At 47.7% G+C, this 556547-nt stretch overlaps 23 protein-coding genes, 1 long non-coding RNA gene and 11 other non-coding genes across 57 annotated transcripts in view; 25 read left to right on the forward strand and 10 right to left on the reverse strand.

The window, feature by feature from the left end:
• The first annotated feature begins 327 nt into the window (after positions 1-327).
• FA2H (fatty acid 2-hydroxylase) lies at positions 328-12142 on the forward strand. The gene is made up of 7 exons (XM_030227632.2): positions 328-609; positions 6375-6470; positions 8167-8309; positions 8419-8525; positions 9774-9946; positions 10430-10682; positions 11325-12142. Exons 1-7 carry the CDS (start codon positions 343-345, stop codon positions 11402-11404), a joined length of 1119 nt encoding a protein of 372 aa, XP_030083492.1. The 5' UTR covers positions 328-342; the 3' UTR covers positions 11405-12142.
• A 102-nt stretch (positions 12143-12244) lies between these two features.
• MLKL (mixed lineage kinase domain like pseudokinase) lies at positions 12245-19461 on the forward strand. The gene is made up of 11 exons (XM_009090673.4): positions 12245-13101; positions 13810-14378; positions 14568-14681; positions 14783-14957; positions 15059-15156; positions 15282-15417; positions 15866-15950; positions 16356-16504; positions 16703-16752; positions 17207-17347; positions 18432-19461. Exons 1-11 carry the CDS (start codon positions 12878-12880, stop codon positions 18482-18484), a joined length of 1794 nt encoding a protein of 597 aa, XP_009088921.2. The 5' UTR covers positions 12245-12877; the 3' UTR covers positions 18485-19461.
• Positions 19462-19572: 111 nt separating this feature from the next.
• On the forward strand, positions 19573-42508 carry RFWD3 (ring finger and WD repeat domain 3). Its single transcript, XM_009090674.4, has 13 exons — positions 19573-19731; positions 21940-22321; positions 23699-23943; positions 25656-25747; positions 25842-26039; positions 28219-28310; positions 30478-30592; positions 35216-35444; positions 36620-36770; positions 38934-39110; positions 39728-39942; positions 40199-40416; positions 41054-42508. The coding sequence occupies exons 2-13, from the start codon at positions 21942-21944 to the stop codon at positions 41195-41197; spliced, it is 2256 nt and encodes a 751-aa protein (XP_009088922.1). The 5' UTR covers positions 19573-19731; positions 21940-21941; the 3' UTR covers positions 41198-42508.
• A 7294-nt stretch (positions 42509-49802) lies between these two features.
• Positions 49803-132560, forward strand: GLG1 (golgi glycoprotein 1). The gene is made up of 26 exons (XM_030227526.2): positions 49803-50140; positions 87842-87874; positions 90577-90663; positions 94138-94353; positions 100998-101201; positions 101816-101887; positions 104078-104261; positions 106010-106224; positions 111312-111433; positions 112057-112158; positions 114040-114193; positions 115872-116009; positions 116809-116895; positions 117793-117855; positions 118498-118611; positions 119023-119111; positions 119965-120082; positions 121077-121169; positions 121708-121845; positions 123174-123297; positions 123643-123785; positions 124009-124110; positions 124753-124860; positions 125487-125607; positions 126512-126618; positions 127101-132560. Exons 1-26 carry the CDS (start codon positions 49829-49831, stop codon positions 127266-127268), a joined length of 3414 nt encoding a protein of 1137 aa, XP_030083386.2. The 5' UTR covers positions 49803-49828; the 3' UTR covers positions 127269-132560.
• Positions 132561-132651: 91 nt separating this feature from the next.
• Positions 132652-159948, forward strand: PDPR (pyruvate dehydrogenase phosphatase regulatory subunit). Of its 3 annotated transcripts, none has more exons than XM_009090675.4 (18): positions 132652-133094; positions 133481-133780; positions 136071-136204; positions 137195-137276; positions 137368-137531; positions 138567-138688; positions 139487-139604; positions 140968-141117; positions 144036-144228; positions 146005-146129; positions 147777-147932; positions 148035-148168; positions 148556-148704; positions 149990-150102; positions 150456-150550; positions 151175-151264; positions 151537-151719; positions 152599-159948. In XM_009090675.4, the coding sequence occupies exons 2-18, from the start codon at positions 133554-133556 to the stop codon at positions 153001-153003; spliced, it is 2640 nt and encodes an 879-aa protein (XP_009088923.1). In that variant the 5' UTR covers positions 132652-133094; positions 133481-133553; the 3' UTR covers positions 153004-159948. The 3 variants fall into 3 exon arrangements, with proteins under 3 accessions (XP_009088923.1, XP_018770188.1, XP_050834729.1); XM_018914643.3 differs by having other exon boundaries at positions 133484-133780; XM_050978772.1 differs by lacking the exons at positions 132652-133094; positions 133481-133780; positions 136071-136204; ... (1 more) ...; positions 137368-137531; positions 138567-138688 and adding an exon at positions 139955-140059.
• Positions 159949-160537: 589 nt separating this feature from the next.
• ST3GAL2 (ST3 beta-galactoside alpha-2,3-sialyltransferase 2) lies at positions 160538-173434 on the reverse strand. Its single transcript, XM_030227460.2, has 8 exons — positions 173340-173434; positions 165290-165559; positions 164775-165200; positions 164467-164660; positions 164055-164234; positions 163828-163873; positions 163565-163684; positions 160538-163293 (listed from the first exon to the last, which is right to left on the reverse strand). Exons 3-8 carry the CDS (start codon positions 165105-165107, stop codon positions 163120-163122), a joined length of 1047 nt encoding a protein of 348 aa, XP_030083320.1. The 5' UTR covers positions 165108-165200; positions 165290-165559; positions 173340-173434; the 3' UTR covers positions 160538-163119.
• Positions 173435-174284: 850 nt separating this feature from the next.
• FCSK (fucose kinase) lies at positions 174285-181945 on the forward strand. The gene is made up of 23 exons (XM_030227456.2): positions 174285-174357; positions 174444-174601; positions 174719-174769; positions 174856-174981; positions 175103-175175; positions 175463-175560; positions 175709-175789; positions 175878-175997; positions 176174-176315; positions 176644-176771; positions 176874-176975; positions 177424-177594; positions 177667-177734; positions 177877-178247; positions 178478-178688; positions 178789-178955; positions 179057-179284; positions 179419-179562; positions 179717-179836; positions 179909-180096; positions 180290-180389; positions 180906-181129; positions 181313-181945. Exons 1-23 carry the CDS (start codon positions 174285-174287, stop codon positions 181427-181429), a joined length of 3261 nt encoding a protein of 1086 aa, XP_030083316.1. The 3' UTR covers positions 181430-181945.
• Positions 181946-182254: 309 nt separating this feature from the next.
• On the reverse strand, positions 182255-196194 carry COG4 (component of oligomeric golgi complex 4). 5 transcript variants are annotated; one of them, XM_030227457.2, is made up of 19 exons: positions 196025-196194; positions 195474-195556; positions 194722-194812; positions 193723-193897; positions 192917-193110; positions 192416-192521; positions 191189-191346; positions 190630-190688; positions 189066-189199; positions 188425-188543; positions 187942-188108; positions 187139-187304; positions 186798-186860; positions 186215-186331; positions 184496-184588; positions 184115-184198; positions 183710-183811; positions 183196-183324; positions 182255-182986 (listed from the first exon to the last, which is right to left on the reverse strand). In XM_030227457.2, exons 1-19 carry the CDS (start codon positions 196169-196171, stop codon positions 182852-182854), a joined length of 2322 nt encoding a protein of 773 aa, XP_030083317.1. In that variant the 5' UTR covers positions 196172-196194; the 3' UTR covers positions 182255-182851. The 5 variants fall into 5 exon arrangements, with proteins under 5 accessions (XP_030083317.1, XP_018770191.1, XP_030083319.1 ...); XM_018914646.3 differs by having other exon boundaries at positions 194698-194812; XM_030227459.2 differs by lacking the exon at positions 183710-183811 and having other exon boundaries at positions 194698-194812.
• A 201-nt stretch (positions 196195-196395) lies between these two features.
• Positions 196396-224987, forward strand: SF3B3 (splicing factor 3b subunit 3). Its single transcript, XM_009090679.4, has 26 exons — positions 196396-196547; positions 197186-197298; positions 197698-198024; positions 199121-199293; positions 199648-199789; positions 200727-200839; positions 201527-201664; positions 202826-202929; positions 204141-204306; positions 204746-204841; positions 205365-205437; positions 210775-210926; positions 211321-211476; positions 211628-211783; positions 212475-212618; positions 213486-213608; positions 214939-215093; positions 216172-216346; positions 216950-217155; positions 218047-218203; positions 219554-219679; positions 220396-220608; positions 221539-221637; positions 222051-222194; positions 222957-223061; positions 224058-224987. Exons 2-26 carry the CDS (start codon positions 197229-197231, stop codon positions 224196-224198), a joined length of 3654 nt encoding a protein of 1217 aa, XP_009088927.1. The 5' UTR covers positions 196396-196547; positions 197186-197228; the 3' UTR covers positions 224199-224987.
• On the forward strand, positions 198350-198431 carry LOC115484078 (small nucleolar RNA SNORD111). The gene has a single exon (XR_003944810.1). It is a non-coding gene; the product is annotated as a small nucleolar RNA SNORD111 (small nucleolar RNA).
• On the forward strand, positions 200992-201071 carry LOC115484081 (small nucleolar RNA SNORD111). The gene has a single exon (XR_003944813.1). It is a non-coding gene; the product is annotated as a small nucleolar RNA SNORD111 (small nucleolar RNA).
• A 2738-nt stretch (positions 224988-227725) lies between the features above and the next one.
• IL34 (interleukin 34) lies at positions 227726-233261 on the forward strand. 3 transcript variants are annotated; one of them, XM_030227461.2, is made up of 7 exons: positions 227726-227815; positions 228619-228961; positions 229055-229158; positions 229424-229528; positions 229615-229788; positions 232555-232693; positions 232793-233261. In XM_030227461.2, exons 2-7 carry the CDS (start codon positions 228916-228918, stop codon positions 232810-232812), a joined length of 588 nt encoding a protein of 195 aa, XP_030083321.1. In that variant the 5' UTR covers positions 227726-227815; positions 228619-228915; the 3' UTR covers positions 232813-233261. The 3 variants fall into 3 exon arrangements, with proteins under 3 accessions (XP_030083321.1, XP_030083323.1, XP_030083322.1); XM_030227463.2 differs by having other exon boundaries at positions 229451-229528; XM_030227462.2 differs by having other exon boundaries at positions 227753-227815; positions 228780-228961.
• On the forward strand, positions 229985-230055 carry TRNAG-GCC (transfer RNA glycine (anticodon GCC)). Its single transcript has one exon. It is a non-coding gene; the product is annotated as a tRNA-Gly (tRNA).
• TRNAG-GCC (transfer RNA glycine (anticodon GCC)) lies at positions 230644-230714 on the forward strand. The gene has a single exon. It is a non-coding gene; the product is annotated as a tRNA-Gly (tRNA).
• On the forward strand, positions 231681-231751 carry TRNAG-GCC (transfer RNA glycine (anticodon GCC)). Its single transcript has one exon. It is a non-coding gene; the product is annotated as a tRNA-Gly (tRNA).
• TRNAG-GCC (transfer RNA glycine (anticodon GCC)) lies at positions 232412-232482 on the forward strand. Its single transcript has one exon. It is a non-coding gene; the product is annotated as a tRNA-Gly (tRNA).
• Positions 233262-234579: 1318 nt separating the features above from the next.
• On the reverse strand, positions 234580-237133 carry LOC103816830 (C-factor-like). The gene is made up of 6 exons (XM_009090857.4): positions 236923-237133; positions 236343-236394; positions 235922-236109; positions 235680-235838; positions 235455-235565; positions 234580-234747 (listed from the first exon to the last, which is right to left on the reverse strand). The coding sequence occupies exons 1-6, from the start codon at positions 237058-237060 to the stop codon at positions 234634-234636; spliced, it is 762 nt and encodes a 253-aa protein (XP_009089105.1). The 5' UTR covers positions 237061-237133; the 3' UTR covers positions 234580-234633.
• Positions 237134-237414: 281 nt separating this feature from the next.
• MTSS2 (MTSS I-BAR domain containing 2) lies at positions 237415-250023 on the reverse strand. 8 transcript variants are annotated; one of them, XM_030227596.2, is made up of 15 exons: positions 249914-250023; positions 246262-246323; positions 246084-246157; positions 244260-244344; positions 244013-244104; positions 243854-243928; positions 243588-243596; positions 242975-243132; positions 242788-242895; positions 242614-242711; positions 241905-242115; positions 241092-241166; positions 240697-240873; positions 240436-240601; positions 237416-239712 (listed from the first exon to the last, which is right to left on the reverse strand). In XM_030227596.2, the coding sequence occupies exons 1-15, from the start codon at positions 249980-249982 to the stop codon at positions 238940-238942; spliced, it is 2232 nt and encodes a 743-aa protein (XP_030083456.1). In that variant the 5' UTR covers positions 249983-250023; the 3' UTR covers positions 237416-238939. The 8 variants fall into 8 exon arrangements, with proteins under 8 accessions (XP_050834962.1, XP_030083456.1, XP_030083464.1 ...); XM_050979005.1 differs by lacking the exon at positions 243588-243596 and having other exon boundaries at positions 237415-239712; positions 241092-241169; positions 241905-242112; XM_030227604.2 differs by lacking the exon at positions 243588-243596 and having other exon boundaries at positions 241905-242031.
• Positions 250024-251878: 1855 nt separating this feature from the next.
• On the reverse strand, positions 251879-311055 carry VAC14 (VAC14 component of PIKFYVE complex). The gene is made up of 19 exons (XM_009090682.4): positions 310919-311055; positions 307511-307661; positions 306741-306908; positions 305981-306043; positions 304908-305015; positions 304023-304132; positions 302950-303056; positions 301820-301954; positions 301398-301550; positions 299284-299335; positions 292695-292839; positions 292334-292399; positions 282874-283027; positions 272741-272873; positions 257673-257847; positions 256833-256951; positions 255992-256071; positions 254267-254417; positions 251879-252764 (listed from the first exon to the last, which is right to left on the reverse strand). Exons 1-19 carry the CDS (start codon positions 311020-311022, stop codon positions 252602-252604), a joined length of 2337 nt encoding a protein of 778 aa, XP_009088930.1. The 5' UTR covers positions 311023-311055; the 3' UTR covers positions 251879-252601.
• On the reverse strand, positions 300314-300384 carry TRNAG-GCC (transfer RNA glycine (anticodon GCC)). Its single transcript has one exon. It is a non-coding gene; the product is annotated as a tRNA-Gly (tRNA).
• Positions 308495-308565, forward strand: TRNAG-GCC (transfer RNA glycine (anticodon GCC)). Its single transcript has one exon. It is a non-coding gene; the product is annotated as a tRNA-Gly (tRNA).
• An 84785-nt stretch (positions 311056-395840) lies between the features above and the next one.
• Positions 395841-402246, reverse strand: CMTR2 (cap methyltransferase 2). Of its 2 annotated transcripts, none has more exons than XM_009090683.4 (2): positions 401997-402246; positions 395841-399437 (listed from the first exon to the last, which is right to left on the reverse strand). In XM_009090683.4, the coding sequence occupies exon 2, from the start codon at positions 399416-399418 to the stop codon at positions 397124-397126; it is 2295 nt and encodes a 764-aa protein (XP_009088931.1). In that variant the 5' UTR covers positions 399419-399437; positions 401997-402246; the 3' UTR covers positions 395841-397123. The 2 variants fall into 2 exon arrangements, with proteins under 2 accessions (XP_009088931.1, XP_018770194.1); XM_018914649.3 differs by lacking the exon at positions 401997-402246 and adding an exon at positions 401680-401969.
• Positions 402247-410119: 7873 nt separating this feature from the next.
• PNP (purine nucleoside phosphorylase) lies at positions 410120-419737 on the forward strand. Its single transcript, XM_009090859.3, has 6 exons — positions 410120-410142; positions 413460-413629; positions 414334-414437; positions 415692-415867; positions 418406-418596; positions 419520-419737. Exons 1-6 carry the CDS (start codon positions 410120-410122, stop codon positions 419735-419737), a joined length of 882 nt encoding a protein of 293 aa, XP_009089107.3.
• A 6745-nt stretch (positions 419738-426482) lies between these two features.
• CALB2 (calbindin 2) lies at positions 426483-432808 on the forward strand. Its single transcript, XM_009090684.3, has 11 exons — positions 426483-426615; positions 429685-429761; positions 429950-430039; positions 430139-430219; positions 431056-431112; positions 431217-431294; positions 431408-431463; positions 431669-431708; positions 431826-431879; positions 432107-432178; positions 432415-432808. Exons 1-11 carry the CDS (start codon positions 426525-426527, stop codon positions 432529-432531), a joined length of 813 nt encoding a protein of 270 aa, XP_009088932.1. The 5' UTR covers positions 426483-426524; the 3' UTR covers positions 432532-432808.
• LOC127060032 (uncharacterized) lies at positions 429831-434196 on the reverse strand. The gene is made up of 3 exons (XR_007778554.1): positions 434062-434196; positions 432006-432157; positions 429831-429967 (listed from the first exon to the last, which is right to left on the reverse strand). It is a non-coding gene; the product is annotated as an uncharacterized LOC127060032 (long non-coding RNA).
• GOT2 (glutamic-oxaloacetic transaminase 2) lies at positions 434099-447643 on the forward strand. The gene is made up of 10 exons (XM_009090686.4): positions 434099-434258; positions 439588-439744; positions 440908-441036; positions 441373-441432; positions 441554-441715; positions 442171-442275; positions 443137-443287; positions 443940-444105; positions 444998-445148; positions 445632-447643. Exons 1-10 carry the CDS (start codon positions 434191-434193, stop codon positions 445752-445754), a joined length of 1272 nt encoding a protein of 423 aa, XP_009088934.1. The 5' UTR covers positions 434099-434190; the 3' UTR covers positions 445755-447643.
• Positions 447644-447768: 125 nt separating this feature from the next.
• Positions 447769-455348, forward strand: SLC38A7 (solute carrier family 38 member 7). Of its 3 annotated transcripts, XM_018914650.3 has the most exons (12): positions 447769-447863; positions 448628-448860; positions 449015-449455; positions 449684-449882; positions 449978-450122; positions 450830-450928; positions 451655-451712; positions 452058-452172; positions 452390-452537; positions 452620-452819; positions 453084-453138; positions 453231-455348. In XM_018914650.3, the coding sequence occupies exons 3-12, from the start codon at positions 449189-449191 to the stop codon at positions 453331-453333; spliced, it is 1389 nt and encodes a 462-aa protein (XP_018770195.1). In that variant the 5' UTR covers positions 447769-447863; positions 448628-448860; positions 449015-449188; the 3' UTR covers positions 453334-455348. The 3 variants fall into 3 exon arrangements, with proteins under 3 accessions (XP_018770195.1, XP_009089108.1, XP_050834814.1); XM_009090860.4 differs by lacking the exon at positions 448628-448860; XM_050978857.1 differs by lacking the exon at positions 448628-448860 and having other exon boundaries at positions 447787-447863; positions 449055-449455.
• An 897-nt stretch (positions 455349-456245) lies between these two features.
• Positions 456246-511410, forward strand: CNOT1 (CCR4-NOT transcription complex subunit 1). Of its 4 annotated transcripts, none has more exons than XM_009090688.4 (49): positions 456246-456404; positions 461975-462251; positions 466049-466156; positions 466819-466917; positions 467408-467476; positions 467575-467629; positions 468012-468215; positions 469575-469743; positions 470925-471051; positions 471343-471453; positions 472581-472751; positions 473268-473395; positions 474359-474599; positions 476039-476158; positions 477191-477313; positions 477545-477696; positions 482113-482263; positions 483619-483820; positions 484326-484472; positions 485589-485713; positions 486526-486812; positions 487645-487723; positions 488958-489188; positions 490404-490544; positions 491227-491406; positions 492367-492483; positions 492883-492993; positions 493586-493663; positions 493980-494157; positions 494647-494777; positions 495129-495425; positions 496872-497012; positions 497102-497206; positions 497745-497864; positions 498576-498767; positions 500502-500644; positions 501242-501350; positions 501441-501610; positions 502710-502941; positions 505002-505250; positions 505849-506012; positions 506284-506401; positions 506876-506977; positions 507226-507399; positions 507958-508107; positions 508829-509009; positions 509829-509961; positions 510065-510199; positions 510331-511410. In XM_009090688.4, the coding sequence occupies exons 2-49, from the start codon at positions 462150-462152 to the stop codon at positions 510407-510409; spliced, it is 7131 nt and encodes a 2376-aa protein (XP_009088936.1). In that variant the 5' UTR covers positions 456246-456404; positions 461975-462149; the 3' UTR covers positions 510410-511410. The 4 variants fall into 4 exon arrangements, with proteins under 4 accessions (XP_009088936.1, XP_009088937.1, XP_018770197.1 ...); XM_009090689.4 differs by having other exon boundaries at positions 484326-484457; XM_018914652.3 differs by having other exon boundaries at positions 484329-484472.
• On the forward strand, positions 482592-482727 carry LOC115484079 (small nucleolar RNA SNORA50). The gene has a single exon (XR_003944811.1). It is a non-coding gene; the product is annotated as a small nucleolar RNA SNORA50 (small nucleolar RNA).
• Positions 491897-492035, forward strand: LOC115484077 (small nucleolar RNA SNORA46). Its single transcript, XR_003944809.1, has one exon. It is a non-coding gene; the product is annotated as a small nucleolar RNA SNORA46 (small nucleolar RNA).
• Positions 511411-513843: 2433 nt separating the features above from the next.
• SETD6 (SET domain containing 6, protein lysine methyltransferase) lies at positions 513844-519630 on the reverse strand. The gene is made up of 9 exons (XM_009090690.4): positions 518435-519630; positions 518212-518310; positions 517982-518126; positions 517311-517452; positions 516813-517007; positions 516547-516670; positions 516144-516324; positions 515806-515948; positions 513844-515317 (listed from the first exon to the last, which is right to left on the reverse strand). Exons 1-9 carry the CDS (start codon positions 518534-518536, stop codon positions 515006-515008), a joined length of 1443 nt encoding a protein of 480 aa, XP_009088938.2. The 5' UTR covers positions 518537-519630; the 3' UTR covers positions 513844-515005.
• Positions 519631-519679: 49 nt separating this feature from the next.
• Positions 519680-519752, forward strand: TRNAK-UUU (transfer RNA lysine (anticodon UUU)). Its single transcript has one exon. It is a non-coding gene; the product is annotated as a tRNA-Lys (tRNA).
• Positions 519753-520405: 653 nt separating this feature from the next.
• On the reverse strand, positions 520406-525859 carry LOC103816834 (SNF-related serine/threonine-protein kinase-like). Of its 2 annotated transcripts, none has more exons than XM_050978749.1 (6): positions 525731-525859; positions 524270-524896; positions 522677-522818; positions 522296-522508; positions 522058-522195; positions 520406-521908 (listed from the first exon to the last, which is right to left on the reverse strand). In XM_050978749.1, exons 2-6 carry the CDS (start codon positions 524856-524858, stop codon positions 521068-521070), a joined length of 1923 nt encoding a protein of 640 aa, XP_050834706.1. In that variant the 5' UTR covers positions 524859-524896; positions 525731-525859; the 3' UTR covers positions 520406-521067. The 2 variants fall into 2 exon arrangements, with proteins under 2 accessions (XP_050834706.1, XP_050834708.1); XM_050978751.1 differs by having other exon boundaries at positions 525769-525800.
• Positions 525860-528518: 2659 nt separating this feature from the next.
• Positions 528519-529885, forward strand: AGRP (agouti related neuropeptide). Its single transcript, XM_030227670.2, has 3 exons — positions 528519-528705; positions 528974-529068; positions 529690-529885. The coding sequence occupies exons 1-3, from the start codon at positions 528522-528524 to the stop codon at positions 529879-529881; spliced, it is 471 nt and encodes a 156-aa protein (XP_030083530.1). The 5' UTR covers positions 528519-528521; the 3' UTR covers positions 529882-529885.
• Positions 529886-531039: 1154 nt separating this feature from the next.
• Positions 531040-556547, forward strand: part of ATP6V0D1 (ATPase H+ transporting V0 subunit d1) — a 33117-nt gene continuing 7609 nt past the window's right edge. Inside the window, exons 1-3 of the mRNA XM_009090693.4 lie at positions 531040-531238; positions 540405-540576; positions 553674-553852. Coding sequence (XP_009088941.1) covers positions 531109-531238; positions 540405-540576; positions 553674-553852 — 481 coding nt within the window. The 5' untranslated portion in view covers positions 531040-531108. The remainder of the gene's footprint in view (positions 531239-540404; positions 540577-553673; positions 553853-556547) is intronic.

Genomic DNA, 556547 nt, shown 5'->3' on the forward strand with positions numbered 1-556547 from the left:
TTACCGTACCCCCGGGCCCTGGGCGGGCACACTCCGCTCCCCCGGGGCCGCCTCATTTCCCCGTTCACCCTGAGGGGGCCCTGTGCCCCCTTCTCCCCGTTCTGCCTCTCCAGGGATGCCTCATTCCCACTTTCCAGGGTACCTGCGGCGGGGCGAAGCCTCCCCACCCCAACCATGCCCCACCCTCCATGGCTGCCCAATGGGGTGCGGCGGGGCGCGGCCCGGGGCGTGTCCAGGCTGCATATGCATGTATGCAGATGAGCAGGTGCGGGCAGAGCGCGGCGACGGGACAGGACGGGACGGGACGGGACGGGGACCGGGACGGGGACCGGCGGCGGGGCCATGGCCACGGCGGGGCCGCGGTCCTTCAGCGCCGCCGAGGTGCGGGCGCGCTGCGCGCAGGGCGCCTGCCTGGTCTCCTGCCACCGCCGCCTGTACGACCTGAGCGGCTTCGTGCGGCTGCACCCGGGCGGGGAGCAGCTGCTGCGCCGCCGGGCCGGCACCGACGTGAGCGCGGCGCTGGACGGGCCGCCCCACCGGCACTCGGAGAACGCCCGCCGCTGGCTGGAGCAGTACTACGTGGGGGAGATAGAGCCCGGAGACGAGCAGGTACCGCCGGGGGGCACGGGCTGTAGGGGAGGCCGGGGTATATACAGCCTCGGCAGGGTGCCTCACCTCGGGTCCGGGTGAACAAGGGCTGTGGGGTGTCCCGCGTCCCGGAACTGGCAAATGCAGAGGCTGTAGGGTGCCCCAGGTGCCACTCCAGGATGTGCAGGATCTGTACAGCGAGTGTCCCGATCCCAGGTCCAGATCCAGGATGTACAGGGTCTCTCTAAGGCACCCCAGGTCCCAGGGCCAGAAGAAACAGCGTTTCTTTAGGGCACCCCATGTCCCAGAAGCTGGATATACAGAGATTATGGGGTGCCCTAGGTCCTGGATCGAGTTTTGATAGGGTGCTCCAGGTCTGTGCTCTCTGGGATCTGCGCAGTGCTGGATTTATAGATCATATCAAGTCCAGAGTGCATGAAGTCTAAGATGTGCAGAGTCTATAGGGCACCCTGGATCCAAACCATGCAGGGCCTGTGTCATACAGGGTCTGTAGGGCACTCCAGGTCCAGGCTTCTTAGCGTCCAAGGTGTTCAGGACATACATAGGCTGGATAGGCTTTGAGGTGTACAAGGTAGGAAGTTTCTGGGGTGCATGTAGCATATAAGAGTGCACCCAGATCTCAGTCTGAGCTGTATGGAACACAGTGTATGTTGGGTGTGAGCAGGACAGGACCGATAGGATCAGGCTCTGTAGGGTCTGGGATCTACAGGGCATGAGGGGTGAAGGAGACAGAGGATGTTTTAGGCTCCTGGGATCTTGCATGGGTGGTGCCTGAGGTGTGCAGGGAGCCAAGGTCCCATGTGCCTCCTGGCTCCCAGGAGTTCTCTGGGCTCAGAGGTGCAGGGGACCCTGAGGCCCACAGGGTGCCAAGTGCACAGGGCTGGGTACCTACAGGGTCCCACTCCACGGCCAATGCTAGGGAGCAGGGCTGATGGGTGGATCTGGGGTGCCAATGTGGCAGGGAGGTGTTGGGGTCTTTGGAAGGATGAAGGAGATGGAGCTCTGTGTCAGTTTTAGCAGGACTGTATGGCACAGAGTGGGCAATGGGACAGGACACCCTTCTTGGTCCTGTCAGCACTCAACCAGGGACCAAGGCGCTGGGCACTGGGGCTTGCCAGTGGTGAGCAGCCACTGCTGAGGAGAGGAGCCCAGCCATGTCCCTGACTGCCTGGTGTGGGGCATGGGACACAGCTCTGTCCCCGCTGTGCCAGTCCCGCGCTGTCCCGGCGGAAGGGAGAGCTCCCTGGCGAAGTTCCGCAGCCTCCGGGTGGCTCTGGGCACTCCTACCCAATCACCAGCCCTCCCCAGCCGCCGTGGGCAGGATGCTGAGCAACGGGGCCAGCCCAGCCCCCTTCACCAGCCCAGCACTTCCCCTCTCGGCATCCCAGCGGGGTCGGTGACCGGCCGGTCCCTCTGGCTGCTTGTTTGCTCTCGCTGGGTGTCCTGCCCAGGGCGCAGCATCGGCCCCAGCGCCACAGACAGGGCTTTGTTTCAGCCTCGGTGCAATGCCTGCATTTTCCCCGGACGGATCCCGGCGATGGCACCTCCTCCTCTGTTGGGACACTCGCTGAGCCGCCGCCTCCTCGCAGGCGTGACGAGCCCAGCGGGCTGGGGCGAAGGAAGGTACCGGACAAACGGGTTCTCGTGCCGAGGGGAGCTGCCACCATCCCAATGCAAATACATGGCGTGATAACGCCAGGCGCAGGGAGATCTGACACTGCCTGGTGCCAGATAAACCATCCCAGCCTGTAACACACGGGGCAGGGATTAGAGCTGCCTGCTGCGTGGTGAGGCCGTGTCCAGCATGCACTGATGCGTGAGCTGTTCTGCCCTACTCCCCACCCTCCAATAATCCTCTCTGAGGAGAGGTGATGTCCTTGGTAGTGCTTGGGTTCATGCTTTGGGTGCTTTGGGGCAGGCGTGGCTCAAACAGCTCTTTGGAGGAAGTGTTACATTACCCCAGTTTGATTCCAGATCTCCGCAGCTTTGCCAGTGCCTCTCCTCGCCCGTTGGATGTCCTGGGGCTGCATCATCCCCATGCTGAGGAATTAAAAATTCTCTAGTCCCACAGGCATTCAGCATCCTCCCCTGCTTCCCGCAGGAATTTCCAGGATTTTGGGAAGGGGGAAAAATGTGATAATGCAGGAGAGATAAAGAAGATAAGATCAGGCCTTCCTTCCACCGGCCTCTCCATGCCCCTTCCTGTGGCTCTCCTCTTTGGCCACAGGTCCCTTTTCTGCATCACCCAAATCCTTTTGGCTAAGGACAAACTAATCCCTAAATAATTTATCTTTGCCAGCAGGACATATAGGGGAGATCAAAGTGAGTACCAATAATTACCTAAACTAGACAGTGGATTTTAACAGCCTCGCTAGAAGGGAACTGGATCATCTAATTACCCTTCCAGTTTGAGCAATGACAGACTTTCATCACAGCCTCTTTGGGGTGCATGACGTGGCTGTGAGTCACGGTAAATCTTCCATCCTTCTCAGGTTTATTGTCCTTCTCTTCCTCTTGCCTGTATTGCTGCACCTGGCTTTGCACCTACCCTGGCTTTGCATCCCAGCCCGAGCACGTTTGGGATGTAGGCGGGACACCTGGGGCACCTCTTTGGGAGTGATGTAACAAGTCACTTTTTATATTGCTACTATGACTAGGAGTTCAATTCAGCTCCTTTTAATAGTCCTGCTGCACCCAGTGTTTAATGGGCCAAGACAGCTTGTGGGGCTCTGCCAGCCAGAGAACACAGACCACAATGCTGCTGGGATGGTACCCCCACAAGCAAGCACCTTACTTGGTGCTCTCTGCACCTCCTGGGTGTCCTCATTCTACATGCCTGTCCCTGCACTGCCAACAGAGCTTGTCCTGCATGGACACCAGCAAACGGAGCCTCTGAGGAGCTCAGTGAAGGTGCTGGAGGCTGTGGAGTAATGCAGAAGTATGGTAGGACTCCTCTGGGGTTTGACTCACTGGGAAAATGTGTGGAAAATACCCCTGGGTCCAGGCTTTTGGCAGAGCAGCTGTCTGTAGGCAGCATCGCCCTGTCTGGGCCAGGGGGAGGTTTCCAGCTTCTCTGCCTGTGTCCCCAGAACACTGAACCCTGTGCTGGATCACCCCTCCTGTCTGTAGCTCACATCACAGCTGGATTTCGTTCTTTTAATGCCCCAGCCAGTGCTCTTCAGCTGGTGCAGGACCAATGCTCAGCACACTGAGCAGGGCAGCCAGATGCTCTCAGGTAGATGCTGGGTCACCCAGTCACTGGATCATGCCATGCCCTGGGTGTTTGGGCCCGTTGTGTACCAGCAGCACCTTACCAGGACTGCTGCTCACTTACAGGTGCAGTGCCTTGTAGGCGTTCACTTTCCCTTCCTTACATCAGGCCCCTTGTTCATCTTCCCTGGCAGGACCTGTTTGCCTGGGGAAAGCTCAGATGCATCTTCACCACCCACAGGTGACAGCAGAGCCCTTCAGCCTCCTCCCAGCCCACCTCCTATCTGGAGGAGAATGGCCAGAAGCCCCAGCACTGGTTCAGGTCCCATGGAGCTTGATCTCAGCAGGGCCCCTGCGTGCCTGGGGCAGGCAGGAACAGGCCACCCTTTGGGGAGCCAGTTGGGACATGCCAGGGTGGTTTGCATCCTGGTTGCGACACAGCTCCCGGTCCTTTCAGTGCCAGCTCCAGGGTGAACAAGAGGAGAGCCTTCCTCCTGCTCCCCAGCTGAGGAAGAGGAGGGGTAGGAGATGATTCAGGTGCTGACAGAGAGCTGCTATAGCACACAGGGCAATGGCATGTCACTGATGTCACCCAGCCCAGGTGCTGGTGGTGAGGTGGGCTGTGAGCCCCCCCAGTCCATCTCCCTGACCTGGGAGGACCAGGAAGCCTCCAGCCATGACGTGGTGCTCAGGCATCCATGGGCAGGGGAACTGGAGGTGTGTGAACCTCTCGGAAAAGGGAGGAGAGGTGGTGGGCATTGCATCAGCCCGGCTTTCCTAAGCATCCTTCCTGCTGCTGGCCGGGTTGTGGTGCAAGCTGAAGGTGGAGAGCACCAGCCCATTTCTCAGGGCACGGATAAGCTGTTTCACCCTCTTAAAGCCGAATTTTCTTCCAAAGCACCTGCAGGGCAGAGGCAAAACCATAAATCCACCATGCTTTGCTGGATTTTAAGACATCCCATCTGCCCTAGGGTTTTGGAATATCTGGCTGAAGGACAGAGTGTGCAGCATGGAAAATAGCAGTGGGAATCCTCACAGAGAAGTGTGGTGGTACATGGCATCAGCTTATATCGGTGCTCTGCCCATGGTAAAATTGATGCCAGTGGGATTCCAGCCTGGAAATACTGGCTGGAAATATCCCCTGTCCTCCCCTGCCCACTTCCCCAGGCAAGGCGCTGCCTCGGAGCTGGGTAATGCAGTTCCTGTACCGGCAGAATGAGGCTTGAAATCCGGCTAGCCTGAGAAACGGGATGGGAGCACAGCTTTCAAGGAGTGCCTGCCGTCGGTAAACAGTGCCTGAGCCCTGCCTCGGTGTCCCCAGCAAGGCGCAAAGTCCTGACGTCCTGGCGAGGTGACGCAGGTTTTCCTGCATCCCAGGCCCTCCTGCAGCTGCCAGGGCGGTATTCCCCTCTATAGGGTGGCAGTGCATCCCTGTCGGAGAGGTGGGGAGAGCATCCATTGAGGAGCTGGGAGAAAATCCTCCCTCTCTGGAAGCGGCACGGCTGGAAGCCCCGTCGGGCACGGCTGTGCCGGGGCCACGCCGTACCCTGCTCCGGGTTAATGGGTAACTCCGGGTGGCAAAGCGGGAGAAAAGGCATGTTTGGCACGTCCTGCAGGGGAGCCGGCGCTGCTGCCGGGGGGCACGGCCGCCCTGGGGTTTGCATGGGCACGGCCGCAAGCTCAGCGAGCCCCCCACCAGCGCACGGCTGGCGCCGGGGCTGGCACGGCTACAGGAAGGAGGCTGGTGCTGGCAGCTGGCAGCGTGTTTGCTTCCAAGCATCAGACAAGGCAGGTTTCTCCTGTTCCTCAGCCCGCCCTGGCAGTGGGACTGCAGCTGGGTCTTCATCCTGCCACCACTGCACCCGGGCATCCCCTGTGCCTCAACATGCTCTCCTGAGCCACAACCAAACACCAGCTCATATCCCACAGCCCACGGCAAAGACAGCCAGCCCAGTGTCACCCTGTGAAGGACACTTTGCCTTTTTCTCTGGACAAGGTCCTTCCTTCTGTGTGTTTTTCCTTGTGCCCACAGGCAGGGTGGTGGCACCAGCTGTACCACACTCCCCAGGTCTGCCAGCCCAGCTTTCCAAGGGACCGAGAAACCAAGCTGGGCTTTTGTTGGAGATCACTGGGGTGGGAGGAGGGAGCACTAACCCAGCAATGCCCCTGGCTTTAGTGGCAGTGGCAAGGTGACCTCTGCTATGGCACTGCCTGTTTGCAGGGGAAAGTGCTGTCCCAGGGCCCAGAGTTTCTGAAGCACCCATGCTGTCCTGGCCACGGGCAGGGTATTCCAAACACTGGGCTTGAAAGGAGGTTTCCAAAGAGCCCTGAGCCCACAGTGCTCAGTCTGAAGGGCAGGGCAGCTCAGTGGCAGCTGCTTCCCTCAGGAAACCTGCTCTGCAGGAACTGTCTCACTTAAATTCACCAGATTTTCCCCCATATTTGTTTAGCAGGCAGGAGCTCACTCTGGCCGTACCCCTGAGTGCTACAGCCATCACCATCCCAGCTGAATCCACCACTGGTGCTTCACCACAGAGTTTTCCTTCTCTTTTCAGGGCCTCTCTGAGACAGTGGATGAGAAGGAGGAGGTTGCTGCAGCCCAGGCTCCAGAGCAGACAGATCTCTGCTACAGAACAGTGCATGTGGAGACGGTAAGAGCTCTGGAGTTTCTCCAGCACACTGTTTGCCAGGGTGCTCCTGGGAAACACCAGCTCTCCTTTTCCCTGCATGAGTGCCGGGTTTCTGCTGGCCTGTTGGATGGGAGGGATGGCGTGAGAGAGCCAAGCTGACCCAGCCACTTGTGCCCTTTCTCCTGGTGTGGATGGCATTGCTCATGCTTTATTGCACAGGCGTGGCCACGCTGGGAGGCTCCCATTGCAGCAGCATGGGAGAGATGCCTTTCTCTGACAGCTGCTGTGCCCTTCCACAGGGAAGTGTTGCCAAGCCGCACCTTGCTTGCTTTTATTTCTTTCTTGCTTTATTTATTTTATTACTTTATTTATTTTATTTTTATCCCTTGCCTGAGCACTCGTAATGAGCAGTAAGGGATTCCCCAGCCTGGGCAGGGTGATCTCTGTGTGTGCAGGGTGTTTCCTGCCCTGCCAGCTGCTTTTCAAGCATGCCACAGCAGTGGGGATTTGTCCCAAGGTGCCTTTGGCTGTCCCTGCCCTCTGCAGCACCATCTGGTCACCACATTTTGCATGATCCCAGCTTGCTGGTGAGCATGCTTTTATCTTGTAGAAAGTTGGGGTTTTTTTAGACCAGGAGAACATCTTTCACCCCTCAAACTAATATTTTATCACTGAGCACCTTTAAAAGAGAATGTCTATTTCCAAGTGACCTTTTTGCTTTAACTTCCCCCCAGTGGAGAATGGCTCTGTTCCCTTCCCATACACCAGCTGGGGTTGTTTCCCCTCCTGTGTGATTGTGTTCATCCCTGCCTGCAGCAGAGCCCCCAAAATGCCCACAGCCACCCCAGCTCCTTGCGCTGGGATGCCCTGAATGGAGCCACCCCCACCACTGGCAGCCCAACCCCAGGTGCCAGATGGCTGTGCCACTGCTGTGTGCACAGCCAGCCCAAGGAGAGCTGCCAGGCCCAGGGCTCGGCCAGGCAAGTGTGGTTTCAGTCCTGGCACAGGGGTGGGACCAAGAATCCACCTTATCTGGCCAGGCCAGCAGAAGATGTGTCCAGGGATGCTGAGCAGTGGCAGAACTGGTGCTGCCAGTTGTACCTCCCATTTGCATGCCATGCCAACATGTGTACATGCACAGGTCCCTTGTTACTCTTGCACCTGAGTTCAGCCATGCTCAGCAGCACTGCTGGAGTCTGTGTTCCCATCCTGTATCCCTGCTCCCCATCCCTTCCCAATTTGCTCCTCACTGGGGCACCAAAACAGCCGTGGCCGCCCCATGTGTCCTTTGCACGAGGAGAAATGTCCTTAGCTGGGGCAGTGCTGTGGAGATGGGATCCGTGTGGCACCAGAGGTGTTCTGCTGGGCCATATCACTGCTCACAATCTAATCTTGGCAGCTTGAGAGGCAAAGAGCCTCAGTTATCAGGCCTGATGCTGAGCCAGGTCTGGGTACAGACACCTCCACCTTGATCCGCTGGCAGGTACCTGGTGGCACAGGGGTGAGCTAAGCCCTGGGCTGATGTGTGTTTGGCCCTTTGTCTGCCCTGTGCTGGTGCTTGTGGGGAGCTCAGGGCACCTTGGAACCAGAGACAACTGCTCTTGGAGCATGGGAGGGGTGTGCAGCCCAAAATCCTGCAGCAGCAGCTCAGCTTTGTGCCTGGTACTGGGATGGTTTGTGGGTTCCACAGCATTACAACCACTGTCTGCTCCCCCAGGACCTGGTAGACTGGCAGAAGCCCTTGCTGTGGCAGGTGGGCTACTTAGGGGAGAAGTACGATGAGTGGGTGCACCAGCCCGTGGATCGGCCCATCCGCCTCTTCCACTCGGATTTCCTTGAGTTCCTCTCCAAGACAGCATGGTGAGCTCGCAGGGTCTGCACTGTGCCCTGGATGGTGCCTGTCCCGGGAGGGGGACATGGCTCACCAGCCAGCAGGACACTTCCTCTGACAGCTCCTTCCACCCTGTAGGTACGTGGTGTTCATGGTGTGGACGCCCGTGGTGCTCTATCTCAGCTGGGTCAGCTACACCTCCCTTGGTCAGGGCAACACCCGGCTCTTCTCCTCCTTCACCACAGGTATGAGCAGCAGTAAAGCCTTTGGGCTTCCATTACTGACCCCGCTCTGGGCCATGGGGCAGGAATGCGTGGGTGGACACCTGCATCCCTTCCTCATCCCTCCTTCTGTCCGTGCTCACCACAAGCCACATGCAAGAGCAGCAGCTCAGCACCTCTCCCTTGTGGCCACCAGCATGTCCTCTGCGTGAAGCCACCGGTGCTCGCCCACCTCCATTCCCTTCCTCTCACCACGAGATTTGGTCCCCCCGGAGGTCAGCAGAGGCACAGAGCCCGCTGACCTGGGCTGCAGCCTGCTCCCTCCTGCCTCGGTTCCCTCAGTCCCCACAGCCGAGCCCTGCGGGTGCTGGGGTGTGTTCCAATCGCCCACCCCGGGCCGGCTGAATGCCGGCGGAGCGGGCGAACAAACCCGGCTCTCAGCGCCGCCGGCTCCGCACAGAGCGGGGCTTGTTCGCCCGAAGCGCCTGCCCTTGAATCTCCCACTGTCTACTCCCTGCTCCCCCGGGAATAACAAGCGTGGCCGGGGCAAGCTGTCTTCTTTGTTGTCTTTTTTTTTTTTTTTTCTTTTTTGCTGGGTTCCCTATTTTTTTTGCAAGGTGCCACCCAGTGCCAGCTGTGCCCGGCTGTGGGGTGGGGAGCGACGGCTGCACAGGCACTCCCTGCTCCTTGTGGTATCCAGCACCTTGCTGCCAAGTTTTGTGGGTTTTTTTCCCTAAAAATAAGTGGGTTTTGGGGCAAAAATTTTGCTAGGAAGGACACAGGGCTAGCAGCCAGCCCTGAAAGAAGGAGGTGGCTGAAAAATGTTCTGCGGGGGAAAGTGCCCAACAAGCCTATTCTTTTTCCCCCAGAAAAATAAACACCAACACCAACAGCACTGTTTTACTGTCACGAGTGCTGCCTGTGCAACTAAGCTCCCTCCTGCCTTGTTCTGGTGGGTGAAGCAGCTTTGTAATGGTGACGCAGTCCCTAGAGCGCACATCCAAGCCCCCGTTGGAATCTGGAATGCAGGGAGCTCCCCTCACTGTCTTCCTGAGGCAGCAAGAAGCTGGCTGTTTCTGTAAATTAGTAGGAATCAAAGGAAAATGTGGTTTAGAGCAGAGCTTGGGCAGTTAGCTCCCTAGAGAAGCTCAGGATAGGAGGTGGATGAGCCTTGGGAGGGAGGGAGAGCTGAGCACCACTCTGATGCCAGTGGGAGGATGGTGATGGATAAAAGCACCTGTCCTGCTGACCGCTGCTCATCTCGTTGTGTAGAGTACTCCATCCCCATCCACAAATACTACTTCCCCTTCATCTTCCTCCTGGGAATGATCCTGTGGTCCCTGCTAGAGTACCTCATCCATCGCTTTGTCTTCCACATGAAGCCACCCGCTAGTAATTACTATCTCATCACGCTGCATTTCTTGCTGCATGGGCAGCATCACAAGGTGAGTCGCAGCTCCCGCCCCCGCTGGCACCTGCTGGGCCGTGGGAATGGTGGCCTTTGCCCCACTGGAGCCTGTCACTGTGTGCCCTTTGCCCAGACAGAGCCTGTTGCTGCCTGTTCAGTGTGACTGGTGGCATCCCAAGCGAGGCACTTGCCCAATACCAGCAAGGGCTGTAAAACTGCCCTGGAGGAGCTGGAGTTAAATTTTCAAGCTGTGTGGTTGGGCAAGGGGGAAAACCAAAAGAGCCACAGCCTTGCTGGAGGAAATGTGGAGCTTGGGCACCTAGCAGATAAAGCCACCACCTGCCTGGGCACCTTGGCGTGCACGGGGGGCTGCTCCCACCACGTGCTACAACTTTGGGGAGGGTTTTTGCTGGTGGCTTCTCCCAGATGGGTTTCCCTGGATGGGAATGTGGCAGGGATGTGCGGGGGGAGGAAGGGTGAGCTAGGAGCTGCCTGTCCCACCGTCCCTCTCTGCTTCCAGTCTCCCTTCGACAGCTCCCGCCTGGTCTTCCCTCCTGTGCCGGCCTCGCTGGTGATCGGCTTCTTCTACGGCGTGCTGCGGCTGCTGCTGCCTGAGGTGCTGGGGCTCTCCGTGTTCGTCGGGGGGCTCTGCGGCTACGTCATCTACGACATGATGCACTATTACCTCCACTATGGCTCACCCAAAAAGGGCACCTACCTGTATGGCCTCAAGGCTTACCACGTCAAGCACCACTTTGAACACCAAAAATCAGGTAGTGCCACGCTCCCCGTGCATGCTGGCAGGGGCTGTCAAAGATCCAGTCTACCTGTGTGTGTGCAGCTGATTGCTCCAAAATATTTGGGATTTGGGATGAGGAAAGCCAAGCACTGCGCTGCTGGGGAAGCAGCATGTGAGGAGCTGTAGCCCATGGAGAATATTTCCTGGCTGCTAGGTTGAGGATGGGGACCCAAAGCAGTGCAGGGGTGAAGGCAGCAGCCCATCTCAGTGGTGGGCATCAGTTCTGCCTGGAATGCCAAACCCCCATGGTGCTGGGATGTGGGTGCCTATCCCTGCCTAGGGCAGCATCTCTTCCTGCTGGGAGGCATTGACAGGTGTAGGGTGAGGCCCTGGGCTTTCCCAGATCCGCCCCACACTTTCCCTAGCCCAGTGCTTGCTCAACCTGCCCTTTGCCCGGTTTCCTAGGAGAAAACGCCCCATCCAGATAAGTTATCATCCATGGGGCTTGTTGGCATGGCCCAGCCAGCTCCTGCTCCCTCTGCTCTTCCTCCTCCTCTTCACTTTGCCTTCCTCCCTTCCCAAAATGTGGACACTCCTCCCTCACCAGTTAACATAGAGCCCTTGCAACACCTCGATGATGGTGCCATGGGCTGAACTCTCTCTTCCCTGCCCGCAGGTTTTGGCATCAGCACACGCTTCTGGGATTATCCTTTCCGGACACTCATCCCTGAGGAGACCTTCAAGAAAGAGGACTGACAGCCCCAGCCCAGGGCTCAGCTGCTGGCTCTGTACCCCTGCACTGGGGCTGGTGTCCCTCCCCAGCCCCCAGTGAGGCCAGCTGGTCCCTGCCCCCTTCCTGGGGGCTGTGCCACAGCAGTGACTCCAAAGTGAAGCATCCCTGTGGTGTGCTGTGGTCCAGCTGTGGCACTGGCAAGGGGATGGGGGGCTGAGGATGGTGAGGAAAGGGGAGGAGGAAGCTGTGGGGTTCCCTGGTGCACTCCTGCCCCTACCTCGCTGCCCTCCCGCTCCAGGCTATGGATGCACAGGCAGATCTGCTGCCTGAAAGATGAAGTGCCTGATGCCACCCTCCCTCCTCTGCCTGGCACCTTGCCAGAGCCCCTGTCTCTCCTGGGCTGCCCTCTCTCCAGGGCACCCAACATGCTGCAGTTGCCCCTATTGCCTAACTCAAGCCGAGGGGATTCCTGTCCTAGGTCCTTCTCCCAGCCTATCAGCACAGGGTTTTCTTGGCCTGCAGCCCTTTGGGGCAGGTTCCACAGCTCTGGATTGTGCCTTTTTCTAACCCATATCTCTCTGCCAGATTTATCAAGTTCATGGTTTTCATAGACATTGGCAACTTGAAACTCAAACTCCAATGAAAAGAATTACTATGAGATGCCTTTTTTGCTGATCCTGTGATTTTATTTTTTATTATTTTTCCCTAATGTTTACTGCAGATATTTAAAGGTTTGAAATAAATTTATATGTAAAACTGTAGACACTACAATTGTAAATAATCTGTATATTTTGAAAAATAAAACTTTCTAAAAAGGGTCTGGGAAATGTATCCCCTAAGGCTGCTCAGAAGTCTGTTCTCCCACCCTTGGTGTGTCCCTTTCCAGGTGCTGATGGCCCTTGGAGCCACCATTGTTGGCTCCCCTCATCAGCCACAGTGAGGTAGGAGATTTGCAGGGGTTATTCTCAGCAAACCTGTGTGACGCTGGGGCTCTGGGTAAGCAGAATCTGCCACTCACTTCTCTGAAGTTGGGCAATAGCGTCGCATGCACCCCAGAGCTTCCCAAAACCAGCCTGGCCCTCTGACGAAGCCATCCGCAAAACTTCCTGCACTCCCAGCAGAGGTCAAGCCCTGCTTCCAGCACCGGTGCCCACAGCCTTTGGTGCTGGGGGCTCCTGGGGCTCAGGGATGGGGAGAGGAGCAGGGCTGTGCTCTGGAGGGTCTCACTGCACAGCAGGAAGTTCAGCAGGGCACAGAGCCTTGCTGTGGGTGTTCCAGTGCCCCGGGCAAACCTTCCCACAGCAGCCAGCACAGCAGAACGGGTTGTGGTGCTCAAAATAGCAGAAGCGTCAATACAGGCATGCACAACTTCCCCATCTCCTTTTTCCCACTGCACTTCCTGTGGGCAATTCCTTCTTCCATCAGGCAAAACCCAGCACAAGGGCATTCAGCCCTTGGGAATACCCCGGGTAGCTTTCTGGGAACTGGGAGCTGTGATGGCGTGGGAAGCTGGGTTGCACAATGTCCCTTCCGCTGTGACACCCTTTAAAGCCGCGCTCGTCCCGCCGTGCCCCTCCAGCCTGCAGAGGCAGCCGAGGTCAGCGAAACACGAGCAGGTGACAGACCTTTCTTTCTCCTGGCGAGCAGAAGAGATCCTTCCTTGGGGGCCCTGCTGGAGAGAGCCTGAAGAGGAGGGAGAGTGGCTGCAGCTGGATTCTGGGTGCGTTTCCATCTCGTTTCCAGCCAGTAGACCCTGGCACCCCTGTCTTAGTGTTGGCTGTATCAGAGGGGCTGCTGATAATTTCCTTTCAACAAGGGTGGTTTTCTGTCCTTGCTACCTGCATGTGGGCTGGGGAGCAGGCACCATCCTTGAGGGGATGCTGAGTGCACAGAAAGAGCTTGATTTAAAATCTTAAATGGGCAGAACAGAGCTATGGGGAAAAGCTGGAGATGCTGGGGCTGTGAAGATGTACAGACCTTTATTAGATAGGTGACCAAAGAGACATTGGGTGGAAAAGAAAATAGATCTTTACAGCCAAAGATATGGGTTCTGCGGGCAGGAACCCAGGGTGATGTGGGGCTGGAGCCAGAAATGCTGCCCAGGGGATACTCCTTGGGTTACTGATATCCCTGCTCCTCTGGGTGGAAGCTCTCTGGGATTTAGTTCACACATTAAATTGAGCTCACACGTGTAATTAATTAATTAAATTTGGTTAATTGTACATTAAATTAATGTACATAAATCAAGCCAAAACATCTCTTGCTACTGCAGAGAAAGATGTGCCACTGCTGCTGTTACCAATGTCTCTGAGTGTGCCTGCTCCAGTCTGCACGAGCAGCTGCAGCGGCAGGCAAAGCAGGGAAAGCAGAGCAGCTGGAGATGTGAGGGGCTGTGGGAGGATGTGTGCCATATCAGGGTGTTCCCTAGGGCGGAAGGCGTGGAAGAGCTGCATCTGCTGATCTCCAAGCAGCGCCTGAGGCTTCCCTGCACCAGACACTGCCAGCCCACATCCCCCGTGGCCAAGCCCTTTGCTGCAAGCATGGACATCGTCGAGAGGGTCCTCTCTGTGGCCCAGGCCATCCACGCCCAATTCGAGCAGGTGAAGTGCTGTAAGCACCAGTGCCAGCGCCTTGTGGAGCGCATCCAGATTCTGCTGGAGCCCGTGAGGATCCTTAGGGCTCAGCCACGACAGCACATCTCCCACCACGAAGAGGAACTGATGAAAAAGCTGCTCCGGGCACTGGAGGAAGCCCAGAAACTGGTGATGAAATACAGCCAGACCAGCTGGATCCAGAAGTTCCTGCGAGCCCGAAGTACTGGTGAGGAGTTTGTCTGGGTGAACGAAAGCCTGGAGGACATTGCCCAGGGGCTCTCACTCCTACTGCAGGCAGAGCAGAAGCAGGCTTTCCTGGAAGCTTTCCAGTCAAAGACGTGTCGCAGGCAGGATGCTGAGGACCTGAGGGATGACAGAGCTTTCTTGGACCAGGTGATTGCAAGTGAGTGCATTTAGCAAACCCTCCTAACCTGTGACTGGTGCTTGGCCCCTCTCTCCAGCTGGTACCAAGCTCTGTCTTGAGGGCCACGGCCATGAAGAGCCAAAGGGACGTTTAAACCATGAAAGAAACAAACCCCACGGTCATGCTTGTTCATCCAGTGGCCCAAACTCAGCTTGTTTCTCTCCCTAGGTACTGAGGAGCCCAAAGATGTCCTTGAGGAGATCTACATCGACAGGGAGTGTATGGAGAGCAAGATGGACTGGATGAAAAGCGAGCTGAACAAAGTCATTCGCGAGATGGAGCGTAAGCCGATGTCACACCACCTGCCCCCTGTGCACTCTATCCTTTCCCCCAAGCCCTGCCTAATGTGTCCCTTGTTCCCTTCTGGCACATGGTGGGAGCAGGCTTGAAGAAGGTCAACGTTGGTAAAAGAGAAGACATCACTGAGATCAAGCGAGACCAGCTCACCTTCCACAGGCACCTGCAGGACACAGAGTGCTACGACCTTTACGAGGGCGAGTACCTCAAGTATCCTGTTGCCATCAAAACCTTCAAGAGGCCACTGACCACTGATCCAGTGTGAGTTGCCCTGGGTGGGAACGAGTGTGGCCCCAGGAGGGCGGCACAGCACCGTGCCATGCCTTGTTCCAGGGATTTCACCACGCTGTCCATTTCCACAGCAAGGTGAGAGACATCTTTGAGAAGGAGATTCAGACCCTGAAGAAGTTTGAGTCTCCAAACATCCTTCGCATGTACGGGATCTGCATTGAGGAGAACGGTAGGGGTGTCACGTTAATGTCACCCTTTTCCTCCCCTGCCATTCCCAGTGCTAGCTGGTGGCACGTGCCTTGTTGTGGTCCCCTCCCAAGAGGTGGCACAAGGCAGGATGATTTTGCCTTGCAGATGGGAGCCCCTGCTTCTCCATTGTCATGGAGTACTGCAAGCACGGGACACTGCGGGACGTGCTGAACAAGCAGCAGCATCTTCCCTGGGATATCCGCATTCGGATGGCCCTGGGAGCTGCCAGAGGCCTTTACAGGTGAGCACCTCTTTAATCAGTCAGTAACTTACCTGATCATCCAAAAGCTGAGTGCAGCTTCCTGGTATCTCAGAGTAAGCCGTGGTATCCTGTTAGACACTGATTCCCAGTGACTCCACCTAGGGACCCTGGGATGGGAGGCTGGTGTAGGGGTAAGTAGTGGATGCAGTAGCTCCCATCTATCCTGGTCACTGTCCCCTACGTCTGGCTTCAAGCCTGGAAAGGCCTGGAAGGGGGAAATCCCCTTCCCTAGATCCACAGGGCAGATTTGGAAGTATCCTGCAGCACAGCAGTTCTCATTACAGGTCCTGCTCATCCACAAGGCTTGTTGCTTTGCCCACAGCAGCTCTTCCAGCCTGCTGGAAAGGTTGGCTTGGCAGGGTTGATCCACCAAGACAGGCAGAGAGCTGCTGGCTTATGTGTTGTCCTTGGTTCCATGCATCTGCAGGTTGCACCAGACAGGGGAGAGGTCCCGACTCCACGGCTGCATCTGCAGCAGCAAGTTCCTGGTGGCTGGGGATTACTGTGTGAAGGTAAGCACCACACTTGGAGATGCTTTGGGGAGTTTTAAATGGTTTTTTGGATGTCTCCCTCCACCAACACTGAAGGGAGTTGTGATGGTCCAGGATAAAATGGGGTAGTGGCATCTCCCCTATGACTTAGGCACTTAAACCTCCCTATCTTGGTTTTATCATCAGCAAAGTGAGTGTTCCTAAAGCATCCAGCCTGGGATGAGCTGAAGCTGGGGCAATTCACCTGCCTTCACCTCTGGTTTTTTTTGCAGGAAGCAAGCAAGCTGCCCATGCTGGGCAGCACACATGGCTGCACTCCAGCCTTTGCTGCCCAGGGCATCTTGCTCTGTTTTCTCCATCTTGGGGCAGTCTAGCTGCACCACAGGTTTCTACTTCTCCTTTTCTCTCTCTTATTCTCTCAATCAGCTGTCAGGATTTGAGCTGTGTGAAACAGAATCATCCATCAAGAGGAAAGCCAAGAAGGACTGGAAACAAGTCTCTATGTTGGCCTACATTGCTCCAGAGAACCTGAAAGACATCAACTACCCTTACAAGAGGCCCTGTGAAATATACAGGTGTGTCTGTCCCTCCCAGGAGATGCCTGTGAGCAGGCAGGTGTCTGGCAGAGTGGCTGCTGAGCTATGGAAGGAGGCCAGGTCTAATCAGACACACCAGCAGATGCTCCCAGTTGGCACAGAGCAACAATCCTCTCCACTAGAAGGGAGGAATACATGGTGGAATGAATACTGAAACTCTTGCTTGTCTCCTTCCAGCTTTGGGATTGTTCTGGCAGAGATTGCAACCTCCAAAATCCCATTTGAAGGTGAGACAGAAGTATCTGGTTCCCTCATGGCACAGTGTGGTCCCTGTCTGGACCTGGATGCTCCCTGCTTCTTCCCTGAGCATCCCATGCAGGTGCCAGTGGCAGTGCCTGGTGTGCCTGACAGCTCAATAACTTCTCCTAAAACTCCAATGCAGTAAAGTACAGCTTGTAGTAAAGCAACCTGCTTAAACCACAAACATGCAAATAATTTTTGTTTCTATTGGACGGTCATGGGCACTTAAGCATAAACACATCTTGCTCTACTGAAGCCCAACAGTGTTGTGCCAAACATAGTGGGACTCATTGCAGAGGGAGTTTGGGTCACTTCCCTGCTGGCTTCTCCCTGCCAAAGGCAGCAGGCAGGCTCTTGCATAGCTTTGTGCTGGGTTCCCTCCCCAGCACCCTCCTGTGGCAGCAGAGCTCCATCCTGACACTCCTGTTTGCACTTGTCTAGGCTGCACTCCTGAGGAGATCGTGGAGAAAATCTGCAATCACCACTACTGGGACCCTCTTGGGGAAGACTGTCCAGAAGATCTGAGGAAAATCATTGAGCAGTGCCGTGCCTTTGACCCTTCCCAGCGCCCTTCTGCCGAGGGTGAGTGTCCCAGACACCTGCTCCACAGGCCCTTTGCATCCCTCCATCAGCTGGTTCAGCAGGCAGTTTGCCCCTTGTTTCCCATGTGAATTTGCCTGGCTTTGTGTTTCAGGATCCTGCCTTGACCTTCGTTTTTATGCTAACAAGTCCCCCAGTTCCAGACCTCACACATTGACATTTATTTACCCATGTCATGACAATTATCACCAGGCTGTTTGTTTATTTGGTGTCACATAAAAGGAGCTTTTTCTATCAGACAAGTAGGGGCAGGAAGCAGGGGTCTGTGAGTTAATCCCTGCTCAGGTCCTGCAGATTCCATAAGGGGGAGCAGCCACAGCACTCTGCAGGAACATTCCCTGCCTTGGCCTTTAGCAGTAAACTGCAGTCTTGGGCATTGCTCTATGACAGGGAAGTTTTCACTGTCTCTGAAGCTGGTTTGTGTCTGATCAGACAAGTAACTGATCTCCAGCAGGAGATACAACAGCAACATCAGGAAATTATAGAGGAACATTTCTGGTGTGTTTGAAGTCACAGAGCTCATATCCTTCCCTTGGTTCATCTGTCTAAGGGGAGAAAACTTTCTTCAATTTCATCTCCTCCATCCTATGGGACCAGATGCGTACAAGAGATGTGGGAAATGTGCCCAAGAAACCACTGAGTGTCACATCTGTGTGCTTCCATTTCCCACCAGCACCTCCCTGGCACAGGGAATAGCCCTGGCTGAAGAGAAAATACCAAATTATCATCAGAGATGTTGACAAAGTCACATTGAGGAAACAGGATGGCTTTATTACCCTAATATGACCCTAATCCAACACCTACCACTGTGTGGGGCTGAGCTGGGAGGGCAGTTTATTGCAGCTGTTCACAAGGCTATTTCCACAACCACAGCTGCCTGTGTTTGGGCTGGGCTGTGTGCTCAGACCTGTCCCCTGCCCACCCCTGTCCCTGTCCGTTTGTGCTGGCCCCAGCAGAGTGTGACTCCATGTCCCAGTCACCATCAGCGAGGGAAAGCTGTTAAAAATTCCAAACAAGCTCACCACAAATCCTCTGTGTTGGTTAATGCCATCCTTGTGTTTTGCAGAGATTGTGGACTCGCTGGCTGACCTGGAGAAAAGCAGAAACCAAGGAAGTTAACTGTGGAAAAGGGGGTCGGGTGACCAGGGGCAGCAAACCCAGGGGTGCCTCTGGCCCCTCTTCCCCCTGACAGAGACTGATGGCTCAGTGCTCCTGTGCTTGTTTCTGTGTGTGACACAAGCACAGTGCTCCTGTTTGTTTCTGTGTGTGACACCTTCCCCTCGCCAAGGGGCCGTGCCTGGGTGGCCTTGGAGGCAGCTGGGGAGAGAGGTGACTTGAAGAGAGGCTGCCAAGAAGCCTAGGGGGACCAGAGGGATGGAACAACCGAGGGATGGAACACAGCTTCTTTTATGAGAAAAGGCTGAAGGAGTTGAGACTGTTCAGCCTTGAGAAGAGACAGCTGAGAGGGGACCCCACCAGTGCCTGTCCCTTTTGGGAGAGAGACTTCCGAGGATGGACCAAGCTCTGCTGGGTGGCGCCCAGCCACAGGACAAGAGCCAAGGGGCAGAAAATGATACATAGGGAGTTCCACTTGGGTGATCATACACTGGAACGTTGCCCAGAGAAGGTGTGGAGTTTTCCTCGCTGATGATTTTCCAGAAACATCTGGATGCAATGCTGTGAAAGTGCTCTAGGACAATCCTGCTTGAGCAGGGAGGTGGGAGCACATGACTCCCCGTGCACCCTTCCAACCTGACCCAGCCCGCCATTTTCCTCAGCCCTGCCCACGGGGAGCGGGGGTCTGGCTATCCTGGAGCCACCTCCAGCTTCCCCTGGGCTCCCCCGGTTCCCCCCAAATCCTTTCCGGTTCCGCTCGGCTCACCTCGGGGCTCTCCCTGGTTTTCCCCGCCTCCCCCGCAGCTTCCCCCATTTTCCCCGGTTCCCCCCGCACTTCCCCAATTCTCCCCGGTTCACCCCATGTCCTCCCTGTCGCCATGGTAACGCCCCGCCCACCTCCCCCGGTTTGAATGAACTTGTGTTCCCGCTCTTTTCGCCACGAGGCGACTCCGCCAATGAAAACTCGCTCCCCTGCTTTTGCCCCGCCTCTCGTGACGTCATATGTCTCGTTGCCTAATCAGAGGACTTTCACCGCCGCTCATTGACCAATCAGAGCAAGCCGTGCCTCCCCGCCTCTCTCCTCGTCACGCCCAGTTCCGTTGAACAGACGGACAGAGCGATTGACCAATGAAAAAGCGGAAACGGCTCCGACTCGCCCAATGGCGACTGGCGCGGGGGTGGCAGCCAGCCAATAGGACAGCGGGGGCGGGGCGGCGCGGCGCTCGAGCGGGTGGCTGGGCCCGGCGGAGGTGAGCGAGGGGCGGCGGGGCCGGGCTGGGGGGGATAGGGCCGGGCCGGGCCGGGCCGGGCCGGGCGGGTGGTTGGTTCCGGGCCGGGATCCCGGTACAGCTCCATCCCCGGGGCCTAGCCGAGTTCCCCAGCACGGCTTGTTTCCCCCGAGCGCTCGGGCTGCCTGCGGCTGCCGGAGCGGGGATATCCTTCTCCCTTGCCCTGTTTGTGACGGGCTCGTCTTTAAAATCCGCGAGCTCTGTGAAAGAGACAGTGGAGAATCCCCGCCTGCGGAGCGTGTGTTCCGTTTGGGCCGTGTTGGGCTGGTTTGTTTTTGTCAATTTCGTGTTCGAGCAGGTGCGGCAGGAGCAGGCCCGGTGCCCTCCGCAAGGGGAAGCTGCTGCCTCAGCCCACGGGTGTGAGCCTGGGGCTGCCGGCCGGGCTCGGTCCTCGGGGGCGCCCGGGGCTCCTCCTTAGGGCCCAGGCAGGCCATTTGTGGGGACCCTCCTCTTCCCGGGGCCGCCTGGCTGGCTGGCTGCAGGAAGGCCTGACTTGATAATCCTTTTGGGCCAGATTCCAAGATTTAACCGTGAAAATGCCATTATTAACCTCTTTTATAAATCTCAGAGGCTGTGTAGGCAATGGAACATGTTGCCCGGGGAGGTTGTGGATGTCCCAACTCTGGGAGTGCTCCAGGCCAGGCTGGATAAGGCCTGGTGGGAGGTGTCCCTGCCCTTGGCAGGGGCGTTTGGGATTGTATCTTTAACCCCTTAACATCATGATTCCATATGGTGAAAATAAAGGGTTTATTATGGTGTTGGGTGGCAATTCTATAATGAACATGAACACAGTACTAGAGATGCAGTACTTGATTGTTGAATATTACTGTATTTTGGCCGTGCACCTGTTTTGGTGGGAAGTGGGAACGTCTATTTTGACCTAGTTTAGGCTGAATTGATAATCAGGATAAGAATGATAAAAATTTGTAATTTAGACTTTCCTAAAATACCTATAAAATATTTGAGCCTTACTACAACCTCTTTTATTAATTCTTGTATACATTTTCTAGCTCCTTTTTACACACAACAAGCATTTGTTCTCTTTATGCAGCCCTAGCTGGGTAAGTTTTACCATCTTAGTAAAACTGGTGTTTGTGCTTTGGGCTTCTAAATAATGATAAAGGTCTGCAATTCCCAAGGCTTTTCAAGTTTATGATTGCTTAAGTACTTTTTGGAGAATGTGAATGATTTCCAGCAGCTTGCCATATTTAATCCACATACCTCTTCCAATAAAGGACTTTTGAGTTTTTGGTGAATCTGTTCATTCAATTGATGTGATCATCTTGAACTTTCTGTGTTGTAAGAGCAGTGTGACCAAAGTGCTCTTAATTTGGTGGCTGACAGCAGCAAGAGAATTAATAACGCACAAACTATTGTCTCTGTTTTTCTTCAAACCCTAAGGTAGTACTCCTGTTCTGGAGGTAACCTGAAATCCATATGCCAAAGATGTAGAAGGGCAACCACCCTCAATATATTTGCAGTCTTATTGCAGATTTCATGTTTATCCAGTCTTGGGCTGAATTTGGATCCACAAATGCTGATGCTGCAGATAACTTGGTACCAGTAATGTCTCAGTCATGTGTTCTGCTGTCATGCCCTTTCTGGTTTTGCCTGGTGTTGGTAAATACCTGAAGGGCTGTTCAGTGCACTGTGGGTAAGGGTCACAGTGCTCCGTTACAATAAGGCAATTTCATTTGAAGAAACTTGGACATCAGTCAAGAGAGCAGTGCAGCAAAGGACTGTGTCATAGAGCTTGTTTCTGGCTGTATCTGTGGGTGCTTGTGCAGTGCTGCTCACTTGGGAGAGTCTCATAATTTTTCCAGCTGTTCTTCAAGATCCACATGAATTTACCTGGCAAGTAAATGATGGCAGCAAGAAAACATTAGCTTTACATACTCATCTAAGTACTTATTTAAGTTGATTTTGCAATGTGCCTTTGGTGCTAGCTGCTGTCGAGCCAAAGACTTTGAGCCCAGGACTCTGGGAGTGTGCTCTCAGCTCACATATGAGTATTGACTTTTGGTTTAGCTCTGCTGCAAAGGACAAATTTTCTCTTGACTGAATTCTAAAAACATTTTTAGTCACTGATTGCTGTACCTGGTTCTTGCTACCATCAGGCTACAAGTAGGGTATACTTATAAGTAAACACTAGTTTTCTTCAACTTGCAGAAATGGCTCAAGAAGAGATGGAAGTTGATCTCCAACCAGTGGCTGGTTACTCAGTGGAGACCCTCCAGACACTTGCCCCGGAGCCCTCTGGTCACACAGTGCTCTCCTCCCACATTCCTGTGCTCGGGGAAGGAGGAGGCAGCGCTGCAGCCCTCCCTGCTGATGATGCTGTTGTCACATCCAGTGCTGGTGCAAGGGAAGCAGCTGCAGAGCCTGACCTGCAGACGGGTCCTGCCACGGCCCCCAGTGGGCTGCAGAGGATGCAGGGGCCGTTTGATCAGTCCCAGCCACTGCCTGTGCCACAGCTCACACAGCGCCCGCCAGCCAGGAGAGCACGCAGGCAGCAGAGACTTGGTGGTTCCCAGAGGACAATCAGTGCCAGGTAAAGCAGAAATGAAATTGGGTCTGAGCTGCCCTCTGACCAAGTCCAGCACCAGTTCAAAACTTCCTTGCTTTCTCTTACAGAGCCCAGCCCAGGTGTGTGGCTAGGGCCAAATCACTTACCTTTTAAGTTCAGTAATGGCACAGCAACTTTTGGTCTCTTCTGGAAGGTTCTTTGCTCTTGTTAAGTGAATCCCCCTGTTTCATGGGTGATGTTGACCTCTGAGTCCTTCTACATTTTGAATTTTACTTGCAGAGCTTGTGCTGCTGTTGTTCCCTCTGCGCATCCAGATTCCTGTCCATGATTCCTGCAGCAGTACTGATTCTCAGCAGTTCCAGCCAGCATTTAGCTCAGTGGAGCTTGTGCTCTGCTTTGCATTTCACCTTTGATTTGGGGTCTGCCTGATTACATTTGCTGGTGACAGTTCACAAACATACAAATGGATATTTTTCTTTTGGGCTTTGTTGTTGTTGGTTTGGTTTGGTTTTTGTTTTGTTTTTTTGGTTTTTTTTTATTTTCAGACAAAATAAAAAATCCTCTCTATTTAATACCATTTGGATGGGATTACAGGGGGATGAAGGGGGATGTTCTGCAGCCAGAAAGAAATCCGAATTTCTTTTTTATTGTTTTTCTCTCATCATTCTAGCTTTTGTGTGTGCTAAGGGTGAAATTATAATTAACTGAAGCATTGCTTTTAAATTCAGCAAGACCAAGAGATCCTCTCCTCCCAGCTGATTAAACACAACTGTATTGTTTGCCCTTGGATTGCCTGTGAAGGTCACTGTAGTTGTGAGGGCTGGAAGGCAACCCAAGAAACTCCTTTGAATCTGAAGGATAGTTGAGATGACAGCTGAACTGATGGGAGAGAGGGGAGGATGTTTCTATCTAGGGATGAAGTTCCAGTAGAAAGGAAGAAAGAAAGTAGAAAGACTAAGCACAAAGTAGTCAATGGAATGAGGTTCTCATCCAAGTGGTATGCATTTCACAGTACCAGTTCCTTCAGGAACCAAGGCTCAGTTAGCTTTGGAGAGACAGATTAGGAGTTAGGCTTATTACTGAATGATACTCTTTGTTTTTCTCCTCTCCAACCCCACCATCCCGTTCTCCCCCAAAAGAAAGCAATATCATTGTTGTAATGAGAAGATTTTCTTTGAACTGAGCAAAATGGGTTGTTGCTGATCCCGCTGATAGACCATGTTGTGAACAATCCTATGTGATTGCCCCCCTACCAGAGAAGGCCTGACTTGATAACAGTGACACCTTCCTGCTGCAGTCAAAGCTTAGGAATTTTCCTGTTAGCATTTGTGGGGAAACATGGTGAGTCTTTAGCTTACCTGAAATGACTGTGGCTTTTGTTTCTTACATTTCTGGACTCAGGGCAGCATTGGACCATTACTTTCAACTCAGTAGGACCCAAGAGCCATCTGCAGGACCAGTTCCACACCCAGAGTTCCCCGGTATTGTGAGGGACTCCCAGGCACAGCGCCCAGCCGAGACAATAGAAGTGAGCGACTCTGACAGCAGCACTTCTGAAGAGGAGGAGGAAGAGGAGGAAGCAGTGGAGGCAGCAGCACCACTGTTACCATCAGTCCAGGAGACTCCTCCAGCAGCGGGCTCAGGAGGTTTGTGCTGTATTGGAGCTGTGTAGAGACTGATTTCAGACACTTTTCTTGCTGTTTGAAAACTCAGCAGGGAAATCCTTTCGAGCTTCTCAACAGACGGTGCTCAGAGATTTTTGTGCCCACAGCTGACAGGAGCAGGCTGCTGCCACATGGCTTCCTGGCAAGCAGCTCTTTAGAGCAGCAGCAGCAGCAATGGGTGATTGCTTACCATAATGTTAAATACAATCTTTTTGCCGTTTGCAGACTGCTATTTATTCTGAAAGTTTCCAGGATTATTTGTAACTTAAATTTAGAGATTATTGTTTGCCATGCTTCCACTCCCACGTATTATTAAGGAGTGCTGTTGAAGACATCAGGTCACAGCTTGGGCATCAGCAAGATAATGATCCTTTCAGAGCAGGATCTGATTCAGTATTTTTTAATTATTTGAGATCTCAGTCTGCTTCAGTTGATTTTTCATTCCTGTGTGACACTTAGCTGAGGAGATGGAGGTACTTCTTGTTTTTCTTTTTTGCTCCTCATTTCTTTCTGTCTTTCAATTCTTTATCATGTTCACAGGCTGACACACACTTCAGTGACATTTTTTGTGATTAACATGCACAGTTTATGTAAGAGTGACAAATAGTTAACTGGCTAGTCAAGGTTATTGATGCCCAGAGAATATAAGAACAAGGATATCTTTTTACTTCAGTCTCTAAGGAATGTCCTTATGATTGACTCTCTGCCCTCAGTTTTGGTTTTGATTGGCCAGCCCACCTCATTACCTTTTTTAAAAGGGTACATTTATGAGGTATCTTTTGAACAGATCCATTCTGCTTGCTCTGGGCTAGTTTTACACATGACAGGAGCTCAAGCTGTTAAGTGCTGTATATTATTGTGTGAACATATGCTCTCTGCTGGATTTTCTGGAATTCCCTTATTGCTTATATAAGCCAGTAGCTCCTCTTACAGCCCAGAATCAGAGGCTGAAAACTTTATTGACATTAGCCAGGGTTAGGTGATACTCCCACTGGACGGAGAATATCTGCCTTGATTACTAAATGTGATTAATGACTCTTGTTTTGTCAGGAGCTAGGGGGGAGGCAGAGATTTCTGCTCCTTTTTTACTGTGCTAGTGGTGGTGATCTCCACAGAGCAATTCAGTGTGCCCATGCCTTAACAGATGGGCTGACAGAGGCCCACCACAATTACATAGGGAGAATACCAGCAGAATTGGTAGTTCAGACAATTACCAGCTGGAAAACTGCTGAAGTCAGAGTGAATGGACAGCCAGCATACGGGAAATGCTTTCTTGGCACATGAAATATGCATGCTTAGATCCCTTGGCAAAGCAACTTCTGATATTGGTATCTGTCTTTCTCAGGGCATAATGATGCAGGAATATAATCTTACATCAGCCTAACTATAGACCAGGTCTGTTTGTTATGTGCAGGTCAGAAAATTCTGGTAAAAATTGCTGTCCTTAAAAGACATCTCATTTTTCACTGAAATTCTGTTGATTTTCATAAAAGAAAACATAAAATTTTTCAGCGCTACTGTTCATGCATTGCAGGCCTTGCACACAGAATGTGTCCAGGGCACTGATCTGAAGCTTTGTAGGTAACCTGTGCTGTGTCCTTTCTTAACCTGTGCCCTGATGATTTCAGATCAAAGCAGGAAAACTCCTTTTCACCCCATTATAAATCAGGTTATTTAAGCAATGCTTTCTTTAGTTTCCAGTCAGGTCCAAGCGGAGCCACCTCAAGTTTTGTCTCAAGCTTCTGCAGAACATGAAAGTCATGAAGATGAAGTCCAGCAAAAGCAAGTAAAGTGAACTAAATGCTTTTGGAGACAGATTAGACATGATAAATGGTGCATTTTCTGAAACAGTTGTGTTGTTTTTTTTATTTTAATCCTAGACAACTCCAGTAAAGAAACTGGAGCCATCAGTTCCTGTTGCACCTCTGGATGAGGAGGAAGGAGATACCTGTGCCATCTGCTTTGAGCAGTGGACCAATGCTGGGGACCACCGTCTGTCTGCGCTGCGCTGTGGGCACCTCTTTGGCTACACCTGCATTGAGAGGTGGCTCAGGGGACAGGCAGGGAAGTGCCCTCAGGTAATGTGGCTGTTTATGTGCACTGGAAAGCACTTACTGTATGTGCCTAACTTGTGCCTCAGATGTGATCACTGTGAGTGTTACAGCTGGTTGCTGCATGAAGCTGCTGTCAGAAGTAACAAACCCCACCATTACTTTGTTGTTTTTAGGCCAGTAACAACTAGCAGTACTTTAAAGGATTGGTTATGACTTGGATCTTCTCCCTGAAGTAGAGCATTTGTGAGTAGCAGATGTAAAGGTTTGAGAGTTCAAGTGCTAAACTTGGAAATGGTTTCAGAATGCCCCAGTCTGGTCCTGGAGAGAACCACCTGGAATGGAAATGGCAGATGGATGCCTAGACACAATTAGCTAAACATAATGACTGTGTTATTGGACAGGAAATATGTCTGAGAACTGTTCTGGAATCACAGAATGGTTAGGGTTGGAAAGGACCCCAAAGATCATCAAATTCAGTTTTCAGTTTTTTAATCTTCTGGTTTGACCTTATCTGCTTTTGCAGCCTTTAAGAGGACCAGGTTTAGGAAGCTGGCAGAGAGCAAACTGAGAACCAGGTTACATCTTCTAATGTCCCTTTGCAAGTGGTAAATCAGCTTTTGAATTATTTCTTTCCATGGTTAATACTGATCTCCTTTGATGAGGTCTGCACTTCTATGTGATGTGTTTCCATTCCTTACTCCTTTTTTTCCATGAAGGAATGCTGACAAAAAATAGGTCAATGAGTACCTTGTAAATAGGATTCAGTTCTGGCACTTCCTGAGTCAGTGGCTGGAAGCCCAGGGTTCCTTTGGCTTTGTCATTTTGAGAGTTTCTGTATTCTTGCTTGACTTTGCAGGATTCCCTTCTCTCAACAAGAAACTTCCTGTTGATGTGTACTGTAACTAAACCTAAAGAATCCCTGTTGCCATAGCAAAGGCCCAAAGTTGATTTTTCTTACCTCTGTCAATTCTGTGTAAGCTTTTCTTCCCCCACTTGAGGTCCAGACAGAATTCTGGGACACCTGCCTGGCATATTTACTCTTTGGAATTTTCTGACTGCTTTCTTCTTGAACACTAACATCTCAAGGGCTGTTTGCTCCCTCTTTCTCTTCCAATGATACAAATACTAAAAAGCTCCTGGGAGAACTTGCTCTGGAGAGAACCTTGAAGTTAAATCATCTTTCCTTCATTTTCAGTCACCCTCCTTTGCAACTGGATGTTCTCTGGTTGAATGGCCCAGAGTTGCCGTGCATGGTCTGTATACTAAGTGGCTTGAGTGTGAGTTGCTGTGAAATTGCAGCATTCCTGAACCTGCCAGTGGCAGCTGCTGGCTGCCAGGAAAACTGTCTTGGCCATTTACTGCAGTTTTTACAAAGGGGAGGGAGGTTGTCTGCTCTGAGAGACTTGCTTGTGATAACTTTGTGCTGCTAAGTAATAGACAAGTCTGCATTTGAAGCATATGCAATAATTTAATGTTTAGCTGAGGTTACTTGATCTGAGTATTCACCTGCCTCTTATCAACAAAGAATATTTGCAAAACAAACTTGGAAGAAATTATGGCATCTGCAAGTTCTAAGTTGTCTTATTTTAAGGTGAATATAATGTACTAAATGATTGCAGCTCAGCCAGATGCATGAAATTATTGAAATATCTGACTCCCTGTGTGTCACTGAAGTCAGTGAGATGTCAGTGTTTCATGCAGCAATGGAACACTCTTATGGATTTGGGTCTGTACAACGTGATTTAAGGAATATAGTACAGAAATAAGAGTTGGGAGTATGCTCAAGCGTTCCTTGTCTGTTGGCCAAGTATCAAGTCTTGGTGTTTTCGGACCTGAGGTTGGGCTGGTGTTTTGTTCTAGATCTTCTTGTTTTCACTTCTTTCTCTGATTTGGGATGTTTTGTCCCTCTAACTTACCTGACCATGCTGCCTTGCCGGTGCATTAGCAGAATGTATTTAGTGGAGGCAAAGAGATGGATTATTAAAGGTGCAGTAGGATGTGCAACTTGAGTTGTAGCCCTGCTTAGAGCTCTGGTGTCTGTATGAGGGAGCACATTGCCAACATACTTGTGTTTGTGGCATTGTTTTCCAGCAGAAAGCCCCTCCTTTCAGAGCTAAATAAAACCATACCGAGGGACTGGTAGGGATGCCTAGTTTGGATAGTTAAATGCCTGTAGATGACCTGAGCTGGTGTTTGATTTCAGTGCAATAAGAAGGCCAAGCGCTCCGACATCGTGGTGCTGTATGCCCGCACGCTGAAGGCGCTGGACACCAGCGAGCAGGAGCGCATGAGAAGGTACGGAGCCTCCACCTAAAGGTACCTGCCACTGAGAGCTGCACTCTGCCTGCTACTCCAGGCTTTCATTTCCTGCATTGTCTGAAGCAATTTTGCATTCCCTTGGGGTGTATCAGGAGTGTAGCTACCCTAAAGAACCAAGGCCTTGCTGCATTGCACGTCTTAATTTTCTTTTGGAACAGAATTCTTGAGTTTGCATTTTGTGGCCCTGAAACAGCAAAAGCTGTCTTGTGCTAGATCCTGAAATGTTATCATGGGAGGACATGCAAAGTTGATGCCAAAAAGCTGTATATTGCTAATTCATCATTAGATGGAAAAGCAAGGCATGGTTAGGAATGCAGGGAGGGTGAATAGCTGACCTTTTCTGCCACCTTTTCTGTATGCATTAGACAGAGTAATACCTCATATGAATCACTTTCCATCTTGCTTTGTCAAACTCTTCATGTAGCTTTACTTGCAAAAGGTCAGCAAGCATTACTATGACTCCCACTTCCCTTTCCAGCTTAAATGTAGGCCTTGTATTGAAAAAGGGGAAAGCAGGTATGAAAATGGGGACTCATTTCTTTTCAGTAAGATGCTGTCACAGATACTCTTCTGAAATGAAAATGCTGCAGATATCTGAGTTCTGGGTCTTGTGTTGAATAGAATTTAATTGGGGTTTCTTCACATATCTACAACTGTACCACTGTTCTTTCAAGGCAGTCTTTCAACAGAAACCTCACTATCCTGGTAATTATAGATCAGAAATGATTGAGGAGTAAAAGTCAGGAAGGGGAGAATCTCTCTTCTCTCCAGATTGCCACAGCCTGATAGTGTTTGAAGTGTACCTTTAGAAAGGTGATGCTTCTTTCACTGGATTAACGCAGAAAAATAAATGATATATATTATTTTTTTCAAAAGCACAGAAGACATTTGGGTGTGTAAATCTTGTTATCTCTCATGAAGAGGTAGTTGCCTGACTTCTGTTTGTGTCTCAGAACCTCACTGCAGCCATTCCCCACATGCCCTGCTCCTCCTCTGCCTCCTGTTTTTGTTGTAAGGTAGGGAGCAGTGACTGACTGTGAGTCCATGGAGCTGCTGGCAGTGGCTGCCTTCTGGCACACAGCCACAAGTGGAGCAGAGATGTGTGTGTGCATGCATTAGTCTTGTTTGCATGTAGTCCTAAATTAGGTATAAGATCATGGGGTTTGTTTGTCACATTGAAAAAACCCACCAGCCTTCAGCCTTTGGATACTGACATAAAGAATGTGTTTGTGTTTGTTAAATAGGCATTTCACCTGTTTCTTCTGCAGGAAAAAAAAATTATATGGAAAAGCTGTAAGGAAATGACAGAATTCTGTGCTTTGGAACCTCTAAGGAAATGACAGAATTCTGTGCTTTGGAACATTCAAGACTAGGTCTGTGCATTTGCAAAATACTTAGGCAAGCTAGAGCTCCCTGCACATGAATGACAGAAATAACTGGAATATTGCAGCTTTTGACATACAGAATGCAGTGGGCAACACAGACCAAGTGTTCAGCTAATTTTAAGGAGTGTTGGTGTGTCTTTTCCCACTTTAGCTATTCATGTAAGCCTGTATGAAAGAGAAATAAATTTAAGTAACCTAACCAAAATGCTTCTGCTAAATGGTGTGTATGAACTTTTGGGCTCAAAATGAGGTAGTAAGTGGGTCTTCTTTATGGGCATTCACAGAGAATTTATCTGTATCATTTTTTCTGGTACAGATATATTTTCCTAAAATACAAGATTAGCTACTGGTGGTAGAGAAGCTTGAAGATCTTGCTGTTATATAGTTATGCTATAATGTGCTGTGTTACTGACACAGTATCTTACATGGACATAATGGTATAGGATTTGCTTAAGTGTTTCTGTAGGGGAAAGAAAATTGATTACTTTTTCACTCTCCTCTGCTAAATTAGTCCTTTTGGAGAGGATGAGGAGAAAGGCTGTTGGAACAATACTTGGAGTGAGTCATTCAGAACAATTGCATAACTGAATATCTCAAGGTGAATGTGTTGGGTTAGTGCTGTACCAGGTTTTCTGTGACTGTGGATTTGCCTGAACAGGACATATGGTGGGATGAAGTCAAGGGCAGGAGCTGACAGCCCAGAAAAGTATCCAAGATAATACCTAGTCCTAAGGATTGCTTTCCTCTCCTTCCTCCAGCTCTTTAGAAAAGGAGCAGATGCTGCGGAGACAGGCGGAGCTGGAATCTGCACAGAGCCGTCTCCAGCTCCAGGTGCTGACAGATGAGTGCAGCAAACTCCGCAAGCAAGTTCAGGTGAGTCTCAAGCTGCAAATACACAGTGTTTCTTTCTCTTCAGCCTGCTTTTCCATCTTCCCTTAGAGGTGAGAAGACAGGATTCCAGTTTTAGTAATCATCAAGATTTAGTAAACCCAATTGGTGAATCATCCCAAGCTGGTGAAGACATCCTGGGCTGGAATATTCATGTGTGCTACAAAAACTCTGACTTTTTCTTGTGCTTTTAAGACTTAATTGAACTTGCAGCACAGCACTGGAGTTGTTTGGCTGCTGATGTTGCAGGTTCCCCCTCAGGTTTTGGGTGCCTGGAAAGGCATGGTAATAAAGAACCAGACTTTGTCTCCTTGTCTTATGTGTAGTTGTATCAAAATAAGCTTTGGAAATCTCTCTAGACTGCAATGCAATCTATTATTGCTAGTTAATCAAGAGTCTTTGAGAAGCAGTTTGTAAAGAGGCATGGCTACTTGCAAAATCAAAAGAAAACAAAAATACCCTAGGGTTTTGGGGTTTTTTGAAGGTTAGTCAACATTTCAGTTTAACATCTGGTACCCTGGGACCTGGCCTGTCAAATAGGTGAGGCTGTACATGGCCTGAGCAGCTGCTGAGAGGCACCTCTTAGGGCACAAATTACTGACTGTAAATTAGGGGTTGTTGAGCTACTGCTTCCTTCTGCCTTATTCAACACTGAGATATTTTGTAACCCATCCTAGCCGCTTTTTCAGGATTCCTATAAATTATGGACTCTGCCAGCGCTTCAAACTGTGAATTAGCTGGTGTATTCCACCAGTGCTAGGTTTTCCAAGAGTCTTGTTTCATTGCCAGTTTGCTACCTTTTGTTGAATGAGGCAGATGATATCCTCTCACTCTCTAGCAGCCTGCTTATTTTTAGGCTTTTCTTTATTCCTGGAATTTTTTTAATAGCCTTGGCTATTCATATCTGTACATTAAACAACATCCTCTTTGCTGAAGGCTTCCTGTATGACATAAGATAAGGCTTTATAAATTCTCTACATTTCTGCATGAAGCCATATGCTCATCATCACTAATAGGAAAATTGGTCCACTACAAACTTTGGCTTAAGAAAAATGCAAATAAGATAAAATTGCAGGTCCATAATATTTTGCTGCAATTCATTTGGTCTTAAATGATGGAGTATCCAGTCTAACTGAGTTGAAGTCACATGTTATAAAGATTAAGTACCCTGTGTTCTTTAAGCTCTATTTCAGTATTTATTACTGCATTCATCATTGTACTGTAGTGGTTAATGCAAATGCTGGAAGCAATTTTAAGGTGCTTGTTTATACTGTGAATAAACTGGAAGTAAAGTAATATACTGGGGAGCAAAAAAGTCAGCAGGAAGTCCACAAAAGTCTTTAACTTGTTTGATTGCATTTTGAGCAGATGCCTAATGAGCTCCTTGTTTTATGAGAAGTCACAGAGTAAAGTAACTACTAGCATAGAAGTATTTAGATTGGGAGGTTTCTAGCCCAGCCCTGGCTGGGTGATTGCAATGTAGGGTTGGGCTGTTCAGGGTTTTTTGTTGCTAATGCACTTGAGCTGTGCCCAGCAGCAGTCATGGCACTAGCTGTGACCTTTTTTTAGGTTTGTATGCATTTTTCTGTGCTCTTACCCATTAAGAGTCTTGTTCATTGTACTTTATTATTGAAGTATGTAATGTTACTGAGACTAGGAAATTGATGGGTTTTAAGTCTTTAGCTCTATGAAAATACATGAGGAAATGAAGATGAAGAGAGCTCTGGAAGAAAGCCCTCAGGCTGTGCTGAGCTGTGTCCTGCCCACCAGACAGAGGTTCAGGCTTGTGTTTCGGAACCAATGCTGCTGACACCTTTTACCTTTTAATGTTTTTCCTTTGGGAGCAGAAAGAACTTGGGAATTAAATGTGAGCTACTGCAGTACTCCTCCTGACTCTGCCAGCATTTTCAGTAAAAGTAGCTAATGATAAATAAACCATCTCTGCCTTCTAGTATTAATATTGCTGATCAGCTGGGGTAGGAGATCTGATTTTTTGCACATGGGAAGCAGTAGCTCTCTTTGGATATAGAGCAGGAAAAGGAGGACTGGCAGGGAAATTACAGGAGACTGCATGCTGCTGTGGAGAAGAAAGCAAATGTAATTGTGACCCTTGCAGACATCAATTTAGGTTTCTTGATGTAATGGAAAAGGTTTTTTAAAATAGGATTTTCAGAGCATTCAAAAAAAATTGAATGGCAAAATATCAATAAAATTTGTGTATTCAATACCTCTAGAAAAAAAATAGGCTAATTATTTTATTGAATAAAGATTGGTCAACTTTGTGATCTCTGTGTTCACCTCCAGTTGATGTCTGGGGAAGTGGAAGCTGGTATTTCATTGCTGTTGTTTATAGTGAAGCAGTTAGAAATGTTCCACCTCCTTTAGACTGAATTTGAACCCAAACCCCAAACGGATGTGGAAGGTGGAATATCCACAGTGCTGCACCACAGCTTCAGGTTGTCCTGTCCTGTGTTTCTCTGTTAAAGGCAGGGCTGGGGCTGTGCAGTGCCAGGTGGCAGGTGTGGCTTCTCTAAGAGCTCTGTGGGAAGCAGCCAGAGAGTGACAGTCATTGATACCTGCTTTTGTCTTGAAAGCTTCATATCAGCTATTAGGGCTGTAACCTAATAACTCAAAACTGTTCTGAATTTATTGTAGCTGGTGGTTTTCCTTTCCTATTCATTGTGCTCTTCTGCTTTTCCTCCTGTATGCTCCTCAGGACGACTTAAGCTCTATAGCCCATTCTTTTCCCCTTGGTGTGACTGTTCATTCATCACTGCAAAGGTGAGCTGAAATCTAGAGACAGTCATAGCATGTGCAGAGAGAAGAGTCTGCTCTCATGGCCATTAGTTGACATCAGGCATCAGGAAAAGGCATCTTAAAGGAAAGTATAGGCTTTTACATAATGAACAGAATGTTCTTTTGAGCACAATTAGTGGAATTTGTCTGCAGCAGAACATTTTTAATCACCTTGCTAATGTGCCTCCAGTAAGACTTCCTGATTCTGCTAGGTTTGTCCATTGTGTTTAAATGTAAACATTGTACTAATAATCCTTGTGATTTTAATTGCCTGGTTTCCATTGTAATAATTTGTGTGAAAGTTGAATGTTGAGTGCAGGTGACAAGGAGAGTTCTGCAAGGTCCCCAGAGCAGCAGATAATTTGAATCTCTTCTGATCCCCAGTGGTTGTGGTGTCCACCTCTCACCTTTTAGAAATACTGAGTTTATTAAATTTTTAATTAAAAGTTGCTTTCTTTCAAGTTTACCTGTGTTTTGACTGACTGCTTACTCTGAGCCTGAAGCTACAGCTTTCATCATAAGCATCCTGACAACCCTCACAACCCTTCTTCTTGCCCAGGTTGTTTTGTCTTTTCTTGCTCTAATAAGATGATCTGGAGTCTTCAGCTTCCTTTTATTTTTTTTTTTTCCATACATTTTTATATTCCCTTTGGGACATTTGCAATGTGCTTGATGCCAAAGAGATCAGACCTCTGTAAAGTTTAAGAACTGCTCTCTTCTTGAGCAGCTTCCAAAAGTTATAGGTCTTGATAACTATTAATGTAGAATTTGAACTTTGATCTTGCCTTTTTGAAAATTGCTGCCTTTGCTTCAATGCAGGTTAAGTGGTGGTGTCTGGTTCAGTATTGAGGCTGACTTGAAATTACTGATATATTCATGATATCATTCTTATGACCCTTAATTGTTTAAAGATTACATAGTGTTTGAAGCAGAACCTGTGTTGCTCAGACAACAGAAAGCAAGTAGCAATTTTCCTTCAGTGTACCTTCTCTCTTAAATATCCCTGAGATTCTGTATTGTCTAGTTTTGACCTTGGATTACATGATGGTCAAAATACTTTTTGGGAAGGGACACTTCTAGTTGACTCACAATATGCTGATGCCACTACCTTGATTCCCACCTCACCCCTGATGATCTCAGCAGAAAAAGGAATTCAAGGAATACCTTATTCTTCACAGAAGCTGTTCTTAGCCATGTCTTTGCTGAATAGCCTTGAGCATTCATCAGTTGAGGTGGAGGAAAAGAGGGGAGGAGGTAGTAGAAGACAGAGCTGGAGCTCTTGAGAGTTGTGTTGTTCCTGGAATTTGCTGCACAGGGCTTACAAGAACAGGGTCATTGTCATTAAATAGACTGACTTGTTTCCTGCAACGCCCTTTGTGTTGAATCTTGGGCTTTTATTTTTTTATGGGGTATTCTGGAAATTCTGGAAAATGGTTTTAATTGACTTTCTCTTGTGGTTTAGGGGCTCATAATACTTGGCAGTTCATTCCCTTCTAAACAGCATTGATCTGGTAATAGTTGTTACTGGCTTTTATGTGTTGCCCAAGAGTCCTCTCTTTCACAGGGTGTAATATATACAATAACAGACTTTGAATACATTTTGCCAGTATTTACACAGCATTTGAATGTTTCTGTTGCTTACTGTCATAGGCCATGAACTTAGAAATATCATACTTCAGGAATAGCATGAAAATGGGACTACATTTCCCTCTTTTATCTGAGAACAAGTACAGTTGGAGTACCTGAAGCAGAAAGCACAGAAGGTTACACTGCTGGTGATGCATTAAAGCTCTTTGGGTTCTTTCTTTGCAGGAGCTGAAGGCTCTGGTGGCCCAGTACAACGTGAGCACTTCTCAGCAGCCCGGCAGCTCCCGCCCCTGCCTCGCAGGCACCCTCCCCCCCAGCCAGAGCCAGCGCAAGTACCACTTGGAAAAGGTGTTCTTGGTGTCTCAGACTGGCAACTGCAGAGTGATGGCATACTGTGACTCACTGGGTTGTCTTGTGGTATCACAGCCTTCTCCACAGTCTACTTTTATTCCTGGTAATTAAGCAAGTCAACATTTGGAGGTTCAGAAGTACAAGTTAATGTCATTTCTGCTTTGTCCCTGCTCTCTGCTTTTCTGCTTGGCCTTTGCATGTGCCTTGTAGACTGAGAATACTTGTAAGACTCCCCATACTTCATCTGGCCCCATCCCTCTACCTAGCAAAGGAGCTTATTTTCCCTGGCACTTCTATAGCAGAGTCCTAGCAGATGGTCTGCAGCTCTGCCACATCCACAGGAAGGTAAAAGATGTGTCCTGTGATCCTTGCAAAGGTGAACCTTCTGAAAGGAGAAGGGGCCAGGCAGTGGGGCCTGCAGAGAAGCTTCCAGTAGTTAATTGAAAAACACTGCTTCCCAATTTGTAGGTGGATTGATGCGCATGCAACCGATTTGTCGGTACTCTTAAAAAAAAAACAAACCAAAAAAACCCAACTAAAAGGAAACTCCTTTTAATATGAATGCCTGAATGCTGTTCCCTAATGAGGAAATAGGAAGCCAAGAAGTCACGGGCAGCCCTGATTTTGTCTCACTGTTATGTCCAGGGGCCAGTGACCCGACATCTGGACCAGTGCCAGTGGCTTTTGCAGTGCAATACATGTGGCATTAGGAGTCTGAGAGTGCCTATTTGCCAAATGCTTTCTGACTGATGAGAGTTACTTTATTTGGTTAATGGGTTTGAGGTTAATGTGCCTTATCTAGGCATAACAAAGTGGTTTTCTGCATTTAACTGGTCTCATTTTTCTGGCATTTGTAGCCAGGACTGAATCTCTGAATGGAGGCTTTGTGGTGACTCTTGTAGCACGCAGGTTTAAGTTCACCTGTACCCATTCTTTGCTGTGATGCTTGTTTTCTTAAATAGCCATGTAATCCTGCTCTTTGTGGTTTTATCTGTGCAAGAGTGTCTTTGAAGAAGCTGGCTAAAGAGCAGCAGGCCTTGTAACAGGAATTGTAGCACTGGTACTGAATTTGCTCTTGCTGACTGGGATCCTTAAGGATTTAGCTTTGCCATTTGAATTAAAGAATGATTTGTGGCAGTTCTTATCCAGAATAGCAAATAACTTATATGTTCATCCCACCACAGGCTTCAATACAGACTTCGTAGTTCTGGCATAGAATAGCCAGTTCTATGCATTTGCTGCTTCTCAATAATCTGCTTTACTCTTCTTCTGTGGCAGGTTGTGGTGTTAAGATGATGAGCTTGGCCAACCTGAAGAGCAGCCAGTACATCCCCATCCACAGCAAACAGATCCGGGGCCTGGCTTTCGGCACTCGAGCCGATGGTTTGCTGCTCTCTGCTGCCCTGGACAACACTCTCAAACTCACCAGGTGAGCCCTGCCTGTCCCTGCAGAGTTTGGCTGTGTGCAAGAGGTTGGGTTGGATTTTGCTCTGTCTTGCAGCACTTGCTATTCTGCTTTCTGAAACACACTGCAAAGATGAGATCAGGACTGCATATTCTTCTTGCATGGGGGAACTAACAGAGGGGAGGACTTACTGATACTTTTGCGTCTTTAAGGTGGAGGTGTCATGGAGCTACCCCTCTGATTATTTTCCCATGGAAAACAGCACAGATTGGCCAGCTGTGTTGAGAATAAATAACATAATATATGGACATGACATTTACTGTCCATTTGGTTTTCTCTTACTGCAGGGAAATGTGAAGCATGAGAACTTGTACAGCATAAAGCAGAAATAAGGGGGTAGTTAGGCTGGACTCCTCCTTCCCTACACTAATGTCGACTTTTACTGATTTTAAACTTCTTGCAGATCATGGAATTCATCTGGGATATGAAATGCATAAACAGCATTGTTGAGCATGTGTTAAAGGCTCTCTAGAGCTAGCAGAGACTTAAAGCAGCGGGATGGAGACTAATTATGCAGCGACGGAGAGAAAAATGTGTCCGGTCCTGTTAGAATTTACAGTTTGAGTGTGTTTTTTTGCTGCTCTGCTGCTCTTCAGTCTTAATCTTACAGTGCTTCAAAACTTTATTGGCTGATTGGTTCTTATTGAGTTATATTAACGTGTGCAATCTGGCTGTCAGTATTGGGTTAGGCCGGATAAGTGTCTGGTTTTTGACTAATTAGTCTTAATTCTTTCCCACAAGTGAAGCAATGAACAGAACTTAATCCTGCAACAGAAATGTACAGAATGTTTCTTTCCTGTAACCATGTTGAAACATTTGCTAGACCAGTGCAAAGTAAACAAAACTGTCTCTGATGTTCAAGTCAAGGTGACAGATTTCTATCTGATTGGGCTGATAATTCTTTTCATGGTTTAATCGGAAGAGTTACAAGGAGCCAGACACTTCCATATCTGCCTCTCACTGCCTGGTTGGCTGCATCAGAGCTTGTGATCCTCTTGCTTTTGTGCTCGATCCCCAGAATGTTTTGGAGTTAGGTGTTGGCTTCAGCAGCATCTTCATACTTTTTTCAGTCTCCTTCTGAAAGAATAGTCCTTCTTTGGCAGTTGTCCTTTCTTCTCTGGTCACTAATTTCATAGTCATCCTCCCCAAAAGAATTATCCAAGATGCTTTTATGTCTCCTGCTCTGGCTTGCAGCTGTATAAAATAGCACTGTGAGTTTGTTTGGTTTTGGGGTTTTTTTTTCATCCTGTTGTTTTGACCCAGTCACTGCTCTGGTATGAAACTCCCTGTTTCCCCAGCTAGATCTTTGTAGTTGTTCCCCTTACACTTACCTGGGAGCAATTACTCGTTTCTCTAGAGTCCTGAGCATAATCACCTTCCCCAGGGAGAAGCCCATGTGTTACAAAGGATATCCGGAGTTACTTTGATATGTGCAGTCTCCTGTGCTGTTCTCTGTGTGCAGATGCATGTTGGCAATTCTGCCCTTTGCAAATACATCCTGATCTCATACTAACTTCATCTGTTATTCTGGGTTGTGCCCCTCTGTGGACTCTCTTCTTCTTTAGAAACTTGATTTGTAGAAAGAATAATTAATACTGTAAATACACTTTCAACTGTCCTTAGCCACTCACTGTCTCGCTCCTGCTTAAACTGGATTTTTTTGAGGCATAAATACTGTTCCTCTTGTGTAAAAAGAGAGGAAGTAATTAATGAGAGATGTAATCTGAAGAGATGAGCCCTGTGATCTCAGGAATATGTGGTATTACGGGACTACACCAGCATTGCTTCTCCTAATTGTTTCCAGAAAAGTAACTTAGCTTTCTCTTGCCAGTAAGGCAGCTGAGACCCTGCTGTGAGATTTCCTCTCCAAGTCTCCAAAGATCAAACTGGAAAAAGAAGCATTGGCCTGGAAGAATTATAAATCACTTGACAATATCCAAGGGATTATTCTGTTTGGGTTTTTAGATTCATGTCTGGAGTAAAGGAGGAGTCAACTGAGAATTCAATCTAAAGAGAGATGCTTTTGTCTGAAGACTTTAAAAAGCTAGATTAGCTTACTTTAATTGTGCAGTTTTCACATCAGTAGATACTTGTGCAACTGGCCATCACTTTGCTTTTCTTCTGCAGCTTGGCAACAAACACAGTGGTGCAGACATACAATGCTGGCCGTCCCGTGTGGAGCTGCTGCTGGTGTCTTGATGATACAAATTATGTCTATGCTGGATTGGTCAATGGCTCTATCATGATATATGATCTGAGAGACACAAACTCTCATGTCCAAGAACTGGTCCCTCAGAAATCAAGGTATGGCAGAAGGATTTATCATTCCTCTCAACTAGTAAGCATCAAGTTAAACACAGCTTCTTCCATAAATCACACAACAATTACAATAGTTTTAATTGTATTATGTGAATCTCTTGTCCAAAAATTCACATTTAGCACAAATGTGAGAGGTCTCTCATAAGGTTTTATGGTGTTTATATATGACTTACGCAGGTGCCAAGCACTTGTGCTCTTTTCAAGGCACACAAGGGTCAGAAATACACCCACTGGTGCAGTATAAACAGAAGAGCTGAATTTGTTTTGGAGCTGGCTTTAGTATTTAATTTTGAAAGGACAAATTACAAAGAGATGTGAAATTCTGATGCTTCTGTTTCTTATACTCTGGGAATCAAACGCTGATTTGCACTCATCTGATGTGTGCTGTCTGCTGCTTCTATAAAATATAGGACTCCATAGTTAAACTGGATTTACTTTATACTTGACACATCCACTGGCACTCCTTGCTTGGAGGACTATCTCACAGGCTGCTTAGGCCCTTTCTTTGCCATGCATTTGAAGAGCTGAAGCTCTGCAGCAGCGAGCAGGATCCCAGCAGAGCTGCAGCTGACAGCTCTGACTCTTGCCAATGACCCTTCCAGGTGCCCCATGGTATCGCTGTCCTACCTGCCCCGGATGGCCTCAGCCTCTCTGCCTTATGGTGGGATATTGGCTGGGACCTTGGAAGGAGCCTGCTTTTGGGAACAGAGAGCTGGCAACTCCTACCGGCCTCATCACCTGGCCCTGGAACCCGGAGGCTGCATCGATCTCCAGACAGAGATCAACACACGGCACTGCCTGGCCACCTACAGGCCTGGTATGTACTGGGGTGTCTGCAAGCTCTGACCACTGCTTCTCATTGCCCTGGGCTGAGCTCAGCAGCAGCTTTGGTGCAGTGGGCACAGCAGAAACACAGCACCTGCTCTTACTAGAGTAATGAGCATCTGCACATTCAGAAAAACTGGGGCTGAGCAAAAGGGGGCAGCTCAGGCTGGTGCTGCTTGTATTCCTACAGATAAAGCCTATCTGTGAGTACATTTTTCAAAAGTTACCTTTTTATTTCTACTATGCAGGTAAAAATAACCCATGTATGCGTTGTGTGATGATGGAACTGACTTGCAGCCCACTGACAGAGGGCTCAGAAGATGTGGTGTGTTCTTCCAACCCGGTTCAGACTTTCAGTGCTGGTCCCACTTGCAAGTTGCTGACCAAAAATGCCATTTTTCAGAGTCCAGAGGATGATGGGAGTGTCTTTGTGTGTGCTGGTGATGAGGCATCCAATTCTGCTCTGGTATGTCTTGCTCCTTTTGGTGTGATGTAGGGGTTTTATTGCAGTTCTTAGGAGAGAAGCCTTATCAGTCACACCATCAGTGTGATTTGGTGGGAATTGTCATGCACATTACCCTGTGCTGGTAGGTCTGTTATACTGCTGTGGCAGATGTAACTTCCTGATAGTGTGGGACCCCCAGTCTTAGGCAAGGCCTGTGGTCCCCATCCATCAATGGGCATGTAGGCAGTGAGCCCCTCTTGTCCCCCAGGGGAATGGGGTTGGGCACAGTGGCACAACTGGGCCCTGTGAGTGGTGTAGCAGACTCTCTGGGATAGTTAGTGTGGTAAGCACTGTGGGAGAAGGGTGCAGGCTTTTTAGGGATGATGGGGAAGAGGACACGGGTTGCCTTTTGTATGAAAAAGCAGCCCAAATGCAGAATACGGACAGCAGGCTGTGTGAGAGCTCATGAGTGGGGTCAGACAGGGTGGTCAGGGTGGCATTGTGCTGCAAGTCTGTTAAAGACCAATCAAGCGAGGTATGGAACTAAGGAAAGGATCCTATGAGTAAATTGAGGAAATCTTTTCTGGAGAGAGGAAGGTCTGTTCTGGATATGAGGGGAGAGTCATGCAGTCCTTGACCTTGTCTGCCCCTCCCACAGCTCTGGGATGCTGGAAGTGGTTCCTTGCTGCAGAAGCTGCCAGCTGACCTGCCTGTGCTGGATATCTGCCCCTTGGAAGTGAACCAAAGCCACCTCTTGGCTACTCTGACAGAGAAGATGGTGAATATCTATAAATGGCAGTGAGCTGTCCTTACGCTTGCCATAGACTGTTCAAATATGCTGCTGATAACCCTTCACAAGTGGTCAGTCCTGCACTTGCTGCTTACAGGAGACAGGATCCATTACAGCACCTTTCTGGCAGTGGGAAGGAACTGGGATGTGCTGGTGCCCAGAGCAATTCCTTCTATAATCCTCTTTAGGCCTGCCCTTATTTCTTCTTTCGTCAATTTTTTTTAGTCAAACTCCACAAGCTGCCTCAGCACAGCAATAGTTCCTGGAGTGTCTCCAGTGTGTTATTGCACTTTTTTTTCCACTGTGGATGCAGCACAGGGACTTTCAAATCTCTGCTACAAATGAATAAAATAAGAGGAGCTTGAAGACCTGGGACTCTCACTGCACTTTGTTGTGGAAGCTTGCCGTGATTGCTGGGTGGTGAAAAGGCATCTTGTAGCATTGCTGATAGGCAGTGTGAAAGCAAGTTCACTGCTATGGGGAGCACATTGCCAGTGTTCTGTTGAAGGTCTAGGGTCAGTTAGCAGTTATTCCCTAGCAAGGATGGATCCTGGTTTGGGGCCATGGAGAGAACAGGCTTGAAAAATCTACAGAGAACGTTTTTCCTTTGTGGTTTTTTTTTTCCATGAGCATATAATTTGCACTGTAATTCCTTAATTCTCAGCCTTCTTTGCCTTCTCTCTTTCCTGCTTTCCCTGCAAGCAAACTTGGACAGTTTGGTTGTGGAATATGAAAATAGTGCTGGAGAAGTACAGGTAAAAAGAGGGAGATTATTCTTGTGCTTTTGGCTGCTGCAGTCCACAGTGCTCTTTCTTAAAGACAGGAATGTAGTGAAACAGCCAGTACATTGGAAAGGAATGCTGGCTGCTTCTGTTGTTTGGGGGCAGGGGGGGCTGGATTTTTTCTGTTTTGAGGAACCAGTGGAAGCTCAGGGATTTCATCAGCTTGTTTTTACTGACCTTCTATCTTCCTTAAATGACAGTTTACAGCTCCACAACTGGTCACAGAGAGCTTCCAGTTGTGTTTGTGTGAGTCTGCTGCAGCTACTGGTTTGTGTAAATGTGAGCCTGTGGGGTAGGATCCCAGCTGGGGATGTGTGGGCAGGTGCTCTCTTAGCACCTTGCTGTAAATACTCATCTCCAGGTCAGATCACTGAGGGGGACTTCAGTTCCATTTTATATGTAACAAAGTCAAACTTGCAAGGATGTTTGAAGCTGCAGGACAAAGTTCCTTGTGCTGGAAGGTTGTCCCTTGGCACACCTCTGCTTCTGGATATGGTGAGCAGCAGCTGTTCCATTCAGATTGAGTGTGCCACCACTTCAGCTACCAGGATAATTGTATTTGCTGAAGGCTGGGGCTTGCACAATGGAATCCTGTTTGTCTTAAAAGGGACTGAGAAGATCTCAACTTAACTTTATATTTTTCTGTATAGTATTTTTTCCTATATTTTTATACTATAAAAATAAAGTGTTTATTATTATCAAATATAACTGGTGCTGCTGTACTTTGAAAATAGGTCTCTGATGTTCACTGGATGTCTTATGAACATTACCAAGGGTTCCCTTATGCAGGTGAGGTTTCTCTTGCTTTGTATTATTTCCAGGTCACACTGAGCTTCAGGCTGAAATAATGAAGGTATTTAGTGAATGAGTCTTCACTGAACCATCCTGATCCAGCCAGGTGAGGGGAAAGAAAAGGTTTGAGCAAGGTCAGGCTACACACAGGGGACATCTTTTAAATGAAAATAACTCACAGATACGAGAATTTTTGGCATTTTAACAATGATCAGGATCTAAGGGTTAGTAGAATGATATTGTGAGAAGGTCTCTGGTAACAGCAAAACCAGGAGGAGCAGGATGCTCTCTGCCACATTAGTACAATGAGCTTCTTGTTCTCAGCTATTTTGAGGCATCATTTATGTTCTGTTAACTCCAACCCCATCTTAACACAATAAATTTGGAAAGTTTTAAACATACACAGGAAAAAGAATTAAAATATTTTGCTTTTCTAGGTAGTCCTATGATTTTTGATTTTCTGGATAACACTTGTTTTCTTTATACCACCATACAGGAATAAAAGATACAAACTTAAATGCTATTAAAATAATTGAAGATGACACTTTCACATTCTCAGTTTTCAAACCTAGAGTGTCAGAAAGAAACCTTGTAACTGTCCTACTCCCAAGTGTGCAGGAGGCTGAAGGAAAGCACACCTAACTGGTGTGCAGAAAACCGTCAGCACTGAATGCTGATAAAAGGTCAAATGTGTTAATTAAATATTTGCTTATCTCTGTCTGTAGTCAAAGGGGCAGATTTGGGATGGAAGGAAGAAAGAAATCAGTGTCTCTGCATTGTGCAGGGCAGCTGTCATGAGAGGCTGAGTTGTTTTGCTGGTGTTTCAGGCACGAAGCCACTATGTGGCTATTTCTGCCTCTGTCTCTGGGAAGATTTTATTATCGTGGTGCAGGGTGGCCCCTTGGCAATTCCTGTAGTAAATCTGGCGTGAGGTGATAGGTAAAGCCAGGCAGTGCTGTGGCTCCTGCAGACATGGCTTTGCTCTCAGCTGTGTATGGGCATTTTAAAATATTTTTCTCCAGGCTATTGCAGGGCAGTACCTTTTTAAATTTTAGTTCCTGTGAAAGCAGGCCTGGGGGGATAGTGCAGTGCTGGCCAGAGCTGGCTGTGGTGGCTGCTTGGTTGGCAATAATCCAGTCCCTGCTGCTCCCTGTGGAGGTGTGGTGTTGGGGGGTGGCTGGTGGGGAAGAGGAGGCTGGAGTTGGACAGCCATGCTTTAGGAGAAGGGCTGTCCTCCACGTCTCCCTCTAACAGGGATGATCCAGTGTTGGACTGTGGTGATCCATAGGGTGAAGAAGCAGCCAGCTTCAAGCCTCCACATCAAGGAACTTTGCTGCTGTAGCCCCTACCCTGGTGCTTTAGCTTTTGAAGGGACTATGGTGAGATTTTGACAAATAATCAAAAATGTTGCAGAAGAGAAAAGGTCATCTGCAAAGTGTGAGCCTAGAAATGAGCGCATCTTGGTGGGTGTGTGTGTGGGTGAGGTTTTGTGTGGGGGGGGTGTGTGTGTGTACACCAGGCAGGACGGGCCAGTGCTTTGCTGGGCTCTGGCTATACCGGCTGCTTCCTGGAGGGTGAAAAAGCAGCTACTTTGTGTCCCAAGTCAAATTGGATTAAACCCTGACAATGTAGCAAGTGAAACAAGCAGCTTAAACTGAACCTTGTTACACTGAGGTAGCCAGAGTGTCCCTGTGGGATTTCATTTAGTTCTCCTTTTCCATTTGTGAGGAGACGTGACAAGATTTTCTGCTTCTGTAGATTTGCAGATTTTCTACCAAGGCAGTAAATTCCTTAAAAGACTCACCTTCCTCCTGGTTTGTGAAAGGGAGAATATGGGAAAAAACAGCTTATGGGGAAAAAACAGTTCAGCTGCCTTGCAAAGTCAGCTGGAAAATTGAGTAGAGGGGGTCACAATGCCTCAACAGCAGGACTGCCCTCAGCCAAGCTGCTCTGGGCCCCTGTGAGCACTCAGGCATGTTGATGACAACAGCCTCCCTCACTTATGGTAACGATATTTATCAGTGTTTATTTGCTTTTATGATAGTTAAAGATATTTAGACATACTGCTGAGGAGGCAGAAATTCCTCCTGCTCACATTACTTTGCTGGAAGAGGTGTGCTGTGCTCGGATGGCAGCCGGAGCTGCGGGTGCCCTGGTGTTACAGAGCACTGGGTTCTATGGCCTCTGGGAAACTGTGCTGGGGTGCATCAGGCACAGCATCACCAGCCAGTCAAGGGATGGGATTGCTCTGCTCTGTTGCAGCCTCAGCCTGAGTCCTGTGTGCAGCTTTGCTCACTGCAATGCAAAAAAGCAACTAAGTTGTTAGAGAGTGCCCAAAAGAGGGTAAGGAAGATGGTGAAGGACCTTGAGGGGAAGGCATATGAGGAGTGGCTGAGGTCACTTGGTCTGTTCAGTCTGGAGGAGACTGGGGGGAAACCTCATTGCAGTTTCAGCTTCCTCATCAGGTGAACAGAAGGGACACTGATCTCTTCTCTGTGGTGACCAGTGACAGGATCCATGTGAATGGCCTGAAGTTGTTTCAGGGGAGGTTTAGGTTGGATGTCAGAAAAAGATTCTTCACCCAGAGGGTGACTGGGCACTGGAACAGGCTGCCCGAGAAAGTGGTCACATACCAACAGTGACAGAGTTCAAGAAGCATTTGGCAATGGTCTCAGGCCCATAGTGTGTCTCTAGGGGATGGTCCTGTGCAGGCCTAAGACTTGGACTTGATGATTCTTGTGGGTCACTTCCAACTCAGCATGTTCTGTGATTCTGTGAAAATAGTGCCTCTAAGTGCAAAAGAAAAAGGAATTTGGGGATCCACGTCCTAGAAAGCTGATCTAATCCTTGAGACAGACTTTTTAGGTAACATGCTCTCTCCTGCATGTGCTGGTCAAGAGAAAATAAATGTCTCAGGCTGATTTCAGTAATTATCCCACCCTGTGAAGCATAATTAATTTGAGGGTCCAGGGGCTTTGGTCTTGCATCAAGTCCAATTTGGTTCTTCGACTAGCAGCAGGCCGTGGAACAGGGAGCCAGCCCCTTGTGCTTCCAATGGTGTCAAACTGGCAGCAGCACTGAGTGCTTGGGAAAGCATAAGAGGAATTGGGAAAGAATTGGGGCAGGTTGGAGGGTGGGCTGAAAAATTGCCCATATCTTTTTTTCTACTGGTAGGTGCTAACTGCAACACAGATCAGCATCAGTATGGGGGTTAACAGTCTCTGCAGTTATGGCCTGGAGTTTCTGAGGGTTTGAGAGGCAAAGATGTGTTAAAAGCATCACCCTTTGGGGAAAAACAAAGGTCATGTCAGGCTGAAACTTTGTGCCTGTTCCCCTTGCGCTCAACACTTAGAGGGTTGTGGCTGAAATATTGTCTCCTCTTTGTCCACAGCTTCCTTGGAAGTTGAGTATTTCTGTAGTCTTCTTCTTATTTCCAAATATGGATGAGCAGCAGGACTGCAGGACTCTGACCTACAAGAAAACATGAAACAGTGGGGCTGAACCTGTGTGTGTCATGCAAATAAAACACGAAATACCAGACTGGGGTTGTTGCCTTAGCCAGCAAGAACTAGCATTGAATGTCAGTTCAACTCGGCTCTCTGCAGCAGGATGTGTTGGTGGAGAGGATTGTCCACTGGGAAAGGCAGTGCTGAAGTTTTGGGGGCTGCAGAGCTTTGGAGGGAGGCAGCTGAGCCGGGCTGCACGCAAGGGAGAGGGCCTCAGGGCACTGCGTGGAGGCTAAGCTGGGATTCGGAACTGCCGCATGGGAGCAAGCAGTCTGTATCCAATTAAAAATTGGAGCAGCTCCTTCGCATGGGCTGAGGAAGAACTTTTGTCCTCCCTGAAGTGGTGAGCTAGAGAGAACTGGGAAGGAGTTCTCAGAGACACTGCTGGGAAGGAATGAAAGGTGTCCCAGCAGCTCAGCTCACCCGGGCCTTGCTCTCCAAAGCTGGGGGCCATATAAATGGGGTTTATTATTTAAGGCAATAAGACTGAAAAGTGCTGCCCACTACAAAAGCAGGGGACTGCGAGCTCATAATGCAACACCCCGAGGGTGAAAGTCTTACTGCTAAAATGCTTAAAATGAGGCAATAGGGGAATTTCTGCCAAAGGAGAGGGGCTGTAGTTGCAAGGAGCCACTGGGGTTAACACACAGGAAGAGATGTTGTTGTGCCCAAAGGAAAACCTCCTCCTTGTCTAACTCACTGTATGGACATGGTAAGCATAGGGCTCTTTTATGAAATGCTTGTTTAACAGTGAACAACACAGGATTAGTAAAATCTTAGTAAAACCTTAGTAAAATCTAAGGTTTGGAGAAGGCGTTCCTTGAGAAAAAAACTAGTGTCTGGAGATCTCCCAAAGGTGGAAAGAAGTGAGCTGTAACCCAGCTCCACTGCTCTGTTTTGTCTTCATCCTGTGATGGATGAAGGAGTAGAGACAGCTCTTGCACTGGACTAACTCTTCAAATAATTCTCTGAACCAAATGGGCTGCCAAGCACGGGCTGGATTTTGCTGGCTTTTGTTTTCAAGTGTTCCCAGCTGTACAGCCCCTGGGTGCCAGCACAAAGCCACTTTCCCAAGCGCTGTGTCCTAGTGTGACATTCAATCACAAGAGTATAGAGACTCTGCTTCTCCCTCTCCTGCCCTTGCCTTCACCTGGATGACATAGCTGCAGGTTGGTGGCCACACTGGGCTCAAGGTGCTCTGGTAGCTCCTGGATTGGGTGAGACAGTCAGAGGCATTCCCAAGAGAAGGTTTTTTCCCAGGCAGGATGAGGCAGCCTGGGGCAGGAAGAGAGCAGCCCTGCAGCTCTGCTTCACACCACCTCACTGAGCCAGGGCACACCCGTGGAGCATCCTGGCATGCAGGCAAAAGCTTCTGACTTTGGCCTGATGCCAGCTTGTGCTGGGAAAACTGCTCCTGGAATCAACAAGGATGGGAATTGAGGTGAGATTCACCCTTTAGCCCATTTCCATCTGCTGTTGGAAGCAAATCCGAGATTTGGAGGTAAACCCATCCTAGGAGGGTGCTGTGAGCTGGCCCAATGAGATCCTGGCAGGACATCTGAAGAGCTGGGATTGCTGAGCTGGTGGTGGACTTTTGTCCCACTGCTGCCACTGCCCCAGCACTTGGACAGGTATTTTTTACTGTGAAACTTTGGGTCTGGCTGGCTGCTCGGGCAAAGTGGGCTGCAGCATTCCCAAAACACTGCTCTGAGGGGGCTGTGTGGTTGCAAACACTGCTTTTAGATGAGCCATCACCAAATTCAGTGTCCAACCCCCACTTATTGCTCCAGGAGGAACTTGTAGATCCCACCTACAATGGGATCAGCCATTGTAGACCCTGTTTTGGAGAGCTGATCACACCTAGAGCCTGTTTCTCTCCATTCCCATGGACAAAGCCCAGAGCTACTATGGAATGTGGCATGCTAATCCCAGCCCCCAAAAAAAGAGTGCCTGGCACTGACAGGAGGTGCAGGCAACCCACCAACCTTGAAAATGAGCTGTCTCATGGCACCCCCAAAACGTGTTTTTCTGCCCTTGGTCGGCTCTCTGCTCCCTGCAGTTACCCCAGGGCTGGGCCAGGCTCTTGGGTTTGTCCTATCCCCTCCAGCCAGCCCTGCATCCTGCCCCAGGAGAGGCCAGGAGTGTATCCATATATAGGCAGAAGATCAATCCAGCTGATAATTTGGCACTCAGCATGGAGAAATGACAGCAGGAAAGTTGAATGCCAGCATTTTATTAAAGATTTTCCGTGTTTTTAGCAGCCAGTCAATTTTTTGTCTTAATTCTTACGTAGTTTTCCTTTAGTCTTCCGCATTTTTTCTTCATTCTTTAGTATTTTTTCTTTGGCGTCCTCTGTTGCTTTGTTCTTCTGCATTTCATCTCGGATCTCCTGTATTTTTTCTTTGATGTTCTGTATTTTTTTGTTGATGTCCTGTACTTTTTCTTTGTTGTTACGGACTTTTAGTTCATTCTCTGCTTTTAATTCATACTTCAGTATTTTGTCTGGATTCCTTGGTATTTTTATTTTGTTTTGCTGTATTCTTTCTTTGTTCTTATGTATTCTCTCTTTGAGCTCCTGAATTTTTTCTTTGTTTGTCCATACTTTTGTTACATTCTCTTTTTGTACTTCATTGCTCCTTTTTTCCTCTTCGATCTCCCCTAGTCTTCCTTTCTTCGTCCGTATTTTCATTTCATTCTTCCATATATTTTCCTTGATCTTCTCTATTTTTGATTTGTACTCCAGTATTTTTATTTCATTCTTCTCTATTTTTTCTTTGATCTCCTGCATTTCTTCTTCAGTGTTCTTAATTTTTGCTTTGATCGCCTGCATTTTCTCTTCGTTCTTCTGTAATTCTTCTTTGTATTTCTGTATTTGTCCATCCTTGTCCAGACTTGGTTGGTCATTCAGCTCGCTAACACTGTCATCCGCAAAGTTCAGTTTCCCCATTACGTCTCCTACCTCCTCAGTTCCTGGGCAGCCGAAGTGCGAGTGGGAAATGGGATTTCGGGCAAAAACTGACCCCAGCTATCGGACACCTGCTGAGGGAGGCGGGGGACCGGCTGCAGCCTTCCCGGCAGGCTGATGACGCCCAGGCTCGGCTCCTCGCGTCCCGGCACCGCCGCTGGCTCGGCAGTGTCGCCCTGCGTGGCTGTGGGGTCGCGGAGGCCGCTGAGGGGATCCGGGAGCCGTTGCGGGAACCGTTGAGGGGCTGCGGAGCGGCTGAGGGGGTGCGGGGCCGCTGAGAGGTGGCGGGGTCCCCTGAAAGGCTGCGGGACCGCCGAGGGGCTGCGGGGCCGCTAAGGAGGTGCTGGAGCCCGGGGGAGCGGGAGGGCCGTCGGGGCCGCAGAGCCGCGGTGGTTCCCGAGGGGGCGCCTCGTCCTCCTGAGGCGACAACGGCCGAGGCGGGGCCACCGCGCGTGCTGGAGGAGGGGTCAGAACGGGCCACGCCCCCTCAACAGGAAAGGGGCGCGTCCCGCTGGGGCGACGTCACGGTCGCGCTGATTTGCATACGCCGTGCGTGCCGCGGGGTAGGCGGGCGTACGGCGGAGGTGGCGGATCCAAGATGGCGCCGTGCGGACGTGTCCGGAGCCGCTGCCCGGGCCCGGCGCTGCTCCTGCTGCTGGCGCTGGCGGCGCGGCCGGCGGCGCCCAGCCCTGCTGCCGGCGTTCCCGGTCCCGGCGGTGCTCTGCCCGGAGCTGGGCAGCCGGGGGGGCCGGGAGTGGCTGCCCCGCGGAGTGCCCGCGGCGGCGGGTCGGGCAGCGGGTGGAAGCTGTCGGAGGAGGCGGTGTGCCGGGAGGACGTGGTGCGGCTCTGCTCCAAGCACAGCTGGGCCAACAACCTCGCCGTGCTCGAGTGCCTGCAGGATGTCCGCGAGGTGAGGGTCGGGCCCGGGGCCGGCCGGGCCTGCCCGCGGCGGCGAACAAAGAGCCGGGTCCGCGCCCCGCCGCGCCGCCGCCCCGCCGCCCCGCGTTTCCCTCATGGTTTGTGTTTTAAAGATCGGAGTTTGCGCTGCGGAGCTCCATGAGAGGAGCGAGCTGCCTGCGGGGTGGCCGTGAGGACTCCGGAGAGCAGCTCCTCTCCATCTGCGCCTCGGGGCTCCGCGCTGCCGCCCGCGCAGCTCTCCCTCCGGGCAGGGAGAGCTCTCGGGGGGATGGCTTTGTGTTCTTCCTCTGGTGCCTTGCGGGGTTACTCGTTCCTGGAGGTCTGGGAGAGCCCACTCCGCGTAGTGCGGAGTGAAGGCGCCGTGCTCGCAGCAGCAGTGACCTGAGATGTTTTCACGTTCAGGTTCCCATCTTCGCCTGGAACTCGGCTGCAGAGGCGTCTTCTTTCCAATCCTCGGTTGTGCGTGTATGAAACTCGATATATAATCGTTAGACTTAGCTGTCTTTATGGGGAGGTTGACGGGGCAATCTGTGTTGTTCCCAAACACCTGTCGTAAGCAGTTTTAAGTCCAGTTCAAGAAAAAACTGAGTTGCTTCCTCCGAGTCTTCCAGCTCCATCTTTTCATTCATTCCTGGGCTCATTTTGAAGCAGCCTGTGGGGGACGCGCCTTTAGTGAGCCGTCCTGGTCTCGTGGTCTGTGTATTCTTGGCTTCTCTGCTGTAGAGTCCGGGAATGCCAGGCTGGGTCACTTTTAATGGTGTTTTGCCCAATAGGGAATGCGATTAGGAAAAACCTGGGCTCGTTTCTCATCCGTTTTTATGGGGACAGCAGATGGCAGTGGCAATGGTTACTCTAATCGAAGGGAGTCTTGAACCAGTGTGTCAGTGATTAGTTCTGGCTTCAAATGCAAAGCTAATTTCGATTTTAATCTAACTTTATGTTTTAATTCTTGGTGGGTATTTAGTAAGACACTCGTGGTAGGTGTTTTCAATGAGTCCTGCTGCAACATCTCTCACAGGTATGAAACGCTCCCATATGTGCTTTGTAAATAACTTGCCCCTTGCTGTTCCTTTCCCCTGTCTGGGAACTTTTGGCCCCCTTTTAGGCAGGCATCCTGTCTGAGAGGATCTTGGAAGCTGACCTCACAGGCAGTGGCTCACAAGCTGCCAGCCTGCCAAAAAGGCAAGCTCTTGTTCCTTTCTTTCCAGTTGCATAGCCCCTCCCTACTCTTTTCACAGTTCCAGTGCTTGTTGGTTTTCTGCCATTTTAGCGAGGTGAACCCTTTTGGTGTCTAGTTTATTGATTTTCTGTTGGAATAGTTTTGGCATTTTTCTGAGTTAAAGCACAGAGGGGTTGAGTGCAGGGCTGGTACACAGAGCTGTGCAGGGAGAGGGATAAGATCAAATCGAAGGTGAAGGAATGTTTTGCATCACGCTTTATTTTCAGCAAGTACAAACCCTTATGTTGACTCTGCATATCTCCTGAGAACTCCACTCTTTGAATGTTTTGTCTGCTTGTGGTTTTCCTTTTCCCATTCCTAAGCCTGCCTTGATGTCTGTAGTTTGCTGGCTGTTGGTCTTGTCTAGCTGTAGTGCTGCCTGATGCCCAGTGCTGAAGGTGAGTTTTTTTCCTGGGTGACATCCCAGGCATCCACAGGACATCTCAGGGCTCTTTTGGATTGAGGTTTTTCTGTGAAGATGCCACTCTGTGGCCTCATTTGTCTGTCAGCCTGCAAAGAGCACTGTCAGCTGATCTTAACTCTCAACAGTTTGTCCAGTAACACCAATGTGATGGGCTGCATCCTGATGTAAAAATGACTTCACAGGGTGCTGCTCTGAGAAATTAATTGAAAGAACTGACTTCTGTGTATCCCTACTGTTTAACACTTGATATTTAGACTGTGAATAAAAGTCATGAATTGTAAACATTGAGTAGCATTTCAGCTGATTGGGAATGGGGTCAGATGTTGCCTCAGATGTTTCCTTTGCATTGGCGATGAAGGCAGAGGAAATAAGTGACGTATGGGCTGTTGTTGATATGACTTTTACTTTTGACTCTAGAGCATCTGACTGCTTGTTTGGACAATACCAGAAAAGTGACGATTACATTTTAAAATGGGTGAGGATCTATTCTGAGTCATACAGCCCACTTAAAACCAGTCAGGCTATAGTAAGTGGAGATTTGGGGAGTTGTTTTGTGTGATGCTCTCAGTGACGCCAGTGTATGGACACTGCTCCAAGGAGCAGGTACAATTTTTAGATGCAGTTAGGCTGCAGAAGCAGCATTTTTTTTCTCTAGGTGTTTAAGGTAATCTTACTTTTCTCATAAGAAATGTTTCTCTCAAGTGGAGAAAATTCAGTTTGAAACTGGGAGTGTTCCTATGAAGATTATCCATTGATTTTTCTTAGTGTGATACAAGCAGGCTAGGACACTTCTAAATAGAAATAACTAGGAGAAACAACTAGTTGAAACGTTCTTTTCCAATCCATAAAATATAGAGAAAAGAGAAGGTGTGCTTGTTTTGTTAGTCAGTGTGAGTGCAATCACATGGTTTCAGTATCTGCTGATTTTTAGGGGAGTGTCTTTGAAGTACATCTTCCCTTGCTTTGATTAGGTAGTTCTGAATCTAAAAGAGCAGGAATTTTGAGTCAGTGGTTGATTGGTACAGGAGCCCAACTTGTAAGGCAAATGTTGAAAGAAGCAGTTTAACGCAAATATTCAGTAAAAAACAGTCAGACACAAAGAAAATAGTAAAAAAACCCCAGAACCCTACACAAATGAAAAAAAAACCACCTAAGCCATTTGGTGGTGGGTAAAATTTTATTTGGGTAAAATTTACCCCCAAATAGTAAATGTTAAAGTTTTTGTTTTGAGAGGTTATTGGTAGGCTGTCAATTTAAAATATTATCAAAAGAGTTATTTAAGCACTATGTATTTTTGGAATTCTTGAAGGAAAAAAATAGTCAGAGCCCCAGACTGATATAAAATACTTTTTACCATTGATTTTTCTACGGAGTTAAAGAAATGTTTAATTAATGTAGTGCAGAATCGTCTTTCCTTTTGTAGGAGAAGGATGCTCCTTGATTGGAGAAGGAAATGGTCATGGTCAGAGCTACTTATCTTAAACATTTTTCACCATAATCAGAAAATAGAATAAACCCCATTTTTTGGTGCATTTTGCAGATGAATTAACTTCCTTCTAGTTAGGTGAGAAGTATTCATGCACTGGATATGTTATACTTTTGAGTGACCTAAATTTTGTCATCAAGATTTTGTTATTCACATAATTCTATGTCACGATATAAAATGAGTAGAAAGGGGTAGTGTATAAGTATATTTTTAAAATTTGTGTTCCAAAGTGGTTTTTTCATGGAAGGATTCAGGTTGCAAGCCTGTTTCTGGAAAGACTTCAGAGCTTGCATTTCACTGAACATAGGCTGCAGCCTTTAAGCCCTTTTTTTGTGGGTTGCCTGTTAAACTGATTTGCATGGTGGTTAAAGTATAAATAAACCCATGAAATATTAATATATTTGCTAGGTAACGATTTTTGCTTTATTAATGATGATCTGCATTTGAAGCATGACCAAGTCGTTGAATTTGAGGTGGGAAACATTAAAAGGGATGAAAATAATCTTATCCACTGCAGGTCTCTTATCTGGTTTACTAGTGTAGCATAATTTTACTTTTAGAACCTACATTACATCTGGTTAATTGGTGAGTGAATTTGATACCATAATTGTTGAGCATTGCCCTTATAAAGATTGTGCAATATTTATAGCTTGATATTGTTCTGTATCATGTCAATGCATTAAAGGCTAAGTATTTTGTCTAGATCAAACAGTTGTGGTTAAGATGGGATTAGAGATCAAAGTTTTGACCTCCTGCTACTTTCTTCATCCTGTTTCTTTGGTAACACCTTTATGGCAAAGACAGTGTAATTGAGCCTTAATGCTTTGCCTTCTGGAAAAAATAGGACTCTCCTAGTGTTGCAGATTGGATTAAGAATAAAACAAATTATCATGAAGGCTGTTTATGTCAAGATTAGTATTTTTCCTGTTATTTCAGTATTGTAGTTTGTTTAAAAAGCCAGAAAATTCATTTGCTTTGACTTAATGGACTGAGGAGTGTGTACCATTTGACAGGTTGGAAACTGTCATATTTCTTCCATTTAAATGTTTCATTCCTCACTCTGTGTGTACCTGAGCTCCTTAAGTGATCTGATAAAATAGTGAAATTACTTGTTTTAAAATTATAGATGGGGAATAGAAGCCAGGCATACTTGGGGTCTTCATCTTTTTGGGTTATACTGTAATTTTAGGAAAAATTGTGTGTTCCCAGTCCTTGTCCTGGTTCTCTAGTGCTTCTACCTTTTTGGTAAATGGATTGGAAATGTAAAGGCTTCCCTTAATCCTTTTGCTTGCACTGAGGTAGATGAGTGTTATCTGTCACAGTAGCTCATTTCACTTTAATTTTCCTCTTTTTTATCTCCCTAATTTATTGAGTTCAAGGTCAAAGGTTTTGTTTGACTCAACATACGACATTATGTTATATTTGAGCACATACTCCTGTTATTCCATCTCTCTGTTTTCCTGTGCACAGGTGGAGGCTGGCATTTAAATTTCCCTTTTTGAGATGTCTCATTTGTGGCAGCAAATGACTGTTTACCTGTCCAGAGCTCTTAAGTAATTGAGGGCTGTGGATTAAACATAGCTTGAGGTTAGGCTAGTTCTTAGGAAATGCAAGTGGTGAAGACACTCCTGGCAGGGTTGACCATCTTTCAGCACTTGCGGGGTTTTTTCCCCAAAATCCCCAGGTATTCTCCCTGGCTTTCAGGTGAGCTGTTTTAAGTTGTAAGAAGCTGCCTGTTTCTTGGGTTGATAAGTCTGTGGTTGTGGGATGAAGGCTGTTCTGGTTCTCTAATCATTACTGTTGCAAAGGAGCAGGCAGTTAGTATTCCAGTGGTACTCTGCAGTGCCTACAGCATTATCATCTGGTTCAGATACCAACACTCAAAGGGTTGGGTTTTTTTAAAGGCAATGATCAGAAACCTGAAAGATGTACCTTAAGCCTTGCCAAGGGCTTTGCTTACATTTTCCCTTCTTTCTAAAGGATATTGACCTGGTGATCATTCACTATCTGAAAAGGACACAGGAGTTTAAGAACTGCTACTTTCCTGAGAAAAATAAAAGGAGAATTCTTACCAGTATAGTTGGAGTTGAGCTAACTTAAAGGTGCAGTGTGTTGCAATTTCAAGAGGTGGAGTTAATTATTGCTCTATAACTTGGCTCTCTGAGTTGAAGCCTGTGACATCTGAATTAGAAGTTTTCCAACACGGTTCTGTCTTAAATGGAATTTAATGAAGAATTTACAATGCTTTTTGGTAGATGCAAATTAATTTGAACTGTCCATATAGTCCCTCCTGCTTTTAAAATTATTGTAATGAAAGATGGACTATCCAAATCAATGGAAGAGAATGGCTGAACCTAGGATAAAGGATTGTGATGATTAAGTTTTGAAAAACACATGAGCAACAGGAAGGCAAGGAGCAGTGAAGGTTTTTCTCCTGAGGCTTGGCTTCTTACCCGAGATTAGCTGCATTTTTGTTCCAGGGTTCTCTTTTTCCCTTGAGTTTGGATAGTGTAAGCCCACTTTCCTCCTGGCTTTTGTAGTTAAGTCTTAAAGTAAAATACTAAATACAGTTTAAAAGTTTGATTTGTTTTTAGGTTGGTTACTTTGGCATCAGCCTTTGGCTTCATCTCAGGATGTAGCAATATTTAAAAGTACTCTTTTCTTCTTGCTGAAGCCATGTGTGAGCTGAATAGAGGGGAAGATGGTCTCTCACATTCCAGGTGTTGGACTGAATGTCTTGTGAACAGAGCATTGAGCACAGGTTCTTAGTCCTCCATATCCTTTTCCCTATCAAAGGGAATTATTGTTGTGAGTTTTTTTGGGGGGTGGATTTGTTTTTCTTAATTCTGTGCTGTTCTTGGCAGGCTGGTACTTGTGGTAGCTGGTTGTATATCAGTTTGGCCTGGGATGTTTGGCTCAGTAAGAGAGATTATCTTACAGGTCTGCTTCCTCCAGCGAGCTGGCACTGCTGGCCTGCTGCAGCTCTGCATACCAAGGAGAAAAAGAGGGGAAATACAAGGGAAGAAATAAAGTTCGATGCAGGCTGTGCAGCCTGGGCTTGGCTCAGGGTGCAGTGAGAAAGCCATGTTGGGGGAGGTGGTTTCCTGAGCCAAATTGCTGAATATATTGAAAAGCAAAGACTTGGTCAGTTGTTACAGTAGAGACAGGTACAGCTAGGCTGTGTTTTGCATGCACTCTCTCCTTCCCTTGTGCTGGAGGAAAGGAGATCTCTCTGGTGCTGCTTTGGGTTGTCATGGTTGGAACAGAATGTTTTGAAGAAGGGTTATTCTTGGCAAATAAAGTGCTGTATTTGTTTTCTAGTACAGAGATGACTAGGTGTTCTTCACAGTGTAGCTTTCCTGCATGCATGCACCACTTTTCCAGTGGATTCTGCTTCTTTGGTCTTGGGAAAATGCACACTTGCTTTGGAAAAAGCTTTGCAGTCATTCTTCCTAATAATGTACCCCAAAGAATTAGATGAATAAAAAGGCTAGATAATTGCCTTTTTATTTGAAATCTTGCTTTAAAATAGTTTTTTTCTTTTTGATCTTCTGACTAATTCAGTTTTAAAGTCTGTGAAGTTGGTTGCTATGGCACTAAAATTTTTCAATTCTGTTAGCTGATAATTTTCTGTTATCATGGGATACCTTGATTTTCTGGATGCTCAGTTTATCAGTATCCATCACAGTGCATTAGGTGAAGAGCAGAGATCCTATTTTCCCTGGGTGCTAGCTTGTGGTATAATTGTAGCCTTTTTTCATCAAGACAAGAGATGAAAACCCATCCTGTTCCACTTCTGAGCAGGGTGACATTCATAGAAACTGTCCTGGAATGCTGGTGTCTGAATGTCTGCAGCTCTGAGCTGAGGAATCTCCTTCAGGAGTTAGAGGTGTCTTTTTTCTCTGTGCTGTCTTTAAGGGTTTTGTGCCTGAGTTTATTTTTTTTTTTTTCCTTTACACAAGTGTGTCTTGTAGATCTTACAGCTTTGTGAGCTTAGATTTCACCTGTTAGCATTAGAGTGCATTTCTTGTTTGTAATGTCTACAATTTTGCCTTAAACTGAACACCTGATGCCTTTAGTTACAGTAGGCTAAAGGCTAATGGTACACATGGAATGTCCCTTTTGCCAAGTAACACCATAGGGAAAAATGGCCATCATCATGCAGGACAGAAATGACTATATGCTGCATTTGGTTTTTTTTTTTTTTTGCATCTTTGTCTGAAGCAATGCATTGCTGAGAATTGCTGATCTAACAAAAGACAGTTAATGTAATAAGTTAATGTACTCTCTACATACCTGGAGTATTTTACTCCTTTCCTAGTGATAGAACTGTGTGCTCTTTTATGCAAAACTTCTTGTAGTTTCCTTAGTTGATTCTCAGGAGTTTTAAATCTCTTTTGGAGAATGCAAGTGGTTATGCTGATGTAATTAGGTACTTCTATGTAACAGTGTGGGTTAATACCAAATAGTTCTTACAGCCCTGCTATGCAAAATCAATCAGGCAAATGTGCTGTCTTTTGTTTAAAAAATAATGACTAGCTCAATCTGGTAGCAACTTTGCTGTCTAGATCTTTTGAATCTTAATAGGAAGCTCACCAGCCTTCATCATGCTCAGTAGTTTGCTAATTGAGGCTTTCTTTTCTACACTGTTCTGTTATTGCAGGGTAAAATACTTTGCACCAAGTGAACTGCAAAACAAACTCAGCAGAGCATGCATTCTTCTAAGTGTTGAAGTAATTGCCCTACAAAAAGGTTTTGATGGAATTAAACAAAAGACAACAAACCCAAACCTGCTTGGCTTATAGACTTTCTGTGGCAGTCCAGATTTGATTTGAGCTGAGTCAACTTTCGTTAGACTGTTCTCAGCTGAGTTGAAACAAGGTCTGGAAGAAACTTGCAGTAACATCTTTCCTTAACAAGTTGATTTTTGGGATTATATCTGTCTCTGTGGCCTATGTATGTTGCAAAATCAGAAAAGTTAACTACTCTCAAAGAAAATCACTGCAACGCTGCAGTTGTCATAATTTGCAACAGGAATTGTTCATGAGACTGCAGTTCTTCAGCTGTGTTCATGGTGATCTAAACAAATCAATATTAATGTGATCCTCTTGTAAAATTCAGACAGGCTTGTCAAAATTGTCTCCATGTATACAAGGCCCTGATTAACTGCAGGTGCAGAGAACTGTTGACTCTAGTTTTATTTGTCAAGCATTTTGTTTCGTTATTCACCTATGACATTGTGTTGACTTGGATGCTTTTTTGGTGATAGATTTATAGAACCATAGGGTGGTTGGAAGGGAGCTTAAAACTTGTCTCACGGACATGGACACCTTCCACTAGATCAGGTTGCTCCAAGTCCCTGCACAATTCCAGGAATGAGGCACTCACAAATTTCTTTCGACCAACAGCCCAAATTCCTTTCTTGACTTTTCCTTTTGACCTGCTACTAGGAACACACTGTGTTTTTTGCCTCAACATCTGAGATGTGGGAGGGGTGAGGTGCTGGATCTCTCAGTGTGACACAGGTATTCAGATTTGTGTTGACATCTGTCTTAACTTTCTAAAGCCTGAAGAGCTGACTCTGCAGCCGAGGTCAAAGATTTTGTGAATGTAGTAACATTGCTTACTTTTTAACTGGAGGCTTCCAGGCAGTCATCAACAGCCATCTTCAGTTGTTTCTGATAAGTTGTGTGAAGCAATACCAGGTTTTAAAGCTAAAAAAAGGAAAGAGCAGGAACAGTTTTTCATGTCTTAAATCTTTCCTGCATTTTTATGAAACAGAGTACTGGAATGGGACTCCCATGGTGAATGCTTGTCCTGTCTCTAGGAATCACTTGGGAAGGGGTTCTTCTAGGGAGCATTTCCCTCAACTGATTCACATCTCTAAAGATGTACACTCATTTTAATGTTACTGTTAATAGCCTTAATTAGATGTATATGTCCTACTAGCTGTGGGAATGGTGGGATTCTGTGCTTCCCTCACAGAATACAAAGCTTTGCAGTGTTTCATATTTTTGCGTTGTGGTCTGTGCTGTAGCAGGCATACAGCACACATATGGTGAACCATTACTGATAATGCTCTCACCTCTGACTCCAGAAATAGCAGCACTGTGTTGGGCGGAGTTGCCTGGAATAATGCAGGGTTTGTTCCAGCTCAGGCACTCAGCAGTGTGGCTTGAGCTTGTCCACATCAAATCCTTCTCACGTGCTCTGAGGCTATGTTGGCTTCCTTTCCATGAGCAACTCACAGGTAACGCTTACACAAAGTGGAAAGACATACAGCAAACCACAAACTACAGGGTTTTTGGTTTCCCTCCCCTCCTCCAGGCATTTGTGAAGACTTCCAGCATTCTCTTGTATAAAACCATAGTCTAAACTTGTTCTGCTAGGGAGGGTGCTGATGGAATTTAAATGCTTCTCTTTGTATGTCAGGTCTTCCCAAGTAATTTCCCCAAATACTTTCCTCCCTCGAGGCATTCCAGTGAAACCCATCATAACTTTGTGATGCTCTCCAAGATTATTTAGTAAATGTTATCCTCTAATGTCCATTTTACTCACTGGGGTTCACAGTATCTTAGTCTTAAAATACGTGAAAAAGATATTTTCCGAAAAGCTTTTAAGAATGCTGGAGACCCCAGGTAGGCTGTGTGGTGCTGGCATGAAGCTGGGAGGAGGATTCAGCTTGAATTTCTCTGTTGTATAGTTGGAAGAGAAGATGAGAATCAGTGCTCTAGTCACTTAACCTGCTGGGTTTTATATCACCACAGCTGTACTATCCAGTGTGGTGTCTGGACTGGTTTAGGGAAAATTAAATAGCCAAAACATTTCTATTGCTTAAAGTTGTACATCATGAATAACTTTAAATAATATGGCAGCATGTTGTTGCCATCTTCAAGTGATCATTTGTCCGTTGAGAGATGGAGTTTGATCTCTGACTGTAACCACATCTGCTTTGCCTGCTGGGATCACAAATTTGGTATTAGGATCTTGCCTAGGAGATCAAAGTTTTAGGTAAAAAAAAGATCCCCTCTGTGAACCTAATATGAAACTATTTAAGCAGGAATGGTAAAAAAGGAAGATGTTAAGAGAAGGTAGCAGAGTAGCTTAGAAGGCTGTTAGTCATTACAATATTGGAGAACCTTTGCATATCGTAAAGTCTTTGTCTCAAGTTTGAAGGTCGAGTATTATTTCATACACCATGATTGTTATGATTTTAAATTGGGCAAGAAGAGTCTTTCTGAATGGAACTTTTTTCCTCAGGAGTCATTTAAAATAAACTTGTGGAGGCTGACTTATGTTATCATCCGCTACTTTGGGAGCCAATTCTTCTGAAAGTACTCCTAAATAGCCCTTTTGGACTTTGGTATGGTTTTCTAAGTTCTTTCTTTGTATGTTACACACTTCTTTTAGCATTAAAAGCTGTAAAATATGTAAAGAGATCATATTTGAAGAGCATCTAAAATATTGCCTCAAAGCTATCAAAACACTGCACATGAGTAAAATTTGGGCAGTGTGAATACAGTGCTATTTGCTCTCACATTTGTAGAGCTCATTGCTTTGTTCTGCCTTCTTTTGGGGTTTGATCCATTGGTAGCACTTCAGACCTGAATCCAGGCCTTCAGCAATGAGCTTCCTTCTGGTGAATCTGAAGCCATGTGGACAGAGAAGCTGCATGGGTTGTTAGGAGATAAGCATCTTTATCTGAGGAGGTTGGGGCAGATGGAGAACTGAACAGCACAGCCACTTCCCCAGTCATGTTGCCACCTTGAAGGAGAGGGAAGGACAATGTCAGGGTTATTCTTTTCTAGAAACTGCTGTGCAGAAGCTGAGAGGATGCAGCCACAGGCAGACAGTGCTCTTGGCCATTGTTTTCCAGCTGGGACTCTTGCTTCTCATGGGATACTAGAGCAGTAGGCTTGTGTTGACCATCTGAGCCTCTAGCCATCATTAACCAAGGTGTGCACTGTTCTTGTTTGGTTGTTGTTTGTTTTAGCTTGGAATTTTTCATATCATTCAAATGAACAATCCAAAGCTATGCTAGTCAAGTCATCTAGTTAAAACTTTCCAGAGCACAGTACAGGAACAATCACTCCAGCTTGTTCTTGTCTGGAAAGTACATATTTTCATAGAAATAGACTGTAATATTCCTGAAAACACTGATAAAATCACAGAATTGGTGGGGATGGTGAAAGCAGTAGCTAGAAAAAAATATAGTTTTGCAGAGAACCAAACGAGGCTTTGATTAGAATTTGTTGGATCTCATAGCATATTGCTGGGATTTTGACCATGGAAAGATTTATCTTGAAGTTCCAAGGTTTTAAGTTTGACATAGTTACAATAGAAAGATGTTGTCTTTCCTTGGCAGAGGTACATGATCAGGTGAAACTTCCAGAATAACAGTGACTTGGAGAGTATAGAACCTTTCTGTCCTGGTGTTCTAGGCAATGGTAGTTGTTCCCTTACTACAGCACATCTTGCACCTTGCTCTGATTGAGCAAGGTGTGTGAGCAGGAGAGCAACTTCCGCATCAGTTACCATTTCTGGTGGAGGAAACTGGTGGAGTTTCCTGTAGAGCCATCCAGTTTGCCTGGATGAGAAGTGTGTTAGGATCCTGCGACACTTTGGGAAGTGCTTGTTCAAATAACTGTGCTTTGGTTTCCTGAGCTACAGCACTTGGCAGCAGTAGAATGGTGTACAGGCTGAGAGCGTGGGCTGGCAGTGAGTCTGTCTCCCTGCCATGAGCAGAGGTGAGGTTTGGTTGAGTTTGTTGTTTTTGTTTTTCAGCATGATATGTTCCGAAACAGTTGAGCTTTGCCCCTACAGTCTTGGGAATGAGTAGTGTCTCTCAATCCTGAGCAGATTGCATTGGTTTTTTTTTAATTAGTCTCTCACCTGAATGATTCTATAATTCTTTGTTTGTTCTTCCTTTCAATAAAAGATATGAACATGTTTAACATTCACTTGCAAGACTTGCTGTATCAAAAGATAACAGGACACTGTGCATCAGTCTGAGTTATTCAATGTTCTATATCCTTTCTTACAGACTGTTGCTAGTTTTAATCCATGGAAATGCTTTGTAAAAATATAGAATGATTTCTTTTGCCTGTAGCATCTCAGAGTCTTAAAAACATTGTGGGATTGAAATGGTACTTTATCCTTCTTTTAGAGCAAATGTGCTGCATATTTAAGTCCAAAAGGAATTTTAGGACTAAAAGAGTGGTAATATGCTATTTCTCTACAAAAATACCCGAGGCTCTCATGAAACAGCAGTGTGGAGGAATGTATTTGTTCTTAGTTTTGATACTCACGTGCCTGGTAAGTACTTAGGATTTGATTGCCGTAGGCATTCCTCCTCCCTGAAAACTGCAACTCCTCCTTTTAATGTGACAGAGATACCCTGGGAATTGTTGTGGAGGAGGGAAGGGGCACAGGCAGCTCATCCTCAAATTCTCTAGATGATGTGTCTTGCCAAGTTTCTGGCAAATGTTTATGAAGTTGCATGTAACCTGCAGCAGTCAGTGGATCTACTTGGGACTGTAAGAGCCTGAGGTATATGTGTGATGAATACTGCTCATGACTTTGGGAATTCTGCAGTGCTCCCTTGGCTGTAACACTGTGGATGCATTTGGGTAGTTTTATCAATGAAACTCCCTGTTGAGAAGAAAGTGCTTGCTGAGGAAAACAACAGATAAAGTTACCAGAATAACCCTTGCTCCCTGGAGAGCTGCTGGAGGAGGGAAGAGTCTTGTCAGTCACACTTGGATTTGAATAGCATGACATAACATCCTATCAAATGGTTCAGGGTGAATGGAGCAGGAGGGCTGCACTTCCAGTCCCTCAGGCTTGCTTTGTGTTCAAAGCTCGGTTGCTTGGGTAGGATGCGTGGGATTGAAATGTTAAATTAAGTGTAATAGTTTTAAATCTTGGCATGTGTCAGGCTTGTCCAAGTTTAAATAGATGGAGTGCAGAACTAAAATGATGTGCGTCTCTTATGGGGATGTGCTGTAGTTGAATAATTGGTACATACATGAGTGGGGCCCAATTTTACATAAGGTGTTTGATTTTTTGCAGAATACCCTTGTGAACCTGAGTGTATTTTCTTCCTCTGAGCTATTAAACAAGTTTTGAGTTATCTGTTCTTTTTTATTTCTTAAAAGCAAAAAGACTCCCCAGTTGACTTCATGCTGTTTGACCATTTCCTTTTTTTTGAGGAATGTGTGTCCTAAATGGTGATTTTGGTGGGTGTTTCAAATAGTTTGTCCTGAAAATCGGAGGCAGTTTTTTTGTAGAGAGCAGAGGCAGTTGGCTCTGTGTGCAGAATGACATGAAGGACCATACTAGTCCATCCAATTCAGTAGAGAGTTCTGTGGCAGGTGGGGATTGTATTGTAGAGATGTGTCAGCAGTTACAGCTAAAATTGCCCTGTGAGGATTTGGGATTTCCTGTTCCCAGAAGGAGAAACAGCTTTAGCTAAGATATCTTTAGTAACAGTTTTTCTTTTGTTTGTTTAGGGAGCGAGCTGACCTGTCTGGTCACTCATCCAGAAATGTTTCAGCATGAGTTTCTGAATGAGGTGATCAGCTCTTCTCTTGAGAGTGATTCCTCTGGATAAAATGGTGCATGTTTGGTACAGCTTTCAAATATTAGATGCAACTCTTGCAGCCTAAGATCTTGCTGCAGTGGTTTGGAAACAAATGAGGTAAATCTGTTTGGTCACAGAACTTTTCTTTGTTCTAATGCTCTTTCTTGAAGAAGGGATGGTCTCAAAGATGTATTTTGCTGGTTTGGGAAAGGAGTGGATAGCGTTGTGTTTCAACTGGTAGACTGTGGCATTCAGTAATGCCATTAATAATATGTGTCAATTGTATATTTATTTTAGGCTTTTCCCTTCTGAACCAGGTATTTTGTTTATCCTGTATCAGGGCAAAATGATTAAAAGCTTTTAATGAACTTTTCCTGGAGTTTTTTTCTGCTTTTACTAGTGCCTTGTTTGTAAGGTCAGCATTCCCTGGAGGTTTGCATGCCTCAGCCAGCCCTCCATACACATTTGTTGCTCTTGTCCTGCTTTTTGTGCTGTCTTTGTGATGTGTTAAAACCTCTGCAGAGTGCTTTGAGAGAGCATTCCTGGGAAAGCCATGTCTAGCTTTATTCTGTCATGCCTTGTGACACTCCTAAGAAGAGTGTTTTCTGGAGAAACTGAAATGTGATGGCTTACTGGCTAAGTCAGGCTGCTTCAGGTGTTCACCTCTCTTGAGGTGAGGTTAAGAGTCTTGGAGCTGAGTGGATAGAGAAAAATCCTCTGAAAAAGCAAGTTAGCATGAGCACCCATACTCTGGAGGGGAAACAAGGCATGGTGTTAGGATTAGGCATTGCATGTTACCATCATAAACCATGGTGATGGGTAACAGTTGGATGTTTGGGCACCTGGTGGAGTGAGCATTGCTCTGACTCAGAAGCAGATTAAATCCAGGAGTAATAAGTGTCTAACAGTTTTCTGCTTCACTTCTGAAGGCTGCTGCTCCCCTGGCCAGGGCAGCTGAACAAAAAACCAGCTTTTTTTGGGGAAAATGGGAGGTGGTTCCAGTGCACTTGAATGTGAGTGCCAGTGCTTAGGAGTAACCTTAGGTGGTTAGAGTAGTCCCTGCTCCAGATAAACTCATCCTTGGAGAGATTTGAACAGTGCCAGCTCATCCAGGTAAAACTTGGGTGCCTGAAGTTCCAAGTCCTCCTTGAGGAGTGTGATAGTAGAGTCAAGGAGGAGATGTTTCGTTTCCATGTAATTAAAATAGGGCAAAGATTTAGTGAAGCTTTGATGGGAAAAGATGTCCATGTTATAGGAAACTGGGCTTAAGGGGGTTAAAATTTGTACCTGGGGCACGTGGCTGGGTAAATTAATTCAGATTAAATATCTAGGGAAGCTAATGAAAACATGTTTTAATGAACCCTGGCTAATTACTCTATTTAAAGTTCTTGATCAATACCCAGGAGATCTCAAACTGCTTTCAGATTGTTTTTTAAAAAAACCTGCACATATATGTATCTTAAGTCGTCTGCATAAAATCAAAACAACTGGAGTTACTTGCTTTGTAGACTTCTGGTTCACCAGGGCTATATAATATTTGGAGGTGGTCTGTAAATTAAAGCTGAAGACTTTCAAAAGCATTTTCAAAAGTGTTAATTATGAATTTTCAGTGGGAAGTGGAAAGGAATACATGGGCTTAAGGGAGCAGATATTAGGACAGAACAGAATTTCTGGAATAACCTGTGGTGTAAGAGTGTGACAAGGCAGCTGGGTGTGGTTTTTTAAGAGAGGAAAGAGTTTTTGTAAATACTTGCTGGTGCAACTGACCTAAATTAAGACCATCTCTTACTCAGAACCTTCATTTTCTTCAGAATACTGTGTATGAATTTCAGTGGACTCAACATTAATATTAAATAGAAATGTCAGGCAGGCAGCCTTACCCTGAAAGGATAAACTACTGTCTTTAAATTGGTTCATATTAAGGAAGTGGGGATATGTTTAGTCTTTTTTGATTGAGCTAATTAGCAAAACTGCATTGTGTGTTCATAGTTATAACATCCCCGTGTGTGCAAATGGATAATGAATGCATAACCAAGCTTAGGAAAGGTAACTCTTCAGCAAACAATCTGCAACACTGTCTCCTTGAGGCGTGTTTCCTGCATTCTCCTGGTGTCGTGTGACAACTGCCAAGTCTGTCAGACAGATGGATTTTATTCCTGTCTGTATTCAACCCAGTGCAGCTTTTGGTCTCCCCTTGGTAGCAACACTGATTGTATCAATGTGAAAATGTCTTTGCACCCTGCTTTGACTGGCATGGCGAGGGACTGGCTGTGCACAGGAAGGCTTCAGCAGCTGTCAGGTGCACTAATGCTGTACTGCTTAAAGCCTTGCCCTCTTCCTGTGCTTTGGTGGCAGAGGGGTCCAAGGGGCAGCATGATCCTTGAAAAAGGTAGTTAGAAATTATCTCATTACTGGAATCCCAGGTAGTGTTCTCTATATTAATGAAGGTCAGGTCCCACTAACTTAAAACCACCCACAAATCCCACATTGTAGATCTTGATGAAGATTGTAAACTCTCACCGGCTCCCACAGAAATGATTTAGTGGTTAATGGGCCGATTGAATGGATTCTTTGCCCAGGAGCTTTTCAGAACTGGAACTGGCAACTAGTTTGAGGAGCCATTTCTGAAGTATGAACGGTGTGCTTAAAAGCTTTTTAATTACATCCCAAAATTTTTTATATGGTAGAAAACGTAAGATGGAAATTGTCACTTACAGCCAGAGAAACCAGAGCTCAGCTGGGTCTTGAATTTGCAAGAGGGAAATTCCTGGAGCAGGCAGTGAGCAAACAGGGGCAAGAGATAACACAGAAATCATGGGACTTTGTGGCAGAATCCTGTTTTCCCCCTTTTTACAGAAAACCAAACACACCCTTCTCATAAATTTGAGATCCCCCACTCTGTGCTATCTGAAAGCTGCGGTTGTGTAATGTTGTGTTAGCATATTGTTTCCTTGAGGTTCTTGGAAAGATCATGAGATTGAAAAATAGCCAGTAAACATGGTTCTCCATATTTCTCAAGAAAAGAGTGGGATAGTTGGAATGTTATACTTAAGTGTCATTGTAGAGCTGGTTTTCCATGTTCTCTTATCTGCCATTTAATGTTATTGCTTTTGTGCCTAACTCTTGTCTGCTTTGTTTCATTGCTGATACATCTCTTGTTTAAATAAGGAAAAATTCCCTGTTACATTATCAAGAGATTGCTCAAGCATGACTAGAGATAAAATTAACTAACAAGTCAGTTCTCTGTGCTTTGAGGAGTGGCTTCAGATGATGGCTCACATTCCTGTACTGAAAATGGCCTGAGGCAGTGATATAAAAAGACAGGGGTGGGCATGGGATATCAGCTGGAGTGAAACCTTTCATCCAGTCGTGGCTATGAAGGGACAAGATATAACCTTAACTAGAATATGTCTTTCTTTGTGTGCAGAAGTTTAACAATTCTTTAACAATTATCATTCTTCAGGGCTTTCTGTGCTCATGCGATTCAAAGCCAGTCTGGCTTGTGGCCTTTATGGACGGCCTCAGTAAATGATTGTAATCACAATGATTGTTTCCTGCAATCTTGATAGTCTCCATCAAGAAGGTGGGGACCAGATACAGACAGGATTTCTAGCTGCTGGGTTTACTGATTTTCTTTCTTTTTTTTTTTAATATCCTTTTCACCTCAGTTCTCATGGAATTTCTGAAGGCAGAGAAGCTGCTGTACAGCTGTGATCACATCAAAGCCTTCAAGTATACCAACAAATCTTTTGAGAACAGGCAAATCCATTCACTGCAGTTTTACTGCAGTGAATTCCTAATGTTGATCCCAAGCACTGCCTGAAGGATTTTCTCTTTGAGTAATTTGGTGTCTTCTTGGATTTCCAATGGCAACTGCTGTGCTGGTGAAAAATCATGTGTCTATTTAATGTCTTCCTAGGAAACATGTAGAAAAGGCCATAACCATTCAGACTTCCTAGGAACAAAAGTGATGAGTTAGCACAGTGTTAGTACCTGATTTTCATCCTTTACTGCTTAATTTTCTGTAGATCTGTGACTAATAATATTACAGAATTTTATGTTTTTCCTCAAGCTGTTAGGTAGTTGAAACAAATGGGGTTTTTTATTAATTGGTCATCTACTGGCAATTGTATTCATTGATGTAAGTATTATTAAAGTGGCAACACAGCTGATGGTCCACAGGTTGGTATATTGATGGTTGTGTTCAGATATGTGCTTAATTCAGTTTTAAAACCAGATGTCTGGATGAGTCCCTCTATGCAGACTCCTTTGCAGGTTGTCTGCACGTAGTTCAAAAGTTGATGCTTCTTAAAATCAAAGAACTTTGCAGTCAGCTCAGATGGTGTAAAATTATTTTCTTGAATCTCACAGCAGCTTTACATTCTCTTACAAGGTTATTGTGGACCACATCTTTGAGTTTTAGTTCATTCAGCTAGTTTGTGTTTGCATGCAATATTTCCTTTGCTGGATTTTGAGGTCCTCTTGTGCCGTAACTTGTTGCTGTGCTCAGTTAAGCCAGTTGAGCTGCTGGCAGGACCAAGCTTTGAACTGAGCTCCTGATGGAGCAGGAGGTTGTAGGGTGGACCCAAAACTTTGATTGACCTTTAACTTGAATAGCCCAGCTCCTCAGGCAGTGGCACTGGTGATGGTGTTCAGGATGAATAAAGATGGGGACGTGTAAAGAGTGGAGCAGAGTGCATCCTAGAGCCTGGTTTGAACTGCTCTGCTTCAGTGTGTTTGGTCTCCAGAGCAGCATCTGAGCCCCACAGGCAAAATAGGCAAGGAGCTGGGAACCACTTGAGAGTGCCTGTTAGAAGCACAACAGTTGTGCATGAACCTCAGCATCTGGAAGTCTTTATTCCAGTCCATCAGCTTCTGGATATCTTGAAAATTGAAGATAACAGTGTAGTGCTAACATGAGGTAGAGCCCTGTAGTAGTATTTCTATCTGTTTTGAAATTTGAAAGTTATTGTCTGATAATGTCAAGTGATCAGTCTTGGAAGTTCTGGAGAAAATTAAATGATTTCTCAGAAGCTGAGGTGCCAGTGAGTCTAATGTATGACAAACAGCAGCCATAATTCAGTTTTATTAGGCTTGGCAACATAATTTCTCTACAACTAAGCTGAAGGGGCATTTGATTTAAGCTTAATACTCTAAGTATTAGCATATAAAAGAAGGTTCAAAGGGAGAGGATGCTGTTGAGTGTGTTTCCAGGAAGTTAAAATGTCCATAACACCTTCTTTCCTTGCTGCCTCCTGTCTTCTGAATCCTGCCACAGCCGGTGAATGTGACCACTGAGCAGAACTGGATGAACGTGCAGACTTGAGAGCTGCACAGACCTAACCAGTTGCTAAGCTTTCTCTCTGGCATACTCTAACAATGCTTTTCTTTCATGCTTACTCTGTTTAATTTTGTACTGTGGTAAAAGGAGGCTTTCAGGTTAGACTAATTTACCATTTTTTTCTCTAGCGTTGCACAGACTTGCATATTTGTTTTGCTCATCTCATAAGATGTCTGATATTAAACCAGTTTTAGTTTTTCCAGATCTGAGATAGGCATGTATTGAAATGCATGCTCGGTGAAAGGATCACCCTGATATACTGCAAACTTCTGGATGGGAAAATGTCCTTAAAATAAGGATATAAACTTCATGGAAATGTGTCGTTGTCCTTTCCAGTCAGTACAGAAAGGTTGTCTGGTGCAATTTTCTGGTGACCTGTTTCTAATTAACATGCAAATTAACTGCTTGGTGCTGGAAATCAGGATTGCAAATACAAAGTGCTTATATGCGTTAGGCTGGGAAATCCCCGGCATCTGTTAAAGCTCCAGCACTGTCTGTCTGCCTGGTGTTTGCTGCTGCCTGCAGAGCGGTTCCCTCTGGAGAAAGCTACTGCAACCTGCTGTCAGAAGGCTCCTTTGTCTCACTTTAAAGAGAACAGGTTTTAATTTTGTGATGTTGATGTTTATTGCCTCACCTAGGGAGTTGTTTGAGTGTACTTAGAGCCCTGGTTCACCAAAACTGGCTGTCGTGAAAACAGGCAAGATGAGCTACTTCAGTTATTTCCCCAGAGGAATTGCAGTGTTTAATGGAATAACTTACTTCTTTGTACTAGTGTTACAAGTGCCAACTAAATGAAGAAATTAGCATATTTATTAGTGCTTGTCATCACTTAAAATTTGGGTTTTCATTAAATGCAGCTGTATGATTTTATATTTAGAAAGTGACTTTGATCTAACAGGTAGAGATGATTAATTTAGTAAGGGTCTGGTCAAAAGTGGGGTTGTACATTTCTCCTTGAAGCATCTGTTTATTTTCATGCTGCAAAACATCTTATTTTCCTCTTCAGCATTTTTGTGCCAACATTACCTACTACCAATGATTGTTACAGCTGATTTAGTAACACATTTTGGCGCAAGCTGTATAAGGTTTAATAAAATTCCACTTGATTTTTGCATCACAGCTTGTTTCTAGTGCTGGCAGTTGAGAGAAACCTTTTGTGCAAAGTGGGCAAATTTCAAGTGAAAAAATGAAGCAAAAAGGTGCTTAAAACCCCTTTTCTTCATCAAAATGCAGCTGAAACTTGAGCTTTGTAAGAGAATTATGTTGAAACATCAAACTGTCCACAAAATTTGTTCTATTTTTGAGTGGAGGAAAAAGGACTTTTAGTTGTGCAAGTCAGTTCAAAGAGTTTACAAATGTTTTGTTTGCAGACTCAGCTCTCTGAATTCCCCCAAAGCAGGTTGTCATCCTGTTTCCTGTGAGCTGGCTCTGGCAGAAACAGTGGGAGTGTGTGTGGTCAGTCCTAATCTGTCCCATTCCAAGTATCACTAAACTGCACCAGTATAGTGTCTGGAAGTGAATCTGTTTGAAATTTTGTACTAGCAAGGTGGAGTGAAGTAGTAACAAAATTACTTTTGTAAAAAAAATGTAGCTCAGATTAGCATGGAGGCTGTTAATGAGCCTTAGTAAAAAGAAAGGCTCATGAAAAAAACAGCATGAATAACTTTTTAATTCAGGGGTGTTCTTGCCTAGACTGTACTTTTTTTCAGGAGATGCTATAAATCTGCCTGAGAAGAATTAAAGCATTTCAGCCAACCGCCTGTCAGCACTTTGCACTGTGCTGCTGCTGTGTAAAGCATGAACACCACACACCTTTTCTGGCTCTCCTGTCTTTACAGTGCAAAGCCTCACTCTGCTAATCCTGCTTCCACTGAAACTTTAAATAGAAGGTGAGGAAGAGGGATCAAGTCTTCAGTTCAAATAATTGATGGATTAGCTCTGATTTGCTTATCTCAGAGGGCAGTAAGAACTGGCTTCCAGTGGTGAGCCCCGCCTGCATTAGGAGGCTCTTGCTTGTCCTGACAAGGTTTCCTGCTGCACAGTCATTGAAGGAGGCAGGCTTCCAGAAATGTGTGGGAAACTACCTGGGTGTTTTAGAGGGTGTCTTATTCTAAAAAGTCAGCAAACTTAGTGCCAGGTCTTTGCAATTGGTTTTGTAGGGAAATTTCCTATTCCAGATGTGTGATAATTCCATGCTGGATCTCATCCTCCAGTTCTGAAGTTGAACTGAGTACTTGTGATAACTTGCTGAGTTAAAAATACACAGCTAGTATTTCCCCTTAGACCAGGCAAAGCATCTTGCATCCACCTCCCCCTTTCCTAAAAGCAAGCCACAATTAATCTTGGTTTCCAGAAGCAATTTTTATTTATGGAGTTGCAGAGCTCTCACTTGCTTACTGCTGGTTGCATGTTCATCAGGTTATCCTTGTTCAGCACTTCACTAGGAGTGGAAGGCCTTGGATCAGTGAAGGACAGATCACTGGAAAGCATGAGAAAAATATATGTTTCAATTATTATCTTCCCAATTCTGTGTTGCAAGAACAAGTGGAGCAGCTAGATTTTCTGTCAGCTACTTCTTGTGCAGTAGCAATTGGTTACTTGAGGAAGTAGGACCATAGATTCTTCAACAGAGTAGCACTGCTTGTACCCAGAGAAGCAGCTTTGCAAGTTGAAATGAGCTGAATCCTCGGATATTTTAAATTACTTGCAAATGTGTGAATCTGTGGGAAACTACAGATCTAGTGCTTGTGGTAACAAGCCTGGGAGCTTAGTCAGAGCAGAACTGCCTTTCTGGCCATGGTTTAAGTTGGATTTGGTGTAGGGGCTCCCTTGTGGTTGTTGCATGTTTTTTCACAACTTGATGGTTGCCTGCAAAATGTTGCGTTTGCAAGTCTTGTGCCCTAAAACATAATGACAAATATAACTGATGAGGAGCAAACCTGCTTTTTGGCCACGCACTACATTTAGCACAGGAAGGTGTGTGCAGAGCAGTGAAGACTTCAAAATAAGTCCTGAAACACATTAATCCAAAATTCACTCTCATTTCTCATCCAATTTGCCTGAAGAATTGGCAGCCACTTTGGCATACTGGGCCCTTTTTTTTTTTTTAAATTTATTTATTTATAAAAATTACTCTGTTTAGAGTCGGACAAGCTATTCTGTCAGCCTGTAAGTAAAACTTCCTCACAGGTTTGTGATCTTTGGTTTCTTAGGTTAAGAGCTGCTCCCAGGACTTGAGATGGATAATAAAGAGATTTTTCTTGCTGTATTCTAGCCTGCTTTCAGGTTGAGCTGTGCCTGGGGATTGTTTTTGAGGGAGCAGGTTCATGATGGCTCAGGCTGATCCAAGTTAATACTGCACTTACCCTGTGTCATCCTTTCCCCCAGCAGCACTGACCCTGGGGGCTGTTGTGCGTGAAATCATCTTGGTGGAAAGCAGGAAATAAAAGCTCCTACAGAGGTTTGTAAGGAGAAGCAAGGAGAGTGGTTTGAAGATTTTTTTGATCCTCACTCACCAAGTGCAACATGTTATAATTCACCAACTGTTAATTTGTTTCCTGAGTTCTGACAGACTTCACTTAAGTATGTGTAAAGCACCAGAGACCTCTTGCTTTTAACACAGATGCAGTGTGAAAGTTCTGTGTCACTGGACAAGGTCAGATGGACATTTAATTGTGTTGCACCTCTGTGCATTGTGAACCTTCTGTTGCTGCTTGGCCAATGTGGGTGACAGTGGGATGTCAGTGCTTCAGCAGCTTGAGAGGTGTGAAGATGATGGGCTTGTCAAGTGCTCTGCGAGGCAGTTGTACCACCTTAGTTGTGTAATACTCTTAAGTGTTTTATTTGGAATTGAATTGTTTTGAGGTTTGTCTGGAGAAAAAAAAAAAGATGATAATTTCTTGTGCATAAATAGATGAAAATCAAAGTTATTTGACAGTATTCTGTTCTTGACCTCCGTGTTTAGGCGGGTTTGGTAATTTCTTAGATTATCCATTATAAAAATACCCTTGTTAATCTGGTTGCCTCAGGTAATCTGGTAGATGCTACGTGATAGTCAGAAATGCAAACCCGAATCACCTAAATTCAATTTTACAGGCTTCAGGAAGCCTGAAAATGTTACTTTTGGAATGCCTGGGTTGTGATTAAATGAAAATTGTCTGATCGTGGCAGTTCTTAATTTGCTGTAAGGCTTTTCTGTCCTTGCCTCTTGTTTTGGAGGGCAAAGAGGATGGAGGTAATGTATTGCTATGTGCTGTAGTCTGGGCAAAGAGCACCGAACCACGGGTGTTGATGCCAAGCCTGGCACTCACCAGGAGCTGCATATTTAAAAATGTAGCTGATAAAAATGCATACAAAGGAAAAGAAAAATCTTTAAATGACCTTTACAAGCCCAGACTATTCCATGATTCTATGATCTTGCTCTCACTGTGTAAGTCATCTCTCTTCCTTATTGTGCCATCTGAGTTCAAAGTGAGTTTGTATAAGATTTTTAGTGATAACTTTCTAATTATTGGAGGATTGGGAAACCCCTAAGGGCTGTCTCTGAATGCTGAATAGGTGCTGGAGAAGATTTTGCTCTTGAATTCCTTCTCCATCTGCTCTTGGTTTTTTTTTTGGTGCCTCAAACTCTTGTTGTGTCTTATTGGGATTCTTACCCAAGTGATTCTATTGGACTGTTGAATGCTCACTTTTAGTATATATTTTGCTAAGACTTAGTTTTCACTAAAAACATAAAAGTAGAATCACAAGTGTCTTCTAAGAGGTAATAGCTATTCTTGTTGTGTCAGGTATTCTTTCTTCATGCACATTTATCAGGCATGCTCCTACTTCTTAATGGCATTTGAAAATACCTGATTTCTTCCTGAAGGAGATCTATTTGATAAATGTTGTACCTCTGGTGTTCTGGGGTTTATCTCTCCTTAAAAACTGCCTTGGAAGAATTGTATGTCCATCTTCTACTCTGTATTGTGTGATAATCCTAAAATGGAGAGATAAACTAATAATCTGATGGGTACATTTTAAAAGTTAGTTTGCTTTTGCATGGAGATGGACAAGGTTTTTCAGGCAACAGATTTGATTCTTACCCTGAACAAGAACTCCTTAAGGCTACTAAGAGAAATCTCAGGAGACCAGAGCAGGTGGGTTTGGTCGCAATGTTGGCCTGTGCTTACGGCATTCAGATCTCACTTTGCTCTGAAAGTTGGGCTATCCCAACAAGTTTTTCTTATCATGCAGATAGGAATCTGCATGCAAGGGATATGAAGGCTCACATGGGGTGGAAGACTGCTTACCTGAGAGACTGCTGTCACCTCTTCCCCTGAATGTCCCCAGAAGTATGCCACTGCCTTTTTGTGGACATGCAAACCACATCAGCTCCACGTGCCACTTGGATAAGAACAGATCAAATTTTTTAAGTCCCATTCTCAAGCATTATCTGTTGTGGAAACATCTTTATTCTGCTTATTGGTTAGGAAAATAATTTTCCCACATTACCAGGTTCTTCAATGAGGATTGTCTGAGCTTTACCACCAGCTTACTGGAACTAATCCTGAAAACTCAGTATTACCTGTTGGGCATTTCTCTGCCTTTAGAGATCAGAGATTTGCATCGTGTTTAGTTCTTCAGCCACCACCAGGCCTCAGAAGTTCTATGCCTTGCTTGGGTGTGTATCTTCAGGTAGTTTAATAGTGTGTGACTATTGAAGCCATCACCATTGACCAGAGTCTAGAATGAAGTGTTTTAATACTGTTAAGTGTTAATTGTTGCTGACTGAATCCTTAAATTTTGAAGTTCTCTTTTGGACAGAATAGAAAATTCTATTATAGCAAGAAGACAGCATAGTACTGCCTGAGAACTTGCCTGCAGCCCTTCCAGCCTGCCCCAGATTTTAGGTCTTTATTCCTGAGCCTTGTAATTGATTTTATTGTTTGTCAGGAATAATGGTAAGTAAGAATAACCAGCTGATTCTAGGGCAGTCAAATTGTTGATTTAATTCCTGTGTTTTGACAGATGAGAATTGTTCTGCAGTGATGTTGGTGGTGGTCCTGTGCAGAGCGTTGTGCCTTGTGTTGGTACAGAGCTGTGGCAGTGATGAGCTTATTGCTGTTCTCCCCTCTGCCTCTCTCCCCCATTATTTTCTTTCTGTCGTTATTAGCAGAAAAGCTGTAGGTGTGCTCAGTCTTTTTAATTGCAGCTTGTCTTTATTCATAGCTTTTTAAGTAGGAGTTATGGAAACAGTAATTGGGAGGATTTGCAGTCAGGTGTCTGGCTCTCCTGTATCCCAGTAAGACATTTTTCCACTTAAGTTGCTTTCCAGAAAGCCCTTCAAGCTCTCTTCTAAAATCCAGCATCAGATTTGTAGTGTGTTTGTTTTGTTTTTTTAAGCTGCTCATCTGTGCAGAGCTAGTCAGCTGTAATTTCTTTGGCTTGAGGGGAGCTGATACTGACCTGGCTGCTTACCACCCTATAATTTAAAATCCCTTGAATTACCATTACAGTTCAGAATTTTCAAGCAAAGTGCTTGGTTTTATAGCTCTATGTAACTATTGAGTTGAGCAGTTCAAGCTGAAAAACCCTAGTGCTTTTTGGAAAGGAGAAAACAAAACCACAAAATACATTTAAAGCCAAGCTTCTATGGCAGAGTACCCATGGAGAAGTATGCTGCAGCTCAGTGCTCTGGGCTTCTTCTGGGAACAAGGTTAACAACTTAAACGTGTATCTAACTTTGTGAGAAACTGCAAAGCTTTAAAAAAGACGATTTATGTACAATTTTCTTTATTTTTATCCTTTATTCCATGTAGAGAACTGAAGAGTGGTACTTGGTTTGTTTGCGTATTCTGAAGGCAAGCAGAATTTTTATTTGGTAGTTTGTTACTAATCCCATGGAAACCTTGCCTTAGCACTGGCTGTGAAGACTTATTCGTGTTCATTTTTCTGTTGAACAAAATCAAAGCAATTTTATCCAGGGTTTGCTTTTCTTCTAGTTATATAAAGAAAATATTATGATTTATCCAGGTGAAAAGTTCTGCAGCTGTGTACAGCACCATGCTGGTCCTGTGCTTTTGAGGAAATTATACCCAAGCAAAGGTGGGAAAAAAATACATTTAGTTGGCATTTCAAAAGTAGTCTCTTAAAATGCCTCTTAAAATGTGGGTTGCATCTGCCTTTCCCCTGTATTCCATAGCCAGATTCCTGAATAGCTGAAGTGTGCCCTGTGCTGTGAATCAGGCCTGCCAAGCGGTTGATGACTCATTTCCTTATTGGTGCAGATGTGTATAGTAAATGTTTCTGGATAACTCTTTTCATATGAAATGTGTCTCCCCTGTGGGAAATGCACACACAACAATGGCTTTCATTAGGTGTGCACAAAAACTTCATCCTGGAAAAAAAGCTCAAATGGCTTTTCTTGGTGAAGAAAAGGTTATCCTGGAGTAGTGGTTGAATCTTGGAAACTGCTGTGATCACACTTGAGGGTTTTTTCTTTTTTTTTTTTTTTATAATCTTGCTTCTCTGTCCATCTTCAAAACAAGCTGCCATTTATCCCAGCACAATTCTTTAGGTAAATGCTGTAAGCATTTATTTAAGTTTCAATAAGACTCCTTTTGAGTGGCATGTTCTACCTTTTGGCCAAGAAGGAATGAAGCACTACTATATTTTTTACATCAGTAAAGGCATTAGCACAGCAGGTTGGCTGAAAATTGTTTTAGATAAAATCTAGGTGTGTATTGCTGAAGTATAGCAGAAATTAGGTAGTAAAGTAAAATAAAGTGCATTAGCCATGTGGCACTGCTGGAGTCTCCAAGAAGAAAAATGGCATTTCTGGTTTGGTGCTGGTGCTGAAGTCTGTGACTGAGCTCTGCACCTGGCAGCCCTGCTGTGAGTCACTGAGCCTGGCCGCCTTCACTCACCAAGACATTTATAACTTGGTCTAATGTTGTGATGTATAATCTGTCTGAATGCAGAATGCCTAATGATGTTGTGAATCAGCTGGTTTCATCTTGTCTTTCTGGTCTTTTTCTTGTCATGGCTCATGTGAAAGGAGAACCAGACACTAGGGAAATCAATTTACCACAACAATTTGTGTGGCTCCCAGGCAGATTGATTTAAATAAGCAAGAAGCTTAGATTTGAATAATTTCAGTCTTGCTTGAATACTCTAGTAATCTTTCTAGAGCTTTCTAGTTTGGTGATAGTATTTTGCAGCTAATCTTAGCTTTTATTACAAAGCTTGGTATGTTTCCTGACTAAATTGATATGATCTGTAATTATTTAAATGCTTGCATGTTAATGTTTCTATCTTTTTTTAATAATGTTTTAAAATGGCAAGCCATTATCCACTGAATTACTTCTCCATGTGTTAAGCTGCTTTTGGATAGAAATGGGAAACTTAATTAAAATGCAGAAGATGAGTATTGTTGAAGTAGAACTAAAAGTACTCAAATACTGGATCAGAACAATATGGAAAAATGCTTAATATATCAGTCTAGCTTTCCTGGTCATTGAGACCTTTGAGACTTGGGAACAAGGAATTTTTTTAAAAATTTCTTAATTATTTGGAAGAATGACTCTCAGTTCCTGTTCAGAGCCTCATCTTCAAGGCACTGATGTGAATGCAGTTGTAGTTGAGAATCTCTTTTGTCTGTACCTGTGGAAAGGACTCATTTGTCAGAAGCTGGCAATGAGCTCACGGAGCAGGAGAAGGGTTGCCCTAGAAGTGTGTTAGCAGGTTCCCAAGTGGTGCATTTATGGCTTCAAGAGCAGAAGCACCCTCTGAGTCCCTTGTCACAGAGCAGTCCTCCAGTATCCTCATGAATTTTCAATTTGCTACACCTTGCCCAGTGTAGTGGATAGATGGTACCATCCTTCACATGGACTTGGTGGTTGTTTTGGTTCTCCTGTGCAAGGAGAAAGGACTCAAATTCTGGTTGCTTGTGCTTTCTTAAATTTCTTCTGTTTCTTGGTCAGAGGCAGGTGGTAGGTGTCTCTCTATCACTAAGGCTTCAGTTGGCTTGTCCTCACCAGTGTTTTTTGCCTCATCCAGAATACATGTATCTAAAATTCATTTTACTGAGGATGATGGCAAAAATGGTAACTAGAGCTGTTAAATTGTGAATACAACAGGATGAACAACTCTGCCTGGCTGCCTTAAAGAGAGTTTCAGAACTTTCTCTTGAGTGCCTTCTAATTTTATTTATGAAGGACGGTAGGTTGCAAAATTGGTGGTAGGTTGTTTTCAGCTATTATATGGGAAATGCAGCTCAGTAGTGCCTTCTGAAGTGCATGGTAGCCTAGGGAGCAGGGTTTATTTTGGATATGCATCTCATGGGCAGCCTTCCTATATGGAGAGAACTTGAAGTGGGAGCAGGGCATTGTGCTCTTTCTAGGACTCCCTAAAAATAGCCTTCAGATCTTTCCTGCTGAGTTCAGCAGGCAGTGGTGAGAATCCAGCAAAACAGATCTCGTGGGGGAAACTCATCCAGGGTTGGAGAAATCCTCTGGACTGCTAAGGCAATGTCCTAATTCTCTGTTGCAGAGTGATGCTGCTCACAAGCTGCTCTTGTGGGCTGTGCTGTGGACCTTAATGTGTTAGCCCTTTGTGCTTATTTGCTTGTTCCCACTGTGTCCAAGTGCAGTGTTGTTCCTTAAGTGAATTTATCTTGGTCTCTCTAGTTTAATGGGCTGCTTTCTTTTGAATAACCAGAAAGTTTTCAACAGAGAAGTTGCTTTGGAAGAATTGGAGAATGAATAACAAAGCAAGTCAGGCTTTTTCCTGGTATGGGGTGGTCTCTTAAAGTACTTAAAAATCCAGGCTTCTGGCCAGTATTAGTGGCGTCAAGTCAAGAGCTTGTGTGGCTTTTGACTTGATATGGTTATTCTCAGCTCCCATGTTATGTCTGTCATAATGAACTTATACTGGGACATGTCCTATCAGTGTTTTCGCTGCTGTCACCATAGCCTTGGGGAGACTCAGGTTGCCATTGGATTCTCTCAGCAGCTGTGCAATACCTACAGCTTTTCCTGTGAGCTTGTGAATGTCATAATAAGGAGAGGATGGGCTCAGCTGAGGAAGAGTGGTGGCTGGCCCTGGTCATTGAGCATTTGTCAGATTTTTTTTCATGTTTGAAGAGTACTGTGATCAAATTGACACATACAGGGGATGATAAAGTCAGTGACTGTAGTTAGCATTTAAGTGCGAGAAGAACTGAAACAGTTTATTTTAACAGCAGGGAGTTTCCCTACTCAGGACTCTTGTTCTTCACCTGCTTCTCACTGCAGTGAAGAAGCGAGTGATGTGCTGGGCCCCTGCAGATCTTCTGAAGAAAATTCCAGTGTTATATTTCAAATCCAGCTGTTAGGACTGTCTGCACTGGCTGTACTTAGGGTGCCCGTGCTTTTGAGGGAGACTTCGCCATCACATTTCATCTCACAGGCAGGGTTCACTTTCAGGAACTCTCTTGCAGTGTAATAGCACTGGAAAGCTGGTATATGGGGTCCCTTGTAAATCCTGTCCCTCTTGTTGGCATTGCCAGATAACAAAACCCACGTTGAATACTGCCTGGGAATTCTGGGCAGCATACACCATGCAGAAGATTAAAATAGTCCTGTTCTTGTGACAGCCAAGGACTAGTGCTGGGTGTTGTGTAAGACCCTCTACAGGCCTGATCATCCATGTGTAATGTAATATCCATCATGATTTGGAAACAGTGATGTTAAATGTAATTGTTCCTCTCACCACTGTCCTGAAGGAAGAAGGGAAGACTTCAAATTATAATTGTTCTTCTTGTGGTTTGTGGTTAAGGCTGAAGTGGCTTTGCTGAGGCTTTTGATTTTTATTGCCTCTAAACAGAATAGCTGGCAGGAGTTAAAAATAGCAGAGTCTGCTTCCCACCTGTTTGGATGCTCGTCTTTTTTTGGTTTGGAGGTGGAATGCATGAATGTAAATCATTAGGATTAAAGCAGTGCTGCTCATGCCCCTGAGCACGGCAGGAGATGCTTATTGTGCCTTGGTGAGGATGGGCACCTGATTGATGTGACACATGTGCCTTGCTGGAAGAGGGGGAGGAAAATGCTCCTGGGGAGGGATCCTTGGGAGCACTGTATGGCTTTCAGTGTGGAAAATTGGAGTCATGAGCCCGCATGTTGAATAGCAGAGACAGATATGAATATTGGCTGGTGGAGTGTTTGGAGCATTGTTCACTCTGCCGAATGAAGCAATAGCCCTTGGCAGGGGAGCCTGGTACTGGTTAGAGGTGTTCTCTAGCAGTGATGGAGCTGCCAGTGAGGGGGGATGCCAGTGCTTCTTGGCTTTGCTCTGCAGCACAGCACTCCCTTTGCTGGGTTGTGGGAGTGGGGTGATGAGTGTGCAGCCTTTGCTCTGAGACTTGCTCTTCTCTGCTTTGATACGTGGAGCTTTTGGTGCACGCTGTTTTCTTAGCTCTTGTACAAAGCTAATTTACAAAGGATTTCTCTGGTTCCAGGCCATGTGCAGCCAAAACATGATTCTCTGAGGAACAAAGCATGGTTAGGACACCGTTTTCATCTTAGGAGACGGGGCTTTACCACTCCATGTACAACAGACTTCTATTTTGTGTAAAACTGAATATTGCTTGTGAATTCTTAGTGGCTTTTTGGAAGCTTTCTATAAAGTTAAGCTCAACTTGGGGTACTGTAGGTATATACTATCAAAAGATGTGGAGTCTCTGTATTGAAAGTAAGTCACAGAATTTGACTTACAAAGATTATGAACATATTTGATAAAAGCCATTAATTAGTTGTTGCACTGGATTAATTTTTTGAGACCTCTATTTCTTTCTTGGCGTGTTTGTCCTCTGCATCACCAGTGGATGCTGTGCAGTACTGCCAGTACTCATGGAATTGATTTTGCCTCTTTACTAGAATACTCTAAGTTTATCTGGGATGTTTCTGGTTGGAGTTAAGGTGGAATGCCATCCAAAAGGTAGTCTGAAAGTAAAGTTGTGTCAGCATAGCTTGTGGACTGCTTGATGCTGCAGGTGGAGGTGCCACTGTGTGTTCCCAGTAAACTCAGTGATGCTGGGAGGATTCTTCCATAACCCCTTTTGTACTAACCTGGCAGAAAACTCTAAAATGACAAACAGTTTTCTGTAGATTTTCTGAGTTTTGGATGGTGCAATGGGCTCAAGTCAACTACAGGGGTAAGGAGGACAGCAGTCTCCCTGTCACCTTGGTTGGTGGGATAACAGCTCTCCTTCCTTTCTCCCTTTATCCTCTCTTGAGACTCTACCAGCATCCTTGCATGCCTTTTGGTCTCTGAAGCTTTTTGCTGGTATTGTGAGAGAGCTTTCCAGGAGCAAATCCTGAAACCTCCTGGCAGGATCTGCAGCTCAGTGTCGGTGCTATGCTTAGCAGCAGAGCTCTGTTGTGGAGGAGTGTTGTGGGAAACATTATATCTGGTAGCAGTGCTGCCAAACTTAGGTGGCAAACCCATAATTTCAAGGTCTGTCTTGTTCCACAACTCATTAGGACTGCTTGGAAAGCCTTTGAGAGGAGGAAGAGAGGGGACTAAGAGAAGAACAACAAAACATCTGGGGCAAATTTGCTTTGATTGTGCTGACTGTTGGAATATGCTCTGATGTGTGGATCTGTGTTGAAAGGAGAAAGGCTGAGGGGCTTTAGAGTCCCCTATGCAGGGAGGCAGAAGCACCAGGGACAATAATAGCTTGTGTGAGAAGGCTGTGGCACTTCCAGCACGGAGCAGCTGTGCAGCCTCTGAGCACCCACCCTGCAGCTTTGCACGGGTGGCAGCAGCCAGCTCAGAGAAAGTGATTTGCTGGTAAGAGCCAGCAAAGATACTTTCCCAGTCAGGCTAGTGGAATCTGTGTTTCCTTAAAATTTCATCTTGGTCTATGGTCACTTCTGATGCACCAGAATTTAAGCTTGCACATTTTCTGTGCTTTTCCTGCCTTTGGTACTTGGCCATGGAGGGGTCTCTGCTGTGCAGGAAAGGTACACAGCCTGCTGAGGACCCAGCTTAACGTCAAATGTGAAACAAGCAAAACCACTTCTGACTTCCTAACAAAGCTCCAACAGAAAGAGTAGGACTTGCTGAGCTTTCTTGGTGTTTGAAGCAGATACTGAACAGTGGATCCTCAAAGTATCAGGGGGCAAGGCCTTCTTCATCCTTGTCTCCTTTTTACGTGGCTGCTGAGCCAGAAGGACACACATGTTGTGCTGAGGGTTTTGATGTTGCTTTGTGCTATTTTTTCTGAATAGGCACACTTACCTTAATAGTATCATACCCCTGGAGGATTTAAAATGTCAGCAAAGGTGGAAAAGTTTGTGGAATGTAGAATGCAGTTAAAACAGCTTAAAAAAGTAGCAGAATTTGATGTTTGGGGTGACGTGCCTCTTGTGCTGCGTGTGTGCTGGATGACTAAAGAAATTGGTGCTGGTCCTCATAGTTTGTTTTTTATGTACAAAGTTCTATGTATGTTTTGGTGTTTGTGTATAACTTGGGCTAATACATTTATATAAACTAGGAACACCTAACCAATGTAGACATAATTATTTGGGTAGATGATTTGCTGCATTGCAGACTTCAGCTCTGTTTGTAACTGGGAAAAATTATTTATATGAAATTAGCAAAGTATATGGAAGCTGGGACCATACAGGTTTGGTGCACGATATATCCACAGTTACCATGCTTTAAAGTGGTTCTTTTCAAAGCATGGATGATAAATATAAAGTGTTTTTGCTGACATGACAACATGGGGTTTGTTTTTAGTACTAAGAGTTCACTGGCATTAGAGAGTATTTCAAGCTTGGCTTAACAAGTTTAACTTTCATTGCTCACTAAATGTGTAATTAAGTTACAACATCTTCTCTTCTGTTTTGAACTTAAATTATCACTGGTTTAAACTTTCCTATCACACATGACTTTTTCAGGATTGCAGGATGTGTGAAAATGGTTTATTGTAGCCATATGCTTCTTGGCTCAGAACTCCAGGATGTTTCAGTAGGTTTGAAGCATGGGTGGTTGTGTGATATGTGGTTTTCTTTTACAAAAGCTGTGTTGATTCTTGCCTAGACTACTCTATCTCCTCATTTTTCCAGAAATTCTTCTGCAGAATATTTTCTAGTGGTTGCATTGGAAAGGGATCAGGTTAGCAGGAGGGTGGCTCCACCAGATGTCTCCTTGATCCTTACCTTGCATCTGGCCTGTGCTGTTTCCAGGTGTCCAGCAAGTCTACCCAGCTTGATACCTGAGGATTGAATCACTTTATTGTGAGTTTGCTGTCCTGGCTGGGTGTGTTAGCTGAAGAGATGGCTGTTGTCTGTGGGAAGGACACAGCTAAGAAGCCAATTGCCCCTTTATCAGCTCTCTGGCCTCCTCCTTAGATGCTTCTAGGTCAGCAAGCCCACTCTACTATTTCTCTACAGATCCTGGTGATAAATGTGTTTGTTTAGATCAAAGTGTAAAAACCAAAACATGAGCTGCCTGCACTGTGTGTCTGTGTGCACCATTCTCTGTACTGTGACTGACTGTGTGACAGTGCAGTAAACTGGGGACCACCTGCAGTCTGGCTGGACTTCTGTCTACCCTCTCCTTCATAGGAATGTAGCTGCTTTCAGTAGCATCTTTTCCTAATTGACTTGTTTGAAGTTTTTGCAATCTTCTTGAATTTAGGAAGAGAACATCTACTGGGTTCTTCCTGTCCATAAGCCAATTGGTTTTTTATTTTGCTGTTTTGCTCCATGTTGGTTCTCAATGGCTTTTGCCTGAGCAGGTCCCAAGTCTGTTGTCTTCAATGTCTGAAGATTATCCGTGGTTAGTATTTGAGATATGCTGGTTCTTGCTTTTCAACAAGTTCACTGTTATTCTTGCCTTAAAAGAATATTGGAAATGTCTGCCATCATCCCCATAAGAATAGTGGAGATGTCTGCTGTTACCCCGTCTTCTGCTCTCAGGAGGGATCAAATTCTGGGAATCAAGGCACTTGAGCAGTTGGCTTCAGACTCTTTCATTTGCACGACTTTTGCAAGGAAGCAAAGGAATCTTCATGCTGGAGATCTAAAATAATTCCTGCAGAGTTTTCCCAAGACCTTGACTTCCACAGAGCTGTAGAACAGTTGGGGTTGGAAGGGACCTAGAAGGTCATCTCATTCCAGCATCCTGTCATGGGAAGGATCACCTTCTACTAGACCTGATTGCTCCAAGCCTCATCCAGCCTGGGCTTGAGCACTTCCAGGGACAGGTCATCCTCAGGTTCTTTGGGCAACCAGCCTCACCATTCTCATCCACATCAGTTGATCAGGATACTTAGTTTGTTTCTCAGAATCCCATGGTGTGAATTATTTTTCCTTAGGATGTGATGCAGTAAGACCAAATCAAGTGTGTTTTGTATACCCAGCTGGAAGGGGCTCTGACTGTCACTGAGGGAGTGGCTGTAACTGCACCCCAGGCAGTGTTCTGTGCTCTGGGTGGTGATGCATGACATTGGTTCAGTCACCATTTCCTGTTCCTTTGGCTCCCAGCATGATGATGGTCCATTTCTGCTGCTAAAGCACCAACACCTGGTGGCCCTTTGGCCCTGGGTAGTGGTGGTGGGCTTATATCTTGCTGAATAGTTTTGACCTAATTTTATACTGCTGCCAAAGCAGAGAGATTTAGAGAGGGATGGATGACTGGCATAGTTTTCTTCAGTGAGTTGAGATCTGGTGGATGGGAAAAGGCACTTTTAAACCCAGTGGTGTTGATTACTTCAGTCTGGTGTGACAGGACTTCACACAAACCTTTGAATTTTTCTGTGGAGTTCATAACACTAATGCAATGTGATTTGTGGCTGTTGTTTACGGTAATATGGAAGAAAATGCTTTTTCTGTTCAGGTTTTCTTATATGTGGTACTTTTCTAGTCTCTGCTTTCCCAGGGAGGTAGGAAGTGGTGTTTGTACTCTGGAATGTGAGTGTTAGTGCGTGAAGGAGTTTGGAGAACTTCTCAGAGAACTGTAAAGGGAGGCAATGTATTCCCACTGAAGCTGCTAAACAGCAAAAGCTTCTGTGAGCCCAGAGGCACACACATTTTCTGTAAAGGCTGTTTTTAATCCTTCAGTTTGGATATGTATGAGGAGTCCTTCTCTCTTGCTAATTGGTGAAATGTCCTTGCCATCAGTTTTCTCTCCTAAAATGCCTTCACTAGCATGTGGTGCTAGTCTAGGCTACTCTCTTTTTTCCCTTTGCCCTGGGGGTCTTCTGAGCATCCACAAGCTCATCATGTGGGACTGACACAATGCTGCAGCTTTTCTTGCTCTTCAGCTTCCCTTAGTGGTAATTTGAAACTTACTTTTTTTTCATGACTCTAACTGCATATAGTTCTGAAACTGCTCGTTTGGGAGGTTTCTTGGGTGGATGTAGTGGACAGAGGGCCTAAGGCAGAATGTGAGTTGCACTGGGGATATTTTTCTTCCCCTTCTTCAAACTCAGCCCTTCAGTTTATCAGACAGAAACTGAAAGGATTGTTTTTCTCCCTATTTCAGTGAAGTAACACGAGAAGCAGGTCAGCATTGCATGGACCCACCTCTCCAACACTTCCAGTGGTCAGAAGGAAGAAGGATCACAGCTCTTAGCTAGCAGGGGGTCATCTTGTTCCACATTGAAAGGTTTATTGGCTAGATAATACACTTTGCATATTCAAGTACTGAGCTGTGAATGAATGCAGCACTAAAGCTTAGTTAAGGTCCCAGTTAAGTTCCACTACTCTTCTCAGAAGAATAAGGCTAGATTTTGTTTCACAGAGCTGTTTGGCTACAGAGCACAGGAAAATCTGGTATTTCAATGTGTAGCATTTTATTGTTGTGTATTTCAAGAAAAGCTTGTTTAAGCTTCTCAGGTCAGTGAGAACAGGTATGTTATATTTTTGGGCTCATCTTCCCAGGAAAAAAACCCTGAGCTTTAATCTTTGGTGGATCTGAAGCAAAGGTTACCAGGTTGGAGGGTGCAAAAATAATTGAAGTTACCCTGAAGAGTTTTGTGGGAGGTGCTCTCTGACCCTTACAAATTCTCCTGCCTGCAAATGTGTTAGGAAGTTCTGTCCTCTATAGCAGAATTCCAGTGCTAGCCTATATATTTTTATAAAGAAACTATCCTTGACTAGAAGACTGAGACAGCAGTTTCAGTGGGGAGCACTCTGCCTCCCAGCTTTTGAAAGTAGTTTAAAACCTTCATCTGTAGCTGAAGGATGTGGGATGAGTGCAGAAAATTAAGGAAAGTACACTTTGTAAGTTACAATAGTGTTGGTCTTAGAGGCTGCTGTAAAATAAAGCAATTTGGGTGGCATCTTAGTTTTCAGTTGGAAGAATCAGTTCTGCAGTCTTAGGATAGCTAGCAGACATCTGCTAGTCTTCAAAAAAAAATGATATCCAAATTTTCAAATTTATAATTACTTTGGGAGATGCAGTTTTAGATCATGTCAGTCTGACCAAACAGCAATTCATTACTGTAATCCTTCAGGTACCATTTTTTATGCTCAAAGTGGAGAGGTGATTTCTGCCACTTACTGCTATGAAAAATAAAAGTGCTTTAGTTAATAATGGCTGTAATTAAGAGCTTGAAAACGTTTTCCAGGCTTGCTTTTTTCTTCATAAACTTGTGTTCATGTTCCCCAAAGCACCAATGGTACAAGTGTTGGTGTAGCAGATTGTGCAGCAGCAAATGTTGCACTGAAAAGCTCTGCTTGCTTCAAAACTGCTGAAATGCTGGTTCTCTGATGTCAGATCCCTGAGGTCTAACATTGTAATGTCAATGATGTGTTTAAGCTTAAAGTGGTTTTGTGTTTTGTGGCTCTTGAAGCATGTCTGGCATCTTAAGTATCAGTAGAAGCAGAGACTTAGTGAGCCAGGGTTGACTTTCCTGTGGGTGTGACAGCCAGGTGATTTTGTCCTGCCTTTGTGCTGTTCTGCTGTGGAGAGGAGATAGGAGTTTGTATGATTAACTTTTTTCAAGGAACCCTTCATTGTGAGAGCTACTCAGGCTGAAAGGAGAATGGGATGGTTTGCACTCAGAGTTCTTTCCAAAGGAGCTCCCCAGGAGAATATAGTGAATATTTTGAGATGATGTATGAATATTGGATGTCACCAGTTCTCACAGTTGAAAGTATAAATCTTGGGGCTGCTTTGAACCAGCCCTTTTATGTACAACTGAAAGAAAAGATGTTACTTCTCAAATGGGGAATGTGAACATTTCAGTCTGGGGGAGGGGAGCGAGTCCTACCATTCTCCTTCAGTTATTTGCACCAAACTAATTTTTCTTTAAAATCCTGCTCATACTTCTTTGTTTTCCCTCAGGTGCTTTTTTGCCCTCTTAGTTTGGGCAGTTGTAGAAGATGCCAGTGGATTCATTAAGTTTTTGTAGTGTCTACATAAATGCTGCTACTCTTGTGCTTTTGTTCTGTTAATATACCATAGTGTCTAAGGTACCTGTTCGTTTTTTGGTAATTAGGTATCATCACTCTTGTGATTCAGATTTTAAAATTTCCTGTCAATTGTGTCAAGTTGTTTATTACAGTGGAGAAGAGTTGACAGTATTTTAGTTTCAAAAGTTTAGACTCTTTTCTGTTAAATGCATCACATTGGCAGTAAACTGACACTCCTTTTCTTTCTCCTTTCAGCCAGATAATGAAATCTCTTCAGACTGCAATCATGTAAGTATTGCTTTGTTTATTCACTCTCTAGCTATGGCATTTGCTCCTCCTATCTCTTATGAACCTGAGGTATTTTGCATAGTTTGGTACTTTGCAAAGGCTATTAATCACAACACATTTGGGTTTCTGTACTGGCCTTTGGAGGAAGAACACAAGGTGACTTCTTTAACCCAGTACAACCACATTGGTCTTAATGGAGACTTCAGAGTGGAACATTTTTAAGAACTTTATAAACTGTACTTCTGTATCAGGGAAGGATAGCAGACGTCTTTCCTGTTTTATAAATGGGGGGTGGTTCCCGTGAGTTACTGGGAGCAGTGTGATGTGTTCCTTTTGGCAAAGATGGAGCAGTACTGAATTTAAACTCTTAATTTCAGCTGTTGACACCTTCTGTATTACTTTCACAGCTGCTAAATTCTTAGACTCGTTTGGAAAATGCTGTGGGGGTGTGATATTTAGAGGCAGTTTGAGACACTTGGCTGGTTTTAGAACAGATTTCCTCTCAGCACTGTGTTTATCAGTGAGCAAACTATTAGCCAGTTTTTGGGCTGTCAAGCTGACTCTTCAAATCCCAAGACTCTAAAAAAAAAAAAAATTCATTGCTGAGGTTGGTATTAGGTTTCTTTTGGTTTTTCTCATTTCTATTCTGTCAGCATACACCATATCAAGATCCTTAATTGCTTGGTTAGTCCTGAACACAGACAGACAAGTGCATGCCTCAGCGACAGTCTTGATTTTGGATGCTTGAGAAGTTGTATTTTGTTTTATTATTGGAAGATATATTCCAGAGATGAAGCCCAGTCATGCTGTACAACCAGTAATTTCCAACTGTGTTTATAAATTAACCTTTAGCACTGCCTGACTTCATTGGCAGCTGTAATTCTCTGTTGTGCAGGGTTGGATGAGATGAAGGGCACAACATGTTTCTGTTTAAGTCTTTTTGAAAAAGAGAAAATTCCAGTAATTAAAATGTATCTGCCTGACATTTAAATGTGGCAGCAAAAATTACCTGAATGAAGAAGAAATGGAGAATTTTAGAAGTCAAAGTTGGATCTTTCTTCTGCTGAATTAAGTGATGGCATCTCTGCTTCAAATATTGGGTGGATGTGGATTATGGAAGCCATTCACGAATAGGAACTGTAGGCTAAGTTTCGTTTTCCCAGGCGGAAATTGAAGGGAGGTGATAAAAAATTAGACCACAGAGAGATTGTCTCTTGTCCAAATGTTTTCTTTGCCTCTCTCTGCAGTACAATTGCTGATCATCCCCTGGAAAATACTGCCTAGTGCTAAAATCAGGAGTTTTAAGCTGCAAGTTTAACCTTCTTTCTGTTCATGGGAAGGTTCATTTGGAGAGCATCCCATTTTGAGACTCTCCAAAGTGAGAGATTGCAAATGCAGAGATGTGTTCTCATCTTGTGTCCTCATTCTTGTACTTCCATTTCTGTCTGGGAGAGACCTACAGTGCTCTTTGCAAGGACAGGTTCCCCATTCATTCACTTCTACCTACTACACCTCATGTTTACAATTTACTCCATCTGTAACACCCTAGTTTACCATCACCTTCTTTTTTAGCTTTTCACAGCTCCAAAACCATAAGAGGTGTGGAAGGTGGTGCAGTTATGCTGATTCTGATTTTGGTTCTCTCTCTGTGCTTCCACCCTCCTGGAGCGAGTGTGAAACTTGTGTAGAGCATGTGATTGTTTTCCCAGTGTTTTGTGTACAATTGAAATGTCAGAGTAAAAGTTTGACCAACTTTTATCTTTTTGATACTAATTTATCACGAAGGCACAGTCTTTAAAATGAATTTTTACAACTTCTTAATCTTTAAGTTAATGAAAAATGTTTTAAATGCAACCTAAGTTCCTGGAAAAACAGATGAGCTAATAGAGCAATCAGGAAACACTTCAGCTATTAGTTTCTTGAGGTTTCACGACCCTACCCTGTATTTTTATTTTATAGTGCCTCAGCAGGACATCTGGGATGTGTGTATGTATCTACAGGGTGTGACTTGCCCAAGACTGATTCTTGCACAATGATCCTGTGCATTGAGGCTCTTTCATGAGCTCATTGCTGGCTCTTGGAAGAACAGTTGGTCCTTTCAGAGGCATTTTTGCAGTCTAAGTTCTAAGACATCATTTTGCTTAGCAAAAGTGGACCTTCTGTAAATTTGAAATATATCTGCATCCAAAAAGTTGTCTGGTCACAGCCCTCACAGAAGGATCAAGCTGCTTTGTCTCCTGCCTTTTTTTGCTAGGTTTTTATAAGGCTTTCAGCATGACATCTGCTCCTATTGAGGATCTAATTTGTTCAGTTCACTTGCACCAGGCAGATACGCCATGGCACACAAAGGTGTGGTGGGCTAAAGGTGTTGCTAAGAATGCAGCAGGTAACAAGTTAAACCTTTCATTGTTTTATCCTCTCAGTTATGAAATATTCTTAATTTGTTATCTTTGCTTTTAATGAGTCAGCTCATGACCTTCCAGAGATTTCTGACAGCCTGAATTTGTTCAATATGAGGAAATTATTGCAGAAATGAAGGGACAAAGGTGTTGTCAAGGAGACTTATTATTGATCATTTCACTGTAGAGGCATGATGATAGAGATTGGGTAAAAATGATGTTTCATTGTTTTCTGAAGCAAAATATTTGTTATTCTCCATGGAAACCTCTTAAACTGCCTTTCTCCAAATGCTTTCTCAATAGCTCTTGTGGAACTACAAGCTGAACCTGACTACAGATCCAAAGTTTGAATCCGTGGCCAGAGAAGTCTGCAAGTCCACTATTGCTGAGGTAAGCCAGGAGGAAGGCACTGCTGCTCTTGTGGCATTGAGGCTTTTCTGTTTCTTTTTGAATTAATAGCTAATTCGCTAATTAATAGCGAATTAATGTGTGAATAATGATTTGGGAAAGCTCTAGTATCATATACCAAATTTGTACCCGTAATTAATTCATTCTCTTTGCTGAAGAAGCCAGGTACCTTAGTGGTTGCAGGCAAAGGGATGGGAGAAAGAAATGCTGAACTAGCAACCCACCAGCTCCTACCAGACCTTTTGTCAGAAGTCGGTTGTGAATTGGATTTGTCCCCTCTTTATCATGTGTGTGACATTTATAGGTGTGGTGTTGGAGCAGGGCTTTTGCTAAATTTAACATAAGGCTGGTTGTGGACTGTGTCTTGCTAGCAGAAGGAGTAAGCACAGGGACTCATATTATCAAATGATAATCAACTTGAGGTTTTTTTTCAAGTTTTAAAGGGCAGTTACTCCAAGGAGACCATGTTAGGAACTTCTTTTTAGGTTGTGCTAGGAGTTTGTGCTCTGTGTCTCAGGCATCCACTCTCCTCGGTACAGCTTCAAAGATGATTGGATCAATCATTTCTTTCCTTGTGCTCATGCTCGAGGTCTTGAGGCTGTGAGCTTATGCAGGAGCTAGCTGAGCTGAGGTCTCTTCCCCTGTTTGTGGTGGTTTTCAGCTAGACTTCAGGGAAGCAGTGGAAGCAAGGCTTCTTGCAGCTGTACAGGCTGCAGCTGACTTAATTCAGTCACTGAGCCATGTTCTCAAAAACATGGTTTGTATATCCACCAATATAGTGTGACTTAGCCATAAACTTGCCTTTTAAAAAAGCATTTAATCTGCTCTAGTGTAAGTTGTTTAGTGTAAGGAGAGATCAAAAAAATACTTATTAGAAGAAGACTAGAAGATCAAACAGTGGACGACAGCTTGCATCAAAGGATTGTGTTGTAATTGGAGTTTGGTTCCTCCCAAAAGCAAACACTACCAAATCTGTTGAATCCCACTTTTTTTCAATCATAGGATCATGTTTTTCTGGTTTTTGTCATATGGCTGCTGCAGAATTTTTACAACCAAGGCATTCTTGAGAATGCTCTTTTAATAGTCTGTTTAATTACCATTTTTATACAGTGGCATTTTTATACATGGCATTGCTGTAAACGATGCCATGTAAATCTGGGATATTACATTTAAAAGCAGTGGGAAGAGTATACATAATTTCAGAATTTTGCCATTTGGTGAGTGGTTTTTAGTTAAAGGAAAAGGTTAGATAAGGAACAATAATCTTATGTTTGATCTTCTGGTGTTTAATACTGAGCCAGGTACATAAGCCACTCCTCTAATATTTTTTCAAAGGTACTTCTACAAAACTATTTTAAACAGATATATAGAGCTCATATACTCCTCCCATACAACATTAACCTGTTCATATTTTCCTCAAATTGCCACTAACAGGTATAGGTGACTTTTTGGGTGAATCAGCTCTGTTTAAAGTATTGCTTTGCACTAAGAACAAAATACAACTAGAAGAGCGGTTCCTAGAAAAAGTCATTCTGGAAATGGTGACTGACCCAGCTGGGTATGGGTATGTTCTGAAAAGTGCACCTTTAATTTTATCAGCTAAATACAGTTTAAAATTCCAATTTATTTTCTTCTCAGCTGTTGTGGCTTTTATGAGTTCTGGCACGAGCTTTAACCTAGAATTATAGTTGGCTACCAGATATCAGTGATTGCTTCAGAAGTGGCCTGGCAATAACATGTTCAGTTGGTCTTTTCTGCAGTTCAGTGGCTCAGGCCATGGAGCTCTGGGGCTGTTTCCAAAGCCAGGCTCTTCCAAAAACATCATGTTGCTGTTGTATGCTGGTTTGGCTCACAGTACTTGAGCTGAAGTAGGGCCAAACCAAAGATGCAGCTTTCTCAGAGAGCACTTGCTCAGCTCTGTTCTGTTCACCCTGCAAGGATCCTGTGTGTTTTCACTTTAAAATGTATTTTATACCCTATCTGTAACAATTACATTGACTTTAGTAACTGTTTTTCTAGTAGCTATTTAGATTAAATATAAACTGTTTCACCAGCCTACATCTGCTTTCAAATAATGATGTTTAAAATGTTGAATGTTTTGTCACACAGAAAGTAATGGCCTCATAAGCTGAGGCAGAGATCTGTTTTATTCATCTAGTCTGACCTGTGTGAGTCTGTCACAGGGTGCCCTGAGTTATTCTTGTTCGAATTAGAATTTATCTTCCTAGAGACAGCTCTCCATATTTTTAAATTTCCAATATAAATATTCCAACTTGGTATTTGAGAACTGACAAAATGGTTTCCTGCCTGTTCCCTTAGCTCTGCCCTTGCTTGTTATCTGAAACTGCCAGAATTATTGATTGCCATAGATCTTCCTTGAGATTGATGAGCCCTTCAGTATTTTTACAGGGACAAATCTTTGATGCAATCAAGTCAGCCCATGTATCTATTCCTTGCAAACCTGTCAGCACTAAACTTTAGTGTCTGCCTGCCAGGCGTTCTTTCTGCAGCATTATGACTGCAGTTTTCAGCACACTCCTGAGCAGGGGCCACCAGAACTGAGCAAGTATTTCAACATGGGCTTGCCAGGTAGTCTCAGTGCTCCTTGAGCGTGGCATTGCGCTGCTCCTATCGAATGATTCCTCCAGGGACCATCCTTAACTGATAAGTAACCATGTTTTCCCCTTCTTTTGGAAAGACACTGTCAAAACTGCCTGCATCTTTTACTTCCAGAGGTGGTTGGTCTGGCTTGTCTGCTTTCCTGAGCAGTGCAGGCTGTGATTTATATTGGGGACCTGTCTGTTCTTGTACGCTGCTTTTCCAATCCCTGCACAGCTTTCAGCTTTGGTTAGCTGGGATTTTTGCTTTTTTTAGACCGCTGAGTAAAATGGTTTTTAGTACCAACAATTCATGCAAGAGCCTCATAGAAAAGAATTTTATGAGAATTTTCCTTTATAGTATTTTTCATCTCCTAGCAAATTATAAACAGTTCCATAAATAGTGTTGACTTTTGAATCAGTCTCACTTCTGGCCAAAATCTTATATTGTATGAGGTCAAGTGGCTAATGGGGTCTAAGTATGATTTAGAGATGTTGTAATATGCTCAGTTTTCTAAATAAAGGTTTGTCAAACTAGCATTTTTCCTACAAGTCTACTTGATTGCAGGGGTTCAGTGTAATTATAAAAGACGATTATTGAGCAATAGAATTTATAATCCTCAAGGTCGCTGTGTTTGCTTTTTTTGGATGCTGGCACACATGAGATTTCTCATTTCTGAAATATTTTCAATTATTCTGACTTACTGGAAATCAAACTAAAGCCTAGAGGGTTTCTTTGCTAGCAGATTTTGAAGCTACAGATTCAAGTTTCTTTGAGGATTTTCTTATAAGGTTAAATTCATAAGCTGCAGCCACTGCAATTTTCCCTTTTTTTTTTTTTTTTTTTTTTTTTTAACAGATAAAGGAGTGTGCAGATGAACCAGTTGGTAAAGGGTTCTTGGTGTCATGTTTGGTGGATCACAGAGGCAACATCACTGAGTACCAGTGCCATCAGTACATCACTAAAATGACAGCCATTATCTTCAGTGATTATCGGTTGATCTGTGGCTTCATGGATGACTGCAAAGCTGACATCAATCTCCTGAAATGTGGCAGCATTCGACCTGGAGAAAAGGTATCTGGAGAACATGTAGATTGCCAATAGACTTGTAAAAGTCATTCACTTCAGGAAACTGATGGGGAGGCTCTGCAGCAGTATTACTGTCTGACTTGCAACTGAGAAAATTCATGGTGTATCTCATCTGTCTGAAAAGGGAATGTCCTGATTGTTTGCGGTTCCTTTTTAATAAAGGTGCATTCGTTCCTCTGTGAGGAAATGCTATGCAGAGACTTTGATTTGTCTTTCCACAGCCCCCCACAGGTGATCTGGCAGGTAGTTGTCTCTTTGAGGCCTTCCAGAGCTTGGCTCAGTACACTGAATCCAAACAATAAATTTAAGCAGTCCTATTGCTTGGCTTATTTCACAGTCTGGTTGGGTCTGGCAGGAAGGTTATCAAAGTGATGATGCCTGTGCTATAACCCTTTCTGTTTTCTCAGGCTGTCATTGATAGACTGCATCAACAGCTTTTAGCTGTTTGCTTCTCCTTTCCTCTGCCCCGACAAAATCAGTTGAAGGGCACAGGGTGTGTGGTATCACATTTTAGTGGTACACACTTACCAGTACTGTCCTTGTTTTGCTAAGTCAGTGTTCTTTTGCCTGTGAGACTTAAGCAGAGGTTGATGCAAAGAAGAGTTTGCATCTGGATGTGGGATTATTTTCAAGGGACTGTCTTTCCCTGTCTACTTCAGCATAGCTAATGCAGCAAATGTGTAGTGTTGCAGAAATGAGTGACTTTTTTGTATGATAAGTTTTTATGTTTAGGGAATAAAGTTAAAATTAGCCTATCAACTTCTTACAGTGCTTTTTGAATTATAGCTTTTATGCTTGTAACAATTAGTCTCATAAATGTGCTATTAATGAAGGGGTTTGCAATAAGATACACATTTTTTGGTTAAACAAAGAAGGTTTCCTAGTTGTTTGAGATATTCCCAGCTATTAGCAGCTAGGGTATTAAATTTAATTTCTACTGTATTCCAGAAGACTTAGCTGAGCCAGTCAAAGCACAAAAATAAGGACTCATTTCTGGAAACAAGCACAAAAGCACCCACAAGCAGCAGGAACTTGGGTGGACTATAGGTTCAGACTGGTAACAACTGAGTAACTTGCTTTCTCCATAAAGTAAAGGCTCTTTTCTAATACTGGGCTGAAAGACCTCATTAAATGAGAAGGAAAAATTGCTTTTAGCAATCAGTATAGAACCAGAAGTTTAACATGAATTCCGCGTGTCAGGTCTGCATATTACCTGTGGCTTGACCAAATTTAAATAAATTAAAATACTTATGGTAGCACTGAAGGAATACAGCAGAGGGGATTTTGTAAGCATAAACCAAATCTCAAACAGTGGGAGTGAAGCCAGTGTGGGCAGGCCTGTGTGGGCAACTGTGCATAACCCACCACAGTGGTTGGTTCAGGCGGGTGAAGGGAGGATGGCCAGGGTGGCTGAGGTCACAAGGCACCAGAGAAAGGGAAACTTTGGGTCACCAAGTTTCTGTGGGCTAGCAAAGTGATCACTAACCAAACTTCTATGGGTTTTACTATGGGTCATGTATATTCCTCTGTTTCTTGGTACCCAACCCATAATATTGTGCCTTGGTTTGAAAAAGTGTTGCAGCCTGTCGTATATCTTTTGTTATGCTGTCATCCTTGGCACTTGGAGCAGTTGAAGCACTCTATACTGCTATGGAAACAGCTATAAATGGCTATGCAAGCATTTCTTTTGTTGGTGTTCTGTTCTATCCCTTTGCTGCTTCAGAGAAATCTAATTTGCTTCCATCAGATGCTGGTTAAGGTTTTATTTCCACACTGTAGCTTCTGAGAGTTACCTGTAGAGAAAGAGTCATTACCCTTTTGTATGACTGAAGGTAACTGTGAATTTAATAAATAGGACCTGGATACTTGAGGAGGAGGATGGGGGAAGAGAGAGTCTCTCTCTTTTTTTGTGGAAATGAGCACAGCTAGACCATGAACTCCATCTACATCAGGCAGCTAGGGCATTGCAGTATGATTGCTTCATCAGAGTAAACTGGGGTAAACTGGCATTTTTAACTGTGAAAGGCACTTAGGTTGATATTCTGCAATTGTCTTGCCCCTTGAAGCTTCTCTGCTAGCTAACCATGTTCCTTTTCTTACTTCCCCCTTTTGTTTAAACTTGCTTGATACTTCCTAATTGAATTCTGTTCTTACTGAGTTCCTTGCTTCTGATGTGGTGGTTTCTGTGCTTTCTTCTCACACATTTCTAGTTGGGTTTCTGCTCTGTAAGAGCAGTAAAGTTCAGTTTAGGAGTCTTGATCTGACCCTGGATTTCATTTTGCTATATGTAACAGAAAGGCTGTAGATGTGTCATTTGACGGCATCAAGTTTTCTAGCATGCCTGTGTTGGGGGGTTTATGTCTTCATCTTTTCCCAACTAGTGGAGAAACATTTAATAGTACTTTCAGTCACCTCTCCATGTGGCTGTTGCGTTTCATAATGAATTTGGTCTCCTGATATTTTCAAGTTGTTAGATCTAAAGTTGTTAGATCAAATTAGATCCCTATTCCTGCAATAGGGATCTAATTTGAAATTGAAATGGGTAATTGCAGTGGAGCTTTTCTCCTTCAGCTGCTGATTGAAATGAGCTACTTTCCCAATCCTGGGAAAGGACCAGGATTGTATCAAAATCTAGTGGGGAGTGTGTAGTTGCCAGGGTGCTATTTAGCCATGATGTCCAAGCTGTAGCTGATTATTTGCCATAATGAAGGCTACATAAGTGTCAGTTGCACATCTCTGGTAGTACTTCATCAGATAACAATATTTTTCCTAAGGGAAGTCACCTTAGGAGACCATTGTTTTCTTGGTTTTGTTTTTTTTTACCTCTAAGTGCTTTGAGTACAGCTGCTCTTTTTCCTTAGTTTCACGAAAGTACTGGACACAGAGGGAACTGAGTCTAAAGGGGAAGAGATAACATTCAGCTCAGTCTTTGTTTACTCAGTGCAGTAGTGTAGCAGTGTACTGTCTTCTGAAGTACTGGGAATTAGTTAATCCAAGAGACATCCTAGCATCCCTAGTGTGTGGGTTAGCCAGGTGGAATGCTGAACTGGAGCTCCCGGTAGATCTCGTGGGTGGTTTTCCATAGCCTGGCTGCTCTAGATCCAGTGGGTTGGCACAACTGTCCAGTGCAGGGTGCTGTGCTGATGAGACAGGTTATATTTTACTCTCCTGCCTGCTGCTTCTTTTTACTCTTCGTTCTCTTTTGGTCACTTTTCCAGCTTCTATCTGCAAGGCTGCAGCTGGAACAGATGTGTACTTGAGGCATGTCAGGTTTCAGACAGGATAAAATCTTTTCTGAGAAACTTCTGAAAACTGACAAAAAATCCCCAGCAGTTACAAAGCCTAAACTATACTGGGGGGAAAGTGAAATCTAATGGAAAATGAATAGTAAACCAAATGTTTTTAAAATTCTGTTTTGGCCTAAAGCTGGATGCCTGGAGTTTGAATTTTAGTCATAGGAATTAAAATCTCCCAGTATTGTGCTGAAGGGGATTTGCTTGGGCACATACATTTAGAACTAAGTTTCATTCCTCTGTGGCTTAAAGTGCTGTGGGTCAGTACTGGAAAGCTGCTTGTATCTTTTGTGGATCTAGGTATATCCTTTCATAAAACTACGAAGAGTTTCAGGGCTCTCCAGACTAGATAATTATCTTGTATGTTTTACAGATATTTGCAACTTTCAGTTAAAATCCTACATTTAACACTTGATAGTGGAGGTAAAGCTACATTCCAAGAACCACATGTGGTTTTTAGATTTCATCTCTTGTATTTCAGTGTATTGCTTCAGAAAAATGAGGCCTAGATTTTGTCAACAGGCAACAGTTTTGTGGGAGTCCTGACTTCTGGAGTGAACTTAGAGGTTTTCAACTCTGCAATGGAGGTTTTCTGAGAATGGGTCCTGGATAGAGGAAAATGGTTTTTAGCATTGATTCCACAGCAGAGTTGCAGCAGGTGTTTCACCCTTGTACATACCAGGCAGCTGGTGCTGGAGCAGGACTGGGAGAGCTCATGCTGTGGGATGACTTTGGTGCCTCTGAAGCTGAGGTGACCACCCAGGAATGTTGGCACATGGAATGCAGGTGGGAACAGGCATCTCTTGAGGTGGAGAGCTGGTTGGTGATGCAGGTACCACCAATGTGTGTCAAAGTTGTCCTGCCATCCTTGGCAGGAGTTTTGATTGCCTTGATTGCCAGCTGCTTTAGGGTGGTTGAGTGCAGCTGTACACACATTTGTTTTCCCTTCCAGTCTGCAATAAGAGACTGTACAATATTAAATACAGTAGGTGTTACCCTATAATTAAAGCTTGAAGTGGTATTTCTCTAACCATGTTTGTAGAGTCCCATGCTCTGTTTGGCAGTAGCGTGGGTGTCTTCCTGCACTTTTGAGGAAATGAAGAGTCAGGCTCTCCTTAAAATTGCTTAACTAGTCAGCACTAGCATTTCAGGGACCTGATCTGCCTGAAAATGAACCCCAGATTAGGCCAGTAAATCTTCCAAACAGTGTCATGTGGGCACTGGAACCTTAAGGGCACCACAAGGAGGTGTGTAAATGCTTGATGGTTGGAGGAGAGGGTTAGGGTTAGAAGGGCCAGATGGGTTTGTTTGTGTGTGTTTTTATTGAGTCTGACATATTTTAAAATTGCTCTAACCCAAGGTAGCAGAGTAACCAGCACTTCAGGATAATCTGGCCAAATATGAAAACTCTATTAGCAAAGGAATGAAATAGATGAGCCATTTCATGTTGTCCCAAGTGTAACAGCAAACATTCAACATCCAGCATATGGAAACCTGCTTTCCAGATTTCCTACTAAAAATAGGTTTACTTACATATATAATATGACTCTGACCAGGAGTCTAAACCCACACTGCAATAAACCAGGAAACTTCTGATTTTCTTAGCAGGAAAAGCTTGCCTTCTGCCCTTCTTGCTAGCTTGCAAGGGGAAAGCTGCAGGTGAGTGAAAGTAACCTTGGTCTGCCTTGCCTCCCAGCTGCAACTTCACTTAGGCAGGAGCAAAAATGTGCCACAGGAGCTTAAAATGGTTGTTTTCAGTCATTCACACTTGACATCTCAGCTGTAGTTACTACCTGTGACTGACCATGAGAGTTTGCAGAACAGTGTTTGTGTTTGACGTGGTTATGGATAAATGGCAATTTTAAGTGATGTGACAAACTTACTTCTGAGTACTATTCCTCAGAATCCAGATTTGAGGATCAGTCCTAAAGGGACTGTAGATATATAATTATATTTCTTCAAAGATACTTACACAGCATATGGAATTGGCCAGTTCTCATTCAAAGGAGCAAACCAAAATAAGGAATTTTGGGAGGTGTGGGTTTTAGGTTTTCTGCTCTCTTTTTTTTCTTGTGGGGGAACACTGCTTTTAGCCTTTTTAAACTGATGATAATTCTGGGTTGTGTTTACAAGTTAATAAGTAATTAACCAATTCTGCTTGTGCTCTAAGTGTGGCAGAACTAAGACAGGAATTAAAGGCTGCCTGTGTAAGCAGATACATCAGAACAAAAAGATTGGAGAGAGTTGTGTGGCTTTGTGTATCATGGGCATGTTTTCTGGAGACTGCTCTCTTACTCATGCTCCTGTAGCAGCAGTGGATGATCTGCCTGACAGAGCAAGCTGAAGGGATGGCTCCTAAATGGTGACTGCAAATGCCAGGCTGAGTGATTCAGCTGAATATGAGCATGCATGCCTTGATGCATACTCAGACAGTGTAAGTTTAGTGGCAGTATCCTCTCAAAACAGAATAACATAAATTAAGGTGGCCTTCACATGAAAAGCTTTTAGAAGCCCTCAGAAATTTGTACCAGTAGAGTCCTTTAGAGGAACCAGACTTCTGCAGAGGTATGGAGGGGGGCAGGGTTCTCTTTCTAAACACATAGTGAGGATATGGGAAGCTAAATGGAGCTTTGCTGAGTTTTGCCCTGTCTCTTCCAGGCTTTTGAACAAAGCACAGGCTCTCTGTGTTTATTGGCAGTTGCTACTCACAGTCCAAGGTTGTCTCCAGGCCTGCAGGACAGTGGATGTGATGCACAGCACTGGGCCAGAACTGCTTTTTCAGAGACTTCTGTCTACTCTTGAATGCTTTGCAATTTTTAATTCTCTTAGTGGAGGAATTGAGAAGCCTAGATTGGTCAAAGCTCCTTTGTGGCCTTTTTTACATCAAAATTTTCACCCCCCAAACTGAAGGCTTGTCTTGGCATGGCAAAACAATGATTTTTTTCTCTCCCCAGGCATTTTCTTATTGTGATGCTGATCCTTGCTGTTGCCATGGTGCCAAGAAAGCTGTGTCAGATTAAAGATAATTTGGCTGTTTTGGTAAACTGCTCTGAGCAGTGTGACTAAGTAGTGATAATCTTATTAAGTCACATTAAAACAAGCCCAGAGCATTGAAGGGGGGGATTTCATGGTGACCATCAGTGGGATGGTTATATATAAAGTGTGGTTAGTACAGGTCTTAATTATTGCCTCCTCTGAATTTAAATGGGGTTTAGGCTGAATGTTGGGAAGTCTATATGTAGACAGTTTGTTGCTTAATTAATATGGTACTTAGCCAGAATCACAGCTCACTTGATTATGTAAAAGCTTGGTTACAGGTGTCTTGTTCTCCCATAGGATGCTCATTCTCAAGGAGAGGTGGTGGCATGCCTGGAAAAAGGCCTGGTAAAAGAGGCAGAGGAGACTGACCCTCGAATCCAGGTTTCTGACCAGTGTAAGAAAGCCATTCTTCGTGTAGCTGAGCTCTCTTCTGATGACTTCCACCTGGACCGGCATCTCTACTTCGCATGCCGAGATGACAGAGAGCGATTCTGTGAAAATGTGAGTGCTTTCCTCTTTCTTTCTCTCTACAGGAATCCATTAGAAAAACCCAAAACCTCTCTGGAAAGAGCAGTGAAGGGAACTGTAGACTGGAGCCTGAGTGATATTGTGTAATACTAAAAATAGACACCCTGTAACTGTCATTTTGCAGTAATTCCAGCATTAATTCATTCACCCAACAAACACACATTATTCCCAATGGGTTAATGAACTGATTTGGCATAAGTGGTTTAAAGGGGCATGAGAACTGGTGTGACAGGGAGTGGGGGGGGGGAAAGGCAGAGGTGAGTGACCACTCCTTTCTACAGCTGTGAGCCTGGTCTGACTGTACTTGCAACACTTTTTATGCCTAGCATGAGCTGCATTGTTCAGTCTCAGTTAGCTTGTATTTGCTGAGAATTGTTACACTGAAAGGGTGATGAGCATGACCAGATTTTTTTTTATGCAATAAAATTTAAAGGATTTTTATTGCATAGAAGCTATTGCTGTCATTTGAAATATTAACTCGAATGTATTATTAGTTTAAGAAAATTCTCCTCAGGTGTAGTTTAGCCTGCTTATTAAATGTTACAAGTATTGTCTTTAAGGGTAACTGTTACTGTTCTGTTTCACAGACTCAGGCTGGGGAAGGCCGAGTATACAAGTGCCTCTTTAATCACAAGTTTGAAGAATCAATGAGTGAGAAGGTAAGTATCCTGGTGAGACAAATCCTTACTGCAGAAATCATCAGATCACTCCTCAGTCCTGGCTGCATTATTCTTTTCCAGTGTTAAGGAAAATGTCATCTTCCTAGCCAGATAATCAGCTAGTTTAACAAATGCTTTTACTTTGATATTTTTGTGTTTTAAGTTCCAGTCTTTCAAGTACAGGATTTAAATAAATCAAAGCTTTCGGGTGGGTAATTTGGAGAGGCAAGACATAGAGCTCAAGTGGTAGCATTGTGATTGACTGTTTAAAGTAGCAGTCACAGCATGCTGGGGTAAGCCTTGGATAAATGGTGATTTCTAATTGTACAGATTAAAAACAAAAAGAAGCTGTGTTTCTTTCACTTGTGTTTTTAAGGCTGTTTTCAGGCATCACATTCTGTGTGGGAAGGATGCACAGTTCAGTGCCTGAACAGAAGTTTTCCTTCTGGTTTTCTTGAAGATGTGGTTTTCAACAAGAGCAAAAAAAAGTTGTTCTGGAAAGCTAGTTCTGAAAAGGTATTGGTGTAGGTTAAGTCATTGCTTTGTTAAGGCAGCAATGACTTTGGTGATTTTTGGAAGCAGCATCATAGTGTTTGGAATTATATGGAATTGTAATCTGTTGGGAAGGATGTGAAGATGAGTATCTGTAAAGATCTCCTCAGAGAAGATTCGCTGAAGGAGCCTGACTCAGAGTGCTGAAGGGATCAGACTAATTTCTTTTTTGTTAATTGCATTAGCTGTCTGACAGCTTGGTTCCAATTAACAAATTCAAATCTGAACAAGTGATGTCTGAGGGCTTTAAACAAAGCTCCATTTTGTAGAAGTGTGTTACTGAAATGAACCGCTGCTGTTGCTTAACCTCTCTTTAGTTATACAGGGACACTGGTAGATTTTGGAGGGTGTTTTCCATGATCAGCTGACTGAGGTATGAATGTAAGATGTAGAGAAGTTACACCAAGCTGCAGCAGATGACTTCATAGAGAGAGAGAGAGAGGGGTGGATGCTCTGAGGACGCAGTCTGCAGAGCAGAAGGAGCACTGAATGTAGTTCTCACTCTTGTAGCTGCCAGGGTTGGCCATCTGCAAAGTCACTGGTTTTGTAGAAGCTGTTATCCAGCAAAGAGTTCCTCCTTGCCGGCTGCTGCATACACATGTAGCCAGCAATAGCTGCTGGTGGGTGTCTTACTTTGTGTCATCCAAGACTGGCTCCTGGGCTGTATCCAGCCAGTTCCTACTTCAGGTGATGAGGTATCTGCAAGCTTGTATCTTCCTGTGTCCAGAGCTGTACATTTGTCCCCTCCCAGGCTCTGGGACTTCACAGGAGCATGAAAGATGGAGTGGGAACATCTTGGAGTAGGACTTTCCAGGTCCTCAAGTAGGTGTGGGAAGAAGGGGGTGAAGTCAAAAACCTGATGTAAGAAAGTGGGGAGCAGGTTCTAGGACTTTCCTGTTCCTTGTGCCAAGATTGCTCCCTCTTTCATCTATTCTACATATTCACTGTTTTCGTTCCTTTCAAGTGGGCTGGGAATGGACGAATTTGCTTGAGCTGTTCTGAGTTATTGGTTGCCCTCAGATTTAATTTTCACATAATTTAAACCAAAAGCTATGAAGTGTAGCAGTGTTTTTACAGGTCCTCTTTTGGTTGAAATTTAGAGGGTTGTTCTTGCAGCTGCTGGGTTCAGGTTTGGCCACAGTGCATCCTTGTGAACCTCATCAGTTGTGGAAAATGGCTAGAAATTCCCACGCTTAGACTTTTATCTGCTATCATCTGCTCAACGCCTTGCGGAACAAATCCAAGAAACACATTATTTTGTAAATGCAACCAGAAAAAGTTATTTCTTGAGGGCATGGGGTGAGCATGTACCACAGCTGGGATAAATGTCAGCAACTGCTCCTAGTTACCATGAATGAGTCACACACTTCACAAAAAGCTGGATGAATGTGCAGTTCTGAGAACTGCTCTGCAGAGAGCTGCTCCCTTTGAAACCCCTGATCTGTTGACCTCTGTGTGCATTGTTAACTGTGTGGTTTCTGTGAGACAAATGAAATTTAGCTGCAGTCCAGCTTAAATGCATGAATTTAAAGCATCAGTTGTTTTCTGAGATGCAACTTGAAAACTTGACAGCAGCAGGTCCAGCTCTCTGCCCCCAGCACAGAAGCTCATTCCACCACCCCAATGTGTCTCCTGCAGTGTCGTGATGCGCTGACGACCCGCCAGAAGCTCATTGCCCAGGACTACAAAGTCAGTTACTCGCTGGCCAAGTCCTGTAAGAGCGACCTGAAGAAATACCGCTGCAACGTGGAGAACCTGCCCCGCTCGCGGGAAGCCCGGCTCTCCTATCTGCTCATGTGCTTAGAGTCTGCTGTGCACAGAGGTGAGTGCAGTTCAAAACTTGCTGGGACCTTGATTTTAAATTCAGGGACCTTCAGCTTCAATGTGTATTTACAGTCCCCTTCTCCTCTTTCCAAACTTTGTTTCCAAGGCAAATTTCCTCATCATGGTGTTTTAATCACTGTTATTTTGATTATCAGAAAAGCTGAGTAAACCCCTCTGCCACTGACTCCTTTTGTGCAGACAAGAAGTTTAAAATGCAAAATAGCAAATCCCACTTGGACTGCTGATGTGTAGTTGCAAATCCTTCTATTCACTGGGAATTCAAGTAGCTCTTTTCCTCCATTGTGTAGTAAGCATTAAATATGCTACAAGGTTAAAACACAGAATAGAGAACCTGTTTATCCTCACTCAAGGAAAACCAGGGATACTAAGTCCTCTGCCTGATGTAAATAATGTCTTTTCTTGCAGTTCAGTAGCTTGAGTAAATGCCTTATTTTCTCTGACACTGGTTTTTCCCTATATAACAAGAAAGTAAGGGTGAGAATATTATTTTTGGTCATTTAAGTTAATGTAAGCTGGAGGTGTCCTAACATCAGCTGCTGTCTCCAAAGGCTTTAGAAGCCTCAGTGCATCTGGACCATGCTAAAGGTTCTCTGTGAAATTGCCATAATATGAAACAATGTGTGCCTCAAGATCTGCACTGGAGAACTGCTTGTTTTCCCTCCTGGCATGCAGCTGGGTGGTTTCAGAGTGAGCAGCAGGGCTGCATCCTGCAGTGCCTCTGGCATGGGATGGAAAGGCTGCTGTAATTCCATAAGCAGTCTGCATTTGTGAATTTGAATAACTCATTGCTTCTGATTGATGTGGAAATTATGTGCCTTGTTTGTCGAAAAGTTGTGGTTTGGGGTGTTGTTGTTTTTTGGGGTTTTTTTCACTTCTTCCTGCAGTAGGGCAGGTGGTTTCCTGAATTGCATGCAGAAAACTGCTGTTCAGCTATTCATTTTTATGGTAGAACAGGTTCTGCAATGTCTCATGCATGAGGCATAGCCCAGGAGGAACACTTAACTATTCCACACCATGTACATGTGTTACAGCGCCTGGCAGCCCCTGTTGGGGTGTCCTCTGTTCCATGGTATGTTGTGCACATATAAATAGGTTGTGATGGGGACTGCAGGAAAGCTTATAGCAGATCTAAGCATTTACTACAGCAAGATTTCTCTGCAGCTGCAGTGGTTTGTTGGACACTCCATATGTGCTCTCGTTTAAGTCTGAGTTTTGTCTTCCTGAGCATTCATGTACTATTGCCCTAGAGAACCTTTTCATTGGAGAAAATGTTTAACCTGCTGTCCAAACAAATTGCTCTCCCAGTTACATACCAAGCTGGTGAGCCTACCAAAGGTGACTTCTGTGAAAAAAGGAGCCCTTGAGCATGTGGGGAAAAGCTGACTTGCGCTACAGAACTGCAGGTCCATGAGTGCTTTCAGCTGTTCTTCAGAAGCCACTCCTGTAATGTGAAATCCAAAATCAGATTCTCCTTTCAGGCATTCTTTTTTTAAAAACCTGTCTAAAATCCATAGATTGGCTATATTTTACAGGGTTGCTGAAATGACAGGAGCTACCACAACCACTGGTTTATTCCCCAGCACGAATGGTCCAGCACATTTGTCTTAGTCTGGTGTTGTTCAGAGTGTGGACATTGTCCCCGCTCTTCCAACACACTGGTAGCACAGGTCAAGAAGGGCTCTGCTAAGCATTGCTACTAAATCACATCATCTTCTCTTGGCTCAGGTCGACAAGTGAGCAGCGAGTGCCAGGGGGAGATGCTGGACTACCGGCGCATGCTGATGGAAGACTTCTCTCTGAGCCCGGAAATCATCCTGAGCTGCCGCGGGGAGATCGAGCACCACTGCTCAGGCCTGCACCGCAAGGGCCGCACCCTGCACTGCCTGATGAAGGTCGTCCGCGGCGAGAAGGGCAACGTGGGCCTCAACTGTCAGCAGGCAGTAAGGAGCCTTTTATCACTTCACTGACACTCTGCTCGGTTGGTAACAGCACTGATTTCTACCAGCGTTATGCCTTGTGATGAAGGTTCTGCTGAAGTCAGCCTGGCTCTGCTGGGTGCCACTGAGTGCTGGAAGCAGTTGTGTAATTGCCGTGCTGAGAACTTGGTGTGTAGCAAGGGTAAGGGTGGTGTTTTTCCCCTCAGAAAAATACATTTTGGATTGTTGTGCCCTGGGTTTTTTATTGGATCTTCTGTAGTTCTTCTCCACCAGCTTTGAAGTAATGGAATTCTATCCTGGGTGCAAAGTATAAGGAAACTTGCCTTTTATAGTTCTAAAACATTGTCCTTCCCTTTTCTCCCTCTCCTTCCCTTTCCCCCCTATGCCCTGTCCTTGGAAATGCACAAAACCTTTCAAAGCGCCTTCCCACTCAGTTTTACTTTTGCTATTTCATTCAGCTTTAATGATGGAAATGGAACTTCAGGGACAGGGAGGTACAGCAGACTGCTGCGTGTTGATGTACTTGCAGCCACTGAAGGAAATGCCATTTTCCTCCAAACTACTTCTGTAAAATAGGATATTTCCTTTTGCCTTTTTTTAACTCCATTTTAGCCCAAAGACATCGTGCTTATAATTTCTTTAAATTGAAAACAATTTAATTTTTGTTCAAACTCATTAGTGCCTTTTTAATATGAAATTACATTTTTGTACTTAATACTTGGTTTTGGTTTTAATGATCCATGAGCCCAAAAAAGTGACTGCAATGATAAAAATGGCAAGCGAGTGTTAGTGCTGATGTTGGAATTTGGGGAGATGTGTGCTCTTGACTTCTTTTAATAAACAGAGCCACTGTTCTGTACATTTTTGTTTTAAATGTAGCTTAAAACTTAAGCCTCAAATTCTGCCAGTTTTTCTAAGTCATAGGGTGCTTTTGTGATGAGGCTTATTTCTGCATAAATACCAGGTGTACTGGTGCAGCAGCTGTACAGTTTGAGTCATTCTTGCAGGGATCTGTAGTGCATGACTTAAGCTTTGCAGCCTTTGTGTGAAAAACTGAATATTTGTTTCTGTTTAAATATGCAATTGAAACTGCTGCTTCAGAATTTCATTATTTACAAATATTCATAAGATCAGTTAATATTGGGAATGACTTTTAGATCATGACATGCATGTTCAGAATAAGTCAAAACAGGAGGCCCCCAAAAGTGATATGGCATTTCAAACTTTCAGAGAAAAATATCTTTAGAAATTTACGGCAAGTTTGGAGGTTTTTTAGTTCTCTTATACTTAAACTACTGCTTTTATTTTTTTAGAGTAAGTTGATGCAATAGTAAATAGGATTGTCCACGAGTCTCCTTCAAGTTAAATGTGTTTTGTTCTCTGGGCAAAGGACATGAGAAAGCAAATTAAGTGTTGATTTTATACCTACATCTAGCTTGTCTGGATTTTTATGGGCAAGAGGAAATAGATGATTGCAAGAACAGGATAAACATTCCAATGTTCTGAGTTTCTGAAGACTGACACAGTACTACTATATGGCTGCCTACAACTTTTGAAGTACTAAATAATTTATTGTTCTTAATTTTTGTATTTGAATGGTAAGGGTTGTCTCAGCTGTCAGTGGCTTTGTTGTGTTTTGACTTAATGTGTTAGAATGAGCTTTCTGCTTTTACCTTTAAAGTAGATAACTTATCTTTGCAAGGAAGAGAATATTGTGTGAAACTCTTACAGATACTGTGCAGCTTGGGCTAGAGGCTTCAACTGCTTGTCACATGAGGTTGGCCCATATGGCAAGCCCTGAATAAGGGAAGTTAGAGATCCATTCTTCAGAGTAAGCTGGGGCCATTTCAGTTCTTTTTGGGTACCTAGAGAGCACCTTTAGTGTGTGGTTCTGGTGTGGCTCTTGATGGTGGAGCAGTTGTCTGTGGTGCCCCTACATTTTCACTTGCAGAAAGAGAGGAAAACAGCGCAGGTGCTCTGGGATGGTCCCAGCAGAGCTTGCTGCAGTGCTTTGTGTCCATCTCCAGATGTTGTCTTTTCTATAGAGGCAAAAACTCACATCCTTGTGCTTTTAGCAGTATCACTAGATAATAGTATACAGCACCTTGATTTCTTGGCTTACTCAAAGCAACAGGCATTATCCTGAAATTCTTCCTTGTAGAAGCTCTATGACCAGACACACCTGCCTAGAAAGTTTGCCAGAGGCAACTGGAAGGGGAAACATCTATTTTGGATCTGGTTTTACTTCCTGTCCTGTCTGTGAAGGTTTGCTCTGATTCTGCTTGCCCTGTGAGAGGAAGACATTAGCCCATCTGCCAGAAACAATATAAAGAATTCTAAAACAACAAAACACAGCCAAAGAACATCCATTTCATTTTCCTGCAAGAGCATTGACTAGTACCTTTTCCTGCAGGTGGATTATGAGTGATTATTTGTATTTAAAATTTTGAACAAAATGCAGTGTTAGACATTCTCAAACCCCAGTATTTTAATTTGAGAAGTTCCATTTCTTGTGAGACACCTCAGCTAGAGTGATCTTGCATGTGGGAGTCTGTGCTCACACCTAGCTGCTGTTGTGCAGGAAACACATCTAGACCCAAACGTCAGAGCTGTGTGGGGGTTTAGTCTCAGTTTGAGTAGTGAACTTGCCAAAATGCTAAAGCTCTGTGATTGGTAGAGGAACAATGACTTTCTGTAAGTTTTCAAGTTTTGAAGTTAGAAAGAGAGCCCCCATGGTGTGTGCTGCGTCTCATAAAGGATCCTGCCCACAGGGAGGGTGTGTGTGCTGTGGTAAGTCATCAGATAGGAGATAGTGTCACTTAATTGTGAGCATCAGCCCTTCAAAGGTCTGCAGCTGCACTGGCAGGGTCTAGCATCTCTGGTGTTGCTTGGTGGAAGCAATATTTTATCTTAGAGCTCTTGATAAATCATTTTTCAAATATGTGGCTTCTATGTTGCCCTGCTCTTACCTTTGGGGTTTTTTCGGTTCAGACCTTTGAGTGTATAAAACTCCAATCCCTGCTTAAAGGGCATATATTTCTTTCTTCCAACTTCTAAGCTGTTAAATTGGTAGTTCATTGTAAATTTAGTTCCATGCCCAGGATAAAAGTTCAGAGCATTGTAAAGTTTATTCAGCTGCTTTTCAGCTCTAAGGGTTTGTTGTGCAAGGGAGGAAAAATCCTATACAACCTTCACTTCTATCACTGGTGCCAAATTATTCCTTCTTCCCTGCAGTCAGGGCAGCTGGCTTGGTGCTGCACATCATGCATATGGTTGAGAATTAAGGTCAGGAGTTCTGCAGTAGTGCCCAGAACAGGGTGGAGGGATAAGGAGGTGCTTCAATGCTTCTGAGCTGTTGTACCTGGTGTGCTTTGGCCTCTTCCACTTGATAACAACAAAAATACCAATTAACTGAAACCTGAGAGAGAATCCTGCCAACATAATGCTCTGGCCAGTTTGTTTTATCTGCGTGTGTAAGAAAGTGTTGGGTTTGAGATTCTATTCACCCATCTTTCTGATATGTAAGTCACCTGACTTGCAGTAATCCCAGAAGTTTACACACAGGGTATTCCCCATCCATGCAGGCTGTGTGAGTTTCTGCACCAGCAAAACCATAATATTCTTCTTCCTCTTGCAGTGACTCTTACAAAGTCTCTAAAGCACACATCCAGTTAAGGTTTGACCTTAAGGTTCTGTTTGACCACTGTCAGAGATGTATAGATTTATTTTAATAATAATAATAATAATAATAATAATAATAATAATAATAATAATAATAATAATAAACATCCCAAGAATTTTTTATAAATAGTGCTCTTCTCAGCTGCCTGCATCCCTTAGAAGCTGAGGCTGGGCATAATTAAGAGCAAGTTGCAGGAAATCCTGTTTTCCTCCCAGGCAATCTGTGGTCTCTCCTCATGACTGCAAGTTTCCTATTGGATAAATAGTGCTAGCTTGTATTTTCTCCAGTTCTCTGATGCTTTTTTCTTGCCTGTGTTTTGTGATGTTAGGGCTTTGCCCCTGAGAGTTTCCTGGTGTTTAGGTGCAGACTTTGAAAGGTGGAGGATAAAATTGTAACTGTGCTTTTGATTTAGTTGGGCTGAGGGCCAGTGACAAAAATCATTAATTAAGTGTCAAGATGTTAAGAGCATAGAGACCATTTGATGTTGGTGTGCAGTTCCCTTCTCAGCAACCTCTCTTTTTTTCCCCCCTTCAAATTTGTCAGCTGAAAATATTCGCCTACCAAATAATGATACCAGTCTGCCTTCCATCAGTCTTTGGAAATCTACAGCTTGATGGAAAATGAAATAGGGCATGGGGATCCTTGGCTGAGTTAAGGTCCAGAAGCTACCCTTGTCCCAAAACTGAGATTTACCCAAATTCTCTTCCCCGGGCCCAGCAGACACCTCCCAAATCAACGTTCACATGGTATGGACTATGTCCACATTTGATTTTGTAACATAGTGCTAAATATGCTAAGTGATGTTTCCTTATTAATAAGATAATTGTTTTTCTCCAGCTTAGAAGTCAAAAAGGGAATGCTGGGATATCAGCTTTGGGTTGGCATACCTGGTCTCTAAATCTTTGGAATATTTTTGTTTTCGTCTTTCAATTATGCTATGGCTTCTCCTGAGTAGTTAAAACACAGTGTCCTGGATTTATTTTATGCTTTAGACACACACACAGACACACTAAAAAAAATAGTATTCATGAAAATACAAAAAATTTGTGTGTTTGGTATTGTCAGCCTTACGGAATGAGGCTACCATTGAAGCTTAAGACAGATCAAAAATACAGTAGGCAAATCAAATTTTACCTCTCCTGCTCTGTAAATTGGTATGTAAGTAGTCCAAGTTCATGGCTGACCTTCAGTGTGAAACTGTTCTCATACAATGTTCCTGGGCTACTTCATAATGATAATTAGGGTCCAGCAGTGCTGGAGTTGGCAGCACAAGCTCTTTAAATAAAACACTGCAGAGCAGAGTTCATACATCATGGTGTTGTTACTGGCATAGAATTACCACAGTGAGAGATTGTAAGTGGTTTATGTCTTTAACATTTGTTTTCCTGTCCACAATTCCTTTCTTCAGCTTCAAACCCTGATTCAGGAAACAGACCCCGGTGCCGATTATCGCATTGACCGCGCGCTGAACGAGGCCTGCGAGTCGGTGATACAGACAGCCTGCAAGCACATACGGTCTGGAGACCCCATGTAGGTGCCTCTCAGTCAGAACTGGGGCTTTTTTTCCTCTTGGGCATCCCTGAAGATTGTGTGGCTGACCAGTAGGGACACTAAAACCTATCCAGACTAGTTACTCCGGACCAATCGTACAGAGCTGCACTGAGATGTCTCCATTCTTGCTGTAAAAGCAGTCCTTTATAGGACTGGTTTAGCACTGGTGAAAGATGAAGCTTTCACAGGCACTTAGACTTAAGGCTGTAACATTTGATGTGCTAATTTCTCTAACCAAGTAAGTCTCAAGCAATATCACACACTGACAAACCTGGAAAGGCCAGATAAGCAAACCCATACTGCAGAGATGGGTGTCTCCTTTGTCTTCAGGTCTGATAATGTATTCTCCCCTGGGCCAGATTTTTCCTTATGATTTTGTTGTATATCAGACTTGCTGAGATAACTAAAACAATGGAACACAACAAATACAAATCTGGTATACACTTATTTTAGATGTAATCTTTTTGAAGGAAGAAAAAGATCTTCACTGAGTTTCAACATCTTATCTATGGTTCACTGGCCGACTGATTTGGCAACACCGGCTGTTACAGGGAAGCTCAGCATGATTTTTACAGTCTGTGGCCTGACTTTCTTGTTTGCAGGATTCTGTCTTGCCTGATGGAGCACTTGTATACTGAGAAAATGGTAGAAGACTGTGAGCATAGGCTCCTGGAGCTCCAGTATTTTATATCTCGTGACTGGAAGTGAGTACTGTAAAACAAAATTTATCTTCTCTTGTTGTTTGTATTAAGTGTTCGTATGCATTAGCAGTTCCTTGTAAAACAGTATTGCTTGTGGTTGTTCAGAAGAGGACCTTTCAAGTATTCTAGGTCAGTAGGGTGTTAATGCTTGTGTAGAACACTAAAAGCAAAAGCTTCTTAGAAAAGGTGTGATGCCGCTTAAATCGGGTTCTCTTTTAGAGGTGATGCAGTCTTAAAATGTTCTCAAGTTTGAACTCTAAAATTCGTTGCATCTTTAAATAAAGAATTCTGTCTGACCATATTGAAGTCAAAGGTCACTTTCTCTGCAGGTGGCAGCCAGTTGTATCTACTCCAAGTGCTACAATAGGGAACTTAAGGAAACAAAGTTTTTAAGTATAACAAAGACTCGCTCTGAGAGAAGCTTCCTGCCTCCATTTCTGCCTTTTTTCAAATTCTCTAAGTGTGATTGCAGCCTGTAGAGCAGATGTAATACCCTTCAGAGCACTACTTTTCCATCTTTCTCATACAGAGATGGCAGTGCTTTGTTTTAAATACATATAAAGCCCCTTGTGTCAGGGTTGGTTAGGATGAGGAGAGAATAAATTTGATAAACGTGACCAGTGAGGAAAGAATAAGTGTTTGGCTTGTCTTCTAAAGAAGATTGAGAGGTGAGGAAATAGAGTACATTAAATGGGGTTGCTGCAAGAAATTGAATAATTGTTCTCAGTGGCCACAAAGAGTGTAAGGCAAGAAATCCTGGGTTTTGATTACTGCAAGGTATGTTCAAATCAAATGTTAAGAAAATCTTGACTCAGAGCAAGTCATGTATTTATGGACAGCATTACCAGTAGCTGAGAGCTGATGTGCTCTGTGAACCTTCTGCTTTTAAAGATAGGGCTTTATGGAGAAGGGAGTTTAAGGCTTTTTGTTCATTTAGTCATCTGAATAATTATCTCCATAGGTAGACAAGAATACTTAATTTCCCCCCCCCTTCCTGTTTATCTTCATTGCTGGGTCTCCTGCCTGTACTGTTTCCAGCAGGTAATTCATTGTTTGAGTCAAACTTAAATGATTGGAAGAAGGAAGACTGATTATTTGCATTTTCCTGGGAGTAAGAATAATTCTAATTCATAATGCAGGCTGGGCAGCATTTGCTTATCTTTGTTTATCCACTGTTCCCCAGAACTGGCTTATGAATCTGTTGCACTGACTGTGTGCCTCAGACAGATGCACAGAGTAGAAGGGGTTTTGTTGATACCTTTATCATTATCTATATAATTGTGTCCACTGAAATCATTTGATATTTTTTTCCTATAGTGTTTTATAAACATGAAGTTCCATTTTGGAAGATTGGCAATATCTCATTTATCTTTCATGTAATTAGACATCATCATAAGAGATCTGCACTTACATGCAAAGCAGGGGCCACTGAGTTTGCAGTTGGCTCAAATCCAGGGCAGACAGAATCAATCCAACTCCGATTTTTATGGAAATGGTGTTTCAGAATGGCATCGGTACAAAGTGTAAGATATTACACAAGCAAAATGTGGTATGTACCTGCCTTTCTACTGCTTCAGGGCATCAAGGAGATGATTTCTTTTCTCATCTGTCAGCATTTGGCTGGCATACTGCAGAAGAAAATGGGAGGTGCTTCAGGAAGTGTTGAAAATTTGATCTTTAATTAAATATTTTGGTGTTACTTAGGGAGTTGATTCTGAATTGAGTTAAGGCCACCTGTTGGTTCAGTTGGTTAGACACTGCTGCTGCATGGTGTCCTGGTGGTGCCTGAAACTTGAAGTGGATTTTCTGCCTCCAGAGCATTTTGGGATATGAAGAACGTTCCATGTTTGAATGAAGTGCCAGTGCTAACTGCTTTGTTTGCAGATTGGACACAGTCCTTTACCGCAAGTGTCAGGGGGATGCCTCCCGCCTCTGCCATACCCATGGCTGGAATGAGACCAGTGAGCTGATGCCTCCAGGAGCTGTTTTCTCCTGCTTGTACAGGCATGCATATCGCACAGAGGAGCAGGGAAGGAGGGTGAGTGCTAATGGACAGCTTGTTGCTTGTTGATCTGTGGTAGAAGGGTTGCACACCTGTTTGGAAGTTTGACACGCAATGCTAAAACTGCCAGAACTCAGACAAGCTACTTTAAATCATTTACTGTAGGTGGTAGTTGCACCCCTTTGGGTGCCCAACTCCTCCTCAAGGGTGCCCTGAAGGTCTAGGTGGTTGTTCTGGTGAGGCAGAGTAGGCCCAGCAGGATGATTGACCCACGTCACAAGCCCATGGAGAGAACTGTGTCCTGACACCAACTTACATTTCTGTTCAAACCCCGTACAAGTCCTCCCTCATGTCTTTCCAAAGAGGAATGTGATTCCTTGCAGATAACCAGCATAGATGCAAAATTGGTTTTATGCAAAAAGGGGTTTCAAGATCAGCTTTTCTTGGCTATTGCTACTTAAGTTTTGATTTTTGCCCAGCTTCAAATTATATTCTGTTAAATTCTTCCTATTGATATAATACATCCTTCCAGTTCTTTGGAGCATGCTGTACTGGTAAATGTGCTTATGCTGTCTTTGAAGACGACAGTGGGGGTCTGACTTGCTGCCCTGCAGTCTGGAGATCCACCATAATCACATTTGTGGTTGAGAGCTGCTCTTTTCAAGTTTGCTGCCCTCTCGTGCCTTTAGCAGGGCACTCAGATGAAAGCACCTGGGTACTCAGTTCCATTTCTTTTGGCATTGTAGTGTACACAGTCCCTAGGAGTTGATGGATTTACACAATGGCCCAGATTAAAAATTAATTTCCACAGCTTGATTTAGAAGGTCTTTTGTGGCAGAGGTCAAGTATTGATTGAAAGCATCTCTTTTAGGAATAATTTTTTTAATGCAGTTTCTTAGTCTGCTGAGTTGAGACTTTTTCATTCCATTTTATATTAGTGCTGACCAAAGAAATCAATAGCCACCCTGAAAATAATCTATCAGAGAGAGAAAAGGTTTTTAAATGTGTTTTTCTTTTGGAAAGTAGGCTAAGGGAACAGCTGTCATTTTGAAATTTAGTCTTGGAAGAAAACCCATGGGAAGTTAGACCTGTATTTGTTTCCAGTGCTGTTGACAGAATGCAAGGTAACTTCCAGTGGTTTGGATTTTTAAATGTATGAAGCTTTAAGCTTCAACTGCTGCATTTTAGGTCAGATGAGCACCACACCAGTATGCCTTGGTTTCCTACAGTTTGTTTCTTCCTGTCTTGCAAGTGCTGACTCTGATGTGCTGCAGTGGGGATTGCTGAGCAGAAATTACAGCTGGACTATGTTGCCTTATTCTGGGCTTCTCATTTGGTATTAAGGGCATGAGCTATTTTGACTTTCTTCTCCACAGTTGGTCTGTAGCCTTGAGTGAAGGTGTAGCAGATAGCCTGGGGAACTGATCTGACATCTCTTTCATAAAACATTTCATACCCCTCTAAAAGTAGAGTTTTAAAAATACAAAATTTGAGTTAGTGGAATGAGAGGAGCATCTAGCTCCAAGCTTTTTTGGAGCCCTCAGCTCTTGTGGGGGCCCTGGCAGGCCTGTGCTGAGCAGTGCAGGACTTCTGTGCCGTCTGGGATTGATGATGGCATTTGTGGTCACTCTCAGAACCTTACCTGACAGCAACCTGTTTGCCCTGTGTGGATTTAGGGACCCCATATGCCAAACACCCCCTGTTCTCTTTGCAGCTATCACGAGAATGTAGAGCAGAGGTGCAGAGAATCCTCCATCAGCGAGCCATGGATGTGAAGCTGGACCCAGCCCTCCAGGACAAGTGCATGATTGACTTGGGGAAGTGGTGCAGTGAAAAAACAGAGACAGGGCAGGTACTGTACACAATATCATTGCTGCTTTGTTTGCAAAGCTGGATGGTTGGGAAAGACATAAAAGGGATATAAAAGGATGTGTTGCTGCCTCTTAATAGTGGAGAATATGTTAAAAATTAGTGCAGTTTGAAGCACAATCTGCACCAGACTGAGACAGGTGGTGCAAAAACACTTTGCATGTTCAGATGCAGGTGGAATGAGAAGGGAGAAGGGGATATTTTGCAAAAAGGGCTTTAAAGAAGCAACCCTACCTCCCCTCAACCTCTTATTTATAATATTCTATTACAAGCTTGATATTTCTCACGTAAACTTTATCCCATTTTCATTTGGCCAATACCAACATGCTTTCTGTGTTTATACAGAACTGAACTAACATCTGCAGCTACTTTAAAAAGTTTCAGCAGATACCTCTGTGTTAGACTGCTGTGCCTGGAGGGCTGTAGTGAAGGGACCATTCTGCAGCAGATTCTGTATCCACCACTGTCTTTCTGAAGTGCCCATCGTAGGCTGGGTAACTAACCTCTCTTTAAGGTTATGGAAAGGGCAGATTAAATGGGATATTCCAGAAGTGAAAGCACATCATGCAGCTTTTGAGAATAAGTGGTAAGGTGACATCCTAGACCAACATTTTCAGTCATTACTATGTGCGTGTGTTCTGGGAATGCTAGTAGAGGAGTGGGATTAAATGAGATTTAGGACTTTACAAAAAGGAGGGCAGTTTCACAGGTGTAACAATGTTTTAAGCCCAGAATTTCAAGTTGGGTTCTTGGATCACACACGAAAATGTCTCTTTCTGTAGGAGCTGGAATGCCTTCAGGACCATCTTGATGACTTGGTGTCTGATTGCAGAGACATAGTGGGAAACCTCACTGAGCTGGAATCTGAGGTGAGTGGATTTCAGCCTGGGGTAAATGGAATAGATGAGCATGTCTAGTTAAGCATGCCATTTTAATAATGATGAAGAAACCTGAGGTTAGAGGAGCTGTAGAAATGCAGCTAGGATCTGGCATCAAAATACATCCTTTTTACCCCATACAGTGGAAGTTTTCCTGGAGGTTCTTGAGGAAGAGAAATGAACAACAGTTCAGGATTTTAGGCTGTTGATGGCATATCTCCTGCTTTAAAGGTCACTTACAGTACTAAAACTAAGATTTGCACAGGAACCCAGTTAACTTTAACACAAGATATGTCATGGGACTTGAGATTTTGGTCTTGCTTGCAAGTAGTTTTTAGTACTGTATTGCAGCTTCCCTCCCAGCCATAAAAATTTGGCAAGCAGTAACCACCACGTACATCAGCAGGGGTTTTGACTGACTTTGGCAGCTTTACTTCTTTTATGAAGCTGCATATTTGACTGTTAGGACCCAGACTGTTCCCCATATCTCTTAAAATTTACACTGCGCCCTAGGGAAAGTTCCCTTCCAGTGGTTAGAAACTTAGTTTTCTCAGAACTATTTCAAACCTTCAACTCCTGCCTAGGTGCAAGGTGATGTCTAATGCTCTAGCACTTGGTTTCCATTCTCTTGGAGGAGAATGACTGAATTATCCAAGCCAGGAGTTTCTGTGGAGCCCAGGCTTTTCCCTTAAGCTGGAAGGCTTGTCTGCATTTGCCATGTTGGCAAGAGTGAACCCCAGGATTTCCAGAGCTAAAGGGCAAAGCTCTTTGGATTGCGTTTTTCAAAACCCTGTGAACTGGGTTGAGTTTGAGTTGTTATCACAGGTTTTTTCCAGAGTCTGTGTCTTGTGCGTTCACTGTGAAAATGAAAAACTGTCTTTTCTGCAGGACATTCAAATTGAAGCCTTGCTGATGAGAGCATGTGAGCCCATTATCCAGACATTCTGTCATGTGAGTACACCCTAATGGTGTGAATATCTTTGAGGAAAAACTCTGTGGGAAAGGTTAGAGAGGCTTAGTATTAGTTCTTGCTACACCTCAAAAGTAAAATCAGAGGTAATCATTTCCAAAAGTCTTCAATTAAAATATCACCCTGAAATATAAGTTCTTGGTTCTACCTAATGTTTCTGCTGTTGTCAGGGCCCTAGCATAAAAGTTAGTTTGAAAATGAAAATTGCTCTGTAGTTGGCAAAAATCACTCTTTACAGTGAGTTAAATACTAGACTTTTTTTCCTTCTCCTTTACATGGAGGCATGTCTAACCATGTACTCTGTACTCTGTGCAGCTGCTCAGCACTGCTGAAATAACTTCACTGGTGTAGGGTTGAGTAGTGAAAGAGCAGTGAAGGCACCTAATTATAATATGTCATGTAAGCACTGAGTCTTTGCAGTGTGTTCTCCTGAGTCTGAAGTGTGTATGTTTCTGAGATGGTTCCTTTCTGAACTGTCTAAACATAGCTGTGTGCTGGAGTTGTGTGGTGCAACTCGAGGGTGATCAGTTAATAGTGAGCTCACCATGGAGAGTGGAACTGGAAGTATAAAACCCATGACTTGTAAAAGCAGTTTATTTTTATGCCTTTCATCTCTTCTTCAGGAGGTTGCAGATAACCAGATTGATTCTGGGGACCTGATGGAGTGTCTAATACAGAACAAACACCAGAAGGAAATGAATGAAAAATGTGCAATTGGTGTTACCCATTTCCAACTGGTGAGCTATGCTTTTTTCTGCTATCAGTGGAAGCCTGTTCTGTTCTTTCAGGGTATTGCTGGGAATTAGCTAATTATGAAATTAGCTCCTTCTTTGAAATTGATTTTTCACTGTATTTAAAGAGCTCTTGTGAATTCAGACAGTTGTATTTCCATGCCTGGTCATAAATGGTCACTTCTGGAGATGATTTCTTTTCAGCCCTTCCTTCCTTCTGTGCATTCAGTAGACAGCGTCCCAACTTCTTCAGCAGTGCAGCATTCTCCTTGCTTCCATGTTACTAAGTTTGAACAAAAGTATGTGCTAATTGTGTGATTCAGCAAGTGTTCTTTTGGCTAGCACTTTGCCTTTTTTTTTTTTTTTTTTAAACTCTGGATGACTGAAGTTGTTTTTCTCCTCATTTCTCTCTTGCAGGTTCAAATGAAAGATTTTAGGTTTTCGTACAAGTTCAAAATGGCTTGCAAGGAGGATGTGCTGAAACTGTGCCCCAACATCAAAAAAAAGTATGCAGTGCCTGCCCAAACAGCAGTCTGGTTGTATAAATATGTAATTAAGTGACAGGGTATTTCATGATAGGACTGAAAACTTCCTTTAAAGGCTAATTAGTTTGTATGTGTTCCCTTGGTGACTGTGTTCTGCAGATGCTTAAGGTAGAGGCCTGCCTCTTAAAATTACTTGTGCTTTGCTCCTGGATAGAAGCCTGTCCTCTTTATTTTCCTTGCTGTGAAATTAGCTAATTATTACAATTAGTGGATTGCATGTCCCAGAATGTCTTATATCCTTACTAGATTTATTGTCTTCTAAGAGGCAGACTACTTTTATTCTAGTTGCTGATCTGGGAAGGGAGAATATCCCACTTGTTTTATCTGGTTTATTCACTGCAGTCTAAGGGATTTTTTTTTAATGTCCTCCTGCAATAGTGTTAGGCTAAATTACACACAAGGTCAGTCCTGTTTGTGGATAGCAAGACTATTTGCATTTTATGAGGTAAATGCCCTTCCCATAGTGTAAAAGGATTGCTTGCAATGCTATGTTGGTATTCACTATCATCTTTTCTGAGATAAAGCAAAGCTTTTCTAAAGTGCTGACATGATTTAAGAGCAAAGTCTTGCTGGGCAGAGGGGTTGGTGGCATTTTGAATGTCTTCCTGTCTGCTGATGTAGACTCTGATTTAGGGTTTTATTGTGATACAGTTACCCTACATAGACCTATACCCCAAAGTAAGCACAGATGCACAAGAATTTTATACTGTGCTTGGATTATTGGAGTCAATTTCTCTGGTGTGGTAATCCAATATCAAACTTGGCTGCTCTTGGTGAAGGGTGTATGAATAAGAAGCTGTTTTCTTTTTTGCAGGGTGGATGTGGTGATCTGTCTGAGCACAACTGTGCGCAATGATACTTTGCAGGATGCCAAGGAGCACAGGGTCTCTCTGAAGTGCCGCAAACAGCTGCGTGTTGAGGAGCTGGAGATGGTAAACATGCCTGAAACTCTTGTCCTCCCCACTCTTGTAGTAATGTCCTTCCATTAAAGCTTCCTATTTTGTCTACCTTTGGTGGGGGGAAAAAGGAAGCTTGTTTGTAAGATGTATCTTATTTATTTTTTCCCCTTTCCTTACAAGGGCTCAATTGCCCTTCATGGTAAAAGTACTGATTGTCTGCTTTAATGCCTTAAATATAGTCTCATGAAGGGCTAAGGCAAGCTAAATGGTCATTGGAATTTCAGCTAGAAGTGATTATGTTTAGTGTTAGACAGCAACGTGCTACACATTCTGATGTCCTTAACATCCTCTAGGAGAGAACAAAAGCTCCATTTTACAGACTGAGGAAACAAGCACAGATGAAGCAACTCGACTCCAGCTGCTTCAAGTTGCTCAATGGATAAATAGGAGTAGTGTTTGTTCTGGTAGGCAAAGCTGCCTCTCAACTTCCCACTGCAGTGCCTGCAGTAATAAACTCTTAAGGTCTTTGTCCTGTGGATACTGTTTAAGTGTCAAAGCTTCACCTTAAGTAGGTCCATATCGGGAGAGGCATCACTCTTGCCTTTGTGTGGAAGAATTCGGATGTTGGGCACCACCAAAACCAGGAAACTTCATTCACATCCTCCAGATCACCTGCTAGTTGGGTGGCTGTTAATATGTCCTTTAGTTTTCATGTGGAAAGATTTTAGTTGTCTTGGACAGTTGTGATGATGCCCTTTTAGGAGAGGCATTGGAAATAACTTGCTAGCTCTATAATTTGATTTAAATTCTTTCTTCAGTCTAAAAAGCTGAGGGATTGCGGCAGGGAATTCCAAAGTTGATTTCCTAACACCACTTCTCACACCCAAGATCCTTATATTCAAAGAAACTCAATGCCTGTTGTGAGGGTTGCTTACTTTTTGTGAGTAGAGGTCTTCAGTTAAGAGGTTAAAAAAGTGAAATAGTCTCAAGTCCTACTTTAAGGCTTATGTTGTAATTTTTCCTGCAGACTGAGGATATCAGACTTGAACCAGAACTGTATGAGGCTTGTAAAAGTGACATCAAAAATTACTGCCAGAACGTGCCCTATGGCAATGCTCAGGTAATGGAATTTATTAATAATTTACAATTTAATTTGTACTTTCATTTCAGAAAACTTTTCAAGAACACTTTTGCCTGTGTAAGTGCAGCTTGAGATTTTCATTTTGATATCAGTCAAATATTTTGGTAGTACTTTGGAATGTTAATTTCTTTCTTTTCCACTGGCCCAACTAGCATTAATACTGGGTGAATGCAATGCTGTGAGCCCTTCATTCTTCAGTTTATGCTGGAGTCAAGCTATTAGCAGCTGTTTACTGCAAATGTTGCTAAAGATTTTTTAGGCATAATGTCTGCAGGATGAGATTTGTGGTTCTGGAATAAGTCCAAGAGACCCTCTTCATCTCATTAAGTCTTTGTGAGAAAAGATGAGCTTAAAGCAAGTCCTGGAAATAAGCATTGGTAATGACTTTGTTAAAATCTAGGCATTGGGAACTTAACTGCCCAAATGAAATGAAGGTGGTCATTAGGGGATCACATGGCTGTGTATGACAGAATTATATCAACAGTGTGTCCATTATGCCTGCAATATTGTGTTGTAGATTATTGAATGCCTGAAAGAAATCAAGAAGCAATTGAGTACACGGTGCCACCAGAAGGTGTTTAAACTGCAGGAGACAGAAATGATGGACCCTGAACTGGACTACACACTCATGAGGGTCTGCAAGCAGATGATCAAGGTAATGGTAGTGTGCTCATTTAAGAGAGTGAGCTGGGATATAAGAGCTCTATCAGCTTTGAGCTTCCCATAAAGGCTTGTTACAACATTGCTGTGCTCTTTTTTTCAGAAATATGATTGCATTTTTGCAAAGTAATCTGTTTCTTAACTCTGAATCAGGCTGAGGTTTCTTCAGGGCTCTTCTTTTTCAACTTCCTGATCAAAGCCTATGCACTAATAAATTTGTCTTCCCAACTGCCAGCAGAATTGATGAGGGAAACTGTGCTGAGGCTCCTAATACAATTTTCATCCAGTCAGTTTGGATTTGGATTGGCTTTTAGCAAGGATGAAGAAATTATGGTTACAGAGAAGAGTAAAATCTTCAGTTCACTCCTGACCTGGTGCACAAAGACTTTTATCAAACTGATATGGCAGGCAAAATGCTGTATAACTTCAAATTAGAAATGAAAGCTGGAAGTGGCACCATGTAGAAAGCAGCAGCGAACTGCTGTTCATATATGACATATATGATTCATATGTTCATTTAAGACACTCTTTCATGGTAGCCAGAATTCCAGGCCCTGGAACACTAGTATTTGTGGCCTGTATGCAGTGACTCCATATTTTGGCTGATGAAGAACATCCTGAGAGTTGTTTGCTCTCCAGTTTGGACACATTTTTTAAAAAAAGATCTGTGATCTCATCAGAATAGTGAGGATTTGAAGATTCAAAAGCCTTATCTTACACCCAGAGAATTAGTTTCTAACAAAAAAAATTATTACCTTGGTCTGAATTTTGGGAAAGCTGGTTCGCTTTTGACTATCTGATTCAATGTGGGAATGGGCTAATTATTGTAATGAGCTCTTCTCTGCTTTCTCCTTGTGTGTGGTCTTAGTTTGCTCTGAGTGGTACTAATAAAGTCTTTACTGTTGCATTGTCCAAGCAGCATTTACACAGGAGAGCAGTATGTCCATAGACTTAAAAGATTAGTTTTTTAGTTTCTAAAATAAATGGGAACAAAAGTAGTTAAGTATAAGACCTAATTTGGTGGGTATTTCTTTCTAAGTGTACTGTTTCTTAAGAATAGAAAATAAAGGCAATTTGCTTTTGATAAGGCCAGTCAGGACTGTACAGCTCAGTGCTCAGTCCATAAGCAGAGACATTAATGCCCATGGCCAATTCAGAGAGTAGCACTGAGATGTTGGAGCTAGGCAGGGTGGCTCTGTACCTTTCTGTTAGGCAGGTGATTATTCCCTTCCATGAATCGGAAGCTGGTGGTTGGGTTTGGGTTTTGTTTTTTCAAGTGCTTTTAGTGATGCAGCTTGTTGGGTTTTGGGGATTTTTTTGTAGCGGTTTTGTCCAGAGGCGGATTCAAAAAACATGTTACAGTGCTTGAAACAAAACAAGAACAGTGAAGTGATGGATCCTAAATGCAAGCAGATGATTACCAAGCGCCAGATTACACAGAACACAGGTATCTTCTTCTGAAATAAAACCAGAACTTGCTTGCCTGAGGTGTTCTGCATGGCTGGAAGAGTGTCAGTTTTGTTTAATTCTCCTTTAGTGTTTTCTGTGTACACACTGACCTTAGTCAAGTTCTTGAGGGTCAGCATGTGTTGTTGAATCCTTCTTATTCCTGAAGCTCTTACCTCACAATTTGAAATTCTGTTATGAAAAAATACTGTTTTCCCTAAAAATTATGTTCCTTGATGCTGTAATGTCATCCAGGAAATTTCTATCCCATCTCTTTCGGAGTATTATGCTCTGTAATCTGAAGAGATGTGTGCTCTAATGAAGTACTGTCATCTCTCCTGGTTAGATTACCGCTTAAACCCCGTGCTCAGGAAGGCATGCAAAGCAGACATACCAAAATTCTGCCAAAATATCCTGAATAGGGCCAAGGATGATACAGAGTTGGAAGGTCAAGTCATCTCATGCCTGAAGTTGAAATATGCAGACCAGGTGAGTAGAACTGGTGCCTGCAAAAGAGAAAATGTGCAGATTGTGCTGATCAACAGTCATGGAATAACAAATCAAATTTTGGCTTGTGGTGTGTTCAATGTATATAGCAGCTAAAGGGATTTTTTTATGTTCCTATAGAAATATTATAGAATACAGGTTAATGTACAGGGTGGTTGATTTCCAAAGGTCATTGAGTGAGTTAATGACTTTCTCCTCCAAACAGCGTCTCTCTCCAGACTGCGAGGACCAAATTCGAGTGATAATCCAGGAATCAGCCCTTGATTATCGGCTGGATCCCCAGCTTCAGATGCATTGTTCTGATGAGGTAGGAGAGTAACTCCATAGCTGCTTTTTCAGAATGAAAGCTCCCTTCGTGTAACAAGGTTTTGTTTCTCAGAACATGCTCTCCTAATAAGTAAAACAAAAAATCCCTTTGAGCTGCTTCTAGCTAGTCAGGTTCTGTGCTGTGACTTTTGTCCAGTGCTCAAGAGTTGCAGTTTCCTGTGCAGTGCTAATATGAAGTTAATTATTTCATCTGGGATCTTATCAGTACTTGTGACGATGGAAAAATACTTCTTTCCAGTTGTCAAAAAGAAGTCAGCTCTCTGGTCTTGTCAGCCTTAACTGGAATACAGTCGGGCTTTTTGAGTTTTCACTTTTGGTAACAGAGTTGGTCATGCTTCAAGTGTTACTTACTTCATACTTGCACATTCTTTCCATGCTGTTTTCTTCCCTGCCCTCCTCCTCAGTACAGTGATATTGACTTCTTGCTGCTGGCTTTCAAAGGGTTATGCATATTGCATGAGCCAGGCTGCATTTGGCTTTGGGGATTTTGGGGGGGAAGGAATCTCATCATGTATTCTTCAGCTGCACCCTGTGATGAACTAACATATTGAGATATAAAAGTGCTACAAGGCAAGGATGATTGTCGTGAACTACTTATGTTAAAACACCTCTTTCAAAATAGATTTCCAGCTTGTGTGCAGAAGAAGCAGCAGCTCAGGAGCAGACTGGGCAGGTGGAAGAATGTCTGAAAGTGAATCTTCTGAAAATAAAAACTGAGATGTGCAAGAAGGTAAAGAAAATAAATTGGATGTGCTCTAAAAAGCTTCCAGCTTGCAGAAGTCTGATTTTTCCAGATCACAGCCTAGGTCATGTTCTAGCTAGTATGAGGCCAAAGTGCTGAAATTTCCCTATACATCTTGGTTCTGGCCTGCAGTGATTCAATTCAGTTTCAATTTGCCAGTGAAAATTTTGTTGAAAGTTCCTCCTTTGCAATTCCAAACTTGAATTCTTTCTTGATGATGGTTGCCAAAGTTTTTGTTACTAACCTGTTTCTTGATGCTATCTCCATTGCAGGCTTTCTTCGGCCCAGGCTGTGTGCTTGAGGGCTGTATGAATTGTGCCATGACTAAGGCACCTGATTTCAGTTCTAACTGAAGTAGTCTTGGCATACTGCCTTTGTCTTTTAGGTTAATATGAGTATTTTAAGGAATGTTACAAACCAGGACACTTAATTAAGCCTAAACCAGCATTCATATTATGTCTATATCCATATGTATGTTCTTATCCAAGGACAATGCTGGGTTTTCTCACAATGCTGGATTTGAAAAGATGATACACCTTTCAGAAACATTCATCAGCATGAGTTTTGTTCTGTCTCCTTTTTCTGAGATGTACTTGTAATTTCCTCCTCTGCAGGAAGTGCTCAACATGCTGAAGGAAAGCAAAGCAGATATCTTTGTTGACCCAGTGCTCCACACGGCCTGTGCCCTGGACATCAAACACCACTGTGCTGCCATCCCACCAGGGAGGGGACGCCGTAAGTGCTCGTGCTGTACTTGTGTAATCTCTCAGTCTTGAGATACTTAACCTGCATTTCTTACCAGTGTAATCCTCCATACAAGATATTTCCCCCAGTCATTTGTAGACAAGAGGATGGAAGAGCAGCAGAAGTGGAAGATGAATGGATGTCTTTCCTTGTGTCCAAGTCTGTAGCTTAGACAGGGCTCTGCCTGCAAGTGCTTGAATTGGCAGTTGTGCATGAAAAGTCTGGAGTTGATTTAACTAAGTCTGTGGCCTGTTTGCTACGACCTAAGTAATTCTTCACTGCAAAGCAGAAAACATCTAATTAGGGATAAATCAAGTATGGTAATATGAATAAAAAATACAAAATTTTATGTCTGTGTCTTATATGAGTGTTTAAACGAGCTTATGAGTTAGTTGGCCAAGCCCCTCTGCAGGCACTAGAGCACTGTGATCCCATTTCCTTTTCACAAAACTGTGTGAAAGGTCAGGAAGTTAAACCTTTCAAAATGTATTGTTGTCCAAAAGAAATGCCTAACAAGCCTAAGGAAATAAGGCTGTGTTTTTTCTGAACTGAATTTGATCTTAGCTCTTTCTAAAGGCTGGTGGCATGGAGTTCAGAGTGTATAGCTCATTGAAGGTGCAGATAGGCAAGACTTCATAAAATCTCATGTAAACCACATGAATTATATATTGGATATGTACTGTAGTTTCTTTTTGGAAGTAAAAATTCCTTGCATCTCCAAATGCAATACTGATCATGAATCTTGGTGAAATTGCTAGCCTCAGGCGTAGTCTGCCAGGTCTGTTTAGAAAGCCTTGTAACCATCAGCCTTCATGAGAATGGAAGAGCCCCTCTCTGCACCATATTATCAAAGCCACTGTTTCTATTTTGTAACACCATCTTCTGCACATTACAGAAATGTCATGCTTAATGGAAGCTCTGGAAGATAAGCGTGTGAGGTTGCAGCCTGAATGCAAGAAGCGCCTTAATGATCGTATTGAAATGTGGAGCTATGCTGCAAAGGTGAATATGTAAATGATTTCCATTTTTTATGCCTTAGATCTCTCTGTTGCAAGGTATTTATGAAAAACTTCAACTGTAATGAAATTCTTGTTTCCAAATGAAGTTTAGTATTTTGAGTTTGGTCCAGAAAAACTTGAAATCAAGTTGTCTTCTTGGAACTTAGATCTTATTTTCTCTGTCTCGGATGCGTCCCTAACAATGCAGAATTAAATTATTTTTTGTGCACATAGGGCTTAGTCTTCTGCAGAGAAGGCATGGGGCAATGAAATAGGGAGAAGAAAACTTCCTGTTATAAAGGTGCCTCCTGAACAGCAGTTGCTTCAGGGGAATCACTGCAAGCCTGGTTTTTTCTGGTTCAGGCCAATTCTGGCAACGACAGGACGCCACAATAGCAGTACCGGACACTAAAGCTGGTAAATGTCACAGCTGAGGGTTGCATGGAAAGCACAGCTTGGCTCATTTATTCCCTTTTCCAACTCCAGGTTGCCCCAGCAGAAGGCTTTTCTGACCTTGCCATGCAAGTTATGACCTCTCCATCGAAGAATTACATCCTGTCTGTGATCACGGTTGGCATCTGTGTACTCTTCCTCATCGGCCTGATGTGTGGACGCATCACCAAGCGGGTGACAAGAGAGCTCAAGGACAGGTAGAGCCTGGATTGCCTGCTGAAGAAATGCCTGCCCAGTGCCCAGTTTTGTACAGCCCTCCTCTGTATAGTCTACCCACCCCCTCTTGTGAGAGGAGAATTAAAAAAAAAAAAAAAAAGTTAAAAAAAAAATTAGAAAAGCAGCAGGTGTTGGCTCAGTTTTCCCATCCTGGATCTCATCCATGGCATCTTCATCCTATGAAAATTTGTGTGCAACATTGGCAGCCCAGCCAGCAGCTTTTGTTACCCCTTTGTTAGCAGACTCTCGTTTACCTGCCTGTAGACAAGTCTCTGTTGTACTGTTGGAACTGCCTTCACTCTCCAAATCAGACTGATATGACCTGCAGCTCAAACAGTTTTTAAGTAAATTTTTAAAGACAGACATATTCTGCATACCGACTATATGATATAGGTAATGGTTCCTACTGAAATCTAGTCATCCTCTGTGGCTGGGTGAAGTTGAGGCAGGAAATTAAAGGGTAAATTGCATCTTACACCACAGCTGGCCTTGTTTTGGACGTCTTGCTCGTCTGTGTAAAGCATCTTCAGAGCATAGTCTTGGACAACCTAAGAACACCAATCACTGGTGTCATCTCCTAGTGAATATCCTGCTTATGTGACTGTGGATTTTTTTGGCTGAAAAGATGTCTTTCCTTTCTTCCTCTGCTGCTCGCAAGGTAGAATAAAATACTGACCAGGATTGAATACTCATGTGAGCTATACAACTTGTGTTTCAGTAGATTAAAGGCACGATGTAGACACGAGGTATGTAGAGCCTGTCAGTTGTGAACGGTGTCAGTGGGCAGGAAGCGCTCTGAGCAGTTACTCAGTCAACTTTTTTATTAGCAATGATGCAGTAAAATTTTAACACTCCTTTTATTTTACCTTGCTATTGCTAAGCTGTTACCCTCCCTTAACTGTGTGTAGATGGTACTGATAACTGGCAGTGCAGTGCTCTGTCAGTGATGCAGAAAGCACCAGAACACCCAACATCCTTTCTGTGTGTGTAATGGTTACTCGTGGGTTTGCACAATGGTTTGTAACTGCACTCTGGGTCTTAATGGTTTGCATCGTGGCTCTGAAGGGTGGTTTTTATCTCCACAACTACAATTGATGGTGATAACACCTGGCATTTTCCTCGGATGTAGGACACAGGTGCCAGTCCTGCCAAGAGGATGGAAGAATGATAGTGTGGTATGAAAGGCAGAAACATCTGGATCTTGAAGGGAAGTAGCTTCTAGCTCATGCATGGTTACCATCAACATGTGCAGTTGTGCTATGTATAGTTATACTTGCAGAACCTGATACTTACACCCAAGAGCCCAGAGAAGGTGTTTTGGAAAAGCTGCACCAATAGTTCTGGCCTCTTCTTACCATCATCTGTGTTCCCCAAGTACAAGGAGGTGTGGAGCTCATCAGACAGGTGCTTTGACTGAAACATGGGCTGTGTTGATGAAATCTAGAAGAGGCTGCACAAGAATCAGTGTGTACCGGAGGATTTTTTTTATTCACCTTTAGGACGTGCTTACCCATGGGTGCTGTGGTAAAAACCATGTGCCTGAAACAGTCCAACTTAGGCTGATGCTTGACCATAACTTCATTTTCCCACTTACTACACTCCTATGTAAGACCTGGCATTTCCAGTTCTCCCCATTGTTCTCTAGAAAAACAGTGGAGGTGGCTTTGGGACACTGTGGAGTGTGGACCAGCTGATTCTGGTGATGCTGTACACGCAGAATGGCATATACAAAATACTGTGAGCTTTTGCTATGACTTTTTGCTGAAGCTTTTTGCAAACCTACCTTCATCCTGCTCTGAGGATGGTGGCAAACTAGTATGGCTTCAGACTTGCTATGCTAGTGAGTCTCACAAACACTTCTGGTTTTGTAGCAAAGTACTGTGAACACAAACAAGCAGCAGCAAAATCCTGAGCGATGAAGTTTTGGTGGAGCATTAGTGTATGGGAGGATTGCAGTTAAACGGTAAGATAAAACTGAATTTAAGCCTGAATTCCTTCTCTTGCCCCTCCTCCCTGGTGCAAAGGGAGCTTGCCTGGCTGTCAGCATGTAGTGGAGCAGAAGAGAAACAGTTAATTTGATCCTTTGAGGTAGCACAGGTGTGTAACTCCACAAATACTAGTTTGGCAATTAGAAGTATGTGTTGTATCACTTGATTGAGTGTTAAAATGACTGCTGTCAAGATGGGTGTGCTCACAGAGCTGCCAGCAAGGGAAGTGGGATCTCGGTGCAGCCTTGCTTGCTGGCACGAGTCCTGCTGCTCCAAAATGTCTATCTGGCATTATTAAATTGCCATTGGAGGGCTTTTTTTAAACTGTTGTGACTTTTTGAGGAGGCATTTTGTAACTTGATTAGCTTGTAAAGCCTAATTAGATGGTTTATTGTCTAGAAATAGCATCTTCCACTAAATTCCAAAAGACATTGCAGTGAAAATTGTAGGTTTGTAGCCATATTTCCAAATGTAAACCCTGTTCAGCTCTGAAGGTGACTTTCTTTACTTTCAGATATAAGGCTTTCTGGGGTTTTTTTTCTGTTTTAATTTGGAGGATGTTATGGTAAGGGTGCCTGAAGCATGGCATTAGGAGTCTGTGCTCTGCAGTGGTATTAGTCTGTGGTTGGTGGTGTTTCTGCCAGTGTCAGGCTCACAGTCTGTGTGAGTGCACTGTGATGCTGTTAGAGTTGAGTGGCCTGAGGCCTTTGGAAGAAAAAGTAGGATACTCAATAAACCTTTTGTCACAGTAGACACAGACTCAACTTTTAAAGGTTGGCCAGGGGTCCAAACCATTTTATCATTGAGTATATTTTCATGTTTTAAAAAGGGGTCTTCTACCACTGGTGATGGCCAAATCTGCTTTTTTCCCAACTAAAAATATACCAGTAACAGTCTAGAAACATTCTCCTCCTATTCATGCATACCTAAAAATCTAGAGGTTTTTGCAAGCAGAGAAACCCACAGGAGTACTGTTCCAAAAATAATCTGGTTGTGCTGTTGCCAACACATCATCTTGCCTGCAGGTAATCATTTTCCACTGCAGGGAAAGAAAGAAAGAATCATAGAGTCATAGAACAGTTTTGACTTGGAAGAGACCTTAACACTTATCTCATTCCAACCCCTGCCTTGGACAGGAACACCTTCCACACTAGACCAGGGTACTCCGAGTCCCATCCAGTCTGGTCTTGAACAGTCCAGGGATAGGGAGTCCACAACCTCTCTGAGCAGCCAGTGCCATTGTCTCAGCACCCTTGTAGGAAGCTGTGAGCAGTGGTTGTAAGAAACACTGCTGTTGCCTTGAATTCGAGAAAGCCTTTGTAACTTCTCTGTTGGACAGAGTGTTAGCAGTAGCTGCAGTCAGCCAGGACAAGTGGGTTAGTGTGGAAGAGCCTGTGGTAGTCTTTCCTCTTCATGACCCTTACCTCTCACTGGAAAAATCTGCCTTCTACTGAATGCAGTTTAAGAGATGGTTGTTGGTTGGGTTTGGTTTTTGTTATTTTTTTTTTCTCCTGATCATCATAAAACCTTCTCCTAGAGAGCTTATTCTAGACTTGATGATGCTGGTGCTCAGGGCGTGGATGGAAGAGCTGGATGTTTGGGATCTGGCAAGGCATGCAGCTCTCCATTTGCTTCCTGCTGCTGCTGTGAGGGTTAACAAGGCTTCCTAAATGATAGCATGTATGTCAGGAACTGTGCGTGATGTGCACCTCTATACTCCACTCCTGCTAGCCTGTTGCAGTTCATTCTCATTCACAATAATAAGCTTATTTATTGTTTATCTAGTGAGTCTAATTAAGTCCTTTTGAGAATTTCAGCTTGGGATTCTCCTGCCTCACTTTTGTCATTAGGCTGCTGGAGTAACTCATCTGGGTGGGAACAAAACTCCTGGCACCTGAAGTACTGCCCACCAGCTTGGGTTGAGTATCTGTATCACTGCAAAGGGCTGGAAAGACCCTAGTGAAGGTTGAATAATTCTGTAGCAAAATGTTAGCATTTCCTCCAGAATCTGACACTGTGATATAATCAGTAGTGCTCTGAAAGAATCCACAGTTAAGTGTATTGTATGGAAAATAACAGTTGTGACTGTCTCAAGTACAGAAACTAACTGCAGGTAGGTACAGAGGGAAGAAATGGGATAAGCCAGAGGGACTGCTGGAATCCCGCAATGTTGTAGAGGAATTGTGTTGAAGCTGGATGGTGATTTCTGTTAAAAGACAACGTTATTACTTAGTGAAAGAAGATTGTAGGGTTTTTTACTTTATTGGTTTTCTTTGGGGGAAAAAAAAAGGTAGTTTTGAGGTGTGTATGAGTGCGAGAGTGTGGTATATGAAACCAGAATATTTCATCTAGCACTTCTGTCCCTATTTAAAGTACAGCTGTGTGGACTTAAACACCTGTAGTGTGGGTGTAAGAGCACGTTCCTCATTCTGGGGTTCACATCCTCCAAGCAGCTCCCAGGTACTGATCTTTGTGCAGTGTCCTTGTGTGGCAGCCAAATCTGCCATTTTGCTTCCACCGATGAGTCATGGTTAAGGGGGACCCAAGTCACACACGTGCCAGAGAGAATTCCGCTGGCCCTGTGCATTGTCCTGTGCTGGTGGAATTCTGCATCTGCTCCACTGAGTTCCTGAATGCTGCCTGGGATAGGGAGGAATAACAACATTGCTCTTCGCTAGCCAGAGGCAAGATTTTCTCCTTGCACAACATCCAGATTTGATTCCGTAGCTGACCAAACACAAAGATCCCTGCCAGGGTGAATCGCTGCACCCTGAGACCCCAGCCCTGCTGCCCCTGTGTTGACTGAGTTAGATAGAAGTGCTCGCTGTGGGAAATACTGAACTAGGAGAAAAGGGAAAGGTGTGCCTGCCCCGTGGGAGTGAGGATCCATCGCTGTGGGCACCGTGGGTGTGGGGCGGGCACCAGCCGGTGCAGGGGAAGGGGCTCCCCAGCACCCGCAGCGTACAGAGCAGACCCAGCGGATTCCTGTTGTACAGCAGATGCTGTTTGAACGTAGTCTCTTTTTTTTATTACTATAATTATTTTTAAATGTGACATTAACGAGAATTTTTTTTTTTTGTAAATTGTTTACCCTTTCTGTGTATAAATCCTGGCCGCTCCTTGTTTCAGTTGTTTTTTTTTTTGTTTGTTTGTTTGTTTGGGTTTTTTTTTACATGTCCATGCTGTGTAATTTTGAGATGTTACTGAACTTCTGAACATAATAATGTGCATTTTTTTTTCTGTACAGATGAAATGGGAGAATTTAATAAAAAGAGTCTGCAGGTTTGTACTTGTGGTGGTTTATTTCTGAGGGGGCGCTTGGGGGGAGGGGCCTCGCCTGGCCACGCCCCCGGGGTTGGTCGGGGCGGGTGACGCACGCGCAGGGGCGGCTGTCGCGCGGCGGCCGCGGCCGTAAAGCGCGGAAGGTCAGGCCGGCCTCGCTCTGCCCCAGGTGAGCCGGCGCGGCCCCGCCGAGCCCGGCCCCGCTCCGCGACCCCGGCGCGCCGCCGCCGGCACCGCTCCGCGCCCTCACTCCCCTCCCGGCCGCCCCGCAGCGCGGGGTCGGGGGCGCTGGCGGGGGCAAGCAGGCCGAAGCGGGAACGCCCCGGCCCGAGCTCCCTGACACCCCGCGCCCTGACAGCCCCGTCCCTCAGGCTCCCGGCACGGACCGGAGTCTGCGGGTGGGGGAACCGCCGGTGCTGCTGCAGGGGGAGCTGCCGTAGCAAGGCCCTGGGGTAAAGCTTGTGGTAAAGCTGTTCCCGGAGGGGCCTCTCCAGTGCCCTGTGCCAGTTACTCTGACCACAGACTTCGTTTCCTTCTTCAGGTAAAGGCCTGGCAGCGTTAATAATCAAGCTTATTTGTGCCCTAATTACTTCTGGCTTTCGTAAACATTCCAGAGCATGACCTGTGCCTGATGGCCGTTTCAGCTCTCCTCACGGTGTGAGAGCTTTTCTACCTTTCGTCTGGGTTTTTTGTTCATTGTCAAGTTGCACTGTGTCAAAACCAAAGGTATAATGCTCTGTTCCTATTTCGTGATCTAAGTTTAAATCTTAAGGGCAATGTTGTTTCAGGAGTAACTGCCCTCCTGTTTGTTTGCTCATCAGCTTTCTCATGTCCACTTATACCCAGCACACCACGTGATGTTTCCTTCTGCCAGCCTTGTGTGTAATAAGATAAGTGGTAATGTGAGTCTCATTTTTTCCTTCCTAGAAGGAGTGGTTCTGAGGTAACATCTGAACACATCTAGGTGGTGCTTTAGGAAAAGTGACAAAGAGAAGCCGGGATGTTTCTCCGATTGCTGTCCGATATCCAGTGGAGGGCAGCTCACCCGAAATGGAGGAGGATGACCAGCTCCCAACGAAGTACCTCCACCACAGCAGAGCCTCACCCGGTTTCCCTGCCAGCACAGGCACAGGTTGTCATCTGTGGTGGTGGGATCATGGGCACCTCTGTGGCCTATCACCTTTCCAAGATGGGCTTTAAGGATATAGTCCTACTTGAGCAGGGCAGGTAAGGTTTTCTGGTTAAAGACCCAACAAAGCAAGACTTCTATGCAGAACAATATCTGCTGTAATGTGTTATTTCTCTCTCTTTACCTTTTCCCTGGGGGAAATAAGGTTATACAGAACATTAATACAACACTTACTGCCCCTTCCCAAGCACAGGGCTCCTCTGCAAGGTGAAGGGTATCTCTTGTGTGATTGTGGTGGGGTAGCCATAGCATGGCCAGACTGCCACACAGCCATGCCATTTCCCTCTGCAAGACAGAGAGAAATTAAGCTGAGAGAACTTGTGGATCAGGAGAAAGATATGAAGATTGTACTGCTATGGGCAAAACAGACATCCTAGGGAGAATTAATGTAAAATAATGACTTTATTTCATGACAGTTACAATAGATTCATGTAGTGAGAAACAAAAAACAAGCATTAAAACACCACCTTTTGTTTCTTCTACTTCACTCCTGCACTCCAGGGTCTTCTACCTCCGCACAGTGCCCTGAGCAGCATGGGGGTGACACAGTGGGGTGTGATCAGTACTGGGCTCCAGTGAGTGTCCTGCTTGTGCTGCAGTTCCCATCAGGAGAGCTCTACTCTGGTCTGGGTTTTCCATGCACCACAGTTCCTTTGGGAGATATCTAGCTGCTCTGCTGTAATCACAGATGACCATGTAAAACAATGCAGCTGGCAAAGATGATGGACCATTTTAAAAGAACTAAAAGTCCACGTTACTCCTGCAGCCCCTGTTGACCTCTCAGAGCAGGATGCTGTGTGTGTCTAAAGCATTACACAGCCAGCAAAGCTCCAGAGATTGCAAGAGGTTATAAGCAGGCATCACTAAAACATCGCCCTGTAAGCTGGTTAAATGCTCAGATTATCCACTTTGTGGGAGGATTTAGTGCCTCTCTGTAAAATGGCCAAGGCCGTTATGGTTTGGCTGAGCAGAAATGCCCTCAGTGAGTTTGGTCAGCTCTCTGTAGCAGAGCACATAGTTCCTGTTGAAAGCTGTGCATCCCAGCATTTCCCCTGTTGTTTTAGATATCCGTTTCAGAGGGTCATTTGTGGTGTTTTAATTAAGCAGCTTGGGGATCCTGAGCATGAGACACTACTAAGACTTTAGGGTTTGAAGAGGTATTTATTGTAGCAACTTCTAATGCCCTAAATAAGTGCTGGACTGTATATTTATCATCTACTTTAGATCTTCCCACCTGATATTGCCTTCAGAAATAATTAGCTGTCATTCCTGGAGTTTGTGTGGCTGGGAAGCAGCAGGTTCTTTCTAGCTGCAAAGAAAAAAAATTGGATATTCTTATCTGAGACCTTGTGAGTGTGGTCATTCTGAGCAAAGTGCGGTGCTGGGCTGCATTTGCAAGGGAATATAATTTTTGCTAGCTTGGAGCAGGATTTGAACAGCCCATTTAAGATCTGCAGTGAATTAAGATGCTGTGTAGGCTCAGTCTGTGCATGCTCAAGGAGAAGGAGGAATATTGCAGTAGCAGAAATGTCTTATGAGGAGCACAGCATGGCAAGACTGTGCTTCTTCTCTTTGGGTTGTCGTTGAGTAGGGGTGTAGCAAATATTCCTTACCCAACTGAATCTTAGGTTGAATTACTGAGAGAATATAGACATGCTGGGCTGAAAGCAGTTGTGTCAAATGGAGAAATGCAGGATGGCTTCAGCAGCAGCAAAGATACTTTGGAATTGTGGAAGCAGACTGCAAGGGAGATGCTTAAATCTAATTGCCTTGTCTTCCCCTGTCCATGCTGCATGGAGTTCTGTAGGTTTCTGTCTCTAGAGCAGCTTTTCACCAAATAGCTCAATGGTTTAAGGACAGTTTTAGAAGTGATAAGAAACACATGTCTGTCTATGGCAGTTGATACAGGGTGAGAGGGACTTGCCCATACTGTAATCTTCAAAGGTGCAAGACTCAAAACCAAGTTAATTTTGATTTGAGGGAAATGCTGCTTTGGGGAAGGAAAGAGTTAGGCAGCTCAACTGAAGTGTAAGATTTTTTAATTTTTTTTTTTTTTTAACAAAAAGTGCTTTCTTTGAAAAATGTCAGTTTTTAGGACTTGTTAAAGAGAAATTGTCTTGGAATGCAATGTGTTTTCAAAAGTGAGCAAAAGGAATGTCATTCTAGAGGTTATGTCAGCCCTGCATCGTCCAGCTTAATGTTGTTCTGATGTGTTTGGGGGAGAAGTTGCTGTGTGGTTTGTGCTGCCAGTGGAGCTGCTGGAGCAGCCTGGTGTGGAGTGTGCACCTGGCAGCTGTATGAGGCCCTTCTCTGTGCCTTCTCCTGCAGGTTGGCTGCTGGCACCACTCGTTTCTGTGCTGGCATTGTGAGCACAGCCAGGCCCGTGTCCATAGAGCTGAAGATGGCACATTATTCAAACAAGCTCTACCAGCAGCTGGAACAGGAGACAGGAGTGCAAACAGGTACTGAAAGTGTCATCATGGAGTAATCTTTGGGAAACTGAAATACTGACACTGAAATATGTGTGAATAAGCAATAAAACCATACTGACTGTGGTTTTACAGCATCTTAAGGCTTGAAAGTCCTGTTCAAAAACAATACATATGGACCTAATCAGATGCAAAGTGATGTCATAAGTGTAATCAGAATGGGGAGAAGAATATCAGATGGGCAAACTGAAGGCAGACTACCTGCAAATTGTGACAGTTTGCATGTTGTCTGTGACTTGGGCAGACAAGGGAATTTTCTCAAGGACCTGGAAAATATATTGCAGTGACTGGAGCAAGTTGTCCTGTTCTGTGCACGGATTCACTCTCAAAAAGAAAATGTGGTTAACAGGAGCACTGAAGCATAGGCAGAGCTGTGTCTCTTACTGCAGTCTAGCCCTGGAAATAACAAAGAAGATTATGTTTAAATTCTTCTTCTCCCTCCAAAATGTCTGGGCCTGTACCTGATAGGAAGAACTCGATCACTAAGAGTTTTCTTCTGATAAGAACTTGACATATATGTCAGACAAATGAATACCTCAATAGAGGTTCATAACTTTGTCTGCAATTAAGATGAATACTAATTTTAGTGCAGGTGTTGGAGTGATATAGTATCTGCTTTTAGTTGTTGAAGTTTTATTCTTTTGAGTAGTCATTAGATCACTTTTAACTTTTCTCTCTTTTAATAGCTACCATGTGTGAAATTCAGGGGTTTTTTTTATAAACAGGAGTGTATGCAGTAGAAAGAAACACAATTAAATATTAAATTGCTTTTTTTAAAAAGTTCTCTCATGCACTTTTATATTACTAGCTTATAAGTGTTTAAAGTTATTTGAGGATGTGGGATTTCTAGGCTCCTTAGTAGTGGAAGCAACAAGTCTGCAATTATATTAAAGCAGTGAGTCTGAGATGGAGAGGAATTCAAGATCCTGTCCAAATCTGACTTGACTTTTGTCATTGTCATAGGGTACATGAAGACAGGCTCTATTTCACTGGCTCAGACTCAGGACCGACTGATCTCTCTGAAGCGCATTGCTTCATCGCTGAAGTACGTATGAGCAGGAAATACAACTCAGCTTCTGTGTGCACCAGCTCTCCTGCAAGACAAATGACATTGTGTTTCTTATGTTCTGTGGCAGTGTAATGGGAATACCATGTGAAATAATCAGCCCAAAGAAAGTGTTACAGCTCCACCCAATGATCAACATCCATGACCTTGTAGGGGCCATGTATGTGCCAGAAGATGCACTTGTGTCGTCTGCCAATGTGAGTTTGGCTCTGGCAACCGCTGCCTCAAGGAATGGTAGGAGCCTTTTCTATCTATAGAGTGCTCTCCTGCATGATAGCTATGTTCTGCATCTCTTTTGATATTCTAACTGAGCACTGAAGACCAAAATTCTGTTATTTCTGTGAAGTTCAGATTCTTTAAACCTGTTTATTTCTGAAAAAGCAGGCTGATTTTTTTAATAACATTTTTTCAAAATAACATTTTAATAACATTTTTTATAATGTGCTGAATGTTTACAGGTTTTCTGGGATAGTTCAAGCACCTGTTTGATGTTTGTAGTGGTTACATATCTACACCTGTTTGTTGTCCTTAGTGGTTACATATTTTTCTGAAAAAGCACACACTCTTTCCTTCCTAGAACTGACTCATAATTACACATCAAAATAGTTAATTACCTACAAATGAAAAAGAGTGTCTGAGCCTTGTGGAATATTTAATTGAGCACATACGTTTTGGAAATAGGTTTGGAATTCTTTTAATAAATGCTGTTTGACCAGTGTGTGGTTTAAAAGTAGGGGAAAAGTTAAATAAGATAACAGGAAATAAAGGTCATTAAGGACAAAAGTCTATCAGATTGGAAGAAGCTGCTTAGGAAGATACCTCTCAGTTTCTTTTAGCCCAGCTTGATTGCATACTGGTTATTGTTTTTTTTTTTTCCCCCCCACAAGATGACTTATTTCCCATAAGAGAACCAGTCATGCCATCTGTAACTACAAATTTGTTGCATAAAGGAATTGTAATAGAAAGAAGTCCATAGCTGAGACTCTTTTTTTTTGTTGTTTTTTATGTTTTTGTTACTACCTGTCTATTTATCACCCAGATTGTCACATGGGAAGAAAAACTGTAGCTCTTCACAGTCTCAGCCAGTACAAATTGTACATGTGATGTTTTACAAATAACAGGGTTTTGCTTAAGAATTACCGGGTCAAGAATAGAAATCTTGTCTCCAAGAGAAAATAAGCATTTTCGTTGAACGTAAGGGTTTAAAGCTAGCAGTCTGACACATTAGAAAGGAGGCTCGTGGCATAGTGACTTTGTGTTCCACTCCAGGTGTCCAGATTCATGAGCGGACGAGTGTCAGTCATGTCACAATCCAGAAGGGCCAAGTGACTGGAGTTGAGACTGACAGAGGGCGGATTCAATGCGAGTACTTTGTCAACTGTGCTGGCCAGGTTGAATTATTTAAATTTTTTCTTTCTTGTTTCTGTTGCTTAAGAATATGTGCACTTCTCTCTGGTTCTTTCATTTTGTTTTTTTGGGGGGGTTTTTAATTGTTTGTGCTTTGGCTTGGTTTGCTGGACTAGATCAAATCATGTTACTCATCAGCTTATCCCAGCAGGATAAGGAGGAGTGAAGGAGGAAAAGCAGTGCTTGCCGTTTGCAGTGCACCAAAGGCTGGGTGTTAATCTGCTGACGGTACCTGCAGCTTGTTGGTACAGCTCTGTCCATGGTCTCTCTGCTGGGAGGTTCACCCTTCTGACAGGAAGAACTTCACTTTGGCTGTTAGGGAGACAGTCCCTTCTCTCTCACTTCCCTACTGAAAAATTTGTTTGCTTTTACTCCTTAGTGTCATGTCTTCTTTGCTAGGAAATACACCTGACAATTGCAGTTTCTTGGCTAGCAGCTGTCCCCCTCGTTATTAAAGGGTCTTAGTTTAGGCACCTAAATGCTGACTATTCTGCTTCTAGGTGCTGAACCTAGTACTGACTTTGGTCTACAGATCTTATTTTGCTTTTGTTTTGTAAGCTGGTACTTCTTCGTTTTGAGTTGGCGCTCCACTTTTCTAGTCTTTATCCAAAACAGTTCAAATTTTAAGAAAAGATAAAAAAATGTCTTTTTAATGTCCCAAGGTCTGAACCAATTGTTGGTCTTTTATGAAAGCAAAATCAGAGAGGTGCTTATGTCCTGCTCTTTTCCTAAAGCTGTTGTTTTTTTCTTTTCCATTCTGACCTGTGCTTTTTTGATTTCAGTGGGCCTATGAGTTGGGCCACTCTGGGGAGGAACCAGTCCATATCCCAGTCCATGCCTGTGAACACTTCTACCTCCTGACACATCCTTTGCAGGAGCCTCTGTCGAACAGCTTACCAAGTAAGGATTCTTCAGCTCTTCTCACTTTTCTTGGTGAATTACACCTGCCTTTCCAAGGTGACCTGTATTTTGTGACAAAAAGGCCAACCTCGGGCGATCAGTCCTCAGCTCATTTGGGATGTGAAGACTTCTCTCTGAATTGCTTTGAATATCCTTTTTCTGTGGTAGAAAGAATATCTTTCTTTACTCTTGGGGAAGCTTTTCCTGCAGAAAATGACTTTGAGAGTTCGTCAACTTAGCAGGAGAATGACCTTGACTGTAGCTCAAGTAGAAGTTGTGTCTGAGTCTTGGATTGTTGCATTTCTGGGCTGGAAGAGTGTGCTAGCCTTGGCACTATGTTTTCCTTGCAGGCTGCTGGCCCCAAATGGCCCATCTATTCCTTTCTCCAACTGAAGCTAAGGCTTTACAATGGCATTTACATGTCTATGAGCTGTAGGGGCAACCAAACACTTGAGGTAATTGCTCCTCCCCCATGTTCTGGCTTTTGGATCTCTTAAAAAAAGGCCTTTGTGTTTAAAAACTGTGGTTGAGAAGTAGAAAGCTGTACTTATTTACTCTCAGTTGTTACCAAGATTTTCTGCTGCTAGTGAGTAATGTATACACTGTCCAGGGAATTGAGATCTCTGGATGGAGTCCAAGCGGTTCACTTTTATTTGATGAATTATAACCTCTGTATATGTGTATATATGTATATATTCACATACATGTATTCTCAGCTTTTCTGAACATGGCAAAAATTGCTGTGGAGCATGTCAGGTGGAGTAACATAAATACTTCAAGTTGGCACACTACCAGTGGAAGGAGCAACCCAGTACTGACTGATTGTCCTCACCCCAGTGCTGCCCACTTTTTTTGTGCTGGTGGCCTGCAGTAAGCTGGATGTGTTGCAATTTAGCTGTTCTTAGAATAGGAAGAGAAAGAGGGGCAGGGCAGGACATGCCTTGGTGGAAGGTCTGGTCTTGGGTGCCATTTCAGTAGAACTAAAGCAGTATAATAGCTTCTCAGTGCTCCAAGGATTCTGAATCCCTCTTGTGTCCTCTCACTTCTGGGAACGCTGTCCTGATGGCTTGGGGCTTCTCAGGTTTAATTCAGTTTACTGTGCTGTCCAGAAGTTAACATCATGCGTGGCTGTGGTGAGAGCTAATGGTTTAATCTAAACTGGCTCACCAGGGTGTCACATGAGAACCAGAATGGTGTGACAGCATGGGGCTGGGGAGCTGAGACTGTCCCTTCTCATATTGAGAGACTGCTGGCTTGGCCTGGCATGTCACTAGCCCTCCATCATTGGTGTTTATGGGACAACAGCCTGAGACAGATATCCCTTCTCTCAAATCCCTTCTCACCTTTTCTGTTCCCTCTGCAGCCATTGTCGACCTCGATGGCAGGATCTACATACGCAATTGGCAGGGTGGCATCCTCTCAGGAGGCTTTGAGAAAAACCCCAAGCCTCTCTTCACGGAGGGACGGAACCAGCTGGAGATCCAGAACCTTCAAGAAGACTGGGATCATTTTGGTATGTTAGGGAAGAAAGGTTCCCACAGCAGTGAAACACATGCCTTCAGCAGAAGGCAGAGTTCATGGCAGTGTCTGCTGTCATTGATCTATGGGAAAGATGAGCGTTCTCTCAAATTCACTCATTTCTTCAATTTGCTGAAAAACTCTTTACCAAGGGCTGCAGTACCTGAAGGGAGCCTACAGGAGACCTGGAGAGGGACTTTTGACAGGGAGTGCTAGAACAAGGGGGATTGGCTTCCAAATGACAGAGGGCAGAATTAGATATTACTAAGAATTTTTTCCCTGTGAGAGTGATGAGGCACTGGCACAAATTGCTCAGTGTTTAAGGTCAAGTTGGATGGGACTTGGAGCACCCTGGTCTAGTGGAAGGTGTCCCCACCATGCTGGGGTTGGAATTAGATGAGCTTTAAAGTCCCTTCCAACCAAAACCATTCCAGGATTCTGTGATTCTGTGGTATCTGTGTAATGTTTAAAAACACCCTCTAATCTTCAGCATGTATTACCTTCCTCTAGAGCAGCAAGGTACATCAGCTTCCCAGCACTGCTCTTCCATTTCAGTTGTTGACTGCCAGTGCCACATGCTGCTTCTCTTGTGACAGAGTAGATCAACACTGTTGACCTGCCACATAGCTGTGGTATTTTGTTTCTGTAGCTCTCTTCATCAGGGACTGACAAGTGCATTTCTATCAGTCAATGGCAGTTGCTTTGTGGACAGAAGTTGGTATTGTGGCTTCCCAGACTTCGTCCGACCATTGACAGTGGTTTATTATATTCCAACTCTTCAGTCTTTCTCTTCTCATTTTATTTGATTCTGATTTTATATTCTGCATGTATTTTTACATGGAGGGCTCTTTCTTTAGGAAAGAGTATAGCATGGTCTGTGAGTCCCTTTCTTCCCCAACCACTCCTGCCTCTTTGATACCTGGCAAGTTGTTATGTGCACTGTCATCTTCAAATTTGCCTTATATTCAGGAATCCAGCTTTCCCTTCTATCAGAGCTCTCTGCATCCCTTGTGAATACACATGCTTTGTGACCTTAGGCATGGATGGATTTTCAGTGATTTCTTTCTGCAGTCGTAATATGTTCTTCCAGCTGTGCTTCAAGTTAAATTGAATAATTTTACGTTGATTTCTGAGAGACACCATACTGATACTGTAAAAGTTTAAACTCCAGGGGGTGAAGCCAGGATGGGGTGCTGTTTTGTGCTGGCATATGCTAAAGGTTTTTAGATCCCTAGATGCCTACAGACTTGCTTGAAGATATTAGCTTCAGTAGTGAGTTGCTCAAGCTCTGCACCCACTTCATTTTTGGTTTTCATTTGGATAAAATGAAAAGGCACTGCTTGCTGGCACCTCCAGATTGCCCAAGCTTCTCAAGCAGCTGCATGCTATGTTCCAGCTTTGCCCTTTTATCTGTTCAAATGTGCTGAACAGTTGAGCAGAGTCAGAGCTAACTCAGGCAGTATTTGATCCTTCTCTAGGGCCACGCTTCCTGGGGTTTGAACTCTTGTATTACTGCTTTGATCTTTGTCGTTGGAACACCTTTTGGTTTTAAAATAGTCTGTGGAGTTGCTTAAATTGGACTGAGTACGAGAACAAATCTAGCACTGATCTCTCTTTTTATCAATAGAAAAATAGCCAGGGTCTGATTCTGGAATTCTAATGCTTGAGAAAGGGAAGAGAAAGAACAGGTCAGTTCTATCTGTAGCTTCTTAGGTAATGTGAAATCTGATTATTTTACTGCTTGTGCATAAAACTCAGGAGTGTTCTTAGGGCTGAATCTCGAGGGCTTTTATCTGGAGTACTAAGCAGAGGTAACTTTTGGGCAACAAAAGCCAAGTAGATATTTATTAGCATTTATTAATGCTCTCAAATGTCAAATTGTGATGAGTTGCCAAAGGATTTTTCCAGCATGACTGGGCAATGAAGCAGTGAGGAAATTCATGAGGATAAATGTGAAGTGACACAAATGCATGAGTGTGTGTGGGGATGGTCTTGTTTTCACCATGTGACATGATGGGCTTTGAACAGACCTTGAGGGGTTGTATTAGTTCTGTTAGTTCTGTGAAGACATCAGTGCAGCAGTGGTCAAAGCAAAAAACACATTAGGGATTACTGGGAGTTCATTATGCAACACTAAGTCCTTGTTTTGCCAGATGCTAGTTCTTGTTCTAGGCTCCCTGTTTCCAGAGGGTATCATAGGACTGGAGAAGGTCTGGTGGAAGAGCAGCAACAGACTCACCAAAGCTTGGACTAGTGTCTAGGAATGGAGTGGCTGAGTGGGTTGGGGAAAGGAAATGACAGAACGGAAATAAACAGAGGTCTATAGAATCTGGAGTGAGACAGACAGGCTGGAAGGGGGATTCCTGACCACTGTTTCTTCTAATGCTGGGAGGCATAAAAAGAAATTGCATGTGAGCTTTAAAACGAAAGGCGGTGATTCCTCATACAACAGATTTTAACACATAAGACCCCTTGTCTGTGTCTGTTGGATTTTTTCGCAAGGCTGGGAAAGACTGGTCTGGTACTTGAAAGAGACCAATTTATGGGTTCTAAATACAGAAAAATATACCAAATTTTTAGCTAAGCTGATGATAGGTGGAGGTTTGCAAAGTGCATATGACAAGTGTCCTATACATTTGCCTGTTTGTACTCCTCACTATGTATCTATTTAATGTCTGTTCCTATTTCCCAAACAAAACTGAACAGTGCTCTTGCACTGTTGAAAATAATACTGGGCTCTTGGTCTGGATCAATATGGCTACTTTTATTGTATGCTGTGTGATCCATTTTGGGTAGTGTAATTCCAGCAAGTAAACCATTTCTCCTGTGACTGTCAAAACACGGAAGCAGTTTCCACCTGAAGCAGCTGAAATGTGTTGAGACTATTTTTCTCTTTATTGTCTTGGGTCCTAGGACCCCTTCTGAGTGCCCTCCTGCGCAGGATGCCAGGTTTGGAGGCTCTGCAGATCATGCAGTTGGTGAATTGCCCAGAGTCCTTCACCCCAGACATGCGATGCATCATGGGAGAGTCGTCCACTGCACGAGGCTACTTCGTTCTGGCTGGCATGAACTCAGCTGGCATCTCCTATGGTGGGGGAGCAGGCAAGTAAGTGGTCTATCACTGTTGTGTGTGTAAGTAAGGCTTTAGCCAAGAGACTGCTCAGATGATCCTCCTGTGTAGAATGTTCTGGTTGGTATTTGTCATCTCTTCTGACAAAGACTCCTCTTTCATTTCTGACTTGAGTGAAGGAGAGGAGGAGTTGCTGTTTTCTGATTATGTTCTCCAGTGTCTTTAAAACCTGTGTTGGATTCTCCTGTCCTGCACATCTCACCTCTGGCATCACATCTGACTTAGCAGGGGATCAAGTAAGCTTCATTAAAACTATGTCAGAGGAGGTTTAGGTTGGATATTAGGAAAGGGTTTGTCACCCAGAGAGTGGTTGGATACTGGAACAGGCCCCCTAGGGAAGTGGTCACAGCATCAAGCCTGCCACTATTGAAGAAGTGTTTGGACAATGGTCTCAGGCACCTGGTGTGATGATTCTTGGGGTTATCCTGTCCAGGGCCAGGAGCTGGACTCAGTGATCCTTGTGCATCTGTTCCAACTCAGGAGATTCTATGATTCTGTGATTCTATAACTGGTATGATTTTTTTTAAACTACCACTGAGAGATAAAAGCTTAGCAAAGCAAATATATTCCCTCATCTCCCGTGCTTCATGATCCTTTTTATCATTTGATTGAAGCCTTCAGATCAGTCAAGTTGATACAGCAGTAGATTCCTGTGAAAGCTGTGTGAATCTGTTGCTGATGAAACACCATATATATGATGGCAGTGCTGACAGTAGTTTCAGACTGTCCCCTGCAGTAAGCTAGGGGTGTAATAATTTCCCAGTAAAATCCAGATCCTGTGTTAATACAGATTCTTAGACAGGCATTTAAGTGTGATCTCAGCAGCAAAGTTGCTGAACGATCATTTCTCCCTCTGACTGCCATTTAATTTTGGTGACTGAGCATTCCTTCTGCCACACAGTCTTCTTAAAAAACTGCATGCTTTTCATGCTGGTGTCAGTATCTGCATTTGTCTTCACTAGTTTATGTCTATTGTCTAATAATTTAACTCACCAGAGAAACAACTCATAATTATTTTTTGTTGTCACATGAAATACAGAGAATCTTTTCAGTGAGGTTCTCTTAAGAATCAAAGTCATTTCTGAAGGTAAAAGCACTGTTTGTTCATTTATTGCTACAGCCCTAAAATAAACAGCTTAGCTTGCTAATGTAACTTTTCATGGTTAGTTCCAAACCCCCTTTTGTTTGTTGTCTACTGGCTGTAAACAGAACCTTCTGCTCTGCTAAATTCTGCGTTGCCTGTGTCCATTAGCTCTGGAGAATGCCTTCCTCCTTCACTGCTGGAAGTGTGGCTAAACATAACTTGGCTGGCACCTTGTGCTGAATGAATGCTGTCACTGGTAGTTTGTGGCTGAGCCTACACCAGGCAATGAGAAATGAGAAAGCAGAAGGATTAAACTCCATTGAAATATATTTGCACCTCCTTTTGTATCAGAATCCAAGCATTTGACACAGTGTCAACCAGGTTACCTGTCCCGGCTCTAGCTTCATTTAGCACATGTCCTGAACTTCCTGCTACCCTGTATGCTTCATCCTAATGGGCAGTTAATAATTTGGAAATCTGGTGGATGCATTTTATAAAGAGAAACTCTCCAGATTCTGCCAGTGTTTAGAATACCATGTTACATGTCTTCTCTCTCGCTATTGTAAACAATTCTCAAGTTCAAACTGCTTTCCTTCTGACTTCAAAGCTACACTTTTTCCCTTGACACATTGGCTGATATCTCAGTCTGTCTTTATTTCTTCCATCAGGTACCTGGCAGAGTGGATAGTAAATGGGTATCCATCAGAAAACGTCTGGCCCTTGGATCTGAAACGTTTTGGAACCCTTCAGAGCAGTCGCACTTTCCTCCGTCACCGTGTGATGGAAGTCATGCGTAAGTGAGGTCTCTGCTTTTAGCTCTGGCCAGGCTGTCCAAGTTTTTGCCCTTTGCTACACTGTCTCTCCTCTGCTATCACTTTGAGAAACATTTTCCTTCTTCCTGACCTCCTTCCTGGCAATGCAGCCTCTTCCCAGGAGAAAGGAAAGGATGAGGGCTTTTTTGGTACCAGCATTCTTATTAACTTTTCTAAAAAAATGCCAATGGTACCTTGCTCTCCTATTTCTGTGCTTTCCCTCTGATATAGGGAAATTTGTATCTATGCCTGTAGGACTCCAGCATAAAAAAGCAATGCCAAGGTCTTAACTGGGAATGTTACACTGTCTCAAAGATTGTTATTCTTTGCACATCATTACAGCGTGGAAATACCTTCACTTCCAACTTATGGCTGGGTGACCCAGTTATCTTGCATAATTCAGCAAGTCTTCGTAGACATACTGCTTTCTCCTGTCAAAGTTTGTGATAAATACCTTGCAGAATAGATTAGAGATGCCATTTTTCTTGTCTAAAGCCACACTTTGTTTCCTCCTGTTGTTTGAATATCTGTCATATTGTCTGAATATTGTGGATGACTTCTTTTCAAGTTTGAAATAGAAGTACGAAGTGCTCCACAGTTGCATAACAGGAACAATTATTTGAATACCAAGTCTGAACTAAAAACATATGTTCGGGTGAAAGCAGAGAAGCTGGGTAAACCTCTTAGCCCTGCTATATCTGGGGAATAAAAATCTCATGCTGCTTTGACCTTCCCAGAAAAAAAAATCACTTTATACTCTGATCATTATTCTGCAGTCTCTTTCCAGTACAAACTTCAGTTCTGATAGCTACAGTATCCCTCTAGTTTTTACAGAGTGAACAATGTATTCCCTTTTTGAAGTGTTACATTCCCATTCTTATCTAGTCTTACCAATACCCTCTCTTTCAGGAGTACCAATTTGAGATATTGCCAATAAATTCATTAAATTGTTAGCTATGAGGCAGAAATTATGGAAGTGTTATGGAAGTGTTCAGTAAGAGTTAGTTGGCTTATCTTCCGTTTTAAGCAGTTTTTGACCTAGGTAGAATCTTGATATTTATAAAGTAGTATTCAAGCATCCTTAAGTTATTACTCTCCCCTGATAACTAAAGAGGATGCTAAATGTTTATTTGTTTTCTAAATAAAAATATTCTATACTAGCCGAACAGATAGAGAAGCCATTTGGAAAAGCTTCAATGATTACAAAAGGCTGAATTGCCAGTATTTAAGAAAGCAAATGAGATGGTCCCTGTAGCTATGCGCTCTCTACCCCAGCATTAGCATTGTCAAAATATCTGATATAATGCACTGCAAGGGAAGAATCCTGCATAATTAATGCTAGTCAGCATGACTTCATGAAAAATAGAGTTTTTGTTATCTTGCAGAATTGTCATGAGACCCTAAGTATCTATAAATATAAGTGTTCTGTGCAAATATTGTTAGTCTGATTTTGAAGAGCTATTAATGGATCAGAACACATTTGTGGATTTACAAAGGCAGGAAAAGGAAGGTTGGAACTGTTTTGAGGGAGTTTTATTAATGGTTCAGATATTAATAAGTACTGATAATCTGGAAGAAAAGTTTAGATAATCACTTTGCCTAATAAAGGATCTTTATGACCATTGCAGCCCTCATGTATGATCTGAAAGTTCCCCGCTGGGACTTCCAGACTGGCAGGCAGCTGCGCACTTCACCGCTGTACGACCGCCTGGATGCACAGGGAGCCAGGTGGATGGAGAAGCATGGATTTGAGAGAGTCAAGTATTTTGTCCCACCTGGGAGTGGTGAGATCGTATTTTCCTCTGCCTAGTGCTTCCCAATTGGTCTCAGTAAGGTCTTAATTCATCCAGTTTATTAATTTTTCCTTTGATTTTTCTTTGTACTAGATCTGCTGGATTTGGATCACAGCAAAACCTTTTACAAACCAGACTGGTTTGATATTGTGGGTTCTGAAGTCAAGTGCTGTAAGGAAGCAGTTTGTGTTATTGACATGTCATCTTTTACCAAGTTTGAAATAAGTGTAAGTACCTAGGAAGGGACCACCTGATAAAGGTGACCTTTAGTTTATTATTGCCTGCTTTTGCAAAAAAACTCTGTGTCCTATTGAGGATAGATAGAGGAAGTCACACTGTATGCCTAAATTCAGGCTGTACCACAGTATTTAGCACAGGTTGGGTTTTGTCTGTCAAGGGCCCAGTTTATAGTAATATCAGCTTAGTCTATACATAGAATTTGACCTCGGGAACTGTGGCACTGTTGTATCCTGTTACGCTCAAGACGTCAGTGTCACAATCATCACAAATTGAAATAATTTAGGCCAGGATGTTGATGCGATCTTAAGCTGCCCCAGTGGATTTGTTTTGCTCAGGCAGCTTGTCTGACTTTCTCTTCCTTTTGATTCATGTAGTCCACCGGAGACCAGGCCCTGGAGAGTCTGCAGTATCTCTTCTCAAATGACCTAGATGTGCCAGTTGGGCATGTTGTGCATACAGGAATGCTTAATGAGAAAGGAGGGTATGAGAATGACTGCAGCATAGCCCGGCTCAGCAAGCGCAGGTGGGTGTGCAGACAGCATCTTTAGCCATCACCTTTTTGGTGTTTGAGCCTTTAAGGGATTCTTCATGGAGACCATAAACTTTCATCACCACCCTGAACTAAGAAGTCTCACTTCTCCACTAGTATTCCTAATTCAGTAACTTAAGTGAGAGGGAGCTTCTGAACTTAAAAACATTGGGGAAAATAAGCCTTTTTCCAGGATTACAGATGAAAATAGATTTCCTCAAATTGTTAGACCTTTAGAAGTTTAATTTCTTATTTGAGATACAATTGTTTTTGGCAGTCACTGGAGTTTATTAATTACGTAACTATTTAAAGTGCAAACTCCTGACCAATGTCCTTACTGGAATTGCACATTGAAAATACTGCTTTTTGATTATTTCAATTTTCATTGCAGTATATGTACTCTAATTCTCAGTTCTGCAGTCTTGTATCATTCTTTTGTGCTCTCTCTTGCAAGCTGACATGATCACAGGATTTTACCCTTAGACTCAGCAGTTTGGGCTCTCTTTGGCATCTGATGAAAAGCTTTCTCGTTTTTAAGAATTTTATAGCCATGTCCCAGCTGAGTGTTGGATTTATTTTTCTGGGTGGTTTTCTATGTGTGTTTTCACTCTATTGGTGTGAAAGCATTTTGTTGCTTCTCTTTCAATTAGAAACAGCTTTTCTTTCTCTTCCACTTCTGTCTGCATTCATGTTTTGCTTGAAAGTATTGTCCTCTCTGTGAAACCAGTAGCTTCCCTTTTTGCCTAGTGGTTTCTACAGATGTTGATGTACTTTAACTCACAGTTTGTATCAGACACACACACACAAGCAGCTCATTTTCCCATATCAAGTGGAGTTCTGTTTTTGGAAACTGTTAATAATAACCACCATTGTGCGTGAAAAGACTTCTGCTAAAACAAGAAATTGCTGTGTGAACCATCTCTACTCTGACTGTCAGAGTAAAGAGAATCACTGGTGGTAAAAAGCTGCAAGTCCCTTCTGCAAATCAGTTGTGACCTTTGAGATAGTCAACTTCCTACAGAATTCCCTGTGTTTCACATCTAGTCACTTCTTGTTGCCAGACCACTGGTAATACTTGAAGCGGGGGATTTTTTTTCATGACAGATGTAATGGCATTGATCCAGAGATGTGATCTGTGGTTCTCACAAACCAGCTTGTTTTGATCTTCTGTTAGCTTGGAAACTGCCGAATGGCTCGAGTAGTTGATGAATGAAGAATGAGCTGATTCACTTTGTGGTTGTTCTTTCATTGTTTCTTGGGTTTGATTTGTCTGTTCCAGCTTCTTCATGATTTCCCCTACTGACCAACAAGTTCATTGCTGGGCCTGGCTGAAGAACCGCCTGCCTGATGACAGCAACCTGGTCCTAGAGGATGTGACCTGGAAGTACACAGGTAAGAAATCACTAAAAGCAGACCTCCTCAGAGGTCTCCGCTCAAAATCACAAATGGTGTCTCCTGCTGCATGTCAGCTAATTGTTTAAAGTGCCTGGAGTTGCAATTTAGTCTCCTTTCCAAACATTTAGATGAAAACAGCAGTTCAGAGACTCTTTTCTGGCAAGCCATGAGCTAGAAGAAAGCATTCTTTTACTGTGGGCTGTCAGGAGAGAGTTTAATGACTTTCTCCTCTGTTCTTAAATGTAAACACACCTATTGGTTCAATAAGACTTCAGAATTGGAGCAGCATGTTAGACACTACGCAAGACTTCTCCAGTTTGATCCTAATGCTGTTTTGTTCCCCTCTTTAGCTCTCAATCTGATTGGTCCCCGTGCTGTGGATGTCTTGTCAGAGTTGTCCTATGCCCCGATGACTGCAGAGCACTTCCCCTCTCTCTTTTGCAAGGTGAGTGACTGTTCTTCTCTTCTCACTCTGCTAGGTTTTTCAAAGCATGGGTGGAAGGACAGGAAAAATGATTTGGATAATTGGAGGAGAATTAAGATTTACAGGAAGGTTTACTGCTTTTACTGAGCTAGGTTGGTAAAGAACTCTCTAGGCTCACTTGTCTTTGGGTTGTGTTTGCTAAATATATAGGTGAATATGCATTTGTTTTCAGTATTCCTCTCACTGTAGACTTGTCACCTTTTGATATCTAGACGTGTTTCATATAATCAATTATGAAGCTGTCAGAGGGGCAGCTGGGAGTGGGGACTCTGACATCACTGTCTCCTATCAGCCTGTGAAAAGGCTGAGCAGATAGTTGCTATTCAACTTCTGTCTTGTATCTAGAATACAACCTGTGTCCTGACCTAGTTCCAGGGCTTATTGCCAAGTGTCAAGAAATTACTAACAAGGTTTGGATAATGTGACATCGCTATTTGAATTTGGAAATTTAAATTTGTTGCTAGTATGTGCAGGTGGCAAAGGGGAGAGAGGGCTGGACAGTGTGGATGTGTTATGCATTGTGCTCCTTCTGGATCTCTGTGCTGTGTTCCAGTTTGGATGATTTCACCCCCTCTGATTCTGCAGGAGATGAGCGTGGGCTATGCTAATGGCATCCGTGTCATGAGTATCACTCACACAGGAGAGCCTGGCTTCGTGCTTTATATCCCCATAGAGGTAAGAGTGCACTGCAGCCTGAGCTAATTAAAGCAGTTGCTTGCATGCATAAATCGGAAGCATTTTCCAAGTTGACTCCAGGTGATGAGGTGTCTGATTTGCACCACAGGAGAGCTGCCTGCAGGCACCAGGGGGAGTTTTTCTGCTTGGTATTGCATTCCAGTGGAGCAGAGCTCTCATGCTTCAGTGGCAGGGGACAGTGACATTCCTGGTGGTGCCAGATGCTGCTGCTCTCTTCTGGTGCCAGTGTGTGTTTCACCCTTCCATTGCAGTACGCCCTTCATGTGTACAACGAGGTGATGAACATGGGGCAGAAGTACGGCATTCGGAATGCCGGTTACTACGCGCTCCGCAGCCTGCGCATTGAGAAGTTCTTTGCCTTCTGGGGCCAGGATCTGGATGCTTTTACCACTCCTATGGAGTGTGGACGCGAGTTCCAGGTCAAGCTGGATAAGGTACACCACCTTCTGCACGGGGTTTGGTGGGAGAGCAGAACTGGACTGAAAGGCTGCCAGCCAAGCAGATGGATGTGTTTTTATGGATCTGTGTGCAGTAGCTGTAACGTATATTCTTGTACTTCAGAAGGTTGCTAGAAATACAGAAATGCTGTTTTCCTCCTTCCTGGGCAGCATTCCCAGTGACCTGTGCCTGGTGCTGCTTATGTGTGCAGTCCCCAAAGTGGCAGTGGTGCTCTGTACCTTACAGATGCTCAGAATTCTTGCTTCTCTAAACTGTTTTCCCAATCTGATGAAGCAAAAGACAGCCTGTGCACCTGGTGTCATTTAATGGTGTTAAATATGAGACTAGGCACCAATAACAGGTGTTCTCTATTTTTAATAAAACAGGGGAGTTTGTAGAACAGTGTAGATTTATATCACACTTTTGTGATAGTAGGTGCTGTTGCTATCACTGTCTTGTTTTCCTTCTTCCATCTTTGCATGAGCCAAAACAAATGCTTGTATTGATTCAAGAAAAGAATGTAGCGACTAAGGATATAAATTTCATATTAGTTACAGTTTCCCTCTTGTTTATAAAGAAGGGTAGACTTGTGGAACAAGAAAAATGTCAAAAACTGGAATGGAGACATGGTTTTCACTAGAGTGAAAATTAGAATTATTTTACTCAAGACCAGCTTCACAAACATTTCTGTGTGTTTTAACATCTGGAGCAACAAACATGACAGAAAAGCTATCTGAGCTGTGCTTCTTGTGTATGGAGGCAGCCCATTTTGATGGGGCATAAGTTCCAAGGGTAAATTGCTCTGTTCTGCTGCAACTCAGCAGCTGCCACACTTGGTGTCCCTCACATCAGCTGATGCTCCCTTTTCCCCACAGGGAATAGAGTTTCTTGGCCAGGACGCGCTGCTGGAACAGAAGCAGAACGGGGTGTACAAGCGCTTTACCATGTTCATTCTTGAGGACCATGACACGGATATGGACCTCTGGCCCTGGTGGGGGGAGCCCATTTTCCGCAACGGCCGCTACGTGGGCAAGACCACCAGCAGTGCCTACAGCTACACCCTGGAGCGCCACGTCTGCCTCGGTTTCGTGCACCACTTCGACGAGCAGACAGGAGAGGAGCTGGTGGTGACAACTGACTTCATCAACCAGGGAGAGTACGAGATTGACATTGCCGGGCAGCGCTTCCAGGCCAAAGCCAAACTCTACCCCTTCAGCTCCCTCTTCGCGCAGCGGCGCCGCAAGGATGAGGTGGAACTGAGTGGCTACCAGAGGGAGTAGTGCTGTGTAGACTAGACCTGCCCCTTGTCCCAAGCTGGAGTCTTCTCCCACCATCTTCCAGCCCTTTCTCCTCACCTCATATATTTCTCTTTTCCTTTCTTGTCCTGCAACTTTTAAACTTTTTCCAGTGTGTTACATTTTGTAAATTTTAAAACTTTAATTTTCAAGCTTTCCCACCCCTGTCTGTCTCCCTCCTTCAACCCTTGCCAGGCTCCCCAGTGCCCCAGTGGATGAAGCACAGTGCTGAACATGCAGGGATGCCTGTGTAGGAGTGAACCCCACCGAAGGCCCTGGCCTTCTAGTGATGGGAAGGGTTGGGGTGAATCCCTGAAGACTGCACCCTTCCTCTCTCCTCTCCAGCATAAGGCATAGGACAGCCGGTCTTTGCTGCCTGTGGTTCAGGTGATGGCTGACCTCACCCTGCTCTCCACATACCATGTGTTAGAGGGGTTGGTGTGTCGATGCACACGGCAATAGAATGATCAGCTACCTCACTGGCATGAGACAAAAGCATTGTGTGAGCACAGCCTAGAGACAGGTTTTGGTGTTGTCCAGCCTGTCACTGCCCTCCTTTGTCCACCACTTTGATTTTTCCCTAGCAGGGAGTAGATTTAACATCAGAGTATCGAGATGATTATAGTGTTGGTAAGTGCATTGTTGGTGGGATTGAATTTTTTGTGTGGGGTCACTGAAAGTAAATGGCCTTCTATAAATATAGTCAAAGATCAACATGTGCATTTCAATTCTATAAAGGAATGTTGTTTTTTCATTTTTATTAGCAAGAATACCGATTTCTAACAAGGATAGATGTTAGTGTTTAATGTTAAATAGCAGTGTTGAAATGCTGCTTCTGTTTAAGCTGCACAATATACAGTCTCTTTGGGGATTGTCTTTCACTTTGTTTATGTGACTTGGTCAAACTCATCTGGCAAGGTTCATAGAGAACTTGTGTTGGTTTGGGGAACTTGAGCAGCAGGAGGGGATATTATCTTGTAGTTTTAGCTGCCTGTGGTTATTTTGAAATGGTAGGAAAAGACGCAGCATTTGTCTCACCTGTGGTATGAGAAACACTGGGTTTTCTACTGCTGGTGAGGAAATGTCTCAGCAGCTCCTGCTGGACTCAAGAATTTGTCTTCTGTTTTCCTCCTCAAATCTGTTGCACTTCTTTGTCTCTCAGTAGTACCTCAGCTGAAGGGGTTGAATAAGGGAGTGAAGGGAGCATGGTAGTGGGATTATAAAGTGCTTTTCTTCAGCACTGCTCTTTGCATCTGGCTTCTCATACAGATACTCCAGATGGTGCAGCTGGAAATTCACCCCTTCTTCAGGTGTCAAAATTTGCCAGTTCAATCACTGATGGTAAATGGTAAAGAAATGGGGGAATGCTGAATTGCCTTGTGCACATTTGCATCATCTTCATATTTTGAGCACAATCAAAACCCAAGATGCTTTTCATTTACTTGAAAAAGATCTGTTAAATGTTTTCCCTGCCTCTGATACTACATACTTCTCATGGTCTTTCTGCTTCAGCATCTGTTTTGGACTTCAAACACAACCTTGCACTGTTGTCTGCCCCGTTAGCTATGGTGAACACTTTCTCTATGGCCTAGAACCACTTTTGGACACTTTATTTTCCAGTTAAATGGTGAGCATCAGTAATGTAAATATGAGCTGAAAAGCTCCCCTGGTTCTTGTTTTAAGTTTGCTTTCTGCTGCTTTAGTTGCTTTAAGCTGTGCCTTCAGTTGAGTCTGTGGCTGCCAGTTCAGGAAACTGTAAGGGATTTTAGGATTTGAGCATATGGTATAGTAGGTTGAATGTAGATATCACTCCTCTGAGCATGCATTCCTTTGTCTGTGGTGAGTTCCACTGATATGTGTCACTTTTTCCAGGATTTCAAACCTAGTTCTGAACTGACATGCTGAATTCTCCAGTTTCTGAAAAGGAGTAACCACACTGGGACAGTTTTTTGAGATCTGGCAGCCCCAGAGTACTCTCTGCAGCTGCTGTAGGCGAGATTCCGCCTGCTTGTCATTTTCTGCCAAATTCCCCTATTATTGCTCTCTGAACTGAAATTTTGCCTGGTATGTTGGAATTAATCACTTAAATGAAAGGTTCATAAAGCATCTAATAGCAGTTTAAACTCTATAATTATTACTTCTTGCATATCTTTTTTGCTTAGAGAGATACCATGATCCCATTGTTCCCATGCTGGCCGTGAGTACCAGGGAGGACTTTGGTCCTTCTCCGTTGGTTTTATGGGGCACTGCATCACCTTCCTTATCCATGGAAACAGGCATTCAACCAAAGAAAGAGTTTTGTATGTGATATTTAGGATGTGGAGTAGCCCTTTTGTTTAGGGTTCTTAGAGCTTCTTAGAGCAGCCCTTCTGCTTAGGGTTTATTGACCATCTGTTGTGGCTGAGTAAGGAATGATACTCCTTCAGGAGAAGGCAAAGTATAGGGCCAAGGTGTGCTGAAGTTTGCATTGAAACTGCTGAAGAGAGATTTTAGCTTGAGCTGTTCAGTTCTCTACAGAGTTAGAATTAGTTAAGACCAAACTGGAAAGCTAGGAGCATACTGTCCTTTACCAACCACTCATTCCAGCTGCATTATATTCTTCCTGTGATTATTTTTCCTTTTCCCTAATTTATTGGTGCCTGCTCGTTCCTCAGGCAACTTTTCATACATGGATGTCTCTTCTCCAGCAGTTCTGACAGTAAAATTGTGTTTTATGAGCTACTTTTGTCATTATGTCTGCTAAGGTTTATTTTATGTCTGAAAGGTTTATTTTATGTCTAGATCTATTGACTTTTCCATACCAAAAATAGAGAGTGGAAATAGTTTTCCACCATGATGGTAGATATAGCAACACTTTGTGGAACGCTGTGTTTGCTGTTTGAGACTTGGGTGGTTTGGTAATTGTCAGTCTTACAGCTCATTAACGCCTACTCCAACCTTCCCTGCTATGAATTCTCTTCTTGTTTTATATCAGAACCTGAGAGGTCTTTAATTGCTGCTCAGGCTTAGTCGATTTAATTTCTGGTGTAGCTATTTTTAAACTTACAATGTAAAGAATAGTTTGCCTTTACCAACTTGAACACCTGTCAAGAGGACAATTGGATCACGTTTTAAAATAGTGATACCAAGTTGGAGGAAGATCCTTCTAGCATAGAGTTTTCATCTTGAGGTATTAAGCAGTGATGTAAGACTCTAATCCCTTTATCTGATGATTAAAGTAGAGTGCCTAAAAAAAGAACAACTAAATCTGTTGAAGAGTTGCGACCTTTAGTATAGCTTCAAATTAGAAAATTAAAAATCAGATCTTCGAAGCTGCTGTAGCAAAGTCTTACATCTAAGATGGTAAATAACAGAAACTGTAAAACTCTACATCCTGATTCTCATCATTAAAACTGTCTTAAAATGCTTTTTGCTAAAAAAAGTGGTTTGTTCTCATTCTGCACAGTAAGACTATGGACCTTGGATTGGGAAACACAAAAATAGCATCTCTCTCTCTGGGGCAGTAGAAGGAGAAATGGCCTCATTCTGTGCTGCAGCAGCAGCTGCAGGTCTGCTCTCTGCACCTTGTGTGTATCAGTCACAGGGTTGTTACCAGTTCTCTGAGTCTTGCTGTCCAGAATGGGAACAGCTCTAGATTCTGTTCATAGAGGCATCTTTGCAGGGAAGGTATCCAGTAAATCCATCTAAATATGTATCCATGGGAAGGGCTGGCTCGCCCAAGTGCCATCAAGGGAACTTAGGGAAGACATAGCGATTCCTTCCATTAAATGCTTTTTACAGAGCTATTATATTATCTTAACCTTGCTGTGCCCCTTCCTAAGATACCCTGTTTTGTTAGACCTTGAGTGAGTAATGCAAGGCTTGAGTAAAACTGGTACTAGAAAAGCGGGAGTATATGGTTCATATTTAACATGAAGATAAAATTAATCGTCTATTTCTAGAATTATGTTTTCTGTTTCAGGAGGATGTGTTACAGTCATTTTCATATCCATCTTTGCCAGATTTAGTTTTTATTTGTTTTGTCCAGTATCTGGATTTGATAGGCCTTGCTGGACAGTTACTTATTTTGTGGCAAAGAAGGGAGGTTATGTAAAGCTTCCACTGCATCTCCACATCTTGGTGTAAGCTTGGATTCCTCCTTTCTCCTGTTGCATTTCAGTTGCCATTGATCATGTTGCTTTTCCTATAACACCTCCAAACTCTGCTGCTGTAGAATTTCTCATGCACAATGTTCTTCTCTTCCTTCTACCTGATGCTTTGTCATCGGAGCCAGGTTGGCCCTAGATCTGTGTCTCTGTATCAACTTAATTTATTCAACTTTTAGTTGATGCTGATACCAATGTCAGAACTCTAGGCAGGTTTGTGGCTGCTGTAAATCCCATCGTATAACCCTCCCTTTCCCTGTGCCACGATTTTCCCACTTTCCTTAACCCTTCTTTAGTCTCCTCAGGTGGCTGAGTGCATTAGTCCTTTTGCCATCAGAGAGTGAGGCACAGCAAAATAAAAATTGGTGGAGGGATGATGGAGTGGCTGAGTTGGAAGGAGAGGTGCAGTAAAGGTTTGATCCTTTGCTCATTATTCAACTCCTTAAGCCCAGCCTTGGAGAGATGATCAGCTTCAATTCCCTGCTCAGGAAGCATCTTCCTCCTCAGCCTTGATGCTGGACAAGTGAGAGCCCTGGCCCTAGGCAGAGTTGGGACAGCATTAGCACTTATTTCCCAGCACACATTTGCCCCTCTCATTAGGATAAAGGAGATGGTTCCACACAGGAGAAGTTGGAACTGTGTGCACTTGATTGCCTGGAGCACTTTTGTCTCCCTGGCACGTTCTTGTAGCTGTAAAGGTACAGCACTGACATCACCAACCTCATCCTTCCAGCACATTTGATCAGAATGGTGACATTTTGGGAAGAGATCTGTAAAAATGAGGTAGTTCCTGTGTCAGGGGAATGGGGAGTTGCTTGCAAGGGAAGAAGTGATTTTTATTTAAAATACAGCTTTTGGCTGCTGATAATGGTGAGCAAAATGTTCACAACCTTCACATTTGTCTTCCCAAACAAGTTTATTATAATACTGGGTCAGAATAATTTCTGCCTGTTTCGGGATGTTTTCCTGTTTTAAACTAAGTTTTCCTTAATTGATTGTTTGGATTTCTATTAAAAAAAAAAAAAAGGCAGTCATGGAACAAAACTCAAGAAAGGCAGGGGTTGGTGTCATCTGATGACTTCAAGCTGTCACTAAAAAGCAATTGAAGTTTTTCTTTGCACTTTAAACTTTCCTTCAGTATTATGGCTGTAGCAGTGTGCTTATAGCCCTTGGCATGAGTAGTCCTTGCATTTGAGAGAGGAAAAAAGAATGAATATTTATAAATGCCTTAAAGCTTTAGGTGAGGTGTTTGGGCACTAGCTGTGCCTGCCATTTGATTTCCTTCCTGGAAAGCTGTGTGCTGTGCGCCCAGAGATGGTAATTTTGAGCAAGCACTGAAGGATGGTGGAAGCTGCTATTGCAGTATGAGACTGGAATTTGTATGGAGCTGGGAGCCCTTGTGCCTGTCCAGCTGCTGGGCTGACACCTTCCTGTTTATTCCCTGCCCAAATGGATTTATTCACTTTTTCCTTCTGGTGTAATGAGTTTTCTTCTTTCTCTAAAGAAGCTTGGGCTGGTGTAGAGTACTCTGTGGGTGTCCCGTTGCATTAAAGGAAACAAAATTCTCTGCCTGAACGCTTCCCTGCTGTACCAGCTGACATTTGCAGGCAGGAGTCAGGAGAAGCGGGAGGGGAGGGGATCTGCTACTGCCTGTCGTGTTTGCTGAGATGGTTCTGAGACTTCTCATCTCCCATTTGTCTCAGAGCTGGGCTGGATTACTGATATCAGGCTGGCTTCTGGATTTCAGCACAAGCCAGAGCTGCTTTGCAGGTGTAGCCTGCTGGGCTGATGTTCTGTTAGAGATTCCACCTGTTTGGAGTAAGGAATCCTCAGCAAAGAGGAGCAGTGCATTATAATGAGGAAAGTGTTCACATTAATATTTACTGATTTGTTAATACTGGTAACAGTTGATCTTCCCACACAGATCCTTGACACCTGCTACAAGCAGAGCAGATACTTGGGAGTTGTCAGCCATCCTAGCTAGGACCTGATCCATTTTGTGTGCTTTGGAGGAAAAACTGTGCTATTGCCTTTCACCATGGCACCACTAAGGTTTTTTCCATGCTAAAGTTCCCTTCTTTTCCTGTAGTGGGATAGATCTCGCTTCTTCCAGTATAACCAGAGGTAGATTAGTACCTCTGAAGTCCTTGACAGGTTCTCCTACATCTCCTGGTCAGGCTTGCAGCAGGACACTCATCCAAACCCCCCTTCATGCTTTTGTCTCCTGAGACCAGATTTTAAAAGGACTGGGAAGATTTCTGATGCATGCTGCTGCCAGAATTTTAAGAACAACTGAAGTTTTAGCCTGTGAAAACACTCTTCTAGTGCCTTATGTTTGTGAATGCTGTGCAATGGATGTAGCTGAGGTGGGACAGAGCAAGGAGCAATGTCAGCATGGTTCCCCATCCCCTCTGCCCTCACAGGGCCTTGGCAAGCAGGTGCCAGCAGGTTGTCTCCAGCAGTACAGGGTGGCTCTTTAATCCCTTTACAGTGTGGGGTCAGAGCAGGCTCATGCCAGGTACTCTTCCTTCGAGGGAAACAGTGGTCTCACCTCTGCTGAGTTTGGATTTGGAGGGGTTTAGGAGAGACAAAGCTGCTCTGATTGCCAGACCCCATGGCAGAGGACATGGACAGTTGTTCCCAAGCGCACAAGTCAGGGTGAGTTTGCTGCTCTCCACTGAGGCCATCTTGTCATGTATGCTGTATTTATATCATGCTTGATTTCATATTTTGGTTGGCTTAAATGTTGCTAGGTTTGTATATTAATAAAGAGGCATTTTAACTACTTCTGAATTTTGCCGTTAGTTATGCAAGACCCTTGTGTGGCAGAATCCAAATGCCCCTGGTTGTCTGGGTGGGATCCTGCAGGGACACTAGGCTTGTTGAATGGTCCAGCCCTGGGAGCTGGAGTGAGTTCTGGGCCTGCTGCATCACCCTGGGGAAGTCCCTTCCCTGCCTCTGCCTGTATTCACGTTCAAAATTATGTCCTTCAAGTCATTCCCTCTGCTGTGGTGGGGCTCAGGGACATGGGCTGCATGGGACCAAAGCCTCTGTTTTAGGGTCCAGGGTGGTTGGGACATGGATGTGGGGTCTGGGTGAGCAGTGGCATCACCAGCTCCTGGGCTCAGGCTGGAGGGGTTGTGCTGAGGCTCTGCTGCTGGACACGGGGCCAGTTCCTTCTCCTGCCCCCGAGAGGGGATGTTAACCACAGCTGGGGGCTGCTGTCTGGCCCAGGAGAGGAGGGGAGAGCAGAGCATCTTCATGGCCCAGCAGCCCTCTCATTCCCTTTCCCTTCTTTCCTGACCCCACCGATGCCCAGGTTTGGGTGCAGGCAAAGGCACAGTAGACAGGGCTATCAGAAGAGAACCACCAAGTAGATTTGATGCATGATTTTTATTGACTTTAAAAAAACCAGTTGGTTTAAGACAGTTGTGTGCAGAAGTACCCACGTACACAGAGGCTACGGGCCAAGCTGCCTGCCTTGCTCCTAGCCCTAGCTCGGAGCACTGGTCTCTCCCTCTCCCAGTGGGGCAGGAGGTGCTCGGATCAGGTACTGTGAGATGCAGACAGCCTCTGCCAGGTGGGCCAGCCTGGGCACCTCCTCCCTGCCTGCCCCCCTGCCCGTAGCCTGTGCCTACAGCTCCTCTATGTACAGTACAGTGGTGCGCCGGCCGTGCAGCACGCGCCTGCCTGCGGCCGCCCTGCCAGGGAGACACGAGTGGTCGCGAGTCCTAGTGGGACAGCTTAAATAAAAAATAATAATATAATAATAATTAAAACAACAGAGAATAGGGGAGCAGGGGAAGGAAGTTAGCAAAAAAAAACCAATACTGTCAGGGCAGCCAGGAGCCGCAAGTGCGCCTGACGCTGGATGCCAGCACTGTGCTGCTGGAGGGTTTGGTACCTGGGTTTGGTACCCAGCGTCGCCACTCACCCTGTGATTGTCAGGCCTGGCCCTGCTCAGCTGCAACAGGAGCTGGTCCAGCCTCATCACACTGGATTTGGCCTTTCTAGCCACTGGGTGGTGGCCTGGATGTGTCCCTCTCTCCCAGCAGCGCTGCCCAGCTAAGATCCAGTGTGGTGCGAGGAAGGAAGTGGGTACAACTGCCAGGTACATCGGCCACGTCCCTGCCGCCAGCACGGGCACAGCCAGGCGTCACCGATGGGAGATGGTCAAGGCACTCATTGTTGCTCGTGGTTTTGTGGTTTTTAATTTTCTTCCCCATAAAAAAAAAGCCACAAAACAAAAAATCAGCAAAAAACACCCAGGAAGGTGGAGGGCAGGGCTTGCAGCAGCCTGTGTCCTGTGGCTCAGGGCTGCCTGCACCAGGGCGGCTCCACTTCTACAGACCAAAACCCACCACAAAACTCAGGAGTTTAAATCCCTATGAACAGAAAAGCTGAATTTTCCCAGCCCAGAGGCTGCTGACTTGCCTGCTCCAGGTGACCAACCCACACCCTTGTGTTTCACAATTGAAGAGAAACCCAAAAAAAATAAAAGAAAACCCTGAAAAACAACCAAAGCAAAGTGGAGAAAAAGGTAAGGTAAGGCTGTTACAGAAAAGCCAGATACAAAAGGGTAAAAAAATCTCCAAGCCCAAAAAACCCTACAGTGATTGTTCCTCAAATTAACTATTGCAACCAGCAAGGCAGCATGGGCAGAGTTTCCCCAGAGAGGCACTGCCCCACAGCCCCTGCTCCACTCTCAGCACCGGTTGTGCAGGCAGAGGGTCCCTCTCTGGGGGACTTATTCCATGGTTGCCTTTTTCTTGAGCTTTTCAGCATCTCTTAAAAAAAAAAAAAAACCACCTGATTGACCTAAAGAAAGTGGTTTTACTGACACCTCTGGGGAGGCAGTTTCCTTCAGCATCTCCCCATCCCATGTCATAGGATGTCTGTCCAGCCCAGGAAGCCCTGGGGACCCTGAGGGCCCCAGCGGTACCAGACTGCTGTAAACCAAGCGCCACCCTGGCAAAAGGAGCAAAGACTTTGGGATTTCAGCTTCTCACCAGAGCTGTTTAGAGCAACACAAAAACAAAAGCGCAGTTCACTCACCCGCTAATCTCTGATCTGTTTCTTCCCAGCCTGAAAGCAAGGAAATCCTGTCTCCTTGACCCTGCTGCATCCCATAACCCCTTGAGCATCCTACAACAGCCTGCAGAGCTCAGCAAGAGTGACCAGGCTGCTGCTCATGTAGGTTTCTTAGCTGCCTCCTGTACAGTCATTCCTGAAATCTGTTCTACCCTTCCCCAGTCCTCAGGTAGAAGAGCGGGGATGCTGCACCCCAAAGCTGAGATTCCTCTTCATCTCCCTGCACAGCTGTGCCAGCAGTTGCCAGCCTGCAGCGGAGCATAGGCAGTGGTCGGCTTCCCGAAGCTTCTGGCTCCCCACCGTGGATCTGTGTGCTGGGACCTGCCTCTGTACCAGAAGCCTTCCCTGGAGAAACGACGGCATCGGGTGCCCCAGGAGGGGTAAAAGAAAAATACCAAAATAAAGGAAAAAAGCAGCTGGTTCCACTGGTGAGGCTGCGCAGCCGCCACAGCTCCCTCAGCCCCCTCGGCCTGGACATGATGCTCGAGGGGCTCCCCAAAGTCACACGGCTTCGGGGCAGGGGGGGTTGTCTTCTTTTAAAAAGAGCAGCATTTGGTTCGACTGTAGAGAGATGCAAGGCGGCCACCCCTGCCGCCTGGTCAGTCACTGATTGTGTTTATAAATCCTTTCTCAGCTGGGTTTCTTAATAATAATAATAATAATAATTAAAAAAAAAGCAAAAAGTCTCCTTTAGCTCTGAACCTGATTGGCTGCTGGAGGCACCAAATGCCACCACGGTGGCTGTCAGCAATGCAGAACTGCGCTACCCATACGTGCTCGTTGCCTGAGCCCACCAGGGAGTCCCTCACCCTCTGTCTCTGCAGGCAGCAGGACCTGCTGGAGCAGGAAGCCAGAGACTCAGCCCTCAGTTTCCCCGGTAAACCTCGATCTTGCTGGTTTTGGCCAGCATGTCAATGATGTGTGCCTCGAAGTCAGCATCGTGCACCCCCGTCTTCCTGAACTCGCCGGCGTAGCGGTTGTTCTCCCAGTAGTGGTGCCAGTTCCCCCGGCTGTCAGCACCGAACCCAAAGACGTTCACCTGCCGTAGCAAGGGAGGGAGTGAGCCAGAACCCCCCACCAGGCTGGGACACGCTTGTCTCAGCAACCCCTGCACTGCTGGGGTGATTTTCAAAGGTGCCCATCCTCCTGCACAGCCTTCCCACCCCTCAAGGATGCCCATCACTGCGGTGTCAGGCAACCATAGTGACTGCTGCAGTTTGACCCAAAGAATTCCACCTCCTTCCTTAACCCTGCAAGGTTCATGACTTCAGCAAACCCGCTCCATGCCAGCTGAAAGAGACATCACCCACCTCATCGCAGACATGGAGGGCAAAGAAGAGCACCAGCATGCCAGTGGAGGGGTAGCGCCCGTGGTGTTCCGTCCAACGGTCGTGGATGTACTTGAAGAAGGCAGGATTGTAGATCTGCACCTGGGACGATAGACCAGGGTAAGCAGAGGAGTCCCAGCCATGGTCCTTTGGCACCAGGACCCCGTGAAGGAGCACTGGGAGCCCTGGGGAATGATGAGGTGACAGAGGCCATACAGGTGCTCCTGGCAGTGCACTCCACATACCTTTTCTTTGTCCACACGCAGAAAAGGCTTCACAGGTGCGTATGTGCTGGGAAAAGAGTGGAGAGGCAGCTGAGTTCTTGGGGGTCCCATGCCCCCAGCTCCAGCCTGAGTTGCCAAGGGGGGCTCTTGGAGGGAGGAACCAATGAATGCCCACTACTCCCAAGGGAGCTGTCCTCGAGCTAGGTGAGCCACCAGCATGGTGCTGCCAGTGCCCACTGGGTACTTACAACCTGATCTGGCCAGTGGAGAGGGCACTGGCGATCCAGAGCAGGTCCAGCGTTTTGAAGGGCACGAGCACAAAGCTGACATTGGCGGGCAGGTTCTTGGCACTCTCGGGATACATGAAGTGGTGTGTGGTCCGACCACCCACATCGCCCTCAAAGCCCACCGTGGGGGCCTGGTTCATCCTGGGGAGAGAGCAGGGAGGATGGCACCACTGTCCCAATGCCCCCTGCCTTGCAGATGACACGGGTGATCCCCACAAGCTGTTGAATGCTGCCAAGCAGCAGTTTCCCGCCCAGGGGAGAGGGAAAGGCTGGACTCACTCCCACTCGTCCCAGCACCCGGTGGTGCCAGCATCACCCCATGTCTCTGTGTGCCCGAGTGGGCAGAGCCCTGGCAGTGCTCTCTGGCTCTCACCGCATCACGAAGTCATGCCCGTCGATTTCCGGGCCGTAACCGGAGCCGCGCAGGTTGCCTGAGTTCCCAACCACGGCGCAGCGGCGGCAGCGGCGTGGGTCACGGGAGCGGTACGGATCCTCGCCCGGCACGATCTGGAAGAGCTTGCTCAGGACCTCGTGGGTGTTGTGGGACTTGAACTGGGGCTGCAGCATCTGCAAGGAGGGAAGGTAGGCAGGGGGGAATCAGCCAGCACCCCCTCCCTGGTGGAGGGGAAATCTGTGCCCCCGTGCCAGAGCACACTGTGGCACTCTCGCCCCTGTGCTCACCATCCACCACCTCTGGACGTCGGGCGGTAGGTCCATGTTCTCCTTGGTCCACACTGGGGACACGGTGCCATCATAGCGCCCATCAAACCAGTCGGTGGCTCCCGGCTCCTCGGCGGGGCAGCGGCGGCAGGAGCAGCCCCGAGGGTATGGCCCCCCTTTGCTGAGCCGCTGCATCCCGGCATAGCCAGGCACCAGCTTCACCCGGTGGATGCCGCCCAGCCCGCCGGGGTCCAGGTAGGCGATGCTGTGGTGGGAGTAGGTGAAGAGGAGGGACATGACGAAGACGAGCAGGAAGGCGGTCGAGAGGAAGCAGAAGCGCAACGAGCACTTCATGGTCGTCGGGTGGCTGAGCCGGGGACGGCGCCCGCTCCGGCATAGGGCGCGGGCATAGGGCGCGGGAGGGCGTCAGCCGGCCAGCGAGGCTCCCTGCAGGAACGAGCGCTGTAACTCCCTGCGGCGGCGGTGTGGGGAGGGGGATGTAGAACCTCCCATGACCCACCGCACCGGGCTCCTACCTGCTGGGCTGCAGCTTTCCATCCGCGTTGTCCGGCCGCGGAGAGGGCCCCCGGTGGCTCCGCGTGCCAGGCAGGGAGCATCTGCTGAGGGGTCCGGCACAGCTCGGCGAGCCGGCCTCAGCCGCGGCACCGCGCCCCGGCGGCTCCTCCAGGTCCCGGCCCCGGCTGGCGCTCAGCTGCGACGGTGCTCATCATCCCCGGGGTTTAGCTGATCCGCTGGCACGCTGCCCTCAGCCGCTGGCTCGGGAACACGGCCACCACGACACCGGCCTGGAGCGGGAAGAAGGGGACGGCGCGTCAAGGGGTGGCGATCCAGACAGCAGAGGGGGGCTGCGCCGAGCAGGCGGAGGCTGCTGGGGGCTGAGGACTTTATTCCCCACTTAACGCCCCAAAATGCCTCCAAGCCCGTCCCAGGTACGGGGATGCAGGGTACGAGCCGTACCCGAAGGGGACAAGCAGGCGCAGGGAGCTGAGATGCCGGCATCGCTATCCGCGCCTGGGGAACTCGCAGCAGCTCCCGGACTGTGCCCTCCCTGTCTTTGCCAGACAAAGGCTCAGCCATGAACTCGCCTCCAGAGCCGAACAAGCGGCTCCTTTCTGTAGGCTAAATTCTCCTTCTCTATCACGCCATAAGCAGCCCCTCCAAAACCCTCCTCGCCGGCTGCCGCCGCCGCCGAGACAGCCGGGAAACAGCCGCTCCGCAGCCTGACGGGCACCCCGGGCACCGACACTGGGACTGTCCCCCCCGAGGGGCAGCGTCCCTTGGGGAAGGTCACTTGCTCGCTCGTGATCCTGGCGGGTAAAAATAGCCAGGGCAGAGGGGCTGGCGCCTGCGCCCGGGGAGGGGCGGGAGGAGCGGCCAAGCCCCCCGAGCAGGGGGGTAGGCAAAGCCAGACAGCGCTCCTTGGCCAAGGCAAAAAAAAAAAAAAAAAAAAAAAAGGAAAGAAAGGCTGAAAATCCCCTTTTAACACAGTCACTGAGCTGGAGTAGGATCCAGAATCCCAGGGGTTTGGAGACATGACCTACTCTCCAGGCCTTTTTGGGGAGGGGGTGACCCCGCCCCGAGGCAAAACCCAGCAGAGGCATCACCTCCACGGCTCAGCCCTGGCCCCAATTAAGCCAGTGCCGAGGCCGGCAGTACTAATTAGGAGCTGGCAGGCACTACGATGCTTCTTCCCTAGAAAAAAACATCTCCTGGAAAACGCTGGCTTGCTTTCCAGGAATAGACTGCTAAGCCCCCAAAAACCTTGTTGGGATGGGGATAACATGGACCCCAAAGGCTCCCCCAGCCCATTGCACTGCCAAGCACGGACACCTCCTGCCCAAACCATTAATCCCCTGTCAAATATTTGTTCAAGTGGGGACAGTCTTTAAAGGAAAGAGCCAAAAACAGAAGGCACATCCCGGTTCAGGTGTTTTCCTGGGCTCTGGCAGGGAATTTTAACACGCCTACATGGCACACGCATGGCCAGCAGCGACTGCAATCAGTTCCTTGGGCTGCTGCCAGCAGAAAAAGCAGGGTGGTTGTTAAACAGAGGGTTTTCGCATTTAGGGAGTTTGGAATAAAGCCAGTAAAAAGCTATAACACCCCCCACCCCCAGACGCAAAACGCTGGAAAGATTCGTAGGTAAAAGTCAATTTTGGGGCTTTCTTCAGCTATAATATGGCAGGGCCACCAAGCAGGATGGGCTGATCCCCCTCCCCTGCTCCCGCTGCTTACCATCCCACGAGGCTTTTTAAAGGCTAAAGGAAATGAGCTATCACGTGCTTGTGTTATTTTTGTTCCTGGTGAAAGGGGGAAAATCCCTTTCCGGCTCCCCAGCCCAGCCTGGTCCTGCCTGATACATCCCAGCCCGGACACCATCTGGAGCACAGTTTGTCTGGCCCCCATCCTGGGGCCTCCTGGAGCTGCCCCCAACCACAGAGGGGGAGGAAAGCCCCCTCCAGCCCTGCTCATATGCGGTAAAAGAAGCCTTAAATCCCAGTGGCTGGTTTGAGTCATCATTTTCCTAGCAGGAGCTGGCGGCTATTTCCATATGCACTGGTCCTTACAGCCCCCAGCAGGGACAGGGCACCCACACAGGCAAACATACCCCAGCAATATCCATGCCCTCCCTGCCCAATCCTAATCCAAGCCACCTCCACAAATAAAACCCCACTTACAGGAGCTTTTTGCACCAGATTTGGATGTTTCCTTCTTGAACTAATAAGGGATTTCAGGATTTCTTCTGTGGTGAGCAAGCTTGGCAACTCATCAATGCCACTAAATACCATTCCATTCCCAATTTCATCCCCAGGATCCTAAATTGCCTCCTGAGGACCATGTACTCATCAAACACAAGTTTCTTTTTGATTGCAGGAGATAATGAAGCGAGGCTATTAAAAGGTCCTGGCAAATTGCTCTGCTGCTTTTACAGGTGGATGGTTTTTTCCAATCATATAATCTTTCATTTCAGGATGAATGCTGGAGCGATGCGACCGACAGCCCCAGGGCCTGGAGGATGCCTGCCCCTTCCCTGTCAGACAAAACACCTTCGAAACATCCCCACTCAGCATCTCCAGGTCTTGTTGGCTTTGTTTGATCATTTCTAAGCTATCCTGGGGTTGTTGGCATGAATTTCCGTGCCAGTAAATGGCAGGGTGGGCAAAGGAGGGAGCCATCACTGGGAGATGGGATGTCACAGTGTTTGGGGCAAGGAGAGAAGGGGAGTGGAGGAGCAGTGGCACCACTGTCTGCACTGGCTGCTGCTCTTCCCAGGGATGAATGGTCTGAAAATTCCCCCAGGAGTCTTTGGGAAATGCCACCCTGTGTGACCAGGTGCTACTCATCCCATGGTCCCTGTGCAGAGACATCACTTCTGCCACCACCAAACCATTGACTGGGTATTAGAGTGGTGCATGGCTCTTGCAGGTGGAGGAGGGGGAAGCACACAGGGCCCCCCTTGGGCTGGACCGGCATGTATGCCATGGGTGGAAAACCTGAGAATTAGGTTTTTTGGGTTTTTTGGCAGGGAAGGAGCAGATCTGAGTCGAGTCTTCCCCACCTCCTTCAATGCCAGACTGAAACAGCGAGTGGTGACCTGTCCTTGTTTCAGGCAGAACTTCAGTGAGCAGGATTACTACAAAAAGTCATAAAACCATTCCAATTTCTTTTTGCCCACGGCCCAAGCACTGCCAGAGGTTGCAGGCCCCGGGCAGAGTGCGAGGAGCCGTTTGCCTCCGTGGGGCCGTCAGCTCGCGTTAGCTGGGAGCAGCGCGCGGGAACCGCCGGGGGCAGCACGGGCAGGGCCCACAGCCTGTCCCTCTGCATCACTGGCCTTCCAAAGCCAAACCAAGGCTTGGCGAGAAAAGTGCAGTTAATTAAGAAGATCCTTTTCTGCTTCACCCATCTAGAGGGATTATTTTTTCCCCTTGAATTTTTTTTTCCTCCCTGGAAGCTGGATGGGAGAGGGAGCAGGGAGCAGACCTGGTGCTGGCACAAGGAGGTTTCTCCCTGCCATGGGGTGATGCCATGAAGAACTGATGGCTGGCACTAGACAAGCACCAGGTATTAAGGGAAGAAGCCAATTTCGTGCATTAAGCCATCACCACATCCCAACAGCAACGAGGACCTGGTAAGTAATTCTTCATCCTTTTAATTAATCATACTCCTATCAGGCAGCTCAATCAGCTAATGGAGCCAAGTTAATTGGGTTTCCCATGTTTTAAACCCTACTCGCACCCCTGACTGCCAATGGCAGCAATTCCAGCCTCTCCTTTTGTCTGGCCTCCAGAGGGGTTATTTCGGGCTCATCCCTCAGTGCTGGGATAGGGCCAGGAAAAAGCGTGGAGGCCAAATCTCCAGCACAGAGCTGGGATGGAGCCAGCCATGCTGAGGCCATCTCCTATGGGATTTAGGGGCGCAGGGGAACGCCAGAAGTGGGAAAACAGAATTGAATGCTCCCACCCTTGCTGGTAGATGGGCCTGCAGGGACTGTCCAGCAGCATTCCAAACCCCTTGGTTCAACCACAGTGTGACCCTCAGGGAATTGCACCAGCTTGAGCACCCTGTGCTGCTTGATGGGGCAATGCTGGGTGGGCACTCTTCCCCCAAAACTCACAATGGCAGAAGCAGCCAAGGCAGATGCTCATCCCTGCAGCTCACATTCCCATTGGGACTACCCAGCCACCTGTACCAGCCTGTGTGGCTGATGTCCCTGAGCATTCTCCAGTGCCATTTCCCCCACCCTCTGCCAGCTATTCTGGGTCTCCCCAGGGGGAACAAGGGACCCTGCACTCCAGGGGTGTTGAAAAGCCCAAGGCCATGCTCACAGCTCAGCCTTGTCATGCTCAGCTCTCTGTGCCAGGAGCAGCAGCTCCCTCCTTGAGGCAGGACAGGCAGGGAAGAGAGCGGAAATCTCCCCCACAGATCCTGAATGCCTGCAGAACTGAGAGACAGCCCAGCTGCTCTGCACCTCAAACACCCACCCCAGAACCCCCAGTTTGCCTCAGTTTGCACCAACTCAAGTACCAGCAGCTCAGGTATCACACAGCTGGGTACCACTGAACCCCGGGTCAAGCACCACCACACCAGGTGCCACCAAGCTGAGTCCCACTGAGCAGCCAGGTTTGTCCAACCAACCCAGCAGAACAGAGGAGGCAGAGACTGGGGCTTGCCACCCACCACTGCTGGCTCCTCTCTCCCATCTTTACCCCAGCTCCCTATGCAAAGCCATCTGCTCCCATGGGGAGCCAGCTTCCCACTGCTGGCCACATTTCTGCCTCACCCTCCCACAGCTGCAGCCTGGGGTCAGCAGGGTCTGCCTGCTACAGCAGGGATGCACCCCACAGACACCCTTGAACCAGTCTCCCTGCAGCCTCAGCTGCCTGTGAAGACGTGGCCATACCACAGACAGCCACACTCCCCAGAAGAAGGGGCAGGGCCCCTGCTCTCCTGTCACCACCAGCATCCGGAGCTGCCGGCAGCACCCTGAGCCTCCCCGCTGCTGGGAAGGAGCCACTTCCCCTCCACACTGCTGATGTTTTTACCAGCCTGGACCCATTAGGGTTCATGCCTGATGCCTCACCAGGAAAATATGTGCAGGAGTGCAGGACAGGCGGATGCTGCAGCAGGAGGCGCCGCTGCCGGCTGTGGCCCTGTGCCTGGGGAAGGCGAGCTGGGACACGGGCCCTGCACTTTCCTGTCTTCCTCCCTTGGTCTCACCTGCACTGAGGATCGGAGGTGGTGGAAAACCAAAGGTTCTCCTTTGGCTTTTGAGGGCTGGTTGATGGGCGCTGTACCCACAGCTGCCCTCTCTCCCCTGGGGAGCAACCCAAGCTCAGAACTGCAACCTCGGCACAGGCTGCGGGTGGCCCATAAAACCACCCTGGTTTGCTCTGCCTGCAGGCAGCACTGAGAGGACATCGAACTCGTTAGGGAAATTGCACCTATGAGATTTCATCACAAGGAAGTTACGAAAGGCTCCCCAGGCCGGAGGGCATCAATCCCAGCACAGCCTAGTAACAGCCAAGAACTCCCATTAAATGTAAAATTAGAGCTGTTCCACTGGCGAGAGCCCCTGACTTCTCTCCACAAGCTGGGGCTCTGCTCAGACACCTGGGGAGAAGGGGGAGCATTTGCAGCTTCCTAAGTGGCCCAATTACTGCTGCAGATCAAAAGTCCTTTGCTGGGGACACGGTTGCACCCGGAGCAAAGTGACTGTTGTTATTTTGGAGCTCAAACACTGAACTATCCATCCCATAAAGAAAAAAATCTATACATCACACACACACACACACACACACACACACACACACACATAAATTCTTATACATTCACCACTCATCCATGTGCAGTTTCGGGGGTATCTTTGGGAACTTTGCCTTGGAGCTGGGACCCAAATGACTTGCACTTTCCAAACAAAGCAGAGCCCAACGGGGCAGGGAGTGGAGGTTCCCAGCCTCTCCCATCACATCCCAGCCCAGAGGGGTCAGGCAGGCTCTGATAAATCCTGGCTCATGAAGAAGCACTGAGGCCGGCCGAGCCACTGGAGAGCAATTAACAGCTTGCAATCGTGCAAAAATGAAATGCAACGGGAAGAGATGAAAGCCATCGAGCTGCCGGGACCTCGGCGTGCCAAACTGGGCGGCATCCGGCGTGCCGAGACCCCGCAGCAAAACCACCGAGCCCTCCGCGCCATCGGGGCCTTTGCCCAAAAAGCGGCAGTTTGGAGCTTGTTTGGGCACGAAAATTCAAGCGTTCCCGCAGCATGCGGCAGCCGGGGCTCTCCCTGCCCGCTCTCCCCGCCTGCCTCCGGCGCCGGCGAGGCGTGGGCGGCGAGCGGAGCGCGCCCCGCCGTTCCCAAGAACCGCCATGAGCTCCTCGCAGGAGAGGGAAGCGCTTTGGACAGGCAGCTGCCGCACACAACCGGCAGCGGGGCCGCTGTCGCTGCCAGATGGGGACAGACGGACAGACAGACAGACGGACAGACAGACGGGCACGGGGGGGGGCGGCGGGCAAGGCACCCCCCAGCGCAACCCTCCCTGCTGAGGCCGTGACTTCTGCTTCTGACAGAAGGGGAAGAAAAGGGAAGAAAGGGAAAAGCAAGCTCAAAGCGTTGAGGAACTTCCCGTTGGCGCTCACCGCCTTGGCCACGGTGTGGCCGGGGCGGCTGCTAAGGGCTAGGAAAAGGAGAGCCTTTCCTAGCAAAAAGGGGAGCCTTTCCTAGCAAAAAGGAGAGCCTTTTCCTAGGCAAAACTGCCTTCACCAGCTCAGAGCCCACACGGCTTCCCGGAGGGAGGCTCAGCAAGTTTTGGGGCTTGGTGTGATTTGGTTTCCCCCAGACACGTTTTATGATTGTTGGCAGCAGGCGGGGACGTGGCCCTTCCTCCAGTCTGAGCCTGCACGCTGCCCAAGTGCCATCCTCCCCCCAGTATTTTCCAGCTGCTATGGAAGCCCTCACTCTAGGGAAATATTTGGGAGCTTTGGAATAGGTGCTCTGACTCTGCAGCTGGAGCCTGAGCTAATCTTGCCTTCCCCCTGCGCCAGCAGCACTCAAACCCCCGGAATATGTGGGGACCCCTTGAATCGCCAGGCCCTGAAATACGGGCTCCGGTGTCAATCCCCCTCTGGCAGCCGTGCTTCAGCCAGGGAAACACCCTGAAACAATGGGACACGCACACCGATCTCACACCAGTGCCCGCCTTAGTGGCCCCACACACACAAAGAAGCAGGCAAAGGACATCCCCTGTTCGGTGACACAGTTTTCTACCCTGTCCCCAGGGACGCTCAAGCTGTTTGCGAAATCCTGGCTGCCACTACCCATGCAATGGATGCCGTGTGTCACGCAGCCATGTGTCACACTGCTGCTGAGGGACCTTGCACACTGGCACTCGTGGGGACTGGGGCCACTCGCAGCCAGCCCTCCCACCCTGGTCCCCGGTTCTGCCCTCAAGATCCCAGGGCACACGGCTGGAAGGGAGCAGCTCCATCAGCCCCGACAGCCCTGCTAGGGCCAGCATCCTCCCCGGGGCGAGCACATCCTGCCCGGGCAGCACCCTGGAGCTGCTCCCCGAGCTGCACACCGCGGCTGGGGCCAGCACACGCTCCCTGGACACCGCACCGCAGGGCCCGGGCCAGCATTCCGGACCAGCGGAACCTCCTGGGTCCGAACCCAATGCAACCCGGGTGGACGCTCCCGGCAGCAGCACCCAGCACAGGGAGCAGCACCCAGAACCCGGACCTACACCCCGGACAGGGGACAGCACATCCTCCCAGGGCTGTTCAGCACCCACTGCACCCCGGGGGGATACTCCCAGCCCCGAGACCTGCACCCAGCCCCGGGACCAGCAACCGGGACTACCACAGCGGGAATGAACCCAACGCATCCCGTGGGGGTGCTGCCCGAGGTCAGCTCCCAGCACCGGGACCAGCCCGCAGCAGCGGGGCAGCTCCCGGGCGGGCTCCCCCGCGTCCGCCCGCTTTCCCCGCCGCCTCCCCGGGACCGGCATCCCGAGCCGAGCCGGGCCGTGCCCGCATCCCCCGCCTCGGGCCCGCTCTCCGCCGCGGTACCTGGCTCAGCTCCGGCATGGCCCCGCCGCCGGGCTCACCCGGGCCCCGCCGCCACCGCCCTCCGCGCTGTGCGGAGCCGTGCCGTGCCGCGCGGGGCGGGGGGGAAGGGGGGGACGGACTGGGCCGGCAGGCTGGGAGATGTAGTCCTGGGCCGCCCGGAGGGGCTTGTGGGACTTGTAGGAGGAGAGCGGGGCCTCCTGCACCCACTCTCCCACCGGCATCTCAGGAAACCACCCCGGTGCCCAGCCCGGGACTCACCCCGGCACATCGGCACCCCCCAGCCCGGTGCCCAGCATCGGAACCCCTGTACTCAGCCGCCAGGCGGTACCGACCCGGCGCATCGGCAGCCCCCTGAACACCCCCGGTACCCAATGCGATACCCAGCTCGGTACCCATCCCAGTACCCACCCGGCGCACCGGCATCTCCGGACATCGGCACCCCGGTACCCATCCCCGTTATCCATCCCGGTATCCACCCGGCGCACCGGCATCTGCCGGCACCCACCCCGGAACGCACCCCGTGCATCGACACCACCCAGTACCCACCCAGTACTGATCCCACCCCAGCACCCACCGGGCACCCACCCTGACAACCCACCGGGAACCGACACCCGAGCCCCCCGCCTGGGCACCCCTTCTATCTGCAGAGAACCCTGCGAGGAGCCGCACCCGTGACAGGGGTGACGCAGGGCACTTAGGAGTACGCACTGCCGCCGAAACCCGTTTTAGGGCAGAAAACGTCAAGCCCCCATTCCCCCTTTGCAAGCCCCCCGAGATGGGGGAACTGGGGAAGCAGCACAGGGCTGACTGCGCCTTTAAGGGGTCCGTGCAGTGCACGCTGGGAACTGTAGTCCTTCAGAACGGAGCGCCCCGGAGGGGCTGCGGGGATAGAACTAAACATCCCAGCAGGCCCCGCGAGGCCAGGCTGGGGCAGAGGCGGTACTCATGGCGGCGGAGTGGAGCGCTGTTCTCCTCACCTGCCGGCAGGGCCATGGCGGCGTGTCCGCCCTGCAGCGAGGCAAGTGGCAGGGCGGGCGCCCCTTCTCCCTCCCTGTGCGCAGCGGCGGGACCGGCTCTTAACGCTGCCCGCCTTTCCTCTGGCAGAGCTGGAGGTGCGGCGGCTGCGGGGCGGGCTGGGCCCGCGTCCCCCCGCGCTGCTCCTGGCCGTGGAGGACCCCTGGGCCCGCCTGGGCAGCGGCGGTGCCACCCTGAACGCTTTGCTGGTGGCGGCCGAGCACCTCAGCGCCCGGGCCGGATGCACGGTGAGACGTGACAGCTTCTGGTGGGTCCGGGGAGGCTGGAAGTCAGGAGGGGACGCTGGAGGTAAGGGGGCGTGCCTGTCCTATCTCCACTGACTGTCCCCGGCTGTCCTTACCCAGGTGGTGACCGCTGACGTCCTGAGGGACGCCCGCATCCTCATCTTGCACATGGTGAGAGCCGACCTGCAGCCCAGCATGAGACCTCTCATTGCTCCCACTCCCTCCTGGTGACCTTCCCATATTCTCCGTCCCACCAGGGCCGCGACTTCTCCTTTGACGACTGCGGCCGTGCCTTCACCTGCCTGCCCGCTGAGGATCCCGGTGCCCCAGCTGAAGCGCTGGTCTGCAACCTGGACAGCCTGCTGGGGACCATGACACACCGGGTCTGTGCAGCCTGGGGATGGGGCCCTGGAGCTGGGTTTGGCTGCCAGCAAGATGGAAGCGGTGTTGGGTTCCTGGGCTCCTTCCCTGCCGTCCCTGGGCATGTGGTCCTTCTCTTGGCAGCTCTGTGTGGGCTCCCCACCTGGCGTCTGGGTCTGCAGCACCGACATGCTCCTCACCGTGCCCTCAACACCAGGTGAGTGGATGGACACCAGCCTTGCTTCCAGCACCTGCTTGGGCGTGGAATGGGGTTCTGTGAACCAGCAGCACAGCTGGTCCAGCCTGTGCTGTGCTCCCATGAGGGTGTGGATGCTCTGCTATTGCTGTCCTGTGCATGTTGCGAGCATCCATTGTGCCTGCAGTGAGGTCAAGGCTGGATGCTGCTGCCACTTCCACTCCTGTGGTCCAGGTTTTCAGTCAGTTGTGCCCAGTGTGAGTACATACACTGCCCCAATGGGTACTGGTCTCTGTCCCTCCCCTCAGGGATCAACTGGAATGGCTTCCAGGGTGTCCGAGTGATCGCAGTGCCCGGGAGCCCAGCATATGCCAGGAACCATGGGGTCTACCTCACCAATGAGCAGGTTGGGACAGCTTCCCCTTCAAGAGGCATCCCTTGGAGGTGCAGGGATCCCCAGTCCTTGGATCCCTTGGGTGCTGAGGTCTCAGCACTGCTGTGGCTGCTTGGCTTGGAGCTCCCTGAAGAGCTCACTGGGGTGGTTTTGCTCCTAGGGGCTGGTGCGTGACATCATCTACAAAGGCACGGAGGCCCAGATCCAGCAGTGTGCAGGGCCAGATGGCACTGTCCCACTGGTATGGCATGACTCAGGTGTTGGTGACCCTGCCAGCCCTGTCCCTTGTGTCACCACAGCTGCAGCCTCAGCCCTAATGTGCCTGGCAGGTCTGTGGGATTGTTTTCTTCTCCTCGGATGCTGCCGAACAGCTTCTGGCCACCCACGTCATCCCTCCTCTGGACGCCTGCACCTACATGGGGCTGGACTCGGGGGCACCACCCATCCAGGTGACAGCTCTCTGTGGGGGATGGGACCCTTTGCCACACAGGTGTCACTACTGGGCATCTCTGTAGGGTCTCTTTGCCCTCACATTGCCAGATTTGGGAGAAGTAGTGGGAGGGAGCACCCAGTAGCAGGGTGGGGTTCAGGATGGCTGGACCCAACAAGCCCCTTCTCTCCCCAGCTCTCCCTCTTCTTCGACATTGTGCTGTGCATGGCTGGGGGGATGACAGAAGATGGTTTTTTGAAGAGTGGTGGCGATGCCAGTGTGAGGAGCGCCCGCTCTGTGCTGTGGAAAGCTCTCCGTGGCTTCCCTCTTAGCATGGGTCAGTGCTTCATTCCCACTTCTAGTGGAGTGTCCCTACCCAGGCAGTTGTAACTGGGTGATCTTTAAGATCCCTTCCAACCCCAACCATTCTATGATTCTGTGCTGTTGTGAGTGCATGTGATGTGACCCGTTCCTGGGCCCTCTTCCCTGCATGGGTGGAGATGGGGTGGTCAGGGCCTGCTGGTCGTCTCTGTCACCCCACAGCTGCGGGTCCCCAGATCTTCACTCGTGCCCCTTCAGCCGGGGATGTTCAGCCTGGCTCCCGAGTGCCAGACACACCCACTTTTTTTTGTTGATGTGCTGAAAGCTCTTCTGTCCCCCCCCAGCCTGCATTCCCAACGCATCCTATGACTACATGACTGCCTCTGCGAGTGACCACATCCGCAGCCTGACCCTCCTGCCTAGCTCTGCCAACCACCTCCGCTTCTGCAAGACAGCCCATTCCCACGTGGATGTATGTCCTTCCATCCCCAGCCTTGCTCATGTGTGTTTTTTGGGGGCTGCTCTGGGCTGTGTGCCCAGCCCCTGGTCCCATGTATCTCTGTGCCCTTGGCAGCAGTCCTGTGTCCTGGAGGATGGATCTTCAGTCACCAACTGCCTGCTGGAAGGAGCTGTGCAGCTGGCAGCTGGCAGTGTCATCCAGCACTGTCACCTCCAGGTACCTGACTAGGATGGGAGTGATGCACAGCTTCCAGTGCACTGAATGGGCAGCAGGGTGACATGTTGGTGCTTAGGATGGAGGAACCACAGCTGTGAGATTTGGGGTGCCCTTCCTCTTTGGGGCTGCCTTTTGGTTGGTGCTGGGCACCTTGGTGGCTGTCACCCTCTGAAAACAAGAGGATGAGGCTGTCACTTCTGCCCTGTCCTGAGCTGGGAACCAGGGCAGACCCTCTCCTTTGGGGGCTCATTTATGGCTGTGAGCCCTAGAGGCTGTTGCCTGGCCTGAATTTCTGTAGTCTGTGTTTCTGCAGCCTTGTGACAAAATTACATCCTGTCACCTGGATTGTGCTGGCACCAGCTTGTCTCTCAGGGTGGTTGTCCCTTTCCAAGGTCAGGATTTGTCTCTGGTTTGGGGACCAGCCATGCCACTGTTGCTTCTTCCTCAGGGTCCCCTGGTGATTGGTCCTGGCTGCCTCCTCTCGGGCCTCGACGTGGGCTCCTCAGCAGCCCTGCGGGGCTGTCCCCTGCGTGATATTGTCCTGCAGGGCCACCACGTCCGGCTGCGTGACCTGCCCTGCCGCGTGTTCACTCTCACCGGCCGCCTTGACAACTGGCAGGTAAGGGGGAAGGAGGTGGCACAAGGCTCCCAGCAAAGCCCAAGTGTGACCAGCCCCTCTGTGTCCCTGCAGAGCCCTGTGCAAAAAGCCACCTACCTGAACGTGCCCTGGGCTGAGTTTTTCCAACGGACAGGTGTATGGTAAGTGCCACGTGTCAGGGTGGGACAGGACACCCAGCTCCTGAAGGGTCATGACCATCTCAACCCATCCCACATTCCAGCTCCCCTCATGGAAGGTGTCTTCAAGCCCCAGGGCCGTGCTGATGGTTTCTCCCTCCATCAGGGAAGGGGACCTTTGGGATGCCGAGACACCACGGAGCAGCCGCTGCCTGCTGAATGCCCGGCTCTTCCCAGTGCTTCATGCCCACGAGGCGCTGGGGCTGGAGGATGTGCTGTGGCTGCTGGGCCTGGCCACAGTGGCCAATGAGCAGCTGGTACGCTGGCGAACGGCCTGGCGTATGTCCTGGCAGGAGCTGCTGTCCTGCCTGGACACGGAAGCGGAGCTGGGTGCCCGCCAGGCCCTGTTCTTCCTGCAGGGCCAGCACAAGGTGCGGAGGGTGCTGCTGGGGCGCCAGGACAGCAGCCTCCTGCCGCTTGCCCGCAGTGCTGTCCATGAGGGCTACCATAAGGCCGTGCTGGACACGCTGGATGAAGGTGAGCTGGACTCTTAAACTGCATCTCTCATTGTCAGGACCGTTCAGTGCTCCTGACTGCCTTCAATGATCCCCCCCTATTGCAGGGGTGTACCTACAGGGTATCCAATAAGCCTGGGTGGGTGCAAGCCATTCAAATCCCGCTCATCTGGGGATAGCTTATGGCAGAAGCTGGTGGGGTGCAGTGCAGCCTGGCTGTGCTTTGCAACCTCCTTTTATTTTATTTTCTAGTTGCCTCCACTGCCAGCGATGCCGGTATTGCAGCACGGGCACTTGCCTGTATTGCTGAGGTCCTGGGCTGCATGGCACAAGGGGAAGGGGGCTTGCGGAGTGGTCCTGCTGCCAACAGGGAATGGGCCTCAGCTTTTGGGCACCTGGAGAGCGGGGACATCGCTGGTGGTGTCCAGGAGCTGGCTGCTGAGCGGCAGAAGTGGATGAGCCGGTGAGGCTGGGGCTGGCAAGAGGCAGCTGCCCCATTCCCATTCCAGACATGGTGATGTCATGGAGATGTGGCAGTGGGCTCAGCATCTCTCTTACCCCAGGCCGGCTCTGCTGGTGAGAGCAGCTCGGCATTACGAAGGGGCCGAGCAGATCCTCGTCCGGCAGGCAGTGATGTCCTCATGCCAGTTCATCACCGTGGAACAGGTGGAGCTGCCACCCTTGGGGCACTGGGTGCAGGTGATGTGTCCAGCCCGCCTGGACCTCTCTGGTGAGCACATTCCCTGAGTCAGATGATCCTTGTCTCACCCCTGTGGTGCTGGGGGAACAGGAGTAAGGGTGCCCCAGGAGACTGATGGTGAGTGTTGGCAGGTGGCTGGAGTGACACACCCCCCATCACCTATGAGCACGGGGGGGCCGTGGTGGACGTGGCAGTGCTGGTGGATGGGTGCCGGCCCGTTGGTGCTCGAGTGCGGCGCATTGCCCAGCCAGAGTTGCGCCTTGTCAGCCTCAGCGGGACACCGCAGGGCGAGGTGGTGGCAGAGCTGGTGTGCCGGGAGCTGGAGCACTTACAGGATTACTGCCAGCCACATGCACCAGGTGAGGGGTCACCTGCCAGCCTGGCTCTGTACCTGTGATGTCTCTTTGGTGCCCAGATGGTCCTTTGTGGGGCCAATAGGATGAGGGAGCAGGTAGCACAGCAGGCATCAGCTTTACTTCTTTTTTGTTTTCAGGAGCCCTGCTCAAAGCTGCCTTTATCTGCACCCAGATTGTGCAGTTCCCCTCACAGAGACCTTTGCGGGCCCAGCTGATGGAGAGTTTTGGGGGTGGCTTTGAGGTGCACACTTGGTCCAAGCTGCCCCACGGGTCTGGCCTCGGTAGGTTTGCAGGGAAGGAGCTGCGTAGTCCCTCACTGGTGCCTGGGAGTGTCTCCTGCTGCTAGCACCAGGATGGGGCATCCCCCTTGCTGTCCCCAACCCCCGGGGACACAACAGTGCCTCACTGCCCTGGCCTTACCCATGCTCCTTACAGGCACCAGCAGCATCCTGGCAGGAGCAGTGATGGCATCCCTGTACCGGGCAGCAGGGAAGGCTGCCAGCACTGAGTCCCTTATCCATGCTGTGCTGCACCTGGAGCAGAGGCTCACAACAGGTAGGACCTGGGGGAGCAGCTGACCCACAAGGTGGGGGTCCCAGCAGTGACTGACAACCCTCTGCCCTGCAGGGGGTGGTTGGCAAGACCAGGTTGGTGGGCTCATTCCTGGCATCAAAATCGGGAGGTCGAAGGCCCAGCTGCCACTCAAAGTGGAAGTGGAGCAGATCCTGGTCCCTGATGGTTTTACCCAGATTCTGAACGATCACCTGCTGCTGGTGTACACGGGGAAGACTCGCCTGGCCCGCAACCTGCTCCAGGTAATGCCTGGGTGCCTCTGGGTGTCACAGGCTGGCCTTTGCTCCCCCTGTGGCCTTTGGAGGCATCCCCTTAACTTGTGCAGAGCTTTGCCACCCCAGAGGAAGCTGGCACCCAAAGGCCATGGGTGCAGCACTACCTCCCCAGGTGCTGCCAGAGCCAGGACAGTGACAGGGACATTCTGGCCTCTTGCAGGATGTGGTGAGGAACTGGTATGCCAGGCTGCCTTCCATCGTGCAAAATGCTGACGCGCTGGTGAGCAATGCTGAGGAGTGTGCCCAGGCCTTGAGGCAAGGTGTGAGCCCCCTTCCCTAGGCCAGGTTGGCCCTTTTAACAGCTGTAGAAACACAAGCTTTCCCAGGGAGAGGCTGTGCAGTCGCAGAAGAGAAGAAGGCTGGGGTGTGTGGGCTCTTGGAGCTGCAGAAGCTTCAAATCCTCCCCTGAGCCCACCCTCACCAGGCAATACCCCAAAATTCAGGCTTGAACAAAGATTTTGAGGAAAAGGGGGTTAGACATGCTGAATCTGATTGATTAGCAGTGCACCATTGGTGACAGGGCTGGGGGCCATGCCTGGTCAGTGCAGCGGGTTTATTTGGCTGCTGCAGAGACGAAGCTGGAGCATTAAAGCGAGCAAATCCTCCCCCTGTGGAGGATTAAAAATAGCAACGTGACAGGGCTGGGGTTGCCTGCTTGGCCGGCAGAGCTGGGAGGAACTGGAAAAAGAGAAGGCAGAATTCAGCTTGGGCTGAGCATGTTTCTGCCCTTTGGGTGAGAAAGAGACAAGTAATTTGCAATATTCTCTCCTCTGCAGGTGACCTACTGCTCCTTGGCAAGTGCCTGGACTGCTACTGGCAGCAGAAGAAGTGCATGGCCCCGGGCTGTGAGCCGCTGGCCGTCGGGCGCATGATGGACGCTCTCCGGCCCTACGCCCACGGGCAGTGCTTGGCTGGGGCTGGCGGCGGCGGCTTCCTTTACATCTTAACCAAAGCCCCTCGGCAGAAAGAGGCTTTGCACCAGATCCTGGCAAACACTGAGGTGAGCTGTGAGCCCCCCACTGTTACAGGCAGCTTGCAGCAGCCACATATAGAGCATGAGGGGCATCTTTCCCCACCACACATAGGGTGTGATTGCTTGTTGTTCCAATGCCCTCCCTGGGACCTTGGAGGTGAGAAGGGGTCCTTTGCTGGCTCCTGCCCCAACCTGTGACTCTTTTTCTAGGGTCTGGGCAACTTCAGCATCCACAGCATTGAAGTGGACACTGGTGGTTTCTCTGTGGAGGTCGTGGGATGTGATACCAAGGACAGATCTCACCCTGGAGGGGACAGGGCTGTGTGAAGGCCTTCAGCCCTGGCCCATTCCTAGCAGCTACCCAGAACAAGTGCAGGGAAATTCCCAGTGCTTTAGGGGAAGCTTCTTCAGCCAGCTCCAGCAAGTGCCTTAGGTCTCTGTATGTCCTTTTTGTGCTGCTACTTGCCCCAAAAACCAGAGCCTGGAGAAGTTGTGACAAGTTGTGCAGGCAGGCAAAACTACCCCTGCTGGATGGCCTTGCTGGAGGGACAAGTGTGCTAGGGCCTCCAGCCTGATTTTGGTGTTTGACTCCAGTTTTTACAGTTCTCCAAAGGGAACAAGCTAGCATTTGTGATGCTGCATGTAGCAGTAACCTTCCTGCTCTTCCAGCAGCAGGGACCCAAACTGACAGTTCAGCATGCAATGCTCCTGCACCAGGGATGCAGCTGGATGTAGAATCAAGACCCTCTCCTGTCCTGAGGCACTGTTTCAGCAGTGAAATAGTGACTAGTGAAAGCATGTTACTAGTCCATGCAGTCTGAATAAAAAAGCTTGTTCTCAGCATGTGTTTGTGCCCCTCTGTCCCTAGCAGGGCTGCTCTCTCTTCACAGGATAGCAAAGGCCCAGCATTGCATGGGGAAAGCTTTTCCAGGGGTGGGAATGGCAGAACCTGCATGCAAGGGCTGGTCTTCCCTTGCCATCGCTGAGGGAGACTGTGCAGGACAGCAGCCACAGGAGGCAGCCAGGCAAGACAAGGAAGATCCTGTGGATGCCCTGGCACAGGGCAAAACAGAAGAACTGGAGCAGAGCAGAGCTCATGTCCCACATCTCTCCAGCTCCCTCCAGGCCCACAGCTGAACACACCACTGGAGATTGCAACCCAACCAAGCAAGGTTTATTTACAGAGTAGCTGTACAGAGCCAGCAGGGACACGGCCCCACTTTCTTCAGAGGCTTTTGAGTGATTTTCCAAGCACCTTCCCAAGGAAATCACTCCTTTTCCCTTCCACAGAACAGTTCCCATCACCACCAGGAGAGAGCCAGGGCTCAGCATTTGTGATTCCAGTCACTGACCCTTAAACTGGGGGCACAGAGGGAACACGGCTGCAGCAGCAGACCCATATTTGAGCCCCACCAGCCTCCACCTGTCCCAGCCTGTGGCCTCCTGCAGGGCAGCAGAGCACAGCGAGTCAGGAGCAGGTACTGGCCTATGTTCTGAGAAATAGCATCATCCTACACTCAGCATGAGAGATTCCTCTGGTGCCTTGTTTCTGTTCCCACAGAAGGATGGCAGGTCTTCTCACCAGGCCCAGGAAAACCCTTTGCTCCAAGGAATGCAAGCAGAAGGGCAGACATCATCCCATTCCCACACCATCAAACAGCCAGCTCCAGGACAGGATGTGGGCAGGCTCCAGGACTGCAGCCTTCCTGCCCTTAGCTCCAGCATGGTGCTGATCCAAGCACCGACCAACTACAGGCGCAGCCGCTTGATATCTTCACTGCGGAAATCGATGCGGAGAGCCAGCACCTGCCGGACCTCGGCGGGAGTCAGGCGCCAGGTGAGCGGACCTGAGTTTGGACCCCAGTAATCCAGAATCTCTGTCACCTGGAAAAAGAGGGGAGCAGTAGGAGATGGCTCAGCACAGACTGTCCTCACAGGTAAGTTTGAACTCAAGCACCATCAGACACAGAGAAACTTCTCCAGGTTCTCCACGCCCCGTAGGTGTGATGGTATCTGGATGAACTGAGTAAAGCCACGTGCAGTGCAGTGGTGTTCCCACATTCCCCAGTAGAAGCAGACCAAGTGCAGCTCACCCTTTCCAGGTTGAGGATGGTGGCCATTTGGGAAAGACGGGCAAACTTGTCACGGATAGTCCACGTGGTGACTGTGGTGAGATAGGCTATGAGGGACCTCAGCTCTTTATCAAACTGCAGACCACCGAGCTGTGTGCACAGAAGGAGATCTGTTAATTCTCCAGGCAGACCATGGGGTTGTGCCAAGACACCAATTACAATCACAGGGAGGCGGGTGGAGGTCTCTGAGCAGGCAGGTCCCAGTTAAACCATTTATTGCAGGTTTAAGTGGCTTATGTTTAGACCCAGCTTAAAACCCAGTTTTTGCCAGCTCTTTTCAGTCCCATCACCAAACCCACTTTGTCCCTGTGGGTGCTGATGTAGAGGTGTCCCTGAGCTGGTCACTGGTGGTTGGAGACTTTCTTATAGGGTAATATCTGAGGGTAGAGGATAATATTTGCATCTGCCCTGCCCCATCCTTTACTGAGGGTTTGCAGTCAAGACAGACTACATGGTAGAGGAGCGTTTTGCTTACCCTGCTGAAGGTAGATTTGAGCAGCACTTTCTCCAGTTCAATGGCTATGAGACTGGTCATAAGACCAGTGAGAGTATCATAAATCACTGGAGACAGTCCAGCCTGGAAGCAGAAACCTGTGTCATTCTTGTCAGGGACTTGAGCAGAAGTCCCTAAAGCCCAAGGCTAGGAGAGCTTACAAATAAGGACTTGCAGGCTTGGCAAGTGGGGAGCACCGCAGAAGTGATCCAGGTATGTGGGGCCTGCAAGGAGGCTTTGAGAATTGCAGGAGAAGGGAGTGACTGGATCCCTAAGAGCCCTGCAAGGCACTGGAGGACACCTCTGCTTGCTGAGCAAGGGAGGAGCTGGAGGATGCCACGTGGAGGTCTGGCCAAAGCCTGGCAGGCTGCCACCTCCTCCTCTCACCTTGAACTCTGTCATCTGCTGTTCCAGATTGACGATGAACTGCTGGACCCAGGGATCATTGGCCTCATAGTCACTGAACTCCTCCTGACAGTGAAATGCAGAAAGGGTTGTTTATGTGGCTTGAAGTAAACCACAGCCAACAGCCCAGAAGACAGGAAGGGAGGTCCCTCCTGGAGCAGCACTTCATCCCTTCTGCTCCTCTGTAGCCAAATGTCCCTTTCCAGGCTCAGCTGCAGAGCAAGATCTGGGTATTTTACTGGTGCTCTGTGCTAAGGAAATAGCAGATAACTGAGGGGAAGGAAACAGTGGTTATTCTGACTGTGCTGCTGAGCATTAGAGAGTGCTCAAGTACAACTGGAAGCAGAGAACACTGAGCCTCACCTCCTCGATGTTGTGGGAGACAGAGAGGAATAAGTTGATCCACGGCTTCACCTGGGGTTTGATGGCTGTGCTGTTGAGCTCATTGAGACCTTCCTGAGTGAGACAGCAAGAAGAAAGGACAGTAAGGCACAAAATCTTTACAAACAGGCTGTCTTGATGCTGCTTCCCAGCTTGGGAAACTGGCCACACAGACTTGCACAGGAAGCTGCACACAGGAGGCTCAGATGCCCCACTCTTCCGGTGCCGGAAGGCTCTGAGGACACCGTGACAAGAAGAGCAGGAAGGATGTTGGCCAAGAAGCTGCTGTTGTGCTGACTTGTAGTGTGGTCTGAAGGTCTTGTGCATCCCCACCCCATCCCACACAGCTACAGATTTCCTGGCAGGAGTGAGGCACCTGGGGTAGGTAAAAATGCAAACTCCATTTTTTTTCACTCAGCACCAGCCAGGGCACTGTGACTGAACTCAACTGATGCCTTCCACCTCCACTGCAGCTTAGCTCAGTGGGAGAATCTAAAAGGAAAATAAAAGCTGTAACCACAGTTAGTTCCCTGAATTAATCATAACCCCAGCACATGCCATCTCCCCTGAGCAGCAGGCTGTCAGCAAAGGCTGTTCCGTCCCCTGTGATGAGAGCTCTTAAAGCCCTCTCCTGCCAAGCCACCCCTCTTTGGCTCAGCAAGGTGTCACGAAAGCTTACTCAGTATGAAACTGCGTCGGTACCGATTCTGACTGGCATTTGATAGAAGGTTTTAACTAAAACTGGCATTTCTGAGCAGGCCCTGCTGGCAATTGTCCTTTTCTGAGGCAAATTCAGCATGTGTGTGACTCAGGCAGCACAGGAGTTTCCTCCTCAGCCTCTAGATTGCTTTGCAGCCACTTTTAAAACCACACTAGAGTCAGATTGGAGAGCTTTACTCCTTACTGATAAACTCTTTGGTTTCAATACTGACCACAATCCCCAAGAGGGTTTGCTGATAGTGCTGAACTGAAGGCATCTGCCTGTGCTGAACTGTAAAGCCAAACAGAAAATAATCTGACCCCTCTGCGAAGAGGGAGGTGATCCACCTGTAGGAAAGGTTTACAAAGGTAAACCTGATTCCAAATGTTCTCCTTTGTTTGGTTTCTTTCCACATGAGGTACTAGGTCTTCCTCCTTTTCTCCCTGCCAGAGACCAGTGACATTTTAGGACAGCAGGCCCCAGCATGCCACTGGATTTAGCCAGAGAGTCCTCTGCTCCATGCTGAGAGCTATTTGCATTTGGGAAAAAAGAAGAAACCTGAGAAAAGGGCAGCTCTTCTCTACCAACAGCCTGTCTTCAGCATTACTTAGCGAGGCTGTGGACAACTTGACAATGTGCTGTGCCACGAGGGAGAATGGAAGAGATGGAAATGCTATTAATATTTCTTTTCCTGAAAATGCTGAACCAACTGGAAGTCCATGCTGAGTGAAGACAAATGAAGCACATTCCTTCTGGCTCTGCAGCTGCTTCCAGTGCTTTTTATGCAGCTGCCAGCTGGTGTGCCTGTGTAAATGGGCTGTGGCTGTTTCCACGCCTCAAAGCTGACTGATTTGCTACCTCCTGCACCTACCCAGCACTCCTGGAGTCAGATATGGCCGGGCCCTAGGCTGAAGTGATTCCTGCCAGTGATTCCCTGTCTTCAGGGAGAACCCTCCAGCAGCCCGTGTTGGAAGCCTGCAGTAATTTGGAGAGACACTCACCTGCAGCAGGTCACGGAATTTGTTGGAGACAGCAGCCATGTCCGAGAGGCAGCTCTCAATCTTGGCCTGTGCTTGCTCACCCCCGAATCCTTGGCTAAGTAGTTTGCTGCAGTCACTCTGCAGGGAAGAGATCCATGAGCAAGCTGCAAATTAATAACCTGGGCAGCTTTTACTTCTTTGTGTTGCTGAGCTCTGGCTGCCCACCAGTGTGTGGGATAGGACAGGAGCCCAACTCTTGCTCCTGCAAAGGCAGAGGCTGCTGGCTCCAGCAGAGGGGAGAAAGGACAGCAAGAAAAGAAGCCTGGGGCTGTCTAGCCTGGCACCAGAGAACTGCAGACTCTCCATGATGCACAGATTATTCCTGCACTGGGTTAGTCAGGCTGGAGGAACTGGTATGTCTGGCTGCTACTATCAGCAGGAAATTGCTCTGCCAGCTCAAAATTCCTTCCCTAAGGCTGGAGGGCAAAGACCTCAGGAACTCGGGTATATCCAAGTCCAGATGGTTTACTTGACCCCTGCCTCCAGCAAGGGAGGATATTACAAATTTGATTGAGGAAAAACCACTAAAGAATACAGACTGCACCTCCAAAGTCTTCTTTAGGGTCATGATATTTTCACTGCAGACTTCCACATTGTTTAAGGTCACCTGAAAAAAAAAAACAAAACAAACCCAAGGTGGATTAAATGGAATTTCCCAGCACCTCACCCCCAATCCACACATTTAATCCACGCCCTGCTGACAGTACAGACTGAAATGCAAGTAGTTAAAGGACAGAGTTGCTACTGTGAGATCAAAGCACTGCAGATTCACTGAGCTGCATGAAGCTAAACTCCAGCAATGGAGCACATGTGCTGTACAGAGTTCAAGACAGTTTACTGTTTTTCCTCATCATCCTTCTACACCAGAAGAGCCACCAAACCCACCAGAAATGACTGCTTGGCCTCGTCCGTGCTTTCAATGCCTTTGGTGTCGAACTTGCCCTGCTGCAGGCTGCTGTGCATGATGTTCACAGCACTGGTCACCCCTCTCTGGAAGTCCTGGAAGGTCGTGGCTGGGAAGCCCTGCTTCAGCTTGTTGTACAGAACCTCCCTATAGGCAAGCAGAACACACCAGGGTTTAGAGCAAGCGAAAAGAAAATTATGCTCTGTGCCTGGGGACAGCATTCTGTCTGCAATCTGACCTGAACAAGGCAATGGAACTTTAAAGGAGAAAAAAAAGCTGGCAAGTATCTCCTGACAGCATCAGAATGCTTAAAGAAAAACATAGCCACCCAGTTTCTGAGCTTTCCTGAATATCCTGCCTGCAGCTGCCTGCGGTCTTCAGACACAGTTCCTCACTCCCACAATGGAATGAAAAAGAGCAAGACAATTTCTGCAGTCTCACCCAAGTTTGAGTCATCAAGTAACCCAGAGAACAACTACGGGTGATCATGTACCCTCAAGCAGGGTAGTACCCCAATGTTACAAAGCAACTCCATTTCATAGGGGTTTTGGACCATCAGGTTCTTTTCTCTGCTTGTCCTACAGGTGGATCACCACTACTGTGAGAAAAGATGCCCAGATCCAGCTTCCCACATCTGCCACTGCTTTCTACAAGGATTTTCCATGGAGATGACAAGCCAGAGGTTCAAAGGCAAAGAACACAAGGAGGACCACCTGCCAGCAGCCACTGTTTGCAGAACATGAGGTGGAAGCCCATTACAATGAATCTGGTGTGTTTTCATTACCTGAAGTCAGATTCCAACTCGGTGGTGGAGTGGTTGATCATAGCACAGAGACAGTCTATGCTGGAGCTGGACAGAGCACGCCCAATGCACTTCTTCACTATATAAAACACATCATCCACCATGCTGGAGGTGAGCTGGCCCTTCTCGTAGCTGTCCATGGCAACAGCCTGCAAAGAAAGCTCTCTCAGTGCCCTGAGCTCTCTGACAGTGCTGAGAGACCAAATTGCCCATCTGCCCACTTCCCACTGAGTGGAACTGCACTCTGTGTGGTGGCACCACTCAGACTAGTCTGCAGTAGCCCGTAGACCTGGAAGATGCCTGGGGTATGTCTGAAGTCAAAGTTCAGAAACAACCACTTGCTTTTCAAGGCCAAGGGAAACAAAAGACTTTCCCAAAAACTGCAGATTTGCCATGTATGCATGGGATGCTCACCAGAGGACTGAGGAGCACACACAGAAATGCATCTAAGAGGTTCTCCCCCACCTTGTTGACAGTCTCCCTCATGAAGTATTCCTCCATGGTGATGTAGTAGCCAATGAGCTCTTGCATAGTGCAGCTCAGCAGACAGTTGTTGAGGAGCTTGTCCAGGTATTTTTGATGCTCTGTGGAACAAAAGAGAGACCTATCATCAGGAACCCAGGGCCAGGAGGCAGCTCCACCGAGTCCCCTTCCTGCTTGTCTCACACCCAACACACCTGCCAAGCTCAGCCTAGAACTGAAAATCACAAGCCTCAAATCACAAGCCTCAACTGTGGAGCTGAAATTGCTGAGCTGAATTTTGCAGGTGGCTAAAGTGATTTCCAGAGCTCTACAGAGTACCAAAACCTTGAACCTTTTCTTTCGTGGCCTCCACCTTTAGGATTTGTGCCTGCAGTGACAAAATGGCTCTTCCTCTCTTTATTTTGTTATACTCCATCATTCTAAATGTTGGTTTTCCTCTTAGAGGGAACAACCAGTGCTGAAAACAGGTTTGGAAAGTCTACGCTACACAACTGTCTTCTACAGAGCGCTCCCAAAGCATCTTTGCAGACCCTGTGTCACTCTGCTCTGCCACTAACTCAGGTATATCTCCATTTCTGGCTTTGATAAGCAGAGCCTATGAGTACTGGTACTCAAGGTGTTACCTTGCTTTACCTCCTCTGAGGCCACGGCATCTCCCACCTCAAAGTCAGCTATTATTCGTCTCTTGATGAACCTCAAGTAGAGCTCACTGCGGGCATTCATCAGAGTGACTTCTGTTAAAATAGGGTCAAGCTCCCTGGAAGAAATAGCAAGAATCAAGACAGCAGGACTACAAAAGGAGAGGCACTAATTTAATTCAGTTAAGTAGTTCTCTGTTCCCTTACTATGAGATCAGTACTGCCCTTTTCCATCTGTGCCATGGAGTGGCAGAGCTCAGCAGAATAACTGGTATGTGCAAAGCATGCACACACACAATCAAAATATTCCCCAAAATCTCCCCCAGGAAGTATCTCTACAATATTGGTTTTTTCTCACAAATTCCACTCTAAGATTTAGCAACACTCCCCCTCTTTTCCCTCACAGATCTGAGGACATCCACGTTGAAATCACAGTGGTAAGGACTACAAGACTCAAAGCAACCGGATGTAACTTCAAAATGAGCCCTGGTTTGAGTGGGAGGTTTGACTAGAGATCTTCATCAGTCCTTCCCTACCTCAGTTTTGCTACAATTCCATGAGCCCTATGTTGCCAGTGTTAGAAATGCCTGGTCCCTGCCATCTCCCTGTGTGTGTTTTTGTGCACAGACTCATGTGTTTCTCTGCAGATGATGAAGAATCTGTTTAAGCTCAACAGCCCAGGAAATGTGAGATAAAAAGAGCATGTTACAATGCAGAACACAGTGTTCAGATCAGAGATGACTGAAAAATAGAAAGACTGACACATCAGCTTTTTTATCAGTGTGCACAGAAGAATTTTACAAATCCTGCTGGAAGCCTCATGGTGCACAAGTGGGAGAAGGAAACACCACCTTTACTTTACAAATGAAAAATAAAAAATCAGAAAAGTGGGATGCATGCAGAGTTACTCAGTGCAAATAGTAAGCAGATATTACTGCTGAAATATTAATTATGTAGGCTCACAGATCTTTCTTGTGGAACCTGTTTTCTTTCAAGGCATGTTTCTAAGTCAGGCAGTCCCAGTAGGGCTGGGTGCACTTTCAAATGGCCTTGCTTAAGGGTTATGTAAATATTTACGATAAGAAGAGGGAGATTGAAAGCACTGCAGTTTGTTGTCAAGAAACTGATGGTATGGAGCTGCTGCAGCAGCAGTACAGATAAGGTAAGATCCAAAGATTTATTCCTGTTTCTGTCATAAATCATCTGTCAAGAGAGCTGCTCTGTTTCGTGGGCTCCAAGGACTGTTCTCTGGCCATGAAAGGGTAGTGGGCACAGGCAGTTAATATCTCAGTCCTTCATGTGCAGTGATTATCAACAACATTCCAGGAATGCTTAGAGCCAAGGCTTAGAATTAATGACTAAGCAAAATAAAGCCCCACTGCAGAAGCTTCCTTTACAGAAGGGCAGTGAAGGGTACCTAACAATTGGATTTTTAAAATTAATACCCACAAAGCTTCAGGAAGAGTGGGAGAGTTATCTAAATGCTAACTACTGTTAATAACAACTCAAGAGTGAAAGGTTAGAAAGCATAAAGAGTTTTTCTTTGTACCTTGGTTCGATCTTCTCTGCAGAAGAACTTCTCATCATGCTATTCTGGACTTGCTGGAACTGCAATCAGAAAAGAAAAGGAGTCTTTGCTGATGATTTGTACTCTGAGGGTAATAGGAATGCTTTGCAGGAAGCACTGCTAGAGAAGGGAATCACATAAGATCACTTTCTCCTCCTCCAAGGCAGAGCTCATCCCTCCAGGAAGGGTGGTGGGATGGGACTTGACCAGAGGCATTCAGGTATGTGACCATGAGACAATAACAGCAGCCCTGCATCAAAGCAGGAACAAGACATGGGGAAGGTGTACTGAAAGGACCCTACAGACCTGCCCAGCAAAGAGTGCCCAGGGTGCATTTACCATGCTCCAAATTAATCCTTCTCTGCATCAGAAAGCACAGTTACAGATTGAATCCCTTCAGCTATCAGGGTAAAAAAGGAGTAAAGCAAGGATTCTCTCAATACACAAGGTCAAACTCTGCTGCCTCTATGGCAGTGGGAGCCCCACAGCACTGGATGGAGGGCACAGTTGGCTGCATGAGGCAGCCTCACGCTGCTCTCACCTGCCTGTGATAGTCCCTCTCCTTGATGAACTTGTCCACCACCTTCTCCACCTGCCGGTCGCACTCCACCTGCAGGTGCTTGATGAGGGTGTAGAGCCTCCCTGGCCCGTAGTAGGTCTCCACAATGGGCTGGTGGGTCTCCACAATGCGAGCAATCCCTGCAGGGAGAGGAGAGATACTCAACCAGCAGTTCCCAGAGCACAGCAGAGCTACACAGGTCCACAGACCAGACCTAAAAAGGGATCATTCACTCCACAGATAGATAGGGTACAAATCTCCTGGAGCAAAAGCCATCTCTCTGTCCCTAAAGAGAACTCCTACCACGCCCTGTGTGCCAGCTGCCCTTCAGCCCAGCAAGATACAAGGTATGAAGCTTCCCCAGGACAAAGCCACACAAGCTAAATGTGGCAGAGGCCACAACTGCCACTTAAACACAGTCCCAGCTTTTAGCACCTGCAAGGCTGCAGGGGAAAATCAGCCCAGGGATGGCTCTTGGACACACACTTGCTGCAGAGAACAAGCATCAGCACAGGCAAGAACTCCTTGGAGGAATAGCTCATCCACAAGGAAGTACCTCTAATATACTGCCTTCTTCTCACAAACACTCTACTCCAAAAGTTAGCAATGCTCCCCCTGCTTTTAACACTACTATCAAGAAAGCTCTACTGGTGCCAGGCTGGGAGAGTAACTTGGCAGGGGTGTAGCCTGGAACTACAGCAGATTTCCTAAAGAAAGTGGTTAATCACCATGGGATCTCAAGTACTGTCTGCGGCATTCCCACAGAGCATTCATATTCCCTTCTCTGCTTTCAAGTTCCCATGGTGCTTCTTGAAGAGCCAGGCCTGGAGGCACCAACAGCTGCTCATCCCTAAGGGATCTAATTTGTTTGTCTGGAGAGCTGCAAGTCTGAAGAAACCTCCAGGGAATACCCGTTTGTTTTGAGTATGCAGAGAACAGGAAGAGTCTGATTCCTGGGGGAAGCCAACAAATCCTTTGCAAATCCACTTTGTGCCTGTACAAGATGTACACAGGAAAACTTGCTTATTGTGATGCCCTCTCCTGGTTAGAATAAATCCTACTAGTTGTGTCCCTGTCCCTCAACTGAGGCACCTGTAGCTCAAAGGAGAAGGAGGCATTTTGTGAGCTAAAATTAAAAGCATTTAAATGGATGGACAGTCTCATCGTGGACTATTTGCAATCAATCAGGAAAGAGGAAAGAAAGATTACCTTCGAAGAGGAGTGTCAGGGTGTCTGCAAAGATGACAGCAGCTCGACGGTCACTCATGTCTGTCCCCATCACCAGCTGCAGGTTCTCTTCTGCTTTGTTGGCCACCTGCATGGCAACAGGACCAGTCAGCTGAACACCCTGTGTTCTTTAACCCACAGATCCTCTGTCCTTGCCCTAGAGAGCTTTCATTGGCCTTCCAAATGCAAGAGCTATTGCTGTTGCTCCTCCTTCGAACAGGGATGCTTTCCTCTCTTGTGGAAAAGTCAAGGCTCAAGGAAAGGCAGAAAATTGCTCTTCTTTCTCCAGGCTCATTGGATAATTTTTAAGCAAGTGCACAGAGCAAGACCAGAAAGCCCATCCCAGCACACAAATACAGGGAGAGGTATGAACTAAGGCCAGTGCTATTTTTAAAGTTAACAAGCCACTGCCAAAATCTCCTTCAAACATCTGTTGACAAAGACTGGGTTTTGCTTTCCCCTGGGTGTCACAGAGCCTGTTACCTGCTTGCAGAGGTACTCAGAGAACTTGCTCAGCCCCTCTTCATGTAAGCCTAGCAGAGGAAATATCTTGAAGAACCGTTCCACCTGGGGCAGGTCTCCCTGCTTCATAGCTGTGTCAAATTTCTCTGTAACAATTGTCTTCAGACGCTGCTCTGCTTCCTGCAGGAGTTTCAGGTTGGCATCAATTATTCCCCCTGGTCAAAAAAAAAAAAAAAAAAAAAAAAAAAAAGAAAGGGAAAAGTGACAGCACAATGTTAGTATTGTATCAAGGGCTACTTTTTTTCCCAGGAGAGAGACCACTGTGCAGTCCAAAGCTGAGAAGGCAGAAGACACACTGGAATTCCTCTACAGGCACAGACAGACAGGCTGATGCATGATATAATGTTGTGATTTTGCATGAAGGATGACAACACATCCACTGGGATTTTCCTCTTAGGAATCTAGCAATTTGCTCCCTCATTTCCAGTTGCTCTGCTTGGTAGCACACCGTGACACAAGAACAATTCTGGACAGAGCCTTCTCCCTCACTTCTTCTGGCTTGAACACTTTGTCCTTTGCCTAGTTAGCACCTGAAATACTATTACAGCTGTGTGCCAGGAACTTCCTTTTCAATTAATGATAATTCTGGTGTAATAACAGTTAAAAAACCTTCACCCCTAAGTCAGTCTATAAAATACTAGGATCTCTGGCCAGCATTAGATTTTCTGCTTTGTCTGTTGGGTTGAGGCAACCTGTGGGAAATGAGCAGCCTCTAGATATCCATTGAAAAGGTGACTCATCAGCATCTCCTCACAAACAGTGCTTACCTTCCTTGCCCTGACGACTGAGCTCAATCACTGACTTGTCCAGAGACAGATAGCGATGGATATGAGCTGCTGCTTGTTCATAGTCTTCATTTCTCAGGGCTGTCTGAACTCCATCCATGCAGAACTTCAGGTCAAGGATGTCATCAGCTCTCTGAATGGCCTGATAGAGTCGGTTCTGAAAGAAAGGCAGCCAGTAATGCTTCCAGCTGTGGGATGGACAGGGAGAGGGAGCTGTCAGAAGACAGCATGAGGGAAAAACAGACAGCAATACTTCTCTATACAGCAAAACTACTACATAAGCAAAAATCCCACACTACTTAAAAAGTGCTAAGACCAGTAGCTCCACAGGATGGACAGCATATGTCAAAACTGAGGCTGAAGTTGGAGGCCGCAGTTCTCTGTAACAAACAGGCAGAGACCAGAGAGGACACCAACCATTATGTTTGATCTGAGTGGTTGTGCCAAATGCTGTCATTGACACCCCTCAGCTTGTCCCCCATGAAGGAGTAGAACAGCCCAGATTCCTGACCTGGCTTGGGTGACAATCTCCACTGTCCCCAGCACTGTGCTACCAAGATTGCTAGTCACCTTATTCAGGGTATTCTACCAGGAGCTGTGTGGACAGAAGGGGATGCTGGAGAACCAGCTGCTATATGGAGGAGCATCCCTGGAAGTGTTCAAGGCCAGGCTGGATGGGGCTCTGAGCAGCCTGGTCTAGTGAAAGGTGTCCATGTCAACTGCAGGAGAGTTGGGAATGAGAGGAGCTTTAAGGTCCCTTCCAGCCCAAACCATTCTATCATTCTATCAGTCTTATACCATGCAATACCCAGGAGCCCAGAAAGACACACAAAAAAAAATCAAAACCACAGCAATTTCCAGCCCACCTGCCCACCAAAGGCAGGGTACATCTTTTGTGCTGTGAGCACAGAGCATAGCTGGGTGGTGACAAGTTCCAGCCCCCCTCAGCCCAGCTACCTTGGCAAGGTCAAGCTGCCGGACCTTGCTGCTGACGTTCTCGGCCAGGTTGCAGGTGAAGGTGATCATCCCTGCCAGCTGCTGGGCATCCCCCTCGATCAGCTGCAGCTTGGGGCTGGTAACACACAGAACTGAGCATGAGAGGCACACATGAACCACCTGGGTGGTGTGCAAAGAGCATGGCTCTTCCTCCAGGTACAGCTGGTCTGTCACAATACTCCCACTCATTTCACTGCCTTCCTCTGGGAGCAGAGCAGGAGAAAGGAACAGGCTGGCTGCTTTGGGTGAGGCTGCACAGACCAACTGTGCCTTGCCACCACACAGGGCATGAATGAGCCACTGGGCCCTTAGGACATTCTCCACTTCTGAAGTGGAGGTGAAGACTAAACCTTTCCTTGGAGCTCTGCTAGACACAAGGCCATTGAGGATGATTTTCCAGCCTGCCTGCACAAGTTCACCCTGAAGAGGCAGTAATATTTGGTCACACCTGTAGACAGCCTGGCACAAGACACCTGATCCAACAATTGATGCTGACAATGTCTGAGATGACACTTTCAAAAAGCTTCTGAGCCTACACCAAAATGGGTCAGTCTGGGTGAGGGCAGAGCTGTCAGTGCTGCTGGGAAGAACTGGGTACGAGGATCCAACTCCTGCTCTCTACCACAAACTGATTTAAAGTCTGACGTTTTCTGAGAATGGATGTGCTTCCTCTACAACACTTAAAGGAGTATCTGGGTCATGCAGCAAGGAGAAGGAAGGGGGGTTGGAACACTAACCCCATGCGATGAAGGGCAACCATCTTATTCTCTATAGTGCCTTGCTGCTCCAGGAGGGCATCCAGCTCTTCCTGCACAACTTTCTGAAAAAATAATTAAAAAAAAAGGATGAAGGAGGTGCTGTGTGACTTCAGCTCTCCTCCAGACCAGCAATTTATCAAACCCTACATCCAAGCCAAGGACACAAGGCATTAGTGCTTCCAAGAGCTCACATGACAAATAAATCCTTTCTAAGCTCTCTTTAATCCTCTAAATCTTTATGATTTTTCTGATTGAAAGCATCGGCTTTGGAATCCTCATCACACCGCTTTTAAGTCAGATAGCCCACAAATTCCTCCCCTGGCCGGGCTTCCAGTGCACGAGATCCCGGAACCTCCAGGCTGCTCGCGGTTCAGGGATCCGCGGAGGCGACACCGACACCCGGCCAGGCCCCAGGGGCGGCTAAGTCCGTATCAAGCACCTCTAGAGAGTATGCAACAATGAGGGGCACAGCGACAGCGAGGTACCCGCTTTTCGGGGCCCCGCTGCCTCCCATGCCCGGCCCCACACACCTCCTCCTCACACAGCCGGCTGTAGGCAGCCTCCAGGTCCGCCAGATCGGTCAGCGACCGGATCTGCTCCATGGACAGGGCGGAGGCGGCGGGGCCGCCACTCTCCCCCGGCGGCGCCTTCGTCCCCGGCGCCGTGGCCGCCGCCATCTTGGCACACAGCTGACGCGGTCGATAACGCCGTGAAGCCCGGCGGGACCATCAAAGGCGATGCCTGAGCCTTGGCACCGCTCGGCTCCCCCCGGCAGTGAGGGAAGCTAACGCTCCTGCAGATTTCCATGCTAAGAGACGTCTGAGGGCTTTTTTTGGGGGGTTCTTGGTGCAGGCGGCTGCTGCCATAGAGCGGCGATCATTCAGGCACCACTTTAGGCAGCCTCTCTCGCCACACAGAGCGCGCGCGCGCCGGACACGGAGAAAGCCCCATGGAGAAGGCGCGGGAGGGCAGCGCGCAGGCGCGGCGCTGATGGCGGAGCAGGCTGGCTGCGCGTCCGCCTAGGCCGGAGCAGCATCCGCCGCCATCCGCACGGTGAGCGCAGCTCTGCCCGCCCGGCGGCGGCTCCGCGCCAGGGACGGGCCCCTGGTTTGTGGAGGGGGAGCGTCGCGGACCCCTCGGGGCCTGTGCCGGGTGACTGCGGGCCGGGCACTGAGCTGTGGCCGGTTCCCGGGGCGAGCGTTCCGCAGAGCGCGGGGAGGTGCCGGCTCCGTGCCCTGCCGGGGACTCGGCAAGGCTGCGGGCCGGTTTCCCCGGCCGGTTGGTGCTGGGGTTCCCTCGCGCCTCAGCCTCGGGGAGAGGAGTCGGCCCTGGGCAGCTATGGGTGGCTGCACTCGTGTTCAATGAAACGGCGGCCTCAGAGATGTGTAACGGCGCGGGGGTCCCGGAGGGCTTCCCTCTTTGCGTTTGGTTCCTGAAAAGCGAAAACCGTGGCTAATTAGCAGTAATTACTGGAAGTCCTGCTCAGCCGCCCGGCAGTAAGGAGTTCAGCTGGCTCTCGGCGTCCAGGACACATTGGGAGAGCCTTTTGCGCTAATAAATACCAAATAGCGGGGTGGCAGTCGGGCTCTGCTGTGAAGTGATCCCTGCACAACATGGGAGGGCAGCGGTTCTCTCTGCTGGATGAAAGGCTTTGCTTTTGAGAAGTTAATTATTTGTGTTACTTGTTGCAGAATTACCAGAGCTACGATAAGCTGAAGCAAATCCATTGCCAACATGTTTCTGTACAACCTAACCTTGCAGCGTGCCACAGGCATTAGCTTTGCTATCCATGGCAATTTCTCAGGTAATTTTCTCCTCCCTCTGCATGACTTGGCTTGAGGCTTTTTTGGATACCAGTTTGCTTTGGTACCTGTGGGGCCTTTTTGCTGGTATATTATCATTTATTCTTGAGCGTTACTTGAGTATTGGTAGCTTGTGGAAAGATTGAGAGAAGTTTGGCTTGATTATTTATCAATCTACTTTATCTATAGATTTAGTTTAGTATTCTGACCAATTTTCTGATGTCTTAAAAGATGTTCAAACAGTGGTGGTACATATTGTGGTGAATAAGTTTCTTTGAATTTCTCCATGGTAGTCCAAAAATTGGCATTTGGAAGCTCAGCTTTCTTCCCTTGCAGCACTTGTTGAAGTTGTGTGTTGTGTGTTCTGCTGCTGACTTGTGTTCTTGTTTTGGGTTCTTCAGGAACCAAACAACAAGAAATTGTTGTTTCCCGGGGCAAGATCCTGGAGTTACTGCGCCCTGACCCCAACACAGGGAAGGTTCACACGCTGCTGACTGTGGAGGTGTTTGGGGTCATCCGGTCCCTCATGGCCTTCAGGCTGACGGGGGGCACCAAAGACTACATTGTGGTGGGCAGCGACTCGGGGCGCATCGTCATCCTGGAGTACCAGCCCTCCAAGAACGTCTTTGAGAAGATCCACCAGGAAACCTTTGGCAAGAGTGGCTGTCGCAGAATCGTTCCAGGCCAGTACTTGGCTGTGGACCCAAAGGGCCGCGCCGTCATGATCAGTAAGTCTCTCTGGCAGCTTGTGTTCTTATTATTTTTGTCTTTTGTCTTGTAGATATTTATTTTGGAGCAAGTTTCTGCCAGGTATAATTGGAATTATAATTAATTATAATTGTTTTAGGCTGTGAGCTATGTCAAGGAGAACACAGGCATTCAGAATTGTTCCTTGGTGCTGGTGGAATTGCACAAAGCAATTGTAATGCTGAGCCAAAACAAGCTGGAAAGAGACCAGTTTGCTTAGCAGTCTGCAGAGCCCTGAAGTGTGGTGTGTGGGAGAGAGGACGGGATTGCAGGTGTCAGTGCTACAGTGTAGCTAGTCGGTTCCCATGGCCTGAAATGATGTTCTGAGTTCATGTCTCTTCTCTGAGATGTCTCATGGAGACAGCCAGATGCATTTCTGATCAGGCTTCACAGGTAGAAGGACACTTGGGAGAATTATTTTGGTAAGATCTAGCATGAGATGTATGGAGCTTTCTCAGGTTACTGAAGGCAGTTCTGTCCAGTGCTAATGGTAGTTTACCAGTATACTGGGAAAAGGAATAAATAATACTTATTTTCTAGCATGTCTGGTTTTCCTGGGTGAGAAAGTAGCACAGTCGCGGTTGTGCCATTCATGTTGATATTTGAGTGGTGTTTTTTGAGTTGTGGATGCTGTGTGTGAGGCCAGGATTCATTTTCTTAGTAAAATATTTCTGTAGAAAAGTTGTCGTACAAGCTGTCTTTAAAGAGCAGAACATCTGGATGCTTCTTTTCATTTGTCTTGGCTTCATGCAGTCTGTCATCTCTTGTGTGATAAAAAGAGCAAGTAGATCTGCCTTAAGCCATTTTAGTCGGAATATTGGGCCAGGTGAATGTAGCTCAAAGGGTCAGGCTTTGTCTTTAAAGGGCTGAATTTGTCATTTTGTGCTTGCAATCTGAAAGATTTAAAATGAGACATTCGAGGTTAATTTGTGGCACAGAGGACAACACTAGTGGTGAACTTCAGCTGAAGTAATGCTGACGTTCTCTTGTCAAGTTACAACTCGATTTTGGGCTGCAAGTATGGTCAGATTTGATTATCAAGTAATGGGCTTCACATGCTGTTGTCCTTTCTTGCAGGTGCCATTGAAAAGCAGAAGCTGGTGTATATCCTGAACAGAGATGCTGCTGCTCGACTCACCATTTCCTCCCCACTGGAAGCCCACAAGGCCAATACCTTGGTCTACCACGTGGTGGGAGTGGACGTGGGGTTTGAAAACCCAATGTTTGCTTGTCTGGAAATGGATTATGAGGTGAGAAGAACTTCATCTCCCTTTGCTGTATTTTGACCTTTGTTGTTCCTATTCTGTTCTTCATCTGTCACTGGGGAACATTGGCTGCTTCTGCTGTCTGGGACAGTTTTTTTTACAGGCTTACTGTCTTGCCTTCAGCCAGGATGGGCAAGTCTCTTCTGTCTTGGTGATTGATTATTTTTGCTTTTCAACTGAAAATATGCCTGTTTTCTTGGTCTGAACTTCTCTTGTGCAGCTTCTAGCAAGTCTTTTGGCTGCCATTCTGTTGCTACTCAAAACTGTTTCCCAACGTGTCAGCTTTGCTCCTCCTTTTAATCCTTTTTTTCAAAGACACCTTGATGTGTTCTGTTTTAGGAAGCAGACAATGATCCAACAGGTGAAGCCGCAGCCAACACACAGCAGACATTGACATTTTATGAATTGGACTTGGGTTTGAACCACGTTGTCAGGAAATACAGTGAGCCCCTGGAAGAGCATGGCAACTTTCTCATAACAGGTACCACCCACAGAGTTGTTTTTGTATGGGTCTGCTTGATTCCTATTCCCTAGGAAAATGCAGTCAATACTCTTTACACCTTAGGAGTTGTTTCAATTGTAGTCTTAGTCATTAGTATAAATTAATTAAGTAACCTTGCAGTCAGGTAATGAGGGGTGGTTCACATGGAAATAACACAAGTATTCATAGAAGCAGCTGCTGTTTCAGAGTGCTGTGAAATCAGATGGTAGCAAAAGGACTATAGTTAATGTGTAGGTGCTGTTTTACTCTCTTTAATGGATTTCCATCTGCTAAAGCCAGTAGATGAATCTGTGGAATAAAAGCCCACTTGGAGGTGTTGGATGCAAAGCCAGTAAAACACTTTCAACCAGGGAAACAGCTGCAGGTTCCTCTCCAAGCACAGAAGGTGCTGAGCTGGGAGAGCATCTTCGTTTGCTTGCCCTGTTGCATCTGCTGTAGGCAGCTGTCAGACAGAGACCAAGTATTGTGCTGAATCTGATGATATGATTTGTTACACTGAGATCACAAAGTATGGTTTTAGAAATGCTTCTATTAACTAAAGATGATATTTGTCTGGTGGATTTTTCTAGAAGCAAAGATACCAAAAACCCAAGGGATGTGTTTGTCTGACAAGTTGCTGATGTGGTATTTTGGGTGTGTCATTGCTTTCTAGACAAGAATAAGCCAGTAAAAGCCATAAAACCTAAGCAGTTTGTCAGAAACTGCATTCTTCCAGATCCCCTGATTCCATCTGCCCTGTTCTCATGGTGGCACAGGCAGCTGTACTCAATCTTTTGTCTTTTCAATAAGAGCAGATTCATATATGCAGGGTGATATAGTGTGTTGGAAATAATGTTGCTTTAAAGAAAACTAAATGTTCTGCAGACAGCCAGTCAGATCTATGGTAAAGGCTTTTCTCCCAATAACTTTCTTTCAGTTCCTGGTGGTTCTGATGGCCCCAGCGGGGTGCTGATCTGTTCTGAAAACTATATTACTTACAAAAACTTTGGTGACCAGCCTGATATCAGATGCCCAATTCCCAGGAGACGGGTGAGAATTTTTTAAGATTATGAATGCTTGGAATTTGCCTTTCAGGGTTAAGGGCACCAGGAAGGTTTTAAAGTAAGAAAAAAAGGAGTTAAAAACTTGCTTATCTACTTCGCTGGCTGTGTGTTATCTGGGAGGGAGGATGGAGGTGGGCATAGCCTGAAGTGATGAGTGTGGTTCATGTCTCTTCTCTGAGATTTATACTGGAGATACTCCAAAGACTCTGATCAGGCAGCACTGTCAGTGCAAGATAGGATTACTTGAGATGCTGAGCAGTGGCAGTTGTAGCTGCAGGTGAATTCAACAGCTGCTCTGTTGCATCTAAGGCTGCTTCCTCTCCCTTTGGTATTAGGAATGCAGTGCTTTGAACACCTGCTCAAAACCAGCTCTGTGTGGCTTACAGCCCTTTCCTGTGTTTTGGGCTTGGATGTGAGAATTGTCTGGAGAGGAAAGTACAACGGATGAGGGATGATGCTTGGGCATAATGTCCCACATTTGTATTTCCCTCTGGGGCAGAGATGTACCAAAGGGGACTACAGGTATAACAAAGGGATGTGCTTTGTGTTAAAAACCTTCTTACATACTGTGAGCTCTTAAGGCACCTGTGAAATGGAAATACTTCAGTCAATGTAATCACCTCTGTGCTTGTCAGATAATTCCACCAATGACCTCCACTCTCTTTCCTGACAGAATGACTTGGATGACCCAGAGAGGGGTATGATCTTTGTCTGCTCTGCTACACATAAGACCAAGTCCATGTTCTTCTTCCTGGCCCAGACAGAGCAGGGAGACATCTTCAAAATTACTCTGGAGACTGATGAAGACATGGTAAGCATCACATGAATGCAGAAGCATTAATTGAGAGGAGTTCTTGGTTACTTTCTCTAAGGTGATACGTATTTACTCTTGTGAGTTTAACTGTGTAAGGGAACATGCTTTATGTGATTTGTAATACAGTTAGCACTGGTCACCACTGTGGGTATTACTCATAAAGAGACACGGTGCAAGGTTTGCAAAATCCTCTGAGGATTAAACTGCAGTCACTTGAGCATACTTTAAATGTTCATGAGGTGGTCTTTTTTTAAAATATGTAAACCATGGTCCATGAACCTCCTGGAGAGTATTTCAGTAACTTAATTTTTGGAACTTAGCTTCCCTGGATTTCAGCAAGTACCTTCTAGTCTCTTAATTGAGTGTTTACATTCTGCAGTCAATATTTTTGCAAGATGAGGTAGCTAGCTTGGCACAGCTGGACTGTGAGTTGAAATAACAGGCTTGCTGTGGCTTGCTGCTGCTTGTTTTAGTATTCCGCTCTGAAAAGTTCTCTGCTGCAGTGTGATTAGTTGGGTTTTTTGAGTAAATGTTGAATGTTAATTTTCCATGTAAACATGTCATATTTGGTTCACGGAGTGATTGTGTAGCAGGCATCAAGCCTGCCAGAGTTCAAGGAGTGTTTGGACAACGATCTCAGACACGGTGTGATTTTTGGGGTTGCTCTCTGCAGAGCCAGGAGTTGGACTTGATAATCCTTGTCAGTCTCTTCCAACTCAGAATACTCTGTGATTCTGTGATGTTCAAGTGCCTGAAGATTGTTCTTGGATGTTTCACCAACAGCTGTTGTGACCATATCAAATTTAGAAATTTGCTCAGGACAGGTGTTTTTCTAATGCTGGAGAATTGGTGGTGTTCAGTGAAGCAAATTTCTTTTCTCTTAGGCAGCTTGCTGTTTTTACAGCTTTTATTTTCCAAATTGACTCTGTTAAAAAAGGCAGAAAGTCTTGGAATAAAACAGGCAGCCTGGCTTGTGTGTTCAAATAGTCTGTTGGATGTGTGATTTATAATCTGGTGCCCCAAACTACTGATGTGTTAAGCCTGGCCTGTTCTTGTTCCTTTTTTTGGAGACAATAGCTAGTCAGATGTTTGTTGCCAAATCACACACGTGGAGCTCCAATACTTTAGCATCATATTCACATCTTCATCCGCTTTCAGGTAACAGAGATTCGGCTGAAGTACTTTGACACTGTTCCTGTTGCTGCTGCCATGTGTGTGCTGAAAACAGGGTTTCTCTTTGTGGCATCTGAATTTGGAAACCAGTGAGTAAACAGTTTTACGTCAGAGTTTTTCCCCTGAAACAGAGTGGTTCTGTTCAGGCCTGCAGACTGACCCTTGAACTTGCTGTACATGGAAAGACAACACCTCTGATTTGATGGGTAAATTAGTGCTTTGTTCAGAGGGCTTGAGAAGAACAGTTGGATTAGATTATATAAATGGGGGAATTTTCTTGTTGTTTGAACTCAGATTAGATGATGAAGTTCAGAGAACAAAAGGTTACTTGCTGTTGCAGCAGATTTTGGAAGAATTGAGCACTTGCTGTTTGTGTAGGGTTCATCGCATATCTGATGAATTATCTTTTCAATTAGCTTAATAGTTTTGAATTTGTGTGTGTATGGCCCACTCAGAAGTAAATAGGATTCCTTATTAGTAGCTGTGTTCCTTTCCTTACTAGATGTGTACTTGAGGGCTTTCTCTTAATTCATGTTTGGTCTTCTAAATACTCTAAAAGATCATGTACACCTTTGAAGATCAGCTTAACTGTGTCTGAGGGAGGAGTTGACAGGAATGGAGATTTTGCTGACTGGATCTGCAGTCAGCCACCTGAGGGAGCCCCAGCCAGTTTGCTGGACTGAATCAGAATTGAGGAAGCCATATTCAGGCTTTATTAAAACCAGGAAGTAACTCAGTCTATCTTTCTGTGGGATTTTTTTGGTTGTGGTTTTTTTTTTCCTTATCTGAAGTTTTATTTGATTGTTGTGTTAATTGGGCTCATAAATTGGAATAGGGAATGTGGTTAAAACTAGTATGATTAAAAAGGTGAGAGTATTCCAATAAAATAGATAACTGTGGAGTTGAAGTCCTAGCCATTGGCCTTGCTTTTGGCCTCAGCTGTCAGTTGCTGCTTTGGCTTAAACACAGGAATATCTAAAAGGCTCAAGGGTAAACAAAATACTGAAACTCTGGGATACCTTACCAGTGACAGCTGTGAATGTGAAGGGCTGAAGCTGAAGGTTGTGGGGGGGTTTCTTGTTCGTGAGTTTTGGGGGTTTTTTTCTTTGCAGGCCTCTGATTTTTTTTTAATATATTTTGTAACCCAGAAGACAATCCTTAAAGCCAAATATTAATAACTGAATAATGTAGGGTTGGATGTCTTTCTTCTCCACTACCTGAATATCTGGTCAAGTCTTACTTAAAGAAGGCTCCATGAGCCTTGCTCTGAACATGCTGACACGCTTTTTTCTGTCTCAAGTTACCTGTACCAGATAGCTCACCTGGGGGATGATGATGAGGAGCCAGAGTTTTCCTCTGCCATGCCTCTTGAGGAAGGAGACACATTCTTTTTTCAGCCTCGACCTCTGAAGAACCTGGTGCTGGTGGATGAGTTGGACAGTTTGTCTCCTATTCTGTGTTGTCAGGTATGTTGCCATCAGCAAGTTCCTGTCTAGCACATGTGTAAGTGGAGTCACCAGCTAAGCTATTTCAGGTTTCCAGAAATACTGCTCCAGGTAAAGACTCATAGAGAAGCAAATCTGCAGAGTTCTCAGACAGCTGCCTGAGATTGGTACCTGGCCTGGTAGATTTGATTTATGTGGCAATAAATATATATCTGAACACCAGGTGTCAGCCAGTGATTCTGTGATGCTTCTGTGTTGACCATCAGACCAGCTGTTTGCAAAGAGATTTGGTAACACTTAACATTCAGGGCAGCAGCTGCAACGTCCGTGGCATCCCCACAGCTTTTGGTGTTTGAAAAAACATTCTTAAAGCAGAAGTGTGAGATATATATTTTTTTAAATTACTTTTTTTTATTTTCTTGTTCCATGGATGTTATTTTGACACTTTTTCTCCACACAGATAGCAGATTTGGCCAATGAAGACACACCCCAGTTGTATGTGGCTTGTGGTCGGGGGCCCAGGTCATCCCTGAGGGTTTTAAGACATGGACTTGAGGTAAGACCTCCAGCACTTTAGAAGAAAAACCTGAGAGATGAGGGCAGTGTGAAGAAATCCTTGAAACAAAGTTGCTGAAATGAGGGGATTCTCCTTTGCTGTGGTCTGGAGAGCTACTTTTTCTTGCTTTATGAGTATTAGAAGGGTTGTATTGTTTATTCTTACAGTCTCGAAGGCTTTTTGTTTACTTGACTTCAACAAAACCTGCATTTTGTTTCTTCTAATACTTGAGTGTATTGAGCTGGAACATTCCTGGTGTCTGCCAGCTGCTGGTGATCTCTGCTGGGGGTGGATGACCTTGTTTTAAAGCTGATCATCCAGAGCAATAATGTTGCCATATCATTGCTGACCATATTTTGCCCTGTAGCAGATCTGGCATGGGCTGAGAGCATCAGAATTGGGAATTGTTAGCTTTTCTGCTCAGTTGTGGGAAAGCTTTAAAAACTGCTTGTGGTTTGATTGCTTATTCTAGTAAAGTCTAAACATCTGTTTGCAAAAGAACCTTCTTCCTGTTTACTCTTAGGTATCTGAAATGGCCGTCTCAGAGCTGCCTGGTAACCCCAATGCTGTATGGACTGTGAGGAGACATGTTGAAGGTATGCAGTATTTTCCTGAAGCACAGGGAGGTCATAATGTTTGTTGTTGTTTTCTGTCCAATGAGATGGGAATGGTGCTGCTTGATGCTTGTGTGCCATCCTCAGAAATTATGGTTTGAGTCAGCAGCCACCTGCTTGTCTTAAAAAGCCACCCACCCTCTGGTCCTCTTGTATTGTCACACTTTCTTTTGACAAAGAAGCAGCTGCCTGCAGCTGCATCCATCACCCAGTATGCTGTGTCAGCTGTACATTTGCAGCCTGAAGCTGCTGAACCTCTCATGCATTCCCACTTCCCATAAGTTTTTGCCCATAAGTTCTTGTTCAAACATCAGCAGGCAACAGCTATTCTTGTTGTTGGACTGTACTCACTATTCATGTGTGTGTTGACAACTGCAGTAATCAGCTCTTTGTGAGAGAGTGGGATACAAATTATGAAACAAAGATGATAAATCAGCAACAGTGTTTGCATTTTATTACTTCTTTCTGTGCATATCTGTGAAAAAAACACTCTGGACTAGGACATATCCTCTGTTCAAAAGCCAGCAGTGTGTAGAAGGTTTGTTATTCCAGAAAGATTAAAATTACAGGTTGGCAGAATATACTGGTTTGGGGGTGTGGTTGGTTGTTGGGTTTTTTTAAATTTCGTGGTCTGAAATAATAGCCTTGCTATTACTAATGTACAAGAGGAAATGTAGTACCTTCTGCCTTTCTCTTTATGGTGAGAGCAGAATTGCACAGAAACACCTAAAAAGCTTGTAGGGAATCAGTTCTGGGTGCTGGCAGTGTCAGGGATTATTTCCCAAGCAGTGCTTTCTTTAACTCTCACAGAGACTTCCTAGGTTTATGCAGGGGATGTAGAAAGGTCAGATTGTTGCAATAGAGGCCTTAGCCTACTATGGTGACATGATACCTTGTATTTCAGCAGAATAGTGTCTTCAGGGAACCAGTAACCCTGTGGGAATTTCAAATCCTGCAGTGAGATGTACCTTGCCCTGTGAGACCTGCCATGAATTCCTGTGCTCATGTCCTGAAATTCGTGTATTGTCTAAACAATAAAGGAGGAACTTTAAACATAAAGTGTCTTCGTGTCCTCGAGAAGTAAAAGGGTCAAAAGAAAAGTATTTTCCCAGTTCATATTAAAAAATACATGGTTTTCTGAAAAGAAGCATTCTAGTTTGTTAGAAACCTTTTCTCCAGCATTCTGGAAAAGAAGTTGCTAAGATTTCCTCCCTCTGAGGACTGGAGGCTTCTGACATCACCTTACGGTTTTAAAATCTTTTCTCTTGGGGTTCCAGAAGAAGACTTTGACTTTTCAGGAGGCGAAGGACCATTGATGATCTGCAGGAAGCAGGACCAGTCTCATTGCCTTCTCTTCTTTCCACCTTCCAAATTTTCCAGGTGTCAGCATGATCATCTCCATGATTCAGAAAGGCTGGAATCTGTAGTTGTTAAGCTGTACTACTCACTGAATACATTTTATAGTTCTGTGAAACTGATTTCCAAGTTCCAATTCTTGGAATTCAGAAATTATTTTAGTAGGTTTTGGTCAAAAAGAGTCCAGAACATTTTCAAACATGTATGAAATCTTTAAAGTGCCCTTGAGGGCACACTTGGCAGCGTGGGGTTGCCCAGCTCTCCCTTGATGTTGCAGTGTGTGCTGCAAGGCCTCTGTAAGAAACACCCAGGTCTGCAGTCTTCAAAGCAAATACTAACCTTGGCTGGTACGTGGTGATACTCACTACCAATACCAAGCCTTTTTTTTTCTTCCACAGGTGGCTGGTGGTGGAGGTGCTGATCACCACAGGTGTGTACCTACTGCTAGGGGCTACTGTACAGTACCACAGGTTAACCACAGAGAATCCCAACAGCATGGGGCTGCATTGATGCTAAGCAGTTCACTAAACAAATTCTAGAAACCGGTGTGTAGTTTAAGATTGTTGCCTTTGAAGTTGAGTAGCTGAGGAGTAGAAAGCAGATCCCAGTCCATCTTGCAGTCCTTGGGAAGCTAAACAATCAGCTGTGTCTCTGTGGGACAGTCAGTTCTTGCTAAAATTGGATGTGTGTGTTTTTGGGGTATTTTCAGCTCTCTTGTAGACCAAGATTAGGCTTCCAGCTGCTTTGTACAGACCTCCAAGAGAAAAAGATCAAGTGTGCTTGGAGCAGTTGTAGGTATTGTTGGCATGGGAATGTCCTGTGGTTATGGGATTCGTCTGCCTGTGAGACAGAAGTGGGTAGGATTTGCACCAAACCATTCCAGTTGAATGATCTGTGGGTGTAGGTGTGTGCTCTGCTGTGTTGACAGATGGGAGCTAAGAGCCAGCATTCCCTACCTGGCACTCTTGCTGGAGGAGCAGTGTGCAGTGAGTCAGCGCTGCAGAGTTGCCACGCTGTAGTAAACAGAAGCCCAGACAGGAAAATGTGCTGTCATCCCCTCAGAGTCTGTTAACTGAGAGTGATCCTGAGCTCTGACACTGCTCACCAGTTTGCTCACTGAACTCCTCTGAGCTCGTGGTGACTGTATTTGTATCAGTGCAATTTCAGATGCTGCAGTGTGAGAAAACTGTCCGGACTGGACTGGCATATAAGAATGGAATTCTCATGGACTAGCTCAAACTGAATCCATGATAAGTAATAAAAAGCACAGTAGTGTAGAGTTCATGGACTGAAATGTCATGTTTTTATAACTGGTTGTGATGTTTGCATGAAGATGCAGAAAACTTGTAATGCATGTGTAGGAGAACGAGTCCAGCTGTGGCTCTTCAGAGTCATTAAAATGTCTCTGTTACTCACTGAAAGGAGCTGACTGGTGCAATTAGTACAGTAATAAGCATCTCTGAAGTCTTGTGTCTGCATACAAAATGATGTCTATCTGTTCAAAACTCTGGGGAGCCTGATGTTTTGCTTGGGATTGTTGAGACATCTTTTCATATTAAAATCTGTTGATCTTTTATTTTTCTAACTGAGAACACTTCTCAGTGTGCCCTAGGGATTTAGTCTTCTTAATTTCGACTAGACTGCTATATTTTCTAAACCAAAAATGTATTGTTTGAACCTAGATGAATGTGTCTTATTCACTGACTTAATTCTGGTAAATCGAACCTTTTATTTCAAAAGCTCCAGCAGAGAGTCATTAAGCAAAACAGACTTCAAGCAAAAATGCACTTGTCACTATTATTGACATAAAGGCATGCTCTAATATAAATGTAAGCCAATAGAAAGAAAGAGCTAAAAAAGTATTAAGAGGTAGGAATGAGTTTTTGTTTAGATAGGACTAAGGGAATCTGTTTTGTTTTCAAATGGGAGTTCTTTGTCCTATACCAAATCACATGCTTAAACCTCCAGCTGGGACACAGTGGTTTATCATGAGAATTGACAGCCCCCAGGGAGGAAGGCAGCAGCTCTGAAGTAATTTGGAAAGCAACAGTGGTCTTTGAAATGAAATTCTTAGAACATCCTGTCTATGGGATATTTATGAATCAGATGCTTAGTCTGTGAACTGCTAGAAACTCCATGATCGAGGAATTCTTGTAGACTTCTGGTGTTGAAAAATCTGTGCAAGTCCGTGGGAGAAGCTGCTGTGTAGAAAATAAGCAGTGTGTCTTGCTGAACTCTTATAATCTGCTGTTAATGTTGGAGGAATTCTCCTGTTTAGCCAAGCATTCAAGTCATTGGTGTTACTGATGGAGTTCTCTCTGCAGATTCAGTTCTTGCTTTCTCATTTCCCCAAATGGACCAGTTCCTCTTTGTAGAATTTTGGAGTTGTTGGAGGTTATAGGCTGTGAGCAGTTAATAGAGTAGTAACAGAGTTTATGCCGCAGACTTCTGTTGAAATTGCTTTAGTTACACAGAACTCTTCAGTTTGATCAGAGCTGTGGTCTGTGTACCAGATGTTGCAGAGAAGAATGATGTTTTTTTTTTAATTTTTCACTTGCATATTTTCAACTGTATGTAAGAACTTTTTGTTATAAACGTGACACAGCAGGTTTGGCAATGCTTCCATCTAAACAGGGTGGATAAGAAGAGGATTATTAGTTCTTGAAGCATTTGTTTTGGTTAACCCAGCTCGGGTTCTTTAAGCTGTTGCATTGTATTTTGTGGCATCCTATTCCCATCCCAGTGAGACTCCTTTATTTTCCTTTTCTATTAAATTTATTAGCCACTTCTCCATGTCTTCTATGTTTGAAAATTATGGAGAATCTCTTTTCAAGGGCAGAAACTGACAGCTCTTATGCCTTCACCTCCACTGGGTACACTTTGGTGCCCAAGTCTGAGTTAGGTTAAAATGAGGAATTTTCTTTTTAAGAAATAGCAGCTGCATGACAACAGCAGTAGAAGTGGAGTTGCTTCTCTGAGGCAATCTTATTTCTCTTCCAAGGCTCCTGGCTCCATTTCCCAATAGACTTCATTGTTTCTGTTGCTTTTGTTATTCTCTGTTAATGAGATTGTCCTCTTCCCCTCTTAAGACCTATTGCTTTCTGCAGAGTGAAAGCAGAGAGCAATGAACTGGGATTTTTGCTTTACCCAGTCCTACTACCCTCATTTCCCACAAAGTTTCCCTAAGATTATTTTGATTAGCATAGCTCCTCCATGTCCAAGCTACAGGAGTCTCCCACGCTGTCCCCCTTGGGAGAAGCCAGTACTGGAGATAATAGAGTAAACACTGACCTTTACTTCTATTGGGATAAATGACAGTATTGCAACTATCTTAAAAATGTAATTGTTTCTTATCCCAGGAGACTCTCACAGTGTGAATGGAAGCCAGTTGAGCTTCTGGAGAACAGTAAAGCAGGTTTAACCCTGAATTCTGCTGCAATGCACCCTAATTGTTCTCTGCAGCCTTTTATTGTGTGGCTGCTAGATAGAGACTGTGGTCCTGCAACCTCCTGTGTGCAACATCTGTGGTGTGGTTTCTGCAGATAGATTCCTTATGTTCAGATTTTTGGAATATGTATTTAGTTTGACTTTGTTGGGTATTAAATCTGGATTCAGCTCTTTGGGTGAGGGGGAACAACTGTCTTAAAGACTTCAAGAACTTGAGCATTCTTTGAAAAAAAAGTACAAGAATCGTGCCTGCCAGAATCCAGAGTATTATGAATTGACTGTGGATCTGGATCATGGTTTGATCCCTGGCTCGGTGCTGCATTGTTTGGTGTCCGGCAGTGGCTGGCTTTTGGACAGCGTGTCCTAGAGCGAACTTGTGCAATACTGTCAGCAGCTGCAATTATCGCAGGAATTCTGCTGAAGAGTAACTGCTAGACATTTGACTGCTGATGGTGTTGGGAAGCCTTGCATTTATTAAATCAGCACTCTTTTTTTTTCCTTGTCTCCCTTGACCAGATGAATTTGATGCCTACATTATTGTGTCCTTCGTAAATGCCACACTGGTGCTGTCTATCGGAGAGACTGTAGAAGAAGTGACTGACTCTGGATTCCTGGGCACTACACCAACCTTGTCCTGCTCTCTTCTTGGTGATGATGCTTTGGTACAGGTAATGGAAAGCTGTTACTTACATGTCTGCTGTCTGCCACTCTCAGCTGGCTGCACAGTTGTGATTTCTGCAGTAATGCAACACATGTCTAAAGGTGTGGGTTGACAGATAATGATGCTGATTCAGCCTTTCCCTTTTTATATCTTGCTAAGTGAAACTGGACAAGTTCAAAATGGTTATAATCTCCTTCAGTAGTTCCTTGCTGTGGTTGAAAAATGCAGTTCTCCCAGCTGGCAAGTATTGTCCTGCTGGTTCAGCCTGGTGCATAGTTCAGATCACTGGCTGCCAGGAGTGGTTCTTACCTTTGGCAGCTGCTGAGCCAGAACCACCAGTGAAAGGGGAGTTGTGAAGAGATGGTAAATACAGAATTGATGTGGCATTTTTTTTTCTTCAGGTTTATCCAGATGGGATCCGGCACATCCGAGCAGATAAAAGAGTAAATGAATGGAAGACACCAGGGAAGAAAACCATTGTAAAATGTGCTGTGAACCAAAGACAAGTAGTGATAGCACTGACTGGAGGAGAACTGGTTTACTTTGAGATGGACCCGGTATGTGTGTTAATATTGTGAATGAGTTTGGAAGAGTGAGGTATGGGTTAGTAAATAGTTTAAAAATTGTGGTATTGTTTATATAACAAATCCAAAGCATTGTTTAAAAACAAAGTATCTAATTAGTAAGTCTTACATTTTTCTCTCTCAGTCAGGACAGCTGAACGAGTACACCGAGAGAAAGGAGATGTCGGCTGACGTCGTTTGCATGAGCTTGGCCAACGTTCCCCCTGGGGAGCAGCGTTCCCGGTTCCTTGCTGTTGGACTGGTGGACAACACTGTCAGAATTATTTCACTTGACCCTTCGGTGAGTAGCTGCTCTGGTTTTACCCTTTCATTGGTTTAAAATGTTCAGAAGGATCCTCCAGAGTTAGACTGTAACCATCCAGACTGTCTTTCCGTATTCTGATGGGTGAGCAGGAATGGACAGATTGCATGGTTTTTCTCTGCTGGTTGGCAGGAAGCATGGCCCTTGATCCTTCCCTCTAACAGATACTCTGGTTTTATTGAGAATCACTTATGCCTTTGGAGGTTCAGCTGATGAGTCACGAAATAATTTTCTTTCATTGTTTTGTTTTGGGTGGATTTTTTTCTTGAGTTTCCCTATTTGTACCTGTACTAAAAGACTCATTCTGCAGGCAAGTTGGCAGCAAACCAAACTTACCATTCGTCTACCTGCAACAGATAAGGTCTTCATGGCCAGTTGTAGTAACCTAAATTTTCCTTAGGTCACTCCATGCTAAATAGCGACAAATGGTGCTAGAACAGTTTGGAAGGATCCAGTTTATCTTCTCTAAAGGCCAGGCAACTACCACTCCTCCTTGCCAAAATGCATAGAGCCAGCATCTGTTATAACTTCTTTTTTCTTTTTTTCCATGAATACTTCTTTGTGGAAGATCTAAAAGGGCATCTTTAAGTTCCTTAGGTGGAGCTTGAATCCTGTCTTGCCGTGCCAAACCTTGCTGACTGGTGTTGTCTCTCTGTCCTGTTTCCCCCAGGATTGTTTACAGCCCCTGAGTATGCAGGCACTGCCTGCACAGCCCGAGTCGCTGTGCATCGTGGAGATGGGTGGCACAGAGAAGCAGGATGAGCTGGGAGAGAGGGGCTCCATTGGCTTTCTGTACCTGAACATTGGACTCCAGGTGAGGGGTTCTTGCCTGGTTCTGGGAGGCGTGTCTTGAGGAACTTTTGCTTGAAAGTGAATTGTTAAAATAGCCATCATGCAGTGCAACAGAAAGGCTGGCTTCCCTCTTTGTTACAATGTGTTTGACAGCCCTGACTGGGGAATTCACTGTTTGACTTCATAGAGGTGTGAGTTTCCCTGTACATTTTTAGACTAAAAACTAGTCAAAAGACAGTGTATTATACCAGATTTTATGTAGGACAGACTGTGCTTTTTCCATTCAAGAAGGAAGCATATTTTAAGAAATATTTCTGGGTGGAATGTTGAGCAGCTCTTTAAAAACTGCCTGTAGGGCAGAGTGTCAAACAAGTAACTGCCCACAAGCAGAGGCTCTGCTCTAATAACTTTGCTGTTTTACAGCTTTTTGTTACACACAATACAGATTCTCTAATCTTTGACAAAACAATGTTGTTTTGACAATTCAACATGTGATAAAAATAATCATCACAGTTTAGGTTCTTCCACATGCCTTAAGTTTGATCTCAGAATGCAATCTCTCTTTGAGGAGTGTGAGTTTTTGGGTAAATCCTTTGTACCAAGAGGGATGGTGATCTGGAATTCACCCTCAGGTTTTTATGGCTTGTGTGATATACTTAAGTCCTCAGTCTGTGTTTTATTTTGGAGACAGTCCTTTCTGCCCTGTAGAACTGTACAGGACTGTGCTTTCTTTGCTATTAAAAGTGTGGCTGTAGGGGCGAGTTGTACCAACAGCTAGGAAAACAAACAGCTAATTCTTCAGAAACTGCCTCTCAGTTGTTTTGAATTATGCACATAGTAAGTTACTTCTTACCTTCAACCTGGATCCTGTTGTTTTGCTGCTGCCAAGAACGGTGTGCTGCTGCGGACCGTCCTGGACCCTGTCACTGGCGATCTGTCTGACACCAGGACCAGATACCTCGGCTCCCGGCCCGTCAAACTCTTCCGTGTCCGAATGCAAGGCCAGGAGGCGGTAAGGGCGGCGAGCTCTTGCAGGGGTGCCAATCTACTCCCCAAGCACCACATGCCAGATTTTCTTATGGGTGGGCAGGGTGCAGAAGCATCCCTGCAGCACAGCAGGACCCTCTGGGTAAGGGTGGGAAGGAGAATGACTTCATTATAGAGCTGCCTGGCTCACAGCTTGTTCTTTCACAAACAGCCTTTTTCTTACTCCCTTTCTGCTATGTAGTGCTGCCCTGCCTTCTCTGAACTAGGATTCAACTGACCCTTAGGCTGTGTTTACAGTGTGCTTGGAGAGGTCTGAGCAGGTTCTTGGGCTTAGAGACACATTTTGCCGGCTGTAGTGCAGAGAGATGGAGAGAGCTCTGTGCAGAAAACTTATCCTTGAATGCTTGATGCAGTGAATGGTTTTGTCCTTGCATGTTGAGAATAGCTCAGCCAAGGGCTGGACAACTGCCATAGATGGTTCAAGGAAAATATCTGCAGGATTTGGCATAGAAGGAAGAATGTGTTTTATCAGAAGTGCCATTTCCAGCCCTTCTGATTTGGCACTGGGGAAATCAGCCACCCCCTGCTTGACTCATTTTTGGATGACACCTTCAGAGTTGAGAAATATTGCTGTTCAGCGTAGGGAGCTGGATCTGGGAATTTGAGCTCAGCTGTAGTGTTAAGGTGCACTGGGTGAACCTCTTCAACTTGCTTCTGCCAGCTTGGAGATGAGGAGCTTTGCAGCTCTAGCAGAGAATACCTGGAGAGTAACTGAGAATAAGCTCTCCTTTGAGATCAGGTATTGTCACTCAGGCAAAAGCTAAGGTTGCACTTAGACTCATTTAGCAAGATGTATAAAGCTGAGAAGTTTGGAAGTCAATCTGCTTCATTTTTTCTCATAATTTGATTTAGGCTAGTGATGATTTTTAGTAAATTTCACTAAGAGTGCTATAGCACTTGGATTATGACAAAGCAGTAAATATTTATTTTAGAAGACCTGTTCCCATTAGAACAAGCGATCAAAAAAGAAGGGGATATGAGAGTATTGTTGGTCTTGGCTTTTATAGGTAGTAGTAGAAGATCTTGGCTTTTACAGTGGTGTCAGTGCACCTCAGTTGGAATATTTGTTATCTTGATAGTGCTTTAAAGTTCCTTTTCATGCCATATGCAATTTCCAGAGAAAGCTGAAAGTAAGGAGTGTCTCTTCAGGTGTTCTCTGAGCTGGGTGGAGTCCACCCACAAAAGTTCAGTCGTTCCAGAAGGGAAGAATTGGGCACTATACATGCATTCCTGTTGTATAAAGTGAGCTTGCTTCCATTCCCAGACCTAATAAATTTGCTGCCTGTCTTTCCCAGGTGCTGGCCATGTCAAGCCGTTCCTGGCTTAGTTATTCCTATCAATCACGCTTCCACCTGACTCCCCTGTCTTATGAGACACTGGAGTTTGCATCTGGTTTTGCTTCTGAGCAGTGTCCTGAGGGCATTGTGGCCATCTCCACAAACACATTGAGGTAAGCATCCGAGGGGAGACACAAATGCTTGTGGGCTGGGATGCCACACAGGTGAAGTGGTGAATTACACCTGACGCTCAGAAGGAAAGAGGTAAAATTACTTCAAAAAAATTTTTTTATTATGGATAATGATTTGGTGGAAACACTTGGATGGATTTCAGAAAACAGACCAATTAAGGTACAGCTGTTAAAAATAAGTGGGGTGTGCTTCTCAGCTTTGTATTTTTTAGCTTTTTAAAATAAGTGTAATTCAAGTTACTCTTCAATTCTCTGATGCTGAGAGAGGGAAGCTTTTAGTAAATGTGGACCTGTTATGTATTAGTGTCTTGTGGTTTGTGATCTGAATTGGCTGCTTTGCAGGAAATGAACCACGTGATCTCAGAAACCAGAGGCATGACAGGGATGTGTTTGTTGCCTTTTTTTAAAGATCAGCTGAGATACTAAAAAGATTAATGAAAATAATGGACCACAAATTCAGATGCTGTGCTGTATGCACTTGAACAGGCACTTTTTTCATATCTGTCCTCACTGGAATATTGCAGCATTCATTGCTTTTAAAGGAGCCATTCTTTCTGGAAAGACTTGTGGTTTTTAGACACCAAATGCCAGAAGAACTGGCATTTCAGCTAGCAAGTCACAGGAAGAAAGAGCTGGCATTGCATTTTTCATACTCTTTTTAACTGAAGTGCCTCTGAGGAGCATTTGATTACATGTCAACGTCAGTGTCACATTTAGATTCAGATTATGTGTTCCCCAAATGTGCATTTCCCTTCTTCCATGTGCTCTTTGTTCCTCTTTGGATAGGCTTGCTTCAGCACCAGTCAGAACGCATCCTGGGACAGCAAGAGCCCTCAAAGACCTCGTGCAGCAGCACACATCTGTCTCACACCATGAGCTCCCATTTTAGGATGTTAGTTTTGCTCTGCTCTCTGGAGCTGTTTGCTAGTCTGGCCTGAGAAAGGTGCATCTCCTCTCTAGCACTAGCCAGCTTCACAAAGAAAAAGTTCCATTCCAGTTTCGTTCTCTTGGACAGTTGTTTTTAGGTTGTGTTTAACACATGTCACATTTTGTCCCCCAGGATTTTGGCACTGGAGAAGCTGGGAGCAGTCTTCAACCAGGTTGCCTTCCCGTTGCAGTACACACCCAGAAAATTTGTCATTCACCCAGAGAGCAACAACCTGATCATCATCGAGACAGACCACAATGCTTACACTGAGGCCACCAAGGCACAGAGGAAGCAGCAAATGGCTGAGGTAATTGGGCTGGGGGACAGGTACACCCATCTGTTCCCCAGAGGGGGCTTCTGCAGCTGGAAGTGCTCCCTCCTCATTAGTTCCCAGCTGCCATTACCTGCAAGGCTTTCTGCCCTGTGTGAATGCAGGGACTGGAAGAGGAGTGGAGATCTGCCTCAAAACACAAATTTCAGCAGAATGCACCGCTTCCCAGTGTTCCTTTGCATGTTGTTAGGGCATATTTTAAGAACCAGCCTAGTGGAGGACAGTCTTGCTTGTGTAACACTGTTCTGTGGGGTTTCTGTGGTTGGTTGAGGATGCTTGCATTTCAGTGGGTTGTTTACAGAGTTGTTGATTTGGGGAAACAGCTCCCCAGACAACTGTCACTGGGACAGGGCAGAGCTGACACAGCCATGCTCTGAGTTGTAGAGGCTCCCTGGGGTATAAGCTCAGGCTGGGTGGAAGTTTTGGGACTTTATGGGTTTTATGTTTTCACAGGCAGTACCTTTCCCCAGAATACCTGGACTTAGGCAAAACAGGGAGGCTGTATTCTATACAGAGCATCAGCATACTGGGAAAGAAAATCACTGAGCTGTTCTTTTCTCCTGTCCTTTAATGCCATAGGAAATGGTGGAGGCTGCAGGTGAGGATGAGAGGGAGCTGGCTGCAGAGATGGCTGCAGCCTTTCTGAACGAGAATCTTCCTGAGTCCATCTTTGGTGCTCCCAAGGCAGGGAATGGTCAGTGGGCCTCTGTTATCAGAGTGATGAACCCCATCCAGGGAAATACGTTAGATCTCGTTCAGCTGGAGCAGAATGAAGCTGCTTTCAGGTAAGAAGCATTGCCAGATGCAGCAAGAGTCCATGCTTGTGATGAGTCTTAGGTGGTTTTTTTTTCCTTTTGCTTATCAGTTACTGAGCTGAAATCCAAATGGAACATATTATCAAGAGACTGGCTTGAAATTCCAGAAGTGATTTGTCTTGTCTTTCCTTCCCTTCTAACCCTAATCTTGTCCTCATGTGGCATTAAGAACTTGTGGTTCTCCACATGTGGTTGTTGTACCCCAGTGCCTAAAGAACAACACAGGGGTGTAAATGACAGATAAGAGAGCTAGGAAGCAGAGAATGTGCTGTTATCTCTCACTTTTCCTTCTCATCCAGATAAACTGAGGATAGATTAAATGGAAAGGGAAGTGTTAGACTGGAGGGGAAAACCAACACAAATAACCATGAAGAATGCAAGTGCCTCAGCAGGTGAAGTAGAGTTGGGTCATGTTAGTTCAAAAGGCTGACCTGCCATTTCCAACCTGCCTGAGCTATTTACTGAGCAGGAAATAACACTGGAAGATGAGGAAAGTTATTTGTATATGTCCCAATGGGAACAGCCTTTGAAAAATAGCTTCTAGTAGAATTTTGCACATCCTAGACAGTGTCCAGCTTGTGAAGATGTAAAGTAACACTGGGCATTGTGAAAATATAAAATGCTTTGGGCATATGTGACGGAACACACATGAGAGTGTAGTGTGGAAGAATGAACAAATCTGCATTAAACGTTTCTACAAGGAGGAAAAATGACCTCTTAAAAGGCAATGTCGGTGTTGAAGGGTTGGACTCTCAAATCTCTGCTGGGCAGGTGCAGGTTGTGCTGTCAGGGATCCAGTCTGGGTGTGCAGCATTAGTGTGGTGATGACACTGATGTCCTGGTGTGTCCTGTCCTTTCCAGCGTGGCCGTGTGCCGCTTCTCCAACACTGGTGATGAGTGGTACGTGCTGGTGGGAGTCGCCAAGGACCTGATTCTGAACCCACGCTCAGTTGCTGGGGGGTTTGTCTACACATACAAGCTGGTGAATAGTGGTGAGAAGCTGGAGTTTCTCCACAAGGTGAGGGGAGTGATGGGCTCATTTCCAGGCTGAGTGTTGGGAGTAGCTCTTACTTGCCTGAGTGCTGCAGTAATACTGCAGTACTTGGTGCATCCTGTGCAAGATTGTCGTGCTGTGTTACACACTGGAAGCAGCCTTGGAGAAAATTAGCTGCCTCCTACAAAATAATTTGGTACATCTTTTGCAGAGCTGTGGATTGAACACAGATCTCGCAAGAGTCCTAATTTTACCCATCTGATTGGGTACATTGGAAAGGAGCAGTGTTTTTCATGCCCCTGTTAGGGAGGGAAGGGAAATGGCTCTGTTTGCTTTCTGGAATATGAGCTCAGAAAGCTGCTTAAGCAGTTGTTTACGGAGCAAATTCATACTTGGGTTACTTGAACCCTGGTGCTAAGACTATCAGTCCTTGGCTGTCCATGTGCAGCTGCTGTGAACTGTCATCTTCCTTGGATGCTGTTTGATTGTATGTAGAAATGATGAGTGACCAACTTGTTTGATAGGTCTCAGGGGCTTCAGCAAAAGTTTCAGCAGAAAAATTACTGTTCTTCCCACATGCTTCCAGCATGGCTGAGATTTGAGCAGATGAACACATGGAAAGGAATGTTGTGGCTTACTCACTTCCTAGAGTACTGATGCAGTGAGTGGGTTTTGTCCTGGACCATGGCCTTTTTTGCTGCCACTGAACACCCACTGGGAAGTTGACAGAGCTGGAATTGTGAAATAAACTTTTCTTAGCCAGTGTAGCCAAGCTAGGAATGCTGTAACTGGAAACTCTTTACATGTTCTCCTTCTCTGTTGTGGCTGATCATTTTGGATTGATTAGTGGGAGATTTTTCAGACAGTAACCCTGTCTGAGTTACTGAAATTTTGGACACGCTGCAGTTGTTCATATCTAACAATTTCTTTGGTGGCAGTTTCAGATAGCTGGATTACATTCATGCCTTGCTTTAAAAACAGACTGGGTAGATTTAGGCGAAGTCTGAAGTTTTTCTGTTGGATGTAAACCAAAACTAAGAATTGAGGCAACCAGACCCTTGTCTTTTTTTGCTGCCTGCCCAGTATGAGGTTCTTGCATCAGTCCTGTACTTCAGTTTGGGTGCACTGCCAGCAGTGTGTGAGTGCCCATGGCTCTCTCTCTCTGTGTGACATCTGCTGCTGTCAAAAGGCCAGTGAGGGACTGACCTGTTGCCTCCCCTGTAGAAAAAGATTGTTATTAACCTTTTACATTGGAAGCCTTGGTACAGGCCAGTGAACTTCAGCCATACTATTAGCTGAATCTGGTCTGAAGGTTTATGTAAGGTTAGCTCTCTTAATGATGAGGATTTCACAATTTTCCTCTTCCCTCTCTAGACCCCTGTGGAGGAGGTCCCTGCAGCCATTGCTCCATTCCAAGGCCGAGTCTTAATTGGAGTTGGGAAGCTCCTGCGTGTGTATGACCTGGGCAAGAAGAAACTGCTTCGGAAATGTGAGAATAAGGTACTGCCCTCTGTTCCTGACCAGAGCTGTCCATTTGGAATAGTCTTTGCAGCTAGAGTGAAACACGGGGTTTAGCTGCTACTCAAGCCCAAGTGTGTCTTTTTGGTCATCAGAGCTGTGTGTTTGCCTTGCTGGGTGCATCTATCCAGAGGACTGCTGGACTAGACTGGACTGTTGTGCTGCCCCTCTGCCTGCTCCTCCTTCTCTTGTGCAAACTGCAGAACCTGTGCCAGTAGCTCATTACTGAACAAAACAGACAGACTGGGAACTTGCAGGGGAGCTTTTTTTTTTTTTTTTTTAGTTTTTTTTTTTAGTTTTGTTAGTTTTTTTTTTCCCTAAAACATGACTCACATGAAAAATTAAAGCTTTCCTTCTTGAGCCTTCCATGACCAGATAGTGAGGAGACAGGGAAGCAATGCCTGCTTGTAGGGATGTCCTGGCATCTCCAGTCATGGTCTCACCAGCAGCACTTGTTCTCTGGACAGTGTTCATACAGAGAAGGCTGTGAATGCCATGTGGTGTATATTAGGTTGCCCTGTATTGAGGGTGTATTTACAGTGGGACTGTAGTATGGCAGAAATGAGGGTATTTTTGGAGGAAATGATGGGAAGTGGGGAGTGAGCTGCAGTTCACGGAGGAAAAAGAGTGTTTCAGCTGGGGTAGGGTTATACTTCCCTGTTTGAAGCACTGAGGTTTCGTCCTTTCTCTCTCAAAAGCACATTGCCAACTACATTTGTGGGATCCAAACCATTGGACACAGAGTGATTGTTTCAGATGTTCAGGAGAGTTTCATCTGGGTGCGTTACAAAAGGAATGAGAACCAGCTCATTATCTTTGCTGATGACACTTACCCCCGGTGGGTCACTACAGCAACACTCCTGGATTACGACACTGTGGCTGGAGCAGACAAGTTTGGTAACATCTGTGTGGTGAGTGTGCTTTGCTGAAGTCGGGACTTTTTGGACATATTTTTCCTTAAAACATCCATGATTTATCTTAAAAGAATGAAAATCTGTCATTAGCTGGAGACAACGCCCTGTACCACTGACTTGTTTTCCTGGGGTGGCTCTGTCATAGTGGGTTGCAGTTTATCTGTTTGTTAAATGAAGCAAATAAGTTAAAGCATCAGCAAGTCATAAACATATTTCAGAGGTGTCCAGTAATTTGTGTTTATATTGCTTCAAAACTTCCTGTCAGTAAACCTTGAAAAGAAGATTGTTGCTGTGAAAGGGCCCATGAGAACTTGAGTAAGGGTTATCACTCTTACTTTTTCTGACTAAACCTCATTGCTGGCATCGAGCTTTCTCTGTCACTTCCTCTTCACAGTTGGCTTTGTCAGCCAGCACTTCCCCACTTGGCTAGATTTCAGCAAGGGAGGAGGAAAGAATAGATGGTCTTTCTGGCAGAGCTTTGATCTCTTTCTGAAGCGTGCTCGGGTGCTGTGGAGTGCAGAGTTCAGCAAATGTCAGATGCTGCGCCTGCAGGATTTGGCCAAAACACACAAATCAGTCCTCTTCAGTTTTCCTGCCCCACATCCATCAAACTGTTTCCTTAGTGGAAACCACCTTCAGATGGGTTTGATCATACCTCCCAGGGTGATCTGCAAGTGCCAGGCCAGGCAGAGGCTGGTTGTGAGGCCTTGCCTGTGTTTCTGGGTGATGGGTTATTGGTCTTGATACCACAGTTGTCATATAACTGTGAAGGCTGTTTTGGAGAGGCACCTGGATGATTCTGCTCTAAGTATAAAGTGGTTCTTGCAGAGTCCCCAAAGGCAGCCTTTCAGATGGCACAAGGGGTCTCCAGAGAGAATGTGCTGCTTCTCTGCAGCTTGTTGATTCTTCCTTCCTCTTTCAACACAGGTGAGATTGCCTCCCAACACCAATGATGAGGTAGATGAGGATCCCACAGGCAACAAAGCTCTCTGGGACAGGGGCCTGCTTAATGGAGCATCACAGAAGGTAGTACTTTGTGAGAAGCACATGGTTATTGCAGGATAAGAAAGCACTGCTTTTCTGTGAAGGCCTTTGCAGTGTTGTCCAGGAGACGTATTGGCAGTTCTGCTTCTACGCTGTCTGCTGTGCTGTGGGCGATCTGTTTTCACTGTTGCTGCAAGCCAAATTTCTGAAATCACAGCTGAAGCCTATTTGGTGTGTTTGAGGGAAGCAGCTCATTTTCTTTTGCTTTCTCTCATTACTTGCATCCGTTTGTCCAGCTGAGTTTTGCCATCTGGTCACAGGTGGAAGGCACTTCCTCTCTAGAAAGGCATTTCAGAACTAGCAGTTGGCTGAATTTATTCTGCTTTCCTCTCTCAAGCCCTTTGATGCTTTTATATAAGCTAAAGAAAAAACATGCTTCTGTGCTTGCCTTTCAGGCTGAAGTGATTATGAATTATCACGTGGGAGAAACGGTGCTTTCCTTGCAGAAGACTACACTGATTCCAGGAGGCTCTGAATCTCTTGTTTATACAACCTTATCAGGGGGGATAGGAATCTTGGTCCCTTTTACTTCCCATGAGGTAAGCAAGCCCAAGAATCAGGCTGCAGTCTTGCTGCTTTTTGTGCACCCATCCACAGCCAGTATATTAAATGTGCTGCATTCCCTGGAGGGCTCCACAGTGGCTGAAAACCTGAGCTACAGGAGAGCCTGTGGCTCCACTGAAGAAGGGAAGAGAATGAGTTTGTTGAGTTCTGCATAGGTTCTATAAGGAGTTGAGAGCACTCCTTTTTGCCCTGTTCTCTCTCTGTGCTTTCAAGGAGCTTTGGGTTATTCAGTGTCTGAGGCGGGAGGAGTCCTTTGGCATGCATTGTGTAGCCTCTAAACTGTTGATGAGGCAGTGATGGTTCAAGTCCTGAGGATGGTACTCTGTTCTCTTTTTGCTGTGGTCTCTTGGAGCAGTGGATGGCAAGACATTTTTGTTGGAGTTGCAGCTCTATGCTGCACAGCTGCTCTGTGCCTCATTTCCTGGGAGGCTGATCCTGACCAGGGTGGCTGCTTAACTCTGCTGTGGGTGCTTTCCAGGTGGAAGTGATGAGGGGGTAGCTGTGACTTTGGCTGCCATGTGCAGGGCTGCTCTGGCAGAGTCTGTTACTCGTGGAACCACAGAATGGTTTGGATTGGAAGGGATGTTAAAAGATCATCTTGTCAAACCCCCCCAAATGGCTATGTAATGACAGTGTTTCAGTCAGTGCAGGAGCACCTTCTAATGGATGCTGTCTTGCCTTGCTAGTAGCACTGATGTGTACCAAACTGTTCTCTTGTCAATCCTTTACCTCCCCAGGATCACGACTTCTTCCAGCATGTGGAAATGCACTTACGGTCTGAGCACCCTCCTCTCTGTGGGCGGGACCATCTCAGTTTCCGCTCCTACTACTTCCCGGTGAAGGTAAGCCCTGAGCACGTGGGATCACCTGGTCATGGGGTGCACAGAGCTGCCTTGAGGCTGGCAGAAGCAAGGCAAGGTTATTGTCTTGTACAAGGCAAGCTTGCTGTTTAGTAGGGAGAACTCAGGTACTGCCAGTAATGGCTTGTGTAGTGTCTGTGGGGGCTGGCTCTTGAGCAGCAGTCTGTTAGGAGAACAGTACTTAGCACTTCATACATGTCTGTTTTGGTTTCTTAACTCTTGTAACGAGCCTCCCAAAAGTTGGTCCTAAGACCCAAGCCCAGAGGTGCTGTAGCTGCAATTCTCTACTTCCCACAGCATCTCCATTTTCCACCAGGAGAAGCAGCATTACATAGCTGTTGGTGTGGCTGGATCAAACTGAGTGCTGCCCTGGATTATGTTTTTTTCTACCACCACTGGAAAGGAAAATCCAAGTTCAGAAACAGCTGTTCCTTCCCATTTCTGCTTTTGAGGAACTGTTAGAAGCTGTGAACTGCTAAATGCTCTGATCAGACGGATCCTAGTGGTAGCTACTACCAGAGTAGTGAGTCTGGAGTCAGTCAGAATACTGTCCCAGCAGATGAAGCTCTCTAGGAGTGGAGTGTGGTGGTGGTCTGTGAGCTTGAGGCTGATTTGCCAAATACACAGCCTCAAAGACTCCCATTTGATTGAAGCTGCCTTTGTCATCACTCACAGCCTCCCCCAACCTTCCCAGCGCAGGGCTCAGACCCAGGCGGATCTCTCTTTCTTTCCCTTCTGTGATTCTTCGGCTGCACCCAGGCGTTTTGGGTTTCTGTTTCGTTAATCAAGCTGGCCAGTAATTAATGTGATGCTAACTGCTGCTATTCAGCAGATGAGGTCACCGAGCATGGTCTTGTTTCCAGGACAGGATTAAGAAACTCCTGGGAACAAACTGTTTGTGGCCATTTTTCCCTGTTTAGGCAGGGTTCAATGCCTTTGTGTGGTTTTGATTCAGTTCTCTCCTCCTTGCCCCTCCAGAACGTGATTGATGGGGACCTGTGTGAGCAGTTCAACTCCATGGAGCCTAACAAACAGAAGAATGTGGCCGAGGAGCTGGACCGGACCCCACCCGAGGTGTCCAAGAAGTTGGAGGACATCCGCACGCGCTACGCGTTCTGAGTGGCAGCTGGCAGGGGCAGAAATGCTCATGGCTCCTCTGGGTGCTCTTCCAGGCACCATTGGGAAGAGGAATGTGTGCTTTTTTTTTTCCCCTTTTCAAATATTGGTTTGGTCCTCTTGGTTTGTGTTTCAAAGTAACCTGACTCCAGTAAATACAGTATCAGCTATTAGGTTTCCCAACACATCCTGCTGCCTATGTGAAGGCTCCTGACATTCCAGCTTCTGGCCAGAGCAGTTCTCTCTTGGGAAGTGCCCAAGACCCTCAGCCCCATCTCTGTGTCCTCCCTTTTGGATGGGGGAGTCCCACAGTGTCTTGCTGAAAGTTCTGTAGGGCAGATCCAGCTGAGTCTTCATTGGGCCTAGTGGGGTTTGTGATTTCCCAGCATTTTAGGAAAGGAAAGGAAAGGGAAGAGCTGTGGCATGATTCAGGATTACCAGGCTCCTCTTTTAGTAGCCAGTGGTGAGCTGCCCTGGGCTTATACTAGTCCAGGGAGCAGCCAATGGAAAGCTGGCTGTGGAGGGTGTAAATGTCACACTTGTCTTGAACGTTTTCTTCTGAATTGCAAGGGGTAACGTTTTCTTCCGAATTGCAAGGGGTTTTTTGGACTCACCATTTCTGACTGTTTTCCCTGTAAATAGAGTTTTGTACAATGTTGACTCTCTTGGGGGTGGGGAAGAGCGAGGCCTGAGTCTGGGACTTGATTTGTTTCATAATAACTTTGGCAAGAGAGTGTCTCCAAGCTGTGACTGTGAGCAGCACATGAAGAATAAAAGCCTGTTTTTTCACTACCCTGGCTCTGGGGCTCTTCTCCTTCGTGGCAGCTGCTGCTGACCTGGTGGGAGAAGGAGGAATACAGAAATGTGCACACCCTGAGCCCCTGTGCTCCTGCAGGCCCCTCACTGCCCCCCTGCCCTGTCTGGAGCTGGTCCCCTGCTGCTTGGTCTGCCCTGAGACACACACAAAGCAGGCTCTGGAGAGAAGGAAGAGTTGTTTTTGCAGCCGTTCCAGAGCATGGTTGCACGTTGCCCAGCGTAGCAGCTGCAGCTCTGGGAGGAGCAGCTGGCTGCCAGGAGGGCTGGGAAAAGGTCCTTGTCCCAGAGCCTTGGTAGCTGGCTGCTGGGGCACCCAGTTGTAGTGTATCCTCACAGCAAGTGTTTCCTGGTTCTGCTGCGTCACTCCTGCTGGTGGGGACTGTGATAGCCTGTGACATCCCGGTAAGGATGGTGCTCCCCACTTGGGACTTGGAGAGACAGGTGGTCCTTGATGCCTGTGTTCCCTTTGAACAGCTTTCACGTTTCTGGTGCACGTACTCTGTGGGTCGAGGGCAAACACACCCTCCTGCCCTGTCCTTTGCACCCTCCTCTCCCCTCCTACCTTGTTTCAACCTTGCAGGCCTGCGTTGGCCTGCAAGGTTGAAACAACGCTGTTGGGCTTACAACGCTGGACTGCACCCTCTGGCAGCCCCACCCATCTTCTGCTGGCAGAGCAAAGGGCTTTGTGCTCCCTTCCCTGGCCTCAGTGGGGGCGGCTATGTCAAGAAAGGGGCAAAGGGGAACTGAGCTTTGTGGGGTCCAGCTTCTGGCTTGCCATGAAGTGCTCACCCTGTGCTCCCTGTCCTCCCTGAGGGAGTGATGCTTTGGATCAGAGGGCACTTCCAGCAGAGCTCCAGTGGCCCTTGGTATTTGTCATGCTGGTGTCCTGAAAGTGAAAGCTGGGGTGGGGGGGAGGAGAGTGTCTTGAGATGTTCCCAAACTGGTTCCAAGTGCAACGTTTTACTTGCTTGGCTGTGCCTGGTGAATAACCTGCCTCCAGTAAAATGCAAAGCCTGGAGGGGACCCGTTCCTAGCCATAAGGAGCTGGGGGCCTGTGGGAGCTGCCTGAGCCTCCAGCTCCCCTTCACTGGGACAAGGAAGGTTTCTCTCAGAGCGAGCTCCCCCCTGCAGCTGCAGGGTTTTGGGGTCCTGCCGCCGTGTGGGCGCAGAGCTCCCGGGGCTGTGCACGGGAAGCTGTTTGCCTTGGGCTTATCCCAGCACTGATTTCCAGCCTCGGAGCAGCCAGGAGAGCAAACCGCCCCCAGCACAGTGCTGCGCAGTCCCGCACTTTCTCTTCTCTTCCTCACCCCATACCGGCTGCCAGGCTGATGAATACGTGGGCAGGGAATGCTATTAAATGGCTTCCTCCAGCGACTGCAGCAGCTGCGGGCAAAATCCCTGTGGACACCTGAGTGAGGAGCTGGAGCGGCTTCTTCCCTGCTTAGAGCTGAGCATCTTGGCCCTGACTCCCTCCTGAGTGCTGGGAGGGAGACAAGGGCCATGCCCGAGACTGGCCAGGACCAGGGGAAGCTTGGCAGGAGCACGGCAGTGGCCCTGACTCCATGCCAGGGGAATCCCAGTGCGCTCTCACAGGCAGAAGTGCATTCCTTCCCACGCGTTTCCCTGGGAGCACTGACCCACTCTTTGATAGCCGATTTTCTTGCTGACCCTTTGGATGCTCAGCAGCCCTGAACACAGACACAGTGGCTCTTCCAAGGGACTCTTCAGGATGATGTGGGAGAGGACAATGTCCCATGTCCCTTGGCCCCTGCTCCTGGCAGGAGCTCAGCCCTGAAGCATCCTGAGAGGATGACGTGGGCTTGGGCCAGAGGGAGCAGAGTCCTGCTGGCATGGAGCCAGCTTAGAATACCTCAGCCCCTCTGAGATTCGTGCTGCAGTGCAGCCCTTCCCCGGGTGCAGCCTGGGAAGGCACTGGGTTGACTCCCACTTTGATTGCTCCAAAACGTGCCCATGGGTGCTCAGCCCAGAAAGTGCTCTGGGACACACAGCCAGGAAAACCCAGCGCCCTAGAGGTGCCAGTCCTGGCAGAGCTGAGCACCCAGGGGAGCCTAGGGCTCTGCAGAGTAGTCAGCTCGGCACCCCAGGGGCTATGTGGGCACCTGACTGGCTTGGGTGGACACCCTGCAGGGATGGCTCAGCACCCTGAGGAGCGGAGGAGGCATTCACCATAGTTAGCCAGCCCGCAGGGTGTGGTGCAGCAAAGTACCCCGAGGAGCAGGGAGGGACCCATCAGGATGAGCCAAACACCTTGGTGATGCTCATCTGGATGAGCTGAGCACACTGGGGGGTACATTGGCTAGATGAACTGAGCAGCTGACCATCCCGGGATGCCCAGCTTGGGCTAGCTCAGCACCCCCGGGGACACCTGCCTGGGACAGGGAGATATTCTCGAGGGTCAGCCAAGCACGCTGGGGACACCCAGCTGGAACAGCAAAGCGCCCCGAGGAGCAGGGAGGTACCCACGAGGGTTAGCTAAGCACCCTGGGGACACCCCAGCCTGGGCTACCTGCGTACCCTGGGGACACCTCCCGTTCTCGCTCCCTACCCTGGGGACACCCACCCGGCTGGGGTAGCGGAGCACCCGCGGCGTAGCGGGACTCTCCCAGGGCCGTGCGGGGCGGTCGCTCGGTCCCCACTCCCCGCCCGGCCCCCGGCCGCCGCCCCGCCCGCTCCCCGCGCCGCCGCCCCCCGCCCGCCTCCCGGGAAGCGCGGGCACGGCCCCGCCGCCGCCGCCGCCCGCGGGTGAACGCGTCCCGCGCCCGCGGCCCCGCGCGCCGCGCCAGGTGGGTCCGCGGAGCCTCGCGCGGGGGGCGCGGGGGGCGGCCGGGCAGCCACGGCCCCGCTTGGGGACGCGGTACGGGACACACGCACCCCGCGAGCCGGCCGTGTCTGCTTGGGGACATATGGCAGGGACACGGCTCAGAGGTCCCTTCACTGGGATTGTGGGTGGCCGTGGCACCCTTTGCGCTGGGACACCGCACGACGCATTTGCGTGGGGGCACGGCACGGCGCACGGCACGGCTGCTTTCCCTTGGGACATGGCATCGCGTGGTGCCACACACAGCGTGGCCCCCCTGGCACCGGGACATGGTGTGGGGACGCAGATGGGGCCCCTTCTGTGCTGGGATGGACAGCACATGGCCGCAACACACCCTCCTTCGCAAGGGGACGCGCTGTGGAACATGTGGCACAAGGACATGCTATGATCTCCTTCCACAGCGCGGGGGCATGGCAGAGCCCCCTCCACAGGGGTGTAGGGACAGGACACCTCTGTGCGGGAACCCAGCATGCGGTGGCTTGGCCATTTCACCAGCCCTGTCCCCCAGAACTCCTCGGCTGAGGCCAGACTTAATCACCTCAGGGATAACGGGGCTGGGTTGACCGCCATGCTTCCCTGGAAATCCCCTGAGGGTGAGGGAAGCCTCGGTAGCCCTGCCCCAAGCGGGACACAGGCATCAGCCCCCGAGGCTCACGCGGGGCTGTCCCTTCCCCGTGGCCCCGGGGCTCAGAGTGGATGTCCTGCCTGGGGGCGGCAGCCTGGACCCCTGCCTGCCCTGGGGCTGCAGCCGGGGCTCTCTTCCCCCAGATTCCCTCTTGCAGTCCGGGGGTGCTCCTGCACCCCTGCAGACACTTCCCTGCCAACACCCTGTGACGGCCCCGGGACCTGCTGCCTCCCTGCCACCAGCTGGAGAGGAGAAGCCAGCGGGGACTGCCGGGAAGGTGAACTAAATCCCCCATCCATGGCAGGGAACAACTGCCCGAGGCTACCGGAGAGCAGCCAGTGCCCGGAGCCTACACCTGTCCCTTGTCCCCACACCATCCACGCCACTGCCCTGGAGGCTCCCGGTGAGCCCCAGCCATGTAGGCACAGCCTGGGGCTCCAATGATGGCCACCATCAACATGCAGCAGGGCTACGCTGCCATCCTATGTGAGTACAGCTAGGGGACAGGGGGGATGGCCTCAGGAGTCACCTCAGTGGCTGTCTCTGAGGGGGCTGATGCCACTGGCTTTGGCTGCCCAGGTGTCCTGGCTGTGCTGGGGCTGGAGGCCGCGGCGCCGGGCGAATGCGAGCTCACCCGCCTGCTCCAGGACAAGCTGCAGTATGAGATGCGCCTGCAGTACATGGTAACCCCAGCTTTGGAAGGTGGGGGGACAGGTGGCATGGCAGGGCCCCAATTTGCTCCTGGGGGGTGATGGGTGGGGGGCAGCACCCACTGCTCTACAGTGGTTGGGTGCTGGGTGCTGTGTTTTTTACCAGGGACATTTTATGCCAAATTTTGCCCAGGGCTACTTCTGCTTGGGACTGGCCACATCAAAGGGCTTTCCCACAGGCTCCCCGGTGTCATATTAAGGCTGGCAAGGCTGTGCCTATTACTTTGCTCCTTTCCAGCCCCCGTGCTCTTCCCTGCCTTTCCAGAAACATTACTTTCCCATCGACTACACAGTCCAGGTCCAGTATGAAGAGGTGCTGAGGCCGTCCAACATCACCCGCCTGGTAAGACGGTGGCAGGGGAGAGTCCCTGACGGGAGCTCTCCAGGGACCCACAGGGGCTGCACGGCTCTCACCCTCTTGCCCTTCAGCGCAACGGGACGGTGTCGGAGGCAGCACTGCGGTACCTCTGGTTCCATGTCAGCTCCCAGGCCGTGCTGCGGATCCGTGAGGTGCTGCCAGAGAAGCACCCATCCCGGAAGTACACCCAGGAACTCTGCCAGCTCTTTGATGCCCTGGGCAAGGAGTACAGCAAGTATCGGCAGGTGAGGATCGCCCCTGGCGCCCCACATCTCGCACTTGTGTGCTGAGCCCCGAGCACCGGGAGGGGACAACACGGGCATGGGCGTTTTCCCTGTGTGTAGGTTCTGTGGGGGGACTGACAGGGACAGGGTGCAAAGACAGAAATTGGGAGCAGGGTATGAGACAGTGGGGCAGCACCTCAGTGTACCCACGCATCTGGCATTGGTGGTTCAGTGGTAGAATTCTCGCCTGCCACGCGGGAGGCCCGGGTTCGATTCCCGGCCAATGCAACGGTTGCATTTTTTTTCTTGCCTGCAACCCGTCTCTATTGCTGACCTGGGGAGGGAAGAACGGGACTGTCACACACACCGACCTCCGTCACGGGGTGGCACCACCAGCACCGGCGGTTGCGGGGGTTCAGGCAGAAGGTGCCCATGAGTTCATCCCTGTTTTCCCGGGGACGGTTCTGCCTCTCTGCCTAAACTTCTGCTGCCTCGATGGACCTGCTGCACCCCGAGACAGTTGCATTTGTGTGCTGTTTGTGGGTGGCCTGTCACAGCTGGGTCACCCATGTGAATCCAAAGTTGGCTGGGTTGTTGTGTGCCCCCAGGGCAGTCTGTGCAGCCCCTCTGTGGAGAGAGGGAGTTTTGCAGGGTTGTGTCATGAGAGGGTTAACGGTGCGGGCTGCTGAGAAGGCCTCGTTGCTGCAGGTGATGTGAGGCAGCGGGAGGGGTGTTGGCATGGGCTGGAGGCGGGTTATGAGAGCAGTGTTAGGGTTAATTAGTGAGGGTGTTGGGAAATGACAGGGCCTGTCCCCGACGCTGCCATCCAGCAGGATTTGGGAGTGTGGGGGAGGGTTGGTAGAATCTGCACATCTGGCATTGGTGGTTCAGTGGTAGAATTCTCGCCTGCCACGCGGGAGGCCCGGGTTCGATTCCCGGCCAATGCAACAGCTGTATTCTTTTGCACTCTGCTGTCTTTAGGTGGTTGCCAGGGTGCCCCTGGAATATTGCAGAGGTGGTCCCGTGGGTGCTCTCTTTGGCATCCCTGTAGAGGATGCTCCCTCTGCATCTTCCCTCGGGGTCGACTCTGTAGTTTGTGTAGGTGTTCAGGCCCCAGAGTGGCAGCAGCAGCTCTGCCTGCAGTGAGTATCCTTGGCTTGGTGGCACTAGGGACTATTAAGAGGAGATGGTTTGCTGAATGACCAGCTCGGCTGGGTGGCAGGGAGGGACACTGGTTCAATGGCAACAAGGGGTGCTATGTCGGTGGTAGTGAAGGTCCCGGGCTTAGGTGCAGCGGGCGGGGCTGGTTAATGTCAAGGGTGCCCAGGCCATGGAGGCAGATGGCAGCTGTGGGCAGTTCCACATCTGGCATATGTGGTTCAGTGATACAATTATTGTGCTCCCCCTCAAAGGCCACGGTTTGGTTCCTCTTCAGTGCAGCCCAGTCTCCTGATTTTCAACTCTGCAGCCCCAGCCCCTCCACCTGACTTGGGCTCCATGCAGCCATGGGTTGCTTGTGGCTGGGGGATGCTGCTGCACCCCGAGGCAGAGGTGTTTGGGTGCTGGATGTGGGTGGCCTGTCACAGCTGTGTTGCCAATGTCAAGCCAAAGTGTGGCTGGGTTGTCCTGTGCCACAGGCAGGTTGTGCAGCCCCTCTGTGGAGAGAGGGAGCTTTGCTGGGTTATGTCATGAGAGGGCTAACTGTGAGGGCTGCGGAGAAGCCCTCCTTACTGGTGAGGCAGCAGAAGAGGGGCTTCCATGGTCTGGAGTCACGGTGTCAGAGCTGAGTGTTGGGATGCCCTTGGTGTGTGTGGTGTGCTCACAGCCAGCAGTACCTGCCCACGTTGCATTCATCCTGCTGGATTTGGAATTGTGGGGCTGTGTGGAGATGATTTAGGTGATGGGCACATCTGGCATTGGTGGTTCAGTGGTAGAATTCTCGCCTGCCACGCGGGAGGCCCGGGTTCGATTCCCGGCCAATGCAACAGTAGTAGTTTTTTTGGGCCCCAGTGTCTCTGGGGGACCATGGGGATTCCCCTGGGTGCCTGGAGGAATTACACACCTCTCTTTCCCCCTTTGCAGATGTGAGGAGTGACATTGTCTGTGGAACAAAGCCAGGGCACATTGGTGATCCCTGGGGACTTGGTGGCACAGAGGGTCCATGGCTCACTGACAATGAGAGTTTCTGCTTTGGTGGCAGTGACGAGGGTCTTTGGCTCCGTGGCAGTGAGGCCCAGGGCAATCAGGCCTGTACAGGTCTGAGGGGTGCTGCCACAACCAAGAGGGGGCTGTGTTTGTGTGCTGTTTGTGGGTGGCCTGTCACAGCTGGGTCACCCATGTGAATCCAAAGTTGGCTGGGTTGTTGTGTGCCCCCAGGGCAGTCTGTGCAGCCCCTCTGTGGAGAGAGGGAGTTTTGCGGGGTTGTGTCATGAGAGGGTTAACGGTGCGGGCTGCTGAGAAGGCCTCGTTGCTGCAGGTGATGTGAGGCAGCGGGAGGGGTGTTGGCATGGGCTGGAGGCGGGTTATGAGAGCAGTGTTAGGGTTAATTAGTGAGGGTGTTGGGAAATGACAGGGCCTGTCCCCGACGCTGCCATCCAGCAGGATTTGGGAGTGTGGGGGAGGGTTGGTAGAATCTGCACATCTGGCATTGGTGGTTCAGTGGTAGAATTCTCGCCTGCCACGCGGGAGGCCCGGGTTCGATTCCCGGCCAATGCAACAGCTGTATTCTTTTGCACTCTGCTGTCCCTTGGGGGATCTTGGTGACATCCTGGTGCTCCGTCACTGCAGACAGACGTGGAAACTGTGGTGGCCGATCTGGTGAAGCTGATCCACAGCGCGGGCGCTGAGAGCCGGAGCAAGGCTGTGCGCCCCAAGGCACTGCTGGACAACTGCCTCAAGGTCATGAGGATGCTCTACGGGGTGCCCTGTGAGTTGGGGGTCAGGGTGGGGGACCCGACCTTGGGGAACGCAGGTGCCACACAGAAGCGCCCTGTCCCACGCCATGGTACCTGTTCCCTCTGCTCAGGTCGGTGGGAATCCACCTAACACTGTGGAAGACTCCTCACTCCCCCCTCACTGGACACCTCCTTGCCCTGGAGCCTTGGATGCTGCCTCTGCTCTGCTCCTCCCAGAGCCCCATGTGGATTCCCAAGGAAGCTGCAAAGGTTGGACAAATGCCACTCCTTCCAGGACCAAACACAACCCTTTCCAGAGCTGTGGGACTGTTAATGGCTGATCTTGTCCATCCGAAATGTCTGCCACTCTTTGCATGGGTGTGGGGTCAGAAACAGCCCCCTGTGGCAGGCAGCTGTTGTGGGGACATACAGCTCTCCCTGCCCACAGGGCAGGTGAGGGCATCACCTTGTTTCTCTCCATTTGTATTTTTTCCTCAGCTTTGATTAAACATCAGTTAATTCTGTAGCATTGCAGCTCAGCTTCTGACTGGGTCCTGGGAGCCTCCAGCCTTACCCAAAATAAAGGACCAGCAAAGAGAACCCCACTGCCTCCACTGCCTCCTCTTTTGGGGTGTCAGCCACCTCCCTCCCTGCTGTGGGGAAGAGACTCGCTCTGACAAAGGGACCCCTGCCAAGCTGCCTCTTTCAGCCCCGGCTTCTTCCCCAGCAAGGAAACATCTGGATTTGTTTGTTGTGCTTGGTGGGGTGGTGAGGCAGCACACTGGAGGCACTGGGGCTGCCTGGCTGCCTCCCCCCCTTTACAGCTTAGTTAATTACCTTCATCAGCCATTAGAGACCTTAATTGGTGTATTCATGGCTTTGGCTCATGAGTCAATGGGCACTGCAGCATGAGTGGAGGAACCTCTTCCTTCTCCTCCTCCTCCTCCTCCTCCTCCTCCTCCTCCTCCTTTTCCTCCTCCCTAGTGATGATTCCTGTTTATATAAAGCCCACACAGAGCTCATATAAAACCACCAGTAGATCCACTGCTTGATAAGAGCTTTAACTAGAGGGACCCTGTCTCCCATCCCTGCTGGCTTTAACTGAGTCCCTGTGTGGTCCAGGGACCCACCTGAGGCTGAGCCCCAACCTCCCACTCCTCGTGTCAAACGTGGGAATGATCCTTCATCCTCCTCCACTGTGGGGAAACTGAAGATGTCCCTGCAAAATGACCCCCACCAAGCTTCCCAGAGCATCCCCACAGCAATGGGCTGTGTGTCCAGCCCCACTTGGGATATTGTGCATTTTCTTCTGATCCCTCTTTTGAGAGATAGCTTCAAAAATGACAGCTGAGAGCCTCTACAGGAAAGCACTCACAGGATCAAGAATAGGAGCCTTTTTACAATATCTCCTGGCATACCATGAGGGATGGATTCAGGGAAGGTCAGCCCAGGACGCCCTGCCCAGGTCTCAAAAGCCATCTTTAGACATGTGCTGAGACTTGGGAGCTCTCCTGCTGTGAACCCCCCAGCTGCTGGAACAGGAAGAACATTTGCTGGCTTTGAACCAGCAAGAAGAATGCCTGGCAGCATCTTTGGGGTGGGCATGGAAAGGCCAGCTGGTTTTGGGGTGGGCAGGCTCAGCAGGAGAAGGGCTGAGTTTGGGGGCTGTCTGGGATGTCCCCATAAGCAGTATGGCTTGTGGCCCTAGAGTGAGGATAGCCAGGGGGTTCTCCTGGCCCCAGGGGATGCCTTGGATTCGGGACCACACTTGGAGCATTCTTCCTTAAGCTGCCCTGGCACAAATCAGCATCCCAGGTCAGGGGGGGCAGCGAATCCAACTCCCATCCCCCAACCTGTGCATCCCTGTTTCTATTCCCCTGCCCATCCTGCCCCCCACGACTCAGAGTGAGCCTGGAAATGGCAATTAATTCACTTTAATTAATTATTTAAGCTCAGTGGGCAGATGCTGCTCTCACCAGGGCAGCCTCTGCCCTCTCCAGTCCCAGAAGGTGCCGTTGTTGGTGGCAGAGAGCTGGGCCAGCAGCTGCAGGACGCCCCGCACGCTCTCCTCCAGCGTCACCGGGCCCTGTCACACCCAAGGGCAAGGGAAAAAGTGAGCCAAGATTCTCCATGCCAACATCCCCATTCCTACTCCTGGTAGGGTGGAATGCCAGCTCTGGCTAGGTTGGTTTGGGAACAACTGGAGATGCTCCAGCCAAGGGATGTGGCTTTGCACAAATTTATTTTCCTTCATTTAAGAAAGGATGGATGCTGTAAGGATGGAGGTTAATTTCTTCATCCCTAATTAAAAAGTGACTCGTTTGTCAGCCAGAGCCGGGTAAGGGACAGCCGAGTGCAGGGCCGGGGTGCCCTCTGCTGACAAATCATCAGGATGGGAAAGGAATTAAAAAATAGGGAAGAAATTGGGTGGCTGGGGGGAGCTCCTGTAATTGTCCCTTTGCTGTGGTGGCACAGCTACTGTGGGACCAAGGCACTGCACAGATGTGGATGCCCAGGAAAGGGATGTCCATGGTCAAGGATGCCTCAGGAAGGGACGTTCATGGGAAAGAGATGTCCATGGGAAGCAATACCCTATGAAGAAGGGATGTGCTCATGGGAAGGGATGTCTGTGGGAAGGACATTTCTTTGTGAAAGGATGACCCTGAGAAGGGATGGTCATGGGAAGGGGTGGCCTTGGGAAGGGATGCTCCTGGGAAAGGATGCCCCCAGGAATCCCCAGGATACCCGTGGGACCTTGCTGAGCTAGAACTCCATGCACCTCCCATCACTCACCATTCCCTGTTCCAAGGGAGGTGTCACATGTCCAGGATCCACAGACACGCAGAGGATCCCGCTGCTCCCGTACTCCAGGGCCAGACACTTGGTGAGCATGTTCAGAGCAGCCTGGGAGGACAAATCCCCCTCCTTACCATCATGATCTGGCAATGCCAGGGCCAGTGTGGGGGGAATGCCTGAGGAGATGCCCCCAAGTTCCTCCCCATGCCCCAGGGGTGGTACCTTGCTGCAGCGGTAGCAGATGTCCTGCCTCTCCTCCCAAGCCTCCGCAACCTCGATGGAGCCCAGGATGCTGGAGATGTTGATGATGGCAGCTCTGCTGCAGCTCATCTCACGCTGCCCTTCGGCCTCAGCTGCCTTCTTCAGCAGGGGCAGGAAGGCCTGCAGGGGATGAGATCTCAGGCATCACCATCCTCCTCCTCCCTGTTGCCCATGTTTGGGGCAGGGGTTGCCTGTGTCCTCACCTGGCTTGTCTGCAGGGGCCCGATGGTGTTGGTGGTGTAGACGAGGCTCATGTTCTCTGCTGTCTCGGTGGCAAAGGTGCTGCGGCGCGTGGTGCCGGTGTTGTTGATCAGGAGGTTGAGGCCAGCACTTCTCACCTCTGTCTGCACCTTCCTCACTGCTGCCTTGATGCTGTTGGGGTCTGTCACATCTGCAAGGGGACAGGAGGGTTGGGGACAGGCTGGTGGCCATGATCCTGGCAAGATGCTGTAGGATGTGGCAGGACGCAACTCTCAGCCACTGAGCATCCTCCTGGTCCCATCAGTGACCTGGTTGAGCTAAGCCAAACCAAGGGACCCACCTGCTTGGTGGCATTTCCTGGAGCCACCCACGGTTGCAATTAAATCCCGAGAAGCTTCATCCCTTTCCCGCCCCAGCACTTACCTAGAGGCAAGATCATGACGTTGGGAAAGCCCAAAGCCACCTCGTTAACAGCCTGGGTGGAGAAAACGGGGGAGAGGGTCACATGGTGAAGCTCATGGAAGGGGGTGGGGGGGGTGCCTGCACCGTGCCGGGGTGGGAAGAGGGTGGCCCCTCATGTCACAGCTGACAGATTACAACAAGATCCAGAGGGACCGATTTGGGGCGGGTGGCTGCTCTTCCGCGCCTGGCTGAGCGCGGCAGCTTCAAAGCTCCCCGCAGCGACGCCCCTGGCACGGGAGCTGCCAGCAACCCCCCTGCACTCCCCATCATGCACACACCTGCACCAAGAGACTCAAAATAAATACATACATATTTAATACATACGTAGGTATTTTTAATATTTAATACATATATGTGCATTTTTGGTTTGTTTATATGTATATACACACACACACACGTATTTTTCCATACCATTCACCGTTAAGGATGCTGACACTCCGCATCCCAGTTTCAGGTGGCACTGTGGCATCCCCAGGCACCCATCCCAGAGCTGATCCTCCTGTCTTCCTCCCCACCCCGGCCTGGTCGGTGCCCTCCCTACCTTGCCCTGGGGGTCCAGGCAAGCAGCAAAGATGTGCCGAGGTGGGCTGGGCTGCTCCAGCAAGCCCTTCAGCAGCCCCAGGCCCAGCCCCCCATCGCAGCCGGTCAGCAGGACACTGCCCACTCTGAGCCCCTCCATCCCCGCTGCTCTCCACAGCCGGTTGTGCTGCCCCAGCGAGATTTGGCAATCGGCCTCGACAATCCGGGAGGTGGCAACGCTGCGGGTGCTGCTGGGATGGGTGGAGGTGGGGGCACCGCCTGCCCCCCTTCTTCTGGAGGGGGTGGGGCAGCAGGATGTTCTTCTGCATCCTAGGCTCGCCCATCACCTTGACCTTGGGGTTGTTGCACTCCTCCATACCCCAAAACACTCACCCCTCTCAAGCCATGGGAGCCCCAAAGGGGGGATGGTACCTTCTCACCTGTTCCCTATGACTGGGGTGACCCCAGAGAACCAGAAAATCCACAGGAGCACAGGCAAGGCTATTAATTACAGTACAACCTTTATTAATACTGGAATCTTCACAGTGCATTCGTTACTTGTAGCAGTGACTATGGAAAACGGGGGAGGGAGGGAGGGAGGGAGGGAAAGAGGGGAATTACCACCAGGAAAAAAAAATTAAAATAAAAGACTGAATGAAAGAGAAAGAAACGTGGCAGAGGGACAGGGAAAGGAGAAGCGGCGGCAGAGGCGGGAACACGAGGGGGAAAAATAAATTAAAAAAAGAGAAAAGAATAAGGACCAAGTTAACAACAGCACCAGAAAAGTTACTTCAGTTGAAAGACAGGTCAGTTTTTTTTCTTTTCCAAAGAATTTTTGTTTTCTATACAAAATAAGAGACCCCCCCCTCCCTCAAACCCAAACATTTGTCACTTGGCCTCAGCGGTTCTGGGCAGGAAAAGGGGAAAGGTGGAGAACTAAATTGTTATTCCTAAGGGGGAGGGCTGGGGGGCTGCGATGCGACAGACAGCGGGCGGCAGGGGCTATGTACAGAGGGGCCGGGGGTTGTGCTTTCCTCCAGTCGCCGGCAGAAAGCTGCTTTGCTTGGGGGGGCTGAGTCAAACCTCCTGTGCCTGGAACCCCCTCTGAGCAGACCCTGCACAGGGTTTGTGGGTGCTGAGCGAGGGTGAGGGGGTTTGCAGGGGGTCCCAAGTGATCCTTGTGAGGGGGGTCAAAGCGGAGGTTCAGCATCCTCAGTCCCTGCCCCCTGGTGTCCCCCCAAGACAGAGGGGATTGCAGTGCCTCTACCCCCAGCCCCCCACCCTCGCACATGTCCCCCACTTCTTCTTCTCCCCCTGCACCCCCAGCCTGTTGCTTCTGCCCCTTGGAATGAGGCTGAACTGTGCTGGCCCCAAGCAGGCAGCTGGGGGGAATGGGGCCAGGGCCCCCCACTCCTGGTGCTCCACGGCTGCCACAGCCCTGCTGGCATGATCCTCTCCTGCTGCGGCTGGGGCCACCCGCCTGCGCCCGAGGGAAAGAAAACAGAAAGGAGAGGGAAAGCGAGAGGGGAACAGGAAACGAGAAACAAAGGGAAAGAGGTGAGAAAAAGGAAAGGAAAAAAAAGAGGAAAATAGAAGGGAGGAGAAAAAGAGTTAAAAAGAAGTGAAAAGAAAAAGAGTTAAAAAGAAAGGGGAAAAAAAAGAGTTAGAAAGGAAAAGGAAAAGAAAAAAAGGACAAGAAGAGGAAAAGGAGAAAAATGGGAAAATGAAGAAAATAAGAAAAGAGAAGGAAAAGTGACATAGAAGAACAAAAGAAAAAAGTTAAAAGAAAAAAAGCAGAAAAAATAAGAAAAAGAAGAGGAGAAAAGGAGAAAAAGAGGACTGAAGAGAGAGCAAGTGAAGGAGGGATGTAAGGAGAGGGCAAGGCAGGAGGAGACAGAGAGGCAGGAAGCAGGGGGAAGCAGGGAGGGACAGGGCAGCGGGTGCCGGCGGGTGGGGGTCCCTGGGGAGGCGCAGCGGTTGCCCCCGGGGGTCCATCGGCCGCGGCGGGCACGTCCCCATCCCCGCTGGCCGGGGCAGCATCACGATATCCGCGGGGCCGACCTGTCGTTGGTGACGGTCCTGCGCAGGCGCACCCCGCGCCGGATGGCCACCAGCATGTCTTCGGCCGGGGGGTCCATGGAGGCCGCGGGGGGCGGCACGGGGGTCTCCTCGCTGGGGCCGGACCCCACGAGGGCGGTGGGGAAAGGGAACTGGCCTTCCCCCAGGGCATGGGCGCCGGCCACCAGCTCCCCAATCTTCTCCACCAAACTGTGCCGGTTGGCAGCCAACTGTTGGTCCTCCTCTTCCTCAGCAGAGAGGTGCTGGCTGGCCCCGGGGTAGACAGAGATCTCCATGGCACCGCCACCCCAGGCGGTGTTGGGAAGGCTCAGCCGCTTGGGCGAAGCTTTGGCAAAATCCAGGGGGTTCGGAGAGGCATCGTCAGCATAGAAGACGCACTCTTCACTGCCCACCCGTGTAGGGCCGGAGTAGCCAGGGGAGTCGGGCACCGTGGGGGTCTTCACGGGGACGATGGGGGGTCGGATGGGGATGGGGCCGGCATTGGAGAGCGTACGGCGGACCGAGGGCTTGGTGGAGGGCGTGCGGCGGATGGTGGCCACCCCCGGGGTGGTGCCGGCCGGGAGGTTGGTGCCGGTGGGCAGCCCGGCGGTGGAGGCGGGACGCTTGGTCTGGATCATCCGCCGGTAGTTCTGGGCAATGTTGCTGTTGCGTGGGATGGTGGAGGACTTGTCGAAATCACTCTGGGGGTCACACTCCACGTCACCGTTCACCGAGTAGCAGTCGTAGTCGGAGCCTGGGGAGGGAGCAGCAACATCAGTGTGGCTGGGGGGCAGTGGGGAGTCAACCATGTCATTAAAGCCAGCCCCAGCCTCTTCCATCACAGCATAATAACAACCAAATTCAACTGCCATGACTGTCACATAATCACTACTGTCCCAGTCATTGCTGGCACAACATGCTCCCCACCAAACCCAAACATCGCCACTGTAGGAAGGCACAGTCACCCCAGCCATCACACTGAAATTACAACCAAACCCAACTGTCACCATCATAACCATCCCAATCACAGCCATCACCATGCAATCACAGCCAATCTCCACTGTAACCACCACATGCTCATAACTGGCTCAGCCATCATCATGTCAACATCATGACAGACGTGGTTATTTGATCTCCAACTACCGACTCTGTTGCCATCACCTGCCATCTGCCACCATCTCCACCTGTACTCAACCTCTATGCACAGACACATCACCGCATCGACCTGTTACGGCACTTCCTGGCACAACTGCACCCACTGAGCCCCAGTTAGCACCCAAATAACCAGGAAAAGCTGTGGTTATTTGTGGCACCAGCCCCTACACAGTATGACCACAGCCTGATGCTATGACACCCAGCGTACACAACTGTGAGCCAGGACCACCAAAACCTCTGTTGTCCCCTTCCCCACTCTAAGTGGGGAATTTCAGGTGGTCCCACCATTTCAGGTGGTCCCAGATACCTCCAGTGCCAATACCTTGGGAAGGGATGGTGTCCTCAGAGCAGGAGGGGGTGGTGGTCTGAGTGCTGTAGCCACTGGAGTACTGCAGTGAGTCCCGGCTGCTCTTCTGGTGCTCCAAGCTCAGCCCACGGGTCAAGACCATGGCCAGGTCGCTGGCGGCAGGGGACACCTCCTCCCCATGCTGCTGGGGCAAAGGGCACTGTCAGCATCCTTGTTGCTCCTCTGGGAGTCCCCATGAGCCCCCCACCTCTGTGCCCTCCCTGCTGCAGCCGGTACCTTGGCAGCAATCGTTGCTGGTGACATCCGGGGCCTGGGAGCATCCTCGGCACTGATGCCTGGGTACCCCCCAGCAGGAGAGCCCATCTCGGCTTCCCGCAGGTGCTCCACGCGGTCCTTGCGCCGCTGCAGGGTAGGGGCCACCGGCTGGTCATAGGGGCTGGCCTTGGACCAGTCCTGCAACGGGCAAGGCACGCGGTTCATGCTGGTGACACTGGGACCAGGAGTGTGGCAGGAGAGGTCTCAAGCTGATGTCGCCCGTGTCAAGCCACAGGTGCTGCTCAGGATGCTCTGCCCCATGCAGGAAGGGAGGGGAGGGTCTGGGGGCTGAACCCCATGAAGTGAGGGGGGAACCACATGTGAAATGTAACCCTGGTGGGATAGCAAGAACTAACCGAGGTGGGGGAGCTGCACTCGCTAACTGACTGGCAGGTTTCAGATGCCTCTGAGGACGCCGAGCTGGAGGACTTCTGCTGTGCCGTGACGAGCCGAGAGCCGGAAGGTGAGAGAAGAGGCAGTTAGCAAGCAAAGCCAGAGCCATGACCCCAGTTAGAGCAGCACCCACAGCTCCCTGGCTGAGCGAGGCCCCCAGCCCTCCCCTCCCCTCTGGCGGTGGCTGCAGGATGGCGAGCAGGATGCGATCTTGACAGCAGGGTCAAGAACCGGGATGACACACTGCCTCAACCCTTCCCCCTTCTCACCCCAAGCCATGCAGAGCCAAGAGGTATTTTGGGGACCGGGGACCTTGCTGGGTTGGTGATGCCAGGTTAGCATGGACAGGCGGGAATGGCAACTCCCTGGGGATCCTGAAGTACCCTTGGCACTGGGGATGGTGCAGCATGAAGGGGAAGCTTTGCTCCATGCTGCCTGGTGGGTGGCACAAACTAGGTATTATGGGGCTGTGGTTATTGGGAAACACCCTGTTCTCCTGGCACAGGGAGAGGGATATCTGTGCCTCATCCCTGGGGAAATTCATTGATAGGGTTTCTCTGCCATGTGGCCCAGGACTATGTCCACAACTATGGCAGGCACCCTCAATATTCCCAATATTTATTTCCCATGATGCCAACACAGATGGAAATACTTCTGAGGGTGGCTCTCATCACCTCTGTACTGGACCCTTGTGCTGCATCCAGCACCACCCACCCATTCTATAGAAGAAGAAACTGAGGCATGGAGGTTGGCAGCACGGACCACCCTCCTTGTACCTGGCTGGTGATGTCCGAGGGCATGGGGGAAGGTGGTTTGGAATAAGCGGCGTCCTGGGAGATGAAGCCGGAGTCGTGGGAGGAGACGCTGGAGAGGCGGGTGGCGGCGGCGGGGGGCTGCGCCAGGCTGCGGTAGCGATAGGTGGAACTGGGTGAGCAGGTCTGAGCCCCGCCGGGCCACGCCATGCCACCCTTGGCACTGCTAACGCTGCTGGGGGGGCGCCGGGGGGACGGGGACACGCCGGTGGGGAGGACAAAGGAAGGAAAAGAGAATTTAAGACAGAGGTTCGGAGGTGGCAGGATGGCCAGCGCCCTGCCACACATCCCAACCTGGGGAAACTGAGGCATGTAGTCCTCCTGGGGGTGTCCCTTTGCTTCCTGGGGTGGCCCTGCAGCAGGGAACAGGCTGGGGGACATGACAGAGGTGCTATGCTCGCCCCCAGACACCCATGCACGGCACACATCGTCCCCAGAGCCTGGAGGTCAGGGCAAGTGTCGGGCCCCCATCCTACCCCATAGGTCTACCAACCCTGCCCAGTGCACCAAGACCTCCATATTAATGGGAGCCACCTGCCCATATGGACATGAGAAGGAGGACATGCACCTTGTGAGCATCCCCAAAGGCCGTAAGCATCATTAACCCTCTGAGGTTAATGAAGAGGGCTGGATTTCCTGGCTGTGGTTGGGTGTGGAGCCCACCTCACCATACCTGCACATGCTGGACTTGCGGGAGCTGGAGCTGCTGGGTGAGGATGGGGGCGTCTGGTAGGACCAGCTGTAGTCAGAGCCCTTCAGGTCCTTGATCACCTGCAGGAAAGGTGGGGTCTAAGTCCCTGCAAAGATGCCTCCCTGCTCCCCTGACCCCTGGCTCACCCCTACTGACCTGCTCACTTGCGGGGGGCAACTTGTGGGGCTCAGCGGTGAGCACCACCAGGTCCTCGATGATGCCCTGCAGGTGGGTGATCTCTCCCAGCATGGTGAGCTCCCCGTTCTGAGGCCAGACAATGAGAGCATCAGCATCCACTGGGCAGAAGGAACAACCCTTGACCCTCCCAGCCCCCAACACTCACCACCACGGGCTGCAGGAAGGTGATGAAGGTGCAGAAGCGGCCCCGCTCCTCGATGAGGGCTTTGCGGACCGCCTGCTTCTCCGTCTCCTCCAGCAGCAGGTACATGTCATTGACATCCTGCAGCGCATTGTCCAGCTGGGGCTGCAGGTCCCCCTTCCCTGAGAGATGGGGCACTGTCAGTGCTGGGCTCCCCTGACACCCTCCCCAGTCTGCTGGCAGTGCCCCTGCCGAGCCGAGGCCATTCCCCCAGCTTGGGGACATCATCCCATCCTCACATTCCAGCACATACCATAGGTCTCCCACTCTGCCCATCTCCTGGGAGAAAAGCTCCAGGAATACCCTCACCCCACAGCAGCCCTGGACAGGGAGCTTCTCTGCCACTCCATCCCCATCCCTGGCACTTGGGACAGGACGACCCCTTGGGCTGCCACATGGTGAGTTTGGCATTGCCTCAGGATATGGGGTGCAGGCTAAGCTAAGCTAAAAGCAGGGTGAGGGTAGGAACAGGGAGCGGATGGACGGAGGGACAGACAGACAGAGGCTGGGGAGACTGGGGGGGAGTAGATGAGGAAGCAGAGAAGGGGCCGGTGGTGGGGGGCAGCGGTTCACTTACCAAGTAGCTCTACAGGAAGGATGTGGAGGGGAGGGAAGAGAGAAGGAGACAGAGAAAACGTGTGAAAAGAGGCCGAAGGCTGGGGCTCATGCCCCGCCTCCTTGCCATCCCCGGGGCCGTGCTGGCACCTCCCTTTCTACAGGGGGGCAGCAGGACCCCCCTAGCGCCCACCCCCCGGTTGGCAGTGCCACAGCCAGGATTCCGGCCCTGGCTGGGGGTGCTGCAGAGGGACTGGTGGGGGCACCCCCCAGGAGACCCCCTCTCACCTTTGCGAGCCTTTTTCTGGAGCTTGAGGGTGTCAGAGGACTTTTTCTTGATCTCATGGCGTGCTCGCTTGTACTCTGGGGGTGCAGAAGTGCTGTCAGAGGGGACCCCTGCCCAGCAGCACAGCCACCCTGCACAGATCCACCCTGTCCCACTCGTACCTTTCGCATGGTCCTTGTCCAGCTGATTGGCAGTTTTCTTCCAGTCCTCAATCCTGTCCTGCAAAGGGTTTATCAGGCTCTCCATGAGGGCACTGGAGCAGGGAGAGAGAAGCAGAGTGTGGGAGAGCGCTGGAGCCAGGGGGGAGCCATCCCCCATCCATGCCCAGCCAGCACCCAGCATCCCCTCCTTCAGCCAGGCCGTGTCACCGACGCCCGTGGGTTTGGAGCTGGTCCTGGTCCTGCTTACTTGGTGAACTGCCGGAGCTTGGCCTCGATGCTGCGGTGCCGCATGCACATCCGGGTCAGCGCCGAGCCGATGTCCCTTGTGGCACCTGGGGGGGAGCAAAGTGCTGCTGATGAGGGGCAGGGACACCCCCACACCAGTCCCAGCCCAGTTTGTACAGTGGGAGCAGGGTAGCTCGTGACAGGGACTATCAGCGCTGGGATGCACTGGGCACTGGGGACACTTTAGGCAGAGGGTGGCTTGTTTTTTCCACTGACAAATCCAGAAGATCATTAAATAAATCATCGTCCACTAACTAATACCCAAAACACTAAAGATCTCTTCTGGAGGCTTTGAAATTAGAACCCGCTCTCATTTTTTCCTGGTTTGTCTTAAATTTGGCACTGGGGGGCCAAGGAAGGGAGGAGATGAGGTACCCTGGCTTAGTTCCATGCAGTCAGCTCTGTCCCACACCTCCAGGCACAATCCCGAGTGGATAAAAAGGGAGTCTAAACTCCTGGGGGGGGGATATTTGCCAGCAGCAGATAACAGGAGCATCCTTTTTAGGTGAAACCGCTGGAGCCTAAGGACGGCCACATGGTGGCAGTGCTGCTGCCAATTCCCACGAAAAACGGAAATCAAAAATCTTTGGGCGCAAACTAAGGAGTGACATTCAGTCTTTCTCCTAAAAAAGCCTCCAAAAAAAACTTCCTAACCCTTTGTAGGAGTCTGGATGTCCCTCAGTCTCCCAGTGCCATGGAAATAGGGGAACCCATGGGCCACGGCCTTCTCCTACACTGGGGTAGTCTCCTAATCCATCTCCTAATGCTCTTATCCCAGCTCCTGCTGCTTCTAATCCGATTCTCATGCACTGTGTGCAAGGCCAGCAGCCAGCCCCCACCCAGTGCCTCAGTTTCCCCATGCTGCTGCTCTGCTGCTCACCCTCCCAAAAAGCCCTGCAGGTATAGCAGCACTACAGGGTGACACTGACTCCTGTAGTGCTGGTCCCCAGCTGTCCCCAGCATTACTCCTGTGTCTCCTCCTCGCTTTGACTGCCCAGGCTGACAGGGAGCTGGAGGAGCCCTAATCCCCCTGGTGCAGTGGGCTAGTGGGTTTGGAGGCAAAGCTGATCCTGGCTCAAGCTGCTGCCTCCACCTCCTCCTCCTCCTCCTCGCATGGCTCCAGATGGCCTGGATGCCGCCAGTCTGCAAACCAGCCCGGGACCATCTGCTTGGCAGAAGCCAGGCAGTGGGAAGTGGCTCCTTGTTGCCAGCAGGCACCTGGAGAGGGTCCGGGGATCCTTCCCCCTCACTCCCCAACTGTATGGGGGACCCCACATGCAGCCTTGGCTCTTCAGTCACCTCCCTGGTGAGTTAGGGTTTGTCCCCAAAACAGTGAAGCTCAGACTCCTGAATCTCTCTCTAGCTCTCCCTTCCCTGGAGACCCCCGGAGCAGCTGAGAACCCCCTGGGAACTTCCCAGATGGGTGCCAGGGACAAGGAAGGTGGATTCTACATCCCAGGGGGCAGAGATGGGTGCTGGAGACCCTGACGTAGGGCTGAGCCACCCTGAATGTCCCAGCCCCACCAGAAAACGTGACCAAGCACCCCCACATGGGTGCCCACCTCCTTCCCCCTCCCCACTCCATTCTTCCAGTGTTGCTTCCCAGGGAATGCACCATGCACCATGATGTGGGAAGAGGCTGGACATCTCTCTGTGGATGGTGAAGCTGCTGTTTGAAGTCTGCCCCAGAAAGGTGGGTAGGGGACACCCCAGAGGGGACACTCACCACCTGTCCCCCCGCCCAGACAAGCCTGGGGATGCCCACCCCTAAGAGAGAGGCCCCTACCTCGGGTGTTGGTGGCCATGTCGGCCACTTTCTGGAAGGCATCCAGGAAGGCAACTGCGGCCAGCACCGTGGTCCTGAGGGAGAGAGAGTGAGGGGGGAGCTCAGTGGGTGTGGGACACCTGGGATGTCCCCACAAGGAGGGGGGTCCCATATGTCCCATCCCCCTTTGGCCACTCACCTGAGCTGGGAGTGCAGCTTGGTGGCCTTCGAGTTGAAATCCTCCCATATGGGGTAGGAGCTCTGCAAAGAGGAAGGGTGATGGTGAGAGACAGAGACCCTCACCGCCTGCACTGCCTTCCCAGTCAGGGCAGGCCCCTCCTTCCCTGGTGCAGAGTGGCAGGGCAGCTCAATAGCTTCTCTGATGGCTAATAAGGCTGAGCACAACTCTTTTCCCTCCTGATATTTTCCCTCTCCAGTCTGGCCACCCAAACTTGTAGACCATGGAGACCTCAGGATTTTGAGTGATTTCCTCATTAAGGGCATGAAATGAAAAATCTTTAAGACTCTGACCAGCAGTAGAGGAGTCACCCCCAGCAGCAGCTTCCCCCCAAAGCACTGATGGCCAAACCCACCATCATGGAGAGCTCCGGTCCCACAGATGGGAGCCCCAGTGCTCATCTCCCCTGAGCTCAAGGACCAACAGGGCAGGAGGGGAGGTCCCGAGAGCCCTGAATGGGGCAGTTGTGTGGGGACAGGGACAGGGCACAGGTGCTTGGGAGGCCACCCCAGTGCTGTGTCAATGAGGCCACTCTGGTGCCATCCCGGCAAGGCCATCTGTGCAAGACCATTCCCACTGCCCTTGTAGTGAAGCTGTTCCAGGGCTGTCCTGGTGCAACCATTCCAGTGAAGTCATCACAGGGCAGTCCCAGTGCCACCATCCCAGTGAGGCCATCCCAGGGCTGTGCTGCTGTCACCATCCCAGCAGGGCTATCCCAGTGCCACTGTTTCAACAAGGCTATCTCAGCGCTGTCCCAGTGAAGCCAGTCCCAGCAGACCATGCTGCTGCCATTCCAGTGAGGACTCTCCCAGTAATGCCAGCTGCAGTGCCATCCCAGCAAGGCCATCTGGTGCCATCACAACAAGGCTGATCCTGATCCTCCATACAGCCAGGCTATCCCAGTGTCACCATCCCAACAAGGCCAGTCCATGTTGTTCTGGTAAGATTAATCCTGCTGCTGTCTTGACAAGGCCATCCCAGTGTCACCCTTGCATGGCCAGTACTGGTGCCATCATTCCAGTGAAGCTATCCAGGTGCCACCATCCTGGCAAGGCCATTCCAATGCTGTTCCAGTGAAGCTGGTCCCAGTGCTACTATCCCAGTAAAGTCATTCCAGTAGGGCCGTCCTGGTGTCATCATCCTGGTGAAGCCATGCTGGTGCTGCTATCCTAGCAAGGTCAATCCTGGTCCTGTTGTCCCAGTGACAAAATCCCGGTGCTATCCTGGTGTCACCATCCGATGGCAGTGACAGGCATCTGTAAACCCTCCTAGGGCAACCACCAGGCTGGGACATGTACCTTACCACACATCCCCATGGGCACTATGGCTTGGTGGAAGCTTTGGGGACAAGGTTTGCACTGAGGCAGCATGAGACCAGCCCAGCATTTTTTGGGACCATGAAAGCTCCTATTTCCTCATGAGCCAGCAAAGAAAGGGTTTGAGGGTGCCACTTCACACATCACTGGTGGCAGTGACCCCCTGGTTGTGGGTACCCAGGGACTGTCATTGCCAGAAGACTTGGCTACCCTGGGTAGGGCAACTGAGGCTCCCCTGTAGAAGGAAGCAGGTTGTGATGCCCTCAAACCCCTGTGATGCCAGGTATGAGGAGGATGGGGAAGAGGACAATGGGCACAAGGACATGCCAAGGTCACTCAGGGATACTGAGCACACGAGGAGAGGCAACAGGAATGAAGCCAGCTTAGGGACTGTCACCAACCAACAAATTCTCCCCACAACAGGCCAAGGGGTGCTGAAATAGCCATCCACCACCAAAATAAGGTCCCTTTGCCCTGTGACCAGCACAGGGGTCCCAGCCACAGGACCATAAGCTCATCACTGCCCTTCAATGAACTGCTGAGTTCTTCAAGCAGAGAGTTATTTGTCCCCCAGTGCCCGTGCCAGGACACCCACATGGCTGGGAGATGGGACAGCACACCCTCAGGTGCCACTGGCACTCAGGGCTGTGCTGGGCACAGGCTGAGGCCCAGCTGTAGTGTGGTGGGGTTTTCCTCCTTTTTTGTCATTTTTCTTTAATCTTTCCTACCTTCAAATGGCATGAAACTGACTCCAGCCCCGTCTCCTTGGGAGAGAGGTTCCCAGCCCCACCGTATTCGGATGGTGCTGGGCACGTCCCTGGGAGGTGACAGCTCTGGGCTGGCTTATCCCCTCTGAAGTCTCAGCAGGGAATGGAGAAACTGAGGTAGGGCTGCCCCCACCTCCCCCCGGGAGTGTAGGACTCAGCCAGGCTGCCTGGAGAGGGTGGCTGGGGTGAAGGCATTTGGGGGAGGGAGCTGATCACCCAGCACCCGTTTTGCACCAGCCCTGGATCCCTCTGCCCTGGGGAGAGTTGGGATTTTCTCCCTGGAGCTTTTCTCCCAGCCCTGAGCCAGAGTCCAGCTGCAGAGCCACCACTGCCCCTCGAAGGGGTTAATCTCCTTCCCAGCAAGGCTTTTATTTTTTTTTTTTTATCCCCCCCTCCCCTGCTTTGGCAATGACAGCATTGTCTGGACGGGTCTGCAGCATGAAGAGAGGAAGAGGAGGAGGACGAGGAGGAGGAGAAGGAAGAGTGCGTTTGCCTCCCAAAAATGACTAGGGCTAAACCCCAGGGCTGGAGCTGGCTGTGGGAATTTTGGTCCCCCGAGATGAAGAAACACGGCTGGTCCCCTCCTCCCCACTCGGCCCCTGGTCAGAAATGCCCCCCAGCATTTTTAATGTATTTTTTTGAAATGAAAACAAACAAAAAGGTTTTTTTAAACATGGCCCCATCCTGCTCCCAGGGAGGGTGGAGGCAATATCCTCTTCCCGGGTTAGGAAATGGGATCAAGGAGCTAGGGGGCCTTTTTGTTCCACTGGTGTCAACCCCACTGGGTCTGAGAGAAATCAGGCTGGGCATGGGGCAGGGGGGACAGGGACAGCATGATGCCTGGCAATGCCTGGTGTGGGGCCAGGGGTCACCCAACAAGGGGCTCGGGCACCCAGGGATGGATTCAGGGCTGATATGGAGCCAGGATCCCCAGGATGGGTTCCAATGCCTAATGCAGGGCCCCGATGCATATTACGGGATTGATGCGGGGCTCTGGCACCCAGTGCCATGCTCTGACACCCAGTGTGAGACCTTGATGCCCGACAAGGTGCTCTGATACCCAGGGAAGGATAACAGGGCAGACATAGAGCTGCAACACCCAGAACGGGGCTCCGATAGCCAGTGACGGATCCGGAGATGATGTGGGGCTGCAATCCCCAGGATGGAGCTCCAATATCCAATGCTAGATATAGAAATGATGGGGGGCTGCGATCTCCCAGGGCTCCGATGCCCAGCACAGACCTCCGATGCCCAGTAAGGGGCTGATGTGGGGCTCTGGGAACCCGTGCCGGGCTCTGACAGCCGATGTGGGACCCCGACACTCGCTGTGGGGCTGATGCTCGGGCTCCGATACCCGATGCGGGGTTCCAATCCCCATCTCGCGGCTGGGCAGCAGAGCCTCGGTACCCACCGCGGCACGGGCACCGGCGGCAGCGCGGGGGCTGCCCGGGGAAGCCGGGTGATGGGGGGATGGTGCGGGGGGAGCGCTGTCACGACAGCAAAACCGGGGCGCGGGGTGGGATCCCCTACCTTCATGTCGTTGATGATGGCTTGGAAGAGGCCGCCAAGGGCTCCGCACTCCTTCTCCGCCGTCTCCATCGCGGCGCTGCGGCAGCCCGGGGCGGGCGGCGCCGCCGGGGGAGGCCGCGGCGGCGGGCCAGGCTCAGCGGCGGCGGGGGGCGGGCGGCGCCCGAGCGGCGGCGGCGGCGGCGGGGGGGGCACAGCGGCGGAGCGGCGGCGGAGCCGGGCGGGGCATCGCCCCCCTACCTCCCTCCCTCCCTCGCCCTCCGCGGGTGCTGCACGGACCCGCCGCCCCCTGGCAGCGGCGCGGAGCGGAGCGGGGAGCTCCGGCCCGGGGCGGTGGCGGGGGCGGGGCGGGGCGGGCGCTGCGCGGCACATGCGCCGCCCGCCGCGGGGCCGGGGGCTGCGGGCGGGAGGGATGATCGGGGTCAGCTCCAGGGATGCTCCGGGAGCCGCTGCGGGCTACCCGGAGGACGCGCGAGCTGGGGGGGCGGGGGAACCCCGGTGGTTCTCGGGGATGCTCTTGAGCGGGGGAGGGAGGGCCGGGTAGCAACATCGCGTGCCCCTGGACTACAGCGCAGGGAGACCCGAGGGATGCCTGGAGATGTGGCACTGGTGGAGGCAGCATCGGGGTTTGCTCCCGTGGCGGCGTAGGAACCCCCAGGGGTTATCTTGGGGTGCTGGGTGAGGAGCAGGAGAGCCCCAGGGAGTATGTGAAGACACTGCACTTGGAGATACCATCGGATGCCCAGGGGCATTCCCAGACCTCTGGAGGCACCGGGGGGATTTGCCTCTCCCCAAAGGCTGTTTGACTCCCATTGCCTTCCTGACCCTCTTAAGATGTGCTGGAGGGTGAAGTTCCTCTGCAGTAGTTACACGACAGCTCTGAAATGTGTCCGTGCACTCGATTTTTGGGGAGCCATGGGAAATGCGGAGCCTGCCAGCAGACAAACCCTTCCTACAGGCATCCTGAAGCCCTAGCCCCAGCCTCCCGGGATCTGGGGGTGCCAGGCTGAGCCCCGACAAACCTTCCTACCCCTCGTAGTGCAAAGACGCTCAGCTGGAGCAAGGGTTTCACCCTGAGCCACCTATTCCCCCTCCTGCCAGAAAAGCAGTCTTGATCCCGTGCTGATGATGCCCACACTGCTCCGGACGGTGTTGGTCAAGAGCCACCCATAAGGAAACAATTAGGGCTCAGCACTCCAGCAGCCGGCTGGAATTTCTCTCCATAAACCCAGTCCCTCAGTGTGGAAAGAGGCTGCTCAGCAGCAATGACCTTGGCAGGAGTGAGGCAGAGCCCACCGTGGCCCACACTGTAACGACCCAGGGGTCCAGCAACAGGTACCCCCCAGCACCCTGAAACACCGGCTGGCTTGAGAAGCCACTGCTCACACATCCTTGAGGGCTGGCTGTTAAAATTAACCCGCCGTGACTGGGTCTGGAAAGCCCTTCCCCGGGAATGACAGGAATGTCTTTATCCTGGCCAAAGCAGCGCCGGTATGGGGCTGTTTGGGGAACCCACTGCCAGAGACAGTCTTCCCTGTAAACCAGCCAGAAGTCATAAAAACTCCGCAAATTCCTCCAACCGCCCTTTTCCTGGGATCAAGCGAGGGCCTGAAACATGCAGGGATGCAATGGTGTCCCCCCAAACTGCAGCAGCCTGGCACGTGCCAGGGTCCCTTGGTGCCACAGGATAGGATGAAGGCAACACCGGCAGCTGCTCAGGGCCAGGAAAATGCCTGTCACTGTGCTGTGGTTTCGTGACCGTGGCCTGGAAGAATTTCAGTGGCTTTTTTTTCCTGCTGGGAAGAAGAGCAGGCGGAGAAGTTCTGCTTGCTGGCAAGCCAACGTGGCAGGGCTGGGCCAGGCCAGGGCACAGGGTCAAGCAAGACACTCCATGCCATCCCCTGTCCTTGCTGTGTTTTTGGCTCCACTTTGGAACAAAATAATGATGGGAAGCCCAGCAACAAGGAATGGGCTGTTCTGCATTGCTTGTTTATTTTATCACGGGGAGCTTAATGAAGGAACAAGGAATGGAGTCTGGGGTTAGGTCCACTGCTCCCCATGTCCCCTGATGCTGGCTGGGAGTTGAAGCTGAGCAGTTGTCCCTGCCAAGAGCCGGGGACTTAGAGAGGATGTGTGAATGCAGGGAGGGGGCCAAATGTCAGGCACAGGAGTGTCTCCCCGAGTGAGATGCCACCTCCTGCAGGGCCTCGGAACCAGAGGGTGGAAGTCAGGGTGGTGAGAGGTGGCTGGCAGCCCCACGTGCTTGTTTTCCAGGGCGGAAGGCCAGGGGTTGCTCCCGTTTTCCCTTCCCCTCCTCCGGTGCTGTTGGCAGCAGGCTGGGCACTCAGCTGACAGTCACAGGGAAGGCATTAGCAAAGCAAAGGAGAGTTCCCTTGCCCCATTGCAAGGGATGACGAGGTGCTTTACCCCAGCCCTTTCCTCGGGCAACCCTTCCCCATGTCCCCCCAGCACCTACAGGAAAAGCTGGGCACAGCCTGAGGGTCCCCCCTCATCCACACACACGGTGGGGGGGAAAACCACTGTGTTGAGTGTCTGCCCATCTCCATTAAACCCACCAGATCCTCCGGTGGCCAGCAACCGGTGTGCCTGTTCCCTGGTCTGTTCCCCTGGTCTGTGTCCCCTGGTCCCTGCCCCAGTAGCTGTGCACACCTGCGGTGGCCGCAGGGGTGCTCAGAGGACCACGCGCCGGTCCAGCTGCTCTGCCCGCCCGGCTCGCTGGTGTCTTGCTTCCAGGTGCTTGTTTTGGACCTTCTCAAAGTGCTGCAGCAGCTCTGTGTAGTCGATGTTGCAGGCTGCTGTTCTCTTGAAGCTGGTGCTGGGCTTGGTGTTGTCCCTGCAGGGTGGCAAGAGAGAGGGTGGGAAGGGGATGGGGATGTCTGGTGCTGTGAGCATCCAGCACTGGCAGCACCAAAACCTTGTCCTGAAGAAGCTGAGCTCAGAAAATCCTGGTCATGCTGGTGCCTGATAAAATACCCCCAAAGACATATTTTCTTCCTCTAAAGGTGTGAGATAGAGCCCAAGAGGTCCTGGGACAAGGAGGGGACAAGGGGACATCTTGGCCCCACATGGAATATTTAATTCCTCTGACACATACTCCTCTCTATCCCAACCCATTGCAGTCAAAAGCAGTGAGATAAGGATGCCAGGGCCATATGCCTCTGTTTCCATGTCTGCTTCTCTAAGCAAGCAAAAAACATCCAGTAGCAAGCAGGGACAGTCCTCAGGGGTGAACATCTATGGCTGAACCCTCCAAATCCAGGCTCCCTAGGGTTCCAGCCATGGATACTCATCCCTGTGCTGTCCCCATGCAAGGAAGGACCAGCCATAGGATGCCCATGGGAAGATGGCAGGCAGCTCTGGTGGCCCTGGTATGTCCCTGGGGAGGGGGCAGCTGGGACAGGCCAGTTATGAAAGCCGGCTTCGGTGTTTGAAGGAATGTAGGTCAGAGTTAATCAGATGCTCAGGCTGTCTGACAGCTCGAAAAACCCCCACTGCCAGGGTTAGTGGGGAGAAAAAAGGAGGGGGAAGCACATGCAGCCCCCTCTCCACCCCCCCAATTAAATATCAGTGCTGGGTTGCGGGTAGGAGCTCAGTGCCGGAGGCCATGAGGGATAAAAGCCATCCCAGGGAAGCAGTTAAAAGCCAAGGAGCGACAACAGCAGCAGGGGGTTAATTCAGAAACCTGCCCATCTTGGGAGCTCTTTTTGTTCCCAGGGCTGCGCCAAGGCAGAACCAGCTTTATCATCAAGCCCCCCCCCCCCGCTACTCATTAGCTGAGGGTTGGAAAGCAAATCCCACTGGCAGCACCCCTGGGCAGGGAGCATGAGGATCTCAGCTGGTCCCCAGGGAGATGCCGCCCTTGCACATCTCACGCATCCCCAAAGGCCAGGAGTGGGAATGGAGCAGCCATCCGGAGGCATTAGCAGGGTGCCAGGCTCCTTTTGGGTGCTGTGAAGGCTGTCCAGGCTGCAGGGGGGATGCTTTGGGAGCCCCCCCCAGCTGCTGGAGTCTTTCTCCATAAACCTCCTTCCCAGCTCTGCTCGTTTCCATAGCGACCCCACAAGTGAAATTTTCCATCCCGGATGCCAAATGCCTGTGGATGAGGCACAGCCCTCCCAGGGTTACCAAATATAGACACAAAAAACCCCCCTGGCCAACACTCCCAGCCATGGGGACAAGGAGCAGCCACGGCCGCAACAGAGCTGGGGGGTGAAAGCCAGAGCGTGGGGCTGAGCCGGGGATGGGGGCTGAGCCTGGAATGGCAGGGATGCTCAGCTGTGGGGAACAGCTGATCCAGCCCCGATGCTGATGCTGGTCCATCCCCCTAGCACTTACGTGGTCTGCATGAGCTCTGGGTTGGGCACGCACTGGAGGCGATGGGAGAGGAGCTGGAAGGCGCTGCTCTGGGGCAGCAGCATCAGCAGGCCATAGAGAGCCTTGATCAGGTAGGGGTTGTTCTTCACATCCAGCAGCTGCAGGCGGAGATCTGGAAAAGGACAGAAGAGGATGGGAAGGCAGGGAAAAGGCATTTCATTTCCTGCAATAGCAGGTTCCTCCCACCCCCTCTGACAGCCAAGGCCTCTGCCAGCCAACCCAAGGGACACCTGATGGCACTCCTCTCCCCTTTCATTAACCCATCCATCTTGGTGTCCCATGGTGCCCCAAAATCCCTCTCCTTGACACAGCCCCCTGGGGGCAACTGGCTCCCCAGTCTGCCACTCCTGATACCACTCACCCCTGCCACTCCTGATATCACCCACCCCTCACTCCATGCTGCTTGAGAACACACATGCAACACAGGATTGCTCTCAGCTTCTCCAGACTTAGCAGAAATACCCACCCTGGAGCATCACATCCAGAGGGCTGGGTGACACCCTCCTGGGGACTCTCTGGAGCAGAAGGAATCCCCTCCGCTTGGTTCTGAGGGTTACATGTGCTGGGCCTCAGTTCTGCTCAGAAGGGGCAAAACTACCCTCTGGCTCCATCCCTCGCTGTGCTCATGGCAGGAGAGTCTTCTGGAGCCCTAAATACAGCTGAAGGGGCAGCCCAGGAGATGCGGCAAGGTCTGTGTCTCAGTATCTCACCTCCTGGTAGTCACTTGTACTGCTGGTGTCTCCCACTGAAGGGACCTATCACCAAGGGTGCCACTTTATGGGGGACATGTCCATCCCCTACCCTGAGATGTGCAGACTAAGGTAAGTGGGCTGAGAAACACTCAATGAATAATTTTGGGGCATGCAAAACCACCAGAGACACGTGGGTGCCTCACACATTGGGACAGTCATCCTGGGAATATAGGATAGGGTCTACAGGAGGGAGCATGAATGAGTCTCTACTGTCAGCTACTCTAAACCTCTTCCCTTAAATATTCCCCAATATCACCCTGGACCTAGATAGGTGCCCTACAAAGTCCTTTTCAGAATATTTCCCAACAACCTCAGTGTCCTGCTACACCTTCAATGAGAAGCCCAGGGGCAGAAAACTGACATAATGAGAAATCCTCCTACAGCCACAGGTCACCCTGCCACATCTCCTGCAACCATTCTGGCTCCCAGGGTCACACCCCTGAGCCTCTGGACAGACACTGCTGCATTACCCAGTGGGGGACCCACATTGCTGGATGCTGGAGAAAACATCAGCTAGTTTTTTAGAGTTTAAGTCTTCATTTCTAGAAAAAAAAATCCCTTTTTTCTTGCTAAGGGCCCCAGCAGCATCCACAATGTCATCCCCTGCACAGAGGGTTCCCCCATCTGACACCCTCCTCGTGCACCCCTGGAGATGCTCAATGTGATCCAGGCCCCCTCCATCCCTTCCCCCCTCCCTTTTGTTGGATGCCAGTGCTGCTCGCTCCCTTAACCTATATCTGGGGGGCAACGCTGCCCCCCCGTGCTGCCAGCGTGCCCTTTTCCCGTGGGCAGCTCCAGCGCTGGGCAAACCTCCCAGCAAGAAGTCTCATAACTTCTGCTCTATTTACTCGTGCGGGGGCTGCCGCCCGCGATGGAGGCGCGGGAGGGGGAGCACCGCGCGCTGCCCCTTCCCCACCCGGGGTCGCCTCCTTACATGTGAATATGGGGCACTCGATGAGCTGCACCAGCTTGTCCACCTCAGTGAGGAAATCCACGGTGACCTCCAGATCCCCGCTGGATGTGGCTGTTAAGGATGTTACCTTGGGAAAAGGTGGCCGGGCAGCAGCAGATGGCTCACGAGGGCGATGCCTGGTGTGGACCACAGCTTTGCCAAACCCTCCCTGCATCCACAGCTCCTGCGGGATGTGAGTGGGCAGGGAACAGGCAGGACTTGCACACAGGCAGGGCTGAAAGGTCTGTAGGGTGGCCAAGGGATGATGGAGGGACACAGATGAGCAGGCCGGTATAGGGGAAGACGCTTGCTTTTACCCTCCTGGCCCACAGGGAGGGTGTGTCTCCCAGAAGGAATGCCAGTGTGCACTGGGAAGAGAACTTGAGCGTGTTATTGAGCTTCTTCGTTTGGAAAACTACTCAGAGAGGCTTGGGGTTTGCTGGCACATGAAAATAATCATTCTGCTGCAGACAGATGGTGAGCTCACCGGGAATTGTGCTGTGCTGGGCACTGCCTGCTCTTCACCAGGCCAGGAGGCCAAAGTCTTCATCTTCCTGGGAGGAAGAGGCTGTTGAGGAGCCTCCCCTCCTGGGCAGGGGAAGGTCAAGGCTCAGTCAGTGCACGCCTTCCTCTCTTTTCACCACAAAAAAAGGGATGACACCAGGGGAAGGGAGCTGGCAAACACCCAGCACAGGCTGCCCTGCCCCGGTAATGATAGGCTGCAGGCAGGAGGCTGGGCTGGCCTGCAGGGTGACCTTGGTTGCCACAGAGGGACTAAGGGCCAGCTCAGGCCCCACCCTGGCAGAAAATCCCCAAAGGATACAACTTTTGGATGAGGTCGTAGGCATGCTTATAGTTCTGGGTCAGGAAGCAGAGTGACACGGTGGTCACAGGGTTGTGACACCAGGACCGGTACAGGCAGCAGAAGAGGTTACGGCTTTCCTGGGGAAAGAGAGAACCATCGGGATTTGGTCACACTTGGAGCACAGACATGGCATGGTCCCAGGAACTCAACACCAACATGCCAGGCTGGCAAGTGCCACCAAAACACAAAGGGACATTTCTGGACCCACCAAGTCCACCTGATACTGGCATGAGCCTCAGCCTCAGGAGATGGAGACCAGGTGGGCTTTGGGGTGACAGCATGATGAGGTGGCACTCAGAGCTGCTGAGTCTACCACAGGATGAGGGGCTGGAGGAAGATGATGTCCCACTCAAGGGGACACCCCTGCATCACTGGTTTTCAGCAGGAGAAGGAGGAGGATAAATCTTCCTTCTCTCCTTCCTTGGATGTTACTGGTGCTGGCGGCAGCTGCTCAGCAAATCCTGTGGGCATGCTTCTAGGAGGGACAACTGAGGGACAACTCTCCTCCTTCTGTTGCCTGTCCCACAGCCCATGGCGGGGGTAGACGAGGGAGGCAGCAGCTGCTTGAGGGCTCAGTAAGCCCATTCCCATTCCAGGGAGAAAAGCAAGAGTTGGGTAGATCCTCCAAGCCCATCTTCAGCTCCTGAAGGGTGGATGAATAAATAGGTTCCCCAAGCTCCAACCCTGGGATTCACCAGGCAGGGACTGAGCAGCAAGACACACTCCCAGGTGGCTGCCAGGTCCCCACCACCCCCATTATGTCCCTCCAGCTGCTAAACCTGCTCCTGCTGCTCATACCGGGGTCTTCAGGTCCTTCAGTTGGTTTCTCAGCTGGAAGAGCTCAGAGGACGTCAGCAGGATGGTATTGAGGGTGTGGACCATGGTAGAGGCAAATTTGAGATCCTCCTCCCTAAGCAGTATGTCTGCCATGGAGTGGAAGATGTTCTCTGCATTCAGAAGTAGACAAAGCTGCCTGTGTGTCACAGAGGAGAGAAACCAGGGGGAAAGGATGGTTAATGAGCACAATCAAGACTCTGATGTGAGGCCACTTCTCCAGAGAGGACCAGGGAGGAGATCTGGGTGCACCAGAGGGTGGGTGAGTGTGGTGGCACCAAAAGGGAGATGCTGTGGGGCAAACCAGGCTCTGCATTTGGAGAATGCAGTTATTCACACCAGGACAAGAACAAAAATCCATAGCTGGGCTAAGACATGCCCTTGGTCATATTGCTTTGGGACCTTGCTGGCACCCACTACTATGGCTCATGCCACCTCAAGCCTTCACATGACCTCCCTCAGGAGGTTTCAGTGTCACTTTCCAGCCTGACCAGCGTAGTGAGTGTGTAGCAGCACCACTGCAGATGGCATGTGATGGTCTAGTCAGACCAGTATCCCACTGACAATGGGGAACATCCCAGCGAGTGCAGCCAGTGGGGTGAAACAATTCCTTCTGGTATTGTGCAACCCAGCAGTCCTGGAGCCAGAGGCTGCTCTTTGAACTCCTCCATGCTCCAGCTGTCACGAGATCCGGTGCTGAGTGGCTCCAGAGATCGAGCTGCTGAAGCTGGAAGATGTCTCTGTTCCACTGGATATCCTGCCAGCAGTGCTTTCCCCCAGACAGTGCAACCACCACTGAGGCCCACGCTGATCTGCCTGGCCGGGTCACAGCAGGAATGTCCTGCTTAACAAACCTTGAGGCATTCCCAAGATTTTCAACATTTTTTTAGTCCAGAAACAAAAAAATAAAACCACCAGATTTTTTTTCTGCCACATTTGTTTGGATTTGGGGATTTCCTGTTTTTCTCCAGGCTCTTGCCTTCCTGGGCAGTTTGTCTGAGGACATCTGAAATGCTGCCCAGTGCCAGCTCAGATCCCCAGTGTGGGGATTGGAGTGATACAGGGAAGCCCACCTAGCTCCCCAGCTTCTCCTGAAACTGGGATGGTCCCTGGCTGACCACATTTCCCCATGGGCTGACAGGGAACTGTGGCAGCAAGGCATCCCCCAGAGCAACTCTGCTTTCCCCCAGCTCCTATCAAACACAGTTCCCCACCAGATAATTTTAGCTGGATTCAGATTTCCCCCTGGAGGCATCTCTGAGAGGATTAAGAGGCAAAACAAAGATCAACTGCTTGGGCTGCTGGATGGGAGGTGTTTACTAACTACCTGGTTTGGCTTGGAGGTAGGAGGTACACCTGAACGTCCCCTGCCTGGAAGTCATGTTTTCACCTCCTGGGGTGAGGAGGAGGAAGGATGTGAGTTTCCAGCCCCTGCTCCTGTGAAGACAGACCAGAGGAAGACTATTTGGCTACACTTAGACTCCAAAGACCATACCCTAAAGCCTGGTGGTTTAGGGACGCAGGAGGAGAATGAAGAAACAGATCTTCCCTCCTCAACACGCAGAGGAAGAAACCCCCCATCTTCCTCCTTCCTCTTCATCCTGCCAAATAATCCCTTCCCTCCTCACCCAGTGCTGGCTGCTCTCCATGGGCAGCTCCCGCATCCCGCGTGGCTGCCGCCGGACAATGAGATGCTCTGTGCGGGATTTTATGTAACCCAGCCCGGCGATCGCCCTGGACCCCACTAAAATGGAACGGGCTGTGATAAATAAGCTCATTTATCCCAATTATTCTTACGTAACCGGCTGCATTCATGGGCATGAAAACGCTTCCCTGATTTCTCGCCGCTTGGACACAGGCTGGCTGGAGGAGGGAGAGTGGTGGGAAAGTTAGGCATGGAGGGAGGAAAGGGGAAGGCAGAGGGTTTTAGTCCAGCCTGATGGAGCGAAAAGCAAATCAATAGCTCAGCGTTGCAGGCAGGATCCAGCCACTGCCAGCTGCAGCAAAGCAGGATCAAGCCCAGCCCATGAGTAAAGTGGCTCCATGCTACCCTTGTCCAGCAAGGGGGGGATAACTGGATGCCCCAGCCTTGCCAAGCTTTCTCCAGCAGCCGTGCTGGGCACTTGAACCGTGAAGTGGGATGGTTTATGTGCCCAAAGAAGGGATGGGTGCTCCAGGGACAAACACTGGGATAGTTTTAGTCTCAATAGTGAAGTGGTTGGTGCACCAGTACAGCTGGGACTGGCTGCAATGCTCATGGCTAGTGGGGAGCCAGTGTTTTACACCTTCCAGGCAAGAAGACTATAGCAAGAGCTTAAACAAGGAAAACAGTGCCAGGGAGCGCTGAGGGCAATTCAGTAACCTCCAAAGCTCCCCCATGACAAAAAGGATGCCTTTCAGGCTCCCCCTCCACTGGTTCTCCATGGAAAAGGAAGGCTCTTGGTTTCCATAAACAGGAGCTCTGCCATTTGGCTGGTGAACGCTGTGCTCACAGTGAGCAGGAGGCTTAATGTGAGCTGCTTTCTAATTTCAGGCCTGGTTTTGATTAGTGGGGCAGGGTTGGGATTCTCCCCCCTCCTTTCAGGGGCACTGGGGAACTGGAAACTGTCAGGGTGTTAGAGAAGTAGCTGTGTAGAGACTGTCCCTCTGCTTCAGAACCACCATGTCACCTCATGGGGATGCTGTCCTGCTTAGGCACCAGCCCTTCCAGGTGTCCCCAGGTTCTCTGGGATCCACCAGCAGAATGAGTTTGCCAGTGCATAGCATCCTCCTATGGCAGTGGCAGAGACCTCACACTCCTCTCCATGAAGCCCCTTGGTTGGCATATCCCAAAAGCAATTCCCAAAGGAGGGGACAACTGGCTGGTCCGGCAGCTGCTGGCCTCTATGACAGCAGCCAGCAGCTGAGCCCAACTGCAAGCACCAGGCGGCTGTTGGTGGGGTGGGAGGGTCCCCCAGGAGCCCATTCCCTGGGAGGCTTTGATGGCATGAGGGGAACGCCAGGCTGGCTGGGAGGAGGCAGGGAAAGGGGCTAAACAGAGGACAGGTGGCTTCAATTGAGATGCCGGTGCAGTGGCTGTGGAAGGGAACAGGGCAGAGGGGAGGGAAAGTGGGAGCCATACCCCTTATATGTACACACCATAAATATATCCTGGATATATACATCCCATAAATAATGGGTATATATACATACACACACCCCTTAAATATATATACCTCCCCATACATACAGGATGTGATGACAAAAGGATCTGGCTAATCCCCCTGAAGCATCATTCCAGCAAGATGTCTCTCCCTGGAGATTTCCCTGCATCCCTATGGGTGATGTGCATCCCCTTGCCCGTGGGTACCCAGAGAATCCCCAAGGATCTCCTGGCATGGAAGAAGAGGGCAAGAAGTATCCCCAGGGAGTCAGGAGCCACAGAACATCATGGTTATGTTACGCAGCTGGCAGTGCAGGCACATGGTGATAATGAAATGTGGTATCCAGGCCATTAAAATTTAACTCCTCAGATTAAAAGGGTTATTCAACCCTTTCCTATGGAGCCAAGGAATGTGGCTGCAGGCAGATGGGAGGCAGCATCAACCTGAAGCATGACAATGCCTCAGGGACACCTCGAGCCACTGTGGGGCTCCCAAGGGACCCAGCAGGTCACCTCCAGTCCCTGCTGCAGTCACAGGGCCCTGCCCATCCCCTTGCCTAAAGGACTCCTTGACAACATGAGGCTGGCCAAGGGAAGAGCCACAGAGGTCACCACAAGCTTTGCGTGCCCATGCCACCCTAGGGTCCCCCTGTGTCTCTGATGTAGTAGCCACCAAATTGCCAGCACAGCAATGCCAATCACAATGAATTCTCATCACACAAATGGTTGGTGGGGTGGGATGAGGAATGGGAACAAGCGAAACAGGGATCATGCAGGGGCAGGGAGCTGCTGCAGGGCAGTGTGCTGGAGCCCAGAGGATGTTGGCAAGATGGGGTGGCTTTAGAGCCACATCTCCAATTAAGGACAAGCCCCGGCCTCCCTCCCAGCCCTCTTGCTTTGACAACTCGATGCCTGGAAACCGGCTAATCTAAACATCATCATTTCAGGGAGCTGTCAGAGTTCCCATCCTGCCCGCCTGTCCCTTTAACCACTTCAGCCCCGTCGCCTGCCCCGAGCCACCACGCAGGAACAGGGTGGCAGAGGCTCAGGCCAGACCAATGCCTGCTTGAAGAGTGTGAATGCTTGTTTTTCCCTAAAATCTAAAAAAAGTAAGATGAGATCCAGTCTCACTGCAGAAGCGTCTCCTTCTCTGGGATCTGTGGGGTGCCTGGGGGGAAACACTGGTCCCATCCCGTTGCCTGGCCATGCTGAGCACCATCCTGCTGTGTTCAATTAAGCAGGTGCTTCTTCATTAAGCACCAGTGATTCGCCTTATTAGCTCTGGGCTAATAGACACGGGGCCCCAGCAGGGAGAGGATCATGTCTTGTCCCACTTCCAGCAACTGGGACAGAGCCTGAGCTATGGAAGGAGCTGGCTGAGGCCTGGGATGCTCAGAGGGGTTCTGATCCACTTTTCTGCTCATAGGTCTCAAAAAAACTTCCACAGCTGTGAGGAGGGCAGAGCCCCTCCATACTTCCTCCCAACTCTCCTCTTCCTCTGCTCCCTTCCTCTCCCTCCCAAAGGCTATCCCCCACCCTTCCTCCACACCCCAGGCTCCCCAACACAGATGCCTTGGCTTAACCCACCTAACCAGGAAATCCACAGCCTCTGTGATACCCACTGCCCCTCCCCATCCCCCTGAAATTCTCTTGCCAGCAAAAGCAACATCCCCAGCCTGGCCCAGCAGCTGGGATCCTTTAGGAATTTGCAGAGAAAGCATAGATAAAATTAGGATGTGAAGGGGAGAAGAGAGCAAGTGGGGAAGGCAGGAGGATGTCATTGTCCCATCCTTTCCCTCCATATCAGCAAAGAAAATCCCAGTCCTCCATTTTAATCCCCCCCTTTCCTGAATCCAGGCTCCAGAGCTGCTCCTCTGGGCAAGGGAAACCATAGCAACCCTACCAGCTCCTGCTTTACAAAATTTAGAGCATTTTATGTAAGGGATTTTGAAAGGTTTGTGAGATTTAGGAGCAGGGGAGCTCCTTCTGTCCAGGAGGCAGGTCTGGGAAGGAGAAGGACCCTCATCAGCTTTGCTTTCTTGGAATGGTTATCAAGCTCCCCAGGGAAACTTAGCGAAAGCTGCAGACCAGAGATGTACATATCCTGGGAGGAGATGTGTGGATTTGGGAAGGAGATGTGTGGATTCTGGGAGGGGATGTGTGGATCTCAGAAAGCCGGAGGAGACAAGCCCTGCGATGCCTTCACTTGAAAAGGGAAAGGTGCAGAGTGTTTCAGTGCAAACAAGAAAAGCCTCCCACGGAGTGTCTGCTGGCAGCAGCCGTCAGTGACAACTGTCGGAGGAGCCGCGGTGCCAGCTCAGCGCTGGCCGGGGCTGCCTCAGCGAAAGGCGCTCCCCAGGCATCCCTGGGGATCCCCACAGCAATCAAGACGGATGCCTGAGAGGAACACAGCACAAATGTACGTTAGTGTTTCAGGCCAGCTTCATCTGGTGAAGCAGCATCTTGATGCTGCAGAGCCTCAGCCCGTGGCTTCTGTTCCTCCTGATGCTCCCCCTGGACATCAGGCCACTGGGAGGTCGCCTGTCCTGGCTGGCAGGATGGCTGCCCTGCTGCACACTAAAGCTGATAGTCCAGCCTGAAGCTGGGCACATCCACCTTGGTGTGCCATCTTGTGATGAACCCAGCCTTATTCCCACCTTGGACATGGCTGGAGAACACTGACCTTCAACAAGATCACCTTGAGTTCTCCAAGCAGATATCCAACAGTGAGATACCTGCAGCTCTGTACCAAACAGGAGAGGCAAACAGGGCTGTAGCAAGAAGAAGGAAGAGTAATATCCTTTGGACTGGACCAGAAGCTAAAAGACAACTAAATCTGGAAACCTGATAGTCCACTCAGCCTAAAGTATGGCCCAACTTTTAGCATAACATGGATGAATGTGACAGCTCCTCCAAGGTGAAGCCCACTAGACAGACAACCAGTACCAGTCTCCAGCTGCTCAAGCTGGTGTGTACCAGGACTTTCCCTGAGGAAACTTTATAGTGACTTATGGATAAAGCTATCCTGCCCACAGAATTCTGGAATGGTTTGGCTTGGAAGGGACCTTAAAAACGATCTCATTTCAACCCTCCTGCCATGGGCAGGGATGCCTTTCACTAGACCAGATTGCTCCAAGCCCCATCCAACCTGGCCTTGAGGACCTGCACTGATGAGTCACTGACAACCTGCAAAGCTTACAAAATCCTGTAGGGACATCTGAGCATCTACAAAAGGCTCACTTGAAGAGCAAGCAAACCTCCCCTTCTAAACCCTCCAGGAAGGCAAAAAAATTACCTGCCCAAAGCATTTATTTTCCAGCTTTTAAACTTGCCAGTGACTCAATGGCAAAATGGATGGCAAATGCAAGTCTTGCCCTGGGTTCTTGGGGCTTCAAGCCCCAGGCAGGAGGCACCAGCAGCAGCATTAGAGCACGTGCCTGGCTCCAACCACCACCACAGCTGAGAGGAACAACTCATGTTCAAGTGAGCTCTCCAGAACCTGTTCCCAGAGGAGCACTTACACCGGGCACTGATGTTTTCAGTCAAGCTCTGTTGGGAAGGGGAGGAAGGGTAGGGGCTGGCTTGGGAGTGGGGGAGAACTGTAGAGCAGCAGCAGCAGATCCCTCCTTCGAGACGTCCGCTTCTCTTTCAGGCTGACAGCTGTGGCCTAATTTCCAAGAAAACTGACAAGCGCCTTATTTCTCCCCCTATAATTTCTCATCACTGCAAATAAAATAGGTTAAAGGAGCGGGTGCAAAGCTGTGGCAACAGGAGCTGGGAGAGACTGATCCTGTTCAGGGCATGCACAGTTTGTACACACATGGGAGCTGTGCTCACCCTTCCCCATCACTTTGCTTTAAGGTGAAGAAATAAAAGTGCTTCTGCTTCTAAAAGCATGGCCAAGGAGCAGGCTGCTGTCCTAGAGATGAATGAGCCTTTGGATGGTCATGTAGGAAAGGAAAATTTGAGGGAAAATGGTCCTGCTGGCTATCTCTAGACCTCAGAAAGCAGAGGGATAGACTATGGCAGGAATACACTCTGTGTTTGAGGGTGAAGCTTTCCAGAAGGAAGGAAAAGAGGGACTGGGAAGAGGTGGCAGTGTCCCACGGCTTAGGGATAAGTGTACCCAGGGGTGGGAGGTGAAGCTGCCTTGTCTCTTCTGCCAACAACTCAAGCACATCCTGGAGCTCAGGGAAAGAGATGCCCATACCTCAGTGAGCCCTGCTGCACTTCCTACTCAAGTGTCAGCTGAAAAAATAGCCCATTTATGCCATGGTTTAGATACCCCAGATGCTATTTCAGCTTTAGTGCCAGGCTTGCCTCCATGCCTGCTGCCTCTCAGCATTGCATTGGATCACAATGCCTGCCCTGCCTTCTGAGCCAGGATCCCTGGAAGGATCCCAAGGAGGGATGCAGCCTGAGGAGCCTTGCTCCCTCAAACCCTCCAAGGCCCACAGATGTATAAGAGGAGAGGAGATGGATGCTCCCTGCCAGGAACCCAAGAGAGTACCCAGTGCTTTGAGGGGACCAGCTCCAGGTGCAGCTGAACACCAGGAGCAGCTCATGCATGAAGGGAAGAAGCACTGAATGGCAGGAACTCCAACCAAAGTGGCTTTTGTACAGCTCTATGCTTTCAGTGGGGAGTTAAAGATGTCCCATCCAGAGATATCTTACCTGAGGACATCCCATCCTGGGAGCAGAGTGCCCAGCTGGACCCACTGGCTGAGGTGAGCTCTTCTCAGTTTTTAACTGAGTGTACCCTGCACCAGGGGATAACTGAGTAAGATCCCCTGGAAAACAGGTGGGGGAAAAACACTGTTACTCAGCCTGATTTTCTGTCCTGGCTCTTCCCTCCACAAAGATGAATAAACTGAGTTGTCACAGCTGCAGAGCCAGAAAAGGAAGCACCATCAGAAGACCTGAGCCCAACCAACAGGAGCAGACAGGTTAAGCTGCTTCCCCATGATGAGGGTCGTCACCCCATCAGCCAGGCAAAGAAAATTTGGGAGACACTTTGGAAGCTGCTGGTGCTGAATCCCTGCTCTGCAAAACATGACAGTCAGCAAGCAGGGAAGCTGTGAGCTCCTCTCCCCAGTTTGCCTTATCCCAGCTCCCTCCTTCCACAGTCTGCTTTTCCACAGCATTCCTGCAGTGATCCTAGGGAAAGTGCTGGGAGAAAGCAGATATCCCTACCTGGGGACCTGCCCTTTGAAGGAACTTGGCTATTTTGTGAGGGTTTTCCTCTCCTACGCACATTTCCCCTTCCTCCCCTCCACCCTCTCACTGACCCAAATTAGTCCCAGCCCACGCCAGCACTGCTGCTCACATGTGGTTCCCATTTTTCCACAGGAAAACCCATCAAACCCTTCCAAGCAACTCCAAGTACGACTGCTCCTGGAGCAGCTTTGCTGGGTTAGCACAGCAAACTCATTTCCAGGACCTGGTGCACCCCAGCTCATCCAGCCCCTGCAGCTCTGTGGAGGCATCTCCTGTCATTCCCTGGGGGTACAGCCCCAGGAGGGAGCTGGCCAGGGCTGACACAGCTCCTGCTCTCCTAGCAGGGATAATCCTTTGACAGGGCAACCAGGTTCCTCCCTTGTGCAGGTCATGCTGTTGCTGACTGCTGGGGTATTATGACTCCAGAGCGAGCAAACCTCTGCTCTGGTGGAAACTGGGTTTCCCTCCCTCTGGCTCCTGCTTTGTGGGGCTGGGAGGGTATCAGAGAGTCCAGAATGATGTCCCAGAGCCTCAGTGAATTAAAACCCCAATAAATACATGCTCCCGTGGGCTTGTGGAGCTCACTGTGCAATGTAAAAGAGGCAATTTGAGAGCTGGGGGCTTTTGGAGGTACAGTGAGGTTGCTGGTTTCCTTCCAAATCCCATAGGAGCCTGAGGAGACCCCAGAGAGCATTCAGAGTCCAAGCCTGGAGCAGAGGGAAAATGCAGGAAAGCAGAGCTTGTTTGCCACCACATTGCTGTATCACTGTTCTGGATCTCCAGGCATGGGGTTTTACATGGCAAACTGGGGAAAGGAGGTTTTGGACAGCAGGGAGAATTAAAAGGAGGCACAGAGGAATGGACTAGAGATGAGTGAGGAGAAGCCCACTGACCTCTGCAGAACTGGGCACGCTCACCACCCTGCTCCATCACCCTGTGCCTGGCCGGGGCCTCGGGTGAGAGGGAGTCCGTCTTTCTGCTTTGCAAATGGACAAAAACCCCACAAACTAAAAAGCTTTCTCCTGTTCCTCCTCTCAGTGAGGCATGAGGAGGGGGATGGCGAGTGCACAGTTCATTAAAGCCGGAGGGCAGGCGGCCAGCGAGCATCCTGGCAGGCAGAGCAGTGGATTTTCGCAGGCTCGCTGCCTCCCGACACAGAAGCTTCCCTTGTAGCACTCACAGCTGTTTGGATTTTACCCGAGTTCATATCACAGTTTATCAAAGAGGCTCCATTTTTTTTCCCCTTCTTTTTTTTTTTTGCACTTTGCTGAGTACAAGCCAAATGGTTCCCGCAAAAACAAACGCAGGTTTTGTTCTGCATTGCAGTGGCACAGAGGGTGGGAGAGAGGAAGAGGTGACACGTGTCCCCCCTCCAGCCCTGATTCACTTGTAGAGGGATTTTCAGGGCATAGTTTTGGCAATAGGTGCTGGAGGGGGCACAGTGGCATCAGCACATCCGAAGGAAAGAGCAGGAGTGGGTCCTGCATCCCAGCACTGGGTGCCTCCAGATCCTCCAGATCATCAGGGGGTACTGGGGTGTTTGGTCAAGGAAAATGTGTGTCCAGAGGAGGTCAAGAGCATCCAGGCTTGGGAGAAGGAGGGTTTTGGTTAGCTCCAGCTCCTGAGCCTCCTACAGTGAGGGGCTGAGAAGTGAGGACAGCACAGCAGGAGGAAAGGACAAGGTTAGGAATGAGGTGGTGGGCAGGATGGGCCTGGCTCACTGCAGTATAGAGGCATCCTGTGGTTGTGGCACCCCCTTATTAGCAAAACAAACACCACTGGCTCTGTACAGGACCCCCAGTGCATCCCCTGCTATCCCTGCAGCTAAATCCCCATCCTACTGCCTCCTGACAGCCCTACTCACTGGATGCTGGCAAGAAGCCCTTCCCTTCCCTTCCCACTCTCCCAGACAGAGAGCACGGCCCTGGGAATGCCAGGCAGGCCAGTCAAAAGTGATTTAACACGCACCTCACTGCAGGCCTGCCAAGAGCATCCGATGGATGTCTGTGCTCCACGCTCCTCCAGCCCTCTGCTCCCCTCCTCTCTGATTCCTCATCCTGGTTAGCAGGTTCAAACTCACTTTGTGTCTTTTTCACCACTTTTTTTGGAGAAACTGGTGTTGTACAGTCAGCCTCATCTTCTCAGAGGCAGAAAAGCCCTGTCATGCCCAAAAAGAGGGACTGGCCACCCCAGCCCCAAAGGAATCATGTACAGCCCTTCATGCACCCAGTGTGACCTGCCAGTCTTTGTCCTCAGCTCTGCCCTTGTTATCCAGCTCTCCACTGGCCTCATCCCAGCAGGGTTTTGAGATCTCAAGAACAGTCAGAATTTCCAGCCAGGTGAACTTTTCCCGTCTGCTGGAAGAATAAATCTGTGGCCCCATCACGAGACTTGGGATTTTCCAGCTCTGTAGCTAATGCCATAAATTGGCTGAACAACCTTATATGCTCCAGCGTATGTCTGTCATCCAGAGTGGATGCAGAGCCAGCCAGCCCTTCTGGCCAGTCCCCACAGGGTTCAAGCATACCCCCAAAGGTCAAGGACCATCCCCAGTCAAATGGGCAAGTCTCACCAGGTGCCCATTTGTGGGCACACCATCATGGGCCAGGTGGTTGAAAAGTCATGCCAGGGCCTCTTCCAAGCAGCTTAACCTCAGAAAACACCCTGTGAGAAAGTGCCAGGCAGTGGGGAGGTTCATTTAACAGCTCTATAAAACAAGCTGAGACAACCCCTGCGTGCAGGCTGTGCCTGGGGAGCAAAGTGCTGACTCAGGCGTCCTCTCTGCCCCAGGGTGCCACTGCTCTGCAAGAAAATGGCCTTGCTGGGCTTCAAAATTAAGCCCTGAGCTTCAAAGTATCCACACACGACATGCATAGGGATGTCTCCAGCCACTCAAGCACATCCCATACCCCAGAGGGTTCATTTGCTGTAGCAAGGTACATCAGCCATGAATGTCTGAGCTGTTCCATTTCAGAGAGCAGCAAAAAGCCAGCTGCTTTGGTGCTAGGCTTGACTTAGCCAGTTGAACCAGCTCCTGGAGCTCAGACTGACCCTGGGGACAGCACAGGAACTGCATAACCAGCCCTGGGGGCTGGCTGAGGGGAGAAGACAGCTCTTGCAAGGACAGCCAGCCCTATCCTCACACCGTGCTCTGAGCAGCAACACTGATGTCCATGCAGTAGGGCTTAACCTCTCCCTTAATCTCCCCATCCCACTGCACTGGTACCAACCAACAGGAATTAAATCCAGCCTGTAAATCTCAGTGTGAGCTGAAAAGCTCGGTGCCGCTCTGCTGCCTGCCTCCTGACCGGCCAAGCAGCTTTCCCTCCGCAGGGCTCCTGCCTGGAGGACAGCCCTGCTGCTCCAAGGAGCCATGTGATGCTTTGGAAGCTCCTCCACATTTTTCTGCTGCTCCAAGAGGTCAGCAGCTGAATGGGAATATTTGCTTCTTGCTTAAGGGCTCTGGTGAATCCAGGACAGCCACGTGCCAGCCAGGGCAATTAGAAGGGTGGAAGGCCTCAGATGTGCTTATCAAGGTGGGAGGTAACTGATGCTCCTGCCTCTGACAACACTTTAGGAGCAACATTTGAATGCAAGCATGCCTGGCTTGAGAGGAGAAAGCAGCACTTGGTATTCTTAGTTTTGAAGGCAGATTAATTTTACTGGCTTCCAGCCTAAAAAAGGTCACAAGTGACAGTAAAAGAGAAGGGACCCCTAAAGGAACCCTCTCAGCTGCAATGCAGAAGACTGATGCCAAATAAAAAAAAAATTTTGGAAGAGATCATGGGAGCAGGTTTCCCTCCTTCCTCCAGGGGACAGGGGTGGGACAGCAAGAGACTCTATGGCACTCGTACCACTGGAATACCCTCAGCAAATCCTTTGGCCAGACATTCATGAGGCATCTAGATAGCTTTGATGAGCCTTCTCCTGGATGTTGCTCTTCCTTTCTCACAGATCATAGATGACAGGGACCCACAAGGATCATCGAGTCCAACTTCTCCTGCTGGGGCTCAGTTAGGCATGTAAGCTCCACCACAGCCATAGGCTTTCTCTCTGTGAGGTCTGCTTGGGTTGAGGGGATCCTAATCCTAAAGCCCTTGGCACAGATGAGGCGTCACAACATGGTTTGATGGGCATTGGATCCCACTCAGGAAGGCAGCAGACCCATCCATCTCTTGATGCACAAACAGTGCTGGCAGAGGGACCACATGCCAGTGTTGGGTTATCCCCAGCCTGGTGGTCACAGGCAAAGGAGAAAAAAATCCCAGGATACTTCCATATGAATGACAGAAGTTTTTGGAGCTGTTTCCCTGTTATTTTGAAGGAAGTTTATGTTTCCACTTAGCTCCACCCTTTCTTCTCTGGCAAAGCATCTTGAGATACCCATCTTGGGACTGGGGTTACTGATGGTGAGACCACCCATCACAGCCCCTATCTCTGCCTGAGCCAGGCTTCAAGGGTGAATTCTGCCAGTGAGTGCTGCAGGTACTTCTCTCACCCATCTCCCAGCACCAGGCAGGCTCTGGAGCAGTTCTACATGTCTCGGGGACCGCAGAGCAAGAGATGGTCCCACCTCCTGCAGAGATCACTGGTCAAACCCCACTCCCATCCTCAAACATGCAATGTACTATAACCTTTATCTCTGGGAATGTGAGGACAAATCAGGAGAGTGATTGAAGTCCTTTCAGAGTCAGAAACCAAGCATGAACAAACTTGAGTTGGATTAGAAATAAACTGCCCTTAATTGCAGACCCCCTACGTGACCTCATGGACCTTAGAATTTGCCCACCAGCAACGTGACAGGGAAAACTGCTGTGCTCTGCTTGAATAAAACCCCTGTCTTCCATTTCCATTTCCTGTGAACACTAATCCTTCAGCTGGAAATCATTGCCTAAATGTAACAGGTCTATTTTTCTTCCCCGTTTCAGTGTTCCCAGGCCAGCCTGGGAAAGAGGCAGCAGTGGTCCTGGACCACACTTCAGCAGATGCTGTCCCAGTCTCTCAAGCATCCCCCTTGCACTCCACAGCTCAGGACGAAACATCACCAGCATCTCTTAAGTCAAACATGAGGCTGGCTTCTCACCCTGCTGTGCAAAACAGCTGAGCTGGCTTGTGGACAGGGGAGGGATGTAACGTGGGAACGCGCATACGGCTTCAATTTGAAAAGTGGCTAAAAATAGCTCCATGAGGCTCCCATACTCACTGAGTCTCTCCAGCAAGACATCAATCTTTGCCAGAGAGTCCTGTAAAAGTTTTTCTCCTCTATTTTCATCTTGCTCTTTCTGGAAGCAGCAGAGATGTTAGTTCACACCAGTCTTTTACCCGCCATCAGTAGGTTTCAGAGTTAATCACCGGTACCTGAGGGCATGGCTCACCCTCCCAGAACCACCACTTTGGCTCCAGTCCTGCATTTACCCCATATGAGCAACAACGTGACTTGACAAAGGACAGAGTCATCTATTTTTCAAATTTTTTTTTTTGCTTTACCAGATTTTTTGGGCCATGAGTCACTGCAAAAAGCCTTGGCTTGCTGAGCTGCTGTGAGCCAGTCCCACTGCACCTCTGGCTGGCTCCTGGGAAAGCTGGGCCTGCCAGCCAAGGCTCCTCCTGCCAGAGCTGGAGGGAAAAAGCTGGAGGTGGCCAAGGTACAGGAGAGCTTTTAAAGGGGACCCTGCCCAGGCTCACTGTCACTCTGGTGACCCTGCTTCCCTAACACAGCATGAGGCCACTTCCATGCCAAGGTGGCTTATCCTAGGGGCTGTGCTGACTGGTAAGAGGAGAGTGGACTCTGTGAGTGGGATATTGTCTCTGGGATGAATCCGGACTTAGGCCAAAAATTGCTGCCCAAGCAGATACAGCTCCACACCCAGCTCAGCTTAGCAAATTTTGGGAACTCTGCATGCTGTATTTTCCCACTGCAGTGATAGGACCTCTCCATTAGTACCTGGCACACCCCTGTGCCTTTGGAGAGGTGGCTCTCTTCTCCCACAGAAGCATGGCTTTTATCTCATGCTCCCCCTGTTCATTTTGATGCCACATACCTGAAAGGAAGGGAGGAAAACCCAGGGTCCTGCCAGCTGATTCTACCAACCTCCTCACTGATTCCTCCACCTCGCCTTGACCATTAACCCTGTTATTTCCCAGCGAGCTGAGGAGTGGATATCCCTTGCCCCAAATTTTATTGCAATAAAGATGACTGCCTGCCAGCTGCCACGACACTTGGCATTCCAGCCTTCACAACATTTGGCTCTCCAGCCTCTGCCACAGCTCCTTAAAAAGCTGAAGCAAAATCTCCCAACTCTGTGCATTGAAACACATGGCTTTGGATGGGCAAGCCAAGATGGCTGGAGGGATTCACTCAGCTTGGCACTCCGAGTGCCTGTCTTCCTGCTCCGGCTGGTCTAGCTGCTTCCTAACGAAACAGGCTCTGACAACATTGTTTAATAAGGAGCCACTTTGCCTCCGGGGATGGGAGAGAAAAATATGGTGTCTTGACATGTGAAAGGCAAATCCCATTTGCGCCAAAACCGTTTGCTGGAGAGCGAGGAAAGCTTGAGGAAATAGTTTTGGCTCTGAATAAATGTAGTACTTGGGCTGCTTGACCCTGCCATCCCTGTCCCACCCATCCCAGGGGTGCTCAGGGGCTTCAGTGAGGCTGGTGGGGTGCTCTGACCTGATGATGAAGGCTCCTCTGGTTTCCAGGAGTTTCCGTTCACTGCTGAAGCGCTTGAGCAGGTTGATCATGAACTTGTAGAAGTAGGAGTTCATGGTGGGAGTGGAGGGTGAGCACTCCAGGCCTTTTGTACCTGGGGAGGCAAGGGGAGAGCAAATTAGAGCTACTTGGGCCCCGCTGCCAAAGCCTTGATGAGAGAGCAGACACGCTTGGTCACATGGTCACAGCACTGAGATGATGAGGGCAGGGGCATGGAAAGATTTTCAAGCCTCATATAACCATATCTGCTTGGTTCAAGAGCCAGCCCTGTCTTAGCTCTCTCCAGCCTAAGGGAAGGCATCTTATGGTGGTCACAGCCCTGGAAGCAGCACCTAGGGTTAAAATGGAATTTTTGGGCGTTCATCTCAGAGCTATTCAGCTTCAGTAGCTGCTAGAAGGAGGAGTGCCTGAGGCTCTAAATTAAGCCAATCCCATCTCCTCAGATACGGCATGTACACTCATCCCAAAACCACCAGATTGCTGGTGAGTTGAAGAGCCCGTAATCCAACCCCATAAACCACAGATGCCCCGAGCCCAGTGTGCATGTAGTGGCAGACACACACATTCAGCCCTGGGCCATGGCACAGACACTGGTTTACATGTGGTGATGTGATTTTCCCTGAGCAGGAGCCGCTTGGTACAAGTGTCATATACAATATGCCCCAGGGCTACCTTAAAGTACTGGTCCAACCACAGCAGAGCTCCAGGCTTAGGGATTGTCCTGGTCTGAGACTCTTGGCAGGGAAAGGGGCAGCTGTCAGCTCAGGGAAATATCCCTTCCAAACAAAAGAGCAGGGAGCTGGCAGGTAAAGATTGCTTTTCCCACAGTGAAACCCCAGGGGAGATGGTTTATTTAGCAAGACAGCGCTCAAAGCAAATGTTTGGAGAGAGCATTTCAAAGGCGACTTTGCAAAAAGGGGAGCTCTCTTCCTTAATTTCTCCTTCAGAAAGGCCATGCCTAACTGTGGTAAGGAGGGAAGCCAGCACACATGAGCACCCCAAAGCTACTCTCCACACACTGTTTCCATCAGATAACCAAAGGAAACCTGAGCAGTTTGATTTATGGATGTCGCCTGCTTCTATGGACACTCAGCGGAGCACGGAGCAGCCAATTAAAGATGTAATTAAGCTGCCAAAGCCCAGGAAAGCTGATGGAAAAGCTGCTGGTCTGTTTTCTATCCTGCCTCTCCCAATGATACACAAGAGATACATGCAGGGCAGCTTCCCCAGGTTTGGATTTAACATCTAACAGAACATACAGAGCCAAAAAAAAAGGAAAATGAAATACAAGGTCATCCTGACCAGAACCCGGTGTCCTCTTCCTGCTGGAGCTGTGTGTTCACCCACCCCTTGGTATATCTGTAACCCCAAACCAGGCTTTGAAGCAGGCAGCTCCCCGAGCACAAGTGTTCACCATCGCATCATGTTTCCTCTCAGCTGCAGGGAAGATGATCTGGGCAAAGGAAAAAAAAAAAAGGGATCCAGCCAAGCCAATGTGATCCAAAACAAAGGTGTGTTTGTTCGAAGGCAGGGAGTACCCGGTGTGAAAATGCAGCCATGCCCCACATGTCGTCACTGCAGCTGCTCAGCACTGCTCTAAAGGGAGCAGAGACACAGTGTGGAGGTGACATGGGGCAGATGTGCCTTCCCACTGTGTCTGCCTGCAGCTCAGCCTGAAACCTCCCAGCAGAGCCGGGGAAGGCAGGTGAAGAGCAGGCAGAAACTGTCTTTCCAAGCTGCAGTGGTAATTTTGCCCATTTTCTCAGCAACTTCGAGACACCCAAACCTGGCTGCGCTGGAACACAAGCTAGCAGCAGGTAGGACATCCCACCTTCATTCCCATCAGCTAACAATGTTCCAGTGCTGTAGCTTGTCTGGGGGAAGGTCTCATCTTGGGAGTTTCTCTCTTCTCAAGACCACAAAAATAGTCTCTCAGCCCCAGAGCAGCATCAATGGCACCGTGTTTCCTCCACAAAGCAAAGCCAACTTTCTGCTCATTGTCATCTTGCATGCCTTCCAGCCAAACATTACATATCCTAAAACCCATCCCAAAGGAAAAACAGGAGGAGGCAGCAATTTTTCTTGTCCCTGACAGGACCAGCACTTCTGCTGTGCAGAGGATAAAGCTGTATGGAACTGTGTGGCTGCAAGACAGACCAGGCACAAGCACCTTTACATATGTGCTCTGAAGCAGTGCAGCATCTCCTGCATCTTCACCTGGAGACTGGGAACGACCTGCTGGAACAGCTGAGTATCTGAATGTCAGAACTGCCTTGGGGATCAGATCCCAGCTGATCTGCAGGACCTTCAGTACTGCTGTTGTCTTTCATCGACTGGTTCCTGAACCTTGGACCCTTCTGCCTAGCCTGGAAGAAAGGAAGGACTGGGATGCAGGGATGATGAAAACAAGTCTGTGCTCTGTTTTACCTAAAAGAAAGCATTTGGTTCTGCCCACTCTGGGGAGCCTTTTTATCTTTTGCCTCTGGGAGCACTGAGACTGAACTCCAGAGGGATTATTTCTCTATTCTTTGCCCACCTGGTGCACAGCAGCTATGCCTGCATATTCCTAAAGGTTTCCACTGTAGCACACCATGCCAGAGCAACCTTGCCAGTGCTCTCTAATGCTGGGAGTGAGAAACCAGGGTGTCAGAGTCTGCCAGGCTGTAAAAGGCTCAACCAAACCTCATATGGAGCTTAAACAGACAATACTTCTTCCAAGCAGGCAGAGCAGCTCTTTTCCAAAGCCTCCCAATCCTCCTTCCAAACTTCCCATTTGCTCTGTTTACAGGATGTCTAGGAAAGTGGCTGGCACCTTGTGTGCCATGGTGTAACCCTTCCTGGCGTAGCCCAGAGCTCAGCTCACTGCCCTGCGGGTTACAGCTCAGCACAGTGGCATTCCCAGCCTGACAGAACTGTAGGAGCAGCTTGTCAAGTGTTTTCTCTGAAGCACGAGAGACAAGCAGGAAGAAGTGTTAAGAAAACTGTGGCATAATTAATTGAAGCTTGCACCTCTCCCCCTTTCCCTGAAGCAAGACTTCGCAGATCCGTAACCTGCCAGATCTGCTGTTAACGTAGCTGGGGCTGGTGGCACGTCACAGTTCTGCTGCTTTTTTTTTTTTTTTTTAATCTGGCGTGGAGGAGGGAGCTGGAAGAAGAAAGATCCATGCTCAGAGCAATGATGAAACTCAGTCCAGACATCCACTAGCATAGGAACAAATGGGAATTTTGGGCTCAGAGGAACATCAGCACAGTGAAACATGACAAAAGGCATGCAGGAATTGCAGCTATATGGCCACAGTGAGTTCACATCAGCCTAGGTCCTTATAACTGAATCACAGAAGGAACCTTAAAGCTCATTTAGTTCCAATCCCCCTGCAATGGGCAGGGACGCCTTCCACTAGACCAGGTTGATCAGAGCTTCATCCAATCTGGCCTTGAACACTTACAGGGATGAGGCAGCCACACCTTCTCTTGGTAACCTGCGCCAATCACCCTCACAATAAAGAATTTCTTTCTAATATCTAAGCTAAACATATTCTGTCAGTTTTACACTATTATCCCTTGTCCTACCAAGGGCTACAGCAACCTTCTGCAGCCCAGCATGCCAGGCTAACAAATCCTTTCCCCAGATTCCCTTCACAGACTGGGGTAGAGCCAGGGACACAAGCAGGCTTCCTGGTCATCTAAGTCAATACCAACATCTGTTCCCCCAGCCATGAGTGCCAGCTCGAGCGGAGCACAGCGAATGTCTGCAAACCCCCAGCGCATCCCTGAGCGCTCACCAGCGGCTCAGGCTGTTCCCATCGCCTGCGTGGCCACACTATAAATCAACCGAGACAGGCAATTAGGGATCTATATTAAGGCCCTTATAAATATATATTGTACATCACCCTGGAACATTCAGGCTGTCTGGCTGCTTGATGGGCTGAGCTGTGTCGAGACCTATAGTATCCAAAGTGTCCCCACATTGCTCCGGGCGAGCATGGCAGACTCCAACACGAACTCAGATTTTCCTAACTCAGCCACAAAGTTCTGAACTTCACCCTGGCATAAAACATAACTTCTATTAATTTACTATAATTGGTTTCAAACTAGTCTTAATTAAAACCAGTGTGGACTTGCTTAACTCCATTGAAACCAAATTGAAATAAGATTGGAGCAGAATTGATTCCTTTCTGAAGCGAGCTAAAGCTGGGTAAGCTGGTTAAAGAGTATCCACAAGGGTATTTGCGGTGGTTCAGCTAAAATGATTTACCGCAATCTCTAATTGAAGCAATTTCAGCTCGGATATAGGGAGGGTAAGCTAAGAGTTGGCGAGGCCAAGCATCCTTCCCACCCGAGTGCCTTCCCCAAGGCATCATGTTTCCAGCTCAGCCCAGAGAATGATCTCCCTCGGCTCTTCTGGGAGCAACAGGGATAAACCCGGCGGCAGCCGGAGCTGGTCCATGAGCCCTGAACCGGCCCGAGCGCCAGCGGCGTGGGAGTCGGCACTGCCAGATGGTGCTTGGCGAAACCCCGGGCAAGCGATGTGGGAAATCTGCACAGCGTCTCCCCCCGGCAGCCTTCCCCAGGATGTTTTGAATTTTAGCTTTTGCAAACACGGAGTGGTGAAGCCTCACAGAGCAAGATAAAAATAGAGACGTAAAAAAGGCAAATCCTCCCCTCCTCCTCCAGAAAGCCGGCGCAGGGCGTAGCTGGAAACAGATGTGAACATGTCGGCAGCTCAGCTGGGCTCTGGAAAACCTCCACTCTCGCCTTTCCAGAGCACAGGATGCTGCTGACGAAATAAACCCACCAAAATTCTACATTGCACAGCCAGGGGCTGTGCTCAGCCTGGTTTTGCCTGGACACACATGGATGTTTCTCCCCTACCCACCTGGCTAAAGAGCCATGGGTTTGTAATTCCTGAGACTTCGACATCTCGACAGAAAGGGGGTCCCAGATGAGTTGGGGTACATATTCTGATGCCAAATGAGGCTTTTGCTGCTCCTTGCTCTCCCTACCTTTAGCAGGATCTGTGCTCATGGCTGCCTTGGAGGAAGGCAGCAGGCAATGATAATCCTGATGGTTTTCCTAGTAAGGGTAGCAGTTCACTACTGCCCCATTTTTCTTTGCTAAGGTAAATCAATAAGCAAAAATGCAGCCAGGGTATAGCTCAGACATTGCTCAGGAACACAAAGTACCCAGCAGAGATGCAAAACAGGAATGGATAAGCTTCATGGTGAGCTTAGAGTGGGTTGAGGCTCCTGCATGGAAAGGTGAAGTATACAGAATGCAGCCTGAAGGAATGAGCAGCAGTGGGGTTTACTGGGCTGTTTTCACACCAATATTCACTCTGCTAGTTTGTTTTTCACCTCATTCCTCACCTCACCCTACAAATTCCTCACCTCACATCTTTGGGAAACTGAGGCAGCATAGCAAAGTAACTCCAAAGAAGGCTTGGCTACGAATGATTTATCTACACCATCAACTTCTCCTTTGTCCACCACTACAAATCAGTAATCCCAGCTGTTATTTGGGAACCCCCAGGCTTTTTGGCTGGCTGTAAGCTGTGACCATCTCAGGAGGGATGGATACCTGGAGGCATGCCAGGCGAGTTAACACTACATCTGGATGGTCTCTCCTGGGGCTTTCCACGGCATCCCAGCTCCTCTATTACACTGCATCCAGGAAAAGAACCAGATCATCCTTTCTTTTAAATTCCTCTCTTTCCCAAGAGGCAGAAGAACATTTTTGACAGTCAACACTCCTGAACAGCTTCATGCCAGTAGGAAAAAAGATGCACCAGACACCAAACATCAGGAACCAGATTGCTGAGTTTGGAGCACTCAGGACAGCCCTCTTTTCTCCTGCTTGCTTGGCTCCTCTGGTCCCTGCTGTCACACTTTTGATTGTACAAAAACTGTTGGACACTGGCTCCTTCAAGAGCAAGTGGTTAGTGGTGTGATGTCATCTGCCTCATTGCCTTTTGTGGGGAGGATGAGTAAGGAAGGGTTTCACTTTTATCCTTCTCTAACACTGGAAATAGCAGTTTAGCAAATCTGAGCCATCTGACAAGAAGCCACCTTCTCTTTTATACCTTTCATGGACCTCCTGCACACTACAGACTCTCACCTGATGTTTGCAGAGGATGCCCTAACATTTTATGGACTGTCTGGGGGGACCTTGTCATACGCTGCCACCTCTGTAGACCTATGATGACACAATTGAAGCAAAAGGGAGTGGTTTGGCTCACTGAGAATAAAATCCCCCCCAAGATACGTCAAAAGCAAACCCCAAACACAGAATATCTCCACTCTGGACAGAGCAAGACTGAACTCAACAAACTAAATTTCTCAGGGACTTCTAGCAGTCTCCTCCAGAGTAATCCACTGACTCTATGGGATATCCATGGTCTGCCAGTGGAAACCAGTGACCTCAGGCACATTAATGACTCCACATATGCAGTCAGACTCCCAGTTAACATCCTATAATGTGAGGTGCTCAGAGGGTGCAGCATTGTCCCCACCACCTCTGGCAGGAAGCCCAGCAGGAGAGACTGGACCAAGTTGGACAGGAAACAAAGGGTTGTAACTGCTTCACCTTACAAAGCTGTGCAGAAAGGAAGGAAGAGATGTGTGCAAGAATTACCCTGTGCAAGACAGCAGCTGGTCTGGCCTCCTTTTGGAATGAGCTTTTTTCTCTCTGTAGACGAGGCTGGAGGGCTTCCACCTATCATGGTATGGTTTGGTTTGGGAGGGACATTTAAAGGCCATTTAGTCCAACCCTCTTGCCATGGGCAGGGACACCTCCCACTAGACCAGGTTGCTCAGAGCCCCATCCAACCTGGCCTTGAACACTTCCAGGGATGGCACTTCACATCTCTGTGCAACCTCTTCCAGTGCCTTGCCATACTCACAATGAAGAATTTCTTCCAATACCTAATCTAAAATTATTCTCTTTCATGTTGAAGCCATTCCCTCTTATCTTGTCACTCCATGCCTTGTCCAAAGTCCCTGTCCAGTTTTAATGGAGCTCTTTCAGGCACTGGAAGAGGCTCAAAGGTCTCCCTGGAACCTTATCCAGGCTGAACAACCTCAACTCCAAGTATGTCTCCTTAGCAGAGGCGCTCCAGGCTCTGATCATCTCTGTGACTCCATCTGGGATTGCTGTGGTCCATGTCCTTCCTGTGCTGAGGACCTCAGATCTGGATGTAGTCTTCCAGATGGAGTCTCACCAGAATGGAGTTAAGGCATAGAACCACCTCCCTCCCACACTCCCAAAGCAAACCAGGCACTGGATTCCCTTTTTACTGACCAGACTGGCATTTGCACAATCAAAAACTGGGGAAGCTCTTGGGCACAGCCCTGTAGCCCTTATCCCTGGAAAAGTGGGCAGAAGATACCCAGGTGACACTCCTGGAGGCCAAAACCAGCCACCCTCCCCCAGGGCAGTTAGAGCAGGTCAGGAGGAGATGCTGGGTCTCCCCGGCAGTGCTGAGCTGGGCTGGCCCCAGTTCATTGTGCTTGGAGAAGGCGTCGAGGGCAGCTGACCTTACGTAACCAGAGAACAAAGTGGCTAAATAAAAACTGGAGCTGGGAACGGGCTGCGGAAGTGGGACACGGCTTTCCTGACTAATCAACCAGCATCTGAAGGAAACCAAACTCAATGGCAGGGAAACAACTGCATAAACACATCCCGAGGGAAGAAAGGGAGAGAGAGGAAACACGGGGAAGACCGTGGGGGCACTGGCCCCTTCCACCTCCACTCCTGCCCTTAGTGCTTGGCTAGCAAAGCCTGGAGCACCAGGACAGAGAGCACAGCAGGAAATCTGCCATGAGCTCAAGGATTTCAAAGGGTGACCTTGCTTGTTTACCTGCAAAGCAACCAACTGAACATTTGGAAGGGCCTCTGGGAGAGGAGAGGATTTGGGCTGGGATAGCTCAGCAGCTCTCCTCCCACTGCTGGCTTCAATGGCAACTCAGTCTGAAGTGGATGAAGGGAATGGAGAGATTTAACCCTGGAGAGAAGTGCTGGGACCCTGCAGCTCCCACTGTAATGGGGCAACAGCAACTATCCTACTGCCAATACAGCACAGTCTGAACCAATGCACCCTAGGGAACCATCCCATATATCCCAGTACAAAACAAGTGACTACAGAAAGGGGGGCACCCTCTCTCCCTGTTGCCATCACCTCATGATTTTTTGCCTGGGAATGGCAGAGTTTTGGCTGACTTGCTCTCATCACCTGGGACCATGCTCAGACAGGGGGATTTCCACTGGCCACTGTCCTGCTCCAAAAAGTCCTCCCTTCAAGCAATCCTCTGGCAAAAGGAGTATTTTTCAGGAGCCTCTGATTTTCCAGGCATAATCCAGGAAGGTTCTGGCCCAGCTCTGACCCTCAATCTCCCTGGGGGAACTCCCCAGCAGCCCATCTGGTCTCAGCCTTGGGTGGTCAAAGCCAGACGGGACTGGGGCCATGATAAACGCCCAAGGCCAATGAACCAGATCCTTTTTCCCCTCCCCAAAAACATCTGCCTTTGGTTAAAAGCCAATGACCCTGCAAAGCTCAGCTCCAAATAAATTCTTAAGGAACGATTTTCTGGTGCATTATAGGGAAGAGGAAAATAGGTGAGGAAGCCAGAGCCCACTAGGACCTGCGTGGGGGCAAGCTGTCCCACCCTGGGGCAATGGGAGCTCTGGCTCCAGCAGATCTACTCCAGGAGGGGAGAGCCAGACTCTTTTTAAAGGTTACACTTGAGTAAGTGAAACCAAGTTGCTCTTCCAGATAGCTAACAGGGGCCGCGGCAGTCGTTAGGATCCACGCCATCCAGCCTGCTATTTTTAGATCATCCAGAAGGAAGGAAACCTCAGACAACCATCAGTGCGAGCTGAACTGCAGCTCCTCAGCTGCTTGGCCAGCACTGCAGGAGCTGCTCCACCCAGGCTGTCTCACTTCTGACAGTGGGAGGATGGATGAGACTTGCAGAAAGCTCAGGGAGGTCACCAGCTCTGCAACTCTCACCTCTCCATTGCAGAGATAAAGCTGCCAGCAGGAAACAGGTAGATCCGTGGGGGAAAAAAACCAACAAAACAAAACAAAACAAAAACAAAAAAAAAACACCAAAAAAAACCCAAAAAAAACCCAAAACCAAAAACAAACAAAAAAAAACAACCCCACCCTGAACAGCCACAGACCTGAGCTGGTTGCTAGTGCAGACATTTATAAGACCAGGGAGGGGTGAGTGATCCAGGATGTTCAGAGAAAACAAAGTCTGGGGATGGGAAAGCAAAGCCTCTTACTCTGGTGGTGATTTTGCAAGGCCCTGTGGCTGCATCCTGCACAGGGAGAGGCAGCCTTGGCTCAGTGCTCGGGTTGCAATCCAAAGCTCACATGAAACGTGCTTTTGGCTGGGACGACCTGGCCTGGGGAGTACAACAGGGAGGCCCTTAAATAGCAGCAGAGGCGGAGAAGAAGAAGCCAAGCAACTGTAAAGCATGAACCACTGACAAGGAAAGGTGAAAAAAATTTCCCCATGTGCAAGATAATTAATGAAAGGTTATATATATTTTTTTTAATCTCTCAAGTCCCCAGAAAATAGGATCGTCCCTCTTCCATCTCTCTCCTGAGGTTTTGCCAGACACTCAGAGCAACATAACAGTTCATAGCCAATGTGGGCAGCCTGGCACAGGGATCCCTCTGCAGATCTATGGATGTTTTGGAGATCTGGGATTGCAGCCAGCATCTCATCCTGCACCGATTCTAGGGCTCTGAGGGCTTTCACAAGGAGAAAAGAGACTGGAGCCCAAGATCCTATAAAAAATACGACAACAACGACATCTCTCCACACTGGCCTCTGGGGCATCCTGCTGCTAAACCGAGCCCTAAATCCCCAAAACACAAACCAGGGGAAAAAGCAGCAAAAATAAAAGCAGCGCCCTGGTCTGTGCCATGGCAGACTCGATTCCCAAACTATGCTAGGTGGGGATGAAGACATTGATTTATTACTGTAAAATAAGCTTCTCCTTTTGCCTGAGCAAACCTGACTGGTGCCATGAACACGGAGAGAGCCCAGGAGCAGGGAGACACGGAGCTGTGGCACAGGGGCACTCACTGGAGGAGCTCAGCTGGCCAGCCCTGGCTGGGACATGAAGCTCCACTGGGCCAGGTCGCACATCGGAGCCATCGGAGGGACCATGACCCTCCTCTGTCTGTCCTGCTGGGGAAGAAGCGATCTCAGCCAGCAATTCCAGGTCCTTCAGGATAACCTGCGGAGAGAGGGATGGTGCAGGGTGAGCTTTCTTTTCCAAATCCACATACAGAAAGGGTGAGGTCAGAAGCAAACACCAAATCCCAGCACATGGGGAAAAGTATAGTAAAAGAGGGCTACCTACAAAATTCCAAGTGGAAATTTCAAATGTTTGCAGAGGGGATGGGGAAGGAAAGACAAAAGAGAAAAAAACCCCAGTTTCTGCTCTGAGAGTCCTGAGGAAGCATATGAAATGAAACCAAATTTACACAACCAGGAATAGTGCTTGCTTTCCCTTTGTCCCACTTTGTAGAAGTCTGGGAATTGTGTTCCCTTCATAACCTCATAACAGATTTGGGACAATCCCAGCAAGAGCACAGGGATGTTCTGGGAGCACATACCAGCCAGCTCCCCTCTGCAAGGCAGCATCCCAGGGAAGGCTCAGCTCAGGATGTCAAGCCAGAGCAGCCATGCAGATTTCATAGCTCTCTTTCCAGAAGTCACCATCTATATATAGCACTTCTGGAGAAGCTATTACTGGGTGGGTTTTTTTTTCCATCCCCAACCCTTCTCAAGTCTCAGGCTATTTTGGGTCCCCCTTCATTCAAATGTCCTTGGGTTGAGATGTTTCATGAGCCGTCCCTGATGCTCTAAGTGAAGCGGGGCTGTGCAGAGCAAAAAGGCTGCCAAAAAGGGTCAACTGCCACGTCTTTACTCCTCAGCATCTGGCACAGCACATCCCAACCACCCTCTGCCCACCAGCACAGTATCCCAGGCTTTTCCTGTGCTCTCACAATGCATCTTTCTGAAGAGCTGCAGTTATTTAGGAGTTTTAGTTTTGGAGATAACAAAGAAAACCCCTCCCCCTGGAAAAATAAAAAGCCAATTATGGTTGTTTTTCTTTTATCATGCTGGAAAATACAACCTCTGAAAATCAGAAAGAGGAGCTCCTTGGTTTCTTTTTTGCACATATATCTTAAGCTGAGTGCATTTCTGGGGCTTTTTTTTTTTTTTTTTTAATTAAGGCTGATTTTCAAGCCCCCAGCAGCCTCAGAGTATGCAGTGTGGTGTCTAGGCTGTGTATGGTGTAGAGGCAGTGGTGAGGAAGCAGCCTGCCACAAACACCACAAGGCTCCAGCACGCTTGGGAAGACCCTGGGCCTATAAACATGATTAAGTCTCAACTCACAGCTCCCAAAGGCAGGAAAAAAAAAAAAAAAGACAACTTGTACTGCTGTCTCTGAAGAATACAGCACCTCTGTGATGCTGTCAAAGCTGGGAGCTCACTGTCAGTGTGGGAGGACCCTGCCATCACCAGCCTTCATCCTCTTCCAGGAAGAGAATTCTGTGGTCCCTGGCAGAGGGAAGACCTTGGTCCTCCCTCCCTGCCTGGATTTCAAGCATCTGTGGCTCAGACTGGCTGTGTTTTGTTTCAAGTGGAGGATGTCCCTGAGCAGAGCTCCTGAAGCCTGATGTAGGCTCTCTAGTGGCTAATCATGTGACTCAGCTGAACTTGCAGCTTTTGAACAGGGACCAGCTTGGTTCTCAGGCTCTTACACTGGGGAAATAACACCCATAAAGGTTTCCAAGTCATGTTGGCTGAAACTGGCAAAGGGACTCAGGGCTTGGCTACGAGGGCTGGCAGTCAGGCAAGAGCCGGGATTCTCATTCATGTGGTGCATTTTGCCAAACCCCGCACAACCAGGAGCTGAGGCACTGTGTGGCTGATGTACAGCATGACCTGGCCACTCATGACTGCCTTCCTCCTGCACTCACTGCTGCCCTGGTGCCCCCACCCAGCCACATCATTCAGCTTAGTTTTCACCAGCAGCTCTGACAACCTGAGGAAATATGACCAAGCCCTCAGGCTAGGCAGGAAACAACCCTGCTGTATCCCAAAGCTTTCAGAGTCATGCCTTTAGGTCAGATCCTTAATCCAGCCTCTCAGAGCTGTGTCACGAGCCCCCATCTCTGACATCCTGCTTGGGCTCAGGATGCTCTGGCCAGGGTAGCCAGGGCAGCAGTGACCAGCATCACTGGAAGGTATGCATGGATCTCACAAGCTTTGGCCAGGTTAAGGAATATCCCCCCTGTGGTAGGTTACAGGCAGGAGGTGGGAAAAGCAGCATAGGCTGAATTTTGCCACTGAAAAACACAGAGGAAATAACAAGCAGGAGGGATTGGTACATGAGCATTGTGAGGAAGAGCAGGCAGCAAAGACCTGGGGTTTTCCAGCCGTGGGAAAGAGGCAGGAAGCTCCAGCTCCCGCTGATTCTTCCCGCATGCTCTGGAGAGGGTTCCCAGCTGGGGACAGAGGAAAGGCAGGAGTGCTTGGTATGCACTGCACATCCCTGTGCTGAGCAGAGCTGGAGCTGGCGGCTGGTTTTGTGTGAGCCAGGAGGCTGTAAGAAAGCAATATCCTGCCATTGCCATGGCAACGGCTGGCTGCGCCAGGAGCGAGCTGGTCCCATCCGTCAGGAGCCCAGCGGCCCTCGGACCGACAGCGCTGGAGCACGAGGGCCAGAGCCCACCCCAGCTGCCAGGCAAAGGTGTGATCCTGACAGCCAGCCTGGAGGATCAACCCCCAGGGGTGTTTGCCTGAACCGAGGGGATTTCTGGGAAGGTTTCCCAGTGGTGATGAGACATAGGACAGTGTGCCCTGCTGTGGGCAAATGTGTGCCTGGTTAGTGTAAATAGGAAGGAGCAGGAGAAGCAGCGTCATGATGGATGGGGAGACCTGCCCAATGTCTCAAGCCATTCCCAGCAAAGGGATGAAGAGCAGCATGGAAGAGGACGAGCTCTGGGTGGCCGGGGAATGAGAAGCAGGTTTCCAGACAGTTATAAATAAGCAGGTATTTCTCCTCTCAGCGAATAGGCAAGATTTCTCCCTGCATTGCTTCCAGAGCACAGATTTTGAGGGCACGCACAACTGTCAGCTTCTCCAGATCTAGGTCAGGTTAATTTGCCGCTTGTTCTGGTTGAATGGAGTCGAGACCAGCTCTGCTGGCAGTGGCATGGGGGGAAGCAGCCCCTGGATGGTGTGTGCTCAATGGGATGCACCTCCCTGTGCGTGCAAAGCAGTGCCTCGGCGCTCCTGAAAGGGGGGAGCACTTGCCTCTTGTCAGAACACTGGGCTGGCCTCAGCCCGAGGAAGGGGAGGGGATGCCTGGATGGCAGAGGAAGGGGAGGGGATGTCTGGAGCCCCAAATGTGCTGCAGACCCCTCGGAGTGCGACAGCATCCCACAGCACATGACAACTACTATGACACCAGAGCAGGCTGCAGCAGCAGCTCCTGGGACACATGCAGTGACAAGGGTATGGACTGGCTCCTCAAGGTATTGTCCTTGCTGGTATTTACAGATAGGCTGTGAAAAAAAGGAATAAATTAAAATGCCTGTGTGCAGCAGGGAGATGCTCCTGGATGGCCTTGGATGTCCTAGTGGACATCTAATATTCCCTGGGCAATGAAATGGGGCACTCCAGATCAGGTTATTCTTGCCAAGGAGAAGACGGGAATTCAGCTGAAGCAAGATACTACCAAGATAGAAAACAAGAACATTAAGGGCGGCAAAGCACTTCAAAGAGGCCCAAAAATCTGGGAGGCTGTGGAAACCCCCATGGCATTTCCAGGATGGGCAACACAGGTGGTGGAGAGAGCCACTGGGAACAAGGAAAAGCCAAGGATGCTGCTGGTTGCTTCCTCCTTCTCCACAGCATAAATACAGCCCCATTTGTTTTACATTTTTCCTTCTTCCAATGCTTTTATCTGTAGCCAGGGAAGGAGGTGAGCATGGGCAGGCAGTCCTGGAGCCAGGAGTGGCCAGGAGCAAGGCTGGCCGAGCCCCAGACACACACAGTGTGAAAAGCAAACTTGTGTTCCCCCTGCCCTGCCTCCACCAGCTTTAAAGACAGAAAAAGAAAAGAAAGCCCATCATTAATCTTCCCACACCAAATTAACCAAACCTCTTTTTAGGTCCCCGACACAGCAACTTTTATCCTCTGATCTTGCCAAGATCTACTTTTTTTGCCTTCCCAGGAGAGGATGGGGAGCAGAGGGAAGGCAGAAGGCCTGGGGGCTTCTCCTCTTCTCCTCAGGGCAAATCCTGCCAGGTCACGCTTACATATGCTCACAGCACCAGCAAATACAGCTGGCAGTGGGGGAAGGCACTTGGTAATAGAGCTACAGCCATCCCAAAACAAGCTGGAAGCTGAAAACTCCCTGCCCACCCTTCCTGCTTTTTTAAATCCCCCAACTGTCTCTGCTACTGGGGGTGTGAGGGCCAGGCCTGCAGTGCCCAACACTGTCACAGCTCAGAGCACCCCTTTAAATGTGTTTAATTAGTGCATAGGGAGCTTAACATGCCACCTGATGCCAGTCAGGACAGGATGCCAAGGAGGTATTTCATAGAATCACAGAATCCCAGAATATGCTGAGTCAGAACAGACCCACAAGGATCATCGAGTCATGGAATCCTTCAGGTTGAAAAAAAAATCTAAGATCACTGCATCCAACTGCCACGCTCACAACCAAACCATGTCCAAGTGCCACAAGTGCTATTGCTTCCTGCATTGAAGAGCAGGGAAGGATGCAACACAGGTCCAGCTGGTGGAATGGGGCTAGAAAAGCCCTGGAGTAACCCTTCAGGCCTTGCTCTGGGAGGCTGGATGCCTGAAAACCCTTTAAACTCAACACCCACAGTGCCAGAGCTCATGACACGCAAAGGGTTTGCTTTTATTTGCTGTCTCTCACCCACCACCTCCCTCTGCACAGAGGGAACCAGGCACCCAAAGCCCGACTCACCAAATCTTGCATCCTACATCTCCATCCCACCCTAGACCCTCTCTGACAGAGATTGCCTGTCCTCCATGGCAGATTTGTTTTCTGTGGTTTTAGTCTGCTCCATAATTTCACCCAGGAATGCTACAAGCACCACCTCAAGCCCAGATTTCCAGTTTAACCCAGTTCCTCACTGTACGCATAAACTGCATACACATATGTATATGTAAGCTAGGAAATTGTGGTCTGAAACTGGGGCTAAGCCAAGAAGCTCCCTATGGATCATATTCCCTACAAAGAAACTTCCTATTCTGCAGGATGCAGCGCACAGATTATTGTTAAACCAGGTGGTCTTGAGTCCACTGAGAAAGCATCACCCCACTTCTGCTTACAAGCTGCTTCCACTTATGGCAAACCAGACTAACTGCATTTTCCACTATCTGACTGGAATTATGCACATTTCTTTATACCCCATTTCAGTCCCAAGCTCACCCTCAGGGTCTCTCTTGAAAACAAGTTGCCTCCTTGCTTCATCACCTCATAGCTTTGAATCTCCCTCCAGAGAAGCTTTACTACCAAAAAAAGTTTAAATAAAGTCAAGCATACATATATTGCAGTTCTCTTCTTCGCAGTCTTTAGCTTACACCTCTGCTTTCCATCAGGTCACAATATTTCAGCTGTGGCAGATGAAAGGCCAGGAGCTGGAGGACAATGGCTCTAAACCCAACAGAGCAAAGCTCCATACCAAGCCACACTAAGTCAGCTACTTGCTTTGGCACAAGCCTTCGTTCAGTGTCATTGTACTGGGATCGGGTGCGACAGAAGTTCGCCAGGATTCAGTGTGACAGCAGAGCTCAGAGCAGGGCAGAGACCTGGCTCTGAAACCCTGCAGTGCTACAGCAAGACACTGCAGCAGGACATGCAAAGGAAAGAGATGACTATCAGTATACCACCATCCCAGGGTTTTCTTCTCTTCTAGTTTAATACTGGAAACCCAAGAGAGGGTAGAAGGGTAGAACGTTTCAGCTTCTTGTGGGAAGCTGGCTTGAGGGCCATGTAGAGGTTCAAGTACATCACAGAATCACATAATGGTCTGGCTTAGAAGGGACCTATAAAGACCATCTGGTTCCAATCCCCCTGACATGGGCAGGGACAACTTCTGCTAGATAAAGTTGCTCAGAGACCCATCCAGCCTGAACACTTTAACAGATGGGGCAGCCACAGATTCTCTGGGCAACCCATGCCAGTGTCTCACCATCCTCACATGGAAGAATTTCTTCCTAGTAACTCATCTAAACCTGCCCTACACAGTCAGTAGCAGCCAAGGTTTAGTTCACTCTCTCTAGAGAAGGTCACCAACTCTTGAGGAGACTTCTGAAGGAAGTGCTTCTGTACTCAAAACCTTGCTGAGCCACTGGGCAGGTTTTCATGCTAGCAGAGTTGAGAAAGCCAGAGTCTATCCTGCTTCACATCAGACACCAGCTCCACCTCATGCGTCATTCCTGCATGACTCAGACAAAAGTCCCAGCACAACTTTCAACCCCCAACAAGATTGAGGGGAGCAGATAAGCAAACAGGAACATGTTCAGCCATAAAGAAACCATTCCATTTAGGAGCCGGAAAAAGGAAAACAAAGCAAAGAAAGAAAGTGAGTAGCGTCACTGCTTCACAGTTTTCTCATAGATGCCTCAGCTCCTGTTGTGCTCACTTCAGCTCAGTGCCTGGATCCATTCAGAATCCAGGGAACTGAGAGACCATCCCAAGCTGCCTTTGCACCATGAACTTGCAGAAGGAGGCAATTGAAGAACATGTCCTCTTTTCTGCAGTGCCTATCAGCAGTGGTGCCTTTAGCCTGCAGGTGGAAAGGTGCCACTCACTGCTCCCAAACAGCATTTCCTAACTTTTCCTCTTTCCTAACATCAGTTTTTCAACCAGGGCAGCAAGGCTCCAATAGATGAACTGAGCATACAGCGCAGAAAAACCCACTCCCAGCAGGATCCAGTTATGTCTTGTGAGGAAGTTTTCAACCACATCAAATTTTAAGCAGGGCTTTTACAGATTGCCTTCAAAACCAGGTCTCAAACGCAGGACAGAGCATCTCCCTGTCAGGAAAGCACAGGAAGCAGCATGAGGCGACGCAGTGCAGCAGCACAGCATCTGACAGAGAGGAATCCTGGATCCTGACTTGTCTACATATCAAAGGGAACTGCCTGCTTCAGCTTTGCTCCAACTTCTCTGTGCTGCCTTTGTGAATCTTAACTAGGTCTCTTGACCATTTCCTTAGGAGAATTGGGTAGGAAGGGGAATAGGAGAGATGGCAGAGATGACTCAGGACACTGCAGATGCATCATGAGTTACTGGCCTCTGTTCAGCACAGTGGAGGTGGTGCAACACCCTCTGCTACTTGAATGATACTTGAATGACAAAAACGGGTGAGAACTTAAGGGGCATGCATCTGGCTCCATCCAGCATGAGTCTTCCTTTGCTTTGAGCTTGATTATTTATGGCAATGCAGAGAGAGACTGAGAGCAGCTCAGCAAGACAAGACCTGAAAAATAAGGTGCCTGAGTACAGTCTTTCAGTCTGATGCACAGACTAGCACTGACCCTCTGAAGCCAGACTGTCCTTTGGTGATGAGCTGGAGACAAACAACTGCTCCAGGGCACATCAGCAGAATGACAAGTAGCCTTCAAACTGTGTACAGGGGCCAGGAAAACTCTGGGCACTACAGAAGGATGTTCAACCTTGGTGGGAATAAAGATGATACTGACACTGCTGCTGAGCAGGTTGCCTTGGGGAGGGCAGCATCACAGGACAAAGCACAAAAACCCTCTGAAGATGTGTGTGTACCTCATGCTACACCACACAATGTGCACAGCCCTATCTGGAAAGAGGAGGGAGATGCTTCCTCATCAGAGCTGATGTTTAGCTCACATAGGCCCCCATGCTGACCAGGTGATGCCCAGGCTGTTATCCAGGAGCTTTGTGAGGGAGGGGTCACAGCCTGCAAGCGACATGGGACAATATGACTGTGCACACAAATACTGTACTGGCTAAGCAAGCACCCCACATCCCCTTTTCTAACAGGCACTGACATAGCAGGTCAGTTAGCTCAGAGTGCCCTCATCACTCCCAAAAACGTCTACCTCAAAACCTCCCTACTATTTCAGTAATTTCTATTTCCTCTGCAGAAAGCAGCAAATCTGGTTGACAGCCAGCTGAGTGGTGGTGTTTAATGGATTGACTCGTCTATGGATTTCCTTACAAAAAAAAAAAAAAGCCACCTCCAAACATTTAAATAAATAGAAGCCAGGATTAAATAAATCAGCTTAAAATTACTTTTGAGCCATTCCCAGTTATGTCACATGGAGGAAATGCACCACCGGGTCCTTTCTTCACTGTTTTTTTCAAATATTAATAAGCAGTGTAATTGCAACATGACTCACAGAGATCTCCTGCCAAGCTGGAGAGACTATCTGCAAGATGCAGGCTTTCTAGAGCGTTGCAAAGGCAGATGTGTGCTCGGGGACTCTTTTGGAAAGGTCTGCATTGCAAGCAGCAGGGGATGGAAAATGGCCAGGCAGTTGCTTGCCTTTGCAAGTCATTCCCTTCCCTCCTCTCTTAACAACCCCCTTACACATGGGATTTATTGCAGGATTGGGGTTTGGTGCTCTGAGCATGTAATGCACAGAACAGCGTGTGATTTTTATTCCACGAGGAAGGTCTGGGATGAGAAACCAGCCAGGATCATTTGTAGTTCTGGGCAAGAGGATCCAGCTGATGGTGGAGGCTCTACTAGTGCCTGGGCCAGCTGTGGGCCATGCTGGCCTCCCACCCAAGCACTGAAATGCTCCATGGAACAAGACCACCACAACTGAGATGACTGGAACCAGAGAAGAGGGGTGAAGAAGCAAGACAAGGAAGCAGGAAAATGGTGCAGCACCTTTGGAGGTGGGAGATGAAGAGCTCAACAGCAGAGCAAGGTGGCTCAGGTTGCTGTGTGATTATTCTTGCTCACTTCCAAGCTGAGTGGTTCCCAGCCAGCCTGATGCCACTGGGCATCTACTGCAGCCCTACCAGGCAATGCTGCTGTTGCTGTCCAAGCAGTGGGTGCTGCTTAAATGCCTCATGAATATGGATTTGGCAGTGCCAGCTCGGACACAACGCCCCTTGCATCTTTACAGAGGCTGATGCAAAGCACCTGAACTCCCACTCAACAAGGTTCTTACCATGACCCCAGGCCCATGGGTGATGCCCCATCTGCCTTCCCAGGCAGGCAAAAAGGATTCTTAGGAGCTGCTTTGAATGATCAATTCTCAGAGATAGAGAACAATGTTTACACACCAGAGAACCCCCAAGACAGTAGGATTTTAAGCTGGGCAAGTACCTGAAGGCTCTGCATTGGGTATTCTTCAGTTTGGCCAACAGGGTAAAACCCCACAGCGCCAACACTGGACAAACCTCACAAAATATCTCAGTATCATTAAAAAATGCAAAACCCAGCTAGATGTAGAGACAATAAGCTTCCAGGATTTTTGCAGCACCTACCTCATCCGACTCATCTGAGAGGGTCCGCAGCAAGATAGGGAAGAGGCTGTCGGTGTGTCGGAACATCTGGAAGCAGAAGGATGGGTGGCATCAGTCCTACATGGTCTATCCTGGTCATGCCCAGCCACAGGATACTTGCCCTGAGGGAGGCTGCCAAGAGCTTCACCAGCACTTTCAATCTGAGTTGGAGAGCTCTTCTTCCTCAAGCTATGGGGCATCTGGCAGCCAAAGCCTTTTCAGAAAAGGCAGGTGGACACACATTTGCAAAACTACCAAGACAATTACAATTTGCACTGCTATCAAGGCAGTGGAGCAGGCTGGGAGCTGACAAACTCAGTTGAATGCTGAGTCCCCAACTTACCTTACGAGGAGTCTTGATGTACAAATGGTAAAGCCATTTCAAGACTGCAATTCTTGTCATCATCCCAATGGATGTATCACTAAGGTGGTAGTCCAGCACCTGAACTATCCCATCCAGGTTCAGGGTCACCTGTATCCTCTCACAGCTGCGTGGAAAGAAAAGAGGCTGGTTCAGTGTAACATCCAACTAATTCCTCCCATGGTGGGGAAGTCTATAACACTCCAGAGGCTGCATCAAACACCTCAGCTCAAACCCTCACTAGATACAACTCACTAGATCAGGTTGCTAGTCCAGCCAGGCCTTGAACATTTCCAGAAATGGGCCATCCACAACTTCTCTGTGAAACCTATGTCAGTGCCTCACCATCCTGTGAGTAAAGAGTTTCTTCCTAACATCTAACCTAAATCTCTCCTAGTTCAAAACTGTTCCCCCTTGTCCTATCTACCTATGTAAACAGTCACTCTCCTTTCTTATAATGCTTTGGAAGCAACAGAAATCTTCAGTGCTTTGAGTGTTACCACTTTTCCCAAAGCAGCTGGTACCTACACATGGGAAGGCACCACTCTAAATAAAAACAGTAGCACGGCTGTATGAGAAACTGGTCCATAGTGCAGCTGTCAGATTTGGGTTCAAAAATTAGAGATCCATAAAATACACTCAGAATCCACCTCAAGGTTGACCAGCTCAATCACCTTTAGAGAATATTAACCCATGTGTACTCAAACTCCAAACTGATGAACTCATCCAGGTTCTGCTGATCCCAGTGGATTTGTGCTGAGAACTGCAGGTGGTGTCCTGTCTGGTAGTGAGTTTGGAATGCAGCTCTCTGCTACAATCCTGCCTTGAGACCTTCATCTTGCTTCCCAAAAGCTATCCCAAAAGATCAGGATAACCCTTCATCATAAACAAGAGATGAAAGGAAGTAACTCTCTTAGTTCACCAGGACATCGTCTCTGTTAGAAATTGACAGCTGTTGCAGACTCTTAGCCCTTGGTCTCCCGGATTTTCTCCCTAATAGCTGGGACCTCCATTGGGACAGGTGACTCCAACACAGAAATTGTCACGATACAGCATTTTTATGTGCTGATTGTGATCCTGCAATCTACCTGATGGTTTCCCACCTCCTTGACAGCAAGAATATGAGAAGCATCTATCACAGGAGACTCATTTAAGGAGAGATAATGGTTAGAACCAAGATGGTTGGAGAAGACCACCAAGGGAAAGCTGCACTCAAGAGCCACGTCACACCTCTGGTACCCAAAGTACTGAATTATTCAAGGCTGGACCAGGCTCTTGCTGATTTTTCCAGCCTGCACAGAGCTGCCGTGCATCTTGTTCGATAAGAAATCCTAAGGGGCAGATTTCTCACGGTATAATTTGCAAGTAGAGCTGTGGCTTAATAGGATTTGATCTTCCCCAGGACACACGTTGTAAGGGCGAGACGAGGAGGCTGCAGCCCCTCAGAGCCCTGTGGGGATCTGACTGCTTGATCTTCCTCACGTAACAGATGCTGGGGGCTGCAAATTGCATTTCACTTTGATGTTGAAAACAACAGCCGAGGGCGAAATGCTCAGACACACAGAACTGAGGGGAAGGAGGGACCCAGAGCATGAGGAATTTGAGAGAGATGTCCAAGGGAGCAGCATCCCAGTTCACTTAAGCCAGCCTGAATGAACATTGTATTTGGTTTTCCTACAAAACCATCTCCCGTGGCAGCTGCATAGCCTGCCATGCTCCCAGTACAGGACTTCAGATGGAAGAGGAGAATGAAACCTTGACCCAGTAGCACCTCCACACCAAATAAACACATTGCCTGCACAGGATGGGGAGAAAGAAACCTCAGGGTAATGCAAGTTTTCAGAAGCAAGAGGCCAAAAGGACAGCACAGAGAATTGGTGCCTGAAGCTGGGCAGTTTGGAGGTGGCTTTGATGCTGTCACATCCCACCAGCTCAGTGCTGCTGTGAGATAAGTGGGCAGGATGCAGGGTGCCATGGGTTGCCACAGCACTGCTGTCTGCTGATGCTGGACTTCTAACAGCGCAGTAGAATCTTGCTTCTACGAGCAGTTTCCAATCTGGTTTGTGCCACAATCACTTGTGGAAACCCTTTTTCCATCACTGCTTGTGATGCAGTACCTGGGAAGAGCCTGGGTGGCTCAAGCCAAAACGTACCTGAGTGGACCCAGAGGTGGTTGAGAGCACCTTCTTCAGGCTGACCTGAAACCAGGCAGCCCCCAGCCACACTGTGTACCACTGCCCTGTGGCTCTGCTGGGCTCAGCTCCCACTAGGACGGACTGCAGCTGGGAAAAGCTCCTCACTAGCTACCCTCTGTCCACAGCTGCTCAGATAAACCTTTTAGGGGGGGCTGGGGGTAGAGAAGCAGCTCCTTTACTCAGCACAAAACCCAGGCACCACCATGAAAGGAGAGAGGTCTGATGAACATGGGAAATTGGGCTAAAAACCTCTCACCAATCCTCTGGGATAGAGTGGCACCAGACTGTCATGGGCTACCCCCCTTTGCAGGGGTTATGGCAGCAGCTGAGCGCTGCTGCAGCTCCAGAGCCGGGCTGGCAGCTCAGCCTGGCTCTCCCTAATCCCCAGGCAGAGGGAGCAGCAGTAATGGCATTGCGTTCATGCGATCCCCTGGGCCTGCCACGCCGCTCCCAGCGCCGGCATCTGCGGCAGGGCAGATGTCAGATGCAATCACTTCCATCTAACCCACTACCCCAGATTCTCCTCCCAAGGATGAGCCTGGCCCTGGCACCGCCCCCGCTGCTCGCCTGTGACAGTGAGAACAGCTTTTAGGGCAAATTGAGCAATGATGGGGGCTATGCCAGGCTCTCACCTCTGAATACTGGGAGTCTTTGCTCAAGTTCAGTGGGGGGGGGGGGGCAGAAGACCCATCCCACAGCACATCCCATTTCAGAAAGCACCCTTCAGCATGGGGACTGAGTTTACTTTCCCACTACATTCAACCCACCACAGTGTTTTTCACTCCATGTCCTTTATCAATGCATTTTCTCACTTCTCTCCTTTCTTTAAGGGCTTCTGCCTTCTCTCTCCTCAGCAGTCACCTTTTCTCTGCCAATGTCTGAGCTGTCATCTTTCTCCTGGCCTCCTGCCTGGTCCAGCTGCTTTCCTGACCCCATCTTGAGACAAGTTTAAGGTCCAGGCCAGGATCTAGCCTTTAGGCAAGCCCAGCAAAATGGCCTTGCCAAGGGTGGAAATATCCAGGTTCTTTCACTGTGGTCCAAGTCACAAGGGCAGCTCCCATACAGGCTGGCAGCTGCGCTGCTCAATGGGCTCAAGCCAGTGGCCAGGAGGTAAATAGCTCCTCTCTGCTATTGGTCCCACAAGCTGTCACTTTCTTGTCCTTCACTGCTCTCATTTCAGTGCTCTTGGCTTCCTTCTGCTTACTGCAGTGTACAAGATCTCCCAGGGAAGCGATGAGGCCAAGGTCTAGGCAGAGGCATCCAGTCCAGCAAGCTGGAGATCACTGTGACAAGGGCTGGGGCAGTGTGCCTGGAGTTCCCCTCCAGCTCACCCACCCAAGCACAAAGTGGAAGCAGCAAAGGGAAGCAATCTCCTCACTCCAGGCTGGAGAGAAGGGTCAGTAAGAGCCACCCTGGACTTAAAAGCTATGCAAAACAAGCTGCTAGAGAATGGGATTCCAAGGCAGGCTTGGTGCCTTAGCTCAAAGCAAGCCATCATGCTGTTTTCAGCCAACCATCCCCTGGGTGCTGCAGAGCACCCAACACCATTCCTATCCTCCACCAAAGTATTCCCACCTCCATGAGCTCCCCAGATGCACCTTCAAGGTGCATCAGGCTCTGGGCATGGGGGTACAGCAACTTCCAGCATGAGACAAGCAGCAGCTATTTTAGCTTTGTAGGCAGCACTAACTACCACATTTAAAAGCCTGGTTTAATTGCAGGCTTGGGCAGTTCAGCCACGTGGCAGCCACTTGCCCCTTCTGCAAAGCAACACACAACTTTACATGTTCATGTGCTGCTGACCACCACCTAAGGCATGAAGACTTCCTTGCCCCAGGAAATATCACAAAGGCTCTTCTTGGAGATTTCATGTCCCTTATCTAGTTTGGTGAGGGACTGTGATCCCATCAACCTTGTCCCATCACGCAGACAGCCTAAGACTGACAGCTTCCAGCTGTGCCCGACCCTCTGCCCAGTAGCACCATCAGGAAGTTGTCTCAAACTGTCCAGGTTTTGTTTTGAAACACCAATGCAGTTACAAGAGCCTAAAAAGCACTTTCCAGCTGTTTTAGTCCACTGACGCAGGACAGACATCTGGATCTTCTCCTGTGGCAGCTCAGACCAACGGAAGGAAGCCCAGGCTGTGCTCCAGCAGCCATGCTTCCACCTCCCCTTCCTGATCCAGGCTCACACCAGCTAACACAGCAGCAGCATGCTCAGCCAGGCCATGAGAAGGATCCAGTGCCTTTGAAATGTGGTTCTGTTCCAATTCCAGTGACAGTTTTTGCAGAAACTAGAAGTGGGGGCCCCCATCTGGATGGGGAACCCCAAAGCCCCTCCAGCCCTGCATAGTCAAGCTTTCCCAGCAGCCAGACTCTGTCTTGGCACAGACACAGTCTCCATCTCCTAGTGGATACCACCAGGAAACTCCCCCCAAGTAAAGCTGGCAAATACTTGGGAAGAATTTTGAAACATGTTTTAGGAGAAAGGGGGTTGCGTGTGTCAGTTTGTGGCCACAGGAATGTGCCCAGCATCCATGTGTTGAGCAGTCAGGCCTTGTCATCTTCTTGCATGGCATCTTCCCAGAACATGGCCCTCTGCAGACACCAGGCCATGATCTCCTCTGCCCCCATTGACCAAGGTCATCCCTTCCCTGCTGCAGCAGGACTGTCCCTCTGCAGCCAGCTGGGGAGGGCAGGGGAAGGGGGCGTGAGAGCTGCATGCCTGGCGCTCGGCCATGCTCCCTCACTTGATAGCTGGGGGAGGGGGGGGAAGAACAAAAACAGAAGCAGAGTGACTTCATCTTAAAAGGCAGCTGCAACTTCCTCTGTTTGAGGCTTTCCAGCTTTTCCCAGCAACACAACGGCTTCCTGCAGTCCTGCCTTGACACCCAGTGGGCATTCAGCATGCTGGCAGCTGCTGCTCTCTGGTGTGAATTCACTCTGGTGTGAATTATGGCTGCTGATGGCCACGGGTGCCAGCTCCCGCCTTCCTCCGGCCCCAGCCAAGCCAGACAGCCTGAGCAATGCATGGAGCACCAGGCAGATGGCCAGGGCTCCTGTCAGCCATGTACAGCCCTTCCCCAATCCTGTGTCAGTCCCCCACAAGAGACGCAGCGGTGAAAATGATTCAGGTCCCAACACGGAACCAGCAGAGAGGTCACATAGGGCAGGTAAACCCCACGGTGAAGCCTGGAGTCTCCTGTAGAAAAGGGCAAAGGAGGGCTCACAAAAAGTCTCTCTTCAAAACCAGGCCTCTTAAAGATGTGGAGGGTCTTGCCTTCTGCCCCAGATGGTTTTCCCTGGTGGTTGAGTTGCTGACAGAACATTTCAGCTTAAGAAGCTGTTCTCCTTCCGGCTCTCAGTGACACTGGGACAAGTCATCCCAGCTCTCCCTGCTTCCGACCCTCTTCAATTTTCATTCCCTCTCCTCCTCATGTACAAGATCTTCAGCAGAGAGCTATGGTCATCACTTGTCCACCTGACTCAATGCCTCCTCTTTTTCTTTCCCCACCCAGCTCCCCACTTCAGCCCTATGCACATCTACTTCTGCACTTGCTAAACTTCAAGGGCTGAGCAGGGTCAGGACACACCAACCACAAAAAAACCAGAGAAAATAATTTAACCACCATAAACCAACATTTAAGTGCCAATGAAATGACCTGTACTTCCAAGAGAGAAAAAAAATTAAGGGCATCATTAAGACCAAGGAGTAGCTGGGCTGTGCAGAAATACAAAAAAGGAACAGAGAGTACAGACCATCAACTTGAACAGCTGATGCTTACACTGCTCTGCGATGTGTTGTGATGGGTATCATGCTGGTAGGATGCAGCTAAAGCAAGGCAGTCCTATTTTGGGGATCACAACAACAAATAAAAATAAGCATCAGCACAATTAAAGTGTTGGAAATCACTACCTCTGAGTAAAGGAACTGCAGGCAGCAGGAGGAAAGGAAAGCTATTAGAACAGATGGATTTGTCCCCCAGTTCAGATAGCTGGATGGGAAGAAAGGTATTTGCAGGAGAGATCGTGCTGGGCAGGACTGACAAATGCCACAAAAGGCTGGCAGGAGGCCAAGTGTTGAGCAGCCCTAGGTCCAGCTGCATAGACCTGGGCTGTGGTAGGCTGCCAAGACAGCAGCATGGAACAGGGTCAGTCTCTTCAGGGAAAAAACACCTCAGATCATCATACAGTCAAGATATTTTGGTGCAAATACATCAGAGAGAAGCAGTCAGCTCCTAGAGCATCCCCAGTCATCCACCCTACTGAGACCCAAGAGACCCCAACTGCTGCCCAGCCCAGCCCCTGTCAGTCATTATCTGTACCCTGAGAAGCTTTCCCTTCTCAAGCCCCTCTGAAACAACAAATAGATCCTACCTGGTTACTGTGAAGACACTGTTGCTGGAGTCACCGGATGCATCCAGAGAACCTGGGGGCAGAAAAATAGGAGACACAGCTAGTGGGGTGATGGGGAAGGTAGACAGTAGGACTGGGAGGCTGGAGAGCTGCATAACCTTCAGCAAATACATCACCAGTCATTGTCTGAGGGTCCAGGAACCCAAGGGATCCCTTCTGCCTGTAGTGAGCATTTCACTCTGCTTGTCAAGCCCTTCTCTGCTCTCAGAGAAGCTGGTACAGAACTGCACTTACCCAGAAAAATACAGATGGGCACAGCTTCAGACCACTGCCCCAAACTGAGTCCCCTTCTCTGTAAGAGAAACCCAGACACATCCTGCTGATGGTTTCAACCATTCTCAAAGAAGTAGCTCAGAACTGCAGAGCTATCTTTGACTCTCTTGATTTCAATTCCTAAATAAATCACATGCACAGTGAAGACAGAATCCAACTCAGGACATCTCCACTTGGCCATAGCCTGACTCCAGGTCAAAGCCAAGTGACTCAAACAGCTTTCCAACCTCTGCTCCATGCTAAAACTGGGTCTCACAATCACAGTGACAAAGCATTACAAGATGAACTTGACTCTTTGTGCCCCCTTGTGCCAACAGTCTCTACTCACACAAGCAACATCACCACATCAGCACACCCAAGGAACAGAGCTGAGTTTCTCATAGAAAGGCATCAAAATTTTATCTGATCCTGACTGCTTCAAGGTGCAATTTGACACCAGAGGGGCTGAGAATAAGGCAATTAAGCTTTCTGTTGGTATTTTAAAGCTCTTTTGTGATAGATTTTAATACAAGAGATACAATACTGCTGTGCTACAGCAGTAAATTTTTCTGCTATATCTCTTCTGGTAAAAAAAAAAACAAACTGTACAGAGGTAGGTAATTAAAGCTTTTGAACCTTTATTGAAGACTAAGATGCTTATTTAGATGATATTTTGAGGTGCCTGTGTCCACATTACAGATAAAAACCAAAAAAAAAAAAAAGGAGGAAAAAAGCATATTGCATTGGCCGGGAATCGAACCCGGGCCTCCCGCGTGGCAGGCGAGAATTCTACCACTGAACCACCAATGCTGTGCTGAATGCTGCACCCCACACCTGCGGCCTGCTCCAGCCATCCCAACTGCTGCCCACGCTGCCGCTGCCACCGCACCCTGTCCCGGCAGCTCCCCCAGCAGCTCTCAGCTTCCCTGCCTTCCACTGCTGCTGTCAGACAAGGGAATCCTCCAGTCTCCATCCCATCCTCCTGCTCCCTCTCACGGCAGGATTTTCCAAAAGCCACTGGTGGGCGTGTTACAGGAGAGCACCGGGCTGAAAGTGCAGCTTTAGAAGAACTCAGATGAGCCCTTGTGATTTAAATATTATCACTTATTTCACACACCGGGACAACAAAGATGTGTTGTGCCAGAAGAAATCTTTAGCGTGCCAGGACAAGAGCATCCCAGGAATGCTGGAGGGGGACTAACACCACTGCTGTTCCCAAGCATTGATTCATGGGCACCACTTAGTTTCTTCCTCTTGAACCCTTCTTTAGGTCTCCCATCCCATTTGCAAACTTTCACCTTTTATGTCCTGGAAATTTTAGGACTGGGACAATACCTGCAAGATGGTCTGGAGAGCACCATGAATCTGGAAAGGATCCAAAATTCTTCTCCCTTCTGTTTTCTACCCTTCCCCACCACACACATCCTCCATGAACGTCCTGATGCTCTCCCAGGACTAACACAGCTCCCTGAGCTCTTCTCTGGGTGATGATGCCTCCTCCCAAACTAGAAATTATCTTTTTCAGGTCAACTTGATGAGTAAGTCAAAGGGGAGCATGGTGAGAGGATGGAGATGCTCACCAGGGCATGCAGAATGCAGCACCACTTGGGCTCCAGGTCAGAACAATGAACCTCTCATGCAGCCTGCAACAAGTGGGTCTGTCTCACCAGAGGATCATCTGTGCAACATATTTCCAAATAAAGCACAGAGGTCCCATGTACTCTGAGCTGCTTCAGGACACCAAACCAACTCAAGAACTTCTCTTGAGAACATTCCCTTGACCTTCCTTACACCTCTACTGGCCCAGACCAACTGGGACTCACCGGTGGTCACTGCCTCTGGCCTGGAGAGGGACTCCTCTGAGGTGGGCTCTGCTGGTATAGTCATTGGTGGCTTGGCCTCATCCATTTCATCATCCTCTGGGATGACCAGCTTCATCAGGCTCTGGTTGCACACGTTTGCTACCTCCTTGATGTCTGAGTGAAGGCAGTGTAAGGAACATGCAGTCCCACACATGGGCAGGTGCCGGCCATGGAGAAGCCACTGCAGCCCCCTCAGAGCTGCCCCAGCCCAGCTACTGCAAGCCCCCTCACATCCAAAGGGCCAGTGTGGATGTTAGCACTTGGTGGAAAAACTTTTCCTGGACCTGCACCCCAAGGGAGGGAAACAGGCACCGGAACAGGCATTTCCCTGTGGGTTGCTGCAGCAGGAATGGAATGGGAGCAGCTCTGAGCTACAAGGATACTCTTCTTGCGATCATCGTAGGACAGACATGGCAGGACGGCGGTCAGGATCCCTGAGGAGTAAGGCAGCATCACCCGGCCAGCCAGCTGGATGAACTCCCGCATCCAGCACATGGCTGTCAGCTGGATCAGGTCATCTGGAAGACACAAGACAAGCAAAGGTGAGGGAAAGGCAGCACTGGCTCCACAGGCCGAGGACCACCTGCAAGCAAGGAGCTGCCTCTATTCCACCCCAAAAGAAGCTCATCTGAGACAATTTAGTCCCACAGGAGATCAGTGAGACCTGAATTTCCAGTGAGCTTGAGATGAAACACATTCATTGGGTTTCAGTTAACCCAGTTCAACCAATAATGCAGGTTTCTTCATTTACAAGTACTCTGTCAAGCTTCCCAATGCATAAGGATATTTCTTCAGTCACACCACTGCAGCTGTGTGTCTGGGTCTAGCATCATTCCTAGAGGTGGGGTTTTAACAGTCTCCCTAAATTCTGGAAAAGGCACCACTGCCATGGCACTCTGTTGGTGCAAGGCCAGATTTTAAGCTTAAACAGTGTAAATTCATTGGGAATTAGTTTAATCAAGAGCAATCAATCTAAGTCTATCTATATTTTTCTATCTCCCAGGAAACCCACTCCCATTCAGCAACATTTAAAGAGCGCAATGGGCAAAACTTGGGAACAAGATCCTTCTCAGGAAACACATCCAGCTGCAGCTGTAACCCTCTGCCTATACAGCAGACCCATGGGAGCTATAGTGCAGCACTGGCACAGAGCCCACACATCCTTAACATTCTGATCTATGCACCATGTGCCACCAGAGGTTACAGTAAGACCTTGAAGAGATCCTCCCAGAAGTGCTGGATATCCACAGGTGCCAAATATTTTTTAGGCCACTCCATTTTGGAGGATGCCAGACCTGTGTTGTGGCTGGGGAATATGCAGTACAAAAGCAGTTGTGCCAACTACAGGAGAGCTGCCTGTTCCCTCCTTCCAGCAGGATTTCCATGAACAGTGGCAAAAAAAGATGTGAGCAGCTAAGCTGGTAAATAGCCTGCTAGAAAACTCCTGGCCTGAATCTACAGTCGGCACCACAAACCAGGAGGCTGGTGCTACTGCCTGGTCCTGTGCACTCACCTGCTGCCTGGCAGTGGATCACCAGGATATTGGCCATTTCTGCAAACTTCACACTGGAGGGATTCTTCTTGATCTCCTTGAGGAATTCCCCAAGAGCCACCTCACACCTGTGGAGAGGCAGAGGAGCTGGTCAGTGCTCGATCACCTTAGACAGAGCAATTAGGGAGAGCATATGGAAACTGTCTTCTCCAGGTGCACATGGACGGATGCTGGTGGCATGGCAGAAGTGTCTTTGCACAGAGGGAGGGGCAGGAAAGATGAGGCTGACAAACTCACCCTGCCCCACAGCAGAGACTGCACACAGGTGCAAGGACAGAGGTGATGGCAGCACAGAGCCCCCCACAGCTTCCAAAACTCTCCCAAAGCCACCTAGGTTCTGTGGATATGGAGGTGCCTGGGATGAGGAGCAGTGGGGCAGGTGGTACCCAAAGCTTTCAGCGCTTATTCCTTGACATGTGCATGCTGAGAAAAAAGAGATAGGGAGAATCCAGAAAGGCATTGAAGCAGGATAGACCTAGGCCAGTCTCACCACTTACTTATGCCCTACAAAACCAGTCCAGCCACTCTCTCCCAGCACAAAATGCCAAGATCCTTTGACTTCCAAGAGAACACGCAGACATTCCTGCACTTCAAAATGCCTCTGTCTTGGGACCAGCAGTGTATCTGTGGAGCAAGCTCCCAATCCTTGCTTCTTTTCTCCAGCCAGGAGATGCTGGGCTGGAGCACTGCCTTGCCAAGAAAGTTTCTCATGCTGCAAATTTCTTCAAAGAGCTCATGCCCATCCCAGAACCACACATGAGCCTCTGTGGATCTAAGTCAGGTGCTGGGAAAGCAACAACTCAACCAAGCTAAAACAGTTTGTCCCCCAGTACAAAGTACGGCATCCTCCACAGCCACAGGACAGGGGAGACCCTTGCTAAAGACACTTTGATCTACTGCCCAAGCCAATTTGTCTCCCACCACACATGGAGCTTCACTGCAGTTACACACAAGAGTTGAAGATCAATAGGAAAAGTGATGGGTGAACAGCAAACATGACACAGTCCTTGCAACCAGCCAGCCTCCACACTCACATTTTCCGTATCTCCTTGCTGTTGTCTCCCAGGATCTGGAAGAGTCCATCTAGGATTTCTGGAAGGTAATCCAAGAGGTTGATATCAGGCACGGACTCTAAGACCAGGATCTAGATCAGAGAGGAATACAAAAGAAGAGGAGAGTTTTCAAGATGCTGGCTAACATCACCAGCCCAAATCTGGCAGGATACTGAGGAATTCAGAGCTGAGCTGTGTGGAATAGGGGGAGGGAAAAGAGGACACAGTGGAGTTGCCCATCTTGGGAAGCAGCAGAACTAGCACAGCAAGCAAGCAATCAGCCTGCAGCAGTGCTACATTTCCATTCACAGCTCTGCTAAACAAAGCAGGGATCAGGAATGACTGCCAAGACACAGCCAGGCAGACCTGGGGTGGCAACAGTATCACTGAGAGGGGGAGCACAGGGGAACACATCTCCCCAAACTTCAGCCAAGCACCAAGAGCTCCTGCTTTGCACAGAAAGAAGAGAGCAAGTGGAGATCCCTTGCCTCCTGGAGAGCAACATCTCTCCATCACCTCTGCATGATGGAAAGCAGTCTAGCACTATCCCTTGGGAGACTGTAACCTCTAGAGCACAGTATGTCCATTTATACAAGCAACATTTGTAGTGTACTTTCTAACTTGGTGTGCCATGTCCTGAACAGGCTGGCAGAAGTGCACTGCCATGTCCCTGCCACTGCAACAACAAGGTGACAGGGAGCAGGCCTTTTAAAGAAGCAGGTAAAAAACTCTGCTGAATTAAAAACCTGCCCAAATACATCCAGGAGCCTGAGCTCACACATTGCTGGGGATATCTGCAGTTTGCCTGGACATGGGAAGCTGATGGAGTTCAGAGTGGCAGGCACACACAGCACCCCATGTACCTACCCAGGATATGATGAACTGGCGGGCGTACTGGTTGTTGGAGTAAATCCTCTCACGCAGCAGTGGGATGAAGCCTACCAGGTCAAACTGGTTGCTCTCTGTCACGATATCCTGCAGAGCCCAAGCAGAGGGTGTTAGAATGACTGCCAGCATGCAGCAACCTTAACCCAGTCTTTTTAAGCCATGTGACAGGAAAAAGATGACAAGCATGAGTCTGCAGGTCAGGAGACCTAGGGAGAAGGAATCATGCAGTTTACCCAGGCAATGAGCTGGCAATCCCCCTCAGGCAGAGGCTAATGCTGAGCACGACCCAGACAGGGATGCTCCTCCCTGCTGTGTGCCAGCCTGGCTGAACAGGAAGATGGGAAGCTTCTCTAATTCAAGCCTCAGTGCTGTGCTGCACACATGAGCAAGCACTTCTGATGCAGCCACGTGGATGGGGTGGGAGAGTCCCCTGACTTCCCTTTACAGCTCCTTCCACACACTTGGTAGATTTTGCTGCATGGCCGAGTCCCTGGCTTGGTGCATTGGAGCAGATCTCCCAACAGGAAGGTTTGCAGCAGCAGACTGGCCTGATAACAAGTAGCAAGGGCAGGACCTGGCAGGAAGCTGCTCGCCTCTGAACAGCAGCAGAAAAGGAACTGGGAAGTCTACGCAGTAAAAGCCCATCAGCAGGCAGAACAGGAACGGGAACCAAGCCCACAGCCTGAAGTAGTAACAGAAGCTCCACTCACATCATGACTCCCTTAGGCAAGGGATGGAGAGCAGAGGAACAGCCCTCCTGCCGCCTGGCACAGCACTGCAACCCTCAGATTCAAACCTTGCTTCCACCAGCTCCCACGAGCTGAATGCACACACGGCACTGTGTTAACTCACCAGCCCCTCCACCCAGCCGCCTGAGAAGCCACCAGAGCCTTGATCAAAGAGGCTGCAGTCAGTGAGAGAAAAAAATGTTTTTACAGCAGCCACAGGACTAAGGTGGGATGGCTTTAGCAGCTGCAGCCTTGGGGACTGACATGTTCCCAGCCAGGACATGGCACCAGCTTGCACCAATGACTCTTGGAGAGCAAGAATACCTTGAGGAGCCGATCAAGGAGCTCAGAGCCACTTTTGACATTTGGGTCAGGATCAGCAGCCAGCTGTGAAAGACAGAAACAAAGAAACATTGCAATGGTGGGTCCCAGGCCTGCCCTCTGCCCTGCAGCACAGCTCCCAGTAGGCTCACAGGACTGTTACTCTCCTTTGACAATACAAGGAGAGACATACAGAAGTCCCTTTATCTCCAACTTCTTATTAGGCTCCAAAAAATTATCCTGAGAGACTTCTCCCCTAAGGGGGAGACCAAGCACACATCACCTCCCCAAGCTATGCAGGTTTTCATGGCCCAGCAGTCACACTCTCAAAGAACAGAGAAATGCAGGTTACCATGAAAATCTGCAAAGGCAGACACACACAGACAAAGTTTTGACACTACAGACCCAACAAAGCCAAAGTGCTGCAGAGCCATCTTGCCTGCAGCAGCTCACTCAGGCTCATTTTCTAAAACCATTCAACAAGGAGCAGAATACATCCTGGAGATGAGGACAGACAACAAGGTATCTTACAGTCAACTTCATACCCACAGTATCAGTGGCTACTGTGTAGAAACTGCTCATTTTGCTGATCCTTGTGGGTCCCTTCCAACTCAGAATATTCTGTGATTCTGTCCTTCAGACCTGTCTGGGTCAAAGTAAACCAGTTTGCTTGGAAAGGAAACCTTGGACAACTTGGTTTGACTTGGAGATGATGATGACTAGTCCTCAAAAAGCACATGGGGGTTAAGAGGAAGCTTCTTACCTTGCTGAGGCCATCAAAGAGCACGTTGAAGTGTGGGAGGACAGAGCCCCTGGCCACCTTGACAATGTTGTAGAGAGCCTCGCAGGCGTAGTACCGCAGTCGACTGTCAGCATCATTGAAACACGTCAGCACCGGCTCGATCAGCTCCTTCAGGTACAGCCCAGAGTCCTGGGGGCACGAGGAGACTGCTTAGCTAAGGACATGCCACAGAGAGGGGGAAGAGATGGTGCTGCCCTGGAACACTGCAAATACTCAGGCCTGTGATGGCTTTAGTGCACCTATGCTGGGCAGGATTTACTAATGAATTCTGAATTTTATTACTGAATTTTGTTATTCAGGTACAGTGCAAGTGAGCAGGTTTTCTGGGCATCTGCCTCATCTCCTGCCTGCAGGGCAGAGGGAGCCAGGGATGGATCTCTGTGTGGGCCAGTGTCAGCAGTGCACAGCAGGAGATGGAAGGGCTGCAACTCTTGTAAGCTCTTTTAACACAAACTAGCACCCAGCCTGCTGAGTCTAGTCCTACTGCTGGAAACTGAAGAGGGACAGAAGCCCTTTAGCCATGCCTAGGCAGCTGCCAAGATGTAACCCAGGCCAGAGTGTGCTCCTGGACCCAGAGGGTGTGCGGCTGGGTGTGCTGGGGAAACTCCAACACAAGGCAGTTGTAGGTTGCAATGCAGGGAGGGAGCTGCAGGGCCCTATCACACTGACCCAAGAGGAGCAGCTGTTCTCTCACCACAACCTGCACAAACCAAAAACCCCACCATACCTACCTTGCCCAGGGCAATGGAGCAAGCAGCGAGGCCAATGAGTCCTCCTTTCCGGCTGTGGGGGTGCTGGGAGAGCGCAAACTCCTGGGACAGGATCTGGATCACGTGTTTGATCTGGGATGTGTTGTTTTGAGCCACAAACTCTCGCACCAGCCTGGGGAGAGGATGGGGAAGCACAAAGGGATATTTAGGTTCTGGCTAATACAAACATTGAGGGACTTGGTGACAGACACAGGGACTTTCAGCCAAAACAAGCACCAGGAAAAGCAGTACTGAAATGGGGAATCCTTAAGGAACTCAAAAGTGAAACCAGAGCTCTCCCCTCCTTCTCCACTCACATCCACCAGCAGCTCCCTGCCCTCCTGCTGCTCCAGCCTGCAGCCTCCAACACTGCTCATAAAATCTCAGCCCACAATGTGCTCTCAACGGCCAACCCAGTGCAGCTGTGTGCTTGCAGAGAAGTTACCAGGTCTTCAAACACCCTCTCCAACATGGCAGGTTATCAGGATCATTTACCCCCAGCATGACACAGGATGGGAGCTCAGCATGCACCCAGCTGGTGACTTGGCAGTGAATTGCTGCTCATCAGGCCTACACACAGTGCCATGGTTTTGAACCCTTCCAGCCACCCATACAGTGCTTCAGTTAACAACCTATATATATAACTTTACTACTAACAGTATATTTCAATATATTCTTAAACAACCCATTATTTAACAAAAAGCCAACACAGTTTCCATATATAATACCTGCTTCTCCCTACGAACTTGCAGCTCATTATCCAGAGACAATTAACACATCAGCTGTGGATGAAGAAACCCTTACCTCTGCTCCTGCCTACAGAACTGCTTCCAAGTCCCAGCTTGCCCACCCAGCCCTTCAGCCTCAGTTTCCTGTTGGCAGAGCTCTTGGCCAGGCAGGGAGGCACAGGCAGCTGTGAAGGCAGCGGTGCAGGCAGGGGTACAGGCAGGGGTGCAGGCAGCAGGAGCATTGGTGGTTCAGTGGTAGAATTCTCGCCTGCCACGCGGGAGGCCCGGGTTCGATTCCCGGCCAATGCAGTGCTCTTTTCCTCCTTTTTCCTTGCATTTCTATCCATAATGCAGACTTAGGCACCTCAAAAACTCACCTAAATAATCATCTTTACCTTAAGTGCCAAAAAAGGTGCAAAAACTTTCACTGCCTAACTCCACAGAGGGTTTCTTTGGCATTATATGAATCTCGCACCCCTAAACAGGTGCCACTGACCAGTCTCGCATTTTATAATCCAGGAAAACCATTACAGAAGATGTTTATGAACTTTTCCTCTCCAAAATTACAAACACCAGCTCTGCTCTCAACTCAAGCTGCAGCAAAGCAGCTGCTCCCTTTTGCCCTGGGGATACCAGGCAGTCCCTCCCGACCTCACTCTCCCTAGTCCAAAGCCAAGTTCTCCAACACTTACAGCCTGATCCACACGCACAGACTGCTTTAGGGATTATGGCTCCATTTCCAGTCCTGCTCTACGAACAGAAACACACTGAGTTTGAGCATGAGAGACCATTGGGGTGATTATTTTACTACCTACGTTTTACAGATGCAGCTTTTTTTCAACAGGAGTAAGTTTACAGACTTCCTTCATGAGTTTCAAGGACTCAAGATTTAATTAATGAGGCAATAACTGCAGCATTGGAGCCTGCAAGCACCAGGAGCTGTTCCTGCATTATCAGCTGAAGGAGGAGGTGGTTCCTGAGTAAAGAGGCAGCAATTCCCTCCTGGCTTGATGCCATGGACATGGAAGTGATGCTGCTGGGGCCATTCTGTGATGGGTTTTAGATGAACTAAACCTGTGACATCTGTAGAAACGGCTGGCCCTTGCCTTTTTCCTCCTCACACTCTTCCCAAGTTGTACTTCCAGCTTGATCAGATGAACTGCCTGACCCCAAGGCAGACTTTGGTTGGTGTAAGGCCAGCATAAACCCTTAATCCTGGGGCAGAGTAAGCTGGAGCAGAGCTGCTTGGATAAGGCACAGAGTATCACCCCTCACAAGGCAGCAAAGAAGTTACTCGAGTACTCCTGAGGCTGGAGTTATGAGGACACTGCAAGAATCCCACCCTGCAACACTGCAATCCACCCACAATAAATTATTCCTATATAAAGAGAAAAAATGAGAGAAAACTAAACACATCAAACAGCAGAAGGCGCTCACTGGGTTGGGTTTGAACGAGCGCACACTCACCCTTGTCCCAGGTGCCATTTTTCTCTGCTGACCTCTCACACAGCACCCTCCGCGTTTGAGGCAGGCAGTCCCCACACCACATCCCCCACTGAACTCTCAGCACAGCAACTCCATCCCCACGTCACCGACTGCTCCCCTTACAGGCTCACCATGGCCACATCTCCCACCCAAAACTCACCCACCAGTCTGGACCATTCCCCCAAGATGCTGGGCTGCACCCTGAGGCGACGTTTCCGATCTCCTGCAGGAGCTGAGCTCTCAGGCAGTGCCCAGGGAGGACACAGTCCTTCCCAGGGAAAGCCGTTGCCAAGCACAGCACCCAGACCAGCCCAGTGAGGGTGAAAAGACAAGCAGGGAACACGTACAAGCAACACCAGAGGGGCATGACCACACCAGAAGGTGCCTGCAGACCTTTGCCTGGCATGATCCAAAAGGAAGGCCCCAGATCTGCTGCAACACCAGCGGTGCAGGAAGAACCAAGGGCAACACCCGATGACCAAGTGTGACAGCAACCCTTCCCATCTCTCTGGCCAGAATCCAGCACGGGACAAATTTGGGTGAGCCCTCAGGGGAGAGGCACCAGCACTAGAGACGTGTCGCAGCACAGCAAGCAGTACATTTCCAAGGAATTCCTACAGGGATGCCACTCACGTATTCACCTCGCACAGGGCTGTGCAACGGCACCGGGCACCCACGGTCAGAGTGAGCCTTCTGCCAGGGGCTCCTGAAACGCGCCCGGAGCCAGCGGGTTCTCACTGGCACCCTGAAGCTGGCACACTCGGGATAGTGCCCGGTGGGACGGGGCTGGGAGACAGGGAGCAGCTCTGGGAGAGATCCCTGCTGCCCGAGCACCGCCCACGGCGCTGCCCCAGACAGGGTCACCGCGTCACCTTAGCCCCTTCCCGGGGCTGCCGGGCCCGCAGAGGGCCAGCCCCGGTACCCCGGGCTGACCGCCATCCCCGCAGTACCCAGCTCCCACCGGGCAGCCGGGCCGCTCCCTCCCGGTGTACGGCTGGACCCACCCAAGCATCACGGGCCGGCTCCCGCCACGTCGGGGCCGCAGGGAGCCCCAGCACCGCAACACCTCTCCCCGCGGCACCGGGCCGGGCTCCCTGCCCCAGCACCGGGGCCGCCCGCACCGGCACCGCCCACATTCCCGCTTTCCTCCCGGTTCCCGGAGGCTCCCGCCGCTCACTTCTCTATTTCCAGGGCCGCCACCTTCCTCTTCTCGTAGAGTTTGTCGGTGAGCGCCCGCACCACGCCGGGCGTCAGCGGCGACAGGTCCCGCTCCGCGTTCATGGCCCCGCCGCCGCCACCGGCGGCCACGTGACCCCGCCCGGCAGGCGCGTGCACGTGACCCGGTCCCGCCACACAGCGCCCCCGCGCGGCGCGGAGACACGCGGCACCGCGGCTCATTAACAGGAGCGTCACTGGGGAGAGACGCCTTCGGTCGGACAGCCCGAGGCGGCACAGTCCCGGTCCTGGCCACAGGCTGGTGTCTAAAAGGATTTAGCAGCACTTAATCATTGATTAATTTAACATTTACAAAGTGATTCAACAGACTTTGCTGTAACCGTAACAGTCACTCAATTAAGTGTATAAATTAAATTCACACATGCACCCACACAGACACACGGGTAGATGTTAGTAAGTGTCCCCAGCTATACCTATTAAAAATTCCCCTCAAGTGCCAGTGAAATACTTGGATCGAATGCCCTGGTGTTCCTCAGCAGGTGAGGGCTGAGCCTCAGGGCGTGCGGGTATTGGTGCAGGCTGCAGCACTTCAGTTTGTGGCACAGACCGATTGTGCATGTCTAAACATCTCCTGCCCAAAGGATTCCCCCTCTCGTGCCAGCACATCTGGCCACCTCACACTTCACAGGGTGCCTTTGAAGGTGACCAGGACATCTAATTTCAAGCTCCCTGTGGAGTCCTTGGCACATCCAGCATGGAGATATTGTACCTAGGGAGAACCAAAGAGTCCAGACTAAACAGGAATGACCGGCAAGTGCAGGATTGACAGCAAAAGAGACTGATGTGGTGAGCAGCTGTGCCAGGAATCTGCACCTCACTGTGGATTTATCTGAGGTTTGATAGAGAAAGGTAGGAACAGAGGATGACACTTCCATACCATGGAGCCTTTTCTGCAGGGCCAATGCTCAACTCTCACTCTATCTGCTTCCAGCCAGCTCCTGCCGTGTGGAAAGCTGAGCTGAAGAGGGATTTCGGCTTCTGCTGGCAGGCTATGGGTTCAAGGGCTGCCTGTGTTCAGGCTGGAACCTTCCCACATGCAGCAAACACCTCAGAGAGTCCACTGATGTGGTGATAATCCCCCATGGCAAAACCTACCATGTCTAGAAGAACAAAATGCTTCCTACAACTTCCTAGGAGGCAACCCTGCAAAGATTCCTTAAGAAATGCTTGGGAGACAGAAAGCCCAAGGAAGAAAACCATGTCTAATATCTGGCTGTTGCTTGGCCAAGTCGAGAGCAGGGCACATGTTTCCCCTCTCTGGATGATAATAATTCATGGTTAATGAATTTACTTTCCTCACAAAAGCCGTCAAAATAAACTGAGAAAAGGGAACACACACACACAAAAAGAAAAGCCACCAAAAGTAATGTAATTAAAACACAACCAAGTTTAATTAAAATGTAGTAAACATAGATCAAATAGAGTCTTAAGGAAACTGGGACATCACACATGCCCACAAGAACAAAATGTGATTTGAGAGATAGGGCAGAAAATCCCCACCCCCTTTCCTGTGTTGTGTTTAGCTGAAGAGGACAGACTGGCCAGAAAATCACATTTCCAAGAAGAACTCCCTTCCTGGAGAACAGAAGTCAGTCATTTTCTTAAAAAGAATTTCTGAGACCTGTTCCCAAGTCTGCCATATTTTGGGGCACCTTTCCTTCATGGGACAAACACTGGTTCCCAGACCAGGACCTGTCCCTGAGCAGGTGCTCACATGGACAGGTACAATGCCATTGTTACAAAGGACCAGAGGGAGCTTCTCTGCATCACCCAGCAGGTGCCTCTTGAGGCACAGCACAGGGTCCTCCCTACGTTATGAAGGCCTGGGCACAGGACCCTCACCCAAGGCAGATGCTCCTCCCTACTGACAGTGAAGGTCAGGCTTTTGGCTTCAGTTCTATGCGGCTGCAGGAGAGGCACAGAAATAATTTCAGCTGGCACTAACCCATTTCCCACTGGGAAAGCAATGCAGCAAAACACCCACTGTGTTTTCCCTGGCAGGTGCTCCTGTACCCCACAACCAAGCCCCACCCCTCTCCATCCCAGTTGATTTAGGGCCAATCACAAGAGGAATCTGCTTCAAAGAAGCAAAGTGTTCAAGAATAACACTTTAAAATCATTACACTTAATTGAATCATGCAGTACAGCAGGTAAATAATGAGGCACCAGATGAGACATGGCAAATCCCCTGACTGCAGTGATATGAGACATATGCAACAAGCAGAAGCACAGCATGAAAACAGTACAAAAGCAAGAAGGCAAAAATAAATCAACACCGCCATCAGTAAAGATTATTTCCAAGGACATTTAAAAAGTAATTGCTTATTAGGGCAGAAAGCTGACTTCCCTTGTTCCAATTCAGCCACTAAAAGGCTGGGGAAGACCGGGTCAGAGTTCCACTACAGAGGTCCCAGGGCAGAGCAACTGGGCTTCTCTTGGATGAGGGCTCCAACTACTCCCTTAGCATAAAATAGCTTAATACACCCCAGGGAATTACCCAGGATCATCTCATTTTACAGAAGAAGGGAGGAAATCATGACTACTGACTTGCTGGCACAGAAACAGCTTCATCTAAGCCACTGTCCTTGGAAAGCCCCAGCTCAGCTGTAGCACATCTCAAACACTTCAAGTTGGCTACCTAATGTTACCCTGTCTTTATAGTGATTTAGACAGGCTAAATTTTCATCCTCATTTTTCTGCACTGCTCTAACAGCAACTACTGCCTCACAGACCATCTCATGACAAACACTCCAACATTTTGATTACAGGTTAAAAAACAGTTTCATGCTTAAAACCACCCTCACTTACTTTACAAAGTGACTCAGGAAGGGTGGGGAGGGCATTCAGGATTGCTCAGCCACAGTGACCTGCTCTCCCACCTGCAGACCCATTTCCAGCTGGATCTTACCAAATCCCAACAAGTTTTTTGTGTGCCCCTTCTTGATGCACAGCACCTTCATGAGCAGACCCTGGAATGCACAGGAAAGTTGCCAAAAGCAGGTGGAGAAGAAAGAGCAGGGCTGTTAGCTCTGCTTGGAGGTCCCACTTATCTTCTGCCAAATTGCATTAGGGTTTAATTACAACCTAAAGGGGAAGTCTAATTTTTAGGCTAGAACAATGCATATATTTTTCAATAAGAGAGAAAGAAGCACATTCCAGTGAACTCTGCGAGGAATTAATTTCCTCTGGAGCCACTTGTTGGCCACTTGCCTGTTTCTCTGTATTCCTATTTTTTAGAACCAATTTAGGCTTTTGGAAATGGGAATGCTGAATCAGTGTTCAGCTTTTAATCACCCCCATCTCCCCCTCAATTGGCTCTGCTGGACCTGAGCCTGCAGGCACTTGCTCCTCCTGATGCTGAGTCACCTGAGTCTGTGGAGTTGGTGGCAGCTGAGGGTCCCAAGCATCTGGCATGAGAGCAGCCTCTGCTCCAAAGGGCTTGGCACAGCCCTGTTGCTGCCTCTTTCCTGCTGAGGATGCTGTGACAGCTCCCTGTTCTGCTCTGCATGTTAATTAAGCAGGAATGTTTTCTCTGGGTCCCTCAGCAGCCACCATGTGATTGTGCATGGCAGAGCTGCAAATGAAGATGGTCTCCAAGCTATTAACACCTCAAATTGCTCATCAAGAGCCCAGCAGAAGGGCAGCATATCAGATATTATTTCTGGTCCACAATAAGAACTGTTGGTATTCTAAGTGATCAGAATAAACTAATTCAGTCTGACACCAAGGGAATCAGGTATCAAGCCTGAGGAAGGTGAGATCAGTAGAACAGAAGCATCCATACATCCAGCCTTGCTGGAGCCCATCAGGAGAGCCTCCCAGCATCCATCAGACACACCCATTAATTTTGGCCAGGGGACAAAACCAGGTTTTTTTCCTACCTGGATTAGACTCTTGTGTGCTTAGATTTTTTTTTTCCATCCAACTGTTCAAGCCATTCTTTCTTCTTCACTCTCTAGTCACTGAAATGTCTTCCAGAGAAATCTCTTTCCTGTAGAAGAAGTTAAGTCTTTGGGTTGTATCCTGGCCACTCAGCTTCTCTTCCTATGGCATTACCATAATCTTGGCCTTGGTCAGGGGTGGTTCCATCTTGAAGCCATTTGGTACTGCCTCTGTCAGACATTGGGGATGCTTCTGGCAGCTTCTCACAGAAACCACCCTTGGAGCCCCCCCACTACCAAAACGTTGCCATGCAACCTAGTACGTGCCAGCATTTCACTAATCTGTAATAATACTCAGATTTTATGATTTGGCCTGCCACTATGTTTGTGTCAGAGGGGAGCCTGCAGAGAAATCACAGTGGGAACTGCATTTCCTGTAATTACATTGCATCCTCACTGCTGGATAAAGTCTGCCTAAAAATGTTTTTGCAACTGCTGGCGTACTTCTATTTTTAATGTTGCTCTTTTTTTTTTTATTTTAATGACATTTGAAATTAAGTTATTTTCTCCATGGGAGCTCTGGAGGTCTAGAGGTATTTTGACAACCCAGAAACATTCAATCAAAATAGTTTAAAAACTGAAGAGGATCTTTAGCCAGACTGATGTGTAGGCTGGGATTTCTGTTTGCTCCTTTAACCCTTTCATTCCAAATTCAGTTCCACCTCTGAAAGATGGGTCATTTGTTATGTTTTGCATTCTCCTTGGGAATTGACCCTATTTTCTTCCCTCAGGGTTTGAGCCAGCCCATGAAATCTAAGGCAGTCTCATGACTTTTCTGAAAGAGATAAGCTAAACTATTTTTAAGTCATCTTTTCAAAAGTCTTTCGATAGAGAAAAGCCTTCCCTACAGGGAATGCAACCCAAGAAAGGAAGGGAAAGGAGCCATGTACCTGGTGTACTGTTATTTTGCCAGGCACTTTTGAATTAATTTTGTGTAAAACTCTCTTGAACTGGCTGTACATCAGGCTTCTGATATGGAGGCACCAGGGAGAGGGGCATCAAAGTAATGCAAAGATGAGCACACATACTGTGCCCTGTGCCTCGACTGGGATCTTTTTTTCCTCACGTCTTTGTAAGGCTGTGGTTTTCCAGTGCCCCCTCCTGCTGCCAGCACACAGTGCTTTCCTTGATATGTGCTAAAAGCAAGTCCCCTTTGCAGCCTTTTCCCTTTTTATGGACAGATACAACACACAGAACTGTCCCAGCAGAAGATAACCGTCAATATCTTCTCCTTGGAGGCAGAGGTGCATTCCTTATTTGAAGTGCACTTCTTATTTGAGTGTGATGGCAAAGCAGAAATGTTCCTTTTAGACCCCACCAGCATGAGGCTGGAACCAAATGAGAAGCAGGCAGGGGATGGGCAGACAGGGCAAGCCCTACAGAAGTGCCCAGGCACTGCTTTTGCTCACTGGTTGCAGTTTTGCTGGTTGCATTTTGTTTTTCTTTTTTGGTGGAGACTGGTGCAGGAGCTGAGCATTTGGACAGACCCCACTTCCACTGGCCTCTTGGAAGGCAAACTCATCTGGAGCATCAAGGAGAACCTCAAGCTGGTGGTCTTCTGCCTGTGCTGCCAAGGGGTGCACATAGAGCTGGGGATCAGCCAGGAGCTGTGTTTTGGCAGCTGCTTCTGCACAGGTCACTCATCCCACAGGCACTCTGAGACTTGTGACAAAATGTTTGACTCTGGTTTCAGAGGCACGGATGGAGCTGTTCCAGGGTGCACTCAGTGGTGAGGCTGGTGTGACTGTCCTCCTGTCCCTGCTGGACAGACAGCCAGATCCTGATGCTAAGAAACCACACCCCACTGGGAGAATTAGAAAACACAACCACACCTGCAAAATGTTAACAAAGGATACTAAAAAGAAAGCCTGAAACCACGTACAAGAGATAGGAACAATTAGTTCCATGAACAGGACCGAGTATTTGTGAAAGGAAACCAGGCATATGTGGTGGGTGTCACTGTGAGATACAAATATACTGAAGCATCTTCAGGAAACGGTGAAGGAAAATACTAACATCTTCAAAAACAAATCCACGAACTAACAAACGCAGCAGACATTGTGCTTACAGACTAAAAAAGTCTCATCTCTAAAAACACCCTTACTTTGCAAAGTGGCTGAGGAAGGGCGGGGAGGGCGTTTAGAATGGCTCAGCCGCAGGGACCCGCTCTCCCACTACAGCCCAGCACAGAGCGGGCAGTGCGAAGCCCTGGGGTCCCACACCGCACATGCCGTGCCCCGGGCCCCGCAGCCGAACTCTGCCTCCACAGCAAGCCGGGCAGGGCAGGGCAGGGCAGAGCAGGGCGGGCGAAGCCGCGCCGAGCCCCTGAGGGCGGCGGGGAAGCGCCGCGCCCGCAGGAAGGCCGCCCGCCGGGCTGCAGTGGCCGCGCTCGGCCACACGGGCGCGCCCTCAGCCAGGGCTGGCACAGCGAGCGCTCCGGCTCTGAGGGCAGCGGGCGAGAGCGGCCTGGGCCGGGCAGGGCCGGGCCGGGCACCGCCGACAGCACACGGGGCACAGCCTCCGGCCGGCTCAACACAAGAGCACGCAGCACACGGGCTCTCGCCGTCAGCCACGCTGTGAAATGCCAGAATGCAAGCGAGAGACTCACCTCCGCCCCGGGAAAGGGATTTCTGTGGAAGGCATTTGCACAGCGGGAGAAATGAACACGCAGGTGAACAGCACTTGCATTATCTGGGTATTTATTGTCTCTCTCCCCACGGCGCTTTGACACAGCAGATGTTTCTTCACCTCCGGAGTGAGTCCAGAGGAGGCCACCAAGTTAATCACAAAGATGGAGTAACTCTCCCATGAGGAAAGGCTGAGAGAACTGGGATTGTTGAGCCTGGAAAAGAGAAGGGCTTTGGGATGACCTAATTGCAACCTTACAGTACCTGAAGAGAATTAACAGGAAAGATGGGGCAAGACTATTTATAAGAGCATGTAGTGACAGGGTAAGGGGGCAGGCTTCAAACTGAAAGGAACTTGATTTAGATATCAGGAAAAAATTCTTCCCTGTCAGGGTGGTGAAGCACTGGCACAGGCTTGCCCAGGGAAGTTGTGGATGTCCCATTTGTTTCTAGGATGTCCTGTGACCTCCTAGGGCTGGTTTTAAAATAAACTTCCTTAGAAATAGAGATGTCTTGCATGTCATAGGAAACACTCCAGGCCAAGGCTGGGCCTGCAGGGAAGAAGGCAAGGAACAGAGAGCATCTCCCCTGCCTGCAGAGAGGACCCATCCCAAAAGAGGGGCTAAAGGGCTGTGGAAATGCTTCCACCAGCACTGTGGAGCTGAGACTAAGCCTCCTGACAGAAGCAGGTCAGCCTGGAGCTGGAGGGACTGACAACAAACTGTCAACCCCTCTGCGTTGCTCTCATCCAACCCAGCCACACAAAACAAAATGCATCCAGGAATTAACGTGGGAATTTAACGGGAGCACAGATGGATTGACACCAGGGAGAAAGGAATCTTTCCTACAAGGGCCAGGACAGCTCTGTGACACCTACTGGTCCCAGCCTCTGAAATGTTACCAAAAAAAAAAAAAAAAAAAAAGTCTCAGCCTGTGTGGTGGTTTCTGAGCCTGCTTGGGACACAGCTTTACACCACTTCCCACACCCACCTCCCAAAATAGAGCAGATAGAAATCACACTGCTTCTGCAAACCTCATGTGAAGAGTCACATGGGATGACACGACCCTGCCAGCTCAGGCTGTGTAAGAGCCACCAACATCAGGACAGAGGTAATGACAGTGCCTGAGGTCCCTGAGGACATGCACCAGAAGCCACCAAACCCCTTCCACATTAAATGCGAGAGTTTGATGGAACATCCTGAGTTGGAAAGGACCCACAAGGATCATCAAGGCCAACTCCTGATGGAGTTGGAGTTGACTTGGAGTTGTTGACTCCAAGTCAACAGTGCTGATACGGCTTCCTTAGGGCAGGCCTCCAAGGGACCACCCCTGAGGCCCAACCAGGGTACTGTGTGAAAACCAGCCTCCCAACAAAGTACCAACTCTTTCCAGGTGATCCCAGGACAAAGCACCAGAGACCACTCACCCAGGAGGTATTTAAATGGCCTTACACAATGCACTTTGAATTTCTCCTCCAGGCAATCAGATGCAGATTAAAAGGGCGCTTTGGAACAAGCCATGGACAGCTCAAGGATGTTTGCAAGATTTGATTTTTGAGTTCACTGAGAGTCCTCAGCTCCTACTGAAACCCACAGACCACAACTGTACCATTACTTTCAAAAAGAAATGTCAGGGAAGGATCTGAGGCCCCTCAGGCTTCATCCAACATGGCTCATGCCTCTCCCAGAGTATTCCTATGGGATGTAGCTCATCCAGTTTTTCGGGGTGCAGGTGCTAAAGCTCCTCAGCCACTTGCTCCAAGGTGAGCTGGACCAGGGCCAGCCACAATCAGCACTGCAGGCTGGCACAGCAGGTCCTTGTACAGATCATCCTTAGGCAGCCAAACTTCCCTCTCTTGACAAGTTACGACCCTAGAAGTAGTCTCTACTGGTTTTACTGTGGTTATTCTGACTTGCACTGATTGTACAGATGACAGAAGCCATTAAATCTTCTCCTTCCTCATGCTTTGCACAGCAGCCAGGGGATTTATAAGCATCAGGTGAGCTCCTGATTCTCTATGAGACAGAAAAACACTTCTCAATCAGACTGAAGCCAAAGGTCCTCCTGAAGAAATCAGTAGCTCTAACAGAAATACAATTTGTAGTCTTTGTTCAAAATTAAACAAGCCCCGACAGCTGTAATTTAAAGGTGCTATTTAAAGAAATCTGCACCAACTACAATCTTAGCAGCTACTTCAAAAATCAGCTCTACAAACAGATGACTATTGACTCCTGTAATGGAGAGCAAAGGAGGAGAGATGTGTTCCAGCTGTCTTTGTGGCTAGGATCTGGATACTCGCCATTTTAAGATGTCTTCATGGGGGCAAGTGCTAAGATTTTGAAAATACAGAGAGTATGCCTGCAAGGTTTAACAATATTAGGAAACAGTGGGAAGCCAAAGAACTGGTTGAGCATAACCACCTGAGAGCAGCAGGCTGCTTGCTCCTGGTTGGATCTGACAGGCAAGCAGAAGGCTTCCAGCCACGGAAAGAGAGAGATTCTCGATCTGTCCTCTTCTTAGGGCAAAGGCTGCAGGAGAGGGAAGCTGGATCTCAACTTCTGAACCCCGAAGACAAGCTCACAGCATGGCTGGTAGGTTCCCTGCCTGCCAGCACTGCTGTCCTTCCATGGGGCCAAGAGCAGCGTGAGAAAAGGGGGGAGGTGAAATGATAGAGCACGTCCTCACCTAAGAGGAAACGTTCCCGCTCGTCTGAACCACTTCTGCTGACCCCCAGAAGGTGTCTCCACCGGCCCGCGCTGATGCGGCACATCCCGGGCAGGCAGAGAAACCCCAGCCCAGCACCCCCTCCAAATGGGATTCTGCAGCAGGTCACCATGGGGCACGGAAGGAGAAGGTAAAGGTGCAACGATAATGAGCACAAAATGAAAAGCAAACAAGAAAGTGCTCCAGTTTAATATACTTCCTAGGGTCAAATCCCAAAATAAATCAGACACTGAAACTCCACCCTGCTGAGTACGCCGGCATTGCCATCCATCTCCTGCCCAGAAGGTGCAGGCATCCTCACCCTGACAGAAATTAGATTAAGGGCATGGGAGGCTTTTACCCCGTGTAAAAGCTGAGTTAACATTGCTCCCGAGTTACGGTTAAAGGTCACTCACACAGTACACGACAATTCCTCCCTGCTTTACCTAGAGCGAGGCAGACATACTCTCAGGATGTGCTCACAGTCCAATGGCCCCACAGAGCTCTTGGAGATGGGAAAAGAGATGATCAGACAGGATTGACCTGGTCCAAGTGACACTGGGGACAGCTGGGGACAAGTGGGTGGTGACGGAGGCCAGCAAGGCAGGAAAGAGGTGACAGTTACCAGTGAGGGGGAACATGCAAAGCAAGCTCCCAGCTGGGAAGGTTTCCTGTGGAGGAGAAGGATGACTCTCCTTAGGGCAGAGCCACTGAAAAGGCAGCTTTGAGTCAGGCACTGTAGAAAATGCATGGCATGGCAGCTGGGCCCAGAGGACCCCTGGGGTGCCCGACCCTCGGAACTCCTACCTCCCTCTGCTACATGAAGCACACAGTGGAGAGTAAATCCATCCTTGCTCTATCCCACAACACTAATTCTGGAATGGGCATTTCTGTGGCTGCCCTGCTCTTTCCTGAACCCCATTCAATCTCCCTAGGAGCCAGCTTAGAACTGGTGTGGACCAGGGGGATCTGTTTAATGAAAACAAACACCATGAAGGCCTGAGACGGGTGTTGACATGACGTGATTTCTGCCCAGTGCTCTTTGCTGAAAGCCTGTGGCGCAATGAAGGTGAGGGCTGGCTGAGGTGGGATCCCAGGTCTTGCCTGCAGCCCCCTTGCAGGGCCAGGCAGGTGGAGTGTGAGCATCCGTGCTTTCTTGTTTGCTTCAACACATGAAGGTGGTCTGACACCTTTCACCACAAAGACTGCAAACTATGCCCAGGCAGGGCAAAGCCAGATGAACCGTGGTGGAGGTCTGCAGTGGTCCTGACGTGCAAACTGGTCGTCTGACCCATGTCTAGGGGCAAAAGACTAATCAAACCATCTAGTATCTGATTCCCTCCAAAGTTTCAGGAGGGAACTGGGATAGCTGGCAATTGGCAATGGACAGTTTTACCCAGTGAAGTGAATGATTAGAGGTCTTGGGGCTGAAACAATCTCAACCTATTCTCAAACATTCAATGGGTAAGGGGCTGGCTCGCTGGCATGGAGCCACGCCATGGAGTGCAAGTGCTCAGGGCACCACTTCTGGTAAGCGGAACTGGTGCTGCAGAATGAACCGAACACCAAATGCCTGATGCCAACACTCATGAGAGCCCAGAAAAGGTCTTGGTTGATCTAGACAGCAGGACAATGGCCATGGAAGTCACAATCCGCTAATGAGTGTGTAACAACTCACCTGCCAAAGCAACTAGCCCTGAAAACAGGCTGCTTCCCAGATTTGCATCTGAACAGTGCTGGCAGAGCAAGAAGAATGTTTGCGGAGCAAGAGCATTTGCAGACTGGTTCCAAAATCAGAAGGCAATCCCCACCCAACATCCTCCAGCTTGATCTGGGCATGAATGACAGATGAACATCTCTCAGGCTTGGTCTTGATGGCACAGTACAAAGCCAGGGAGACGGTTAAGCACCTGCCAGCACTTGGGATGTACAGTGCTTTTCCCCTAGGCAATGCTTTCTCCTTTCCCTTCTGTACCCTCAATTCACCCCTCCAAAACCCAGTCCAGTGAGGCATGACAGCTCTTAGGTTCTGTCACTCTCTGACACAGACAGCTGCCTGGTGATCTTCCAACTAGCCCTCACCTCCTGGCCTGTGCCAAGAGTGGCTGCCCCCTAGTCGCCCCTCAGGCTGGTCTGGGTGGCAGCAGAGTGGGGCTGCCCAACTCCCAGAGGCACAAAAGCTGCTCTGTGAGGCTGCTGATAGGAATCCTGAGTTGAGAAAACCAGAACAAAGGAGATGAGAGGGGCCACTTGTATAAGTTCTCAAGAGGGTTTGATCTCTGAGAGAGTCCAAGGGCAAGGAACAATGCTCCAAAAGGGTAACAGCAACTTAAGAACAGGGGAGGACGCTAGGGGAGGATAACCAATAGTAGAACAGCAGGGGAGGAACACAGGAAAGGGATCAGATTCCAGGTAACCAATAGGGCATAACATGGGAGGGGAGCAGGCTTGGCACACCAATGGAACTTTGAGGGAAGGGTGATAGGCAAGGAAGGTTCTAGAGAAAGGGCTGGGGTTACATTTGATGAACAAAGGAAGAGGGCAGTACTTCCAGGATTGGCAGGGAATGGTCTGGAAATCAGGGAGGTTGACATGGGGATTGACATAAGATTAGGTGGGAAAATAGCAGTAAACAACTTCAGGGCAAAACCATTGGGGAAACTGAATGGGGTACACACAATAAACCACTATAAACTGACAATAAGGAGCATTTTAAGATTACAGCAGAAAAACAATCTACCACAACTCTCATGTGAAGAAGGTGGCTGAGGCTCCCCAAACCCAAGTGTGAGAGTTAAAGCGACTCCCGTGCAGCTGTTCTGGGGTCCAGCTCCCATTGCAGTGTCTCAAGTCAAAGTCCTCCAGGTGTGTGACAGTGGATACCAGCCCAGAGGCAGAAGGAGCTGCCTCAAACATGCTGTAGTGCTCCCAGAGCTCAACCAGAAGGTGCCATGCCCAGGCCTGGGGGCAGGCTGGATGACTTGCCAGCGAGAGAGCTGGGAAAAGAGCAGCACCATGCTAGACGAGGCAGAGAGATGGAAGGTGCGTGGTGACTATCACTGTGCTGAAGGTACAAAAGAACCTTGAACGTAGAAACAAAAGACACATTGAATGTAAGAAATTATCACCACCCATCTTTGTCCCAACAAAGCATCACTGTCCCACATCTCACGTCCAGCTTTGTGTCTCTACTAGACTTGGTAACAATACATATTCTCAACCCTCTCCATGGCGAGCATCTTACTTTTTATTCTGTCTGAATGAAGCAAGTAGCAAATTTCCAAGTCTCTTTTGCTTCAGCTTCCCAGTGCCTATGCGTACAGAGACTCTGCAAGCTGTTCATGGCAGTCACATGGCCACCCCAGAGGTGATCCCTGCCCAGCACCCAGCACTTGCTCCAAGACCCTCCAACTCTGAGAAATAGGAAACAACTTCTCTGTTACACTGAGCAAACCACTGCTCTGCTGCTGTCAAATCTCCTGCATTTGAGGGGCACAGCCAAGAGAGTCTTCCCTTCACAACTCAGCTTTTCTATGTAACCCAGGGGATTTAAGTAGGGAAATAGAACCTGTGAGGCTACCAAAGCCGAAAACATAGGGCTCTAAGGAGCTGAGAGGACCAGAGTAAGAAGCGGGTGGGCACTACTGTCACTCATCTGAGGCTCCCCAGCACCAGGGGCATGGGGGATAAATGCATTTCTGATGGATGTTCCCAATGTTCCTGCTGCGTCTCCCTGCCAGTGGCTGACAGAGCACTGCTGTCAGATTTCTGCCTTGCACTCTTTTTCACTGTCTGCATTTTCCATTTCTTCCTTGTTATAAAAACAACAAAGCAAAATCCCATCAACTATAACATAGAATTGGTTTTTCTGGTTAGCACCAAGGCTGGGATCTGGCTTGCAGGGTCCCTGCAGTGACACCTGCCTGGGGACCTGCAATAAGAGATAAGAGAGACAGGAGAAACCACTAATGCTGTAGGAAGAACCACTTGGGAAGAGAAAGGCTCCTGTTCACAGATTTTGGCCAAGAAAATACTGAATGGGAAGAATAAGTTGCTACATGTTTAGCTCAACAGATCCTTTCCCCAAAGAATCTACTGGCAATTCATTACCCTGGATCTGTAGCCAAGATGTTCCCACTGACCAGAGATGTCAGATCAACACATGAAGGTGGTTTGACATGTGCCAAGGAAGTGCAGAGCTCCCTGCTGATCCATCCTGGCACATGGACTGCTCATGTGTGTGTGCCTGTTAGCTCTGTCCTCGAGAGGGAACATATCTTGCACAGAGGGGACAAAGAGGTGATGCAGGAACAGCAATGATCAATGCAGATGACAAGGCATGGGTCCTGAATAAAGGATGAAAGCTCTCTAGAGAAAAGCTACATTTGGGAATGAGCCTTTTGCAGCCTTTGTCACAGGTCTCTAAGAATATCCGTGTATATCCTTTGTATTGAATGTCCTCCTTTTGAGGGGAAACCCAAAGAAAGCTGAGGAGATGGTTACTGGCCTTAGAAAGGGGACAAATTAGTCTTTCAAGAAGAAACCTTGAAGGTAAAAAATAGGGCAAAATGTTTGAATTAGACTCCAGATTTAGTATTTCCTGTGGGGAGACTCTAAAGATCCATTCCAATGCTATAGAAAACATCATGGTGCAAAGGCTTAACTCAGCTTTGAGCTATCAAAGATCCAAGGGGTAAAGAGAGTCTGTTCTGAGTCTGTCTCTAACCCTGTAGGTGTAGACAAAGAGTATCCACAGGAGACTCATGGCTCCACAGTAGTAGAGAATGGGCATGGACTGGCATGGATTGAGTATGTCCAACCACACAGCAACAGCTGGACTCTGATGCTTCTACCTCTAAGCAGCAGCAGGGACTAGAGAGTGAGGAGATAAAAATGGCTTGAACTGCTGGAAGAAAATAGAATCTAAGCACACAAGAGTATAATCCAGGTAGGAAAAAAACCTGGTTTTGTCCCCTAGCCAAAATTAATGAGTGTGTCTGATGGATGCTGGGAGGCTCTCCTGATGGGCTCCAGCAAGGCTGGATGTATGGATGCTTCTGTTCTACTGATCTCACCTTCCTCAGTCTTGATACCTGATTCCCTTGGTGTCAGACTGAATTAGTTTATTCTGATCACTTAGAATACCAACAGTTCTTATTGTGGACCAGAAATAATATCTGACATGCTGCCCTTCTGCTGGGCTCTTGATGAGCAATTTGAGGTGTTAATAGCTTGGAGACCATCTTCATTTGCAGCTCTGCCATGCACAATCACATGGTGGCTGCTGAGGGACCCAGAGAAAACATTCCTGCTTAATTAACATGCAGAGCAGAACAGGGAGCTGTCACAGCATCCTCAGCAGGAAAGAGGCAGCAACAGGGCTGTGCCAAACCCTTTGGAGCAGAGGCTGCTCTCATGCCAGATGCTTGGGACCCTCAGCTGCCACCAACTCCACAGACTCAGGTGACTCAGCATCAGGAGGAGCAAGTGCCTGCAGGCTCAGGTCCAGCAGAGCCAATTGAGGGGGAGATGGGGGTGATTAAAAGCTGAACACTGATTCAGCATTCCCATTTCCAAAAGCCTAAATTGGTTCTAAAAAATAGGAATACAGAGAAACAGGCAAGTGGCCAACAAGTGGCTCCAGAGGAAATTAATTCCTCGCAGAGTTCACTGGAATGTGCTTCTTTCTCTCTTATTGAAAATATATATGCATTGTTCTAGCCTAAAAATTAGACTTCCCCTTTAGGTTGTAATTAAACCCTAATGCAATTTGGCAGAAGATAAGTGGGACCTCCAAGCAGAGCTAACAGCCCTGCTCTTTCTTCTCCACCTGCTTTTGGCAACTTTCCTGTGCATTCCAGGGTCTGCCTTATGAAGGTGCTGTGCATCAAGAAGGGGCACACAAAAAACTTGTTGGGATTTGGTAAGATCCAGCTGGAAATGGACTTCCCCAGTGCCCAGGGCTTTTCTCCTAAGCCCTCCTCAGAGCCATAGTTGATTTACAGCTCCCAAGAGGCTGTGTCCTCTGAATGAAACTGCTCCTGGATGAGCTCAGTGCCTTGTAACAGCAGCACTTTGATGCCCAATGGTTAACTTGGCTTGATTTCCTGGGGCATTATGGAAAAATCATTTGCTTCTGTAATAAAAACTGCCCAGCTCAGACTTCTGCACAGTGCAGAGAGGTCAGAAAGGAGGAACTGTGTCCCTCCAGAAATGTGTTTATGCATGTGCCCCAGTATAAGCACAGGATTGCTCCTGGGTGTTGGAAGCACAGCCCAGCCCTGGATGACCCTGCTTCCAAGGCTGTTCTGATGGGTGCTCCCCCAGCAGCTGCAGCTCTCCCTAAAGCCATAGATCCTACTGATCTCTGCCAAACACCAAAAAGCTGCTCTCTAAAGGTGAGTGTGGTTGAACAGGCCAAAATTCATTTTACCAAGGTGGTCTTTGCCTCAGGCTACAGATGTCTAAGAAAGCAGCTTACCTTCCCAGGGAAGCCAGTATGGAGGTTACACCAGCATCAAACTGGTAGAGATCACCTATTCCCTGAGCTTCCAGCCTGATCACAGCTGGCCAGTGTTATTTCCAGAAGGAAAACACAAAACCACTTTTTCAAATCCCAGGCAAACAGCCTTGGTCTTTGTGAAGTATAGGAAGTACAGGACACCAGGAAGAAGAGCTTTAAGCAGAGCACAAAGGTGCACATACCTTATGGTGTTCACCTGGCTGTCTGTCTGGAATGACCAGTGGTACTGGGCAGGAACCGGGCTGCAGTTGGTCATCTCCACATACAGCACTTGTTCAGTGTCATGCATGTTGCAGCCAAAGTCCATGGCCTGGGTCTGGAGATGGAGATTTGGGAAGTAGACTTCTCCCTGAACAGTGATCTGCTCCTCACGAGGATGCTCCATGAAGCACATCCTGAGAACCCTCTCTGCCACCCAGCTGTTCAGATTGTTCTCATAAACTGGGTTAAACTGGATGCAGAGATGAAGTTCCTCCCCTACACTGAACGTCATGGCCAGCAAGGAGATGTAAAGCATTAATCACCTTTGTGATCAAGTCCCAAGGTCTCACAGCAGGAAACAGTAAACATTCAAAGTGTGACCCCAGCATGGGCTTCTCAGTTCACCCTCATTTCTTAACAGTGAGGATCTGTCTGCAGGCACCATGCTCTGGTCTGAGATTCAGGCTCACGTTTCTGTGCTTGGCAGCAATACAAGGGGATGGCTGCTGGAGAGCTGGGATGCTTTCCAGGAGACATGTTACTGCATGGCTTGCCTCAATCTGCTTTCCTGCTCCCTTCTCCTCATGTCTTAGAGCCAGCATGGATGTTCCCAATGCAGATGAGATTTTAATTCCTTCAGCAGCTCTGCTGATTTGGTTCAGGCCAATCCACTGTTGACACTACAGAATAAACTTCTCAACTTGAGAACCTCCCAAAAGAAAAGCACCACCACATCCCTCCTCTTCAAACCCCAGAGTGAGCCCACCTATGCTCACCTTGGAATCTACAGGGAGGGGCTGCTGGTCCACATTACAGAGACTGAAGAGCCAGGACAGCACTGGGTTGCTACAGAAACAGGAGACAAGAAAAAATAATCTCAAGTAACCATAGACTTCCTTCCCCTTCCAAAGCATTTCACATTTTTCAACCACCAAAGCACATACAAGTCTGACAGATGCGTCAGTAACATTTTCAGTGTGGATCCTGCTTGGATTTGCATGCCTGGTTTCTCCCATGCCTTTGTTACAGAGACCTTTACTCCACAAAAAGTGCAGAACCACCAGGGCACTTTCAAGGCTTCCCTCTCTTGGTGCCCAGACACAGTAACTGACCCTGTGAAACACTGGGGGGACCTTTCTGACAGCTGCTTCTTCTCTGGGAAGAGAGAGACTTCTTGCTCACTGTAATGCTTTCAGTTCCCTTGGGCAGAGAGCTTGGCATGAGATGATCTGGAAGGCAGTAGCTGTTAGAGCAGAGCAGAAAAATGAGGATGATAGTTTAGCCTGTCTAAATGGCTATGAAGACACTAAAGGGCAACATTAGGAAGCCAACTGGAAGTTATTGAGATGCGCAACAGCTGAGCTAGGGCTTTCCAAGGACAGTAGCTTAGATGAAGCAGTTCCTGTGTCATCAGGTCACGCTTTCCTTGTTTCTGTAAAAAAAAAACCGTTGATCTTGTAAGCATAATGCTTATAGAAATTTGTAGGAACCAAGTTTAAAAGAGAAGAAAAAAAAATTCCATATATCAAGGTGAACAGGTGATGGAAGGGTCAGTGCTAGCAAACCCTCTCTTGGAAGTGGAGGGGAAAGAATCCATGCTAAAACCCAAACAACCAGCTTGCCTTCAGATAAGGAAAGGATCACTTGTTCCTCGGGTGCTCTGTGGCCTTTTAAGGTGTTAAAAGAAACCTCCTCAGGAACAGAGATGTCTTGCACTTCACAGAAACACACCATGCTTAAGCTGGATACTCAAGACCTTTTCCTGATTTCTCATGGTTTTGTGTTCCCAAATTCCTCCCTTTTTTCTCACTCCTCACTCTGATACAACACCACAACCCAGCACCTCCTCAGAGCTCACAGACTTCACAGTGAACTGTGCTGCATATGCAATGCAGGGAGCTGGGCTGCTGACCGGCCTGATGACTGTGAATCTGTCTGGACCCAAGGAGAATGAAAAGCCCACACCCAGGGGTGTCAAGCTCTGACTGAAGGAGCCAGGTACCCACAGCTGGCATGGATGTCAGATGCCATTTCGGCTTTCCAGGCAAGACTTCCTCACCAGTGCCCTGATCATTCTATTTCCCTCTCCTCCTCCAAAACCTTTGGGAACAGCACTGCAGTGACAGTCCCACTGCAGGTGATTGAGCAAGTCTTCCTCAAGTTACCACTGAGGCAACCCTTCTCAGAATACCAGTATAAGCAGGAGCTTCATGCATACACATTTCACATTCACTTCCACATGTATGCCCAATGGTCCTGGAGCTATGGAATGCATACTAGGGTTAGCTGGCATTTTCTCTATAGAGTTGCATTTTCCTTGGAAAGAAAGGCACTAAGAGGAGAACACCCATGACACTGCTATTATCTCCTCTGAGCTGCTCTCTAAGGGTGCTGCAAAACCTGGCTGCCCTTGGGACAACAAGGCTGGCAGAGAGATGGGGGTGAGTGGTTATGGAAATATTGGCACGTGTCAGGTTGTCAATTATAATGATCCCTGGGAACAGTTTCCCACATGGATGGACACCACACTGATCATTAGAGCTGGCACACTGTGTTTTCCTCCTCCAGGACCCAGGGCTAGACCAGCCCTCTGCTCATGTTTGTTTGTGGAGGAAAAGTGATGCTGCTCCCAGACACTCCCACCCTTCACAGGGCTTTGTTTTACTCCTTGCTTCTCCTGAATAAAGTACTTGGCATTTGCTTAATTTACTTCCTGCCTTGCTTCTAGTCGTAAGTGTGACTTTACTTTCCCTGCCCTTCCTTTCTGCCTTAGCACACAACACTGGTAACCTCCTGTTTGCCCCGAAGGAGCAGTATTTCCGTCAGCCTGTATTTTGGGATCAGCACTGGGTTTTGGTAGCTATGGAAACACAAAAGAGCCTTAGCAACTGATGGTGACCAGCAAGGAAAGCAACTGGTGCTGCCATGGAAACCTGTGGCCTTAAAACAGTTTCTTGAAGTCACTTGCTCTTTTTCCCAGGCAAACGTCAATGGGCTGCAGAAGCCCCAGTGGAGGGGATCTGATAGGGAAAGCTCTGCCCTTGGCAGGGGCCGCACCTGGGCAGTGCTGGAGCAGCCTTCCAGCACCTGGAAGGCCTGGCCTGGCCTCAGGTACATCTGCAGTGGCCTGAGTTGAAACACAGGGCTGCCAGATCTGGGGCTCTGGGAAGCATCTACTCTTGGTGCCACTGAGGGCAGGGGGACAATGATGCTGCTGAAATACATTGAAACCTTCTGTGGTCCAGTACAGAAGATGGATGTGTTGTCCTTTGTTTGTCTCTTGAAACTGGTAACAGAAGGGAATGAAGCTAGAAGAGAAGTGGAGATGGAAAATGTCATGGGAGCTGCTATTTCTATGTGGTCACTCAGTTTCAGCACTCTAGTAAGGTTCCCTGACTGCACACTCTGCAATAAAACTTCCACCCAAAAGGCTGCCCAAGCTCAAAGCTTAAGCCACAGCCAGGTCTTGGCTGCCCCAGAGTTTATCACCATCCAACAGCTGCTCTGTTTGCATACAGCCAGGGAAAGTCTTCATGAAAAGCATCTTCTCAGTTGCTGCCTCATCTCAGAGCATCACCAGCTGCTTAACACTCTGAGGGGTTTTCCAGGGTTCTTCCTGCAGGTCTCACTGTATCAGACACCGACCTCGCTGCAGGCAGAGGGAAGAACAACTGCAGTGCCATTTCACCTTTCCCTTGGAGCTGCTGCCTCACGTGGCTTCCTCTGAAGATGCTACTGAGGAGCTGCACGGTATAGAGAACTCATCTGAGCACCACTTGCCTCACTGGTTGTGCCACAGCACCCCCTCATTCCCTAAGCTCTTAAAGAGCAACTCACTCTTTGCCAGAACAGTACAGCTGGGTTTGTGTTTTACAAAGAGAAATTAACTGTGAGAACAAGGGGTCAACAGAAGTATCCCCAGTATGAAGACAGCAGCAAGACCAGTCTGGCTACTGAGGGAATGGAGTGACAAGAGATTAATAACTCCAGTTAGACAGAAAACAAAATGAATGTTCAACGGAAATTGATTCCTTCATGTAAAGAAACCCTAACTGCAGGCTAGTCTGGAGCTGTTATTTCACTCTCAGTAAATCTGAGCATGACCAGGAAACAAATTGTTCCTGGAGCAGTTACTGGTTTTTTGAAAGGCAGAGAAAATGTGGCAGCAGAAGCGATGGTATAGAAGAGAGTTGCCCTGGAAAACTGTTAAGAACTGATGTGCACCAGCTTAGTGGTTTATGTTGGAGACAGCAATGGATGAAAGTTTGGAGAAGCCCTGGGTGGGTGCAGAATCTGTGGTTCTGGGACCACCCAGTGTTCTCTGGGTCCCATTTCAGCTCACCCAGTAGTAGCCCCTGCAGCTGACAGCCCTGGCAACAGCCCTAAACCAAGCAAGTGGGCACAGATGGGAAGAGGCAGAGCACAATGACACTATGCAGACTGACACTGCCCATTCTCTTGTGCAGTCAACTTGTAGCTGCACAGAGCACAGGAGATGCTGGACTAGGGTCTGCCTCCCTGCAATGTCCCTGTGTATGTGGATGGCTGGTTGGTATACATTTAACCCTCCAAAGTCTATCCTAAACACCTAAAGTAGGATTAACCTTCTCTTTCTACCCAAAAATTTGGGTGTTGGGAGAACTGTGGACCCTCTTTGCAGCCAGGGAAAAGAACAGGCACCTCGAGAAGACAATTCTCATCCCAATAACTCTCCAGCACAAAGCACAGAGCATTTGGAAAAGGCTCCACTTTCTTCCAGTTACAAGAGTGTGTCTGATTTCAGACACAGGCAGTAGGATCAGTGAAGCCCCTCCTTTGAGCTCACCTCAGGTAACAGTCTCAGTGCATCCTGCCCAGCCTCAGTGAGCTTTCCCTTTCCCTTTTGGAGCTGGTCCTGCAGCCATCCTGGCTTGTCTTTGCTTTGGGCTTCTGCTGTGGAAGAGATGGTGAGGTAGCAGGCAGAAGCAAAGAGGAAAGAGACACTAGGTCTGATCTGATAAAGCCCAGCCTGGCTGGGCAGCTGAGCAAGAACAAACCGAGGAAGATACAGGGCAAAGACAAATTCTGCTGCTCCTCCCAGACTCCCAGGCAGAGGGGAAATAAAACAGCACCATACATTTAGTGGAGGAGCTGCCAAGAAGCTACTGCTGCTGTTGTGAGATGATGCTCCGTGGGGAACAGAAAAGCAAGCAATGTTATTGCAAAGAGAAATATGGTTATACTGGTAATGTAACATTTTCCAGCCAGACACTGCTGGGACATGCTGTTTTTCTCCAATTGTTACTTGATAAAGTGAGGAAATAAATGTATTAGAACTAAAGACAATTCAGTAATAATTGAGCAACTGGTTTCCATTACAGTAGCTTTTGAGGGTATCTTAACAACTTTCAATGGCCACCACGTGTTTCTGAGGGAATCTCTGGCTTCAGCCAAACAGAGCCAGGACCTTGTGCACTGAAGAAGATCTAGTCTGAAGGACTAAAGCTGCTCTTTGCTGAGCCCACAGGAGAAGTGGGAGCTGAGATATCTCCTATCTGTAGCAGGGTCCCAACTTGAGTCTGGAGTAAACAGTTTGTCAGTGGCAATTGTGGTGCCAGTGCCCACAGCCCAGACAGGTATGAAGTTCATATGGCTGTTCTCAATGAACAGCTTCACCTTGTCCTGGAATTTCTTTGTGCCATCCACATTTGCTGTGACAGTCACAGACACCACAGACTTAGGGGGGACCACTCCTTTACCAGGTTCAATCCTCCAGCATGAGCATTTCGGAGTCTGTAAGACAAGCCAAACATGAACTTAGGTTGGAAACCATGGACTTTGCTCTGTTGAGTCTAAAGGGGGACTAAAGAGAGGATAAAAGTCATAAAGCCTTTATTATTCTAAATCTACAGAGTCTGGCAACAGCAACTCTCTAAGAGCTTATACAACCTCTATTTTATCCTCCTTTATCAGACTCAGGTCATTAGCCCAGTTTTGCTCAACCCAAGGGATGCTTCTCCTCAGGAGAAGGTAATTCCCCCTCCAGTCTCTCTTTGGAGTGCTTGCCAAGGGAAGCTATTTACTCTCTCCTGGCTTCCGGACAGTGGAGCTGGGTGTGCAGAAAGGCACAAGGTCAGAGGAATGCAGGACTGCTCAAATCCCAGCCTAGCAGCCACACAGCTGGAGGACACTGCTGAGAGCCTGAAGAGTAACTCTGCAAAGTCAGCTGAGCAAAACCTCAACACCAAAATTTCCTTCCCCAAGGGGCTATCAGTGCTTCTCTACAGCCCCTGAAGGACTGTTTACATTTATCCCCCAAACAGCTGGAAAAGCAGCAAGATGAAAATTTACCTTGCTTCTCCTGAGCCCAGGAGGCTGAGCCTGGACTCTCACACAACACCAGATGCTTTATCCATTAACACAAACAAGTCCATAGTGTTAGGGCTGGGTTTAACCAGCTCCAGAAGTTCAACCTACCCAACATGGAGAAGAAAAATCTCTTCCCAAGACTATTTGCAAGCCTCTCACAGACCCCCCCACCCCCACTCCTCCAGTACTATTGCTCTACTCACTGTTGTATTCAAATTAAGGGACCAGTTTTTCATCTGTGTACAATGATATAAATGCAGAGGAAATCTGTTGCCTTGAACAGAATGAGTTCAGCTTGACAGCAGGAAGCCGAGGGCAAATGCAGCCCAGCAGATGCTGGGCACTTTGTGGCTAGAGAGTATTTTCTGTCCCCATTGAAGATCCCTGCAGTGAATACAACTCATCTGTTCCCCAGGAGAGGAGAAATGAGACCAGGAAGGGGGGGGGGCGGGGGGAAGCAAACTGTTCTATACAGTGATATCTTTCCCTTTAACAACCACCTTCTGTTTTCATCCTACCTCTGCCCACTTTCAATCAAAGAAATCACTCTCAAAAACACAGGAATGGCTTCTGCATTTGACCATCTGGTACATGATTTCAGCTTGTGACTTTGGAAACAAAACAGTGCTCCTTCAGGAATATCCTGGGGAACCCAGCTAACAGAGGCCTCACACCAGGGCAGGTCTCTCTCATAGGATGTTCAAAGCTGGCAGAGCCAAAGCCCTACCACATACCAGCAAAGCTTCAGCCCCACCAGCTGCACTCTTCCCATACCTCAATATCCTGGGATCCCAGGGAGCGAATGGTCCCTCTGCAGGGACTTATTTTAAATTCCCTTGGCTTCATAAAACCTCAAGCTCCCTTCCTCCAGGATAGATCAGCAATTAGGAACTACCTCACACTACAGATGGGGACATCACACCCACACTGCTCACTGTCTGTGACTGCTGACTGCAAAGGTTCACACCGGTTCAGCTCCAAGACTTGGATTTCCATGATGGAAAGTCAGGGATACAGCAGCACGTCAGGGGGATGTTTGCAGAGCCAGGACACCAGCCCACAGCCTGCTCTACAGGGGACACATGACTTGGCTATCTCCTACAACCTGTCACAGTTTTGGAGACAGGCACACAACCAACCACACCGAGCTCATGCATCAACAACGTTCATTGATGGGACACCCCCTTTTATAGGGGCTCAAAATTCCCAAGCTTGAACTGCTGATTGGTCGAGGTCCTAACACCGCCCAGCTCACTGGCCAATTAGAGTCTGCATTCAGGCTTGAATGGGATTGGCCAGGGTCCCCTGTTTGGGTTCAAATCCAACCCATCACTGTCCTGCCTAGGACTCCTTCACTTCTGTTCTGGAAGGGACTAAGCTGGGAGCTGGCCTCTCTTATGGCCAATTTTACCTGTGCAGCTACAGACAGGTCACAACAGCCTGCTTACCAAGAGTCATTTCAACACAGGTGCGGAGGAAAAACCAGCTGCAGGCACAGCCCAGAGCTTCTCCATGCCTATGAACAGTGACTGCTGCCACCTCCAGCAGTGACTTCAATGGAAAGGCAGGAGGGGCACAAAAAGGACAGACACAGATTACACAATCCCAGATGCCACAGAGGTCATCAGATGCAGACAACAGTCAGCAGCACAGTTAAAAGAAACAAAGATACAAGAGACCTTTGGAATGAAATCAGATTAAGCAGAATGAATCTTCTATTACAGAACCATATTCCTGCCTGGTGCTTTTCTTATTACTTCACTTATTCAAAAAGAAACAAGAAGCAGCTCAGCAGTGATGCACGGAAGGGAGGAAGCAGCTCAGGAAAGGTAATGAGTTTTCTTAAAAAGTCCATGAACAGCATGAAAACACAGAGGCATCCTGGGTGTAGAATGATAATGGCCCTACAATCAATCCACAATTGATTTCGCATTTAAACTGTAGATCATCTCAGTAAAATGCCTTTTGTGAGCCTGAGATGGAGAACTGGAATCTGCATTTCAAAGGCAAGGCTCTGGGTGCTGAGCCAATCTGGGCTTTTAGAGGGGAAGGAGCTGGGCTGATATAGGAGACACAGGGGTGCCTGGAGCAGACCCATTGCTGGGGCATCTGACCTGGTCAGCAACGAGGTGCCCTCACAGCACTAATTAACATCCCACACTAAATGTCGGTGGGTAAATGATGCCGTTGCCTTGCCACAGGAACATGCCTAGAGTAGCTCCAGACTGGTAATGGCTTGAGCTCCCTTCTCCTGAAGTCCCATTCCATGGGACCTCCTCAGACAAGGACTTTCACAGGAAGGACCAGAGAAGACTATGAAGGACACCAGAAAATACCGAGTTTTATTCTTTTGGTCCTATTTGATCTCCTGATGGCAAAATGCTGCCTAAGGCACCAGCAGCCCTGGAGTTAACACCGTGAAGAAGCTGTTGTGGAGGAACACGAGTGACAGATGCTCTTATGTTCAAGTGCTCCATTTCAGCTCTCACACTGGTGCGAGCCCAGGGCATGCTCACCAAAGGAGACGTCACCAGAGAGGAGGGCGGGCACATCAAAACAATCTCATGACACAGCCTCTGCCAGGACAAAGGCAGGGAGGCAATGGCTTTGTTAAAGGAAATTGCAAAGGATTTGGGTGGTGTTAGGGCTGGGGTGGGTAAAAGCTGCTGCCAGAGCCACCCCAGGTTTCAAATCAACCCAGCACCCTGTGCTCAGCACAGCACCCATGTGGGCAGGAGGATGCCAAAGCAAAGTCCTCAGCAGCTGGTGTGGCTTAGGGCACCACGGCAGGCAGGACATGCCCCCAAGTTGCTGCTGGTCCACTGAAGGATCTTAAACACACACCCAGAGATGCCTATGTGCCTCAGCTTCCCCATCTGTAATGTGGTGGACACAGATGTGTCCCTACAAAAGTGGACTCACTGTAACCAGCCTTCCCAGCTACAGATTCCCTACTTTGACATTTCTCATCTGGAACTGGTGTTTCCATGGAGTATCTTTCCCAGCAGACCTTGACACACACTGCCAGGTTTTTGAGACAAGAATCCAGGGGAGCCTCAACCATCCACTGCAGTAACAGTTCTACTCAGAGGAGAGATGAAAGGACCAGTTTGTCACCAGTGAACCCATCAGCTGTCACAGCCAAGAGCAACGACTTAAACAACCAAACATGGGTGTCCTTAATCCATCACACCACCTCAGATTCAGTAGATGGGCTCCAAACTGCAAAAGTCACCAGCATCCACTGAAATCAGCACTTGAAGCTGCACAAGACTCAGATTTATTTCATGGCTGATGCCAGTCAATGCCCACTCTGATCCTTAGTTAAAAATCAGGGATCACAGTGAACTGTACTTTCTGTTTTATTCACCAGACTGCCACTGGCTCTGCTCTACACAAATCGACAAGCAAAACCTGCCCTTGCTCAAGGAGAAAGCTGCTTATGCAAGGCTTATCCTGTGACCAATTTGGGGGAGGGACAAAGGAGAATAAATTATTTGATTGTGAAATGTTCCCTCTTCATTGAAAAAAAAAAAAAAAAAAGAAAAAAAACCCAGCACTTTTCTGCAAACAAGAAGTCAGCATAATTGTTTCTTTACTGAGATCAGACCTACTCACCACTCTTCTCTTGCAAAGTAATAACCTTCTTATTATTTTTTGTCCATTTCCCTTATCCTATTGGTAAAATCGACTGCAGAGTCCTTTCATTTCTTTACTGCCTTGATCCAGTGCCTCCCAACAGCAGCATCCCAGACACAGCCAGCTGCAAAGCTCCAGAGTATCCAGCAGCAGCTTTCCTGCCTACCCCACATTAACCCACCAGCCCATGGCTCAGATGTCCCGGGACAAGCTCTCACTTGAGGATCCTTAGCTGAGGTTTACCTGCAGTCTAGCTGCTTAGCACAGCACTAAAAGTATCATTTACTCATTCACCTCTTCTCATGTAATGAAAATAATAAATTGATAGAGAGAAACAACAAGGTATCAGCATCAAAAATGCATAAAGAACACAATCTTTTGTTTAGATAACAACTCAGTGTGTCCTTCCCTGCTACAAACAAGCTTTTGGAAGTGTCTGGCATGATGTAGTGCTTCATTTTCTACCTCTTTTGGTTCCTTTCTCTTTTTTTTTTTTTTTTTTTTTCAGACTTGACACCATTGGGACAGAGACAAATAGGTAGAAAATTGCTTTCCTTCCTTTCCAGAAATGCTTTGTTAGTTCTAGAGCCAGGGACAGAACACAGCTGAAGTGTGAGGGACTGGTCAGCAAGGGAAAACACTGCCAAGCACTTTGACCAGTGCTGAGCCAGGAGGGTGGATGGCTTTCCTCTCATTCCTAGGAACAGGCAGGAGGCACTTCTGAACACTGTTTGCAATGGACTTGAACTCAAATGCCAGTTTGTTCCAGCTGCTTTTGGACAGCCTGAACAAAAGGTGATTTATGTCTGGGACTGGAACAACAGCCTCTGAACATGCAGCTTTTTGCCTTCATGTGCCAAGGGGTCTTGCAGGAAGCCTCCCACCTGATCTCCAGGGAGGGCTGTTAAAAAGCAGGGACTGGGGTTTCATGAACAACAGACACACCTTTCCAACCCCATCAAAAAGATCCAGATTCCAAGAAACCCCCCAAATTTGACAAGTATCACAACTGCCCAAGTTGCCAGGAATTCCACAGGTCCACAAGGCTCACTGCTGCCCCTGAAGCCACCAGGATCCACCCCAGCCCTGCTGCTCACCTTATATCTGTGGGTTGCTCTGACAGAAACGTCCCCAATGTTCAGTTCCTCAAAGCTGAACTGGAGCCAGGGCCCAACACCTTCCCTTGTGAGGAGCAGGTCTCACAGCCTGGGGAGAGATTTCTATCTGAGTATGGTAATTCCTTCTGCTATTCTGCATTTTTCAGGCTGCCTTAATGCTAGTCCCTGGCTATGAGCTTCCTGGGACCAGCTGTTGATGTTCCAGGAGAAGATACAGACCAGTCTCTTCCCTCAGGAGAAATTTTTTGGATTCTGGCTTCCAATTTCTGACCCAATGCTTGGGCTGGGTTCTGACTGGGGCATGCATTTTTACTCAAAAAAAGCGATGCTGAGTTTGAAATGATCTTTGATTTCCTTCCCATGCACTTAGAGGAGCTTTGAAATCCATTCAGTGAAGGCACAAAGCTCACAAAGAGCTTGGCATTGCTGCTTGGCTTGCAAGTAAATCAGGATGTAGGTAACACAACAGCACAGGACTTTGTTGCCAAAGTGCTCAGCTTCTGTGCTTTTCAGCATCTTGTTGATAGAATCTCCTCATGCTTTGTGACTGGCTTTGAACACAGGTCCCACCTGACCACATCAGTAAACAGAGATCCACAGTTTCAGATGATGCAGGACATCACAATGTAAAGGAGTAATCATCATTTGGGATTTTTGAGCAATTAAGAAAGTTAGTTTTGAGCTTCAGTATTGGCTATGAGGAAATTTCCAACCACTTCTTCACTGCTGGCTTTGCCAGTTGTCCAGAATTGATCAATTCTATTAATCACCTGATCCAGAAGTATCTGCCAAGTAATTTATGGAGGCACCTTCAGTACAAGTGGAGACCAGCAAAGCCCCTTTCCAGTGGGTCAGGAGATCCAGCTGTACAATTCACTGCACTGGGAAAAAGCTTTCAGATATCTGCAGCATGGGCCACACAATATCTGCAAATCCTCATTGCAAGGGATTTGGGACTAGCAGAGAAATGCCTGAGGAAGGCAATCACATTTCTTGAAGGGATTAAGAAACAAAAGTAAACAACTTAACAGTTAAAGATGGCTGTTTTCTTCAATTATTTTTGCACCCAGGGACCATGACTCTGGGACAATTCCCACTCTGACAGTCTACAGGATCAGCTCTGATCTGTAAGGAAACACATCATTTAAATGACTCCTTGAGATCTTCTTCCAAGGAGCCAATGGAATAGTTAAACTCTCCCAATGGCCTTTCAGGGTCGTTCAGGAACAGGCTCTTTTTCTCAACACACATCACTTGCTCTGGTTCCTCTAAGTCCCAGACCAGCTCAAGGCTTGCATGCAAGTAGTTTTCTTCTTTCTCAGTCATGAAAAAGCTGTCCTGGCACAACCCCAGGAGACTCCTGCAGCAAAGTGCTGGACAACCCCATCACCAGAGCCAAGAGAACAGCCCTGAAAAAGGAATCCCCTGGGAACAACTTTTTCAAACCATCCTTTCCATGGCTCCCACAATTGCAGCTGGTGGGCAGCAAGACAGTTTGTTAGCACAGGCTCTGAGTAATTATTGTAGATGGCATTTGCTGAGTAAACCCTGCACAATTACTGTGCAAATATGAAGCTGTTTCATGACATTTGTATCCATCAGTTGGAGCAGGAAGGCAAGAACAGAACAGCTGGGCTAGGGATTGCGGCATGCTCCGAGAGCTCAGCTGCTGGAGGACGTTGGGGCTCACACCTCTTCCTCCTAGATGGGCAAACCCAAGTTATTTGCTGAATGGAAACCTGGCAGCCATCTCCCACTCCTGAAAAACACCTAAGCAGCACCATGCAGAGACAGGGAGGAAGGACAAGGTAACCTGAACCACGCCGTGTGCTCCGAGAATTCCCTGCCCTGTGCCAGCACAGCAAAGCCACCACCTCTGAGGTGAGGTCATTCAGGTGGGGCAATGACAGCTGCTCCCAGAGAAGGACTTGACAGCCCTTCTGGAAGACAGGACAAGCATAAAGCTTGTCAGCAGACTGCCTGGACCCTGTTTTCCTAGGAGGGTGCTCATCTTGCTGAGCACAGCAAGGCCCATACAACACTATCCAGAGGTAGTGGTAGGTGGTCATGGACTGAGAGCCACAAGGTGACAATTCTCACGCAGGGAGAGAAGCAGGTGCTGGCCAGGGATGGTCCTTCTGCAGTCACCCTAGGCTAAGCAGGGCTCAGCCACCTCTGGTCTGGCTGTATCTGGGCAGTGGGAGGGAATCCAGGGTCAGGGGATGCATTTCTAACTTGCCTAATGATGAAGCCATGTAAAAAGGACTCATCCTGGAGGTCAGTTGTCTGGAGGGTTTTGGTACTCATTCACTAAAGCTGTTCTGCTCTGTAGGTCTTTGGCCTTTGAGGAAATGCTGGCAAAGCTATGGCATGAAAGCTTATCCCTGCACTGCCTGGATTGTTGTGGGATCAGTGATCCAGAGCCAGGTGTCTCCAGCTTGTATGGGACATCCTCTGGAAGCTGCAGGGACATCACTGCCCTGCTGACCACAGACCCTTCCCAGCAATTAAACAGGAGCCCAGTAATCTGGGAGAGTGTTTGCACCTCATCTTCACCAGGGTGAGAGAGGCAGGGGAAAGAGCTGTGCCTAAGATGCCACAGTAAAGTGCTTGACTGTAGGCCTGGGCTTCTTGGGGCTTAAAGAACACACTGATTTCAGCTGAAAAATTTGATATCTCTGCCTGATCTCTCCCTCTTAAAGCAGAAGGAGACAGCAAAACATTTCTCTTCGAACATCACATTTCTTGTTTTCAACCATAGCCCTGTAAGTCTTTATTTAGGGCATCAATGGCAAGCAAGGAGTGAGTAGCACTTATTGATAACACTGATAACGGAGTTTGGAAGCAGCTGCAAAAAATCTCTCCAAGTCCCTTACCTTTACTGGCACCTGGTAGTAGATTTAAACCTGGGGTTTAAATCTGGACCAGGCAAACCAGTGTGTCTGTAACTGTCACTGCTTCCTCAGGGTCTTCTCTCTCTGCTTCTCTCCCAGAGGGTCCTGGCACTGATGCTCAGCCCCAAGGAGTCTTGTCATGCAAGTTTGGAGGATCTCACTAAAGGATCTCACTTATTGCAACTGGTTTTAAAAAAATGCATGACTTACATTTTCTCAAACCCCAGCATTACAACTGTTTCTTAATGCACTTGTTGACATAAATACATGAACCTCTGGTAACTACAATAACACTCAAAAAGGACTGGAAAATGTACCCTACAGAAGGAGAAAAAAAGAGCAGCTATTTTTTCTGTCAACAAAGTGAAGCTTTGATTCTGCTTGCTGCTGGGTATCCTCACTACTCTATCCAAAAGTCTTGAACTGAAGCTCTCCTTCAGCTCTCCTGAAGCATAAATTTTAAATTACTATAATATTGCCCATCGACTTGGCACTTAAAGCTCAAAGGACAGGCCCTCGAGGAATTAAAGAGCTGTGACATGGTAAGTCACTGGGGTACAGCTGCAAGCAATTCTGTAATGCATAGACTGCCTAAAGTTAACAGAACTGACAGAAGGACAGAAAAAAAAAAACAACACTGTTTCAAACAAGAAGGAAAGTCTGAAAGAATTAATTCACTTGGATTTTACTCAAAATCTAGAGGAAACACATTTGCTAGATCAGATATTTCTACCCAGCAAGCAACTGGATGAAGATGAAGCCTTACTTTCCAACAACAAACTTGCTTAAGGAACATCTGCTGGCTACCCATACTCAGCATGTGAGACATCAGACCCCTCAGGTGCCATTGGGATGCTGCATGGACTCACCAGCATCCAGAGAGTGATCTTGGATTGACAGGAATAAAAAGCATCTGGGTTGCTCTGAACAACATCAGCTCTGCTACTACATCTGGAGCTTGGCTAAGACAAGCACTGAGAAGAAACACTTGGATGATCATTTCCCTGGCTTGGCTAATTAGAGTCTAAAAACTCACCAGTGCTCATCACCCAGCTGCTCACTGTGTGTTGAACAGCCTGAACTCAGTGCTCTCACCCTGGGCAGAGCCTCCCTGGTGAGGGGGATGCACTAGGCAGCTGCTTGCCTTTGCTTCAAGCTCAACAGCTGGAGGTGAATGCACACCTCAGCCTCTACAGTGTTCTGCACATCTCTTAAAGGCTCTGCCTGGGCTGAGCTGCCCAGTGGCACTGCTTGATCCTGCAGCTGCTGTGGCCTCTGCCCAAAGAGCTGTAGCCAGCCCTGCTTTGGTTCCTGCATGTGGTGCCCTTGCCAAGGCCTGCTAGCACCATCACCTACACAAACAGCCCCTGCTGATATGCTGGGGAAGGCCATTAATGAAATGTCAAGAGCAGTGATGATGTTTGAGGTTGTCATCTTCGAGAGGGACATAAAGCAGGGGAGGAGAGCACATCTGAGCCTTAAAACTAAAATACATGGCTGCAGTAAAAGGGAGGGGAGTTCAGCAACCAGCAGGAAGGAAATAAGCCCAAATTTCAGAAATGCCTCCCAGATCACTCCTAGGAAAAGCCTCCATTTGCCCTCTAGAGACTCACAAGCAGACAGCAAACTGGGGAGAAGGCATTTGAATGAGACACGACAGGAGCAGTGATGCTGAGGGTGCAAACAGATGCCAGGATTTGACTGCGGTCCTGCCATCAAGACTTATGAGGGCTGGGCACCAACAGATTACCAGGGGCAGGCACCTTAGAGTTTGTGCTGGCTGTCAGGCAGTGTCTACCATAAACTGAGCATCCAGTTTTCTGGCACTGTGTTATTTCTTGCAAAAGTTGGGGATCTTGGTGTAAAATATGATTCTGCTTTTTCAGATTTTATACCACATCATCCTTTAGCTGCTCTGAATGCAAGTTCAAACAAACAAGAAGGAGGTCTCAAAGACAAATCACTACTGGGAAACTCAGCAAGTATCCCTCCTTCCACCAAGGCCAGGAACTTCTTGGAGCCTAACACAGCACTATCAGTCCTTCAAGTCAACCACCTCACAAAGTGCTGTTTGGCTGTTCCTCCTGCTGGATTGCAAGCTGATGGTACTCACTGGTCTGTTTTATGCGCTGCCATCAGATCTATTGGCCCTGTGGGCAGTTCAATTGCCTGGGGCAGTTTGCTTATTAGTCAGAGGCTGACAGAGGTGATACATCTCCTCTTAATGGAAGCAAGTGTAATACAATTCATAAGCAAAAATGAAGCTAAGCAGGAGAGGAAGAAAATTAAAAAGAACCATTGGCCTGATGAATATGCATCTGCTAACAACAGTGCTCTGTTCTAGCTGAGTGAGTTTAGCTGACTTTGGGATTTGCCAAATGCCAAGGCCAGCACATCTGTGACAGAAATATAACTGACACAGGGATCTTACCCCACTGCTTTGGAGCACAGGAACAGCAATGTATCACAGAGGCAAGGAAAGGGACAGACCTGACTGGGCAGGGGACCTGGGAAGGGAGTGCAGGGCCAGAAGGTGGGGACAAGGGTGGGAGATAACCAGCCTGTGCTTGATGCTTGTGACAGCTCTGTCTTGCTGTGAGCTGTGTCCACGTCATCTGTCCTGCTCTGGTTGCTACTACTGAGCTGTGGGTGAACAGGACTAGGACTGCAAACTTAGATGTTCCCCTAATAAGCCCTGGTAGCTAGACAGAGCTGAGCCCTTCAAGTGACTTGCAGCAATTATTCCAACTGCAGCAGTGGACACTGGAGCCCTGCACTCATATCGTTGCTCCCAAGAAAACCAGTTAAAAATGCAAGACTCTTGATCTCCTGAGATCAAATCATCATTCTGTAGGATTCAGTGTATTTGGAGAGAAACTTTGGCAATACATCACAGAGAGCTTCCCTGAGCTGTCAGAGAAACTGAAAGCCAGGGTGTTTGACTCCAAGGCTGGAGGGTAAGAAGAAATCATCAGTTACACATAGTCTACTATTCTGTACTATTCAACCAAATTCTTTGAAGACATAACATATTCTGGAAAACTTTTGCCATTTTTCCTTTCATTACTGCAGTATGTCAGGCTATAAAGTTAGAAAATGTTAGATATTTCTCCAGGGAAATTAAAATAGGCCGTTTGAGAGGTTCCTCACCTGCCTGCCTCTCCACAGGAGAAAAAGAACTACAAGTCCAAAGGATATGCCTCATTAGCCAGCCTTACAGACTACAGCTACGTGCATATGAGCCTCAGGACACCTCAGCAGCCAGTGCTCTGCCTGGGCTGACCTGTGCTTTATAGGATGGCCATTGAGCCAGAGCACAGAAAACTACTGTGGATGCTAACCAGGACAGAAGTAAAGTTATGCAGAGCTGTGAATACTACAGTGCAGCACTTCTGACACCATTTCAGCCTCTGCCAGGCTGCCATGGGCAGGTGGCCTGAAAAACAGTGGATGGATCATGAGACAGCACAAAATCTCCAAAATCTCCCCTGGCTTTGCTACAGCATCCAGCTACACAATACAGGAGGGGTGAGCACACAGTGATCCACAGCTACAGAAGTGATCTCTGTGCAACCAGAAATTTATGGGGATCCTGTTTCCCCTCACTCAGCCCCTAGATGATGAGAACCTGGTGGATCTCCACCAGTCCAGATAAGAAAAAGCTGATCTTGAAAAGCTGGATACCAACAATGCTTGCCCAAATCGCTGCCTCGTTTTGGCAGAGGGGGAAGCCATTCACAGAAAGGAAATCACTGCTTGGAGCAGACAGAAAAACAAGACAGAGCTGGTAACAGAAGCACTGAAATGGTACCCAAAGAGCAGCCTGATAGTTCAGGGCACTCAGGAGAAAGGCAGTGCCAAAGCTAGCATCTGTCTCTTTCCCTAAATAACTGAACCCACCACAAGCTGTGGGATGGACCAGAGCTCCCACTGGACATGGTGTCTTCTGCCAAACATTGAAGTGCTCAGCAGTAACCTCTCCTTTGGATGGGGATCAGATTTGCAGGAACAAACAATGCTGTTGCCTCCTGAGCCAACCTCAGGTCCATAACCCAGCCACCTTGAAGACCACCTCCCTGAGCTGAGAGTTAACACATGACACTGGAGAGTCATGACCAGGCAATGAGAGGAGAGCGATGACTCGTCAAGGTCAGGGCAATGGTAACAAATCCTTGTCCTCTCTTTCCTCTGGTTTCTATTTCCAAGGAGTCAGCTCCCATGTGTCTGCAGTGTGATTTACAGCTAAGCTGTGGTGGGGAGTATGCAGCAAAAACCAAGGACTTTCTCCTTTGGTAGCCACCTGGGCTTCTTGCACAGCTGCTTCTGCTGACCCATCATGTGTATTTGCAAAAATAAAACACAATTTGAGATGCACTTGGCAAGTCAGAGTTGCATAACAGTTTGTTTCCTACAGGCTTGGATGGATGCTCAAAATGTTCATGGTCACGTGGTGATTCCAAAAATCCCTGCCTCCTCTTTTTGTTAGGATTTTTGTCACTGACTTAACCCAGTACAGACTACAGTGATCTGCTGCAGCTTCTAGAGACAGCAACACCTGAAAATACTGGCAGTTAGTGGCCCACACAGCAAAGCTTCTGCACAAGTCCTGCAAAGCCACCCTGCCCAGAAAGCTTTTCCAAGACTACTGTTCCTCCAGCAGCTTCCTAATTTCTGGAAGCAATTATTTCCTCTAGCTACTTGTCAAAAGACTTTGTTTTTCTATAGGGTGCTCACAGGCATCCTGGGTGGTGGGTGGGAGGAAGGGAGCAGCCACTGCTGGCCAGAAGGTCAGAGACAGAAAGGTCCCAGCTTTGGACGAGCAGCGCAAGGGAAGTGTCTGTCCAAGGTAAAAGTTCCAAAACCATCACCACAGAGAAGATTGTTGGCAGTGGAATTTTAGATTCTGTATTTGATAAAAGAAGAGAAAATACTATAATTTAAGGTAAAGACACTGATATGCTAGAGCAGGGGAGAGACAGACAACACCAAAACTCCAAATGTGAAACCAACTGTTCCACAAAGAATTGCATTAAAGGAAATCAAAAGATCGATAATGCTGGACAAAACAGAAGGCAAGAGCCAACTTGTATTCAGTCCTGGAGCAAGTCATGTAACATTAAAACAGCCACTTAGGAAAGGTTTTCACTCAAGATTTGGGGCCAGGCTGTGATTTATGTCTGTCCATCATTAGATGGAGTACAAGGACTCTACTGTGGGCAGCCAGACTTCTGGAGTTCACCTTAGTGCATTTCAGGAGCACAGGGCAGGTTAAGGTAGTTGTGGCTCCACTCTAATGAAAAGCAGGAGCCTGGGAAACACTACAAAATCAGCTCAGCACACCACAGGATGCTTGCTCTTAATGCTCAGCTCATCAGCTCCCACTTTCTGCAGTATTCCTAGTGCTCTGACACAAGCTTTTGGTCACATCATGCTGCTGTCAGCTACAGTGGTGTGAAACTTGCATTGTTCTGACACTGGTGCCTCTTAGCCTTAGATGGGCTATAGGAGTAACCAAGGAGAGAATATGATCCCTGTGAGAAACAACCCCCACATTTAAAAATTTCAAAGGCTTATTAAACCTTCACAAAATACAACAAAAGACTGAATAAGGAAAATTAACAGCACTGAGAGTTTTGAGACAGGCAGCTATGTGCTCACTCACCAAATGGCTGCTCTGCCTTTTATACCCTGGGGAAATGCATCAGTCAACCCTGGCCCCTCCCAAAGTCTGGAGGTCAGGTGCCACACCTCCTAGTTACAAGCTTTCCCTCTTACATGCCCTCCCCTCCACATACTCCCCACAACTAAAACCTTCCTGTGGCAACAATGGGGGGGAAGGGGGCTATGGGGAGAACAGAGAAAGTCTAAACAAACCACAATGACATAATATACATCAATAAAACTTCTCTTAACATGTACACGATAATCATGTTGTAAGAGATGATTGTTGCAAGAGCCAGTCATCACATGACTTATCTATAACAACCCTGTTCCTCGGGAAAATGAAGGTGTTTAACTTTTTCAAAAGAAAGCTGAGGTTGTGTATATTCTAGGGTTTACTCAAAGATGAAAAGGGATTTTGCACTGCACAGACAGTAGGCATTCTTCATCTCACCCTGTGCAAATACTCAGAATTTGCGCTCTGGTTGATGGAAGGATATGGGGGTTTGCTTGTATAAACAGAAAAGCAAAATATTTTCTGTCCCTGTGTGCAACAGAAAAGTCCATTTAAACCTGCCAGCCTTCTGTCCAAGCTCACAAATGACACTGGAAAGGAGACTCAGACATGGGTCGGTCCAGGTTGGAGGAAGGGATTGGCGTTTCCATGATTAACCTTAGGAAGAATTTGGCCTCCTTTCCACAGAAAACCAGTACATGCTTCAGGTCAATATGTGAACTGCCAGTGCTCCAGCACCCGCTGTTAGTCCCTAAACACCATATGTAAGATGTGTCCTTACCTGCAATAACTGATACCTCTAGACAAGGACACACACAGAATGCGCTTGATGTTGAGCCTTGCAGCAGAGCTCAGCTTTGGCAGGCTCCTGTCCCTGCCAGGAGCCCACAGAGCAGAAATGTTTTCTGCAGCCATCTCTCTGGCCTCACCAGAATCCCAGTGACTTCTCTCTTGGCACATAGAGCCAGCTGAGGCAGGGATCTCTCGAGCAACCTCATTCAGGGATGAGGAGGAAGAGAAGGAAGGCAAGCAGGAAGGGAGGTTCTCAGCCATCACTTACCTTTGGCTCAAGGCAGAAAATGTCATCATAGAACAGTATGGGGGTCTCCTTGCACCTTTGCCCTCTCACTGGGTGCAGGTGAGAAGAGCAGAGTGTTCTCAGCAAGTGGTGTCCTCTCTGCACTCCTTCAGAAAATCAGACAATTTATCCTTTTCCTGCTGACACAGCCTGGGATACTGCCTGCAGCCACAGAAGAGACAAACCCAGCTCATTGTTTAGTAAGCCACATATTTGCAGGGAGAAGTGGAAGTGCAGGAACAGCAAAGCACTTGGGCAGGAGCAGCAGCAGCTCCTCAGCAAGGGGCTGACCCCGCATCATGGGGTCCCAAATGGATCAGAGGATCATTTGTTGTTCACTGGCACAGCAGGTAGTTCTACTCACACTTAGAAGATCAGGAGAGGTTTCAAAAGCCAGCAACCCCCAAGAGAACCTCCTGGCTCAAGGCCACTGGCCCAGCTGAGGGAGAATCCACCAGCCACCTCAGCTGGCTTTTCCTGGAACTGAGCTGCTCATGGGAGGTAGATAAAGATCAAGGAGCACCCACTGCAGGACTTCCCTGGGAAGGCAAGAAGAAGCTGAGTTTCAACTGCAGGTTACCAGCATCACTTTTCGTTCCTTCCTTTTTGCACCTGCAGGGATAAGCAAATTCTATCTGCTTCATTTCCTGCACTGACTTCCACCAACTCTCCCTTGCTTGGTAGCTGCAACAGAAACCACTTTACTGTTTAAAGCTCACAACCAAGACAAGAGAAGGAAGCACTGCTACAGAGCAGTTGCTTCTGAGCTGGCAGGTCACTGTCACCTCTTCATGGTCCAGTCCCCTGGCCAAGAAGGACCAGCAGGTGACAACTGGGAGGATGAGTGGAAGCGCCATATGGAGTGAATCGAGGGAGTGCAGTATAAGCAGGACAGTGATCATCACCCAGCCCAATTCAAATACAATTAGAGAGGAAATACAGTCATGGACATTACCAGCTGCACACAGACAGAGCCTCAGGCTAACGCTGTCACCAGCACCAAAAATACTCGCTGTGGCTGCTCCCTGCGGAGCGCGATCGGAAATGTCTCTCCATGGCTGACCTACAGTGCCGGGCACGGGGAGGGCTCCACCACTGGGATAGGTGACCTCGACTCAACCACCTTTAAACAGACAATAATTCCACCATGATGTCCCAGAAAGTCTTGCAGGAGGGATACAGAGCAAACTCCTGGATAGACCTTCCCATGATCCAGGGATTTTTGGGTCCCCTCACAGTGCAAGGTCCTGCACTGCCTCTTCTCATGAAAGTCCTCTCTGCTCTGAGATCTCTGACAGCAAGACAGTGGCCTTGGAGTTCTGGCCATCCCCAAGACTGTAAGCAAGGAAGAACATCCTGTCAAAGTCTAGGACACAAACTGTCTGGAAGCAAATTTAAATGGAAAAAAAAAAAGTTGGTCAAACTTAGCTGTGGGGAAACCTGGTTGTTTCTGAGGTGAAGGAGAATCACTCAGAGTCCAGGCTGAGACAGGCAGGTGGGAAGAAAAGTGAAAAACATGGTCCAGGGAAGTATCGAGAGAAGGTTGTGAGATTTTCTTTTAACACAGTGAGCTTACATGGAAGTCAGACACTGTGTAATTAAATAGAGAACAGTGGAAAACTAGATTTGGCCTGCAAGGCATTTCTGACCTAATTACGTTGAACTTTATTTGTTCAGAAGCCCTTAAAAAGTGCTGCAGTTTGAGGCAGTTTCCTGACCAGCTCTGGGTTCAGACTAACTCCTATGAACCCACATCCATCCAAGTTTGAAAAGTCACACAAGGACTCCCTGAATCACCCAAGCTTTTCAGTGTCATTTCTAATCCATCCCCCTAGTCTGTAAGTGTTTCTCTACTGCCTGAAACAGGAATTTCAAAGCTTCTCCAAACACACCCTTTGAAGAAACAGCCCCATCTCCCACCACCATGAAGATCCATAGTGCCCAAGCACTTCCAAGCCCTGTGTGGCCCTTCCTTCCCTGCAGAACCCTCCATCTCCAAACCCTCCCCAGCCTCTAAGGAAGGACAGAAATTCCTCATTGTGCTGAAAACCAGGAGAGTGCAGGGCAATGCAACATCCTACAGCCAGATGGCCTCAACTGTCTGGGCCAGCAAAGGCCCCTGCCCTGCACAGCACTGGAATGGAGCCTGACATCTTGTCAAAGCTGGAGTGGAGGGAACTGCAGTGAGCATCAGAACAGGTGACCTACCTGCACTAGGTTAAGTCCTACTGCTCAGTGCAGTCCCAGGTAAGGAGTGTTGACACTCTCCTCAGCCTCATGGACCTTCTGTAGCCCAGAGATCTCTGGATCTCAGTGGTTTGTGGCTCCCACAAGCAAGAATTTGCTCTTTGAGAAAATCCAGTCATTGCATTCAAATCTTCCTCCCCAGAACATCATCCTCAGCTGGAGTATAGATGGAACTGGAATAGGGAGTGCAGAGCTCCATTACCCTGAAGGTTCACATACCCAGATATCTGGGATGGTTTAACCTAAACCATGGTTTAACCTAAACCATTTAAAAGCACTGATATTCCCTGAAGCCATGTTAGTTTTATCCTTGGGCAGGATATCTCACTGGAATGCATCTTTCAAACTCACCTCAGTTTTAGTTGATCCTCCTCTTCTGAGTGTGTGAACCAAAAGCCTTCCACTGGAAGCAGGCTGTGACATAACTCGGGCTGTGGACAACCAGAAGAAAAGTGTCAGAGCTTTTAGCTGAGTGAGCAGTTTCATGGATCAGTACATTTATCACATCCCTACAGCTGTGTGAGGATGTCCCAGATACCACTTTAAGCACTAATTCTGGCTATGTTTGTAGAGATTTGTCCCCAAGGTGACAGTATTTACATTGAGATTTTTCAGATGTGCTCAGGTGGCCCACTCAGATGCCAGAATTCTGCATCAAAGTCATTCAGGTGACTCTGAGGCGGCACAGCTTGCCGAGTCTCCTGCAGGCCTTTTTCTCTCCTGGTCTCTTGTCACTGACAGGGAAGGATGCCTGGGCAGGAAAGGGGGACCCAGAAAACAGTGAAGTGACAGCTCATGGTAGGAAGGAGCTCAGCCAAGGAAGCACGACCCAATACTCTACAACATTCAAGATGACAAACCACTACAAAATGAACACCATGAAAACTATCATCATCTCCCTGTCTAAACCCATGGCCACATCAGTCTTGAAATATTTAGTATTGTTTTGATCTCTGAAGCATTTAAAATTAAATAAAGAAAGGCAGAAAGAAAGTTTAAAAGTACAGAACAGCTTTGATATGAGACTGAATGGGATTTCTTAACATAGAAATTGAAGAGAAAATAGAGGAGGTTTGCAAAAGTATGAATGGCTTGAGATACAGGAATAAAGAAAAATTTGTCATGATGTGTCATCAAACAGAAGCCCAAGGGCCTGAAAATGTTATCAGTCAGAAATGACAAAAATGTAGTAGCACTCTTCCAGAGAATATCCCACCCTTTGGAACACACTGCTGGGGGAGGCCATGGAGGCTCACAGAGAGCAACTGGACTGATGCTTGGAAGATACAACCATCAGAAGCTATTAAACAAAGATGAGACTAAAGCCTCCAACCCAGGAAAACACCAACCCCAGAGCCCAGGAGGAAGGAAGCAGATGCTCTGCCTGTCTCTGCACGCTTTGCTGAACATCCCCGACTGCTGCGCTCCCGGAGAGGAGCCGGGGCTGCAGCCACCCCAGCACTCCTGGCTGCCTGCACCAAGGGCTCTGGTGGAGGCTGGAGGCTTTGCCAGAGCACCTCGTACCACACAGGGAGGTAGCTGGCACATGCTGCATCTATACCCCCACCAATGGCTGGGTACAGGAGAGCAGGCACAGGTGCCAGGGAGTCGGGAGGATGCTGCAGATCTTTCTGCCAGGCAGAGGAACTGACACAGAGAGTGGAGCTGTTGGGGTTGGCTGAGGGCAGCTGCAGACTTCATGTCTTGGGTGCCAAATTAAATGTGACATTTCATTTAAGACTCTTGGTTGTTTAATACATATGTTTAAAAAATAAATCTCTGTACAGCAATTCAGCACGAGGCATTTCACTTGACAGGGTAATGTCCACGGTGTGCAGCTTGGCATGCTCTGCTGCCATGAAAGCACATTTACTGAATCTAGATGGATCTGCCCTATCATTATTTACACAACACAATCTTATTACATGCTGTCAATTCTTTCATCCTTACATCCTTTGGATACATTTCCTACAGATGGCAGGACACAGCTCTTTTTACAACCTGGGCAAAGCAATGCCTGGACTTGAAATTCAAAGCCAGACTCTTTTATACAGCAGCAGAGCAGACGTTTTTTGTGTTGTGCAGTCCTGAACAAGGCTCTGACACAGCAGAAACACCATTGTGTTTTATCCTATCAACCAGCTGCATGGCTATGGACACAGGTATCTTAGCATATTGTGATCACTTTTCACTGCCTGGAAGTGAAGAAATTGAGCCCTGGGTCACAATCTGTGGGGCCTGTACAAAGACTGAGGGGGAATTTACAGAAAAGCTAAAACATCTCTCTGAATGATCAGGCTGGTGCAGAAGGGAATACTGTTCAGAGCAGCACAAATTGTTCTTAAATAGAAAGACAAATTTCGTTTAGCCTGAATGTATATCTCAGTGATTGGATGAGCAAACCCTTGAACAAGATTTCAAAATAAATTTCAGGGTTTATGAAGAACATTTTCCTAGGATTCAACAGCTGGTACTTTCCTTAATCAACTACTGCTTTAAATATTTGAAAGCTGGTAGCCAGATTGATTAGACAGAATAGAAATAAAACAGCCCTTGCTGTGTTTCATCTTCTGAGATGATTCTTCCTCTATCCCTGTCACTCCCTCTTTGCGGAATTTGGATTTTAAATCTTTTTTAGGAGTGCATGACAGTCAAATTTGGAATATTTGGCTATTACAGAAAGCAAGTTCAATTTCATTTGCCCAGCTTTTTAGAAGACTGGGCCTTGCTGCCAGCTCTTCTATGAGTACAGCTGAGTCATTCTCAGGTTACAACAAACCTCAGAGCATCCTCATCATCAGCATTGCTGGTGTTAAAGATCAGAAGCTCCCAGCATGGCCCAGCCAAGCACCTACTGAACCCAAGCAGCACATTCCAAGGAGGGTCTCTAGCCAAAGGCATTGTGAGGAACCACATGAAAACTGTTGGGGATGAAGTGGGAGATGGAAAGCCATGACCAGCCAGCAGTGGGTACAGGACTGGTTGTGGCTCTTCAGACAGAAGATCCACAGATCTTTGGCATGATAAAAGTCAACTCATTTTCAATCAGGCTCCTCACTGTGCAGCCAGGTACTCCCCATTATCTCCTGTGCACTGTGCTAAGGAAGATCTGTGCGTGTTGCTGGATGAAAGACTCCAGCACAGGAATACCCAGGAGCCAGCACAGGAGCTTTGTTCTGCCTGGCATGAAGGAGCCTTCCAGAATATACTGGAAAGGACACCAAAACCATGGGATGATGAAAGGCAGCACTGCTGCATGGCCAGGGGGCCACGGGCCATTTTTAATCTTTATTGCTGCTACAGTAGTGATACACTTGGGGTACCTGCCTGGCTGAAACATTGCTTTTGGCCCATGGGGAAAACACTGCCAGACCATTAGAATGAAAGCAAAGACAGACTCAATATAGCACTTAATAAATCAATCACCCTTCAAGCTGCTCTACTTCTTCTCAGCAGATGCTGATTGATCCACAAGGAGAGGAATCTAATGAATGGGCAGTTCTGCCCTGAAACACATCCGGAGGTAATGACACTTCAGAACATATTCGTGATCTCCTGGGATGATGGAGTAGGCAAGCTGTGGTCAAGGATGACCTGCAAAGAGATGGAAACCACATTCTTCCAGAAATCCTTCATGTGCTAAAAATGGGCTCTGTGGGCTCACAGGAAATCTGGTTTTGTGCATACATGGAGATGAACAAAACAGCCCAAAGGAGAGTTTTAAGTTCCAAATAACCCTCTTAGTACACAACTCCCAGTCTGTGCTCCTGCAGTCAACTCTGCAGGTTGCTTTAGCAGGGATTTTATCAGAAGGGGTGTTACATATTTGTGGAGCTATAAAGCTGTGCAAAAAAAACCTCAAGCAAATGAAGCACAAACTTTATTCCCCTTCATGTACCCTCAGAATGACAGACTATCTGTCTTGAAACTCAGGGTCCTGGTGGGAGTGCAAAGGCCATACTCTGTTTGCAAGCAGCAGAATAACCTTATCGAAAACAGTATAAAAATCATTAGTACAAGCAGTTCTAGACAAGGGGAACAAAGGCAGGAAGCAGTTGTTACCTATTAGCTGTTTTGACAGAAATGAGCACTTTGGAGACCAATTAGGCTCACCCATCAAGCTAATTAATTGGAACTATAAAGGCCTATAACCAATCAGCTGGATAAAGTATTAGGTACCAATCCTGCATCTGTGGCAGCACTGCAACTATTAAGACACAAAATTAACATATAATTGCACAAACTGCTATTTACACCTTTTTTTTGCCTACAATAACTGACTCCCTCAACTCACTTTGAAGCAGACATACAAGGACATAAAAGTTCAACAGGAGACAGCTGTTCTGCTGGGAATACTCACAAGTGAAGAAAAAGCAGAAGGAGCAACAGCCACCTGTGACTGGCAGAAAGAAAAATCCCTCTGCAAAGTTTTTAAATTCCTGATAGTCCAAGGCAAAGCTTGGTCTTGTAATAACTGCACATCAATCTGGCTTACACATTAAAGTAACACAGGAAACAAGATCTTTTCAAATTCACAAGATACAATAAATTCCTACCAGCTGCCAGCACCCAACACAAATGGAAAAGATTACATCAGTTGGTGCACCACAGTGAAGCTCTGGAGTCAAAAAGAGGCTGCTCCTTGGGAAGCAGGAGGTTTCCCCAACTCTGAGCACTAAGAAGAAGCTCCTCCCAATCTGTCTGGTTGAATGGAGAGTTGCATGAAGATGGACAGCACAGCAGTGGGCAATGGCAGCTCAGGGTCTGCTGCCATGAATTTAGCTCAATAGTAATTTAGTGCTGCTCACATCACCATCAGAGCCCCCTCAAACACTCACACAGGGCTGATTTCAACCCAAAAAGGGTTTTGTTATTCCCACCCTGGTGTTCTGCACAACACGAGGGTCACTCAGATAAATACCTGATGTGGTAGTGAGTTGCTCAGGCAAGTATTGAACATCCTCCTTTCTGGCTGAAGTCAATATAAATGGAAAGCACTCAGGAACTTGTTTGAGTGATCTCAGGAATACAAAATGCAAGGTGACAAGAGTTAAACCTCAGTTAAACCCTGCTGCCTATCCATATCCACTGGGGGATTTACAAAGAAAAAAAAAAGAAAGAAAAGGCTTGATCTAGAGACTAAATCAATAGGATTTTCATTTCATTTCTCAAACAAGTTCCTGAAAGCCACTGATTGAACATCAGCCTTGTCAGACAGATGACAGCCCTTGGTAGGAAGGGGGTTCTTGAGGAGAAAGAAGTGAGCTATGGAAAGCTGGCTGTTTTCTGCAACATCTACACAAAAGCACAGATGGGACCAGAGCAAGGCCGTAGTTTTCTCAGATGCTTTACCCTTGTGGGTAGCTGAGATGTTTACAGGTGCTGGCACACCCATACTACAGTTTAGCCTCAAACAGCAATAATCAGTGAGGGCTGGGAGTTCCCTGCATGTGGACATTGACCACTAACACAGCACCAAGCCCTTGCACAGATGGCCTCACATACCTAAGGAAGCTAATTCAGTCAAACCCAGCCTCAGTTCTATCTGCAGAAAGGGATTCAGCATCACAACACACTCATATTCAGCTGACAACCCCATGCTGCTCTGCACAGCAGCTGAGCACTCACTAACAAGCTGACAATTCCCCTTGGCCCATTTGCAATGCTGTGTAGCCTCTACTACAGCTTCCCCTGCTGCCAGTTAAGCACACCCAGGCCTGCAGTTACTCATCATCTTCCCCAAGCCCCAGTGACTCTAATACATCCCACAGAAGTCCCTGCCATTCCGCAGGTGACTGAAGAGCTCCACATCAGCTCCCTAATTAGCCATTTTAAAAGATGCCTTAATTTTCCCTGTGATCTCATGCCTCATTTTCTTCAGAGATGATGTCAGGGGTTTTTTCCTCCCCCTCAGTGTTTTCCCCCAGTTCTCTGCAATCAGCCCCAAGGGTCCAACTTCCAGCAATCCCATCTGAGAATGGTTTTTGAGGAGCACAGAGAGGGTTAAGAGCTATTTGCATGCACAACTTGACACTGACTGCCTCAGGAATCTCTCTTCCTGCCACATATAAACATCACCTTAAGGGATGCAAATGTCAGGGCACTACCTGTCCTGTGAGATTACAGCCTAGGAATCAGACAGGGAGAATAAGAGTTTAGAAGACCAAATTAAACAATAATTATTGTTTAATTTGCAGTGTGGTTGTTTGGGTCTTTTTACCTTGAATTCCATTTTAACCTGAGAAAGGGCATATTTTATCAGCATTTCAATGAAAGCTGCTCCTAGAGGAGCCACAATTAAAACTCTGAATGAGTGCAAATGCAGATTAGAACAATACAGTGACATGGAAACAAGACCCAAAAGGAGGATCCCATTTACAGCCTGAAGAATTCAATCCCAACTAAATGAAGCACCATGAACAGGAGCACATCAAGGGAGCTGAACTGGAGGTTTCTGTGTATGCACCAGTGATGCAATCTGGGACTCTGGGATGTCATCCAAGCTGTAACTGTTTGCTTGGCCCACCAGACAAGCTCCATGCAATGTGTTGGAAATAATGATGAAAATGTTTTGGTACGCTTTGGATTTAGCAGGAGCAATTAGGATTTGTCACCAGGTAAACAATTCTTGGCTGAGACACAAAACTCAGTGCTTTAATGCTTAGGGAGAGCTCAAGTGAAACACATTTCTGCCCAGCAGCTGCTGGGCTTTGGGCTCTTGTACAGCCCCACTGAGAAAACAAAAGTTCCTGGTCTTAGTGCTTTGCTGGTGGTCCATTTTTCACCTTAAAAATATGTTCTGTAGAGTTTGGTGATGATTAGAGCAACATACAAAAATAATGAGCACAACTGGAGCCGTGGGCAAGCTGAACTTTATACATGTCAGTAGTGACAGCTGATGAAAATGCTGCAGTTTCTACTCATTAAGGAGCTATTGCTGCAATTAGGCCTGACCTGTTCTCATTACCACGAGTGAGAACATCACTACTGGCTAGTGGAGAAGCCTTGGGCCAGCCCTGTTTATGTGCTGAACCTGAGACTTTGCAGAGAGAAGAGGAAAGACAAAGCCCCACAGCCCCAGAGCTGGATTACTCTACTCCTGCATCTGCCCCAATGGTGGTGCCAGGATTGCTGGAGGTCTCTGCTGAGGCCTGAGGGGATCAGTGCCTCTAGGTGTGGGAAAGACATGGAATTATTTTTCCTATTCTTTTACAGAAATTTTGCCAGAACAGAGAAACTTTGGGGGAAGTTAGGGGAATTCTGAGCCATACTTGAGTGCTGTGTTCCATCCTGTTCCCTTCCTACTCCTGTCCTTTGTCTATTCTACATATTCCTGCCCTCAGATGGCAGGATGCAAATAACACTCCAGCGAGTGACTTCAAAGGATGCCTGAGAAAGAACATATCTTTTTCAGATTATCTGAAGAAGAGGGTGCAGCCAAGTTCAGGACTTACTTCTCAGGACTGAGAAACTGAGTGCAAATCAGCCCCTGCATCTCCTACATCCCACCCCAGGCTGTTCCCACCAGACTCCTCTATTACTGCTGTAGCAGGAACTCACTACCCCTCACACAGACCTGGCTCTCCAAGACCCAAAGACTCAAGTTCCACGGTTAAACTTAACTCTCCTGAACTTCAGCCAACATCATGATCTGTTCCCTGAGCCCACAGATAGAAGAGCTGTGAAGGAGACATCCCTGACACACTGTAATAGCCAAATGAAGACCACTGCCAAGAGATGGAGCTGGCAGGCTAAACTTTGGCCTCTCTTCCATTAATTGTGAGCTGTTCCTTCAGATAATTCTTGTCCCATTAGATCTTCCCTTTCCATGAATCACTACTGCTCTCGACAGGCAGAAGAGATAAGGTTTGATGGTTTTTTAATAGCTTGTTACTTCTGCTTTTCAAACTATGTCCTTTTGTATGTTTGCTTTCTTGTGTGACATCTAAACTTTTACAAGTCCCGATCTCCCAATGGTACACCTTGCAAGCCCCAGACACTGGCCTTGTTTTGAGCAGTGTGCTTGCTCAGGTGATCTCCAGAGGTTCCTTCCAAAAGTTATTCTGTGATTCTACTTTCTAAATCAGCCCAATTGTTTCTCACATGTTCCCCAAATTCCTCATATTTCCTATACACCTGTGCATATACCAATGGGCAGATGGTAGATGAACAGGCATTAGAGGAGTTCAACCTTTAAGAAAGTTCCCACTGCAGAATTAATGATGACATTTTGGTAAATATTTAACACAAAACAAAACAAGGAGCAGAAACACAGGAACTTCAGAGTACTTAAAAAGAAATCTGAATAAAAGTGGGGGTGACTTAATTAGAATAAAAATACTGCTTCTATTAAAAGATTTAAATAACCTCTTTGAAATTTAAACTGGCTTTCAAAGGTTCACCATGAAACAGAAGAGATGACTGATGCCCTCAAATGACAAGGGAAATCAGATCAACTTTGACTAACAGGAACAGCACAGGCTGTCCACAACACAGCTCACATGGGGCATCTCACAAGAGGACCACTGGAAAGCCACGTGCTTGTGGCCTCCCAGAGAATGGGTCTCTTTGGCTCACAGTGCTCAGAAACCATTTCAGAAGGTGCTTGTGCTCAGGAGGGTGCAAGCCAGCTACCAACATGTTCCAGCATCCAGGAAACCTGGGACAGAGGAAGCTCAAAGGCTGCATCCAGCTGAAAACACCAGAAGCAGCAGCAAACCCCACACGTCCTGCCCATTTTCAGCCAGAGCTGCAAGGCAGCAGCTCTGATGCTCTGGTTCCTTTAGTTGCTCTTTCCCAACTCTGTTATCACCCAAAAGTAACAAAAGCTGAGCTGCCTCACCTCTGGGTGCTCAGCTGGCAACAAGCTGCCCTGGTTTCCACCCAGCAGAGTCTTCTGAGTGCTGAACTTGACCCGACAGACTGAGGAGTCCAGCTGGCCAGGGGAGTCAGGGATGGCTCAGGCACCAGTGGCACAAATTGGCACAATGAACTCTTCCCTTTCAGTGATGCAGAGGAGCTGGTGGAAATAATCCTGCAGGAAAAGAAACTGTCTCAGCACAGGACATTTAAGTGCCATGCCCACAGCAGAAGAAAAACTGCAGTGGTCTATGACCCTAAGAGTAGCATTCAATAATTAATAGTACTTTGTACCTCAATGACCTTTCATTCCAGTAGGATGACTTGGGCAGGGCTGTTAACTTGCAAAGAAGAAAACTCTATTGATTCAGCTGCTTTCACAGCAGAACCTGACAAAATTATCTGATACTTTGATTCTGAGGCACCAAAATAGAGTCATTTCAGATAGTGGATTACAGCAATAACAGAACCTGTTTTGACCACCACAGCAGACTATTAAAGGCACCACTAAGTGTTGTGGCACAGCTGAACTCTAACTCCAGTCCCAGCAATGCTGGTAGAGCTTGGCAGGGGGTGCTCTGGTACATTTTCAAAAGGACTTCACCACATGCACGATCAACAGCCCAGTTTTGGTGAAATACTGACCAAGCTGGAGATGGTAACTGCTTTAATGCCAGGTGAGTGTGGGGTACGTGTGTATTTCCCACCACTTCCCACAGCATCTCAGGGACAAGTCTGGGGACACCCTTAAAAAGCCACCTGATCCATCTCCCCACACTGAACTGGCTCAGCCCTAATGCCAAAATATTCTTGCCAATGTCTGACAAGTACTTAAATCTGTAAGAATTTCAGCCCTGCCCTCAGCAGCCTACTGCAGCTCTGCCCTGGACTTAGAGAGAGAGAATCTCAGTCTCCCTTTACATCTCACCCCAGCTGCAGGGGACACAACAATAGCTTTGCTGCCTCTTCTGAATGGTTGATGCCTTAATCACCTCTCTCTTCCAAGGTCTCCAGGAGTAACTTGGTGCCTGTATGGACAAGGGTGGGATGGAACTGCAAACAAGAAACCCTCAGGCATCTCTACCAGAGCAAACTAAACCCTGCTATTCCCAGTCACTGGCTTGTTCAGGAAACAGCCAGACAGCCCCCTCCTCCAGCTGTCTGGCATTTAGCAATAGGAGGGTGAATAAAGTCACCAAAACCATTCCACTGCAGGGATGAGCAGATCAGTCACCATATGCACGACATGGCATTGCTGTGCTGGCAGCATCACCTCGCCCCTGCCAAAATCAGGGGTGGAGCTGCTGCTGTAGGGCCAGGAGCCATTGCCTCCAGCAGCTGCTGTATCAGTGAGTTGATAAAAGCTCTGCCTCTTATCATTCACTTGCTGGCCTGATCTTTTCTCCTCAGTGCTTTCAACTCGTTGGATATTTTTATCATTGTTGAAACAGCAAGACAATTTGATTTAAGAATTGCACATAGCAGCAAACTCCCTTAACCAGAACTGATTCAGATTCTTCCACAGCTTCTCACTCCCATACTCATCCTCTCCAAATCTGGAAAGGGACCTAAGGCTGCCAGAAGAGGCACAGACACACAGCTATAGCTTTAACCCAAAGCTTTAGCCCAGTGCCTACCAACCATCTGCTCAGCAATGGTTTAAAAATCACCCTAACAGCTGCAGTCACATCCAAGAGACAGTAAAATAATAAAAAAAGATTTTTTTTCCCCTAGACATCTCAAATATTCACACTTGAAATTGCAGAAGTGCTTTTGCTTTTCTTATTTGGAAGATAAAATACCAGGGAGGGAACAGCAGCAAATGACCTACAGGACTGAAGATCACATTTCAGGAGAGCGTTTCATCTTCAGCAGATCTTTCTGAATTAGCAATTTTGCACTCAATCTTGCAGCCTAAGCCCTCTAAAATAAAAGCTATGGGCAGCCCATGGGAATTTAAAGCACCTATTATCTGAGCACTTCACGTCCCAGACTGCTCAGATCCTCAGAAACTGCATTAGCAAATGGAGAATGCTATTTACAGTTTTTTTAGTTGTTGTTATTTTGGCCACACTACTTTAACAAAGGCATTGTAAATCCAATTGAAAGCTGTGTGTCTTTTTAAGCCTTGGCATCTTCTATTCAGTTATCTCTCCCTTCCAGGTTCCAGGTAGACTGAGGAGGATGCAAGGAGTTCAGATCAGCATGGGGATAAAGAGAAAAGAAACCTCAACTACTGGAGCTGAGAGAAGTAAAGGGGAATTTTCAAGTCATTGTCATTGCTAAGAAGCAAGGGGATCAGCATCAATGTAAATAAGAGCCCAAGGAATAAATTCTTCCAAAAGCCAGCACAGGCAGGCATTCCCAGCTCTGCTGCAGGTGGTGGGTGCTGGGACTGCAGGGGAAGGGCTCCTCTCCGTGCCTGCCAGGGCAAGGCAGCAGCAACTGGAATTTGGCCTCACAGAGGCAGGTGTGACCACGAGGAGAACACTGCCTCTCACCTGTCATGGCCATGCACTTTGTGTGCTGAACCCCTTTTCCAGGGATGCTGCAGCCAGAGCAAGGCTTGACCCAGAGCACTCCAGAGTGTGCTGATCCTTCAACCCCACTCTGGCCCCCCAAAATGTGGGGCTCTGTACCAGAGTGGACGCAGTGTCAGGCCAAAAACAGAAACCCAAGCAGAGAGCAGTGTGCTAGGCAGAGGCTGGCTGTCCCTGCTGCTGTGAACTCATGGTTCACTCAGCTTCAGAAAGCTGAATTTCCCTCCCTTGGGAGAAGAGGATTGCAAATTCTCCACTGCAGCACTGCCCTGTGTTACCAGGACACTAACTCTGGAACAAAACCCAGAGGTACAGCCAAAATGAGCTTAAAATCTTGTCTTTTCTTTGCAAACCCGAAGCAGACTGTTTAAAACCAGGTTTTTAAATAAGGCTGAGTGAGCAAGAGCATGCATCACTTCTATGCTTTAGAGATTATTTAGACACAACTTCAGGCTGCAGATTTTCATGGAAATCTAACTTTCGCCTTCAAACAACCCTTCTCTGAATTCCAAGGAAAATACAGATGATTCCTCTGCTCTTGTTCCCTTTTGATAGGCAAAAAGTTACATGCTCTGGTCTTCCAAATACCACCCCTAGGCATTCAAATTAGCAGCCACCAAAACTAAGCCTATCTTTTGCCTCAGATGTTATTTCCTTGAATTATGGAATTGTTTCATTTGGAAAAGACCCTGAAGACCATTAAGTCCAACATTAACCCAGCACGGCTCTCAGGCCCTTTGCAGACTCAGGCCAACATTAATTGGTGTCACACATCAACCTTAGTGCCTGCCCAGTACACCAGACTCAGATGTCAGTGATCAGGCATAGCCAGTCCTAAATCCTTCTCTGAATTCCCTGCAGCAGACAACTTGCAATGAAAAGAGCCTTGTAGCATGAGGTACTATAGTAAGTCAAGCAGGGAAAGCTCCCTGCTGAAGCCTGATATCATAGAGGCTGGAAAAAAGGGCCATTAAAAGAGGAGAGACTGAAGGATGAGGAGAGCTCCACAGGAGAAGGGGTACCCCTGCTCCTGCCCCCTCAGCTACCAATTCACAGGAGTCTTTGAAACCATCCCAGTTCTCCAGGTTCATTCTATGCATTCATTTGCTTTCATCTTCTGTCCCTTTCCTCCCTGCAAGAGTCATCTTAAAAGTCTGTTTGGAATAACTTCTGTGTGCTACAAAGAATCTAACAGGGCTGGACTGAATTTTAAAGGAGTTAATTTCAGTAATGCAGTAACTCATCGTCCTGTCATCTTTCCTATTAATCAGTGAGCAATATTTCAGTCTCCACAGAGCATCAGGAATGAATTTTGCAAACCTTACAGATTGAGGTTGTGTTGCCTGAAAAATATTGTCTTCCTATAGTGAAAAGAACAAGAGGACAGAACAGAATAAGCTGTGCTACAATTTTATGTTCTTCCTGCTTCCTTCTTCCTTTCAGATAATCTATTAATAAGCCTGAAGGACACACAAATGTAAATATTCCTGTCTGTTGGGTATTTGCCAGTCAGTTCCATAATGGTTTCCAATTAGGCAGAGACTGTCAGACCACAATGCAAGGACACCAGGGTGGCAGGAGAAGACCCACTGGGCAACTGGAGCCATAAACAGGAACGTGTAAATCAGGAGCTGCAAGAGGAACTAATTGGAAACGTTGCCCAGCAGAAACATTAGCATTTCATATTTATAATGCAAGTGCCAATAAACAAAGAGACATGCCAGCTATTAATTTACTTTCTGACAGTCCAATTGTGTGATACATTCCCAAATGACTGCAAGACAACAGGAAGCTGCTCATTTGTCAAGAAAGGGCAACATGGCACGTGGCATTTCAGCCACTAACAACTCACACAGTCCTTTTATTTAGAGCTCAGCCAGAGTCTTGTCTTGAATCAGGAGTGACTTCACTGAAGTCAGACTAACCCCAGGGAAGAGCAGATTCAAAGCAAAAAATTATATAAACCAACTGACCCATCCACCACCCTGACACAGTGGTTTGTACCTGTAGCCCAGGTCACTGGGTCATCCATAATGCCTGTGGACCATGGAGCAGCTGAGGCTGTTCAAAGCAGCACTCCTAAAGCCTTCCACAACTAAAACACAGATATTCTGCATGCCAGCAACTTCACACCCAACGCAAGTGGCTTTTCAGAACCATTTCTCAAAGCCTGCCTCTCTGCTAAGGGGTTTTCAAGGTGCTCTGCCCCTCCTGCCCATGCTGTCGATGTGTTTCCAGCTGAGCTGCAGCACTTTGGTACTTCGCTGACTCTCACTCCATCAAGTACAAGACAAAATGTTCAACTTGCACAAAATTCTGATTCTGCACTAAAAATCCTCACATGCTCCTTGCTGAGCAGCACACAACCCCTCTCCTGATGCCCTACAAAACCCCTGCAAGGAGCCCAAAGCCCAGTTCAGCGAAATTGCCAGGGGTGTCAGTGAAGCTGTGCAGAGAACCTTTCACTGGCAGAGCTCCCTGTGCCATGCACTCACCAGTTCAAGGGCAAGACAAGGGACAGCATATGGGACATTAAGTGCCCTTGTAGGTTATCTCACCCTACTTCTATCTGTGGTGATATTCACATGTTGCTCTGCTGCCTCTCAACTCTGAGTGCAGCACTTTGCCCTTCACGGGTATCAATTTACCTCTTTCACCCTGAAACTGACCACTAATTCATACTAATAAATCACATTTTAAAGGCACCAGTGTACTTTGCAAAGCCTACCTCAGTGATATGAAGCTCTTGTGCCACTTGAATAGTACTGCCCTAGGCCAGTATAATTTTTATTCTAAATTTTAACAGTGTTAAATAATTCCTCAGTCCCTCCTAAGGAACAAGGAGATAGGCAACATAGGGCATTTCCTCTTTAGGCTTCTATATCCATGCTGCCTGAGGATAGGACAAAGTGTTAAACTAAGTCTAAACAGCAAAGGGAAGACAGGAAAACATCTGCCAAAGAGATCCTGCACCTTTTTCCTGGTGCAGAAACATCAGCTGGCTCAAAGCTCCCCCCATCCTTGCCTCTCCAAACAATTGAGGTGAAGAATGGTGCTAAGAGATAGCAGGATGCTGGTGGAAAGAGTCAGCCTGCCTCTCTGTTTCCCTGCAAGGCTTCCTTCCTCCCATATCTTAAATCCTCCTGTAATAACAAGCCTCTAGATAACAGCACCGAGATTAGAGTTGCCAGGGGCTCAGCACTGATGTTCAAACCCCCAAGCAAAAGCACAGCATGTTTGGCACAGAGCAGTTGAGAGCTGCCAGAGCAGCGAGTGACACTCACGAAGACACAGCCACAGTGGTGTCCCTGCCCACAGGTTGCACCTGCCCTACACCAGCTCTTCCAGGCAGGTGTCCAAGCCACCTGCAGCTCACCAAGCTCCTGCTGACTAAGGGCAGGTAGAGCTCAGTGTGCCTGAGCCAGGCTGGCTCCCTGCCACGGCCACAGCCCCTCCTGTGCCCTGGCCCCGCAGCTGGGTCGTGGACAGGCAGGTGTCCTCAGGGACTGCAAGGCTGGAGAGCAGAAGGTGTGAAGACACATCACCTTTGCTTCAGTCCAGGGTGAGGCAGGGAAGTGAATCCCATCTGCCTGGGCAAAGCAGCTCAGCCAGAGGCAGTAGGGCAGTGCCTGGTGGGAAGGAGGTGCTGAGCAGGTCAGACACCTGCAGTAGCATGGAGACAGACCACTTGAATAAGTCATCCACATATTCTACAAGCCTAAAGAACCTGCTTGCTTCTGCCATCCAGCTGTGCTCCAGAGGGGGAAGGTGCTGCTGAAGGCAAAACAGCACTTGTTGTCCTGGGGGAAGGAAGAAATTCCCTTCTAACACACCAGGTTTGAGTGGGGTAGTCCAGCTGTGGGGATACAGTCATGTGGCAGAGGAGCAAGAGAAGGAGACCAGACACTGTGGTCTTACTGGAAATAAAAGAAACCTGAAGAGCAAAAAGAAAAAAACCAGCAAGATAGAGAAACAACCCCCACCATAAGGAGTTGGCACAGAGAATTTAAATGGGCTGTAAAGAAGCAAGGGAAAAGCACAAAAAATTACCAGGAAAGGTTGAAGCAGAAGATGAGAGCAGTCAACTTGCCAAAGTGATGGAAAACCACATGACATCCCAGGCTCTGCCTATCAATTATGGGCTTCAAAGGCATTCTCTGCCTGGAGAAACATGACCAGCACTGACTCACAGTGTGGTTTCATTACTAAAAGCCAATCTCAGCTCCCCAGGGGCTCTTGCTGCCTGGTGATTGTGGCCAGGCAGCTGCCAGTACAGGCAAGCTGGACTGCTGGGCATTCCTTCCTGCATCCAGGAGGCCCTGCAGGCATCCTGCTGCCAGGATCTGCCCTCTGGAATACACACATAGACAGAGGAAAAAGGCAATTTACAGCACATAGACATCAACCTCTGAGTACCAAATCACATCTCACAAAGTCTAAAATGAGTGATTTTGACTGACAGGCAGCTTCACTAATAAACAACAAACTCCCATGAGGCTGGGAAAAAAATGGAGGTTTGTTCTGCACCACCCATCCAAGCCTGATAATCCATAGCCAAGGCAGCCCTGAACTCTCCAAACTCCATCTGGGGACAACTACACCTTGAGGCAGTGAGTTCCAGGGGCTAATTTCACTGAAGGCAAACATTCTGGTCACCAAGACCCCTGGAAGATGAATACACCTAGCTAAGACCTTCAGCAAAAGTCACCCAGGGTGTTTCTGAGGGGGGTGAGGAACAGCTAGAAGACAGAAAAACAATTTGACAGTAAACAGGTGGAAAACTTCTATATTTGAATAATTACAGAGCCTCTGTTTGGAAAACACTTGGCTGTTAGCTGGATTTTGTGGAGCAGACCACCTCAGTTACTTCCTGTCTAAGCCAGTGTGACTCAGAGGAATCTGCTGAGAAACCTTGGAGAGAGAACACAACGTTGCTTTTCTCCAGCACATTACTAAAGGCCAACAAAGTTAGAATACAACAACTTCTCTTGGGATTATCATCTCTGTCTTTATGCACTTAAATACTCCAAGTATTTTCCTCAGATTATACTTTTACACCAGTGCTGTCCAATGGCTGAGGTCTTACTAGCTTTAAAATTAATTCATTTTAACTTTTTTGAAATTAACAGCTCACACATTTGTATGCCCGTTTTGAGGGCATACAAATCCCAAGATGCAGCTGTACAAGTTCATTATTTTTTACTGAGAGTGGCAGAAATGTTAATGCAGATGTCCTTTTCCACCTGAGGAAGCGTGAGTAGAACACATTCACTGTTTGTCTGTTGTCTTGTACTTGGCAAAGATAAACATTTTCATGTGCTGCATGGGTACTGGAGCAGCTGAAGCCAAAAGGCTCAGTAAGAACAGGAAAATTGAGGCACATTTGAATCAGCAGAGGAAACCTGCAGCAGAAGTGCCAGAATCAGTGAAGACCCCACCAATGGAATCACTTGGGCATGGACATCCACGCTGCACCTTTCCAATATTCCCAACCTCAGTGCCAGACCAGGAATGATATAGTACTCTCCAGGAATAACTGAGGCTCCAGAACTGCATCTTTCCTTGCCCAGGGGTCTCCCCTTTGCAGCCATGTCCCTGTTGAAACCTGTTAAACCAGGATTCACTTGGATTTCTCCTGTTGTTCCTCCACCTGTCTTATGCCCCAACAGCTTTTTTGGCCACTTGTTTGTTTCTCCCAACAGGAAGATTTGGGGAAGGGGTTAATTCTCCTGCTCCTATCACTCTTCCATCTTCCCATCCTGCCTTTCTCTCATGCACACATCTTACTCTTCATTACACAACACCACCTCTAATTGCACTGTTCTTTTTCTGGCCTTTCTCTACTTCCACTACATTTTACTGTTATTTATCAAAAGAAATCCTTGTGTCTAAGAAAGTGCTTTGGGAGAAAATCTTGAACTCTGCTCCTTTCCTCTCTCCTGTCTCCTCCTACCAGCTTGCTCTTGGCACAAGTGTCATTTGAGAAAATGTTCCCCTGACTGAAATTCGAAAGGTCTCAGTTTTCCTCTTTACAGTGGAACACAACTGCTGACATTTTTCAACTTTTCCCTTCTCAACTTTCTTGGGAAATTGCAAAACAACTGCAAATTTTTCAAGCGAAGGTAGAGACCTTCAAGAACACATTGCTCTGGAGGTACTCTGGTTCTCCAGAGGGAAAGCAGAACATTACCTTGCCTTTGGAAAACCTGAGCTGAAGTGAATTAAGCTTAGCAGGAGCCTGAAGTGGCACCTAAAGGCCTCCCACTGCTTCTGCTAAATCAGCCCTATTCCAGGGCTGTTTCAAAACATTTCCTGCAGTGCCAATGCCACTAATTATAACTAATTCCAGAATAAAGTGTAGAGAAGATTCAATACCTGAGCTTTAAGTGCAGGTTGCACAGAGGCAGCTAAATAAGCTTAGAGAGGCAGAGATTCCTGCCAGGAACCAAGATTAACCAAGGAACCACGGGACATGGTGCACACTCGAGGCAAAGCATGAGGGCAAGTAAGAACTGTACACCCCAAAACACTCCCACCAACCCAGGGCTTTCCACGGAAAGAAAGGGGCTAGAAAAGGTCCTTTGGGTTGGATACCACCAACACAAAGCCAAAATCAGGGGAGAATCCCCTGGGATGATTTCCACCATCTTGCAGAGCAAAGGTGCTGAGACATTTGATTGTGGATGTGCTGCAGCAGGTAACTGGCTGTGCTGTACCCCACTGGAATGCCATCACTCTGCTCTTCCAGCACAGTGATGAAAGAGCAGAGTGATGCTCTGTGAGCCACAGCTCCACGTCCCAGCACTCACCTTGTCCCTGTTCCTCAGAGCCAGTGGCACTTCCCAGACCTCACCAGGGTGTAGTTGTGAAACACCACCTCTGGTGGGCAAGGCTGAGGTGAGCTGTGATCCAGGCCAACTGCTGAGAGCTGGAGAGGCCAGAGAGAGCAGGGAGAGGTTCAGGTGCTGGGAGGAAGATTCTGCTCTGATCCCCAGGGAAGTACAGACTCTGGGTGAGTTCATCTGCCCAGCCCACGCTGGGGAAACAGTGGCTCTTCCACCTCTGCCCTGGGCTGATCAAAAGCTGCTGGACCACACTGGGCAGGCTCAAGCCAAGCACCTCTTTTGGCAGGTGTCTCTCCAGGTTTCCTTCTCCAAAATCCCAGGCAGCACTTACCTCTAGCAGAGCCGTGTGCTAATGGTGTCACAGAGATCCAGGACACTGACTGACAGAGCCCTGAGTATTCCTGGAGAAAGTGAAACCCCAGAACTTACAGCAAGCTCCATGGGAAACAGTTTTGGGATGACCTTTACTCTGAGATAGAGTCCCACACAAGTCCAAATATTTCTTTTTGTGATGCTTAGACAAAAAATGTCTAAGCATCACAGATGTAAGAAAAGAGCCATACCAGAGGAGGTAAAGGCAAAAAGAAAGTAACACAACACTTAGGAAAAGACAAATTATGTGGATGCTGGATGGGGATAAGGCTCAGCTCTTTTCTCAGCAGTTCTGGGCAACTTGAATAAGACTGGAATTGGTATTGGAGGTTGGAGTTCCTTTATCCATGAGCTTAAAATGGCTGTTTTCTTGTAATCTATTATTTGTGTCATATTTAATACCACTGCAGAGGCATGCCTGGAGCGATACCTCAGCAAATGCTTACTGAGCAGAGACATTACTTTCACAAAACCCCTTCCTGCTTTTGCCTCCCCTCTCCAGCTGCACTGTTCCACTCAAAACACACAGGCAGGTCTCCTGCATCTCCACAGGGTCACAGCTGGCTGAAGTGAGGAGCTGCAGGTCGCTGCCAGCTATTTGTGCATCTGTGTGAGGCATTCCCAGCCTCCTGTGCCATCCAGGGCAATCCTTAACCAGTTTGTTACAGCTCTCTTGCTGACAATTTTGGCCTATCTCAGCCATCTACCCACCAGGACTGTGCTTTAATCTAAGCAGCCCTCTAAGGAAAGCAGCCTTAAACAAACCCCTCAGCAAACAGTGATCCAGATAAAGCACATCCACTCCCCTCTGCCCAGGGTGAGCCCCCTGTACATCTGGCAGCCTGCAAAATCTAACACCCCATCAGGGTCATACACATCGTTCCTGAAGCTTTAATGCAATTAGTTCTGTTAAATCAGAGTAATCACCACAGGCCCTCAGCCTTCAAAGGGCAATGCTGCCACTGTGGAGGGAGCCCTTGAACCCTGAAGCATTTGACAGTGACCACACCAATGCAAGAAGTGGCTCTTTCAGCAGAAGAATGGAAAATGGCAAACTCATTCCCTTGTGTCCTCCCCCAGCCCTCTCTCATTAGGGATGACAGTTCCACTCCAGAAAAGCCCACCAGCTTCAGCAGAGTTATTTGTGTTGACTTGGCACAAATCAGGACTCCAGTGTCTCACTGGGGAGAAATACTTTGCCTTTCCCCCAGCAGAAGGAACTCCACCACCAGCAGCAGTTTGAAATGACACCAGGACCTGGACATTGAGGTATTTCAGTGAGCTGGAGGGAAGCCTGTCACAAGCACACACCTTCTTCAAATGTCACATCAAACAGCAAGGAAAAGGGCAGGGAAAGGCTACCTTGTAATGGAGGTCTTGCTCTTGTCTTGAAGCTGGACAACCTGGGGCAGATTCATCTCCTGAGTGCTGGCAAGCCTCTGCTTGATGGTGAGAGACATTTCCTTCTGGAAGGCAGAGGGAGTCAGCTGAAAGGCAAAAAAAAAAAAAAAAAGGCATGAGACTCAGAAATACCCTTGTTCAAAAAGGCTTTTCTTGTTCAAGTGCCAGTGATGAATAATTTGTGACCACAGCCACTAGGACAGTTCTGGAAGCCCTGGAAGTTACCTGCTGAAATATTTACCATCAGTAAATTAATGATATAGAGCAGAATGCACATGCTGTAGCCACGTGGCTCTGCCCCATTAGCTTCTCTGTGATTTGATGTGACATGTTTGGGGATTTCTGCTCTTTGGGCATTTGTTTCCTCTCTAGTTTCACTGGATTGAGCTGGTGACCTTTGCAGAGAGTGGGGAGGAGTTATCAGAACTCCCCTAACTCCCACCACACTCACAACCCACCGTGTGGAGATGTCACTGCTGGGTGAGTCCCAGGCAGGCAGGAAAGCAGCTCTGTGCCAAGGCTGCAGTGCACAGCAATGGGTCCAAGCTTCAGTGCTCTCTTGTTAATTAGCATTTGTTTTCTCTGTCTGGCCTCACACACCCCTCCCCAGAAGAGCACAGAGATCTCCTGACAGAGCCCAGCACCAGAACATCTCCAGTCAAGTGAGCTGCAGCCAGCAAAGGGACATTTGTGGGTGGGGAGGAGGAATTGCCCTGACTCCACTGCTGGGCTGGATCTGTGCTCCACACAGGAGATGGGACAGAACAGCTGTTTTGGAACCTGTTCCAGCTGGGAGCAGCCCTGTCTCTCAGAGCTCCAGGCAGAGTTGGAGCTGCCCTGCTCGTGCCAGGTGCCCAAGGGCAGGTTGGTGAGAGCAGCACAGGTGAGTGTCCAGCCTGACAGAAGGAATCAGTGCCACACAAAGGGGATGGAGAGCAGCACACCCTCTTGGCTTCAGCTGGACATTGGTTTAACTTGGCTGTAGCCCCTTCACTGGCTTCATTGCCCTTCTCTGGACTTGCTCCAGCACCTCAATGTCTTTCCTGAATGAGGGGCCCAGAATTGGACACAGGACTCTGGCCTGTTGAGAAGTGCAAAGGGATTTGACGTGATAATTTCACCAAACTCAAGGGGAACATTCACTGGGTACCTCTGTACACACAGACACAGATGTGCACATCTCTGTGCCTGTGTGTGGGAACTGACCATTGTCTGTGTGGTCAGTTATAGAGTGAACTTGACAGCAAACTCTGCTGGTCACTGAGGAGACCTGCTCAGAAGTGTCTTTAACACTGGTGTCTCCAGGCTGTGACAGCCTTCAGAACTGGAGAACACGAGGCCTCCCCACCTTGTTTCCCATGGGCCACAAAGACACACCAGAGCCTGCTGGCATTTCTCACCTTTCCCTCCACCCCCTTCTCCCAGGACTATTGGAACCCTATTTACTGCAATTATTAACCAAATCCTTATTAATATCCAAGCTGTCTTTAATAACTCTTCAGAATATTCTCAGGAATTCAATTCCCATGAAAGAATCTTTTTTTGTGTGAGTACAGAAGGAAGGTGAGCATCACTTGGCTGATTAATTTTTCAAGAGCAGCTGACCTGATGTGACTTTGAGTCTGGCCCTACTAAGGACTCAGAGTGTTCTGAACAACCTCAAACCCAGGGACACTGCTGCCCCAAGTGCAGACAAAACCAAAGCACTTTCCTGCATTGCAAACCAAAGGTCCACCCTTTCTGCAAGAATGCTTCTAACTAATGGACCAGGGAGTTCAAGACTCTGATTAACAACTACAGTTTCTCAAGGCTAATTTGGTTAAGTTACAAAAATTATCCAACAAATATGACTCCTTCCAGGCGTGAAATTACCACACTGCCCAAGAGCATTTCTCCATGGAGAATGAGGGTCCTAATTTTCATTTAGTAACATCCAAATTCAAGGCTTCCCATAGGCATTAGAAGTTGTAACAGCATAAGTAAAAGCATGAAACCGTTAAAGGAACATGAGCCATTAGTTCAAACAGAAATGCAACATATGGGAAAGCAGGGCCACTTCAGACTTTATCCTCATGGCAGTTCTTCTCTAGATTCCTTATCTTACAAAGAAGCACAGGTAAACAGGGTCATTCCTTTTCCCACCACCAGCCTGACAACCACCTCTCTTTGTCTGTGTCACAAAATGCACAAGAAAGGCCAAGAAGAACAGAAAACCCAGCAAGCTGGTTTCAAGCACTGAAAAGACTTATCATGGACAACATTCACTAAGCACTGTGGACCAGAAATAATGTCCCTTCCCTTTCTAGCAAACTGGACCAAGGAACAGGTGCACTTGCCCACTTCTTATTTTCAGAGACTTGGAAGATCTAATTTTAGTTTAGCCCTAAACTAAAATTATTTGCATCCTGACTGTAAGTAAAATCTCTGATTATATTCTCTCCTGCTTCCTTCTCTTCCATTTTTTTTTGTGGACTTGCTTTATGCAACAAGACATTGTCTACACAAAGATGACCATTTCCTTTCCCTCAAGTTTTAATCCACATCCACAAGCAACCCAGTAACTCCATTCCTTTATTCTCAAAGCAGTTACACCATTATTCACATAATCCACAAAGCTGCTGTTTCCTTTTGTTCTTGCATGAAACATGAGAGCAGAGCCCTGTCTTATGGACACCAGGACATGCTGCAGCAAGAACTAGAATTTAAACCTGGAAATAACTATTTTTCAAGAGAGAAATCTAATAATACATTAATCTGGATTTCAGTGATTTATTACAGGGTCTTGAGAATAACTGGATTATTTGTTCCAATTTTCCAAGTTCAATTTCATTTCACTTGAAATGAAGCCTGTCCATCATGCCCACAATGCTGATAGTTTCTCCTCTCCACACCCCCATCCCAGTCTAACAGCTTCCCCTACCCTCTAGCTCTGAAGAAAAGCTCTTCCCTGCCCCATAGTTCCACTTCCCTAAAGCCTCCATGGATTAGCCTCCCAGACCTGGGGAAAAGAAGCAGAACTAAGAAATCAGCCTGATCTCCCAGCAGGGATAGAATGAAACACCAACCACGACCCAGCACAGCTCCAGCCCAGCACCCCTGTCCCATGAAGGGAGATCTCTGTGTTCCCCACCTCAGACAGCTCTGTGATACTCAGCAGGATTGAATTAGGTTCCTGGTCTAAGGATAAGTCTGGGTAGGTAAATGGGTTATAAAATTGCAGTGCAGCTTGTAGTTGGGACTTCTTGCTTAGCTGTAGATGGTGGAATAGAGGGAGAATGAGGAGGCTGAATCTGGGATGTCCTTGGTGATCTTCTGTTGTCATCTTATTGCAGGGGTTCCATGCTGTTGTCTCCTTATCACAAAAGTTTCACACCCTCTTGGTGTTTTCTCATGAACTGCTCCCCTGAGCACTGAGTCTTTCTTCTTCACAAAGCAGCCAGCTAACTCCAGTTCCCCTCTCAACCAGCCACCCCACTCTTTTATAGCACTCTTCTCACTGCTTACAGCTATGGCCTGTTAAAGTCAGGCCTGTTCCTAATCTTTGATAACTGGCCCAGCTGCAACTCCTTAGGGGCAAGATTACTTTCTACACTATCTTTACTTTCTTATATTCTATCCCCCTACAATCTTCAGCTTGCCACCCTGTTCTGATAGATCTGGGTTTCCTGAGAAATGTCAGGAATTGTACCCCAGCCCTGGGCATATTTCTTCATTGCTTCTCTAGGTGGCACAGCTGTCCTGGCACAGCTGGTTCCTGTCACTGCAGCAGTGTTACAAAGTGCACCTCAGAGTGGCATTTGCTCCACAAGCTTCAAGTAAATTAATGTTAGACACTGCAGACAAACCCATCACATCTTTGCTTAAGGAATAAAGAACTTTCCACATTGAAGCAGGAATTTAATTTGTATTTTGCTCCCCCAGAGAGGACCCTGATCATACCAATGCAAAGGACAGCAGGCAAATCTCTGTGTTGCCACAGCTCTGACAATGCCTTTGGGGGTGTCCTTTGGTGTTGCACCCAGTGAACACCCTCTGATGAGCTTGTTCCAATTAATCAGGCATACATTTACACACACAGCAGCCAAGGACACCCAACTGGCAAGAGCATCTCTGCTGTCAGGTAGCTTCATGCATTTTTGGCACAACAGATGCTATAAACAAAAGCTTCTCAGGAGACTCTGGGCCACAGGCAAACCCATCCTCACATCTGCTTGGCAGGGAGCAAGGAACCCTCCATTTGGAAACCAACATTTATTATTTAGGAATTTACAATCCAGTCAGGGAGGATCCAAGCTCTGAAAAATAACTGGCTCTGCAGCCAGCCTGTGGAGACTCACTCCAAAACATCTCCTGGACAATGTCCAGTGTAAGCAAAGCTCAGTGTAAACTGGAGAGTTGGGGCAAAGAAACCTCACCCTGTGACACTCAAGACACCAAGACAGAAGTGCAAAGGAAGCTGAATGGTGGGGGATGTTTCCTGTCAAGGTGAGGCCCATCAAATCTCTTACACCTGCTCTGAGATGCAGTCACAGGGCTGCTGCCTCCTTGTGCTCCTTCCTACAGCTCCAGCACCCTAGAACCAGCCTTAGAGGCTCTCACCTGCTCAGCACAGGAGTGAATTCTGCTGCAGGCAAAGAGCACAGCTGGAGCCAGATTTCATGCTCAGAGAACTTGCCAGAGAAGCCTCGGGTGCTTAGCAAAGGAAACTGCTGGAAAGGATATCCACGGAATTGCATGGTAGGAATTAAATAAAATCCACACAAGGCTTGCAAGCACCTCAGCACCCAGTGCCAGACCTGATGGTGGTACCTCGGCCCATTCTCAAACTCAACAACCCTGCTCTCACACTCAGCTGTGTCCCTGCTACTGAACTCACCATGTGTTTTTCCAGCCCAAACCTTCCTCCCCTGCCAGGCAGATGGAGGGGACCCGAGCCATTTGTTGGTCCAGCTTGTCAGCCCAGACAATGTCATTTCTACATCTCCTAGACTGCTGCAAGGAGAATGCAAGTGAGAAAAAGCCTGATCTGCAGGCTGGCACCTTGGATGCTCAAGAGCTAAGGAAAAGCCTTGGCTGGGGAGCTCTGCTCCCTGGATGACAAAGTCTTTTAGCTAATGACTATTTAATGTGCAATGCATAAGCACTCTCTGGAGGGAAAAAAAAAAAAAAAAGACAAGAACCATCTTTAAAGTGAAGGAAAGATTTGTTTCATGCTGTGGGCTCACAGCTACTACTGAGACTGTTTGCTCCAGGCAAGGCAGAAAAAAAAGGGTCTGTACAGGACCTGCACCCTGCTCCCAGCTGAGTGGTTTTGACCATGACCTGTACTGGATAAATAAAAGCACCTTCACCTCTTCCCTTTAGGGCAGCAATAATAACCTCTGAACACTGCCTGGTTCAGGAGCAGTCTCCTCCATTCTGCTGACATACAGTGATTTGTTAATGCACCTTTCAGCTGCATCCCCAAGATGGAACACAGAGCATTCCCAGCATCCCTAAAATCCATCCCCTCCCTTTCTGACCTTCTGCAGCATCAACTCTCAGTGCACAGCACAGGCTGCACGATGCTCACATCCTGACCAGCTGCTTCACCTGCCAGGACATGGAGAGGCTGGGCATTGGCTGAGGTCTCAAAATGTTCCTGTAAACCTCAATCCCAACCAAGATGGTTCAATCTTAGACTTCCAAAGCTTCTCAATCCAAGTGAATGTGTTCATGCCCAGTTCTCACAAAGGAGTTTCAGTCTCTGGATATTAACTCAATTCAGAGACACCAAACTGGAGACAGGCCCCAAAAGCAGAAGCAGGAATACAACCCCTGAGCCTGACCTTGGCTGGCTCCAGCCTCATTCCTGCTTCTCCAGCACACACACAATACTGGCTGCCAGAACAGTAAATATTCTGTGTTTACTGGATTGCTGCTCTAACACCACAGCACTGGGTGTAACTCTAAGGTGTTACAGAACAAGCTTTAACTTCACTGATTGTTTCCCATCCTTCAGGTATGGGGCACATTTGGAAAACCTGCTATGAGTAATTTGCACCCCCCTGGAGCAGCTTAGCCTTCTTATTTTCTCTAACTGCATACAGGAGTCTCCACTCAGCTCTGCTCTCAAGCTCTCCTCATGCCAGACAACCTGGGCACCAAAAGCCACCTTCCCTCCAGAGAAGGGACACAGCCACTGGCACTCCAGCACAGGGTGGTCACCAGCATCCCCCACTTTCCCCACTCTGCAGGGCCACACTCCCACATGGCTCTCCTTCAGGAGCAGCAGGGCTTCCCAGCCAGCCCCAACACCCCCATGGCAACAACAGGGATGCCAACAGGGGAGGAGGCAGTGGGGGTTTCCAGAGACCCCAGAAGCCTTGACAGCAGTGGGACAAAGGAATGCTCAGCACCCAGCTGGAGCTGCTGTGGTGCCCCTGCCCCAGGGTAGCAGAAACCAGCTGCACTTCCCACATCTCCTGGGATACTGGTGATGCCTGGCTGGCAGTGTCCTGTCTCAAATAGCAACAGCAGCTCAGGGACAGCACACAATGATCACAGCAAACACACAGTGAAACTGCCTCCAGCACACCTGCAAGAACTGCAGCACCTCCAAGGAAGCAGAGAGGGGACACATTTGCCCACAGCCCAGCACAAAAGCAAGCCAGGCACCTCAGCATTTCAGAAAAGCTACCCTTATCTGTCCTAGCAGGGTGTGACCAAACCAGGCTCCAAACTCTGCTCTTTCTAGGGGCACAGGTAACTGCTAGTTTGTGCAGGAAGCTGAAATCCTTCCTCCATCCCCTGGGAAAGGCTCTTTCCATAGCTTTTCTCCTCCTGCAGAAGCAAATGAGCATACAGCCAAGGGCAACAGGCAGGCACGTTGCATTATTAACCTCTCCTCTGCCGCAGAGCCAGCATCCCCCAAAAATCCCAACTGCAGGCTCTGAGATGAGACCCCACAGCACAGGCACACTGGCTGCTGAGCACCAAAACCAGAGACCCTGGGGGTGCAAGAGGCACATCAGAAACACCTCTTCTGCCATCACTGCTGCACTCACCCGATCAAGGCAGGTAACAGAGTTAACTGGACACTTTTGGTGTCTTACAGAGTACACAAAGGCTGCAAAGGCTGCAATGAGAGAAGAGGAGACTGCTGGCAGACAGCTCACAGGATGGCAGAGGTGCAGATGGGAGCACTCCCTACCCCCATTTTAACCCATGAAGTGCTCACTTCAAGGACTGACTGCAATGCTCAATCACTTCAGATGTTATCAAAATAATTACATTCTCTATACTGAATAAGTGCCCTGAGATCACTTACCCAGCTGCAACCTTAAGAAGGTCCAGTCATGCAGTTCTAAACAAGCAGCCCACAGCTCTCTTTGTTCCAAACAGGGTTTGTATTAGTTTTCTTCTGAGAAAGAAGGAAAATCATGCTAGGTCCTTTTAGCCACATTTCCCCTGCCTTACTCTGAAGAATACAATCATCCCTTGCAAGGGAGAACATAGATTTATTTTTTTGGTAGCACAGACCTCAACACACAGCCTTGGGTTTATCTTCTCCCTTTTTATTCCCATGCTGGGAATCAATTTGTTAGTTTGTGCAGGAAGCTGAAACCATTTTTCCTCATTTTTTACTTCATTTGCATCTCACTTTCAAACCCTGTAATGCTTCTTTAGTCTTTTCTGAATCAAGACACTATTTCAAATTCCTGCCTTTTAGAGACCCTGACATTAGCTGTGCAGTTTACTAATGTGAAAAGAATAGATTGTATTATCTTCACTGCCTCTTAAAAGAAAGCAAAATCCTTGACCCCAACAAGTGCAATGCCTCCTATGTTTTCTTTTTCTTTAGTTCCAAGAAATCATTTAATCCAGCCAGCTGTCTTTATGTCAATGCAAAAGAAAATTTACAAGCCTCCAGAAGTTGACCACAGTTCAAGGGGAATCTCTGACATGGAGGTAGGGAAAGGCAGTAACCAAGGCTGTGCCTGCCAGGAGACAACGCCTTGGAAAGATGGGTGAGCTTTGGGTGGAGGCTCAGGCTTGACTCAGCAAGGTACAGATGTCAAGGGTGACAATATCTGTGCAGTTACAAGGTGATTCAATAGTTCTGCCACTCCCTTAATCTGAACTGCCTTGGCATCCTGTTTCCTGGCAGCTAAAAACCATCTGAGACCCCGTGGTACTGAGGACAGAAACATGCAGCAGCAGCAGCATCACCCTGCAGGACCAGGGCTTGGTGGTGTTTCCCAGTGACAGAGGCAGAGCAGGCTCAGTGCCTCCTCCCTCACTCCCAGCTCTTCTCTGCTAGCAGGGTCCTGCCAGGGCATTCTCCATCCCACCCAGGCTGGGAGCACCAGGCTCTCCTCGGCTCCAGCCAAGACACAGAACAGCCTGCAAGCCCAGGCACACAGCAGCTCTCTGGAAATGCACATCTCATGCCACTAAAACCATGGCAACACCTCAGAACCCAGAACAAGCATCCCACAGCCAGCCCCAAGGACCACCCCAAATGCCACAGACAGGCCTTCCCTCCAACTTCTCCAGGCTAAGGAAAATCTGTGCTTAACCAGATCCACAGCAGCTTGGCTGGCACTTGTAGCTTCTGGCATCACCTGGCAGCTCTGTTTGCTGATGGATGGGTCTCCTTGGCTCCTGGCTTTGCAGCAAGTCAGTCATCCCCAGCCCAGCAGGTCTGGTGCCTCTGCAGAGCCCTTCAAACACCAACAGCTGCCTCTGTGATGGGAAGAAAGGAAGAGAAAGATTAGAAAACACAACAGTTGTAAGTGGGACACAGGGAAGGGACAAATGAAGCCTGTGACATGCATTTCAACCTGAACCCACAGGAGCACCTGGCATGATTAGAGCAGCTGCAAAGCACCAGGCTGTTCCATAGCAGCACTGTGAAAGGAGTAGCTTGTTTTATTTATCACTTGAGAAGCACCAAAGGAAGAAGCTGCTGTCCTTGCTGCTGCCAGCCAGCTGGTGCAGCTCCCTGCAGCACACAGGGCTGTGCTGAGAGGTGCTGGGGCAGCCTGCAGGCACCAGCACTGCTGGGCAAGGAACTTACCAGCTGAAGCAGGCACCAAGAAAAGAAATCAAAGCCAAAGGTGGCTTTTCTTGCACTGGGCAGTTGCCTTCACAGGTCCAGTACAGCCACACAACAGCTACAATTGCAGAGTTTGAACTCAAGCAAAATCCCAAAGCACTTGGCTGGATTGCTTAAGGAGGGGCTACTGTATTGCCTTTGGCTTAGCCAAATATTTGACTGCATTTGTATCCAAATGTCTTCTGCTTAAAAGATTGGGAGTTTTGCTAAAAAACAGCCATGCAGAAGCCATTCTGGGCTGGAACATGAGCCAGGACTTTCTGATTTTTAAACAAGGCACCTGGTACATCCCCTAGAAAAGCCTCTGCTCTCTGCCCTGGAGGTACTGTCAGACTCCACAGGTTTTATCTGATCAAGGTCTCCCTGCTGACTCCCATCACATCATATACTGGCAGTGGGAGCAGAGGGACAGATTGTAATTCTCCACAAAGTGGTTGTCCAAGTTGAACTGTTAAAAAAGCTCCTCTGGTTCTTCCTGTGAACCTCTTCCCATCCTTCACACATCCCAAGAAGTGCCACGAATAAAGAGACAGCAATAAAACCAACCCCAAACATCTCCTGAGATTTTCCTTCCAGGGAAACATCCCCAGTCATGAAAGACCAGCTTGGTAATAAACATATGGCCTCAAAGGCAGAGGGAAAACCCTTCCAAACATAAAGCAGAAGTGGAGTCACTCATGAAATTGGATTGGATGATCAGAAAACCTGGACAACTGGGTCTGTGTAGCAAACACCAAGGGCCTGAAAGAGTGAACCTGTCCAGCCATAGTTGCCATTTAAAGCAACTGGGGGGATTAGAAGACAGAGAGTAGTCACATAAAAAAAAAAAATCAAATAAATTATAAAAAGTTGAGAGATAGGCACCTGAGTGGGGGCAGGAACAGTCAGGTTTGCATCTTGGTGACCATGAGCACAAACATCTGAGTTCCAAGGCTGAGCTGCAGGACAGACACACCTGACTGGAGCTGTCAGCCTCACTGCAGAGTTTTGGTTTCCCGTTATAGGAACAGCTCAAGAGGGTGCAGGTTTGATTTGAGCAGCAGCATCTCCCTGCCAAGGATGAAAGCAAGGACCTGAGTACCCCATTTGTGACTTCCTCTCACATTGAAAAGTCTTCCTAGTGCACTCTGGCACCTGATCTCATTAAAAAGGAAGAGAGGGAACAGATGGAAACATAAAAAGAAACTGTCAGCTGCCAGCCACTGCTCCCATCCTGTCTCCATCCCTCTCCCCACTGCAGCAGGAGCACCACCAGCAGCTCTTGCAAGGACAAGGGCAGCAGGAGACAAGGAGGATCTCAGGTGGGCAATAAACAGTAGGAATAGATGAAATCTTAGTAAATAAGAGCTCCATTTGCCAGGAAAGGCAACACATGAGAAGGATGCCGTGTCCAGGAACCCTCCTGTCCTTGCAAACAGCAGGGAGTGGTATGCTGGCTGAAACAGCCACCACACCTGAATCCTTCCCAGCCTCCAACTCCCAGGCACCAGCAAACCCAGGAACAAATCCCCACCAAAAGATGAGCTGGGACACCCAGTGGGGAATTCCCTGTAGGAATTTCTCTTCCTCTCTCCCAGCCTGTGGTTCAGTGTAGTTCAAGCATTCCAGGAAGCCCTGGCAGACCCAGGGGATGTCCAATAACCAAGAGCACAAGAGAAGGGACACAGAGCCACTACCTTTCTGTTCAAGGTGTTTGTTGCACCCTGTCCCCGAGCCACCACAGAGACAGCCCTGCAATTGCCCCTCTTAAAGCAGCACAGGAACCCCCAGGGCAAGCAGGCCACAGAGAGGAAACCTTCCCCATTTCTCTCACCATCCCCAAGCATTTTCCTCTTTCCCAGAGAGAAAGAAAAAACAAATTTCCCCTCCCCATGCACATAAGGTGGACCTTAGATGACATTGAAGGTCACAAACTTGCACTCATCTAATTACAGCTCTGCCAGGTGTCAGGCAAAGGGACCAATCTCACAGAGGCTCAGCTTTCCACATGTACCAAGGAAAAGGTAAAGTCACAAGGGAAGCAAGAACTTGCATTCATCCCAGTGCTGGGAATGCCACAGGGAGACTGATCTGTCCTCTCTCTGTAATTAGCCTAATTTGAAAGCAGCCCAGTGGTTTCAGCCACCTATAAAATCAGCTTTCTTAGTAGAAAATAGCATCTTTCACCAGACTAACTTGATGGGAACAAAATGTGCTACTGACAAACCTTATCTTGTCCATATCCTTGAGCATTGCTGGCTAGATCAACCTACCTTTAAAACAAGTGCCTGCAGCAGTCCTGAAAGGCAGAGGAAACAGCATCTCAGCCTCGTGGCAGAACTGTGATGCAGATGATATACTGCACAGGAAAATTAAGGTGTAGGTTTATTATGCATCAGCTTTTCTCCAGCAACTACCTACAAGCAATGTCTTGTCATGGAGCAAACTCCATGTTTGCTGTGGGCTTAGATGCCCAGCATGTCTGCAGTCAAATTACAGCACCTGCCTGCTGCCTCAGCCACCCACCTAAAAAGCTTGAAAGGAATTGGAAAGGCACCATCCAGCTGGTGCCTTCAGCCCTCAGCAACCTCCATCACTAAAAAAATCAGGAGAGGGCAAGTAAAAATTATGTCCAGCCATCAGGAACCTTTAGAGGCATCCATCAGCTGAACTGCTGAGACACAAATATCTACAGTCTCTCTTTAGCACAGCTTCAAGGTAGACCCTCAAGGCAGACCCCTTTTTTTTAACCCTCCCTGGCTGCTGCTCCCACCTTTTTAATTAGGAACTGGATGCTAATTCACCACAACTTGCTAGGCTGAACACATAAAGATGGCTTCAGTTTAATTTTCTTATGACTACGAGACAGAGGTTTCCAAACCTGTTTGGAAACTATTTTTTTTCCCTGGCTGGTCTTTCCAGCTCTGAGAAGTCCTTCAACAAATGATATCTCTGTATAGAGACGTCTGGGATTACCCAGGCCAGATACATCAAACCTTCACAAGGAATAGCTGGGCTGCACAGGGAGCCATGAATCTCTTTATGGAGCAAACCCAGCAATAAGGCTGGTCAGGAAGCCAGTTTGTTAAATAACACTTCTCCAGGAGCAAAAGGAGCAACAGCTTTGCCAGCTGACTGGGGAAGGCTCCAGCTGCTAACAGAACACAGCTCCCTCCTCTGCTGCTCTGAGAGCCCTCCCTCCCCACACCGAGGCAGCAGTTCAGACAGCAAATCTCCCCTCAGAAAGGACATTTGAGGCTGTAATGGCACCTTCAGTCCCTTGGCTTTGTTCCTCTCCACTGCTCAGCAAGCTTTTCTGCCTCACTGGACACACTGGTCCCTGCATGCCCTTAGCTCGAGAGGGGACCCTGGGGACCAGCCCCTCCACACTTTCAAGCTCACTGGGCTGCATCCCTGTGCAATCCTCAAACCCTGCACATAAGGGCAGCCTATTTTTTTAGCCTCACTGGCAAACTGAGCTGAAAAGCAGTTGGGGAGGATCATTCACTTGGGAAAGCAGGATTTCTCCTTCCCAGCTAGTAGCATTTGCAGGGCAGCAGACAAACTGGCTGACATTTGCAGAGAGCTCTGAAGGCACATAACCCTCTGGAAATGTGCATCATCAGTCCTGCTATTCTTGGCCCACTAAGCTTGTTTGTCTCCCACAAAAGCTGTGAGAGAGCACAACTCTTGCACACGTGCTGTCTCCCTGGGAACTAATCCTACCTTCGTCCTCCTTGACTTAAGTGTTCATTTGAGCCCACTGCAAAATTTCAAGGCCTAGAAACACCTGGCATGGAGTGAAAACAAAGGTCAGGTATCGAGCACAACCTCTCCTGGGGATGTACTCCCAACAAGAAACCCTCTCTCACTATGCTCATAATCCAGGCAAACAGCTGCTCTGGGAGACAGAAGCAATTCAAGGAACTTCCCAGCAGATCCCTCCCAAAACCCTGCTTGGTCCCTTGGCAGGGCAGGGACTGCTGCCAGCATGGAATTCCTTCCTTCCCAGATTCCCCCCTTGACATTCCACTTGCCCCAAGTCCAGGTATGAGTCCACCACAGCAACAGCAGCTGTGCTTCCAGTAAAATAAATTCATCTAGAAGAGAAAAGGCAGCTGGCATCTGCTCCCTGCCAGAGCCCTCAGCAGACATTTCTACATGTTTTATAAGGCTCTTTTGACTCCCTTTCACTCCACATAAAGCAGAGTGCACAGCTGATCAGAGGGATCAGGCACACAATCATGGAAAGATTTAGGTGGAAGAGACTTTGGATGTCTTTGGTCCAAGCCCTTTGCACAAACCAAACAACTTCCAAGTTAAAACAGATTATGTGGGGAGGCACCCAGCAGGTATCTGCCAGGATGGAGATTCCCCACCTCTCGGGCTCACAGAAGCTTTCACCTGCCTTTAAAGTTACCAGACAAACATTTGTCAGCTACAAAACAGCTCCAAATGGTACCATGTGCCACGATCCTGTAGTCCTTGCTCTGTAAGTAAACCTCTGCCTAAAGCTTCAACGTCCTTGCCTCTTTGAAAAGAAGAAAAAGGCTCCTATTGGGGGTGGTGTTTGTTCTGAAGCAGCCATGTGTTGAACCAAAAAGCCAACTGTTTCATAGCATACAGCAGAAAGACACTGGGGTTATCTGCCCTGCACATACAAGTGCCAGAAGATGGGTAACAGACCAAGAATCCCAGAGAAATAAAAGCAACCTCTTTTAGCAACCTTTATCTTTGGTCCCTCTTCTTCATGGCCTCTTGCAGTCCCACAGCACCAGGCAGGCACTGTCAAGGCCATGGCATCACCACCATCTGCTTCCCTGCCTGGGCAATCAGCTGAACATAAACACAGCACATCAGAGATGGCTCCCAGACAGTTGATTACACAAACCAAAGGGATCAGCCAGGAAATAGTAAAGAGAGGCCTGAGTCACAAACAGCCTGACAGAGCGTGTTGTAAATGGGCTGATGAAAAGGAAAAAAGGAAAAATGTTCCCAAAGCACCTAAGCCATACCACAGAGGAAAGGTCAGAAAGCAGGGAACATTCCAGAGTCAGGCCAGCTGTAAGCGAACCCAGCTCACAGCTCAGGAAAACAGAGCTGGAACACGTACTGAGTGCCAAGATTTGCTCAGCTAATATATGCCAAACAGCAGCTCTATTTGTTTTCCACTGGATGAATAATCCTTTCTATCAGGATGCAAGCAGAAGCCTAACTCTGATTTAGCTGGGACAGCCTTTCCTCTGATTAGGAACCTGGAAATCTCAGCTCAGCCACTCACAAGTTTCTTGCTTGCAGGGAGATTGTTTATAACAGCCCAGCAGATTAAATACAGCAAACATTCACTGCAAAAATCAAAGCAAAGCCAGAGCTGCTGCTGGCCTCTTTATTCAGCTGCAGAGCTTTTTAGTTGAGGGAGCAGAGCAAAGGATCATTCTTTTGCTGATACCCTAAAATTAAAATTATGCAACTGCTTTGTATCACTCATTGCCATCCAAATTTCAGTGATTAAAGGTGTTCATTTCTTTCCAGACTCAGGGTAAAATAATTAGGACTTGCCACCTCCATATGCCTGCACTTTGACCTTTTCCACATGTGACTTACACAACCACTGTAATGACAGAATGCAAAAACCAAAATCTCTCCTAACACCTGATAACTGAACCTAGAGGGGCACAGCTCACAAAACAACAGGGCCAAGACCTGAAACAAATACAAGCCCAGGATATGGAGAAAACAGGGAGGAGGATACAATGCTGGAAGCACCAGATTCCTGAGCTCTCTGGACAAAAAGTTCTGCATGCTGGATTTCCATCAGACTATTAGATTGGAGTCTGAATGTTTAAGGCTGTCCTCTACCTTCCTAGAGGGGTCTGACTCCTACAAATATGCACTAGAGGATCTTAACTCACTCAGCCTTGGCAAAAAAAAAAAAAAAAAAAAAAAAACAACCCAAAACACACCTGTATCCTAAGGATAACTAGCAGGCCCAAGCTGAACATTGGATCACTGTGGAAGTCACTGTCAGAAGTCCAAGACAGAAAAGCAAAGGTCTCCCTCCAATCTCCATCAAAAGGGAATGATTCCAAAGTGCCTTCTGGGTAGTAAATCAGTCACTTGCAGACCAAGTCTTTGAGAATGCAGTGGAAATTTCAGACTCCAACACCAGAAAAGTTCCAGATGTCTTCAGCACAGGGCTGGCTGAATTATCCCCACCCAGGGAATTAGCTAAACACAGTTTAGCTCATTTATCAGCTTAGTCCAGAGCACTTTTAAATCCCCACATATTGATCCAAGTTGCCAGAGGTGTTTTAACCCTTGAGACCTCAAGATGCTAAGCACTGGTTGAGAAAGCAATTTTAAACACACATATCTTATTTTCTTCAGTGTTTAAATGACTGTGAATGAACTGTTCATCCATCCTTGGAGTCTACCAGCTCTTGCTAGGATTAGAGTTCATTCAGCTCCATTTTGTGTGCAATTCCTGCTTGAAATACTGAGCTGAATCAACAGATTCTGTCCTGAGGAGGAAAAGACAGCCCTGCCCTGAACCTGTGTGCATTGCACAGTCTTAATCTGGCTCTGCAAACGAAGGGCAAGAAGCAGGACAGAAACAGAATAACCAATAAATTGGCATAAACTGCTGGCTTTTGAGGCCTGGTATGCCCCTCCCAAAGGAAACATCCAAACCCACCTGGCTAAAGGACTGTTCCCTCAAAGTACCAGAAGCAGTACAGCAATCCCTCTGTTCTTCTCCTGGTTCTGGTCACCAGAGAACTGTCCATCAGCCCATGGCCAGAAAAGCTCATTTCCTAATTAAAGGCAATGTTTAAAGCCCATTGCAACAAAGGTAAGAGACTCCTTGGCAGCACACAGCAAGTGACAAAAACACAGAAGCTTCTGGTAATAATTCTGTGAAGGGAAAACCAAAGTTTATAGGGGTCACTACTGGAAGGCTCTTAGGGAAAGGGTTAAACATCCTCAACTGGGAGATTAAAGCACTGCATGGGAAATGTCAAATGCTGTCAAGAAATGACAATGCTCTCTGTAGTGATGCCCTAGCAAAGGGCTCATCTCTGAGAACACAGACTGATCAGACTGGTGGATCAGTCTGTGTTCAGCCCTGCCAAGAGAAAGGAGTTTATTAGCAACTGGTACAGACAGTACAGCAACCTCAAAAAAAAAAGTCATTTCACCAAGACATCCAGCATCTCCCTCCAGTACTCACAGGCACATCTGCAGCCCAGCCCTTGTGTCAGGAGTCCTTTCAGAACATCCAGTCAGTGCTTTCAGGCTTCCAAACCCTGCCTTTCTGGGAGCTGTACTCAAGCCACTTCAGGAATAAAAAAAGATTTAGATGCTCCTTAACTTCATCAGCAGACTTCCAGGAATTTTCTCACCTCAGAGAAAATTAAATGAGAGAAACATTTTTATTCATTTGCTCCAAAATGAAATAAAGCCAGCCACTGCAGCAGTAAGACAGCTATCACTGGAGTAGAGCTCTTCAAAGCCCTGAAATAAATAGCCTTGCCTCTAGCTTCCAGCTGCATTGAATTGCTTTACACCACCTTACATAAAATCCAAAATTAAATGCCTCCTACAAGGTATCAAAGAAACAGCATTAAAAATGTTATTGATGCCCACAGGATTAGGCATTAGCTTCTAAATTTCCCCATCCTTTGGACTTGATAACAAACCTTCAGATCCAACTCAACCCCAGCATTAGGCTGGTCTGCTGAAATGGTAATGAAAGTGCCTTCAGCAAGATCTGACAGATCTCAGAATATTCCTTCCTTATGAGCTCAGGTTCTGCTCTCTCTGTCCAGCTTGATTCCCACGACAGCCACTTGGCCCGTGGCAGCTGAACAGCCACAGAGCCTGAGCAGCAGATGAGGCAGAGCCTGGGGAAGAAAAGCAGGTGTGAAAGAGACTGACAAAGCAGGGAGCACTGGGATCTGAATGTCACACCATCCCTTCAGAAATGTCCCCATCTGGCTCCAGAACTATAGAGGCTGGTGCTCCAAGAAAGAGACACCTGATGCTTTCTCTGCCCTTGCTTGGCATGTCAATATTTAAGCAACAGATGCCTTTACATCACCTCCAAGATATTCTTTGAAGGGAAAGAAGGAGGGAGAGAGAGAGAGAAAGAGATGGGGAACAATATACCTTCCAAGGAAGATTAAAAGAATCAAGGTTTCACAAAACCAATCCAGGTCCCAGACATTTTTCTATCTTTACAGGTGTTACTATACAAGGAATGGCTTACCATTAAAATCCATTTCACAGGGAGAAGAAAAAAGCCTTGGAGAAAAGCACAAAGGACAGTGCTGCAAAGTCTTTCAAAGCCAGTGGAGCCCACCTCCTCCTGGGGGTGTCCAGCTCTAATTGCCACATTGCTACCCAGTAATGATAGGAGGAAGGGAGTCAGGACAGCTGCAGAAAGTAAATGAGACTTCTCAAAGGAGAAAAAAGGAAAGAGAAAATAACTAAGATCTCTTTACCATGATATTTGAGACAAGAGCCATCAAAGTGTGAGAGTCAGTGATGGACAGCTGGGGAGAACAGACAGAATTCAACAAAACTGCTCAGGATAAAATCAGAGTGAAAATTAATATTCAACAAAAGAAGTAGTCTTTTGCTTTGCCATAGAGGTGCCACTGTGTCACTAGGTAAATATCCCATTCTGCTGCCCAGATGCAAACCAAGACCCCTCTTTTCCTGAGGGTCACAGCCACAGCTCTGTAGGAGGGGAAGGACTGGACACCATCTCTTCTCTAGCTGGGAAAGAGAAGCTCCCTCCTGATCTGACAGGTTCACTTTGACAGGCATCAGAGTGGGCTGTCCTGCTCACAGTCATGTATGGTAGGATGGGCAATTGTTCATGGGCTTGTCAGAGCCACAGAGGAAGCTAAATCCAAAGATCAGTCACCCTAACTCTCCTTTCTGCTCTAGTTTGATAAAGGAAAGGTTTTGAAAATATCTCTGTGACTTATCTTTTGTGTCAATGATTCCATCTTCATCAGGGTTGGCACTCTTTTCTTAAGTAAAAAGGAAAGGGCAGAGGAGGCCTGACTGAGCAAGGTGTTTCCCTTCTGTGGGGGGCACTTTTGCAGCCTTCCACCACTGGGAGGCAAATTAACTTCTGGTGCAAGGGCAGAGAGTTCAGCACAGCTCTGCTAGCAAAGAGCTTGGCCCAGGTCTCCTTTGTTGATTCCTGCTTTTTAACAAGCATTCAATTTTAAAGTCAAGATTTTAAGAAAGGGGGCAACCACGCAGCTGAGGAGACACAGGATTCCACTCCCTCCTCCTGCCTTCCACAGCAAACTAAACACCCAGGAAAAAGACTTGGGAGTCATCAGATGTAACATCTCATTTATTCCTTACAGCTGCCCCTGTTCTTTCCCCCATATTATTATGGGCAAAATACATGGCAATTACAGTCCCCCCTGCTGGTACATTCTCCACCAGCTTTTGAAGTGCAGCTCTGAAGCAGAGCTCCATCTAAATAGAGCCAGCTTTGACATCTGCATCCCAAAGCTCAGTGGGAAATGGGCAGATCAAATCCTTAACAAAACATCAAGCAAGCCACCTAGGACACAGTGCCCTGTGCTGACTCCCTTCACCACATCAGAGGTGACAGTGTCACTTGACAAATCACTCCTTCTTGCTTTACAGGACTCTTATGTCACAGCATTTCCTCCAAAGTTTCCCATTTCCCCTACAGAGCAAGGTTACCTCCGCATTTAAACATTAGCCAACAGGTTTACCTGACACTAAATTTAGAGTCAGCTAAGGCACAGCTCAGGCCCTGCACAATTTACAGTGCTCCTGGAAGCTGGTGGTTACAATTCTGATAGCTGTGCATTCAGAAAAATCCCTGCTCTGGAAACAGCCTTGTCTCACCTGCCAGAGCCCCCACACTGTCCACTGGATCTGAAGGCAAATTTTTCATTGCCCTTCAAGTCCCAGAAGGCCAGGACTTGAAAGGGACACCCTAAGGAGATAGAGTGACCCTGGTTGTAGTGAGGGAATAAAATAAGTATGATAGAAGCTAACACCTCTTCCAGTTAGTTTCCTCAAACAACAGAGAATTATTCCACACAATAACTTCTGCAGCCTGGGGAGATAGAGCCATGCATTTGAATACACACACAACCAGGGGGTACAGGCTTGTAGCTGGGTGCTCTGCATTCTTCTCTCTTCGTTTGACTCCTCAGCCCTAAATTTTGGTTCTGCAATAACTCCCCAAATAGGCAAACTACAGTTTCAGGCATCCCCTTACCTGAGGAGGAAAGAGAGGGAGAGAGAGAGAGAAAGAGATGGAGAACAATATACCTATACAATTCAAGCTTTCCCATAAGAAACAGTGGACAGAGGAATGTGTGCAGGCATTCCAGACATGCACACAACCTGAGCCCACAGGGATAGGAAGATAGATGGACAAGCAAGACTACTGAGGCTGTCAGCTGCCAATTCAACACCTGGTAATGACAAAAGTACAAAAGGAGATTCTGCTTTTAAAGTACCAAGAACTAACTGCTTATTAGTCTGAAGTTGAGTGGAAAATCCCTTTATAATGCAAAATTAAACTTCATCATGTCCTGGTGACCCTGTCTGACCCATCTTTAAACACATCATCCTTCTGAAAGATCTCAGCTGTCTCACCTGCGAGGCTGAGCACCGTACCCATCTCTCACAGCCAGTGCTCCTGCTGCCTCTTCCAATCCATTACATTTTCATCACCCCCTTCCGACACCTGCTGCTCACCGAGGACAATTAAGGATGAAGGATGAAGAATAGCAGGACAATGACAGCAGTAACCAGAGCAGGGTATTAAATAGCTGACAGCAGAGCTCTGAAACAGAAGGGACAGACAGCGAGGTGTTACTGTACACAAGCTTCCACAATGCAAATGCAGTAGAGACAGGGCTATAATCTCCTGCCAGGTAGAACCCAATCGCCTCAGCAGCAGCAGCACTACTTACACCTGCAAACTTTCTTATCTAAGTCTTAAGGACACAGGAGCTTCCCTTTGATCCAGATCCAGCTCAGCTCTGAGCTGTGCTGCCATTTCTCTCTGCTGTGGGGCATTCTCAGCATCAAGACAAAATCCTAAACCAGAAGATTTGCACACAAGGTTGGGTGCAAGCATCCTGATGTCCTGTTCCAAAAGTAAGTTGCAGAGCCAGGAAGTCTGTCTTATCCTCAGAGAGATTGCAGAAAGCATTAACAATACGTGCACTACCACCTGAACTACTTTGAGGAATCCTTCCCCCCACCACTGTCTGGTTCACCAAGCACAAAAATACCTGCTCTGGATCAACCCTTACTGTCTCCCTTCTCCCACACTGCCAGTTCCAGGTTGGACATCACCACTTGCCAGTTATGACTTGCTTTAAAAGTGGGTTTGTTTTGCATGTTATGTTCAATGTTTGCTGTGGTACTTTGTGCTTTCAGGCTAGTATTTTCACATTCTTCTTAGCAGTTACAGGCACTAACAAAAACACAAAAGAGAACAAAAAGCTCTCCTAATTCTAACACAAATAGGCTGGGATTTCATGAAAAGTTCAATGCTGAAAGGAAGTGAGGAAGATTTAAAAGATCATTCTGCAGTTAAGAGTGCACAAAAATAACACAGCAGAACTGCAGAGAGTCCCATCAAAACCTGCAAAGCCCTAATTCATGCCTTGCTTTTGTTTCAACCCTCAGCTTCACGTGAGGCTCAGAGTCCATCCACACACCTGTCACATGTCCCCAGCAGCAGCTTTCAGATATATGGACCCCTTACACTTGGTTAGCCAGTCAGGCCCTATTTCAGTAGCATCTCTGCACCTTGCTCTGCTCTAGTAAGGGTCAAACATTAGCATTTCCACTTGCCCATGCTCATGAGCCAAGACTCTACTGCAGAGGCCTGGGAAGGCTTCTTGGTACAGAGACAGCTCCTCTGGAATTAATGCACCTTGCATCAACAAAGTCTTAATATTTCAGCAGGAACCAAGACTTCATGTGTTGGCCCTATTCCAAAAACTTGGGCTACTTACATCACATGCACTAGATTCAAATAAAGCAGCATTATGACTTAGTTAATTTTTTCTGCTCCATATATCTCCACAGGCATAAGAAACAGGCTTCTGAATTTGAAATGGAGCCTGAAGTTTCTGCAGAGCTTCACTTCCCTAAAAGCAAATATTTACATCCACTAGCACCAGCTGCCTCTTTTCTTTTTTCCTCCATTTCATTTCCAGATGCATTGTTGGTACATCTGCTCTATTAATTAAAACTGATTTACACAAGACAAAATAGAATCATTATTACAAGCCTTGAGTGCAAACGAGTGATGTCTAAAATTGCACTGACATATTCCAAAATTCCCATGTCCCATTTTTGCACCTTTCCTGCTTGAAAAGTGTTTTGCTGTTCAAATCCACTGGGCATTCCTAGAGTTGAAAACTAAAAGATATTTCAGCCTAACCTGACTCTCCTGACTTGCTCTTAGCTCCTGCCACAAATGATTAACAGTGGGGAATGAGGGGAAGGCTGGTGGTGTTTGTCTGTTTGTTTTCATGATCTAACCATTTTTCAGGCTCATCTTTAGGAGAGCAAGGAGTGGTGATGTAGTTTAGCTTCTGGCCTTAGCTGACCTGCCAGTGCATAGCAAGGTATAACCCAGCACACACCTGCTAAAGCAATGCAGTGCAACAGCTCTGAGGAGCAAAGAGCTTCCCCACAGCCTCTGGTGTCCTTCTTCCTCGGAGAGTGCTACTGGCCTCCCTCAGGTTTGCCTGTTGTCAGGGACCCAGTGGCAGCTTCAGGTCAGGAGGGCTCCTCAGCAATCCTTGCCTTTCATTATCCCACTCTCTGAAAGGTGACATCTTCCAGACACAGCTCAGAAGGGCTTGAGGTGAGAAGGGGAAGAGAAGAGCACAGAGACAGAACAATTTCAATTTATGCCCCCCCAGAAAAGATAACAACCCTCTGCCAACTACAAAGAAGGTTCTGTCCGTGTTTTTCCAACATTTTCTGATACCCTGCTGGCCACTCCAACAGAACCTTGCCCTCACAGTCTCTGTAGGACACATCAGCCATGGGGGCTATCACATTCCCCATACCTTGATCCCAGCTTCAATTTAATCTCTGCTGTGAAAAGCCACAGAAGTGGAGTCCTTAAAACTCACCTACCTTCAAGGGAAAAAGTAAATATACAAGTTGGCTTCAAGAGCAGATGGTGTCTAAAGGAAATTATGATAATTAAGCATCCAAGTTGTAGATTTCCAAGGGACTATTCCACTCTAGCACCAGACCTCTAGGCCAGTGCAGCACTTAAAAGTTTCACCACACTTTATTAATTGCTAATTACTGCTTCATTACTTCCACTCATGCTCCTGAGACTGCTGCTGTCACTGTTTCCTTTAGGGGTCACTTCAAAACTGCAGAGAGTGATGTGATGAGTAAGGTCAGTGAAACATAGAAGGTCTTCTCAGCTGCAGCATGTGCTCAGCCCCAAACCAGCTGAGGCCTCTTACACTCACTAAGCACAGTTTGTCAACAGGATCGTACAAGGGGACTCAAAATTTGTCTAATTTACAACTGTACATTTATAAATTTATACAATTTGCATTTGTAACTTCTCTTCTGCCTCCCTTTTGGTAAACCCCACTGTCCCACCATCCAGCCTAAGGAGCGGTGGCTGTCCTGCCTGTCCCCTCTGTAATCTAGTGAGGAACTAGTCAGAGGAATTTACATTTGAGTTTAATCCATTTCCTACTCAAACTCTTCTCTCCAAAAAGTCTGAGCAAATCCAGTCAGAGTCAGTCTCAAGTTTTTGCACACAGCACAGCAATACTGCTGGGAATTGAAAGTTGGACAATATCCAGAGCTTTGAACAGGTTTCCAAGTCTGAAAACAATTTTCAAGCACTGAACTTTCACAAAGCTACTCACATAAAGAGCCAAACCACTTATACGAATATGAATTTATGGGCTTATACTACCCTGTTTCATAATGGAAACAAAGTTAATTTCTGTTTTATTCACTGCCAGTGCTATTAACTATGCATCTTAAGCATAACTGAACTTCTCCATAAATCTAAATTTTTGTTAACATCCTGAAATCAATTACTTTGTGATTTATAGTTAAGACCATAGTGCTGACAATTATTAAACACCAGCCTCCTCTGGTGTTTCCACAAAAAGTGCAAGCTCATCCTAGGTGTGGACCAGCCTCTCTAGTGTTCCCAAAGAGCAAAAGTAAGTTTTTGAACTAGCTTTCCTTTAATTCCCAATACACTAGCTGGATTAGGTCCCTTCCAGCTTGTGCTAACACTCAATGCCAGTTCAAAGAGCTGCTGTGTGGTTTTCAGGTGTGACAACAAGCTTCTGCTGCCAAATATCACCATTCCCACCAGCCAGGAATCTTACAGCCATGCTAGCCCTGGGTGCACTAATCCCAAACACATCCTGTGCTGCTCCATGCAGGGCTCTGCCTGCTGTCTGCACAGCTGGCAGCATGGTTTGCTCCAGCTGCATGGCTGGGTACCATCAGCACCACTGCAGCAGTGAGGCAGGGAGCTGCTCAGAGGGCTCACACAATTCTGATGGCCCCACACTCCTCTGCTGAACACTCATCTGTCAGAGCACACCATTATTTGTGGGGACATGCAGCTGTTCAGCAGCCACCTTGGAATTAGGTTTAATTGTGACCCCAAGACAGATTTCATTACATTTCAACTCAATGGTGTTGAGTTGTACTCTGTCATCAACCTGGGGAAGTCAACTGATTATAAAGCAAGTATTTAATCACCTTAACCCTCTAGAGACTTAAATTAATGCACTTCACCACAGTCCCTTTATTCCTCAGTCTTAACTGAGGTTTCATTACCCACTGGCTACAGGGTCATTGTTTTGAGGCACAGGTACCTGACAGCTGAGGACCTGGAGCCACCTCGGCATGAGCTTTCACTTATATCAGGCAGCATTTGCTCATTCATCTCTTTGATACCCAGATAATGATCTCTGGCTTCAGCAACAAATAAGTTTTGAGTATTGATTCACTTTCACCCTGCTATCCCCCAATCTAAACAAATCAATTCACCAGCAAGTGACAGGCACTTCTCCCTGCTATCCCCCAATTTAGATAAATCAATTCTTTAACAAGCGAATCATCCCCATTTAGTAAAGCACTATAAAAATGCACTTCAATAAATCTCTTCAAGTTTCCTACAGAGGAAAAAATATTGGTTTAATATACAATTTCAGATTATTGTTTTAATAAAAGGAGCCATTAACTGTGGTGCTCTAGTGCAAGTTGTATTACAGGTAAAATTTCATCTCCCCAGTCTCGATGGGAGACACAGAGGACCTGACACAAGACAGAAAAAGGACATTTGTTAAATAGCTGTTCAGCCAGGGAGAAAGCTAATTTGCTTTGGGCTCAGTGCTTTGTCTTTGCTTTCAACTATCTGAACTCAAAAACTGCCAGGCATGCTAGCATATTAAGATCTATCAAAATTCAAATAAGATGCATAATCTAAATAATGCAGTGTATAAATTGACTTTAAGGACTGAAGAAGTTGCATATGCATCTTTTAAGGTCTGTAGCAGCAAAATGAAGACATCCATATTTTCCCTTTACTTTCCAATCTGCCATTTCATGTCTTTAGGCACTGTTTTTATACTGTTATATTGGGAATGCAAATATTTCATAAAACTTTTTATAAGCTTGAATACAATTCTAAGCATTTACATTTCCCTGTAATTCAGTAAAACCATAAACCCATTAAACAGTATTTCCACCAAAATCAACCTGACAATCCCCAGAACGAGCACTTCCAACCCAGTCTCCTGTTTCAAGGATGCTTCCAAAGTCCTCACGTCCCCTGAAGAACATTTTGACATTAACAGCCAAAGTCCTCAGCTTCACTAAAACCAAGAGAGGAAAGGCTATCATGCAGTTCAGCATCCATTCAACTCCACTTCTTGCACAAAGATTTCCACAAGAATCATCACTAGCTGTACAGAAATAAAGGTATCAGAGTAGGATTCATTTCCTGTGTCATCTCACACCTCAAGGACAAAGAATGATCTTCCCCAGCTCTCTAATTTGGTGCTTCCTTCCAAAGAGAAAGGCAATGGGAAAAACACATTAGCATTGATAACTGCAATCAAAATGAGTAAGCAGACAGTTCTACAGACAAACTGGACAGCCAACCCAAAGACAATCACCTGGAACCCCTGGCAGTGCAGCAGAGCCTGCTGAGGAATAAGGCACACAGCTTTTTTTCAATCACACCACTTGGTGAAGGCAAGCAATTAGGATGAGAACATCTGGATAAGAATGAATAATGGACTTCGCAGACAAAAGTACATAACAACCTCGTCCTACCTGAGCAGTTATCACAGCCAGGAGAAAGGGAAGATCCTTGAGACAAAATCCTTGCTGCTAAAAGTTACAGGAACCACAGAGGGACAAGGATTGTCAGGCTCAGTGACAAGGCCAAGGGAACTGTGTGCAGGCCTCGTCCACTGCTTTGAGCACATCTGCAAGAGGAGTCTCTCCAAGGTGGTAAACTCCAGAGTTAAAGTTAGAGAGAAGTGAAGATGAGTATACCCTTCACTCAAGAAGGATGGATAAATGACAAGATTAGGAAAGCCTGGCTAAAAAAAACCCTAAAAACAAACAAAAAAATGTTAAACCTTCCCAGGCTCCCCTACCGCATTTCATTGATTTCTTCCATATTTGGCAAAGAAACATGTAAACAGCAACACTGAAAACCTAAAATAAAAGGCTTTATTTTCTCCAAACAGCAGTTGTTTTCCTTTAAAAAAAAAAACTTAACATTTTCAACATTTGTCAATAAAATGAAAATATACAACAGCCATGTAAATCAACATCTTTTCTTCTACTTAAAAAAATATATGCATTCTTCACATCAAAAGCACACATTGATTACTTACAACACAAAAGCTTCAGGCTGTACAACCCTGAGGGCTCCCACACAAACATGAACACACTTGTGTGCACAAGACAGACAGCACACAACTGGTGAATTGTTTGTTCAGGTGGTAACACCTCAAAGCCTTTGTTTTAAGGATTTTTAGCATGGAAAAGCTGGCAGATCACAGCAACTACATGTTATGAGCCTCTCATGGCTGATGGAAGTTTCCTGCGTTTAAATGTCTCCTAAAGGCTCTGCTTGTTACAAGCCTAAGTGTCTACAGCCACTGGCTAATTCTTTTACCAAATTTCATTCTTGAGAATTGAGCTCAGCTTTGGACCCATAAGAAGTCACAAGAGAGGGCTTGATGGCAATCCAAATTATTGCCTGAAGAGTAAGCAATGAACAGCCAGAGGCTGAGCACTTCTCTGGCATAAACAGCTCCATTTGATCCTTCTGTCAAGTGACTGAAGTGCACAAAGAACTGGAACTCAGGATATCAGCATGGCATTCACAAAACAGCTGCAAGAATGAGATGGAGAAACCATTATCAGGCTTTGGCAAGGAAATTTTCATCTCAGTCCTCACTCACTGAAGTGCTAAAGAAGAGGCTGATATTCAAAGGCTAAGAGGTGAAAATTCAAAGGCTCTTGTTTAAGAATGGTAAATGGGGACACATACCCATAACTACCACCATTTCATACCATCCAAAATGGTAAGGCAAGTTACACAGGATTTCCCCCATGTCACCATTAAATTAAACCAACTGTAAATTAAAGGGATGTCAAAAGACAGTTTTTAAGGATGGTAATAGCAGGCTCTGAGGCTTATGCTCACTTGTCAGCCCTTGCTTCCATTGAATCAAAGATTCCAAGTTATTCTGCATCCTCAAACACCCAGCTCAGTGGCCAGAAATCAAGGTCTGGCTTTCTTTTCTCCTATTTCCTACACATACAATATGGTGCACCTAGGACTGATAGCTCAAAACATCCTGCCAGCACCCTCAGTGTCACACCAGTTTTGCATTAATGCTACCTTCACATTAACATTGTTTTTAACACCTTCTGCTTGCCTGTGAAACAAGGTCTAGCAGCAACACCTCATGCAGTTCTAGAATTATTTTAAAGTGGGATGTCACTAGTCATTCGCTGCTGCTGAGCTTGCACAATCAGGTGGAGCTGTCTCTTTGCAATGGCTGTGTTTAAATCCCACAGAAACTCCAACAGCTTGCCCTGGAGGAGTATCTCCATGGGCACGAACTGCAGAACCTGCTGGGGAGAGTCTGTGTCCAGCAAAGAGGTCATGAGTGCGTTCAGATGCTGCAGGTACTGCACCACAGGCGCGGGGAGGCCTCGGTAGCCAACGCAGAGCAGAGCAGCGCCGCTCCTCAGGGGCTCCCGCGAGGTCGGGCACGCGAATGTGACGCTCCTGAAGCAGCGGTGCAGGATGAATACCAGGCCAGCTGTGAAGCGTGTCAGGCAGGAGAGAACAGGCAAAACCAAGGCATCTCCTGCTGCCAGCTGCGCCAATGAATGCAGAACACACTCCAAAAGCTGCTGCTGGTACTTCGGTTCTCCATCGTACAGCAAAGAGAAGCTGAAAGTCAGCAGCGTGGCTGCGTCCATGGGCTTTATTTCCATACTGGACTGGCTTTCTGTGTCACAGAGGGTGGGAAAGCCCACCACAAGGCACTTGAATTGGTCACTACAACTTTCATTTAGGACTTCCTGATGGCACCTGGAAAGATCAGACACTTTTGCCAGTATGAGCTCCCCAGGAAGAACTTCACAAGAGTGACAAGGCTGCAGCATTGATCTGCTTTTTGGCCTCCCCCCACCCAGCTCCTTCACAGCTTCATTAAGATTTTCTAAGACCTGAACATCACAAAATGGAGAACACTTTACTCTTGGCAATCTTCTTCCTTCCAAAATGTACCAAAAGCTACATTCAAGGTTAGAAAATAATCCTTCCAGAACACACATGTTCCCAGCATTATTTAAACTATGTTCCTCAGCCCAGTGATTCAAGTAGCCCTTTGCCACTTTATCATTCCATGTCAGGGTTTCCATCATCTTCCTTTCATTGTATGTACTAAAATATTTGTTTCTTTGCCCAAACCATTTTGCATTCATGCTGCAACCAGCCTGGGATTTCTTGACCAGCCAGTTATTTCTGCCAATGGGTTTCAGGTGGAACTTCTGCATGAAGACCTCTACTGCACAGTCTCTTAACTTGTTCAGTTTCACCTGCTCTGCTTCTTCCATGCGCTCAAAAAGGCGGATATTCTCAGAGATAGTCTCCACCTGGCACCTGTGGAAGAACACGCAACACTCTTCATGTGTTTTAAGGAATGATTCTGGAAGTGTATGCTGGGAGAAGAGAGCTTTGTTGACCATTTCTGTTCCAAAGTTCTGTGTCATTTTAGGAAGAAGCAGATGAAGGCTTTCTCTGCCCATATAGCGAAGGCAAACCACATAGGCCTCTGAGTTTCCAGCTTTGCTGGTGGCTGGTTTAAAGACATGGACCTCCTCAAAAGAGCAGTTTAACAGAAAGAGCAGGTTGATAGAACAGTGTTCAAAAAGAGTGAACATCTTCAAAACAAAGGATCCTCCGGTGCCCAGAATCATTAAAGCAGTAACTGTTTCACAGTAATGAAGGGGTGAGACAAGAGCTTCCTGCTCACCTGGATTTCCCTGGCAATCAAAGCTGCCATCAGCAGTTACCAAGTGGACTGTGGTCATACTGCTCACAAAGCTCTGAAGTCCTGTTAGATGTCTTAATGTCATCACATCCCCAGTGTTATCTGGGCCAAAGTACCACCAAGGTAACGTGTTTGCTATCAGACGGTCATCCATGATCATCATAAGGATGTCGTTGGCTTCATGATAAGGGTTTAGAGTATTAGCTACCCAATTCCAGTGGCAAGGGACATGGTGGGACTTCAAGAAGTGGTTAAGGCTGGCTATAAAAGCTCCAGGTGCTTCACAGAGGTGGACAGAATTCAGTTCTCCATCTTGAAGAGCTTCTTCTGGGAGAAGGGAAAAGCTGCACAGGATCTCATGAAATTTGCACCATGCCTGGGTACAGAGCTCAGCATTCACAGATTTCTTCACATGAGATATTATTTTCCCTGCTTTATTGGTAAACGAGGTGTGCTGATGCCAGTCCTCCAGGTTCTTGTCACTCAGTTGGTTCTTCACTTCATTCATAGAGTCCTTGAGAGCCAGGAGTGAGTGAAATTCCACATGATCACATGTAAAAGCATTGCTGGGATCTGGCAGCTTCCATTCATCGTTCACTGGCTTAGTGTAAGTAAACTTCTTCTCAAAGAGCTTCTCAATTTCAGAAAGAATTTCAGGACTGAACTTTTCAAGGCTGGTCTTCTGGTTAACATTAGGCTGCTTACATTTATCCATTCTTGGGTGGACTCACAACCTGGACAACATCAGGGGAGAAGAAACCATGTCATTCCAATCACACCAGTACAGAAATAGGAAAAGCTTTTTATTAAAAAAAAAAAAAAAAAGTGTCCTGCTTAACAGCTGTATTCTAGAACAGAGGTAAATGCTTCATGGAATGATGCACCAATGAGGAATGTGAATGAGGCCTATCCTAAATAAAGTCATTTGAAAATCAGGAGGTTCACCAGTTCAATTGCCCTTCTTGCTATTTACACAGCAAGTGAAGAGGAGTTTGCTGGTGTGGGCCCTTCACTGACTTTGAAATTCTGCTCACTGTATGGATCTAAACACTTAAATACAAATATCTCTCTCAGACACAAAAGAGAACATACCACAAGCTCTCCAAATTCAGCAAGTGGCCCAAAAATGTTATCATCTGATTATGGCAGCGTTTATCCAAGAGCTCTAAGTATGGAGGGTGGGGAGCCACAAGCAAAGGCAACTTTAAGAGGGAACACAGCTGCTGTTCCTCCAATTTCCCAAGTGGGAACAACCCTCCCCCCTCTTCCACCAGAGCCAGTATAATGCTGGGGTAGCCCTCACTGGCACCCTGGAGAACTGCCCCTAAGCTGAAGGGCCCTGGAGGGATGCTGGACACCAGCCAGTGAGCAAAACCTTTCCCTTCCTCTGCTCAGCATTACTGCTCTCTGCCAGATGACTGCAAACCCTTATGCCTTCCTTTAATGACTGAAAAAGCTGTGATAAACCTGAAGCGAGAGGACTTGGTTGCAGCTGTGGTCAATGGGAATACCTGCTTGATGTTAAAGAAGAAAGTAGTGCTAAGTGCTGTGCTGCCAGTGGGTAAAGGCCAACAAACACCAGCACACTCCACACGAAGCTGACAAGGCTGCTGCAATCTGCTCCACCGCTCAGCACAAAGCACACAGCACACAACTGACAGGCAATAACCAGAAATCAGCCAGCCAGCAATTTATTCCAAACTAAAATATTCATTTAAGCAAAATAATTCAATGAAAATTACCACCCAAGAGAGGGAATCTCTCAGCCTATCTCTTTAACCATCCCTCAAGCCCTCCCCCTTCCCACAAAAGCAAAATACAATGACCTTAAGTGTTACATAACAATGGAGTTTGAGAAAATATTGGATTAAAAATGAAAGAGCTGAGAAAGTCTGGAAACAATAGCCACCCTCAGCACTTTACTCTCCCCCTCAAACCCATGCAGCATCTCAGGCCACAGATCACATCTGTTTACCCTCATGACCATCAGCCCTCTGAGGAGAGGAGAGGCACATGGTCACACACACAGCTAAGGTTTCACCTTGCATTTCCTCAGTTTAAGGCCTTTCAACAGGCAGCTTTAATTTCACTGTCCTCTATGCAGATGGGCTCTAGCTTTAATCTCATCCTTTCTTGTAGGATGTTCTGGATAAAGAGGAAAACTGGGAAAAACACAGACTACTGTTCCCTTGTGCAATTTATTTCATTTTAAACAGCAACTATGAGTATGGGCTTTTAATTACAGCTCACCCCAGTTATTCATAGAAGAGGTTTGGAAGGGACCTTAAACACCATCTCATCCCAACCCCCTGCCATGGGTAAGGGATAGCTTCCACTAGACCAGACTGCTCAGAGTTCCATCCAACCTGGATGGCTTTGCACACGTCCAGGGATTGGGAAGCCACAGCTTCTCCAAGCAACCTGGCCCTTACAGGAAAGAATTGGCACCCTCACTGGCACCCTCACAGGAAAGAATTTCTTCCTAACATCCAATCTAAAGCTCTCCTCTTTTAGTTTAAAAACGTTCCCCCCTGCCCCACCACTATCTGCCCATGTAAAAAGTTACTCTCCTTCTTTTGTATATGCCTCTTTTTAAGTACTGGAAGGGGCTCTAAGAGCTCCCCAGAGCGTTCTGCAAGGCTGAACAACGCCAGCTCTCTTAGCCTGTCCCAGAGGTGCTCCAGCCGGAATACTAACAAGCTCAACCTAAATCAAGCTTACTCAGCACATAGCAAGAACAGCCAAACGCCTGCTTTTTCATCATCATTTCCAGACCCCTTCCGGCCAGGACCGGGCTCTGGGCTCGCCCCACCGGGCAGCTCCTCACCCATCCCCGGCCGCCTCAGCGCGGCCCGGCCTCCTCCCTCCGCCCCGGCCGCTCGTAGCGCCGCGCTCGCCAGAGGCGCCTCCCCGCGCCGCCTGCTCCCTACGCGAGGCCGCGGCTGCAGCGCGGCCTGGAGCCGCTCCCGCTCTTACCCGTCGGGAAAGCGCCCAGCCCGGCCCCTCGCCCGCCCGGCACGCCCTCTCCTCGGGGGGCACCGCCCTGGCCCGGGGCGGGTGGGTCCTTGCCCCTGCGGCTTTGCCATCAGCGGCGGGGACGGCTCGGTGCCGGGATGGAGGAAGAGCAGCCGAGTCCCGGGCAGGCCGGGCAGGCGGCAGCGCGGCTCCATCTCCTAAACAGGAGCCCAAGCGCGGCTGTTTCTCAGGAGGAAAAGGGAGCAGAGGAGCCGCCTCCGAGCAGCGGGGCAGCCCAGCAGGACAGCGGTGCTCGAAGTTTTCCGCGCAGCACTTACCAGCGCTAACGCTGACAGGTTGCTCGGGAAGAAAAGAGGAGAAAGGCTGTGTTGGGATGTGTGGCCACCCGCTGGAGAGGCAGGGCTGGGGCTCAGCGCCCTGTGTGTTTTTTCCCGATGCCCTGGGCCGCCTGCCCTGGGAGCCTGAGCCCGGTGCGATCATCTCACAGCCCTGCCGGGACCCCGGCTCAGCGCACGCTGACTCTCCGCAGTCAGCAGTGATGCTCCTCCAGAGCTTGCTTTGCCCTCCGGAACCCACAAGGCGGGTACTGAAGAAGACTCTTCACATAGTAACCCACCTTACTGCCCTTTCTAAATCCCCGGGAGACTTGTTACACCCAGCTTGGGTTAGCAGGAGGCAAAAGCATTGAAATATTAACAGAGTCATAGTGAGCATCACTGAGCATCCATTGTAGCATCCCTGGAAACACACAGATGCTTTAAACAGCAAAATAGCATCTAATCTGCACACAGTAGCAGAAAGGTCAAAGCATATTCATTATTACAGTAGACAGCAGGTGCAAGTTGCTTTTGAGACTTTAAATATTATTGGGATTTTCCTATATGCAGATTCAGGAACGTGGCGTTCCCCAGCCCTTCTGGGAACAAATAGCCAACAATGGAGCATGAGTAAGCAGAAATCCTTTTGCTTTAGTATGAGGCTTCCTGCTATTGATTTTTGCACTCTCACATATTCTTCATGAAGCTCAATCCAGTCCTAAGCCAGAAGTAGTTTTGGTACAAATATTCAGTGCTATCAGTACTAGGCACTCCAGAACTGATAACTTGGAAATTTTTGCTTGAAGCCCATTAACTGAAAAAAAAAAACAAACAAAAAAAAACCCCAAACCCTTTACATGTCCATCTTAGGGATATAATAATGTATACATAAGGGATCTTTTCTCCCGCTCTAGGTGCATGAGAGAATTTGTATGTTATGTTAAAGTCATAACTGAACACAGAGATCTATAACCTGACAACTTTCCTCCCCTCTTTTAATCTACTTGCTTGCTTTCTAAAATGAAGCAGTATTACTACAAAATAGAATCTTAAGTATAGAAAAAGCCCAGTGCTACCTATAAACAGGCATACAAGACTAAAACTCTCTAAATCCCTTGAGGGGGAAAAAAGAGAGAATGTCTTTTTCAAGCCAAATCATGTCATATTGACCCCTAATAGTGGTGTACCACAATGGTACTTACTGGCTGCCTCATCAGAAAGAAGTTCTACCTAATGAGAAAGAGCTGAGGTGCAGATGGGAGATTTCTCTGTCTCAGTGCCTCTTCACCCTTAAACTGGCCTGTTTGAAGATCACCTTTACTCAACCAAGATTTTTTGCTTTGTAAAAGTAGAGGCAAGATGGATGAAGGCAAGTGGGCAGCTGGTGAGGTGTGGAGCTGATGGTGTGGTGGGTTCTCCAGAGCCTGGTCTGGTCTCTCTTATCTTTAGCTCATGAGAATTTAAAGTTAGTGGGAAGGTCAAAGGTATGTTACAGTCTGAAATGTTTGTGTTTGGAGTAAAAGCCTGAGCAGAGCTTTCCTTTAGTTTTGGCTTTCTCACTGATATTTCCAGTGGTGCTGGGATGTTTTGGTTGCCTTCCTTCTGTTGTTTCTGTGTACTCACATGCCAGCCACAGGGGTTACACTGGCTGACTTCTGTGGGCCATAGGTAATTAAAGAATTGAGTTTAAGGGTTAACTTTTTAAAATTTCTTCTTCCACACCTCACTTTTCACATGTGCTTGAGTGCTTGGCTAACACTACCAAGAGAACAGCTACAGTTCAGCTCTTTGGGCAAAGTGGTCTCTAAGCAAGACTTGACCTTTGCATTTCTACCCTGCCAGGCTTTTACTGTAGCTTGCAGCTTCTCAGTATCACACTCCCCTGGACTCCTGGAGATAAGGCTCTTCCAAATCACAGGAGAGAACAATTCATCACTGAGTGCATGACAGCACAAGAGTCCTAGCTAAAGTAAATGTGATTGAATAGCATGCTTAAGAAAAAAGTGATGCTTTTTCTGAAATTAAACTTTCAACTCAGCTTGTGAGCTTCAGGATTCTTTTATGTTTTCTGAAATCTCTTCACATTAAAGCAGAAATTTGAGTAGACACTTCTGTCTTATGCAAAATAATCTCTCTTTTTTGTTGTTGTTGTTGTTTGGTTTGGTTTTTTTTGTCCGTTTAATATATTTAAAATGAGAACATAGCACTTTCTTCCTGCATTAGCCCTGCTTCTATGGAGCTAAACTTTTATCATCTGATCTTCAGCTGATATTTTCCCAATCAGACCATATCCTCTGTGCACAGCTGTGACACCAACAGCCCCAGATGGAAGCATCTGTCTTTAAGGGAATATTGGGCAGTTAAATGCAGGAGGTTAAACATCTCATTAAGAGCAAAGTAGTCTTGTTTATGCCCCTGATTTTTTTTCATTTGTACATATAGGGTATAACTCTACTATGTGATGGAACTGGGGAGTATTGCTGGAGTGTTTGGGAGCTCTTTCCATCATACTGGATGTGTGTAGGGAGTCATCTGGGAAGACTATGCTGAGCCATGGAAGAAACTTCCACAGATTCCATGGGATACCCAGTACTTCTCACCCTGCTTCTAAAGATCAGTCCCAAACCCACATAATTTTGCACCAGATCTCACCATGGTTTTATCTATCACTGTGCTGGATGCAGGATATTTGTCAATTGGGATGATAACATTGGTGTGGCTGAGCAGTTGAGAGAAGGCTGTCAGTGAGACATGAGAAGAATTATCCACAGTGATTATGTGGATGATTATGATTAGATTTATTGCTAATAGAGTATCTAAATTAACCAGGATGGTATCTAAATCACAACACTCTTGTCTGTTGCAGTGTGGTGCAATAGACAAGAGTGTTGGGACAGCTGGTTGCCCTTAATGAGATGGGTTTCCATGACCTTGGGGATGGATCTGTAAGGGTCATTCTTCTGCTGCTTCTGGCTTGCAGTCCAAAGTCAGGCAGATTTTTGTTCCACTTTCATCACCAGAGAAATTGCAGCCACTCTGCTGCAAGGAAAGTGAGTTGGGAAACTCCAGTAAACAGTGTCTGACGTAGCCAGTTGGTAAAATGATGTACAATTGTCTAACCTTTGCTTCTTTAAACAAAAATCACTGAAATTAAAAGGAAAACCTATTAATATGATATAATATGATATAATATAATATAATATAATATAATATAATATAATATAATATAATATAATATAATATAATATAATATAATATAATATAATATAATATAATATAATATAATATAATATAATATAATATAATATAATATAATATAATATAATATAATATAATATACATATAATATAATATACTATAATATAATATCATATAATATAATATAATATAATATAATATTGTGTTATTATTGCACCACAGACAAGATAATGAGGAAGCATTGATCCTGTTGGAACAGCACAAATACATCCTGACAGACCACAACTACCAGTGGTAGTGGGTTCACCTACTGACCTCCAGAAATCAGCGTTTTCCAAAGGGGGCTTTGGGAAAATGAGGACATGGTCCTGAGACCTAGTGAAAGGTCTGGCATTTCACTGTGTGAAAGTATTATCGATTATTGAAGGGGAAACCAGACCACAGAGCAGGATAAACTGTGGTCCTGTGTTGTTTTTATAAAAGTGACTTTCCTAGGGAGAAATCATATTCTTCATATGGAGAAGCATCTTGGAGCCCCAGGCCAGCAGCTGGCTGTGGTGCCAGGTGCATTTACCTGTGTTGAATAGGGAAATATATCTATTGTCAAGGATTCTTAGTGATACATGGAGCTGTGTAGTGTAATTTAATTATCTGAGAATTGTTTTCTTCTGTGACAAGCCTGAAAGCATTTCTTCCTTATCCCTTATAATTTTTAGTTATTTGTGTTTATTGTAGACCACAGGGGTACCTGGCCTTTTTTAGTCTCTAGTCCACCAGGATCTGTGGTTTCTTTTCCACTTATTGTCACTAAGGATTGTTTCAGCCCTCCACCACACCTTCCCCTGTATTCTCTGATTTTTTCGCCTGCCTCAAAGCACTTCCATATTGAAAAGCCCATCCTTTCATCCCAAGCCTGCCATACTGCTGATCCCTGGTTGTGCTGTTTCTATCCCTTCAGAAGGTTCAACTCCTTTCCCTCAAACCCCCAAATAATCCTTTTTATACTCTTTCTCTCTAAGTTCCTTGCCACAGGTGCTTTTGCTTTCACAAACTCCCATGGCCACAACCCCAGTCTTACCCTTTGCTGTTTGATACATCTCCTAGAGCTGAAGGATGGAAGTGTTGGTTGCTCTTCTACTGATTTCTGTGGTATCATTTATTCACAGGTTTTGTCAAGTTGCTTCCTCTTTCTGCCTGAGTCTTATAAAGATGGTGAGGTTTTACAGAGCAGGAATATAATTTGTGAGTGCTGTGGCTGCTTCCCTACCAGTAAACATCATAAACCTTTTACATTAACTGATCTCTGTCCTAAAAGCCTTTTCTCACTGCCCTCACAGGAGGGCTATTTAGGACTGCACATTTTGGCCAGCTGGAAGCTTTTTTCTGACGTCTGGCCTAACTGAACACGCATCTCCTCGGTTTCCTGCTGCCTGTCTTAAGTTTCTGTATCCCTCCTGCCTCCATGGCAACATTTTCAGGCTGTCATGGAAGCATTGCTTTGCTCTCATTTTGCTCAGCTACCCATGACAGGCTCTTTGAACGTCTGGTTTTCTGTTCCCCTGGCCAGCCCTTTGCTGCATTCAGTGTGGTCAGAGGTCTCTTTCCTGTCAATGTACAATGAGCAGTATGCTCACCACTGCAGGCAGATCTTGTTAGAGGTTGTTATTAAAATGATCTGCTGGGGAATAACTTTTCTGGTATATAATTCAATTTTATCTACCTTTCTTGTGGCTAGTAACACTCCAGTGGCTCTCTGGCTAGCCAGTGTACAGACAATAATGAGTTTTCCAAACAAAGCCTTTTCAAATTGCTGCAAAATTCCTGATTAATTCTTGGCAGTAATTTTTAATCAAACCTGGAGTGTGTGCTTTCGGTAGTCAGCAGAAAAGCAGAATCTTTCCAAGCTTTAGCCATTTCACCTTCCTTCAAAACACTGAGGCACAATCCTGGCTTTTTTCAGTATGAGAGAATTGGGAGAAATGCCCCCCAGGTTAGTGCACCAGTGAGGGCATGGTAATGCCTGTAGTGCTTTGGGGGGTTACTTTCTTCTGGGCAAGGCTGTCCCCACTGCGTAAACACTCTGTGAATATTTCTGCAGCTCAGTTCCTCTTCCCAAAAGAGTGATGTGCAGTAGGTATGAGAAGACTGCAAAATAATTTGATACAGTGATAATGTCAGCACACAGGAAAGTGGAGACTTACCCTAAAGCATTAATTAAATGTTTTGATGAAATGCTTGCAAAATACTTCACGACGCTTCTTTAGATGGAAATTGCTGTAGGAATGTACAGCATTGTTAGAAAATAATTTCAGGTGATTGTATCTGCATCCTGTAGCAGTTGAAGTTCTCACTATGGAAGCAGGGCTTGAATGACAGCCAAGGCAGTAACATCAGGATTATAGATACAAATTGCTGCAGACACATACAGACAGAGACAACTGAGATTCCTTCAGGACAAAAGACTCTCAATATTTTTTTTCCAGCATTATGCAATCTATTCAATACCTTCTTTTTCTAGATAAATCTGATTTGGAGCATTCCCTGCAGCCTAATTGGCATGAATGTCCTCAGTGCTCAAATTAATTTTGTCCTAGTAGGATGAACGTTTATCTCGAACTTGTCCAGCCAATGCAGCATTACAGGTTAAAACTCAAGTAATTTCTGTTGCTGTTAAATAATAGACATTGCAGAAAGATAGATAAAATGGCCCCTTTTTGATAATCCTGTTTTCCATGTAAATCCAAACTAGGAAGGAGATTGTCTTAGATGAGAGTAAATTGGGAAGAGCTCTCAGGCTGTCTGAGCTCTCTTGTCTGCTTTGCAAAAAAAGAATCAGATTAATGAACGTAATCAGATTAAGGCTGAAGAAGGGAACATATCTGGGGGGCATCAGAACTCTGCTGATACCAACAAGCTATATGGAAAATCAACATTAAGGGCCTAACATTGCTCTGTAATTTAATCTAATGACAGCAAATAATGGGTTTCAAAGAAGTCCTGAGTAGCGGCAAGAGGAGCCTGGACTTCCAGGAGGGCAGAAAGACTTGAGTGAGCTGGTAAGTGGCTCTAAGACCCTGGGTTTGGGTGAATGTTGCTTGGGGTGATGGTGGCTTCCAGAGTCCTTTGGCACAGTGGCTCACAGCCAAACAGTGTGGGCCCTCTTTGGGCACAGGGTTTGGTGCAGTTAAATCTACCTCAAACCAAGTTTGCTCTCAGTATGCTGTGTTTGGATATAAAAAGGAGGATATACCTAGAACAGGAAGAGACAGATATGGCCAAGATTCAGAAGTACAAGAATGAGAATGGCAAAAAGGAGACATATCTGAAAAATGAGGAGAAACGTTGTAAAAACAGAGTAAGAAAGAGGGCATAGAAGGGAAAATTATTTATAGCTCCCTAATGTTGATTTTCCCACTGCCTCCAGCAAACCAAGAGCAAGATGCACCATGCCAGTGCAGCAATGTACTGTGGGTCCTGACCTGGCAGCACAACACGTGCTTGTCTCTGTAGAAGAGGCATTTTAAGCTTTCTAAGAGAAAGCATGGAAGAAATGAAAGTGTGAACTTGAGGGAAAAGGGGAGGTCAAGAACTTGATGGGAAAGACCCTCATTATGGTTTCGCTTCAGATCCATTTTCCATATTTCTTCAGTGCCAACTGTATTTTTCAACAAATAAAACAGAATTGGATTTTTAAATTCTGCTAGTTGTTGCAGATTCCCAGCCTGTGCTAGCATCGCTGGGTTTCTGCTTTTACCTTGTTTGATTTTGAAGTTCTCAGAGACAGTTTTCTGGGGCAGCAATGGTCTGTTTGATGCAAGATCTTCAAGATCAGAAAGGAAAGAGGAATATAAGAAATAAGAAATCCAAGACCTGAAATGGGTGCTGCCCAGTTTTCTGAATTTTTGTTAATGTCTGGGTGATTTGTCTAAGAATTGACAAGTTCTAATTGAGGTTTTGTACCTGCTTGGGATATTTATAAATTATACCCCCATGTGTCCTTTTGGATCTATTAAGCTGAGAATGCATATTGTAGACGTGGCCCTTCAGCTAGGGTGTGTAAGGTCTCTACTCATCACTGCTTTCCTTGAATTTTTTTGGCATTCAATTGTCTTGGAAACATCTCTGGCTCTGTAAAATGTGGTTCACATCAGTTGCTGGGTTCAAACACCAATGCACAAACAGATCCATCTGACAGGTTTGTTTTTATATTTGTTTTCATACACAGCAAAGCTAAAATTAAAGGGACAGATGGTGGGGTGTCTGTCTTCTTTCCTGTGTCTCCCATATTCTGCTGAACAGAGGTTTAGCATATCTCAAAGAAGTATTTCCTCTTGGGAAGGGTAAGACAATTAGATATGAACAAAAAACCCTGAGGGGAGCTACTGGGTCATCACCCCTGGTTGCCATGAAAGAATGGGAAGGCAATGATGTGAGATGTGGAAAGGTCTGGTGTCAGTGGTAGGTGCTACAGGTCATCTCACAGGGTCTGCACACTCCCAGGGGTTTGAATTGCACAGGAGCAGGTGACTCCAGCTGGTTCCCAGGTGATGCAAGAGGTGCAAATCCAGGCAGATCCCTTGTCAGCCACTGAAAAGTTGTGTGCGTGCGTGTGAAATTTCTAGGCTTAATCTGCATTACAGTGTGTGTGTGTGCATGCGTGTAAGCTTTCTGCAGAGCTCTAGAGCATGTGTGTCATGTGGGGTGAGGCCAGAAAAGCAGATGTCCTGACCATGCCCCTCCTATTCGGGGATTAGAGATGCTCAGGGGACAGCAGAGAGAAGCTGGGACACACTTCCCTGACTCACTGCCAGAGACAGCAGCAGCTTCTGCAGGTTCAATTGGCCTCTGCTCTTGGGTCAAATAAAACGCTGCAGCTCCATTTCCAGCAACCATCCCCTTCTTTTGGTTAACCAGAGAGGAGGAGGATGGCCTATGCAGAGGAAGACAGGTAAGGTGCTGTGAAATAGGGGATGCACGGACATCCAAGCTGGATGGGGCTAACAAAATTACATCTCTTTTCTTCACCTTGTTTCCTTTCTACTGGGTACTCAATAAATGTCAGACAAAGGCTGCTCAGAAGTAAACATCTTATTACTGGAGAGCAATCTGGCCATCTGCCTGTGCAGGTGCTGGTATTATGAAATATGGCAGCGAGTAGGTGACCTTGGGAGAGGTTATGGGCCAGAAGAGGCAAATATCTCCTGTGGAGAGGCACAGACTGTGAATACTTATGGCCATGTGCCCCCAAACATAATGCTTTAGCTGTTTATTGGGATATGTCTGCTTTTTTACGTAGATTTGCTTTCAGCCAACTTAGAAGCACATAAGAGTGGGGTTTTTTTCATGCCATAAAAGATCTGTCACCGGTGACAGTCCTGTGTTTTGGAACAGATGTGTTTCTCCAGTGGATGACAGCAATCACAATAAAGGGGATTGTGTTTTCAGCTGATCCTGTGATTTAATCCAAAGCGATGCTACCGAGCACTATTATTAGGTGTGCATTGTTAGAGCAGCTAGAGGGGCCTTTGTGCTACATGTATTAATTCAAGCTGTCAAAAAGCTTGCTCAGGCCTTGTGCTCATGCAGTTCCATGCTGAACAGTCTGCTGGGTGACCCATGGGTCAAACTCCCCCTTTGCTCCTGCTGAGCAGGTATCTCCCTTGCATTCAGAAATTATCAGTGCTTGCCAGTCCCTTTGATGTCATCCGGGAGGTTTCTGAAAGCTAAATACTGCAAGCAGATTAATTTTGGCATCTCTGTGCTCTCAGCACTGGGGACAGCTCTGATGTGCCCAAAGCTTTTGGGATGGCCAGGCTCTGTCAGGCCCCTGTGCACTTGCTGGAGCTCCTTTCAGGCAAGGGAACATATGCAGCATGGGAGATTTACTTCTTTGGTTAAGAAGTATTTTAATATCTTCTGTTTAAAAGGAAAAAAATCCACTGTATCTTGGCATAGCTCAGTCAGTCCTGATGTCTTCAGCAGACATTGAATGGGTTCCATCCCACATTCCTAAAATTTCTGAGGATATAGGATTAATATCCATTCTTTAATATTATTTTGCAATTGTTTATGCACTTAAAAAAAACCCCAACAAACTGCAAACTGAAACAAGCAGTATTATGGTCATGAGGAAGAGCAGATCCTGGTGACCTTGTTCTTTTCTCATGCCTGCCACAGGTATGTCAAAACCTTGGGCATTACATATAAATTCTCTTGGTTCCCTTGAATTTCTAAACAAGGATTACAGTTATTCAGCAGAGAAACTGGGGGGAATTGTTCATTAATATATGTAAAGCACTTTTAGAGCTTTTGTCTGGGAGGAAGTGATAGCGTAGTCAAGTGTAGTCTTTATTAATGTCATTTTTACAGCTCCTGCTTATTTCAGGAGCTCATGATGCACTTAGAAAATTCAGTATGTGATGGTAAATAAACTCTCTTATTTCCAAACTTTTCCTTTGAAAAGTACTTCAGCTAAGTATGACTCTTCATTTTAATCTATGTGTATGGAAGTTATTTCTTCCCACTGGATTGCAAGTTTATGATATTTTTGGGTATTTTTGACATCACAGTTTGTAACTAGGACTGTAAGTTTGAGGTATCATATGCTGGATAGAACTTAGAGTAGTAACTAGACAGTTAAGAGGATAAATGCTCACAGAAAACACCTGTGCAGCACCTATTGACCCTGTCAGTATAAAGAAGGAAAAAGCATATAATTGAGAACCTTTGTTTCAATATCTGGTACTTTAGTTGGAGGAACCAGTTGTACATGCACAGTCAAATCCTCTTAGTGGCCTGAGACCTCCTAGAGTGAGGAGCACCTCACTTCAGAAAGCTTTTCTGTCTATCCTCTAAGACTGCTGAGAGCAGCATCACAGCATTGCTAAGATTTACACTCCTTGAAAAAAGAGACTTGGTAAAAAAGAACCAAAAGAAGCATTCCTGGATAGATAGTGACTGCCTATCAGCACCTCCAGTCGATTTTACATCACCTGCAACCTCACAGTATCTGATTTCCTCACCTCTCAATAGTCAGATCAAGTTTTCATAGAGAGAACTGCTGCCCCTCCCTGTGGGTTCACTCCAGGACCCAGTCCTCTACCATGTACAGTCATTAATTCTACTCATCAATGGTAATGATTGAGTTGCTTCCAAGAACTGCTATTAGTACTCCTGCTTTTGAGGATAGTTTCCAATCAACCTTGATATTGACTTTCAGAAAGTGTCTGCATTGTCCTATTGGAAACAGGATTATAGGATTATTTTGCTGTTGATTGTGTTTCAAAACTGTGATTAAGGCATCTGAATAGTGGGCTAAGAGGTTGAAAGTTGAACTCTTCCCCTTTCCCATGAGACAGATGTACAACAGGTACTGTAATGCCAACTTCTATCCCACCTTCAATGGGGCTTCCTGCTGGATAAGACTTTTTTTAACCAAGGTATTTGCCAAGTCTCCCTCTTGAATCGCTTTAAACTCTGGAGCCCAAATTCCTGGTTTTCACTTGTTTTGATGGAGGCTGATGCCATTAGGCCTCTTGGCTATGTCTGGGCTGCAGGTGTTATCCCATGCCCACTCTGTGGGAGAGAAGAGGCTGAGTAAGATCTCCACATTTATCCTTCTGTACTGAAGGCACGAGGTGTCGAGAGGGTGGGTGTCTGACATGTGGTACCAGCCTAGAAGTAGTGGGAGCTGATGGCACTCAGCACTTACAGAGATTGCCTTCTCCATCTCTGTAGATGATGCTTGACCCATGTCTCAGAAGTTTACCTGAGTCTTTACATGCTGCAGATGACAGTGTCTACTCCTTCATCAGCACAGCATTACAGCTGTGTTGTTCAGGTGTCTTTAGAACTCCACACATTTGTATTTCCCTATCAAAGGCTGGACATCCCCATGCACACTCATACAGGTTGGCATTTCCCAGTCTAATTGTGCTTTTCCCTTTCTTTTGGAACTCAGGAGAAACCAGAGCCCATCAGAAGCAGGAGTGGTTTTGCCTTGTGACATTTCTGTGATCTGGGTATCATTAGCCATTCTTCATCTACAGAATGAAACCAGCCAAGGGGATTCAAATGCTTTCCCTGTAGTCAGGGGTAAAATACAGGAGATCAAAAGTGATGCATCTTCAATAATAGCAGTGAAGCTTCTATTATTATAGTCTTAATGAAATTTCTTTTTCTCTGCACCTTTTCAGGACTTTTATCCTTTGAAGCTTGTTCTTTGAATGGGCTGGTAAGTCTCCCTGACCTGTTCTCCTCCTGCAGAAACAGCTATGAGGTGTGTAAGGAAGCAGCAGACTGGCTGCGTGCCCGTGCTGCCCGGCGGCCCAGGATCGCCATCGTCTGCGGCTCTGGGCTCGGAGGTCTGGCTGACATGCTGGACAGCAGGACAGTCTTCCTGTATGAGGACATCCCTCACTTCCCACGGAGCTCAGGTGAGCACAACTCAGGCCATCAGCACCCCACCCACCAGCAGCCTGCAGCAGAGCCTCACACAGGGATCGCTCAAGTCTGCAAACCAGTCCCACACTGGTGAAATGTGTGTTCACAGTAAAGAACCATAAATATCATAGCACAGATATAGGTGTTTGTAGCCACAATTCTCTTTACAGAGAAAAGCAAAGCCCAATTTCCCAAGAATTTCTTCTGGGAAAGGCAGCAAGAAAACCTCAGAGAAGAAGGGAAAACAATTCTTATCTCTGCTTGCTGCTCCTGTTGTTTTGCACCTTTGGAATGCGTTATGGAGATTGTTTATCCAAAGTGATTTGTCAATTAGATTCTGCTGAAGATTGTTTTGTTTCCTTGACAAATGGAAAAAGCTGTGTCCTGACTGTTAGGAGACATGAGTTTTCTTTAGTATTCTTTAGTATTCTTTATAATATAATTATTGTATAGTTGTAATATAGTATAATTTTAATAAGGTGAGCGTTCAGCATTCCAAAGCCTTAGAGCCAGATGCCAATCATTTCCTTCATTGGGGGCCCTACTTTTTGATAGGTATTTATTTATTTATTTGATTTCCAGCTCCTGCTTTTGCAGTGCTTGGCCCTGCGGTAAAGCAAAATCATCAATTAACAGATCCCCCTAAAGTCAAATTCCTTGAGACCTGTAACTAAAATGACACTTTGTTAATTTCCAGTGTCAGGGCATGTTGGCAGATTGGTGTTTGGGGAGCTGAATGGACAGCCCTGCGTGTGCATGCAGGGACGTTTCCACTCCTATGAAGGCTACTCTCTCAGCACGGTGAGTTCTCCTTAAGGAAAACTTTCACTTAGGGGAGAGGTGTTGTAAAAGCTGCAGAAGTGTCTGCTTGCCTTGCTGTCTAAATGCAGGATGTTAGCTCTTGTAATGAACTTACAGTGCTCTTGAAATGAGTCTTTCTTAGATTTCAGATCTGCCCCCAAAAAATAAAATTGGGAGTTCAAACCAAGAGGTAGTTGGCTTCTGCTGAGTGAAGGTGATGCTGCACAGCCACACAAATTGGCTGACCCTGCTACTCTCACAGAGGGAAATAGTTTATCATATAAGGCAGATTATTTACATGCTTTAACTTAGTCAGTGTAATCATGATTTAAATCAGCAATGAGAAAACTTCAATAAGAATAATCTATTTTAATCTTCTATTGCATTTGTATAGTTTACAGCTTTTTTTTCCCTAGAAAAAATTCCCAGGCTACTGCAAGCTGCTATATCCTCCCAGCCAACATACTGGAATGTGTGGAGATTTATATTACCTACCATGCACATATGTACTTTTCTGCTAGAAAACAACAATAATATTTATTTATTGGCTCTTTTTTAAATTTGTATAGCTCTGTGATTTTCCTTTTTTGCATTGAGGTTGTTTGCATTTGGATATAAACTGTGATTTTTGGCACGACCCAACTTCTTATAGAAAACCAGCTATTTTAAAATCACTCAATACAAAATTAGCTTTATCAAGACATGTTTGTCTATTAAAATTAACTTACTTCTTGAAGAAGTGGTGCCCATTACTAGGAAATGTTTTGCTCACAGTAGCATTTGATTGATAGCAGGTATCATCAAATTCCTTTGTGACTCCTCAAAATCAAACTTCTATAATTTTTTTTTTCTCCAGCTCCCAAATGTTCCTTAGCTTTGGATTACTCTCCAAGTCCATGTGCATAAGTAGTTACTTCAATCAGCACAGTGGCTTGATCTCTGCAAGACCTTGGCAGTGAGCAAAAACTATCTGCATGTTCTTTCTGTACCACCTTTATTTGACCTTAGTACAACTGTGGGAAATGTTGTCTTGGATTCTAATACAAGATTTTGTTTCATTGCAGGATTACGTTCAATTTGTTTAAAAAGCATTAACATTCTATTTAAATTAGAGGAGTGTTTAAAATTGCAGAAGGTTGTTTTGTCTCCATATGTAGGCTCTTTGCATCCACAAATTGTGACATTACAAATGCAGTAGCAGTGGCTGTCTGTTGACTGTGATACTCATTGCACATATGCTTTTGGTTCTTGCAGGTCACCTTTCCCATCAGGGTGTTCTTTCTCCTGGGGGTGGAGATCTTGATTGTCACTAATGCTGCTGGAGGTCTGAATCCCCACTTCCAAGTGGGGGACATCATGTTCATAAGGGATCACATCAGCTTGTTTGGCTTGGGAGGGCAGAATCCCCTGCGTGGACCAAACGATGAGCGGTAAGAAGGCATCGGTTCCGTTGTTACCAATTTATCCTTTCTCCCTTCAGCCATGGGCTGGGACTGCCAGTTGTGCCTACTGACAAATATTTACTGAGAGGCAGAGTTTGACTCCAGGTAACCACAAGGGAAGAGTTACAGCAGTAGCTGTATGTGCAGGCCTGCCCTGCCTTCCCTTGGCTGTTGCTTACTTGTACAAGCCTACAAGGATCTTACACACAAACCCCCAGAAGGTTTTGTTTTGTACAAGTAGGCTTCTGATCCTTCTCCTGACATGACCAGCTGTACCATCTGCTGAAGACACACACTGCTCCTCTTCTTATCAGCCCCTCTCTCTGTTGGTTCCTCTTAACTGAGCAATCAGTGAGTTGTGCTGTCTCCAGCCTGGGTTTATCAACAGCCTTTTCTGGTGTGATGGAATTGGGTACAGCAGAGGCCAGGCAGTAAATGGAGAGCAGAGCAAAGATGAAACCTCTAAATCTCCTGATCACCACTGCTGTATCCAGGTCTTCAAACTGGAGTGCCTTTGCATTCACTGAAGGCATTGCTGTGATGAGAGGCAGTTGTCTTGGCAGCTTCTTTAGAGACCTTGAGATCTACAAGAGCCACCTTCTGCTGGCTGAACTGGGAAGTCAGGTTTCCTTTACTGGCTGTGCAGCAGAACCTTTACCTTACTGAGAGTGCAGAGAGGAGCTTCTAACATATCCTCACCCCTGAACTGCAGTTGCCACCAGATTTGGATTTGCTTTGAGCAGGATGCTGGACTAGATGACCTCAAGGTCCCATCCAAAATGAATTTATGATCCCAAAATCCTTCCAAGACACCATCAGACTGGTAAGGTGGAAGGCCCATCATGAAAAATGGACATGTTTGCAGGGCAGGCATCTGGATTGTCCTCAGATCTTTCCAGAGAGAAAGTTCTGCTGAGAGTAGGGTGGCCTGCCTGGTTTTCAGTTAGTTCCTTCCTGATGTAACAGCAGACCTGGCTCTTGCTTCTGAAAGAACCTGAAAGGGGCTGGCAGCTGCCTCAAGAGAAATAATCACTGTGCTGCTATTCCATGGCAAGAGGACAGTACCCATCCGAAGTGGAACATCTTTACATTTTTGTAGGTATTGCCGTGGGTTGAAGGAAAGTGATCAAAAGCAGAGAAGCTACATGGAGTGTTTAAAGCTCTCTGGGCTTGCATAATTGCTCTGGAGCAGGAGGAGAAACTCCAATCAAACAACTGCATCTGGACAGCGTTCAAAGGCAGCATAGCTGCCTCATTGCCTCCCCAAAGCAGCTTCTTGGTGAAGACTGCAGTGCTCTGGGAGGTGACTTCTGTACTGCTGACCAAGGCATCAAAATGAGCAAGAGGTCTTTATGAATCAGGTTTCAAAGTATTGCAGAGATTTAGCTGAGCAAACTCCTAAAATCCTGTCCAGCTGAGCTACCAGGAAGGATTTATCTAAGCACAACAGAGCAAAACTAGAGGCAATGAAGTGATGTGGAAATAATATTTTTTTAATAAATTAGGGATTGGGCTTCTGCATTGCTGGCCATCCTTCAGAAAAGGGAAGCAATTTTCATGGTGATGAATACTTATTACCTTAGACCAGAAGGGTAAGTTTGTTTTTATTTATATAATATTTAGTGTTTATAAAAACAAAATAAGCCACCTACTGTCCTAAGCATTCAGCTGGAAGAACATGTAAACAAGCAGAAGATTTAATAGCATAAATGAGGGACCTGGTCCACTCCTACTGAACTGCATTGGTGAACATGGCTGGGAGTTTATTTTCCAGGTTTCCTCAGTGGCAGCATAACAATTTTTGCCATCTACTCCAGCAGGAGAAGGACTGAGCTGCTATTTTAAGACCAAAAGCAAGAGACCCAGTCTTGAAGCAGAAGATGAAAGCTACCTAAAATATGGCCCTGGAGCACCAAAATGTAAAGTAGCTGCCTGTGATGGGCCTTAAATGTAGGGACTGATGCTCCATCAGGCCAGGCTCAAACCTCCATCCAGGGACAGCCTGAGGGACTCTGTGCCTCAGAGCAGCAGCTGTCTGGTGGGGAATGTTTAAAGACATCATGAGCAGTTACTGAGGAGAGAGAGAACTGGCCATCAGTGCTCCCTAGAGACAGGAGCCCTTGAAAGATCATTCCAGAAGGGTTCCTGCAGAAGGGAAGTAGTGCCAGACCTTCCAACAGCCATAAGCTCTGTGTGCTGACAGTTTTGGATGACTAGATCTAGCAGGAATGTCACTCCCAGGTAGGTATCCCATTCCTGGAAGCGTTTAAGGTCAGGTGGGACAGGACTCTGAGCAACCTGTTCTAGCTGAAGATGTCCTTGCTCACTGCATGGGTTTTGATGAGATGGCCTTTGAAGGTCCCTTCCAGCCATGACTGATGGCAGAATTACCTGATGATAAGAGTGGAATGAGAGAGATTGCATCCATGGCAGGTCTGGCCTTTTCTCTAAAGAATGACCATCCCTGGACTCTGACGGAGGGAGCAGTAGCACGATCACACAGTTGTGTCCTTTACTGCCTTTCAGGTTTGGAGTGAGGTTTCCCTGCATGTCAGATGCTTATGAACAAGATCTGCTCAGCCTGGCCATGGAGAGTGCACAGGAGCTGGGGTTCCTGAGCTTCACCAGGGAAGGAGTGTACTGCCTGCAGGCTGGGCCCAGCTACGAGACCATCGCCGAGTGCCGCCTGCTGCAGGCGCTGGGAGCCGACGCTGTGGGTGAGCTGCCAGGCTGGGCTGACAGGGTTCTTTGAGCACATGGATTGAACAGTTAATTCTGCTCAAGGCTGACTTGCTTCAGTTTTTGACTCTCTAAGTCTCCTGGGGCTGGAGAAATGAGCTCTGTGTATTTCTGGTTCATTCTGCAGTGGCTTAGTGCAGCTCCTGGGAGGATCTGCACAAAGTCCCTGTGCTTACAGCTGAGTAGGACAGGGATCCCAGCACAACTTTGTGTTTATTTCCCAAACACAAAGCCTCTCATGCTCAGATGGCTCCACTTCAGGAGGACTGAGTGGGGCTCAATAAAAATGAAGTCTTTTTCTAGTACTTTTCTTCTAATTCTGACATTGTAAAGATTTTCACCGTGCTTTTTCTCTACAAACCAGCCTTCCTTATGAGTCTTGTTTAGGAATGGTAATCATGGATACTTTCCCAACTGTGTAAAAGAAAACGAAATGCCATGATCCATATGATTCCTCCAGCTATGATTCCTTCCATGACCCCTTACTCATGGAAGTCTGTATATTAATACCTGCAGATTTGTTGTGTGTGAGGAAAGGAGCTCAGCTCCCCTCAAAGCCATTTTTATTTGCAATAGCTTTTTTAGCCAAGGAAGAGCCAAATGACACAGCACATCAGTACTGCCTTAGCAAGTCTGCAAGCAGTCTGACACATCTTGAGGAGGGAGCTGTGGCACAAGGATCAAATGCAGGAGGTTTATTGTGCTCAGCAGAGTTGTAACTGTAGTCTGCAGCTATTTGAGCCTTGTACATATCACAGCCTTTAACTATTACAGAGTTCAGACACAGAGCTTGGGGGAATGAGACAAGGGTGTGTGCTTAGAGGTAGGATTGTGCAGCCTTGGAGAGATCTTGTTTTGGTGTAAATCCTGACTCATTCTGGTCCTTTCTCTCCTCCTGTAGGCATGAGCACTGTCCCAGAGGTAATTGTAGCCAGGCATTGTGGTCTCCGAGTCCTTGGGATCTCCCTCATCACCAACAAAGCAGTGATGAGCTACAACAGCCAAGAGAAAGCCAACCACGAGGAAGTGCTGCGCATCTCGATGGTCCGGGCTGAAGCCCTGCAGAAACTGGTCTCACACCTCCTTGGGAAGCTGGGGGAAAGCACAAACTCTCTATGACCTCCAGCCACTAATCCTTCATATCATAACGTGTGTGAACACTACCAAGTGTTGGGGGAGAGCTGTTGGTGGGACTGTCCCTTTCTCTCCCAATTTTACATAGACCTTTTGATCTTTGTGCTTTATCTGAGCAGGTGCAGAGGTTCACTTTGAATTTTGCCAGGATGATCCCCTTGTTAATAGCTGGCAACCAAAACAGCTTACTGGCACTTCAACACATTCCCAAAGCCCAGTGCCAGCAGAGCCCCAGAGACTGTGACCTCCATCTGTCTCTCTTGGGACACCCTCGTGCCCCAAGTCTCTGCTCCCCATTGCACATGAGCCAGGTCAAGGGTTGGTCATGGGGCTTGGTGCCTGCAGCCCTGCTTTGGCAGAGCCTGGTCTGAAGCCAGTGGAAGCCCACAAAAAGACTGAGTTTTGGATACATGAAATGGGCCAGGCTAAAGAGATCTGCCTGGAACAAGCAATGGCGCAGAGCAGGTGAATTGCAATTGATTTTACAGCTTGGAAAACCACTGCATTGCCATGGGGTTCTATGACCTTTCCCTCCCAGAAGGTCTCCCAGAAAGCCTACTCTTCCTCATCCTTGGGACTTCATGACCAGCTCAGAGCTCAGCAGCTGTTTGCTACAATGCAGCACATCCCCAGCACTCCTCACACCTCTCTATTCTGTTTCATTGCCCAATTTAGCAGGACATGAAAATTCAGCTCAGTACAAGGCATGGCTTACCTGTGCACCATGTAAACATTGCCAAGCTGGAAACAGAATCCAGGTCTATCTCTCCCTGGTTTTGATCAGTTTCTGGATGTCTTGGAGATAGTGGCTTCAGCACTGCAGCCTGGTTTCCTGTTGGTTCCCAAAGACAGAGAGATCTGTTTGATCCCATGTTTCACATGAGCTTTGCTACTGTCCCTGCATCAGATTTTGGAGCAACAATGTTTTGTGGATTTTAGCAATGTGAAATTACAAAGGAATTATTTTGAAACAGATATAATATTTTTCTGGGACATTTTTGGTCTGCTTACATAAAGCAAATGAACCAAACAGTGAGTAAAGGACAAACAGGAGAGGTTCTCCCTTACCAGTGTGCTGATGGTCTGTCAAGAAAGGGGGAACATTCACCAGAATGGTGCATTATTCATTGTTCCTCAAAGGTCAAGCTGAGCTGAGGATGCAGCTGGATGTGAAACAGTGACAGTAATTATTAGATAACCTTTTTCCCTTCATTTATCTTGTAGTTCTCTATAAAGCCCATCACTGTCATAGCTAAATGTTTTTAGTTGACTCAGTGGTCTGAACTGAAGTCACACAACCAGTCATGGAGAGTTCCCAACCTGCCTTCCTAAATTTAGCTGACCGGTTGTTTACCATTGACACTTGCCCTCTGTCACAGCCTTCAGCCGTCCATGACATTTCTTCCATTTTTTTTTTCCAGAGGGTTATTTGCTTGAAGCCTTTCATGCTGCAATTACTGGTGTCAGCTGCAGTATGCATGGTGCAGATGTTGCCACCAGGAGGAACAGTTGTGCTGTGAATGTTTTCCATTAAATGGTAGCACTTCAGGTGTAGGGGAGCTCTTGGGGTGGCCCCCTTGTCTCCTCCTGGGCAATGTTACCTGTGGTCAGTCCTGAGAAATATCTGCCCAGCCTGGTCTGGAGGATTTGTGGAAGGAAAAGGATTAATTGCTTGTGCTTTCCAAGCAGACTCAGTTGTTCAGCAGCTCCTGGCACTTGGAGGAGTCCTCAGAGACAGCAGCTCTTCCCGTTTTGTGGGTCTGACTGTCAGGACAGTCTCTGGGATCAGTTCTGGTGGTGAACTGCAAAGGGAGAGAGGCTCCAGCTCCATCTTTCACAATGCTGTTCCCTTTCCAGATCAAGCAGGAGTGAAGTGCTTGTCAAGGGGGGCAGCACAAGCAGGGAAATATGAAAAGTGGCAGATGTGCAGAGCAAGAAGGAGCCACTTCTACCTGCTCCCTTTTCAGACTTGTCCCAGTATGAGCTTGTTACAGGGCAGGGAGAGAGCAGATAATTTCCCCTGCCTAGAAAATGGTGCTTCACATTCATCTAATTAATACTTGGTAAATACAAAGTCTCTCAAGTGGGAGTGGAAGGCAGCTGTGCAGTTCGCTGTAGCTAGCAGCAGCCAGAGTAGCTAGGGCTGGGATTTCAGCAAACTCCATTAATTAATCAGAGTCAGGCTGGGCTGGGATGTGAAGGGAAGCATCCAAAAAAACCTGCTGTTGTGCTGGTACTTCTCAGGCAGAGTTTGAGATGATGAAGAGCTTGGCAGCAGCATCTGCTTTCAGCAGGCCAGGTCTGCTCCTCTCTCCAGCTGCACCGGAGGCAGATACCATGCTCTTGTGTCTGAATACAGCTGAAATGCAACTTAAAATTGAACCTGAAAATCACTGTACAGCTAAATCTTCAGCAAATTATGTCTGTTAAAAAAAAAAAAAATCTAAATTGCATCTGAGCCCTTAAATAGTTTGGGGCTCTTCTTTCAGCTGGACAGAGCTGGCTTGGATGGCCCAAACTTTGCATGAGCATCCCGATTTTTGTACCTGTTCATGATAAGAGGAAGATGCCCTGGGCACTTTGGAAAGGACCTTATTCATTTGCAGGTTAGAGGGGAAATACAAAACAGAGTGAGCTCATCTGGTTTTGGAGATACTTTTAATACAATTTTGGGTTCTTTTACTGCTGATGTATTCCAAAAGTCTGAAATATGGTGATAAAAAGATGGGCAAGATGTGGGGAAGGAACTGTGAGGAAATAAAACCTGCTTGTGATCCTGAAAACTCTGATTTTGTTTGCTGTGCCAATGCCACTGGTTAGAAAGAAGGGAGGTGCTTAACTGCTCCCCTTACATCCAACTTCCAGGCTGGAGGGTAACCCTGGGAAACCCCACAGAACCACATCCCTGGGGGACCAGAACTCAAGCTCAGGATAAGCAGGACCAACATTTGACCAGCACTTGGCACAGGTATTTCTTACTGATCCCACTAGGCTGACAAACTTATGGAAAAAATACCAAAAACCAAAGTACCTTGACTTAACTTCTGAGCAGCTGGGAAGTGCAGTGGGCTTGGTAATGCCAGAGCAGCAAGTCATCTATGCTGGAGGCAGGACACAGTTCCCTTCATGCTCTGCCTTTAGTGTAGTGCTTTTGGTGGTTTCTGGCAACATCCATGGCTGAAATTAAAACCTTAGCTTTCTTCGTTCCTGTACTCTGTGCCACTTACCTGCTTCTGAAGTCCAGGACATTGTTTTCATAGGGATAAACTGAAAGATGCATGAAAAGCTAAGACACCTGGCAAGGGGTAAAAGAGCCCCAAATGACATGATGATGATCCTTGCTGTCTCAGTGCTGTGGCTGGCAGTGAGCCCAGGTGCTGCCTGATTAGGGAATGCCACCAGCACAGGCTGTCCCATGTGGCTGTACCCATGGCAAAGGGACACATGGAACACCTGTGTCAGTGCAGGGCAGAGCTGGCACAGCTCCTCCTTTACTCACTCACAGCCATGGACTCAGCCAGTCTGTCACATCCTCTGTGCCAGCCTTTTCTTTTTCCTTGCTCATCAGTCCAGAGAAAACTTTCCAGATCACAGGGTCCTGCTGTTTCCAGACCCCTGGAGAAGACAGAGGTGTTATATTGATGCCTTCATGTGAGATTCACATAAAAGTGTGAAGCCAAGAGGAGAAACCTCTGCCACAGCCCTTGGCTGGACCATATCATGAGTATTTAAGTAGAGATCTCTGCTATTATCTGAGAAACAACCCTGTGACCCAAAAAATCTGATGGTGTGATTCATCCTGTTTCCTTTGCAAGCCTCAGTTTCCCACTTCTTCTTTTTTTTTTTTTCTTCACATGAGGTTTGCCTTTTGCATTCTTTCCTATTTAAAAGTAAATCAGAAAGCTTTTAAAAACCTGTGGTGTCTCAGCTCAGCAGCAAGCGTGTGCCTTGCCTTCAAGTTATCAAATTTCCCTTAGATGTTTCTCTTTATTGAAAACCTGAAGTTGAATTAAGGGCATTCTGCTATAGTGGTGTGTTGTTTGGGGTTTTTTTCCAAAAGCTTTTGGTCTTCACTGCAAGGATTTCATTTGGAGGAAAGAACTAAACTCTCCCCTGCTGTGCTGAATGTGCAGAGCAGGGGGAAGTGATGTGGGTCACGGCAGTGGGTTGACCTCAGAGTGTTGCTGAATTAAGTGCTGGCTCTGTAAGCAGCATGATGGTCTCTTCTTTCCAAAATCTGATGGCATGTTCAGATTGAATCATAGACTGTCCTGAGTTGGACCCACGAGGAACATCAAGTCCAACTCCTGGCATTGCACAGGACATCCCAAGAATCCCAGCATGTGTTGATGTGATGGATCCCATCATCCTTGAGAGTGTTGTCCAAATGCTTCCTAAACTCTGTCAGGGTTGGTGCTGTGACTACTGTGACCCTCTCTCTGGGTGAAGAACCTTTTCCTAATATCCAGACTAGGTGGTGGGACAGGGGTGAAGGCTGGAGGAAACCATCCAGCCTTTTCTCCTGCAGAAGGGACATCCCAGTGCCTGAATATCCATGTGGGAGATGGCTTCAAACAGCAGCACAACTACCCCTTGCTTTCCTTTCCTGAAGCTTCAGAGTCCTCTCTAAAAGTCTTTCTCAATCTTAGCAAATCCTTTCCTACAGCAATGAGCCCTTCTTGCAACACCAGCTGCTTCAGAGTGGCAGCCTGGGGAAGCATTTCCCCAGAAAAGGGAGGGAGTACACCTGGAGCCCAGATATTCCTCCCAGGCCCCACCTTGGAGCAACTTTGTCTCTTTTTTAGCAGAGAGGTGGGTATCATGGAGCAACATGAATGGCTGATGACCCAGAGCCATCCCCGTGCTGGGCTGGAGCTCTGCTCCCCTTGGAGCAGCTGATAGACCAGTGTTGGTCCCTGTGCCCATTCTCTCCCCAGCCTGGGCACAGCTGGGGACACATCTCTAAACCCAGCCCTGCAGAAGCAGTGGATGACCCCTCTCAGCCCCCAGGAAAAATCTGCTCTGGAGGATGTGGGACAGTAAAGCAATGGGCTCTGCTGGGGGAAATTGTGCTGCAATAATGGAAGAAAATAGGCTGTTTTTAAAGTCATTTCTGTGCCAAAGCACAGGAAATGTAAATGGAATACACAGGACACCCTTCAGTGTCCCATGTGTGCCTGAAGGCTGTGTTGTGCAGCAGGGAGGAGGAGAAGGCCGTTGCACTGCTTGGTGTCCTAGTGTGGCTTTCCTCATGGGATGCTGGCACAGCATCTCTTCCCCTCTGTGTCCTGCCCTGCCTCAGCTTCCCACAGCATTAGAGCCAGGTGTGGCTCCATCTCCACTGCACTGAGCTCCTCCAGGCCCCTGCCATTTGGGGGGAGCACCTCACCCTCCCTGTTCTTCCAGCCAAAAGCCAAAAATGAGAGGCAGCAGCACGGGGCAGGATGGGCAGAGCCCCAAATAACTCCCAGCAGCTGCCTGCTGCTGACTGCGTCCCGGCTCTGCGCACATCTGAACTTCCCTGATGCCTTCTCATCTTTAATTAAGCACTTCCATCAGCTCAGCCTTCTTGCTGGATCTGAATTTTTTTTTTTCCCTGTAGCCATGGCAACGCTTCCCCTGGGCAGGCTGCGCTGGAGCCAGTGACAAACCCCATGTGTGGCTGTTTTGTTTGGGCCTGGAAACTTCCCTGCCCTTTGGGAGAACTTGGGAAAAGAAAATCCTTCAACGAGCTGGTGAGCGACAAGAGGAGCCAGGGTGATAAATGTGTTTTGGGCTGAGCATCCCTTCCATCCCACAAGGAGCCCTGGCCCAGCAGGGATGGCAGAGCCTTGATCTCAGGATTCCTTGGTTTTTCCTCCAAAAGATGGCTGCAGTGTCCATGTTTTGTGTGGGTGCACTCCAGCCATGGGTGCAAGTGACAGCCCTGCTGTGGCGATTGCATGGGCCCTTGGTGGTGGTGACATAGGGACTGCCATTGCCCTGCTCCTCCTGCCAGGACCAGCAAATCATAAGCCATGAAGCTGCTATGAGGCAGAGGGATAATGACATAATTGTGGTGACACAGGGCATGGATATGGTGACTGGGGTAGGACTCGGTGGCACAGGAAGGGATGCAGGGACTCAAGGAAGGAATGGAGTGACCGGCAGGAGGAGGCAGCAGGACAGAGTGACAGGGCAGTTAGGTGTCAGGAAAGGGGTAGGTGACATTAAGCAGGGTGGGTGATGAGGGACAAGGGTAAGTGCACAAGGTAGGGATAGCTGACACTCCTGATAGGGCAGGAGTAGATGCCATGGGACAGCAGTAGGTGAAAGAGTAGGGTTAGGTGACAAGGCAGGGACAAGTGTCAGGGCACAGGCTGCTGACTCCAGTGCCCAGTGCTGCTCCCAGTATCCCAGTATCCTGGTGTCTCGGTATCCCAGTGTCCTGGTATTCCAGTGTCCTAATGTCCTGGTATGCCGAAGTCCGGGTGTCCCAGTATCTCGGTATCCTGGTGTGCAAATGTTCTTGTATCCCGATGTTCTGGTGTCCTGATATCTCGATATCCCTCTGTCCCGGTGTCCCGCTGTCCCTCTGTCCCGCTGTCCCGATGTCCGTGTGTCCCGCTATCCCGCTGTCCCGGTATCCGCTGCCCCCCGTGCCCGGCCGGTGTCCTGGGGCGGCGGCGCCCTCTGGCGGCGGCGGGCGGCGCGGCGGCGGCGGGTATAAAAGGCGGCTGCGGGCGGCGACGGGATCGGGAGCGGCGGGATCGGGAGCGGGATCGGGAGCGGGATGGCCGGCCCGCAGCAGGCCCCGCACCTCCACCTGGCCGAGCTCACCGCCTCCCAGTTCCTCGACATCTGGCGGCACTTCGACGCGGACGGTCAGTCCCGGGGCGCGCGGGACACTTCGCTCCTCAAAAAAACAGCGGGGAGGGCAGCGGGCTGAGCATCCTTGGGGGCGCGGGGCTGAAGGGTGGGGGGTGGTGAAGAGTCCCTGGACATCCCCGGAGGAGAGGATAGAGCCTCCACCGCCGCAGCCTGGGGCTAACGGGTGAGCCCCCGGGGTGATGGAGAGCTCCCGGGATGCAGAGACTCCAGGATGGAGAGTCTCCGGGGTGATGGAGAGTCTCCGCGGCGCAGCCCCGTCGGTTGAAGCTCCGGGGTCGGGGAAGCAATCGGTCTTTCAGGACTTCCCCGTCGGGAAAGGACGGGGAGCCCCAGAACCGGACCCCACTGGGAGCCCTCAGCCCATGGGACACTGAGCCCGGGATATCCTGGGTCTCCTTGACACGTCCCCCGGGTGCCTTGAGAGCTGGGATTCGCTCGGGGCTGGTGTCACCTCTGGATGCTGCTCTAGGAGTCTTGCCCTTCCCGGGGTGCCCTGTGTCCACCCTCGGTCCCCTCCATCTCCCCGCCTCCACAGTGCCCCACACCTGGTACCTGGAAGGAGTGGGGCAGCATGGCCACCAGATTGGCCCCAGGGCCAACCCCTTGCCAGGAGTGACAGAGCGAGTGTCCCACGCCCGGAGCAGGCTGAGGAACAGTCCCTCCACGTCTGGAGTGCTTGGTCTCTGCCTGCCTGCTCTCCAGCCTCCCAAAACCTCTCCCCAGGGATGCTGGCAAAAACCGTGTCCGCTATGGGGATGTCACCTTCCCACGGAGTCACATCTGGGCAGGACATCCCTGTTTCTACCACTGTCAGCCCCAAAAAGGGGGGAAATGCAAAAACCAGCATTGTTTTGTGGGAAAACAGTTTCTTCCAGTGCTGCGGTGCCGTGAAGGAGGCTCAGGCTGCTGGGAACAGCAGCCCAGGGGAAAGCTCCTGTCCTTCACTGAGACTCCTGCTTCTGCAGGGAGGTTTGGGGACCAAAAACCTCCTGGGAACTGCATCATGTAGCCTCCCCAGCTGCGCTGCTGGAACTGGAGCTCAGCTTGCTCCTGGCTGCATTTTGAGGTCCCCCCCCAGCAGCCTCACAGCATTGGAGACACAGACACAGGTCACTGTCACTGCTGGCACTGGAGCAGCCACCAAGGGGCTGGGAAGATGGCACTCCAGTGGGAGTGGGCATCTCCCAGTGTGAGTGTCCATCTGCCTCCCTGCAGTGTGTCCCACTGTGCCCTTGGATGTGCTCTGTCATCTCCAAAACACCGCGGCAGGCACGGATCCAGCTTGGCCAACAGCCCCCAGGCAGGGCAAGGCTGTTGAGCTGCAGCACGGCAGGTGCCCAGGAGAGGAGGGACTCAGGCATCCCGAAGGAAGGTGGCCTTGACAAGGACAATGCTCAGCTGCACCAGGCAGGAGCTCCAACAGCCCTGGCTGCTTCCCTGTGCCCATGGAGGGACCTGGGGTTCATTCCGCTCTGCATGGGACTACTTCACCCAAGTTCATCCCTGCATTTAAACCCCTTCAATGTGGCTTCCATGCCTTGAGCCGCTTCCCCTCAAGGCTTGTCATGCCCCCTTGGATGTCTCTGATGTCCTCACTTTACCAGCCACAGCTGCCCCGAGGCTCTGAGGTGGAGCTGCATGGACTGGCTGTGGCTCTCCAGGGGGATTTTCCATGACACTCCACATCCCGCTGCTCTGCGGACATGGATCAGACCTGTCCAAGCTGCTGCTTGGAGGAAGCCAAGATACTGGCCACAGCTTTTCTTGGCCTTATTCATTTTTTCCCAGCTCAAAACTCCTGTTGATTTTTTCTTTTTTCCCCCACTGAATTCAAAGCCACTTGGGGTTCTCCTGCACCCACAAAAGCAAAGCCCCTGGGAAGAGCAGTGGGAAGCCAAAGTACCTCAGTGGGTCACACCAGTACCCCACTATCACCCAAGCCCCTCATCCCCTCCTGGGAAGGATGCTGCTCATCCATTGGGATGTGGTCACCAAAGAGGAAGGTACCCTGGGATCTCCCCAGTGCTTTGAGCTGGGATGTGGATGGGTTATTCCCAGCTGCTGTGTTGCAGTGGGGAGCAGATGCTGCTGGGGACCCTGCAGGTGATAATGCTGAAGGTGGCGCAGAGCAGGGAGATGTGGTCCAAGCCTCCGGAGACTGAAATGCAGAGCAGTTCCGGGGGAAATGTTCACTCAGGCACTTCAGGGGAAAGGGCAACATCCCTCTGCTGTGTCCAGATGTTCTTGGAAGGGAGGATTTCTGGCAGGGAGATGACACCTTGCCTGACAGCACCATGGAGCCAGTGTTTTCACTGCTGTCTCCAACTGTGATGTGACCCTGCTGCTTCCAGGCCCAGCAGCCACCCCCCAAAGCCACCAAGGGCCAGCACTGTGGGAGCCGTGTGTGGCTGAGCCCTGGCTGAGCCATCCAGCCATTGAGCATCCCACAGGCAGGGCAGGGCTACAGATACCCCAGGTTCCAGGGGAACCACATCTCAGCACAGAGACGGTAGCGGCAGTGATGATAGCGGCAGTGAGAGGTACAAGGTACACAGGACAGGGATCTTTTGAGCTCCTGGCCATGCTGGCAATTGGCAGTGGGGTCACCCCTTCCTGGGGCTGATCCTGCACTCAGCATGGGGGGATGCTGTGCCGGGTGCCTTGTCTTTGCTCCCCATTTGCCCTTGTGGCCCCCACAGAGGGTTGAGAGGAGACAGTCCTGATTGGGAGATGCTTGCATAGGATGGGGTGCCTTTATTTAAGGCATCCGATTGAAGCATCAGATACAGAAAATGCAGGAAAGACCAAGATTAACAAAGTCCCCTGGGCCCCACAAATGAGTGCAAGGGACAAATCCAGGGCTGCGTGTCACCTGGCAAATTTGGGCATCACCAGTATGTGTAACACTCAGCATCAACATTGGCTGGCATTTCCTTGATGCCACAGTTGCCTTGGAGCCATGTCGTGGTGCAGAGGGAACAAGTGCGGTGTCCCCTGGGACCATCTGTCCCTCTCCTCCTGTGCTCTGACACTGTGGAAGTCTTACTTTTTTCCTCCCACAGGAAATGGCTACATTGAAGGCAAAGAGCTGGAAAATTTCTTCCAGGAGCTGGAAAGTGCAAGAAAGGGGGCGGGTGTGGTAAGAGCATCTTCTGGTTTTGCTCCCTCCTTCCCCTGTTCCCTTGTGCCCAAAGACTCACGCTCATGTCAGCCCCACCTCCTCTGGGCACTCATGAGTGGGACTGGAACTCCTCTGGGAAGAAAGCAGGAGAAGACCGGCACAGGAAAGGGGGAAAATGCTCCCATTCCCTCTCTCCTTGTTGGCAGGACTCAAAGAAGGACAATCTGGGTGACAAGATGAAGGAGTTTATGCACAAATATGACAAAAATGCGGATGGCAAAATCGAGATGGCAGAGGTGAGCGGTGCTGGACCTGACAAACCCCAAGTTGTTCATGTTCCACCCCCATGCTCATGTATCACCTCCACCATTCCACCATGCCTGTGTTTCCCACAGCTGGCCCAGATCCTGCCCACGGAGGAGAATTTTCTGCTGTGTTTCCGCCAGCATGTGGGCTCCAGTTCAGAGTTCATGGAGGTGAGTGGGACAGGCTGCTCTGGGGGATCCCCAGGGAATTCAATCCAGCTCTACCAAGGGGAAACAACTGGGAGCTTGAACTGCCCAGACCTCCTCAGGTCTTCCCAAAACTCTTGGCATTAACTCAGCAGTGCTGAGGCAGTGCTGGTTTATGGAAGAGCAGGAATGGTGAGTTTTCCCAGTTCTCATCACCCCTTGGATACTCCTCGGGGCAGTCAAGTGCCTCATCCCAGTCTCCAGGCAAGGTGAGCCGCAAGAATCTGGGGCTTTTTTGTAAACTTCCCCTCATGGTTGCTCCTAAGTGCCTAAGGGATGTTCCAAAGCCAACACTGTTCTGGGCCACCCCACAACCTTGCTGGGGTGCCCTTGCATGGGGTGAACCCACACAAGTGGAAGAGCAATTGCAGATGGGGAATAAAACATAGCTGGGGGTGGAAGGGAATGTGCAGCATCCTGAAGAAGAAGGAGCTTGTACATGGAAACTGAACCCTGGGTGGAGGGGAAGGCTGAAAGAGGAGCACTTCGTGATATGGGGGGGTGGGGTGGTAAGCAGACACTATTGTTTAATTGGGGGATGCAATTAAATATTATTAAATATTAAAGCCTGGTCTTGCATACTGGCATGAGGATAAAGGTGCTTGAACTCTTGGTGTGGGGCTGAATAAAAGCATCTAGTCCCAAGGGAGAGCAGATGATACCAGTAGGAGCTGTGAGATGGCCCCATCTCCTTTAGGGTGGTGAGGGACACTCTCAGTAGGGGTTTATGGGGGGACACACATGTCAGGGGGGAGTGGGGGCATGAGCCCCTGCAAAGGCTCATGGCAGTCCCTCCGCAGGCTTGGCGCAGGTACGACACGGATCGCAGCGGCTACATCGAAGCCAACGAGCTCAAGGTGGGCTGTGGGCACAGGGTGGGCTGGGCTGGGTCCCTGCCAGTGAGACATCCCTGCTGGGACAGCCAGGGATGGGGGCAGACAGTAAAACACTCTCCTCCCAGGGCTTCTTGTCGGACCTGCTGAAGAAGGCAAACAGGCCCTATGACGAGCCCAAGCTGCAGGAGTACACACAGACCATTGTGAGTGGGACCTGGGGCACTGTGTCCCCACCGAGGGTCTCAGCACCCCTGGTGGGTGGCAGGCAGGGGAGGAGGAGGTGATGGGTGACAGGGTGCTGTTTGTATCCCCACAGCTGCGGATGTTCGACATGAACGGTGATGGCAAGCTGGGCCTCTCCGAGATGTCCCGGTAAGGTCATGGGCAGCAAAAAGGAAGAGCTGAGGAGGGTAAGACACCTGAAATGGTCATGTTTAGGAAGAGTCTGCTCCACCTTCCAGGGAAAACTGTTTTCCTCTTTAATTTACTCGTGTTTCTGAGCAAAACATGACTGTGATTTAAGAAAATGCCTTTTTTTAGCTGCTTCCCACTCTTCCCTGCCTTTCTTGCTTTCCAGACTTTTGCCTGTGCAAGAAAACTTTCTTCTGAAGTTTCAGGTAACATAATACTACTCCTACTGCTAATAATAACAAAAACAACCCATTCCCATTGCTTGTACCTCCAACCCCTCTCTCATACCCTGGTACCTCTCTTATTCCCTTGTCACTTCCCAGGGAATGAAGCTGTCCTCAGATGAGTTCAATGCCATCTTTGCCTTCTACGACAAGGTAGGGAGCCAGCTCATGGGAAACCACCCCAAATAAATATAACCTGGCAAAAAAATAACCCCAAATCATATGGTTTTGGCTGGGGCAATTTCCTGCTCTGGTTTGCGGTGGGAGAACTGGGTTTACCTCTGGCTGTGCCGAGTGAGGGTCTGGGGATGCCCATGTCCAAGGGGGAATTGCAGGGCTTGTGTTCTTCCTGCTGTTGATGTCCCTCCCGCACTATCCAGGATGGAAATGGCTTCATTGATGAGAATGAGCTGGATGCACTTTTGAAAGACCTGTACGAGAAGAATAAGAAAGTAAGTGGGGGCAGAGTTTGGGTGCCGCCCCCAGAACCCCCCAGTTCCTTCTTCCATCTCCCAGCAGCATCTTTCCATGTCCATGCTCCATGGCTACCAGGAGATGCTGGTCTGAGTGCTGACCCTGCATCTTCATGGGAAGCTGCACTGGAACTGGGGGGAGTGTAATCTCAGCCTGGGGGTACTCCCCCCAGAGAAAGGGGATGCCCACCCGCAGTGCCCCCCATGCCTTGCAGGAGATGAACATCCAGCAGCTCACCAACTACAGGAAGAGCATCATGAACCTCTCTGACGGGGGCAAACTCTACCGCAAGGAACTGGAGATGGTGCTCTGCAATGAGCCCCCCATGTAGGACCCCCATATACACAGCCCATGCTCCTCCTCCCCGAAAACAAGCACAAAGGGGAGCCCCCATCACTGCAGAGCTCCTCCAACATCTCTTGGGTTTGCTGTAGGTTGCTAAAATCCCATTTTGGGGGGGGGGGGAACTTTTTTTTCCCATCTGCCTGGTTTGTTTAATGATATGATTTTTTTTTTCTTTGAGGGGGTGTTGTTTTCATTCCTTTGGTCTCTTGAGTTTTTATCATTTACCAAAGAACAGTTTACTAATAAATTCAAGTACTGCTAGACTGAAGCCCCTATTTCTCCATCCCATGGTGGGCTGAGGAGGGGGATATCACATTCTGATCCCACAGAGGATGTGACTGCTGGGTGGGGAAGAGATATGGAGCATTTGAGAAAGCCCCTATGGAATGAGGGTCATTGGAAAATCCCTGGGGAGGAGAGTGCAGGCAGGCTGAGTGGGGACACTGTACCTCCCAGTTATCCCTCCCATTCACCCCTCCCACACCCTGCCAAAGTCTCTGGGACATCCCAAGGGTCGTTTCCCCCACTCCCAGTTTTGGAAACTAGCCCCAGGGTGACAATGCTGGTGGTGTCCCGGTGCAACCTTTCCCACTGCTGTACTATCCAGTGCAACCCAGCTGAGGCCTGAATGGCCCAGTATGGTGCAGGGCAGTCCTACCTGGACATGTACAGCCCAGTACAACCCTGTACAGCCCATTATGGCCCAGTAAAATCCCACACACTACAGTATGGCTCAGAACAGCCCAGTATGGTACAGTGCAGTCCTGTATAGCTGCACAGAACTGTATGGCCCAGCACAGCCCCACATAGCCCAGCATGGCCCAGTACAGCCCTGTATATCCCTCTGTGGCTCAATACATTTCTGTATGGACCAGTACCACACTATACAGACCTGTGTGATGTTGTACAGCCCTGTGTAGCTAAGCACAGCCCAGTACAGACCTTTACAGTTCCACATGGCCTGTACATCTCAGAATGGCACAGGGCAACCAAGTACAGCCTCATAGAGCCCAGTATGGCATAGTAAAGTCCTGTACAGTCCTGTACAGCTCCATAGGGCGAAGCACAGCCTGTATATCCCTTAGAGTCCCATACAGTGTGTTACAATCCTGTATAGCTCACTGTGGCCCAATACTGCCCTGGCAGACTTGTATGACTCCATATGGTGCAGTGCAGTCCTATACAGCTCAAGTACAGTGCTGTGCAGCCTATTATGGTGCAGTACCATCCTGTATGTCCCAGTATAGCCAAGTACAGCCTGGGAAAAGACGGTCCAGCACAGCCTAGTATGTCCTACCATGTCCTAGTTGAGTCCTCCTTATCCCAGTACAACCTACTACAGCCCAGTATTGTGCAGGACAGCCCAGTACAGCCAGTATTGCATGGTACAGGATGGTCCAGTACAGCCTAGCATGGCCCACTACCTCCCAGTCGAGTCCTGCATATTCCAGTAATGCCCAGCACTGCCCAGTACCGCCCAGTCCCGCCCCGGACCGAGTGGCGCGGCTGCACTGACCAGTAGCGGCCGCCAGGGGGCAGCGCGGGCGGTTCCCGGGCGCGGTGGCGCACGCGCGGGGCGGAGCGCTCAGCCGGCGCCCGTGGTGAGAAGTGCCCGCCTGCCGCTGACACTACCGCCGCTGCCGCCATGGCGCTCCTGCACAGCCACCGGCTCCTCGCCGCCCCGCGCCTCGCTGCTGCCGCCTCCCGCGCCAGGTGAGGGCTGAGAGGTGGCTCAGCCCCTAGGGCCGCCCGCCGGCGTCGGCGGAGGGGTTTTCCCGCGGCTGAGCCCGCTCCGAGGTGGCGGTGGGGGGAGGCTGCGGGAAGCGAGTCCCCCCGTGCGGCCCGTGGCTGACGCCGCGCTGGGGATGGGGGTTGCCGGGGGGACGGACCGCGCTCGGATTGGCTGGGAAGTGGGGTCCTCGCGCTCTGATTGGCTGCGGCCCAGCCCGGCGCCCCCCGCCTGCCCTTGAGGTGCCGCCGTGGAGGGCGCGTATGCACCGGGGAGCCCCGAGAAACAGGGCCGGGGAGAGCCAGTGCTTTAACGGCGGGGTGGGGACACCCTGTGCCTTGAGTGATTGTCTGGGGTGCTGCTAGTGATGTACACTGTGCTTTGGGGCACGAATGATGTGGTCGATGAGAGGCTGGACGTGCCCAGGCCATGTGCGCTCGCAGCGCAGAAACCAGCATTGTCCTGGGCTGCATCAGCGGCAGTGCAGGCATCAGGTAAAGGGAGGGGATTCTGCCACTCTGGTCTGCTCTGCTGAGACCCCACCTGCAGCACTGCATCCACTTTTGGGACCTCAGCACAAGAAGGACATCGATCTGTTCGAGCAAGTCCAGAGGAGGCCACAAAGATGATTACAGGAATGGAGCACCATTTCTGTGGGGAAACACTGAGTGAAAGAGCTGGGGTTATTCAACCTAGAATAGAGAAGGCTTCGGGGTGACCTAATTGTGGCCTTCCAGTATCTAAAGGGGCTACAAGAGAGCTGGTGAGGGACTTTTGACAAGGGTATGGAGTGCCAGGACAAGGGGAAAGGCTTGAAATTGACAGAGGGTAGAGTTAGATTAGATAATGGGAACAAATTCTTTCCTGTGAGGGTGGTGATGCCCTGGCACAGGTTGTCCAGAGAAACTGCGTGTAGCATCCCTAGAAGTGTTCAAGGCCAGGTTGGGCAGAGCTTGGAGCATCCTGGTCTAGTGGAAGGTGCCCCTGTCTATGGCAGGGGTTTGGTCAACATAGTCTTTCAGGTCTCTTTCAACCCAAACCATTCCAGGATTCTGTGTGCTGTAAAATGGGGCTGAGGTGGTGCTGTCTGACTGCCCTGTGTAGTGGGACCAAAGGGACCTCTGCACTGTGCAGTGGGCCTCATGCTCGGTGCAGCAGGTCTGCAGTGACCCCATGATCCATGAAATGAGGTAAGAGTAGTGCTGGCTGTGCTGGAGCTGTGCTCTCAGGGGTACAAACTCTGGCAGGAGCAGGGTGGGAGTGACTGTTTCTGTGAGGACCAGTCCTACAGTGGCAGCTCTGGATTCTGCTGTCTCTGGTCAGCAGAGGTTTGGATAGAAGGATGCTGGAGCTGTGTGAAAAGCCCAGAACATCCAAGTTTCCATAAAGTACAGCTGACCTGAGAGTCATGGGGCTGGGAACATCCCTGAGACCAGGTGGCCAAGAAGCAGAGTGTGCAGAGGGATCTGGATGAGGTCTTGCTGCTCTCCAGAACCCTTTGACACTTGGCCCTCACTAGTGGGGAAGTCTCTAAGGAACAGTTTCCAGCCTACATCAGAGCAGGAAAGCAGTGAGTTTTTTTTAATCTCCAGCAGTCACTACTGCTTCTAAGCCAGCCTTCTGGCTCTTCTCGGCAGGGACAGAAGACCAGCTGTCTAGAACTTGTGTTTTGTGCCAATGGACTATAGCAGGCTTGTGAAAGGTATGGAGCCTGCTGCCATAAGCTTTGCTTTTCTCATGCTTGTTATGCAGCAAACTGTAAAGTACCAATTTGCATTGAGGTCATCCAAGAGAGTTGGTTAAGTTTTGTAAGTAAGGAGCCTCTGTGCACAGCCCCCTCTTTCCGTTCAGGAATAGTGGCTTATTATGCAACAAGGGAAGCCAAGCACTGATAAGCAGTTTCTGTTTCCTTATCTTCAGCAATATAATGTGGTGCTCCAGCTGCTGTCATTAATCTGTGCTGAGAATGCTCTTTCTGAAAGCAGAACAGAGGTAAAGAGATACGAAATGGTTAAAACTGCTCCATTGACACACAAATGCTAATTACAACGATAACTCAGTCTGCTGCTCTGATGTATCACAAGACATTTATTTAAATACTTTTCTTGGTGGAAAGCTTATCCCAAGCTCACTGGGCAAGGAATTTGTAGGCTTGAAAGGCCTTGTAGTAGCCAGCAGCCTGTTGGCATTGTTCATGTGTAAATATTTGCTTTAGATGTGGTTTACGTACAGTCTTTGGCCCCTTGCTCTGCTCTGTCTTGCAGAATTGCTGTGGGGGCTTTGGCAAAGTACAGCCTTTGGCCCCTGTGGCCCCTTGCTCTGCTCTGTCTTGCAGAACTGCTGTGGGGGCTTTGGCAAAGCTTCTGAAATCCAGTATCTTATGTGGCTGTACCTCAGGGAATGTGGGCTGGCCTCTCCACAATGGAAACCTTCACTGGGCTTGTAAACTCTTGCTCTCCAGGCTTGGCTTGAGTCCTTAAGCAATTCTTAGGTCTGTGCACTTGAGGTATAAGTTCCACATATATTTTTGAAACATGTTGCAAATTTATGCAATTCCTGGTGCATTTTTCCACCTTCTCTGTCCCACTACACTTGAAGTTGTGCATTAAACCAGCTCAGAAGACCAGCATGGCTGAAGAGTACAGAGGCTATTTAGATCTCTGATGAGCATCTAAACTCTGACTGGGCCTTCTGTATGGAAGTCCTGTAGCTGGAGACTGTGCTTCCTTTGGCTTACATTGAGTATCCCTCGGGTAGTTCAACCCCAGCTTAAGTTTACCTCTGGTTAGTTTTCTGCGCTGAATACCTCTGGCCTGGCAGAGATGTGCAGTTTATAGCTTTGACCTTTATTCAAGCCAAATGTTCTTTTAATTGCTCAAAATAAAATACAAGGCAGTGCAGGGACAACAGTAAGGGGACATAGCAGTGTGTTAGGGTTTGTGGCCTTGGACCCCTAGTAGATCTTTTTTTCCCAAACCCCTTTGGGAAAGCTTTGCCTCTGTGATCTCTTTGGTATCCTGATATGTTTGGACAACTCAGCCTAGGCTTTTTTCTCCTGTCCTCTGCAAGCTCACCTCCCTGGAAACACCAGAGGAGTCTTGTTTTGCCTGGAAACCTTCATGCTAAGAACAGGAAAATAAGTCCTAAACCTCATTGGTGCCTTAAGCCAACACAAAAACCGGCTCAGAACAAAAGTACTTAACTCTCTGGAGTGCTGCAGCTTAGGTAAATGCCTGCAGGATCAGCATTAATTGCAGTATGTTAGAGCTCAGTGACCTGCCTAAGCCTTAGCAGGATCCAGACCTAAATACCCCAAACACTGTAAGCTGCTTGGGGAAAAGCCCAGCAGAAAGAAGGTGCTGTCACCATCTCCAAAGTAGCAGCTCTTTAAAATAGATGGCCAGGCTCCTTGATACCAAAATAGTCCTAGACCAAGTAAACTGAAGAAAGCCACACTACTGCACATTGTTTCTCTCTTTCTCTGCCTCTCCATTGCCAGGAGCACATTGGGAGGGGTTTGTCCAAAGCTGCCTGAACCCGCAGCAGGAGTTTGCCCTGACAGTCCCCTTGACGTGTCCTGCTCAGGTTGGTTCCCCAGGTCACTCCCTCCACACTGGCTGCAGCCCCTGTCCCTCTCTGGAGGGTGTGTGTTGCTGGCATCTCTGACTCATCCTCCTTTCCAAGCTAATCCTGTACTTGAGTGGTAATTAAGACTAGTTTGTCGTCTAAAAAACGTTAAGCACATCTTCCATTTTTAAACTACCTGAGGTGGCTCTACCTCTTCCTCAAAGCCTGACAAAAGGAGTAACAGGCTTTTTTTTTTCTTTTTTTTTTTTTTTTTTTTATTTTTTTGGAAATAGTGTACGGAGGGTTGTCTGAAGTTAGTCTGAAGAGGGCAGATGATTGAGACTCCATGAGATGCAATCTAAATACATGGGAGAGTGCAAAATTTTTCTGTAGTAAGGAAATTTGGCCTAAATGGACTTAAAACAGGGACAGAATGGAGAGGAAAGGTGATTGTGAGTTCTGTGATCAGTTAGAGCTTCCTTAACCTGGATGGCCCCACTGCCCACAGATCTGTATCTGCCTACAGAGTCTGCTCTACCCACTCAGCAGGAGGTCTGGCTGGCCCTGGGCTGGCTCCAGGCTGCCTGCATTGCCTGGGGCACCGACCAGCCCCAGGACGGCATTCCTGAGTTGGGAAAAGATCTCATTATCAGATGACATAGCCTTTCCTGGGCTGCAAAGCATAGTAAAGCTGATCTGTCTCTGTCTGTGTGTTTCTCCTTCAGCAATTAAGGCTTGAGTTCTGTCCTCCAGGAGATAAACCCAATCTGCTTTGTATTGCACCCTTTGTTCCCCACTGAGCTGGGGGACCCATGTGAGTCCCCCAGAGCTGCATGCAATGCCTTCAGGAGGGGGCTGTGACAGCCAAATCCCTCTGCCAGGCAGGTTAAAAAACACCAAACTGCTGCTCCTGCACTGTCTGCAGGCCTGCAAAACCTGGACGTGGGACAGGGCCAAAGGAAATAACAGGTTTCTTTTTATAGCATGGTCTGCTCTGCCCTTGACATTAAGAGAACCTCTACATCTTCAGGGTGTGCTGCCAGCCAGGCAGAGGCAGGTGGCTCCTTGTGTTGGGGGAACCCAAAGCTCCTCCTGATGCAGGAGGTTTTGTGCTTGACAGCACGGGAAGGGTCTTCACATCAGAGCTTGTCACTTGTCACACAGGGAACAAACTGTCTTCTATGATTTCTTGGAAAACATCATTTGTCTACAACACCAGAGGCAGAGTTTGTAGGGCAAAGAGTGGAAATACCTTTATTTTGTCAGCCAATGCTGGGAGAAAAACAAACTGGTTTTCATGTACTACAGCCTTTCCAAGAGTTTGGAAGAGACTCCATATTCATGCTTTTGTGCAATTGCCTGGGACTGGCCAAGGTTCCCTGGAGGGTAGTGACCTGTGCAATCCCACGTGCAGGCTCTGGGCACTTGTCCAGAGCATAAGAGTTCAAGGCTTCAGTTTCCTGGGCTCTTTGTGGTGTTAGCACATACGGCAAACCGGAGCATTTCAACATGCTAATGACTGAGAGGGGTCAGTTATCTTCAGCCACAATGAACTGAGGCTCTTTGCCCATTCTGCATTATACAATGTGACTTCAATGGTTTGGTTTGTTTTTTGGATAATTCTCTGAACACTATTTGTACTTTTTTCAGTGGTTTAAAGACAAGATTTCCCTTGGGCATTTCTATTGGTGCACATTTCTGCCCAGTTCTCAAGCCTCATGCTTAGCTTCTTGTTTCTCCCTTTAGCTCATGGTGGTCCCATGTGGAGATGGGTCCCCCTGACCCCATCCTGGGGGTGACAGAAGCTTACAAGCGTGACACCAACTCCAAGAAGATGAACCTGGGAGTGGGGGCGTATCGGGATGACAACGGGAAGCCCTATGTCCTGAACTGTGTTCGCAAGGTGAGCTGGCTGCTGGCTGCTGGGCAGGGCCAGATCCAGGTGCCAGGTACCCTGAGGGAGTCAGGGAAGGAGAATGTCCCTAAGCAAGTTTTGTCTGTTGGTCCTTAAAATAAGCTCTGTCTCTAACAAAGCAGGACAGTATTGGTGGATGTCTCCCTTAGCAGGACTAATGCTTTTGAGACATGACAGAGCCGTTAAGTAGTACAGGACAAAACAGAAAATACATGTCCTGTTCCCATTCAGGTAACTCTAACTCGTTGCTGACTTCTATGAGCCCTGCAATGCACCTGTTCTCTGAATTTCAAGGTGTTTCTTGGACAAGCTGATTGTTTTGGGCACCCCACAAGGGAGGAAGGAGCTGACATTGGCCCCTTAGTGGATTAGTCTTAGAAATTCTGCTGAGCCGATACTACCAGTTTCTCCATAAGCCAGTCTAAAACTCCAGCCCAGGGAGCTGGGTGTGGACATTGCCCTTGAAGGGATTATGGGGTCTTTTAGGGCTGTAGGGGTAGGAATAGGCTGTTAAATAGCTGGCAGCTGACACATGCATTGATTGGCTGCACTGACCGGGAGGGTGCAGGGAGAGTGCCTTTTCCATGTGTCTCATCAGTGCAGGGTTTAAAGCCATCCCTTGCCCTCCCTCCCTCTGTGCAGATGGGTCACAACCAGGGAGCCTGGATGGTGTCACAGGGACAGTTTCCTGGTGGTATGTGAATGCTGCCAGGGTCTGTGCCACTTCTAGCATAACAAGGCCCTGCAAAAGTTTTGCTACCCTACCTGGTTTGGGGATGTCTCCTATGTAGAGATGATATCTGCCTCTCAGTAACACTCAAGTCTTGCTTTCCTGCAGGACAGTTCTTGCTTGGGCAAAGAAGTGTGTGTCCTAGTGGAGCAGCATTGACTTGTAATGGGCTCTTCTTGTGCCAGGTTTCCTTGGCTCCACTGTACCAGCACTGTCACCCACTGAGGGCTCTGGTGGCTGTGGGGTTTTATCTGAAATGTTTACTGCTGCTCCTTGCTTAGAATGAGCCCTGCAGAGAAACTCCTGTAAACCAACCTTTTCCCCTTTTGAGCAAGAAAATGTGCAGAGAAGTGACCTTCAGCTGTCCATCATTCTCTCCATGGTGATGCCTTCCTTGCTGAGCTTGTTCCCTCCCTTCCAGGCGGAGGCCATGATAGCATCCAAGAAGATGGATAAGGAGTACTTGCCCATCGGGGGACTAGCGGATTTCACCCGGGCATCCGCAGAACTGGCTCTGGGGGAAAACAGTGAGGCTTTCAAGAGCGGCCGGGTAAGGAGAGGCCGGGACACGGGGCACGGAGGACACACGGTTTGTGTGTGGGTGCTCAGCAAATGTGGAAGAACCAGTGGGGTATTGATGCTTCTGAGTTGTGGGCTGGCTGGCCCCAAGGATCACTGCTTTTTCTGAAAGCTGGGGTGAAACAGCCCTGTCCAAGGAGGGGATTTAACCTTGCCAGGGGCCCAACTCCCTGCCCTGGAGTCGGAGATGCAGCCCCTTGTCCCTATTTTGGTGTGTTGCTGCCAGTGCTGACATCGTGACTGCGCTCTCCCTGTAACACAACACGGCTACTCAGACTCAGATAATTTTTTTTTTCTTTTCTTGCAGTATGTTACTGTGCAGGGTATTTCTGGGACAGGATCTCTGCGAATTGGAGCCAACTTTTTGGTGAGTGCCTGGCCAGCAGTGGAAGGAAAGGACATATTTTGACCAGAGCTGAGTTTTTATAGTTTTCTATCTGCTTGTATGTATACAACCTGTTTGAACACTCTGTCTTTCTATTGACCAGCAACGATTCTTCAAAGCCAGCCGTGATGTGTATCTACCCAAACCGTCCTGGGGCAATCACACTCCCATTTTCCGTGATGCTGGCATGCAGCTTCAGGCTTATCGCTACTATGACCCCAAGACGTGCAGCCTTGACTTCTCTGGAGCCATGGATGACATTTCTGTGAGTTACCTTCCATGCCTGGAAGAAGGGAGGTCATGTGGGGAAACAGGTGGTGTTATTACTTTACCCTGTATGCAATGATGTGGCATGAAGCTGTGTCAGGGGAAGTTTAAGCTGGATATTAAGAAAAGATTTTTCACCCAGAGGGTGGTTGGGCACTCAAACTGGGTCCCAAGGGAAATTGTCATGGCACCAAGTCTGCCAGGGTTCAAGGAGTGTTTGAACAATTCAGGCACATAGTGTGGTTCTCAGGGCTGTCCTGTGCAGGACCATGGAGGTGGACTCTTAATGGGTCCATTCCAGGTCCATTCCAGCTCAGAATATTCCATCATTCTATGATGCCTGAAGGCATTAAATCAAAGCTAGAAGCCTCACAGAGCTCATCTAAGCTGTCTCATCTGCTGAGGAGAATGCTCAGATTTCACTGATGATTTATTCTATAACATCTTCCTTAGAAAATTCCAGAGAAGAGCATCATCCTCTTACATGCTTGTGCTCACAACCCCACTGGGGTGGATCCCCGGCAGGAGCAATGGAAGGAGTTGGCAGCTACAGTGAAGGTAAGCAATGTCCCAGGGGTACAGTGCCATTCCTGGGCAAACCACATCTCTGGCCTTTCATGGGTGGCACCTGGTCTTCGTTTTGCTAAAGGTTATTCCCTTCTCTGAAGCCAGGATAGGTGTCATGTTCCTGACAGGAGCCGAATGTACCCGGAAAGCTTCTAGCTGACCATTGGGCTTTCTGCTGGCGCCTTCCCAGGAAGCTGGAGTAGGGAGACCTGAAAGAGCAGAAGGGTTGAAAGCATGAACTGTGATTGCTGGAGCAGAGCACCCAGTGCTGGTGTATTAAAAATGCTGGAAGATCTCTCACAAGCTCTTGAAAGCTTCAGCTGCAAATAGATAGGGACAGGTTCTATTTTCTCCTCTTTCCTGCTGCTCCATCAAGCCTGTAGCCAGTGAAATTTGGCTTTGAGATATCTGGCCTCGGTAGGGTCCTGAGAACTGGTAGATATCAAAGTGATCTCTGTGGCCTACAGAAGGGTAGATCTAAGGGGCAGTATATCTGGGCTATCTGCCTAGCTGACTAGAAAGTTCCCAGGTGATTTTCCTGGAAACTGATAATACAGAAGACATTGAAGTAGACTATTTTATTACTGTTGAATTTACTTCTGCTTCCTGGGCCAGACTTGCATATCCCATAAATGCCCTGGAGGATCTTTAGCTGCTGTTTTGATGTGTGCTGGGTAGCTGCAGGTTTTAGGCTGCTTTCCCTGTAGTGAATGAAGGGGAATGGCTCTCTTTCCAAAGGAGAATCGCTGCAGGTGGACAGACCGCTGGCTGCATGGCTTTTCTCAGCCTGCTGCCCTACTCCTTGGAGGGTTGCTCAGCTTCTGTGACACTCTCTTCCATCTTTGCTGGCAGAAACGAAACCTCCTCGTGTACTTTGACATGGCATACCAGGGCTTTGCCAGTGGGGACATCAACCGGGATGCCTGGGCTGTGCGGTATTTCATCGAGCAGGGCATCAACATCGTCCTGTCACAGTCCTTCGCTAAGAACATGGGGCTGTACGGTGAGTGGGGCATGTGACAAGGAAATAATTTCATCCAGGCTGCTGGTGGGATCCCAGTACCTGCAAGGTTTAGCAGGCAGTGTCTTCCTGCTGCCTCTTCATCCTGCAGTACTGAGCAGGGATAACCCATTAGGAGCTGGTGGAGACCCTTCTAGAGAACAGAAATCCCCTGCAGCTGTGTGGTGTTGGGTGCCACAGTATAAGAAGAACATAAAGCTTTCAGAAAGTATCCAAAGGATACTACAAAGATGGTGAATGGTCTAAAAGAGAAGCCATACAAGGAACAGCTAAGGACACTTGTCTTGCCCAACCTGGAGAAGAGAAGACTGAGGGCAGAGCTCATCATGGGCATCAGCTTCCTCTCAAGGGGCAGCATCTGCTCTCTGTGACCAGTGACAGGACCCAAGGGAACGACATAGAACTGTGTCATTTAGGCTGGATATTCGGGAAAGATTCTTGACCTAAAGGGTGATTGGATATTGGAACAGGCTCCTCAAGGAAGTGGTCATAGGGTAAGCCTGACAGAGCTTAAGGAGTGTTTGGACTATGCTGTCAGACGTAGGAATTGTAGGATTCTTGGGGTTGTTCTGTGCAGGGCCAAAAGCTGGACTCAATGATCCTTCCAACTCTAGATATTCTGTGATTCTCTTAGGAGAGCGTGCAGGTGCCTTCACAGTGATCTGCAGTGATGCAGATGAAGCCAAGAGAGTTGAATCCCAGCTAAAGATCCTCATCCGCCCCATGTACTCCAACCCACCTGTGAACGGAGCACGCATTGCCTCTATGATCCTGAACACCCCTGACCTACGGAAGGAGTGGTAAGAAGAAATCTGTAATGTTCATGACAGTGAGGTCTCTTTGTGCTGTGCTGTGCGCTCAGCGCAGTAGAACTTAGCTTCAGACAGAACCATGTTTTCTCTAGAGAGAAATCCCTGCTTATGTCCTGGCATCAGCTGGTGTCAGTTTAACCTGACAAAAACAGGTTTTCCTTGTGTTACCAAGGAAAAAAACTGTGTAAAGGAGGGGCTAAAGCTCCCAAAGGATTAAGGGTTGCAGGAGCTGCGTAAAAGTCTGAGGTGATGTAGCCATGTAGTGTGTCTCGTGGGGGAAGTGGAAGCATAAGCCCCCTAGGAATGAGACCCAGGAATGTAACCCTCATGCCCTAAGCCTGATTGCTGACATCAGCCTGTGCTGTTTTCCCAGCCCCTTGGTGCCGGGTCCCTCCCAGCAGCTGGCCTAGCAGAACAAAGGTTGGCAGTGTGCTGTGGCCTCACTGGGGGCTGTGTTCTTTTGGCGGCCTGACACTTGTGCCTGATCCAGGGCCCAGCAGAGACATTTCCTAGCTGTGCTGCTCTGGAGCTGGGCCTGTTTGCCAATGCCACCCCTGCACTCTTGTTTTATCTGCAGATAGTATTTTATCTGGGTTTGAGTAGTGCTGCCATAAGGCACCCTACTGATCCTTGGCTTTCAGATATGAGAAATGTCTATATTCTGGTAGTAGTGTCCAACAGCAATGGAATAAATAAAAAGAGGTCACCTTCTGGTGTGAGGAGAATGAAGCAGCTCCCCCGGCTGGAGCTACATCTTCATGCTCATCTGCATCCCTCTATGGGGTTCCTTCGGTGAAGAGGTTGATTTTCAATAGCTGGGGTGGGGAGAGCAGCATTGGTGCTGGTCCTGCTCTGAATGGTTCCTGGGTTGGCTCCTCAGGCTCACAGAAGTGAAGGGCATGGCTGACCGGATCATCAGCATGAGGACTCAGCTGGTGTCCAACCTCAAGAAAGAGGGATCCTCCCACAATTGGCAGCACATCACTGACCAGATCGGCATGTTCTGCTTCACAGGGCTGAAGCCTGAGCAGGTAAATGCAATTCCAGTGGTCTCTTAAATGTCATTTGCAGTCCTTGCCAGTAAGTTTTTGACTGCCGATGCCGAAATGAGCCCTTGTAAGCACTTCTTCCTCATAAGGAACATCCTCCAGGCCCTAAGCACTGGCACATCATGGGGACCCTGGTCTTGCTCTGTTCCCTGCTGTACTTGGGGAGGTAGAAAGTAAATGTAGCTGTCATGTCTATCAAAGCAAACAGTCACTGGGTGCTGCTCTAAAGTGACTTTAAAGGTCAGCTCAAGTGAGGTGACTCTTCCAGCTGAACATCTGCAGTGTTGCTGCTTGGCCTGAGAGCTGAGCAACATCTCTTTGGTGCACAGGGTACTCTGCAGGTAGTGGGATGCCCTGTCTGCTGGCAGCCATTTTTGCTTTGACTTTCAGCAAGCTGCGTAAATTTGCACTTTGCTGACACAGCAGAAGTTGGCCTGCAGTTTGAACTTTGCTCTTTCACCCCAGGTGGAGCGGCTGATCAAGGAGTTCTCAGTGTACATGACAAAGGATGGACGCATCTCTGTGGCGGGAGTTACGTCAGGCAACGTGGGTTACCTGGCTCATGCCATCCATCAAGTCACAAAGTAAAGACAAAGGGGTGCCCTGGAGCTGGTGGCTTTCCCTTCCTCACCATTTGATGATGAGGAGGGAAAAGAAACAAGCAGAATACTTCAACCACAGCACTTGAAGCCGCTGCTGAATGTATCTTGTAGATGAGTTGTAGAAGTCTTGTCAAATCCACCCTGTGTTGTGGAGCAGGGACATAATTGCTGGCTCCTGCTTGTCACAGCTGTTCTTCCTGCTGTCCATCCTTTCTCCATCAGCCCAAGTACCTATCTATGCTGGAGGAGGCAAATGCTTAGCAATGCCAACCTACCAGTGTAGGCACCAAAGGCTTCTCTGCACACATTTCTCTATGAGAAGGCTTTGTGAGGTTTTTGGCTGCTGGCCCAAGCAGCAGCAGGCAGGGAGCTGGGTGAGCTGAGTCGGAGGGCTGCTCTGGTGGACTCCTCCAAGCTCTTCAGCCAGTCCCTGCTGCCAGCAGGCTCCATCCTCCTCCATCATCCCAGCATGGGGCTGGGCAGCACCAAAGCTGTCCTCTGACAAACAGCTCTGAGGACTTCTCACTACCAAACTCTGTTCCGTCGTTGGCTTCGCTGCTTCCATCTAGGACTCTCCTTTCAGGTGTAATTCACAGTGGCATCAGTGCGTGGGGCAGACCAGTGTCCCTCTTTTCAACCTGTCTCGCTTTCATACCTGGAAGTGAAACAATTTCTCACCCCCTGTCACCCACCCTCCCCTCCCCAATAACAGTCTCCTCTGAAAACTGCTCTCTGGTGGTTTCTGCCTCGCCCCACTCCCGTCCTAAGCCCAGCAGTCCAGCCCTTTACCGCCAGCAGCCCTCCATGCAGTCTTTGTTGAGTGTCCCAAAGAGGCTGACCCTGCAGTATGCCCCTCATGCGGAGGTGTGGGGCATCCCTCTCTGCTCTGTTCAACCATATATCTGGTGACACTAGAAAACAGAGATCTTGAGAGAAATCTGAGCTGATGACTCAAAAACCGTTCTGTCCTTCTAAGCCAAGTGTCCCTGAGGTCCTGTGACTTACTGGACTCCGATTTTTAATCCAAATAAACTGATGCATGGCTATGTTGAGCTGGGGACTTCATCCTGTCCTTGTGCAGCTGGATCCTATCCCTTCCAAGCACCAAACATTCCCTCTCAGGGCTATGCTAGCACAGGGGATCTTACGTGACCAGTGAAACCCTCATCTCCTGAGAATCCCATGTAGAGAGGCAGTTCCCACTGATGGGCCCCAGGAGCACAGTGTGTGTGAACTGAGGTTGTCCAGGTGCGAGCTAGTGTAGTGGAGCTGAAATTGAAGCCTGTGGTGTTGAACGTAGGTGTTGCTGGCGAGAGGACAAATTCCCAAAAGCTGTCTGCCTTGAGCCATGGGGCCATCTTTGGCCACTGCCCCACGATGGAGTGGAGCCTCCCTAGGCGGAACTGGAGGCATTACCTCTGACGTCTGTGCGCTGTCTCCATCCACAGGCACCTCTTCCCTCTGCAGTCGTACCAGGGTATTTAGCAGGGCAGTCCTCATTTCCCATTCCTGCCCAGGGCAGCTGTGTGTCCATTGGAGCTGGGACAGGTCCAGTCTGGTGCACCTGTCCCGGTCTAGTGCACGTTGTTGCCAGACTTGCTGGAAGGCTGGATCCTCCCGCCGCTCCCTGACAGAAGGTTTCTGCTCTCACACCGCTTGTTTACTGGCCCGATGCCCACAGCCGCTGCTTGCTGTCCTTTGTGCAATAAACCGCTTTCCATGCCGCACACGCCGTAGGTGCTGCCCCACGGCGCCGTGGGTTCCTGTGCTGTGGTCCCCGGTTCTGCGTGGCTCTGGAGCTGCCGCCTCCTGCCCTCTTACCTGCGTGGGGCCGTTCTGCTCGTTCTCTGTACAATAAAAGCACCCTGGAGCACAGCCCTGTCTCTAGCCCTCTCCTTGCCGCAAGTCCCCGCAGGCTCAGCCTCTGGGAAGGGCTATCCGAAGGGTCGGATGTTCCCCCGCCTCCGGGGCTGGACTACAACCCCCGGCGTGCAGCGGGCAGGGCGGAGCCGCCGCCGCGCCGCCGCTGCCGCCGAGCTCAGCCGGGGCTGGGGCCGGGGCCGAAGGGAGCGGAGCAGAGTGCGTTCCCCGCCTGGTGAGTGGGGCCGGGATACGGACGGATCGGGGGGACACACGCGGGGAGCGCAGCCACCAGCTAGGGCAGGAGTCTCTGCATCCCCTGCGAATGCGGGCTGACCGTCACCGGCTCCGGGCCTTGCTCCTCTGGGCGGGGGGCGCCGCCGGCGCCGCGGGTCTGTTGAGTCACCCTCGGTGAAGCGCCTGCTCTCGGGGTTTCTGGTTGCCAGAGTATGGCGGCTTTGCCTGGAGGGAAAGGACACCCTTTAGCATCCTCCCCCAGGCCATGGAAGAAGCATCGACCCCCTGCAGCATCTTCGGCCGTGTGGGAACTTCAGCCCACGCGGACCCACCGGTCTGCCCCTCCACGGTCCTACACAAGGTGGCCCTTCCTCTCCTTCCCCAGAAATCTTTATAGAGGATTTATAGCACAAGCACAGAGTTTAAATAGCCCAGAAGCAAGGAGTAAGCTGGGCAGGTGAAGTCTCTGTAGATGTCCTCTAGGAATAAAAACCAGATTTCCTTGAAAAGAGATTTCTCATGTTCATGTAAAGTCCTGCAAAATCCTACCAGGTTGAGAGGGTCGATCTCCTTCACCTTGGAGACACTGGGATGAGATTTGGACTTCCCAACCCCCAAGGACTGTGATGCTGAAAACACCATATCTTTAAATCCAAAAGCTTCTGAGACATCCTCCATCTCCTGTTGGTTGTCACCCTGGGGGTGCCCTGGAAGGGGCCAGTCCTGCTTTTCCTGTTGACACAGTATTTCTGCTGCACACAGGTCATTCCTGTTGAGCCCAGCCTTGCTCTTTACTCAGGAGCACGTGCACAGCCGCTCTTGCAGAGCTTGCAGAAATTAGGGCTGGAAATCAGGAAGTGAGCCAGGACATTGGGTCTCGTGCCCACAGAAAGGCGAGTCCTGCTGTAAAGCTGCAGCTCCTCAGCCCCACAGCCAGGGCTCAGTCCCCCATCCAACAGCAGTTGTGTCCTCTCCCTGGATTTGAGGGACAAGAGGTGAGTTCTCCTGCTATATCTCTGGTGGTGTGTGTTTGCTGTGACCCCGCAAGCTAAGACCCAGTTCCCCCATGCCCCCACCTGATGCTGAGGTTGTCCCTTGTTAATCTAACTTAACTAACACTTAACAGTGTCATTCTTCATCCCCTTGTAGGAGTAGGGAAGTGCCTTACTCCCGTGTTGCTGCATTCCAGCCTGTTTGTTTGCTGCCCTTCCTGCCTGATGGAGCCAGTGCTGGCTCAGGACCCTCCTCGAGGTGCCCAGTTGAGCCTGGTGCAGGAGCACTAGTGGGACGTGGACAGTGGCGTGTGCCACCTGCGAAGGGACAATGGCTCAGGGCACTGGGAGCATCAACAGTGACTACAAGGATTGGGAATGGAGTGACGATGCTGGCGAACGGGCCAGGCTCCTGCAGAGCCCTAGTGTGGAGACGGTGCCCAAAAATTCAGAGAGCCAAGGAAATGGTCTGGGGGCCACATCAGCTCTGGGAGCTGTCTTCATTGTGGTCAACGCTGCTCTTGGGGCTGGGCTGCTCAACTTTCCTGCTGCCTTCAGCATGGCCGGTGGTGTGGCTGCAGGCATTACCCTGCAGATGGTGAGTGGGGAAGGGACAGTCCCCCATCCCACCCTGGGAGGGTGCACGGGAGGGACATGTGGTGCCCCAGAAAGGGCTTGGGGAGGACCAGACTCCTAGGAAGAAGCTCTTTTCGGTGAGGTGCACCAGAGATTCTCAGTGTATTCAGGGATGGCTGCCTGGGGTGGCTCAGGGAACCTTGCCATGTTGTTGGCTCAGTGTTCCCTCCCTGTCTCTCTCCCATCCCAGTGCATGCTGATCTTCATCATTGGAGGCTTGGTCATCCTGGCATACTGCTCGCAGGCCAGCAATGAGCGCACCTACCAGGAGGTTGTGTGGGCTGTCTGTGGGAAGGTGCCTGGTGTGCTGTGTGAGGTGGCCATCGCTGTCTACACCTTTGGCACCTGCATCGCCTTCCTCATCATCATTGGAGACCAGGAGGACAAGAGTAAGTGCCTCCCATGGAGCAAATAATAACCACTTGTTGTCCCTTCAGCTGGAAGGGCCAACCTGACCATCTTGGTTGCCCTTGGTTGCCCACAGTCATTGCTGCTCTGGTGAAGGAGCCTGAGGAAGTTGGGAGCAGCCACTGGTACACAGACCGCAAGTTCACCATCAGCATCACCGCCTTCCTGCTCATCCTGCCCCTCTCCATCCCCAAAGAGATTGGCTTCCAAAAATATGCCAGGTGGGTGGGAAGAGCCGTCTGGGGCTGGGAGCTGGGGTGGGTCAGCCAGCACCCACCTAAGCATGGTTGCAGAGAACAGGGACTGGAAATGCTGTGGTTCTAGTGCCGTATCTGCCCACTCATCCTCTGTCTTCCCATGCCTCAGTTTCCCCATCTGGGAAGCAGAGGAGTGGCTGAGCACTGTGCAGCCACCGTGTCATACTTCAGGGCTTGTGTCCCTCCCTTCTGCATGCTGGAGGAAGCAGGGAATGCTGCTTTCAACTACATTGTCTCCTATCTTTGGAATTGGCAATCCAGCAGAAAGTAGAACCAGTAAGGGTCCCTAGGCTGGGTGGTCTGCAGGCCAGCCCTGCTCCACCAAGAATCACACCAGAATGGTGTGATCTGGCTGCTGGAGCTGCACCAGGGGCACCAAGGAGTGTCACTGCTTCAACACTCACCTCTTTCTTCAGCCCAAAACCCAAGTCTAGCAGGTTTGCCACTCAGAGAAGAATGGGATAACCCCCAAATTGTGTTGGCATCTGCTTGGGGGACAGCGGGTGACATTTCCTGGCACATTTCCATGGGAAGGGAAAGTAAAAATGGGTCTGATAGTCAGGAGTGGGGTAGTCTGAGCTGTGCCAGAAGATGGGGATGGAGAGGCTGTGAGGAGACTCTCCATGAAGTGGGGAGGCAGAGCACTCACAGCCTCCTATCCCCTTTCACAGCTCTCTCAGTGTGATTGGCACATGGTATGTCACAGCAGTCATTATCATCAAGTACATCTGGCCCGACAAGGAGCTGGTGCCTGTGGAGATCCCCACCAGGTGAGAGCAAGAGACACGACGCTGTCAGTGCCATCACAGCACTGCAGAGCCAGGCAGGGCTGTGGGAGCAAGGGCTGCAAAGGCTAGGGATGAATCTTTCATCAGTCCCATCCCTGGTCCGGAGGACTCTGCATGTTGCTGTCAGAAGCTCCCAAATGGCTGCACCTCTGCGTGTTTCAGAGGAGCAGGTGGTGAAGAGGAGGAAAAGGACCTCTTAAAGGTCCCCATGGCTCCATCACAGGTTTTGGTAGCACTGATTGGCATTTATCTCTGACATATCCAGGCCTGGATTCCCTGTGCAGTGCTTGTACTCACCCAACAACAAGGGCTGTGTCTATATTTGGGTGATTTTGATTATTTCCACAAACACTGTGGCTTATTCCCTTCCTCACAGTGTGTATTTTTGGATCCAGTGCAGGAATTTTATGGCAGAGCCAAGGTTAGACCAGTTTTTTGCACTGCCCAACTAGATCCTTATTTTTTACTCATACTTTTACTTTTTTGTGCTCAGCTTTGGCTGTTTCTGTCTCAGTCTCAGTGAAAGGCCCTGGTCTTCAGGGAGTACCAGGTCCCAAGGAAACCTCATTCCATGCAATGGCATCATCCTGGGTGGGGGGATGCAGTAAGGCAAAGACACTGAGCACTTGCAGCTCATCCTCTCCTGGTGCACTGGATGGGGGTCACAGGGGATTCTGGTCAGACTGATAGGTGTCTCTCTCCTTCCAGCCCCTCCACGTGGACAGCTGTCTTCAATGCCATGCCCACCATCTGCTTTGGGTTCCAGGTAAGGCCATGAGCTTGGTATTCCCCTTCCATCATGTTGTTACTTGGGTGGCAGACTAAAACCCTGCCTGTGTGATTGGCTGGTTGATTGGCTAAAACCCTGCCCGTGTGGTCACTGCATAGCTTTGCAAGGAGACTGAAGCCTTTTTAACATCTCACCACCTCTAAATGGAGATGGATCCATTTTACCCCAGCTAGGATGTACAGGGCATCCTGTCCCCTCGCCTTTTCTTCTCCAGTGACAAACCTGGGGAATCACCATTTCACAACAAACACAGAATATCATGAGTAGGATTCCCCATGGTTCTGCCCATCATGTATCCCCACTGTCTCTGTGTCCTGGCAGTGCCATGTGAGCAGCGTGCCCGTCTTTAACAGCATGAAGCAGCCGGAGGTGAAGACCTGGGGGGCAGTGGTGACAGCAGCCATGGTGATTGCTCTCTTCGTCTACACAGGCACTGGTAGGTGAGGGGACATCGTGTGAGTGTGGCAGTCCTTGGACTGGCTGTGAGCTTCAGGAGGGCAGGGACCCTCTGGTCAGCAAGGGTCAGAGGGAGAAGTGAGACCATCAAACACCTCTGTAATGTGCCTTGTGCCATATCCATCCAAGTCTGGTCCTTCAAACAGATGTTCAGGGGACTTGTCCCTGTCCCCTGCTGACTGCTCTCTTCCTGGCAGGCATCTGTGGCTTCCTAACCTTTGGAGCTGGCGTGGAGCAGGATGTCTTGATGTCCTACCCCTCCAATGACATCCCTGTTGCCCTCGCCCGGGCTTTCATCATCCTCTGTGTGCTGACATCCTACCCCATCCTGCACTTCTGTGGCCGGTGAGCGCTGGGAGAGATGGGGCAGGTGTGGGAAGGAGGAGCAGCACGAGGAAATCCCTCTGTCCTGGGTCTGTGCCTACAGGGCTGTCTTGGAGGGTCTCTGGCTCCGCTATACCGGGGTAACAGTGGAGGAGGACGTGGTTCGGGAGCGGAGGAGACGCCTGCTTCAGACCATCAGCTGGTTCCTCCTGACACTCCTTCTGGCTCTTTTCATCCCTGATATTGGCAAAGTTATCTCTGTCATTGGGGGCTTGGCGGCCTGCTTCATCTTTGTCTTCCCAGGTAAGGCATCCTGGGATGCTCAGGGGCTGACAAAGGTCTCATGGCCTTGTGTCTCAAAGAGGGAGGGGCAGGATGGAAACACAGGAACCGGGAGATTTTTAGAGGAGGACAAAAATGTGGTGTGAGGCCAGTCAGCAGCCGAACTGTTTTGGCTGGACGTGGAGCTCTATAACAGGGAGTGCAGCTCCCTGTTTTATAGGGTGTCTGTTCAGTCCCCAGGGGACAGTCCTCATCTGGTTCTAATTTGCCTCCCCTGCCTTTCAGGCCTCTGTCTGATTCAAGCCAAGCTCTCTGAGATCCAAGAAACCAGGGCAATCAGGTAACTGATATGTGCATCCCTCTCTCCCATTCCCCTGTGGATATTGGGGTGAAGGACCCCTCTAAATATGCCCTGTCCTCCTGTGTCCACAGCTGGTGGGCCCAGGTCAGCTATGGGGTGTTCATGGTCACCCTTGGAGCCTTCATCTTTGGACAGACTACTGCCAATGCCATCTTTGTGGATCTTACAGCCTGACTCCTCCAGGCTGGACTGCACTGCTGCTGCTGAGGGGATGGAGATTTCCCCTAGGACCAAAGGGAAGTGGGAAGAAAACTTGGTGGTGTCTTGGGAAGAGCCAAGAGAACCGTTGTGACTTGGGGCTTGGCTGAACAAGCCCTGTGGTGGTTTGTATCTCATTGTCTTAAGGCTGCAGGCAGTCAGGCTTCTCTCAGCCCTGGCTCCCTGGTGAAGCCAGAGCAACACTACAAGGGGACCTGTCATCCAGGGCAAGCTCTTTCTGGCCCTGGGAGTAGACATCACTCCCTCAGGCATCACTTAAGGGTGGTGGTAGGGGTTTGCAAAGCCATGCTGCTCTCATCTATGTACCCTTGTGCTGGTGGAGCTCCTCTCCACAGGTAAAACTCCTTCTCCCAACTTTGGAGTGAGAAGCAGTGTTCTGCATAAAGGGAAATAATAATCATGTTTATCAGACAGGGAGACATCCCCAGTCCTATTCTGTGTCAGTGTTTGGTTTGAACTCTGGTTTCCTGCTGGTCTCCTGCCTCTATTCTCACATCTCCATCTGCCTGGGCTGCACTTTGTGTTACAAAGGGTTGCCATCAGCCTGTTTGGGCTTTTTCTTTTGAGGATCAGAATGACCCTGGGGTAGGGACATGCCAGTGCAATGTTTTCCTTGCCAGGGGTTGCTCACTCAGTAGAGAAGCTGCTATGACTGCATCAACCTACTGAAGACACTACAATAGAGCAAAGCTCTTCTCCAGATTTACAATCCCGTTCTTCCAGGGGTCCAGGAAATGGGACTGGGCCAGGTTTTAAAGGATGCTTTTGGGATAAAGCAATCAGTATTAATTTGTTTTATATTGCTCTCTTGGTCATTTACACTCTCTATGGCTGGTGTTGCTCTGGGCTGTCCCTCTGTTGCCTGTCTGAGTGATAGTTTCATTCCTGCTTTTTCTGGGTTGAGCAGTTCCCCCAGCTGCAGATTTGGTTGGGGGCGTTAAACCTCTCTTGTTCTGTCTTTGAATTTCTTTTTATGTTGTTTGGCTTCTAAAACCCTTGGGGAGGGAGGAGTTCAGGGATAGCTGTTGATGCATCTGTGACGAGGGCTCAGCCCAGATTTGAGCAAAACCTGACCCTGTACCTCCTGCATCTTCTGGAAGCAGCACAGGCTGTTGTGGTGGGAAGGAGAAGCATGGCTTGTGCTCCTACACTTCTCAGTGTGGCTCTCTCCTGCTGCAACCAGTGGCTGCAGGAGGAGTGACAGCACATGTGTGCTTCCCCACGTGGAAACGTTTGGTCTTTCCTTGCTAACACTGCATGTACATGGGGACCTCCCCATTGCTGCTTGGGACAGGGAGACCCAGGTGGAGAAGGAGGAAGAAAAGCCCTAAGCACAGCAGGAATGTTTAAGAGATGCTGTGAAGGCACATATCCCTCCTGCCTCTCCCAAGGGATCTCCAGCATCTGTGCCCTCATCTTTTGACAAAACCAAGCTCCACCAAACCCCCACTTATATGGCACTGGCTGTGTCCTGAGCCCTTTTGCCAGGCTCCTGCCTGTGAGCAGGAGCTGGGGCTTGGGGACCCTTTGGCATAAAGAAGATGGCCAAATGTCCTGGATGTGGGGAGCACAGAGCAACCTCCCGTGGAGCCCAGCAGAGATGCTCAGCAGATGCCAATGCCAAAATGCCTTCCAGTACCCACCCTGCAGGAAGATAAAAAGGTTTGGTACCTGGTGGATCTTGTGGCTCTGGCTTTCCTGAAGATGTGTTAGGCATGAGGAGGTCCCTTGGCCGAAGTGGACGAGGACACAGTGTCTCATTCCACCTGGGAAACACCTGGGCTCCCTTGGTACCCCCACAGTGTCCCTGTGGCCGAGGGCTGGGCAGGTCTGGAGGTGCTGTGGCCATTCCTGTTTGCCTTACTGCTCCCCTGTTTACAAACACTGGCCTTTTAACGTGTATTTTGTACATGCAGAGAGTGGAGAGAACTCAACTCAATAAAAGTGACATTGTGATTCGTGTTAGGCCAGCACGAGGTGGTTTCTGGGGGAGATGCTCCCGAGAGGGATACAGGGATGACGCCGTATCCTGAAATACCGTCCAGCCTTTCGAGCTTTGGGATGGATGGTGTGTAGCTGGGAAGCCCCACTGCCTTCCTCAGGCCCTCATTCTCCGGGGTATCTTGGCGCCCAGGGCCGGGGGATGCCAGAGGCTCTGTGAGCCCGGGCCTGCTGTGGCACCCCAGTGTCGCTCCCCGGGACTGGTAGGCGGGTGGGTGTGGCTGGGAAGGAACTGTAAGGAGTTTCCTCTTCGGGACTGAGGCCGGCCATCCGGGAGGGTGCAAATGGAGAGGGGATTTCCTTAGAAAGGAAAACCCGAGCCTGAAGCGTGCCGGACCAGGGCCGGGCGCTCTGAGGGACTCGCAGCCACCATGCTGTAGGGGAGCAGAGCCTGGGCCGTACCAACGCAGCGCCGGGGAGGGGACGCCAATTCAGGGGCTTGTACCACGGCGCTGCGCGGGGGGAAACCGTTCCTGGGCTTGTACCACATTCGGGGAGAGGAAACAGCGAGGCGAGGGGGAACGCCCCCCGCATGACTCCGCGCGCCCTTTGGCACCGCCCGCTACTTCCCCTTCCCGCCCCGCCCCCGCGCGACGCCCCTCGCTCATTGGCCGGCCTCGGCAGCGCGGGGTTGGCCGTCAACGCGCACGCGTAGACGGAGAGGACTTCGGGGCTCTGATTGGCTGAGAGAGTAGGAAGGCTTTCGGCCCCTCCCGGCCAATGGCGTGCGGCTTAGGCTCCGCGCGGAGGGCGGCAGGATGCCCTCCCCCGAGGTCGCACGGCGCTGATTGGCCAGCTCTCACGCGGCCCCGCGCTCTGATTGGGCGAAGGCCACCCTGCGGGGGCGCGGCAGCTCCGCGCGCATTCCGCCCCTCCGCTCCCCCCGCGCCCCCCCGCGAGAGGACGGGGGAGGGGAAAGGCCGCGGCGCGAGCGCGCGACCCCATCCGCCATTTTGTATCGGAACGGCGGCGGCGCGAGAGAAGCGCGCGAGCGGCCCCGGCCCGGCCCTCACGACACCGCCGAGGTGGGAGCGGCGCCCGCCCGGCCCTGGAGGGGGTGCTCTGGGGGCACTGCGAGCTTCGGGGCGGGGGGGGGGGTCACGGTGGGGACGGGGCCGGACGCAGCGAGACCGGGCCGGCTTGCTCTGGGGGCAGCGGGGCCGCCTGAGGCACCCGCTCGGCCGGGCCGACCTCCGGGGTGTGCGAGAGGCAGCGGCGGGACCCGCAGCCCTCTCCCCCCGCACTCCTCGGTCCTGCGGCCGCCCCTGAGCCCCAGAGGCAACTCCGCAGGGTCCGGGGAGGGAGCCGCGGGTGTTCCCTGTTCGGTGGCGGGGGCAGGTGGCTGCGGCAGCGTCGCGAGGTGGCGGGGAAACCGCCAGCTCTGGGGCTGTGCTCATTTCTCCCCCTTCGCTTGTGTAACGCCGGTGGTGACAGGTGGAGCTTTGAGGACTCCGGGCCGGGCCTGCCCCGGCCGGGCTCGACGGCCTCCGTAGGAGATCGGTGGTGTTGTAACTTGCCCGCAGAAAATCGGAAAAAGTGAGCTGTAGTAAATAATCCGGTGACATAACCTTCTTGCAGACCACAGGAGAGAAATCCGTATCAGTGCTGTCCTCCAGTTAAGAAAACGCTGCCCAGTAAAATGGGCTTGTATAATTCTCAACTAGACATAGCAACAGTTGGCGGTCTCGACAGATGCTGTATCAGTACAAGAGCTTCTTTACAATAGTTTCCTAACTTAGATTAGTACCATTTACTCCATATACAGGAAAGCCAGTGAGTACTTATAGTTTAGTTTCAACAAACCACAACCAATTTTGATTGCATTTACCACAGAAGTGAAATAATACTGAAAATACAACACTAGTCTGCTGGTATATCATGTAATCAGATTGTTTATGAATCACACTTGTTGCAAGGAAGGATGGCAGCTGCTCTCAGGAACTTTTTTCAAGCAGATAACCAAACAGGTGTGACTCTGTCAAGTCATTCTTTAGTGTACCAGATTCCTGTTTCTAAGGTAACCACTTTGGCATTGGCTAAAATTATGGGCAGGGTGACTGCAGGTGGGGTGACTCTCCTGTAAACAGGAAACAAACTTAGCTGGTAGTAGACTGGTCTGTCCTTTCCATCTTTGTTATTCTGATTCTTTCAGCCCTGTTGCTTGTAAGTTCACTCTTAAATGTTGACTCCGTTGGCTTGGTGTCTCCAAACCAAACTCACAGCCAGTTTGTTGCCTACCTGTGTCTTTGAAGAAATACCTTATCCTGTTTATCCTACATAGTGTTTCTAGGGTTTTGATTTATGCTGAAATGGCCACTCTTGGTGTTCAGCTGAGTAAGTGGAAGAGAAACTGTGGGAACATAACTTAACAATAGAAGATGGTAATGTTTTGTGCCCCTGTGATGGGACATAACTAAATCATGTTGGGAATTGTTATCACTGAGAAACATGGTTGAGGCCATCACTATTTTAGCCAGATTTCTCTTTTGTTCCATAAACATCCCCAGTGTATGAATATTGCAATTTTCTTTGACTTCTGAAATAGCATATAGCTGTTCTAAAACACATTTTGGATGGTAAAAAACCATGAAGTATTTGATAACAAGTCTTTCCTTTTTTTCTCTGCAGCAGAAACTTTATTTTGCAGTTCTTGTCTGAAGGAGAACTGGGAAGTGAGAGTTTCTTGTTGTTTTGTTGTTGTTTTTTTTTAACAGTCCAGGTTGAGATGTGAAAATGCCTGAAGCAGTCTTGTCATGTTTGATGCATATCTCATGTATTTGAGGTAGATTCCAAACTGCAACTTCACTGGCTTGAGTCTGTAGGAACAACTTAGGTGCTTAGTTCAGCCATTCTCTGGAAATTGAAGCTACTGTGTCTAATCATCTTTTGACTTCCAGTTTACTGGAATTGGGTGCAGCTTTCCAGTGTATGGAATGTTCACATGTCTTTTCTTTTGTAAACACACCTGAATTTGAACTGGTCAAATGAATCGGGAGCTTATTTTACTGCTAATGTGACTTTCACTCTGGGGTTTTTCCTCTGTAGATTTCAAAGTAGTTGACATCCTGAAATATAAAGTATAGTATGATTCAAAACCACCTTTCTCCCTTGGATTGCTCCCAGTGTTGGCCTTCAGAGAGGTGTGCTGCCCTCCATGTTTTGTATTTGGTCATGGGTTTAAAAAGAGGGTAAGGGACTGTTCTGGAGAGAGGTTTAGCACTGGTCCCTTTAGCATGTTTTATGTGATGTTTTGTGACAGGAGTTTAGAACATAATCAGCAAACACATGCTGTTTGTGTCACTTGATCTATTTTATCCTCCACATGCAGCACATGTGCCCTGAAATAATACAACTCCTGAAATCCAGCAGCAGTAGTTACTTCTGCAAAATTCCAAAAAACAAGATCCAAAGTTAGCTTAAAGTAATTTTGAAATTACTTTTTGTAGGTGTGTTTCTGAATTCATGGAAGACTTCTGGTTTGTCAACTTCAGCGTCAAGGCTTAGTTACTCTCTAGTGATTTCTGGTTAGTAGGGAGTGTCTTTGTCACACCTGATGGGTGGTTTCATATTGACCCACTCTATTTTATGGTCTTTGGATTCTTGCCTGAAATTTTATTGCATTTATGTTTTAATCCAACAGAACTCTGCTTTGAAAAGACATCTACTGAAATAGATGCCAAATGTCTTTTGCTGATGAGCTGTTGTTTCCCTTAGGAAGTGTTCAGGGTGTGTAATGCTGTAGAATTTGGTAAATATTTTTTATCTCTTTAAAATGGGTTGTGTTGCACAATATAAAATAGTAATATTGTAATAGCTCCTGAATTCTGTGCCGGGTATATTAATCCATTACTGTATAATAGGATCTGTGGCTGAAAGTAGATAATTTTGCCAGGTAATCTAAATTTTTTTTTACAAACTCCCTGTGGCTGAGGCCTGACTTGTCTGAACCTAGCATGTTTGTCCCATAGACTGAAAGCTTCCTGAATTGTTGAGGCCAGTGTAGGGCGATTCATTCCCACTAAGAATATATAGATCTAAAAATAAAATCTGCTTCACATAGCATTCATAGCTTCCTTAATCAGTGCTGTAGTAATTGAATTTTAGTCTTGCACTTCGTGACCAAAGAGGTACCTGTGCAGTTCTGCTTTGCAGGCAAGGCTCCCTTGGTTACTCTGTACTCCCCTGAGTTAGGTTGAGTCATTTGAACCTCTGAAGTGCTGTTAATGTTGTGTCCGGGGGAGCTGTCAGGTTTGCTGTGTGCTGGGATATACTCACAGTGCAAACCATATGTTTAGAACATAAGTAGGAAGCTGTTTCCTCAGCTATTGTGTTCCTTGAGTCTCTGTGTTTGCTAGGCTCTTCCTTGAGAGACTTCCTTGAAAGAAAAAATCCGTTTTGCCTTCAGCTTGGATTGTCCAGTGGCACTGCCAGATTTTGCTGTTGGAAGGTGGCAAAGCTTGTTTTGCTTCTTCACAATCAAAATGTTCCCTGCTTTTTTTGGAAGACAAGAGATACTAATAGGAGGGTGGGATGGTCAGTGCGTTGTATGGCAGCAGGGAGGCTTGAGCCCATCTGGAGAATTTCAGTACTAAAACCTCTGAGTTTTGAGTGGAGTAGGTGTGATTCCTGTGCTATTTGTATTGGTATGATGAAAAATGGCCAGAGAAATGTGGTTTTCCTTCCTAGAGGCCTTAAAGGCAAACTCTGAAATTCTGTTATTGCCTTAAAAACTGGCCAAGTTGAAGTTTTGTGCTATGTCCTGTAGGCAGTTCAAACAGCCTGTGAGTTCTTCAGGCTGGTTGCTGTAAGCTGGTGATCTGATGGGACTGAATTCCCCTTGCTGACTGCTGGGTTTAGTAAGTGCAAGTACTGTGCTGAGGTCTGTGTGCTTGATTTTTAACAAATGCTTTTCAGAAGCTTTATATTGGTCATGTATGTTAAAACCTTCCGGTAAGATTGTCTTGGAAGGCATGTACTTGCCAAACCCAGTGACATTTTCTAGGTTATTCCAAAAGAGGAATTTAAAGGTTATTAAAAAAAAAAAAAAATCAGGTCCTGTACTACTGAGAAATCTTTTTAAACTTCTGTGCCAGTCCTCCCTTCTAGATGTTCCACAGTCAGTGGCCTTTTAAACCTTTATATATAAAGGTAAGAATTCCAGCTTGTCAGATGTACTAAAAAGAAATGGAAGTTTTGTGTAATTCTTCTCACTGCAGTTTTAGACGTGCCCTGAAATTCTTTTAGAGACCGACTGCCTTGTCATTGAAGAATACTTTCAATATTACTGCTTGAAAATTTGTTCTTTGTGAGATGTAAGCTTTATTGCATAAGAAGGATCTTGCATACCTTCATTGAGTAGTCAGAATTTTCTTTTTCATACTGAAAGTCTGCAAGTCAGTTGATTTGACTTTTCTTACAAATAATTTACCCATGTACTTGTGTAATATAGTAAATTTTTTCAAATGACAGAATGATCTTCATTGCCTGTGGTAAGATTTGTTGCTCCTGATTTTTTGAAGTGTAGGCAGATGTTAAATAAGGTACGGTTCCACGTGTGAGCAAGTGAAAACCTTTGTATAAAGGGAGGTGGGAAGGAGAGTTCTACTTGCACCCAGCATAGCCTGTTCACTTCCTGTGTGCTGCTGCTGTTGGGTGCTGGCAGAAGGAGGCCCGGCCCGGGAGCTGTGCTGCTGCAGGAAAGCTCCCTGGGCTGGTTCGCCCTCAGTTCCGCGTGCCAGGCCAACACATCACCCGAGCCATCCATTTCATGATGAGGCACAAATCATGTGCTGCTGGCTTTTGCCATGGAGAGCCAAGACCACAAAGCAGTAGTTTTTGTTCTGAAAAAGAGATCTTCAGACTCTTGGCATGAAGCCCAGTGACCTTTGTGTTTTGATCAGGTAGAGCTTTCAAGCAGTGACTCTCCAGCTTGATTTTTACCTGTGACAATGCACAGTGCTGCTTCTCAGAGCAGCTTGGGGCTTCGTTTGACGCTCCCCACACTGTTGGATATGCAGGACTTGCTTTGGGATGCAATTTTGTCACACTGGCAATCTGTAATTTAACAGATGAGATGTCAAGTGCCAAGTTTTGTGTTGTCATAGAAATTTATTAAGCTGGCAAGCTCTGCTGTTGTAGCTCACTGGAAAGCTGTTTCAGTATAAGCCAAATGTTAGGGTTAGTTTATTGCAGTTCTTTGTGTGTTGCTCATTCACGATTGCTTGTTTTGGTGTACCAGGGTTGAGGCAATACTGCCTGGATGTACTGGGGCAAAATATAGCAGAGATGGTAAAAGTGTGTTTTTTATATTAATTTATGATGGAGGTTTTGAATGATTCTGACCTCTGATTGTTGCTGTGTATCTAATTCATTATTCATCTCATTTTCTTCTTTCTCATGGTGCTGAAAACCATTCTTCTGATTGGGCTGTTTGCTGGCTCTTTCAGACTGCAAAATGCAGAAACAAAAGTGGTTGGGTAGTGTAAAAACAACAGAGCTTGTGTTGTGAAAACTTAATACTACTTCATTTTCTTTGTGAACATAGTTTAAGTGACATTGCTACAGAACTTAAATCTAATTTAATACTGTTTTCCAGGTGCCATGTTTCAGAACAGACAAAGACAACTGAGAAAGAAGAGCTGAAGCAAGTAAAACAGAAACAGATAAAGACTCACTGGGGGAAAAAAAATTGACCTGTCTCTGAGGTGACTAAAGGGGAATAATGGTGATTTTGCGCCGGGCTCGGCCGCCTGCTTCCGCCCCAACCAGCAATGAATCTTGACTCGCTCTCGCTGGCCTTGTCTCAAATCAGCTACCTGGTGGACAATTTAACCAAGAAAAACTACCGAGCCAGCCAGCAGGAAATACAGCATGTAAGTAAAGTGATAAAGTGCTGCAAAATAAACATTGTAAAGAGAACTGGAGTTTCTCTTTTCGTTTGTTTTTGTACTCTGCTGTGCTCTTGTATATGTTCCTGTTTGCTGTTTTCTGTGGTGTTGGGAACTGCAGGGTGTGTCTGATACTCCTGCTGGTTCATCTGCCGAGTCATGGAATACAGCTCAGAGCTGAGACCAGTATTAACTTTGTAGCTGAATATCAGGATTAACTGCTACTCCTGAAGGGTGGCATGAAAAGCTTTCCAAACTTCTCCAGGTTAAATCTTTCCACTTTTGGCCATTCAATAGAGCACTGATTGGGAAGGGGAGGAAAACATATACATTCAGTGTTCAGAGCTGTTTCACTGAAAGCCTGAGTATGTTGTAATTTACCTCTGAATGTTCGTTCCTCCCTTGATGGAAGTTTTTTTTCCTCTTTTCATTCAGTGATTCATGGCTTGGTTGTGAAGCTGAGCTGTCTTGGCCCTGGGTTTTCAGAAGGCAGGCTGAGTAACTGCATGTTGAGACCCAAATATCTATGATTAGGGCAAGAATTCTGTTTTAACTGACCTTTTAAAAAATAGCTCTGACTTGCAGGGTGGACTGAAAAGCATTATCTGCAGAGGATTGCTTAGGAGGAAGTGAATGCTACTGAGCTAGTTTTAGAAACTGGTTTAGTTCAGTTCCCAGCAGACAGCTGGGCCACTCAGTGTTGAGGGTTTTTCCTGCAGCAGTGCAATTCTGCAGCGATTTGAATCAGATTAGAAGGTCAGAGGGCTTAAGCAGTGAGTTTCTGTAACATTTGATGTCTTTAAAAATGCATTCGTTGGTTATCTTGAGGTGAGAGGAGAGTGATTTCAGCAGTGTTGGCTTTTTAAGTGTAAGATGGAATAAGTCTCTTGTAACTTTTGTAAGTTTCTCATGTTTTTGCAAGTTCAGTACTCCAGGGGCTCATTTGGGATCATGCTGTCCTTTTGATCACTATTAGTTTCAACAGATGGTTTTTGCAGCAAGGTGTGACTACAGCATGACTTGATTTGGGAGAAGATATGGTTGATCTGCCATTCACTTGGAGCATAGCTCTCAAAAACAGGGACAGATTGTTCCTTACCCTTCAGCTAGGCCTCTTAGCCTTGCTGTGGTGAAAGGGATGAGAGGCTGGGACCTGGTCTGTGGAAATAGCTATATTGTGTATGGCTATAAAGCAGATCTAGAATGTCAAGGCTAAACTCCTAAAAGCTTAATCCCTTCTCTTTTTTGTTTTTAAATTTTATTTTCCTGGAATTGCTTTACTTTTGTCGTTGCTGGTACAATATTTCTTTAGTTGAAGAGAATATATGTGCTGTAATTCTGTCTCATGGTACACTGCTTGGCACAAATTTTTGGCATGATTCACTCAATTTTACAAAGTTTCTATCTAAGCATGTAGAGTTGTGGAAATTCTTACTTGGAGTTGTTCTTGTCTCAACTGACCAAAAGGACACTTCTGTTTAAATACATCACTCGAGTGTAACAGTGGCAAAGCTTGAGGAACTAGTATCTGTTTAAATATCAGTAGTCATTTATCAGTAGTTATCAGTAGTCATTTAATATAGCTAATACTTAAAGAAATAGAATGTGTGTTTAAAAAACTCAGAAATATTTTATGCATTTGTCAGACACAAATTCTAGACCACTACTTCCTCTGAAGTGAGATTTTGTTGTCTCCTCCTCCTTAAGTGGTAAGGAGAGCCTGGTTGGAGAGGGGCGAAAGAGCTTTGTAGATGGGTTTATCTAGGAAAGCAAAATCTAGAAATCTTTTTGAATCTAGAAAAACAGTTATTTTTTGTCTAATCCTGTATTTGCCCAAACACATTACCTGATCAATCCAAATACATGTGGCTCAAGCTTTATCCTAAATCACAGACTGGTGAGGTTGGAAGGAACCTGTGGAGGTCGTGTGGTCCAACCTCCTGCTCAAACAGTCACTTAGAGTGGTTTGCCCAGAAATATGTCTGGGCAGTTTTTGGGTACCAGCATGGATGGAGACTCTACAGCCTTTCTGGGCAGCCCCTTTCGGTGCTTGGTGATCCCTACAGTAAAAGAAAAAAATAGTGGTTTTCATCTGATTTTATGACTGGATGTGCTGTCATGTAAATGTGTATCGAGGCTGCCAATACAAAGGTTTCTTTCAGCTCTTTCTTCAGGAAGACTGGCAATTCTCATTACCCGTTTCCTGGAAGAGCTTTTTTGGGAATGTAGTTAGAATTGAAATATGATACACTGCACTTTTAGCCTTCTCTTCCCTTCCTTCCTGTATGTTAAATTTTCAAATTATTGTCCTTTGGAAGATACCTCAATGAAAGGAAGCAATCTACTTCTGATGCAGGCAAGTTGTGTAAATGGCTTTAGTATGTACACTTTTCTTTGGCATCTGATTACTTTGATGAATTCACCTTAGTCACACAGTACCAGGCAGCTTCTTAGGAAATTGATCCAGCTTTATTTCAGTCTTGTTACCACATCCAAATCCTTGTATTTGATTGTGATTGCATAAACAAACTGCCTGTTTTCTGAAGCCTGAGCTAGGTAGTAGTGTTTGCTGTCATTTCAGGATTGCTGCCTTTTGCACTAGTCTGAGCATCTTCCTGATCCTGGGGTATGGCTGCCTTCAAAGGCCCAGCTGTTACCACAGCTGTGCTGTTTACTCTGGACTGACATACCACAGGCATGTATTTTATAGCTTCTGGTCAAGAAGCAGAGCTAGATTCAACTTGGAAGTTTCTTTCCAGCAGAACAAAACTTAGCAGCCACTGGAATCAGCAGGCTCAGAGGGAAAGGGAAGCATAGTGTCAGATAAAAGCAGAAAAACTGAGATGAAAACAGTCAAACATCAGAGCCTGAGCAGACAGAGCCTAAAGCAACCCTGTTTGTCTCTTTGCACAAAGAAGCTACTGGCAAACAAGGACATTCATGATGGGTAAAGCAGTGGGCTTGGTGTAGGCAGTCAGACCAGAGGCAGAGCTGCAGGTTTTTGCCTGCACATTTGTGTCTCTCCTGCAGCTAGAAAAGGGAAAACAGTGGGAAAAATATTGCTAATAGATGAAGGTTGGAATTGTTACTAGCTGCTACTGTTTGGCCAAAGAGGCAAGTTGCTGTTGATAGGCTTCACATTTCTGACAGTATGGGTTATATTAAAAACAAGTAATGCTGTCGACTTGGTTGGAATGTAAAGAAAGGAGCAAGTTCTGAAACAGTTTGCAGCTATTTCAGACAACAAGCTGATGAGCTGGTCTGTACCTAAGAGTTAAACTTAAGGTAAATGGTAGGGGATGCAAACAAAAGTGTAATATTGTTAAGGTTTAGTAATGAGTGATAGATGTTGTAAGTCAGCAAATGCAGATCACCCATTGCGCAGGTGCTGTCCCACGGTTGTGTTCTTGCTGAGTTAGGCACTGTGGGAGTAAAATGCGGAAAAGTGAGGCTATGGACTGTGTGGATTCTGGGCTGCTTTGATGGCAGAATCATGAGGATGGCTTGAAAACCCCTTTTTACTTAGCTTTGTAAGAATACCACCCTTGAAATGCATGGCTTCTGTGTCAGTGACTTGTGTCTAGATTCTTTGTTTATACTTCTTATTTGCAAATGGAGTTAATGATGTGGTTTCTAGGTTACTGATTAAAAGGAGCATTTATAGCAGTTTTGTTGAAACTGTAGATTATTTAACTACTAGCTGTACTGCTGTATCCATGGTGCTAGACCGAGATCTTGCTCTGTGATGACTGTTTGGTATTTTTTTGATACTTTATTTCCAGATTGTGAATAGGCACGGTCCGGAGGCAGACAGGCATTTACTACGCTGTCTATTCTCGCACGTGGATTTCAGTGGCGATGGTAAAAGCAGTGGCAAAGATTTTCATCAGGTACAGTTTGCACCAATACATCTGTTTATTAATTTTGATTGTTAAAAATCTGTGGTGGGATTTCATCCAGGTCAAGCACAAAGGCAGGTTAGAAGCAGTAGCTTCAAACGAACCTATTTTCTGGTTAAATGGCCTTTCAACTGCATGCACTTTTTGCCAATCATCAGAATGATATCTGACTTAGTCTCTCGATCTGGAAAAAAACAGGTTGCATCAGTACAAATGCTACTTTTACTAGATGTAGTGCTCTAGTTTGAAAGCCTGTGTGTTTTAAGGGTTTGTCCAAATCCATTAACTGACATTTCTGGTGCTGACTGTGTCTATTGGCAGGAGTGTTTTCATCCTTAAGCAATTTTGCTGCAGACTTTTTAGCTCCTAACCATGAATCAAATACTCTTGGATTGTCTATTGCAATGTGTAAGGATGTTTACAGAAAGCAAAACATTGCACATACGATGGAGAATGTTTCATCACTTTGTCAGTCTTAAAAGCAAAGCACACCTGAAGAAAGCTTGAATGAAAAGAAGTTATTTGATGTTAGAGAGAATTTGGGCACCTGCCTAAGTACTTTATCTTTTAGTTTTTCTGTACACAGTGCACAGTAGTTTATTTTTATTGTCCTGTTACAAAATGGAGTCTTCAAGTTATCTTGTTCTTTTCAGACTCAATTTCTGATCCAGGAGTGTGCGTCGCTGATTACAAAACCAAACTTTATCTCGACGCTGTCGTACGCCATTGACAATCCCTTGCACTATCAGAAGGTTTGTATGCTTCTTGAAGGAGATCCACTGTCAGAAACTGTACTGAATTGGTCTCTAGGAAACCAGATAGTTTTCCCTTATAGTAAATTTTTCAAAACCTGAGCTTGCCTGGTTGGTGTGGGGGTTTTCTTTGTTGAACTAAGCAAGTTAGTCAATCAGTCAGAATGACTGCAAACTTAAGTTTAATACTTCATCTTATGTTGATACTTTCTGGCTTGTTTATGGCACCAGAACCAAAACAAATCATCACTGCTTCTGTTTCTTTCAATAGGAAAGCCATGATAGTGGTTAATAGTGGGATATATGGAAGAAGCTTTTAGATGAAATGTATCCAAAAGTAGTTGGAAAGTTGTTTAGCCACAGAAGCTTTGTTTTAACCTGCAGCAAGAATAGTTACTAATATTCCAAGCTTGCAAATAGACTCTAGATAGTCTGACACATTGCAAATGAGATTAATCCCAAAACAACTTTCATGTTATTCTTATTTCAGAGTCTAAAGCCTTCACCCCATTTATTTGCCCAATTGAGTAAAGTCATCAAATTAAGTAAAGTTCAAGAGGTAGGTGTTGCTTATTTCAAAAATATTGTATTGTTTTTTCACTTCACAAATTAGAAAGGATAAGGCCCCCTTACTATGATGTTTGTTTTTGTTTGTAGGTGATTTTTGGTCTGGCTTTACTGAACTCTTTCAGCTCAGATCTGCGAGGTTTTGGTAAGTTTTCTAAAGTACTGAAGCAGGGACAACCTTTTTCAGCAGTGTGCTTTCTCGATGGGTAGATGTGCCCTGCCTGACCTTAACCTTGCTATTAGTGGTGCCATTGGGAGCGACAGTAGATGACAGTCATGTTGTGTGAAGTTGAAGGACTGGACTGTTTCATGAATGCCTTGCTTGATAATGAATCACACTGGGATACTGTGATATCTTAAACTCTAGTTGTCCATTAATATTTGAGTTCTCAGGTATGAGATTTCTGTTTAAATCTGAACTGTTGAGGCCTGTGGTAAACAAACTCAATTAAGAGGATGGTGCCTAGCTAAATGAATCTCAAAACAGAATCCCAGTTTTTGACTCTAACCTCTTCTGTTTCCAAAAGCTGCCCAGTTTATCAAACAGAAACTCCCGGATCTTTTGCGCTCTTACATTGACGCAGACGTCAGTGGAAATCAAGAAGGTGGCTTCCAAGATATTGCAATAGAGGTCCTGCACCTTCTCCTCTCCCATCTCCTCTTTGGGCAGAAGGGAGCCTTTGGGGTAGGACAGGAGCAGATTGACGCTTTCCTCAAAACATTACGTAGAGGTAAGTGGTGCTGTTCAGGAAGCCTGACCAGATGCAGATTTTGTGATGAATTTTCATGACTTGCTGTCAGTGCAGAGTGCTGAAGTTATGGGGACTTGCTGACTTAGAACTCGGTAAACTTTCGTTGTTGTAAACTGACAAAAAAGTACCACTGTTCTGTTTGCTTTCAATGAGCAGTAATGTGATCTCATGGTCTTGAAAAGTTCTTGAAATACTTCTTGAAAAGTTTTGATGATTAAACATCGAGTAAGGGATATTCAAGTCTATGTTTGCTTGTATGGCATGGTATTTGTGAATTTAACTAAAGCAGCTCAGTGCACTGTAGTTGAAAATCCTCTAACAGAGTAAGAAACATAAATTTTAAACAGGTGCATTTTAAGCATTGCTTTATTATATTAGGTGTCCATATTATTTATTATATTAGGTCTCCATAAGGAGACACTAGAACAGTGAGGGAGGTACTTCTGACTTGAACTCTGGTTCATTTCCTGAAAGCTACCATTGTAGTCTGTTCCTTTCCAAAACCAGTGTTTACTGTAAACCTATCACACTAGGAAGGATTCGGACTCAAGATGATAATTGAACTTAACCCACTCCTTTGTTCTGCACAGACCTAGAGGAAGCTACCATTAGTACAAGAGCAAAATATTTGTTTTAACTTTTTTAATATAACTTCTTAGTTCATATGTATTTTAATAAAGATTAGTGTATTAGTTTGTGTAATTCCTGACACTTTGCTTTGGGATATTGGGCACTCTCCTTGGAATGGCCCTGGAAGGTATGGTGCTGTCTCAGGAAGGCCCTCCCACAAGGTGGCTTTGCTGCTCTCCACTGTGAGCAGAGCTCTGATCCACAGATATGATCTTCTCATTACTAGTTTCTCTTAAACTTTGCCTGCCAGGAAGGAAAAAATGAGTGTTTACTCTTCGAAGTGCCTGTCTTAGTTTTGCTATATTTCTTAGAGTCAGTAGCAGATCTTTTGTTTCCTAATATTTCCTGAGTTGGAGGAGTAGCTTTTGCTAGACTGCTGTATTGTTTCCTGCCCTGTGCTTTTTTTGGAGAACTGCTGTTAGTGACAATCTAGTTCTAAACTTACACCAGCACAGCTGCTGGCCTTTTGGGCAGCTGCAGAGCTGCTGTGAACCTGCATGAGCCTAGTTTAGTCTACATTCTTCTTCTCTAGGAATATCCCAGTGCCAGTAGAGAACTGAAAATGGGATGGAGGGATGCTGCATCAGTGCTTTCTTGATTTCTGCAGCAGCAGGCCAACTCTAGCACCGCAGTGGAATAATTTTGGATATTCTTTCACATGCAGCTGGTGTTTTGGGGGTTTTGACACTTTGTTACTCTTGCCTTTAGATTTTCCCCAGGAGCGTTGTCCTGTGGTGCTTGCACCACTTCTCTACCCTGAAAAACGGGACATTCTAATGGACAGGATCCTGCCTGATTCTGGAGGGATAGCCAAAACCATGATGGAGAGTTCACTGGCAGATTTCATGCAAGAAGTTGGCTATGGCTTTTGTGCAAGGTTTGTAGGAAAATGTAATTTTCAAGCACCTCACTTTGGGTGGTGGTGGTTTTCTTTCTTGTTTCCTGAGGTAAAAGATAAAGAGCATAAGCACTTTTCAAGTATTATGAGGTTGTTTATTTGAATTCTGGTTGTATTTTGCTTCCTTCTAAGGTGTGTTATGTGCCTGTAGACACTGTGTAGAATTTTGTCATAGTAAGAAGTGCTACATAAAAGGTTTCACATTGCTTTTGAAGGTTTCATAAGAATTTGACTATCACTCTTTCGTAAGTTAAAATAAAAATGTCTGGGTAGATATAAATTCCAGCTAAATCCCACTAGAGTGTTGGAAGAACTTACTCTTGCAAAACTTAGCCCTCAGAATGAAGCTAACATGCTTTTTTTGTAAGAAACATAAGGTAGAACTAAACTATTCTGTATTTTAAGAGAAAGACTATTGATTACTTTGGGGAGGTGATGAAAGCTCCTAAACATGAGTTTCTGTTTAAACTAAGAAGTAAAACCACTGTGTGTTGGAAGGTACTGAATTATTTCCTTTGTTAGCATATGCCTGTTAATAAAACAGTTTATATACTCACGCTATATAAATCTTCCTGGCCTAGTTATGGAGTATACACAAAATGGAAAAAAAACTGCAAAAAAATCCTTCAGTTCTGAAGTTGAAATTTAGGCATCTGTTCTTTGTTTTCTCTCTTGTTTCATGGGAGGTTTTTGCTGGTGCCCTCTGCTCAGGGGGGGTGCCATGGTTCATATCGGGCTGAAGGGCAAACATTCACAGCCCACCTTTGAAGAGTGCATGTCAGTATTTTGAAATGTGCATTCTCAAAGCCTTTGTTTCACTTTTAGGTAGCAGAATCTCTGAAGCTGTGTATCACAGATCAGTAATGGAAGTGCTTTTAACCAAAGAGTGCTAAACCTACCCTATAATTTTGCTTTGATGGAGTGTAGTCTGTGAAACATCTCTGTGACATCCCTGTCATTTCAGTACACCTGGCTTTGAACTGGAAACATGGCACAGTGTATTTCATGGAAATAATCGCACAGATTGGCTGCCGAGTTTTTATTCTTGATTGTCCTGGAATTTTGTTATGTTTGATCATTTGACTAATTTGGCTGAAGTCTTACGTTGTGCTGCAGTGAAACCTGCTTTCCTCTAAGATCTCTATTTTGTTGCACTTTAGTGTTGAAGAATGTCGCAACATAATCATGCAGTTTGGTGTTCGGGAAGTCACGGCTGCCCAGGTTGCCAGGGTTTTGGGGATGATGGCTCGAACTCATTCAGGATTGACGGATGGTATTTCATTACAAGTGAGTGGCCTGTTCTCCTGGGGATTATATTTCAGCAGAAGAAGGAGTTAAAATTCTGGCCTCTAGGAATTTAACAATTGCTTGTATTATTCAATACTCTTATTTCTGACTGTTCTTCTGTAAATGTCGGTAATACTTTCATGAATGAAAGATCCTCAAAGTGTTAAAGTGATGTCATTGCTAGTCTGAACTTCTGTTTGTACCTTTCTAGTGCAGGGAGTTCTGTAGCCAGTGGGTGTTGAGACTGCTATATTTTTTACTAGTGTTTGATTCAGTGTATTTGACTTGCAGTCTATTTCGGCTCCTGGCAGTGGGATTTGGAGTGATGGCAAAGATAAGAGTGACGGAAGCCAAGCCCATACCTGGAATGTGGAGGTCTTGATTGATGTTCTTAAAGAGCTGGTAAGTCTTGTGAGCATCTTGGTCTTTCATATGGATAAAGCAGGGCATATCTCACTGTGATCATAAACCTTTTTAAGCTCCCCAACAGCCGAAATAGCTTTGAATCTCTCCAAGATTAAATGCTGGGGGTTTTCTCCTTGTAAACAAGAAAATTTTAAGGAATTCTGGGAAATGGAAGCTACTTGAATGAATAGCTTGGGTGCAGTTTGTGATTCATTCCACACTGCTCCCATGTATTCCAGCACGTGTTCTCTGAGTGTTTTTGTGTTTCAGTGTATTTCTGACAGTGGAAAGTTCTGTGCATGAGAGACCTTGTTTTGGAAACTTCTTACTGCAGGCATTAGTGATGAAAATGAAAGTATTTTTGTAGCTACTCATTCCAAAACTCTTCTTTATTGCTTTAGGTATGATAGCACTATAGAGATAGGAAGGTTTTTCCACTGCTTTATGAGCAGTGATTTTTGTAATGAACTCAGTTAAACATGAGTACCATTTCTTTTGCTTGCCTTATATGGGATTATTTTTTTGCATGTTCCCTATGGAGAAGTCACTTTTTTGTTTTTCTTAAACCTTGGGCCATAAAATAGCTTTGTCTCTAGTGCTCACCTATCTCTGAAATGAGAGGTTTGTGTTCCATAATGGCCACAGTTTCCTCCAAGCTCCCTCATCAATATTGTTTTACACTGTTCCTGAAAATACATTGGGTGCTTTACAAGGTCTTGGAGTTTACATTTTGCAAAAGGAGGAGCAAGTTCTGCTTGCCAGCAGATCAGACCCTTCTGGCTTTTATTGGAGGGTGTGGAAGCTTAGGAAAGGAGTAAGTTAATGCGCTAAGAGAGGAGCTATATGTTTGGGGTGTTTAAAGAATTGTTAATTAAATGTTTGGAAGGAGAGACAGCTGCTGTAGTGCTGGGGAAGTGCAATCTCACAGGGTAGTTAAATCTTTAACTTGCATCAAATTCTCACAACTATATAAATACATCTCCTTTTAAAACAAAACCCTTGCTTGCAACTAAAAGTGGGGTGGATGTTAAGCTGGGTACAACACTGATGAAGAGGGGCTCTTTCAAGACAGTACTGAAGATGGTAATGTGCAGAGCTCACAATCCTTGTTTGTCTGGTTGCAGAACCCTAACCTGGACTTCAAAGTAGTGACATATGAATTGGACCATCCAGGATTTCAGATTCGTGATAGCAAGGGCCTGCAAATTGTAGTTTTTGGCATCCAGAGAGGGCTGGGCATGGAAGTTTTTCCAGTTAATGCCATATACAGACCTTGGAAGCATGCAGAGGGCCAGGTATGTTTACCAACATTTTTGCTCTATCTGTAGAATATTCACAAAGTTGCTGAGTTTCTTGAATAGTAGATGGAGTTTAGTAGTGTAAATGTTTAGATAATCCTCATTTGAGACCTTGGCCTGTGTGTTACGGAAGTACCGTGTGTGATTGACTGAATTGTGTGAGACATGGTCACTTGCTGTGCACTGTGACCCTACCTTTGGCTCCAGCAGAGTTCTGGTGTGTAGTGCAGTTGAGCATGGAACTGCTGCTGCATGGTAGTACTCTGGAGTGCTTACCTGGTTACACTAAAAGGCCACAGTTTCCTGCAAACAGCTATCCTCAGCATGTCTATACCCATCATTCTCGAATTCTAGAAATGTGAGATTCAGTCTTGTTTAAAACACACAGTGAAGCTTGGCTCATCCCTGCTGCTTAGTTGATTTGTATCATTCCCAAAATGTGGCACTTGATAAGCGGAAGGAACCCTGAAACTCTAATGTCTAAACTACTTCTGACATCTTTTTTTATTCCAGCTCTCCTTCATCCAACATTCCCTCATAAACCCCGACATCTTCTGTTTTGCTGACTACCCTTGCCATACTGTTGCCACAGACATCCTGAAAGCACCACCGGAGGATGACAATCGAGAAATTGCTACATGGTAATAAACCTGCTCTCAACAATTAATCTAGAGTAAGATTAATTGTCTGGTCGAAGGTGATTTTATCTTAATTCAGCCGAATTTATTGTAGCTGTGTACATACCAGTAGATCAGCCATTAGTATTTGTGACATGTTTGATTGGTGAAACTGTTCATAGTATCAGAACTTCTTGTGTACTTCCATAATACCTTGCTTTTGTTGGAGTCTTTGGCTTGTTTGGAAAGTGTCTGCTGATGTGTTTTGGCATATCCTACAAGCTGAAAGGAGGGCATAGAGGAGGTGGTTTGAAACTTAAATCTGTCTGTCCCAGGATGATATTAGAGAAACTTGCTCTACTTGTATGAAAGAAGTCCTAAAATTTAATTAGTAAATATATGTGGCTATTTGTGAGTTATTGCATGAAGCTGACTGGTGTGACTTTGAGCTGACCTTTACACCCTCTTTTGGTATAGCCATGTAGCTTAATTCAGTACAGATACTTGCTTCTTTTTCAATTATACAGCCCAGAATAGGGACTTGAAGGATGAGGAATACAAGTAAATAGGCAATGATCACTTATCTGTAGAGCAGGCAAAACAAGTAGTCTCTTCACAACTTCCACAAGTGGGGACTTTGAGGTGTTTTAAAAAGTGTATTCCTGGAAGTATTTACACTTTAAAAAATGTATTTGCTGGAAGTATGTGTCAATTATCCAAGTGACCCAGCTCAAGCTGAGTTTCTTCAACATCAGCTTTCAGTTCCCTCTCCTCTGTAACATAATACGGTCTTGAGTTATTTTTTATGGTTTCTTGCAGGCTTAATTGTACATGATAAGAGCTGCAGTGTCAGGTTGTTTGCATTGGGTGTTGCTTTATATGTCCTTACAGTTGCTGCCATAAAATATTTGATTCCAGGATCCTGTAAACTTGCTGCTTGGTAACTTTGTGGGGGTTGTCTATTTGTTTTTTCTTCTCTTTTGTTAGGAAGAGCCTGGATTTGATTGAGTCTCTCTTACGATTGGCAGAAGTGGGGCAGTATGAGCAGGTTAAGCAGCTCTTCAGTTTTCCTATCAAGCATTGCCCAGATATGCTGGTATTGGCCTTACTGCAGATCAACACGTCCTGGCACACCTTGCGCCATGAACTCATCTCCACGCTCATGCCAATTTTCCTTGGCAACCATCCCAACTCAGCCATCATTTTGCACTATGCATGGCATGGACAGGTAAGTACTTTCACTGCAGTTTGTTCCTGTGACTTGAAAGCTTGTTAAATGGGTGGAACAGTTAAAACTATGTTTGTATTGGTTTATGAACTGGTCAGTTTAAAACCCAAGAGGTAAATGATCCATGGTTTATGCAAAGTAATGGGATGTCTCTTCCCTGTCTTGAGGCAAACTATTATGGTTTGGTTTTCAATAATATTCACTGGGAAAATATTCCTGGAAAAATACAGACACCCAAGTTAAGTTTGACTTTTTAAACCTGCAACTTTAAACAAAGTTGACCACAGTATTCTTTTAAGAAAAAGGAAAAAAAATGCAAAACTAAAGAACCCAAAAGAAACCCCCAAACCCCTCACAACAGCATCACCTACTCTGCCCCCTCAGCTCTCAACCTCACACATTTAAAGTGTAAAAACTTGAAGTAGTCAGAGGTGAGAAGGTTTAAACCAAAATAATCTCCTTTGTACTTGCCCAAAAGATGAAAACTATTCTAGACATAAAGAAACTGTCTGCTCTGGAAGTCAGACTCTGCTTTCAGAATCTGGGTGTTTTCTGAAAACTTGAGACTGGCTGCTGAGCTTTTTCAAGGAGAGCTTCCATGCAGAGATATGGTAGCTGTGTATGCAAATCCCATACTTCTAATGGATATTTTGTTTGGTGTGGCCTTCATCATTGTGTGCACTAGTAGTTAAATGAGGAGAAATCATGTGAAATTTAAAATGGAGGAAGTCTCTGGGGTTGGAGAAAATCTTTATTAGCAGACATGTTTCCCTATTCATCTAGAGTAGAGTTAATGTCAAGAAGCTTGACCTCTGAGGGCATGCAGTGAATGTTTTATATTTTCCTGATGGAAGTCTTTAAATTGAAGGATGAGTGGTAGAATAGACGTGAAGTGCTTTTTGCATGAGGTCTTAAAATGGCAGAATAGGCAATTTTTCCACAGGGTAGGTCTGAGATCAGGGCACTGAATGATGATTGCCATGGGACGTGGTGCTATTGCATGACACTTTTCCTTTAAACAAAACCCTTGCTGCCATAAAAATGTTATTTGTGTTGTATTTTGAAATTTCCCCTGTATGAGCAATGATCTAGATACTGTGATTTCTTTTTTAAATTGTGGTACAGAATTTTCACTTCAGGACATCCTGTCAGTCATAACATTTTGTAAATATTTGAGTAGTCTGAAAGCGATTTGAAAGCGATTTTTGCCTTTGATAGAGAGGAATTGGTCTGGGACACTGGTAGGTAGTTTATTTTTGCATAGAAAGAGTTTAAATCAGAAACAAGTTCTGAAGCTAAAGAGTAAATAAGTTCATATGTTAGAGAGTAAATATTTTTGTATGTTAAGGTTTTTAGTTGTGAAATACCCTGTTGAATGTTCATGTAATTGATCCTGTTACTAGAATCCTGAAGTACAATCCTAATTCAATTCTCCTCAGGGTCAGTCTCCTTCAATTCGTCAGCTTATCATGCATGCCATGGCAGAATGGTACATGAGAGGGGAGCAGTATGATCAGGCAAAACTGTCACGTATTCTTGATGTGGCGCAAGACTTGAAGGTGAGTTTTCCAAAATACTGCCATTATTTTTTGTCTGGTGCCTTATGCAGACTTGCTTATCTTTTAACAAAAGCTAAGCCTAATTTAGACTAATTTAGTAAGGATTACATTGTTTAGGCATGTCTGAATTTATTTGTGGCTGCTGTCCCTCATCTTAAAAAAAAGCCTACGTTCATGTGACTTAAAGTACTCTTCAGCTGAGCTGTAAAATCTGACTCCAGATGCTTTCAGCGTGTCCTATTGTGAGCCCAAGATATTGTACTTGGTGTTTGCAGTGGGATTGGCTGTCATGGCTTAGCTGACAAGTACCTTGGGAAGCAGCACAGCAGAACTGCTTGCTGTGTGAATCCAGGAAGAGCTTTGACTGTTTTAACCTTGAATATTATTGAAATGAGAATGTAGAAAATATCAGATGTCTGTGTGAAGGTGGCACTGCTAAACATAATGGAATGGGGATTTCTCTACTAGTTCTTAGATTTTATACAAAAAAGACACAAGACTGGAAGTTGTGACTAACTTCTTTGGGGCCTTCATTGCTTCCTAAAGTCAGGTGCAAAATGATTGGATGTCTCAAAGTGCAAGAGCACCAGCTGCTGCTTGAAGTCAGTTTTGTAGTAATTATAGTGTTCAGAGATGACCTCTTGGAGCAAATATATTCCAAGTATCTCTGAAGTGGTTGAGGTCTGTTGGCAGGAAAATGCTAGGTTCTTCTGCTGAACTTTGTAGCAATATCACTTTGGTAACTCTTGACCACTTGCGGGTGGTTTTCATATCACAGAGGAATTTAAAACTGTCAGCACAAGGTCACTTCAAAGAAGGTGAAGTCATGATTTCAAATCAGAGCTCTTGCTTATTTGTCTCACAAGCGAGCTGTAAGTGAAGTTGATAGTACCAATCTTTGTTGACAAAGAAAGCATAGCAGCATGTCATAAGACCTCTTTACTAAAACATGTATGGGAACTAGAAAGAAAAGAAAGGAGAAAAGGGTATCTGTGTGTCTTCACTAGTAGTCTTCTGATTTTCTTTCTTTAGGCCTTGTCAATGCTGCTAAATGGTACTCCATTTGCCTTTGTTATTGACCTTGCTGCACTTGCCTCTCGACGGGAATACCTCAAACTTGACAAATGGCTCACAGATAAAATTCGGGAGCATGGGGTAAAGCAGGATTTTTCTCTTTATTTTTTCACTCTTGTCAGTGACTAACTTAAGTCACTTTAACAATTCTCTAAGTAGCATTAAAGTTGTCAAAAGTGTCCATGGTCTGATAGTTCAACTTTCTCACTGAACTATAGTAGCTTAGTGCAATTCTTTCCATGGTGCAATTGCCAAGTTTGAAATAGTGTCTTGGATGTGGTTTGGGAAATTAAGATAACTTCTTTTCCTCAGGAACCTTTCATCCAGGCCTGTATGACTTTCTTAAAGAGAAGATGTCCATCTATCCTGGGTGGCCTTGCTCCAGAAAAGGATCAGCCCAAAAGTGCTCAGCTTCCTCCAGAAACCCTGGCGACTATGTTGGCCTGTCTGCAAGCTTGTGCCGGGTAAGAATTATGTTGCTTATGCAGAAAGAGTAGTCCATTTGCAGCTGGCTTTCTGTTACAGCTGGTTTGGAGTTTCATGTGGAGGATGGGGTTAATGAGAGCATATAAACTTGCAGGGATAGGTACAGGAGTGCATTTAATTTTGCATTCTAATTTCTGTTGTAGGCTAGATCACAAGAGCTTGAGTATTGTATTTATTGTCAAACAGGTGAGCTGATCTTGATGACTGGAGGCTGTCTGGTTAGTCAGATAATAGGTGTTAATGACTAGATAGATATAGGGCTGTAATTCAGAAAAAGGAATCCAGGCCATGGCTACAGAATGGGACAGTGTCTTGGAAAACAGTGGCTTTATAACAGATTTTGTGATTGTGTTAACCAAATGTTTCTGTGTGGTAACTGCTTTGGCACAAAGGACTCCTGCCATCCTTATGTGTAGGAGAAAAGTGGGGAATGGTGTTTGTGTAATTGAGACTGAAACTAGATATGTGTAACTTCTGTTGTCTTTGAGACTCAAAGAAGTCAAAGATGGAAAATACTGAACATCTTTTGCAGGTCAGATTGTTTAGCTGAAGTCAAAAGAAAAGGGTTTGGATTTCAGAGCTGCTAGAGGCATGGGTAGAATACAGGGCTGATGGAAACTGCAGTTGGACAAATCTGTCTTTAAATGCTATATACGCACATGGTAGATGTGACTGAAAATTGTAAAACATCTGTGGTGGTGTTTCTTAGTGCTGTCAAATCAAGGTGTGTTGAACTGCAGCAATATTTCAGAGGTAATGAGAGGCAGCATAGTGCAATGTGTGAGCCAGAGTGACTGGAAGCTGGAGATGGGGCTTGTTTTGCTGCTACATTTTGGCACCAAATGAGGCTGGCATGTCCAAGTGTGTGTTACATAATCTGGTGTTTATAGCGTGTACTTGGGCTTAGTTGGTGTGGTCTTGAAAGTGATAAGAAACATCTTTAAAGGTACCCAGGATGATTCATGGCTCTCATGTAGATAGTAGGAAATTAGTACTAACATAGAGTCGGTCACAATGAGTATTGGAACTGAAAGAGAAGTTGAGATACCTATAAGACTTTAGGAGACAATAAAAGACTTCCTGTTTTCTGCTGGAACCTCCGCAATTGAAGTTCAAATGCTGTTTCTAAAATAAAATGATCTAGCACATGTTTTGGTCAGAAAGGATAGCTCTTAATTTTCAAGTCAAAATGCATCTTTTGAGCCTGTAGTTCTCAAATAAACTTATATTCCTTATTTTGCATGCTGCAGTGTCTGTGATTTAGAGGTTTAATAGTTAACTGTAGATTTGAATTGCATCTAATGTCATTGTGTTCTGAATTTTAATGTGTTACCGAGTTTTATTTATTCCATTAATTCCAAACACCGCTAGTTCTCTACTGGCACAATTCTCACAGGCCTTGGTTTCTTTTTATAGCTACTTTTATTCCCTTTTATACAAGAATTTGACCTACTTGCAGTCATTTTCTATTAGTTATTCTCTTTGAGCTTTAGAAAAAAAAAGCTTGGATTTCTTTCATGAAGCAATTGCTTTGATTAGCTGAGGTTTCAGTCACAAATGGAAGCAGGCGTTGTAAAGACTAGAAGGTTAAAATCACAGTAAATATGAAATACGTTTGGGAGGGTAGTTGAACTTCACTAGCAGAAGCCTGCCATCTCCTAAATCTGTTGATTTAGGAGCCTGCTCTTTAATTGGGCTGTAGTTAGTTCTTGTCTTGTTTTGTGACCTGGGAGACACTTTTTTTTTAGCCACCAGGTCCCTGCATGTTCTGAGACTTATTTTTGGTGCAGGTTGTTTATCACTGGTGAACACTGCAGTTGTGGCATCATGTAACACTGAGTCTTCAAAAAGAAATAAGTGTTCCTTCTATTACTGAGTGTTTTTACAGTGAAGTCAGGCTTGGTTGCAGGCACCACAGGCTGACCAACTATGTAATTTATTAACAAGGTGCTTAGGAGAAGCCCTCCCCTTGTGGAGCTGCAGTGAGTTGAGAGGGGCAGCAGTGTCTTCTCCACACAGTCATGTCCTGCATGTTCCAAGGGTGTCAGTGTGGGGAATGGTCATTTCTTCTCAGCCCTTGTCTCAAGCAGGGAAGAGGCTTCAGTGTACCTGTGCCTCAGGAATGAAAAGACTTGTTCCCACTTTGTAAGAAAGTGTTTGGGGGGAAAAAAAGAGTAAGAGAAATGAATGTGTGATTCCAGCAAGCTGGAACTTCCATTCCCAACAGTGACAGTTTTGTTGCTTTAGACTCTGGTCCCTGGCTCTCAGCCCACCAACTTCATTTGCCTGAAATGCAGACTGGGTTTTTTTATGGGTTTTGGATTTGTTGGTTGGCTAGTTTGGGATTTTGGGATTTTTTTTTTTTAGAGAACCTGCAGTTCTGTGCTATCTAAAAATACTGTGATGTTTGCAACTTGATACATCAGTGTGTCTCTTGACATGATAAAAAAGTTAACCTTTAGTCTGCCTAGATGGTGGGACAAAACATTAATGGTTCTTTCCAAAGCACAAATGGCCTAACCAGTCACCATAAGTATGCAACTCAGGGATTGTAAGTCTGTCTTTGTCCTCATTCTGGGCTGCAATATTATCTATTTACAGCAAGTTGGAATTTGTTTTGCAAAAGCATGTTGTAGTATTTAAGCATAAAGACTGCAAATTTAACCCCCCAAAAAGGAGGCAGGCAAAAGATGGAGGTTGGTAACCACAAGTGAGCTGTAGACTCCCCTGACCCATTCTATGGCTGACTGAAGTGCTACTGTATGGTCTTGAAATGCTTCCTGCATCAGAAGGAAGCCTGTGGTGCATTTCATCTGGTCATACGTACATTTAAATGTTGAGATTTCTGCGACTGTGGCTCAGGTGAGGGCAAATACATAGTGTAGATACTGGCTGTACTGTATGCCAAGCTCAGAGCTCTGTCTTCAAGTCTGGTTGCACTTTCTGAAAAAAAAATCTCTTTGGGACTTTTTAAAGGTAGATTTCTGATTGCATTTCCATACATTGTCCCCAAGGCCATTTGTTTTGAAGTCTGTGAAACAAGGCTCTGGTGAGGGGATGTTAAGGGTGTAAAGGAGCCAGTTTGTGAAACAGTTATTAACATGTCCATTGCTGTGTATGGCCACCCCTGATACCTCCCCAGGTTGCCATCTCTCATGGGTGGGATTTTCCCCAGACTGCATAGTGGATTGCTGGCTCTGGAGAAGAGCTGGATGCCCTTAACTAATTCTATGTGTCCCATAACAGGATACCTGCCAAAGCTGAACTGAAATCTTCAGTTCTTCTGCCTTAATCACCAGCATGGTTCCTTTGTTCTTTTCCCCCTCATCCTAAGAGTTGAGCAGTAAAAGCTTGTGAAAATTGAATTGAAATGAGGAATCTTTAGACAGTGTTGACAGAACAGCAAAACTGTATTAGGATAGTTGCACCATTACAGGAAGGAATCTGCAGCTTTATCTGTCTTCACCAAAGAGGTATAACTGAAGTTCAGGAAAACATAAATAATTGGCTGTTTTTTCCAAAAGGAAAATGTTAGTGTTCTGTTATTATGTCTGTGGTTAGGTAAGTCAGCAACAGGGCTGGCTTTCCTTCCAGTTTGGGAACCTGGCAGTCAGACATGGAACACTTAGGAAAGAGGTACTGTCTGCTCTGGGTTGGACAATGAATATGTGCCTAAGTTGGAGTTTTCTGATGGTTTTTGGTTATATTTTCCTTGAATAGTTACATTTTCTGTCTCTGTTTGGCTTAAGTGCCAGTGTGTGAAGCACGTCTTTCAGTCTGTGGATAGATGAGTTTTAGTGAAGCAGGTGGTGGTATTTACCTCTTCTTTTTTTGTCTGAGTACATAGCCCATGTATCTCATCTTTTAGAGAGATCTTGTGTGTAATGAGATTCAGAAGGAGAGTAACCATAAGTGGTGAAGTTTTGGTAAAGGAAGAAGCCTTGCGGGGCAGATTTGATCAAGGGATCACAGAATCACTATCTGTATTTTAATTCCTGAGGCTAAGCTGTTCTATAGCCCTTAATGCGGACAACAGCAGACAAAGGCTCTTCTAAGAACCTGTTGGAGCCATGTAGTACATATCCCAGCATTCTGTAAGCCCTTACTTGCAGGTGTAACTGTAAAGGAGTATTTGGATCATCCAAAACAAAGTAATAGTGTGTTGGAGATTGTTGTAGAACTACAGTTAAAACTTTTCTATTTAAATATAGCTGTTTCTCTTGGGAAATTATCTAAGGCAAGTTTTTCTAATAACAAAATGTAGCTTTTGCTGGGGTTGTTTTGCAGCTTCTTTTTGTGAAATATGGCTTCAACTTCTGTAGGAAAATCAAGTAAGTTAATGGCCTTATTTTTGTGAATGTTTCATGTCTTACTGTTGTCCTTCCACATCCCAGGAGTGTTTCTCAGGAGCTGTCAGAGACCATCCTCACCATGGTAGCAAACTGCAGTAATGTCATGAACAAGGCTCGGCAGCCCCCACCTGGAGTCATGCCCAAAGGACGCCCACCCAGCGCCAGCAGCTTGGATGCCATCTCTCCTGTGCAGGTACAACAATCACATGCTGAATTTTCAGAAGGTGCTGTTGATTTTAGTGCTAGTTCTGCCGTACTAGTAGAGCTCTCTCTGCAGGACTAAGTCAAACATCATCTGGCTCACATAGTTTTGTGCTTGCATGTCTTGATAGCTTGCTTGGAATTAGAGATTAATGTCTGAGGGATGTAGTTCACAACTGTCTTTCACTTCACTGATGTCTGTAAGAAGTAACTGAAGTATTATAGGATGGGAGCACTGAGGAGGGACAGATATTTGGTTTACTTTAAATAAAGGAGGCTTTCTTTTAAAGTGCTAAAATTTACTAGGAATTCTGAGAATTAAGCACTGCCTTTGAACCTGATGTGTCTTGTTTGTAGCTTCACGGGCCAAGCCACAGTGCTAGAGCATAAGGACTTGTTATAACTGGGGCTCTTCAGCTCTCAACTGAACTGCTCTTTTAAAAACAAGGTACATTTCAGTTAATCCCTGCCACTCATCATCCCTTCCTCCTCTGGGAGCAACACATTACAGACAGGTTTTGCTTCTAGCAGTTACATTCAATGGCAGATTTTTAACTAGTGAAAAGTATTTCACATTAAATAGTGACAATTCAGCATTTAAGAATGAATTGTCAGTAGATTATGTAAACTAAATGCAGACGCTGGTTTTCTTGTTGCTTCGTTGAAGTTCATCAAATGTACCAAATATCTTGGCAACCTGCTACAAATTACTAATATGAACAAAGAGCAGCAATTTTTACTCTGTTGTCATGTTGTCTTCTGGATAGATAATACCATTTTCTGCTGTTCCTAGTCAGTTCCTTGCTGCTTTGGCAGACTGTGTTGTGCTTTCCCTCCTATTCATAAACCAGGTCTTAATGTTTTTATTGTAGATATCATTCAGGTATTTAGCTGTGAAAAGTTGGCATAGTAGGGTCCTTCAGAGAGTCAAAAATACTCTTTAAGTTTGAAATGAAACAGCTTTCTAAGTCTTGAGGTGGGGTCTGAGGTTGCAAACTGCAGAGCATAAACTACTCTAGTACAAAAATCTCCAAGTAGAAGTAAATGCTACTTATTGTAAGCTTTTACTGTTGTGTTACACTCAGCTACAGACTGTGAACAATCAGGCTTTCTGTAGAACCTGTGAGAGAATAGGATTTTGTGGGATTGCAGAAGAAAAATAAGAGTGCATTCTGTAGACAGACTAATCTTTTGGGGTGATCTGGATGACTTCAGAATTTACGATAACCATGCAGAAGAGCTTTTCTCAGAAATGTTTTGATACATAGCCGTCTTTATACAAAACATGCCAAAAATCATCTGGATTGTGGTTTATGGATGTCTGTATCATCTTACTTTCTTCATCAGATCGACTCGCTTGCAGGAATGGCCTCTCTTAGTTTAGGTGGCTCAGCTGCTCCCCACACCCAGAGCATGCAAGGCTTCCCTCCAAACTTGGGCTCTGCATTCAGTACTCCTCAGTCACCAGCAAAAGCGTTCCCACCTCTTTCCACCCAAAACCAGACAACCGGTTTCAGTGGCATCGGAGGACTTTCCTCACAGCTTCCAGGTACTGCTCTTCGGGTGGAGTGTTTTGTTTTTGTCATGGCACAGCTAAGGCACTGTTGTTGCTGTGGTTGGAAATACTGAATGTGACAGCCCACCCCTTAAGGCAGGGTTGGGTGCTTCCTTCCCTTTACAGGTGGGAAGTCACACTGGACAAACAGCTGTGTCATAGGGAAGGGAGTTACACTCCAATATGGAGTGAGGAGTCCTCACTCCTGGGTCATTGCTGAAACAGTACTTCAGAGTGTTGGAGCTGCAATAGGTAAAATATTTGAGTCAAGAGGATGAATGTTTTGACAAATATAGCAGTCTTATTTTAGGTTGGGACTGGGATGAAGAATTGCTTATGTTAAAACTGCTTGATGTTAGACAGCAATGAGGCTATAAAGCTCTGAGTTCTTGGAAATGACAAGTGCTAGGACGAGTGGTAAGTGGATACTGTGAGGGTGCAATGAAATGACCAATTGCTTGTTTTCAGTAAGTGGTCTTACTACAGGTTTGCTTTTCAGTAGGTGGTCTTACTACGGGTAGCCTGACTGGCATAGGAACTGGAGCCCTGGGCCTTCCTGCAGTGAACAATGACCCATTCGTGCAAAGGAAGTTGAGCACATCTGGACTGAACCAGCCTACATTCCAGCAGAGTAAGATGAAACCTTGTAAGTGGTAGTGTTGTCTGTGGCTGTGAAGTGTGGCTGTGGTCTGCAGTTAATCTGTGTTTCCTTCAGGGGAAGCTTGGATCTGTAGGTGGTAAATGTTAAAGTATGGCCCTTGTATTATTATATTAGTCTGAAAAAGGTGCTTCTAAACATGGTGCTTCTAACATTCTTCTGGGGGTGGGGGTGTTAAAAAAGGATCCATTAGCATAAAAATATAATGTGCTATGGATTTGCATAAATAATGTGTTTCTGTCCTTTTCCTGCTGTGCTGTGTTTTGAACAAAAGTGTTGTCCTGCTCTTGGCAGAGAATTGTATGTGCGTGGTACCAGGGTGTTTTTTGTTTTGTTTGTAGCAAGGTTAAACCTGGGTAAGGAGCTGTTGCAGCAGAGAACTTGACAGGTGAAGCAGTTAAATAGACTGCAACATTGGATACAAATAAGACAAGAAGCTGGTGGAAAGATAGTTTTTGAAAGGAATAATCGGGTTCATAACACAAAGCCATTATCCTTAACTCATTTATGCCTCTGCATCATGCTCACAGTGAGATGCTGAAGCAGTCAAATGGTCAGGAAGCACAGCCATATGCTAAACCTTCCACATTGCTGTTACAGAGGAGCACTCAGAGAAGCCGTATGCAGTAACAGCAGAATTACCTATATCTACAGATGTACAATGGAGGTGGCTGTAAATCACCATTGGTTTATATTCTGGGTCTTGAGCATTCAATAGAAACTTGTTGGAAGCTCAGTGGCTGGCCTGAAAGTTTGTGTGCAAGTTGGTGTGCATGTTCGTGTTGTGTAGCATGCTTTATTCTAGACTGTTCTGCATTCAGTTATTTAGTTGTCAGCTGAGGTTAGCTTGGGATGCACTGGGTTCTAGGAGTAGAGCACTGTGAGGTTAATGCTATCTTAGGATGCAGTTTTTTGAAATAAATATAGCATATTGAAAAAAGATTTTTAAATAGCAATTCCTGTCTGCTGGGAAGGTTAAATATCCTGCTCTTCAGAAGAACTAGCAGTTCTTTATAGATTGGTGGAAGAGTTGAAAAGGACTAGGTGAAATCCTGACTGTCTGAAGTTGTCCCAAGTATGATACCTGTTCTTTTTTTTTAACAGCTGACTTATCTCAGGTGTGGCCAGAGGCTAATCAGCACTTTAGCAAAGAAATAGATGATGAGGCAAACAGCTACTTCCAGCGTATTTACAACCATCCACCACACCCAACCATGTCTGTGGATGAGGTGAGTTCCTTTCTGTAGCAGATACAGCACCTGTCCAGAGACTTGCGAGAAAGTGGGTCGTAATTATTCCTTCATGTATTACTTTTAGTGGGAAATAATAAAGGGCTCATGGTGGATGCTGCAGCATCGCTTTTTTGCAACTTGGTTGAAGTTGTTTTCACAGTGAACTTGCAGTTGTTCATTACATTCAGCTTTGACTTGTCTGGATTAAAGACTTTAGATGTCTAATTAACACTCCTAAAATGCTGCTAAGTGGAAAGGATTCTGTGTGGTGTGGAAGTTTTTTGTTGAAAATAAGTGCTAAAAAGTGCCTTTTAAATAGTCTATATAAATTATCTTAAATGTATTTGGTTTTAAACTGTGTAAAAATGACTACAAGATCTAGATATATAAAAGTGTCACAAGTTCTACCTTCTAGCTTTTGATAATTATTTTTGTTAGTCTCTATGAGAGTAATTATTGGTCTGATGTACTTACTCTTTGAAGTACTTTAAATTTACTTTAATATATTTGCACAGTTATAAATTATGGAAGACACAACATTAATTTTAATTTTCTAATTTGAGAGTAGTGGCGTAGGAGGTCACAAAAAAGTTTTGTGTGAAGACAGTTGCTTTAAAAGAGAACTAAAGTCAGAAGAGGAAGCTGGTTGTAGTGATGTAGTGTCTGTCTGCTGTCTAAAGTGAAGCAGTTACTTTGTGGTTGTGGTAGCACAACGTACCTTTGTAGTTACAAACACTCATGAAACGTGAACATGGGAAAGGGCTGAAATAAAACAAATCTGTTGGTAACAATTTGCAATTTCTTTGCAGGTCTTGGAAATGCTGCAGAGGTTTAAGGACTCCAACATTAAACGGGAACGAGAAGTGTTTAACTGTATGCTGAGGAACTTGTTTGAGGAATATCGTTTCTTCCCCCAGTACCCAGACAAAGAGCTGCACATAACAGCCTGTCTCTTCGGGGGCATCATTGAGAAAGGACTGGTTACTTACATGGCATTGGGCCTGGCCCTGCGCTATGTTCTTGAAGCCTTACGAAAGCCTTTTGCATCCAAAATGTACTATTTTGGTATTGCTGCACTAGATAGATTTAAAAATAGGTGAGTGTGGGTGTGATACACTTCTAATAGTGCCTGTATTGTCTTGTGAACCTTGAACCTGCTCTAGTCATGCAGCACAAGATTGCACAGCTCAGCTTTGGGATTTCTTCAGAGATACACAGGCTTGAAACAAAATGTGTGAATGTGCTAGTTAAAGGGTAACCTTTCTAAATTAAAATGTTCAGTGTGATACCTGTATAAATGTGGGACAAACTGAGATGCTGAAATTACTTAGACTATAAAAATCAGTGAAGTGTTGAGTTAGATGAAGTAACTAATAGCTTGTTAGACATGGGGTGAATGTAATTACTCTTCACAGATGCTTTCCAGTGGAGTGCTATTTGCACTGTTCATTATTGAAGGACTGACTGAGAGCTGAGCTCTAGAACTTTGCTTTTACACAGAAAAGTATGACTAAATAATCACAGAAAAAGTTCTTTCTCAAAACTACTTATGATTGCAGATAGAGAAGATTCTGGGTGTGAGGTGTGCTCTGGTTTGCTGTCTAAAATGCATTGAACTAGACTACAAATAAATTATCCAGTAATCTTTTTGCAAACACTGGATATAAATGCAATTGTGTACTAGGTCAGAAGTATAGAGATGTAGGAAGAGATGAGTTGCTGTGAATAAATCTTGTGCTTTAATGTTAAATTAATTCATTTAAAATAGATCTGCAACAAAAATTATTTTGTAGGAAATGCTTTGTTTATAGCACAGCTGCTGTAAAGTGTCCAGAAGTAATTATTTGACATACATGATAGTTGTTTCTCTCTAATACTGTTTGTGATGTGGGTTTATGCTTCTGACTAATGCATGTTTTGTCTTACAGATTGAAGGACTATCCCCAGTATTGTCAGCACTTGGCTTCTATTAGTCACTTTATACAGTTCCCACATCATTTACAGGAGGTGAGTGTGTCCATAAGCAACACTTAAATTTCTATGATGTTAAATTCTTTAGAGCAAATTTTTGTTTTCCTTTGGAAAAGCAGTCTCATCTGTGGTGATTTTAGACCATGTTACATCCACAGAATCAAATGCCTTTTCTTAAAGGTTTTCTCTGGGGTAGAGTGGGCAGGTGAAAGTGCCTTTCCTGCCTCCATGAATCTGCTTGAGTTGTTTATGTTGAAACAGCTACCTGAATATAACTGCATAATCAACCAATGCGTGCATGTCCATGCATGAAGGTTTGAAAATGTCTCAGTGTATTCATATTCCAGTCCCTTAAAGAATTGGAGTTTAGTCTAAAATAGAGGTCATTCAGCTGGCTTTATACAGTTTCATACTTAGACCTGATAAAATAATCTCAGAAAAATTTCTTTCCTGAAGGCCTGAGAGCCATGGGAATACCTTATTGTCCAAAACAGCGTTCATCACATGGTGTCTGTCTTGAATGTGCTTTTATTGGCAGAAATACAGAAAAACTGATTCCGGTGGCAGAGCTTAAGAGCATGAGCTAAATAAGGAAAAATGTTTGGCTCTACCATTAAGGTAGATGTTCACACCCAAAGCTGCAAAGTCCAGTAGCAGTCTCGGTTTCACTAACAGATTTCAGAATGTACCCCTTAAATGACAGTGTGATGTTTCCAGTTTCTGGGGAAATGTATAGCAGTGGGGAAGAAGCTATTTTTCCAGTATGGAACTATTTCAGAAGATGTAATATCTAAACGTTGGCTATTTCTGAGCTGTGGTTTTACTTATTAATGCTAGAACTCAGACTGTCTAGCAGTCGGAGTCCTTGCAGAAGACTTCTTACCTGCTTTGTAGCCTGCTTCTTGATATTCACACATTGTTCTTAGGCTCTTTCTCCTCTTTTGTTCTGCTGTTCTAGGCTTGGAGGGATAGGGATGGAGTTTTTTAGGTAGTACTCTGTAAAATATTAAGCATGTTAGGTCTTGTGATGCTTGACATCAATTTGTTGGGGCCAAAGGCAGAGCTTGAGGATCCTCTGCAGTAAAAAAGTCCATAGCAACAGAATGTGCTTTATCAGGGTATACAGTTGTATTTAGAGATTCCTTTATGGCAAGACTGTCAAATATTTTAATGATTGTTGGCAAATCTTTATAGTGCTCATGCTGAAAGTCAGCCTAGAGTTGTGCTGCTGCATGTGAAATTTTGTATGTGCTTGTTCGCCCTATTTTAGTACATAGAATATGGACAGCAATCTAGAGATCCTCCTGTGAAGATGCAGGGTTCAATCACCACCCCTGGAAGTATTGCACTTGCCCAGGCTCAGGCCCAGGCCCAGGTTCCAGCAAAAGCTCCTCTTGCTGGCCAAGTCAGCACTATAGTGACCACCTCAACCACCACCACTGTTGCAAAAACCATTACGATCACCCGACCAACTGGAGTCAGCTTCAAGAAAGATGTGCCGGTGAGCATTGTGTCATTGTGCCCTTCCCAGAGGGGCAGAAGCTGCTCTGGACTAACTGCATGCAGACAGAATCTGTTTTAATTTGTGTACTACAGATTTTCAAACTGTATTCCTTATTTTTGATTTAAAACATGTAACCTTTTAAGATATGGTAACATTTTTGTAGAGAGAAGGCGTTTTTCTTCATCAAACTACCCAATTACTTTGGGGTCGAGTTGAAATGTGTTCTTGAGACTGTAATTATAAAGACAATTACAGAAACATAATTTCTGTTAATGACTTGCAACAGGACTCTTAAAATAGTTGGCAGCTGCTGTTCTGCCTGGGACTTAAGAACATTTACTGCACACATCTAACGCAGTTCTAACTGCATTAGGTTTTTCACGTCTTTGGTAACTTGTGTAAACAACTCTGAAGCTTGTCAGAGTTATTACAGGGCTGGCAGATAGATAGAATTGGCTATTGCACACAAAGTTTTGGGGCGCCTGTCTTTCTACCTGGGACTGTCTTTGAATAGGTCTCTGTAAAGGAGGCAAAAGCCAAATGCAGCTGAAAGTGTGAACACACTTGGGGGACAGTCCTTAGTGTAGCTATTAATTTCTTTCACACCTGATGACATCATGTAGAAACTTGTTACTTGGAGGTGTTTATTTTCCCATTCAAGCTACAGTCAGGATTGATACTGAAAACTGCATCACCTTTCCTTTAATTGCAATGTACCAGGTGCTAAACCCTGGGGTCCAGACCTGCAGCGGAAGGGACGAGGGTCACATTCTGTTAACTTAAGCTGGCAACTCAGAATGAGAACCTGGTCTCAGAATGAACCTCTGGGATTTCTCCTTCCCAAATCAGCACTGAAGTGCTCCTGGAGACTCCCTGCTGTGTTAAGTGCTGCTCGCTATTGTGTTGTGATTTTTCTCCAAGCTATAATTGTACACAGGCTTAAAGCCCTAAAGGGTGCCATTGCAGTTGCACCTATTTTATGTTCATGTAGAGGCTTTTTCTGTAGCAGCATTCTTCTGCTGAGTATTGATCATCATTTTTAGGATAAAAAAATCACTTGGCTCTTTCAGAGCGCTGCTGAAAATGAATCTGAGACACTAGATGTCCCCTGATAAAGCTAAATTCTATTTTTGCTTGACAGAACAGAGAAAAAGTTTATTTTGATGTCACCTCTAGGTATTGTTTGTGCTTAACTTCCTGTTCTCCCTCCAGCCTTCCATTAATACTACCAACATTGATACGCTGTTAGTAGCAACAGATCAAACAGAGAGGATTGTGGAACCTCCAGAGAATGTCCAGGAAAAAATTGCTTTCATCTTCAATAATCTGTCTCAGTCAAATATGACGCAGAAGGCAAGTATGAAAGAATGCTAGTAAAAATAGTTTTTATACTCTTAATCCTTTTTTTTATATATTCATTTTTAAGTGTGAGCTGATGATACTTCTACAAAATTCTAACTTGAAAAACTTCAGGAGGGAGCACGCTGTAAAGAAATTATAGTTTCCAGCACTTTGTGCTTAAACATCTTTGGAGATAGAATTTTCCAGGGAGAGGAGAGATGGGTAGAAGATACCTGTTCTTAATCTTAAATAAACATTCACATCATAAATGGACTGAGTAACATTAAATGTTGCTAGGTTAAGCTCTGGTATTCAGAAATTTTGGGTATTTTTTTGAACTAGTTGAGGTGTACAGTCCTGCTGCCACCTGTGCTGTTGTCTCGTGGATGGATGGCTTGAACTTGTAAAGTGACAACATTTATTTTCCAGTTGTCTGGTAAAAAGCTGGGGAGTGAAGGAGAGGTGAATTATGAGTTATGCCTTGCTGATTTCATGCTTGAGTCCTTACTGGTTGACCAGATCTTTGGATAATGAGACACTGATTTCAAATACTTTTTTTTTTGTAAAGAAACAGCCTTAGTGTTAGAAGCAGTTGGCTGACCATAAACTGCATGTTGGTCAGAGCTGACCCCAGAAGGTTTTGATTATCTTCTTATCTGTTCTGTGGTGTGCTTTGTCTTTGGTTTGAGCACAGGTGGAAGAATTGAAGGAAACAGTGAAAGAAGAGTTCATGCCTTGGGTATCACAGTATCTTGTGATGAAAAGAGTCAGTATTGAACCTAACTTTCACAGCTTGTATTCAAACTTCCTTGACACACTTAAGAATCCAGAGTTTAATAAAATGGTTCTGAATGAAACCTACAGAAATATCAAGGTGAGTAGTGCAAGCTTTCTAAAGGCAGCACAGGAATGTGCTGTTCTCCTCCTGCTATTTGTTTGTGTGGTGCTGATTCTCAAATATAGAATATAATTCAAAAATATTATTTCTAGCTTACCATTAAACTTACAGATTATCTTTAGGAATACTAGGATTCTTTTTAGTTAGGAACGTATGAAAGACTCAAATTGTGTAACAGAAGGGCAAATTTGCGTTTGAATTAATTTATGTAGGTGGACTTCAAATTTGTGTGAGTTTTGCAAATTATAACCCAAGGGAAAATTGCTTCTGGTCTAGTTGTTTTCTGTGGAGGAAAGTGCAAAGATAGAAAATGGCATTCTGCTCCTTTGGCCCAAGAGGAATGGGGGGGAAATTGTGTCTCTAGCAAATGGGGGTGTAAAATTTATTGGAGGGCTAAGATAATATGGATGGCAGGAGGAAGCAATAGCCCAGAAGTGATGGCCAGATGAAACAAGTTTGTAAAGAATGCACTATTTTTAAACCTGTTGGTGGAATTTCCTGACCACCATGGGTTACGCTGTAGTGCAAAAGCATCTCCTGGCTCTTGAGAATACAGCTGACCCTGCTCTGTTCAGCTGATGTTCCTCTGGAGTCAAGGAATAGAACTAACAGCAGAATACTTGTTTTATGATTTATGACATGATGACATGATTTATGTTCTGACATGACAATGAGATGGTTTCCATGGAAGGTTAAACTGTAGCCTTCAGGTCTGTGATGAGGCATTAAGAGGAAGAAAGGAATTCTGTAGTCTTTACAGTGCAGATCTACAGGGTGTTGCCTTGAAGTGAAAGCTGTTCAAGTATCTTTGTAATGTGACTGAAACTCAGAACTTAATGTTCTAAAACTTTGCCTTCATTCAGATCAGCTGTTGGATTTGGAGTCTTGTTATCTGCTGCTTGTTGCTCGAGATGTTTTTTTTAAATTCTTTATTAGGTTCTATTGACATCAGATAAAGCTGCAGCCAACTTCTCAGACCGTTCTTTGTTAAAGAACCTTGGTCACTGGCTGGGAATGATAACGATGGCTAAAAATAAGCCCATCTTGCACACGGTGAGTCTTCTCTCTTTACAGATTGCTTGGCATGAATTGGAATGCTGTTATGCAGTAGCATAGGCTAGTTGGGAAATCTTACCACCTTTCTGGTGCCTCTTTTATGTGCCAAGTTCAAAGTACGATTCCAGAGTTTGTTATTTAACACTTCTGAATATTTATTTTATATCAGAAAAGTGAGTAGCTAAATTTATTTTGGCAAAAGCTTGTTCATCCATGTAAAAATGTAGATGTATAAGTCTTTGTTCAAAAAGTAACTGCTGCTTAGCAGACTGTAAAATTCAAGGGCTGTCTTGACTCAGCCTTACCTGTATCTGAAAAGGAAGCAGTGTATTAGTGGAATTGTGCAATGTGTTTGCTGTTTTCTCTACCTTCATTCCCACTTCAATTGTTTTTCAGGATTTGGATGTGAAGTCACTGCTGCTGGAAGCATATGTTAAGGGACAGCAGGAATTGCTTTATGTAGTGCCATTTGTTGCCAAAGTCTTAGAATCCAGTGTCAGGAGTGTGGTAAGTGTCTTTGTACAGACAGAGTTATTGCTCAAATGGCAGAATATTGCAGGAAGTAATCAGCTTTTGTCACAAAATGAAAACTAATGGAATTCAGTAGAGAGAAAGAAAAGGGATATAAAAGCATAAAGTCAAGGAGTGCTCCTTGTATGGAGGGAAAGTACATGGCCATGCATTTTTAATAGATGGTGTTAGCTGAAATGTACTGTGGTATCCCTAAACAGAACTCCATTGAGAAATGGTAGGATTCCATTGAAGAAGTTCTAGGATATATTTATTCCTAGTTTGGGTTTTTTCTCCTCCCACCCACTGATCAGCTTGTCAGTTCTGCTTGACATTGATCTGATCTTTCAAGAAGGACCAGGTCATTGTGTTTCCAGTTTTTCACTTAAGTTCCTAATATATTTCTAGTTATACTGAATTACTGGAATAATTATTACTAAAATACTAAATTCTGCTCTAATCACAGCTGTACAAAGGTTTCTATGGCTGTATGCACACGTAGCTGCTTGTGTTTCAAACATTTCCAGTCATAAACTATCCAGATGATTCAAGAAGTTTCTCTAATCCTGCTTTCTTCTTTCTCTTGTAGGTCTTCAGGCCTCCAAACCCATGGACAATGGCCATTATGAATGTTTTAGCTGAGCTTCATCAGGAACATGATCTAAAAGTAAATTACTGGATATTTTCTGTAACTTCTGAGTGTAAGGTTTTATTGACATACTACTCAAGAAGGATATTGTGAAGGACTGAGCAGTCCTCCTCACTGCTTTAGCCTGGGGAGATTGCTTGGGAGTTGCTTAATTTGGTAGAAATTGGATGAAACTCTTCTCCATGAGGTCAGCATCAAGTTAGTTGTCTAATCCTCAGTCATTATTAGTCTCTGAAAGGGGTGGGATTAGAATGGGAGTTTGGGAGTCAGGTGCCTCAGTAGAAGTTTTGGGTATTTTCCTTGTGACATGACCTAAACTGGAGTTGTTTTGCAGCTGAATCTGAAATTTGAGATTGAGGTGCTCTGCAAGAATCTTGCACTAGACATCAATGAGCTGAAACCTGGAAGTCTCCTGAAAGATAAGGATCGTCTGAAAAATCTGGATGAGCAGCTGTCTGCTCCAAAGAAGGATGTGAAACAGCCAGAAGAGCTACCACCCATCACAACAACCAGTAAGTACATCTCCTAGAATCCAGAACCGCATTGTTGAAGTTCAAATAAGACAGTTTTTGCTTTCACAAAATAAAATATGAAGCTACATATTCTATTGTAATATTCCTGAGTGCTTGGAGCACTTGGGTACTTTTGTAAGAAACAGGTCTGCAGAGTTTGGAAATGGGAAGGGAATGGAAGCCATCATGAGGACTAATTCTGTATTATGTTTGTGTAGCTACTTCTTAGACTCCCTTCTAATAACAACAGACCAGGTGCTAAAACTGTCATAATAAACAGCTCTCTTAAAATGTACTGAAGCTACTTTGGTACTAATTATTAGGCAAATGGACAGTGAAAGTTGCTTGGTAAGTTTAGGAGGTTACATGATCAAACTGCAAGCCTTTTATTTACAGGTTGTTTTCTGGTTTAAATAAGAATTATATACTTGTATTATAAGTAGTTGCTTTTCACTAGTGTCTCAATACAAACCTACTTGTGTTCTCCAGCTGCTTCTACAACTCCAGCTACCAGCACCACTTGTACAGCCACGGTTCCTCCCCAGCCCCAGTACAGTTACCATGATATCAACGTCTATTCTTTAGGAGGGTTGGCTCCGCACATTACCTTAAATCCAACGGTAGGTTTTACAGCTGATTTAGTTTGCTATCTTACAGCCAGGGTTGATGCAGATCTCAGCTGGTGGGAGCTATCAGGATTTCAGTATAAAAAGTGCCTCTTTGCTCCTTTTGTGCAGTTAGCAGCTCAACTCTTAAGTCAATCTTTGCATTGTTACTCAGCTGCAGCTTGGTTAGAAAAATATTTTGTTCTGGTTTCAGAGTTATCAAATACTGTAATAGCTGCATGGGGAACACGGGAATACTGCACAAGTTATGACAGTGCACTTATGAGTCACTGAGAAAACGCAGGTGTGTGGGGTAGGTGGGATTCCAGTGTACTTCATTCTCTCACCTCTCCTAATGCCCTGCAGATTCCCCTGTTCCAAGCACACCCGCAGCTGAAGCAGTGTGTGCGGCAGGCGATCGAGCGTGCGGTGCAGGACCTCGTCCATCCCGTGGTGGACAGATCCATCAAGATTGCCATGACCACCTGTGAGCAGATAGTCAGGAAGGACTTCGCCCTGGATTCTGAGGAGTCTCGGATGCGTGTGGCTGCTCACCACATGATGAGGAACCTGACTGCTGGCATGGCCATGATTACCTGCAGGGAGCCTTTGCTGATGAGCATAGCTACCAACTTGAAAAATAGCTTTGCTACTGCACTGAGGGTAAGAGCCCCATCATTTGTAGTTTTTATCCAACTCATAGGACTGTAGGCATCCAGCATTAGTAAATCAGTTCTCCACAACGTAGACTTGTTAATTAATTTTGTGGCTTAACTAGCATGGGGATGAATTCAGTGGGTAAAATTTTGTGACTCTTGTGGAATTACAGTGGAAAGAAGTGTTGTGATTCCAGGTCAAACACCCTTAAACTGAGATGGTAGATCTTACTAAATGGCACACAAACTTCCTCACTATCTTTTTATTTCACCCAGTGTTCTCTCCAGTTTTATCACATCATGGAAGCCTTGGAGGCTTGAACATGCAGAAAAGAAAAGTGTGGAGGACTGAATTGATTTTGGTGATATCTTGGATTGTTTCAGCATGCATGCTCCAGGCAGATTTTATTTACTTGTGCAGTTAGCAGATAGGTAGTTTAGACTCTTCTGCACAGCTTGTGAATTCATTGGGTTTTCTAGAGGCTATTATCAGGTCTCTTAATGAAGCAAGTTTGAGCTAAACAGTGTGGAGCAGTCTGTGAACTGCTGACCTCAACAGCAGGTGCTACCCAGAATTCTTGCCATCAATGTCAGCAACAAGCACAAGAGCATAAGGATCTTGGAAAGATCAAGACACGGCTGTGCTTTCAGCAATTAGAAATTAATCAGTTTTTTTTATGCCTGAAGACATTTGTACAAATCAAGTTTTAATCCAAGGAAGTTTTATAAGGGATAATTGTAGAAAGCATTTTGTTGCAGAAAAGGCTCTGTATGAGGCATCTCAAAATTCTTATCTGGCTTATTGTAATGAAGTGGTTTAACAGAAGCAGTATAATTTTCAGGAATTAATGGAAGAGCTTGCAGACAATGGAGTCCAAGTAGATGGGACAGGCTGCCTTTATAGATGTATTCCATTTCTAGTGGAAGTTGCTGCTTTGCATCCTGGAAAATAAGTGCATCTGTTCAGGGTTGTCATAAAGCAGACTCTGGGAAGGAAGGAAGAAAATCTGATTCCTTATCTGAAAAGGAACCCACTGAAAAAGGCTTAGGACTGCTCTTTTGCACTGTTTAGTGGTGCACCTTTATATCTTCCAGTTACAGCCTAGGAAGTAGAAAAACTTCTGCTGTGATGCAAAGTCTTGCCTGCATTAGCATCACTCTGTGTGTATCTGTCTAAAGCAGGCCTTTATTTCTGTGCCCTGGAGATGGGTAGATGGAGAACTCCTGCTGTTTTGTTCCTTGTTGAAAGTCTTTACTGTCGTCTTGCCTACATGTTTTATTCAAAGCTATGCAAAATTAAATTTAATATTGTATATTCTATGGGAAGGGAGTGTGATCCTAAGAGCATTCCTTTTTATTGCTGGTGTTCTCTGTAAGCAGTGGTGCAGATTTTAAGGCTAGTTATATACAGGGAAATTTTACATTCTTCACTGATTATTTTGATTTTCAATAGGCAGCCTCCCCACAGCAGAGAGACATGATGGAGCAGGCAGCTGCCCAGTTAGCACAGGATAACTGTGAGCTTGCCTGCTGCTTTATCCAGAAGACAGCTGTGGAAAAGGCTGGCCCTGAGATGGACAAGAGGCTTGCAACTGTAAGTATGGGACTGTTGAAGTATCCTGTGTGCTCATACACATCCAGATAGGTGTCTAAAATGCAGTGTGGTGTCTGTGTTTTTGGCAGGAATTTGAGCTCAGAAAGCATGCTAGGCAAGAGGGGCGTCGCTACTGCGATCCTGTCGTGTTAACGTACCAGGCTGAGCGGATGCCAGAACAGATCAGGTTAAAGGTGAGTTCTCTTCTGATGCTGCTCTTCTCTCCCTCCTGAGAAGGAAAAGTGAATGGCACAGCATCAGCTGAGTAATCATATATTGTTAGTCTTGCCTAACATTGCAGCTGCTGTTATTTTGATTAGTATGGAAACACATAAATACATTATTCCAAATTGAGTAATTATATCATTTTCTCAATTCCTTGAGTCTCTCTTTCTGTGTATTTCCTCTCACTGTTTTGGTTTTTTTATATTTTATTTTCTTTTGTCTCCTTTCTCTGTTCTTCCTTTAAAGGACATACCATGTCCTTTTCAGCAGATCATTTCTCAGTATTCAGTTATTTCTGTTTCTGGGAATGTGAGTTTCGTTTTTAGAGCAAAATTCCCCTCTTAGGAGGTGTGGAAGAAGAGATAGGACCTCAGTGCAGAGCAGTTGAATCCTACTCAATGTCTGGCCACTTTGTTTAGGAGTAGCTACCTGCTACACAAGCTGCCCTCATTTTTTACTGCCTCAGTCTTATAAATGAGTTAAATGCCTGTTCCTTTTGTTGCAAAGGTTGGAGGTGTGGACCCAAAACAGCTGGCTGTTTATGAAGAATTTGCACGAAATGTCCCTGGCTTCTTGCCCACCAATGACTTAACTCAGCCTACAGGATTCTTGGCTCAGCCTATGAAGGTAGAGGCTTCTGAATTAATCAGCTTGAGAGTACTATAGCTGTTTTGGAGACTGTTGCAGAACTTGTGTTTTTGTTAGGACTCATAAGAGTCAAGTGTTTGTATTGTCTGGGGATAGTGGTCGAAGAAATGCATTTGTTCTTAAGACAAAGTAATGGTAACATAAAACTTCCATATCCAGTCTTGGGGATTTGTAACCCATATTGGGACAAATTCTGCAGTTCAGGATTACTACATGTAGTTTTAATTGCAGTGAAACATTTTATTAACATCTCAGATTACTTTTGAAGGTCACAGATGGCAAGTCTGAATTTTAAGATAATTAACAAGTTTTTGTATGCACACATAAGGCCTTACTGACAGAACAAGAGGGAATGGCTTCAAACTGAAAGAGGACAGGTTTAGATTAGGTGTTAGGAGGAACTTCTTCCCTGTGAGGGTGGTGAGGCACTGAAAGAGGTTATCTGAAGAAGCTGTAGATGGCCCATCCCTCCCCGAAGTGTTCAAAGCCAGGATGGGTGCGGTTTTGAGCAACCTGCTCCAGTGGAAGATGTCTCAGCCCATAGCAGGGCAGTTGAAACAAGATAGCCTTTAAGGTCCTTCCAACCCAAACCATTCTGTGATTCTCAAGGAGAATAGCCAGTCAGTCAGTATTTGAGTGTCACAAATGCAATCTTTGCAAAAATCACTGATTCTCACTTCTCTTAAGCAGCAAGCTTGGGCTACAGATGATGTAGCACAAATTTATGACAAATGTATGACAGAACTGGAGCAGCACCTGCAATCCATTCCACACACCCTGGCCATGAATCCTCAAGTTCAAGCACTGCGTAGCCTCTTGGAGGCGGTGGTAGTGGCTCGGAACTCCCGGGATGCTATTGCTGCACTTGGACTACTGCAGAAGGTGAGTGTTGACAACTCATCTCTCTAACAGCTTGCTTTGAATTTATTACTCACCTAGCTCATGGATTGTCATGCTGGTGACCTTGTTTCTTCATGCATCCTGTGGAACTTGCTAGGTGTACAGTACTGAACTGCTGTCTTTGGAAATCTGATAAATAAGATTGGGAGGAAGCCATTGTGTTCACGTAGGGTGTTGTACACATGGTGTTGAGACTGCTGTGGAAGAAGCAAGTGTACAGAATCCTGGGACTTAGTTTTCTTCAGATTTGGCAAGTAAAGAGCTGTTGCAGTCCAGAGTAGTCTGATTTCAGGATGATTTGGAGGCTAAAAAAGGGTTTGAGCTGCACTTGTAGATAGTATTGAGCCTAGTACTAGATTTCTAGTGGCACATTTGGGGTTTATTTTGCAGTGACTGATATATGACTATGCATGATGGGTTGACCATGGCCAGCTGCCCAACATCCATCCAGCTGCTTCCTCTTTCTGCTTTTCTGCAGGATACAGAGAAAACACAGGGAAGACTAGATGATATTTGTTCAGATTATGACCATTTAATAGGGAAAATAAAGGCTATTTGCACAAATGAAACTAAAATCTCTACTTCCCATCAGCAGGGAGATGTCCAGCTACTTCTCACAAAGCAGGGCTTCAGCACATGTGATATTTCCCTGGAAAGGCAAACATCAGAACCATGAATGCTCTTTTTCATCCTCCTTTCCCTGAGCTTTTATTGCTGAACATGATGTCATATGGTGTAGTACATCCCTTTATTCAGTTTGGGTCAGCTGTCCTGGCTGTGTTGCTTCCCAGCCTCTTGTCCATCCCCAGCCTACCCACTGGTGGAGGAAGATGAGGGGGAAAGAAAAAGCCTTGATCCTGTGCTAGTGCTGCTTGGCAACTGGCAAAACTGTGTTGTGTTTTCAACACCGCTTCAGCACAGATCCAAAGCACAGCACCATATGGGCTGCTATAAAGCAAGTTAACTCCATCCCAGCCAGAATTTGTAGGCTGTACCACTGGGAAGTGTTGCAGTGAGCTCTGTGATCTGAGCTGGCATCAGTGCCTCTGTAGTAGAGTAGAACAAGTGACAGACATAGAGAAAAATCCACTTGAGAATAGTGTAAGGATACTGATCTGTCTCCATGAGGATCCAGGAATAGTGCCAAAACAGAGGTAACTGAGAGCTGGAGGGGGACTTTTCATTTTTGTCTGCTAATGCTTTTACCTATTAAAGGATCCAGTCCTGACTAGAACTTGACCAAATAAATTGTGTTGCCTGTGTAAAACTCATCTTCCATTTGCTGTAGACTAACACAGATACATCTCTGAGTGTTGCAGCTCTTTCTCTAAGGAAGCTGCTCGCTTACCTCTGGCAGGTTCTGTAAATATTTTCTCAGGTAGATTTCCATAAGCTGTATGCAGAATTGCTTGAGGAGGCATTGACTTAAGGAGACTGCAGCATAAAGTAACACAGTCTGTCATCGTATTTGGTGCACATACAAAGCTAGTGGAGCATAGAGAGACCTGTAGGTTTGTTTCTGATAGCATAGCTGTGTGCAGTGCATGTATAGATGCCATAGTAGCTGGTAAAATATCACACAGTCTTACCAAGAGGTCAGCACAATTAAATTGATATTTTTTTTCATGTCTTCTGGTGATAACTCTTGCTGATGTAATGTGCAGATTTGGAAGAGGACTGGTTTTTTCCTCTGCTAACAGGTTGCATCTGTTCTAGGCTGTAGAGGGCTTGCTGGATGCCACCAGTGGGGCTGACGCTGACCTCCTGCTCCGCTACCGTGAGTGTCACCTGCTGGTGCTGAAGGCTCTGCAGGATGGCCGTGCCTATGGATCTCCATGGTGTAACAAACAAATCACTAGGTCAGTTATAAGGCAACAAGAACACTGATGTAGCTTTAACCATCTTTTGGGAGTTCCTGTATTACTCTGAATTTTCTGCCTGTTAATATTTTGCTTTGCTGCAATTTGGACAGACAGAAAATAATCAGCTTTTTTTGTCAAAATTAACTAGATCTTCTGATAATGCCGGTTCATTCCAAAACATGATAGGAATCCTTAATGGAATTAAGCATTAGAGCATGGTGTGGGCTTTTTTTCCCCCCCTCATTTTGCAGAGAATATCTCTATGTTGTCACAATGTGACATGGCATATGCATGCAGCAGAAGCTTCAGCTAGGCAGATCTGCCAGTTCATCCTTGGAAGAGAAACTTCTTATGCTGAATAAACTGAAGCTCTTGAAGGGCTCTTATGACCAGTTGTGCAGGGCAATAATAGATGCTTGAGTTTGACTGTTCTGAACTTCAACATTACCTTAGAGAATGCTCTGGAAGAAGCTTCCTTTGAAGCTGGGTAATGAATCACAGTAAATGTCACAGTTTCTGAAGTACTAGATTTGAGTTGTTTCACTTAAACTGTGTTGTTGAAGTACACTTTTTGTAAGAAGTCCAATTTTTCAGGTGCCTGATTGAATGCAGAGACGAGTACAAATACAACGTGGAAGCTGTGGAGCTGCTCATCCGCAATCACCTTGTTAACATGCAGCAGTATGACCTTCACTTGGCTCAGGTAAAGAGAATCTGCTCTTTTAAAGGAGGAGGGATGCACTCACTCCACTGTAAGATCTGTGGTTGAACTTTGTCTTTTTCATGTTGACAGTCCATGGAGAATGGCTTGAACTACATGGCTGTGGCATTTGCCATGCAGTTGGTAAAGATCTTGTTGGTGGATGAGAGAAGTGTTGCCCATGTAACAGAAGCAGATCTGTTTCACACCATTGAGACACTCATGAGAATTAATGCTCATTCCAGAGGAAACGCCCCGGAAGGGTGAGGCTATAGTGTTGTGCAATGTGTTACTTTTTTTGTGCTCATATATGATTTGCATATTATATAGGCAATGTCTCATATCATTCAATCATAGAGCTTTTAACTTTCCCCAAGGCTTGCAGTCCTTTCTTAGTTTCAACTGTCAGTTTAGTGTAAATGGGCTCATCTTAGTCAAAATAGAGGCAGCTGCAGCAGTATGTGAAACTGAATGCTCAAGCAAGAAAATCTCTCTGTGTTATAGTCCAAAATTCTGTGCAACTGTGAAAAATTTGTTCGAATTCCTGCTTTATCTCAAATTTATGCAACAATATTGCCTGTTTAAATCTTACATATTTAGGTGTCAGTATATTAATTTCTTAATTGCAAATAATCCAATTGGACAATTCTTTCTATTTAGAGCTTACAGAGCAATCCTCCACCAGTCTCACATGGCTTATGTATCCACCAGCAAACTGCCCGAACCATTTGGTTGGCAAATGTTGCCACAGCACCTGGAAATACCTGTGGGACTTGCAGGCCTCCTCTTTGTAAAGTGGAAGCAGTTGTTGCTGGGTTTGAGAAAGACATGGATTATAGCTTGGAGAGCTTTGAATAGCTGTGAGAGCAACCAGCAGCTGGCTGATTGCAGTGGCTGCCATTAGCAATACAGCTGCTAATAGGATGTCACAAAACTAAAGTCCTTTCATCTGCAGTTGGCATGGATAGACTGTCTTCACTGTATGGCTTGGCTTTCACTGCAGCCAGAACCAGTCAGGCCATTTAGTATTGGCATCTCCCTGTCTGGGAGCATTTTAGGGCTCCTGAAGTCTGCAGAAGAGAAGCTGCTTCTAATCCCTGTGGTGTTTTGTTGCAGCACTCTGCTGTACAAATTGGAGTGGAACTTCAAAGCTTATGTGATTTCAGTGTTCCTTCTTTCATCATAAGTGTATCTGCTTTCATGACTTATTTCTACTTTTCCAGTGAGGACTGTAAGATAGAAAGTTTTAGTATAAGAAATAATTTGCTTTCTTTCAACTCTCTCTGACTGAGCTTCCAGTTCCTGCACCTTGTGGGGGAGGAGGAATTCTAATCCAACTCTTGCTCTGGTCTGTTGCATTAGATTACCCCAGCTGATGGAAGTGGTCCGATCAAACTATGAAGCAATGATTGACCGTGCTCATGGAGGTCCTAATTTCATGATGCATTCAGGAATTTCCCAAGCTTCAGAGTATGATGACCCACCAGGCCTGAGAGAGAAGGCAGAATACCTGCTGAGGGAGTGGGTGAACCTCTACCATTCAGCTGCAGCAGGCCGTGACAGTACCAAAGCATTCTCTGCGTTTGTTGGACAGGTAGAGCTTTTGGAAAGAAAGGTGCTTTTTATTCAACATAAGTAGGGTGTGATGCCCTCCATTTTAAAGTGGTGTTATAAGCTGTTAGGCATCCTTTTGAAAATGTCAGGTGTATGGCAGTTTACTGTCAAAGTTCTGTCTGGTTTTGATGAAGCCCTGTCTTCCACCAAATCATTCTCTTCAGATACTGTAGCAACAGGCTGTCACTTCAGACCACGAGTTCTGAGATAGGTTTGGTGAAAAAAGAACTTGAGTTGAAATAGCTCTTGGAAATAGTTCTGTCATGCTCTGTAATGAGCCTCGACTGGTGTTACTCCTTATGAGTAACAGTAAAAGCTCTGACAGCCTACAGGAGGATTTCACCAGTCGAGATTCAGGTAAATTGTTTCAGGTCATGTGGGCAAGGGAATTCTTTTTCAGAATGAAACCATTGATAGGGAAAATCTTGAGACTTCATTAGCTGAAGTGGTGCTTAAATTTAAACAATGTCTAACATCATGTTGGACATGATCCTTATAATCATTGTTAAAGAACTCTGAAGCACCTTAACAGGTGTGGTGAGCATCGCAATACCGTCTGCCTTCTAGGTGTCATTGAGGAGGGAGATCCCCTCAGTAGACCAGCATGTGTGGTTACAAAGTCCTGTATTTGCAGGCATCTCCCTAAAACTGTGTTCTTTGCATGCTGCTCCTTGACTGCAGCTGCAAGAAAGCCCCTGATGTGGCCTTTTTGCATTGTGTTCTTTTTAAGTTTGTGACACTACCACAGATATGCTGCAGACTTTGCAGCTACTAATGAAGAGAAGCTCAGGCTTTAGAGTATGCATGAAGATTGTGACTGATGCTGCGGTTTCTTTTTAATTTGATTTTAGTTCTTTTAGTACTGGTTATAGACAGCTTTCAGTTGGTCTGACTTCTACTGCATAGAACTTTTTGAATGTTTTTAATAGATATTGTGCTAAACATAAATCTTAAAGAAATATTTTACTATTTCTGTGATCTCACTTCTTTTACTTTAAATCATGCTTCTAAAGCACACTTCAGTAGAGTACTCAAAATATTTAGTACACTTTTGTACCACTTCATTCTTTATCACACTTGTTTGATTACCTTTTGTACATACTTGATCAGTTTTGAAAAGGCAGTTTAAATATATTGAAGTGCAGTGTTTATTTACAATTGTTTCCTTACAGGCTTTAGTAATAAGTTTTAAAGAATATTTTGCAATAACTACATTAAATAAGGTTCTATTACTGAACTCAAATGACTGCCAAAGTGTTGCTTCCTGCCCACAAGTCTGTAGGACAAGAAGAAGCACAGATTTTTGAAGGCAGATACCTAAATTCTTTGGGCTTTTTAGGAAAAAAGTTTCTCCAGAAATACTAGAAGTTCTCCACATTGTCTCCAAATTACCTGTTCTGCTGTTTTAATAGCTTTATGTCCACTAGGAGTTTAGAGATAAGATGCTTTATTCAAAACCCCCAAGTTTTCTGCAGTGTACTTTGTTTCCTTTTGATTGTTCTAATACTGTGGCTAACAAATAAAATGAGGCCTCTGGGGATTTTTATATGTATATTATTAAAACAGCTCCCCCATGCAAAGCAAAGAAGCCCACCCAGTCTTTCTCTGTAATATTTGTGTAAGGAAAATTTGCTTTCCAAATGCAGTTTGCTTCTACAGAATGGGGCTGCCAAGTAGTGGTGATTCCTGAGCTAGGAGCTGGAGTCTGCCCTGCCCAGAGCTTGTACTCCTCATGTTCTTCATGCAAGGCTGAGTGCTGGTGGCAGCACTGTTGCTGAAACGGGCTTCTCAGCTATGCTGATGGTTGGAAAGATTTGGGAATCAAAAGATTGTATTTGAGAATAAGTGTGTTTGCTAAAATTGTGATGCCACCCTCAAAATGCCTTGCAAACAATTATCTCTCAGGAGAGTATGGCAAAAATTAACTGTTGTGGCAGGCAAGGTGGGTGCTTTGTAAAGGGTGTGTTGTTGGAAATAAATTGTAAAATGAGCTGTCTGTGGTTATGGTGCTGACGTCTTTTCCTTTCCTTTCCTGGTTAGATGCACCAGCAGGGGATCCTGAAAACAGATGACCTGATCACCCGTTTTTTCCGTCTCTGCACCGAAATGTGTGTTGAGATCAGCTATCGAGCCCTGGCCGAGCAGCAGCACAACCCTGCAGCCAACCCCACCATGATTCGAGCCAAGTGCTACCACAACCTGGATGCCTTTGTGCGACTCATTGCACTGCTGGTGAAGCACTCTGGGGAGGCAACCAACACAGTCACAAAGATCAACCTCCTGAATAAGGTTGGGAATCATCCTTGTCCTCGTTGCATTTAAAGTGTGTTCTCGCTGTACCTTTGATAAACCTGAGGTGCAGACCTTAATGTGGGCAGCTGCTGAAATGTCTGATGAGAACTTAGATGGGTTGATTTCTGATAAACTTTTGAGTGAACCACCAAGATGCCAAGTGGCTTTCTTGTTCACAAAGATTTCACGTCAAATTAATCTGAAACTCATCTTTGTGCCTTGAAATGAAATAGCAGCTATTGTTTTAAGGTTGTTGATCCCTCAGCATTTGCCTTCATGTTATGAGGGTCTCACCTTTGCTCTTACATTATTTGGGTTATGGCTGGATCGTCTTAGGTAGTCTGAGACCTTCAGATACTGCCCAGTCAGTCATTGTGACTGGGGTCCAAGGGACAAGGAGAGCAAAGCATAGTGTTTGGGAATTGCTGAAACAAATTAGAATATTCATTTATGCAACACTTCCAATAACTAGGGTTTTTGGTTCTTGTTAGAATCTAGAGATTGGTTTTTTTTTTTTTACTGATGGTTAAAGTATTATCTGTAGTCTGACTTGCAGAGTAATTCTTGCTGTCTCCACGTGTCTTAATCCCTTTAGGTTCTTGGTATTGTGGTGGGAGTTCTTCTGCAAGACCATGATGTTCGGCAGAGTGAGTTTCAGCAGCTTCCTTACCATCGCATCTTCATCATGTTGCTGTTGGAATTAAATGCTCCTGAGCATGTGCTGGAGACCATCAACTTCCAGACACTCACAGCTTTCTGGTGTGTATTTGGGATTGGCCACAGTGCTTATCCTTTCTTAGTAGGATCAAGGATTTTCACATAAAGGCTGTCTGACTGTTCTTTGTGGTGGCCTCATCACCTTTGGAGTAACTGGTTGTACTGTGGACTGAATTGCTTGTTCTAGGGAAGATGACTGGTAAAACCCAAAATGCTCAAATGCCTTTGCTTTTAGGGCTATGTTTTTCCCTCAATGTTATGAAAACCAATCTTATTGCTGTGCTCTTCTAACCTGCTCTAACTTTTCTTTCAGTAACACATTTCACATCCTGAGGCCTACAAAAGCTCCAGGTTTTGTTTATGCCTGGCTGGAACTGATCTCCCATCGGATATTTATTGCAAGAATGCTGGCACATACACCACAGCAGAAGGTGTGGCTGCAGTTTATCTTTTCTGAATTAAAAAGCTCACCCAGATGTTTATCTGGTTTGGTGCTGTTTCACATCTCTTAAAGTGCACTAGTAGCATGGCTGTTCTGTTTTTGTTGTCTTCCATATTCACAGTAACCTAACTGCATGGAGGAGAGTCTGTGTGTCAATAACTATGGAACACAGGGTGAATTGAATTTGATAAACATGCCTTTGTCAGTGTCTGGAAGAGCTGTAACCTTCCGTCTGGGCTAAATATTGTCAGCTCAATATGGCATGTTGAGGGTTCTGGAAACACCCATGGCACATGGTGTGCAGCCCAAGCCCTTGAAATGAGATGTGCTGCACTCAGTGGTTGAGCTGGCAGTTGCTAGCTCTTCATCCAGGTTTTCATAAAGATCAGTCTAATTATAGTTTTGAAATTAAGGTAACTGTTCTTCATTGCATATTTTCCACCTGCTGTTCTTTTCTTGACAGGGTTGGCCTATGTATGCCCAGTTATTGATCGATCTGTTCAAGTACTTGGCTCCTTTCCTTAGAAATGTGGAACTCACCAAACCTATGCAAATTCTTTATAAGGTAAAGAAATATCGACTAATAGATGCTTCCAATCAAAGTAGAGGCATTCTGTCGGCAAAATAGAATTAGCTTATTTTTTCTAGCTTACCTCTGAGAGTTGAATTTAAATTGTGAGTGAAAGCAGGCTGCCCTCCCAGATTAGTTTCCTTCTGGTAATGTTAGCCACATGACATAGAATGATGGCTCTGCAAGCTTTTGGACAGTTTCAACAGTTATACACCTCTTATATTTAATACTTTATTTCACAGGGCACTCTGCGTGTGTTGCTGGTCTTGTTGCATGATTTCCCAGAATTTCTTTGTGACTACCACTATGGGTTCTGTGATGTGATCCCACCTAACTGTATTCAGCTAAGGAATCTGATCCTGAGTGCCTTCCCACGGAACATGAGGCTTCCAGACCCTTTCACCCCCAACCTAAAGGTAGAACTTACTTTAAAGGAGTTTGATAATAGGAAACGTTAATGCTCAAAATACTCTCTATCCAGGTTAATATTATTTAATTAAATCTTCAGGTATCTGCTAGCTAATTAATTCTGGAATGATTAGAAGGAAACTCTCATGCTGCCAAAACTCTGTCCTGTTGAGCTTCTCTTCCTGAGCTCTACAGGGTGATGGGAGCAAAGCTGCAGTGCTCATTGTCCCTGAAGAAGGCTGTTCTTGCCTTGTGTGGATGTTTGTGCTTTTTGAAACTACCAGACTGTCCATAGTGTAGATGGGGAGACCCCAAAGGCAGTGACTGAATTTCTCTATGGCCTTCACCCCTGAATTTTTTATCCTCTCAGTTCTTCAAGACATCGTGTAATAAGCTTGTATGTTAGATATCAAGTTTCTTCTAAAACCTGCAAAAGTCAGGTGTTGCCATTTATTGATGGAAGGAAGAGTGATCAGCAGCAGTAGTTGATGAAATATTGCTTACAGATCTGCTTTTTAATTTGTTCCCTTGCTGATGGTTTAGTTGACTGGGTTTTCTGTCAACAGGTGGATATGTTAAGTGAGATTAATATTGCTCCACGGATACTCACGAATTTCACTGGAGTGATGCCACCTCAGTTCAAGAAAGACCTGGATTCCTATCTCAAAACTCGTTCTCCAGTCACCTTTTTGTCTGATTTGCGAAGCAACCTACAAGTAAGTTTGAGGTTTTTGAGGTTTCTGTGGGTATTCAGTTGAAATAATGTGGCACAAATGATCTCACTGGTTCAGCCACCATCTTTTCCTGCAGGAATTTTCTTGGTGTGTTGGCCAGTATGTGTTCCAGGCAATAGAAAAGCCTGTGAAAATGCACACTCTGAATAAGTTAGAATCTGTTTTAATTTTTATTCCAAATAGATTAATTGTTACGGAAATATATGGATCCTCATGCCAGTACTTTAAGGGTAAAAAAGGTCAAATTAGCTAAAGCCCAATTCAGAATTGTGGCTAAAACCTCATTTCAGACATCTCATGGCTTAGCTTGCAGCAGACTTGGGTCTGAAGTTGGATTTCCTCAGAGAATTGCTTAGACAGAAACATTGACACAAGGGGGATCTTTCTGCTGGCTGGTGAATTCACATTGCCTTACCTGATGTTTTCCTTTAGGCAGAGAGTAAAAACAAATCTATTGTGTCAACAGTTTGCTGATGTTTTTGAATATATATCTATATACGCACACGTATATATACACTATAATATATGCTTTTTAATATAAGCCATATTAAAAAGGCTAAATGCCAAATTGAATTTGTGGATGTCCCAGTGTGTTGTCTTCTGGATAATCAGTAAGATACTTGGATGCTGTTTTTGTACATGCTGTACCTTTGTGTGCTGAAGGAATATTGACTGTTGATGCTTTTCCTATCTTTGCTATTAGGTATCAAATGAACCTGGCAACCGCTACAACATCCAGCTGATTAATGCACTGGTGCTCTACGTAGGTACTCAAGCTATTGCACACATTCACAACAAAGGCAGCACACCTTCCATGAGCACCATTACCCACTCAGCTCACATGGACATCTTCCAGAATTTGGCAGTAGATCTGGATACTGAAGGTGAGCTGGAAACACTGCTAGTTCATGCAATGTCATGTTTATAGCAAGTGGGCCCTTGCTTTAAAAAGGACATTGAGGTACTGGAATGTGTCCAGTGAAGGACAGCAAGGCTTGTGAAAAGTCTAGAAAACATTTCCTGTGAGAAATGGCTGAGATCTGGGTTTGGTAAGTGTTGAGGAGACTTGGGGGCCTCGAGCTCTGAAGGTTGTTGTAGTGAATTGGGGGTCTTCTACCATGCCTACAGTGAGAGGACAAGAGGAAATGGCCTTAAGGTGTTACAGGGAAGATAGAGATTAAATACCAGAAAAGATTTTTTTTTTTTTCCCTGTTAGGGTGGTCTGATATTGGATTAGGCTGCCCAGGAGGTGGTGGAGTTGCCATTCCTGGAGGTGTTTAAGAGGTATCTGGATCTGGTGCTGGGTGATGTGATTTAGTAGTTATGGGGTTACAGGGGTAGTGCTGGGCTGATGGTTGGGCTTGATGGTCTTAAAGGTCTCTTCCAGCCTTGATGATTCTGTGATTTCATGTAGCTGATAATGAATTCACAGAAATGAATGCTGCATTAGAATATAGGAGCAATGTTCTAACCAAAAGTTCAAAGTATTCAAGGGAATTAGAAATGCCTTCAGTGAAGAAGAATTGAATTCTCATTTCTCCATCAGCCTGGGTAGGTAGTACATCTTTTACATATTTTCAGTTGGTTTTGTTTCATGTACCTCCACAAGGCTCCCAGACATTAATCTCAAGCGCTGCTGGTTGCTGCTTTATTCCCCTTTGTGTGCAAGGGAAGCAGTGTGTGCTCAGTGTTCTCTCCTGCAGGCCGGTACCTCTTCCTGAACGCCATTGCCAACCAGCTGCGCTACCCCAACAGCCACACCCACTACTTCAGCTGCACCATGCTCTACCTGTTTGCAGAGGCCAACACAGAGGCCATCCAGGAGCAGATCACCAGGTGAGAGGGATGGCGTTTAACTTGCCAGCATTCAGCTTTTTGCTTTCCTTCCTTCTGTATTTTTGATCTTTGAGCTCTAAGTGTCCTTACTTTTGGATTTCAGGGTTCTCTTGGAACGACTGATTGTAAATAGGCCTCATCCCTGGGGTCTCCTTATTACGTTCATTGAGCTGATCAAAAATCCAGCCTTTAAGTTCTGGAACCATGAGTTTGTTCACTGTGCTCCAGAAATTGAGAAGTGAGTATAACTTAACCACAAAATCATTAAAATTATATCTCTGAAGCAGTTGAACCTTGAGTTTTTAGGGCTGTCACAGCATCCATTTGCTTCCATAAATGCACCTACCATTGCTTTGCTTCTATGTGCAGGTTGTTCCAGTCGGTTGCACAGTGCTGCATGGGGCAGAAGCAGGCCCAGCAAGTAATGGAAGGGACTGGTGCCAGTTAGATGAGCTGCATCCTGCGTTGTAAGAGTGCCAGCCTGGAGGTCCCGTCCCATCAACTGACTGAAGACTCTGTAAGGCTCCTCCTGACCTTCCCAGCCCCCTTGATTGGGTAGACACAACAGACCCTGGGTGAAAGTCTTATGTGGGCATGTTCCAAAGTTTGAAACAAATTTTTTGACTTTCGGCCAAACTTCAGAAGATGCTGTGAATATCATTTGAACTAGTGTAAATACAAGGAACAGAAACATTGTCTGGACTTTTGGGTTTGTGCAAATTGTGTAAAAGGCAGGTGGGTAACTGGTGCCTGTCCATCTTGTAATAAAGGGGCAGCTGCTGATGCCAAGCACTTGTCTGGGGCAGACCTCCTTGTCCTGACATTCCCAGACTCCCAAAGAATATTGAAAAGCCAGTAACTTATTTTTCTTTATGTGAATGGGGGACCTTTAAATCACTAAGTTGTTTAAAAAAAAAAAGTAGATGTGTTTGGAATATGGGAATTCTGTGGAGTACAGGAGGGGTGAGGGAGGGGTTAAGGTTCAGTGTTGCTTTCCCTTCACCCTCATCAAATGCTGATAAGACAGCAAGTGAAGTGGCAGTCAGAGAATGCCTCCTTTTTGTTGGAGAAGAAACAGGCCCTTTGGGTGAGGGTCAGCTGATTTCAGTAAATAAACCAGAGACCAGGCCTATAGCTTTTTTTTTTGGTTTTTTGGACAGTTGTAAATTTTGGAAGATGAGGGGTTAAATCTAGACCTTTTCCCACCCTCCCCTGTGACCACACAGTATAAGTTTGTAAAAAAAAAACTAAAAAAAAGAAAAAAAAGAAAAAATTTAACAAAACAAAAAACCCAAAGGACCAATACAGCCCATTTTGTAAGGATTTTCAATGTTTTGTAAAGTATTGGTCCACGTGTTGTATTTTGTAGCCTTTCTAGTTCTTGGGCTTTAGTTCTCCCACTCTTGTATGTATGCATACTGTAGTTACACATTAAAGTCATGACATGCAGCACGTGCCACTGTGCTTATTCTCTCCAGTTCTGTCCTGGCCAGTTGGTGTCTTCCAAAGCCTGTTCTACCCATCCAAAACCTGCAGTTTTCCAATGTGTTTTGGGCACTGCCTGTTGAAAGCTGGGTTTGTTCTCTAGCATGAGGTCAGTGGGCAGATGTAATGACTGGACAGGGTCTTGCTTTGAAGTTCATCAGAAGGGGCAGTTGTGTGAAAATAGAAATGCCTTGGTTGCAAGATCATGTGCAGAGTTTGTCTCAGACAGGAGACTGCACTGAAGGTATAATGGAGTGTAGACAGCCCATCAGTTTCATTTCTAGTGCCTTCCACCCTGCTGTGGTCTCCCTGCAGCAGGAATCTGCCCAGGGTTGTGGTTAGCTGTTTTAAGGGTAGGCAGCTTCAGTGTTGGTAATATTGCAAGGTCCTCTGACCTAGCAGGTGCTAGGAAATAGAGCTTCACTTCCTTCTTTACATAACATCAGCTTGTTATAGTTAACTGCTTTAGTTGACTGCTGTGATGTGGGCAGAGAGGTCAGGATTTTCTACTTGGGTTTAAGGGGTTCCATACCTGGCTTTGCATTTGCTGTATAAGGGAAAAAACAGCTCTGAGGGATCCCTGAGCCAGCTGTGCCAATGACTGGCAGCTCAGAGGGAATTCTCTCTCTTTCTGTTCCAGGCATTAGTCACCTCTGTGGCAAGGAGTAGATTGTGCCTAGGTCCTACAATTCCATGGCATTTCTTTGCAAGGTCAGATGTACTGAAACTGAGCCTTTTGGAGTTGGAACTGTAGACACAGTTCTCATTTCTTCTTCACTATACTTTTTACTGTGCCTCCCATTCCAATCCCAAAGACACACAGTTCTACATTGTTTTCCAGAAATTGTATGTCTGTTCTTAAATCCCTATGATTCAACAGTACAGCATAATTGACAGCCCCCTATTTGAGGATTCTCCCATTCAAATGCAAACAGCTCCTGAATTCCAGCATCCAGTGGGATATAAAAGGATATCTTTTTAAGGGAATATCTTTCAAGTCTAATGCCCTAAACCACTGACCAGTGTCTTTTTATGTGGATGATGCACATTTTGTGTGCAAGCTTTATTGCTTTTAAATCTTGGATAGCTGATACTCATCTGAGTGTGGTTTCTTAACAGGTAGAATTGGGGTATTAAAATGACTGGCATTCCTGAAGCAACCCAAAGCTAATAAATCTTTCAGTGTTTGGTCTAGCCCTTTTCTAGCTTCCAGTTTAACAGGGTGTTGTTTTCATCTTACCCATCTCGTGCCTGGCTTTAATTGGATTGTTACCAGATTTGCTTCTTGTGATCTTGTAGGAGTGCCAGTCACCGAGTGAGAGGAGTCACCTCATCTTCTATTTTCATGGGTATCTCTTCCTCTCTGGGTCTTTTTGATCCTGTAACATAAACACTTATGCCCCCAGGGTTTTTTCTTCTCGTTAATGTACTTGGATCCTTTTTCAAAGGTTCTTTTTGCATTTGATTTACTTAATTCTCTTCCTAATAATGGCACTGGGCATTTGGATATGTACAGAAATTTTATAAAACTCTTTCCAATTCCAGATTTGAGTGGCTGGAAAAATGGCTTTATTTCCTTTTTTCCTATGGCTCCAGTTATATATGTGCTTTGTTTACTGAAGGCTTATTTACATCTAGGTTGCTCCTCTATTAGATATTCTACCTTTTCATTCCCCAAATTTACTGTGACCAGGAGTTCTGTTGGGGATTCTGTGGACCAGTCAGCTGCCTCTCAGTCTAATTCCAACTGAGTGTAAGCAGTCTTCCTTCTTGTGGAGCCTCCCATCTTTGAGGATTATCTGTGCCCTGGGTTCTCTGGACATTTGTTTCCAGTGCCCATTCTGCTTACAAGGACCTATGTTGAATTTTTCCTACTACATGGGAATTTAGCATTTGAAACTTGATTCCCTTACATTACCTCCTGCCCTTCCAACTGTCAGAGCAATCAGCCAAATTTACTGTGCCTTTTCTGATCTCTTTTCCCCTTTTCTTTCCTTTCTCTTCTTCACCTCATTCTCTTCATTACACTTCCTTTTTATTTCTCTAGTGCTAAAACATGAGAGTCTGCTGTCACCAATCCACATTCTTTCCAAGCCTTACCATTATTCTGCAATGCAAAGAATAGATCAGCATCTGGTACTTTGCCCTTTTTTCCTTCCTGGGAACAAAATAACATTAATTGCAGGATCCATTCTGAGGCCATTTTCCACAATTCTCTAATAGATAAAAAGGCCACCACATAATCAACTTCTCAGTAAGCTAATCCCCTCTAAGCTTTAACCATGGGCCAAAAATAAATTCTTAAAAGTGAAGTTCTCAAAATGCCCTTCTCCAATGAGGTGGAATTTTCAATGCCCATGCAGGCAAACAATTACAAACAGCAGGTATAACAAAGTCTTGTTATAATGTTCAATCCTTTTATCTGCTTTGGTCATCACCAAATTTTTGCATATCTAAAAAACAAGTTTTAACCCAAACCCCAAACTTTAACCAAGATACAAAATGATAATACTCCTCTGACATGTACATTTTCCAATATGATTACTTTGGAGGCACAGGATACCAAAATACCAATGTCTCCATGAAGGATAGTGGCAGCTGTGTGCGATCCTGCTCAAATTCACTATTGTCCCATCTGGGAAACCAGAACAAACTCCCCTCGGTTGAACCACCCTGTCCCCAAGCACTGCAGGCAGGGCTGTAGCTGAGCTTTGTCATGAGTGCAGTGTGGGTTTTGCTTGTCTGCAGTACTTTTAACTGCAGCAGCAACAATCCCCCTGCTCTTAGATGGGGCTTCACAGCCTGCTGAAGTAGAGAGCATGCGCTGGGTAAGAAAACTCATTTTTATTAAATAGAGCTTGGCCTGTCAAGCATCAGTGTTTTGTCATGCAAAACCAAAGTGAGTTCAGGGTAGAACTGGATCAAGCAGAGGTTGTATATCAAATGCTCAGCCTGCAGCAGCTGTGCAACTGTGACAGTGCTCCTCCAGAGTAGTCTCAAGCCCACACAGAAATACCTTTTGTGGGAAAAAAAGGAAATATTTGTTATACTGAGACTACATGAAGACCAGCTAGATGGGCTTGTACTCTTGAACATGTTCAACATAAAATATGTACAGGTGAAGAGTTTAGTGTTGTCAGCAGGTCCACCAGATATTTACTCTGAATCTATCTAAGGTAAGAGCTACCAGCTGGATTTCTGCCCTCTTAATCTGGACTAGGAGCAGCTCTTGCCATCAACTTCTGATGCTGAATGAGGGAATCCTCTGCTGTTTTGGCAGTGTATGTCTGCCCATTAGCATGGCTGGGGTTTCTTAAGGCCTCTGGAAAAAGGTGGTATTTGTGCTACAGAGCTCTCATGGTACAATAAGGCCACTCAAAACCACCTTTGTGCTGTGAAGATACTTCTTTATGTAGAGGTAGCTAAAAATCCATGTGCTGTATGAGGGACAAGTGGACCTGCAGTCAGTCTTGCCATCTGTCCTCTCTGCTGGAGAAGAGATGGCCAGAGGCTGACCTTTCCCTCAGGATCAGTCCAGCCGGGGCCTGGCCTGGGGTTTCTATTGTACCAGCTCTAGCAGCTGGTGCAAGATCCTCTTCTGTCCGTAGCGCACATGCAGCGCTTGCTGCTCCCTTCGACTCAGTTTCTCATAAGCCTCCTTGTTATTTAGCAAGTCCTGCTCTGCTTTCAGGTCTGCCCCATAGGACTCCAGGGTCAGCAGCACACTGTCATAAAGGAGCTTCTTGCAAGGGGCTTTAAGTCGGGAAAGGGCCTCATTTGAGAGGGTAGAGTTTTCCTCTTCATCACTGTCATCTTCCCAGCCATCTTGCTCCTTATACTCCTTGAATTCTTCTTCTGACATGCAGAGCACCTGTAGTGACCCAGGCAAAGGGATAAGTCACTGGCAGTGTGAGTACATCAGCAGAACAGAAGAGCCATGTGGAGCAGGTGAGTTATTCCTCAGCTGCACCAAAGATTAAGAGACTAAAACAGGCAAAGATACGTCAGTGCAAGTAATTGTGGGTTAGAAGAACATTAAAACAGTAAATCTGGGTATTGGCAAGTCTTGTAAAGCATCTCAGCTGTCACCTACAAAGTTGTGACAGCTTCCTAGAACAGCAGTGGCCATGGAGCCATTCAAGACAAATGTGAGTACACATTGGATGGCTACTTCAGGAGAGGAAGATGACTTAACAGCATCTGGGAGCTGGGCAGCCACACCCCCTACCACTGTTCACATAGGACTGTTAGTGCCAAACCGCCTGCAGGAGCTTGTCCCCTTCACTGAGCCATTCTGCACTGCTGATTTGCCCAGCTGCACTCTGTGCTCCCTTTTGCAGCTCTTCTGGCCATTCTTACCTTAAGGGTCATGGACAGCTCTTCCTCTGTCAGCACCTCATCCCAGCCAAGCACAAAGGCACCTTCCTCCCCCACCATCTCCAGCTGGCACAGGAAGTCCCACTGCTCTGAGACCAGCTGCTGCTGCGCTTCACTTTTGGCTCCTGTTTCAAAGACAGCAGAGCTATGAACACAGCAGGGATGGCAGTGCAGGGGGAGGGCGAATGGAGAAAGGAGACAGAAATCCAAGGCATGGCCCCCACCCCCTGAAATGCTGTGGAACAGGCTTATTTTCATGTCATCCCTGTTAAACAGAGATCCCTGCCCCATGCTCTCCCGGGGGCTGGGGTGCCGCTCACGCTGCAGAGCCGCCCTGCGCAGTGTCACCATTTGGATGTCGGCTGTGTCGTGGCTGTTGCCAGGGTAGGGCTCTGCGAAACCGTACATGTGCAGCAGCTGCCAGTTGGCCATCTGCCCATATGTGTTAAAGATCTCCTGTCCTTTCCTCACGGGCTGTGTTGTAACCATCCTCAGACATTGCTGCAAGCAGGGAGAGGAGAGCATCTGAGCTGTGCTGATCCGACTGCTCAACAGGGGCTTTCAGAGAGCTCAGATGACCCTGAGCTCCTCCTAACCAAAGATGCAGCAGGGTTTGTTTAAATGAGATCCAGGCCAGACTTGCTGTCTTGGGCTAGGATCCCATCTTGCTTACTAAAACAGAACCAAGCTGTAACAATGCCCAGACAGCAGCTTTACACTCACGGGAGAGTATTCCAGGTTGGCATTGTGGTTGGCCACATGATTCAAAATATCTGCTACAGGCACCATCATGGGAGGATTGGGCCCCTTCTCATCTTCTTCTTCCTCCTCCAAAGGCTCCTGAAAGCTAAGACAAGCCAGTGGTACAAATGGCTGCACAGGGCAAGCTTCACCTTACACTCAGATTCTTGTGCAGCTGCAACCTCTAACACAGCCTGTACTACTTCCTTGTCCGTGCTCCTTTCTGGAACAAAGCCCTTACTTCTCACCTGTAAGCCATGACAAATGCCACCAGCTCCTTATACAACTCCAGAGTGTGCAGTTTGGGGTCAAAGATGTCAGGGTGGGTCTCCATGAAAGGCAAGATGATGGAGTTGTACTCCAGCTGGATGTTAGCTAGATCCTTGTCCACAGCTTCTGGGATGCCTGTGCCCTGCAGGAGCCTTGTTCGCTCTTCTTGAGGCCTGTTGCAAGAAAAACAGGTTCTTCTCCATCTGTGCTAGGGCCAAGGGTCTATAAACTCCTTCCTCCTTAAAAATCTCAGCTTCCCTCTGCTCTCCAGATCCTTGTTCTCTAGCTCTGCCTATATAACGTAACTCCAGGAGGGCCCCTCAGGCTCCTGCCACTGCCAGCAAAGGGCTTGAATAGTGCATTGGGGTCACCCAGCAGCATCACATCCCTTCCCAGGACAGTGCTCAGCAGCCCTGGCCTGTGCCTGCCTTCAGCTGTGACCCTGAGCCTCCCCAAGCCCCTTTCTTTCACCTTACCAGAACATGGGGTGGTCCAGGCTCCGGAAGTCCTGCCAGAGGGAGAAATACGGCTGCCACTGGGAGCTGCTGGCTGTGTACTCGTGAAGCAAGGCCAGCAGGAGAGGGACCCAACCAGACTGGCTCTGCAGGGACTCCTGGGCTACAGAACCAGACAGGATGGAGAAAACCTTAATTGTTCTGCATATCAGAACCAAAACCTTAAAGGCCAAGCCTCCGTGCCTGTCGTCAGCCTGGAGACAGGGCTTGCGCTTTTATTCTGGTTTGTCTTGGGTTTGTCCTGAGCTGAACCAGGACCAGAAATGGCTTCTCTGGAGTTAAAGATGAGCTCTGCCAGGCCTCACGGCCTAGTCCTCCTCAGCCTGAGGCTCTGCATGCCTTAAGGTACTGAGGAACTGTTCTTTTTCTTACCAGTGCTTCAAGGAAAGCAGCATAGTACGGGTGCCTGTCAGTTAGAAGTTGGAGATGTTGCACTGATGGACTTTTCTCCCTGTCCAGCACAGCTGTCAGGGAAGTGAGGGGATGCCCAGTCCTCCCTTTTTCCTATCTGGTATCAAACAGCCCTACAGCATCCTGCACAAATCAGGAACGTTCCCGAGGCTTTACCATAGACCCATTTACTCCTTTTAAAGGTACAGCAGACTCGAGTGACGCAAGAAACTTGCACTCACCTTCCTGCAAGAGTGCATGGATGGAGGTGGTGTGCTGGGACAGCAGCGCCGTGCGAGGGATGGTGAACAGCACCTCTCCCGCCTCCAGCTCCTCGGCGGCCAACATCCCGTACCCCGCCACCGCGCCCTCCCTGCTCAGGCGGACCTGGGGCCGGAGGGAGCCGTGAGGGGCGGAGCGAACAGACCAGGGAGGACCTATGGCATGCCCGGGCCGGCCCGCGGTGACTCACCTTGGGGTTCAGCTCCACCCCAGCCCGCCCGCACCACGCCAGGAACCCGGAGAGGGAGTCGGCACTACCCTTCCCCTGGGCGCCGCTCTCGACCGCCGCCTGTGGATGGAAGCATGGGGTGAAGGGGAAGCAGCCATGAGACCGATCGCGGATCCCTTCAGCGCCGCCGTCCCAAGAGCCGGTGTGTCCCCAGCTCCCCGGGAGCCCCCGGCCTCCCCCGTACCTTGAACCTCTTAGGCGCCGACGCCATGACGCTGCCAACACGTGGTCCCGCACCACGTGGTTCTGGTCGGGCCCTTCCGGGTAGCGGGAGCTCCGCCCCCATGGGCCGGGCTAACGGTGGCTAAAAAGGGACAGAAAGAACCGGGGGAGCAGCGGTGGAAACGCGCCCGGGAGCCTCCTGCCCGGGGGGAGACTCGCAGTCCGTCTCTGTAGGGTCCCGCCTCCGAGCACCTCCCTGAAGACTCTGAGCTCCGTATGGTTCCTCTCTGTGGGATCCAGGAGCCGCCGCGTGTCTTTCTGCGGGTGTGTCCAGCCCGGAGCCGGTGTACCTCGGGGGGCTGCGGTGTGCCTCCATGGCTGCCGAGGGTCCGCGCACCGGTGCGGTCGCAGCTCCGCACATGGTGTAAAAGCAGCAGGCTCTGATTAATCAGGGTAATCAAGCTTATTCAGTCGACACCACACAGACTCCCACCGTACGTACGAGCTCTGATCTCCCCTCCAGGGACGTCCCGAGGCCGCCGTTCCCCGGCCCATTAGTGCTGTCCCCAGCCCGGCAGAAGGGGGCTGATGCCATCGCTGGCTCCTCGAATGAAGCCAATTAGTGCGCACAAGGTGTTTGAAGATGCCCCGTGGGCTGTCCCTGGGACTCCCCCACCCCGTCTGCAATTGGGTTCGGCTTTCATCTTCAATCCATTCCGAGCTGGGCAAGGCTGAACTGTCAGGGTGGGTTCCCGGAGGGCAAGGGAATATGTGGGGTGGCACCTGTAGGTGCCCACCACGGGCTCCGTGTCTCAGTAACCCAAGTCCCGCAGCCCCCCCTCCCTCCTGCTTGAACGCGGCTCCTGCGAAAGGGCCGCTGGACTCGGATTCGAGCCGAGGCTGCTGCAGCCGCAGAGCAGAGCTCGGAGCCTGCTCGGCCCCAGCCACCGCTGCTGCTCCTGCCCCCGGCGGGGCCCTCCTGCCTCCCTCTGGGAGCGGCGGAGGTTTCAGAGCCGCTCCCGCAGCATCCCGCTCCTCCCTGCCTGCGCATCCCTGCGGCAGCGGCGCCTTCCCAGGGCGCATCCCTGTGCCTGCTCAGCGCCCAGGGAGATTCCCAGAACCCGGGTGCTCAGTCTGGCCTGCGCTGGCAGCCTCGTTGGGAGGCGTGGGAGTGGGAAATACCAGAGTCCCCATATTGTCCCTGCAATGCTGAAGAAAGGGGGGTTCCCCTCCACCTGTGATGGACCACCCAGAACCCCAAATGGGAGCCTGGATAGCTCAGTTGGGAGAGCATCAGACTTTTCATCTGAGGGTCCAGGGTTCAAGCCCCTGTTCAGACAGTGGCTTCATCATTTAATATCCAAAAAGGGAGTCTGTGGGCAGGGGCAGCATCCCCCCCTGCTGCTGGGGCCCTGTGGGGGCTGCAGGGACCCCAGGGTACCCCCACCTTCCTTCTTTTCCTATCACCAGCTCCCCAAGCTGTTCAGAGCTAGCTCAATCCCACCTGAGACCCACATAGCATTGTTCTGTTCAATCAGTACTCAGAGAGATCTCATGTTGGATGATGAGGACAGACAAAAGAGCTATCATGGGTACACCTGAAAGGAGGGAGGAGGATGGATAAAAAAAGGAAGAGGAACAGCAGAGCTGGAGGGAAGGAAGCCCAAGCAGGGCTGAAATTGGGGGTTCAGGAATGGCAGACTGAGTGGGGAAACCTACTGGGGGCACCTTGGTACTGAGTGTGGTTGACTCTCAAGGGGATGTGCAGCACCCTCCACGTACCTTCTGGCATGCCCAGGCCTTCTCTCACCTTTGGGTGTTCATCATTCCTGTCCTTACTCCCATCCGGAGCTGCCCTGAGCTCCACTCTGGGTCCCTGCCCACCCCAGCTAAGGCAGTTACTCCCTTAAAGCCACCCCTGGTGCCAGGGAAGCCATCCCTAGCCCCCTGACTGGAGGAACAGTGATGTTTTTGCAATGACACTGCACCCACATCAACCCACGAGTTTATTTTATTGTCCTGACAAACTTTGCTTCCCAGCGGCTCCGATCCTTCCAGGGCATGTGCCACGGCTCAGGCCGAGCTCCGGCCCATGCCTCCGTCGTCATTCATTTCTTGCCAGCAAGAAAACAAAGAGATAATAAATAGGAAGCTTATTTGCAGGGAGGGCCCCGGGGACAGCCTGGGGTCACGGGCCAGGCTGTGCCTGGCCCTGGCCAGGGCTGGTGGGGGGCGCTGCAGGCAGGACAGCCCAGCCCCGGGCCATGCACACTGTGGGGCTGGGGCACTGAGGGGTCTGGGGGGGGATATAGTAATCTCTATTTCATTACATTAAAATAGACTATTTAAAAAAATTATTTCTAGTAGTTAAAAAAGTGTCGTGGTCCATCCCATTCTGGCAGGGTCATGGAGCTGTCCCAGAGGTTTGGGGACACACTGGCCGGTGCTGGGATGGACCCAGTCTGCTTCACCCTGGGCAGGCCCGTCTGGGGGATGGTCAGTCATAGCAGGCTCCAGGGGGGTGTGCTGGCAAGGTGGCCACCGCAGGTGACAAAGCAGGGCACTGTGCCACCCGCTAGCACCACAGCCACCACAGACCAAAGGCAGGGGAGTGGGCACCCTCCCAGTCCCCACAGCAGGGCCAGTCCCGGGGCCTTAAATGACATGGCAGCAATTGAACTGCCCCAGTGATAAGAGGCTCTCCTTGGAGCCCGGCCGGAGTTTGAAGGCCAGGGCTTTCTCACAGAGCGGGAACTGCAGGAGCCTGTCCCGCAGGCTGCCCCCCTTGCTCTTGCCCGGGTCCAGCTTGATCACACTCTCTGCGCCCCCTTCAGGGCCTGAGCTCTCCACCGACTGCTGGGCAGGACTGATCTGTTCCCCCTGCCCCGGCGACGTGTCTGCAGGACTCGGGAGGGTAGCAGGAGTTGTCTCTGCCCCCAATACCTGGGGAACTTCAGCTGAGCTGCTCTGGGGTGACAGGATGGCTCCCCTCTCCTTGGGGAACACTGCTGAGCAGCCCCCAGGCTCTGTGTCCTCCTCCCTCCTTAGGGGCTCACCTCCATTTCCCCGCAGAAGGGGGGGACCCCGACCCCCACTCACTCCCTTCCCAGCCCAGGCCGTCCCCGAGCGCCCTCCCCGGCCCCCCAGCTCAACGCCCGACCCCCAGACCTCCCCGCGGCCAGGCGGGCGGTGGGCACGCAGGAAGGCTCGCATCTGCTCCTGGTTCAGAGAGCTGCTCTTCCTCTCCATTGCGCTGGGCCTTTCCTCCTCCTCGTCGTCCTCCTCTTCCTCCTCACAGATCTGCTGCAGGGCCGGGGTGCTCTTGGTGATGGTGGTGTCAACGGCAGGGACCTTCAGCAGGGTCCCGGTGGGCTGCCGGCCGCCAATGTCCCCTCCAGGGGGCAGCCGGGACGCCCCGGAGAGGCCACCTATCTCCGTGAAGGGCAGGAGGCTGCCGGCGCTGCCCGCAGAGCCAAATGTGTCTGACAAGTTGGGCCTGAGGAAGGGGAGAGAGGTGTCAGTACCCGGCTGGGCATCACAAGGGCTGTGACAAGGAAAAGGACAAGAGGACCGGCCAAGACCTTGCACTGGGGACTCAGGATGATGGGGAGGGTGACACAGGTTGGGGGGCAGCAGGGGACTCACCTGCTCTGAACCTCCTTGGCCAGGTTGTAAACGAGACTGAGGCGTTGGCCCTGCTTCTCCAGCTTCTCCCGCAGCATCCTCTCTGCCAGCAGGAAATACGTGGCCGTGATGTGGTTGTAGCGGTCGGCTTCCAGCGCCCTGTGTGGGACCAGGGAGTTGCAGCACACACAAGGGCCATGCTTGCAGGGACCCCCAGAGCCCTTCACTGGGGCTCCCATCCCCACATCCCATCACTCACTCCTGGATGGTGTCCCGATCCGCGATGTTCCCGCACATCATGGCCTGGAGGATGATCTCGTGCTCCTCCTCAGACACGCGCTTGTGGGAGGTGAGGGGCAGCAGGGAGCGGCTGGCAGGGGACGGGTCCACCCCCTGCAGCCACGTGTGGCCCTCGATCTGCTCCAGGGACGCTCGCTGCTTCGGGTCCCGCTGCAGCATCCTGGAGATGAGACTGGGGGAAAGGAGTGACGTTGCAACCCTGCAGCACTGTGTAAATCCCAAAGTAACAGCTTTGCCCGCTCTTCCCACCTCAGCTCCCAGGCATCTGCCAGGGCTGGGGCACCCACCCCGGGGGCAGCAAGCTGGGGTCTGGGGGGTACAGTGAGGGGGTGGTGCTCACTCAGCGCACTGTGCCGAGACGTGCGGGGGGATGGTGTAGCGGCAGTCCATGATCATGGTGAGGGTCTCGCTGTCGTTGGCCTCCTGGAAGGGGGGGTGGCCACACACCAGCATGTAGAGGATGACTCCCAGGCTCCAGATGTCTGCAAGAAGTAGCAGCAGCAGTTCAGGTTGCACTCACCATGGCCCAGGAGATTCCCCACCCCAGGGACCCTGGGAGGGGCTGCCCCACCTATGCTCACTGGGATGTTCCTTGGAACTAACAGCCTCCAGGTCTTGCCCAATGGACAGGGGGACCATAGTCCCACCAAGGCAGGGAAGGACCTTCCCATCCCTACATCCAAACAAGGTCTCAAGGGACTTCACCAAAGTAGTTGAGCTGTTATCACCTTGTCCAGGTAGGGACAGAAAGGCCAGCCCTGAGCTCTGCCCCCCTCTCTGCTCCCCCCAGTCACACACCCACCCATGGCACTGTTTCACATCATTCCTCAGTTTCCTGATTCCCAAACCCCACCACAACCATCCTGGCACTGGCATGTGCATTAGGAGAGACTACAACAATCAGAGAGGGACGTAGCACTGATCTAGGCTCTCCCGCTGCATGGGAACCAGCTGGAGCAGGATTGCTGCCAGGGGACGTCCTGGGGACAGGGATGGAGCCAGAAGCATCTTCACTGGCTCCTCCTGCCCAGCACACAAATTCCTGCAGATGTGCGGGCTTTAAGATGCTGAGCACGCCCTGGGGCGCTCCGTTAATACCTTCAGCTGCTTAAGTCAAGTGTTCGAAAATTTCTCATCTGCGTCAGTTTTCTCTCTTCATTTCCCTTTGCAGCGCCACCAGCTTATTTTTCTACCGCCTCCATAAGCTAGCCCTGTTCTCAACTCAGGATCCGCCTTTCCCTGAGCCAACGCTGGGCTTTTGCCTTTAAGGACTCGTGTTTTGCTTTGCTAAATCCTCCTGCCCTAATTCCAGCCAGCCAGCTCGGATCCTGCTTCTTTCCCACGTCCCCTCTGCCACAGCAGAGCTTCTTGGAGCCCCCAGCCCAGCTCCCTGTGCCCTCAGACAGTCTCCCCAGACCCCTGCACTTCCCCTGCACCCGGGGAGGAAGAGCACTGGGAGCCATGGGAAGGAAGTGGTTTTCAGGGTGGGGATGGAGCAAAGGAAACTTTCGGAGCTCCTCCACCCAAACAGCAGCATCCTGAGCAGATTTCCTTCCTGCCTCGCCCCGCCAAATAACCACCAGTGCCAGATTGCTGGCAGCTGTATGCTCACACTGCTTTTCCTGGCAGCTGCCACGCCAGGCTCACAGCCTGCTTGGGCTTTTTCCCCTCTCTGGAAACCATCACTCTGTGGGATCTCTGTGGATCATCTGTGGATGCTGGGATGGTCTCTGCAGGGAGGACCCTGCTGTGCTAGGGCAGGGCTGGGCAGCCAAGCACCCAAGAGACAGGCTTGCTCTGTGCAGGGACAGCAGTGCCACTGTGTGCTCCTAGTGTAAGGGGCCAAGTGGAAGGTGGTACCCAGCTGGCAGGACCATGCTCCAGGCAAGGGACAGGAGGGAGGCAGGTCCTCAGGGCCCCCCTCAGCCCTTACCAACAGCCGGGGCATCATACTCATCCCCAAGCAGGATCTCTGGTGCCGAGTAGGCCAGGGAGCCGCAGCTGGTGGTGAGCATCTTGCCGGGCTGGAATCGGTTGCTGAAGCCAAAGTCGGTGAGTTTGACCACCCCTTGCTCCTGGAAGAAGACCACGTTCTCGGGCTTGAGGTCGCGGTGCACCACGTGGAGCTTGTGGCAATAGGAGATGGCATGGACGATCTGGGCAAAGTAGTGCTTGGCCCGCGGCTCGGCCAGGCCGCCCTCGTGCCGCATGATGTGGTCAAACATGTCCCCACCGTCACCCAGCTCCAGGATGAGGTAGAGCTTGGCATGGGTGTCGATGACCTCGTAGAGGCGCACCACGTTGGGGTGCTGCACCAGCTTCATGCAGCGCACCTCCTGCAGGAGCTGCCCCGCTGCCTCCCCTGCCAGCTTGCTCTTGTCAATCACCTTGACGGCCACGCGCTGCCCAGTGAAGACGTGCCGGGCCAGCTTCACCACTGCAAAGTGGCCCTTGCCCAGCGTGCGCTCCAGGTCATACAGCCCCGCGATCTTGCCCTCGCCGCAGCCCTGCGCCCCGGCCATGGCGGTGCCCTCAGGTGGGGACAGGCATCAGGCAGGCGCTGTGGGATGGAGGAGATGCTGAGCAATGTGGGGTGAGGGACGGAGTGCTCCCAAATACCAGGTCCCCCAGCACCACTGACACCAGCACTGCCAGGACATCAAGTCCCCAGCACCCTGGGCACCCCTGACACTCTACCTCCCAGTCCCCATCCCGGGACCTAGACCCCCATCTGTATCCCCATCTCCAGTTCCTAGTACTCTGGGAATCTCAATACTTCCATCTTCCATCTCCTAGGGCACCCCATAATCCCCATGTCTGGGTCCCCAGCATCTTGAGCACTCCAACACCCCCCCCTTTCAATTCCTAGCATCCTGGACATCCTGATACATCCCTCTACTTCCCAGCATCCCAGGACATCCTGATACTCTCTCCTCCAGATGTCCAGAACTGCAGCACTGTGGGCACCCCAATACTCCTGCCTCCAGTCCCTCATCACCCTGAGCAGCCCCAAACCCCTTCTGTCCTGGTTCCCAGCATCCTGAGCACTTCACTTCACTACTTCCAAATCGACAGCACCCCTGTCACCCCACACTCCTAGACCCCAGCATCCTGGGCACCCCAATAATAACAACTTCCAGGTATTTGGCATCCTGGCTACCCCAGTATGCTCATCTCCACTACCCAGCACCTCTGGGCACCCCCACACCTCCATCTCCTGTCCCCAGAACTCCGGGCCACCCCCATAACGCCAACCCTCAGGTCTTCAGCAACCCTGTCACTCCTGTATTCCCATCTCCAATCCCCAACATCCGTGCCACCCTCACCTCCAGACCTCAGCACCCTGGGCACCCCCATGCTCCCCCTCTAGCGCCCCGGACACCCCGATACCCACCCCTGTCACCCGGTGCGCCCCGGCGGAGCCGCACTCACTGGGGCGCGGAGCTGCGACCGCCGGGGCTGCGGTGCCCGGGCGCGCCCGCCCCGCTGACGTCAGGGCGGCTCCGGGATCGCGCCTTAAAGGGCCCGGCCCGGCGGGGCTGAAGCCGGGGCGATGCTCATCGCACCTCCGGAGAGGCAGCCTCGGGTACCGCTGCCTCCGGCAGCTCCCGCGGCCTGGCTGGTTACTGCCTGTCTGGGGTAGCGGGGACTCGGTTGGCCTTAGCGGTAACGAGGGCTGGTGATGAGCTAAATGAGCCGCCGCTCTGCCTGTATGCTTCCAGGAGGAGAGGGAGAGCCCCCAGCCCGGACTTGTCTCCGAAGGGTCCCGCCGCTGGGGGCTCCTGCCCAGGATGCCCGCTCATGGGCATCTCTGCTGTGCCACTAACCCGCTCCACCATCCGCTCCCTCCCTCGCTGGAGCCTGAACCACTGAGCCGGGAGCGCAGCCCTGGCCCCCCTTTCCCCCTCGCTTTAAGCCAGTCTTTTCCTGGAAGCGGCCCGCCGAGCGGCCGGCCGCCTCATTTAGCTCGTTACTGGCCACCGGGATGCGCACAAAGCAGATGTTGCTCCTGCAGATTAAAACGCTCTCAGCGCGGCCGCCCTCGTTCCCGCTAATGCCTTCCCAGAAGTCCTGGCCCGCGGCCCCGCCGGCTGCAAACAGGCCCTAATGAGCTGTGCTGAGGGCTCCGTGCGGGGGCTGCTGTCAGCGGGGACCCGGGCTCCCCAGGGCTGAGGAATGGAGGAGCCAGGGCTGGATGGGACACTCGGCACCCACCTGGGACTCGGGAATGGAAGGGGTTGCCAAACCTGCCTCTCACCCAAGATGACTCTGTCCAGGCATGTGGGGTGCAGCAGGCATCCAGGTGCTGTGGCAGGGGATCCTGACTTGGTGTTGTGCATTGGGGGACCCAGATGGGTGCTGAGTGCTTCCAGCAGCCACGTGCAGCTGGAGAAAATGACACATGGCAGATAAGCTCCTGTGCCTGCTCAGCCTGTCCCTCAAATGCAGCAGGAATCAGATCATGCTAGGACAGGGGATGTAGGAGCAGAGGAAGCCTCCCAAGAGCCCGAGAGGTGGTGCTGCAGCCAGGAGCAGTGGCTCACACTCTGCTGAGGACATGCTGGGAGGCCTGGGGGGTCCTCCCGGTCTGGTAACAGCCTGGGCAGAGCCTGGGTTATCAGCTTTCTCTGCAGGGGATGTCAGAGCTTGCTGAACCCTTCCTTTTATATCTTATTCTGCAATTCCTTGCAGGGCTGAAGCCACTCAAGGCCACAGGTATTCCCCAAAGGAGCCGGGCTCTGGGGAGATGCAGGTTTTTCAAACAAGACATGAGTAAGAGATGCAGTTAGCACAGGTGGAAGCCTGGAGAATCTGCAGATGGTGCAGATGGTATGCGGTCAGGAGCTGGAGGACTTCTGGAGGCTCTGCACTATGAGTGGATGCTTGCCAGGAGATACAGATAGGCAACATTCCCTTTGAAAACCAGTCAAGCTTGGCATGGTTTTGGTGAGGAGATTGTAGCCCTGTTATTTCTGTATTTGGGAACTAGGAGATGTCCTCAGGCTTGGTGCTGGAAAGGGAAGTGGGATGGAAATGGAAGTGGCCTGCAAGGACAGTGGGGATCACTTCCAAAAAACCTGGGAGTTTGGAGCTAACAGGGACTGTTCCTTCCTGCAGCTGTGCAAGGCACAAAGCAGGAGTCCACCCTCCCATGCACCACCCCACTGGCTGCCTCTCCATCCAGACAAAGCCCGTTTTCCAGAGACTCCCACCCACCTGGTAGTTAGCAAAGTCATGTGGTCACAGCACTTAATTAATAAAAAGCTGATATAAATCCCAGTAAACATGTGGGGAGGAGGCCACCGAGGCAGAGAGCGGTAGCAGCGCTTCCAGCGAGCTCAGTGGAGCAGCGACAGCAACCCCCTCTCTGCTGGGAGAGGTCAGTGCTTACCACGGGAGGGGGCTTGGGAGCATGCGGGATGTGAGCCCATGGCTGTGGGGCTCCCCACAGTGCAGAGGGGTCTCTCCCAGCAAAGAGCTGGGTGGTTTTGTGGGATGGGGAGATGAGGAGTGGCCAGCACTGGGCTGCTGGAGCCAGGTTTGGAACCTCAAGGCTGCCCAAGCAAACACAGGGTTTCCAAGGATTTGGCTGACATTTGGTGGATACCACCTCCTGGACCCTTTACTTGTACTCCCTAAGAGGTTACCTACTTTTTAGAGCCTTCAGGTCCCCAAAGCCCACAGCCTGGCCCTGCAGCTTCTCCTGTCCCTCAGCTTTGTGCGCTGTGGTCCATCTCCCTGCCCAGCACTCAGATTCTAGTGGCACTTCCAGGCTCAGAGCCTTGCAGGAGCCATGTCAGATGTTTTGGCCACATGCTCAATGGTCTGGTGGCTGCTGTGTGTCGGGCAGAAGAACCTGAACTGACACAAAAAAAATCAAATCTCAGTCCATTCTCTGGTGGTCACCCCTTTCTGTGGGGAGATCATGAATGTGCTCTCATGTGGAGTGCCCCACAGCAAATGACAGAACTTTGGGGGCTCCTGCTCCCAGGTGTCTGTGGGCCCAAAAAAAGGCTCTCAAGTCCAAGGGAACAAACAGCTGGGAGTGGTGGCTGTGCTGGCAGAGGCTGACAAAGCACTTCTCGGGGTGCCAGGGGATGATGGCAGTGGAGGGGACAGGCCAGGCTGCCAGCAGGTGGGCTGATGCCGGCCAGGCCCCTCTGCACAGGTTGTCCCCCAGGACCATGCTGAACGTGCTGCTGCTGTGCTGTGGGCTGCTGCAGGGGATCCAGGCTGTGCTGGATCTCAGGACTGCTGACCTCAGCTGTGGCCACCTGCAGAAGGCGAGCGGCGGGCTGGAGCGGGTGGACAGAGCCCGCCAGGCCAGCCTGCAGCGCAAAGGCAAGGAGGTGTCTGCGGAGCCGGCAGGTGAGTCCTGCGGCCTCCTGCTCTCCACTGAGCCCACCGGCTGCTCGCTGGAAAACCCATGGCCCCAGAACTGAACTGGGCATCCCACACCCAGAGTCAGGGGGTCCCCTTAAAGCAGCACAGCTTCTCCTGGCCCTGGCTAGTGAGAGCAGCTTGGCAGCCCACAGGCAGTGGGGTCTTTTTTTTTCTGGGGACCCATGAGCAAAGGGAGAAGAATCAGAACTGACCCTCCAGCAGCCTCCTTGTGCAGTCTCTCTGTATCTCACAGGAGCTCTCCCAAGGCTGGGGTTTGAGCAGATGACCCTGGGGGTCCAAGAAGCTGATGGTGACCTTTTGCAGAGAGGCAGCCTGCTGGAACCACAGGTATGGCTCCCTGAGCTTTCTTACAGACACCCTAAGAGCGGGGCAGCCTCAGGCCACAGCAGCCTTCTCTGTGTCCCTAGGGCTGGGGGGTTTGGAGCCAGCACAGTGCTGCCTGGGACAGGACTATCTGTACATCACCTGAGGAGCTGGTATGAGCTGAGGCTGCTCAGACCTGCAAGGGGCTCCAGCACTCAAAGGAGAGTGGTCCAAGCCTGTGCTTCTGTAATCCATTTAGTAAAGCTCAAGTGCAGCCCAGGAAGCCTCTGCAGAGCAGGAGCTCGCTGGGCAGTGCCCTGTGTTGTCTGGCTCGGCCCCTGCTGCCTCTGTTCAGGCAGAAGGCCATTTGCTAAAGTCCAGGCTGTGCTTCAAAATAAATGTGTGCAGAAAGGCCTCGAGACACTGTGGATGGTGGAGGCAGCAATGCCTGCAGAGAGTCTACACTGCTCAGCAGTGATTTCCAATAGAAAATAGATCCTGGAGTTGAACATGACAGAAGCCTCTGCTGCTGGCAATGCCAAGCTTCAGCAGCCACTCCTGGCTCTCTCCCCCACAGTTCTTTTTTCCTGGCACGGTGGTCCAGGACCATCTCTTCACCTCCTCTTCCTCTTCTCTCCCCTGCAGGCATCATCCACAGAACTGCAAGCTGAGGGCCGTGAGGAGCGCTCCCCCCGCCGCTGTGTCCGTCTCCTGGAGTCCTGCCTGGGCCACCAGATCCCCTGCTGTGACCCCTGTGCCACCTGCTACTGCCGCTTCTTCAACGCCTTTTGCTACTGCAGGAAAATCAGCACCAACTTCCCCTGTGGCAAGAACTAGCGCCCCTGGGGCTGCCAGCTGCTTGCCCCTGTGTGTGCCTCCTGCTCTGCAGCTCCAATAAAACCAGCCCTTTGCAAAAGCCGCTGCAGAGTGGGAATGGTGTGACGTGTCCGCTCGGGCTCTCGGGGGGTGGCAGCAAGGTGAGGGTGGCCTGTGCACAGCTGGGCAGTGTCCACACATCCACATCAAACCAGATGTGCCTTTCCTGGATCCATAAGTGGTGTCTCAGCAGCAGGGGCACCCCAGGTGATGTTCTAGCTATGCTGCTGTTACCCACAGAATCGGGCTCGTTCCTTGGTGTGCACCCAGCCGATCATGACACACTCCAAAGAGACACTGATTGTTTATTTCAGAGCTGCCCCAGCCTGGGTGCTCGGTGCTATTCTACAAATCCAGCACAGCCCACCACGCTTTCTGTGCCATTATTTACACAGAGAACTTCAGGGTTAGTGACTTCCCAAGCACAGCCCCTCTATTAAGATTGGATGGCAATTTCCATAGCAATCATGTAACTTAATCCAGGTAACTTCTACTCATGCTCAGGGGAAGGGTCTTCACCTGGGCAGGGTCTTTTTGACCCTCCAGGTGTGATTTAATGTTGCAATAAAGATAGCTCAGCTCTAGAATACATGAACCTCGAGTATTTCACTAGGTTAACATGTACATGTAGACATACATCACCATCTTAACTTATTGCACCCTTAAAGCTTGTTCCAGGATATTTTTGAGTGAGGGGTGCTGCCTGCTGCCTGTTCCACTGATTAGGTCTCCTTTCTTCGTGGTTAGGTTTGAAAGTAGAGAGAGGTCTTACATCAAAGAACATCTTGCCTTAACAGAACCTTGACAAATTCCACATTTTGCAACACCTTCACATCAAACAAAACTATTTTATTTTTTCACAGAGCAGCTCCTCGCAAAGCTCTTTAACTAGCTAGGTATTTCCTGACTAGTAGAAGCGGTGTCTCGGCAGTAGGCGATACTGCGAACTCTACACGCGTATCCTCCTTGTGCCTGTATCGCTCGCGGTGACTTAGGTGGAGCGAAGGGGAGGCTCACGCCTGGCGCTGGGCAGCCGGAGCAGGCACGGCGGGCACGGGCTTATGGCGGCCGCCATCGCCTCAGGCCAGCCCGCCTCGCGGTGGCTGCCGGGAAGGGGCCGCGGCCACGTGACCCGCCGCGAGTCACGTGAGGCGGCGGGCGGTAGCGTTGCCTCTCGCCGCTGCCGCCATGTCGTGTTTCCCGGAGCTCTATTTCAACGTGGATAACGGCTACCTGGAAGGGCTGGTGCGCGGCTTTAAGGCGGGGGTACTGCGGCAAGGCGACTACGTGAACCTGGTGCAGTGTGAGAGCCTGGAGGGTGAGTAGCGGTGGAGGCCTGAGGCAAGCGGGGACAGCCCCCCGCCTTCCTGAGGGGAATGTCCGGGCTGTGGGTTGAGGGGAGATGGTGGGGGGCTGTGGGGAGATGAGGGGAGGGAAGGGGCTGTCTGGCAGTGGGGAAAAGAGGCGATAGCGGCGTTTATGAGGAGCTGTTCCCTCTTTACCCCATGGTTGAGGACGCAGCCGGTGTCCTGTCCTGGCCCCCCACCCCGCCTCAGCTGACTCAGTTTCCCGGTCGGCCCGGCCGTGTGATTGCAGCAGCTGATACAGTGGTGTGAGGGAACTTGAGCTCCTACTGCTTTCTTGAGGTAGCCGTGTAGCTGTACCCTGCGGGGTTTAGGAGATTGGTGGGTTTTGACAGGCCTTGCTGGTGAGACATGTTTGTGCCTTCACTCCCTAAAGGGCAGGAAGCCTTTTAAGGCCTGGAATAAGGTTATTGGTATAATCTAAAATCCCTGATATCCATGACTAGTGTTTAAGGAGATCAGGTCTCATAGGAAAGTACCTGCTGTTATTGAAAGATCACTATTGGAAAAAAAATCGAGTGCACATCTGAGTAAATCCACCAGTGAATTATCTGTCACCTCTGATTTGGTGATCTCTTTCAAGGCTAATTCTGATTTCCAGCCATCATCTTTTTTTCTAGATCAATGTGTACAAACTTGCAGAACTCTAAGGATTTCTTTTTTACTGTGAGGGTGGTGAAACACTGGCGCAGGTTGTCCAGCGAGGTGGTGGATGCCCCATTCTGGAAAACATTCAATGCCAGGTTGAATGGAGCTCTAAACAACCTGGTCTAGCTGAAGATATCCCTGCTCATTGCAAGCAGTTGGTCTGCATGGCCTTTAAAGGTCCCTTCCAACCCAAACTGTTCTGCAGTTCTATCATCTCCTGTGGTCAGCTCATCATCTTAATTAGTTGGTGCTAAACTGTTCCTCTGATCAGTGACCTGCTTAGCGATTTTCACTCTTTGGTGTACAGGGCCTGGACCACAGTTCACAAAGATTAAAACCAGGCCTGTCTTGAAATAAACTAGAAACACACGTATCCAGAGATGTTGGTTGTCTTGATCAGTGGAACTACAATTATTGGATCATTTTTTCTTCTAAAAAAATAAGTTAAGCATCAGTTTTATCTAGACAATCATTGCTGAATGGTTAATTGACATTGACAGTTTAGGTAATCCCTGGCCAGCCCAATCCTGGATGTAGGTTACCTGGAGTGAGCAGCTCCAGGTAACAATAGAATGGGAACAGAGTGCTAGAGTGCCGTGCTGTGCCCCAGTCTCTACCTTAAAAATCCCCAGTATATTTTTGCTTAGGACAGAAGCTATTTTTCTGCTTTTCTCTTTTTTTACTTCTTTGCTTGCAGCAGTCACTGTCATTCCTGCTGTGGAGCCCAGGGCCTAAAAAAGTGCAGTGGGAGTGACTTCTGCTTTCTTGGTAGTCACAAGTCTCAGCATGCCCTGAACTGTGACTTTCACCTTTCCTGCAGATAACTTCCTCTTTGGAATCTTTCTGTACTTGGAGCTTCTCTTTTCTTTCCATTTCTGAACCAAGCTGTTTAAGCCTAGTTCTCCCTTAGAGTGGTGTTGGCTGCATTTGGAATGAGTCACATTGGAGTTCCCGCATGTTTGTCATGGTATTGTTGCTGTTCTGTCCCCAGCAGCTCTCTGGTGGTGGCAGCTGCTGTGCTCTTGGTCACGCTTCATTCAGAACCTGAAGGCTCTTCCAAATTCACTGCCCGTCTTGTTACTCCTTCGCTTGGCTCGCCGTGCCCTTTTGGAAAGGGATTTTTCTTCAAAGGAGCATTGTTTTTTGTTACTTACATAAGTCTCTGGTCAAACAGTTTATTTCCTCTGTCTTTTTAAGTTCCCCTTCCAGTACTTGTTTTCTGTGCTCCACTGACTTTTAACATGTTTCTTTCCTTCCCAGATCTCATCTGCCCTAAATCCAGGCAGTGGCTGATGTATTAGCAGCCAAATTAAATACTGGGGCATAAATTACTGATACATTCTTCTCTACTCTGTTTAGTCTTTGCTGCTGCCTCTCACGTGTCTGGCTCTGCAGTTAGTTCCAGTCCTGAAGTTGCCTTGGCTATAGAGAAAGCCTGAAGGACCAAGGCTGTTCTGGGTCTGGCCCTGGGAATTGGATATCTGGCTGCTTGGATGGCGTTGTCGTTCCAGGTCTGAAATGCTGCTCCTTCTCATGTGCCTAGATCAGTCTGGAAGCATAAAGGGATTGACTTGTCTGCTTCAGGACTTAAGCTGGCAGTTTAGTGTTGCTGGAAGGGAGGAAATCATGCTTTTCTGCATGATCCCCTGTTGTCTCTGTTTGTCTGATCACAAGGTAATTGACCCAAGCTCTCCATTGTTGAGTCAGAAACAGAGAGCCAAATGGGCTGTCTCTGGTCAGAAAGGCTCCTGAGCTGGCCATGAGAAATGCAGAAAAACATGGATTGAGGGTGTGTGTGTGAGAGCTGTTTTGGTCTAAGCTTTCTCTTAAACCCTTTAGCAATAACACGTTTAATGCCTTCTTTCAGCTCCCAAAATCCTGGTGCTCTGGTTGTTCCTCAGCTGAGGCCCTGTGCAGTACACATGAGCTGGGAGCGTTTGGAACCTGCTTGGTGATCGCTGTTGTATCCAGTTCCTGCTTCTGACACAAGGTGTCAGTGAAGGACCTGGAGCTGCTTTCCTCTGCTCCAGTGCTGTGAGCATGGATCTGTACTTGAGTGGAATCTGTTTGGGGCAACCAAACTTAGGAGTCACGCAGATTTCTACTGTCAAAAGATTGGTGAGTCATCTATGGCTCTTCAAGCTGTGGTGGCCTGTCAGAGGTCTGATTTTCTGTCAGGAGAATGAAAAGCTGTTGGTGCAGTTGAACAGTGGTGATGCTTTTGAGCATCAGTGTTCAGTCTGGGACTGAAATGTAGGTTATCAACTGGCTTTACTGTTGGTCTGCAAAAAGTGTGCATAGCCCAAGACTGCACAAAGGCATCTTGAACCAGGAGTGTCTTTACCCTTAGGTCAGTGTTCATGAGCATCCTATTGCTACTACTTATTCTTGCTTCCACAGCAGTAGTGTAAAAAGCTGCTTTCTTTCTGACTTGCCAGTGTTGTAGAGGTGATAGGGGGTGAAATCCAGCCGCAGTATGTGTCACCTTCTAGCTGGGTGATGAGGCTGAGGAGTGACAGGGATTTGGCTCAGGCTTGTGGGCCTCTTTTTGGAGAGGCCTTCTGGAGACTGTGCATCTCAGCACCACCACTTTGTGGGGCCTGTGCCTCTGTCCATGCAATTGGCACAGCTGGGAGCTGGGATGCCTTGTAAACAATGGTGTCCACTTGGAGGAGTGGGATCTGTCCATAGAGTTTGTCTTCTCTACACTAGGCTGTGTGCAGTGTGGGCTTTTGTTTTCATTGTCTCAAAGATCTTTTTTTCTCCCCTACAGGCTACCATTGCTTTGAGGTGTTCAGCACATCTCTTTTCACAAGAGAAGAGCAGGGCAGGCTGTGCTACCTGTCTCTTTTCCATTTTAGCACTGTGGCCCTGGAATTTAGGCCCCAGGAAGGCTGGAGTGAGGCTTCTCTTTCAGCCTAGCCACATGGGTAACATGTCCTCTCTTGTGTGGGGGTGTTGCAGAGTTCCAGACTGACTTCAAGAGTACTTTTGGTGGAGCTCATGATATTCCCCAGTGTGAAGGGGGGACAGCATAAATCCTTTCCTGTGCAGCTCCTTTACTGTACTGCCAAGTAGGGATAGGCCACTTGATGGTCCCATGGTAGGACCATGCTTAGATCCATCCTGAGCTCCAAGAGTGGTTCATTCTGAACTCGGGGGCTGTAGAAGCCAGGCCTTAATGTGCTGGGGACCTTTCAATGGCATTCAGACAATGATGATATATCATTCTCCTGTCATCTTGGAGCCCTCTGTGAAAAACTGACCCCTGTGTGTTGGGACTGTGCAGCAGGACTGACCCCTGGCCCCAAGAGCTTTCTCTTGCCAAAGGAGGCAGAGTCTACAGGCAAGGTGAGATCTGAGGAAAGTAGAGACCATTCCTGTCCTCTGAATGCTGACTTCTTGTGTAGCAACAGAACAGTGTCCAAAATGCTAATTTTGGTGTCCTGCTAATTTTGGTGCTTTGTCCTGCATCGTGTATGTGTGTAACCACTAGCTGTGGCTGTTTCATCAACTCTCCTGTTAAATCAAGCTTCAGGAAAACATAATTTATTGGAAGAATCATGGCACTTCCATAGCCTGCTAGATCATAGTAGCAAACAAACACTGTGGCCACTGGCTTCCTGCAGGGTTCAGCAGAGGCTCTTTTCTGTTTGTTCTGGCCTCCTTTACCAGGCAGAGACCTGCTTCATAGCTTCTCCTAGCTAAACTTCAAGCAGCAGCTGAGGTCAGCTTCTCAGTACTGGTGCAGCTTCAGCCCTTGTTTGGGTCCTGCCCCTTGTTAGATGATGCTGCTGTCTGGGTTTCCTGGCAGGTATTGCTGCTTGGCAGCCGATCAGTGCTTTCATCTTGTTTTTCCTCAGCTGTAAGCTCCTGCAGCATGAGACTGTTTTCTGCCCTGTTTGTTTTAGTTTCTCAGTGATTTGTTGCCTCTCCCTTAACCCCTGCACTAGGCTTCTGAGGTTACAGATACCTTGGGCTGATGTCCTGCATTGGGCTTCTGAGGTTAGAGAGTGACTTAGAGCAGTCTGCTTTTGGAGGGGGGAAAAAAGCTTATTGGGGATGCGGGGAGATGAGGAGGGGTTACCTTGCCTTTTGGACAGATTAGGAAGGGGCTGCCTAGTTGAGGGGCTCCTCATGGAACACAACCTGGCTGTGCTAGGTTTGAAGCTCTGAGTGGAGTGAGTTCAGTCCAGGAAGGGATGGACTAGAAACACAGGCTGCTCTTTGGTGCTGAGGGCATCTCAAACTGGTGAAAAGTCAGAGGTGAGTTACTGTTGGAGGAAAGAGCCAAAGATGATGCTTCTCTGTGTCTCACCATGGCTCAGATGAATTTGCTGCCTGACAACAGAAGAGGTAGCACGTCACTGCTGGTGGTGTGCAACCACAGGAAAGGTCTTAAATTCTGCAGGGAACAAAGGGTCTCTGAGTTAATCTTGAAGGAGATTTCAGAGAATCAGCTCAGGAGTCTGAGGTGGCTATAAACAGACCAAACAAACAGCAACAAGGCAAATGGTAATGACTGCAGTCTCCTGAAGGGAGATGTGGGCGATGTAGCTCATCTGCAGACTGCTGTGTAATCCCTCAGCTGCTTTATGGCCTCCAGCCTGGGAGATGGCAAATGATATTTTAATTTTTTATATAGGCGGTGGTGGCCCCAGGTGTTTTGGAGGAAGATGTTGAGGTTACAGCAGATAATTCTTTTGAAAACATCAGTTCAGCTCAGAAGTTGCGGAAGCTGATTCTGTGCCTGTGCGTGAGAAGACCGATCAGTCCTTGCCTGGAAGTGTTTGAGCCCTTAACTTGATTCAGAGCTCTGCAATGCAGTTACGGCAGGAAAGAAGGAAGGGTTGGAAGTCTGAGCTGATGGGGCCATGGATCACTCTGTCTGAGAAGGGCTTACAGGAAAGGTTTTGACTGACAGATGTCTGACTGACTAATGGCTTGGTTCCTTGTTATGTCAAAGTAAACTTGCAGGAGAGGATAGTTGCATTAGTGTGGATATAAAGTCTCTTGTGAAGATGTCATCTGAAACATCAAGGTGTTGGCATAACAGTGTGTTGATTAAGCTCTGGTTGTGTTTGTGGCTCCTGTACAGGCAGCTGCACGAAAACCAGAGGGCCTTATCTGAGAGTTGACAGGAGGTGGCTGTAAGTACGTGTCATGGTAATCCCAAGCACTACCCTACCCAGCTGAAAAAGACTGTCATTCTGACAAATGGTTGTGTTCTTGCACAAGGCAGCTTTCTGGGAGCAGTGACCTGGCCATAATTTCCTAGGTTTTGCGGGGGAGGAGAGAGAACAAAAGATTTGTGGTCATTCAAGTGCTCCCTTGCCAAATGCTGGCTCAGTCTGTTACGTAAAGTGTGTGAACCTCTTGGAAAAAGGCCAGAACAGGCGAATGTATCTCAAAATCAGTCACTGGGTTGAGGCCATGTGCTGTTGTTTGTGGGTATATGGAGGAGCTCATCTGAAGGGTCTGGGCTCTAGCTGCAGGTCTCCCTCCTTTTCAGCAGCAGCTAGGGAAGAGGCGCTGCAAAGCCTTGCAGCCAGTGTCTTATTGACCTGCAGCATGTGGGATCTCTGGCAGCTGCCCCTGCCACGGTGCTGCTCTTGCTGCCAGAGGCCAACTCCAGCTCAGTCCAAGCTTGTGTTAGGAACCTGAGCTTTTGGAGAGCCTGGGGCTTGCTCAGCAGTGCGTCCATTTATTAGTCACCGTGCTACTGGGACAGCTCTTCTGGCAGCAGGTTTGTGAAACCACGGGATTAGCTTGCTCTCATCTGAGAAGCTTGACATGTGAATAGTCCTATTAAAAGCTCCCAAACCCTCTTGGCTGAAGCTTGGTGACTAGCCCAACAGCTGGAGGAGGACAGGCTAATGTAAAGCACTGATACACCGTGGGATGCACTGAGTCAGGGTTCATAAATCCGGTCCAACTTTTGGAAAATATGTTCTGTTTTGTCTGCTTGGATGCTAAAAGATTCAGAAAAGTTTAGTTCTGCAGTTTGTGGCTGGCCTTCCTTGTAAAATTGAATTCCAAGTGTTATATAAACATGGCCCTTATTCCAGTTGCAACATAATGTGCTGGCTGTTGTGCTGTGGAGTTGGGGGCACAACCCTTCATGGAGCAGGGCAACATGTTCCGTCCAAGCAGCTCATGGGAGCTTGCTCAGAGCTGTTGGAGAGCCTGCAAGGCACAACGTGCAGCCTGTGTGCCTCTGGTCTAGATGGAGTGCAGCTCTGACTTCCTGGAAGTACAGCAAACTTCTTTTTGTGTCACTGAGTCTGTAGCATCTAGTGACATGATAGCAAAGGAGCTGCTTGCAACCTCAAAAGCAGAGTTTCAGGTTGTGATGACAACAAAACAAACCAATGGTGTTGGACTTGAGGAAACAAGCTTTGGCAGCTTCCCTACCGAAGGCAGATCTGGGAGGATATGCAATAGCTGCTTCCTCTCCAAAGCCATGTATGCTGCAAAACAACATCACATGCCTTTTTGGGCAGACTTAGCTTCCATTAGAGCTCTGCACAACTTCTGGGAAGTGCAAGTAGGAGGTATGTGAATGCAACTACTGCAGTTCCCTGTGCCTTCCCTTGCACTCTGAGCTTATGGGTATAATACTCTTGCCAGGACCTTTTCTCTCATATTCATTGAACATATTAATTGATCAGTTTTTGTTCCATGTTTTCTCCAGTTTCTGCTAAAAGCAAACTAGTAAAGTCCTGATCTGTCAGAAACTTATATTCCACTCAGACTCCAAAGTTCATCATTCAAGAGCTTTAAAAAGTAGGACAAAACCTCATTAAGACATAGTTCAGGATTCATAGAATTATTGAATGGTTTGGGTTAAAGGGTCCTTAAAGACCATCTTGTTCCAAGCCTCCTTCCACAGGCAGGGACACCTTCCACTATACCAGATTGTTCCAAGCCCCAACCTGGCCTTGAGCACCTGACAAACTAAGTAGTATTTAAGTCTCTGGCCTTTATTTTCCTTCCCTGTAAACTCCCATCTGTTTTCTGCAACACTGAGCAGTGGGAACGTCTTTGTAACTGCGGAGTGCTGGGTCAAAACCATCTTTGCTAGAGCTCCTTGGAAATACCCAGAAGAGTAAGTTGGCTTGGAAGCTGTTTGACCCCTGATCCCTTGGGCTGAGAACACTATCATGTTGTACGAGCTCAGGTTGGAGCCTGAGGAGGAGCTCTCCAACTTGTGCCCAATGGCTGGGTGTAATGCCAAAAGATCAACTCCTCAGAGCGGGCTGAGTGCTTCTCTGACCTCAGTGCTGTGGATGCTTGTGCCATAATGCTGAGGACTCATATGGCTCAGTGGAAGTGAAAGGCAGCCTCAGTAATGCTGCTTCAGAAAAACCAGGGAGAAATGTCTTCTTTTGTTTTCTCTGGATGGTGCGTTGACATCTGGTTTGACTCAACTCTTCCAGCTCCTCTCCTTACCCCATAAAGGTCTTGAATCCCTGGGAGGATGCTTGCCTAACTGGCCCTCTGAGGTGAAGCTGAAGGGAGATGAACATTGTGTACCAATGCAACTAGTAGAGCTTTGAGGAGTAGGATTGTATGACGTTCCTTAATTCTGGATTCAGTTTTTCCACAGAGACGCTTAAATGCTTTTGGCTCAAAGAGTGCTTTTATCTTGACATAACTCAGCATGTTGTGGTTACTTGTTGGCCAGGACTGCAGCTTGGTTGGGCACCTGACCTGCTAGCAAGGGTAACAGAGGAAACAAAGGTTTCCTCTGCTTGAAACTGGAGAAAGGGAAGACTTCTGAGCATGTTCTTCCATCCTGGGCAGGGATTGCCTACCATGTGAGGTGGATTTAAATGGCCTTCATCTTCAGTAGCCCCTCTCTACCTATTAATGCCTGAATTCTATTTACCAGCACAATTAGCTGGGCTGCTTTGATAATGTAAGACCAAGATGGTTTATAATTTCTAAGTTGCTGCTTCTGTCTTCCTGGTTTTGAAAGCTTTACAAATGTCTGCACATCACTAGTATCTGGGGAGACTTGCTGTGCATGCAGTTAGGTTTTTGGTTGTGATTTTTTTCAGAGGAGCCTGCATCCAGAGCCCTTTTGGCTACACAGAGTGCTTAAGTTACTTGTTTTTTTCCTCCCCCTGGATTTCTAGCAAGTACCTCCTAGAAAATCAGTAAGCTTCCACCTTGACCTAGCAGAGTGAACAGCTGGCACAGTGTGTGTGCTCAGTTACACAGATGGTGCCACAGATTTGCCTTTAAGGTGAGGCAAGGCTGCTACAGTGAAGCACTGATCTTTTCCTGCATTTGGGTTGTCCATGATAGAGCAAAGTGTGTGACCTAACACATGGGATTTGTCTAGGTGATCTTTCAGAGAAGAGAGTGCCTAGAGAAGTGCTGAGCAGCAGCTTTCTTGGCTATGCTGAAAAAAAACCCAAACCCAGCCCAAAACCCTCTAGAGTGGAATTTTTCTTTCGTTTTCAGACTTGAAACTGCACCTCCAGAGCACAGACTATGGGAACTTCCTGGCCAATGAAGCGTCCCCGCTCACTGTGTCCGTCATTGATGATAAGCTGAAGGAGAAGATGGTGGTGGAGTTCCGTCACATGAGGAACCATGCCTATGAGCCCTTGGCAAGTTTTCTGGACTTTATCACGTGAGTACCAGCTGGTCATGAGCAGCATTAGAAATGCTGGTGTTCTTCCAGACTTGAGAGCTCTCAGACCAGCTTTCTGCTCTCAGCCCTGTGCCTGCTGTGTTTTATGCAGCTTCTTGAATGAATTGGGTGTGATTGTATCTGGAGGTCTCAAAGCAGCAGCATCGTATCCCTGTGTTATTAAAGGCTTCTGTTCCCAGGGAGCACGTGCTCCATTGATACAGCTGCTTGAATGCCTTTCATTGCAGTACTGATTCAGTCTCTTAGAGGTACCATTTATCTTTGTCCCTTGTGTTAAATGTTTTTGTTTTTTTTTAAACTGTGGTCCTGCTGCAAAACATAGGCATATGCCATGCATGTGCATTACAGGAGTTGCTTGCTAGTTCTGAGCCACTGACAGCCTTCATCAAGGCTGATGTGATTCTGCTGTCCCACCCCAGAGGCTCTGGCCCCACACAAACTGGTTCAGGGAGTTGAGCTGGCCAGAAATTGAACAACTTTTCCCTTTTGGAGTTAACCTTTGACTGGTTTGTTTTTCTTGGACAGCTCAGTGGGATCCAGCAAATGCAAGCTCTAGGGGAAAGCAGGACCTGGAATGAGCAGCAGGGAAACACAGGGCTGCAGCAGCCTCAGCACGTCTCTGTCAGTTGGTGGAAACACATGGGGCTTCCACAGCAGGTTCAGCTGATGTGAAAAGCTTGAAATAGCCCAGCACTCTCAAGGTATCTTCTCCCAGAGGTTTTGTACAACCCTCTGCTTCCCAGTGTGCTGCTCTCATTTTGTTCGGTAACAAAATGGAATTTTTTGTGACAGAGGGATGCTAGCTGTCCTAGCTTGCATCTGAAACATGGAAGTAAAATTGACTTTTTTCCTTTCCTTAGTCTATATTCCTGTAAGCTCTAGTTTAGCTTGCAAACTACACAGCCAATGGTCTCCTGTAACCATCAAGGAGATGCCTCAAGGACAAAAGTGAGTTTCTGGTTTGATAAAATGTACTTTAGCTTGCATTTTTGAGAAGGAGATCATACTATGTTCTCAAGTGGGATACTTAATGTATCACCTCTGGTACAGTGAGTCTGGGCTCATCACAAGTGCTCTGGCAAGTGATATTTAATCATGCATTTTTGGCAGTTTTCTCTTATCCTGCTTACCAGCAACAAGTTGAATGGTCTCAGACCATGCCTGCCTTGGTAACACACTGCCTGAGTTGGTAGGAAGGCTATGGATGGCCATGGAAATCCAGTTCCTCTTAACTTCAGTCCTGTTGATCTTTATCCAGGGTCTACATCCACCTTGTGTGTTGCAGAAGACCTTAGACATTTTGTGTAATCAGAAAGGCTGGTTCTTACCAGCTGTTGGAATCACTTTTTAAAACTGGTGTTCTGCCCTCAACTAGATTAATCTTGTTCTGCTTCTGTCATTCTGATTTTGATGAGTTCTCTACAGCAAAACATGATTCTGTGCAGATACCTCTATCTCTTGCTACTGCATAATCTCTTTTTGAATATATTGTTTCTGTTCAGCACAGAATGTTCTTTTCTCAAGTTGTCTTCACTTTTATCTCTTCCTTTCCTTTTTACCCACAAGATTTGCTTTAATGCCATTGTCTGCAGTGCTGCCTAGAGGAAGGCAAAAGGTGAAGCAGGAGAAAGTTGTTTTTCCATATGGAATGTCTGCAGTATTGTAGGGTCTTTTGTGCAAGGAGGTCAAGTGTTCAGTTGGGTTTTGTTGTGGTTCTGCTGCACCACTGTTGGAGGGGTCTGCTCTGGGTCTGCACTCAGCCCACCAGTGGAGTATTGTTGAAGTAGAGAAGGTGTTACCAGCTTTGACTGATGCAAGGTGGGAGTCACTATCAGGGTATTAGAAACTCTCATTACTTGTAATGACTCTACAGGCAGGTTAAAACAAGATACAGTGAACCACAACTGGCTTTTGCCCAGTGTGTCTTAGTATCTTCTCTAGATAAACCTAGTATTTTGGTGACAGACCTAGTAGAAAAGAGGCTTCTTAGGCTGTGACTTCTTAGGCTGCCTTTCAGACTGTGCTCCCTGAAACTGTCCTTTGAGTTGTTGTAGGTCTTGGTTTGGGGCAGGGGACAGAAATTCCAGAGCTTTTTGTCTGCTGACAGTGTAAAACTTCCCATGTGTGTCCCAGATAGTTGGAGTGGAGAACAGCTCTCTTTGGAGCTGGTAGCACATACTTGTGCCAGTGGTTTTCATCTAGCTCAGGCATGTATGGAGGCAGCACTGTAAAAGTGTTCAGCCAAAGGATGTTGGCAGTGCTGGGGATTTTGTGCTTGTGCACCCAGATACTGTGTGATCCTGCCTGCCTGGGGGACACTGGGACAAGCCTTTGCCTCTTAGTTTTTCATTCTGGGTCCACACACAGATAGGGGATGATTTATCTTTGCCTTTTGAACATGACTATTTCCCATTCCATTCTTTCAGGGTAGTTAATGAGACTTGAGCAGGAAATTATAAAGACTGCTCCTGGTAGACAGCTCAAGGCAATTGAGGCACCAGGTGGTCAGAAGAAGAAATTGTACTCAACTGGATATATCTGTGCTAATAGTATACAGGCTGAAATTAAATAAAACACAGTAGAAAGATGTGGAAAGTTTGAGCAGGGCTGGAAAGCCTGAGTTCACAGAGACTTCTTTTGAGTTGTAAACAGAGATTTTTAACTTTGAGTGGGATTGTAGGAGGTGTGTCTGGCTCAAATTGGAAGGAAATATTTTGTAGCATGTCCAGTTCAGCTTTGAAACTTATTGCTGCTTGGATGTCTTTGTGTGTACTTTACGTTTTTGGCCTTCTTAGGACTCCTGGATAACCTCACGTAAGGTGGGCACATCGGGGCCTCTTAACACTCATTGATAGTGGCCACGCTGTGCATGGCTGATGCCAGGAGGTGGATCAAGCACTTAAAAAACAGTCAAGCTTTCTCCTTCCTGAATGTCCTGCTGAACCTTTGAGGTGGTTTTGAGTGGCTCATTGGGTGACTGTTGTGTTTATTTTTTGAGGATGCTCTAATCTGACTCAGGACACATTGCTGAGATCTGGGGAAATGTCTGACTGTGGGAGCAGCTGTGGTCTTTGTCACCTCTGGCCCCAGCACCAACCTGCCAGGAGCCATGCCGTTTGTCCCAGGTGGAATGATACCGTGTCATTTCACATGCCAGTTTGAAGCAGCCCCTGCAGTAAGTGAGGCCAGGGAAAGAAGCAGCAATAGGGGCAGTGCAGGGGCTCTGGAGCAGAGGGTGCGTGCTCCACGCCCGGCTCCAGGGAGGGGAGGCCGCGCTGCCGCTTCCTTGCCGGAAGGTGGCACTCCAGCCCCGTGCTTCCTGTCCCCAGGTGCACAGCCAGCGTGGGAGAGGATGTTCACCTGGGGAGGTGGGCAGGAGTTAACCTCTGTCCTGAGCATAGGAGAAAGGATAGTGTTTAAAAGCACGAGAACAAAACTGACCCCTGAACACGGCTAGGCAGCAACCTCAAAGCAAGGTCTTTGTTTCCCAAGTCACTTGCTGACACTGATTTTTTTTCTTTTTTTTTTTTTTTTTTTTTTTTGTCCTGTTGTGCTCCTCTCCTGGCACCACACTGACTCTTTCCTGGCTCTGGTTCTCTCCAGGAACTCTTCTGTGGCAAGTGTTGTGTTCTTAGTACCAAAATAAGGGAAATCAGCCAACTTCCTCAATTTGTTTTTTCAAGTGGTGGCTGTAGCTGGCAGCCTCTGCCACTGCAAGCAGAAAGCTCGAATTGCTGAGCTGCTGCAGTCTCCATAACACACCTGCTAGCCCTGCATCTTGCCACGCAGCTCCTTGCTGGAAGTCTGCTGGTGCTTCCCCATGTCTTTCAGCCAACCATAGTAGGTTCTGAGTGATAGGCACAAATTGTCTGTTAACATCTCTGCTCCAACGCAAACAATGGACTGTTCGGCTGAGGGAATGCAGTGATGTTCTGTAGGGCAGCAACAAACAGGTATTAAGTGTTCTTGAAACAGCAAAAGCCACTTCCTGAATTCAACAAGCACATGTTGACTTGTGGGATGGAAGTGGGTTTTAGGTTCTTCTTAGTGATGTGCTGCCTTGCCTTTCTGTACGGGCTTTGTTCTTTGTGTTAGCCTGACACAGTGCCATGGCCTGTCTCTCCTTCCTTCCAGTGTTCCTGTATATGGTTTAGATAAGACAATGTTATGATAAAGAATCCTGACTCCAACCTGCTGTAGCCTGATCAGCTTGTCAGCTTTAGTATTTTTCCAGTGGCAGGGAAAGGGGTTTAGTGGGTTTTCTGGGTTGGTTGGTTTGGTTTTTGTTGTGTGTGGGTTTTTTGTTTGAGGCTTGTTTTGGGGTTTTTTCCCTCCCCATTTCTTCGGCACACAGTCTTCCCTGCTCTGGGAAGTCTGGCTTTGCAGCAGACCAGTGTCAAGGCCCTGGGAGCTGTTGGGCCCCTTGAGCCCTCCCAGCAAACTGATGGGCAGAGAAGGGTTGTCTTCAGTGGGGGGAGCTGCTGGCAACTGTGGGCACTGTGGGAGTGAGGGCTAGGGACAAGCTGGGTCTAAATACATCTTCCAAATCTGTGATCAAGCCTGTCATCTAGAAGACAGACTAGGTCATCTTTTATCTTTATCTTACCAGCCTGTAAGGGCTGGGAACCACGTTCTTTTTTTGCCCCAAGGATGCAGCTGGGAACTTGGCTTTCAGTATGTTTTTGTGGTCACAAGATGTGTTTTTGATGAGGCTGCATGTACCTTTTCCCCTTGTGTGTGCCTTTTCTTCACTGACACTTCCCTCTGTTACCTTCTCCCTGACCCAGTCCTGCTCTGCCTCTCCCCTGCACTAGTTTCTGCTGCACAACTTTGAATTCAGTTTTAATTTTGCAGCAGTTGTTTTTCTGGAGTCAAATTTTTCAATTGCTACTTAAGCTGAAGAGCACTACTCTTTTTCTCTGGAGTAGGAAGTTGCCTGTCTTCATTCTAAATGTACTGGAGTGTGCATCCTGGCATAACTGTGGAGGTTACAAAATATGACTGCATGCTTTTGAAATCCTTTCCTGCAGAAGGAAAAAAACCCTTCAAAAGCTTTACATTAGATGGAGTTCATTGTGACAAGTCCAACAGTCTGAAGGATCTTTCCTAATGCTGCTGCATTTAAAATTATACTATACTATTTCAGTCAGGTTCCTTGGTGGCAGTGGGGTTAGGAAGCAAAAATTACTGTAGTGGCTGGGGATTTTGCAATAAAAGGTTTAAGAGCTTTTTCTGGCAGAGATTGTTTTGGCAAAGCAGCACAGGTTTCTGACAAACAGCTTCCGTGTTTGCAGGGAGTGCAAAGTTGAACTGATAAGCCAAGTTCTTGGAGGGATTATGCAATATTCAAAATTAGAGGGCATGTAGCTAATGGTCTGGAAATGATCAGAGATTTGTGTCCCCTGGATGGTGGCATCAGAGCTGCATCTGCTCACCTGCATTCCCAAAGGATGCTGATCTCGTACTGGTTTCCCAGAACCAATATCTGTGATGATGGACTGGGTTGCATGGTGGTGACTGTGGGAGTCATGGTGTGACTGTTGGTGCCCTCATTAGAAAGGGAATCTTTGAAAGCTGTGTTTCACTGTGTATTACATTAAAAGGCTGGTTTTTTTCCGCCCCGATGCCTGAAAAACATTTCATTTGGCCAGTGGATTTGAATGGGAACACCCTTACTGTTCTGCTACAGAGCAGCACTGTTCTTAACAATGTGTTAACACAGTGCCTGGCAAACAGTGAGCTCTGGTGGTGATCAGAAAAGCTAACAAAATGTTACTGGTGGCAGTAAAGATGCTCAAAAAGTGAGTGATGAGCTCCAGATTTCAGCCCATGTGTCACTTAGGGAAGTCTTCAGTGAAACCGCAGAGTGTGAGAAGGGGCTCTAGCATGCAGGTCCTGGGTGATTAGGTGAGAATTTATTGCCCTGGATATCATCCCTGTCCAAGCTCATTCGGTGTCATCCACAGGCAGTGTGTGGACTTCTGTATCTTACTTGGCTTTGTTTAAAGCTGAATTTCTCTGGTGAGTCTGCAGTTTGCAAGAACAGTCCTTGTACTTCCCCCATGCTCCTTCTTGCAGTCTTTTCCTCAACAGGCTGAAGAGAATGTCTGTTAGAGGCATAAAACAAGAAGGGAAGGGAGTGTGTATTAGGAGGTAATCAAAGCTGCTCAAATCAATTTGTGTGACTGCAGCTTTTCCAGAAGAAAACCCATGTGCAGTGCCTTCAGCTGAGTGTGCACTCACTAAGCAATTCTGTTTACATGTAACATGCTTCACTCCTCAACTGAAACCATTCCCAAGATCTTTCATGCTTGACCTTAGCAGCTTTTGTTTTCCTTTTACCTTTCCATTGATTTGCCTCACCCAATACTCAAGAGTGGCAAGTTCAGCCTAGAGAAGGTCTGGAGGCCAAGTGCACTACTTCTGAAGGCTTCCTGGGGTCATCTTGGGTCCTTGTCTCCTCTTCCAGGTCCATTCTATAAGCTAGTTTGAAGTCTAGCAAACACTTGTGTAGAGCTTTGAATAAGTACCACAATATTTAGAGGCTGAGCTAAATCTTATGTCTGCTTCCTATGGTTTACTGCATGTCAGATGGGATGATGAATGTTCTTGTCTTCTCCTGGCAGCAGGTCTGTTTGCACAGAGATGTTCTGCCCATTAGCTGGGTCCAGACCACACATTCACTGAGAAGCAGGTAAAGGCTTTTAGGCCTCTAAACTCATTCAGGTTTCTTAGCTTAGTTTGGGGGATAATGTGAACAGTGCAGCCTTTCCTCTTATTTTATATCCATGAAATGTTGTGGGGTTTATGCTTTACAGGTAAGATCAGAAAAACTTTATGCAAATTTGACTTCTGCAGCTGGTCCCTGTGAAAGCAGCATGATTACATGTTTTTGGTCAATATTTAAAATTTAGTTAGGGCTCAAATCTGTTCAACATGGTGCAGAGTGCCAGGCCTCAGCTTTGCATATCAGCCTTGTGTTTCTCAAAAGTGGAGGCATCAAGTTTAGGTAACCAGGAATTCTTGCACCAGGCTGCAAGATGCTCAAAACATTCCCTGATGTTTCAAGGGGTTTTTACACCTCAGGAAGACTGAGTCAAATTCATAAAGCCTTAAAATTAAAAGTGTTTCTTGTAGCTTTTTTCTTCATTAGTTTTTAATGCAGCTAACACTGTATCACTTCATGTAAGTTAACAGATGATACCAGTGGAAAACTGAGGTCAGTATCCCTAGAGACCTAGACTTGAGGATGGTGAAAATCATGTGGAGATACAGCTAAATATAGATTAATGCTGAGAACATTCCTGGATACTTGGTTTTGAAAGGCTGCCACAGCCTCTGTAGTACTGTGAAGTTATAACTCTTTGCTCTCAAATGGTCTTGTTGATCTAAGTTTAGCAGAGCACCCACTTCCTGGCTGAGCGCCCTTGGTTTGTGGTGGCAACCATGAAATTCTCAGCTTTCTCTTTGGCAGGTTCACGAATGTAGCACTTAGGTATGGTTTGTATTGGTATGACTCTAGGAAGGACAGTGTGCAAAGATAGAGAGAGACCAGCAAGGACACTGAGCAGAGATCATCACATACTACATCTGCTCTTGCTGTTCCCTGGACTGTCTGAGCTTCAGCTGCAGATGAGAGGTAGAGCTGCTGCTGATCTGACCTGTTCTAATACAAGCTGAAAAGCTGATTAAAGGATTTGACTCTGTTCACATCCATTGTCTATTACTCAAACAAGTCTCAGTGAGGCACTGAGATCTTCCTGATGTGCAACATTCCTCTCCTTTTCAGATCAGGACATCTGTGCAGTTATTTACTAATGATCTTAAGCCGACCCCACAGATACAAACATCTCAGCTGTTGGCACTATTCTTAGTGTCAGCCACTGCTCTTTTGGGCTTTGAAGTCTGTGTGTTGTTTTCCCCCATGGCTGCTTAACATTTGGAGCTTGAGAGAGGTGTGACAAGTGGCTCTGTGTAGCAGTACAGTATCCAGTGGGATATAGATGGATCTGTGTATTTATGCACAAACCCAAGGAAGCAGCGGTACAACAGCCTGAGACTTTTCCCCTAAGTTACTTCTCCCAGCATCCCCTGAGTGTGTGAACTGAATGAGCTGCAAGAGGGAAGCGCTAGATGCTAAATCGACTATAGTCAAAACAACTTCATTATCTTTTAAAGCTGTCTCTGGAATTTATGCCGAGTTCAGAGCACTGCTCTGATCCCACTGGAAATTTCCCTTTTTCGTCCCAAAATAAATTCATGCTTCTATAGTAATCTGAGTAACTGCCCAATGCAGTCACATAGGAACTTTTCCCTTGCTCACAGTAGTCTGAGTTAATGTCTAATGCTGGTTTTGGAAAGCATTAAAGCTGCCTGAGCAAGGCAATATCTTAACCCATCCCGACCAAACCCCTACTATGCACCTCTGCATTGGCCCACTGCTGTCTGTTGGCTGTGACATGGAGGTCTGTCCTTATGATCCCTTACAGAGCAGCTGTTAGAGCTACAGTTTTGGCTCTACTTTTGGAGGATCCCTGAGAATCTCAGGTCATGCAATATTCCGTCATTAGTCATGCAAGTGACTACTTGCAGTATTGTTAACGGTTTTTTTAGTATCCTGGAACAGAAAGCAATAAAAGACCAACCTATCTGCTGTAGGACAATGACTCGTTATGATTAGATTAGATTAGTAAGTGGAGGAGGGAGAAGCTGTAACTGTTTTGGGGTCACTGCCTTGTAGGGCTGTGCCTGAGTGCCTTGAGGCCAAATTGTAAATGCCCCATATGATGCGTTTTCATGCATTTCATGTGCTCCCATGCTAAAACAGCCTTTCCAAATATTCAGTGGCCACTGCAGTCTTTCTTGCATATCTCATTTTTCATTGTCTGTACTTAAGTAATGCCAGAAGGAGAAAACATAGGTTGTCAAAGTACTTGTGTATGGCTTTTGCACTTGTGTTCTACTCCTGCTTGATTCTGCTCCATAGCTACCCATGGATGACTATGTCAGGATTTAACTTTAGGGGGCTGGCTCTCCCCTCTTTTCTATCAGAGTTCTCTGCTGTGTCTGCCTGAGACCATACCTCCCAAAACCAGCAGTGAGAATGAACTCTGGCCTACTGCTGCTGGAAGGAAGGTTTCCCCCACCAGTGCCTCTCTCTGGGCTTCTCTAGGCTGTTCTTGTTATCTGAGTGTCGCCCAATGCATATTGTTCTGCAGTGGGAGTTGCTGGAGGAGCTAAGATAGTGGCTCCAGTTGTCTCAGACTTCAGGAAGCTGTAAATCATTGTCTCTGTCCTGTTCTGGATGATGCTGACGATATTTCTATGTTTGCTGACTCTTTTTGGTCCCTTAATAAGAAATTATACTCTCCTGTGAGATGTTACTGACACTTCTCAGTATTGACTAAAATTGTATTTCTGTGAATTTCTGGAATATACGACACCTCTGTTCAGTGAGTGACAGGAAGAGTTATGCCTGATGTAACCGTGCATGTCAAACTCTGGCTGGTTTTGTGTCCATGTCCCCAGGTGAGCAGAAAGCAGCTCAAAGCAGGAGTGTAAAACATGTATGTGTGCAAGAAAGTTTTGCTGTGAAGAGGCCATCCAAGTGGGCTGAAGTAAGGCTTCATGGTGTTGCAAGTGACAAACTACTTCTATTTTTTTACGTGTCCCAGAACATGGTCCTCTTACTAGCTGTACTGAGAGCTAGTGAAGGTTAAAATGCTCTTGGGGGGCTCTGAGCAGGCATTAATCATGAAAGCTGAAACATTTGAAGCTGATCAGAACTTTATAGGAGATGAGGAAGATGACAACAAAAGTTGCTCTATTACACAAGTAGTTAGAGGTTCTTAGAAATGCTGCTGCTGCTGTAGTTAGTCTATTTCTTTGGGCCTGGGAGGAAATGCCAGCATAGCCAGGACCTCTGCTGTGGTCTTGGGACAGCTTTGCTGATGGGTCATTGTTGAAACCTGACACAGCAGTGTGACTGTTGCCCCTTCCACAGATGGAAGAGGCTTTTCCAGCTGTCCTGGCACTGGAAGACTTGTCCTGTAGCCATGAGTGGCTAAGCTGTGACTGGTTTTATTGAGATGAAGTAGGGAGTGAATGTGAATGAGGATGGTTTGGCCTTGCTTGAAGTAAATGGAACTATTGTGAAGGATTAGGTAGTGCTGCTGGTGTCTGCCTGGCCTTAACAAGTACAAGAAGACCTTTGTCCTGCTGCATTTGCCCTGTTATTGTGAAGGTTTGAAATGCTTTCAGGAGGGAAATTTGAATGAGAATTTCCCTTCTGTCTCGCACATATTGACTATTCCTGCAGGGATGAATCCTTTGACAGCAAGATTTAAGGAGGTGAAGTAATCATTAAAACAGTTGGTGCTTCCTTGGCATTTGGGCTATAGACTGTGCATTTCCCAGACCTCCCTGAAGGATGAGGAAACAGTCAAATTAAGGGGTATAAATTAAACAAGGATGGCCATGTTTTGCTGTCTGGCCCTGGAAGCCAGCTGGATTATCTTTCCTGAGACCACCAGTCCAAAAGCAGGAGCTTCCATGTGTGAAGAGACTCAGATGTTGGCAGCTCTCCTGAAACCAACCTGGCTGTGGCTTTTGTGCTGAGCTAGACTGGGAAGGCATGAATGAGCTTGGTGGGACTCCAGTGAGCTGCTCTGAAGACCTGAGAGCAGTAGGGCTCCAGACACTTCTCCTCAGTTCCTTTTTTGTACAGTTGACATTGGCGAGGCTCCTTGCAAATATGTTGTGGAGAGTGGTATCTGTAGTAAACTGGGGATAGGAAGGAGGTGTGCTGGCATACATGACTGTAGTTCCTTACCTATTCCTTCACTGTAGGCTGAGTTAAAATAACAAATTTGGTCTGGTTGTATATTGTTGCTTGGCTTTGTTGAGAGAAGTGCTGGCCATGGTCTTTTCTTAAAGCTACTGTGTTGCACTAAGGAAACTTGTGTGTTGAGGGCAGATGGTGGAGCTGGGAAATGATCTTCTATATCCTTGTTCTAGTACACCTTGTGGAGAAGCATCTGTGTTAGGGTGCAGATGCTTTTATTTACCAGGAACCAGCTGCTTGCTGCAAGGGACTTACCTCAGTTCTCATAAACAGGCCCTTCTTGCTGTCCTGGAGATTGCAGTCATCTCCATGGTGAGAGCTGCACAAACAGGAGGGAGGATAATGACCTTGCAGATTAAAGGGCAAAAGGAGGTTTCCTAGTACATGAAGCTTGTGCTGATTGCCCTGGTTCTAGATTGAACCAGGAAAGGCAGGCCGTGAAAACAGAAGGGTGCTCTGCAAAAATCATAGGGCCAGGAGGTGCATTACTCAGCCTTGCAGTATGGAGAGAAAAAAGCAGCACCTGTTTGAGGAACTAAGGTGTGGATTTGATGTTTTCATGGACGTGCCCTTTGAGCATATTTGAGAGGCAATAAGCCCATCTAATAAAAACTAGCAAAATCTGCCTTTAACTGGCTCTGCTTACCTGCCTTTGATGCGGTTAAAGGGAAGCAGGTCTGCACTGTGCTCTTTGTTAGCTTGAAAATGCAAAGACGAGCAGCATCCCAGTGTGAGTCTGTTAAATATCACCAGTGCCTCACCATGCCTGTCTTCACCTCGGTCCCAGGATGCTGGCCTTAAGTTCCCTTTCTTCAGTACTCAGGTACCTGTGGGAAGCCTAACTCTCTACAACTCCAGATGTGCACAGCTCCTTTTGCCATTCTAGTTCAGGCCTGATCTCATTTGTTTTGAAGCAGCTCCTGCCAAGGAGCTTCTTCAGGTCTTATGCATCATCTAACTTTTTAGAGTTCTAGGAGTGCTGTCAAGGGAGTGTAAAATGCCACATACCCTGCTCTTCACCATCTGTGCCTCTTCTCTGTGCTACTGAGGGTTATTTGCAAAGGCAACTTCTGCTGACTAAAAAACCCGCTCATCTTGCTTGATGTTTTTCAGGTACTCAGCTTGGTGGGCTTGTGGCTTAGCTGGTGGTGAAGATGCCTAGAGTATCACTGCTGTTCTTGCTGGGTCGATCCCTTTCTTTGACCTTCTACTTGGAGAAGGCCACCAGCCTTTCATGTGTTCCCAGTCTTCAGGCTAGCTGTGTCTCTCTTCTCTGGCTGGACTGGGAGTACCGGGAGGTGTTCTTTCTCCTTTGCTCAGGGGAGGCCTCACCTGTCATTCTGTGCCCAGTTCTGAGCTCCTCAGTGCAGGAGAAAAATGAACATTTTGGAGAGGAAGGCTACAGAGGGCTTGTGTTGGTGGAACTTATGCCAGGTACTGTGATTCCAGATTGAATGTCCCATTGCTGCAGTGCCAAAGACTGAATCTGCTAATCCTGAGCAACATAAGTGGAGAACGTGGTTTGGGGTGTCATAACTTGGGCTAATGCGAAAAAGTTTGTAGCTTTTGGTGTAAGGTGTGAAAAACCTTGTGTGTAGTTTCTTGAGGGTGTGAGTGAAGGTTGTGCCAAAGCTGCCAGTCCTGTTGTTGTTGGAATGGAGTGAGGCGGCAGAAATGTGACCCTTCCTCCTTTCACTTGGCAAGATGGAGAAGTGTTGCTGGCACTGAAACTGGAGCCAGGCTCCTCTTGAAGGTGTGTGGGGTTAGAATGAGAAACAGTAGACAAATGACCATGGGGGGACGTCAGGGAAAGCCTTTCTATTGCAAGTGTGGTTGGATACTGAAGCAGAGCCCCAGGGAGGTTGTGAGATACACATCCTTGCAAGTTCATATGAACATTCAAAAGTCTTTTTGCCTGAGCAGTTAGAGCTGGCCAAGCTTGGAGCAGGGTATGGGGCCAGAGACCTCCAGAAGTCAGTTCCAGTCTAATGATCTTCAGTGGTAGGTGGTACCCAGATGGTGTGGTTCAGCTGTGGCATAAATCACACCCTGGGATTATGCTTGACTGCCTTCTCCTAGGCTGGCATAATAAACAGATGCTAAGGAGGTGCCTTAGTACTTCTTTGTGGGAAGTGTGCATCTTTCTGGGGATATTCACGAGGAGATGATGTGTGCCTGTTGCTGGGTTTCATATTGTATGTATTGTTTCAGTCTTCCTCTTTCATTCTTCCAGGTACAGCTACATGATTGACAATGTCATTCTGCTGATCACTGGGACTCTGCACCAGCGTTCCATCTCCGAGCTGGTGCCCAAATGCCATCCTCTGGGAAGTTTTGAGCAGATGGAAGCTGTGAACATCGCTCAGACACCTGCAGAGCTTTACAATGCAATCTTGGTGGACACTCCCCTGGGTGAGTGGAGCTGTTCAAAATACCTCTCAGCTGCCTGTGGTGGAACAGATGTCCCTTTCTTCCCAGTCTAACTAGCTCCAGCTAAGCCTAAGTTGTGCTCCAGGAAGACAAAGTGGTGGGTAATGCACAGCTGTGGCTGTACTGCCTGTGGTGGCTGGTCTTGAGGTCAAGTTTGTCTGTCCTATGCCATCTTTTCCTCTGGAGGACCAGCTACCTCTCTGTGCCCTTCAATCAGTGTCCAGGCCATCACAGTGGTAGGGCAAAGTGCTGGACAGTTTGTTTTTTGTGAGCCAGGTCTTGAGTTTACTTAGTGAAAGGCTATTGGGTCTTCTGCTGGAATGAATCACTTGATTTCTAGCACTTTTAGTTGAACCATTGGGTAATTTCTTGTATGTGGTTTTTATAGATAATTACAGAGATCTGCACATGCCCAGTCTTGTTCTGAGACTACTGAAATTAGCACTAGTTAAATAAAAGCCCTTTATGTAAACAAAAAACAAACCCAAAACAACAACAGCAAAACAAAGAAATCTCCAAAAGCCTTTTAAAACTCATTGTATAGCAGCATCCTGCACTAAGGTACATTGTCTCAGGGATACAGGCTTGTTTAGGAGGCACATAATGCTAAAACCAAGTGTCTTATGAAGAGCTAGTCAGACAGATCTGCTCTTTAAAGATAAAAGGTGTAGGAAGTGGTTCTGGAGAAAATATGGAAGTCTTTGCAGTAGTAGGAGAGGTAGTCACAGGTGACTTTCTAGTTTAGCATCTGTGGGCAAAAACGTAATGAGATATGCCTGAGTCAGTGATTAGTCATTCTTTTGGGGTTGCTAGAAAGAAGAAAACACTCTTAAGTCATCATGCTGTCTTTGATAGAAATAGTTGGCTTTGGAACTGAAAGTGCTTTTGTAAATGCTCAGTGTAATAATGGGGCAAATGAAGTAGTTGTCATGGAAAAATGACTTATGCCCAGTAAAGAAGGGAGAACCTGCCTCAGGAGATCTGGGTTGCAAGGCAGGGCAGCAACAGAGCAGGAGAACTGAGGCTCTGCATGCAGCTGAGTTGAGCCCACTGTAGGGATGATGTGTGGGAAGAAAATCCTCCTCACAAGTAAGTGGGAATCTTCCCATTTTGGCAAGAAGATAGAACAGAGTATTTCAGAGATATTATCTCTGAGACCTTAAAGATTCTAGCAGAATATGGAGTGAAAATGCCCTGTGCCAGTGTTGAGATGCTTCTAGACAACATGGCTGGCAACTGAGGGTCTTTGCCTCTTGCTTTCATGTACTGTACATGAGTTGGTTTTGCCTGCTTCAGCCTTGCCTGGGCTAGCTTCTCCAGACCTTTGCCCTGGCCATGCCCTTGGGGCTGTGTACCAACCAGTGTGGCATTTCTTCAGCAGAGGAACATGGGGAGTAGCTGTGTTGCCTAAACAAGCAGGCATGCAGGCTTCAGTTGTTTAACTTGCACTCTTTCCAGTGACCACACGCAAAGAAACAGCAGCTCTATCTCCTAAAAGGACTTGAGTAGCTACGTGGCTTGGTGGGAATGCCTAACCCCAAATGGCTTTCATAGGTTAACAGGGCTGTAAGCCTAATTTGGGATATTGGAGGGCCAAGAACTGAAATAGCTGTGTACTCATTCCTCAGCTACTCTGAAGTAGCCACTGCTTAGCTCTCCAGGCTGGCCAGCACATCCTGCAGTAAAAACCAGTCCTGGCACACTCTGTTTGCATTTTTGCCAACCATCGGGAGCAGCGTTCCCCTGGACACGTGGCGTTGTGCTCTGGTGCAGCAAAGAAACTTCTGTAGATGTTAACCTCTGTTCAGGACCCTCCAGACCCACACTGTGACTGGTGTCGTTCTAGGCAGCTCATGCTATAAAAGTGGTACAGGCCAGAGGTGTGAGCCTGCATTGCAGCTGGTTTGTTGCACAGAGCAGAGCACTGGTCAGTTCTCAGCACGGCTGTGGTGTCTGTTACCCACAGCTGTACTGTGTAAGCTGAGAGAGATCAGATTTCTCATTGTAGCAAATTCAGCAAAGTGGTTACTGAGTGAGAGTTGAAGTCAGGAAGTCCTGTCAATGGGTTTTATTGTACCACTCGTTTGCATTTACACTGTAGATGTAAAAGGCCCATCTATATCTGCAGCTTGCAGCACCTGTTTGATCTGAAATCTGTTTTCTTTAGTTGGCAACAACTTCTCCAACTCCCTCCCAATGGTACTCTGGCAAAGTATGTAGGGCTGAACATCCTACCACGTCCTAGTAATTTATTCTGTCTCCTGTTACTAACTTTCAGCTAGAGAAATAAAAGCCCTTGGAAGAAGTGGAAAATGAGACTGATAGACTTGACCAGGAGAAACAAGTCCTGACTCCAGCCATGACCAGTGTCATGGGCTGTACGAGCCAGGCATCATCATACCTTCTTAATCTCCACTAAGATATTGTAGAAGGAGGGAGAAGCATCAGCCCCTTGTGTTTCACTAGCTTCTGTCTCACAGGTGCTTAAGCACTCCTGCAATGCTGTAGCAAGCAGTTCAAAGCTGCCTTGTCACCTCCAAGTGCCTGCATCTGGGAACAGTTTGGGGACTGCTTATGTTTAAATACAGGCTTCTCTATCACTGATACTGGGGGCTAGAGTTTAGAATTTCTGCAGGGAATAGGCTGTTAACAAAACCATGAGACTAAGTAGTAAAGA

The sequence above is a fragment of the Serinus canaria genome, chromosome 11 (assembly GCF_022539315.1).
Source record: "Serinus canaria isolate serCan28SL12 chromosome 11, serCan2020, whole genome shotgun sequence".
Classification (NCBI taxonomy): Eukaryota; Metazoa; Chordata; class Aves; order Passeriformes; family Fringillidae; genus Serinus; species Serinus canaria.

Bases quoted from the DNA above. Each gene is read 5' to 3' on its own strand.
- FA2H (XM_030227632.2), top strand. From the start codon at position 343: ATGGCCACGGCGGGGCCGCGGTCCTTCAGCGCCGCCGAGGTGCGGGCG. The intron at 6,471-8,166 runs GTAAGAGCTCTG...CTGCTCCCCCAG, and splicing joins GAACAGTGCATGTGGAGACG to GACCTGGTAGACTGGCAGAA. The intron at 8,310-8,418 runs GTGAGCTCGCAG...TCCACCCTGTAG, and splicing joins TTCCTCTCCAAGACAGCATG to GTACGTGGTGTTCATGGTGT.
- MLKL (XM_009090673.4), top strand. From the start codon at position 12,878: ATGGCGTGGGAAGCTGGGTTGCACAATGTCCCTTCCGCTGTGACACCC. The intron at 15,418-15,865 runs GTGAGCACCTCT...ATGCATCTGCAG, and splicing joins GCTGCCAGAGGCCTTTACAG to GTTGCACCAGACAGGGGAGA. The intron at 16,753-17,206 runs GTGAGACAGAAG...GCACTTGTCTAG, and splicing joins CTCCAAAATCCCATTTGAAG to GCTGCACTCCTGAGGAGATC.
- RFWD3 (XM_009090674.4), top strand. From the start codon at position 21,942: ATGGCTCAAGAAGAGATGGAAGTTGATCTCCAACCAGTGGCTGGTTAC. The intron at 25,748-25,841 runs GTAAAGTGAACT...TTTTAATCCTAG, and splicing joins ATGAAGTCCAGCAAAAGCAA to ACAACTCCAGTAAAGAAACT. The intron at 28,311-30,477 runs GTACGGAGCCTC...TCCTTCCTCCAG, and splicing joins GAGCAGGAGCGCATGAGAAG to CTCTTTAGAAAAGGAGCAGA.
- GLG1 (XM_030227526.2), top strand. From the start codon at position 49,829: ATGGCGCCGTGCGGACGTGTCCGGAGCCGCTGCCCGGGCCCGGCGCTG. The intron at 90,664-94,137 runs GTAAGCCAGGAG...TTTTTTTAACAG, and splicing joins GCAAGTCCACTATTGCTGAG to ATAAAGGAGTGTGCAGATGA. The intron at 124,111-124,752 runs GTAGGAGAGTAA...CTTTCAAAATAG, and splicing joins AGATGCATTGTTCTGATGAG to ATTTCCAGCTTGTGTGCAGA.
- PDPR (XM_009090675.4), top strand. From the start codon at position 133,554: ATGTTTCTCCGATTGCTGTCCGATATCCAGTGGAGGGCAGCTCACCCG. The intron at 138,689-139,486 runs GTTGAATTATTT...TTTTGATTTCAG, and splicing joins TTGTCAACTGTGCTGGCCAG to TGGGCCTATGAGTTGGGCCA. The intron at 148,705-149,989 runs GTGGGTGTGCAG...TGTCTGTTCCAG, and splicing joins GCCCGGCTCAGCAAGCGCAG to CTTCTTCATGATTTCCCCTA.
- ST3GAL2 (XM_030227460.2), bottom strand. From the start codon at position 165,107: ATGAAGTGCTCGTTGCGCTTCTGCTTCCTCTCGACCGCCTTCCTGCTC. The intron at 164,661-164,774 runs GTGAGCACAGGG...CCCTCCTTGCAG, and splicing joins ACGTCCAGAGGTGGTGGATG to ATGCTGCAGCCCCAGTTCAA. The intron at 163,294-163,564 runs GTGGGTGATGTC...TTGCTACGGCAG, and splicing joins CCCTCCATGTCTGCGATGAG to GTGAACGTCTTTGGGTTCGG.
- FCSK (XM_030227456.2), top strand. From the start codon at position 174,285: ATGGCGGCGGAGTGGAGCGCTGTTCTCCTCACCTGCCGGCAGGGCCAT. The intron at 174,358-174,443 runs GCAAGTGGCAGG...TTCCTCTGGCAG, and splicing joins CGTGTCCGCCCTGCAGCGAG to AGCTGGAGGTGCGGCGGCTG. The intron at 179,285-179,418 runs GTGAGGGGTCAC...TTTTGTTTTCAG, and splicing joins CTGCCAGCCACATGCACCAG to GAGCCCTGCTCAAAGCTGCC.
- COG4 (XM_018914646.3), bottom strand. From the start codon at position 196,171: ATGGCGGCGGCCACGGCGCCGGGGACGAAGGCGCCGCCGGGGGAGAGT. The intron at 187,305-187,941 runs GTAATGAAAACA...GCTTGCCTATAG, and splicing joins GAGTTGGAATCTGACTTCAG to GGAGGTTCTGTACAACAAGC. The intron at 184,199-184,495 runs GTGAGGCTCAGT...TTTCACTGTCAG, and splicing joins TCTCCCACAACATCGAGGAG to GAGGAGTTCAGTGACTATGA.
- SF3B3 (XM_009090679.4), top strand. From the start codon at position 197,229: ATGTTTCTGTACAACCTAACCTTGCAGCGTGCCACAGGCATTAGCTTT. The intron at 198,025-199,120 runs GTAAGTCTCTCT...CCTTTCTTGCAG, and splicing joins GGGCCGCGCCGTCATGATCA to GTGCCATTGAAAAGCAGAAG. The intron at 219,680-220,395 runs GTACTGCCCTCT...CTCTCTCAAAAG, and splicing joins TTCGGAAATGTGAGAATAAG to CACATTGCCAACTACATTTG.
- IL34 (XM_030227461.2), top strand. From the start codon at position 228,916: ATGATGGCCACCATCAACATGCAGCAGGGCTACGCTGCCATCCTAT. The intron at 229,529-229,614 runs GTAAGACGGTGG...CTTGCCCTTCAG, and splicing joins CGTCCAACATCACCCGCCTG to CGCAACGGGACGGTGTCGGA. The intron at 232,694-232,792 runs GTGAGTTGGGGG...CCCTCTGCTCAG, and splicing joins GATGCTCTACGGGGTGCCCT to GTCGGTGGGAATCCACCTAA.
- LOC103816830 (XM_009090857.4), bottom strand. From the start codon at position 237,060: ATGGAGGGGCTCAGAGTGGGCAGTGTCCTGCTGACCGGCTGCGATGGG. The intron at 235,839-235,921 runs GTGAGGACACAG...CATCCCCTGCAG, and splicing joins GGCCCCTGCAGACAAGCCAG to GCCTTCCTGCCCCTGCTGAA. The intron at 235,566-235,679 runs GTACCACCCCTG...TTGTCCTCCCAG, and splicing joins TCTGCTACCGCTGCAGCAAG to GCTGCTCTGAACATGCTCAC.
- MTSS2 (XM_030227596.2), bottom strand. From the start codon at position 249,982: ATGGAGACGGCGGAGAAGGAGTGCGGAGCCCTTGGCGGCCTCTTCCAA. The intron at 243,929-244,012 runs GTACGAGTGGGA...CTGCACCCCCAG, and splicing joins GGACAAGGACCATGCGAAAG to AGTACAAGCGAGCACGCCAT. The intron at 242,712-242,787 runs GTCAGTAGGGGT...CCTTTCCTGCAG, and splicing joins TGCCCCCCGCAAGTGAGCAG to GTGATCAAGGACCTGAAGGG.
- VAC14 (XM_009090682.4), bottom strand. From the start codon at position 311,022: ATGAACGCGGAGCGGGACCTGTCGCCGCTGACGCCCGGCGTGGTGCGG. The intron at 306,044-306,740 runs GTAAGAAGCTTC...TGTCTTTCACAG, and splicing joins TCTTTGATGGCCTCAGCAAG to CTGGCTGCTGATCCTGACCC. The intron at 303,057-304,022 runs GTGAGTGTGGAG...GCCTCTCCACAG, and splicing joins AGCAAGGAGATACGGAAAAT to GTGTGAGGTGGCTCTTGGGG.
- CMTR2 (XM_009090683.4), bottom strand. From the start codon at position 399,418: ATGGATAAATGTAAGCAGCCTAATGTTAACCAGAAGACCAGCCTTGAA.
- PNP (XM_009090859.3), top strand. From the start codon at position 410,120: ATGGCCTATGCAGAGGAAGACAG. The intron at 410,143-413,459 runs GTAAGGTGCTGT...CTCCTCCTGCAG, and splicing joins GCCTATGCAGAGGAAGACAG to AAACAGCTATGAGGTGTGTA. The intron at 415,868-418,405 runs GTAAGAAGGCAT...ACTGCCTTTCAG, and splicing joins CGTGGACCAAACGATGAGCG to GTTTGGAGTGAGGTTTCCCT.
- CALB2 (XM_009090684.3), top strand. From the start codon at position 426,525: ATGGCCGGCCCGCAGCAGGCCCCGCACCTCCACCTGGCCGAGCTCACC. The intron at 431,113-431,216 runs GTGGGCTGTGGG...CTCTCCTCCCAG, and splicing joins TCGAAGCCAACGAGCTCAAG to GGCTTCTTGTCGGACCTGCT. The intron at 432,179-432,414 runs GTAAGTGGGGGC...CATGCCTTGCAG, and splicing joins TGTACGAGAAGAATAAGAAA to GAGATGAACATCCAGCAGCT.
- GOT2 (XM_009090686.4), top strand. From the start codon at position 434,191: ATGGCGCTCCTGCACAGCCACCGGCTCCTCGCCGCCCCGCGCCTCGCT. The intron at 442,276-443,136 runs GTAAGCAATGTC...CTTTGCTGGCAG, and splicing joins AGTTGGCAGCTACAGTGAAG to AAACGAAACCTCCTCGTGTA. The intron at 443,288-443,939 runs GTGAGTGGGGCA...TGATTCTCTTAG, and splicing joins TAAGAACATGGGGCTGTACG to GAGAGCGTGCAGGTGCCTTC.
- SLC38A7 (XM_018914650.3), top strand. From the start codon at position 449,189: ATGGCTCAGGGCACTGGGAGCATCAACAGTGACTACAAGGATTGGGAA. The intron at 450,929-451,654 runs GTGAGAGCAAGA...CTCTCCTTCCAG, and splicing joins CCTGTGGAGATCCCCACCAG to CCCCTCCACGTGGACAGCTG. The intron at 452,538-452,619 runs GTGAGCGCTGGG...CTGTGCCTACAG, and splicing joins ATCCTGCACTTCTGTGGCCG to GGCTGTCTTGGAGGGTCTCT.
- CNOT1 (XM_009090688.4), top strand. From the start codon at position 462,150: ATGAATCTTGACTCGCTCTCGCTGGCCTTGTCTCAAATCAGCTACCTG. The intron at 489,189-490,403 runs GTGAGCATTGTG...TTCTCCCTCCAG, and splicing joins GCTTCAAGAAAGATGTGCCG to CCTTCCATTAATACTACCAA. The intron at 492,484-492,882 runs GTGAGTCTTCTC...ATTGTTTTTCAG, and splicing joins ATAAGCCCATCTTGCACACG to GATTTGGATGTGAAGTCACT.
- SETD6 (XM_009090690.4), bottom strand. From the start codon at position 518,536: ATGGGGGCGGAGCTCCCGCTACCCGGAAGGGCCCGACCAGAACCACGT. The intron at 515,949-516,143 runs GTGAGCGGCACC...TCTTTGAAACAG, and splicing joins GCGCAGGGCGGCTCTGCAGC to GAGCCAAAAGTGAAGCGCAG. The intron at 515,318-515,805 runs GTAAGAATGGCC...GGGTCACTACAG, and splicing joins AGCTGTCCATGACCCTTAAG to GTGCTCTGCATGTCAGAAGA.
- LOC103816834 (XM_050978749.1), bottom strand. From the start codon at position 524,858: ATGGCCGGGGCGCAGGGCTGCGGCGAGGGCAAGATCGCGGGGCTGTAT. The intron at 522,509-522,676 runs GTGAGCACCACC...CCTTTCCCCCAG, and splicing joins GTCTCGGCACAGTGCGCTGA to TCTCATCTCCAGGATGCTGC. The intron at 521,909-522,057 runs GTGAGTCCCCTG...CCCCTTCCTCAG, and splicing joins GCCAAGGAGGTTCAGAGCAG to GCCCAACTTGTCAGACACAT.
- AGRP (XM_030227670.2), top strand. From the start codon at position 528,522: ATGCTGAACGTGCTGCTGCTGTGCTGTGGGCTGCTGCAGGGGATCCAG. The intron at 528,706-528,973 runs GTGAGTCCTGCG...TGTATCTCACAG, and splicing joins GGTGTCTGCGGAGCCGGCAG to GAGCTCTCCCAAGGCTGGGG. The intron at 529,069-529,689 runs GTATGGCTCCCT...TCTCCCCTGCAG, and splicing joins GCAGCCTGCTGGAACCACAG to GCATCATCCACAGAACTGCA.